Source organism: Pseudophryne corroboree, chromosome 5 (assembly GCF_028390025.1).
Source record: "Pseudophryne corroboree isolate aPseCor3 chromosome 5, aPseCor3.hap2, whole genome shotgun sequence".
NCBI lineage: Eukaryota > Metazoa > Chordata > Amphibia > Anura > Myobatrachidae > Pseudophryne > Pseudophryne corroboree.
In genome coordinates this window covers 4,069,069-4,645,784 of record NC_086448.1, presented here as the reverse complement: position 1 = coordinate 4,645,784, position 576,716 = coordinate 4,069,069, and the positions used below count along the sequence as shown (strand labels likewise).

Below are 576,716 nucleotides of genomic sequence, written 5' to 3'. Positions count from 1 at the left end.
TGAGGAAGTCGGAGCGCGGTCACTCTGGGGGAAGAGGTCTCCCTGGGGTGGGGGCACCCGTGAGGAAGTCGGAGCGCGGTCACTCTGGGGAAGAGGTCTCCCTGGGGTGGGGGCACCCGTGAGGAAGTCGGAGCGCGGTCACTCTGGGGGAAGAGGTCTCCCTGGGGTGGGGGCACCCGTGAGGAAGTCGGAGCGCGGTCACTCTGGGGGAAGAGGTCTCCCTGGGGTGGGGGCACCCGTGAGGAAGTCGGAGCGCGGTCACTCTGGGGGAAGAGGTCTCCCTGGGGTGGGGGCACCCGTGAGGAAGTCGGAGCGCGGTCACTCTGGGGGAAGAGGTCTCCCTGGGGTGGGGGCACCCGTGAGGAAGTCGGAGCGCGGTCACTCTGGGGGAAGAGGTCTCCCTGGGGTGGGGGCACCCGTGAGGAAGTCGGAGCGCGGTCACTCTGGGGGAAGAGGTCTCCCTGGGGTGGGGGCACCCGTGAGGAAGTCGGAGCGCGGTCACTCTGGGGGAAGAGGTCTCCCTGGGGTGGGGGCACCCGTGAGGAAGTCGGAGCGCGGTCACTCTGGGGGAAGAGGTCTCCCTGGGGTGGGGGCACCCGTGAGGAAGTCGGAGCGCGGTCACTCTGGGGGAAGAGGTCTCCCTGGGGTGGGGGCACCCGTGAGGAAGTCGGAGCGCGGTCACTCTGGGGGAAGAGGTCTCCCTGGGGTGGGGGCACCCGTGAGGAAGTCGGAGCGCGGTCACTCTGGGGGAAGAGGTCTCCCTGGGGTGGGGGCACCCGTGAGGAAGTCGGAGCGCGGTCACTCTGGGGGAAGAGGTCTCCCTGGGGTGGGGGCACCCGTGAGGAAGTCGGAGCGCGGTCACTCTGGGGGAAGAGGTCTCCCTGGGGTGGGGGGCACCCGTGAGGAAGTCGGAGCGCGGTCACTCTGGGGGAAGAGGTCTCCCTGGGGTGGGGGCACCCGTGAGGAAGTCGGAGCGCGGTCACTCTGGGGGAAGAGGTCTCCCTGGGGTGGGGGCACCCGTGAGGAAGTCGGAGCGCGGTCACTCTGGGGGAAGAGGTCTCCCTGGGGTGGGGGCACCCGTGAGGAAGTCGGAGCGCGGTCACTCTGGGGGAAGAGGTCTCCCTGGGGTGGGGGCACCCGTGAGGAAGTCGGAGCGCGGTCACTCTGGGGGAAGAGGTCTCCCTGGGGTGGGGGCACCCGTGAGGAAGTCGGAGCGCGGTCACTCTGGGGGAAGAGGTCTCCCTGGGGTGGGGGCACCCGTGAGGAAGTCGGAGCGCGGTCACTCTGGGGGAAGAGGTCTCCCTGGGGTGGGGGCACCCGTGAGGAAGTCGGAGCGCGGTCACTCTGGGGGAAGAGGTCTCCCTGGGGTGGGGGCACCCGTGAGGAAGTCGGAGCGCGGTCACTCTGGGGGAAGAGGTCTCCCTGGGGTGGGGGCACCCGTGAGGAAGTCGGAGCGCGGTCACTCTGGGGGAAGAGGTCTCCCTGGGGTGGGGGCACCCGTGAGGAAGTCGGAGCGCGGTCACTCTGGGGGAAGAGGTCTCCCTGGGGTGGGGGCACCCGTGAGGAAGTCGGAGCGCGGTCACTCTGGGGGAAGAGGTCTCCCTGGGGTGGGGGCACCCGTGAGGAAGTCGGAGCGCGGTCACTCTGGGGGAAGAGGTCTCCCTGGGGTGGGGGCACCCGTGAGGAAGTCGGAGCGCGGTCACTCTGGGGGAAGAGGTCTCCCTGGGGTGGGGGCACCCGTGAGGAAGTCGGAGCGCGGTCACTCTGGGGAAGAGGTCTCCCTGGGGTGGGGGCACCCGTGAGGAAGTCGGAGCGCGGTCACTCTGGGGGAAGAGGTCTCCCTGGGGTGGGGGCACCCGTGAGGAAGTCGGAGCGCGGTCACTCTGGGGGAAGAGGTCTCCCTGGGGTGGGGGCACCCGTGAGGAAGTCGGAGCGCGGTCACTCTGGGGGAAGAGGTCTCCCTGGGGTGGGGGCACCCGTGAGGAAGTCGGAGCGCGGTCACTCTGGGGGAAGAGGTCTCCCTGGGGTGGGGGCACCCGTGAGGAAGTCGGAGCGCGGTCACTCTGGGGGAAGAGGTCTCCCTGGGGTGGGGGCACCCGTGAGGAAGTCGGAGCGCGGTCACTCTGGGGGAAGAGGTCTCCCTGGGGTGGGGGCACCCGTGAGGAAGTCGGAGCGCGGTCACTCTGGGGAAGAGGTCTCCCTGGGGTGGGGGCACCCGTGAGGAAGTCGGAGCGCGGTCACTCTGGGGGAAGAGGTCTCCCTGGGGTGGGGGCACCCGTGAGGAAGTCGGAGCGCGGTCACTCTGGGGGAAGAGGTCTCCCTGGGGTGGGGGCACCCGTGAGGAAGTCGGAGCGCGGTCACTCTGGGGGAAGAGGTCTCCCTGGGGTGGGGGCACCCGTGAGGAAGTCGGAGCGCGGTCACTCTGGGGGAAGAGGTCTCCCTGGGGTGGGGGCACCCGTGAGGAAGTCGGAGCGCGGTCACTCTGGGGGAAGAGGTCTCCCTGGGGTGGGGGCACCCGTGAGGAAGTCGGAGCGCGGTCACTCTGGGGGAAGAGGTCTCCCTGGGGTGGGGGCACCCGTGAGGAAGTCGGAGCGCGGTCACTCTGGGGGAAGAGGTCTCCCTGGGGTGGGGGCACCCGTGAGGAAGTCGGGAGCGCGGTCACTCTGGGGGAAGAGGTCTCCCTGGGGTGGGGGCACCCGTGAGGAAGTCGGAGCGCGGTCACTCTGGGGGAAGAGGTCTCCCTGGGGTGGGGGCACCCGTGAGGAAGTCGGAGCGCGGTCACTCTGGGGGAAGAGGTCTCCCTGGGGTGGGGGCACCCGTGAGGAAGTCGGAGCGCGGTCACTCTGGGGGAAGAGGTCTCCCTGGGGTGGGGGCACCCGTGAGGAAGTCGGAGCGCGGTCACTCTGGGGGAAGAGGTCTCCCTGGGGTGGGGGCACCCGTGAGGAAGTCGGAGCGCGGTCACTCTGGGGGAAGAGGTCTCCCTGGGGTGGGGGCACCCGTGAGGAAGTCGGAGCGCGGTCACTCTGGGGGAAGAGGTCTCCCTGGGGTGGGGGCACCCGTGAGGAAGTCGGAGCGCGGTCACTCTGGGGGAAGAGGTCTCCCTGGGGGTGGGGGCACCCGTGAGGAAGTCGGAGCGCGGTCACTCTGGGGGAAGAGGTCTCCCTGGGGTGGGGGCACCCGTGAGGAAGTCGGAGCGCGGTCACTCTGGGGGAAGAGGTCTCCCTGGGGTGGGGGCACCCGTGAGGAAGTCGGAGCGCGGTCACTCTGGGGGAAGAGGTCTCCCTGGGGTGGGGGCACCCGTGAGGAAGTCGGAGCGCGGTCACTCTGGGGGAAGAGGTCTCCCTGGGGTGGGGGCACCCGTGAGGAAGTCGGAGCGCGGTCACTCTGGGGGAAGAGGTCTCCCTGGGGTGGGGGCACCCGTGAGGAAGTCGGAGCGCGGTCACTCTGGGGGAAGAGGTCTCCCTGGGGTGGGGGCACCCGTGAGGAAGTCGGAGCGCGGTCACTCTGGGGGAAGAGGTCTCCCTGGGGTGGGGGCACCCGTGAGGAAGTCGGAGCGCGGTCACTCTGGGGGAAGAGGTCTCCCTGGGGTGGGGGGCACCCGTGAGGAAGTCGGAGCGCGGTCACTCTGGGGGAAGAGGTCTCCCTGGGGTGGGGGCACCCGTGAGGAAGTCGGAGCGCGGTCACTCTGGGGGAAGAGGTCTCCCTGGGGTGGGGGCACCCGTGAGGAAGTCGGAGCGCGGTCACTCTGGGGGAAGAGGTCTCCCTGGGGTGGGGGCACCCGTGAGGAAGTCGGAGCGCGGTCACTCTGGGGGAAGAGGTCTCCCTGGGGTGGGGGCACCCGTGAGGAAGTCGGAGCGCGGTCACTCTGGGGAAGAGGTCTCCCTGGGGTGGGGGCACCCGTGAGGAAGTCGGAGCGCGGTCACTCTGGGGGAAGAGGTCTCCCTGGGGTGGGGGCACCCGTGAGGAAGTCGGAGCGCGGTCACTCTGGGGGAAGAGGTCTCCCTGGGGTGGGGGCACCCGTGAGGAAGTCGGAGCGCGGTCACTCTGGGGGAAGAGGTCTCCCTGGGGTGGGGGCACCCGTGAGGAAGTCGGAGCGCGGTCACTCTGGGGGAAGAGGTCTCCCTGGGGTGGGGGCACCCGTGAGGAAGTCGGAGCGCGGTCACTCTGGGGGAAGAGGTCTCCCTGGGGTGGGGGCACCCGTGAGGAAGTCGGAGCGCGGTCACTCTGGGGGAAGAGGTCTCCCTGGGGTGGGGGCACCCGTGAGGAAGTCGGAGCGCGGTCACTCTGGGGGAAGAGGTCTCCCTGGGGTGGGGGCACCCGTGAGGAAGTCGGAGCGCGGTCACTCTGGGGGAAGAGGTCTCCCTGGGGTGGGGGCACCCGTGAGGAAGTCGGAGCGCGGTCACTCTGGGGAAGAGGTCTCCCTGGGGTGGGGGCACCCGTGAGGAAGTCGGAGCGCGGTCACTCTGGGGGAAGAGGTCTCCCTGGGGTGGGGGCACCCGTGAGGAAGTCGGAGCGCGGTCACTCTGGGGGAAGAGGTCTCCCTGGGGTGGGGGCACCCGTGAGGAAGTCGGAGCGCGGTCACTCTGGGGGAAGAGGTCTCCCTGGGGTGGGGGCACCCGTGAGGAAGTCGGAGCGCGGTCACTCTGGGGGAAGAGGTCTCCCTGGGGTGGGGGCACCCGTGAGGAAGTCGGAGCGCGGTCACTCTGGGGGAAGAGGTCTCCCTGGGGTGGGGGCACCCGTGAGGAAGTCGGAGCGCGGTCACTCTGGGGGAAGAGGTCTCCCTGGGGTGGGGGCACCCGTGAGGAAGTCGGAGCGCGGTCACTCTGGGGGAAGAGGTCTCCCTGGGGTGGGGGCACCCGTGAGGAAGTCGGAGCGCGGTCACTCTGGGGGAAGAGGTCTCCCTGGGGTGGGGGCACCCGTGAGGAAGTCGGAGCGCGGTCACTCTGGGGGAAGAGGTCTCCCTGGGGTGGGGGCACCCGTGAGGAAGTCGGAGCGCGGTCACTCTGGGGGAAGAGGTCTCCCTGGGGTGGGGGCACCCGTGAGGAAGTCGGAGCGCGGTCACTCTGGGGGAAGAGGTCTCCCTGGGGTGGGGGCACCCGTGAGGAAGTCGGAGCGCGGTCACTCTGGGGGAAGAGGTCTCCCTGGGGTGGGGGCACCCGTGAGGAAGTCGGAGCGCGGTCACTCTGGGGGAAGAGGTCTCCCTGGGGTGGGGGCACCCGTGAGGAAGTCGGAGCGCGGTCACTCTGGGGGAAGAGGTCTCCCTGGGGTGGGGGCACCCGTGAGGAAGTCGGAGCGCGGTCACTCTGGGGGAAGAGGTCTCCCTGGGGTGGGGGCACCCGTGAGGAAGTCGGAGCGCGGTCACTCTGGGGGAAGAGGTCTCCCTGGGGTGGGGGCACCCGTGAGGAAGTCGGAGCGCGGTCACTCTGGGGGAAGAGGTCTCCCTGGGGTGGGGGCACCCGTGAGGAAGTCGGAGCGCGGTCACTCTGGGGAAGAGGTCTCCCTGGGGTGGGGGCACCCGTGAGGAAGTCGGAGCGCGGTCACTCTGGGGGAAGAGGTCTCCCTGGGGTGGGGGCACCCGTGAGGAAGTCGGAGCGCGGTCACTCTGGGGGAAGAGGTCTCCCTGGGGTGGGGGCACCCGTGAGGAAGTCGGAGCGCGGTCACTCTGGGGGAAGAGGTCTCCCTGGGGTGGGGGCACCCGTGAGGAAGTCGGAGCGCGGTCACTCTGGGGGAAGAGGTCTCCCTGGGGTGGGGGCACCCGTGAGGAAGTCGGAGCGCGGTCACTCTGGGGGAAGAGGTCTCCCTGGGGTGGGGGCACCCGTGAGGAAGTCGGAGCGCGGTCACTCTGGGGGAAGAGGTCTCCCTGGGGTGGGGGCACCCGTGAGGAAGTCGGAGCGCGGTCACTCTGGGGGAAGAGGTCTCCCTGGGGTGGGGGCACCCGTGAGGAAGTCGGAGCGCGGTCACTCTGGGGAAGAGGTCTCCCTGGGGTGGGGGCACCCGTGAGGAAGTCGGAGCGCGGTCACTCTGGGGGAAGAGGTCTCCCTGGGGTGGGGGCACCCGTGAGGAAGTCGGAGCGCGGTCACTCTGGGGGAAGAGGTCTCCCTGGGGTGGGGGCACCCGTGAGGAAGTCGGAGCGCGGTCACTCTGGGGGAAGAGGTCTCCCTGGGGTGGGGGCACCCGTGAGGAAGTCGGAGCGCGGTCACTCTGGGGGAAGAGGTCTCCCTGGGGTGGGGGCACCCGTGAGGAAGTCGGAGCGCGGTCACTCTGGGGGAAGAGGTCTCCCTGGGGTGGGGGCACCCGTGAGGAAGTCGGAGCGCGGTCACTCTGGGGGAAGAGGTCTCCCTGGGGTGGGGGCACCCGTGAGGAAGTCGGAGCGCGGTCACTCTGGGGGAAGAGGTCTCCCTGGGGTGGGGGCACCCGTGAGGAAGTCGGAGCGCGGTCACTCTGGGGGAAGAGGTCTCCCTGGGGTGGGGGCACCCGTGAGGAAGTCGGAGCGCGGTCACTCTGGGGGAAGAGGTCTCCCTGGGGTGGGGGCACCCGTGAGGAAGTCGGAGCGCGGTCACTCTGGGGGAAGAGGTCTCCCTGGGGTGGGGGCACCCGTGAGGAAGTCGGAGCGCGGTCACTCTGGGGGAAGAGGTCTCCCTGGGGTGGGGGCACCCGTGAGGAAGTCGGAGCGCGGTCACTCTGGGGGAAGAGGTCTCCCTGGGGTGGGGGCACCCGTGAGGAAGTCGGAGCGCGGTCACTCTGGGGGAAGAGGTCTCCCTGGGGTGGGGGCACCCGTGAGGAAGTCGGAGCGCGGTCACTCTGGGGGAAGAGGTCTCCCTGGGGTGGGGGCACCCGTGAGGAAGTCGGAGCGCGGTCACTCTGGGGGAAGAGGTCTCCCTGGGGTGGGGGCACCCGTGAGGAAGTCGGAGCGCGGTCACTCTGGGGGAAGAGGTCTCCCTGGGGTGGGGGCACCCGTGAGGAAGTCGGAGCGCGGTCACTCTGGGGGAAGAGGTCTCCCTGGGGTGGGGGCACCCGTGAGGAAGTCGGAGCGCGGTCACTCTGGGGGAAGAGGTCTCCCTGGGGTGGGGGCACCCGTGAGGAAGTCGGAGCGCGGTCACTCTGGGGGAAGAGGTCTCCCTGGGGTGGGGGCACCCGTGAGGAAGTCGGAGCGCGGTCACTCTGGGGGAAGAGGTCTCCCTGGGGTGGGGGCACCCGTGAGGAAGTCGGAGCGCGGTCACTCTGGGGGAAGAGGTCTCCCTGGGGTGGGGGCACCCGTGAGGAAGTCGGAGCGCGGTCACTCTGGGGGAAGAGGTCTCCCTGGGGTGGGGGCACCCGTGAGGAAGTCGGAGCGCGGTCACTCTGGGGGAAGAGGTCTCCCTGGGGTGGGGGCACCCGTGAGGAAGTCGGAGCGCGGTCACTCTGGGGGAAGAGGTCTCCCTGGGGTGGGGGCACCCGTGAGGAAGTCGGAGCGCGGTCACTCTGGGGGAAGAGGTCTCCCTGGGGTGGGGGCACCCGTGAGGAAGTCGGAGCGCGGTCACTCTGGGGGAAGAGGTCTCCCTGGGGTGGGGGCACCCGTGAGGAAGTCGGAGCGCGGTCACTCTGGGGGAAGAGGTCTCCCTGGGGTGGGGGCACCCGTGAGGAAGTCGGAGCGCGGTCACTCTGGGGGAAGAGGTCTCCCTGGGGTGGGGGCACCCGTGAGGAAGTCGGAGCGCGGTCACTCTGGGGGAAGAGGTCTCCCTGGGGTGGGGGCACCCGTGAGGAAGTCGGAGCGCGGTCACTCTGGGGGAAGAGGTCTCCCTGGGGTGGGGGCACCCGTGAGGAAGTCGGAGCGCGGTCACTCTGGGGGAAGAGGTCTCCCTGGGGTGGGGGCACCCGTGAGGAAGTCGGAGCGCGGTCACTCTGGGGGAAGAGGTCTCCCTGGGGTGGGGGCACCCGTGAGGAAGTCGGAGCGCGGTCACTCTGGGGGAAGAGGTCTCCCTGGGGTGGGGGCACCCGTGAGGAAGTCGGAGCGCGGTCACTCTGGGGGAAGAGGTCTCCCTGGGGTGGGGGCACCCGTGAGGAAGTCGGAGCGCGGTCACTCTGGGGGAAGAGGTCTCCCTGGGGTGGGGGCACCCGTGAGGAAGTCGGAGCGCGGTCACTCTGGGGGAAGAGGTCTCCCTGGGGTGGGGGCACCCGTGAGGAAGTCGGAGCGCGGTCACTCTGGGGGAAGAGGTCTCCCTGGGGTGGGGGCACCCGTGAGGAAGTCGGAGCGCGGTCACTCTGGGGGAAGAGGTCTCCCTGGGGTGGGGGCACCCGTGAGGAAGTCGGAGCGCGGTCACTCTGGGGGAAGAGGTCTCCCTGGGGTGGGGGCACCCGTGAGGAAGTCGGAGCGCGGTCACTCTGGGGGAAGAGGTCTCCCTGGGGTGGGGGCACCCGTGAGGAAGTCGGAGCGCGGTCACTCTGGGGGAAGAGGTCTCCCTGGGGTGGGGGCACCCGTGAGGAAGTCGGAGCGCGGTCACTCTGGGGGAAGAGGTCTCCCTGGGGTGGGGGCACCCGTGAGGAAGTCGGAGCGCGGTCACTCTGGGGGAAGAGGTCTCCCTGGGGTGGGGGCACCCGTGAGGAAGTCGGAGCGCGGTCACTCTGGGGGAAGAGGTCTCCCTGGGGTGGGGGCACCCGTGAGGAAGTCGGAGCGCGGTCACTCTGGGGGAAGAGGTCTCCCTGGGGTGGGGGCACCCGTGAGGAAGTCGGAGCGCGGTCACTCTGGGGGAAGAGGTCTCCCTGGGGTGGGGGCACCCGTGAGGAAGTCGGAGCGCGGTCACTCTGGGGGAAGAGGTCTCCCTGGGGTGGGGGCACCCGTGAGGAAGTCGGAGCGCGGTCACTCTGGGGGAAGAGGTCTCCCTGGGGTGGGGGCACCCGTGAGGAAGTCGGAGCGCGGTCACTCTGGGGGAAGAGGTCTCCCTGGGGTGGGGGCACCCGTGAGGAAGTCGGAGCGCGGTCACTCTGGGGGAAGAGGTCTCCCTGGGGTGGGGGCACCCGTGAGGAAGTCGGAGCGCGGTCACTCTGGGGGAAGAGGTCTCCCTGGGGTGGGGGCACCCGTGAGGAAGTCGGAGCGCGGTCACTCTGGGGGAAGAGGTCTCCCTGGGGTGGGGGCACCCGTGAGGAAGTCGGAGCGCGGTCACTCTGGGGGAAGAGGTCTCCCTGGGGTGGGGGCACCCGTGAGGAAGTCGGAGCGCGGTCACTCTGGGGGAAGAGGTCTCCCTGGGGTGGGGGCACCCGTGAGGAAGTCGGAGCGCGGTCACTCTGGGGGAAGAGGTCTCCCTGGGGTGGGGGCACCCGTGAGGAAGTCGGAGCGCGGTCACTCTGGGGGAAGAGGTCTCCCTGGGGTGGGGGCACCCGTGAGGAAGTCGGAGCGCGGTCACTCTGGGGGAAGAGGTCTCCCTGGGGTGGGGGCACCCGTGAGGAAGTCGGAGCGCGGTCACTCTGGGGGAAGAGGTCTCCCTGGGGTGGGGGCACCCGTGAGGAAGTCGGAGCGCGGTCACTCTGGGGGAAGAGGTCTCCCTGGGGTGGGGGCACCCGTGAGGAAGTCGGAGCGCGGTCACTCTGGGGGAAGAGGTCTCCCTGGGGTGGGGGCACCCGTGAGGAAGTCGGAGCGCGGTCACTCTGGGGGAAGAGGTCTCCCTGGGGTGGGGGCACCCGTGAGGAAGTCGGAGCGCGGTCACTCTGGGGGAAGAGGTCTCCCTGGGGTGGGGGCACCCGTGAGGAAGTCGGAGCGCGGTCACTCTGGGGGAAGAGGTCTCCCTGGGGTGGGGGCACCCGTGAGGAAGTCGGAGCGCGGTCACTCTGGGGGAAGAGGTCTCCCTGGGGTGGGGGCACCCGTGAGGAAGTCGGAGCGCGGTCACTCTGGGGGAAGAGGTCTCCCTGGGGTGGGGGCACCCGTGAGGAAGTCGGAGCGCGGTCACTCTGGGGGAAGAGGTCTCCCTGGGGTGGGGGCACCCGTGAGGAAGTCGGAGCGCGGTCACTCTGGGGGAAGAGGTCTCCCTGGGGTGGGGGCACCCGTGAGGAAGTCGGAGCGCGGTCACTCTGGGGGAAGAGGTCTCCCTGGGGTGGGGGCACCCGTGAGGAAGTCGGAGCGCGGTCACTCTGGGGGAAGAGGTCTCCCTGGGGTGGGGGCACCCGTGAGGAAGTCGGAGCGCGGTCACTCTGGGGGAAGAGGTCTCCCTGGGGTGGGGGCACCCGTGAGGAAGTCGGAGCGCGGTCACTCTGGGGGAAGAGGTCTCCCTGGGGTGGGGGCACCCGTGAGGAAGTCGGAGCGCGGTCACTCTGGGGGAAGAGGTCTCCCTGGGGTGGGGGCACCCGTGAGGAAGTCGGAGCGCGGTCACTCTGGGGGAAGAGGTCTCCCTGGGGTGGGGGCACCCGTGAGGAAGTCGGAGCGCGGTCACTCTGGGGGAAGAGGTCTCCCTGGGGTGGGGGCACCCGTGAGGAAGTCGGAGCGCGGTCACTCTGGGGGAAGAGGTCTCCCTGGGGTGGGGGCACCCGTGAGGAAGTCGGAGCGCGGTCACTCTGGGGGAAGAGGTCTCCCTGGGGTGGGGGCACCCGTGAGGAAGTCGGAGCGCGGTCACTCTGGGGGAAGAGGTCTCCCTGGGGTGGGGGCACCCGTGAGGAAGTCGGAGCGCGGTCACTCTGGGGGAAGAGGTCTCCCTGGGGTGGGGGCACCCGTGAGGAAGTCGGAGCGCGGTCACTCTGGGGGAAGAGGTCTCCCTGGGGTGGGGGCACCCGTGAGGAAGTCGGAGCGCGGTCACTCTGGGGGAAGAGGTCTCCCTGGGGTGGGGGCACCCGTGAGGAAGTCGGAGCGCGGTCACTCTGGGGGAAGAGGTCTCCCTGGGGTGGGGGCACCCGTGAGGAAGTCGGAGCGCGGTCACTCTGGGGGAAGAGGTCTCCCTGGGGTGGGGGCACCCGTGAGGAAGTCGGAGCGCGGTCACTCTGGGGGAAGAGGTCTCCCTGGGGTGGGGGCACCCGTGAGGAAGTCGGAGCGCGGTCACTCTGGGGGAAGAGGTCTCCCTGGGGTGGGGGCACCCGTGAGGAAGTCGGAGCGCGGTCACTCTGGGGGAAGAGGTCTCCCTGGGGTGGGGGCACCCGTGAGGAAGTCGGAGCGCGGTCACTCTGGGGGAAGAGGTCTCCCTGGGGTGGGGGCACCCGTGAGGAAGTCGGAGCGCGGTCACTCTGGGGGAAGAGGTCTCCCTGGGGTGGGGGCACCCGTGAGGAAGTCGGAGCGCGGTCACTCTGGGGGAAGAGGTCTCCCTGGGGTGGGGGCACCCGTGAGGAAGTCGGAGCGCGGTCACTCTGGGGGAAGAGGTCTCCCTGGGGTGGGGGCACCCGTGAGGAAGTCGGAGCGCGGTCACTCTGGGGGAAGAGGTCTCCCTGGGGTGGGGGCACCCGTGAGGAAGTCGGAGCGCGGTCACTCTGGGGGAAGAGGTCTCCCTGGGGTGGGGGCACCCGTGAGGAAGTCGGAGCGCGGTCACTCTGGGGGAAGAGGTCTCCCTGGGGTGGGGGCACCCGTGAGGAAGTCGGAGCGCGGTCACTCTGGGGGAAGAGGTCTCCCTGGGGTGGGGGCACCCGTGAGGAAGTCGGAGCGCGGTCACTCTGGGGGAAGAGGTCTCCCTGGGGTGGGGGCACCCGTGAGGAAGTCGGAGCGCGGTCACTCTGGGGGAAGAGGTCTCCCTGGGGTGGGGGCACCCGTGAGGAAGTCGGAGCGCGGTCACTCTGGGGGAAGAGGTCTCCCTGGGGTGGGGGCACCCGTGAGGAAGTCGGAGCGCGGTCACTCTGGGGGAAGAGGTCTCCCTGGGGTGGGGGCACCCGTGAGGAAGTCGGAGCGCGGTCACTCTGGGGGAAGAGGTCTCCCTGGGGTGGGGGCACCCGTGAGGAAGTCGGAGCGCGGTCACTCTGGGGGAAGAGGTCTCCCTGGGGTGGGGGCACCCGTGAGGAAGTCGGAGCGCGGTCACTCTGGGGGAAGAGGTCTCCCTGGGGTGGGGGCACCCGTGAGGAAGTCGGAGCGCGGTCACTCTGGGGGAAGAGGTCTCCCTGGGGTGGGGGCACCCGTGAGGAAGTCGGAGCGCGGTCACTCTGGGGGAAGAGGTCTCCCTGGGGTGGGGGCACCCGTGAGGAAGTCGGAGCGCGGTCACTCTGGGGGAAGAGGTCTCCCTGGGGTGGGGGCACCCGTGAGGAAGTCGGAGCGCGGTCACTCTGGGGGAAGAGGTCTCCCTGGGGTGGGGGCACCCGTGAGGAAGTCGGAGCGCGGTCACTCTGGGGGAAGAGGTCTCCCTGGGGTGGGGGCACCCGTGAGGAAGTCGGAGCGCGGTCACTCTGGGGGAAGAGGTCTCCCTGGGGTGGGGGCACCCGTGAGGAAGTCGGAGCGCGGTCACTCTGGGGGAAGAGGTCTCCCTGGGGTGGGGGCACCCGTGAGGAAGTCGGAGCGCGGTCACTCTGGGGGAAGAGGTCTCCCTGGGGTGGGGGCACCCGTGAGGAAGTCGGAGCGCGGTCACTCTGGGGGAAGAGGTCTCCCTGGGGTGGGGGCACCCGTGAGGAAGTCGGAGCGCGGTCACTCTGGGGGAAGAGGTCTCCCTGGGGTGGGGGCACCCTGTGAGGAAGTCGGAGCGCGGTCACTCTGGGGGAAGAGGTCTCCCTGGGGTGGGGGCACCTGTGAGGAAGTCGGAGCGCGGTCACTCTGGGGGAAGAGGTCTCCCTGGGGTGGGGGCACCTGTGAGGAAGTCGGAGCGCGGTCACTCTGGGGGAAGAGGTCTCCCTGGGGTGGGGGCACCTGTGAGGAAGTCGGAGCGCGGTCACTCTGGGGGAAGAGGTCTCCCTGGGGTGGGGGCACCTGTGAGGAAGTCGGAGCGCGGTCACTCTGGGGGAAGAGGTCTCCCTGGGGTGGGGGCACCTGTGAGGAAGTCGGAGCGCGGTCACTCTGGGGGAAGAGGTCTCCCTGGGGTGGGGGCACCTGTGAGGAAGTCGGAGCGCGGTCACTCTGGGGGAAGAGGTCTCCCTGGGGTGGGGGCACCTGTGAGGAAGTCGGAGCGCGGTCACTCTGGGGGAAGAGGTCTCCCTGGGGTGGGGGCACCTGTGAGGAAGTCGGAGCGCGGTCACTCTGGGGGAAGAGGTCTCCCTGGGGTGGGGGCACCTGTGAGGAAGTCGGAGCGCGGTCACTCTGGGGGAAGAGGTCTCCCTGGGGTGGGGGCACCTGTGAGGAAGTCGGAGCGCGGTCACTCTGGGGGAAGAGGTCTCCCTGGGGTGGGGGCACCTGTGAGGAAGTCGGAGCGCGGTCACTCTGGGGGAAGAGGTCTCCCTGGGGTGGGGGCACCTGTGAGGAAGTCGGAGCGCGGTCACTCTGGGGGAAGAGGTCTCCCTGGGGTGGGGGCACCTGTGAGGAAGTCGGAGCGCGGTCACTCTGGGGGAAGAGGTCTCCCTGGGGTGGGGGCACCTGTGAGGAAGTCGGAGCGCGGTCACTCTGGGGGAAGAGGTCTCCCTGGGGTGGGGGCACCTGTGAGGAAGTCGGAGCGCGGTCACTCTGGGGGAAGAGGTCTCCCTGGGGTGGGGGCACCTGTGAGGAAGTCGGAGCGCGGTCACTCTGGGGGAAGAGGTCTCCCTGGGGTGGGGGCACCTGTGAGGAAGTCGGAGCGCGGTCACTCTGGGGGAAGAGGTCTCCCTGGGGTGGGGGCACCTGTGAGGAAGTCGGAGCGCGGTCACTCTGGGGGAAGAGGTCTCCCTGGGGTGGGGGCACCTGTGAGGAAGTCGGAGCGCGGTCACTCTGGGGGAAGAGGTCTCCCTGGGGTGGGGGCACCTGTGAGGAAGTCGGAGCGCGGTCACTCTGGGGGAAGAGGTCTCCCTGGGGTGGGGGCACCTGTGAGGAAGTCGGAGCGCGGTCACTCTGGGGGAAGAGGTCTCCCTGGGGTGGGGGCACCTGTGAGGAAGTCGGAGCGCGGTCACTCTGGGGGAAGAGGTCTCCCTGGGGTGGGGGCACCTGTGAGGAAGTCGGAGCGCGGTCACTCTGGGGGAAGAGGTCTCCCTGGGGTGGGGGCACCTGTGAGGAAGTCGGAGCGCGGTCACTCTGGGGGAAGAGGTCTCCCTGGGGTGGGGGCACCTGTGAGGAAGTCGGAGCGCGGTCACTCTGGGGGAAGAGGTCTCCCTGGGGTGGGGGCACCTGTGAGGAAGTCGGAGCGCGGTCACTCTGGGGAAGAGGTCTCCCTGGGGTGGGGGCACCTGTGAGGAAGTCGGAGCGCGGTCTCTGAGGTTCTGCCCCAGATAATCAGCTCTTTGTTACGTCACAATCAGCTGTGTGACGACCTCTAGGATCTATCGCTGGGAAACTAGAGGCCGCTCTGAGTAAAGAGGATTTAGATAAACAAGCAGATTGGGGTAAGATTGTGTTATTTAATTACAGCACCCGGCAGGGGTCCGGCTTTATCTCAGGCCTGTCACTGTCACTCAGGAGACCTGGCCCCTGCTGGGAGACTGGGGACAAAGGGGCTCTATCAGTGACCTTTTGCCTCCAGCTTTCGTTTACAGTAGGGAATGAGACCCCCAATGTTTCATGTATGTGACATGAGCCCCCCATCCAGCCACTGTGTGGCGCAGGGGGGGCGCTCAGCCATTTGTCCCAGCTCATGGTATACGCTCAGACACAATGCAGATGGGATTATACAGACCGATAGGCACACCACTGGGGATAGCCCAAAGAGCTCACACTCTAATTCACATAGCTTTACATTCAACAAATCCTTTTACTGCACAGATACAAAATAGGTCTGATTAGCCCCACAATATCTATATGTATATCTATATATAACCAGCATATTAAAGCCAGTGTCTGGGGGCACTTAGCTGCTGCCGGCAGCACATGTACAGTGTCGGAGGATTGGAGCACTACAACCACCATCATGCCCTTCAAACCAATCAGAACATGAAAACACAAACCTTGCTTTACAAATCCTCATCTTCCCCAATCCAGAGAGTAATGGATACACACAAACCCAGGGACCCCCCCCGCACACACAAACCCAGGGACCCCCCCGCACACACAAACCCAGGGGACCCCCCGCACACACAAACCCAGGGACCCCCTCCCCCCCGCACACACACAAACCCAGGGACCCCCTCCCCCCCGCACACACAAACCCAGGGACCCCCCCCCCCCCCGCACACACAAACCCAGGGACCCCCCCCCCCCCCCGCACACACAAACCCAGGGACCCCCCCCCCGCACACACAAACCCAGGGACCCCCCCCGCACACACAAACCCAGGGACCCCCCCGCACACACAAACCCAGGGACCCCCCCCGCACACACAAACCCAGGGACCCCCCCCGCACACACAAACCCAGGGACCCCACGCACACACAAACCCAGGGACCCCACGCACACAAACCCAGGGACCCCCCCCCACAAATCCACACAAACCCAGGGACCCCCCCCCACAAATCCACACAAACCCAGGGACCCCCCCGCACACACAAACCCAGGGACCCCCCTGCACACACAAACCCAGGGACCCCCCCGCACACACAAACCCAGGGACCCCCCCGCACACACAAACCCAGGGACCCCCCCGCACACACAAACCCAGGGACCCCCCCGCACACACAAACCCAGGGACCCCCCCGCACACACAAACCCAGGGACCCCCCCGCACACACAAACCCAGAGACCTCCCAGCAGTCATTATACCAACGCGTGGATCCTGAAGACTGCCAATCCCGCCAGCCACAATACCAGCTAATGTGCTGTTCCCACTCATAGATGTCCATGAACACCATAGAGTGGGAATAGAACTCGCAAGGGGTTTTGTTGCGCTCGCCCCTTGTGTCTGCATTATGGCGGCTGGGATCCTGGCGTCAGTATACAGACCGCCAAGATCCCATGCGCCGGCCACGTAACCCCAACCCAGGGATCCTGCACACACATGTAGGGATAATGCAATAACCAGCACTGAGGCACAGGGACCATCCCTGACCAGAGCGGCTTCTCTGGTGGCCCTTACCTGGGACAGCTTGAGCATCTTGTCAGGCGAGTTCTGGATGACCAGGGCGATCATGGCCAGGTAGGAGTAGGGGGGCTTAGCATAGCGCTGGTAATTCTTCTTGGACCTTCTCGGAACGTTCTTGCCTTCTTTGGTTGCATTTGGGCCATCTGTCTGGTTCTTGGGGAAGGTCGGTGTCTCCACAGTGGTAGTTAGACCCTTGCTGGTGTCCGGACTCCAGTTCCCCCCATCTTTGTGCAGTGACAGGGGTCCCCAGGTGTGGAAGCCCACAGACATGTCATAGAGCGAGGCAGTAGGTGCTGTGACCTGGACCAGGGAGCTCATGGACACCAGGCTGGAGAAGTCATTGCTCTGAGACCCAGCATACAAGGTGAGGGGGTCTCTCATAGTCAGCTCTTCCCCTCCTACCCAGACCTTTGTTATGTAGATGAGTCTCCAACAAGTGGACCTGGCTCCGGGGGTGGGCAGCCAACCTTCCTCAGGAGACAGCTATCTGCTTACAGGAGGTGTGAGAGTGCAGGAGGGAAGAGGACATGCGTCAATGGATGGAATATACCCCGCACAGGTTACGCAACTACCAGACCCCTCTAATTACACAGATACGTCCCACCAAGTGTCCTATGCTAAGGATGGTCATGTAGCCATATCAGGCTCCCAGGGTCTCTATAAAGTATAGATGACATTCTGCAGAGCATCTCACGTACACACACATTCACACTAGTGTTCATTTTGTTGGAAACAAATTAACCTACCAATATATTTTGGATTGTGTGGAAGAATGTGGACGCAATTACGGGGAGAATATACAAACTCCACACAGGGCCATGATGAGAATTGTACCCATGACCTCAGTGCTGTGAGGCAGTAATGCTAACCATTACACCATCCGTGCCCGTAATGAGCAGACCGGGTCACTATGAGGAGCACACTGCATCCAGCCCTGGAAGTGAGGGGCTTACAGTCAGTACACCCGGCTGGTGGTGCCCCGGACGCAGCACAGAGAAACTCCTCCACCGTTCACCAAGGGAGGAATAACACATGAATATAGTATCTACATCACCCCAATGCACTGTCTGTGTGGAGTTTGTATGTCCCATATGTTTGTGTGTGTTTCCTCAAGGTTCTCCCGTTTTCTCCCACACTTATATACAAGGACATTATACATATGCATAGTGAAAGCAACGGGTTCTCAGAGGTAAGTTCTGTGACATATAACACATGTAAGGACAGGGTAGGTGGCCCCTCTCAGCTCTGGGCCTCATAGCAGCTGCACTGCCTGCACCTATGGTAGCTACACCCTGTATATAACACATGTTACTGTGACAGGGAAGGTGGCTCCTCTCAGCTCTGGGCCCCATAGCAGCTGCACTCCCTGCTCCTATGGTAGCTACACCCTGTATATAACACATGTAACTGTGACAGAGAAGGTGGCTCCTCTCAGCTCTGGCCCCATAGCAGCTGCACTCCCTGCACCTATGGTAGAAACACCCCTGTATATAACACATGTAACTGTGACAGAGAAGGTGGCCCCTCTCAGCTCTGGCCCCATAGCAGCTGCACTCCCTGCACCTATGGTAGAAACACCCCTGTATATAACACATGTAACTGTGACAGAGAAGGTGGCCCCTCTCAGCTCTGGCCCCATAGCAGCTGCACTCCCTGCACCTATGGTAGCTACACCCTGTATATAACACATGTAACTGTGACAGGGAAGGTGGCTCCTCTCAGCTCTGTGCCCCATAGCAGCTGCACTCCCTGCACCTATGGTAGCTACACCCTGTATATAACACATGTAACTGTGACAGGGAAGGTGGCTCCTCTCAGCTCTGTGCCCCATAGCAGCTGCACTCCCTGCACCTATGGTAACTACACCCTGTATATAACACATGTAACTCTGACAGGGAAGGTGGCCCCTCTCAGCTCTGGCCCCATAACAGCTGCACCCCCTGCACCTATGGTAGCTACACCCTGTATATAACACATGTAACTGTGACAGGGAAGGTGGCCCCTCAGCTCTGGCCCCATAGCAGCTGCACTCCCTGCACCTATGGAAGCTACACCCTGTATATAACACATGTAACTGTGACAGGGAAGGTGGCCCCTCTCAGCTCTGGGCCCCATAGCAGCTGCACTCCCTGCACCTATGGTAGCTACACCCTGTATATAGCACATGTAACAGTGACAGGGAAGGTGGCCCCTCTCAGCTCTGGCCCCATAGCAGCTGCACTCCCTGCACCTATGGTAGCTACACCCTGTATATAACACATGTAACTGTGACAGGGAAGGTGGCCCCTCTCAGCTCTGGCCCCATAGCAGCTGCACTCCCTGCACCTATGGTAGCTACACCCTGTATATAACACATGTAACTGTGACAGGGAAGGTGGTACCTCTCAGCTCTGGGCCCATAGCAGCTGCACTCCCTGCACCTATGGTAGCTACACCCTGTATATAACACATGTAACTGTGACAGGGAAGGTGGCCCCTCAGCTCTGGCCCCATAGCAGCTGCACTCCCTGCACCTATGGAAGCTACACCCTGTATATAACACATGTAACTGTGACAGGGAAGGTGGCTCCTCTCAGCTCTGTGCCCCATAGCAGCTGCACTCCCTGCACCTATGGTAGCTACACCCTGTATATAGCACATCTAACTGTGACAGGGAAGGTGGCCCCTCTCAGCTCTGGGCCCCATAGCAGCTGCACTCCCTGCACCTATGGTAGCTACACCCTGTATATAGCACATGTAACTGTGACAGGGAAGGTGGCCCCTCTCAGCTCTGGGCCCCATAGCAGCTGCACTCCCTGCACCTATGGTAGCTACACCCTGTATATAGCACATGTAACTGTGACAGGGAAGGTGGCCCCTCTCAGCTCTGGGCCCCATAGCAGCTGCACTCCCTGCACCTATGGTAGCTACACCCTGTATATAGCACATGTAACTGTGACAGGGAAGGTGGCCCCTCTCAGCTCTGGCCCCATAGCAGCTGCACTCCCTGCACCTATGGTAGCTACACCCTGTATATAACACATGTAACTGATAGGGAAGATGGTCCCTCTCAGCTCTGGGCCCCACAGCAGCTGCACTCCCTGCACCTGTGGTAACTACACCCTGTATATAACACATGTAACTGTGACAGGGAAGGTGGCTCCTCTCAGCTCTGGCCCCATAGCAGCTGCACTCCATATACCTATGGTAGCTACACCCTGTATATAACACATGTAACTGACAGGGAAGATGGTCCCTCTCAGCTCTGGGCCCCATACCAGCTGCACTCCCTGCACCTATGGTAGCTACACCCTGTATATAACACATGTAACTGTGACAGGGAAGGTGGCCCCTCTCAGCTCTGGCCCCATAGCAGCTGCACTCCCTGCACCTATGGTAGCTACACCCTGTATATAACACATGTAACTGACAGGGAAGGTGGTACCTCTCAGCTCTGGGCCCATAGCAGCTGCACTCCCTGCACCTATGGTAGCTACACCCTGTATATAACACATGTAACTGTGACAGGGAAGGTGGCCCCTCAGCTCTGGCCCCATAGCAGCTGCACTCCCTGCACCTATGGAAGCTACACCCTGTATATAACACATGTAACTGTGACAGGGAAGGTGGCTCCTCTCAGCTCTGTGCCCCATAGCAGCTGCACTCCCTGCACCTATGGTAGCTACACCCTGTATATAGCACATCTAACTGTGACAGGGAAGGTGGCCCCTCTCAGCTCTGGGCCCCATAGCAGCTGCACTCCCTGCACCTATGGTAGCTACACCCTGTATATAGCACATGTAACTGTGACAGGGAAGGTGGCCCCTCTCAGCTCTGGGCCCCATAGCAGCTGCACTCCCTGCACCTATGGTAGCTACACCCTGTATATAGCACATGTAACTGTGACAGGGAAGGTGGCCCCTCTCAGCTCTGGGCCCCATAGCAGCTGCACTCCCTGCACCTATGGTAGCTACACCCTGTATATAGCACATGTAACTGTGACAGGGAAGGTGGCCCCTCTCAGCTCTGGCCCCATAGCAGCTGCACTCCCTGCACCTATGGTAGCTACACCCTGTATATAACACATGTAACTGATAGGGAAGATGGTCCCTCTCAGCTCTGGGCCCCACAGCAGCTGCACTCCCTGCACCTGTGGTAACTACACCCTGTATATAACACATGTAACTGTGACAGGGAAGGTGGCTCCTCTCAGCTCTGGCCCCATAGCAGCTGCACTCCATATACCTATGGTAGCTACACCCTGTATATAACACATGTAACTGACAGGGAAGATGGTCCCTCTCAGCTCTGGGCCCCATACCAGCTGCACTCCCTGCACCTATGGTAGCTACACCCTGTATATAACACATGTAACTGTGACAGGGAAGGTGGCCCCTCTCAGCTCTGGCCCCATAGCAGCTGCACTCCCTGCACCTATGGTAGCTACACCCTGTATATAATACATGTAACGGTGACAGGGAAGGTGGCCTCTCTCAGCTCTGGGCCCCATAGCAGCTGCACTCCCTGCACCTATGGTAGGTACACCCTGTATATAACACATGTAACTGTGACAGGGAAGGTGGCTCCTCTCAGCTCTGGGCCCCATAGCAGCTGCACTCCCTGCATATATGGTAGCTACACCCTGTATATAACACATGCAACTGTGACCGGGAAGGTGACCCCTCAGCTCTGGGCCCATAGCAGCTGCACTCCCTGCACATATGGTAGCTACACCCTGTATATAACACATGTAACTGTGACAGGGTAGGTGGCTCCTCTAAGGTCTGGGCCCCATAGCAGCTGCACTCCCTGCACCTATGGTAGCTACACCCTGTATATAACACATGTAACTGTGACAGGGAAGGTGGCCCCTCTCAGCTCTGACCCCATACGAGCTGCACTCCCTGCACCTATGGTAGCTACACCCTGTATATACCACATGTAACTGTGACAGGGAAGGTGGCCCCTCTCAGCTCTGGGCCCATAGCAGCTGTACTCCCTGCACCTATGGTATCTACACCCTGTATATAACACATGTAACTGTGACAGGGAAGGTGGCTCCTCTCAGCTCTGGCCCCATAGCAGCTGCACTCCCTGCACCTATGGTAGCTACACCCTGTATATAACACATGTAACTGATAGGGAAGATGGTCCCTCTCAGCTCTGGGCCCCACAGCAGCTGCACTCCCTGCACCTGTGGTAACTACACCCTGTATATAACACATGTAACTGTGACAGGGAAGGTGGCCCCCTCTCAGCTCTGGCCCCATAGCAGCTGCACTCCCTGCACCTATGGTAGCTACACCCTGTATATAACACATGTAACTGTGACAGGGAAGGTGACCCCTCTCAGCTCTGGCCCCATAGCAGCTGCACTCCCTGCACCTATGGTAGCTACACCCTGTATATAACACATGCAACTGTGACCGGGAAGGTGACCCCTCAGCTCTGGGCCCATAGCAGCTGCACTCCCTGCACCTATGGTAGCTACACCCTGTATATAACACATGTAATTGTGACAGGGAAGGTGGCCCCCTCTCAGCTCTGGCCCCATAGCAGCTGCACTCCCTGCACCTATGGTAGCTACACCCTGTATATAACACATGTAACTGTGACAGGGAAGGTGGCTCCTCTCAGCTCTGGTCCCATAGCAGCTGCACTCCCTGCACCTATGGTAGCTACACCCTGTATATAACACATGTAACTGTGACAGGGAAGGTGGCCCCTCTCAGCTCTGGCCCCATAGCAGCTGCACTGCCTGCACCTATGGTAGCTACACCCTGTATATAACACATGTAACTGTGACAGGGAAGGTGGCTCCTCTCAGCTCTGGCCCCATAGCAGCTGCACTCCCGGCACCTATGGTAGCTACACCCTGTATATAACACATGTAACTGTGACAGGGAAGGTGGCCCCTCTCAGCTCTGGCCCCATAGCAGCTGCGCTCCCTGCACCTATGGTAGCTACACCCTGTATCTAACACATGTAACTGTGACAGGGAAGGTGGCCCCTCTAAGCTCTAGGCCCCATAGCAGCTGCACTCTCTGCACCTATGGTAGCTACACCCTGTATATAACACATGTAACTGTGACAGGGAAGGTGGCTCCTCTCAGCTCTGGTCCCATAGCAGCTGCACTCCCTGCACCTATGGTAGCTACACCCTGTATCTAACACATGTAACTGTGACAGGGAAGGTGGCCCCTCTAAGCTCTAGGCCCCATAGCAGCTGCACTCCCTGCACCTATGGTAGCTACACCCTGTATATAACACATGTAACTGTGACAGGGAAGGTGGCTCCTCTCAGCTCTGGGCCCCATAGCAGCTGCACTCCCTGCACCTATGGTAGCTACACCCTGTATATAACACATGTAACTGTGACAGGGAAGGTGGCCCCTCTCAGCTCTGGCCCCATACGAGCTGCACTCCCTGCACCTATGGTAGCTACACCCTGTATATACCACATGTAACTGTGACAGGGAAGGTGGCCCCTCTCAGCTCTGGCCCCATAGCAGCTGCACTCCCTGCACCTATGGTAGCTACACCCTGTATATAACACATGTAACTGTGACAGGGAAGGTGGCTCCTCTCAGCTCTGGCCCCATAGCAGCTGCACTCCCTGCACCTATGGTAGCTACACCCTGTATATAACACATGTAACTGTGACAGGGAAGGTGGCCCCTCTCAGCTCTGGCCCCATAGCAGCTGCACTCCCTGCACCTATGGTAGCTACACCCTGTATATAACACATGTAACTGACAGGGAAGGTGGCTTCTCTCAGCTATGTGCCCATAGCAGCTGCACTCCCTGCATCTATGGTAGCTACACCCTGTATATAACACATGTAACTGTGACAGGGAAGGTGGCTCCTCTCAGCTCTGGCCCCATAGCAGCTGCACTCCCTGCACCTATGGTAGCTACACCCTGTATATAACATGTAACGGTGACAGGGAAGGTGGCCCCTCTCAGCTCTGGCCCCATAGCAGCTGCACTCCCTGCACCTATGGTAGCTACACCCAGTATATAACACATGTAACTGTGACAGGGAAGGTGGCTCCTCTCAGCTCTGGTCCACATAGCAGCTGCACTCCCTGCACCTATGGTAGCTACACCCTGTATATAACACATGTAACTGTGACAGGGAAGGTGGCTCCTTTCAGCTCTGGGCCCCATAGCAGCTGCACTCCCTGCACCTATGGTAGCTACGCCCTGTATATAACACATGTAACTGTGACAGGGAAGGTGGCCCCTCTCAGCTCTGGCCCCATAGCAGCTGCACTCCCTGCACCTATGGTAGCTACACCCTGTATATAACATGTAACGGTGACAGGGAAGGTGGCCCCTCTCAGCTCTGGCCCCATAGCAGCTGCACTCCCTGCACCTATGGTAGCTACACCCCTGTATATAACACATCTAACTGTGACAGGGAAGGTGGCCCCTCTCAGCTCTGGCCCCATAGCAGCTGCACTCCCTGCTCCTATGGTAGCTACACCCTGTATATAACACATGTAACTGTGACAGGGAAGGTGGCTCCTCTCAGCTCTGGCCCCATAGCAGCTGCACTCCCTGCACCTATGGTAGCTACACCCTGTATATAACACATGTAACTGTGACAGGGAAGGTGGCCCCTCTCAGCTCTGGGCCCCATAGCAGCTGCACTCCCTGCACCTATGGTAGCTACACCCTGTATATAACACATGTAACTGTGACAGGGAAGGTGGCCCCTCTCAGCTCTGGGCCCCATAGCAGCTGCACTCCCTGCACCTATGGTAGCTACACCCTGTATATAACACATGTAACTGTGACAGGGAAGGTGGCCCCTCTCAGCTCTGGGCCCCATAGCAGCTGCACTCCCTGCACCTATGGTAGCTACACCCTGTATATAACACATGTAACTGTGACAGGGAAGGTGGCCCCCCTCAGCTCTGGCCCCATAGCAGCTGCACTCCCTGCACCTATGGTAGCTACACCCTGTATATAACACATGTAACTGTGACAGGGAAGGTGGCCCCTCTCAGCTCTGGCCCCATAGCAGCTGCACTCCCTGCACCTATGGTAGCTACACCCTGTATATAACACATGTAACTGACAGGGAAGGTGGCCCCTCTCAGCTCTGGCCCCATAGCAGCTGCACTCCCTGCACCCTGTATATAACACATGTAACTGTGACAGGGAAGGTGGCACCTCTCAGCTCTGGCCCCATAGCAGCTGCACTCCCTGCACCTATGGTAGCTACACCCTGTATATAACACATGTAACTGTGACAGGGAAGGTGGCTCCTCTCAGCTCTGGGCCCCATAGCAGCTGCACTCCCTGCACCTATGGTAGCTACACCCTGTATATAACACATGTAACTGTGACAGGGAAGGTGGCCCCTCTCAGCTCTGGGCCCCATAGCTGCTGCACTCCCTGCACCTATGGTAGCTACACCCTGTATATAACACATGTAACACATGCAGGATGGGCAGTGACCAGCGTGTAACACACCACAGGACAGGATGAGCAGTGACCAGCGTGTAACACCACAGGGCAGGATGGGCAGTGACCAGCGTGTAACACACCACAGGGCAGGATGGGCAGTGACCAGCGTGTAACACACCACAATCTGTAGCAGTAAAACTACTTATATGTCTTACACAGCGGATAGTGCAGGACAACCAGCTTGTGTGTAATATTCTCACATATGTAGCAAACTAAAAGGCATGTGAGGGCTGTAGTAATGATTAAAGCTGGGGTAATTAGCTGAGGAGAGCCACATGGGGGCTGAGGACTGATAAGAGCAGGAGTACAGTGGACAGTTGCTCATTTTACAACTGAAATCTAAGACGAGCTAGATTGCTAGCTCTGAGGACCAGACATGACATTGTACTTACAGGTAGGAAGGGTCCAGGGCACATGAAATAACCCCACAGGCAGTAATACTGCTCTCCAGGCCTCTGCAGATGGGAGTACCTGCCTTGTTTATAGATTCCCGCCCCCAGATCTCCCAGGAGGCACTGCACCACAGCCGGTCTCTAAATAGTAGCTGTGCCTTTAGTCATAGGGGGAGCTGACGTTACCATTAGCAACCAATCACAGCCCGCATTCATTCTCTAGTGCAGTAAAATAATAACCCCGCTGACTATGGTGCAATAAGTGGGTGTAGTTTACCCCTTCACACCCCTATCGCACCCAGAGTACTCCCAATTCAGTGAGAGGCCGCCAGCGGCACCCAATACTGACAGTGTGTAGCCCAGCTTACAGGAAATGAAAGGTTTAGGGTCCAACTTTACCTGGAACCATTAACAGCTATTGTGGAACTACATGTCCCAGCATACACAAACCCGCGAATGACTTGTGGAACCACAAGCAGCAGCATACCCTTCCTTTTGTTGCCTGACAGCGCATGCTGAGACATGTAGTGGAAAAATTACTAAAGTGCAGATTTACAAAGTTGGTTCTGTTGCCCATAGCAACCGATCACATTCCAACTATTCTATTATTCCTATGTACCAGATAAATGATAAACAGAACCTGAGTGGTTGCTACGAGCAACTGCAGTACATTTATCCCCTACTTCCACAAACACACATTCTAAACTAACATTAAATGGAATAAAACACTGACATGAAGTAATGATAAATACCGCGTGTGAGACCGGGAATCACCCCCTACAGCCGCCGCCATCGCTGCGTGACCGAGGCGTCCACCACAGCCACATTCTCCTCTCCGAAGCCAGAGCAATGGCGTCATCTGCATGAGACAAATATGCTGTATCCCATGGTAACCCCTTATACAGTGTTTCCCACCCTCGGCCCTCAAGGCACACTAACAGTCCAGGTTGTAAGGATAGCCACATTTGAGCTCAATTATGGCCTAAATCCTAGACTGTTAGCGCTAGGGACGGCGGGCGAGAACACTGGCAGAATATATACAATCTCTAATTAATCTAGTTCCCCAAACACTTCAGCTCAGGACCATTATGTGTCCTCTCCTCACCTCTGCCATGAGAACACCAGGACCAAGGCCTACTACTCCTCTGCCATGAGAACACCAGGACCAAGGCCTACTACTCCTCTGCCATGAGGACACCAGGACCAAGGCCTACTACTCCTCTGCCATGAGAACACCAGGACCAAGGCCTACTACTCCACTGCCATGAGAACTCCAGGACCAAGGCCTACTACTCCTCTGCCATGAGGACACCAGGACCAAGGCCTACTACTCCTCTGCCATGAGAACACCAGGACCAAGGCCTACTACTCCACTGCCATGAGAACTCCAGGACCAAGGCCTACTACTCCTCTGCCATGAGAACACCAGGACCAAGGCCTACTACTCCACTGCCATGAGAACTCCAGGACCAAGGCCTACTACTCCTCTGCCATGAGAACACCAGGACCAAGGCCTACTACTCCTCTGCCATGAGGACACCAGGACCAAGGCCTACTACTCCTCTGCCATGAGAACACCAGGACCAAGGCCTACTACTCCTCTGCCATGAGAACACCAGGACCAAGGCCTACTACTCCTCTGCCATGAGAACACCAGGACCAAGGCCTACTACTCCTCTGCCATGAGAACACCAGGACCAAGGCCTACTACTCCACTGCCATGAGAACTCCAGGACCAAGGCCTACTACTCCTCTGCCATGAGAACACGAGGACCAAGGTCTACTACTCCACTGCCATGAGAACACCAGGACCAAGGCCTACTACTCCACTGCCATGAGAATACCAGGACCTAGGCCTACTACTCCTCTGCCATGAGAACACCAGGCCCAAGGCCTACTACTCCTATGCCATGAGAACACCAGGACCAAGGCCTACTACTCCACTGCCATGAGAACACCAGGACCAAGGCCTACTACTCCTCTGCCATGAGAACACCAGGACCAAGGCCTACTACTCCTCTGCCATGAGAACACCAGGACCAAGGCCTACTACTCCTCTGCCATGAGAACACCAGGACCAAGGCCTACTACTCCTCTGCCATGAGAACACCAGGACCAAGGCCTACTACCCCTCTGCCATGAGAACACCAGGACCAAGGCCTACTACTCCACTGCCATGAGAACACGAGGACCAAGGCCTACTACTCCACTGCCATGAGAACACCAGGACCAAGGCCTACTACTCCTCTGCCATGAGAACACCAGGACCAAGGCCTACTACTCCTCTGCCATGAGAACACGAGGACCAAGGCCTACTACTCCACTGCCATGAGAACACCAGGACCAAGGCCTACTACTCCACTGCCATGAGAACACCAGGACCAAGGCCTACTACTCCTCTGCCATGAGAACACCAGGACCAAGGCCTACTACTCCTCTGCCATGAGAACACCAGGACCAAGGTCTACTACTCCACTGCCATGAGAACACCAGGACCAAGGCCTACTACTCTTCTGCTATGAGAACACCAGGACCAAGGTCTACTACTCCTCTGCCATGAGAACACGAGGACCAAGGCCTACTACTCCACTGCCATGAGAACACCAGGACCAAGGCCTACTACTCCACTGCCATGAGAACACCAGGACCAAGGCCTACTACTCCTCTGCCATGAGAACCAAGGCCTACTACTCCACTGCCATGAGAACACGAGGACCAAGGCCTACTACTCCACTGTCATGAGAACACCAGGACCAAGGCCTACTACTCCTCTGCCATGAGAACATGAGGACCAAGGCCTACTACTCCTCTGCCATGAGAACACCAGGACCAAGGCCTACTACTCCTCTGCCATGAGAATACCAGGACCTAGGCCTACTACTCATCTGCCATGAGAACACCAGGACCAAGGCCTACTACTCCTCTGCCATGAGAACTCCAGGACCAATGCCCACTACTCCTCTGCTATGAGAACACCAGGACTAAGGCCTACTACTCCTCTGCCATGAGAACACCAGGACCAAGGCCTACTACTCCACTGCCATGAGAACACCAGGACCAAGGCCTACTACTCCACTGCCATGAGAACACCAGGACCAAGGCCTACTACTCCACTGCCATGAGAACACCAGGACCAAGGCCTACTACTCCACTGCCATGAGAACACCATGACCAAGGCCTACTACTCCTCTGCCATGAGAACTGCAGGACCAAGGCCTACTACTCTTCTGCTATGAGAACACCAGGACTAAGGCCTACTACTCTTCTGCCATGAGAACACCAGGACCAAGGCCTACTACTCCTCTGCCATGAGAACACCAGGACCAAGGCCTACTACTCCTCTGTCTGAGAACAACATGACTGCCCCCGGGACTACCCCTCAAGCTGAGCAGGAAACTGAAGGGCGTGCGCACCTGAACCCGGCTCTGCGGAGTCATTTCCATTGTACATTAGTGTTCACCCCACATTCTCACACCCACCCGCACTGCTCCCCACACTCTCACACCAACCCGCACTGCTCCCCACACTCTCGCACCCACCCGCACTGTTCCTCACACTCTCGCACCCACCCGCACTGTTCCTCACACTCTCACACCCACCCGCACTGATCCCCACACTCACACCCACCCGCATTGCTTCTCACAGTCTCACACCCTCCCGCACTGCTCCCCACACTCTCACACCCACCCGCACTGCTCCCCAAACTCCTACACCCACCCGCACTGCTCCCCACACTCTCACATCCACCCGCACTGCTCCCCACACTCTCACACTCACCCGCACTGCTCCCCACACTCTCACACCCACCCGCACTGCTCCCCACACTCTCACACCCACCCGCACTGCTCCCCACACTCTCACACCCACCCGCACTGCTCCCCACACTCTCACACCCACCCGCACTGCTTCCAACACTCTCACACCCATCCGCACTGCTCCCCACTCTCTCACACCCACCCGCACTGCTCCCCACACTCTCACACCCACCCGCTCTGCTCGCCACACTATCACACCCACCCGTCCTACTCCCCACTCTCACACCCACCCGCACTGATCCCCACACTCTCACACCCACCCGCACTGCTCCCCACACTCTCACACCCACCCGCTCTGCTCGCCACACTATCACACCCACCCGTCCTACTCCCCACTCTCACACCCACCCGCACTGCTCCCCACACTCTCACACCCACCCGCACTGCTTCACCCACTCTCACCCACCCACACTGCACCCCACACTCTCACACCCATCCGCACTGCTCCCCACACTCTCACACCCACCCGCACTGCTCCCCACACTCTCACACCCACCCGCACTGCTCCCCACACTCTCACACCCACCCGCTCTGCTCGCCACACTATCACACCCACCCGTCCTACTCCCCACTCTCACACCCACCCGCACTGCTCCCCACACTCTCACACCCACCCGCACTGCTCCCCACACTCTCACCCACCCACACTGCACCCCACACTCTCACACCCTCCCGCACTGCTCCCCACACTCTCACACCCACTCGCACTGCTCCCCACACTCTCAAACCCACCCGCACTGCTCCACACTCTCACACCCACCCGCACTGCTCCGCACACTCTCACACCCACCCGCACTGCACCCCACACTCTCACCCGCACTGCTCCCCACACTCTCACACCCAACCGCACTGCTCCCCACACTCTCACATCCACCCGCACTGCTTTCCACACTCACCCGCACTGCTCCCCACACTCACACCCACCCGCACTGCTCCCCACACTCTCACACCCACCCGCACTGCTCCCCACACTCTCACACCCACCCGCACTGCTCCCCAAACTCTCACACCCACCCGCACTGCTCCCCACACTCTCACATCCACCCGCACTGCTCCCCACACTCTCACACCCACCCGCACTGCTCCCCACACTCTCACACCCACCCGCACTGCTCCCCACACTCTCACACCCACCCGCACTGCTTCCAACACTCTCAAACCCACCCGCACTGCTTCACACACTCTCACCCACCCACACTGCACCCCACACTCTCCCGCACTGCTCCCCACACTCTCACACCTACCCGCACTGCTCCCCACACTCTCAAACCCACCCGCACTGCTCCACACACTCTCACACCCACTCGCACTGCTCCGCACTCTCACACCCACCCGCACTGCACCCCACACTCTCACCCGCACTGCTCCCCACACTCTCACACCCAACCGCACTGCTCCCCACACTCTCACATCCACCCGCACTGCTTCCCACACTCACACCCACCCGCACTGCTCCCCACACTCACACCCACCCGCACTGCTCCCCACACTCACACCCACCCGCGCTGGTCCCCACACTCACACCCACCCGCACTGCTCCCCACATTCTCACACCCACCCGCACTGCTCCCCACACACACCCACCCGCACTGCTCCCCACACTCTCACACCCACTCGTCCTACTCCCCACTCTCACACCCACCCGCACTGCTCTCCACACTCTCACACCCACCCGCACTGCTCCCCACACTCACACCCACCCGCACTGCTCCCCACACTCACACCCACCCGCACCTCTCCCCACACTCTCACACCCACTCGTCCTACTCCCCACTCTCACACCCACCCGCACTGCTCTCCACACTCTCACACCCACCCGCACTGCTCCCCACAATCTCACACCCACCCGCACTGCTCCCCACACCTCACACCCACCCGCTCTGCTCCCCACACTCTCACACCCACCTGCACTGCTCTCTACACTCTCACACCCACCCGCACTGCTCCCCACACTCTCACACCCACCCGCACTGCTCCCCACACTCACACCCACCCGCACTGCTCCCCACACTCACACCCACCCGCACTGCTCCCCACATACTCACACCCACCCGCACTGCTCCCCACATTCTCACACCCACCCGCACTGCTCCCCACACTCTCACACCCACTCGTCCTACTCCCCACTCACACACCCACCCGCACTGCTCTCCACACTATCACACCCACCCGCACTGCTCTCCACACTCACACCCACCCGCACTGCTCCCCACATTCTCACACCCACCCGCACTGCTCCCCACACTCACACCCACCCGCACTGCTCCCCACACTCTCACACCCACTCGTCCTACTCCCCACTCTCACACCCACCCGCACTGCTCTCCACACTCTCACACCCACCCGCACTGCTCCCCACAATCTCACACCCACCCGCACTGCTCCCCACACCTCACACCCACCCGCTCTGCTCCCCACACTCTCACACCCACCTGCACTGCTCTCTACACTCTCACACCCACCCGCACTGCTCTCATGAGACCAGGACATTTATAATTTTTCCAAAATAATGTTAGTACAGATTTCCTGCAAATGTGTCTTTCTCTTCTCTTTCTTCTTACAGGGTACTTCCACCCCACTGTGTGCTATTCCTGTAATGTGTACCTCCACTGTGTGCTGTTCCTGTAATGTGTACCCCCACTGTGTGCTGTTCCTGTAATGTGTACCTCCACTGTGTGCTATTCCTGTAATGTGTACCCCAACTGTGTGCTGTTCCTGTAATGTGCACCTCCAGTGTGTGCTATTCCTGTAATGTGTACCTCCACTGTGTGCTATTCCTGTAATGTGTACCTCCAGTGTGTGCTATTCCTGTAATGTGTACCTCCACTGTGTGCTGTTCCTGTAATGTGTACCCCCACTGTGTGCTGTTCCTGTAATGTGCACCTCCAGTGTGTGCTATTCCTGTAATGTGTACCTCCACTGTGTGCTGTTCCTGTAATGTGTAACTCCACTGTGTCCTATTCCTGTAATGTGTACCTCCACTGTGTCCTATTCCTGTAATGTGTACCTCCACTGTGTGCTATTCCTGTAATGTGCACCCCCACTGTGTCCTATTCCTGTAATGTGTACCTCCACTGTGTGCTATTCCTGTAATGTGCACCCCCACTGTGTCCTATTCCTGTAATGTGTACCTCCACTGTGTGCTATTCCTGTAATGTGCACCCCCACTGTGTCCTATTCCTGTAATGTGTACCTCCACTGTGTGCTGTTCCTGTAATGTGTACCTCCACTGTGTGCTGTTCCTGAAATGTGTACCCCCACTGTGTGCTATTCCTGTAATGTGTACCTCCACTGTGTGCTATTCCTGTAATGTGTACCCCCACTGTGTCCTATTCCTGTAATGTGTACCTCCACTGTGTGCTGTTCCTGTAATGTGCACCCCCACTGTGTCCTATTCCTGTAATGTGTACCTCCACTGTGTGCTGTTCCTGTAATGTGTACCTCCACTGTGTGCTGTTCCTGTAATGTGTACCCCCACTGTGTGCTGTTCCTGTAATGTGTACCTCCACTGTGTGCTATTCCTGTAATGTGTACCTCCACTGTGTGCTGTTCCTGTAATGTGTACCCCCACTGTGTGCTATTCCTGTAATGTGTACCTCCACTGTGTGCTGTTCCTGTAATGTGTACCTCCACTGTGTCCTATTCCTGTAATGTGTACCTCCACTGTGTCCTATTCCTGTAATGTGTACCTCCACTGTGTGCTATTCCTGTAATGTGCACCCCCACTGTGTCCTATTCCTGTAATGTGTACCTCCACTGTGTGCTATTCCTGTAATGTGCACCCCCACTGTGTCCTATTCCTGTAATGTGTACCCCCACTGTGTGCTGTTCCTGTAATGTGTACCTCCACTGTGTGCTGTTCCTGTAATGTGTACCCCCACTGTGTCCTATTCCTGTAATGTGTACCTCCACTGTGTGCTATTCCTGTAATGTGTACCCCCACTGTGTGCTGTTCCTGTAATGTGTACCTCCACTGTGTGCTGTTCCTGTAATGTGTAACTCCACTGTGTGCTATTCCTGTAATGTGTACCTCCATTGTGTGCTATTCCTGTAATGTGTATACCCACTGTGTGTTATTCCTGTAATGTGTACCCCCACTGTGTGCTATTCCTGTAATGTGTACCTCCACTGTGTGCTGTTCCTGTAATGTGTACCTCCACTGTGTGCTATTCCTGTAATGTGTACCCCCACTGTGTCCTGTTCCTGTAATGTGTACCTCCACTGTGTGCTGTTCCTGGATGTGTACCTCCACTGTGTGCTATTCCTGTAATGTGTACCTCCACTGTGTGCTATTCCTGTAATGTGTACCTCCACTGTGTGCTATTCCTGTAATGTGTACCTCCACTGTGTGCTATTCCTGTAATGTGTACCTCCACTGTGTCCTGTTCCTGTAATGTGTATCTCCACTGTGTGCTGTTCCTGTAATGTGTACCCCCCACTGTGTGCTGTTCCTGTAATGTGTACCCCCACTGTGTGCTGTTCCTGTAATGTGTACCTCCACTGTGCTGTTCCTGTTATGTGTACCTCCACTGTGTGCTATTCCTGTAATGTGCACCCCCACTGTGTCCTATTCCTGTAATGTGTATCTCCACTGTGTGCTGTTCCTGTAATGTGTACCCCCCACTGTGTGCTGTTCCTGTAATGTGTACCCCCACTGTGTGCTGTTCCTGTAATGTGTACCTCCACTGTGCTGTTCCTGTTATGTGTACCTCCACTGTGTGCTATTCCTGTAATGTGTACCTCCACTGTGTGCTGTTCCTGTAATGTGTACCCCCCACTGTGTGCTGTTCCTGTAATGTGTACCCCCACTGTGTGCTATTCCTGTGATGTGTACCTCCACTGTGTGCTGTTCCTGTTATGTGTACCTCCACTGTGTGCTATTCCTGTAATGTGTACCTCCACTGTGTGCTGTTCCTGTAATGTGTACCCCCCACGGTGTGCTGTTCCTGTAATGTGTACCCCCACTGTGTGCTATTCCTGTAATGTGTACCTCCACTGTGTGCTGTTCCTGTAATGTGTACCTCCACTGTGTGCTATTCCTGTAATGTGTACCTCCACTGTGTGCTGTTCCTGTAATGTGTACCCCCCACTGTGTGCTGTTCCTGTAATGTGTACCCCCACTGTGTGCTGTTCCTGTAATGTGTACCTCCACTGTGCTGTTCCTGTAATGTGTACCCCCACTGTGTGCTGTTCCTGTAATGTGTACCCCCACTGTGTGCTGTTCCTGTAATGTGTACCCCCACTGTGTGATGTTCCTGTAATGTGTACCTCCACTGCGTGCTAATCCTGTAATGTGTACCTCCACTGTGTGCTGTTCCTGTAATGTGTACCCCCACTGTGTGCTGTTCCTGTAATGTGTACCCCCACTGTGTGCTGTTCCTGTAATGTGTACGCTCACTGTGTGCTGTTCCTGTAAGGTGTACCCCCACTGTGTGCTGTTCCTGTAATGTGTACCTCCACTGTGTGCTATTCCTGTAATGTGTACCTCCACTGTGTGCTATTCCTGTAATGTGTACACCCACACCGTGTGCTGTTCCTGTAATGTGTACCTCCACTGTGCTGTTCCTGTAATGTGTACCCCCACTGTGTGCTGTTCCTGTAATGTGTACCTCCACCGTGTGCTATTCCTGTAATGTGTACCTCCACTGTGTGCTGTTCCTGTAATGTGTACCTCCACTGTGTGCTGTTCCTGTAATGTGTACCCCCACTGTGTGCTATTCCTGTAATGTGTACCTCCACCGTGTGCTATTCCTGTAATGTGTACCTCCACTGTGTCCTGTTCCTGTAATATATACTTCCACTGTGCGCTATTCCTGTAATGTGTACACCCACACTGTGTGCTATTCCTGTAATGTGTACCTCCAGTGTGTGCTATTCCTGTAATGTGTACCTCCAGTGTGTGCTATTCCTGTAATGTGTACCTCCAGTGTGTGCTATTCCTGTAATGTGTACCCCCACTGTGTGCTGTTCCTGTAATGTGTACCTCCACTGTGTGCTGTTCCTGTAATGTGTACCTCCACTGTGTCCTATTCCTGTAATGTGTACCCCCACTGTGTGCTATTCCTGTAATGTATACCTCCACTGTGTGCTGTTCCTGTAATGTGTACCTCCACTGTGTGCTGTTCCTGTAATGTGTACCTCCACTGTGTGCTGTTCCTGTAATGTGTAACTCCACTGTGTGCTATTCCTGTAATGTGTACCTCCATTGTGTGCTATTCCTGTAATGTGTATACCCACTGTGTGTTATTCCTGTAATGTGTACCCCCACTGTGTGCTATTCCTGTAATGTGTACCTCCACTGTGTGCTGTTCCTGTAATGTGTACCTCCACTGTGTGCTATTCCTGTAATGTGTACCCCCACTGTGTCCTGTTCCTGTAATGTGTACCTCCACTGTGTGCTGTTCCTGGATGTGTACCTCCACTGTGTGCTATTCCTGTAATGTGTACCTCCACTGTGTGCTATTCCTGTAATGTGTACCTCCACTGTGTGCTATTCCTGTAATGTGTACCTCCACTGTGTGCTATTCCTGTAATGTGTACCTCCACTGTGTCCTGTTCCTGTAATGTGTATCTCCACTGTGTGCTGTTCCTGTAATGTGTACCCCCCACTGTGTGCTGTTCCTGTAATGTGTACCCCCACTGTGTGCTGTTCCTGTAATGTGTACCTCCACTGTGCTGTTCCTGTTATGTGTACCTCCACTGTGTGCTATTCCTGTAATGTGTACCTCCACTGTGTGCTGTTCCTGTAATGTGTACCCCCCACTGTGTGCTGTTCCTGTAATGTGTACCCCCACTGTGTGCTATTCCTGTGATGTGTACCTCCACTGTGTGCTGTTCCTGTTATGTGTACCTCCACTGTGTGCTATTCCTGTAATGTGTACCTCCACTGTGTGCTGTTCCTGTAATGTGTACCCCCCACGGTGTGCTGTTCCTGTAATGTGTACCCCCACTGTGTGCTATTCCTGTAATGTGTACCTCCACTGTGTGCTATTCCTGTAATGTGTACCTCCACTGTGTGCTATTCCTGTAATGTGTACCTCCACTGTGTGCTGTTCCTGTAATGTGTACCCCCCACTGTGTGCTGTTCCTGTAATGTGTACCCCCACTGTGTGCTGTTCCTGTAATGTGTACCTCCACTGTGCTGTTCCTGTAATGTGTACCCCCACTGTGTGCTGTTCCTGTAATGTGTACCCCCACTGTGTGCTGTTCCTGTAATGTGTACCCCCACTGTGTGATGTTCCTGTAATGTGTACCTCCACTGCGTGCTAATCCTGTAATGTGTACCTCCACTGTGTGCTGTTCCTGTAATGTGTACCCCCACTGTGTGCTGTTCCTGTAATGTGTACCCCCACTGTGTGCTGTTCCTGTAATGTGTACGCTCACTGTGTGCTGTTCCTGTAAGGTGTACCCCCACTGTGTGCTGTTCCTGTAATGTGTACCTCCACTGTGTGCTATTCCTGTAATGTGTACCTCCACTGTGTGCTATTCCTGTAATGTGTACACCCACACCGTGTGCTGTTCCTGTAATGTGTACCTCCACTGTGCTGTTCCTGTAATGTGTACCCCCACTGTGTGCTGTTCCTGTAATGTGTACCTCCACCGTGTGCTATTCCTGTAATGTGTACCTCCACTGTGTGCTGTTCCTGTAATGTGTACCTCCACTGTGTGCTGTTCCTGTAATGTGTACCCCCACTGTGTGCTATTCCTGTAATGTGTACCTCCACCGTGTGCTATTCCTGTAATGTGTACCTCCACTGTGTCCTGTTCCTGTAATATATACTTCCACTGTGCGCTATTCCTGTAATGTGTACACCCACACTGTGTGCTATTCCTGTAATGTGTACCTCCAGTGTGTGCTATTCCTGTAATGTGTACCTCCACTGTGTGCTATTCCTGTAATGTGTACCTCCAGTGTGTGCTATTCCTGTAATGTGTACCCCCACTGTGTGCTGTTCCTGTAATGTGTACCTCCACTGTGTGCTGTTCCTGTAATGTGTACCCCCACTGTGTGCTGTTCCTGTAATGTGTACCTCCACTGTGTGCTGTTCCTGTAATGTGTACCCCCAGTGTGTGCTATTCCTGTAATGTGTACCTCCACTGTGTCCTATTACTGTAATGTGTACCTCCAGTGTGTGCTGTTCCTGTAATGTGTACCCCCACTGTGTGCTATTCCTGTAATGTGTACCCCCACTGTGTGCTATTCCTGTAATGTGTACCTCCAGTGTGTGCTATTACTGTAATGTGTACCTCCACTGTGTGCTATTCCTGTAATGTGTTGTCAAAGTCAGAAAAATATCACGCTACACACTGCCATATTTGCACCTCATGCGAGTGCCTGTTGCACGTTCATGAGCCCTGCCGTGCGTGCGCATACTCGCCGTTGCGGGCACCCGCAGGCGCACGGTGTGCGCATTTCCGGTAAAGTTTATGTGCGTCTAGCGGGCGACTCGTTCATAACATATTTTAACCATATAATGTATTTTGTAGATTATGGTCCCTTTGATAGAATCTGAAAGTTTAGTTAAGGTAGCATTTTCATAGACAAAGAGATCCCTCTTTGTTTGATACGAAGGGTCAGACAGGGGTTATACAGTGGAGTTTAGTATCCATCGGAAGAGTATTTAATTAGCAATATTCCGGTGTTGGTTTGAAGCTGATTAATCGCTCGTGCGAATAGTTATGGACATAAGAAGTTTATGGACATTTACCATTATTTGCACTTTATTACCCATGCGGCGGGAAACCTAGTTTCCCACCCACCTGAGCAGTTAGGAATAGTCACAGCCCACCTGTATGAATCAACCTATGACCTTTTGTTATAATGCGAAGACGAATTCCTGTGTCCAATGAACAATAAGAATATAGGGACCATTGTACTGTATTATGTGTAGGGTATAAAAGGACAAGCCACTCTGGGCCAGCTCTCTATTCTCTTCAACGGTTCTCATTGCTGATAATCGGGTGCTGGATATCCAGAGGCGCATGCGATTGTTTCCCTTGAGCGTAAGTTTCTCCGCAATCATATTGTCTTTATTGTTATTGTGAGCCATATCTCTCTCTTTCTCTCTCTCTCTTCTCCCCTTTTCTCTCTCTTTTCCTCTTAAAGTGTTATTGTGCTGTTATAGTATTTCATGTGTAGTTATCTGGTTAGTTAGTCTATGTTATATTGGTAGTGTATGACTTGTATTGTATTATTCTTTTGCAAATAGAACGTTCATATAAGGTGTTAGAACCTAAGATCGGTATCTGTGTATTTCTTATATTTCTAAGTATTCTCTGAGCGTCGGAGACGCTCGTACAGCTTTTAAGTTAATAAGGTTACACTGTGTTACATTTACACCCTATCACTACACCAAGGTTTATTGCATAGATACATTGTTTATGGTATAGTTATAAAGGTTTAACATTGTGAGCATCAGCGCCGCTTGTGATCTCCTCGTGGTCCCAAGCGTCCGCTACGCTAATAGCGTATCATTACGTTAGTCGGCAGCCAATAGCGTGCCCGCCTGTGATCTCTTGGCCGTGAGCGAATGTGACGCTTGAGCGTCTCGACTACGGCTAAGCGATTGTTACGCAACGTGCGTACCCTTACGGTATTCCATACGCCAATAGCGTACTGTGTTCTTTGGCCTCTTAAAGGGTTTTAAGTAAGATAAATATTTAGCTTTATCAATTGGCGGCTCGTCCGTCCTTCACATATCTGTGCTAGGTAATTTCAGCAGACATTATCCATCAGCAAAGGGCGGGAGATCATATTCCTCGTAGTGCTGCCTGGATAAGCGTCTGCTTCGCTTAGTAAAGGGTGCTGAAGGAATCCGGAACCGGAGGTAAGAACAACACGCTAGTGTCTTTTAAAACAGTTTTTTCTTTTTTTTCTTTTCTGTTTTGTGTACGCACACACGCACGCATATATCTGCATTTCTTTTTCATTCGTGTATTTTCATATCACTCTCCTGTTTGCCATTTTATAATTGATAAACGGGCTAAGAAAGATTTGTTGCTATCAGTAGTTAAAGAGTAAAGGTAATACATTTAAGGGGTAATTTGTAAAGCACGCACACAGCTCTGCCTAAGGATACAAGGAGAGACCGGTGTGGTGCTCGGTAGATGATCGAGGATCACCTACATTGATAAACGTGTTAATTGTGTTACGGTGGATATCTACCTTGCGTACACGTGTCTCTAACAAAAGGCTGAGACCCGCGTGCGAAACCCAAAGGCCGACGCACGCAGCGTATATTACGCAACGGAGCGTCTGGGTACGCCCACGTAACAAATCACACGATAGTGTTATTTTAAACAGGCGAAAAGGTGGCAACGCGATAAATAGCGCAAATCAATTTTAGTGTCCAAAATTTTAAGCTAATAGATCCTTCTCCAATTTGTGACTCATCTGGTCTAGACTATTACTGAATGAAAGGAATTTCTGCGCAGAAATAACAATTAAAGTGTACATGTGGTGAGTGTGTGTATATATATATAAGTTTCTACAATTTTTTGAGGTTGAACCAAAGGAAAGTCGAGTTCTCGTGAGGTACATACATGTAAGTGACGTGCATGGTGGCTGGGGAGGCATCCCTTGTTAAACATAAATTTGAGCATTAGAGTATAGCAGACCAGGAGGTCCGGAACAGACCAGGAGGTCCAGGTACAGCAGACTAAGAAGTCCGCTATAGAGACAAGTAGCACAACACCAGGAAGTGTTGGTGCGGAACCCATATAGGCCATAAAGCTCAGGCTGAAGGAATTCGCAGCTGCTAAATTTCGATTCCACTGGTCGCTCCGCACATAAGATTAGTTGCTTATGTGCTGAACGATTGTACCGCACGTAATTGTGTGCATTAGTTAGTAATTTGACCCAGTACCATTTGCGTACGGAAGGGGTCATAAACGCTATTTGTACATTCTAACGTGATTTGTGTAATTTTTAATTTTTTTAAGGGAAGTTCGCTGGTCACTCAGGAATTATCCAACAACCAACAGTTACTGGAAAGGGTTAATGCTCTTCGGATCACACTCGCATGTTCCAGTAAACAAAGGTTCATAGGGGCCCTGGGTCGAGTACGCCAGCGCTAAGACAGTGTGTGGGCGTATTGGTCGGCGTGGGCGAGTGAGTGGGGTACTCGGTAAACCGCCACCGTCAGCCTATCTTGAACATCTTGGTTTTTGTAAGGGTTCGCTGAAGACCCTGATATAAAGGTCAGAGGTAGTGCAAGCAACGCCTGCAAGTTATGGGGGCCAGTTGTTCAGGTAGGGGGCGATCAACCTCGGTTCGGGTTGATTCAGTAAACCGGCCAATCGGGTCGGCAAGGTATGTAATGTGTGAAAAATACGGTTCACACACAGAGGTTTTATGTAATGAATGGGAAAGAATGACTGTACATGACGGGGAGAAGTTCCCAAGAGTAGGCAGCTTTAGCCCAGATGTGTTACTAAATTTAAGGAGGAGGATATGTCTTATTAAATCAACAAAGAGACGGATCAAACATTATGATTATTTACAGTTATGGCAACAGGAGGGTGAAATACAGAGAGGATTGGCTCAGGCGGCGGGATCTAACCCTATCAGGAAACTGATAGCTACGGCTCCACCGCCACCTTACATAACGGGAGAGAAATTGGTTGCGGAGAATGACGCACTAGGGTGCAATAAACAGGCACTTAGCAACTGTATAAATGTTAAGGATAATGTTAATAAGTTAACTAATGCAAATATTAACCCGTGCAAGTTGTACCCTGTTTTAAACTTTCCCCAGGAGTGTGATCAAGAGGACGAATCGGCAACAATATCGGCGCTCTCTCTAGCAGCCACCATATCAGAAACAGCAGTGGGCACGGCCCAACCTGTAAGATTAGTATCAAAGGCCCCTAGCGGAGGGACAGGTGAGGTCGTATCAACGGGTAAGTACGGCACCATACACTATGCTGAAACCATGTCACCACAAGCTGTAGAATCTATTCAGAATGATGTAAGCAGACTTAATCCCGTTAGGGTAATAGCAGTGCCAAATGGGAAAACGGACACTTCAGGAGTCACTCCTGTCAGAAACATTGCCATGCACTGTCCATTTTCCCGAATGGAATTAAGAACAATAGTGTCTGAATTCCCTGATCCTAGGAAGGATCTAGTTGCTAGCCAGAAATACATTAGAGACCTAGGGAATACGGTAGAGCCCAATAACAAAGACTGGCAGATATTGCTGAGGGCATGTTTACCCTCCAATGTCGACTCAGCACAATTCTTAGCTGACTGTAAATTAGATGGAGAAGTACCCCTTACGGATGTATACAACTCAGACAATGTAAAAAGGATAAATTTACAGTTGAAGGAGTATTTTCCAGCTGTAGTCAAATGGAATAGAATTTTCTCCATTAAACAAAAAGAGACAGAAACAGCTGCTGATTATTTTCATCGGGCACTACTAGAAATGGCAAAATACACAGGCATAGAAGACATTAAGACCAATGCAAATCATAGAGAAGTAGCAGTATCTGTGTTAATGGATGGTTTAAAAGAGGTATTGAAAGCAAGGGTACAGACCACGCAACCATGTTGGCGAGGTCTGTCGGTGGCTACTTTGAGAGAGGCTGCTATTGATCACGATCAAAATATCACCAGACACAGGGAGTCACAAGGTGATAAGTTAATGTCCGTAAGTATACAGGCTTTGACCACAAGGCAACCTTCGTATAAACCTCCGACCCCTGTGGGTAAGTCAAATGTGGTAACTTGTTATTTTTGTCATAGACAGGGACACATGGCACGAGACTGTAGAGCGAAAAATTCACAAAAATCATACCAACCCCTTAGACAACGACATGACACACGAAATTGGGATCAGGGTCCGCAGAGACGGAGTTATGAGCCACATACAGGGGAAACAAAAAGATATCCCCCAAAAGGAGACTCGCAAGCTTCTGGCAGTTCCCATTTAACCCCTTCTCAAGTAGTTGCTGCCAGCGGGATTCAGGGAGGTCACCATACCCAATAGGGGTGTGGCCACACCTGTAATCTGCAGCCAGTAAAATTGATTGCAAGTCTTGGAAGTGAACCCGAGATTGCAATTGATGTAGCTGGTAAATCATTAAATTTCCTTGTAGATACGGGGGCGGCCAAATCAGTGATAAATTCGACAGTGGGCATGAGAACCACTGGTAAGACAATTCCAGCCATGGGAGTAACGGGAGTAGTCCAGCACTACCCTGTTAGCAAACCAGCAGAGATTACAATAGGGCCTTTGCATACCAAGCATTCCTTTTTGCTGGCGGCATCGGCACCGACTAATCTCCTGGGAAGAGATTTATTGTGTAAAATGGGGTGCGTCATTTATTGTACTCCTGAAGGGGTATTCTTAGACATACCTGAGAATCACGCTCAGGAAGTGCGAGACATGTTAGACTCCCCATCAAAATTAATGTCCCACACAGTTATATTAAATAGGAATCCATCCCAGGTAGAAGAAATGACATCCCAAATACCAGAGTCACTGTGGACTAAAGATGGACAAGACACTGAATTAATGGCAAACGTAGCTCCAGTAGTTGTGCAAGTAAAAGATGGTAGGATAGCTCCAAAAATCCCACAATACCCTCTGAAGCCAGAGGTGGAGTTAGGAGTTTACCCAGTAATAGAGCGCTTGCTACAACAGGGCATTCTGGTAAGAACATCCAGCACTGCCAATAGTCCCATCTTCCCTGTGAAAAAGAGTGGGAGGAGGGGTTACAGGCTAGTGCAGGATCTAAGGGGGATTAACAAAATAGTTGAGAGTCAGTTCCCCGTAGTGCCAAATCCAGCTGTCATCCTTATGCAAATCCCTCCCACTGCGAAATTTTTCACTGTTATTGACCTCTGCTCCGCCTTCTTTTCGGTACCCCTGCATCCTGACAGCCAATATTTGTTTGCATTTACATACAGAGGAGTCCAATACACATGGACTCGATTACCACAAGGTTTCATAGACAGTCCAAGCATATTTTCCCAGGCTTTGCATGATTGTTTACAGTCTTTCCAACCAGAGAGTGGATCAATATTGATACAGTATGTGGATGATTTACTACTGTGTTCAGATTCATTAGAAGCGTCCCTGAAGGATACGAAACAGCTCCTGTTTCATCTTTCAGACACAGGACACAAGGTTTCCAAAGACAAACTACAATTATGCCAGCCTAAAGTAAAATATCTGGGACACTGTCTAACACAAGGACTGAGACACCTGACCGCTGATAGAATTCAAGCAATTAGAGACATGACTCTGCCACAGACCCAGCAACAGATCAGAACATTTTTAGGAATGTGTGGGTATTGCCGTAACTGGATCCCAGGATTTTCCATTCTAGCATTACCTTTGCAGGAGATGGTTTCATCAAACAAACCTGATCGGATTTCGCATACAGACGAATCCGAGATGGCATTTGAGAAACTCAAACAGTGCCTAACGCAGGCACCAGCATTAGGTATGCCAGACTATAGGAAACCCTTTGAGCTGTACGGAACAGAAAGTGCTGGTTGCGCGGCAGGCGTCCTAACCCAAAAGCACGGTGATGCCAGCAGGCCGGTAGCATACTACAGCGCTCAGCTAGATACGGTAGCGCGATCCCTCCCCACATGCTTGCGAAGCGTTGCTGCGATAGCATTGCTAGTAACGAAAAGCGAAGATGTAGTGCTAGGACACAACCTCACAATCCATACACCACATGCAGTGTCAGCCTTGCTAAATTCTGCCCAAACCAGGCACGTCTCATCAGCGCGGTTTACAAGATGGGAATTGGCACTAATGGCCCCCGTAAACATCACCATAAGGAGATGCAGTGCATTAAATCCTGCAACATATCTCCCAGGTGTGCCTACACAGGCACAAAGGGTGGAGGATGAGAGCTATGGGGAAGGAGGATTTAATACAAAGGATGACATGCATGATTGTATGGAATATTTGACCCAAAATTTCACGGCAAGGCCTGACATCAGTGACAGCCCACTGGAAGATGTAGATCTTACTTTCTACACTGACGGTAGTTGTCACAGACAGTCGGACTCGGGAGACTTGTGTACTGGATACGCAGTCGTAGATGACCAAGGCACCATAGAAGCAGAACCGCTAGGCCCACCTCACTCAGCCCAGGTTGCTGAACTGGTTGCCCTAACCAGAGCATGTGAATTGGCTAAGGGCAAGTCAGCCAATATCTACACCGATTCTAGATACGCCTTCGGGGTAGTCCATGATTTCGGAGCCCTATGGCGCCTCAGAAATTTCATGACGGCAGCTGGTACACCGGTAGCGCATGCAGCTCACATCAAAAGGCTTCTAACAGCGATACAGGAACCCGACAGAGTGGCTGTTATCAAGTGTAAAGCACACACATATAGCCAGGACCAGTATCACTTGGTAACAGCCGAGCAGACGAAGCTGCTAAGTTAGCAGCCGGTACCCCCAGACAGACAGACACCACACAACTGATGGTATTCAATACCATCAACACACAGAAGTTGTGTGAGATGCAAAATTTGTGTTCCACACAGGAAAAGGCAGTCTGGAAGGCAAAAGGATATGGCCAGGAGTCCTCAGGACTCTGGACAGATGGACAGGGTAAACCAGTGGCCCCTAGAGCATATCTTCCATGTTTGGCTGAAGCAGCACATGGGCTGACTCATCTGGGCAAGGAGGGAATGTGCAAGTTGGTAAGAGCATATTGGTGCGCCCCAGGATTTTCATCTCATGCAGGTAAGAGAGCAATGTCATGCCTTACCTGTTTGAGGAAGAATATCGGAAAGGCAATACCAACAGAACCATCTCATATCCCACCTACAGGCAGCCCTTTTCAGGTAATACAGATTGATTTTATACAATTACCCCCTTGTCGAAATTTGAAATATGTACTTGTTTGTATAGATGTATTCTCAAATTGGGTCGAAGCATTTCCTGCAGCCACAAATACCGCTATGTTTACTGCTAAGAAAATTGTGCAGGAATTTGTATGTAGATACGGTATCCCTAGAATAATTGAAAGTGATAGGGGTACCCATTTTACAGGTGATGTCTTTCAAGGAATGTGTAAGTTGATGGGAATTGATAATAAGCTGCACACTCCATATCGCCCCCAGGCGAGTGCGAAGGTGGAAAGAGTGAACAGCACTATTAAAAATAAATTGAGTAAAGTTATGGCAGAAACAGGATTGACATGGCCAGAAGCTTTACCCATTGTACTATACAGCATCAGAACCACTCCCAGGTCCCCTCTTAATCTGTCCCCCTTTGAAATTCTGTTTGGTCGACAACCGCATGTTATGATTAACCCTCAGGATGATTTGAAGTGTAACAATGAAGTGACTGTAAAATACCTGGTTAACATGAGTAAACAGCTAAGGAATCAAAATGACAATCTGAAGTTAGTGATTCCTGATTTGCCAGATAGTAATTGTCATGACATTGAACCTGGGGATTATGTAATGATACGTAATTTTCTACGCTCAGGTTGCCTTATTGACAGATGGGAAGGACCATACCAAGTCTTATTGATTAGCACGACAGCATTGAAGGTTGCAGAGAGAGAGACTTGGGTTCATTCGTCCCATTGTAAGAAGGTTGCTGATCCAGAGAGGTCCCGTGATAAAGAACAGACGGTAGAGGAAGTTGTATCACTGGAGTGTCTGTTTCAGGAGAACTGAGACGGCACCTGAGCATTGAAAATAATAAGATCGGAGGCAGTTGTCGATCCCCTGTTCCCTTTTATTGTTTTTCTCCACTTCCCATCCCATCTCCCTCAAATATTTCTTTCCCCCTTCTCATTCTTCTCCATTTCCTCCTATAAAATGGACTTGCCCCAAGAGACTGTGATCCGGATTTTTCTGTTGACCATGATGTTGACCAGAGCAGTCTGTTCCGGCGAGAGTACCATGGAGGTCGAGAGAGGTTCTGGAATGGGTTCTGATGACAGAGATGGAGGCGTAGATTTCCAAGAACAACATAATCACAGAGTAAAGGCGAGTATCAGAAAACGATCCGATAGCATTGACAATAGAAGGAATTGTGAAGGATTGTTAGCTGAGGAGAACTGTATCTGTAGGCTCTGTGACAGTGTAGTTGAGGATGGGTGTATCAAGAAATGCCAATCCAGTTTTAATATCCACATGGACCGGCATCCATTGAGTGACTATCACTCCTTAGTGGGTAAAGTGTTAAATCAGACAGATTGTTGGGTATGCTCTCAAGTACCTCAAGGCCATAGTAAATCAGGCTTAGTACCATTCCCTTTAACGGTAGGGGAGGTACTTGAGCTAAGTGGTGGGAGGCCGGTGGACAGGAGGTTTAATATCTCCAGTCCTCCTAGTTTGAAGCTCCACCAATATCATGTGGATAGGTCCCTAGTATGTTTTAACATTTCCAATCCCCGAAAGCCGGGAAATTGGGAAGTGTCATGGAATAACCAAACCATGACCTTTTCATACAGAGCCGATAGAATGCCAACAGATACAGAACTTATACGCCACATAGCTGGTAGTGGAAAATATTTCCGATATAGGTATACCCTAGGAAGTAGGTCCATGAGAGTTGGAGAGGTATCACCAGGATACTGTGCACATATCATACAAACTGATACGTGTAGTAAACAGATGGGAGAATTAGGGTTAGGAAATTTCATATGGAAAATGTGTAATATGGTTATGTCCTACTCCGTCCCATATGTTCTCCCCGATGATGCATATTTCATATGCGGGAGGAAGGCGTATAAGTGGCTTGCCCCAAACTCTGAAGGATTGTGTTATATTGGAAAGGTACTGCCTGAGGTAATGACTGTATCACATACTAAAATGAAAGATATTCACCGCAGTGCCCAAGCTCCTTATACCCACACTCATTACGAGCACGTAGTTAAACGACACCTGATAGAAAGAACAGAGCATCCGGCCTCTGACATGATCAGTGAATCCACCGGGATTCAATTCCTAATCGCGTTAGATATCACTCGCACCGCCAGAGGAGTGATAAATTATAAATATATATCAGCGCTTGCAAATTTATTAGACAATATCACAGAAATGTATGACGACACTTTTAGATATACCGGAAGAGAGCTCCAAGCTTATAAAACAGAACTGGTTCAGCATAGGATGGTTCTTAATTATCTCACGGCAGTGACAGGTGGATATTGTGTCACACTGGCAACGCAGTACGGCGTGAAATGCTGCACTTATATTACGAATAGCACCGAGGACCCGGTCGAGGTCATAGACCAAAAGATGGACGACATTCTCCAATTAAAGTGGGAATTCCGCAGGAGACACAATCTCACCCTTGCTGCTGTGGGTAATGAGCTGACCAGTTGGGTGTCATGGTTGAACCCGCGAAATTGGTTCTCTGGTTTAGGAGAATGGGCTCAAGGAGTTATAATGGATGTAGGAAAGTTTCTTCTATGTATCCTGGGTGTTGTCATATCGATTGGCTTGATAGTTAGATGCGGTCAGGCTTTAACGAAGTGCAAACGGAGTACCAGGGTAATGAGTCTAAGGAGTGAGGAAATTGTAATTCCAATGGATTTGATTTATGACCCAACGATAGAGACAATGATGTGATGAAAATGTGATTCTACGGTCCGTTTCTTTCACCTGTTTCTCCTTTTCTCCAAGATAAAAAGACCCGCTTGGAAGAGGAATTTGATGACCTTATATACAGACAACAGATGGAGTAAAGAAGAAGTTTGACAACCTTGTACACAAACAACAGATGGACTATGCCATAGACCCCCAGTTTCCCTAGAAATTTTAAATTTACGCTAGCCCAACTTTTTTTTGTAAGTCTATGGACATTGACAAGGCTTTTTGCATACCGTTAATAGCAAAAGCCCAAAGGAGACTTCAAACAAGACTTCAGACAAGACTTCAGACAAGACTTCAGACAAGACTTAAACCAACAAATGCATATTAACCTCACATAGAATACCACTGCATTTACCATAATTGTTTCTTATCTTCATCTCTACAACCTTCAGGTAATGACACACATAGTCGATAGGGAATACAGGCACAGATATCAGCAATCACATATTCTCCCCCATTCATGTATCATCAACTAAAATGTGCTCCCCCATTTTGTTGCAACTAAAAGCCGAAACGAGCTCGGTAAAGTTTGACAGCCCATCCACAGACCCGTACCACGGGATAAGAAGGAATTCAAATGTATACTTCGCAATACCTCGAAGCTTGATTTACAACACGTACGGCACGATGATACATGACCCCCCAAACATGGATTCATACACACATGCTTCTGCTATCTCACTAGGTCATACCCTTCTCACACCTTCTTCTCTCCTCCCCTACCCAACCATGGAAATGTATTTACACATGACATATATTTTTCTCTTTTTGAAATGTTTTAGGAAGTGGCAGTTATTGGTGACTGCCAAAGGGTGGACTGTCAAAGTCAGCAAAATATCACGCTACACACTGCCATATTTGCACCTCATGCGAGTGCCTGTTGCACGTTCATGAGCCCTGCCGTGCGTGCGCATACTCGCCGTTGCGGGCACCCGCAGGCGCACGGTGTGCGCATTTACGGTAAAGTTTATGTGCGTCTAGCGGGCGACTCGTTCATAACATATTTTAACCATATAATGTATTTTGTAGATTATGGTCCCTTTGATAGAATCTGAAAGTTTAGTTAAGGTAGCATGTTCATAGACAAAGAGAACCCTCTTTGTTTGATACGAAGGGTCAGACAGGGGTTATACAGTGGAGTTTAGTATCCATCGGAAGAGTATTTAATTAGCAATATTCCGGTGTTGGTTTGAAACAGATTAATCGCTCGTGCGAATAGTTATGGACATAAGAAGTTTATGGACATTTACTATTATTTGCACTTTATTATCCATGCGGCGGGAAACCTAGTTTCCCACCCACCTGAGCAGTTGGAAATAGTCACAGCCCACCTGTATGAATCAACCTATGACCTTTTGTTATAATGCGAAGACGAATTCCTGTGTCCAATGAACAATAAGAATATAGGGACCATTGTACTGTATTATGTGTAGGGTATAAAAGGACAAGCCACTCTGGGCCAGCTCTCTATTCTCTTCAACGGTTCTCATTGCTGATAATCGGGAGCTGGATATCCAGAGGCGCATGCGATTGTTTCCCTTGAGCGTAAGTTTCTCCGCAATCATATTGTCTTTATTGTTATTGTGAGCCATATCTCTCTCTCTCTCTTCTCCCCTTTTCTCTCTCTTTTCCTCTTAAAGTGTTATTGTGCTGTTATAGTATTTCATGTGTAGTTATCTGGTTAGTTAGTCTATGTTATATTGGTAGTGTATGACTTGTATTATTCTTTTGCAAATAGAACGTTCATATAAGGTGTTAGAACCTAAGATCGGTATCTGTGTATTTCTTATATTTCTAAGTATTCTCTGAGCGTCGGTGACGCTCGTACAGCTTTTAAGTTAATAAGGTTACACTGTGTTACATTTACACCCTATCACTACACCAAGGTTTATAGCATAGATACATTGTTTATGGTATAGTTATAAAGGTTTAACATTGTGAGCATCAGCGCCGCTTGTGATCTCCTCGTGGTCCCAAGCGTCCGCTACGCTAATAGCGTATCATTACGTTAGTCGGCAGCCAATAGCGTGCCCGCCTGTGATCTCTTGGCCGTGAGCGAACGTGACGCTTGAGCGTCTCGACTACGGCTAAGCGATTGTTACGCAACGTGCGTACCCTTACGGTATTCCATACGCCAATAGCGTACTGTGTTCTTTGGCCTCTTAAAGGGTTTTAAGTAAGATAAATATTTAGCTTTATCAGTGTACACCCACACTGTGTGCTGTTCCTGTAATGTGTACCTCCACTGTGCTGTTCCTGTAATGTGTACCCCCACTGTGCTGTTCCTGTAATGTGTACCCCCACTGTGTGCTGTTCCTGTAATGTGTACCTCCACCGTGTGCTATTCCTGTAATGTGTACCTCCACTGTGTCCTGTTCCTGTAATATATACTTCCACTGTGTGCTATTCCTGTAATGTGTACACCCACACTGTGTGCTGTTCCTGTAATGTGTACCTCCACTGTGTGCTATTCCTGTAATGTGTACCCCCGCTGTGTGCTGTTCCTGTAATGTGTACCTCCACTGTGTGCTGTTCCTGTAATGTGTACCTCCACTGTGTGCTGTTCCTGTAATGTGTACCTCCACTGTGTGCTATTCCTGTAATGTGTACCTCCACTCTGTGCTGTTCCTGTAATGTGTACCTCCACTGTGTCCTATTCCTGTAATGTGTACCCCCACTGTGTGCTATTCCTGTAATGTGTACCTCCACTGTGTGCTGTTCCTGTAATGTGTACCTCCAATGTGTGCTATTCCTGTAATGTGTACCTCCACTGTGTGCTATTCCTGTAATGTGTACCTCCAGTGTGTGCAGTTCCTGTAATGTGTACCTCCACTGTGTGCTGTTCCTGTAATGTGTACCTCCACTGTGTGCTGTTCCTGTAATGTGTACCTCCACTGTGTGCTATTCCTGTAATGTGTAACTCCACTGTGTGCTATTCCTGTAATGTGTACCTCCACTGTGTGCTATTCCTGTAATGTGTACCTCCACTGTGTGCTGTTCCTGTAATGTGTACCCCCACTGTGTCATGTTCCTGTAATATATACCTCCACTGTGTGCTGTTCCTGTAATGTGTACCTCCACTGTGTGCTGTTCCTGTAATGTGTACCCCCACTGTGTGCTGTTCCTGTAATGTGTACCTCCACTGTGTGCTGTTCCTGTAATGTGTACCTCCAGTGTGCTATTCCTGTAATGTGTACCTCCACTGTGTGCTATTCCTGTAATGTGTACACCCACACCGTGTGCTGTTCCTGTAATGTGTACCTCCACTGTGCTGTTCCTGTAATGTGTACCTCCACTGTGTGCTGTTCCTGTAATGTGTACCTCCACTGTGTGCTATTCCTGTAATGTGTACCCCCACTGTGTCCTTTTCCTGTAATGTGTACCTCCACTGTGTGCTATTCCTGTAATGTGTACCTCCACTGTGTGCTGTTCCTGTAATGTGCACCCCCACTGTGTGCAATTCCTGTAATGTGTACCTCCACTGTGTGCTGTTCCTGTAATGTGTACCCTCACTGTGTCCTGTTCCTGTAATATATACCTCCACTGTGTGCTATTCCTGTAAGGTGTACCCCCACTGTGTGCTGTTCCTGTAATGTGTACCTCCACTGTGTGCTATTCCTGTAATGTGTACCTCCACTGTGTGCTATTCCTGTAATGTGTACACCCACACCGTGTGCTGTTCCTGTAATGTGTACCTCCACTGTGCTGTTCCTGTAATGTGTACCCCCACTGTGTGCTGTTCCTGTAATGTGTACCTCCACCGTGTGCTATTCCTGTAATGTGTACCTCCACTGTGTCCTGTTCCTGTAATATATACTTTTACTGTGGGCTAATCCTGTAATGTGTACCCCCACTGTGTGCTATTCCTGTAATGTGTACCCCCACTGTGTGCTATTCCTGTAATGTGTACCCCCACTGTGTGCTGTTCCTGTAATGTGTACCTCCAGTGTGTGCTATTCCTGTAATGTGTACCTCCAGTGTGTGCTATTCCTGTAATGTGTACCTCCACTGTGTGCTGTTCCTGTAATGTGTACCCCCACTGTGTGCTATTCCTGTAATGTGTACCCCCACTGTGTGCTGTTCCTGTAATGTGTACCTCCACTGTGTGCTATTCCTGTAATGTGTACCTCCACTGTGTGCTATTCCTGTAATGTGTACCTCCACTGTGCTGTTCCTGTAATGTGTACCTCCCCTGTGCTGTTCCTGTAATGTGTACCCCCACTGTGTGCTGTTCCTGTAATGTGTACCTCCACCGTGTGCTATTCCTGTAATGTGTACCTCCACTGTGTGCTGCTCCTGTAATGTGTACCTCCACTGTGTCCTATTCCTGTAATGTGTACCTCCACTGTGTCCTGTTCCTGTAATATATACTTCCACTGTGTGCTATTCCTGTAATGTGTACCCCCACTGTGTGCTGTTTCTGTAATGTGTACCTCCACTGTGTGCTGTTCCTGTAATGTGTACCCCCGCTGTGTGCTGTTCCTGTAATGTGTACCTCCACTGTGTGCTATTCCTGTAATGTGTACCTCCACTGTGTGCTGTTCCTGTAATGTGTACCTCCACTGTGTCCTATTCCTATAATGTGTACCTCCACTGTGTCCTATTCCTGTAATGTGTACCTCCACTGTGTGCTGTTCCTGTAATGTGTACCTCCACTGTGTCCTATTCCTGTAATGTGTACCTCCACTGTGTCCTATTCCTATAATGTGTACCTCCACTGTGTCCTATTCCTGTAATGTGTACCTCCACTGTGTGCTGTTCCTGTAATGTGTACCTCCACTGTGTCCTGTTCCTGTAATGTGTACCTCCACTGTGTGCTATTCCTGTAATGTGTACACCCACACTGTGTGCTGTTCCTGTAATGTGTACCTCCACTGTGATGTTCCTGTAATGTGTACCTCCCCTGTGCTGTTCCTGTAATGTGTACCTCCACTGTGTCCTGTTCCTGTAATATATACTTCCACTGTGTGCTGTTCCTGTAATGTGTACCCCCACTGTGTCATGTTCCTGTAATATATACCTCCACTGTGTGCTGTTCCTGTAATGTGTACCTCCACTGTGTGCTGTTCCTGTAATGTGTACCCCCACTGTGTGCTGTTCCTGTAATGTGTACCTCCACTGTGTGCTGTTCCTGTAATGTGTACCTCCAGTGTGCTATTCCTGTAATGTGTACCTCCACTGTGTGCTATTCCTGTAATGTGTACACCCACACCGTGTGCTGTTCCTGTAATGTGTACCTCCACTGTGCTGTTCCTGTAATGTGTACCTCCACTGTGTGCTGTTCCTGTAATGTGTACCTCTACTGTGTGCTATTCCTGTAATGTGTACCCCCACTGTGTCCTTTTCCTGTAATGTGTACCTCCACTGTGTGCTATTCCTGTAATGTGTACCTCCACTGTGTGCTGTTCCTGTAATGTGCACCCCCACTGTGTGCAATTCCTGTAATGTGTACCTCCACTGTGTGCTGTTCCTGTAATGTGTACCCTCACTGTGTCCTGTTCCTGTAATATATACCTCCACTGTGTGCTATTCCTGTAAGGTGTACCCCCACTGTGTGCTGTTCCTGTAATGTGTACCTCCACTGTGTGCTATTCCTGTAATGTGTACCTCCACTGTGTGCTATTCCTGTAATGTGTACACCCCCACTGTGTGCTGTTCCTGTAATGTGTACCTCCACTGTGCTGTTCCTGTAATGTGTACCCCCACTGTGTGCTGTTCCTGTAATGTGTACCTCCACCGTGTGCTATTCCTGTAATGTGTACCTCCACTGTGTCCTGTTCCTGTAATATATACTTCCACTGTGGGCTAATCCTGTAATGTGTACCCCCACTGTGTGCTATTCCTGTAATGTGTACCCCCACTGTGTGCTATTCCTGTAATGTGTACCCCCACTGTGTGCTGTTCCTGTAATGTGTACCTCCAGTGTGTGCTATTCCTGTAATGTGTACCTCCAGTGTGTGCTATTCCTGTAATGTGTACCTCCACTGTGTGCTGTTCCTGTAATGTGTACCCCCACTGTGTGCTATTCCTGTAATGTGTACCCCCACTGTGTGCTGTTCCTGTAATGTGTACCTCCACTGTGTGCTATTCCTGTAATGTGTACCTCCACTGTGTGCTATTCCTGTAATGTGTACCTCCACTGTGCTGTTCCTGTAATGTGTACCTCCCCTGTGCTGTTCCTGTAATGTGTACCCCCACTGTGTGCTGTTCCTGTAATGTGTACCTCCACCGTGTGCTGTTCCTGTAATGTGTACCTCCACTGTGTGCTGTTCCTGTAATGTGTACCTCCACTGTGTCCTATTCCTGTAATGTGTACCTCCACTGTGTCCTGTTCCTGTAATATATACTTCCACTGTGTGCTATTCCTGTAATGTGTACCCCCACTGTGTGCTGTTTCTGTAATGTGTACCTCCACTGTGTGCTGTTCCTGTAATGTGTACCCCCGCTGTGTGCTGTTCCTGTAATGTGTACCTCCACTGTGTGCTATTCCTGTAATGTGTACCTCCACTGTGTGCTGTTCCTGTAATGTGTACCTCCACTGTGTCCTATTCCTGTAATGTGTACCTCCACTGTGTCCTATTCCTGTAATGTGTACCTCCACTGTGTGCTGTTCCTGTAATGTGTACCTCCACTGTGTGCTATTCCTGTAATGTGTACACCCACACTGTGTGCTGTTCCTGTAATGTGTACCTCCACTGTGATGTTCCTGTAATGTGTACCTCCCCTGTGCTGTTCCTGTAATGTGTACCTCCACTGTGTGCTATTCCTGTAATGTGTACCCCCACTGTGTCCTATTCCTGTAATGTGTACCTCCACTGTGTGATGTTCCTGTAATGTGTACCTCCACTGTGTGCTATTCCTGTAATGTGTACCTCCACTGTGTGCTATTCCTGTAATGTGTAACTCCACTGTGTGCTATTCCTGTAATGTGTACCTCCACTGTGTCCTATTCCTATAATGTGTACCTCCACTGTGTGCTGTTCCTGTAATGTGTACCCCCACTGTGTCCTATTCCTGTAATGTGTACCTCCACTGTGTGATGTTCCTGTAATGTGTACCTCCACTGTGTGCTGTTCCTGTAATGTGTACCTCCACTGTGTGCTATTCCTGTAATGTGTACCTCCACTGTGTGCTGTTCCTGTAATGTGCACCCCCACTGTGTGCTATTCCTGTAATGTGTACCTCCACTGTGTGCTGTTCCTGTAATGTGTACCCCCACTGTGTCCTGTTCCTGTAATATATACCTCCACTGTGTCCTGTTCCTGTAATGTGTACCTCCACTGTGTGCTGTTCCTGTAATGTGTACCCCCACTGTGTGCTGTTCCTGTAATGTGTACCTCCACTGTGTGCTATTCCTGTAATGTGTACCTCCACTGTGTGCTATTCCTGTAATGTGTACACCCACACCATGTGCTGTTCCTGTAATGTGTACCTCCACTGTGCTGTTCCTGTAATGTGTACCTCCACTGTGTGCTGTTCCTGTAATGTGTACCTCCACTGTGTGCTATTCCTGTAATGTGTACCCCCACTGTGTCCTATTCCTGTAATGTGTACCTCCACTGTGTGCTATTCCTGTAATGTGTACCTCCACTGTGTGCTGTTCCTGTAATGTGCACCCCCACTGTGTGCAATTCCTGTAATGTGTACCTCCACCGTGTGCTGTTCCTGTAATGTGTACCCCCACTGTGTCCTGTTCCTGTAATATATACCTCCACTGTGTGCTATTCCTGTAAGGTGTACCCCCACTGTGTGCTGTTCCTGTAATGTGTACCTCCACTGTGTGCTATTCCTGTAATGTGTACCTCCACTGTGTGCTATTCCTGTAATGTGTACACCCACACCGTGTGCTGTTCCTGTAATGTGTACCTCCACTATGCTGTTCCTGTAATGTGTACCCCCACTGTGTGCTGTTCCTGTAATGTGTACCTCCACCGTGTGCTATTCCTGTAATGTGTACCTCCACTGTGTGCTGTTCCTGTAATGTGTACCCCCACTGTGTGCTATTCCTGTAATGTGTACCCCCACTGTGTGCTGTTCCTGTAATGTGTACCTCCACTGTGTGCTGTTCCTGTAATGTGTACATCCACTGTGTCCTATTCCTGTAATGTGTATCTCCACTGTGTGCTGTTCCTGTAATGTGTACACCCACTGTGTGCTATTCCTGTAATGTGTACCTCCACTGTGTGCTATTCCTGTAATGTGTACCTCCACTGTGTGCTATTCCTGTAATGTGTACACCCACACTGTGTGCTGTTCCTGTAATGTGTACCTCCACTGTGATGTTCCTGTAATGTGTACCTCCCCTGTGCTGTTCCTGTAATGTGTACCCCCACTGTGTGCTGTTCCTGTAATGTGTACCTCCACCGTGTGCTATTCCTGTAATGTGTACCTCCACTGTGTCCTGTTCCTGTAATATATACTTCCACTGTGTGCTGTTTCTGTAATGTGTACCTCCACTGTGTGCTATTCCTGTAATGTGTACCCCCGCTGTGTGCTGTTCCTGTAATGTGTACCTCCACTGTGTGCTATTCCTGTAATGTGTACACCCACACCGTGTGCTGTTCCTGTAATGTGTACCTCCACTGTGCTGTTCCTGTAATGTGTACCCCCACTGTGTGCTGTTCCTGTAATGTGTACCTCCACCGTGTGCTATTCCTGTAATGTGTACCTCCACTGTGTCCTGTTCCTGTAATATATACTTCCACTGTGGGCTATTCCTGTAATGTGTACACCCACACTGTGTGCTATTCCTGTAATGTGTACCCCCACTGTGTGCTATTCCTGTAATGTGTACCCCCACTGTGTGCTGTTCCTGTAATGTGTACATCCAGTGTGTGCTATTCCTGTAATGTGTACCTCCACTGTGTGCTGTTCCTGTAATGTGTATCCCCACTGTGTGCTATTCCTGTAATGTGTACCCCCACTGTGTGCTGTTCCTGTAATGTGTACCTCCACTGTGTGCTATTCCTGTAATGTGTACCTCCACTGTGTGCTATTCCTGTAATGTGTACACCCACACTGTGTGCTGTTCCTGTAATGTGTACCTCCACTGTGATGTTCCTGTAATGTGTACCTCCCCTGTGCTGTTCCTGTAATGTGTACCCCCACTGTGTGCTGTTCCTGTAATGTGTACCTCCACCGTGTGCTATTCCTGTAATGTGTACACCCACACTGTGTGCTGTTTCTGTAATGTGTACCTCCACTGTGTGCTATTCCTGTAATGTGTACCCCCGCTGTGTGCTGTTCCTGTAATGTGTACCTCCACTGTGTGCTGTTCCTGTAATGTGTACCTCCACTGTGTGCTGTTCCTGTAATGTGTACCTCCACTGTGTGCTATTCCTGTAATGTGTACCTCCACTCTGTGCTGTTCCTGTAATGTGTACCTCCACTGTGTCCTATTCCTGTAATGTGTACCCCCACTGTGTGCTATTCCTGTAATGTATACCTCCACTGTGTGCTGTTCCTGTAATGTGTACCTCCACTGTGTGCTATTCCTGTAATGTGTACCTCCACTGTGTGCTATTCCTGTAATGTGTACCTCCACTGTGTCCTATTCCTGTAATGTGTACCTCCACTGTGTGCTATTCCTGTAATGTGTACCTCCACTGTGTGCTGTTCCTGTAATGTGTACCTCCACTGTGTGCTATTCCTGTAATGTGTACCCCCACTGTGTCCTATTCCTGTAATGTGTACCTCCACTGTGTGCTATTCCTGTAATGTGTACCTCCACTGTGTGCTGTTCCTGTAATGTGTACCTCCACTGTGTGCTGTTCCTGTAATGTGCACCCCCACTGTGTGCTATTCCTGTAATGTGTACCTCCACTGTGTGCTGTTCCTGTAATGTGTACCCCCACTGTGTCCTGTTCCTGTAATATGTACCTCCACTGTGTGCTGTTCCTGTAATGTGTACCTCCACTGTGTACCCCCACTGTGTGCTGTTCCTGTAATGTGTACCCTCACTGTGTCCTGTTCCTGTAATGTGTACCTCCACTGTGTGCTGTTCCTGTAATGTGTACCTCCACTGTGTGCTGTTCCTGTAATGTGTACCTCCACTGTGTGCTATTCCTGTAATGTGTACCCCCACTGTGTCCTATTCCTGTAATGTGTACCTCCACTGTGTGCTGTTCCTGTAATGTGTACCCCCACTGTGTGCTATTCCTGTAATGTGTAACTCCACTGTGTGCTGTTCCTGTAATGTGTACCTCCACTGTGTGCTGTTTCTGTAATGTGTACCTCCACTGTGTGCTGTTCCTGTAATGTGTACCCCCGCTGTGTGCTGTTCCTGTAATGTGTACCTCCACTGTGTGCTATTCCTGTAATGTGTACCTCCACTGTGTGCTGTTCCTGTAATGTGTACCTCCACTGTGTCCTATTCCTGTAATGTGTACCTCCACTGTGTCCTATTCCTGTAATGTGTACCTCCACTGTGTGCTGTTCCTGTAATGTGTACCTCCACTGTGTGCTATTCCTGTAATGTGTACACCCACACTGTGTGCTGTTCCTGTAATGTGTACCTCCACTGTGATGTTCCTGTAATGTGTACCTCCCCTGTGCTGTTCCTGTAATGTGTACCTCCACTGTGTGCTATTCCTGTATTGTGTACCCCCACTGTGTCCTATTCCTGTAATGTGTACCTCCACTGTGTGATGTTCCTGTAATGTGTACCTCCACTGTGTGCTATTCCTGTAATGTGTACCTCCACTGTGTGCTATTCCTGTAATGTGTAACTCCACTGTGTGCTATTCCTGTAATGTGTACCTCCACTGTGTCCTATTCCTATAATGTGTACCTCCACTGTGTGCTGTTCCTGTAATGTGTACCCCCACTGTGTCCTATTCCTGTAATGTGTACCTCCACTGTGTGATGTTCCTGTAATGTGTACCTCCACTGTGTGCTGTTCCTGTAATGTGTACCTCCACTGTGTGCTATTCCTGTAATGTGTACCTCCACTGTGTGCTGTTCCTGTAATGTGCACCCCCACTGTGTGCTATTCCTGTAATGTGTACCTCCACTGTGTGCTGTTCCTGTAATGTGTACCCCCACTGTGTCCTGTTCCTGTAATATATACCTCCACTGTGTGCTGTTCCTGTAATGTGTACCTCCACTGTGTGCTGTTCCTGTAATGTGTACCCCCACTGTGTGCTGTTCCTGTAATGTGTACCTCCACTGTGTGCTATTCCTGTAATGTGTACCTCCACTGTGTGCTATTCCTGTAATGTGTACACCCACACCGTGTGCTGTTCCTGTAATGTGTACCTCCACTGTGCTGTTCCTGTAATGTGTACCTCCACTGTGTGCTGTTCCTGTAATGTGTACCTCCACTGTGTGCTATTCCTGTAATGTGTACCTCCACTGTGTGCTGTTCCTGTAATGTGCACCCCCACTGTGTGCTATGCCTGTAATGTGTACCTCCACTGTGTGCTATTCCTGTAATGTGTACACCCACACCGTGTGCTGTTCCTGTAATGTGTACCTCCACTGTGCTGTTCCTGTAATGTGTACCTCCACTGTGTCCTATTCCTGTAATGTGTACCTCCACTGTGTGCTATTCCTGTAATGTGTACCTCCACTGTGTGCTGTTCCTGTAATGTGCACCCCCACTGTGTGCAATTCCTGTAATGTGTACCTCCACCGTGTGCTGTTCCTGTAATGTGTACCCCCACTGTGTCCTGTTCCTGTAATATATACCTCCACTGTGTGCTATTCCTGTAAGGTGTACCCCCACTGTGTGCTGTTCCTGTAATGTGTACCTCCACTGTGTGCTATTCCTGTAATGTGTACCTCCACTGTGTGCTATTCCTGTAATGTGTACACCCACACCGTGTGCTGTTCCTGTAATGTGTACCTCCACTGTGCTGTTCCTGTAATGTGTACCCCCACTGTGTGCTGTTCCTGTAATGTGTACCTCCACCGTGTGCTATTCCTGTAATGTGTACCTCCACTGTGTGCTGTTCCTGTAATGTGTACCCCCACTGTGTGCTATTCCTGTAATGTGTACCCCCACTGTGTGCTGTTCCTGTAATGTGTACCTCCACTGTGTGCTGTTCCTGTAATGTGTACATCCACTGTGTCCTATTCCTGTAATGTATATCTCCACTGTGTGCTGTTCCTGTAATGTGTACACCCACTGTGTGCTATTCCTGTAATGTGTACCTCCACTGTGTGCTATTCCTGTAATGTGTACCTCCACTGTGTGCTATTCCTGTAATGTGTACACCCACACTGTGTGCTGTTCCTGTAATGTGTACCTCCACTGTGATGTTCCTGTAATGTGTACCTCCCCTGTGCTGTTCCTGTAATGTGTACCCCCACTGTGTGCTGTTCCTGTAATGTGTACCTCCACTGTGTCCTGTTCCTGTAATATATACTTCCACTGTGGGCTATTCCTGTAATGTGTACACCCACACTGTGTGCTATTCCTGTAATGTGTACCCCCACTGTGTGCTGTTCCTGTAATGTGTACCTCCACCGTGTGCTATTCCTGTAATGTGTACCTCCACTGTGTCCTGTTCCTGTAATATATACTTCCACTGTGGGCTATTCCTGTAATGTGTACACCCACACTGTGTGCTATTCCTGTAATGTGTACCCCCACTGTGTGCTATTCCTGTAATGTGTACCCCCACTGTGTGCTGTTCCTGTAATGTGTACATCCAGTGTGTCCTGTTCCTGTAATGTGTACCTCCACTGTGTGCTGTTCCTGTAATGTGTACCTCCACTGTGTGCTGTTCCTGTAATGTGTACCTCCACTGTGTGCTATTCCTGTAATGTGTACCCCCACTGTGTCCTATTCCTGTAATGTGTACCTCCACTGTGTGCTGTTCCTGTAATGTGTACCCCCACTGTGTGCTATTCCTGTAATGTGTACCTCCACTGTGTGCTGTTCCTGTAATGTGTACCTCCACTGTGTGCTGTTTCTGTAATGTGTACCTCCACTGTGTGCTGTTCCTGTAATGTGTACCCCCGCTGTGTGCTGTTCCTGTAATGTGTACCTCCACTGTGTGCTATTCCTGTAATGTGTACCTCCACTGTGTGCTGTTCCTGTAATGTGTACCTCCACTGTGTCCTATTCCTGTAATGTGTACCTCCACTGTGTCCTATTCCTGTAATGTGTACCTCCACTGTGTGCTGTTCCTGTAATGTGTACCTCCACTGTGTGCTATTCCTGTAATGTGTACACCCACACTGTGTGCTGTTCCTGTAATGTGTACCTCCACTGTGATGTTCCTGTAATGTGTACCTCCCCTGTGCTGTTCCTGTAATGTGTACCTCCACTGTGTGCTATTCCTGTAATGTGTACCCCCACTGTGTCCTATTCCTGTAATGTGTACCTCCACTGTGTGATGTTCCTGTAATGTGTACCTCCACTGTGTGCTATTCCTGTAATGTGTACCTCCACTGTGTGCTATTCCTGTAATGTGTAACTCCACTGTGTGCTATTCCTGTAATGTGTACCTCCACTGTGTCCTATTCCTATAATGTGTACCTCCACTGTGTGCTGTTCCTGTAATGTGTACCCCCACTGTGTCCTATTCCTGTAATGTGTACCTCCACTGTGTGATGTTCCTGTAATGTGTACCTCCACTGTGTGCTGTTCCTGTAATGTGTACCTCCACTGTGTGCTATTCCTGTAATGTGTACCTCCACTGTGTGCTGTTCCTGTAATGTGCACCCCCACTGTGTGCTATTCCTGTAATGTGTACCTCCACTGTGTGCTGTTCCTGTAATGTGTACCCCCACTGTGTCCTGTTCCTGTAATATATACCTCCACTGTGTGCTGTTCCTGTAATGTGTACCTCCACTGTGTGCTGTTCCTGTAATGTGTACCCCCACTGTGTGCTGTTCCTGTAATGTGTACCTCCACTGTGTGCTATTCCTGTAATGTGTACCTCCACTGTGTGCTATTCCTGTAATGTGTACACCCACACCGTGTGCTGTTCCTGTAATGTGTACCTCCACTGTGCTGTTCCTGTAATGTGTACCTCCACTGTGTGCTGTTCCTGTAATGTGTACCTCCACTGTGTGCTATTCCTGTAATGTGTACCCCCACTGTGTCCTATTCCTGTAATGTGTACCTCCACTGTGTGCTATTCCTGTAATGTGTACCTCCACTGTGTGCTGTTCCTGTAATGTGCACCCCCACTGTGTGCAATTCCTGTAATGTGTACCTCCACCGTGTGCTGTTCCTGTAATGTGTACCCCCACTGTGTCCTGTTCCTGTAATATATACCTCCACTGTGTGCTATTCCTGTAAGGTGTACCCCCACTGTGTGCTGTTCCTGTAATGTGTACCTCCACTGTGTGCTATTCCTGTAATGTGTACCTCCACTGTGTGCTATTCCTGTAATGTGTACACCCACACCGTGTGCTGTTCCTGTAATGTGTACCTCCACTGTGCTGTTCCTGTAATGTGTACCCCCACTGTGTGCTGTTCCTGTAATGTGTACCTCCACCGTGTGCTATTCCTGTAATGTGTACCTCCACTGTGTGCTGTTCCTGTAATGTGTACCCCCACTGTGTGCTATTCCTGTAATGTGTACCCCCACTGTGTGCTGTTCCTGTAATGTGTACCTCCACTGTGTGCTGTTCCTGTAATGTGTACATCCACTGTGTCCTATTCCTGTAATGTGTATCTCCACTGTGTGCTGTTCCTGTAATGTGTACACCCACTGTGTGCTATTCCTGTAATGTGTACCTCCACTGTGTGCTATTCCTGTAATGTGTACCTCCACTGTGTGCTATTCCTGTAATGTGTACACCCACACTGTGTGCTGTTCCTGTAATGTGTACCTCCACTGTGATGTTCCTGTAATGTGTACCTCCCCTGTGCTGTTCCTGTAATGTGTACCCCCACTGTGTGCTGTTCCTGTAATGTGTACCTCCACCGTGTGCTATTCCTATAATGTGTACCTCCACTGTGTCCTGTTCCTGTAATATATACTTCCACTGTGTGCTGTTTCTGTAATGTGTACCTCCACTGTGTGCTATTCCTGTAATGTGTACCCCCGCTGTGTGCTGTTCCTGTAATGTGTACCTCCACTGTGTGCTATTCCTGTAATGTGTACACCCACACTGTGTGCTGTTCCTGTAATGTGTACCTCCACTGTGTGCTGTTTCTGTAATGTGTACCTCCACTGTGTGCTATTCCTGTAATGTGTACCCCCGCTGTGTGCTGTTCCTGAAATGTGTACCTCCACTGTGTGCTATTCCTGTAATGTGTACACCCACACCGTGTGCTGTTCCTGTAATGTGTACCTCCACTGTGCTGTTCCTGTAATGTGTACCCCCACTGTGTGCTGTTCCTGTAATGTGTAGCTCCACCGTGTGCTATTCCTGTAATGTGTACCTCCACTGTGTCCTGTTCCTGTAATATATACTTCCACTGTGGGCTATTCCTGTAATGTGTACACCCACACTGTGTGCTATTCCTGTAATGTGTACCCCCACTGTGTGCTATTCCTGTAATGTGTACCCCCACTGTGTGCTGTTCCTGTAATGTGTACATCCAGTGTGTGCTATTCCTGTAATGTGTACCTCCACTGTGTGCTGTTCCTGTAATGTGTACCCCCACTGTGTGCTATTCCTGTAATGTGTACCCCCACTGTGTGCTGTTCCTGTAATGTGTACCTCCACTGTGTGCTATTCCTGTAATGTGTACCTCCACTGTGTGCTATTCCTGTAATGTGTACACCCACACTGTGTGCTGTTCCTGTAATGTGTACCTCCACTGTGATGTTCCTGTAATGTGTACCTCCCCTGTGCTGTTCCTGTAATGTGTACCCCCACTGTGTGCTGTTCCTGTAATGTGTACCTCCACCGTGTGCTATTCCTGTAATGTGTACACCCACACTGTGTGCTGTTTCTGTAATGTGTACCTCCACTGTGTGCTATTCCTGTAATGTGTACCCCCGCTGTGTGCTGTTCCTGTAATGTGTACCTCCACTGTGTGCTGTTCCTGTAATGTGTACCTCCACTGTGTGCTGTTCCTGTAATGTGTACCTCCACTGTGTGCTATTCCTGTAATGTGTACCTCCACTCTGTGCTGTTCCTGTAATGTGTACCTCCACTGTGTCCTATTCCTGTAATGTGTACCCCCACTGTGTGCTATTCCTGTAATGTATACCTCCACTGTGTGCTGTTCCTGTAATGTGTACCTCCACTGTGTGCTATTCCTGTAATGTGTACCTCCACTGTGTGCTATTCCTGTAATGTGTACCTCCACTGTGTCCTATTCCTGTAATGTGTACCTCCACTGTGTGCTATTCCTGTAATGTGTACCTCCACTGTGTGCTGTTCCTGTAATGTGTACCTCCACTGTGTGCTATTCCTGTAATGTGTACCCCCACTGTGTCCTATTCCTGTAATGTGTACCTCCACTGTGTGCTATTCCTGTAATGTGTACCTCCACTGTGTGCTGTTCCTGTAATGTGTACCTCCACTGTGTGCTGTTCCTGTAATGTGCACCCCCACTGTGTGCTATTCCTGTAATGTGTACCTCCACTGTGTGCTGTTCCTGTAATGTGTACCCCCACTGTGTCCTGTTCCTGTAATATGTACCTCCACTGTGTGCTGTTCCTGTAATGTGTACCTCCACTGTGTACCCCCACTGTGTGCTGTTCCTGTAATGTGTACCCTCACTGTGTCCTGTTCCTGTAATGTGTACCTCCACTGTGTGCTGTTCCTGTAATGTGTACCTCCACTGTGTGCTGTTCCTGTAATGTGTACCTCCACTGTGTGCTATTCCTGTAATGTGTACCCCCACTGTGTCCTATTCCTGTAATGTGTACCTCCACTGTGTGCTGTTCCTGTAATGTGTACCCCCACTGTGTGCTATTCCTGTAATGTGTACCTCCACTGTGTGCTGTTCCTGTAATGTGTACCCCCACTGTGTGCTGTTCCTGTAATGTGTACCTCCACTGTGTCCTGTTCCTGTAATGTGTACCTCCACTGTGTCCTGTTCCTGTAATGTGTACCTCCACTGTGTGCTGTTCCTGTAATGTGTACCTCCACTGTGTGCTGTTCCTGTAATGTGTACCTCCACTGTGTGCTGTTCCTGTAATGTGTACCTCCACTGTGTGCTGTTCCTGTAATGTGTACCTCCACTGTGTGCTGTTCCTGTAATGTGTACCTCCACTGTGTGCTATTCCTGTAATGTGTACCCCCACTGTGTCCTGTTCCTGTAATGTGTACCTCTACTGTGTCCTGTTCCTGTAATGTGTACCTCCACTGTGTGCTATTCCTGTAATGTGTACCTCCACTGTGTGCTATTCCTGTAATGTGTACCTCCACTGTGTGCTATTCCTGTAATGTGTAACTCCACTGTGCGCTATTCCTGTAATGTGTACCCCCACTGTGCGCTATTCCTGTAATGTGTACCCCCACTGTGTGCTATTCCTGTAATGTGTACCCCCACTGTGCGCTATTCCTGTAATGTGTACCTCGACTGTGCGCTATTCCTGTAATGTGTACCTCCACTGTGCGCTGTTCCTGTAATGTGTACCTCCACTGTGCGCTGTTCCTGTAATGTGTACCTCCACTGTGCGCTGTTCCTGTAATGTGTACCTCCACTGTGCGCTGTTCCTGTAATGTGTACCCCCACTGTGCGCTGTTCCTGTAATGTGTACCCCCACTGTGTCCTGTTCCTGTAATGTGTACCTCCACTGTGTGCTGCTCCTGTAATGTGTACCTCCACTGTGTGCTGTTCCTGTAATGTGTACCTCCACTGTGTCCTGTTCCTGTAATGTGTACCTCCACTGTGTGCTGTTCCTGTAATGTGTACCCCCACTGTGTGCTGTTCCTGTAATGTGTACCCCCACTGTGTGCTGTTCCTGTAATGTGTAATTACCTCCACTGTGTGCTGTTCCTGTAATGTGTACCCCCACTGTGTGCTATTCCTGTAATGTGTACACCCACTGTGTGCTATTCCTGTAATGTGTACCCCCACTGTGTGCTATTCCTGTAATGTGTACCTCCACTGTGTGCTATTCCTGTAATGTGTAACTCCACTGTGTGCTGTTCCTGTAATGTGTACCTCCACTGTGTGCTGTTCCTGTAATGTGTACCTCCACTGTGTGCTGTTCCTGTAATGTGTACCCCACTGTGTGCTGTTCCTGTAATGTGTACCTCCACTGTGTGCTGTTCCTGTAATGTGTACCCCCACTGTGTGCTATTCCTGTAATGTGTACCTCCACTGTGTGCTGTTCCTGTAATGTGTACCTCCACTGTGTGCTGTTCCTGTAATGTGTACCTCCACTGTGTGCTGTTCCTGTAATATGTACCCCCACTGTGTGCTATTACTGTAATGTGAACCTCCACTGTGTCCTATTCCTGTAATGTGTACCCCAACTGTGTGCTATTCCTGTAATGTGTACCTCCACTGTGTGCTGTTCCTGTAATGTGTACCCCCACTGTGTGCTGTTCCTGTAATGTGTACCCCCACTGTGTGCTGTTCCTGTAATGTGTACCTCCACTGTGTGCTGTTCCTGTAATGTGTACCTCCACTGTGTGCTGTTCCTGTAATGTGTACCTCCACTGTGTGCTGTTCCTGTAATGTGTACCCCCACTGTGTGCTATTCCTGTAATGTGTATACCCACTGTGTGCTGTTCCTGTAATGTGTACCCCCACTGTGTGCTGTTCCTGTAATGTGTACCCCCAGTGTGTGCTATTCCTGTAATGTGTACCTCCACTGTGTCCTATTACTGTAATGTGTACCTCCAGTGTGTGCTATTACTGTAATGTGTACCTCCACTGTGTGCTGTTCCTGTAATGTGTACCTCCACTGTGTGCTGTTCCTGTAACGTGTACCTCCCCTGTGTGCTGTTCCTGTAATGTGTACCTCCACTGTGTGCTATTCCTGTAATGTGTACCTCCACTGTGTCCTATTCCTGTAAAGTGTACCCCCAGTGTGTGCTATTACTGTAATGTGTACCTCCACTGTGTGCTGTTCCTGTAATGTGTACCTCCACTGTGTCCTATTCCTGTAATGTGTACCTCCACTGTGTGCTGTTCCTGTAATGTGTACCCCCACTGTGTGCTATTCCTGTAATGTGTACCTCCACTGTGTGCTGTTCCTGTAATGTGTACCCCCACTGTGTGCTGTTCCTGTAATGTGTACCTCCACTGTGTCCTGTTCCTGTAATGTGTACCTCCACTGTGTCCTGTTCCTGTAATGTGTACCTCCACTGTGTGCTGTTCCTGTAATGTGTACCTCCACTGTGTGCTGTTCCTGTAATGTGTACCCCCACTGTGTGCTATTCCTGTAATGTGTACCTCCACTGTGTGCTGTTCCTGTAATGTGTATACACAGTGTGTGCTATTCCTGTAATGTGTACCTCCACTGTGTGCTGTTCCTGTAATGTGTACCTCCACTGTGTGCTGTTCCTGTAATGTGTACCCCCACTGTGTGCTATTCCTGTAATGTGTACCTCCACTGTGTGCTGTTCCTGTAATGTGTACCCCCACTGTGTGCTGTTCCTGTAATGTGTACCTCCACTGTGTCCTGTTCCTGTAATGTGTACCTCCACTGTGTCCTGTTCCTGTAATGTGTACCTCCACTGTGTGCTGTTCCTGTAATGTGTACCTCCACTGTGTGCTGTTCCTGTAATGTGTACCTCCACCGTGTGCTGTTCCTGTAATGTGTACCTCCACTGTGTGCTGTTCCTGTAATGTGTACCTCCACTGTGTGCTGTTCCTGTAATGTGTACCTCCACTGTGTGCTATTCCTGTAATGTGTACCCCCACTGTGTCCTATTCCTGTAATGTGTACCTCTACTGTGTCCTGTTCCTGTAATGTGTACCTCCACTGTGTGCTATTCCTGTAATGTGTACCTCCACTGTGTCCTGTTCCTGTAATGTGTACCTCCACTGTGTGCTGTTCCTGTAATGTGTACCTCCACTGTGTGCTATTCCTGTAATGTGTACATCCACTGTGTGCTGTTCCTGTAATGTGTACCTCTACTGTGTCCTGTTCCTGTAATGTGTACCTCCACTGTGTGCTATTCCTGTAATGTGTACCTCCACTGTGTGCTATTCCTGTAATGTGTACCTCCACTGTGTGCTATTCCTGTAATGTGTACCCCCACTGTGTCCTATTCCTGTAATGTGTACCTCCACTGTGTGCTATTCCTGTAATGTGTACATCCACTGTGTGCTGTTCCTGTAATGTGTACCTCTACTGTGTCCTGTTCCTGTAATGTGTACCTCCACTGTGTGCTATTCCTGTAATGTGTACCTCCACGGTGTGCTATTCCTGTAATGTGTACCTCCACTGTGTGCTATTCCTGTAATGTGTACCTCCACTGTGTCCTATTCCTGTAATGTGTACCTCCACTGTGTGCTATTCCTGTAATGTGTACCTCCACTGTGTCCTATTCCTGTAATGTGTACCTCCACTGTGTGCTATTCCTGTAATGTGTACCTCCACTGTGTGCTGTTCCTGTAATGTGTACCTCTACTGTGTCCTGTTCCTGTAATGTGTACCTCCACTGTGTGCTATTCCTGTAATGTGTACCTCCACTGTGTGCTATTCCTGTAATGTGTACCTCCACTGTGCGCTATTCCTGTAATGTGTACCCCCACTGTGCGCTATTCCTGTAATGTGTACCTCGACTGTGCGCTATTCCTGTAATGTGTACCTCCACTGTGCGCTGTTCCTGTAATGTGTACCTCCACTGTGCGCTGTTCCTGTAATGTGTACCTCCACTGTGCGCTGTTCCTGTAATGTGTACCTCCACTGTGCGCTGTTCCTGTAATGTGTACCCACACTGTGCGCTGTTCCTGTAATGTGTACCCCCACTGTGTCCTGTTCCTGTAATGTGTACCTCCACTGTGTGCTGTTCCTGTAATGTGTACCTCCACTGTGTGCTGTTCCTGTAATGTGTACCTCCACTGTGTGCTATTCCTGTGATGTGTACCTCCACTGTGTGCTATTCCTGTAATGTGTACCTCCACTGTGTGCTATTCCTGTAATGTGTACCTCCACTGTGTGCTGTTCCTGTAATGTGTACCCCCACTGTGTGCTGTTCCTGTAATGTGTACCCCCACTGTGTGCTGTTCCTGTAATGTGTAATTACCTCCACTGTGTGCTGTTCCTGTAATGTGTACCCCCACTGTGTGCTATTCCTGTAATGTGTACACCCACTGTGTGCTAATCCTGTAATGTGTACCCCCACTGTGTGCTATTCCTGTAATGTGTACCTCCACTGTGTGCTATTCCTGTCATGTGTAACTCCACTGTGTGCTGTTCCTGTAATGTGTACCTCCACTGTGTGCTGTTCCTGTAATGTGTACCTCCACTGTGTGCTGTTCCTGTAATGTGTACCCCACTGTGTGCTGTTCCTGTAATGTGTACCTCCACTGTGTGCTGTTCCTGTAATGTGTACCCCCACTGTGTGCTATTCCTGTAATGTGTACCTCCACTGTGTGCTGTTCCTGTAATGTGTACCTCCACTGTGTGCTGTTCCTGTAATGTGTACCTCCACTGTGTGCTGTTCCTGTAATATGTACCCCCACTGTGTGCTATTACTGTAATGTGAACCTCCACTGTGTGCTATTCCTGTAATGTGTACCACCACTGTGTCCTATTCCTGTAATGTGTACCCCAACTGTGTGCTATTCCTGTAATGTGTACCTCCACTGTGTGCTGTTCCTGTAATGTGTACCCCCACTGTGTGCTGTTCCTGTAATGTGTACCCCCACTGTGTGCTGTTCCTGTAATGTGTACCTCCACTGTGTGCTGTTCCTGTAATGTGTACCTCCACTGGGTGCTGTTCCTGTAATGTGTACCTCCACTGTGTGCTATTCCTGTAATGTGTACCTCCACTGTGTGCTGTTCCTGTAATGTGTACCTCCACTGTGTGCTGTTCCTGTAATGTGTACCCCCACTGTGTGCTATTCCTGTAATGTGTATACCCACTGTGTGCTGTTCCTGTAATGTGTACCCCCACTGTGTGCTGTTCCTGTAATGTGTACCCCCAGTGTGTGCTATTCCTGTAATGTGTACCTCCACTGTGTCCTATTACTGTAATGTGTACCTCCAGTGTGTGCTATTACTGTAATGTGTACCTCCACTGTGTGCTATTCCTGTAATGTGTACCTCCACTGTGTGCTGTTCCTGTAACGTGTACCTCCCCTGTGTGCTGTTCCTGTAATGTGTACCTCCACTGTGTGCTATTCCTGTAATGTGTACCTCCACTGTGTCCTATTCCTGTAAAGTGTACCCCCAGTGTGTGCTATTACTGTAATGTGTACCTCCACTGTGTGCTGTTCCTGTAATGTGTACCTCCACTGTGTCCTATTCCTGTAATGTGTACCTCCACTGTGTGCTGTTCCTGTAATGTGTACCCCCACTGTGTGCTGTTCCTGTAATGTGTATACACAGTGTGTGCTATTCCTGTAATGTGTACCTCCACTGTGTGCTGTTCCTGTAATGTGTACCTCCACTGTGTGCTATTCCTGTAATGTGTACCTCCACTGTGTGCTGTTCCTGTAATGTGTACCCCCACTGTGTGCTGTTCCTGTAACGTGTACCTCCACTGTGTGCTGTTCCTGTAATGTGTACCTCCACTGTGTGCTGTTCCTGTAATGTGTACCTCCACTGTGTGCTATTCCTGTAATGTGTACCCCCACTGTGTCCTTTTCCTGTAATGTGTACCTCCACTGTGTGCTATTCCTGTAATGTGTACCTCCACTGTGTGCTGTTCCTGTAATGTGCACCCCCACTGTGTGCAATTCCTGTAATGTGTACCTCCACTGTGTGCTGTTCCTGTAATGTGTACCCTCACTGTGTCCTGTTCCTGTAATATATACCTCCACTGTGTGCTATTCCTGTAAGGTGTACCCCCACTGTGTGCTGTTCCTGTAATGTGTACCTCCACTGTGTGCTATTCCTGTAATGTGTACCACCACTGTGTGCTATTCCTGTAATGTGTACACCCACACCGTGTGCTGTTCCTGTAATGTGTACCTCCACTGTGCTGTTCCTGTAATGTGTACCCCCACTGTGTGCTGTTCCTGTAATGTGTACCTCCACCGTGTGCTATTCCTGTAATGTGTACCTCCACTGTGTCCTGTTCCTGTAATATATACTTCCACTGTGGGCTAATCCTGTAATGTGTACCCCCACTGTGTGCTATTCCTGTAATGTGTACCCCCACTGTGTGCTGTTCCTGTAATGTGTACCTCCAGTGTGTGCTATTCCTGTAATGTGTACCTCCAGTGTGTGCTATTCCTGTAATGTGTACCTCCACTGTGTGCTGTTCCTGTAATGTGTACCCCCACTGTGTGCTATTCCTGTAATGTGTACCCCCACTGTGTGCTGTTCCTGTAATGTGTACCTCCACTGTGTGCTATTCCTGTAATGTGTACCTCCACTGTGTGCTATTCCTGTAATGTGTACCTCCACTGTGCTGTTCCTGTAATGTGTACCTCCCCTGTGCTGTTCCTGTAATGTGTACCCCCACTGTGTGCTGTTCCTGTAATGTGTACCTCCACCGTGTGCTATTCCTGTAATGTGTACCTCCACTGTGTGCTGTTCCTGTAATGTGTACCTCCACTGTGTCCTATTCCTGTAATGTGTACCTCCACTGTGTCCTGTTCCTGTAATATATACTTCCACTGTGTGCTATTCCTGTAATGTGTACCCCCACTGTGTGCTGTTTCTGTAATGTGTACCTCCACTGTGTGCTGTTCCTGTAATGTGTAGCCCCGCTGTGTGCTGTCCTGTAATGTGTACCTCCACTGTGTGCTGTTCCTGTAATGTGTACCTCCACTGTGTGCTGTTCCTGTAATGTGTACCTCCACTGTGTCCTATTCCTGTAATGTGTACCTCCACTGTGTCCTATTCCTGTAATGTGTACCTCCACTGTGTGCTGTTCCTGTAATGTGTACCTCCACTGTGTGCTATTCCTGTAATGTGTACACCCACACTGTGTGCTGTTCCTGTAATGTGTACTTCCACTGTGATGTTCCTGTAATGTGTACCTCCCCTGTGCTGTTCCTGTAATGTGTACCTCCACTGTGTGCTATTCCTGTAATGTGCACCCCCACTGTGTCCTATTCCTGTAATGTGTAACTCCACTGTGTGCTATTCCTGTAATGTGTAACTCCACTGTGTGCTATTCCTGTAATGTGTAACTCCACTGTGTGCTGTTCCTGTAATGTGTACCTCCACTGTGTGATGTTCCTGTAATGTGTACCTCCACTGTGTGCTATTCCTGTAATGTGTACCTCCACTGTGTGCTATTCCTGTAATGTGTAACTCCACTGTGTGCTATTCCTGTAATGTGTACCTCCACTGTGTCCTATTCCTATAATGTGTACCTCCACTGTGTGCTGTTCCTGTAATGTGTACCTCCACTGTGTGCTATTCCTGTAATGTGTACCTCCACTTTGTCCTATTCATGTAATGTGTACCTCCACTGTGTGCTATTCCTGTAATGTGTACCCCCACTGTGTCCTATTCCTGTAATGTGTACCTCCACTGTGTGATGTTCCTGTAATGTGTAACTCCACTGTGTGCTGTTCCTGTAATGTGTACCCACACTGTGTCCTATTCCTGTAATGTGTACCTCCACTGTGTGATGTTCCTGTAATGTGTACCTCCACTGTGTGCTGTTCCTGTAATGTGTACCTCCACTGTGTGCTATTCCTGTAATGTGTACCTCCACTGTGTGCTGTTCCTGTAATGTGCACCCCCACTGTGTGCTATTCCTGTAATGTGTACCTCCACTGTGTGCTGTTCCTGTAATGTGTACCCCCACTGTGTCCTGTTCCTGTAATATATACCTCCACTGTGTGCTGTTCCTGTAATGTGTACCTCCACTGTGTGCTGTTCCTGTAATGTGTACCCCCACTGTGTGCTGTTCCTGTAATGTGTACCTCCACTGTGTGCTATTCCTGTAATGTGTACCTCCACTGTGTGCTATTCCTGTAATGTGTACACCCACACCGTGTGCTGTTCCTGTAATGTGTACCTCCACTGTGCTGTTCCTGTAATGTGTACCTCCACTGTGTGCTGTTCCTGTAATGTGTACCTCCACTGTGTGCTATTCCTGTAATGTGTACCCCCACTGTGTCCTATTCCTGTAATGTGTACCTCCACTGTGTGCTATTCCTGTAATGTGTACCTCCACTGTGTGCTGTTCCTGTAATGTGCACCCCCACTGTGTGCAATTCCTGTAATGTGTACCTCCACCGTGTGCTGTTCCTGTAATGTGTACCCCCACTGTGTCCTGTTCCTGTAATATATACCTCCACTGTGTGCTATTCCTGTAAGGTGTACCCCCACTGTGTGCTGTTCCTGTAATGTGTACCTCCACTGTGTGCTATTCCTGTAATGTGTACCTCCACTGTGTGCTATTCCTGTAATGTGTACACCCACACCGTGTGCTGTTCCTGTAATGTGTACCTCCACTGTGCTGTTCCTGTAATGTGTACCCCCACTGTGTGCTGTTCCTGTAATGTGTACCTCCACCGTGTGCTATTCCTGTAATGTGTACCTCCACTGTGTGCTGTTCCTGTAATGTGTACCCCCACTGTGTGCTATTCCTGTAATGTGTACCCCCACTGTGTGCTGTTCCTGTAATGTGTACCTCCACTGTGTGCTGTTCCTGTAATGTGTACATCCACTGTGTCCTATTCCTGTAATGTGTATCTCCACTGTGTGCTGTTCCTGTAATGTGTACACCCACTGTGTGCTATTCCTGTAATGTGTACCTCCACTGTGTGCTGTTCCTGTAATGTGTACCTCCACTGTGATGTTCCTGTAATGTGTACCTCCCCTGTGCTGTTCCTGTAATGTGTACCCCCACTGTGTGCTGTTCCTGTAATGTGTACCTCCACCGTGTGCTATTCCTGTAATGTGTACCTCCACTGTGTCCTGTTCCTGTAATATATACTTCCACTGTGTGCTGTTTCTGTAATGTGTACCTCCACTGTGTGCTATTCCTGTAATGTGTACCCCCGCTGTGTGCTGTTCCTGAAATGTGTACCTCCACTGTGTGCTATTCCTGTAATGTGTACACCCACACCGTGTGCTGTTCCTGTAATGTGTACCTCCACTGTGCTGTTCCTGTAATGTGTACCCCCACTGTGTGCTGTTCCTGTAATGTGTACCTCCACCGTGTGCTATTCCTGTAATGTGTACCTCCACTGTGTCCTGTTCCTGTAATATATACTTCCACTGTGGGCTATTCCTGTAATGTGTACACCCACACTGTGTGCTATTCCTGTAATGTGTACCCCCACTGTGTGCTATTCCTGTAATGTGTACCCCCACTGTGTGCTGTTCCTGTAATGTGTACATCCAGTGTGTGCTATTCCTGTAATGTGTACCTCCACTGTGTGCTGTTCCTGTAATGTGTACCCCCACTGTGTGCTATTCCTGTAATGTGTACCCCCACTGTGTGCTGTTCCTGTAATGTGTACCTCCACTGTGTGCTATTCCTGTAATGTGTACCTCCACTGTGTGCTATTCCTGTAATGTGTACACCCACACTGTGTGCTGTTCCTGTAATGTGTACCTCCACTGTGATGTTCCTGTAATGTGTACCTCCCCTGTGCTGTTCCTGTAATGTGTACCCCCACTGTGTGCTGTTCCTGTAATGTGTACCTCCACCGTGTGCTATTCCTGTAATGTGTACACCCACACTGTGTGCTGTTTCTGTAATGTGTACCTCCACTGTGTGCTATTCCTGTAATGTGTACCCCCGCTGTGTGCTGTTCCTGTAATGTGTACCTCCACTGTGTGCTGTTCCTGTAATGTGTACCTCCACTGTGTGCTGTTCCTGTAATGTGTACCTCCACTGTGTGCTATTCCTGTAATGTGTACCTCCACTCTGTGCTGTTCCTGTAATGTGTACCTCCACTGTGTCCTATTCCTGTAATGTGTACCCCCACTGTGTGCTATTCCTGTAATGTGTACCTCCACTGTGTGCTATTCCTGTAATGTGTACCCCCACTGTGTGCTGTTCCTGTAATGTGTACCCCCACTGTGTGCTGTTCCTGTAATGTGTAATTACCTCCACTGTGTGCTGTTCCTGTAATGTGTACCCCCACTGTGTGCTATTCCTGTAATGTGTACACCCACTGTGTCCTATTCCTGTAATGTGTACCTCCACTGTGTCCTATTCCTGTAATGTGTACCTCCACTGTGTGCTATTCCTGTAATGTGTACCTCCACTGTGTGCTGTTCCTGTAATGTGTACCTCCACTGTGTGCTATTCCTGTAATGTGTACCCCCACTGTGTCCTATTCCTGTAATGTGTACCTCCACTGTGTGCTATTCCTGTAATGTGTACCTCCACTGTGTGCTGTTCCTGTAATGTGTACCTCCACTGTGTGCTGTTCCTGTAATGTGCACCCCCACTGTGTGCTATTCCTGTAATGTGTACCTCCACTGTGTGCTGTTCCTGTAATGTGTACCCCCACTGTGTCCTGTTCCTGTAATATGTACCTCCACTGTGTGCTGTTCCTGTAATGTGTACCTCCACTGTGTACCCCCACTGTGTGCTGTTCCTGTAATGTGTACCCTCACTGTGTCCTGTTCCTGTAATGTGTACCTCCACTGTGTGCTGTTCCTGTAATGTGTACCTCCACTGTGTGCTGTTCCTGTAATGTGTACCTCCACTGTGTGCTATTCCTGTAATGTGTACCTCCACTGTGTGCTATTCCTGTAATGTGTACCCCCACTGTGTCCTATTCCTGTAATGTGTACCTCCACTGTGTGCTGTTCCTGTAATGTGTACCCCCACTGTGTGCTATTCCTGTAATGTGTACCTCCACTGTGTGCTGTTCCTGTAATGTGTACCCCCACTGTGTGCTGTTCCTGTAATGTGTACCTCCACTGTGTCCTGTTCCTGTAATGTGTACCTCCACTGTGTGCTATTCCTGTAATGTGTACCTCCACTGTGTGCTGTTCCTGTAATGTGTACCCCCACTGTGTGCTGTTCCTGTAATGTGTACCTCCACTGTGTGCTATTCCTGTAATGTGTACCCCCACTGTGTGCTGTTCCTGTAATGTGTACCCCCACTGTGTGCTATTCCTGTAATGTGTACCTCCACTGTGTGCTGTTCCTGTAATGTGTACCCCCACTGTGTGCTGTTCCTGTAATGTGTACCTCCACTGTGTCCTGTTCCTGTAATGTGTACCTCCACTGTGTCCTGTTCCTGTAATGTGTACCCCCACTGTGTGCTATTCCTGTAATGTGTACCTCCACTGTGTGCTGTTCCTGTAATGTGTACCTCCACTGTGTCCTGTTCCTGTAATGTGTACCCCCACTGTGTGCTATTCCTGTAATGTGTACCTCCACTGTGTGCTGTTCCTGTAATGTGTACCCCCACTGTGTGCTGTTCCTGTAATGTGTACCTCCACTGTGTCCTGTTCCTGTAATGTGTACCTCCACTGTGTCCTGTTCCTGTAATGTGTACCTCCACTGTGTGCTGTTCCTGTAATGTGTACCTCCACTGTGTGCTGTTCCTGTAATGTGTACCTCCACTGTGTCCTGTTCCTGTAATGTGTACCCCCACTGTGTGCTGTTCCTGTAATGTGTACCTCCATTGGTTGCACACCCTGCCAGCAGTAACCTATGCAGTGCGCCCCACATGGCTGCCTCGGATGTTTCCTCCGTGGGCAGGGTTTGCTTCATTTGGATCTTTCCATGCAGGGTATAGCGTTCTCCTACACACGTGTCAGTTCTCCCATACATGCATTTGGCCCTTGTATGGCTCATCTCCCACTGTGTAACTTTCGCAGTGCGCCCAACATGGCTGCCTTATCTGGTGCGCTTGTGGATGGGATGAAGAATACATGGACCTGATGGTTTTATTGGTACCCTACTCTGAACCTAAGGACTCTGCAATCTCCCCATTTTGTGTTCTCTTCTAGGGGTGGACTATTCCACCCTGGGTAATCCTACGCAGTGTGCCTAAGATGGCTGCTGCACCTGGTACCTTGTGAGGGTGGAATACACAACCCCTGGAGGTTATTACCCAAAATGCCTCCACCAACCCTGCATTATGCTGTCTGTGTCTTTATTGTCTGTGTGGTTTATCTTTTGATGTAATACTTATATCTCCTGTGTTATGTGCATTGTTTGAGTTCTAGTTGGCACCGCGGATGGCTGCCTCGGTGCTGCTCTGCCAAGCTGCCTCCGTCTTTAGTCTTACATGTATAATGTAATAATGTAATATAATGTAATATGCTACAGTTGCAATGTGCAGTATGAACTCATACGAGTAATGTGTGTAATGTATGCTACATTTTCCCCCTTCTTATGCTATGTATTCCCCCTTCATGTTTGGTGATGCATTGTGCCGCAAAATATTCCTAGTGTACGTGAGTACCCGGCCAGTAAAGCTGATTCTGAGGATGAAATAATCTGATGATCCCCTCAGGTTCCACCGTAACGATCGCGGTCCGGGGACACACTGTTTGGGCATTATAAGGGAGATATATATATTTTATACAATACAGGTCTTATCAGGATTACAGGGAGAATAAGGAGATTTGCGCCAGCAGCATTGCGCCAGGCGCGGTATTCGGAGCAGTTCCAGGTAATAACGATTTCTTGCACAACTGAGGGGAATATTTTGTATAAATAGTCTGATGCTGTATCAGGAGTGACAGCGAGGGAGTGACTCAACCCCTAACGATGATTTATATACTTATATATAATTACCACAAACGTGCCGGGAAACATAAGACAGCGCCACAGCCCCTTCTGTACTGTAAAGCTGGGTACACACTGGCACCATGTTACCGAAGGACGGAATGACCATGTTCCATCACACTATAGGTCGCTAGCGATAATGCTAGCAGGATATCACTAGCGACCGCATGCGCACGCAATCCCCGGTAGACACTAAGCGATGTAGGTGACATGTCATTCTGAAACAGCCAATGTGCATCAAGCTAAGTCAGAGCGCAACCTTCATCTGAGTGCAAACACCTAGCCTGAGAGTGAGGGGACATCAGGACTGTCTGTATTACACGTGTCCTGAGAGTGAGGAGACACCGGACTGTCTGTATTACACGTGTCCTGAGAGTGAGGGGACACCAGGACTGTCTGTATTACACATGTCCTGAGAGTGAGGGGACATCAGGACTGTCTGTATTACACGTGTCCTGAGAGTGAGGGGACACCGGACTGTCTGTATTACACGTGTCCTGAGAGTGAGGGGACATCAGGACTGTCTGTATTACACGTGTCCTGAGAGTGAGGGGACACCGGACTGTCTGTATTACACGTGTCCTGAGAGTGAGGGGACACCGGGACTGTCTGTATTACACGTGTCCTGAGAGTGAGGGGACACCGGGACTGTCTGTATTACACATGTCCTGAGAGTGAGGGGACATCAGGACTGTCTGTATTACACGTGTCCTGAGAGTGAGGGGACACCGGACTGTCTGTATTATACGTGTCCTGAGAGTGAGGGGACATCGGGACTGTCTGTATTACACGTGTCCTGAGAGTGAGGGGACACCGGGACTGTCTGTATTACACGTGTCCTGAGAGTGAGGGGACACCGGGACTGTCTGTATTACACGTGTCCTGAGAGTGAGGGGACACCGGGACTGTCTGTATTACACGTGTCCTGAGAGTGAGGGGACACCGGGACTGTCTGTATTACACGTGTCCTGAGAGTGAGGGGACACCGGGACTGTCTCTATTACACGTGTCCTGAGAGTGAGTGGACACCGGGACTGTCTGTATTACTCATGTCCTGAGAGTGAGGAGACACCGGGACTGCCTGTATTACTCGTGTCCTGAGAGTGAGGGGACACCGGGACTGTCTGTATTACATGTGTCCAGAGAGTGAGGGGACACCGGGACTGTCTGTATTACTCGTGTCCTGAGAGTGAGGGGACACTGGGACTGTCTGTATTACATGTGACCTAAGAGTGAGGGGACACCGGGACTGTCCATATTACATGTGACCAGGGAGTGAGGGGACACCGGGACTGTCTGTATTACACGTGTCCAGAGAGTGAGGGGACACCGGGACTGTCTGTATTACACGTGTTCTGAGAGTGAGGGGACACCGGGACTGTCTGTATTACACGTGTCCTGAAGGTGAGGGGACACCGGGACTGTCTGTATTACACGTGTCCTGAGAGTGAGGGGACACCGGGACTGTCTGTATTACACGTGTTCTGAGAGTGAGGGGACAACGGGACTGTCTGTATTACACGTGTCCTGAGAGTGAGGGGACACCGGGACTGTCTGTGTTACACGTGTCCTGAGAGTGAGGGGACACCGGGACTGTCTGTATTACACGTGTCCTGAGAGTGAGGGGACACCGGGACTGTCTGTATTACATGTGTCCAGAGAGTGAGGGGACACCGGGACTGTCTGTATTACTCGTGTCCTGAGAATGAGGGGACACCGGGACTGTCTGTATTACTCATGTCCTGAGAGTGAGGAGGCACCGGGACTGTCTGTATTACTCGTGTCCTGAGAGTGAGGGGACACCGGGACTGTCTGTATTACATGTGTCCAGAGAGTGAGGGGACACCGGGACTGTCTGTATTACTCGTGTCCTGAGAGTGAGGGGACACTGGGACTGTCTGTATTACATGTGACCTAAGAGTGAGGGGACACCGGGACTGTCCATATTAAATGTGACCAGGGAGTGAGGGGACACCGGGACTGTCTGTATTACACGTGTCCAGAGAGTGAGGGGACACCGGGACTGTCTGTATTACATGTGACCAGGGAGTGAGGGAACACCGGGACTGTCTGTATTACACGTGTCCTGAGAGTGAGGGGACACCGGGGCTGTCTATATTACATTTGTCCTGAGAGTGAGGAGACACCGGCACTGTCCGTATTACACGTGACCTGAGAGTGAGGGGATACCGGGACTGTCTGTATTACACGTGTCCTTAGGGTGAGGGGACACCAGGACTGTCTGTATTACATGTGACCTGAGAGTGAGGGGACACCGGGACTGCCTGTATTACACGTGTCCAGAGAGTGAGGGGACACCGGGACTGTCTGTATTACTCGTGTCCTGAGAGTGAGGAGACACCGGGACTGTCTGCATTACATGTGTCCAGAGAGTGAGGGGACACCGGGACTGTCTGTATTACTCGTGTCCTGAGAGTGAGGGGACACTGGGACTGTCTGTATTACATGTGACCAGGGAGTGAGGGGATACCGGGACTGTCTGTATTACACGTGTCCAGTGAGTGAGGGGACACCGGGACTGTCTGTATTACATGTGACCAGGGAGTGAGGGGACACCGGGACTGTCTGTATTACACGTGTCCTGAGAGTGAGGGGACACCGGGACTGTCTGTATTACATGTGTCCTGAGAGTGAGGGAACACCGGGACTGTCTGTGTTACATGTGTCTGGAGAGTGAGGGAACACCGGGACTGTATATATTACACGTGTCCTGAGAGTGAAGGGACACCGGGACTGTCTGTTTTACATGTGACCTGAGAGTGAGTGGACAACGGTACTGTCTGTATTACACGTGTCCTGAGAGTGAGGGGAAACCGGGACTGTCTGTATTACATGTTTCTTGAGAGTGAGCAGACACCGGGACTGTCTGTATTACACGGGTCCTGAGAGTGAGGGAACACTGGGACTGTCTGTATTACATGTGTCCTGAGAGTGAGGGGACACCGGGACTGTCTGTATTACATGTGACCTGAGAGTGAGTGGACACCGGGACTGTCTGTATTACACGTGTCCTGAGAGTGAGGGGACACAGGGACGGTCTGTATTACACATGTCCTGAGAGTGAGGGGACACCGGGACTGTCTGTATTACACGTGTCCTGAGAGTGAGGAGACGCCGGAATTGTCTGTATTACATGTGACCTGAGAGTGAGGAGACACCGGGACTGCCTATATTACACGTGTCCTGAGAGTGAGGTGACACCGGGACTGTCTGTATTACATGTATCCTGAGAGTGAGGGGACACCGGGACTGCCTGTATTACACGTGTTCTGAGAGTGAGGGGACACCGGGACTGTCTGTATTACATGTGTCCTGAGAGTGAGGGGACACCAGGACTGTCTGTATTACATGTGTCCTGAGAGTGAGGGGACACCGGGACTGTCTGTATTACATGTATCCTGAGAGTGAGGGGACACCGGGACTGTCTGTATTACATGTATCCTGAGAGTGAGGGGACACCGTGACTGTCTGTATTACATGTGTCCTGAGAGTGAGGGGACACTGGGACTGTCTGTATTACATGTGTCCTGAGAGTGAGGGGACACCAAAACTCTCTGTATTACATGTGACCTGAGAGTGAGGGGACACCGGAACTCTCTGTATTACATGTGACCTGAGAGTGAGGGGACACCGGAACTCTCTGTATTACATGTATCCTGAGAGTGAGGGGACACCGGGACTGTCTGTATTACACGTGTCCAGAGAGTTAGGGGACACCGAGACTGTCTATATTACACGTGTCCTGAGAGTGAGGGGACACCGGGATTGTCTGTATTATATGTGTCCTGAGAGTGAGGGGACATAAGGACTGTCTGTATTACACGAGTTCTCAGAGTGAGGGTACACCGGGATTGTCTGTATTACATGTATCCTGAGAGTGAGGGGACACTGGGACTGTCTGTATTACACGTGACCTGAGAGTGAGGGGACACCGGAACTGTAAGTATTACACGTGACCTGAGAGTGAGGGGACACCGGGACTGTCTGTATTACATGTGTCCTGAGAGTGAGGGGACACCGGTACTGTCTGTATTACACGTGTCCTGAGAGTGAGGGGCCACCGGAACTGTAAGTATTACATGTGACCTGAGAGTGAGGGGACACCGGGACTGTCTGTATTACACGTGTCCTGAGAGTAAGGGGATACAGGAACTGTAAGTATTACACGTGTCCTGAGAGTGAGGGGACACCAGGACTGTCTGTATAACATGTGACCTGAGAGTGAGGGGACACCAGGACTGTCTGTATTACATGTGTCCTGAGAGTGAGGGGACACCGGGACTATATATATTACATGTGTCCTGAGAGTGAGGGGACACCGGGACTGTATATATTACACGTGTCCTGAGAGTGAGGAGACACTGGGACTGCCCGTATTACATGTGTCCTGAGAGTGAGGGGACACAGGGACTGTCCGTATTACACGTGTCCTGAGTGAGGGGACACCGGGACTGTCTGTATTACACGTGTCCAGAGAGTGAGGGGCCACCGGGACTGCCTGTATTACACATGTCCTGAGAGTGAGGGGACACCGGGACTGTCTGTATTACACGTGTCCTGAGAGTGAGGGGACACCGGGACTGTCTGTATTACATGTGTCCTGAGAGTGAGGGGACACCGGGACTGTCTGTATTACACGTGTCCTGAGAGTGAGGGGACACCGGGACTGTCTGTATTACACGTGTCCTGTGTCAAAGTCAGAAAAATGTCTCAATGCACGTTGCCATATTTGCACCGCACACTGGTCCGCGCTGCGCGTGCGTACGCTCTCCCGTGGAAGCGCATACCCGCAATAGCGTGCACACGCAGGCGCGGTATGCGTATTTACGGTAGAGTTTATGTGGTCGTAGCGTGCGACTCATTCGTTACATATTTTCACAATTAATGTAGTTTATAGATCATGGTCCCTTTGATAGATTCTGAAAGTTTGGTTAAAATACAATGTCCCAGAGCTGAGGAATCCCTCTTTATATCGTACGAAGGGTCTAACAGGAATCATACAGCAGTGTTTGGTACCCATCGGAAGAGTATTTAATTAGCAATATTCCGGTGTTGGTTTGGAGCGTATTAATCGCTCGTGCGAATAGTTATGGACATAAGAAGTTTATGTCCATTTCTATTATTTACCCATACTCAGGTATGCGGCGGGAAACCCAGTTTCCCACCCACCTGAGCTGTTGGAAATCGTCACAGCCCACCTGTATGAATCACCCTATGACCTTTTGTTATGATGCAGGGCCGAATTCCTTCGGCCAATGGACAATGGGATTGTAGGACCAGGAGATTGCATTGTGTGTGGGGCATAAATAGGCAGGCCGACCACATCCAGCTCTCACTCTCTCATCAACGGTTATCTGCTGATAGCCGGGAGCTGGATATCGAGGCGCAGGCGATCATACCCTTTGTGCGTAAGTTTCTCTCCGTAATCATTGTCTTTCTGTGAGCCAATTTCTCTCCATCTCTCTCTCTCTCTCTCTCTCTCCTCTTTTCTCTTATATCTCTCATAGTATTATAGTATTGTACTGTATTGCATTTAGGTCAGTGTAGTATTGTCTTTTTGTATTTATTGTTTAGTTCTGTGGTTAGGAAGTCTCTGTTATATTGTAGTGTATCATTTGTACTGTCATCCCCTTTTACAAGTATATTAGATATAATACAGTTAATAGGCTTTGGAACCTAAACCAGTATCTGTGCATTTTCTATAGTGTTAAGTGTTCACTTGAGCGTCGGTGACGCTCAAGCAGCTTTGTAGTTAGTCAGGTTACACAAGGTTGCATTTACACCCTGTACTCACATTAAGGTATTCAGTGTATTTCATTGGTATAAGGTTTTAACATAAAGGTATAGTGTTGTGAGCGTCTGCATCGCTGGTGACCTCCTCGTGGTCTCGAGCGTACGCTACGCCACAGCGAATCATTCCCCTAGACATAACCAATAACGTGTCCTGTGATCACTGGGCCGTGAGCGAACGTGACGCTTGAGCGTCTCGCCTACGGCTGAGCGATCGCTACGCAAATAGCGTACCATTACGGTACTTCTTAAGTAAACAGCGTACAGTGTTCTTAGCTTCATAAAGGGTTGTTTATACGACAAGGAATTTAGCATTGTCAATTGGGGACTCGTCCTATACTTCTCACATCTGCACTAGGTAGATCAGCAGACATTATCCCCCAGCAAAGGGTGGGAGGTTGTCTCGCAGTTGCTGACGGGATAAGTGTCTGCTTCGCTTAGATAAAGAGTGCTGAAGGAACCCGGTAACCGGAAGTAAGAACAAAACGCTTGTGTCTTTTTAAAACTGTTTATTTTTCTTTTGTCTTGCGTACGCACGCATATATCTGCATTTCTGTTTCATTTTCGTATATCACTATTCCTGTTTGCCAATTTTATAGTTGATAGAAAGTGCTAAAAAGAGATTTGCTGTTATTTCATAGTAGAGGTAATAGTTAAAGTATAGAACAACACACGGTTTGTCTGAGATACAAGGCAGTCAGTGTGGATTGCGGTAGATGATCAGGGATCATTTACATTGATAAAAATATATTGTGTTACGGTGGATCTTTGCATTGCGTACACGTGTCACTAACAAAGACTAGCGTACGCAATCCAAAGGCAGACGCACGCAGCGTACATTACGCAACGTAGCGTCCGGTTACGCCCACGTAGCTCAAGTTGTGATAAAGTGAAGTAACGCAAAGGCGATAATTAACGCACAGCGGTAGATAACGCAAATCTATTTTTGGAAAAAATCTGAAATTTAGTTTAACAGATCCTGCTCCTAATTGGTAACACTTTTGGCCTAAAGACAATTTCTGCGCAGAAATAGATATAGAAACAAAGAGTACATGTGTTGAGTGAGTGTGTTTTGTATACAAAAGTTTATATAACTTTAAGGTGGAACCAAAAGGAAAGCCGGGTACTCGTCAAGGGACATACGTGTAAGTGACATATACGGTGGCTAGGGAGGCATCCCTGGTTAAATAATATTTGAGCATTAGAGTATAGCGGACCATAAGGTAACAAGACCAGCGGGTCATAAGGTAACAAGACCAGGAGGTCATAAGGTAACAAGACCAGGAGGTCATAAGGAACAAGACCAGGAGGTCGTAAGGTAAAAGGTCCGCTATAAAAGTCCAGTGGCACAACGCCTGGGGTGTTGGTGCAGAACCCATATAGGCCATAAGCTCATGCTGAAGGAATCGCGGCCGGAAACATCGATTCCATTGATCTTTCAGTGCATGACAAGTAGTGCTCGTGTACTGAACGATTGGACCGCACGTAATTGTGTGCAGTAGTTAGTAATCTGACCTAATACCATTAGAGTAAAGTGGTCACAAACGCTATTTGTACATTCTGACGTGATTTGTGTAATTTTTTATTTTTGGAAGGGAAGTTCGCTGGTCACTCAGGAACTATCTAACAACCCCACCTTTACTGGAAAGAGTAAGTGTCCTGCGGGTAACCCTCATATGTTCCAGTAAACTGAAGGTTCCATAGGGGCCCTGTATCGAGTACGCCAGCACCACGTCGGTGTGATCAGGTCGTATTGGTCGAGGTGGGCGAGTGAGTGGGGTACTCGGTAAACCGCCACCGCCGGCCTACTGTGGAGTAATTTGGTTGTCTGTAAAGGCTTGCTGAAAACCTTGATACAGAGATCCAAGGAGGACTAAGCAACACCTGCAGACTATGGGGGCCAGTTGCTCAGGTAGGGGGCGATCAACCCTGGTTCAGGTTGATTCTGTGAACCGACCAGTTGGGTCGGCACGATATGTAATGTGTGAAAAATACGGTAGTCACACAGAGGTTTTATGTGATGAATGGGAGAGAATGACAGTACAAGACAGGGACAAATTCCCAAGAATAGGTAGCTTCAGTCCAGAAGTGTTACAAAATTTAAGGAGGAGGATATGTCTCGTAAAATCAGCAAAGAGACGAATTCAGCATCATGATTATTTACAGTTATGGCACCAGGAAGGTGAGATACAGAGAGGGTTGGCTCTGGCGGCAGGATCTGGGGCAGTCAGGAAGTTGATTGCCACAGCTCCTCCCCCACCATACATTGCAGGAGAGAAGTTGATTGCGGAGAGAAACGCACTGGGTTGTAAAACACAAACTCTTAGTAACACTGTAAATGTTAATGATGTTAACCAAATAACTCATGCAAGTATTAACCCGTGCAAGTTGTACCCTGTTGTGAACCTTCCTCAGGAGTGTGATCAAGAAGACGATTCAGCAACAATTTCAGCTCTCTCTCTTGCGGCCACCATAGCAGAGACCACAGTAGGCACAGCGACACCCACGAGATTAGTGAAAGCCCCTAGCGGAGGGATAGGTGAGGTCGTGTCAACGGGTAAGTACGGCACCATGCACTACACTGAAACAATTGTACCACAACAAGCAGTAGAATCTACACAGGAAGAGGCTGTTAGAATTGCTCCTGTAAGGGTAATAGCAGTTCCCAATGGAAAAACAGATGTGTCTGGAGCCACTCCCATAAGGAACATTGCCATGTACACTCCATTTTCCAGAATGGAATTAAGAACAATAGTGTCCGAATTTCCTGACCCCAGGAAGGATTTAGTTGCTAGCCAAAAATACATCAGGGATTTAGGTAACACTGTAGAACCCAACAACAAGGATTGGCAGATACTGCTAAGAGCTTGTTTACCTTCCAATGTTGATGCAACTCAATTTTTAGCTGATTGTGCATTGGATAAAGATGTACCGCTTACAGACGTGTACAACAAGGATAATGTAAAAAGGATAAATTTACAGCTAAAAGAGTATTTCCCAGCCGTTGTTAAATGGAATAAAATATTTTCCATTAAGCAAAAGGAGTCCGAAACGGCAACAGAATATTTTCACCGGGCACTATTAGAAATGGCAAAGTACACTGGTATAGAAGACATTAAGACCAACCCAAACCATCGAGAAGTAGCAGTATCTGTACTGATGGATGGTTTGAAAGAAACATTAAAAGCTAGGGTACAGACCACGCAGCCATGTTGGCGAGGTCTGTCAGTGTCCACATTGAGAGAGGCTGCTATTGATCACGACAGAAATATCACTAGGCACAGGGAGTCGCAAAGTGATAAGTTGATGTCCGTAAGTATACAGGCGCTGACCACAAGGCAGCCTGCGTATGTACCACCGAATCCTGTGGGTAAGGCAAGTGTAATAACATGTTTTTCTTGTAACAGACCGGGACACTATGCACGAGAATGTAGAACAAAGAATGTACAAAGATCTTTTCAACCCCCTAGACAACAACACAACACACGACATTGGGAGCAGGGTCCACAGTAAAGCACATACATATAGTCAAGACCCAGTATCCCTTGGTAACAGCGGAGCAGACGAAGCCGCAAAGCTTGCAGCTGCTACCCCCACACGGACAGACACCACACAGTTGATGGTATTTAATACCATCAACACACAGAAGTTGTGTGAGATGCAGAATTTGTGTTCCACACAGGAAAGAGCAGTCTGGAAGGCAAAGGGATATGGCCAGGAGTCCTCAGGGCTCTGGACGGATGGACATGGTAAACCAGTGGCCCCCAGGGCATACCTTCCATGTCTGGCTGAAGCAGCTCACGGGCTGACTCATCTAGGCAAGGAGGGGATGTGCAAATTGGTAAGAGCATACTGGTGCGCCCCAGGATTCTCCTCTCATGCGGGTAAAAGAGCAATGTCATGCCTTACCTGTCTGAGAAAGAATATTGGAAAGGCAATACCTACAGAACCATCCCATATCCCACCTGCCGGCGGCCCTTTCCAAGTAATACAAATTGACTTCATTCAATTACCCCCATGTAGAAATTTGAAATATGTACTTGTTTGTATAGATGTTTTCTCGAATTGGGTCGAAGCTTTTCCAGCAGCTACAAATACCGCTATGTTTACAGCTAAGAAAATTGTGCAGGAATTTGTATGTAGATATGGTATCCCTAGAATCATTGAAAGTGATAGGGGTACCCATTTTACAGGTGATGTCTTTCAAGGAATGTGTAAGTTGATGGGAATTGATAGCAAGCTGCACACTCCGTACCGTCCACAGGCGAGTGCGAAGGTCGAAAGAGTGAACAGCACTATTAAAAATAAATTGAGTAAAGTAATGGCAGAGACAGGATTGACGTGACCAGAAGCTTTACCCATTGTTTTGTATAGCATCAGAACCACTCCCAGGTCCCCTCTTAATCTGTCTCCTTTTGAAATTCTGTTTGGTCGACAACCGCAAGTCATGATTAACCCTCAGGATGATTTGAAATGTAACAATGAAGTAACTGTAAAGTACTTGATTAACATGAGTAAACAGTTGAGGAATCAAAATGATAATCTGAAGTTGGTGATTCCTGATTTACCAGATAGTAATTGTCATGACATTGAACCTGGGGATTATGTAATGATACGAAATTTTCTACGCTCAGGTTGTCTTATTGATAGATGGGAAGGACCATACCAGGTCTTATTGACTAGCACCACAGCATTGAAGGTTGCTGAGAGAGAGACTTGGGTCCATTCATCCCACTGCAAGAAGGTTGCTGATCCAGAGAAGTCCCGTGATAAGGAACAGACGGTAGAGGTTGTATCACTAGAGTGTCTGTTCCAGGAGGACTGAGGCGGCACCTGAGCCTTGAAGATCGAAAGCAGCTGTCGACTCCCCTCTCCCTTTTATTGTTTTCTCCACTCCCCATCCCCTCTCCCTTAAAATTTCTTTTTCCCCCTTCTCATTCTTCTCTATTTCCTCCTCAAAGATGGACTTGCCCCAAGAGACTGTGATCCGGATTTTGATGTTAACCATGATGTTGACCAGAGCAGTCTGTTCCGGCGAGAGTACCATAGAGGTCGAGAGAGGTTCTGGAATGGGTTCCGATTATGATGATGGAGGCGTAGTTTTCCAAGATCAACCAAACCAACAAGCAAAGGCGAGTATCAGAAAACGATCCGATAGAAGAAATTGTGATGGATTGTTAGCTGAAGAAAATTGTATCTGTAGGCTCTGTGATAATCTGGTTGAAGATGGATGCATAAAGAAATGCCAATCTAGTTTTAATATCCATATGGACCGGCATCCATTGAGTGACTATCACTCTCTAGTGGGTAATGTGTTAAACAAGACCGATTGTTGGGTATGCTCTCAAGTACCTCAGGGTCACAGTAAATCAGGGCTAGTACCATTTCCTTTAACGTTAGGGGAGGTACTTGAGCTAAGTGGTGGGAGACCGGTGGACCGGAGGTTTAACATCTCCAGCCCTCCTAGTTTGAAGCTCCACCAATACCATGTGGATAGGTCCCTCATATGTTTTAACATCTCCAATCCCAGAAAACCGGGAAATTGGGAAGTGTCATGGAGCAACCTTACCATGACCTTTTCACACAGAGCAGATAGAATGCCTACAGATACAGAGCTCGTACGCCACATAGCCAGTAGAGGAAAATCTTTTCGGTATCGATATACCTTAGGAAATAGGATTACTAGAGTTGGAGAGGTATCACCAGGATACTGTGCACATATCGTACAAACCGATACGTGCATTAGGCAGATGGAAGAATTAGGGTCAGGAGATTTCACCTGGAAGGTTTGTAACATGGTCATGTCCTTCTCCGTCCCATATGTTCTCCCCGATGATGCATATTTCATATGCGGGAGAAAGGCGTACAAGTGGCTTGCCCCAAACTCTGAAGGATTGTGTTATATTGGAAAAGTATTGCCTGAAGTGATGACTGTTACACATGACAAAATGAAGGACATACACCGTGGTGCCCAAGCTCCTTATACTCACACTCATTACGAGCACCGAGTTAAAAGACAACTGTCAGAAAGGTTAGAGCATCCGGCCTCTGATCTTATCCATGAATCCACCGGGATTCAGGTTCTGGTAGCGTTAGATTTCACTCGCACCGCTCGAGGTGTGATGAATTATAGATACATTTCCGCACTCGCCAATTTGTTAGATAATATCACTGAAATGTATGATGACACGTTTAGATACACTGGAAGGGAACTTCAAGCTTACAAAACAGAACTAGTTCAGCATAGGATGGTTCTTAATTATCTTACAGCAGTAACAGGCGGATATTGTGTTACATTGGCAACACAGTACGGCATAAAGTGTTGCACGTATATCACAAATAGCACCGAGGATCCGGTAGAGGTCATAGACCAAAAGATGGACGATATTCTGCAATTAAAGTGGGAATTTCGTCGAAAACACAATCTCACCCTTGCTGCTGTAGGTAATGAGCTGACTGGTTGGGTGTCATGGTTGAACCCGCGAAATTGGTTCTCCGGTTTAGGAGACTGGGCTCAAGGAGTCATAATGGATGTTGGAAAGTTTCTACTATGTATCTTGGGTGTCGTTATATCGATTGGATTGATATTTAGATGCGGGCAGGCTTTAATGAGGTGCAAACAAAGTACAAAAGTGATGAGCTTGAGGAGTGAGGAAACCGTAATTAACCTGGATTTGATTTATGACCCAATGATAGAAACCAGAATGTGATGAAAATGCGATTATACGGTCCGTTTCTTTCACCTGTTTTTCTGCTTTTCTCCAAGATACAAAGACCCCCTTGGACGAGGAAGCTGACGAGACGAGATGTATACAGACAACAGACAAGCACCAAAGAAGAAGATTTGACAACTTTAAATATGGACACTTGATGAACTTTGCCATGGATCCCCAGTTTCCCTAGTACTTTTAAACTCACGCTAGCCCAACATTTTTTGTAAATCTGATGGCTCAGACAAAGCTATTTGCTCATGCCCAAGGAGCAATACAGCGCAAAGAAGACGACTCTCAACAGATACCGAAAACAACTTCGACGACAGATGTACATTTCCCTGACATAGAATATCATTGCATTTTTCGTAAGTGTTCTTTATCTTCATCTCTACAACCCCCAGGTAACGACACACATAGACGATAGGGAATACAGGCACAGATAGCAGCAACCACATACCTCCCCCATTCATGTATCATCAACTAAAATGTGCATCCCCATTTTGTTACAACCACAGCCGAAATGAGCTCGGTAGAGTTTGACAGCCCATCCACAGACCTGTACCACAGGACAAGAAGGAATTCAAATGTATACTTCGCAATACCTCGAAGCTTGATTTACCACACGTACGGCACGATGATACATGACCCTCCAAACATGGACTCATACACACATGCTTCTACTTTCTCACTAGGTCATACCCTCTTCACACCTACTCCACTCTTCTCCCCTACCCAACCATGGAAATCAATTAACCCCTGACTTACATTTTTCTCCTTAAATGTTTTGTGGCAGTTATTATTGACTGCCAAAGGGTGGACTGTCAAAGTCAGAAAAATGTCTCAATGCACGTTGCCATATTTGCACCGCACACTGGTCCGCGCTGCGCGTGCGTACGCTCTCCCGTGGAAGCGCATACCCGCAATAGCGTGCACACGCAGGCGCGGTATGCGTATTTACGGTAGAGTTTATGTGGTCGTAGCGTGCGACTCATTCGTTACATATTTTCACAATTAATGTAGTTTATAGATCATGGTCCCTTTGATAGATTCTGAAAGTTTGGTTAAAATACAATGTCCCAGAGCTGAGGAATCCCTCTTTATATCGTACGAAGGGTCTAACAGGAATCATACAGCAGTGTTTGGTACCCATCGGAAGAGTATTTAATTAGCAATATTCCGGTGTTGGTTTGGAGCGTATTAATCGCTCGTGCGAATAGTTATGGACATAAGAAGTTTATGTCCATTTCTATTATTTACCCATACTCAGGTATGCGGCGGGAAACCCAGTTTCCCACCCACCTGAGCTGTTGGAAATCGTCACAGCCCACCTGTATGAATCACCCTATGACCTTTTGTTATGATGCAGGGCCGAATTCCTTCGGCCAATGGACAATGGGATTGTAGGACCAGGAGATTGCATTGTGTGTGGGGCATAAATAGGCAGGCCGACCACATCCAGCTCTCACTCTCTCATCAACGGTTATCTGCTGATAGCCGGGAGCTGGATATCGAGGCGCAGGCGATCATACCCTTTGTGCGTAAGTTTCTCTCCGTAATCATTGTCTTTCTGTGAGCCAATTTCTCTCCATCTCTCTCTCTCTCTCTCTCTCCTCTTTTCTCTTATATCTCTCATAGTATTATAGTATTGTACTGTATTGCATTTAGGTCAGTGTAGTATTGTCTTTTTGTATTTATTGTTTAGTTCTGTGGTTAGGAAGTCTCTGTTATATTGTAGTGTATCATTTGTACTGTCATCCCCTTTTACAAGTATATTAGATATAATACAGTTAATAGGCTTTGGAACCTAAACCAGTATCTGTGCATTTTCTATAGTGTTAAGTGTTCACTTGAGCGTCGGTGACGCTCAAGCAGCTTTGTAGTTAGTCAGGTTACACAAGGTTGCATTTACACCCTGTACTCACATTAAGGTATTCAGTGTATTTCATTGGTATAAGGTTTTAACATAAAGGTATAGTGTTGTGAGCGTCTGCATCGCTGGTGACCTCCTCGTGGTCTCGAGCGTACGCTACGCCACAGCGAATCATTCCCCTAGACATAACCAATAACGTGTCCTGTGATCACTGGGCCGTGAGCGAACGTGACGCTTGAGCGTCTCGCCTACGGCTGAGCGATCGCTACGCAAATAGCGTACCATTACGGTACTTCTTAAGTAAACAGCGTACAGTGTTCTTAGCTTCATAAAGGGTTGTTTATACGACAAGGAATTTAGCATTGTCACCTGAGAGTGAGGGGACACCGGGACTGCCTGTATTACACGTGTCCTGAGAGTGAGGAGACACCGGAACTGTCTAAATTACACGTGTCCTGAGAGTGAGGAGACACAAGGACTGTATGTATTACACGTGTCCTGAGAGGAGAGGACACAGGGACTGTCTGTATTACGTGTCCTGAGAGTGAGGGGACACCGGGACTGTCCGCATTACATGTGTTCTGAGAGTGAAGGGACACCGGGACTGTCCGTATTACATGTGACCAGGGAGTAAGGGGACACCGGGACTGTCTGTATTACCCATGTCCTGAGAGTCAGGGGACACCGGGACTGTCTGTATTACATGTGTCCTGAGAGTGAGGGAACACCGGGACTGTCTGTGTTACATGTGTCTGGAGAGTGAGGGAACATCGGGACTGTATATATTACACGTGTCCTGAGAGTGAAGGGACACCGGGACTGTCTGTTTTACATGTGACCTGAGAGTGAGTGGATACCGGTACTGTCTGTAGTACACGTGTCCTGAGAGTGAGGGGCCACCGGAACTGTATGTATTACATGTGACCTGAGAGTGAGGGGACACCGGGACTGTCTGTATTACACGTGTCCTGAGAGTAAGGGGACACAGGAACTGTAAGTATTATACGTGTCCTGAGAGTGAGGGGACACCGGGACTGTCTGTATAACATGTGACCTGAGAGTGAGGGGACACCAGGACTGTCTGTATTACATGTGTCCTGAGAGTGAGGGGACACCGGGACTGTATATATTACACGTGTCCTGAGAGTGAGGAGACACTGGGACTGCCCGTATTACATGTGTCCTGAGAGTGAGGGGACACAGGGACTGTCCGTATTACACGTGTCCTGAGTGAGGGGACACTGGGACTGTCTGTATTACACGTGTCCAGAGAGTGAGGGGCCACCGGGACTGCCTGTATTAAACATGTCCTGAGAGTGAGGGGACACCGGGACGGTCTGTATTACATGTGTCCTGAGAGTGAGGGGACACAGGGACTGTCTGTATTACACGTGTCCTGAGAGTGAGGGGACACCGGGACTGTCTGTATTACACGTGTCCTGAGAGTGAGGGGACACCGGGACTGCCTGTATTACACGTGTCCTGAGAGTGAGGGGACATAAGTACTGTCTGTATTACACGTGTTCTGAGAGTGAGGGGACACCGGGATTGTCTGTACTACATGTATCCTGAGAGTGAGGGGACACTGGGACTGTCTGTATTACACGTGTCCTGAGAGTGAGGGGACACCGGGACTGTCTGTATTACGTGTCCTGAGAGTGAGTAAACACCGGGACTGTCTGTATTACACGTGTCCTGAGAGTGAGAGAACACTGGGACTGTCTGTATTACATGTGTCCTGAGAGTGAGGGGACACAGGGACTGTCTGTATTACGTGTCCTGAGAGTGAGGGGACACCGGGACTGTCCGCATTACATGTGTCCTAAGAGTGAAGGGACACTGGGACTGTCCGTATTACACGTGTCCTAAGAGTGAAGGGACACCGGGACTGTCCGTATTACATGTGTCCTGAGAGTGAGGGGACACCGGGACTGTCTGTATTACATGTGACCAGGCAGTAAGGGGACACCGGGACTGTTTGTATTACCCATGTCCTGAGAGTGAGGGAACACCGGGACTGTCTGTATTACATGTGTCCTGAGAGTGAGGGGACACCGGGACTGTCTGTATTACATGTGTCCTGAGAGTGAGGGAACACCGGGATTGTCTGTATTACATGTGTCCTGAGAGTGAGGGGACACCAAAACTCTCTGTATTACATGTGACCTGAGAGTGAGGGGACACCGGAACTCTCTGTATTACATGTGACCTGAGAGTGAGGGGACACCGGAACTCTCTGTATTACATGTATCCTGAGAGTGAGGGGACACCGGGACTGTCTGTATTACACGTGTCCTGAGAGTTAGGGGACAAAGGACACGTGTAATACAGACAGTCTCGGAGAGTGAGGGGACACCGGGATTGTCTGTATTATATGTGTCCTGAGAGTGAGGGGACACTGGGACTGTCTGTATTACACGTGTCCTGAGAGTTAGGGGACACCGAGACTGTCTGTATTACACGTGTTCTCAGAGTGAGGGTACACCGGTATTGTCTGTATTACATGTATCCTGAGAGTGAGGGGACACTGGGACTGTCTGTATTACACGTGACCTGAGAGTGAGGGGACACCAGAACTGTAAGTATTACACGTGACCTGAGAGTGAGGGGACACCGGGACTGTCTGTATTACATGTGTCCTGAGAGTGAGGGGACACCGGTACTGTCTGTATTACACGTGTCCTGAGAGTGAGGGGCCACCGGAACTGTAAGTATTACATGTGACCTGAGAGTGAGGGGACACCGGGACTGTCTGTATTACACGTGTCCTGAGAGTAAGGGGACACAGGAACTGTAAGTATTATACGTGTCCTGAGAGTGAGGGGACACCGGGACTGTCTGTATAACATGTGACCTGAGAGTGAGGGGACACCAGGACTGTCTGTATTACATGTGTCCTGAGAGTGAGGGGACACCGGGACTGTATATATTACACGTGTCCTGAGAGTGAGGAGACACTGGGACTGCCCGTATTACATGTGTCCTGAGAGTGAGGGGACACAGGGACTGTCCGTATTACACGTGTCCTGAGTGAGGGGACACCGGGACTGTCTGTATTACACGTGTCCAGAGAGTGAGGGGCTACCGGGACTGCCTGTATTACACATGTCCTGAGAGTGAGGGGACACTGGGACTGTCTGTATTACATGTGTCCTGAGAGTGAGGGGACACAGGGACTGTCTGTATTACACGTGTCCTGAGAGTGAGGGGACACAGGGACTGTCTGTATTACACGTGTCCTGAGAGTGAGGGGACACCGGGACTGTCTGTATTACACGTGTCCTGAGAGTGAGGGGACACCGGGACTGTCTGTATTACACGTGTCCTGAGAGTGAGGGGACACCGGGACTGCCTGTATTACACGTGTCCTGAGAGTGAGGGGACATAAGTACTGTCTGTATTACACGAGTTCTGAGAGTGAGGGGACACCGGGATTGTCTGTACTACATGTATCCTGAGAGTGAGGGGACACTGGGACTGTCTGTATTACACGTGTCCTGAGAGTGAGGGGACACCGGGACTGTCTGTATTACGTGTCCTGAGAGTGAGTAAACACCGGGACTGTCTGTATTACACGTGTCCTGAGAGTGAGGGGACATAAGTACTGTCTGTATTACATGTGTCCTGAGAGTGAGGGGACACAGGGACTGTCGGTATTACACGTGTCCTGAGAGGAGAGGACACCGGGACTGTCTGTATTACACGTGTCCTGAGAGTGAGGGGACACCGGGACTGTCTGTATTACACGTGTCCTGAGAGTGAGGGGACACCGGGACTGCCTGTATTACACGTGTCCTGAGAGTGAGGAGACACCGGAACTGTCTAAATTACACGTGTCCTGAGAGTGAGGAGACACCAGGACTGTCTATATTACACGTGTCCTGAGAGGAGAGGACACAGGGACTGTCTGTATTACGTGTCCTGAGAGTGAGGGGACACCGGGACTTTCCGCATTACATGTGTCCTAAGAGTGAAGGGACACTGGGACTGTCCGTATTACACGTGTCCTGAGAGTGAGGGGACACCGGGACTGTCCGTATTACATGTGTCCTGAGAGTGAGGGGACACCGGGACTGTCTGTATTACATGTGACCAGGCAGTAAGGGGACACCGGGACTGTCTGTATTACCCATGTCCTGTGAGTGAGGGAACACAGGGACTGTCTGTATAACATGTGTCCTGAGAGTGAGGGGACACCGGGACTGCCTGTATTACACGTGTCCTGAGAGTGAGGAGACACCGGAACTGTCTAAATTACACGTGTCCTGAGAGTGAGGAGACACCAGGACTGTCTGTATTACACGTGTCCTGAGAGGAGAGGACACAGGGACTGTCTGTATTACGTGTCCTGAGAGTGAGGGGACACCGGGACTGTCCGCATTACATGTGTTCTGAGAGTGAAGGGACACCGGGACTGTCCGTATTACATGTGACCAGGGAGTAAGGGGACACCGGGACTGTCTTTATTACCCATGTCCTGAGAGTCAGGGGACACCGGGACTGTCTGTATTACATGTGTCCTGAGAGTGAGGGAACACTGGTACTGTCTGTATTACACGTGTCCTGAGAGTAAGGGGACACCGGAACTGTATGTATTACATGTGACCTGAGAGTGAGGGGACACCGGGACTGTCTGTGTTACATGTGTCTGGAGAGTGAGGGAACATCGGGACTGTATATATTACACGTGTCCTGAGAGTGAAGGGACACCGGAACTGTATGTATTACATGTGACCTGAGAGTGAGGGGACACCGGGACTGTCTGTATTACACCTGTCCTGAGAGTAAGGGGACACAGGAACTGTAAGTATTATACGTGTCCTGAGAGTGAGGGGACACCGGGACTGTCTGTATAACATGTGACCTGAGAGTGAGGGGACACCAGGACTGTCTGTATTACATGTGTCCTGAGAGTGAGGGGACACCGGGACTGTATATATTACACGTGTCCCGAGAGTGAGGAGACACTGGGACTGCCCGTATTACATGTGTCCTGAGAGTGAGGGGACACAGGGACTGTCCGTATTACACGTGTCCTGAGTGAGGGGACACCGGGACTGTCTGTATTACACGTGTCCAGAGAGTGAGGGGCCACCGGGACTGCCTGTATTACACATGTCCTGAGAGTGAGGGGACACTGGGACTGTCTGTATTACACGTGTCCTGAGAGTGAGGGGACACCGGGACTGTCTGTATTACATGTGTCCTGAGAGTGAGGGGACACAGGGACTGTCTGTATTACACGTGTCCTGAGAGTGAGGGGACACCGGGACTGTCTGTATTACACGTGTCCTGAGAGTGAGGGGACACCGGGACTGCCTGTATTACACGTGTCCTGAGAGTGAGGGGACATAAGTACTGTCTGTATTACACGTGTTCTGAGAGTGAGGGGACACCGGGATTGTCTGTACTACATGTATCCTGAGAGTGAGGGGACACTGGGACTGTCTGTATTACACGTGTCCTGAGAGTGAGGGGACACCGGGACTGTCTGTATTACGTGTCCTGAGAGTGAGTAAACACCGGGACTGTCTGTATTACACGTGTCCTGAGAGTGAGGGAACACTGGGACTGTCTGTATTACATGTGTCCTGAGAGTGAGGGGACACAGGGACTGTCTGTATTACACGTGTCCTGAGAGGAGAGGACACAGGGACTGTCTGTATTACGTGTCCTGAGAGTGAGGGGACACCGGGACTGTCCGCATTACATGTGTCCTAAGAGTGAAGGGACACTGGGACTGTCCGTATTACACGTGTCCTAAGAGTGAAGGGACACCGGGACTGTCCGTAATACATGTCCTGAGAGTGAGGGGACACCGGGACTGTCTGTATTACATGTGACCAGGCAGTAAGGGGACACCGGGACTGTTTGTATTACCCATGTCCTGAGAGTGAGGGAACACCGGGACTGTCTGTATTACATGTGTCCTGAGAGTGAGGGGACACCGGGACTGTCTGTATTACATGTGTCCTGAGAGTGAGGGAACACCGGGATTGTCTGTATTACATGTGTCCTGAGAGTGAGGGGACATAAGTACTGTCTGTATTACACGTGTTCTGAGAGTGAGGGGACACCGGGATTGTCTGTACTACATGTATCCTGAGAGTGAGGGGACACTGGGACTGTCTGTATTACACGTGTCCTGAGAGTGAGGGGACACCGGGACTGTCTGTATTACGTGTCCTGAGAGTGAGTAAACACCGGGACTGTCTGTATTACAAGTGTCCTGAGAGTGAGGGAACACTGGGACTGTCTGTATTACATGTGTCCTGAGAGTGAGGGGACACAGGGACTGTCTGTATTACACGTGTCCTGAGAGTGAGGGGATACCGGGACTGTCTGTATAACACGTGTCCTGAGAGTGAGGAGACACCGGGTCTGTCTGTATTACATGTGTCCTGAGTGTGAGAGGACACCAGGACTGTCTGTATTACATGTGTCCTGAGTGTGAGAGGACACTCTGTGTAGCTCAGCCCACCAGTTCCAAATGTATCCTGTCCAAACCTCCTAATGTCACACTTCATGTGCAAGAGATATCTACGACCTGCTAGCATCCTGCATATGGCGCCTACTAATGAACCAGCACAAGTATCAAGACCGAATCCACAAGAAACCACAGGCCCGACACCATTAAGCGAGAGTGCTTACACACCATAAGTCAATGTCTTGGTTCCTGACAGTGTTCACCCATCACTACCATGCCTCTTGTGTGTGTAAGCTGCAGTTCTGGACGCTTCTAGAGTTGCTGCTCTTCTGAGCCTTTTTTCCAGCCAGGTGTCCGGTATTGGTTTAATTATCGCTAGCATGGACTACACCTGACACCTGGCTATGTAAATCTGCCTAATCCCACCACTCATTATTGGACTTGCTGTGAGCTTCTGTGTACCTTAGATTCAATATATTGATGTGATGTAAGACGTGCTGCGTGACAGATGGGATGATGTGATGTACGATGAGCCGCGCGTCAGAGGGGATGATGCATTGGCCGAATCTGGGAGACTTGGGCATGGGTAATTAGCACCCGCTCCTCCGGCCTCTAAGCACTTTCACACTGGCCAGGGAAGACTGGGCTTTCCCTTCCTGTCTGAGGGACAATGTAAAGGTGTATTTGATGTTTCTCACTGCACCTTGCATGGGAAGTAATGCGGCCGCAGAACAGGGTCCATTCATTGTGTTTTCTACTTCCACAAATATTTTACCATTAAGAAAGAAAACCAAAGAATATTATAATGTGTATACAGGATAACGAAGTCCCCTCTGGTATACGTACTTCCAAAGTAGGGTGGCCAATCCCAGGATCAGGGGGATTCCGGACAAAAATTGGCAGGGATTCAATCCCGGAATTGGAAGCTCCAATCCCGGGGACTGTGGCATCAGGTGGCCCTTTGTGTTTCTTACTGCTTGTGGCTCCCTCCTCCCGGCTCCACCTGCGCAGCGTGACGTGAAGTCAGACGTCCTGCTGCGCAGTCAGCCGCCCCTGACCCGTAGCCGAGCCCTAAAAATCATTTTTCAATCCCAATAACCAGGATTAAAAAAATGGCCTGGGATTGGCCTCCCTATTCCACAGGAATCCTTCTGGTGCAGTGTTCAGCCTCCAGGTGTCATTGGTGTTTTTGCTATCTATACAGGTTTTAGAGTGTTAGGTGTGGAAGGGGTCAGAGCTACATTGCAGTGTGAGAATAAAGCTGCCCAGCATGTGTGGGCTACAGGAAGAAGTAGTCAGTAACTGAGCACCTGGGTAACACCATACTGCACTGCAGGGGACAGATGTAACATGTGCAGAGTGTTAGGTGTGGGAGGGGCATGTCCTAGCTCAGAGCTACATTGCAGTGTGAGAATAAAGCTGCCCAGCATGTGTGGGCTACAGGCAGAAGTAGTCAGTAACTGAGCACCTGGGTAACACCATACTGCACTGCAGGGGGGCAGATGTAACATGTGCAGAGAGTTAGGTGTGGAAGGGGCATGTCCTAGCTCAGAGCTACATTGCAGTGTGCGAATAAAGCTGCCCAGCATGTGTGGGCTACAGGAAGAAGTAGTCAGTAACTGCGCACCTGGGTAACACCATACTGCACTGCAGGGCGCTGATGTAACATGTGTAGAGTGTTAGGTGTGGGAGGGGTGTGTCCTAGCTCAGATCTACATTGCAGTATGACAATAAAGCTGCTCGCATGTGTGGGCTACAGGCAGAAGTAGTCAGTAACTGAGCACCTGGGTAACACCATACTGCACTGCAGGGGGGCAGATGTAACATGTGCAGAGTGTTAGATGTGGGAGGGGCGTGTCCTAGCTCAGAGCTACATTGCAGTGTGAGAATAAAGCTGCCCAGCATGTGTGGGCTACAGGAAGAAGTAGTCAGTAACTGCGCACCTGGGTAACACCATACTGCACTGCAGGGCGCTGATGTAACATGTGCAGAGTGTTAGGTGTGGGAGGGGTGTGTCCTAGCTCAGATCTACATTGCAGTATGACAATAAAGCTGCTCGCATGTGTGGGCTACAGGCAGAAGTAGTCAGTAACTGAGCACCTGGGTAACACCATACTGCACTGCAGGGGGGCAGATGTAACATGTGCAGAGTGTTAGATGTGGGAGGGGCGTGTCCTAGCTCAGAGCTACATTGCAGTGTGAGAATAAAGCTGCCCAGCATGTGTGGGCTACAGGAAGAAGTAGTCAGTAACTGCGCACCTGGGTAACACCATACTGCACTGCAGGGCGCTGATGTAACATGTGCAGAGTGTTAGGTGTGGGAGGGGTGTGTCCTAGCTCAGATCTACATTGCAGTATGACAATAAAGCTGCTCGCATGTGTGGGCTACATGCAGAAGTAGTCAGTAACTGAGCACCAGGGTAACACCATGCTGCACTGCAGGGGGGCAGATGTAACATGTGCAGGGAGTCAGGTGTGGGCTACATGCAGAAGTAGTCAGTACTTACCCCGCTCTTTATTGCCTTACTCCCACCTCAGAATCAGCCCAGTGTTCCTGAAACAGAAAATAGGGGCCAAGATCGTCCACTGCACTGGCTCATCTCAGGGGTTCCCACCTCCAGTCCCCAGACTGTTGGAGCAATTATCTCACACTTCCCCAGATAGAAATCCTGGAAACATGACCTGTTGGGGATACTTGACCCAACAAGGGGAATCTCTCAACATTCAATATGGAAGGAGCTCACCCGTTGCAGTGGGCAAAGCGCTGATTTCTGGCCCCGCCCTAAGGGACGGCTACTGGCAGGTGACTTTCTGCCCCACCACAGCCTAGAACCAGAGCAGTGGTGTATTTACCCATGCTAGTCCAGGAGACATCTCTTGGCATCGTGGTGTTCAGGAGTTCCTACAGCTGGATCCCGGGGTATACAGCCTTAATGTGCTGGGGCAACATGTATTACACTATAGCTATATAGTTGGTGCCAACGACACAAAACCATTTTTTGAACGCCAATTAACAAATAATACTGCACCTGTAGCGCAATGAGTAATACTTCCCTCTTCATAAAGTGGCCAAAAGAGAAGTTTCCTAGGCGCTAATGTGAACATGCAATTTAAAAAGAGTTGAACCAACTAACTATTAAAAAATATAAAAGTGCCCTCGTTGATTCCCCGGTTAAATTAATGATGCAGACGCTGGACTCGGGACACCTGGTTTCTAAAATTTATGGTCGTATTCTCCAGATGCATCATATAGATCCCCTAACTACTCTTCGAGATAGGTGGGAATCAGACGTGGGTACATTATCAGACGATGCTTGGAATACTGCTGTGGGAGCCCATCGGATCTCCACTTCATCTGTTAGGTACCAACAAATACAACTATACATCCTGCATAGAGTATATATGACCCCGGTGAGGTTAGCACATATTGGGGGGTCCCATAACTCGCAATGCCCCAAATGTGGAGCCGCGGGTGCCGACTTCTGGCATCTAATTTGGGTATGCCCTGGCGTGTCTCGGTTCTGGACGGCTGTTATACGCACCATGTGTGATACGGGTGTTCCATCTTCCATATGTACGCCTGCATTGTGTACACTGTTGATTGTGGACGAGGAGGCCTTAGATCCACCCTGCAGGAGATATGTTACTAATCTTTGTGCTCTAGCTAGGGTCTGTATAGCCCGGCTGTGGCTGGCGGGCGAGGCCCTGTCAATTAAGGCTTGGATATCCCTGGTCAATGAAACTGTTGCACACAAAAAATTTGTGTTCCTGGCGAGGAAGGTAGAGAGGAAATTATTTACGATATGGGGTAGGTGGATAGACTCTAAATACTTCAAGGAGAGATAGCGTCCTGAGTTGCATCTCTCGCCTTATTTCACTCTGGGATTTTTGGGGGTGGGCACCCTCGCGGCCGGCCTTGTTGAGCTGTATTGAGATGTATTATGCTTGTTCTGCTATGCTTATGCCTATACTGGAAGGAATAAGATAGAGGTGTGCTACTCTCAGACGCTGTGACTATGTGATTGTTTGACTTACGTGACATTATTTTCGCAAAAGTTACTATGTGCCTTATTTATGTACAGCTGTTTCCATGCATTCCGTGTATGTATGTAGTTTTATGTTTGTTTTGAGTGAAGTGTTGATGTAAACTTTGAAAATTCAAATAAAAACTATTGAATTTAAAAAATATAAAAGTGCAAAAATGTAATATTAGCAGATAGTTCTGTTTCCGGACAGGCGATTAACATAAGGTTATCAACGACAAATAGCACCTGAGTAAAGCCACAATCAGGTTTAGAATGTCGAGTAGAAGCAGACAGCAATTTATTAAGAGGATAATATGTATCAAATGATGGCCCTCATTCCGAGTTGTTCGCTCGCAAGCGGATTTTAGCAGATTTGCTCACGCTAAGCCGCCGCCTACTAGGAGTGAATCTTAGCATCTTAAAATTGCGAACGATGTATTCGCAATATTGCGATTACACACCTCGTAGCAGTTTCTGAGTAGCTTCAGACTTACTCGGCATCTGCGATCAGTTCAGTGCTTGTCGTTCCTGGTTTGACGTCACAAACACACCCAGCGTTCGCCCAGACACTCCTCCGTTTCTCCGGCCACTCCTGCGTTTTTTCCGGAAACGGTAGCGTTTTTTCCCACACGCCCATAAAACGGCCTGTTTCCGCCCAGTAACACCCATTTCCTGTCAATCACATTACGATCGCCAGAACGATGAAAAAGCCGTGAGTAAAATTCCTAACTGCATAGCAAATTTACTTGGCGCAGTCGCAGTGCGAACATTGCGCATTAAGCGGAAAATCGCTGCGATGCGAAGAATTTTACCGAGCGAACAACTCGGAATGAGGGCCGATATTCTCAGCTTTAGGTACGCTTCATAGCAGTTCAGAGTTCTGAAGGTGCAATCAGGTCACATCTGGGGAGCCCCTGCCATAGATCAGATCAGTAAGTCTCACCCGAGGCTGGTGTGTGTGCTCATGCAAGCCCTGTTATCCCCTAGGGGCAGTCTATTACCTCCCATTTAATGTATACAAATATATATTATACATATATTACTGCTCTATTAGTTATTAGCATCAGGGGGCAGTAATTATTACCAAAGAGATGCTGCGTCTTGTAAGGAAGATACATGATTAGCAACATCAGCGGATAACTCATATTAGTGTAATACAAAGTATTATGGCCCTCATTCCGAGTTGTTCGCTCGGTATTTTTCATCGCATCGCAGTGAAAATCCGCTTAGTACGCATGCGCAATGTTCGCACTGCGACTGCGCCAAGTAACTTTACTATGATGAAAGTATTTTTACTCACGGCTTTTTCTTCGCTCCGGCGATCGTAATGTGATTGACAGGAAATGGGTGTTACTGGGCGGAAACACGGCGTTTCAGGGGCGTGTGGCTGAAAACGCTACCGTTTCCGGAAAAAACGCAGGAGTGGCCGGGGAAACGGTGGGAGTGCCTGGGCGAACGCTGGGTGTGTTTGTGACGTCAACCAGGAACGACAAGCACTGAAATGATCGCACAGGCAGAGTAAGTCTGGAGCTACTCTGAAACTGCTAAGTAGTTAGTAATCGCAATATTGCGAATACATCGGTCGCAATTTTAAGAAGCTAAGATTCACTCCCAGTAGGCGGCGGCTTAGCGTGTGTAACTCTGCTAAATTCGCCTTGCGAGCGATCAACTCGGAATTACCCCCCATATCCCAAGGCCTAGTGAGATGAGTAGCATAACATTTATCATCCCATATTAATACAAGTTCCAATGGTGAATTTGGTGAGGCAGAAAGAAAATGTGAAAAAACAATATTAAATTACAGATTTAATCCTTTGTAATTATTATATTAAATCGATAATATCACAATTAGAAATGAATTACCACAACGATATATATAATATCAAATACAGCTGCTTGGAATTGTTATCTTCATAGTTCCAATATTAGCGGTAAGTCAGTCCTTGGTCAGCAGGGGTATGACCAATCCCTAATCTGAGTCAGAGGAGGTAAGATATATTGGAATGACCGTGGCAGCTCCGGCACACTAAGGCCGTATACCCCGGTACCTAGTAGGAACTCAAACAAGGAGGCCACAATGCCAAGTGCCAAGACATGTCTCCCGGATTAGGCCACTGCTCTGATTCTAGGCTCCAGCGAGGCAGAAAGTGTAATAATAGGATTTCTGGTCACTTACCATGGAATCTGTTTTTTGAAGTAGGCCTGGGGGACACTGGACCATGGGATTGCACTCTACAGAAAGATGGGGCTCTCCTGAGGCAATGAAGGCCAGGGTACTGTAGTCACATGGTTATGCGCAGCATACGAGCGCTGGTGTTTCCCCGCAGCGTCCTATAACCGCGTTTATGGAGTGTCGCTGGAAGGACGGGCAGACAGCTCTGTATTTTATCTTATTTTTTTAACAAAACTTTTCTTATCTAATTTATTTGTAACAAAAAAACATGAACTATTTACAGCATGGTGGACGGGTAGTGCTGGTGACGCGTAACTGGCGGCCCTCTGTGCGCTGCCTCTGGCGCCTATTCTCCGTTCTCATCCACAACTCTAGTAGATAAATCGCTCAGACACTGCCGGATGTCCTCTTCGCCCCGGTACACGCGTTTCATCCCACGCGGTATATTGCGGCATGAGGTTAAGTCCAGGTGAATGAGGGCCGAGCAGCTGGACAGCATCTGCCTGCAGAGAAGAGAAACCATGACACCCTCAGAATAATGTCCTCCGGGCGTAATCCACACGTCTACACAATGCCGCAAAAGGAGATTTATGGTAGATTTACCATTGTTAAATCTCTTTCTGCGAGGTACACTGGATTCCACAGGGAAAGAATAACATTAGGGTGTAGAGGTGATCTTGATCCGAGGCACCAACAGGCTAAAGCTTTGTTCCCAGGATGCATTGCACTGCCTCCTCTATATCCCCGCCTCCAGGCACTGGAGCTCAGTTTTGTTAACCAGTCTATTGTAGTAGCAGGTAAGAGAGACGGGAGATGTTACTCACATAGAACCACATTCTCACCACAGGAGAAGGTACCAGCGGCTAATGCCAGACAAACCCAAAGAAGCTAAGTGCGTCAGGGTGGGCGCCCAGTGTACCTCGCAGAAAGAGATTTAACAACGGTTTTTACCATAAATCTCGTTTTCTGCTGCGGGGTACACTGGGTTCCACAGGGAATAACATCAGGGATGTCCTAAAGCAGTTCCTCATGGGAGGGGACGCACTGTAGCGGGCACAAGAACCCGGTGTCCAAAGGAAACATCCTGGGAGGTGGAAGTATCAAAGGCATAGAACCTGAGGAACGTGTTCACAGAGAACCATGTAGCCACCTTGCACAATTGTTCAGCGGACGCGCCTCAGCGGGCTGCCCAAGAAGGTCCAACAGACCGAGTAGAATGGGCCTTGATAGCAGCAGGAGCTGGGAGCCCATCCTGCGCATAAACTTGTGCAATCACCATTCTAATCCATCTGGCCAAGGTTTGCTTATTCGCAGGCCAGCCACGTTTGTGAAAACCAAAAAGTACAAAAAGGGTATCAGACCTCCTGAGGGAGGCAGTCCTCTCTACGTAAATACGGAGAGCCCATACTACATCCAAAGACCTCTCTTTGGAGGACAAATCAGAAGAGATGAAGGCCGGAACCACAATCTCCTGGTTAAGGCGAAAAGATGACACCACCATAGGTAGATAACCAGGGCGAGTTCTAAGAACTGCCCGTTCACGAAAAATCAGAAAGGGTGGACAACAGGTCAAAATGCCCAAGTCTGACACCCTCCCAGCAGAGGCAATAGCCAGCAGAAACACGACCTTAAACGTAAGATATTTAAGGTCCACAGACTCAAGAGGTTCAAATGGAGACTCTTGTGGGGCATTCAAAACAACAGACAGATCCCATGGAGTCACCGGAGGGACATAGGAAGGCTGAATCTGTAGTCCGCTCTGAGTGAAAGTATGAACGTCAGGAAGAGATGCAATTTTCCTCTGAAACCACACTGACAAGGCAGATATATGAACCTTGAGGGAGGCCAGATAAAGGCCTAAGTCCAGGCCCTGTTGAGGAAAAGCCAAAAGTCTGGAAGTTTTGAAGTTATATGTATCATAATTCTTTCCAGCATATCAGGTGAAGTAAGAATTCCAGACCCTATGATAAATCCGTGCAGAAGCCGGTTTTCCATCTTTCAACATAGTTTGAATAACCGCCTCAGAAAATCCCTTGGCCCTCAGGAGTGAAGCTTCAAAATCCACGCCGTCAAAGCCAGTCTGGCCAGGTCCAGGTAGACACAAGGGCCCTGAATGAGGAGGTCTGGGCATTAAGGAAGTAGAAGAGGACGCTCTATCGAGAGACCCTGCAGGTCTGAGAACTAGAGATGAGCGGGTTCGGTTCTCAGAGAACCGAACCCTACTGGACTTCACGTCACGGGCCCAGCTCGGGTTTTCCCGCCTGACTCGGAAACCAGAACGAGGCAAAACGTCATCATCCCGATGCCGGATTCTCGCAGGGTTTGGATTTCTTATAAGGACCCACGCGTCACCGCCATTTTCACTCCGGCATTGGAGGGTGTAGAGCAGGCTTTTTCAACCAGTGTGCCGTGGCACACTAGTGTGCCGCGACCAGTTGCAAGGTGTGCCGCGGAGCCAGAGCAGCTTCCTGCACCTTCAGAGTGAACTGTTGGCCGGGCTCTTCTTAGAGGTTTAGTCGTGCTCCGGCCGTGACGTATGCCTTGAATACGCGGCGGTGTGATATCATAGGTCACGGCCGCCGCATCTCGCCACCCAGCCAGCCCACTCGCCTGCATACACATCTTCCAGTTCCCGCCTGCAAACACAGCTTTCCTTGCCCACCCACATCTACACCTGCCCGCCCTCCCGCTGCTCAGTATTCACAGAACTCCACTATGTTATTTTATTTCTCCTGTGGGGAACAACAGGATTTATGTGGGGAAAAATGTGATTGATTTATGTGTGAGCGACGTGATTTATGTGGGGAGCAATGTAATTGATTTATGTAGGGATCAATAGGATTTATGCAGGGAGCAACATGATTTATGTTGGGAGCAATGCGATTGTTTTTTCTGTGTAGGCCAATGTATGTGTGGATTTGTTTTTACTATGAGGGCCAATGTGTGTTTTTTTATTTTTTTCTGTGGGGAACTGATGGTGTGCCTTGGCAATTTTACAAATATTGTTCGGTGTGCCGCGAGTAAAAAAAGGTTGAAAATCACTGGTGTAGAGAGAGGACATGTCTCCGTTCTCTCAGTGTCCATGTCTTGTGCTGCATCTGTTTAGTCACAGTGTTTGTGTTCTCTGCTGCCATATGTCCAGTACTGCTGTATAGGGTGCTGTGTTGTGCTGCATCAGTTCAGTGGTGGTGTCCTCTGCTGCCATATGTCCAGTGGTGCTGTATAAGTCCCTTACAGTGTTGCTGTGTTGTCCTGCTTCAGTCCAGTAGTGGTGTCCCTGTGCTGCCGTATATGTCCAGCGGTGCTGCCGTATATGTCCAGCGGTGCTGCCGTATATGTCCAGCGATCCTGCCGTATATGTCCAGCGATCCTGGCGTATAATTCCAGTGGTACTGGCGTATAATTCCAGTGGTACTGGTGTATAATTCCAGTGGTACTGGCGTATAATTCCAGTGGTACTGGCGCATAATGACAGTGATCCTGACGTATAAATCCAGTGATCCTGCCGTATAAGTCCAGTGATCCTGCCATATAATTACAGTGGTTATGGTGTATAAATCCAGTCCAGTGATACTGCCGTGTATATATATATATATATATATATATACCCTGTTGCAAAGTGGATTACTGAGGCCATAACAACTGTGCTGGTGTTAGACGTGGATCCGGTATCCGCCATCAGTGCAGTGGGACTGCAGTGCCAACCCTAGACGGGCCAGGTGTTTGTGCCACACACTTGTGTCGCTTAGCTTAGTCATACAGCAACCTTGGTGCACCTCTTTCACTTTTTGGCATGATGTGCTGTTTGGGTACTATTTTTTTTAAGTGCCCTCCTGTCTGACACTGCAGTGACACTCCTAGATGGGCCAATTGTTTGTGTCGCTTGGCTTAGTCATACAGCTACCTCATTGCACCTCTTTTAAATCTTTGCATGATGTGCTGTTTGGGACCTTTTTTTTTTTTTTTAAATCTTCCCTCCTGTCTGACACTGCAGTGCCACTCCTAGATGGGCCAGGTGTTTGTGCCACACACTTGTGTCGCTTAGCTTAGTCATACAGCTACCTTGGTGCACCTCTTTTTCATCTTTGCATTATGTGCTGTTTGGGGCATGTTTTTTTTAAAGTGCCATCCTGTCTGACAATGCCGAGTAAGTCCAGGGGTACTGCTGTATGAGTCCTGGGGTACTGCCGTATAAGTCCACCAATTGCAGAATTTTTGAAAAATGACAGGGGCGTGCTGGAGATGCTGTCAGTGGACTGAAAAATTGCGGGCCACTTTCGACATTCATCCACTGCATGCCACTTCTAGATGGGCCAGGTGGTTGTGTCGCTTAGCTTAGTCATACAGCCACCTCGGTGCACTTCTTTTTCTTCTTTATATCATGTGCTGTTTGGGGCCTATTTTTTAAATCTGCCATCCTTTCTGACACTGCAGTGCCACTCCTAGATGGGCCAGGTGTATGTGCCGCTTAGCTTAGTCATACAGGCACCTTGGTGCAACCTTTTGGCCTAAAAACAATATTGTGAGGTGTGAGATGTTCAGAATAAACTGGAAATTAGTGAAAATTAATGTTATTGAGGTTAATAATACCGTAGGATCAAAATTACCCCCAAATTCTGTGATTGTAGCTGTTTTTATGTTTTTTCCCCAAAAATTATCCAGATCCAAAACCAAAACATGAGCGGGAAATTAGAACCAAAACACGAAAAATGCCCGCCGCACATCTCTACTGAGAACCAATGCCGTCTGGGCCATGCTGGAGCGATCAGAAGTAGTATTCCTCTTTCTTGCTTGAACTTCCGCAGTACCCTGGGCAGGAGTGACGCTGGAGGGAACACGTATGGCAGACGAAAGTTTCATGGAATTGCCAGTGTGTCCACGAATGCTGCTTGAGGATCCCTTGTCCTCGATCCGAAGACCGGAACCTTGTGATTGTGTCGAGATGCCATCAAGTCTACATCTGGTAGGCCCCATTTATCCACTAGGAGTTGAAAGACTTCTGGATGAAGACTCCACTCTCCGGTGTGTACGTCCTGATGACTGAGGAAATCCGCTTCCCAGTTGAAGACTCCGGGAATGAACACTGCCGATATTGCTGGTAGATAGCGCTCCACCCCATGGAGGATCTTTGATACTGCCAGCATTGCCATGCGGCTTCGAGTGCTGCCTTGATGATTTATGTACGCCACCATGGTGGCGCTCTCTGATTGTACTTGAACAACTGGATAGTGGGCCTGTTCTGTAGTAGAGGCAGGGCCAGTGTCAACGCATTGAACACTGCCCGCAATTCCAGAATGTTTATCGGGAGGAGAGATTCCTCCCTGGTCCACTGACCCTGGAGAAGGTGTTGCTCCAACACCGCGCCCCAACCCCGCAGACTGGCATCTGTTGTCAAGAGGACCCAGTTGGAGATCCAGAAGGGACGACCCCTGCTCAACTGTTGGTCCTGTAGCCACCAGCTCAGTGACAGATGAACCTCCAGAGTCAAGGAGATCAAGTGAGATCTGATGCGGTGAGGCAGGCCATCCCACTTGGAAAGGCTTAACCTCTGCAGAAAGCGGGAATGAAATTGAGCGTACTCTACCATGTCGAAAGCCGACACCATGAGGCCTAGTACTTGCATCGCTGAGTGTATCGACACTCTTGGGAGAGAGAGGAAGCATCTTATCCTGTCCTGAAGTTTCAGGACTTTCTCTGGAGACAATAACAATCATTGGTTGTGTGTGTCCAGTAATGCCCCCAGGTGCACCATGCTCCGAGCAGGGACCAGCGAGGACTTTCTCCAGTTGATGAGGTCAGTTCCAGATGACTGAAGAGAATATCTTGGGAGTTTGACAGGATCAGCAAGTCGTCCAGATACGGCAGGATCCTGATTCCTCGACGGTGGAGAAAAGCAGTCATCACGGCCATGACCTTGGTGAAAATCCAAGGTGCCGTGGCCAATCCAAAAGGCAGAGCCTGGAATTGATAGTGTAGGCTGCCAATAGCAAACCGCAGATATTGCTGATGTGACATGGCAATAGGTATGTGCAGATAAGCATCCTGTATGTCCAGGGATACCACATAGTCTTCGGGTTCCATCGCCACCACTATAGAACGCAGAATTTCCATATGGAATTTGGATACTCTCACAAACTTGTTCAATGATTTGAGGTTGAGTATAGGCCAGAAAGACACATTCGGTTTCGGGACTAGAAACAGGGTCGAATAGTATCGCCGGCGTCTCTGAGACACAGGTACCGACACTACAACTCCTGTATCAAGGAGGGATTGTACAACCAGGTGTAGAGCTTGCGCTTTTAATGGATCCGCAGGGATAACCATTGTGCAAAACTGGCGAGGGGGACGTCTCTTGAAAGAGACTGCGTACCCGTGAGAGACAACTTCTCTCACCCAGGCGTCCAAAGTGGTCTTTAACCAGGCCTGGGTGAACCGCAGAAGTCAGCCTCCCAACCTGGGGTCCCCCAGGAGGAGGCCCGCCCTGTCATGCAGCAGGCTTGTCTTGTTTGGGAGCAGGCTGACGGGCGGCCCAGGATTGTTTAGAGTTAGTGGTTTTAGCCTGTCGCTGATACGATTGACACTTTGCTTTTCCCGGAAGTTGAAAAGAACAAAAGGTGGTGATTTTAGCCTTTGGAGCAGAAGGGTTAGTATTTGGGAGACACGCAGTCTTGGCCGTAGCCAAATCAGTTACAATCTTGTTCAGATCCTCCCCAAATAGGATGTCTCCCTTAAAAGGGAGCACCTCCAAGGTCTTTTTGGAGTCCAGGTCCACCTTCCAGGACCTCAACCACATAATTCGACGAGCCAGGATGGACGTAGTAGATGCCTTGGCCGCCATTACACCTGCATCAGAGGCCGCCTCCTGAATATAGTGGGAGGCTGTGGTAATATAAGACAGATATTGTCTGGCAGTGTCAGAGATATCCTGAGGCAGCTCATCCTCTAATGCCTGAACCCATGCTTCAATTCCTTTCGCAGCCCAGGAGGCCGCCATAGTGGGTCTTTGTACCGCACCGGTGAGAGTGCAAATAGATTTCAGGCATCCCTCCACACGCTTATCCGTCGGTTCCTTCAGTGAGGTGACGGTGGTGACAGGCAGAGTAGAAGACACCACTAGATGGGCGACATGAGAGTCCACCGGCGGTGGAGTTTCCCACTTGTTACTAAACTCCGCAGGGATAGGATAATGAGCTAGCATCTTTTCAGACAGGGAAAAATAGGATTTTGGTACTTACCAGGTAAATCCTTTTCTTTGAATCCATAGGGGGCACTGGAGTACTCTTGGGATATGGACGGGCTTCCGTAGGAACAGCACTGAATATTTAAATTTAGAACACTCCACCCCTCCATATCCCCGAGTACCTCTCAGTGTTTTTTACTGAGCCGAACAGGAACTATAGAGAGGTTGACAATGGAGTATTACATATAACATAACGGACAATAACGAAGTTGACACATAACGTTACTGACAACGAAACAGTTGACACCCTAACCAGCACTTGTAATTTGAACCAGTCGGTGAAAGTGTGTTACCATAAGATCCTCAGAACTCACCACAACTAGGTAAAACTGCTCTGGGTGGGCGTCCAGTGCCCCCTATGGATTCAAAAAAAAGGATTTACCTGGTAAGTACCAAAATCCTATTTTCTTTTTCATCCACTAGGGGTCACTGGAGTACTCTTGGGACGTACCAAAGCTTCCCCTGTGGGCGGGAGAGCTGTTTGACACCTGTAACACTAGGCGGCCAAAGCTAGATGCTGATGCCGCAAACGTATCAAACTTGTAAAAGCGCACAAACATGTGCACTGAAGACCATGTAGCCGCACGGTCAAGCTGCGTCGTAGAAGCTCCACGACCAGCTGCCCATGACGTTCCCACAGAACCTGTGGCATGAGCTATTACTGATGTAGGCGACTGTAAGCTAGCCTTAAGGTAAGCCTGACGTATAGTCAGTTTTATCCATCTGGATAAGGTCTGCTGAGAAGCTGGCCAACCCCACTTGGCAGCCTCATAGAGAACAAACAACGTATCCGTATTACGAACTGTAAACGTTCGGGACACAAACGCGTAATGCGTGTACCACATTCAGAGTTCCAGAATGTGCTGTCAACACAGGAACTACTATTGGTTGATTGATGTGAAAACAAATGACACTAGCTTTGGTAAAAAATCGGGTTTCGTCCGAAGTTCCTCTCTGTCATCATGAAACACCAAATACGGTGGCTTGCATGGCAAGGCACCCAAATGTGAAACACGCCTTGCCGAAGCTAAGGCTAGAAGAAAAAATTGTTTTCCCAAGTGAGAAACTTTATATGCACTTGCTGTAAGTGTTCAAAATATGAAGACTGTAATAAATCTAAAACCAGATTCAAGTCCTATGGCGCTGTAGGTGGAATGAATGGAGGCTGAACTCTGAGGACACCTTGGAGAAAGGTGTGTATAGACGGCAATAGAGCCAATCGTCTTTGAAAGTAAATTGACAAAGCAGATACCTGCACCTTTAGTGCAGATAAACGCAGTCCTCCATTTAAACCCGTCTGTAGAAATAACAGAAGACGGAATAACTGGAACGATGATGTCGGAAACTTCCGAGCTGCACACCAACCTATATAGGCACGCCAAATTCTGTAATAATGAGCTGCCGTAACCGGCTTCCTAGCCCGTAACATGGTTGTTATAACCGATACTGGAATGCCCTCTCTTCTTAAGAGAGCGGTCCCAACAGCCACCCCATCAAACGCAGCCGCGCAAAACCAGGGTAAAAGAATGGACCATGTTGTAACAGGTCTGGACGTAGTAGGAGCGACCAAGGATCTTATGCGAGCAGTCCGCGGATATCCGAGAACCAAGCACTCCGAGACCAATGAGGCACCACTAGTATGACTGTGACGGACTCTCTTTTGATCCGTTTTAGCAACCGAGAGAGTAGCGGAAACGATGGAAACAGATACACGAGGCTGTACGGCCACGCGATTGTGAGAGCATCCACCGCCACTGCCTTTGGATCTCTGGTTCTGGACACATACTGGGACGTTTGGTAATTGTGGCGAAGTGCCATCAGATCCCCCTGAGGGTAACCCCACCTGTGGACCAACAAGTGAAAACCTCTGGCTTTAATGCCCCGTCCTTGGATGAAAATTCCGACTGCTGAGATAATCCGCCTCGCAGTTGTCCATGTTGATGTATGCGACTGCCGTCGCGTTGTCTGACTGCACTTGGACAGGCTGAGAGCGAAGCATGTGCACTGCTTGTCGTAGCGCATTGTAAATTGCGCGGAGTTCCAGGACATTTATAGACAGCAATTTTTCGTGATCCGCCCAGAGACCCTGGAGCTGACAATTTTGAATTACGGCTCCCCAACCTCTGAGACTGGCGTCCGTAGTTAGAATTATCCAATTCCAGCCTCCGAACCGTCTTCCTGCGGTTAAATTGTGTTCCTTGAGCCACCAGAGCAGAGATACTCTTGCCCTTGGCGACAACCTCACCCTGTGGTGAATCTGCAGATGCGAGCCCGACCACTGGGCGAGCACATTCAGCTGAAATGGACGAGAGTGAAATCTTCCGAACTGAAGCGCCTCGAAAGCTGCCACCATTGTGCCTAAGAGGCGAATGCACAAGTGTACCGACACTGTGCGTGGCTTGAGCACTAATTGTACTAGATGGCGTAGAATTTGTACTTTCTGCTGTGGTAGGTAAATTCTTTGATTGACCGTATCGAGAATCATACCTAGGAACTGAAGGCGTTGAGACGGAATTAGATGTGATTTTTTGAAGATGACAATCCAACCGTGGTGAACCAGTACCTCGTATGTTAGCAGCGCATGTTGGAGAAGTATCTGTTGAGACGGAGCTTTGATGAGCAGATCGTCTAAATATGGAACTATTGTCACTCCCAGGGATCTGAGATGAGCTATCATGACAGACATCACTTTGGTGAATACCCGAGGCGCTGATGACAGGCCAAACGGTAGAGCCTGAAACTGGTAATGGTTCTGGCGTATTGCAAACCGTAAGAATTTCTGATGAGGCTGCCAAATTGGAATGTGTAAGTACGCATCCTTGAGGTCTAGCGCAATCATAAATTCCTTTGGCTCTAAACCCGCAATCACCGAACGCAGAGACTCCATCTTGAATCTGTAGTAAGTTACGTACTGATTGAGACCCTTTAAGTTCAATATTGGCCTGACTGAGCCATCCGGCTTCGGTACTACAAACAGACTTGAATAATAACCCTGACCCTGTTGGTGTACAGGGACCGGAATCAAAACTGCTGAATCCAGTAGGGACTGGATGGCAATTTGCAGAACCGTCCTCTTGTCGTCCGACAGAGGCAATCCTGTCTTGAAAAACCGCAGAGGCGGAAGACAGTCGAACTCTATTTTGTAACCTTTTAACACTAAATTGCGGATCCACCCATCCGCGGATGTGTGGAACCACGCCAAATGGAACGTCTGAAGGCGTGCTCCCACAATCGGAGAACCGAGATGGGCTGGTAGCCCGTCATGCCACTGGCTTGTCGGTAACCTTAGCGTCCTGGCGAGTTGTGTTGGTTTGTTGGAAACCACGTCCGTGACCACGTCTAGCAGGCGTGGCTGATCCTCTGCCACGTCCTCGAAAGGGCTGAGGTCTAAAGGATTTGAACGAAGGTCCAGCGTATCTTCTTCTTGATACCGGTGGAGGCAATGGTAAGAAAACAGACTTACCTCCCGTAGCCTCAGCAATCCATGCGTCCAATTCAGGACCAAACAACTTCTTGCCATCGTAAGGCAACACCTCTATACCTCGTTTGACCTCTGCCTCCGCATGATAAGCACGCAGCCAGAGTGCTCTTCGTGCCGTAACTAGCGACGATGAAATACGAGAAGTGAGCTGACAGACGTCAGTAGACGCTGTACAGAGATACTCCACCGCCTCAATCATTTGATTTACAAGAATTATCAGATTTTCGTCATGTAAAGCAGATTTGAGTTCTGTAAGCCATATTATGAGTGCCTTAGTGACCCAAATGCCAACCAAGCCAGGTCTCAGCATCACACCTGCTGCTACATACATGGACTTTAGCATAGTTTCTATCTTGCGATCTGAAGGGTCTTTAAGCGTAGTAGCTGCTGGCACTGGTATGGTTAATTTCTTGGTAAGCTTTGACACTGAAGAATCAACTATTGGTGGATTCTCCCATGTACATGTTACCGAGTCTGGAAACGGGTAACTAGACTTAAATCTGCGAGGTATAGAAAACCGTTTATCTGGATTCTGTCGTGTTTCTACTAACATCTGATTAAGAGATTCCGACACCGGAAAACTTATTGGAGTTTTTTGTCGTTTAGTAAATACGACCTGATCATTTGTGAGAGGCTCCTCAGTTTCAGTAAACTTCAGAGACTGACGTACCGCTCTGATGAGATCATCAATGCTGGAACTGTTAAAATCCTCGCCATCTGACTCCACTTCGCCCTCCTCACCCTCATCTTGTTCCGTGAGGTCTGGCATGGAATCGTCAGAATGCAACATAGCAGACACTGGAAAATCATAAGACATATGAAATTTATCCCGTTTACCCAAAATGGATTTGGACCTTACGCAAGGCTGAGACGCCTCCGGTAGTTCCGGCGGTCTCACCCTAGACTCAGATCTTACCGTTTCCCGCTCCTGACGAGCGGCGGTCAATTCTGATTGTAACCTATCTAGTACATTTACTAACATACCCCACGGTTCAGTAAAATAGCAGTAAGGTGTCTCTGTATATATATCTGGCCAAGTGCAGTACACGTGGCCAATACTATGAAATGTGATCCCAAATTCCCACTAACACCCCTGCGCCTCCGGTGGAGTAGAGATGCAGTACTGGAACGTTCTGGAATCACAACAGGAAGACAAGGGAAGCATGGTTAAAATGGCTGCCATGCTTATACATATAATCACAGTGCAGTTTCATATTGATATTATTAACAGCCTGTGTAATCATTATAAAACAGCCTCCCTGTCAGTATAAATATCATTATATATTTATATATGTGCTATACTATCCACAGCCTGTTGCTGCTGTCCTTCCCCCCCCCCTCGCATCTGCTCCATAATGTGCAGTGCGGGCAGCGGGCACCCCGGGACCTGGGAGCGCGTGTCAGCGCTATGAGACACGGGCAGCAGCGTTCAAGCGGCGGCCGGAAGTGCGGGAGAAGCGGCGGCCGGACCCGTTGAGAGACACGGGTACCCTGTAAGAAGCGCCGGAGCAGCGGGAGAAGCGGCGGCCGGACCCGACTTCAGAGACGCGGGAGCAGTGTAGGACAGCGGGCGCTATGTTACCCGGCGGCCGGAGCAACTGCGGCGGGCGGCAGACAGCCGAAAGACACCAGCGCCTTCCCCACACGTCGGGACGGCAGCGGAAGCTGACCGCCCCGTTCACCCCCCTCACATACCTGCAATAGTTGCCACTGGCTTGTCGGTATCTGTGAAGAGGCTCCGACGGGGCTTCTTAGTAAGCGCCGGCCAGCCTGCAGGAAGTGTGTGTGGCTGTGAGGGAGCTCTTTCAGGGAGGCCCGACACGCCCCTGCTGCTATCAGCAGCTGCACTATCCCTGACCCTACCTTTTGGAAGGGGGAAAGGGATGTGTAAAATAGAAAAAAAATATCAAATAAAAATGAAAATAAAATTCTTCAATAGTAATCGTGACCTGAGTCACATAGCTGTTACTACTTCGAGCACAGAAAAAACACTGAGAGGTACTCGGGGATATGGAGGGGTGGAGTGTTCTAAATTTAAATATTCAGTGCTGTTCCTACGGAAGCCCGTCCATATCCCAAGAGTACTCCAGTGACCCCTAGTGGATGAAAAAGAAATTTATTTCCTGGAGATGACCAGGATTCCTGACGTATGTCAATTAAGTGGTTAGAATGTGGTAAGACTACTGTAGTAACCTTCTGACCTTTGAACTTATCAGGTTTCTTAGACGCAGTAGGAGGCTCAATGTCATCATCTATTTGTAGAGTTAACTTAATAGCCTCCACTAGCTCAGGAACATCCACCTGAGTTGTAGATTCCTCATCAGAAGCGACTGTATCAGTGTCTGACGGATCAGTATATTCCCCATCCTCATCAGAAGAATTATCTGAAATATTAGTGGATTGTGAGGAAGAAACGGCCCGTTTAGTTGACCCCAGAGGGGCGTGGGGTAGACTTTTGTCTAACCAAGGATTGATTTAATTGTTGTAATTGGGTAGCCAGAGTATCCGCCCAGGGCGGATTAACTACAGGGACAATATGTGGCTGCAATGGCACAGGAGGTCCCACAGGGGGAGCAAGACGTGTCACAAGTGTGCATACTTGAGAACGCTGCCCAAGGTGGGTCCTTATTCGCTACAGGCTTGTCAGGTAGACTGGGTGTAAGACACTCAGTGCCTGAACCAGCAGCTAAAACTTCCCCCTCAGGTAAATCCGTGGGCGCCAGTACTGCAGGATGAAGAAGCATCCATGGATTTCCCGCCCTGTGTAGCAGACATTATAAGGAATGTAGCCGTAGGGCGTAACAGTACAATATAGCCAGACAACCACAATACCTGCAAATAATCCCCTGTGTTATGTGACAGTAAACACAGGACACAGAACAGAGGATTTAAGCGATATGAGGTGGCTGAAGCAGTAAAAATATTAAATTGTATATTCTGTGTGACACTATATAATATATATGGGACCCTGACGCACGTAGCCCCTTAGGGTACAGAATATAGTGATAGCAATATGTGTGATACAGGAGAATGGAATCCACACAGCAGCTGCAGGCACACTCAGTCACAGGTACAATGCAGAAGTAATTACAGATAAACAATAAAACTGCACTGGACTAGTAATACTACATATATATATATCACAGGGTACTTGTACTAAATATTCAGATAGCAGTACACTTGTTCTTAACTAACACTGTCTAAATGACATGTAGAATACTGAAGTGTCCTGTAAATGCACAGAGCTGATGAGACAGGCGGTATTACAGAGGAGACAGTGCCCAGCAGTCCCAGAATCAGCGCAGCTCTGTGTAATGGCGCCCAAACGCTGACAGGGAGTGACGGAGAGAGAGAGAGATGCAGCTCCAGGGCGGGAACACCAGCAGTAGATGGCGCCCGGACCTGGGGGAGGGGCTACAGGTCAGCGCGTTATCCCCTATGCTGGACTTCACCACCGGGTACTGCGGAGCCTATGTAAAACGGATTTTAGTAAATACAACCTGTGTCCCTTGCCCTGGTGGATATAGTGGGGTCCCTTTGCAGTAGTGTCCACGCCAGCGGAGACGGACCGCGATTACCGGTGGGACCACCTGGGGGACTCTCTTACCTCCTCCCTGATATGCAGCCATGCGATCCAGGAGAGCCTCAGCAGTGGTGTGCCTGATGACTGGAGCGCCTCCACTGCAAGTACCTGGGAACCGGCCCCGGGAGTATGCAGCGCTGCTGGGGAGGTGATGGAGCCGCAGCACAGAATGTCACACTGACATATGAAGTGCTGCGGCCCTTATAGTCTTCTATAAAAGCTCTTTCCAGGGCTGCCTAGCGCCGCCCCACCTGTTACTGACCTGCACTGCAGGCACCAACCTACACACTGAGCTCCAGTGCCTGGAGGCGGGGCTATAGAGGAGGCGGTGCAGTGCATCCTGGGAACAGTCAAAGCTTTAGCCTGTTGGTGCCTCGGATCAAGATCCTACTCTACACCCCCGATGTTATTCCCTGTGGAATACCAGTGTACCCCGCTGCAGAAATACGGCTAAATCATTTCACATCCTACCAATAAACTGATCAGTGATATTCTGTATGATTTCTCTATCTGCCGCTACCTGACCCCAGCGCTACTCTCCACTCTCGCAGAACCCTTCTGTAGGAGCAACGTGCTAGCTCGGGGGATGTCACCGTAAACTGCGTCATTAACCCGCGTCCGTTGTTCCACACTGGTGGATTGCTCATGTCTGCGTCACATTATCATCTGAGCGAGGACTGGATTACACCTAGAAGTGCGCTAATCTATCAAGGTGTCACTGGGAGACGCAAAACACGTCGTATTCTACGTATGTGAAAAGAACCAATCACTCACACCACATTATACACAATACAAAGCTAAACCACTTCACGCACCAATAAGGGGGAATGGCAGCTACACCTGTACAACAAAGGGTTACTCCCAATATTCCTACTCACACCACCTCTCCTTCCCCACTGATCCATCCTGCAGGTCACACTTCCCCACTGATCCCTCCTGCAGGTCACACCACCTCTCCTTCCCCACTGATCCATTCTGCAGGTCACACCACTTCTCTTTCCCCACTGATCCATCCTGCAGGTCACACCACTTCTCTTTCCCCACTGATCCATCCTGCAGGTCACACCACCTCTCCTTCCCCACTGATCCATCCTGCAAGTCACACCACCTCTCCTTCCCCACTGATCCATCCTGCAGTTTACACTTCCCCACTGAGCCCTCCTGCAGGTCACACCACCTCTCCTTCCCCACTGATCCATCCTGCAAGTCACACCACCTCTCCTTCCCCACTGATCCATCCTGCAGGTCACACCACCTCTCCTTCCCCATTGATCCATCCTGCAGTTTACACTTCCCCACTGAGCCCTCCTGCAGGTCACATCACCTCTCCTTCCCCACTGATCCATCCTGCAGGTCACACCACCTATCCTTCCCCACTGATCCATCCTGCAATTTACACTTCCCCACTGAGCCCTCTTGCAGGTCACACCCTCTCCTTCCCCACTGATCCATCCTGCAGGTCACACCACATCTCCTTCCCCACTGATCCATCCTGCAGTTTACACTTCCCCACTGAGCCATCCTGCAGGTCACACCACCTCTTCTTCCCCACTGATCCATCCTGCAGGTCACACCACCTCTCCTTTCCCACTGATCCATCCTGCAGTTTACGCTTCCCCACTGAGCCATCCTGCAGGTAACACCACCTCTCCTTCTCCACTGAGCCTTCCTGCAGTTTACACTTCGCCACTGAGCCATCCTGCAGGTAACACCACCTCTCCTCCCCCACTGATCCATCCTGCAGTTTACACTTCCCCACTGATCCATCCTACAGGTTACACCACCTCTCCTTCCCCACTGATCCACCCTGCAGGTCACACCACCTCTCCTTCCCCACTGATCCATCCTGCAGTTTACAATTCCCCACTGAGCCATCCTGCAGGTAACACCACCTCTCCTTCCCCACTGATCCATCCTGCAGTTTACACTTCACCACTGAGCCATCCTGCAGGTCACACCACCTTCTACGTAACCTGGCCAAAGTGGGTGACAGGAGGCTACGTAACCTGGCCTCAGTGGGTGACAGGAAGCTACGTCACTGGCCACAGTGGGTGACGGGAAGCTACGTAACCTGGGCACAGTGGGTGACGGGAGGCTACATAACCTGGGCACAGTGGGTGACGGGAGGCTACGTAACCTGGGCACAGTGGGTGACGGGAGGCTACGTAACCTGGGCACAGTGGGTGACGGGAGCCTACGTAACCTGGGCACAGTGGGTGACAGGAGGCTACGTAACCTGGGCATAGTGGGTGACAGGAGGCTACGTAACCTGAACTCAGTGGGTGACGGGAGGCTACGTAACTCGGCCTCAATCGGTGACGGGAGTCTACTTAACCTGGCCTCAGTGGGTGACTGGAGACTACATAACCTGGCATCAGTGGGTGATGGGAGGCTACTTAACTGGACTCAGTGGGTGACGGGAGGCTACGTCACCTGGCCACAGTGGGTGACGGGAGGCAACGTCACCTGGCCACAGTGGGTGACGGGAGACTAAGTCACCTGGCCACAGTGGGTGACGGGAGACTACGTAACCTGCCCACAGTGGGTGACGGGAGGCTACGTAACCTGCCCACAGTGGGTGACGGGAGGCTACGTAACCTGCCCACAGTGGGTGACGGGAGACTACATAACCTGGCCACTGTGGGTGCCGGGAGGCTACGTAACCTGGCCACAGTGGGTGACGGGAGACTACGCAACCTGGCCAGAGTCAGTGTGTATGGTACTCAGTGTGTATAGTACTCAGTGTGTACGGTACTCAGAGTGTAAGGTACTCAATGTGCACTCAGTGTGTAAGGTACTCGGTACTCAATGTGCACTCAGTGTGTAAGGTACTCAATGTGCACTCAGTGTGTAAGGTACTCGGTGTGCACTCAGTGTGTAAGGTACTCGGTGTGCACTCAGTGTGTAAGGTACTCGGTGTGCACTCAGTGTGAAAGGTACTCGGTGTGCACTCAGTGTGTAAGGTACTCGGTGTGCACTCAGTGTGTAAGGTACTCGGTGTGCACTCAGTGTGTAAGGTACTCGGTGTGCACTCAGTGTGTAAGGTACTCGGTGTGCACTCAGTGTGTAAGGTACTCGGTGTGCACTCAGTGTGTAAGGTACTCGGTGTGCACTCAGTGTGTAAGGTACTCAGTGTGCACTCAGTGTGTAAGGTACTCAGTGTGCACTCAGTGTGTAAGGTACTCAGTGTGCACTCAGTGTGTAAGGTACTCAGTGTGCACTCAGTGTGTAAGGTACTCAGTGTGCACTCAGTGTGTAAGGTACTCAGTGTGCACTCAGTGTGAAAGGTACTCAGTGTGCACTCAGTGTGAAAGGTATTCAGTGTGCACTCAGTGTGAAAGGTACTCACTCAGTGTGCAAGGTACTCAGTGTGCAAGGTACTCAGTGTGCAAGGTACTCAGTGTGCAAGGTACTCAGTGTACACTCAGTGTGAAAGATACTCAGTGTGTTAGGTCCTCAGCGTGTAAGGTACTCAGTGTTTAAGGTACTCAGTGTGCACTCAGTGTGAAAGGTACTCAGTGTGCACTCAGTGTGAAAGGTATTCAGTGTGCACTCAGTGTGAAAGGTACTCACTCAGTGTGCAAGGTACTCAGTGTGCAAGGTACTCAGTGTGCAAGGTACTGAGTGTGTAAGATACTCAGTGTTAGTTACTCAGTGTGTATGGTACTCAGTGTGCACTCAGTGTTTAAGGTATTCAGTGTGTACTCAGTGTGTAAGGCACTCAATGTGTAAGGTACTCAGTGTGTACTTAGTGTGTACGGTACTCAGTGTGTAATATACTCAGTGTTAGTTACTCAGTGTGTATGGTACTCAGTGTGCACTCAGTGTTTAAGGTATTCAGTGTGTACTCAGTGTGTAAGATACTCAGTGTTTAAGGTACTCGGTGTTACTCAGTGTTTAAGGTACTCAATGTGTAAGGTACTCAGTGTGTACTTATTGTGTACGGTACTCAGTGTGTACTTAGTGTGTAAGGTACTCAGTGTTAGTTACTCAGTGTGTACAGTACTCAGTGTTTAAAGTATTCAGTGTGCACTCAGTGTGTAAGGTACTCAGTGTGCACTCAGTGTTTAAGGTATTCAGTGTGCACTCAGTGTGTTAGGTCCTCAGCGTGTACGGTCCTCAGTGTGCAAGGTACTCAATGTGTAAGGTACTCAATGTGTAAGGTACTCAGTGTGCAAGGTACTCAGTGTGCACTCAGTGTGTAAGGTACTCAGTGTGTTAGTTACTCAATGTGTAAGGTACTCAGTGTGTATGGTACTCAGTGTGCACTCAGTGTATAAGGTACTCAATGTGCACTCAGTGTGTAAGGTATTCAGTGTGCACTCAGTGTGTAAGGTACTCAGTGTGCACTCAGTGTTTAAGGTATTCAGTGTGCACTCAGTGTGAAACGTACTCAATGTTTTAGGTCCTCAGCGTGTAAGGTACTCAGTGTGTAATGTACTCAGTGTGTACTTAGTGTGTGAGGTACTCGGTGTTAGTTACTCAGTATGCACTCTGTGTGTTAGTTACTCAGTGTGTAAGGTACTCAGTGTGTATTCAGTGTGTACGGTACTCAGTGTGTACTTAGTGTGTGAGGTACTCGGTGTTAGTTACTCAGTGTGCACTCTGTGTGTTAGTTACTCAGTGTGTATGGTACTCAGTGTGCACTCAGTGTTTAAGGTATTAAGTGTGTACTCAGTGTGAAAGGTACTCAGTGTGCACTCAGTGTTTAAGGTATTCAGTGTGCACTCAGTGTGTAAGGTACTCAGTGTGCACTCAGTGTGTAAGGTACTCAGTGTGCACTCAGTGTTTAAGGTATTCAGTGTGCACTCAGTGTTAGGTACTCAGTGTGCACTCAGTGTGTTAGGTACTCAGTGTGTATGGTACTCAGTGTGCACTCAGTGTGTAAGGTACTCAGTGTGCACTCAGTGTTTAAGGTATTCAGTGAGCACTCAGTGTGAAAGGTCCTCAGCGTGAAAGGTCCTCAGTGTGCAAGGTACTCAGTATGGTACTCAGTGTGTTCGTTACTCAGTGTGTAAGGTACTCAATGTGCACTCAGTGTGCAAGGTACTCAATGTGCACTCAGTGTGTTAGTTACTCAGTGTGTATGGTACTCAGTGTGCACTCAGTGTTTAAGGTATTCAGTGTGTACTCAGTGTGTTAGGTCCTCAGCGTGTACGGTCCTCAGTGTGCAAGGTACTCAGTGTGTTAGTTACTCAGTGTGCACTCAGTGTGCAAGGTACTCAATGTGCACTCAGTGTGTAAGGTACTCAATGTGCACTTAGTGTGTATGGTACTCAATGTGCACTTAGTGTGTATGGTACTCAGTGTGCACTTAGTGGGTATGGTACTCAGTGTGCACTCAGTGTGTAAGGTACTCAATGTGCACTCAGTGTGTAAGGTACTCAGTGTTTAAAGTATTCAGTGTTTAAGGTATTCAGTGTGCACTCAATGTGAAAGGTACTCAGTGTGTTAGGTACTCAGTGTTTAAGGTACTCAGTGTGTAATGTACTGAGTGTGTAAGGTACTGAGTGTGTAAGGTACTCAGTGTTAGTTACTCAGTGTGTACAGTACTCAGTGTGCACTCAGTGTGCAAAGTACTCAATGTGCACTCAGTGTGTTAGTTACTCAGTGTGTATGGTACTCAGTGTGCACTCAGTGTTTAAGGTATTCAGTGTGTACTCAGTGTGTAAGGTACTCAGTGTTTAAGGTACTCGGTGTTACTCAGTGTTTAAGGTACTCAATGTGTAAGGTACTTAGTGTGTACGGTACTCAGTGTGTACTTAGTGTGTACGGTACTCAGTGTTAGTTACTCAGTGTGTACAGTACTCAGTGTTTAAAGTATTCAGTGTGCACTCAGTGTTTAAGGTATTCAGTGTGCACTCAGTGTGTTAGGTCCTTAGCGTGTACGGTCCTCAGTGTGCAAGGTACTCAGTGTGTTAGTTACTCAATGTGTAAGGTACTCAGTGTGTAAGGTACTCAGTGTGCACTCAGTGTGTTAGTTACTCAATGTGTAAGGTACTCAGTGTGTACTCAGTGTGCACTCAGTGTGTAAGGTACTCAATGTGCTCTCAGTGTGTAAGGTACTCAGTGTGTAAGGTATTCAGTGTGCATTCAGTATGTACAGTACTCAGTGTGTACTTAGTGTGTGAGGTACTCGGTGTTAGTTACTCAGTGTGCACTCTGTGTGTTAGTTACTCAGTGTGTATGGTACTCAGTGTGCACTCAGTGTTTAAGGTATTAAGTGTGTACTCAGTGTGAAAGGTACTCAGTGTGCACTCAGTGTTTAAGGTATTCAGTGTGCTAGTTACTCAGTGTGTATGGTACTCAGTGTGCACTCAGTGTTTAAAGTATTCAGTGTGCACTCAGTGTGTAAGGTACTCAGTGTTTAAGGTATTCAGTGTGCACTCAGTGTGAAAGGTCCTCAGTGTGTATGGTCCTCAGTGTGCAAGGTACTCAGTATGGTACTCAGTGTGTTAGGTACTCAGTGTGCACTCAGTGTGCAAGGTACTCAATGTGCACTCAGTGTGTTAGTTACTCAGTGTGTATGGTACTCAGTGTGCACTCAGTGTTTAAGGTATTCAGTGGTGTACTCAGTGTGTAAGGTACTCAGTGTGCACTCAGTGTTTAAGGTATTCAGTGTGCACTCAGTGTGTAAGGTACTCAGTGTGCACTCAGTGTGTATGGTCCTCAGTGTGCAAGGTACTCAGTATGGTACTCAGTGTGTTAGGTACTCAGTGTGCACTCAGTGTGCAAGGTACTCAATGTGCACTCAGTGTGTTAGTTACTCAGTGTGTATGGTACTCAGTGTGCACTCAGTGTTTAAGGTATTCAGTGTGTACTCAGTGTGAAAGGTACTCAGTGTGCACTCAGTGTTTAAGGTATTCAGTGTGCACTCAGTGTGTAAGGTACTCAGTGTGCACTCTGTGTGTTAGTTACTCAGTGTGTATGGTACTCAGTGTGCACTCAGTGTTTAAGGTATTCAGTGTGTACTCAGTGTGTAAGGTACTCAGTGTGCACTCAGTGTTTAAGGTATTCAGTGTGCACTCAGTGTGTAAGGTACTCAGTGTGCACTCAGTGTGTAAGGTACTCAGTGTGCACTCTGTGGGGTAAATTTACTAAGATTCGTAATTCTCCCGATTTGGTGGGAGAATAATCACGAATGACATCGAAAGTGTAAAACTGCAACTTTTTGAATTTGTTACGACGGATTTACTAAGCTCTCGTATTCGGGTTTTTCTTTTGTTCCGATGTCGATGTCATTCGTGTTTTTTTTTTTAATTTTTACGACTTTTTTACAATGAATCTCGGCCGGATCTGTGTGATCCGTGCTGGGGTTCATTTTTTTTTTTTTAAATTAAACACTGTAAAATCCAAAAAAAAAATTGCGTGGGGTCCCGTCTCCTAAGCATAACCAGCCTCGGGCTCTTTGAGCCGATCCTGGTTGCAAAAATATGTGAAAAAAATTGACAGGGGTTCCCCCATATTTAAGCAACCAGCATCGGGCTCTGCGCCTGGTCCTGGTTCCAAAAATACGGGGGACAAAAAGAGTAGGGGTCCCCCGTATTTTTAAAACCAGCACCGGGCTCCACTAGCTGGACAGATAATGCCACAGCCGGGGGTCACTTTTATATAGTGCCCTGCGGCCGTGGCATCAAAAATCCAACTAGTCACCCCTGACCGGGGTACCCTGGGGGAGTGGGGACCCCTTCAATCAAGGGGTCCCCCCCCCCAGCCACCCAAGGGCCAGGGGTGAAGCCCGAGGCTGTCCCCCCCCCCCATCCAATGGGCTGCGGATGGGGGGGCTGATAGCCTTTTGTGATAATGAAAAGATATTGTTTTTAGTAGCAGTACTACAAGGCCCAGCAAGCCTCCCCCGCATGCTGGTACTTGGAGAACCACAAGTACCAGCATGCGGCGGAAAAACGGGCCCGCTGGTACCTGTAGTACTACTACTAAAAAAAATACCCAAAAAAAGACAAGACACACACACCGTGAAAGTAAAGATTTATTACATACATGCACACAAACATACATACATACTTACCTTATGTTCACACGAGGGTCTGTCCTCTTCTCCAGTAGAATCCAAGGGGTACCTGTTGAATAAATTCTACTCACCAGATCCCGGGTCCCAGGGTCCTCGGGGCAACCATTTGTAATCCAGGTACTTGAATAAAATAACAAAACGGAAAGCTGAGCCACGAACTGAAAGGGGCCCCATGTTTTCACATGGGACTCCTTTCCCCGAATGCCAGAAACCCACTCTGACTGATGTCTAAGTGGGTTTCTTCAGCCAATCAGGGAGCGCTACGTTGTAGCACCCTCCTGATCGGCTGTGTGCTCCTGTACTGTATGACAGGCGGCACACGGCAGTGTTACAATGTAGCGCCTATGCGCTCCATTGTAACCAATGGTGGGAACTTTCTGCTCAGCGGTGACGTCACTTTAGGTCAACCGCAGGGCAGAAAGTTCCCACCATTGGTTACAATGGAGCGCATAGGCGCTACATTGTAACACTGCCGTGTGCCGCCTGTCATACAGTACAGGAGCACACAGCCGATCAGGAGAGTGCTACAACGTGGCGCTCCCTGATTGGCTGAAGAAACCCACTTAGACATCAGTCAGAGTGGGTTTCTGGCATTCGGGGAAAGGAGTCCCATGTGAAAACATGGGTCCCCTTTCAGTTCGTGGCTCGGCTCTCCGTTTTGTTATTTTATTCAAGTACCTGGATTACAAATGGTTGCCCCGAGGACCCTGGGACCCGGGATCTGGTGAGTAGAATTTATTCAACAGGTACCCCTTGGATTCTACTGGAGAAGAGGACAGACCCTCGTGTGAACATAAGGTAAGTATGTATGTATGTATGTTTGTGTGGATGTATGTAATAAATCTTTACTTTCACGGTGTGTGTGTCTTGTGTTTATTTGGGTATTTTTTTAGTAATAGTACTACAGGTACCAGCGGGCCCGTTTTTCCGCCGCATGCTGGTACTTGTGGTTCTCCAAGTACCAGCATGCGGGGGAGGCTTGCTGGGACTTGTAGTACTGCTACTAAAAACAATATCTTTTCATTTACAACAAAGGCTATCAGCCCCCCCATCCGCAGCCCATTGGATGGGGGGGGGGGGGGGGGACAGCCTCGGGCTTCACCCCTGGCCCTTGGGTGGCTGGGGGGGGGGACCCCTTGATTGAAGGGGTCCCCACTCCCCCAGGGTACCCCGGCCAGGGGTGACTAGTTGGATTTTTGATGCCACGGCCGTAGGGCACTATATAAAAGTGACCCCCGGCTGTGGCATTATCTGTCCAGCTAGTGGAGCCCGGTGCTGGTTTTAAAAATACGGGGGACCCCTACTCTTTTTGTCCCCCGTATTTTTGGAACCAGGACCAGGCGCAGAGCCCGATGCTGGTTGCTTAAATATGGGGGAACCCCTGTCATTTTTCCCCCCATATTTCTGCAACCAGGATCGGCTCAAAGAGCCCGAGGCTGGTTATGCTTAGGAGGGGGGACCCCACGCAATTTTTTTTGAGAAAATAATCACTTTCCCACCCCTTCCCACTGATATACATGCACGGATCTCATGGATCCGTGCATGCCTATACAATCACGAATAAAAAAAGCAGGTCTGTTTTTTTTAAGCACTTTTTTACGAGTTGTAATTTTTCACGGCAGTGTTTCGTTTTTTTTTGCTTTGCACTTCTTAGTAAATGACCGAGATTCATACTTAAACAGCCGCGTTTTGACCGATGGTGTATTCATTCGTGATTTTTTTCCTAGGACTTCCAAATATTACGAATGCCCTCATCACTGCCGTGATTTGAGTTTAGTAAATTCCCGAGATGACACTTTGATGAAAAAACGGCATCTCGGTCAAAATCGGGAGCTTAGTAAATTTACCCCTGTGTGTTAGTTACTCAGTGTGTATGGTACTCAGTGTGCACTCAGTGTTTAAAGTATTCAGTTTGCACTCAGTGTGTAAGGTACTCAGTGTGCACTCAGTGTTTAAGGTATTCAGTGTGCACTCAGTGTGTAAGGTACTCAGTGTTTAAGGTATTCAGTGTGCACTCAGTGTGTAAGGTACTCAATGTGCACTCAGTGTGTTAGTTACTCAGTGTGTATTGTACTCAGTGTGCACTCAGTGTTTAAGGTATTCAGTGTGTACTCAGTGTGAAAGGTACTCAGTGTGCACTCAGTGTGTATGGTACTCAGTGTGCACTCAGTGTGTATGGTACTCAGTGTGCACTCAGTGTTTAAAGTATTCAGTTTGCACTCAGTGTGTAAGGTACTCAGTGTGCACTCAGTGTTTAAGGTATTCAGTGTGCACTCAGCGTGTATGGTCCTCAGTGTGTAAGGTACTCAGTATGGTACTCAGTGTGTAAGGTACTCAGTGTGCACTCAGTGTGCAAAGTACTCAATGTGCACTCAGTGTGTTAGTTACTCAGTGTGTATGGTACTCAGTGTGCACTCAGTGTTTAAGGTATTCAGTGTGTACTCAGTGTGAAAGGTACTCAGTGTGTTAGGTCCTCAGCGTGTACGGTCCTCAGTGTGCAAGGTACTCAGTGTGTAAGGTACTCAGTGTGCAAGGTACTCAATGTGCACTTAATGTGTATGGTACTCAGTGTGCACTCAGTGTGTAAGGTACTCAGTGTGTAAGGTACTCAGTGTGCACTCAGTGTTTAAGGTATTCAGTGTGCACTCAGTGTGTTAGGTCCTCAGTGTGCAAGGTACTCAGTGTGGACTCAGTGTGTAAGGTACTCAATGTGCACTTAGTGTGTATGGTACTCAGTGTGCACTCAGTGTTTAAGGTATTCAGTGTGAAACGTACTCAGTGTGTTAGGTCCTCAGCGTGTAAGGTACTCAGTGTGTAATGTACTCAGTGTGTATGGTACTCAGTGTGTACGGTACTCAGTGTGTACTTAGTGTGTGAGGTACTCGGTGTTAGTTACTCAGTATGCACTCTGTGTGTTAGTTACTCAGTGTGTAAGGTACTCAGTGTGTATGGTACTCAGTGTGTATGGTATTCAGTGTGTACTCAGTGTGTATGGTACTCAGTGTGCACTCAGTGTGTAAGGTACTCAATGTGCACTCAGTGTGTAAGGTACTCAGTGTGCACTCAGTGTGTACAGTACTCAGTGTTTAAGGTACTCACTGTGTACGGTACTCAGTGTGTACTTAGTGTGTAAGGTACTCAGTGTTAGTTACCCAGTGTGTACAGTACTCAGTGTGCACTGTGTGTTAGTTACTCAGTGTGTAAGGTACTCAGTGTAAATGGTACTCAGTGTTTAAGGTATTCAGTGTGCACTTAGTGTGTAAGGTACTCAGTGTGCACTCAGTGTTAAAGGTATTTAGTGTGCACTCAGTGTGTAAGGTACTCAGTGTGCACTCAGTGTTTAAGGTATTCAGTGTGCACTCAGTGTGAAAGGTCCTCAGTGTGTTAGGTCCTCAGTGTGCAAGGTACTCAGTATGGTACTCAGTGTGTAAGGTACTCAATGTGCACTTAGTGTGTATGGTACTCAGTGTGTACTCAGTGTGTAAGGTACTCAGTGTGCACTCAGTGTTTAAGGTTTTCAGTGTGCACTCAGTGTGAAAGGTCCTCAGTGTGTTAGGTCCTCAGCGTGTACGGTCCTCAGTGTGCAAGGTACTCAGTATGGTACTCAGAGTGTTAGTTACTCAGTGTGTAAGGTACTCAGTGTGCAAGGTACTCAATGTGCACTCAGTGTGTTAGTTACTCAGTGTGTAAGGTACTAAATGTGCACTTAGGGGTACATTTACTAACATTCGTAATTTCCGAAAATAGGTCAAAGTTCAATCACGAATGACATCGACAGTGTAAAACTGCAACTTTTTGAATTTATTACGATGGATTTACTAAGCTGTCGTATTCGTGTTTTTCTTTTCTTCCGATGTCGATGTCATTCGTTTTTTTTTTACCTAATTTTACGGCAGTGATTAGCAAAACACTGCCTTTTTTTTTTTACAATCAATCTCGGCCGGATCTGTGTGATCCGTGCTGGGGTTCTTTTTTTTTTTTTTTTTTAATTAAACAATGTAAAATCCCCAAAAAAAATGCGTGGGGTCCCCCCTCCTAAGCATAACCAGCCTCGGGCTCTTTGAGCCGATCCTGGTTGCAGAAATATGGGGAAAAAAATGACAGGGGTTCCCCCATATTTAAGCAACCAGCATCGGGCTCTGCGCCTGGTCCTGGTCCCAAAAATACGGGGGACAAAAAGAGTAGGGGTCCCCCGTATTTTTAAAACCAGCACCGGGCTCCACTAGCTGGACAGATAATGCCACAGCCGGGGGTCACTTTTATATAGTGCCCTGCGGCCGTGGCATCAAAAATCCAACTAGTCACCCCTGGCCGGGGTACCCTGGGGGAGTGGGGACCCCTTCAATCAAGGGGTCCCCCCCCCCCAGCCACCCAAGGGCCAGGGGTGAAGCCCGAGGCTGTCCCCCCCCATCCAATGGGCTGCGGATGGGAGGGCTGATAGCCTTTGTTGTAAAATAAAAGATATTGTTTTTAGTAGCAGTACTACAAGTCCCAGCAAGCCTCCCCCGCATGCTGGTACTTGGAGAACCACAAGTACCAGCATGCGGCGGAAAAACGGGCCCGCTGGTACCTGTAGTACTACCACTAAAAAAATACCCAAAAAAACACAAGACACACACACCGTGAAAGTATAATTTTATTACATACATACACACATACATACATACTTACCTTATGTTCTCACGCAGGTCGGTCCTCTTCTCCAGTAGAATCCAAGGGCTACCTGTTGAAGAAATTCTACTCACCAGATCCATGGGTCCAGGCTCCTCGGCAAATCCAGGGATAATCCACGTACTTGAATAAAACAAAAAAACGGTTGCCCGACCACGAACTGAAAGGTGACCCATGTTTGCACATGGGTCACCTTCCCACGAATGCCAGAAACCCACTTTGCCTTCTGGCTAAGTGGGTTTCTTCAGCCAATCAGGGAGTGCCACGTTGTGGCACCCTCCTGATCAGCTGTGTGCTCCTGTCCTCACTGACAGGCAGCACACGGCAGTGTTACAATGTAGCGCCTATGCGCTACATTGTAACCAATGATGGGAACTTTCTGCTCAGCGGTGACGTCACTTTAGGTCAACCGCAGGGCAGAAAGTTCCCATCATTGGTTACAATGTAGCGCATAGGCGCTACATTGTAACACTGCCGTGTGCTGCCTGTCAGTGAAGACAGGAGCACACAGCTGATCAGGAGAGTGCTACAACGTGGCACTCCCTGATTGGCTGAAGAAACCCACTTAGCCAGAAGGCAAAGTGGGTTTCTGGCATTCGTGGGAAGGTGACCCATGTGCAAACATGGGTCACCTTTCAGTTCGTGGTCGGGCAACCGTTTTTTTGTTTTATTCAAGTACGTGGATTATCCCTGGATTTGCCGAGGAGCCTGGACCACTGGATCTGGTGAGTAGAATTTATTCAACAGGTACCCCTTGGATTCTACTGGAGAAGAGGACCGACCTGCGTGGGAACATAAGGTAAGTATGTATGTATGTGTGTATGTATGTAATAAAATTATACTTTCACGGTGTGTGTGTCTTGTGTTTTTTTGGGTATTTTTTTAGTGGTAGTACTACAGGTACCAGCGGGCCCGTTTTTCCGCCGCATGCTGGTACTTGTGGTTCTCCAAGTACCAGCATGCGGGGGAGGCTTGCTGGGACTTGTAGTACTGCTACTAAAAACAATATCTTTTATTTTACAACAAAGGCTATCAGCCCTCCCATCCGCAGCCCATTGGATGGGGGGGGACAGCCTCGGGCTTCACCCCTGGCCCTTGGGTGGCTGGGGGGGGGGGGACCCCTTGATTGAAGGGGTTCCCACTCCCCCAGGGTACCCCGGCCAGGGGTGACTAGTTGGATTTTTGATGCCACGGCCGCAGGGCACTATATAAAAGTGACCCCCGGCTGTGGCATTATCTGTCCAGCTAGTGGAGCCCGGTGCTGGTTTTAAAAATACGGGGGACCCCTACTCTTTTTGTCCCCCGTATTTTTGGGACCAGGACCAGGCGCAGAGCCCGATGCTGGTTGCTTAAATATGGGGGAACCCCTGTCATTTTTTTCACCATATTTCTGCAACCAGGATCGGCTCAAAGAGCCCGAGGCTGGTTATGCTTAGGAGGGGGGACCCCACGCAATTTTGTTTTAAAAAATAAGCACTTTCCCACCCCTTCCCACTGATATACATGCACGGATCTCATGGATCCGTGCATGCCTATCCAAACACGAATAAAAAAAAAAGTTCTGTTTTTTTTTAGCACTTTTTTACGAGTTGAAATTTTTCACGGCAGTGTTTGTTCTTTTTTTGCTTTGCACTTCTTAGTAAATGACCGAGATTCATACTTAAACAGCCGCGTTTTGACCGATGGTGTATTCATTCGTAATTTTTTACCTGAACTTGCAAAAAATTACGAATGCCCTCATCACTGCCGTGATTAGTGTTTAGTAAATGACCGAGATTAACCGAGATGACACTTTGAAGAAAAAACGGCATCTCGGTCAAAATCGGGAGCTTAGTAAATATACCCCTTAGTGTGTATGATACTAAGTGTGCACTCAGTGTGTAAGGTACTCAGTGTGCACTCAGTGTGTATGGTACTCCGCGTGTAAGGTACTCAGTGTGTTAGTTACTCAGTGTGTAATGTAGTCAGTGTGTAAGGTACTAAGTGTGCACGGTACTAAGTGTGCACTCAGTGTGTATGGTACTCCGCGTGTCAGGTACTCAGTGTGTAATCCAGTCAGTGTGTAATGTACTCAGTGTGCACTCAGTGTGTACGGTACTCAGTGTGTAATGTAGTCAGTGTGTATGGTACTCAGTGTGTAAGGTACTCAGTGTGTATGGTACTCAGTGTGTATGGTATTCAGTGTGTAAGGTACTCAGTGTGTAAGGTACTCAGTGTGCACTCAGTGTGTATGGTACTCAGTGTGTATACTACTCAGTGTGTAATGTACTCAGTGTGTAAGGTACTCAATGTGCACTCAGTGTGTAAGGTACTCAGTGTGTAAAGAACTCAGTGTGCACTCAGTGTGTAAGCTTCTCAATGTGTAAGGTACTCAATGTGCACTCAGTGTGTATGGTACTCAGTGTGTAGAGTACTCAGTGTGTAAGGTACTCAGTGTGTATGGTACTCAGTGTGTATACTACTCAGTGTGTAAGGTACTCAATGTGCACTCAGTGTGTATGGTACTCAGTGTGTAGAGTACTCAGTGTGTAAGGTACTCAGTGTGCACTCAGTGTGTATGGTACTCAGTGTGTATACTACTCAGTGTGTAATGTACTCAGTGTGTAAGGTACTCAATGTGCACTCAGTGTGTAAGGTACTCCGTGTGTAAAGAACTCAGTGTGCACTCAGTGTGTAAGCTTCTCATGTGTAAGGTACTCAGTGTGCACTCAGTGTGTATGGTACTCAGTGTGTATACTACTCAGTGTGTAAGGTACTCAATGTGCACTCAGTGTGTATGGTACTCAGTGTGTAGAGTACTCAGTGTGTAAGGTACTCAGTGTGCACGGTACTCAGTGTGTATACTACTCAGTGTGTAAGGTACTCAATGTGCACTCAGTGTGTATGGTACTCAGTGTGTAGAGTACTCAGTGTGTAAGGTACTCAGTGTGTAAGGTACTCAGTGTGTATACTACTCAGTGTGTAAGGTACTCAATGTGCACTCAGTGTGTTTGGTACTCAGTGTGTAAGGTACTCAGTGTGCACTCAGTGTGTATGGTACTCAGTGTGTATACTACTCAGTGTGTAAGGAACTCAGTGTGTAAGGAACTCAGTGTGTAAGGAACTCAGTGTGTAAGGAACTCAGTGTGTAAGGAACTCAGTGTGCACTCAGTGTGTATAGTACTCAGTGTGTAAGGTACTCAGTGTGTAATGTACTCAGTGTGTAAGGTACTCAGTGTATAAAGAACTCAGTGTGCACTCGGTGTGTAAGCTTCTCAATGTGTAAGGTACTCAGTGTGCACTCAGTGTGTATGGTACTCAGTGTGTATACTACTCAGTGTGTAAGGTACTCAATGTGCACTCAGTGTGTATGGTACTCAGTGTGTAGAGTACTCAGTGTGTAAGGTACTCAGTGTGCACTCAGTGTGTATGGTACTCAGTGTGTATACTACTCAGTGTGTAAGGTACTCAATGTGCACTCAGTGTGTTTGGTACTCAGTGTGTATAGTACTCAGTGTGTAAGGTACTCAGTGTGCACTCAGTGTGTATGGTACTCAGTGTGTATACTACTCAGTGTGTAAGGTACTCAATGTGCACTCAGTGTGTTTGGTACTCAGTGTGTATAGTACTCAGTGTGTAAGGTACTCAGTGTGCACTCAGTGTGTATGGTACTCAGTGTGTATACTACTCAGTGTGTAAGGAACTCAGTGTGCACTCAGTGTGTAAGCTTCTCAATGTGTAAGGAACTCAGTGTGCACTCAGTGTGTATAGTACTCAGTGTGTAAGGTACTCAGTGTGTAAGGTACTCAGTGTGTAAGGTACTCAGTGTGTATGGTACTCAGTGTGTATACTACTCAGTGTGTAATGTACTCAGTGTGTAAGGTACTCAGTGTGCACTCAGTGTGTATGGTACTCAGTGTGTAGAGTACTCAGTGTGTAAGGTACTCAGTGTGCACTCAGTGTGTATGGTACTCAGTGTGTATACTACTCAGTGTGTAAGGTACTCAATGTGCACTCAGTGTGTTTGGTACTCAGTGTGTATAGTACTCAGTGTGTAAGGTACTCAGTGTGCACTCAGTGTGTATGGTACTCAGTGTGTATACTACTCAGTGTGTAAGGTACTCAATGTGCACTCAGTGTGTTTGGTACTCAGTGTGTATAGTACTCAGTGTGTAAGGTACTCAGTGTGCACTCAGTGTGTATGGTACTCAGTGTGTATACTACTCAGTGTGTAAGGAACTCAGTGTGCACTCAGTGTGTAAGCTTCTCAATGTGTAAGGAACTCAGTGTGCACTCAGTGTGTATAGTACTCAGTGTGTAAGGTACTCAGTGTGTAAGGTACTCAGTGTGCACTCAGTGTGTATGGTACTCAGTGTGTATACTACTCAGTGTGTAATGTACTCAGTGTGTAAGGTACTCAGTGTGCACTCAGTGTGTATGGTACTCAGTGTGTATACTACTCAGTGTGTAATGTACTCAGTGTGTAAGGTACTCAATGTGCACTCAGTGTGTAAGGTACTCAGTGTGTAAAGAACTCAGTGTGCAAGCTTCTCAATGTGTAAGGTACTCAGTGTGCACTCAGTGTGTATGGTACTCAGTGTGTATACTACTCAGTGTGTAAGGTACTCAATGTGCACTCAGTGTGTATGGTACTCAGTGTGTAGAGTACTCAGTGTGTAAGGTACTCAGTGTGCACTCAGTGTGTATGGTACTCAGTGTGTAATGTACTCAGTGTGTAAGGTACTCAATGTGCACTCAGTGTGTTTGGTACTCAGTGTGTATAGTACTCAGTGTGTAAGGTACTCAGTGTGCACTCAGTGTGCACTCAGTGTGTATGGTACTCAGTGTGTATACTACTCAGTGTGTAAGGAACTCAGTGTGCACTCAGTGTGTAAGCTTCTCATTGTGTAAGGAACTCAGTGTGCACTCAGTGTGTAAGGTACTCAGTGTGTAAGGAACTCAGTGTGTAAGGAACTCAGTGTGTAAGGAACTCAGTGTGTAAGCTTCTTAATGTGTAAGGAACTCAGTGTGCACTCAGTGTGTAATGTGTGATGCTGCAGGTCAACATATACTCACTTGACTGAAAGCACCGTGACCTTCGTTCCAGCGAGGTTGAGAGACTGCAGTGTGTCATTGGCTCCTCCTCTTGCGAGAATGTCTAGCGCCTGTGTCAGGTCCTTCTCACTGTACGACTGTGCTGTCAGGTCTAGTTCCTGCAGACTGTGCTGCCATCGTCTGGTCATCAAGTAACACCCGGAAACAGGCATTACAGAATTCATGGTGCTACAGTACATGCCCAAGTACAGACGTTCAATATCTGAGAGGGGGTAAAGGACAGAAGATTACCTAGGGCAGTGTCCCAGCGGGGAGACCCCAGAGGGGCAGACATGGAAGGGACATTAGAGAGAAGATGGGGGTAGCATGGGCAGAGATAAGGCAGTGTACCAGCACGGTGATCAGGGGAGACTGGGGGCTGTGCTGCGGGGGAAAATGTAACCGGGCGCTGCTGCCATACAGGACATGTGTACTATGTAGACGGAAGTGCAGACAATGGAAGGAATAGGTACATATTCATACAGACGTTTCGCCTGCACAGAGCACAGGATGCGTGTACCGTGTAGATGGAATAGCAGGGTACTGAGGAATGGGTACACATACATACAGACGTTTCCCCTGCACAGAGCACAGGATGCGTGTACAGTGTAGATGGAATAGCAGGGTACTGAGGAATGGGTACACATACATACAGACGTTTCGCCTGCACAGAGCACAGGATACGTGCACCGTGTAGATGGAATAGCAGGGTACTGAGGAATGGGTACACATACATACAGATGTTTTGCCTGCACAGAGCACAGGATACGTGTACCGTGTAGATGGAATAGCAGGGTACTGAGGAATGGGTACACATACATACAGACGTTTCGCCTACACAGAGCACAGGATACGTGTACCGTGTAGATGGAATAGCAGGGTACTGAGGAATGGGTACACATACATACAGACGTTTCCCCTGCACAGAGCACAGGATGCATGTACCGTGTAGATGGAATAGCAAAGTACTGAGGAATAGGTACACATACATACAGACGTTTTGCCTGCACAGAGCACAGGATACGTGTACCGTGTAGATGGAATAGCAGGGTACTCTGGGGTATGGGTACACATACATACATACGTTTCCCCTGCACAGAGCACAGGATACGTGTACCGTGTAGATGGAATAGCAGGTACTCTGAGGAATGGGTACACATACAGACGTTTCGCCTGCACAGAGCACAGGATGCGTGTACAGTGTAAATGGAATAGCAGGGTACTCTGAGGAATGGGTACACATACATGCAGACGTTTCCCCTGCACAGAGCACCGCACATAGGAATGCCGCAGTAATGACGGCTGATCTCACTAGCAGGTGAATAGATGTGGAGTGGACGGATAGATGAGGCAAAGTCTGGAGATAGGCAGATACATACCAGCATGCAGGGTGGCCTCTAAATCAGGCCCTGTTTGGCAGTGTCGGCTGACAGAGCGGAATGGGACACTGAGCAGAACAAACATGCAGGGAGCTGCTAGGGTGACCCAACGTATAGGTAACTAATGTGAGCATGGCAATATTTAACCTATGTTTTCCCGCTGCTGGGTAAGTGGACGATCTGCACAGACCGTCACCCGGCTACGGGGAAGGGGCAGAATTGGGAAACAGGGATGGCAGGAGGACATCAGTGATTACTCTATGGGCTACTGCTGGTTCTATAGGGAGAAGCGATGAGAACTCCTTTCTCCAGCAAGAATGCCAAAGACAGGGATTATCACTACATGATACAGAGAACCCTCAGTGACTCTGACACTTAGCATTAGATTTACTAAATAGGAAAAGTGGAGATGTTGCTCACAGCAACCAAGTAGATTCTGGCTGCCATTTATCTGGTGCTCTTGATAACATGATAGCTAGAAGCTGATTGGTACATCTACCCCTTAGCGCTCAGTCTTATGGGGGCAGGCACCTTTCATTGCATCAGCTGCTGTATCTCAGGACAGAGCCAGAACGGTGTCACCTGGCTCATAGAACGCGGGGTACGGATATGGGCAACAAGTTCCGCTTATAGACTGCAGAGATGAAAGGAGACTAACTGGAGAAAGTGCTATGTGTAGGTGTGCGTGTTACATACATCTACAGCATTCTCACCGGTACATGGGAAGTCACAGATCCCGGCAGGTGTCAGCCTGTAACAGCCCCGGACATCCAGCACTCTCAGGTTGGTGGAATCTCTCAGCAGTCTCTTACAGATGTCGTCACTGGTGTAGGAGTACGTGGAGTTGGCCAGACACAACTCCTGCAGATCTTTAAATCCCGGGAGCTCAGGTGAGCTGCGAGAGACAGTCCTGGGAATCCAGTGCAAGTTCATAATCCTCATTACCTGCGGAGAAATTATGAAGAGTTATGGTAGACTTCCCTTCGTTAACTCTCTTTCTGCGAAGTACATAGGGTTCACAGGGAAACATCGGGGTGCAGCGGTGGATGAGACATCCGGGCACCAGTTAAAGCTTAAGCTGCTGTCCCAGGATGCATAGCATCACTCCTCTATAACCCCGCCTCCAGTCACTGGTATTTCAGTTTTGGTAACAGGTCGAATGCAGCAAGCAGGAAGGAGAGAATTAAGATGTTAGGAACATAAGAACACATTCTCACTGACAGGAGAAGTAACCAGCGGTCAATGCCATACAAACCCAGAGAGGCAAGGCATGTCAGGGTGGGAGCCCTGCGGAACCTATGTACTTTGAGAAAACTGGATTTATGGTAAGAATTTACCATTGTTAAATCTCTTTCTGCAAGGTACACTGGGTTCCACAGGGAATAACATCGGGGTGTAGAGTAGGATCTTGATCTGAGGCATCAACAGGTTAAAAGCTTTGACTGTTTCTAGAATGCATAGTGCCGCCTCCTCTGTAACCCCGCCTCCGTGCACAGGAGCTAAGTTTTTGTTAACCATTCCAATGCAGTAGGAGGTAAAAGAGACGGCAATCGTTAGTAGCCACATATACTACAGGAGAAAGTCTCAGCGGCTAATGCCATACAAACCCAAAGAAGCTAAGTGCGTCAGGGTGGGCGCTCTGTGGGCAGGAGTGACACCGGAGGAAACACGTAGGGCAGCCGAAAGTTCCATGGAATTGCCAGTGCGTCCACGAATGCTGCTTGAGGATCCCTTGTCCTTGCTCCGAAGACCGGAACCTTGTGATTGTGTCGAGATGCCATCAGATCCACATCTGGGAGGACCAACCTGTCCAATAGGAGTTGAAATACTTTTGGATGGAGGCTCCACTCTCCGGCGTATATGTCCTGACGACTGAGGAAGTCCGCTTCCCAGTTTAGGACCCCCGGAATGAACACTGCCGATATGGCTGGCAAATGGCGTTCCGCCCAATGAAGAATCCGTGATACTTCCCTCATTGCCATGCGGCTTCTAGTGCTGCCTTGATGATTGATGTACGCCACCATGGTGGAGTTGTCTGACTGTACTTGAACAGGTATGTTCCGTATCAAATGCTGGGCCAGGTTCAGTGCATTGAACACCGCCCGCAGTTCCAGAATGTTTATCGGGAGAGACTCCTCCTTGGTCCACCAACCCTGAAGGGAGTGTTGCTCCAACACCGCGCCCCAACCTCTCAGACTGGCATCCGTTGTCAGAAGGACCCAGTTGGAGATCCAGAAGGGACAACCCCTGCTCAATCGTTTTTCCTGAAGCCACCAGCTCAGTGACAGACGGACCTCCGGAGACAAGACTGAGGCAGGCCGTCCCACTTGTCAATAATCAATTTCTGTAGATGGCAGGAATGGAATTGAGCGCACTCCACCATGTCGAAAGTCGACACCATGAGACCTAGCACTTGCATCGCCGAATGTCTCAACACTTGCGGACGAGATAGGCATTGAATCCTGTCCTGAAGTTTCTGGACCTTCTCCTGAGAGAAGAACAACCGCTGGTTGTGAGTGTCCAACAACGCCCCCAGGTGCACCATGCTCTGAGCAGGGACCAGAGAGGATTTCTTCCAGTTGATGAGCCACCCGAGGGCTCACAGAACCTGGAGCGTCAGATCCAGATGACGTAGGAGAATTTCTGGGGAATATGCCATGATCAACAAGTCGTCCAGATACGGGAGAATTCTGACACCTTTACGGCGGAGTACAGTCATCATTACCGCCATGACCTTGGTGAAGACTCGCGGAGCCGTGGTCAAACCAAAAGATAACGTCTGAAATTGGTAATGGAGGTTGCCACCCAAAGACCTCAGGTACTGCTGATGTGACACTGCAATAGGAATATGCAGGTTGTTAGGTTCCTGGTGCTCAGAACAAGGGAGATGTTCATGAAGTGAGTCCAGAGCACCAGGACGTAACGCTGGGAAAGGGGAATGGAAAGGGAATAGCCCCTGGCGCCCTAACTCTGTTGTCTCACCCGTGCTGTCAGAAATCCCTTGCGAGACTATGGTTTCTTGAGCCCTTGGCAGCCGCGTTTGAAGGGCGGATTATGTCTGCCCAACTCCGATGCCCCCCGGTCTTAGTGAGAGACAAAGGGAAATCCGAGACAGGATGATAACAAGAGGCCCTCTAACTAAGCAAACAGGCCAGGGGCTACAAGCTAACTAAAAACCTAAAGTATGTGCGGAGAAACCGCCAAAGGAAAATAACAACAAAGGAAATGCTGATCACACGCCGACACAATACCTTTGTGTACCGGCGGTGACAGCATAAGCAGAACCCTCTGCAAAACACCAGGGATAGAAACAATAATGAAATACAGCGGCCTAGGCCAACGGACGCGGGAGAGCCGCTACTCACGGAACCGGTACGAATACTGGCAAACGGACAGGAACCCTCAATGATGCCGACACACACTCTCAGAACTGGAGGACAGGCAGAATCCCAAACGACAGACCGGTGGACACCAGGAAACCAGGAACTTGACCAGGGATAGGCAAAGCCACTGGACCTCAGGGCAGGAACGCCTCACAGCAGGACACGGGAACAGACACAGGAATCGACACAGGGACTGACACAGGAATCAACACAGGAAGCAGCTAGTCAGACACTGCTATACAGGAGCTCAGGGACTGGCAGGAACCAGGTCAGACTTCAAGCAGACTGAAAACCAAGAAATATCACCAGCATCTGTGAATTGCAGTCAGCCAGCATATAACAGAGAGGCCTAATTAATAATCCCATGCAGCTGCCCTGTTGCATGATTCCAAACTGACAAGATGCAATTAGCAGCCAGGTGAGGCTGAACACATGGGAACAAGCTGCAATTACACAGACTCACCAGCGGCAGCAGACAAGAGTATTCTAAAACAGAGCAACAGGAAATCCTGGCATGCAAGACAACTTTATAAACATAAAATAGGAATGAACCACTACCTGTGGTTCATAACAGTATCCCCTCCTTAAGGGTGAGCTCCGAGCACCCCATGACACCCACGGGGAACATAAACAGAAGTATAACATAAAATACAGAACAAAACTGAAAAACAGGAATGAGCCACAGCCGTGGCTCATAACACAGGTAAGCATCCTGTATGTCCAGGGAGACCATATAATCCCCGGGCTCCAATGCCAGAACAATAGAGGGAGGCGTTTCCATACGAAACTTGGAGACTCTCACATATTTGTTCAAGGACTTGAGGTTGAGAATGGGCCGAGACGACCCGTTCGGTTTTGGGACAAGGAACAGCGGTGAATAGTATCCCTTGCCCAGGGATGGCTTGCTGTAGGATAGCCCTTTCTGCCAGTAAAGCTGGCAAGCCTGATTTGAAGAATCGGTGAGGCGGGAGTTCTTGAAACTCCAGTCTGTTCCCCTGGGACACAATATCCTGTATCCAGGCCAGACGACACCCAGACGTGGCTGAAACGTCTAAATCTCGCACCCACCAGCCCGTTTTCCAGGCTGTGCGGTCCACCGTCATGCTGAGGATTTTGAGGAACCAGAAGCAGGCTTCTGGTCCGGGAAACCTGCAGGTGCAGGCTTTTTGGATTTTGCCTGACCACCTCTAAAGAAGGTGGTAGAATGCTTGGACTTTTTTGTCTTTGCTGATCGAAAGGACTGCGATGTTGATGAAGGGGTTTCTTCGTAGAAGGAGCAGCTGAGGGAAGAAAGGTTGACTTACCCGCAGTTGCCGTGGAAATCCATGCATCCGTTTCCCCAAATAGAGCCTGACCTGTGAAGGGTAGGTTCTCCACACTTCTCCTGGATTCTGCGTCTGCAGACCATTGGCGTAGCCAGAGTCCCCTGCGTGCTGAGACAGCCATGGAAGATATCCTTGCATTCAGAGTACCCAGGTCCTTCATGGACTCCACCATGAAACCCGCAGAATCCTATATGTTACGTAAAAACAGTTCAATGTTCCATTGTATCTAAATCCTCTAGTAACGTGCCTGAGCACTTTACTATGGCGTTAGAAATCCATGCACAGGCAATAGTGGGCCTTAACGCCACTCCTTAAGCAGTGTACATGGATTTGAGCGTAGTGTCAATCTTATGATCAGCCGGTTCTTTTAACGTGGTAGACCCAGGGACAGGTAAAACCACCTTTTTAGACAGTCTTGAGACAGATGCGTCAACTATGAGTTGGTTTCCCATTTTTTCCTATCCTCCTCAGGTTAGGAAAAAGCAACCAGAACCCATTTTGGGATCTGGAATTTTATCTCCGGGGTTTCCCAGGACTTTTCAAATATAGCGTTTAATTCTTTAGATGCAGGGTGTCAGGATTCTGTAACTTTGTCTGTACCCGGAGGGGGCACTAGTGGGTCAGTGTAGGAGTGATAGAGGAAACAGGAAGACTGACGAAAAGTTCCGCGCATGTGCGTTTGATATTTATTATCACCCAGGGATAACGGATGACAGGAACAATGAATAATAACTTAATCCGATAAATGAATATTTCAAAAGTCACTGGTAACAAATGAGCAATGAAGATGAACTTGTAACTTGATATAAATGATAAGGCAATAATGAAATCAGATGCAGCAAACGAAACTCCGATATATAACAAATAGCAATCAAAGCACACAGTCTCTGTAGAAGCACACGTCTTTAAGCCAAGCAAGGCCCTAGCAGGAGACAGTTCTAACACAGCAAGTTGTTAAGTGCTGAATGCAATGCACAATGCTAGATGCTGGTAATCAGGTGCACAGGCTGAGTAATGGAAGAACACCTGAAGAAAGTCTCTTACTGCAAGTTGTTGTGGCAAACTGTGGCTGGAGTTCATAGCAAACTGAAGACTGAAGAAGGACAACAAGGAAACCACTAGAAACAGGAACCAGGAGAACTTGTACACCGAATGTGACTCGTAGAAAAGCTGGAATGGATGCTGGTACTTGTAGTTCCACAGGAACATTGGAACAGGGAAACAACTTGGAAATGCCAGAAATAGGAGATCGCTGGAAACAGGGGATTGCAGACTGGAACTGGAATGGAACTGCTGAAACCTGTAGTTTCACAGGTCCAATACACTGGGGAATCTCTGCAGACAGAGGACTGAAGACAGGAGACGCATGTTCAAAGGATGTGACGCGTTGTCCAAGGCGAAGAGACTGAGCCAGGAACTGGAGTTTATACCCCTTGGTCTGTGATGATTGGATGTTGCATCTCTGTGAGAACACACCCCGCTGGATTGGGTGTTCAGATCAGCTGTGGGTTAGCTGAAGCACTGTGTACTCCAGGCTGCAGTAGACTGAAAACTGGAACTGGAACAGAACTGAACTGCTGGAACCTGTAGTTCCACAGTAGTGATGCGATGGAGAATGCAGATTCCTGACACAGGGAAGGTTAGCGAGGCTTTCTTATTGTCTGTGAAGGAAGCCTCCTCAAGTGGTGTGTCATTAATGTTTAACACATCTCTAATGGCCTCAATCATGAGCTGCACCCCCTTTGTAAGGGATGCCGCCCCCCTCAGCACATCCCCATCACCGTCTGCCATGTCAGAGTCGGTTTGCATAATCTGGGCAAGTGCATGTTTCTTTGGGTATAGGCTAGGAGATTTAGAAGTAATGGGAACAGAACCCGACCAAACTTCCATAGATTTCCTTAAAACCTGAGTTTCCGTCTCAGTATGGGCTACCCCTAGTAGAGATCTGAGATATCATTCCCTTAATAGAAGCCAGCCATTGTGGCTCAGATTCAGAATTCTGAGACATGATATTACATTCCTGGGTACATGGAATGGAGAAGATACTTCTTCTGCAGCATAAGACACAGAGTCCCTGGACATGGTTATGTGAGAATTTGCGCGCGCGCACACACACACACATATATACATACACAGGAAAATGTCTTTCCCCCAAGTACCTTCAGAGAAACACAGTGATTGGAGGCAGCACACACAGCGCCCCAGAGACAGTTATGTAAGAACTGCCGGGCGCTGACTCTGTACCTTAATAGACTACAAAGTGAATTTACAGCCTCCTCCCCCTTTCTACAACCCCCTGGTACTGCACAGGATAGCTGAAGTCATGTGGAGGGACAGCGCTCCCTGTCAGCGTCGCTGGAAGTGGATCTGCAGGGAGAAAATGGCGCTGGTGAGCTGCTGGGTCCGCTCTGAGAACCTCCGCCCTCAAACATGGCTCATCTTCCCGCACTATTTGAAATGTTATACTGGCCTGAGGTATTATGCTAGCAGCGTTTATCGGAGTCCCTGATAGCCTGAGTGACCAGTGTAAGGGTATTTGTGCTGGCTCAGGGCGCCCCTCATAACGTCGCACTTACTGTACCGCTGAGCCTTCCGGAGCGCAGTATCAGTAATGTGCTCCCACCCTGTTATCGCCATTCACACTGGCTCCCCGCTTGTCGGGTCGCCGGTGACACACTCACCACCACAATCGTCTGGCTCTGTTAGGAGGTGGCGGCAGTGCTGCAGGAGTGAGTGGTCGCCTTGAGCGTCTAACGATCATCACCCTCAGGAGCTCAGTGTCCTGTCAGCGGAGACAGTGCCCATTAACTTCTCAGGGTTGAACACTTCTCCTCCATGAAGCAGGGAGGCCTCCCCGTGCCTAACCCTAATAAAACTAGAAAACCTCCTATGGAGCTCCACTCGCTGTGACCGGCTCCTCTGGGCACATTTTCTAAACTGAGTCTGGTAGGAGGGGCATAGAGGGAGGCACCAGCCCACACTCTCAAACTCTTAAAGTGCCAGTGGCTCCTGGTGGACCTATCTATACCACATGGTACTAATGTGGACCCCAGCATCCTTTAGGATGTAAGAGAAAACTGATTTGCCTGAGCCAGGAGCCGGGGATATATGGACGGGCCCGTTGCATGCTGGGAGGCCGAAAGCTTTGACCGTTTGGTGCAAGTCCGCTATTGCGTCGTCATATCCCAATGTTATCCTTTGGATAACCTGTGGACACTGCCGGAGAAAAATACAATTGAAGTCTCAAAAAAACCAAACCCGGTTCTGGAGGCGGGGTTATAGAGGAGTGAAGCTATGCATCATGGGACAGCTAAAGCTTTAACTGTTTGGGGACCGGAGGCCTCGTCCACCACTACACCTCGATGTTTCCCTGAGAAAACCTTATGTACTCTGCTGCAGAAAAAATAAGATTTTACTCACCGGTAAATCTTTTTCTCGTAGTCCGTAGTGGATGCTGGGGACTCCGTAAGGACCATGGGGAATAGACGGGCTCCGCAGGAGACAGGGCACTCTAAAGAAAGATTTAGTACTACCTGGTGTGCACTGTCTCCTCCTTCTATGCCCCTCCTCCAGACATCAGTTAAGGAAACTGTGCCCGGAAGAGCTGACATTACAAGGAAAGGATTTTGGAATCCAGGGCAAGACTCATACCAGCCACACCAATCACACCGTATAACTCGTGATACTATACCCAGTTAACAGTATGAAATATAACTGAGCCTCACTAACAGATGGATCAACAATAACCCTTTAGTTAGGCAATAACTATATACAAGTATTGCAGACAATCCGCACTTGGGATGGGCGCCCAGCATCCACTACGGACTACGAGAAATAGATTTACCGGTGAGTAAAATCTTATTTTCTCTAACGTCCTAGTGGATGCTGGGGACTCCGTAAGGACCATGGGGATTATACCAAAGCCTCCAAACGGGCGGGAGAGTGCGGATGACTCTGCAGCACCGAATGGGCAAACACAAGGTCCTCCTCAGCCAGGGTATCAAACTTGTAGAATTTTGCAAAAGTGTTTGAACCCGACCAAGTAGCAGCTCGGCAAAGCTGTAATGCCGAGACCCCTCGGGCAGCCGCCCAAGAAGAGCCCACCTTCTTTGTGGAGTGGGCTTTCACTGATTTTGGATGCGGCAATCCTGCCGCAGAATGAGCCTGCTGAATCGTGTTACAGATCCAGCGCGCAGTAGTTTGCTTTGAAGCAGGAGCACCCAGCTTGTTGGATGCATACAGGATAAACAGCGAGTCAGTCTTCCTGACTCCAGCCGTTCTGTTAACATAAGTCTTCAAAGCCCGGACCACGTCCAGCAACTTGGAATCCTCCAAGTCACGAGTAGCCCCAAGTACCACAATAGGTTGGTTCAAATGAAACGAAGACACAACCTTTGGTAGAAATTGCGGACGAGTCCGCAATTCTGCCCTGTCCATATGAAAAACCAGATAGGGGCTTTTACATGACAAAGCCGCCAATTCTGACACACGCCTAGCCGATGCTAAGGCCAACAGCATGACCACTTTCCATGTGAGATACTTTAGCTCCACGGTCTTAAGTGGCTCAAACCAGTGGGATTTCAGGAACCCCAAGACCACGTTAAGATCCCAAGGTGCCACTGGTGGCACAAAAGGGGGCTGAATATGCAGCACTCCCTTAACAAACGTCTGAACTTCAGGCAGTGAAGCCAGTTCCTTTTAAAAGAAAATGGATAGGGCCGAAATCTGGACCTTTATGGACCCTAATTTTAGGCCCATAGTCACACCTGACTGTAGGAAGTGCAGGAATCGACCCAGCTGGAATTCCTCTGTAGGGGCCTTCCTGGCCTCACACCAAGCAACATATTTTCGCCATATACGGTGATAATGTTTTGCTGTCACGTCTTTCCTAGCCTTTATCAGCGTAGGAATAACTTCATCCGGAATGCCCTTTTCCGCTAGGATCCTGCGTTCAACCGCCATGCCGTCAAACGCAGCCGCGGTAAGTCTTGGAACAGACAGGGCCCTTGTTGTAACAGGTCCTTTCTGAGAGGCAGAGGCCATGGGTCCTCTGTGAGCATTTCTTGCAGTTCCGGGTACCAAGTCCTTCTTGGCCAATCCGGAGCAATGAATATTGTTCTCACTCCTCTTTTTCTTACAATTCTCAGCACCTTGGGTATGAGAGGAAGAGGAGGAAACACATAGACCGACCGGAACACCCATGGTGTTACTAGTGCGTCCACAGCTATCGCCTGAGGGTCCCTTGACCTGGCGCAATACCTGTTTAGCTTTTTGTTGAGGCGGGACGCCATCATGTCCACCTGTGGGAGTTCCCATCGATTTGCAATCAGCGTGAAGACTTCTTGATGAAGTCCCCACTCTCCCGGGTGGAGGTCGTGTCTGCTGAGGAAGTCTGCTTCCCAGTTGTCGACCCCCGGAATGAACACTGCTGACAGTGCCTGCACGTGATTCTCCGCCCAACGAAGAATCCTGGTGGCTTCTGCCATTGCCACCCTGCTTCTTGTGACGCCCTGTCGGTTGACTTGGGCCACTGCAGTGATGTTGTCTGACTGAATCAGCACTGGTTGGTCTCGAAGCAGAGGCTCCGCTCGGCTTAGGGCGTTGTATATGGCCCTTAGTTCTAGGATATTTATGTGCAGACAAGTCTCCTGACTTGACCACAGCCCTTGGAAGTTTCTTCCCTGAGTGACTGCCCCCCAACCTCGGAGGCTTGCATCCGTGGTCACCAGGACCCAGTCCTGTATGCCGAACCTGCGGCCCTCGAGGAGGTGAGCCCTCTGCAGCCACCACAGAAGAGACACCCTGGCCCTGGGGGCCAGGGTGATCAGCCGATGCATTTGAAGATGCGATCCGGACCACTTGTCCAACAGATCCCACTGAAAAATCCTGGCATGGAACCTGCCGAAGGGAATGGCTTCGTATGACGCCACCATCTTTCCCAGGACTCGCGTGCAGTGATGCACCGACACCTGTTTTGGTTTCAGGAGGTCCCTGACCAGAGTCACGATCTCCTGAGCCTTCTCCTCCGGGAGAAATACCTTCTTCTGGCCTGTATCCAGAATCATGCTCAGGAAGGGCAGACGCTTCGTAGGGATCAGCTGCGACTTTGGAATATTCAGAATCCAGCCGTGCTGCCGCAACACTTCCTGAGAGTGTGCTACGCTGATCAGTAATTGCTCCCTGGACCTCGCCTTTATGAGGAGATCGTCCAAGTATGGGATAATTGTAACTCCTACCTTCCGAAGGAGCACCATCATCTCCGCCATCACTTTGGTAAATATTCTCGGTGCCGTGGACAGGCCAAACGGCAGCGTCTGGAATTGGTAATGACAGTCCTGTACCACAAACCTGAGGTACTCTTGATGAGGCGGATAAATGGGGACATGCAAGTAAGCATCCTTGATGTCCAGAGACACCATGAAATCCCCCTCTTCCAGACTTGCAATGACCGCTCTGAGCGATTCCATTTTGAACTTGAATTTCCTCAGATAAATATTCAGGGATTTTAAATTCAAGATGGGCCTGACCGAACCGTCCGGTTTCGGTACCACAAACATAGTGGAATAGTAACCCCTTCCCTGTTGAAGGAGGGGAACCTTTACTACCACCTGCTGGAGGTATAGCTTGTGAATTGCCGCCAGCACTACCTCCCTTTCCATGGGGGAAGCTGGCAAGGCCGATTTTAGGTAACGGCGAGGGGGCGTCACTTCGAACTCCAGCTTGTATCCCTGAGACACAATTTGTATAGCCCAAGGATCCACCTGTGAGCGAACCCACTGGTGGCTGAAATTTCGGAGACGCGCCCCCACCGCTCCTGGCTCCGCCTGTGGAGCCCCAGCGTCATGCGGTGGATTTAGTGGAAGCCGGGGAGGACTTTTGTTCCTGGGAACTAGCTGCATGGTGCAGCTTTTTTCCTCTACCCCTGCCTCTGGCAAGAAAAGATGCCCCTCTGACTTTCTTACTCTTTTGCGAACGAAAGGACTGCATTTGGTAATACGGTGCTTTCTTCGGCTGTGAGGGAACATATGGCAAGAAATTTGACTTCCCTGCCGTAGCAGTGGAAACTAGGTCCGAGAGACCGTCCCCAAATAATTCCTCACCCTTATAAGGCAAAACCTCCATGTGTTTTTTAGAGTCGGCATCCCCTGTCCATTGCCGAGTCTATAAGACCCTTCTGGCAGAAATGGACATTGCGTTTATTCTAGAGCCCAGCAGGCAAATGTCCCTCTGGGCATCGCGCATATATAGGACAGCGTCCTTGATATGTCCCAGGGTCAGTAGAACAGTGTCCCTGTCCAGGGTATCTATCTTCTCCGAGAGATTATCAGTCCAAGCTGCTACAGCACTACACATCCAGGCCGAAGCAATTGCTGGCCTCAGTAGAGTACCAGAATGTGTATAAACAGACTTCAGGATAGCTTCCTGCTTTCTATCCGCAGGATCCTTTAGGGCGGCAGTATCCTGAGACGGCAGGGCCACCCTCTTAGATAAGCGTGTCAACGCCTTGTCTACCCTCGGGGAGGATTCCCAGCGTAACCTGTCCGTTGGCGGGAAAGGATACGCCATCAGTAATCTCTTGGAAATTACTACTTTCCTATCAGGGGAATCCCACGCTTTTACACATAATTCATTTAATTCATGTGAAGGGGGAAAAGTCACTTCTTGCTTTTTCTCTGCATACATATAAACCCTCTTGTCAGGGACAGGGTTTTCCTCTGATATGTGCAATATATCCTTCATTGCTATAATCATGTAGCGGATGGCTTTAGTCATTTTAGGCTGCAACTTTGCATCATCGTCATCGACACTGGAGTCAGACTCCGTGTCGGCATCTGTGTCAACCATCTGGGATAGTGGGCGCTTGTGAGACCCTGACGGCCTCTGCATTGTAGGATCAGGCATGGGTTGAGACCCTGACTGTCCCAAGGCTACAGCTTTATCCAACCTGTTATGCAAGGAGCTTACATTATCATTTAACACCTTCCACATATCCATCCAATCAGGTGTCGGCACCGTCGGCGGCGACACCTCATTCACCTGCACTTGTTCTGCCTCCACATATCCTTCCTCATCAAACATGTCGACACTTACGTACCGACACACCACACACACACAGGGAATGCTCTGACTGAGGACAGGACCCCACAAAGGCTTTTGGGGAGATAGAGAGAGAGTATGCCAGCACACACCACAGCGCTATATAACCCAGGGATTACACTGTACCTTAGTGATTACCCAGTAGCTGCTGTTTGTGATAGTTTTGCGCCTAAATTTATGTGCCCCCCCCTCTCTTTTTACCCTTTTTTGCACCTGGATACTGCAGGGGAGAGCCTGGGGAGCGTCTTTCCAGCGGAGCTGTGAAGAGAAAATGGCGCTGGTGTGCTAAGAAGGCCCCGCCCCCTCAGCGGCAGGCTTCTGTCCCGCTTCTATGTGTAAAAAATGGCGGGGGCTCGAACATATATCCAGTGCCTGACTGGATATATGTGTTATTTTGCCAAAAGGTACCTTAATTGCTGCCCAGGGCGCCCCCCCCTGCGCCCTGCACCCTACAGTGACCGGAGTGTGCAGGTGTGCTGCGGGAGCAATGGCGCACAGCTGCAGTGCTGTGCGCTACCTTAAGTGAAGACAGGAGTCTTCTGCCGCCGATTTCGATGTCTTCTTGCTTCTGCTGCTTCTGTACTTCTGGCTCTGCGAGGGGGACGGCGGCGCGGCTCCGGGAACGGACGATCAAGGTTAGGTACCTGTGTTCGATCCCTCTGGAGCTAATGGTGTCCAGTAGCCTAAGAAGCGCAACCTAGCCGCAGTTAGTAGGTTTGCTTCTCTCCCCTCAGTCCCACGTAGCAGAGAGTCTGTTGCCAGCAGAACCTCTCTGAAAATAAAAAAACCTAAACTAAAATACTTTCTTCTTAGCAAGCTCAGGAGAGCCCACTAAAAGCACCCAGCTCTGGCCGGGCACAGATTCTAACTGAGGTCTGGAGGAGGGGCATAGAGGGAGGAGCCAGTGCACACCAGGTAGTACTAAATCTTTCTTTAGAGTGCCCAGTCTCCTGCGGAGCCCGTCTATTCCCCATGGTCCTTACGGAGTCCCCAGCATCCACTAGGACATTAGAGAAATAGGATTTTAGTACTTACCAGGTAAATCCTTTTCTTTGAATCCATAGGGGGTACTGGAGTACTCTTGGGATATGGACGGCGTTAGCAGGACAAGGCACTGAATATTTAAATTTAGTAACTCTCTTCCCCTCCATATTCCCAGAGTACCTCAGTGTTTTTTACTGAGCCGAACAGGAGCGATAGAGAGGATGAACAATGGAGAATTACATATAACATTATAACATAACGGACAACAATGAAGTTGACACATAACGTAACGGCCAACTAAACAGTTGGCACAATATTAGATATCACCTGAACATTTGAACCAGTCGGTGATAACGTGTTACCATAAGATCCCCTGAACTTACCACAAACCAGGTAAAACTGCTCTGGGTGGGCGTCCAGTGCCCCCTGTGGATTCAAAGAAAAGGATTTATCTGGTAAGTACCAAAATCCTATTTTCTTTTTCATCCACTAGGGGTCACTGGAGTACTCTTGGGACGTACCAAAGTTTCCCCCTTGGGCGTGAGAGCTGTTTGGCACCTGTAACACTAGGCGGCCAAAGCTAGATGCTGATGCTGCAAACGTATCAAACTTGTAACAGCGCACAAACGTGTGCACTGATGACCATGTAGCAGCACGGCAAAGCTGCGTCGTAGAAGCTCCACGACCAGCTGCCCATGAAGTTCCCACAGAACGTGTGGAATGAGCTGTTACTGATGTAGGCGGCTGTAACCTAGCATGAAGGTAAGCCTGACGTATGGTCAGTTTAATCCATCTGGATAAGGTCTGCTTAGACGCTGGCCAACCCATTTTGGCAGCATCATAGAGAACAAACAAAGTATCTGTTTTATGTACTGTAGACGTTCGGGCTACATAAACGCGTAGTGATCGTACTACATCCAAAGTAGCTGACGTTCCTGAACCTTCTGATAACACAGGAACTACGATTGAATGATTGATGTGAAAAGATGACACTACCTTTGGCAAGAAAGCGGGATTCGTCCGAAGTTCCGCTCTGTCATCATGAAACACCAAATACGGTGGCTTGCATGACAAGGCACCCAAATCTGAAACACGCCTTGCCGAAGCTAAGGCTAGGAGAAAAACTGTTTTCCAAGTGAGAAACTTTATATCCACTTGCTGTAAGGGTTCAAAATATGAAGACTGTAAGAAATCTAAAACCAGATTCAAGTCCCATGGCGCTGTAGGTGGAATGAGTGGAGGCTGTACTCTGAGGACACCTTGCAGGAAGTTGTGTACAGACGGCAATAGAGCCAAACGTCTTTGAAAGTAAATTGACAAAGCAGAGACCTGCACCTTTAGTGTAGATAAACGCAGTCCTCCATCCAACCCCATCTGTAGAAATAACAAAAGACGGGATAACCTGAAAGATGATGTCGGAAACTTCCGAGCTTCACACCACTCTATATAGGCACGCCAAATTCTGTAATAATGAGCTGCCGTAACCGGCTTCCTAGCACGTAACATGGTTGGTATAACAGATTCTGGAATGCCCTCTCTTCTTAAGAGGTCAGTTTCAACAGCCACCGCCGTGCTAAATCAAGGTAAAGGAACGGACCCTGTTGTAACAGGTCCGGACGTAGTGGGAGAGGGCAAGGATCGTCTGAGATCCGAGAACCAAGCTCTCCGAGGCCAATGAGGCGCCACTAGTATGACTGTGGCGGACTCTCTTTTGATCCGCTTCCACAACCGAGGAAAAAGCGGAAACAGATACACGAGGCTGTACGCATCCACCGCTACTGCCTTTGGCAGATACTGGGGTGTTTGATGATTTTGGCGAGATGCCATCAGGTCCACCTGTGGGTAACCCCACCTCTGGACCAACATGTGAATCCCTTCTGGATTTAATGTCCATTCTCCTGGATGAAAATCCCGACGGCTGAGATAATCCGCCTCCCAGTTGTCCACTCCCGGAATGAACACTGCCGACAATATCACCTGGTGATGCTCGGCCCAATTGAGGATTCGAGCTACTTCCCGCATTGCCATGCGGCTTCTTGTTCCTCCTTGTTTGTTGATGTACGCGACCGCTGTTGCGTTGTCTGACTGCACCTGGACAGTCTGAGACCGGAGAATGTGCACTGCCTGTCGCAGCGTGTTGTAAATTGAGCCAGCAATCTGTCGTGATCTGCCCAGAGACCCTGAAGCTGACAATTTTAGATTACAGCTCCCCAACCTCTGAGACTAGCGTCCATCCTTAGAATTCCCAAATTCCAGACGCTGAACCTTTTTCCTGCGGTTAGATTGTGTACCTTGAGCCACCAGAGTAGAGATACTCTGGCCCGTGGAGACAACCTCACCCTGTGGTGAATCTGCAGATGCGAGACCGACCACTGTGCGAGCACATCCAGTTGAAAAGGACGTGAGTGAAATCTTCCGAATTGGAGTGCTTCGAAAGCCGCCACCATCTTTCCTAACAGGCGAATGCACAAATGTACCGAGACTGCGCGTGGCTTGAGCACTAATTGAACCAGATGACGAATAATCTGTACTTTCTGTTCTGGTAGGTAAATTCTTTGATCTACCGTATCGAGAATCATTCCTAGGAATTGAAGTCGTTGAGACGGAATCAGATGTGATTTCTTGAAGTTGACAATCCAACCGTGGTGAACTAGTACCTTGTACGTTAGCAGCGCATGTTGGAGGAGCATCTGTTGAGACGGGGCTTTGATGAGCAGATCGTCCAAGTACGGAACTATTATCACTCTCAGGGATCTGAGATGAGCTATCATCACAGACATCACTTTGGTGAATACCCGAGGCGCTGACGAGAGGGCGAACGGTAGAACATGAAATTGATAATGGTTTTGCTGTACCGCAAACCTTCTGAACCTCTGATGCGGTGGCCAAATTGGAACGTGTACTTGAAGGTGGACTTGAATATTTGCGTTTAGGAACCTGTGTAGGTAATGGTAGGAAACCAGACTTTCCCCCAGTGGCCTGTGAAATCCATATGGACCAATCAGGACCAAATAACATCTCTCCAGCGTAAGGCAATGCTTCTATTCCGCATTTGGACTCTGCTACCGCCTGCCAAGAACGCAGCCAGAGTGCTTGTTGTGTCGCAACGAGTGAAGCTGAAAAGGTGAGAACTAACCTGGCCGACATCCATAGAAGCTGTACATAGATAATCAGCAGCTTCACAGATGTGATCAGCGAGAAGTATAAGGTGGTCGCCTAGTAGGGCCGACCTGAGCTGTGTTAGCCCTGTAATTACAGCCTTATTTACCCCAATTCCAACCGAAGCAGGTCTAAGCAGCACCCCTGCTGCTGTATACATGGACTTTAACATAGCTTCTAGTTTACGCTCTGACGGGTCTGTAAGCGTATTAGCAGTTTTACTGGAATGTTAACCTTTTTGAAAGTGTTGACACCGACGAATCCCCCATTGGAGGATTCTCCCATTTAGATGTCACAGACTCTGGAAATGGGTAACCGGCGAGGTGCAAAAACCCGTTTATCCGGATTCTTCCATGCCTTTACTAACGGCTTATTAAGAGACTCTTAATAAAGTGAAAGAGGTACCGCCCTGACGAAATTACCAATGGGCGGCCTGTCAGTATCCTCAATATCTGACTGCTGGTTTAATTCACCTTCCTCATGGTTATCTTCCGATGTGAAGTCTGGCATTGAATCGTTAGAATGCAACATAGCAAAAACTGTAAATTATAAAACAAATTATAATTATCTTTGTGACCCGAACTAGACCTGGACCTTTGCAAGGTCCTAGACATCTCCTGAGACCACTTCGGTATTTGGCGGTCTCACCCGAGCCTCAGATCCAGCCGTACTCCTTCTGAACACAGATAACAAATATACAAAGAGAGACAAGTTCACTTAAAATGTTACTAAAGTGTGCATACGGCCGAAGTGCAGAGCACGTGGCCACAGTATATGAAACCTGATCTGTTCAAATTCCTACTAACGCCCCTGCCCCATCCGGTGGCAGAATGTTGTAGGACAGCAACTTCCTGAAGAAGAACCAGGAAGTAGAGTTAAAATGGCGTCCTGCCATGTGCTCTAAAACCTATATATAATGAAGCAACCGCTTAGATCAACACAGTATTTGCTGAGATATATATATTCATATCTGTATCTCTTGTCTTTCTCTGTCATATATACACACAAACCTATTTATACACATAGACAGCCATCATAAAATAACTGATGTAACACAGGCTTAACAGTCTGATACCAGGGTTTACATTACTATACGAGTGTAAATGAGAGCCCTCTACCCTGAAACACAGGCTTTTGTCCTGATGTACTTGCTGCAGTAAAATGCAGCTTAGTTATGAGGGCCTCCCGCTGTACTGCTGCGGGCATAATCCTCCTCCCTTTCCCCCCCAGCGATCTCCCCCTTCCTGCTGGCGGACCGCGGCAGCAGGGAAAGCTGTCCGCGGTCAGCCTGAATTCTGTGGAAATAACCGCGGGAGGCCAGCGGCCGTCGGCGCTGGAGAGCGGCAGCGGCTGGGCCGTGGAGCGGCAGCGTAGAACGGCGCTGGGGAGCGGCAGCGTAGAACGGCGCTGGGGAGGGGCTGGGCCCTGAAGCGGCGCTAGCGGCCAGCGCTAGGGAGGCAGCAGGGGAACCCCACATAGCGGACGGCAGCGGGAGCTGCCCTGTTAATCTGTCCTGCTCTACAGCAGGGCGGCAGCGTATGCTGACCGTCCCGCTCCAAGTACCATAAATACCTGTGCTCCTGGGCTATGACGGGGCTTCTCCACACAAGCTCCGTCCAGTCCCTCCTGCAGCCTCAGCTGGAAATAGCTGAGCTGCCTGTAGGCTATGAGGGTGCTCCTCTCTGAGGACCGACATGCCAAGAGACGCATGCAGCAGCTTCCACAGTCTCCCGGACACAGATTCTTTGTTAAGCTGGGAAGGGATTGGTAACAGGGATTGGTAACACTTGAGTGCTTCTATTCGGTGAGGCACCGAAAAAACACTGAGGTACTATGGAAGTATGGAGGGGAGGAGAGTTACTGATCTAAATATTCAGTGCCTGTCCTGCTAACACCCGTCCATATCCCAAGAGTACTCCAGTGACCCCTAGTGGATGAAAAATAAACACCCTTACTCAGAGCTTACTAACCAGAAATAGCTATCACTATCTGACTGCTGGTTTAATTCACCTGTCCCCTGTCCCACACCGCTCTGTATACACACCCCGGGGTATACACCGGCCGCAGGATTACTGTCCCCATCCCATACCGCTCTGTATACATACACACACCCCGGGGTATACACCGGCCGCAGGATTACTGTCTACAGTCCCATACCGCTCTGTATACATACACACACCCCGGGGTATACACCGGCCGCAGGATTACTGTCCCCGTCCCATACCGCTCTGTATACATACACACACCCCGGGGTATACACCGGCCGCAGGATTACTGTCCCCGTCCCATACCGCTCTGTATACATACACACACCCCGGGGTATACACCGGCCGCAGGATTACTGTCTACAGTCCCATACCGCTCTGTATACATACACACACCCCGGGGTATACACCGGCCGCAGGATTACTGTCCCCGTCCCATACCGCTCTGTATACATACACACACCCCGGGGTATACACCAGCCGCAGGATTACTGTCCACAGTCCCACACCGCTCTGTATACATACACACACCCCGGGGTATACACCGGCCACAGGATTACTGTCCACTGCCCCACACCGCTCTGTATACATACACACACCCCGGGGTATACACCGGCCGCAGGATTACTGTCCCTTGTCCCACACCGCTCTGTATACATACACACACCCCGGGGTATACACCGGCCGCAGGATTACTGTCCACAGTCCCACACCGCTCTGTATACATACACACACCCCGGGGTATACACCGGCCACAGGATTACTGTCCACTGCCCCACACCGCTCTGTATACATACACACACCCCGGGGTATACACCGGCCGCAGGATTACTGTCCCTTGTCCCACACCGTTCTGTATACATACACACACCCCGGGGTATACACCGGCCGCAGGATTACTGTCCCCCGTCCCACACCGCTCTGTATACATACACACACACACCCCGGGGTACACACCGACCGCAGGATTACTGTCCCCCGTCCCACACCGCTCTGTATACATACACACACCCCGGGGTATACACCGGCCGCAGGATTACTGTCCCCCGTCCCACACCGCTCTGTATACATACACACACCCCGGGGTATACACCGGCCGCAGGATTACTGTCCTTTGTCCTACACCGCTCTGTATACATACACACACCCCGGGGTATACACCGGCCGCAGGATTACTGTCCCCTGTCCCACACCGCTCTGTATACACACCCCGGGTATACACCGGCCGCAGGATTACTGTCCCCGTCCCATACCGCTCTGTATACATACACACACCCCGGGGTATACACCGGCCGCAGGATTACTGTCCACAGTCCCACACCGCTCTGTATACATACACACACCCCGGGGTATACACCGGCCGCAGGATTACTGTCCCCTGTCCCACACCGCTCTGTATACATACACACCCCGGGGTATACACCGGCCGCAGGATTACTGTCCCCTGTCCCACACCGCTCTGTATACACACACCCCGGGGTATACACCGGCCGCAGGATTACTGTCCATTGTCCCACACCGCTCTGTATACATACACACCCCGGGGTACACACCGGCCGCAGGATTACTGTCCACTGTACCACACCGCTCTGTATACATACACACACCCCGGGGTATACACCGGCCGCAGGATTACTGTCCCCTGCCCCACACCGCTCTGTATACATACACACACCCCGGGGTATACACCGGCCGCAGGATTACTGTCCCCTGTCCCACACCGCTCTGTATACACCCCCCCCGGGGTATACACCGGCCGCAGGATTACTGTCCCCTGTCCCACACCGCTCTGTATACACACACACACCCCGGGGTATACACCGGCCGCAGGATTACTGTCCCCTGTCCCACACCGCTCTGTATACACACACACACCCCGGAGTATACACCGGCCGCAGGATTACTGTCCACTGTACAACACCGCTCTGTATACATACACCCCCCCCGGGGTATACACCGGCCGCAGGATTACTGTCCACTGTCCCACACCGCTCTGTATACACACACCCCGGGGTATACACCGGCCGCAGGATTACTGTCCCCTGTCCCACACCGCTCTGTATACATACACACACCCCGGGGTATACACCGGCCGCAGGATTACTGTCCTTTGTCCTACACCGCTCTGTATACATACACACACCCCGGGGTATACACCGGCCGCAGGATTACTGTCCCCTGTCCCACACCGCTCTGTATACACACCCCGGGGTATACACCGACCGCAGGATTACTGTCCCCGTCCCATACCGCTCTGTATACATACACACACCCCGGGGTATACACCGGCCGCAGGATTACTGTCCACAGTCCCACACCGCTCTGTATACATACACACACCCCGGGGTATACACCGGCCGCAGGATTACTGTCCCCTGTCCCACACCGCTCTGTATACATACACACCCCGGGGTATACACCGGCCGCAGGATTACTGTCCCCTGTCCCACACCGCTCTGTATACACACACCCCGGGGTATACACCGGCCGCAGGATTACTGTCCATTGTCCCACACCGCTCTGTATACATACACACCCCGGGGTACACACCGGCCGCAGGATTACTGTCCACTGTACCACACCGCTCTGTATACATACACACACCCCGGGGTATACACCGGCCGCAGGATTACTGTCCCCTGCCCCACACAGCTCTGTATACATACACACACCCCGGGGTATACACCGGCCGCAGGATTACTGTCCCCTGTCCCACACCGCTCTGTATACACCCCCCCCGGGGTATACACCGGCCGCAGGATTACTGTCCCCTGTCCCACACCGCTCTGTATACACACACACACCCCGGGGTATACACCGGCCACAGGATTACTGTCCCCTGTCCCACACCGCTCTGTATACATACACACACCCCGGGGTATACACCGGCCGCAGGATTACTGTCCCCTGTCCCACACCGCTCTGTATACACACACACACCCCGGAGTATACACCGGCCGCAGGATTACTGTCCACTGTACAACACCGCTCTGTATACATACACCCCCCCCCGGGGTATACACCGGCCGCAGGATTACTGTCCACTGTCCCACACCGCTCTGTATACACACACCCCGGGGTATACACCGGCCGCAGGATTACTGTCCACTGTACCACACCGCTCTGTATACATACACACACCCCGAGGTATACACCGGCCGCAGGATTACTGTCCACTGCCCCACACCGCTCTGTATACATACACACACCCCGAGGTATACACCGGCCGCAGGATTACTGTCCACTGTACCACACCGCTCTGTATACATACACACACCCCGAGGTATACACCGGCCGCAGGATTACTGTCCACTGCCCCACACCGCTCTGTATACATACACACACCACGGGGTATACACCGGCCGCAGGATTACTGTCCCTTGTCCCACACCGCTCTGTATACACACACCCCGGGGTATACACCGGCCGCAGGATTACTGTCCATTGTCCCACACCGCTCTGTATACATACACACCCCGGGGTACACACCGGCCGCAGGATTACTGTCCACTGTACCACACCGCTCTGTATACATACACACACCCCGGGGTATACACCGGCCGCAGGATTACTGTCCCCTGCCCCACACCGCTCTGTATACATACACACACCCCGGGGTATACACCGGCCGCAGGATTACTGTCCCCTGTCCCACACCGCTCTGTATACACCCCCCCCGGGGTATACACCGGCCGCAGGATTACTGTCCCCTGTCCCACACCGCTCTGTATACACACACACACCCCGGGGTATACACCGGCCGCAGGATTACTGTCCCCTGTCCCACACCGCTCTGTATACACACACACACCCCGGAGTATACACCGGCCGCAGAATTACTGTCCACTGTACAACACCGCTCTGTATACATACACCCCCCCCCGGGGTATACACCGGCCGCAGGATTACTGTCCACTGTCCCACACCGCTCTGTATACACACACCCCGGGGTATACACCGGCCGCAGGATTACTGTCCCCTGTCCCACACCGCTCTGTATACATACACACACCCCGGGGTATACACCGGCCGCAGGATTACTGTCCTTTGTCCTACACCGCTCTGTATACATACACACACCCCGGGGTATACACCGGCCGCAGGATTACTGTCCCCTGTCCCACACCGCTCTGTATACACACCCCGGGGTATACACCGACCGCAGGATTACTGTCCCCGTCCCATACCGCTCTGTATACATACACACACCCCGGGGTATACACCGGCCGCAGGATTACTGTCCACAGTCCCACACCGCTCTGTATACATACACACACCCCGGGGTATACACCGGCCGCAGGATTACTGTCCCCTGTCCCACACCGCTCTGTATACATACACACCCCGGGGTATACACCGGCCGCAGGATTACTGTCCCCTGTCCCACACCGCTCTGTATACACACACCCCGGGGTATACACCGGCCGCAGGATTACTGTCCATTGTCCCACACCGCTCTGTATACATACACACCCCGGGGTACACACCGGCCGCAGGATTACTGTCCACTGTACCACACCGCTCTGTATACATACACACACCCCGGGGTATACACCGGCCGCAGGATTACTGTCCCCTGCCCCACACCGCTCTGTATACATACACACACCCCGGGGTATACACCGGCCGCAGGATTACTGTCCCCTGTCCCACACCGCTCTGTATACACCCCCCCCAGGGTATACACCGGCCGCAGGATTACTGTCCCCTGTCCCACACCGCTCTGTATACACACACACACCCCGGGGTATACACCGGCCACAGGATTACTGTCCCCTGTCCCACACCGCTCTGTATACATACACACACCCCGGGGTATACACCGGCCGCAGGATTACTGTCCCCTGTCCCACACCGCTCTGTATACACACACACACCCCGGAGTATACACCGGCCGCAGGATTACTGTCCACTGTACAACACCGCTCTGTATACATACACCCCCCCCCCGGGGTATACACCGGCCGCAGGATTACTGTCCACTGTCCCACACCGCTCTGTATACACACACCCCGGGGTATACACCGGCCGCAGGATTACTGTCCACTGTACCACACCGCTCTGTATACATACACACACCCCGAGGTATACACCGGCCGCAGGATTACTGTCCACTGCCCCACACCGCTCTGTATACATACACACACCCCGAGGTATACACCGGCCGCAGGATTACTGTCCACTGTACCACACCGCTCTGTATACATACACACACCCCGAGGTATACACCGGCCGCAGGATTACTGTCCACTGCCCCACACCGCTCTGTATACATACACACACCACGGGGTATACACCGGCCGCAGGATTACTGTCCCTTGTCCCACACCGCTCTGTATACACACGCACACCCAGGGGTATAAACCGGCCGCAGGATTACTGTCCACTGTCCCACACCGCTCTGTATACATACACACACCCCGGGGTATACACCGGCCACAGGATTACTGTCCCCTGTCCCACACCGCTCTGTATACATACACACACCCCGGGGTACACACCGGCCGCAGGATTACTGTCCCCTGTCCCACACCGCTCTGTATACATACACACACCCCGGGGTATACACCGGCCGCAGGATTACTGTCCCCTGTCCCACACCGCTCTGTATACATACACACACCCCGGGGTATACACCGGCCGCAGGATTACTGTCCACTGTCCCACACCGCTCTGTATACATACACACACCCCGGGGTATACACCGGCCGCAGTATTACTGTCCCTTGCCCCACACCGCTCTGTATACATACACACACCCCGGGGTATACACCGGCCACAGGATTACTGTCCCCTGTCCAACACCGCTCTGTATACACACACACACCCCAGGGTACACACCGGCCGCAGGATTACTGTCCCCTGTCCCACACCGCTCTGTATACATACACACACCCCGGGGTATACACCGGCCGCAGGATTACTGTCCACTGTCCCACACCGCTCTGTATACATACACACACCCCGGGGTATACACCGGCCGCAGGATTACTGTCCCCTGTCCCACACCGCTCTGTATACATACACACACCCCGGGGTATACACCGGCCGCAGGATTACTGTCCACTGTCCCACACCGCTCTGTATACATACACACACCCCGGGGTATACACCGGCCGCAGGATTACTGTCCCCTGCCCCACACCGCTCTGTATACATACACACACCCCGGGGTATACACCGGCCACAGGATTACTGTCCCCTGTCCCACACCGCTCTGTATACATACACACACCCCGGGGTACACACCGGCCGCAGGATTACTGTCCACTGTACCACACCGCTCTGTATACATACACACACCCCGGGGTACACACCGGCCGCAGGATTACTGTCCCCCACCGCTCTGTATACATACACACACCCCGGGGTATACACCGGCCGCAGGATTACTGTCCACTGTACCACACCGCTCTGCATACATACACACACCCCGGGGTATACACCGGCCGCAGGGTTACTGTCCCCTGTCCAACACCGCTCTGTATACACACACACACCCCAGGGTACACACCGGCCGCAGGATTACTGTCCCCTGTCCCACACAGCTCTGTATACACACACACACCCCGGGGTATACACCGGCCGCAGGGTTACTGTCCCCTGTCCAACACCGCTCTGTATACACACACACACCCCAGGGTACACACCGGCCGCAGGATTACTGTCCCCTGTCCCACACCGCTCTGTATACATACACACACCCCGGGGTATACACCGGCCGCAGGATTACTGTCCACTGTCCCACACCGCTCTGTATACATACACACACCCCGGGGTACACACCGGCTGCAGGATTACTGTCCACTGTCCCACACCGCTCTGTATACATACACCCCCCCCGGGGTATACACCGGCCGCAGGATTACTGTCCACTGTCCCACACCGCTCTGTATACATACACACACCCCGGGGTATACACCGGCCGCAGGATTACTGTCCACTGTCCCACACCGCTCTGTATACATACACACACCCCAGGGTACACACCGGCCGCAGGATTACTCTCCACTGTCCAACACCGCTCTGTATACATACACACACCCCGGGGTACACACCGGCCGCAGGATTACTGTCCACTGTCCCACACCGCTCTGTATACATACACACACCCCGGGGTATACACCGGCCGCAGGATTACTGTCCACTGTCCCACACCGCTCTGTATACACACACACACCCCGGGGTATACACCGGCAGCAGGATTACTGTCCACTGTCCAACACCGCTCTGTATACATACACACACCCCGGGGTACACACCGGCCGCAGGATTACTGTCCACTGTCCCACACCGCTCTGTATACATACACACACCCCGGGGTATACACCGGCCGCAGGATTACTGTCCACTGTCCCACACCGCTCTGTATACACACACACACCCCAGGGTATACACCGGCCGCAGGATTACTGTCCACTGTCACACACCGCTCTGTATACATACACACACCCCGGGGTATACACCGGCCGCAGGATTACTGTCCACTGCCCCACACCGCTCTGTATACATACACACACCCCGGGGTATACACCGGCCACAGGATTACTGTCCCCTGTCCAACACCGCTCTGTATACATACACACACCTCGGGGTATACACCGGCCGCAGGATTACTGTCCACTGTCCAACACCGCTCTCTATACATACACACACCCCGGGGTACACACCGGCCGCAGGATTACTGTCCACTGTCCCCCACCGCTCTGTATACATACACACACCCCGGGGTATACACCGGCCGCAGGATTACTGTCCACTGTCCCACACCGCTCTGTATACATACACACACCCCAGGGTACACACCGGCCGCAGGATTACTGTCCCCTGTCCCACACCGCTCTGTATACACACACACACACACACACACCCCGAGGTATACACCGGCCGCAGGATTACTGTCCACTGTCCAACACCGCTCTGTATACATACACACACCCCGGGGTATACACCGGCCGCAGGATTACTGTCCACTGTCCCACACCGCTCTGTATACACACACACACCCCGGGGTATACACCGGCCGCAGGATTACTGTCCACTGTCCCACACCGCTCTGTATACATACAAACACCCCGGGGTATACACCGGCCGCAGGATTACTGTCCACTGTCCAACACCGCTCTGTATACATACACACACCCCGGGGTATACACCGGCCGCAGGATTACTGTCCACTGTCCCACACCGCTCTGTATACATACACACACCCCAGGGTACACACCGGCCGCAGGATTACTGTCCCCTGTCCCACACCGCTCTGTATACATACATACACCCCGGGGTACACACCGGCCGCAGGATTACTGTCCACTGTCCCACACCGCTCTGCATACATACACACACCCCGGGGTATACACCGGCCGCAGGATTACTGTCCACTGTCCCACACCGCTCTGTATACATACACACACCCCGGGGTATACACCGGCCGCAGGATTACTGTCCACTGTCCCACACCGCTCTGTATACACACACACCCCCCGGGGTATACACCGGCCGCAGGATTACTGTCCCCTGTCCCACACCGCTCTGTATACATACACACACCCCGGGGTATACACCGGCCGCAGGATTACTGTCCCCTGTCCCACACCGCTCTGTATACACACACACACCCCGGGGTATACACCGGCCGCAGGATTACTGTCCACTGCCCCACACCGCTCTGTATACATACACACACCCCGGGGTATACACCGGCCACAGGATTACTGTCCCCTGTCCAACACCGCTCTGTATACATACACACACCTCGGGGTATACACCGGCCGCAGGATTACTGTCCACTGTCCAACACCGCTCTCTATACATACACACACCCCGGGGTACACACCGGCCGCAGGATTACTGTCCACTGTCCCCCACCGCTCTGTATACATACACACACCCCGGGGTATACACCGGCCGCAGGATTACTGTCCACTGTCCCACACCGCTCTGTATACATACACACACCCCAGGGTACACACCGGCCGCAGGATTACTGTCCCCTGTCCCACACCGCTCTGTATACACACACACACCCCGAGGTATACACCGGCCGCAGGATTACTGTCCACTGTCCAACACCGCTCTGTATACATACACACACCCCGGGGTACACACCGGCCGCAGGATTACTGTCCACTGTCCCACACCGCTCTGTATACATACACACACCCCGGGGTATACACCGGCCGCAGGATTACTGTCCCCTGTCCCACACCGCTCTGTATACACCCCCCCGGGGTATACACCGGCCGCAGGATTACTGTCCACTGTCCCACACCGCTCTGTATACACACACACACCCCGGGGTATACACCGGCCGCAGGATTACTGTCCACTGTCCCACACCGCTCTGTATACATACAAACACCCCGGGGTATACACCGGCCGCAGGATTACTGTCCACTGTCCAACACCGCTCTGTATACATACACACACCCCGGGGTATACACCGGCCGCAGGATTACTGTCCACTGTCCCACACCGCTCTGTATACATACACACACCCCAGGGTACACACCGGCCGCAGGATTACTGTCCCCTGTCCCACACCGCTCTGTATACATACATACACCCCGGGGTACACACCGGCCGCAGGATTACTGTCCACTGTCCCACACCGCTCTGTATACATACACACACCCCGGGGTATACACCGGCCGCAGGATTACTGTCCACTGTCCCACACCGCTCTGTATACATACACACACCCCGGGGTATACACCGGCCGCAGGATTACTGTCCACTGTCCCACACCGCTCTGTATACACACACACCCCCCGGGGTATACACCGGCCGCAGGATTACTGTCCCCTGTCCCACACCGCTCTGTATACATACACACACCCCGGGGTATACACCGGCCGCAGGATTACTGTCCCCTGTCCAACACCGCTCTGTATACACACACACACCCCGGGGTATACACCGGCCGCAGGATTACTGTCCACTGTCCCACACAGCTCTGTATACACACACACACCCCGGGGTATACACCGGCCACAGGATTACTGTCCCCTGTCCCACACCGCTCTGTATACATACACACACCCCGGGGTATACACCGGCCGCAGGATTACTGTCCACTGTCCCACACCGCTCTGTATACACACACACACCCCGGGGTATACACCGGCCGCAGGATTACTGTCCACTGTCCCACACAGCTCTGTATACACACACACACCCGGGGTATACACCGGCCACAGGATTACTGTCCCCTGTCCCACACCTCTCTGTATACACACACACACCCCGGGGTACACACCGGCCGCAGGATTACTGTCCACTGTCCCACACCGCTCTGTGGCCCTCATTCCGAGTTGTTCGCTCGCAAGGCGATTATAGCAGAGTTACACACGCTAAGCCGCCGCCTACTGGGAGTGAATCTAAACATCTTAAATGTGCGACCGATGTATTCGCAATATTGCGATCAAAACCGAGTTAGCAGTTTCTGAGTAACTCCAGACTTACTCTGCCTGTGCGATCAATTCAGTGCTTTTCGGTCCCGGCTGACGTCATAAACACACCCAGCGTTCGCCCAAGCACTCCCACCGTTTCTCCAGACACGCCTGCGTTTTTTCCGGAAACGGTAGCGTTTCCAGCCACACGCCCCTAAAACGCCGTACATCCGCCCAGTAACACCCATTTCCTGTCAATCACAATGCGTTCTCCGGAGCGACTAAAAAGCCGTGAGTAAAATTACTTTCTTCTTAGTAAAGTTACTTGACGCATGCGCAGTGCGAACATTACGCATGCGCACTAAGAGAATTCTCACTGCGATGCGATGAAAAATACCGAGCGAACAACTCGGAATGAGGGCCAGTATACATACACACACCCCGGGGTATACACCGGCCGCAGGATTACTATCCTGCCCCACACCGCTCTGTATACACACACACACCCCGGGGTACACACCGGCCGCAGGATTACTGTCCCTTGTCCCACACCGCGCTGTATACATACACACACCCCGGGGTATACACCGGCCGCAGGATTACTGTCCACTGTCCCACACCGCTCTGTATACATACACACACCCCGAGGTATACACCGGCCGCAGGATTACTGTCCACTGCCCCACACCGCTCTGTATACATACACACACCCCGGGGTATACACCGGCCGCAGGATTACTGTCCACTGTCCAACACCGCTCTGTATACATACACACACCCCGGGGTATACACCGGCCGCAGGATTACTGTCCACTGTCCCACACCGCTCTGTATACATACACACCCCGGGGTACACACCGGCCGCAGGATTACTGTCCACTGTACCACACCGCTCTGTATACATACACACACCCCGGGGTATACACCGGCCGCAGGATTACTGTCCCCTGCCCCACACCGCTCTGTATACATACACACCCCGGGGTATACACCGGCCGCAGGATTACTGTCCCCTGTCCCACACCGCTCTGTATACATACACACACCCCAGGGTATACACCGGCCGCAGGATTACTGTCCACTGTACAACACCGCTCTGTATACATACACCCCCCCCGGGGTATATACCGGCCGCAGGATTACTGTCCACTGTCCCACACCGCTCTGTATACACACACCCCGGGGTATACACCAGCCGCAGGATTACTGTCCCCTGTCCCACACCGCTCTGTATACATACACACACCCCGGGGTATACACCGGCCGCAGGATTACTGTCCACTGTACCACACCGCTCTGTATACATACACACACCCCGGGGTACACACCGGCCGCAGGATTACTGTCCACTGTCCCACACCGCTCTGTATACATACAAACACCCCGGGGTATACACCGGCCGCAGGATTACTGTCCACTGTCCAACACCGCTCTGTATACATACACACACCCCGGGGTATACACCGGCCGCAGGATTACTGTCCACTGTCCCACACCGCTCTGTATACATACACACACCCCAGGGTACACACCGGCCGCAGGATTACTGTCCCCTGTCCCACACCGCTCTGTATACATACATACACCCCGGGGTACACACCGGCCGCAGGATTACTGTCCACTGTCCCACACCGCTCTGTATACATACACACACCCCGGGGTATACACCGGCCGCAGGATTACTGTCCCCTGTCCCACACCGCTCTGTATACATACACACACCCCGGGGTATACACCGGCCGCAGGATTACTGTCCACTGTCCCACACCGCTCTGTATACACACACACCCCCCGGGGTATACACCGGCCGCAGGATTACTGTCCCCTGTCCCACACCGCTCTGTATACATACACACACCCCGGGGTATACACCGGCCGCAGGATTACTGTCCCCTGTCCCACACCGCTCTGTATACACACACACACCCCGGGGTATACACCGGCCGCAGGATTACTGTCCACTGTCCCACACAGCTCTGTATACACACACACACCCCGGGGTATACACCGGCCACAGGATTACTGTCCCCTGTCCCACACCGCTCTGTATACATACACACACCCCGGGGTATACACCGGCCGCAGGATTACTGTCCACTGTCCCACACCGCTCTGTATACACACACACACCCCGGGGTATACACCGGCCGCAGGATTACTGTCCACTGTCCCACACAGCTCTGTATACACACACACACCCGGGGTATACACCGGCCACAGGATTACTGTCCCCTGTCCCACACCTCTCTGTATACACACACACACCCCGGGGTACACACCGGCCGCAGGATTACTGTCCACTGTCCCACACCGCTCTGTATACATACACACACCCCGGGGTATACACCGGCCGCAGGATTACTATCCTGCCCCACACCGCTCTGTATACACACACACACCCCGGGGTACACACCGGCCGCAGGATTACTGTCCCTTGTCCCACACCGCTCTGTATACATACACACACCCCGGGGTATACACCGGCCGCAGGATTACTGTCCACTGTCCCACACCGCTCTGTATACATACACACACCCCGAGGTATACACCGGCCGCAGGATTACTGTCCACTGCCCCACACCGCTCTGTATACATACACACACCCCGGGGTATACACCGGCCGCAGGATTACTGTCCACTGTCCAACACCGCTCTGTATACATACACACACCCCGGGGTATACACCGGCCGCAGGATTACTGTCCACTGTCCCACACCGCTCTGTATACATACACACCCCGGGGTACACACCGGCCGCAGGATTACTGTCCACTGTCCCACACCGCTCTGTATACATACACACACCCCAGGGTACACACCGGCCGCAGGATTACTCTCCACTGTCCAACACCGCTCTGTATACATACACACACCCCGGGGTACACACCGGCCGCAGGATTACTGTCCACTGTCCCACACCGCTCTGTATACATACACACACCCCGGGGTATACACCGGCCGCAGGATTACTGTCCACTGTCCCACACCGCTCTGTATACACACACACACCCCGGGGTATACACCGGCAGCAGGATTACTGTCCACTGTCCAACACCGCTCTGTATACATACACACACCCCGGGGTACACACCGGCCGCAGGATTACTGTCCACTGTCCCACACCGCTCTGTATACATACACACACCCCGGGGTATACACCGGCCGCAGGATTACTGTCCACTGTCCCACACCGCTCTGTATACACACACACACCCCAGGGTATACACCGGCCGCAGGATTACTGTCCACTGTCACACACCGCTCTGTATACATACACACACCCCGGGGTATACACCGGCCGCAGGATTACTGTCCACTGCCCCACACCGCTCTGTATACATACACACACCCCGGGGTATACACCGGCCACAGGATTACTGTCCCCTGTCCAACACCGCTCTGTATACATACACACACCTCGGGGTATACACCGGCCGCAGGATTACTGTCCACTGTCCAACACCGCTCTCTATACATACACACACCCCGGGGTACACACCGGCCGCAGGATTACTGTCCACTGTCCCCCACCGCTCTGTATACATACACACACCCCGGGGTATACACCGGCCGCAGGATTACTGTCCACTGTCCCACACCGCTCTGTATACATACACACACCCCAGGGTACACACCGGCCGCAGGATTACTGTCCCCTGTCCCACACCGCTCTGTATACACACACACACACACACACCCCGAGGTATACACCGGCCGCAGGATTACTGTCCACTGTCCAACACCGCTCTGTATACATACACACACCCCGGGGTACACACCGGCCGCAGGATTACTGTCCACTGTCCCACACCGCTCTGTATACATACACACACCCCGGGGTATACACCGGCCGCAGGATTACTGTCCCCTGTCCCACACCGCTCTGTATACACCCCCCCGGGGTATACACCGGCCGCAGGATTACTGTCCACTGTCCCACACCGCTCTGTATACACACACACACACCCCGGGGTATACACCGGCCGCAGGATTACTGTCCACTGTCCCACACCGCTCTGTATACATACAAACACCCCGGGGTATACACCGGCCGCAGGATTACTGTCCACTGTCCAACACCGCTCTGTATACATACACACACCCCGGGGTATACACCGGCCGCAGGATTACTGTCCACTGTCCCACACCGCTCTGTATACATACACACACCCCAGGGTACACACCGGCCGCAGGATTACTGTCCCCTGTCCCACACCGCTCTGTATACATACATACACCCCGGGGTACACACCGGCCGCAGGATTACTGTCCACTGTCCCACACCGCTCTGCATACATACACACACCCCGGGGTATACACCGGCCGCAGGATTACTGTCCACTGTCCCACACCGCTCTGTATACATACACACACCCCGGGGTATACACCGGCCGCAGGATTACTGTCCACTGTCCCACACCGCTCTGTATACACACACACCCCCCGGGGTATACACCGGCCGCAGGATTACTGTCCCCTGTCCCACACCGCTCTGTATACATACACACACCCCGGGGTATACACCGGCCGCAGGATTACTGTCCCCTGTCCCACACCGCTCTGTATACACACACACACCCCGGGGTATACACCGGCCGCAGGATTACTGTCCACTGCCCCACACCGCTCTGTATACATACACACACCCCGGGGTATACACCGGCCACAGGATTACTGTCCCCTGTCCAACACCGCTCTGTATACATACACACACCTCGGGGTATACACCGGCCGCAGGATTACTGTCCACTGTCCAACACCGCTCTCTATACATACACACACCCCGGGGTACACACCGGCCGCAGGATTACTGTCCACTGTCCCCCACCGCTCTGTATACATACACACACCCCGGGGTATACACCGGCCGCAGGATTACTGTCCACTGTCCCACACCGCTCTGTATACATACACACACCCCAGGGTACACACCGGCCGCAGGATTACTGTCCCCTGTCCCACACCGCTCTGTATACACACACACACCCCGAGGTATACACCGGCCGCAGGATTACTGTCCACTGTCCAACACCGCTCTGTATACATACACACACCCCGGGGTACACACCGGCCGCAGGATTACTGTCCACTGTCCCACACCGCTCTGTATACATACACACACCCCGGGGTATACACCGGCCGCAGGATTACTGTCCCCTGTCCCACACCGCTCTGTATACACCCCCCCGGGGTATACACCGGCCGCAGGATTACTGTCCACTGTCCCACACCGCTCTGTATACACACACACACCCCGGGGTATACACCGGCCGCAGGATTACTGTCCACTGTCCCACACCGCTCTGTATACATACAAACACCCCGGGGTATACACCGGCCGCAGGATTACTGTCCACTGTCCAACACCGCTCTGTATACATACACACACCCCGGGGTATACACCGGCCGCAGGATTACTGTCCACTGTCCCACACCGCTCTGTATACATACACACACCCCAGGGTACACACCGGCCGCAGGATTACTGTCCCCTGTCCCACACCGCTCTGTATACATACATACACCCCGGGGTACACACCGGCCGCAGGATTACTGTCCACTGTCCCACACCGCTCTGTATACATACACACACCCCGGGGTATACACCGGCCGCAGGATTACTGTCCACTGTCCCACACCGCTCTGTATACATACACACACCCCGGGGTATACACCGGCCGCAGGATTACTGTCCACTGTCCCACACCGCTCTGTATACACACACACCCCCCGGGGTATACACCGGCCGCAGGATTACTGTCCCCTGTCCCACACCGCTCTGTATACATACACACACCCCGGGGTATACACCGGCCGCAGGATTACTGTCCCCTGTCCAACACCGCTCTGTATACACACACACACCCCGGGGTATACACCGGCCGCAGGATTACTGTCCACTGTCCCACACAGCTCTGTATACACACACACACCCCGGGGTATACACCGGCCACAGGATTACTGTCCCCTGTCCCACACCGCTCTGTATACATACACACACCCCGGGGTATACACCGGCCGCAGGATTACTGTCCACTGTCCCACACCGCTCTGTATACACACACACACCCCGGGGTATACACCGGCCGCAGGATTACTGTCCACTGTCCCACACAGCTCTGTATACACACACACACCCGGGGTATACACCGGCCACAGGATTACTGTCCCCTGTCCCACACCTCTCTGTATACACACACACACCCCGGGGTACACACCGGCCGCAGGATTACTGTCCACTGTCCCACACCGCTCTGTATACATACACACACCCCGGGGTATACACCGGCCGCAGGATTACTATCCTGCCCCACACCGCTCTGTATACACACACACACCCCGGGGTACACACCGGCCGCAGGATTACTGTCCCTTGTCCCACACCGCGCTGTATACATACACACACCCCGGGGTATACACCGGCCGCAGGATTACTGTCCACTGTCCCACACCGCTCTGTATACATACACACACCCCGAGGTATACACCGGCCGCAGGATTACTGTCCACTGCCCCACACCGCTCTGTATACATACACACACCCCGGGGTATACACCGGCCGCAGGATTACTGTCCACTGTCCAACACCGCTCTGTATACATACACACACCCCGGGGTATACACCGGCCGCAGGATTACTGTCCACTGTCCCACACCGCTCTGTATACATACACACCCCGGGGTACACACCGGCCGCAGGATTACTGTCCACTGTACCACACCGCTCTGTATACATACACACACCCCGGGGTATACACCGGCCGCAGGATTACTGTCCCCTGCCCCACACCGCTCTGTATACATACACACCCCGGGGTATACACCGGCCGCAGGATTACTGTCCCCTGTCCCACACCGCTCTGTATACATACACACACCCCAGGGTATACACCGGCCGCAGGATTACTGTCCACTGTACAACACCGCTCTGTATACATACACCCCCCCCGGGGTATATACCGGCCGCAGGATTACTGTCCACTGTCCCACACCGCTCTGTATACACACACCCCGGGGTATACACCAGCCGCAGGATTACTGTCCCCTGTCCCACACCGCTCTGTATACATACACACACCCCGGGGTATACACCGGCCGCAGGATTACTGTCCACTGTACCACACCGCTCTGTATACATACACACACCCCGGGGTACACACCGGCCGCAGGATTACTGTCCACTGTCCCACACCGCTCTGTATACATACAAACACCCCGGGGTATACACCGGCCGCAGGATTACTGTCCACTGTCCAACACCGCTCTGTATACATACACACACCCCGGGGTATACACCGGCCGCAGGATTACTGTCCACTGTCCCACACCGCTCTGTATACATACACACACCCCAGGGTACACACCGGCCGCAGGATTACTGTCCCCTGTCCCACACCGCTCTGTATACATACATACACCCCGGGGTACACACCGGCCGCAGGATTACTGTCCACTGTCCCACACCGCTCTGTATACATACACACACCCCGGGGTATACACCGGCCGCAGGATTACTGTCCCCTGTCCCACACCGCTCTGTATACATACACACACCCCGGGGTATACACCGGCCGCAGGATTACTGTCCACTGTCCCACACCGCTCTGTATACACACACACCCCCCGGGGTATACACCGGCCGCAGGATTACTGTCCCCTGTCCCACACCGCTCTGTATACATACACACACCCCGGGGTATACACCGGCCGCAGGATTACTGTCCCCTGTCCCACACCGCTCTGTATACACACACACACCCCGGGGTATACACCGGCCGCAGGATTACTGTCCACTGTCCCACACAGCTCTGTATACACACACACACCCCGGGGTATACACCGGCCACAGGATTACTGTCCCCTGTCCCACACCGCTCTGTATACATACACACACCCCGGGGTATACACCGGCCGCAGGATTACTGTCCACTGTCCCACACCGCTCTGTATACACACACACACCCCGGGGTATACACCGGCCGCAGGATTACTGTCCACTGTCCCACACAGCTCTGTATACACACACACACCCGGGGTATACACCGGCCACAGGATTACTGTCCCCTGTCCCACACCTCTCTGTATACACACACACACCCCGGGGTACACACCGGCCGCAGGATTACTGTCCACTGTCCCACACCGCTCTGTATACATACACACACCCCGGGGTATACACCGGCCGCAGGATTACTATCCTGCCCCACACCGCTCTGTATACACACACACACCCCGGGGTACACACCGGCCGCAGGATTACTGTCCCTTGTCCCACACCGCTCTGTATACATACACACACCCCGGGGTATACACCGGCCGCAGGATTACTGTCCACTGTCCCACACCGCTCTGTATACATACACACACCCCGAGGTATACACCGGCCGCAGGATTACTGTCCACTGCCCCACACCGCTCTGTATACATACACACACCCCGGGGTATACACCGGCCGCAGGATTACTGTCCACTGTCCAACACCGCTCTGTATACATACACACACCCCGGGGTATACACCGGCCGCAGGATTACTGTCCACTGTCCCACACCGCTCTGTATACATACACACCCCGGGGTACACACCGGCCGCAGGATTACTGTCCACTGTACCACACCGCTCTGTATACATACACACACCCCAGGGTATACACCGGCCGCAGGATTACTGTCCCCTGCCCCACACCGCTCTGTATACATACACACACCCCGGGGTATACACCGGCCGCAGGATTACTGTCCCCTGTCCCACACCGCTCTGTATACATACACACACCCCAGGGTATACACCGGCCGCAGGATTACTGTCCACTGTACAACACCGCTCTGTATACATACACCCCCCCCCGGGGTATACACCGGCCGCAGGATTACTGTCCACTGTCCCACACCGCTCTGTATACACACACCCCGGGGTATACACCAGCCGCAGGATTACTGTCCCCTGTCCCACACCGCTCTGTATACATACACACACCCCGGGGTATACACCGGCCGCAGGATTACTGTCCACTGTACCACACCGCTCTGTATACATACACACACCCCGGGGTACACACCGGCCGCAGGATTACTGTCCACTGTCCCACACCGCTCTGTATACATACACACACCCCGAGGTATACACCGGCCGCAGGATTACTGTCCACTGTCCCACACCGCTCTGTATACATACACACACCCCGGGGTATACACCGGCCGCAGGATTACTGTCCACTGTCCCACACCGCTCTGTATACATACACACACCCCGGGGTATACACCGGCCGCAGGATTACTGTCCACTGTCCCACACCGCTCTGTATACATACACACACCCCGGGGTATACACCGGCCGCAGGATTACTATCCTGCCCCACACCGCTCTGTATACACACACACACCCCGGGGTACACACCGGCCGCAGGATTACTGTCCCTTGTCCCACACCGCTCTGTATACATACACACACCCCGGGGTATACACCGGCCGCAGGATTACTGTCCACTGTCCCACACCGCTCTGTATAAATACACACACCCCGAGGTATACACCGGCCGCAGGATTACTGTCCACTGCCCCACACCGCTCTGTATACATACACACCCCCCGGGGTATACACCGGCCGCAGGATTACTGTCCCCTGTCCCACACCGCTCTGTATACACACACCCCGGGGTATACACCGGCCGCAGGATTACTGTCCATTGTCCCACACCGCTCTGTATACATACACACCCCGGGGTACACACCGGCCGCAGGATTACTGTCCACTGTACCACACCGCTCTGTATACATACACACACCCCGGGGTATACACCGGCCGCAGGATTACTGTCCCCTGTCCCACACCGCTCTGTATACATACACACACCCCGGGGTATACACCGGCCGCAGGATTACTGTCCACTGTACAACACCGCTCTGTATACATACACCCCCCCCGGGGTATACACCGGCCGCAGGATTACTGTCCACTGTCCCACACCGCTCTGTATACACACACCCCGGGTATACACCGGCCGCAGGATTACTGTCCCCTGTCCCCCACTGCTCTGTATACATACACACACCCCGGGGTATACACCGGCCGCAGGATTACTGTCCACTGTACCACACCGCTCTGTATACATACACACACCCCGGGGTACACACCGGCCGCAGGATTACTGTCCACTGTCCCACACCGCTCTGTATACATACACACACCCCGAGGTATACACCGGCCGCAGGATTACTGTCCACTGCCCCACACCGCTCTGTATACATACACACACCCCGGGGTATACACCGGCCGCAGGATTACTGTCCCTTGTCCCACACCGCTCTGTATACATACACACACCCCGGGGTATACACCGGCCGCAGGATTACTGTCCACTGTCCCACACCGCTCTGTATACATACACACACCCCGAGGTATACACCGGCCGCAGGATTACTGTCCACTGCCCCACACCGCTCTGTATACATACACACACCCCGGGGTATACACCGGCCGCAGGATTACTGTCCACTGTCCCACACCGCTCTGTATACACACACACCCCGAGGTATACACCGGCCGCAGGATTACTGTCCACTGTCCCACACCGCTCTGTATACATACACACACCCCGGGGTATACACCTGCCGCAGGATTACTGTCCCTTCTCCCACACCGCTCTGTATACACACACCCCGGGGTATACACCGGCCGCAGGATTACTGTCCTTTGTCCCACACCGCTCTGTATACACACACACACCCCGGGGTACACACCGGCCGCAGGATTACTGTCCACTGTCCCACACCGCTCTGTATACACACACACACACCCCGGGGTACACACCGGCCGCAGGATTACTGTCCACTGTCCAACACCGCTCTGTATACATACACACACCCCGGGGTATACACCGGCCGCAGGATTACTGTCCACTGTCCCACACCGCTCTGTATACATACACACACCCCGGGGTATACACCGGCCGCAGGATTACTGTCCACTGTCCCACACCGCTCTGTATACATACACACACCCCGGGGTATACACCGGCCGCAGGATTACTGTCCCTTGTCCCACACCGCTCTGTATACATACACACCCCGGGGTATACACCGGCCGCAGGATTACTGTCCACTGTCCCACACCGCTCTGTATACATACACACACCCCGGGGTATACACCGGCCGCAGGATTACTGTCCCCCGTCCCACACCGCTCTGTATACACACACACCCCGGGGTATACACCGGCCGCAGGATTACTGTCCACTGTCCCACACCGCTCTGTATACATACACACACCCCGAGGTATACACCGGCCGCAGGATTACTGTCCCCTGTCCCAGACCGCTCTGTATACACACACACCCCGGGGTATACACCGGCCGCAGGATTACTGTCCACTGTCCCACACCGCTCTGTATACATACACACCCCGGGGTATACACCGGCCGCAGGATTACTGTCCCCTGTCCCACACCGCTCTGTATACACACACACACCCCGGGGTACACACCGGCCGCAGGATTACTGTCCACTGTACAACACCGCTGTGTATACATACACACACCCCGAGGTATACACCGGCCGCAGGATTACTGTCCCCTGTCCCACACCGCTCTGTATACATACACACACCCCAGGGTACACACCGGCCGCAGGATTACTGTCCCCTGTCCCACACCGCTCTGTATACATACACACACCCCGGGGTATACACCGGCCGCAGGATTACTGTCCACTGTACCACACCGCTCTGTATACATACACACACCCCGGGGTACACACCGACCGCAGGATTACTGTCCACTGTCCCACACCGCTCTGTATACATACACACACCCCGGGGTATACACCGGCCGCAGGATTACTGTCCACTGTCCCACACCGCTCTGCATACATACACACACCCCGGGGTATACACCGGCCGCAGGGTTACTGTCCCCTGTCCCACACCGCTCTGTATACACCCCCCCCGGGGTATACACCGGCCGCAGGGTTACTGTCCCCTGTCCCACACCGCTCTGTATACACCCCCCCCGGGGTATACACCGGCCGCAGGGTTACTGTCCCCTGTCCCACACCGCTCTGTATACACCCCCCCCGGGTATACACCGGCCGCAGGATTACTGTCCACTGTCCCACACCGCTCTGTATACATACACACACCCCGGGGTACACACCGGCCGCAGGATTACTGTCCCCTGTCCCACACCGCTCTGTATACATACACACACCCCGGGGTATACACCGGCTGCAGGATTACTGTCCACTGTACCACACCGCTCTGTATACATACACACACCCCGGGGTACACACCGGCCGCAGGATTACTGTCCACTGTCCCACACCGCTCTGTATACATACACACACCCCGGGGTACACACCGGCCGCAGTATTACTGTCCACTGTCCCACACCGCTCTGTATACATACACACACCCCTGGGTATACACCGGCCGCAGGATTACTGTCCACTGTCCCACACCGCTCTGTATACATACACACCCCGGGGTACACACCGGCCGCAGGATTACTGTCCACTGTACCACACCGCTCTGTATACATACACACCCCGGGGTACACACCGGCCGCAGGATTACTGTCCACTGTCCCACACCGCTCTGTATACATACACACACCCCGGGGTATACACCGGCCGCCGGATTACTGTCCCCCAACCCCAACTTACCTCCAATTTGGGACAGGAAGCCTGTAACGCCTCTATGGCAACAGATAACTCTTTTTCCGGAAACTTCATGGCCGTATTTACCTCAAGGACTCTCAGTTCAGGACATGCCCCACCCTGAGGCATATAAAAACAATGGGTAAGAGAATATATAGTGGGGCAAGTGGCGTAATAAGGGAAGAATGATGTCTGTACGTGAGGACAGGTGTGAGCATGTGAGGCGTGGGCAGAAGGACGGTTTTGGAGAATTTGGGAGAAAGAATGAATATGGCTGTAGAAAGGTATCTGAGTTGGAGAATGGATCATGGTGGGGAGAGGAATACAGGGAAGGCACGGGAGGAGAAGACAGGCAGGGGAGGGGAAGGCACGGGAGGAGAAGACAGGCAGGGGAGGGGAAGGCAGGGGAGGGGAAGGCAGGGGAGGAGAAGACAGGCAGGGGAGGGGAAGGCAGGGGAGGGGAAGACAGGCAGGGGAGGGGAAGGCACGGGAGGAGAAGACAGGCAGGGGAGGGGAAGGCACGGGAGGAGAAGACAGGCAGGAGAGGGGAAGGCACGGGAGGAGAAGACAGGCGGGGAGGGGAAGGCACGGGAGGAGAAGACAGGCAGGGGAGGAGAAGGCACGGGAGGAGAAGACAGGCAGGGGAGGGGAAGGCACGGAAGGAGAAGACAGGCAGGGGAGGGGAAGGCAGGCAGGGGAGGGGAAGGCACGGGAGGAGGAGACAGGCGGGGAGGGGAAGGCACGGAAGGAGAAGACAGGCAGGGGAGGGGAAGGCAGGCAGGGGATGGGAAGGCACGGGAGGAGGAGACAGGCGGGGAGGGGAAGGCACGGGAGGAGAAGACAGGCAGGGGAGGGGAAGGCACGGGAGGAGAAGACAGGCGGGGAGGGGAAGGCACGGGAGGAGAAGACAGGCAGGGGAGGAGAAGGCACGGGAGGAGAAGACAGGCAGGGGAGGGGAAGGCACGGGAGGAGAAGACAGGCAGGGGAGGGGAAGGCACGGAAGGAGAAGACAGGCAGGGGAGGGGAAGGCACGGGAGGAGGAGACAGGCGGGGAGGGGAAGGCACGGGAGGAGAAGACAGGCAGGGGAGGGGAAGGCACGGGAGGAGAAGACAGGCAGGGGAAGGCACGGGAGGAGAAGACAGGCAGGGGAGGGGAAGGCACGGGAGGAGAAGACAGGCAGGGGAGGGGAAGGCACGGGAGGAGAAGACAGGCAGGGGAGGGGAAGGCACGGGAGGAGAAGACAGGCAGGGGAGGGGAAGGCACGGGAGGAGAAGACAGGCAGGGGAGGGGAAGACACTGGAGTAGAAGACAGGCAGGGGAGGGGAAGGCACATGAGGAGAAGACAGGCAGTGGAGGGGAAGGCACAGGAGGAGAAGACAGGCAGTGGAGGGGAAGGCACGGGAGGAGAGGACAGGCAGGGGAGGGGAAGGCAGATAAAGAGAAGACAGGCAGGGGAGGGGAAGGCAGATGAAGAGAAGACAGGCAGGGGAGGGGAAGGCACGGGAGGAGAGGACAGGCAGGGGAGGGGAAGGCAGATGAAAAGACAGGCAGGGGAGGGGGAGGCACAGGAGGAGAAGACAGGCAGGGGAGGGGAAGGCACAGGAGGAGTAGAAAGGCAGGGGAGGGGAAGGCACAGGAAGAGTAGACAGGCGGGGAGGGGAAGGCACAGGAGGAGAAGACAGGCAGGAGAGGGGAAGGCACAGGAGGAGAAGACAGGCAGGAGAGGAGAAGACAGGCAGGGGAGGGGAAGGCACAGGAGGAGAAGACAGGCAGGAGAGGAGAAGACAGGCAGGGGAGGGGAAGGCGCAGGAGGAGAAGACAGGCAGGGGAGGAAAAGACAGGCAGGGGAGTGGAAGGCAGATGAAGAGAAGACAGGCAGGGGAGTGGAAGGCACAGGAGGAGAAGACAGGCAGGGGAGTGGAAGGCGCAGGAGGAGAAGACAGGCAGGGGAGGGGAAGGCACATGAGGAGAAGGCAGGCAGGGGATGAGAAGACAGGCAGGGGAGGGGAAGGCAGATGAAGAGAAGACAGGCAGGGGAGTGGAAGGCACAGGAGGAGAAGAAGGGCAGGGGAGGAGAAGACATGCAGGGGAGGAGAAGACAGGCAGGGGAGGAGAAGACAGGCAGGAGAGGGGAAGGCACAGGAGGAGAAGACAAGCAGGGGAGGAGAAGACAGGCAGGGGAGGAGAAGACAGGCAGGGGAGGGGGAGGCGCAGGAGGAGAAGACAGGCAGGAGAGGGGAAGGCAGATGAGGAGAAGACAGGCAGGGGAGGGGGAGGCGCAGGAGGAGAAGACAGGCAGGAGAGGGGAAGGCAGATGAAGAGAAGACAGGCAGGGGAGTGGAAGGCACAGGAGGAGAAGACAGGCAGGGGAGGAGGAGACAGGCAGGGGGGGAGAAGACAGACAGGGGAGGAGAAGACAGACAGGGGAGAAGACAGGCAGTGGAGGGGAAGGCACAGGAGGAGAAGACAGACATGGGGAGGGGAAGGCACATGAGAAGACAGGCAGGGGAGGAGAAAACAGGCAGGGGAGTGGAAGGCACTGGAGGAGAAGACAGGCAGGGGAGGGGAAGGCACAGGAGGAGAAGGTAGACACATGAGAAGACAGGCAGGGGAGGAGAAGACAGGCAGGGGAGGGGAAGGCACGGGAGGAGAAGACAGGCAGGGGAGGGGAAGGCACAGGAGGAGAAGGAAGACACATGAGAAGACAGGCAGGGGAGGAGAAGACAGGCAGGGGAGGGGAAGGCGCAGGAGGAGAAGACAGGCATGGGGAGGGGAAGGCAGATGAAGATAAGACAGGCAGGGGAGTGGAAGGCACGGGAGGAGAAGACAGGCAGGGGAGGGGAAGGCACAGGAGGAGAAGGAGGGAAGGAAAGGCAGTCCGGGTAGGAACGGAAGGAGAAGGCAGACAGGGGATGGGAAGGCACTGGAGAAGGCAGGCAAGATAGGGGAAGGCACTGGAGCAGGCAGGCATGGGATGGTAAGGCACTGGAGAAGGCAGGCAGGGTAGGGAAGGGAAGGCAGACAGGGGATGGGAAGGCACTGGTAGAAGACAGGAGAGGGGAAGGCACTGGAGAAGACAGGCAGGGGAGGGGAAGGCACTGGAGAAGGCAGGCAGGGTAGGGAAGGCACTAGATAATGCAGGCATGGGAAGGCAGACAGGGGATGGGAAGGCACTGGTAGAAGGCAGACAGGAGAGGGGAAGGCACTGGAGAAGACAGGCAGGGGAGGGGAAGGCCCTGGAGAAGACAGGCAGGGGAGGGGAAGGCACTGGGGAGAAGACAGGCAGGGGAGGGGAAGGCACAGGAGCAGAAGACAGGCACTGGAGGAGAAGGCACAGGAGGAGAAGGCGGGAAGGAAAGGCAGTCCGGGTAGGAACGGACGAAATAGGCAGGTACGGAAAGAGGAGAAGGCAGGTACGGAAAGAGGAGAAGGCAGATGGGGAGGGGAATGCAGGCAGGGAAGGAGAAGGCAGGCATGGGATGGCAAGGCAGACAGCGGAGGTGCAGTCATGGAAGAAGGAGAAGGCAGGCAGGCATTGAAGGAGGAGAAGGCAGGCAGGCATGGAAGGAGAAGCAGGCAGGCATGGAAGGAGAAGGCAGGCAGGCATGGAAGGAGAAGGCAGGCAGGCAGGCATGGAAGGAGAAGGCAGGCATGGAAGGAGAAGGCAGGCAGGCAGACATGGAAGGAGAAGGCAGGCAGGCAGGCATGGAAGGAGGAGAAGGCAGGCAGGCATGGAAGGAGGAGAAGGCAGGCAGGCATGGAAGGAGGAGAAGGCAGGCAGGCAGGCATGGAAGGAGGAGAAGGCAGGCATGGAAGGAGGAGAAGGCAGGCAGGCAGGCATGGAAGGAGGAGAAGGCAGGCAGGCAGGCATGGAAGGAGGAGAAGGCAGGCAGGCACTGAATGAGGAGAAGGCAGGCGGTGAGGGAAAGCACAGGAGGAGGAGGAGGAGGAGGAGAAGGCAGGCAGGAGAAGGGAAGGCAGACACTGGAGGGGAAGGCAGACACTGGAGGGGAAGGCACTGCAGAAGACAGGCAGGGGAGGGGAGGCACTGGAGAAGGCAGGCATGGGATGGGAAGGCAGGCAGATGAAGGCAAAGCACAGGACGACAAGACAGGCACGGAAGGAGAAGGCTGACGTTGAGTGGAAAGCACAGGAGGAGGCGGCATGGGATGAGAAGGCAGGCAGGTGAAGGCAGGCACAGAAGGAGAAGGCAAGTGGTGAGGGGAAAGCACAGGAGAAGAAGGCAGGCAGAGGAGAGTAAGGCAGGCACGGAAGGAGAAAGCAGACAGTGAGGGGAAAGAACAGGAGAAGGCAGGCATGTGATGGGAAAGCATGGAAGGAGAAGGCAGACGGTGAAGCACAGGAGGAGAAGGCAGGCAGGTGAACGCAGGCACGGAAGGAGAAGGCAGGCGGTGAGGGGAAAGCACAGGAGGAGAAGGCAGGCAGGTGAACGCAGGCACGGAAGGAGAAGGCAGGCGGTGAGTGGAAAGCACAGGAGGAGAAGGCAGGCAGGGGATGGGAAGGCACGGAAGGAGAAGGCAGACAGTGAGGGGAAAGCACCGGAGAAGGCAGACAGTGAGGGGAAAGCACCGGAGGAGAAGGCAGGCAGGTGAACGCAGGCATGGAAGGAGAATGCAGGCATGGGAGGGCAAGGCAGACATCGGAGGTGACGGCATAGGAGGAGAAGGCAGGCATGAAAGGAGAAGGCAGGTGGTGAGGGGAAAGCACCGGAGGAGGAGAAGGCAGGTAGGGGAAGGGAAGACAGACACTGGAGGGGAAGGCACTGCAGAAGACAGGATGGGAGAAGGCAGGCATGGGATAAGGTACTGGAGGAAGGCAGGCATGGGATGGGAAGGCAGGCAGGTGAAGGCAGACGGTGAGGGGAAAGCACAGGACGAGAAGAGAGACGATGAGGGGAAAGCACAGGAGGAGGAGAAGGCAGGCTGGTGAAGGCAGACGTCGAGGGGAAAGCACAGGAGAAGGCAGGCATGGGATGAGAAGGCAGGCACAGAAGGAGAAGGCAAGTGACGAGGGGAAAGCACAGGAGAAGAAGGCAGGCTGGGGAGAGGAAGGCAGGCACGGAAGGAGAAGGCAGACGGTAAGGGTAAAGCACAGGAGGAGAAGGCAGGCATGGGATGGGAAGGCACGGAAGGAGAAGGCAGACGGTGAGAGGAAAGCACAGGAGGATAAGGCAGACAGGTGAACGCAGGCACGGAAGGAGAAGGCAGACGGTGAGGGAAAAGCACAGGAGAATGCAGGAAAGGTATGGGAGGCAGGCAGGTGAAGGAGATGGCAGGCAGGTGCGGGGAAGGTAGACAAGGGAGAAGGCAGCTGGCATGGGATGGGAAGGCCGAGGAGGAGAAGGCATGGGATAGGAAGGTAGGTAGGTGAAAAAGAAGAAGGCATGGGATAGGAAGGTAGGTAGGTGAAAAAGAAGAAGGCAGGGGAGGGGAAGGCACTGGAGAAGTCAGGCAGGGGACGGAGAAGGCACAGGAGAAGGAAGGCAAGGGAGGGGGAAGGCACAGGAGAAGGAAGGCAAGGGAGGGGGAAGGCACAGGAGGAGAAGGAAGGTAGGGGAGGAGAAGACAGGCAGGGGAAGGCACAGGAGGAGAAGACAGGCAGGAGAGGGGAAGGCACAGGAGAAGACAGGCAGGAGAGGGGAATGCAGTGGAGGAGAAGACAGGCAAGGGAAGGCAGTGGAGAAGACAGGCAGGGGAGGGGAAGACACAGGAGAAGACAGGCAGGTGGGGGGAAGGCACAGGAGGAAAAGGCAGACAGGGGAGGGGAAGGCACAGGAGGAGAAGACAGACAGGGGAGGGAAAGGCACAGGAAGAGTAGGAAGATAAGGGAGGGGAAGGCACTGGAGAAGGCAAAGGAGGAGGAGACAGGCAGGGGAGGGGAAGGCAGTGGAGAAGACAGGCAGGGGAGAGGAAGGCACTGGAGGAGAAGACAGGCAGGGGAGGGGAAGGCACTGTAGAAGACAAGCAGGGGAGGGGAAGGCACTGGAGAAGTCAGGCAGGGGAGGGGAATGCACTGAAGACAGGCAGGGGAGGGGAATGCACTGGAGGAGAAGACAGGCACTGGAGGGAGGAGAAGGCTGGCAGGCATGGAAGGCACTGGAGAAGGTAGGCGGGGGAGGGGAAGGCACTGGAGAAGGCAGGCAGGGAAGGGGAAGGCACTGGAGAAGGCAGGCGAAGGCACAGGAGAAGACAGGCAGGGGAGGGGTAGGCACTGGAGAAAGCAGGCAGGGGAGGGGTAGGTACTGGAGAAGGCAGGTAGGGGATGTGAAGGTACTGGAGAAGGCAGGCAGGGGAAGGGAAGGCACTGGAGAAGGCAGACAGGGGATGGGAAGGCACTGGAGAAGGCAGGCAGGGGATGGGAAGGCACTGGAGAAGGCAGGCAGGGGATGGGAAGGCACTGGAGAAGGCAGGCAGGAGAGGGGAAGGCACTGGAGAAGACAGGCAGGGGAGGGGAAGGCAGACGGGATGGGAAGGCACTGGAGAAAATAAGATTTTACTCACCGGTAAATCTATTTCTCGTAGTCCGTAGTGGATGCTGGGAACTCCGTAAGGACCATGGGGAATAGCGGCTCCGCAGGAGACTGGGCACAACTAAAGAAAGCTTTAGGTCACCTGGTGTGCACTGGCTCCTCCCACTATGACCCTCCTCCAAGCCTCAGTTAGGACACTGTGCCCGGACGAGCTGACATAATAAGGAAGGATTTTGAATCCCGGGTAAGACTCATACCAGCCACACCAATCACACCGTATAACTCGTGATACTATACCCAGTTAACAGTATGAATATAACTGAGCCTCTCAACAGATGGCTCAACAATAACCCTTTAGTTAGGCAATAACTATATACAAGTATTGCAGACAATCCGCACTTGGGATGGGCGCCCAGCATCCACTACGGACTACGAGAAATAGATTTACCGGTGAGTAAAATCTTATTTTCTCTGACGTCCTAGTGGATGCTGGGAACTCCGTAAGGACCATGGGGATTATACCAAAGCTCCCAAACGGGCGGGAGAGTGCGGATGACTCTGCAGCACCGAATGAGAGAACTCCAGGTCCTCCTCAGCCAGGGTATCAATTTTGTAGAATTTAGCAAACGTGTTTGCCCCTGACCAAGTTGCAGCTCGGCAAAGTTGGAAAGCCGAGACCCCTCGGGCAGCTGCCCAAGATGAGCCCACCTTCCTTGTGGAATGGGCTTTTACAGATTTTGGCTGCGGTAGTCCAGCCGCAGAATGCGCCAGCTGAATTGTGCTACAAATCCAGCGAGCAATAGTCTGCTTAGAAGCAGGAGCACCCAGTTTGCTGGGTGCATACAGGATAAACAGCGAGTCAGTTCTCCTGACTCTAGCCGTCCTGTAAACATAATTTTTCAAGGCCCTGACTACGTCCAGTAACTTGGAATCCTCCAAGTCCCTAGTAGCCGCAGGCACTACAATAGGTTGGTTCAAGTGAAAAGCTGATATCACCTTAGGGAGAAACTGGGGACGAGTCCTCAATTCTGCCCTATCCATATGGAAAATCAGATAAGGACTTTTATATGACAAAGCCGCCAATTCTGATACACGCCTGGCCGAAGCCAAGGCCAATAACATGACCACTTTCCGCGTGAGATATTTTAGATCCACGGTTTTTAGTGGCTCACACCAATGTGATTTTAAGAAACTCAACACCACGTTGAGAACCCAAGGTGCCACTGGAGGCACAACCGGGGGCTGAATATGCAGCACTCCTTTTACAACGTCTGAACTTCAGGTACTGAAGCTAGTTCTTTCTGGAAGAAAATCGACAGAGCCGAGATCTGTACCTTAATGGAGCCTAATTTTAGGCCCATAGACACTCCTGCTTGTAGGAAATGCAGAAATCGACCTAGTTGAAATTCCTCTGTTGGGGCCTTTTTTGGCCTCACACCAAGCAACATATTTTCGCCATATGCGGTGATAATGTTTTGCAGTTACATCTTTCCTGGCTTGAATCAGCGTAGGAATAAATTCCTCCGGAATGCCCTTTTCCTTTAGGATCCGGCGTTCAACCGCCATGCCGTCAAAACGTAGCCGCGGTAAGTCTTGGAACAGACAGGGCCCCTGCTGCCGCAGGTCCGGGTCCTCTGATATAATTTCTTGAAGTTCTGGGTACCAAGCTCTTCTTGGCCAATCCGGAACCACGAGTATCGTTCTTACTCCTCGGCTTCCTATTATTCTCAGTACCTTTTGTATGAGAGGCAGAGGGGGGAACACATAAACCGACTGGTACACCCACGGTGTTACCAGAGCGTCCACAGCTATCGCCTGAGGGTCCTTTGACCTGGCGCAATATCTTTTATAGCTTTTTGTTGAGGCGGGACGCCATCATGTCCACCTGTGGCCTTTCCCAATGGTGTACAATCCTTTGGAAGACTTCTGGATGAAATCCCCACTCTCCCGGGTGGAGGTCGTGTCTGCTGAGAAGATCTGCTTCCCAGTCGTCCACTCCGGGAATGAACACTGCTGACAGTGTTAACACATGATTTTCCGCCCATCGGAGAATCCTTGTGGCTTCTGCCATCGCCATCCTGCTTCTTGTGCCGCCCCGTTGGTTTACATGGGCGACTGCCGTGATGTTGTCTGATTGGATCAGTACCGGCTGGTTTTGAAGCAGAGGCCTTGCCTGACTCAGGGCATTGTAAATGGCCCTCAGTTCCAGAATATTTATGTGTAGGGAAGTCACCTGACTTGACCAAAGTCCATGGAAGTTTTTTTTTTCCCCCCCTGTGTGACTGCCCCCCAGCCTCAAAGGCTGGCATCCATGGTCACTAGGACCTAGTCCTGTATGCCGAACCTGCGGCCCTCTTGAAGATGGGCACTCTGTAGCCACCACAGTAGAGATACCCTGGTCCTTGAAGACAGGGTTATCAGCCGATGCATCTGAAGCTGTGATCCGGACCACTTGTCCAACAGGTCCCACTGAAAAGTTCTTGCATGGAACCTGCCGAATGGGATTGCTTCGTAGGAAGCTACCATTTTTTCCCAGGACTCGCGTGCAATGATGCACCGATACCTGTTTTGGCTTCAGGAGGTCTCTGACTAGAGATGACAGCTCCTTGGCTTTCTCCTCCGGGAGAAACACTTATTTCTGTTCTGTGTCCAGAACCATCCCCAGGAACAGTAGACGTGTCGTAGGAACCAGCTGTGACTTTGGACTGTTTAGAGTCCAACCGTGCTGTTGTAACACTTTCCAAAATAGTGCTACCCCGACTAGCAACTGCTCCTTGGACCTTGCCCTTATAAGGAGATTGTCCAAGTACGGGATAATTAAAACTCCCTTTTTTTGAAGGAGTATCATCATTTTGGCCATTACCTTGGTAAACACCCTCGGTGCCATGTACAGTCCAAACGGCAGTGTCTTGACTTGGTAATGGTAATCCTGTACCACAAATCTGAGGTACTCCTGGGCGAGGATGGTAAATGGGGACATGCAGGTAAGCATCCTTGATGTCCCGGGATCCCATGTAATCCCCCTCGTCCAGGCTTGCAATAACCGCCCTGAGCGATTCCATCTTGAACTTGAATTTTTTTATGTATGTGTTCAAGGATTTTAAATATAAAATGGGTCACACCGAACCATGCGGTTTCGGTACCCCAAACCGTGTGGAATAGTAACCCCGTCCTTGTTGAAGTAGGGGCACCTTGAGTATTACCTGCTGGGAATACAACTTATTAATTGCCTCTAGCGCAGCCTCCCTGCCTGAGGGAGTTGTCGGCAAGGCATATTTGAGGAAACGTCGGGGGGGAGACATCTCGAATTCCAGCTTGTACCCCTGAAATACTACTTGAATGAAACAGGGATCCACCTGTGAGCGAGCCCACTGATCGCTGAAATTTTTGAGACGGCCCCCCACCGTACCTGGCTACACCTGTGGAGCCCCCGCGTCATGCTGTGGACTCAGAGGAAGCGAGAGAAGAATTTTGATTCTGGGAACAGGCTGACTGGTGCAGCTTTTTCCCTCTTCCCATGTCTCTGTACAGAAAGGAAGCGCCTTTGACCCGCTTGCTTTTCTGAAGCCGAAAGGACTGTACCTGATAATACCGTGCTTTCTTAGTCTGTGAGGAAACCTGAGGTAATGGATACGAGGTCCCAGAGACCATCCCCAAATAATTCCTCACCCTTATAAGGCAGAGTCTCTATGCGCCTTTTAAAGTCAGCATCACCTGTCCAGTGACAGGTCTCTAATACCCTCCTGACAGAATGGACATTACATTCATTTTGGATGCCAGCCGGCAAAATATCCCTCTGTGCATCCCTCATATATAAGACGACGTCTTTAATATGTTCTCATGTTTGACAGGGTCACCGACCACGCTGCAGCAGCACGATCTGCAGGTCTCAGTCTAGTACCTGAGTGTGTAAATACAGACTTCAGGATATCCTCCTGTCTTTTTATCAGCAGGTACCTTCAAAGTGGCCGTATCCTAAGACGGCAGTGCCACCTTTTTTGACAACCGTGTGAGCGCCTTATCCACCCTAGGGGATATCTCCCAGCGTAACTTATCCTCTGGCGGGAAAGGGTACGCCATCAGTAACTTTTTATAAATTACCAGTTTCTTATCGGGGGGAACCCACGCTTTTCACACACTTCATTCATTCATCTGATGGGGGAACAAAACACTGCCTGCTTTTTCTCCCCAAACATAAAACCCTTTTTTAGTGGTACTTGGGTTAATGTCAGAAATGTGTAACACATTTTTTATTGCCGGGATCAAGTCACGGATGTTCCTAGTGGATTGTGTATATGTCTCAACTTTGTCGACACTGGAGTCAGACTCCTGTGTGTGGAGTGTCGACATCTGTGTCTGCCATCTGAGTGAGCGGGCGTTTTTGAGCCCCTGATGCCTGGGCAGGAGCGGACTGAGAAGCCGGCTGTCCCACAGCTGTTACGTCATCCACCCTTTTATGTAAGGAGTTGACACTGTCGGTTAATACCTTTCACCTAACCATCCACTCTGGTGTCGGCCCCACAGGGGGCGACATCACATTTATCGGCATCTGCTCCGTCACCATATAAGCCTCCTCATTAAACATGTCGACACAGCTGTACCGACACACCGCACACACACAGGGAATGCTCTGACTGAGGACAGGACCCCACAAAGCCTTTTGGGGAGACAGAGAGAGAGTATGCCAGCACACACCAGAGCGCTATATAATGTGGGGATTAACACTATAACTGAGTGAAATTTCCCCAATAGCTGCTTGTATATATAATATTGCGCCTAAATTTAGTGCCCCCCCTCTCTTTTTAACCCTTTGAGCCTGAAAACTACAGGGGAGAGCCTGGGGAGCTGTCTTCCAGCTGCACTGTGAAGAGAAAATGGCGCCAGTGTGTCTGAGGGAGATAGCTCCGCCCCTTTTTCGCTGACTTTTCTCCCGCTTTTTTCTGGATTCTGGCAGGGGTATTTACCACATATATAGCCTCTGGGGCTATATATTGTGGTATTTTTGCCAGCCAAGGTGTTTTTATTGCTGCTCAGGGCGCCCCCCCCAAGCGCCCTGCACCCTCAGTGACCGGAGTGTGAAGTGTGTATGAGGAGCAATGGCGCACAGCTGCAGTGCTGTGCGCTACCTTGGTGAAGACTGCAGTCTTCTGCTGCCGATTTTCCAGACCTCTTCTTGCTTCTGGCTCTGTAAGGGGGACGGCGGCGCGGCTCCGGGACCGAACACCAAGGCTGGGCCTGCGGTCGATCCCGCTGGAGCTAATGGTGTCCAGTAGCCTAAGAAGCCCAAGCTGGCTGCAAGCAGGCAGGTTCGCTTCTTCTCCCCTTAGTCCCTCGCTGCAGTGAGCCTGTTGCCAGCAGGTCTCACTGAAAATAAAAACCTAATTCTATACTTTCTTTCTATAAGCTCAGGAGAGCCCCTAGTGTGCATCCAACCTCGGCCGGGCACAAAATCTAACTGAGGCTTGGAGGAGGGTCATAGTGGGAGGAGCCAGTGCACACCAGGTGACCTAAAGCTTTCTTTAGTTGTGCCCAGTCTCCTGCGGAGCCGCTATTCCCCATGGTCCTTGCGGAGTTCCCAGCATCCACTAGGACGTCAGAGAAAGCAGGCATGGGATGGCACTGGATGGAAGGCATGGGATGGGAAGGTACTGGAGAAGGGAGGCAGATGAGGGGAAGGCACTGGAGAAGGCAGGCAGGGAAGGGGAAGGCACTGGAGAAGGCAGGCAGGGGAAGGCACAGGATAAGGCAGGCAGGGGAGGGGTAGGCACTGGAGAAAGCAGGCAGGGGAAGGGTAGGCACTGGAGAAGGCAGACAGGGGAGGGGAAGGCAGGTAGGGGATGGGAAGGTACTGGAGAAGGCAGGCAGGAGAGGGGAAACACTTAAGACGGCAAGCAGGCAGGGGAGGGGAAGGCAGTGGAGAAGGCAGACAGGGGATGGGAAGGCACTGGAGAAGGCAGGCAAGATAGGGGAAGGCACTGGAGCAGGCAGGCATGGGATGGTAGGCAGGGGATGGGAAGGCATTGGAGAAGGCAGGCAGGGTAGGGGAAGGCACTGGAGAATGCAGGCATGGGATGGGAAGGCAGACGGGATGGGAAGGCACTGGTAGAAGGCAGACAGGAGAGGGGAAGGCACTGGAGAAGGCAGGCATGGGATGGGAAGGCACAGAAGGAGAAGGCAAGTGGTGAGGGGAAAGCACAGGAGGAGAAGGCAGGCATGGGACGGGAAGGCACGGAAGGAGAAGGCAGGCGGTGAGTGGAAAGCACAGGAGCAGAAGGCAGGCAGGGGATGGGAAGGCACGGAAGGAGAAGGCAGACAGTGAGGGGAAAGCACCGGAGGAGAAGGCAGGCAGGTGAACGCAGGCACGGAAGGAGAAGGCAGATGGTGAGGGGAAAGCACCGGAGGAGAAGGCAGGCAGGTGAACGCAGGCACGGAAGGAGAAGGCAGACGGTGAGGGGAAAGCACTGGAGAAGGCAGGCAGGTGAACGCAGGCACGGAAGGAGAAGGCAGGCAGTGAGGGGAAAGCACAGGAGGAGAAGGCAGGCAGGGGATGGGAAGGCACGGAAGGAGAAGGCAGACAGTGAGGGGAAAGCACCGGAGGAGAAGGCAGGCAGGTGAACGCAGGCACGGAAGGAGAAGGCAGACGGTGAGGGGAAAGCACTGGAGGAGAAGGCAGGCAGGTGAACGCAGGCACAGAAGGAGAAGGCAGGCGGTGAGGGGAAAGCACAGGAGAAGGCAGGCATGGGATGGGAAGGCACAGAAAGGAGAAGGCAGACGGTGAGAGGAAAGCACAGGAGAAGGCAGGCATGGGATGGGAAGGCACGGAAGGAGAAGGTAGACAGTGAGGGGAAAGCACAGGAGGAGAAGGCAGGCAGGTGAAGGAGATGGCAGGCAGGTGAGGGGAAGGCAGACAAGGGAGAAGGCGGCAGGCATGGGATGGGAAGGCAGAGGACGAGAAGGCATGGGATGGGAAGGCAGAGGAGGAGAAGGCACGGGATGGGAAGGCAGGTAGGTGAAGCAGGCAGGGGAAGGCACTGGAGAAGGCAGGCAGGGGACGGAGAAGGCACAGGAGGAGAAGAAAGGCAAGGGAGGGGGAAGGCACAGGAGGAGAAGGAAGGTAGGGGAGGGGAAGGCACAGGAGGAGAAGGAAGGTAGGGGAGGGGAAGGCACAGGAGGAGAAGACAGGCAGGGAAAGGAACAGGAGGAGAAGACAGGCATGGGATGGGAAGGCAGAGGAGGAGAAGGCATGGGATGGGAAGGCAGAGGAGGAGAAGGCACGGGATAGGAAGGCAGGTAGGTGAAGAATGCAGGCAGGGGAAGGCACTGGAGAAGACAGGCAGCGGACGGAGAAGGCACAGGAGGAGAAGAAAGGCAAGGGAGGGGGAAGGCACAGGAGGAGAAGGAAGGTAGGGGAGGGGAAGGAACAGGAGGAGAAGACAGGCAGGGGAGGGGAAGGCAGTGGAGAAGACAGGCAGGGGAGGGGAGGCACAGGAGAAGACAGGCAGGGGAGGGGAAGGCACAGGAGGAGAAGACAGACAGGGGAGGGAAAGGCACAGGAAGAGTAGGAAGGTAAGGGAGGGGAAGGCACTGGAGAACGCACAGGAAGAGTAAGAAGGTAAGGGAGGGGAAGGCACAGGAGGAGAAGACAAGCGGGGGGGGGGGGAAGGCACTGGAGAAGACAGGCAGGGGAAGGCACTGGAGAAGACAGGCAGGGGAGGGGAAGGCACTGGAGAAGGCAGGCAGGGGAAGGCACTGGAGAAGGCAGGCATGGGATGGGGAGGCACTGGAGAAGGCAGGCATGGGAAGGCACTGGAAAAGGCAGGCAGGGGAAGACAGGCAGGGGAGGGGAAGGCATTGGAGGAGAAGACAGGCAGGGGAGAGGAAGGCACAGGAGGAGAAGGCACAGGAGGAGAAGACAGACAGGGGAGGGAAAGGCACAGGAAGAGTAGGAAGGTAAGGGAGGGGAAGGCACTAGAGAACGCACAGGAAGAGTAAGAAGGTAAGGGAGGGGAAGGCACTGGAGAAGGCAAAGGAAGAGGAGACAGGCAAGGGAGGGGAAGGCACAGGAGGAGAAGACAAGCAGGGGGGGGGGGGAGGCACTGGAGAAGACAGGCAGGGGAAGGCACTGGAGAAGACAGGCAGGGGAGGGGAAGGCACTGGAGAAGGCAGGCAGGGGAAGGCACTGGAGAAGGCAGGCATGGGAAGGCACTGGAGAAGGCAGGCATGGGATGGGGAGGCACTGGAGAAGGCAGGCATGGGAAGGCACTGGAAAAGGCAGGCAGGGGAAGGCAGGCAGGGGAGGGGAAGGCAGGCATGGGAAGGCACTGAAGAAGGCAGGCAGGGGAGGGGAAGGCAGGCAGGTGAAGCAATGATGATTGTTTAGAAAAGGACATGTCTAATTGCACGCGGGTAAAGGGCGTACTGCTTGTAGTCTTACCGCAAGTTTGCTTATGATGCCATTTATCTGAAAGCTATGGGATAGAAATAAAGACTTGAGACGTGCACCACACACTTCCAAGAACCTAGAGACTGTGTTGGGCTCCACCTGAGGACAAAATGACACATTACACCTTGATTTTCCGCCAGAGCTAAGGAACGGTGAAGCAGGACAGAATATACCTGAGAATTCTGCAGATTGAGGGAATGCAGCAAAGGGCAGTGCACGGCGACAGAGAGGAGGCCATCGGCGGTCACCCGGCTGCAGTGCGACAGCGTGAGAGAAGTCAGGTGCGGACAGGAGGCGGAGACATGCTACACAGGAAACATCATATACAACAGAAGTCACTATGACTCTCCCCATCCATACACCCCCTATACTGTCCCCCCATACCCCAACACTTAATGGGAGATTAGTGTGCGGGAGGTCTGCGGGAGGAGGGGGCCAGCGCGCGGCAGGTCTGCGGGAGGAGGGGGCCAGCGTGTGGCAGGTCTGCGGGAGGAGGCGACCAGCGTGCGGCAGGTCTGCGGGAGGAGGGGGCCAGCGTGTGGCAGGTCTGCGGGAGGAGGGGGGCCAGCGTGCGGCAGGTCTGCGGGAGGAGGGGGGCCAGCGTGCGGCAGGTCTGCGGGAGGAGGGGGCCAGCGTGTGGCAGGTCTGCGGGAGGAGGGGGCCAGCGTGCGGCAGGTCTGCGGGAGGAGGGGGGCCAGCGTGTGGCAGGTCTGCGGGAGGAGGGGGGCCAGCGTGCGGCAGGTCTGCGAGAGGAGGGGGGCCAGCGTGCGGCAGGTCTGCGGGAGGAGGGGGGCCAGCGTGCGGCAGGTCTGCGGGAGGAGGGGGCCAGCGTGCGGCAGGTCTGCGGGAGGAGGGGGCCAGCGTGCGGCAGGTCTGCGGGAGGAGGGGGGCCAGCGTGTGGCAGGTCTGCGGGAGGAGGGGGCCAGCGTGCGGCAGGTCTGCGGGAGGAGGGGGCCAGCGTGCGGCAGGTCTGCGGGAGGAGGCGGCCAGCGTGCGGCAGGTCTGCGGGAGGAGGCGGCCAGCGCGCGGCAGGTCTGCGGGAGGAGGGGGCCAGCGTGTGGCAGGTCTGCGGGAGGAGGGGGCCAGCGTGCAGCAGGTCTGCGAGAGGAGGGGGACAGCATGCACAGGTCTGCGGGAGGAGGGGGCGGTCTGCGGGAGGAGGGGGCCAGCGTGCGGCAGGTCTGCGGGAGGAGGGGGCCAGCGTGCGGGAGGAGGGGGCCAGCGTGCGGGAGGAAGGGGCCAGCGTGCGGCAGGTCTGCGGGAGGAGGGGGCCAGCGTGCGGCAGGTCTACGGGAGGAGGGGGCCAGCATGTGGCAGGTCTGCGGGAGAAGGGGGGCCAGCGTGTGGCAGGTCTGCGCCATGTTACCTGTAGAATGAACGGAACATGATGACTCCAGTGATGCAGGGAAAACACGGATACCTGAGAAAGCCTGAAACACAGAGAGAGAACTTAGAATGATCTGAGGATCCAGGGAGGAGATGATATAAATGTCTGGAAGGATAGACTCTACAGATGGAAGCGTTGGGTGCGTGGTCAGTAGAGACCATGTGTATGGGAAGCAATGTACTGTTAGTGAGATCGGGACGTTACGAGCTGTTACAAGCAGACTGCGCATGCACGAAGGGCAAAGAGTATTCAGCCTAATTATAAAGAGAACTCATTCATTGGTAGTAACATGGCGTTTGTGGGGTGTGGTTGGGAAAACGCAGGCGTCATGGTAGTTTTCGGGGCGTGTATCTGACGTCATCTGCATTCAAAAACATAGCGCCTGGTGCGACTGCGTTCTCAGTGATTTGGGTGTGCTGGGGTCAGTCGCAGCGGACGAAGGCGATCTTTTATTGCGTAAGATTTGCGATTGCTAATCTGCTAATGCTTTCCCAGATTTGTGATTGCATCAGTGGCGTCTTTTATCCGTTCTGGACGCTCTTCACCTGCGATCTGTGAAAGCCGATATCTCAGCCACAATAGCGCTCCGTAGTATAAGATTGTATTTTGTATTTTATGAACAAAAGGGACATTAGGGAAACATGATAGTAACAGGAAAGTCTTGAGTCTATTTTTGAAGGATTCTAGGGGGTCATTCAGACCTGATTGCACGCTAGCTTTTTTTCGCTGCACTGCGATAAGGTCAGAAGTGCGCATGCATATGCTCCGCAATGGGCAAGCGAATCGCTCGGGTACGAAGCGGATCGATGCTGTGCGATGGGTTTTACGAAGAATCCATTCGCACAGCTGATCACAAGGAGATTGACAGGAAGAAGGCGTTTGTGGGCGGCAACTGACCGTTTTCTGGGATTGGTTGGAAAAATGCAGGCGTGTCCAGGTGTTTGCAGGGCGGGTGTCTGACGTCAATTCCGGTCCCGGACAGGCTAAAGTGATCGCAGCGGCTGAGTAAGTCCTGGGCTACTCAGAAACGGCACAAGATCTTTTTGTACCGCTCGGCTGCACGTGCGTATGCTCCGCTTGCACAGCTAAAAAACACTCCCCTACAGGCGGCGACTATCTGATCGCAGCGCTGCAAAAAACTGCTAGCGAGCGATCAGGTCTGACTTAGGCCCCTAGAGCGGGGGATTCTCGCACTGTGCGGGGAAGAGAGTGTTTCATAGAGTCTGTGCCACAAAGGTGAAAGCTCCACACCCAGATGAATTACGGTAGATTCTAGGTACTGCTAAAAGACCTTCATCTACAGATCGCAGTAATGGAGTGGGGCAGTATGGGGTCAGAAGCTGTTTCAGGTACCTAGGGCCCTGGTCATGTAAAGTTTTGAAACTCAGTAAGCCAATCTTGAAGATGATTCGCCATCTTACAGGCAGCTGGTGGAGGGAGTAGAGGATGGGTGTTATGTGGCTAGAACGGGGCTGGTTGGGTAACAGCCTGGCAGCTGTGTTTTGTGCCATCTGCAGGCGGTGTAATCCTTTTGCTGGGAAACCCTGGTAGAGGGCATTACAGTGGTCTAGGCGTGATGATAAAAATGCCTGTATGATGTTAGGCAGATCTTCTGAGGGAAGTCAGTGCTTGATCCTGGCTATGTTCCTCAGATGATAGAACAAGGCTATGACTGTGACTGACACCTGATGTGTAAGTGTCAGAAGCCACCATCCAGGAGAACGCCAATATGTCCTGTGACCTATCATAAAGACCACCTGGCATCACCCACTCCTGGAGCTCAGCTAGACAACTCTTTAGGGTTGTTATTGGGTTATCAGTACCTGGAGCAAAGTACAGGTGCAGGTGTGCATCCTCTGCATAGCAGTGGTAAACTAGGTCATGGCGTCTGATTATGTCACCCCATGGTAGCATGGGTACTGCAAATAGCATGGGGGATAGTATAGAACCCTGTGGGACACATGGCAGCGGCACTGGTGATGGATACACCAGCGGACCTCCCTGCACCATCAGAATGTCTGCTGCCAATCACTTCTCTGTAGCTGCCAAACACTGCCTTCAGCAGGTTCCAGCAACACAGCTCCCAAATCCTACCACCCCCATTCCCAGCACCTGTTCCCTTTTAAAACCACACTGAAACATGACTAGGGGTGTGTTTGTTTCACAGGGCCAGCAAAACAGGAAATCCCAGAGGAACATGCTGGGAGATGTAGTCCTACCGGGTAGTAACTTCTAAAGAAAATAGGATTTTGGTACTTACCAGATAAATCCTTTTCTTTGAATCCACATGGGTCACTGGAGTACTCTTGAGATATGTATGGGGTGTTAGCAGGGATAGGCACATTTAAATAGGTAACCCTCCTCCCCCTCAATACTCCCAAGATGCCTCAGTGTTTTTTACTGAGCCGAACAGGAGCGAAAGAGAGGATGAACAGTGGAGTTACAAAACGAGTTTTATGGTAAGAACTTACCTTTGTTAAAACTCTTTCTGCGAGGTACACTGGGCTCCACAAGGATAGACATAGGGGTGTAGAGTAGGATCTTGATCGGAGGCACCAACAGGCTCAAAAGCTTTGACTGTTCCCAAGATGCATAGCGCCGCCTCCTCTATAACTCCGCCTCCATGCACAGTAGCTCAGTTTTTAGTTAACCAGCCCAAAGCAGTAGCAGAAAAAGAGACAACAGTTAGTAGCCACATACACCACACTCTCACGACAGGAGAAGTGCTAGTGGCTAATGCCATACCAACCCAAAGAAGCTAAGTGCGTCAGGGTGGGCGCCTTGTCGAGCCCAGTGTACCTCGCAGAAAGAGTTTTAACAAAGGTAAATTCTTATCATAAAACTCGTTTTCTGCTGCGGGGTACACTGGGCTCCACAAGGATAGACATAGGGGATGTCCTAAAGCAGTTCCTTATGGGAGGGGACGCACTGTAGCGGGCACAAGAACCCGGCGTCCCAAGGAAGCATCCTGGGAAGCGGCAGTATCGAAGGCATAGAACCTTATGAACGTGTTCACTGAGGACCACGTAGCCGCCTTGCACAATTGTTCAAGGGTGGCACCACGGCGGGCCGCCCAAGAAGGTCCAACAGACCGAGTAGAATGGGCCGTAATGTGAGCAGGAGCTGACAGACCAGCCCTCACATAAGCATGTGCAATCACCATTCTAATCCATCTGGCCAAAGTCTGCTTGTGAGCAGGCCAGCCCCGTTTGTAAAACCCAAACAGAATAAAGAGAGAATAAGATTTCCTAACAGAAGCAGTTCTCTTCACATAGATACGGAGAGCCCGTACCACATCCAAAGACCGCTCTTTGGGAGACAGATCAGGAGAGACAAAGGCCGGTACCACAATCTCCTGATTAAGGTGGAACGAAGAAACCACCTTAGGCAAATAACCGGGATGAGTCCTAAGAACTGCCCGGTCACGGTGAAATATCAGACATGGGGAACTACAAGACAAGGCACCCAAATCCGACACTCTTCTAGCTGAGGCAATAGCCAGCAGAAACACCACCTTAAGGGAAAGCCACTTAAGATCAGTTGAACCAAGAGGTTCAAATGGAAACTCTTGTAACGCCTCCAAAACCACCGACAAGTCCCAAGGAGCCACAGGCGGGACATAGGGAGGTTGGATACGCAACACACCCTGAGTAAAGGTTTGCACATCAGGTAAGGTCGCAATCTTTCTCTGAAACCACACCGACAAGGCAGATATTTGAACCTTGAGGGAGGCCAGACGCAGGCCTAAGTCCAGGCCCTGCTGAAGAAAAGCCAACAACTTGGCTGTACTAAACTTGGAAGCGTCATAATTGTTAGATGCGCACCAAACAAAGTAAGAATGCCAGACCCTATGGTAAATCCGAGCAGAAGCCGGTTTCCGGGCCCGCAAAATAGTTTGAATGACCGCCTCAGAAAACCCTATAGCCCTCAAGACGGAAGCTTCAAGAGCCACGCCGTCAAAGACAGCCGGGTTAGGTCCTGGTAGACACAGGGGCCCTGAACGAGGAGGTCTGGGCGTTGTGGAAGTAAGATTGGACGCTCTGACGATAGGCCCTGCAGGTCTTAGAACCAGTGCCGTCTTGGCCACGCTGGAGCTATGAGAAGCAGGATTCCTCTTTCTTGCTTGAACTTTTGAATTACCCTGGGCAGGAGTGACACCGGAGGGAACACGTACGGCAGCCGAAACCTCCACGGCACCGCCAGCGCATTCACGAATGCTGCTTGAGGATCCTTGTCCTTGCTCCGAAGACCGGAACCTTGTGATTGTGTCGAGACGCCATCAGGTCTACGTCTGGAAGGCCCCACTTTTCCACTAGGAGTTGAAACACTTCTGGATGGAGGCCCCACTCTCCAGCGTGTACGTCCTGATGACTGAGAAAGTCCGCTTCCCAATTCAGGACTCCCAGAATGAATATTGCGGTAGATGGCGTTCCGCCCATTGCAGAATCCGTGAGACTTCCTTCATTGCCAAAACGGCTTCGAGTGTCGCCTTGATGATTTATGTAAGCCACAGTGGTGGCGTTGTCCGACTGTACTTGAACAGGACGGTTCTGAATTAAAAGCTGGGCCAGGTTCAATGAATTGAAGACCGCCTGCAATTCCAGAATGTTGATCGAGAGGAGAGATTCCTCCTTGGTCCACCGACCCTGAAGGGAGTGTTGCTCCAACACCGCACCCCAACCTCTTAGACTGGCATCCGTCGTCAACAGAACCCAGTCGGATATCCAGAAGTGACGGCCCCTGCACAATTGTTGGTCCTAGAGCCACCAGAGCAGCGACAGACGGACCTCCGGAGTCAATGAGATCATTTGAGACCTGATCCGGTGAGGCAGGCCGTCCCACTTGGCTAGAATCAGCCTCTGGAGGGGGCGAGAATGGAATTGAGCATACTCCACCATGTCGAATGCTGACACCATGAGGCCCAGCACCTGCATTGCCGAATGTATCGACACTTGCGGATGAGATAGGAAGCAATGAATCCTGTCCTGAAGTTTCAGGACTTTCTCCTGACACAAGAACAACCTCTGGTTGTGAGTGTCCAACAGTGCTCCCAGGTGCACCATGCTCTGAGCAGGGACCAGGGAGGATTTCTTCCAGTTGATGAGCCACCCGTGGGTTTGTAGAAACCGAACCGTCATATCCAGATGACGCAGGAGAAGATCTGGAGAATTTGCCAGGATTAACAAGTCGTCCAGATACGGCAGTATCCTGACCCCTTGACGGCGGAGTACCACCGTCATCACCGCCATAACTTTGGTGAAGACTTGCGGAGCCGTTGTTAAACCAAAAGGTAACGCCCAAAACTGGTAATGGATGTTGCCAATAGCAAACCTCAGGTATTGTTGATGTGACACTGCTATAGGAATATGCAGGTAAGCATCCTGTATGTCCAGGGAGACCATGTAGTCCCCAGGTTCCAAGGCCAGAACTATAGAGCGAAGGGTTTCCATACGGAACTTGGAAACCTTCACAAACCTGTTCAGTGCCTTTAGGTTGAGAATGGGCCGGGAAAACCCATTCGGTTTCGGGACTAGAAACAGCGGAGAATAGTACCCCCGGCCCCTCTGAGCAAGAGGCACCTGTACTACGACTTCTGTATCCAGGAGGGTCTGTACCACCGAATGCAGAGTGTTTGCCTTTGTCTGGTCCGATGGGATGTCTGTCTGGCAAAATCGATGAGGGGTTCAGTTTTTGAAGGCTATGGCGTAACCTCGAGATGACTTCCCGTACCCAGGCATCTGAAGTGGTCTTCAACCATTCCTGGGTATACTCTAGAAGCCGGCCCCCCACCCTGGGATCCCCCAGGGGGAGGCCCGCCACGTCATGTGGCAGGTTTATCGGTCTTGGCAGCTGACTGACGGGAAGCCCAGGCTCTTTTGGGCTTCGGCTTACCAGGTTTGGAAGAGTGGGCCTGCTTATGGTACGCCTGACCTTTTGCTTTACCTGAAGGACAAAAGGGGCGAAAGGACGTACCTTTAGCCTTCGACACAGAAGGAGCAGTATTAGGTAGACAGGCAGTTTTGGCAGTAGCCAAGTCAGCCACTATCTTATTTAAGTCCTCCCCAAACAGAACATCTCCCTTGAAAGGGAGTACCTCCAGGGTTTTTCTATAGACCAGAATCTCAGCCACAATATCCGGCGAGCCAAAACTGACGTAGTAGAGGCCTTGGCTGCTAGGATACCGGCATCAGAAGCCGCCTCTTTAATATATCGAGAAGCTGTGACAATATATGACAAGCATTGTCTAGCATGGTCAGAGGAGATTTCAGCTTCTAACTCCAAGGCCCATGCTTCAATGGCCTCTGCCGCCCATGTAGCTGCAATAGTGGGCCTTTGTGCAGCACCCGTGAGGGTGTAAATCGCTTTTAGACAACCCTCCACACGTTTATCCGTAGGCTCTTTCAGAGACGTGACGGTAGTGACAGGTAGAGCTGAGGAAACCACCATCCTAGCCACATGCGAGTCCACTGAACGAGATGTTTTCCAATTCTTAGACAGCTCTGGCGCGAGGGGATAGCGAACCAGCATCTTCTTTTGAGGCACAAACTTCGTACCCGGGTTTTCCCAGGGTTCCTGACGTATATCCACTAGGTGATCAGAGTGAGGTAAAACTTGTTTAACCACCTGCAAAACTCTAAAAGCTATGTGTGCAAATGCTAGGAGTTTAGGAAATAAAATCCCAGAACTAACTGCAATAATGACAAGGGATGATCTAGACATTGTGGCAATTACAGAATCATGGTACAATGAAAATCATGACTGGGACATAGTTATACCGGGATATACTTTATTTAGGAAGGACAGAATTGGAAAAATCGGAGGAGGGGTAGCAATGTATGTAAAAAATGCCATAAATACTACATTAATACAAAGTATTGAAGAAAAAACTGAGGCCCTTTGGGTGACCATAGAAACAGGGGAAAAGTTGATTATTCGTATTGGCGTGATATACAGGCCACCAGGTCAGGAAGAGGAACTTGACAAGAACCTATTGCAGGACATAACTAAAATGGCATTAAAAGGAGAGGTAATAATCATGGGAGACTTTAATCTTCCTGATGTAAACTGGGAGGTGTCTGTTGCTAGTTCCACTAGAAGTAGGAACATTTTAAATTCCCTTCAGGGAGCATCCCTCCACCAGTTGGTGAGGGAGCCCACTCGGAAAGACGCAATATTAGACTTAATACTTACAAATGGAGACAGATTATCGGACTTAAAAGTGGGTGAAAACCTGGGATCCAGTGATCATCAAGCAGTATGGTTCAGCATTAAGACAGAGACTGACTTGTCCCATACAAAAACAAAGGTGTTGGATTTTAGGAAGGCTGATTTTGTAGGGATGGGAAAATGTGTAAGTGATTCTTTGGCAGAGTGGAGGAACTTGGAAACAGTGCAGGAGAGGTGGGAAACATTCAAATGTGCAATATTGAAGGCAACAGACCCAGTGTATCAAAACTGTTAGGAAAAACACAAGGAAAAGGAAGCCAGTGTGGTTTGCAAAAGAAGTAGCAAATATTGTGAGAGCAAAAAAGATGGCTTTTAGGAAATATAAGCAGACACAAAATAATGAAGACAAAAAGATATATCTTGTTAGACAGAAGGAGACAAAGAAGGTAATCAGATATGCAAAGGCACAAGCTGAGGAGAAAATGGCCCAGTCAGTGGGTAAAGGAGGCAAAACTTTTTTTTAGGTATATAAGCGAAGAGAGAAAAACAAAAGGCGGAATTATAAAACTAAAGACGGACACTGGGAGTCTTGTTGAAGGAGACAATTTAATAGCAGATCATCTTAATGATTATTTTTGCTCAGTATTTACTACTGAAAGAGAGGGGAAGGGGCCACAGTTAAGTTGCAGGGATATTCAGGAAAATGAAACAAGTACATTTACAGAGGAGAAGGTCCTAACAGAACTCTCAAAGCTGAAAGTGGACAAATCTATGGGGCCAGATGGGATACATCCAAGGATACTAAAAGAACTTAAAGAGGTGCTGGTAGCACCATTGACAGAATTATTCAACCAGTCATTAGCTACAGGAGAAATTCCAGGGGACTGGAAAAGAGCAAACGTAGTCCCACTGCACAAAAGTGGAAGCAAGGAAGAGGCAAACAACCACAGACCAGTGAGTCTTACATCAGTAGTAGGGAAATTGATGGAAACACTCTTAAAAGAAAGAGTTGTAGATTATCTCAAATCCGGCAATTTACTGGATCCCAAACAGCATGGATTCACTGGGGGGAGATCATGTCAAACAAATCTTATTGACTTTTTTGATTGTGTGACTAAAGTGATGGATAAAGGTGGAGCCATGGATATAGCTTATCTAGACTTTAGTAAGGCTTTTGACACAGTTCCACATCGCAGACTGCTAAATAAACTTGAAAGTTTGGGATTGGATATTAGGATTATTGAATGGATAAGATCTTGGTTGAAGGATAGAAAACAGAGAGTTGTGGTAAATGGAGTGCATTCACAGGAGGGAAATGTTACCAGTGGAGTACCCCAGGGATCTGTACTTGGACCAGTGCTTTTTAATATCTTTATTGGTGACATTGCAAATGGCATTAAAGGGAAAGTATGCCTTTTTGCAGATGACACAAAGGTATGCAACAGGGTAGACACACCAGGTGGGGTAAAACAAATGATTGAGGATCTAGGTAGACTAGAGGAATGGTCAAGAGTCTGGCAATTACAGTTTAATGCCAAAAAATGCAAAATCATGCACTTGGGTCTCAAAAATCCTAAAGCTAAATACAGTATTAATGGCACTATACTGGAAACTACTGAGGAGGAAAGGGATCTAGGAGTCACTATTTCAGATGACTTAAAAGCAGGTAAGCAATGTAACAAGGCAATGAGGAAGGCTAGTCAGATGCTTGGCTGCATTGGGAGAGGAATCAGCAGCAGAAAAAAAGAAGTAATAATGCCACTGTATAGGTCATTGGTACGGCCTCATCTAGAATACTGTATTCAGTTCTGGAGGCCATATCTTCAAAAGGATATTAATACATTAGAAACTGTACAAAGGAGGGCAACTAAAATGGTGCATGGCCTACATCACAAAACATACCCAGAAAGACTAAGAAATCTCAATATGTATAGTTTGGAACAGAGAAGGGAAAGGGGGGACATGATAGAAACTTTCAAATATATGAAGGGTTTTAACAAAGTCCAGGAGGGAAACATTCTCCAAATGAAGAGAAGCAATAGGACACAAGGACATGCACTGAGACTGGAGGGGGGGAGGTTCAGGGGAAATTTGCGGAAAAATTATTTCACAGAAAGGGTAGTGGACAAGTGGAATAGCCTCCCATCAGAGGTGGTAGAGGCTAAGACAGTAGAGCAATTTAAACATGCATGGGATAGACATAAGGATATCCTTACAAAGAAATAAGGATCAAATAAGGTTAGTGATAAAAAATAATATAAAAAAAAAAAAAAAAAAAGGGGCAGACTAGATGGGCCAAGTGGTTCTTATCTGCCGACAAATTCTATGTTTCTATGTTTCTATGTCTCTATCTGGTTTCTTAGGAGGGACGGATGGCTCGGGATTATCCATAATCTGCAGAATTAATTTAATAGCCTCCAAAAGGTCAGGAACATCCACATGTGAACCACCCTCCCCATCAGCCGTATCTGAGTCAGAACCTGTGGAGTCAGTGTAAATGCCGTCCTCATCAGACGAGGTGTAAGTGACAACAGTGGATTGTGAGGAGACGAGCGCTCGCTTAGAGGACCTCTTGGACTTAGGCGAGCGTTGGTCAGACTTTTTAGTAGTCAAGGACTGGTTCAACTTCTTTAATTGAGCAGATAAATCGTCCGCCCACGGCGGGTTAGCTGCAGGGACCACATACGGTTGTACCGGCATTGGGGGTCCCATAGGGGGTGTTAGTTTATGAACTAGCGTATGCAGAAGCGTGGAAAAAGTGGCCCACGGTGGGTCAGTATGTGCCTCCGTTGCCACAGTCCCACTGGGGGGCAAGGAGCCCCCAGAACCAGAGCCCACAGCTGCTATATTCTCCTCATATGTGCCTGTGGCTTCAGCAACACCGGCAGTGTGTTCCGCCCCAGAACCGTTACCCTCAGAAGCAGACATGATATAACTTGCAGTATGACGTAACACAGTACAATTATCAGCAGCACTATATCCCTAAACCCAAACCCCTGCGCAGTGTAGTCAGCACCAGCAGAGATAAAGGAGAGATATGGTGACTAAATCACAGAGAGAAATACGTAATACAGTATATCTTTGTGAAAATCCTATATTAGATAACACCTGACGCGCCAAGCCCCCTCAGATTATAGAATATAGGGATAGCAGGTTGAGTGAAAGACACGAGATGGACAACACTCAGCTATCAATGCACACACAAATAGTCACAGTCTGTACAATGCAGAGGTTATTACTAACAATAATACTGCACTGGACTAGCTTACACAGCTATATAACAATAGATATAACACTGCACAGTAAGAACTGGATGTATATCACAGGGTAATTGTACTATAAAACCCTGACTAAGTGCACTCTTTCTTACTAACACTGACTAAAAAGGCAGGTAGAATACTTAAGTGTCATGTAAAGGCACAGCGCTGACAACCAGGCGGCATTACATAGGAGGATTTGCCCAAGCAGTCCCAGGAACAGTGAGCTGAGGAGTAATGGCGCCGCAGACACTGACAGGGAGTGAGGGAGAGACAGATATGCAGCTCAAGGGCGGGAACACTTGCTGGAAATGGCGCCCTGGGGCTGGGGGAGGGACTTAAGGTCTAAGCCTTATCCCCCTGCTGGCAAAACCACCGGGTATTGTGGGCTACAATTAAAATGGTTTAGAGAGAAAACCTGACCTGCGCCCATGCCCTGGTGATCTAGTGGGATCGCCTGTACTGCCACAGTGTCCACCGCCAGCGCGCGCGGCCCGCCTCCCATTGACCGTGCCGGATCGCGAGCGGGACCCACTTACCACCTCCCGAAGCGTGGCCACGCGATCCTGGAGAGCCCCAGCCGTGTGTGTCTAACATGAAGAAAACCGGAGCCTCTGTAGGTACCCGGCAACCAGGGCTCGGGAGTGTACAGCGCCGCTGGGGAGAGCTGGAGCTGCAGCAGTGAATGTCACAAGACATTTACCACCACTGCTGCCCTTGAAGTAAAAAGCTTTTCTCAGGGCTGCCTGGAGCAGCCCCTCTGTTATGTGCCTGCTTACTGCAGCACCAACTTACAAACTGAGCTCCTGTGCTGGGAGGCGGGATGGTATAGGAGGCGGCGCTGTGCATTCTGGGAACAGTCAAGCTTTGAGTCTGTTGGTGCCTCGGATCAAGATCCTACTCTACACCCCATTGTCCAGACTTGTGGAGCCCAGTGTACCCCACAGCAGAAAACTTGTTTAACCACCTTCTGACGCTTGAACCTATCTGGTTTCTTAGCAGGGACGGATGGCTCGGGATCATCCGTAATCTGTAGAATTAACTTAATAGCATCCAAAAGATCAGGAACATCCACATGTGAACTACCCTCCCCATCAGCCGTATCTGAGTCAGAACCTGAGGGGTCAGTGTAAGTGCCATCTTCATCAGACGAGGTGTCAGTGACAGCAGTGGATTGCGAGGAGATAAGAGCTCGCTTAGAGGACCCCTTGGTCTTAGGCGAGCGAGGGTCAGACTTTTTAGTAGTCAAAGACTGGTTCAATTTCTTCAATTGAGCAGATAAGTTATCTGCCCACAGCGGGTTAGCCGCGGGGACCACATACGGTTGAACCGGCATAGGAGGTCCCATAGAGGGTGTTAGTTAAGTAACTAGCGTATTTAGAAGCGTGGAGAAAGTAGCCCACAGTGGATCATTATTTGCCTCCGTTGCCACAGTCCCACTGGGGAACAAGGAGCCCCCAGAACCAGAGCCCACAACTGCTATATTCTCCTCATAGGGGTCTGTGGCTTCAGCAACACCGGCAGTGTGTTCAGCCCCAGAACCGTTACCCTCAGAAGCAGACATGATATAACTTGCAGTATCAGGTAACACAGTACAATTATCAGCAGCACAATATCCCTAAACCCAAACCCCTGCGCAGTGTAGTCAGCACCAGCAGAGATACAGGAGAGATATGGTGACTAAATCACAGAGAAAAATACATATTAAAGTATATCCTATATAATTATAAAACCTGACGCACCAAGCCCCCTCAGGTTATGGAATATAGGGATAGCAAATTGAGTGAGAGACACGAAATGGACACCACTCAGCCAGCTAATGCACACACAGAAAGTCACAGTTTGTACAATGCAGAGGTTATTACAGACAATAATACTGCACTGGACTAGCTTACACAGCTATATAACAATAGATATAACACTACACAGTAAGAACTGGATGTATATCACAGGGTAATTGTACTATAAGCCCCTGACTAAGTGCACTCTCTCTTACTAACACTGACTAAAAAGGCAGGTAGAATACGTAAGTGCCATGTAAAGTCACAGCGCTGACAACCAGGCGGCTTTATACAGGAGGATTTGCCCAAGCAGTCCCAGGAACAGTGAGCTGAGGAATAATGGCGCCGCAGACACTGCCAGGGAGTGAGGGAGAGACAGATATGCAGCTCAAGGGCGGGAACATTTACTGGAAATGGCTCCCTGGGGCTGGGGGAGGGGCTTATCCCCTCTGCTGGCAAAACCACCTGGTACTGCGGGTTACATATAAAAAGGTTTAAAGAGAAAACCTGACCTGCACCCATGCCCTGGTGATCTAGTGGGATCGCCTGTACTGCCACAGTGTCCACCGACAGTATGCGCGGCTAGCCTCCCACCGGCCGCGCTGGATCGCGACACAACACGGGTCCCGCGAGCGGGACCCACTCACCACCTCCCGAAGCGCGGCCACGCGATCCCGGAGAGCCCCCGTTGTGTGTGCCTGACTCAGAAGAAAACCGGAGCCTCCGCTGTAGTTACCCAGCAACCAGGGCTCGGGAGTGTACAGCGCCGCTGGGGAGAGACGGAGCTGCAGCAGTGAATGTCACTAGACATGTACACACAGCTGCTGCCCTTGAAGTCTTCACTTTTCTTCTAAAAAAGCTCTTCTTAGGGCTGCCTGGAGCAGCCCCTCTGTTATGTGCCTGCTATCTGCAGCAACAACTACAAAACTGAGCTCCTGTGCTGGGAGGCGGGGTTATAGAGGAGGCGGCGCTATGCATCTTGGGAACAGTCAAAGCTTTTGAGCCTGTTGGTGCCTCGGATCAAGATCATACTCTACACCCCTATGTCTATCCTTGTGGAGCCCAGTGTACCCCGCAGCAGAAACAACGTTTATAAGATAACGATCAACTAGATAGTTGACAAGACAATAGATAACAATCACCTTAACATTCAAACAAGTAGGAGATAATGTGTTATCATAAGATATACTGAACTTACCACAAGACAGGTAAAACTGCTCTGGGTGGGCGTCCACTGCCCCCTGTGAATTCAAAGAAAAGGATTTATCTGGTAAGTACTAAAATCCTATTTTCTTTTTCATCCACTAGGGGTCACTGGATTACTCTTGGGACGTACCAAAGCTTCCCCCGTGGGCGGAAGAGCTGTTTGGCACCTGTAACACTAGGCGGCCAAAACTAGATGCTGATGCCGCAAACGTATCAAACTTGTAAAAGCGCAGAAACGTGTGCACTGATGACCATGTAGCCGCACGGCAAAGTTGCGTTGTGGAAGCCCCACGACCTGCTGCCCATGACGTTCCCACGGAACGCGTGGAATGTGCTGAAATAGATGCAGGCGGTTGTAGACTAGCATGAAGGTAAGCCTGACGAATGGTCTGCTAAATCCATCTAGCCAACGCCTGTTTGGAAGCTGGCCACCCCATCTTGACTACTTTATGGAGAACAATGTATTTGTTTTACGTACTGTTGATGTTCGGGCTACATAAATGCGAACCAAATCCAAAGTAGCTGCACCTTCTGACAACACAGGAACTACGATTGGTTGATTGATGTGAAAAGAATAAACTACCTTTGGTAGACAAGCGGTATTCGCCCGAAGTTCTGCTTTTCCAGTCGCACCAGAGAGGGGGGACATCAGCCGGCTGCACCCCAAGGTAAATACACCTTTAATTTAAATATTCTGTACTACCTCTGTTAGTATTAGTTAATATTCTATTAGTCCACCTCTGGACTAACATCTGGAACACTTCTGAATGTAAAGCCCATTCTCCTGCAGAAAATCCTGACGACTGATATAATCTGCTTCCCAGTTGTCCACTCCTGGAATGAACACTGCCGATAACATCACTTGGTGATGCTCGGCTCAATTCAGGATTCAAGCTACTTCTCGCATGGCCATGTGACTTCGAGTCCCTCCTTGTTTGTTGACGTATGTGACTGCCATCTCCTTGTTCAACTGAACCTGAACAGTCTGAGAAGTCGGCCTCCCACCCTTGGATCCCCCCGGGGGAGGCCCGCCCCGTCATGCAGCAGGCTTCTCTGTTTTGGAAGCAGGCTGACGGGCGGCCCAAGCACGTTTAGGTTTGGGCTTAGTGGATTTGAAAGTGCGAGCCTGTTTCGGGTACGCCTGACCCTTTGCTTTACCTGGAGGTCGAATGGAACGAAAGGAAGTACTCAGCCTTCGGAGCTGAAGGAGTAGTACTAGGTAGACATGCAGTCTTAGCAGATGCTAAATCAGCCACAATCTTATTGGTGTTCCCCAAAAAGTATGTTTCCCTTAAAAGGGATCACCTCCAAGGTCTTTTTAGAGTCCAGATCTACAGGCCAGGACCGCAACCAGAGGATTCGGCGAGCCAGAATAGACGTAGTAGACGCTTTGGCCGCCAGGATACCTTCATCAGATGCCGCCTCCTGTATATAATGAGAGACAGTAATAATGTATGAAAGACACTGTCTAGAATTATCAGGAAAATTTAACGGTAGTTCCGCTTCAACTTCCTGAACCCAGGCCTCTATAGCCTTAACAGCCCAAGAGGCCGCAATAGAGGCCTATGTACAGCTCCAGCCAGAGTGTAAATAGACTTCAAGCAACCCTCCACACGCTTATCCGTCGGTTCTTTCAGAGAGGTGACAGTAACAGGCAGACCAGAGGACACCACCAGACGCGCGATTTGTGAGTCCACCGGCGGCGGTGTTCCCAATTTTTACTTAACTCTGCAGCGAGGGGATAACGAGCATCTTCTTAGACAGAGAGAATTTCTTTCCTGGATATTTCCAGGATTCCTGACGTATGGCAACTAAGTGGTCAGAATGTGGTAAAACTAACTTAGTAACCTTCTGACACTTGAATTTATCTGGTTTCTTAGAGGTAGCCGGAGGTTCTCCATCATCATCAATTTGAAGAATCAGCCTGATAGCCTCCAAGAGGTCAGGAACATCCACCTGTGTCATAGATTCCCCATCAGAAGCATCTGCATCAGTGTCTGAGGGGCCGGTATATGCGCCATCGTCATCAGATGAAACATGAGTGGATTGTGAGGAAGTAATAGCCCGCTTTGACGACCCCTTGGTCTTAGGCGGGCGAGGGTTAGGATTTTGCTTGACCAAAGACTGATTTAATTGCTGTAACTGGTGGATTAACAGCAGGGACAATATGTGGCTGTAATGGCACAGGAGGTCCCACAGGGGGCGCAAGTCTAGTTACCAGCGTAATATATAGAAAATACACAGCGCTAAAAAATGGTATAAGCAGACAGGTGTAGATGATGAAGCAAATAAAAATATTTATTTAAACATTAAATACTCAGTATTTTTCAATAAAAAATTTAACCGTGGCACTAAAAAATGGAGCTAATTCATAAAAACCAGTCTCTGGTAGATTATGTGAGGACAATGGCAGTGTTATCCAGTGGTAGGTGGACCTGAGAGACGTTAAGCCTTTTGGGTGAGATTGAATTTTTCCACAATAATTACCACTCTTGAAGATGGAATGTTCCCTTAGCGGTGGTCAGATGGCACAGACTCCAACGCAAAGTTGAGGGAATGAAGAAGTGGATATAACCAGGATAGCACACCAGGAAGGAAACGTCCCAGGCTGTAAAAGGTCCACTGTCCGATTATTTGGATGTAGCAATAGGAGTCCTTTTGGAGTCCAAAGTGTAAATTCTGACGCGTTTCGCTGTCACAAGGGGCAGCTTTATCAAAGGTATTGCTCTTTGCTCCATAGCTTCCTTTTTATAAGGATAATCACTACACCTGTCTGCAATCATCATAAATATATATATATATATATATATATATATATACACACGTGTACCACATCCAACAAGCAGCGGCACTCGGAGACTTTGTATCGGTGAAAATAAGAATTTACTTACCGATAATTCTATTTCTCGGAGTCCGTAGTGGATGCTGGGGTTCCTGAAAGGACCATGGGGAATAGCGGCTCCGCAGGAGACAGGGCACAAAAAAGTAAAGCTTTACTAGGTCAGGTGGTGTGCACTGGCTCCTCCCCCTATGACCCTCCTCCAGACTCCAGTTAGGTACTGTGCCCGGACGAGCATACACAATAAGGGAGGCATTTTGAATCCCGGGTAAGACTCATACCAGCCACACCAATCACACCGTACAACTTGTGATCTAAACCCAGTTAACAGTATGACAACAGAAAGGGCCTCTTAAAGATGGCTCCTTAACAATAACCCGAATTAGTTAACAATAACTATGTACAAGTATTGCAGATAATCCGCACTTGGGATGGGCGCCCAGCATCCACTACGGACTCCGAGAAATAGAATTATCGGTAAGTAAATTCTTATTTTCTCTATCGTCCTAAGTGGATGCTGGGGTTCCTGAAAGGACCATGGGGATTATACCAAAGCTCCCAAACGGGCGGGAGAGTGCGGATGACTCTGCAGCACCGAATGAGAGAACTCCAGGTCCTCCTTTGCCAGGGTATCAAATTTGTAAAATTTTACAAACGTGTTCTCCCCCGACCACGTAGCTGCTCGGCAGAGTTGTAATGCCGAGACCCCTCGGGCAGCCGCCCAAGATGAGCCCACCTTCCTTGTGGAGTGGGCTTTTACAGTTTTAGGCTGTGGCAGGCCTGCCACAGAATGTGCAAGTTGAATTGTGTTACAAATCCAACGAGCAATCGACTGCTTAGAAGCAGGTGCGCCCAACTTGTTGGGTGCATACAATATAAACAGCGAGTCAGATTTTCTGACTCCAGCCGTCCTTGCAATGTATATTTTTAAGGCTCTGACAACGTCCAACAACTTGGAGTCCTCCAAGTCGCTAGTGGCCGCAGGCACCACAATAGGTTGGTTCAGATGAAATGCTGATACCACTTTAGGGAGAAAATGCGGACGAGTCCGCAGTTCTGCCCTATCCGAATGGAAGATTAGATAAGGACTTTTATAAGATAAAGCCGCCAATTCAGATACTCTCCTGGCAGAGGCCAGGGCTAGTAACATAGTCACTTTCAATGTGAGATATTTCAAATCCACCTTTTTCAATGGTTCAAACCAATGGGATTTGAGGAAATCTAAAACTACATTTAGATCCCACGGTGCCACCGGAGGCACCACAGGAGGCTGTATATGCAGTACTCCCTTGACAAAAGTCTGGACCTCAGGGACAGAGGCCAATTCTTTTTGGAAGAATATTGACAGGGCCGAAATTTGAACCTTAATGGATCCCAATTTGAGACCCATAGATAATCCTGATTGCAGGAAATGTAGGAAACGACCCAGTTGGAATTCCTCCGTCGGAACCCTCCGATCCTCGCACCACGCTACATATTTTCGCCAAATGCGGTGATAATGTTTCACGGTGACTTCCTTCCGTGCCTTAATCAAGGTAGGAATGACTTCTTCTGGAATGCCTTTCCCTTTTAGGATCTGGCGTTCAACCGCCATGCCGTCAAACGCAGCCGCGGTAAGTCTTGAAAAAGACAGGGACCCTGCTGTAGCAGGTCCCTTCTCAGAGGTAGAGGCCACGGTTCGTCCGTGAGCATCTCTTGAAGTTCCGGATACCAAGTCCTTCTCGGCCAATCCGGAACCACTAGTATTGTTCTTACTCTTCTTTGCCGTATGATCTTCAATACCTTTGGTATGAGCGGCAGAGGAGGAAACACATACACTGACTGGTACACCCAAGGAGTTACCAGCGCGTCCACAGCTATTGCCTGTGGATCTCTTGACCTGGCGCAATATTTGTCCAGTTTCTTGTTGAGGCGAGACGCCATCATGTCTACAATTGGTCTTTCCCAACGGTCTATTAACATGTTGAAGACTTCTGGATGTAGACCCCACTCTCCCGGATGAAGATCGTGTCTGCTGAGGAAGTCTGCTTCCCAGTTGTCCACGCCCGGGATGAACACTGCTGACAGTGCTATCACGTGATTCTCCGCCCAGCGAAGAATCTTGGCAGCTTCTGCCATTGCACTCCTGCTTCTTGTGCCGCCCTGCCTGTTTACATGGGCGACCGCCGTGATGTTGTCCGACTGAATCAACACCGGCTTTCCTTGCAGGAGAAGTTCCGCCTGGCTTAGAGCATTGTAGATTGCTCTTAGTTCCAGAATGTTTATGTGAAGAGACTTTTCCAGACTCGTCCATACTCCCTGGAAGTTTCTTCCTTGTGTGACTGCTCCCCAGCCTCTCAGGCTGGCGTCCGTGGTCACCAGGATCCAATCCTGAATGCCGAATCTGCGGCCTTCTAATAGGTGAGCCTTCTGCAACCACCACAGAAGTGACACCCTTGTCTTTGGTGACAGGGTTATTCGCAGGTGCATCTGCAGATGCGACCCTGACCATTTGTCCAACAGATCCCTTTGGAATATTCTTGCATGGAATCTGCCGAATGGAATTGCTTCGTAAGAAGCCACCATTTTTCCCAGGACTCTTGTGCATTGATGTACTGACACTTTTCCTGGTTTTAGGAGGTTCCTGACCAGATCGGATAACTCCTTGGCTTTTTCCTCTGGAAGGAAAACCTTTTTCTGAACCGTGTCCAGAATCATTCCTAGGAACAGCAGACGAGTTGTCGGGATTAAATGGGATTTTGGAATATTCAGAATCCACCCGTGTTGTCTTAGCACCTCTTGAGATAGTGCTAAAGCTGTCTCCAGCTGTTCTCTGGACCTTGCCCTTATTAGGAGATCGTCCAAGTATGGGATAACTAATACGCCTTTTCTTCGAAGAAGAATCATCATCTCGGCCATTACCTTGGTAAAGACCCGAGGCGCCGTGGACAATCCGAACGGCAGCGTCTGAAACTGATAGTGACAGTTTTGAACAATGAACCTGAGGTACCCCTGGTGTGCGGGGTAAATCGGAACGTGTAGATACGCATCCTTGATGTCCAAGGATACCATAAAGTCCCCTTCTTCCAGGTTCGCTATCACTGCTCTGAGTGACTCCATCTTGAACTTGAACTTTTTTATGTAGAGGTTCAAGGACTTCAGATTTAGAATAGGCCTTACCGAGCCATCCGGCTTCGGTACCACAAATAGAGTGGAATAATACCCCTTTCCTTGTTGTAATAGGGGTACTTTGACTATCACCTGCTGAGCGTACAGCTTGTGAATGGCTTCCAACACCCTCTCCCTTTCGGAAGAGACGGTTGGTAAGGCAGACTTCAGGAAACGATGAGGAGGATCCGTCTCTAATTCCAACCTGTACCCCTGAGATATTATCTGCAGGATCCAGGGGTCTACCTGCGAGTGAGCCCACTGCGCGCTGTAATTTTTGAGACGGCCCCCCACTGTCCCCGAGTCCGCTTGAGAGGCCCCAGCGTCATGCTGAGGTTTTTGCAGGAGCCGGGGAGGGCTTCTGTTCCTGGGAAGGAGCTGCCTGTTGGTGTCTCTTCCCTCTTCCTCTGCCTCGTGGCAGGTACGACAAGCCCTTTGCTCTCTTATTTTTGTAGGAGCGAAAAGGCTGCGGTTGAAAGGTCGGTGCCTTTCTCTGTTGGGGAGTGACTTGAGGTAAAAAAGTGGATTTCCCGGCAGTAGCCGTGGCCACCAAGTCTGATAGACCAACTCCAAATAACTCCTCCCCTTTATACGGCAAAACCTCCATGTGACGTTTTGAATCCGCATCGCCTGTCCACTGTCGTGTCCATAAGGCTCTTCTGGCTGAAATGGACATAGCACTCACCCGAGATGCCAGTGTGCAAATATCCCTCTGTGCATCACGCATATAGATAAATGCATCCTTTATTTGTTCTAACGACAGTAAAACATTGTCCCTATCTAGGGTATCAATATTTTCAATCAGGGATTCTGACCAAACTACTCCAGCACTGCACATCCAGGCAGTTGCTATAGCTGGTCGTAGTATAACACCTGCATGTGTGTATATATTCTTTTGAATAACTTCCATCTTTCTATCTGATGGATCCTTAAGTGCGGCCGTCTCAGGAGAGGGTAACGCCACTTGTTTGGATAAGCGTGTGAGCGCCTTGTCCACCTTAGGGGGTGTTTCCCAGCGCGTCCTAACCTCTGGCGGGAAAGGGTATAATGCCAATAACTTTTTTGAAATTATCAACTTTTTATCAGGAGCAACCCACGCTTCATCACACACGTCATTTAATTCTTCTGATTCAGGAAAAACTGTTTGTAGTTTTTTCACACCATACATAATACCCTGTTTTACGGTATCTGTAGTATCAGCTAAATGTAACGTCTCCTTCATTGCCAAAATCATATAACGTGTGGCCCTACTGGAAAATACGTTTGAATTTCTACCGTCGTCACTGGAATCAGTGCCCGTGTCTGGGTCTGTGTCGACCGACTGAGGCAAAGGGCGTTTTACAGCCCCTGACGGTGTTTGAGGCGCCTGGACAGGCATTAATTGATTGTCCGGCCGCCTCATGTCCTCAACTGACTGTTTAAGGGAAGATAAACCATCACGTAATTCCACAAATAAAGGCATCCATTCTGGTGTCGACCCCCTGGGGGGTGACATCTGCATATTTGGCAATTGCTCCGCCTCCACACCAATATCGTCCTCATACATGTCGACACCACGTACCGACACACACCGCAAACTCACAGGGAATGCTCTAATGAAGACAGGACCCACTAGCCCTTTTGGGGAGACAGAGGGAGAGTCTGCCAGCACACACCACAAAGCGCTATATATACAAGGGATATCCTTATATTAAGTGCTCCCTTATAGCTGCTTTAATATATAATATATATATATATAGCCATTAATGTGCCCCCCCTCTCTGTTTTACCCTGTTTCTGTAGTGCAGTGCAGGGGAGAGACCTGGGAGCCGTTCTGACCAGCGGAGCTGTGACAGAAAATGGCGCCGTGTGCTGAGGAGATAGGCCCCGCCCCTTTTTCGGCGGGTTCTTCTCCCGCTATTTTTCCAGTCAGGCAGGGGTTAAATATCTCCATATAGCCCCTATGGGCTATATGTGAGGTATTTTTAGCCTTGTATAAGGTTTATATTTGCCTCTCAGAGCGCCCCCCCCCAGCGCTCTGCACCCTCAGTGACTGCCCAGTGAAGTGTGCTGAGAGGAAAATGGCGCACAGCTGCAGTGCTGTGCGCTACCTTATGAAGACTGAGGAGTCTTCAGCCGCCGGTTTCCGGACCTCTTCACGCTTCAGCATCTGCAAGGGGGTCGGCGGCGCGGCTCCGGGACCGGACTCCACGGCTGGGCCTGTGTTCGATCCCTCTGGAGCTAATGGTGTCCAGTAGCCAAGCAGCAAATCCACTCTGCATGCAGGTGAGTTTACTACTTTCCCCCTAAGTCCCACGTTGCAGTGATCCTGTTGCCAGCAGGACTCACTGTAAAGAAAAAAACCTAAACTAAACTTTCTCTAAGCAGCTCTTTAGGAGAGCCACCTAGATTGCACCCTTCTCGTTCGGGCACAAAATCTAACTGGAGTCTGGAGGAGGGTCATAGGGGGAGGAGCCAGTGCACACCACCTGACCTAGTAAAGCTTTACTTTTTTGTGCCCTGTCTCCTGCGGAGCCGCTATTCCCCATGGTCCTTTCAGGAACCCCAGCATCCACTTAGGACGATAGAGAAAAATGAATAACAAATTTATTCCATGTCACAGCAAGGCCAACGTTTCGGGGCGCGTCTGCCCCTTTGTCAAGGTGAGTACAAAGTGAAATATACATAAACGTGCATACCTTTATGAAGTGAAAAAGACCTGCGAACGGGAACAGCGGTGTGAAGACGGGAACGCGTCAAACTTTCGTCCCGAGTATTGGGTGCAGATTGATGACGTCAGCCCGCAGCGGCCTCTGCTCCCTCCACCGCCGGCTCCGATCCCCGCGTCACACAGCCGCAGCGGCCTCTGCTCCCCCGCACCGCCGGCTCCGATCCCCGCGGCACACAGCCACAGCGGCCTCTGCTCCCTCCACCGCCGGCTCCGATCCCCGCGGCACACAGCCGCAGCGGCCTCTGCTCCCTCCACCGCCGGCTCCGATCCCCGCGGCACACAGCCGCAGCGGCCTCTGCTCTCCCCACCACCGGCCCCGATCCCCGGGTCATACATCCGCAGCGGCCTCTGCTCCCTCCACCGCCGGCCAGTGTGTGCAGCGGTAGTGGGGAGGGGGGAGCGGTGTGTGCGGCCGGGGTGTGGAGGGCGTTTAGTTGTGAGTGTGTGGCCGCGTCTGCAATCTTAAAGAGGTTAGCGGCGGCCTCGGTTGCGGGTGTGTGTCCCGCTGTGGTGGGGAAGGTGGGTGTTTGCAGGGGAAGGGTGGTGTGGGGTGCGCCTGGCTAGGTGGCCATGCTTACCTGGCAGTGTGGGGCGTCAGTGCGCTGCTGGCTTGTGGCAGGGAATGGTGGGTGGAATCTCTGGCTGGTGCTCCCTTCTGCTATTGGTGTGTGCTGTGCTGACACTGGGACAGGGCAGGAGCTGCTAAGTCCGCCCAGGTCTGTGACTCCACCCAGCGTTAGAAATGCAGCCACAGAGTCACAGGGCTAATATATAGGAGATTCTTAATAAAGAATGGTCACATGACAAATATCTTAAACACTAGACGGCACAATGAGATAAGAAAGTTCAATGGGCTTCTTTGTTTCCAATACAATTACCACTCTAGTTATTGAAAGAAGTCCGGTCATGTGACACACTCATCATAAGCCACATGACCGGTACTCATTTCTACACAATGTGTTATATGGCCGGATGTCCGGTCACGTGCCTATCGTAATCAGTCACATGACCAACACAATATCCCTATGCCAGGCATGTCCAAACTGCGGCCTCCAGCTGTTGAGAAACTACATATCCCAGCATGCCCTGACACAGCTTTAGAATTCTCTGACAGCAAAACTGTGTCAGGACATGCTGGGATATGTAGTTTCGCAACAGCTGGAGGGCCACAGCTTGGACATGCCTGCCCTCTGTAATGATGACAGTACCGTTGTCTAACTTTAGCCGCGCAGTTCCGGTCATGTGACCAACACAATATCCCTATGCAATAATAAGAATTTACTCACCGGTAATTCTATTTCTCGTAGTCCGTAGTGGATGCTGGGAACTCCGTAAGGACCATGGGGAATAGACGGGCTCCGCAGGAGACTGGGCACTCTAAAAGAAAGATTAGGTACTATCTGGTGTGCACTGGCTCCTCCCTCTATGCCCCTCCTCCAGACCTCAGTTAAGGAAACTGTGCCCGGAAGAGCTGACACAACAAGGAAAGGATTTGGAATCCAGGGTAAGACTCATACCAGCCACACCAATCACACCGTACAACTTGTGATAACCATACCCAGTTAACAGTATGAACAACAACTGAGCCTCATTAACAGATGGCTCATAACAATAAACCTTTAGTTAAGCAATAACTATATACATGTATTGCAGAGAGTCCGCACTTGGGACTGGCGCCCAGCATCCACTACGGACTACGAGAAATAGAATTACCGGTGAGTAAATTCTTATTTTCTCTGACGTCCTAGTGGATGCTGGGTACTCCGTAAGGACCATGGGGATTATACCAAAGCTCCCAAACGGGTGGGAGAGTGCGGATGACACTGCAGCACCGAATGAGCAAACACAAGGCCCTCCTCAGCCAGGGTATCAAACTTGTAGAACTTAGCAAATGTGTTTGAACCCGACCAAGTAGCAGCTCGGCAAAGCTGTAAAGCCGAGACCCCTCGGGCAGCCGCCCAAGAAGAGCCCACCTTCCTTGTGGAATGGGCTTTCACTGATTTAGGATGCGGCAATCCTGCCGCAGAATGAGCTTGCTGAATCGTGTTACAGATCCAGCGAGCAATAGTTTGCTTTGAAGCAGGAGCACCCAGCTTGTTGGGTGCATGCAGGATAAACAGCGAGTCAGTTTTCCTGACTCCAGCCGTCCTGGCTACATAGATTTTCAAAGCCCTGACTACATCTAGTAACTTGGAGTCCTCCAAGTCCCGAGTAGCTGCAGGCACCACAATAGGTTGGTTCAAATGAAACGCTGATACCACCTTAGGGAGAAATTGGGGACGAGTCCTCAATTCTGCCCTGTCCATATGGAAGATCAGATAAGGGCTTTTACAAGACAAAGCCGCCAATTCTGACACACGCCTAGCCGAAGCTAAGGCCAATAGCATGACCACTTTCCACGTGAGATATTTTAGCTCCACGGTCTTAAGTGGCTCACACCAGTGGGATTTCAGGAAATCCAACACCACGTTAAGATCCCAAGGTGCCACTGGAGGCACAAAAGGGGGCTGAATATGCAGCACTCCCTTAACAAACGTCTGGATAGGGCCGAAATCTGGACCTTTATGGACCCTAATTTTAGGCCCATAGTCACTCCTGACTGTAGGAAGTGCAGGAATCGACCCAGCTGGAATTCCTCTGTTGGGGCCTTCCTGGCCTCACACCAAGCAACATATTTTCGCCATATACGGTGATAATGTTGTGCTGTCACGTCTTTCCTAGCCTTTATCAGCGTAGGAATCACTTCATCCGGAATCCCCTTTTCCGTTAGGATACGGCGTTCAACCGCCATGCCGTCAAACGCAGCCGCGGTAAGTCTTGGAACAGACAGGGCCCCTGCTGTAACAGGTCCTGTCTGAGAGGCAGAGGCCATGGGTCCTATGAGATCATTTCTTGTAGTTCTGGGTACCAAGTTCTTCTTGTCCAATCCGGAACGATGAGTATAGTTCTTACTCCTCTCTTTCTTACTATCCTCAGTACCTTGGGTATGAGAGGAAGAGGAGGGAACACATAAACCGACTGGTACACCCACGGTGTCACTAGTGCGTCCACAGCTATCGCCTGAGGGTCCCTTGACCTGGCGCAATATTTTTTTAGCTTTTTGTTGAGGCGGGACGCCATCATGTCCACCTGTGGCCGTTCCCAACGGTTTACAATCTGCGTGAAGACTTCTGGATGAAGTCCCCACTCTCCCGGGTGTAGGTCGTGCCTGCTGAGGAAGTCTGCTTCCCAGTTATCCACTCCCGGAATGAACACTGCTGACAGTGCTAGCACGTGATTTTCCGCCCATCGGAGAATCCTTGTGGCTTCTGCCATCGCCATCCTGCTTCTTGTGCCGCCCTGTCGGTTTACATGTGCGACCGCCGTGATGTTGTCTGATTGAATCAGCACTGGTTGGTTCTGAAGCAGGGGCTCTGCTTGACTCAGGGCGTTGTAAATGGCCCTTAGTTCCAGTATATTATGTGTAGTGAAGTCTCCTGACTTGACCACAGTCCCTGGAAGTTCCTTCCCTGAGTGACTGCCCCCCATCCTCGGAGGCTTGCGTCCGTGGTCACCAGGACCCAGTCCTGTATGCCGAATCTGCGGCCCTCGAGAAGATGAGCACTCTGCAGCCACCACAGCAGAGACACCCTGGCCCTTGGGGACAGGGTGATCAACCGATGCATCTGAAGATGCGATCCGGACCATTTGTCTAACAGATCCCACTGAAAGATCCTTGCATGGAACCTGCCGAAGAGAATTGCTTCGTAAGAAGCCACCATCTTCCCCAGGACTCGCGTGCAGTGATGCACCGACACCTGTTTTGGTTTCAGGAGGTCCCTGACCAGAGATGACAATTCCTGGGCCTTCTACACCGGGAGAAACACCTTCTTCTAGTCTGTGTCCAGAATCATGCCCAGGAAGAGCAGACGCATCGCAGGAATCAGCTGCGACTTTAGGATATTCAGAATCCAGCCGTGCTGTAGCAACACTTCCCGCGAAAGTGCTACGCTGACTAACAACTGCTCTCTGGACCTCGCCTTTATACGGAGATCGTCCAAGTACGGGATAATTATAACTCCCTTCTTCCGAAGGAGTATCATCATTTCGGCCATCACCTTGGTAAATACTCTCGGTGCCGTGGACAGACCAAACGGCAACGTCTGGAATTGGTAATGACAATCCTGTACCACAAACCTGAGGTACTCCTGGTGAGGTGGGTAAACGGGGACATGCAAGTAAGCATCCTTGATGTCCAGCGACACCATAAAATCCCCCTCTTCCAGGCTTGCAATAACCGCCCTGAGCGATTCCATTTTGAACTTGAACTTCCTTATATAAGTGTTCAAGTATTTTAAATTCAGAATGGGTCTCACCGAACCGTCTGGTTTCGGTACCACAAACATTGTGGAATAGTAACCCCGTCCCTGTTGAAGGAGGGGAACCTTGATTATCACCTGCTGGAGGTACAGCTTGTGAATTGCCGCCAGTACTACCTCCCTTTCCCTGGGAGCAGCTGGCAAGGCTGATTTGAGGTAACGGCGAGGGGGAGTCGCCTCGACTCCAGCTTGTATCCCTGAGATACAATTTGTACAGCCCAGAGATCCACTTGTGAGCGAACCCACTGGTTGCTGAAGTTTCGGAGACGCGCCCCCACCGCACCCGGCGCCGCCTGTGGAGCACCAACGTCATGCGGTGGACTTAGTGGAAGCAGGGGAGGATTTTTGTTCCTGGGAACTGGCTGCCTGGTGCAGCTTCTTTCCTCTACCCCTGCCTCTGGGCAGAAAGGATGCGCCTCTGATACGCTTGCCTTTCTGAGGCCGAAAGGACTGTACATGATAATACGGTGCTTTCTTAGGCTGTGAGGGAACCTGAGGTAAAAAAGTTGACTTCCCGGCTGTTGCCGTGGATACGAGGTCCGAGAGACCGTCCCCAAACAATTCCTCACCCTTATAAGGCAAAACCTCCATGTGTCTTTTAGAATCAGCATCACCTGTCCACAGGGCCGATGCAAGGTTTCTCGGCACCCTAGGCAAAACTTCTGTCTACTGCCCCTACCCGACCTTCAGGTGAAAGACATGCTGCTGCGCTCCCCCACCCCCAGTCTGTTGCATGGCTGCTCTCTTCTCCCCATCTCCCCAGTCTGTGTGGGTGCCTGCAGCTCTCACCCCCCCCGCCCACTCTGTTAAATGTCTGCTGTTCTATCTCCTCCACATCTGTGTGCGTGCTGCTGCTCATCCCCTTCCCCAGACTGTGTGCATGCCTGCTGCCCCCCCTCCCCAGACTGCTGCTCTGCTGCTCTCCCCCTCTTTCTTTATCAAATGCAGAGAGTGCACTGTGCAGCCACCATACCTGCGGCATGCGATGCAGAGTTGGGACTGAGTAGTCTGCGAAAGAGCCTGGAATGAAGAGCAGCACCACATGTCACCCCCAGCCAGGACTCCAGGAGCTGTCAAAGAAACTTCTTGGCCAGGTGGAGGCGGAGCTGGAGGCTGCAATACGGGAGCTTGCCAGTTGCGACTACTGTAAGATACGAGTGCCGGGGGGATTGCGGCGACTGAGGTAGGACCATGCAACCTTTTTCAGGCAGCTGTAGCAGGCCGCCCCCTCAGGATCCGGCGCCCCTAGGCAGCTGCCTAAAGCTGCCTAGTGGAAGCTCCGGCCCTGCCTGTCCACTGCCGAGTCCATAATACTCTCCTGGCAGAAATGGACATTGCATTAATTCTAGATGCCAGCAGGTAAATGTCCCTCTGTGCATCCCGCATATATAAGACGACGTCTTTTATATGTTCTATGGTTAGCAAAATAGTATCCCTGTCGAGGGAATCAATGTTGTCTGACAGGGAATCAGACCATGCGGCTGCAGCACTACACATCCATGCTGAAGCAATAGCAGGTCTCAGTATAATACCTGAGTGTGTATACACAGACTTCAGGATAGCTTCCTGCTTCCTATCCGCAGGCTCCTTTAGGGCGGCCGTATCCTGAAACGGCAGTGCCACCTTTTTTGATAAGCGTGTGAGCGCCTTGTCCACCCTAGGGGATGTTTCCCAACGTAACCTATCCGTTGGCGGGAAAGGGTACACCATCAGTAACCTCTTAGAAATCACTAGTTTCTTATCGGGGGAACTCCACGCTTCTTCACACAATTAATTTAATTCATCAGATGGGGGAAAAGTCACTGGCTGCTTTTTCTCCCCAAACATAATACCCCTTCTTGGTAGTAACCGGGTTAATATCAGAAATGTGCAATACATCTTTCATTGCAGTAATCATGCATCGGATGGCTTTAGTAGACTGTGCATTTGTCTCATCCTCATCTACACTGGAGTCAGACTCCGTGTCGACATCTGTGTCTACCATCTGAGCTAGCGGGCGTTTATTAGCCCCTGATGGCCTCTGAGACGCCTGGGCAGGCGCGGGTTGAGATCCCGGCTGTCCCAAGGCTGCTGCGTCATCGAACCTTTTATGTAAGGAGTTGACACTGTCTGTTAAGACCTTCCACATATCCATCCAATCCGGTGTCGGCCCCGTCGGGGGCGACACCACACTTATCTGCCCTTGCTCCGCCTCCACGTAATCCTCCTCATCAAACATGTCGACACAGCCGTACCGACACACCGCACACACACAGGGAATGCTCTGACTGAGGACAGGACCCCACAAAGTCCTTTGGGGAGACAGAGAGAGAGTATGCCAGCACACACCACAGCGCTATATAACACAGGGATTTTCACTATAATGAGTGATTTTTCCCAATAGCTGCTTAATATATATTATTTGCGCCTAAATTTATGTGCCCCCCCTCTCTTTTTTACCCTTCTTGTATCAGGAATACTGCAGGGGAGAGCCTGGGGAGCTGCTTCCAGCGGAACTGTGAAGGAAAAATGGCGCTGGTGTGCTGAGGAAGAAGCCCCGCCCCCTCAGCGGCGGGCTTCTCCCTGCAGTTTCTGACTGAAAAATGGCGGGGGTTTTACACATATACAGTCACAGACTGTATTATGTGTATTTTTATGCCAAAAGGTATTTTATTGCTGCCCAGGGCGCCCCCCCCCCCCAGCGCCCTGCACCCTGCAGTGACCGGAGTGTGTGGTGTGCAGTGGGAGCAATGGCGCACAGCTGCAGTGCTGTGCGCTACCTTAATGAAGACCGGAGTCTTCTGCCGCCGATTTCATCTCCTTCTCTTCTGTCTTCTGGCTCTGCAAGGGGGACGGCGGCGCGGCTCCGGGAACGGACGATCGAGGTCAGGCCCTGTGTTCGAACCCTCTGGAGCTAATGGTGTCCAGTAGCCAAGAAGCACAAGCTAGCTGCAAGCAGGTAGGTTCGCTTCTCTCCCCTCAGTCCCTCGTAGCAGTGAGTCTGTTGCCAGCAGATCTCACTGAAAACAAAAAACCTAATAAATACTTTCTTTCTAGCAAGCTCAGGAGAGCTCACTAGGAGCACCCAGCTCTGGCCGGGCACAGATTCTAACTGATGTCTGGAGGAGGGGCATAGAGGGAGGAGCCAGTGCACACCAGATAGTACCTAATCTTTCTTTTAGAGTGCCCAGTCTCCTGCGGAGCCCGTCTATTCCCCATGGTCCTTACGGAGTTCCCAGCATCCACTAGGACGTCAGAGAAAATGGTATTTCAGTCCGATCACGTGGTCACTGGTCCATGACTCACGTGATCGGTATCTAGCCAATTACATGCGTTATATCAGGCCGAAGTGACAACATTACGCTCCGATCACGTGGCCATCAATCCACAATTCCCGTGGTCGGTGTTAGCCAATTAAATAAACCCAATGGGCACGTTGCCATAGTTATACACATACCTCTTATATTTCCTCAAACATAACACTCTGTTGTCATAGCAACCCATATTGATACCCGCGGTTTCAGTTTCTATCTTTCAACATAAGTAAACATTCATAATTATAAGAATAAAATAAAAAATAAAAACAATTTCATATACTTCAATATCACAAATTACAATCTATATATACTATTATCTCAATATTTTACATTCTCATCATTAATATATTTTATCAGAGATACCATAATATATTTATATCAAAAAAGCAACATAATCTTAAATAACATTAGAATGGTTAGAAAAAGCACATATAAAGAACCTCATCTAAGTCAAACATATAACACGACCGCCGCCCTTATCAGCTGGCGTAGAATACTCAGGTGTCTGTAAAGTGCGTCAAAGTCGAAAAATATTGCAGAACACACATCACGTACAAACTGCACACACATGCCCACTGCGCGTACACTTGTTCTGCAGTGCGTGCACATGTACGCACTTTGCGTACGGACGCTCAGGCGGTCCTGCGCATCGGCGCGTGGTATGGGTATTTACGGCGAGTTTGTGTACGCATGGAGAGCCATCAGAACACATTACATATTTAATCCAAATAGTGCACAATGTACACATAGTCTCCCTGCACCACATCAGAAAGAAATAGCTGTTTAGATGGTAACAGAACAAAGGGATTCACCTATACAGGATAAGAGGGGGCAGACTAAGGTTATAAGGTGGTGTTTGGTATCGAGCTGTAGGGTATTTTAAGGGAAACATTCCGGTGTTGGTCTGCGGAAGATTGCATGTTCCTGCGGATAGTTATGTGCAGAAGCAGAATATAGATATAAACTGTATTTACTGTATATTATGTATGCGGCGGGAATCCAGAGGAGACCACCCACAAGAGCAGTTAGGAAAGACATCGCCTACCTATTCAAATCGACCTATGACCTCTTCTGTAATGTAAAGATGCATCCCTGTGTCCAATGGACAACGGGATTACAGTATTCATTGTATTGCTTTTGGAAGACTTGTATAAATAAAGCCTGCTGCAGCCTGGCCGGGCACAAGACTCACAAAGTTATTTATTTGATGACGGGGGACCGGACCGGGAAGCGCACGCGAATATTCTCACGTATGTACATTGACTGTAGCCATTATTCTGTTATATATATTGTCTTGTATTGTAGTGTATAATTTGTATTGTAAACCCCCTTTCAGAAATAATCCACTGTGGTGTCGGAACCCAGCGGTAAACTCACAATTGGTGTCGTGTGCTCATTGCCCTGCTAAGGTTTAAAGTGTATTATTACTATTATTGCATAGCATTGCTGTAGAAGGTTTAAAGTGTATCTCTGGGTGTGTATGTGCTGCGAATACTTTGTACCGTCAGCGCGGCATGTGTACGCAAAGTCCGTACACTACGGAACCCTTTTACGCTAATAGCGTAAAAGGTGCGTAGTGTGAATTAAGTATAGCGGCCACAGCGGCTAAAGGTTTAAAGTGTATTTAAGGTGTTTTTAAGGTATAGCTTTCATTCCTGTAAAGATAATCAGCTTTATCAAGTGTCAGCGCTGTATACAGGCGGTTTTACAAGGGAGACCTTACCCTGCAGTCCCGGAGACCAGCCGCAGCTATACCTAAGATGGCGCCCAGCGTCTCAGTCAAGGAGTGCAGGAGAGTGTGAGGCAGCTCCAGGGCGGGAAAATCTGCGGTGATATGTCGCACTGGGCCGGGGGAGGGGCTACAGGTCAAGCGCCGCCTCCCCTAGGCTGGACTTCTACCCCAGGTACTAGCGAGCCTTATTAAATGGGGTGTTAGTACACCCGACCAGTACTCTTACGCCCTGGCGGTGCGTGGTGACAGTGCCCACGCCAGCTCCGCGAACCGTCTCCCTAGGTTGCGGACGGAATGCGATTCAATGGCGGGTCCGCCTGGGGGACCCTCTTACCTCCTCCCCGTAGCAGCCACGTGATCCAGGAGAGCGGTCTGCGACTGTGAGCCTAAGCCGGAGCGGCTCCGCGCAAGTACCCAGGAACAGGCCGCGGGAGTATGCAACGCCGCTTGGGAGGTGATGGAGCCGCAGCGCTGAAGTGTCACCCTGACATACAGCGCTAACTGCCCAGAGAAGTTTGAAGTCTTCTTAGAAAGCTTTTTCAGGGCTGCCCAGTGCAGCCCCCGTTATGTGACCTGCTTCTACAGGCACCAACTCGAAACTGAGGTCACAGTGCCTGGAGGCGGGGTTATAGAGGAGGCCCCAATGCATCCTGGGACAGCCTAAAGCTTCAGCCTGTTGGTGCCTCTGGATCAAGATCCAGTCTACACCCAGATGTTTCCCTGTGGAAACCAGTGTACCCTGCTGCAGAAAAACAACATAAAAAAGAAAGACTGGCATTAGCTACAATGAATAATTACACGGCGCCTCTGGGAGAGGAGCTGAAAGTGGAGCTTTCTGGAAAATGACATCAGCTATGTGTACAAAGAGAAGACGATGATACATACTGGGACACATGGAGGGGGCTTGGTTATGTTTTTGGGCTGCGTTGCGGCGTCTGGCACGGGCTGTCTTGTATTTGTTCTGGGCACAATGAAATCTCACCTAGACCGGTGTCCTTACTCCGCCAGGTGGTCTACTGGGGTCCCTGCTCCATGACAGTGTCCACACCAGCGCCATCGTCCGTCTCCCCAAACCGCGGCGGATCGCTATGAGACCCTCAAACCTGCCCCCCGGTGATGGCCACGTGATCCCAAGAAGCGTTCCACAGTGGTGTCTCATCGCCATGGACGCCCCAGCCGCAAGTACCCGGGCCAGCCAGCGGGAGAATGCCGCGCCGCGTGGGGGGTGATGGAGCTGCAGCGCTGAAGTCACCCTGCCATAACAGCCCCCCTGTTCAGTGACCCGCTGCTGCAGCACCAACTACAAAACTGACCTGACAGTGCCTGGAGGCGGGGTTACAGAGGAGGCCCCAATGCATCCTGGGACAGCTAAAGCTTTTCCTGTTGGTGCCTCTGGATCCAGATGCATTTCTACAATCCCGATGTTTCCCTGTGGAAACCTATGTACCCCGCTGCAGAAACAAGATATACTTTCTGTGGGTGCCACACAGAAATCACTGGTGGAATGTAAGGAACACAAACGTGAAAACAGAACCTTGGCACAAGGAGGAGAAAACCTCAGCAACGAAAGGGTTAATGGAACTCAATCCACCTAAACCCCCTGGCACAGTGCATTCATTAGGAAGGGGCGAGGCACTTGTACAGCGGTGCCTCTGTAAAGGACACATTACGTTGCCTTTATACTGACATACTGTAGTTACAGGGATCAGAGGCGGTGAATCTATGACCCCTCTTCCCATAGTCCAGCGTATCACGCCTGGCACCTGACCCTGTACCGGGCACAATATTACACCACCTGTGCCAGGGTGCGCCCATAGTCCAAGGTCCGCTCTGCGCCTTGCGATTACGCACGAATCATGTTTATTAATGTCCGCTAATGAGACACTGCATACACCCGACGTGACCTCTGACCACCATGAATGTCCCGGGGAGAGATCGGGTGGTGCAGTATAGGGGGATAGAGGTATATCCTTCACGTTCCCACCTCATTATACACACGCACTATTCTCTAACATCCCCCTATTTCCAGGCAACCAACATACTGGGGGGAATTCAAATGTTGGAAAAGTGGGTTGGGTGTCTGTCTATTAGATAGGAAAAAACAGACGCCCAACTGACTCTCCCCCAATGTCTGGGCTCCGGCGCTGAACATATGTTATATGATGCTATAGATGATGTGTGATGTCAGTGCTGTGATGTAATGCTAGCATCAGAAGGGATGCAGTCAGGAACCTGGCAGTGTGACTCCGATGGACAGAATCCGACACATCCTGTCAGTAAGTACTGGGGTTGGGGTTAGGCTGTGGGAGGGGGAGGTTAGGGTTAGGCTGTGGGAGGTGAGGGTTAGGCTGCGGGAGGTCAGGGTTAGGCTGCGGGAGGTTAGGGTTAGGCTGTGGAAGGGGACGGTTAGGGTTAGGCTGTGGAAGGGGACGGTTAGGGTTAGGCTGTGGAAGGGGACGGTTAGGGTTAGGCTGTGGAAGGGGAGGGTTAGGGTTAGGCTGTGGGAGGGGGAGGTTATGGTGAGGCTGTGGGAGGGGGAGGTTATGGTGAGGCTGTGGGAGGGGCAGGTTAGGGTTAGGCTGTGGGAGGGTACGGTTAGGGTTAGGCTGTGGAAGGGGACGGTTAGGGTTAGGCTGTGGAAGGGGACGGTTAGGGTTAGGCTGTGGAAGGGGACGGTTAGGGTTAGGCTGTGGGAGGGGGAGGTTATGGTGAGGCTGTGGGAGGGGGAGGTTATGGTGAGGCTGTGGGAGGGGGAGGTTATGGTGAGGCTGTGGGAGGGGGAGGTTAGGGTTAGACTGTGGAAGGGGAGGGTTAGGGTTAGGCTGTGGAAGGGGACGGTTAGGGTTAGGCTGTGGGAGGGGGAGGTTATGGTGAGGCTGTGGGAGGGGAGGTTAGGGTTAGGCTGTGGAAGGGGACGGTTAGGGTTAGGCTGTGGAAGGGGACGGTTAGGATTAGGCTGTGGGAGGGGGAGGTTATGGTGAGGCTGTGGGAGGGGAGGTTAGGGTTAGGCTGTGGGAGGGGGAGGTTAGGGTCAGGCTGTGGAAGGGGAGGGTTAGGGTTAGGCTGTGGGAGGGGGAGGTTAGGGTTAGGCTGTGGAAGGGGAGGTTAGGGTTAGGCTGCGGGAGGGGAGGTTAGGGTTAGGCTGCGGGAGGGGAGGGTTAGGCTGCGGAAGGGGAGGGTTAGGCTGTGGAAGGGGAGGGTTAGGCTGTGGAAGGGGAGGGTTAGGCTGTGGGAGGGGGAGGTTAGGCTGTGGGAGGTTAGGGTTAGGCTGTGGAAGGGGACGGTTAGGGTTAGGCTGTGGAAGGGGACGGTTAGGGTTAGGCTGCGGGAGGGGAGGTTAGGGTTAGGCTGCGGGAGGGGAGGTTAGGCTGTGGAAGGGGGAGGTTAGGGTGAGGTTGTGGGAGGGGGAGGTTAGGGTTAGGCTGTGGGAGGGGGAGGTTAGGGTTAGGCTGTGGGAGAGGGAGGTTAGGGTGTGGTTGTGGGAGGTTAGGGTTAGGCCTGGGGGAGGGGAAGGTTAGGGTTAGGCCTGGGGGAGGGGAGGTTAGGGTTAGGCCAGGGGGAGGGGAGGTTAGGGCTAGGCTGCGGAAGGGGGAGGTTAGGGCTAGGCTGCGGGGGTGGAGGAGGCTAGGCTGCAGAGGAAGGGAGGGGGAGGTTAGGGTTAGGCTGCGGGAGGGGGGGTTAGGCAGCGGGAGGGGGGGTTAGGGTTAGGCTGTGGGAGGGGAGGTTAGGGTTAGGCTGTGGGAGGGGGAGGTTAGGGTTAGGCTGCGGGAGGGGAGGGTTAGGATGTGGGAGGGGGAGGTTAGGGTTAGGCTGCGGGAGGGGAGGGTTAGGCTGTGGGAGGGGGAGGTTAGGGTTAGGCTGTGGGAGGGGGAGGTTAGGGTTAGGCTGTGGGAGGGGGAGGTTAGGGTTAGGCTGCGGGAGGGGGAGGTTAGGGTTAGGCTGCAGGAGGGGGAGGTTAGGATTAGGCTGCAGGAGGGGGAGGTTAGGGTTAGGCAGCGGGAGGGGATGGTTAGGGTTAGGCTGTGGGAGGGGGAGGTTAGGGTTAGGCTGCAGGAGGGGGAGGTTAGGGTGAGGCTGCGGGAGGGGAGGTTAGGGTTAGGCTGTGGGAGGGGGAGGTTAGGGTTAGGCTGCAGGAGGGGGAGGTTAGGGTTAGGCTGCAGGAGGGGGAGGTTAGGGTGAGGCTGTGGGAGGGGAGGTTAGGGTTAGGCTGCGGGAAGGGGAGGTTAGGGTGAGGCTGCGGGAGGGGAGGTTAGGGTTAGGCTGTGGGAGGGGGAGGTTAGGGTTAGGCTGTGGGAGGGGAGGTTAGGGTTAGGCTGCGGGAGGGGAGGTAAGGGTTAGGCTGCAGGAGGGGGATGTTAGGGTTAGGCTGCAGGAGGGGAGGTTAGGGTTAGGCTGCAGGAGGGGAGGTTAGGGTTAGGCTGCGGGAGGGGGAGGTTAGGGTTAGGCTGCGGGAGGGGAGGTAAAGGTTAGGCTGCGGGAAGGGGAGGTTAGGGTGAGGCTGCAGGAGGGGAGGTTAGGGTTAGGCTGTGGGAGGGGGAGGTTAGGGTTAGGCTGTGGGAGGGGGAGGTTAGGGTGAGGCTGTGGGAGGGGAGGTTAGGGTTAGGCTGTGGGAGGGGGAGGTTAGGGTTAGGCTGTGGGAGGGAGGGTTAGGGTGAGGCTGTGGGAGGGGAGGGTTAGTTGAGGCTGTGGGAGGGGAGGTTAGGGTTAGGCTGCGGGAGGGGAGGTCAGGGTGAGGCTGTGGAAGGGGAGGTTAGGGTTAGGCTGTGGAAGGGGAGGTTAGGGTTAGGCTGTGGAAGGTGAGGGTTAGGGTTAGGCTGTGGAAGGGGATGGTTAGGGTTAGGCTGTGGAAGGTGATGGTTAGGGTTAGGCTGTGGAAGGGGAGGTTAGGGTAAGGCTGTGGATGGGGAGGGTTAGGGTAAGGCTGTGGAAGGGGAGGTTAGGGTTAGGCTGTGGAAGGGGAGGTTAGGGTTAGGCTGTGGATGGGGAGGTTAGGGTTAGGCTGTGGAAGGGGAGGTTAGGGTTAGGCTGTGGAAGGGGAGGTTAGGGTTAGGCTGTGGAAGGGGAGGTTAGGGTTAGGCTGTGGAAGGGGAGGTTAGGGTTAGGCTGTGGAAGGGGAGGTTAGGGTTAGGCTGTGGATGGGGAGGGTTAGGGTTAGGCTGTGGAAGGGGAGGTTAGGGTTAGGCTGTGGAAGGGGAGGTTAGGGTTAGGCTGTGGAAGGGGAGGTTAGGGTGAGGCTGTGGAAGGGGAGGTTAGGGTTAGGCTGTGGAAGGGGAGGTTAGGGTTAGGCTGTGGAAGGGGATGGTTAGGGTTAGGCTGTGGAAGGGGAGGGTTAGGGTTAGGCTGTGGAAGGTGAGGGTTAGGGTTAGGCTGTGGAAGGGGAGGTTAGGGTTAGGCTGTGGAGGGGGAGGTTAGGGTTAGGCTGTGGAAGGGGAGGTTAGGGTTAGGCTGTGGATGGGGAGGGTTAGGGTTAGGCTGTGGAAGGGGAGGTTAGGGTTAGGCTGTGGAAGGGGAGGTTAGGGTTAGGCTGTGGAAGGGGAGGGTTAGGGTTAGGCTGTGGAAGGTGAGGGTTAGGGTTAGGCTGTGGAAGGGGAGGTTAGGGTTAGGCTGTGGATGGGGAGGGTTAGGGTTAGGCTGTGGATGGGGAGGGTTAGGGTTAGGCTGTGGAAGGGGAGGTTAGGGTTAGGCTGTGGAAGGGGAGGTTAGGGTTAGGCTGTGGATGGGGAGGGTTAGGGTTAGGCTGTGGAAGGGGAGGTTAGGGTTAGGCTGTGGAAGGGGAGGTTAGGGTTAGGCTGTGGAAGGGGATGGTTAGGGTTAGGCTGTGGAAGGGGAGGTTAGGGTTAGGCTGTGGAAGGGGAGGTTAGGGTTAGGCTGTGGAAGGGGATGGTTAGGGTTAGGCTGTGGAAGGGGAGGTTAGGGTTAGGCTGTGGAAGGGGAGGTTAGGGTTAGGCTGTGGGAGGGGGAGGTTAGGGTGAGGCTGTGGGAGGGGAAGGTTAGGGTTAGGCTGCGGGAGGGGAAGGTTAGGGCTAGGCTGCGGGGGTGGGGGAGGTTAGGGTTAGGCCTGGGGGAGGGGAAGGTTAGGGTTAGGCCTGGGGGAGGGGAGGTTAGGGTTAGGCCTGGGGGAGGGGAAGGTTAGGGCTAGGCTGCGGGGGTGGGGGAGGCTAGGCTGCAGAGGAAGGGGGGGTTGTTAGTGTTAGGCTGCAGGAGGGGGAAGTTAGGATTAGGCTGCGGAGGAAGGGAACGGGATGGTTAGGATCAGGCTGCGTGAGGGGGAGGTTAGGGTGAGGCTGTGGGAGGGGGAGGTTAGGGTTAGGCTGTGGGAGGGGGAGGTTAGGGTTAGGCTGCGGGAGGGGAAGGTTAGGGTTAGGCTGCGGGAGGGGAAGGTTAGGGCTAGGCTGCTGGGGTGGGGGAGGTTAGGGTTAGGCTGTGGAAGGGGATGGTTGGGGTTAGGCTGCGGGAAGGGAGGTTAGGGTTAGGCTGCGGGAGGGGGAGGTTAGGGTGAGGCTGCGGGAGGGGAAGGTTAGGGCTAGGCTGCGGGGGAGGCTAGGCTGCAGAGGAAGGGGGGGTTGTTAGTGTTAGGCTGCAGGAGGGGGAAGTTAGGATTAGGCTGCGGAGGAAGGGAGGGAACGGGATGGTTAGGATCAGGCTGCGTGAGGGGGAGGTTAGGCACGGGGGTGGGGTAGGTTAGTGCTAGGCTTCAGGAGGCGGACATTAGGGCTAAACCACTGAAGTGGGGGAGGTTAGAGCCAGGCCGCAGGGGTGGGGGAGGTAGGGTTAGGCGGTGGGGGGAGGGTTAGGGTTAGGCTGCGGGAGGGGGAGGTTAGGGTCAGGACGCAAGGGTGGGGGAGCTAGGGCTAGGCTGTGGATGGGGGAGGTTAGGGCATATTAGGGATGGAACGGGAGGGTTAAGCTGCGTGGGGTGGGGGAGGCTAGGGTTAGGCTGCGGGGGGGAGGAGGTTAGGGAAGGGAGGGAATGGGATGGTTACGCTGTGGGAGGTGGAGATTAGGACTAAACTGTGGAGGAAGGGTAGGGGGGGTAAGGGTTAGGCCGCAGGGGTGGGGGAGGTTAGGGCTAGGCCACAGGGGTGGGGGAGGTTAGGGCTAGACCACAGGGGTAGGGGAGGTTAGGGCTAGGCCGCAGTGGAGGGGGAGGTTAGGATTAGGCTATGGAGGAAGGGGGGTGAGTAAGGGCTAGGTCGCAGTGAAGGGGGAGGTTAGGATTAGGTTGTGGAGGAAGATGGGGGGAGGGGGGTTAAGGGTTAGGCCGCAGTGGTGGGGGAGGATAAGATTAGGTGGCAGAGGAGGGGGGGGTGGTGTTAGGATTAGGCTGTGGAGGAATGGGGGGGGGGGGGTAAGGGTTAGGCCGCAGTGGTGGGGAAGGTTAGGATTAGGCGGCGGAGGAAGGGGGAAAAGGGGGTTAGGATTAGGCTGCGGAGGAAGGGGGGAGGTTAGGATTAGGCTGCGGAGAAGGGGGGGTTAGGATTAGGCTGCGGAGGAAGGGGGGGTTAGAATTAGGCTGTGGAGGAAGGGGGGAGGTTAGGATTAGGCTGCGGAGGAAGGGGGAGGTTAGGATTAGGCTGCGGAGGAAGGGGGAGGTTAGGATTAGGCTGCGGAGGAAGGGGGGGATTAGGATTAGGCTGCGGAGGAAGGGGGGTTAGGATTAGGCTGCGGAGGAAGGGGGGTTAGGATTAGGCTGCGGAGGAAGGGGGGGATTAGGATTAGGCTGCGGAGGAAGGGGGGTTAGGATTAGGCTGCGGAGGAAGGGGGGTTAGGATTAGGCTGCGGAGGAAGGGGGGGTTAGGATTAGGCTGCGGATGAAGGGGGGGGGGGGGGTTAGGATTAGGCTGCGGATGAAGGGGGGGGGGTTAGGATTAGGCTGCGGAGGAAGGGGGGGTTAGGATTAGGCTGCGGAGGAAGGGGGGTTAGGATTAGGCTGCGGAGGAAGGGGTGTTAGGATTAGGCTGCGGAGGAAGGGGGGTTAGGATTAGGCTGCGGAGGAAGGGGGGGTTAGGATTAGGCTGCGGAGGAAGGGGGGTTAGGATTAGGCTGCGGAGGAAGGGGGGTTAGGATTAGGCTGCGGAGGAAGGGGGGGTTAGGATTAGGCTGCGGAGGAAGGGGGGGGTAAGGATTAGGCTGCGGAGGAAGGGGGGGTTAGGATTAGGCTGCGGAGGAAGGGGGGTTAGGATTAGGCTGCGGAGGAAGGGGGGTTAGGATTAGGCTGCGGAGGAAGGGGGGGTTAGGATTAGGCTGCGGAGGAAGGGGGGGATTAGGATTAGGCTGCGGAGGAAGGGGGGGGGGTAAGGATTAGGCTGCGGAGGAAGGGGGGTTAAGATTAGGCTGCGGAGGAAGGGGGGTTAGGATTAGGCTGCGGAGGAAGGGGGGTTAGGATTAGGCTGCGGAGGAAGGGGGGGGGGGTTAGGATTAGGCTGTGGAGGAAGGGGTGGGGGTTAGGATTAGGCTGCGGAGGAAGGGGGGGGGGGGTTAGGATTAGGCTGCGGAGGAAGGGGGGTTAGGATTAGGCTGCGGAGGAAGGGGGGGGGGTAGGATTAGGCTGCGGAGGAAGGGGGGGTGGGATTAGGCTGCGGAGGAATGGGGGGGTTAGGATTAGGCTGCGGAGGAAGGGGGGGGGGGTTAGGATTAGGCTGCGGAGGAGGGGTGGGGGGGGTTAGGATTAGATCTATTACACTGGTCATTACAGGACACTGAGGAGACATAATGATTTTAGACCCTGACCTCTTCTGTATCAGCATCTCCACTGTCTCCTGGATCTTCTTCTGGACGTTGGGTGGATTTTTCTTGGTGGGAACGACCCAGCAGACACTGACAGACACGTTCCGCCAGAGGATAGGACTGGCAGCCACTTGGTACCAGCGTTGGCAGACCTGCGACACCCTGGGAATGAGACAGGACAATGAGAGATAGAGAGGGGAGGAAGCCCCGGGGCAGACGGCCCTCCGGCCAGCTCACCTGCGACACCCTGGGAATGAGACAGGACAATGAGAGATAGAGAGGGGCGGAAGCCCCGGGGCAGACGGCCCTCCGGCCAGCTCACCTGCGACACCCTGGGAATGAGACAGGACAATGAGAGATAGAGAGGGGAGGAAGCCCCGGGGCAGACGGCCCTCCGGCCAGCTCACCTGCGACACCCTGGGAATGAGACAGGACAATGAGAGATAGAGAGGGGGAGGAAGCCCCGGGGCAGATGGCCCTCCAGCCAGCTCACCTGCGACACCCTGGGAATGAGACAGGACAATGAGAGATAGAGAGGGGAGGAAGCCCCGGGGCAGACGGCCCTCCGGCCAGCTCACCTGCGACACCCTGGGAATGAGACAGGACAATGAGAGATAGAGAGGGGAGGAAGCCCCGGGGCAGACGGCCCTCCGGCCAGCTCACCTGCGACACCCTGGGAATGAGACAGGACAATGAGAGATAGAGAGGGGAGGAAGCCCCGGGGCAGACGGCCCTCCGGCCAGCTCACCTGCGACACCCTGGGAATGAGACAGGACAATGAGAGATAGAGAGGGGAGGAAGCCCCGGGGCAGACGGCCCTCCGGCCAGCTCACCTGCGACACCCTGGGAATGAGACAGGACAATGAGAGATAGAGAGGGGCGGAAGCCCCGGGGCAGACGGCCCTCCGGCCAGCTCACCTGCGACACCCTGGGAATGAGACAGGACAATGAGAGATAGAGAGGGGAGGAAGCCCCGGGGCAGACGGCCCTCCGGCCAGCTCACCTGCGACACCCTGGGAATGAGACAGGACAATGAGAGATAGAGAGGGGGAGGAAGCCCCGGGGCAGATGGCCCTCCAGCCAGCTCACCTGCGACACCCTGGGAATGAGACAGGACAATGAGAGATAGAGAGGGGAGGAAGCCCCGGGGCAGACGGCCCTCCGGCCAGCTCACCTGCGACACCCTGGGAATGAGACAGGACAATGAGAGATAGAGAGGGGGAGGAAGCCCCGGGGCAGACGGCCCTCCGGCCAGCGCACCTGCGACACCCTGGGAATGAGACAGGACAATGAGAGATAGAGAGGGGAGGAAGCCCCGGGGCAGACGGCCCTCTGGCCAGCTCACCTGCGACACCCTGGGAATGAGACAGGACAATGAGAGATAGAGAGGGGAGGAAGCCCCGGGGCAGACGGCCCTCCGGCCAGCTCACCTGCGACACCCTGGGAATGAGACAGGACAATGAGAGATAGAGAGGGGAGGAAGCCCCGGGGCAGACGGCCCTCCGGCCAGCTCACCTGCGACACCCTGGGAATGAGACAGGACAATGAGAGATAGAGAGGGGAGGAAGCCCCGGGGCAGACGGCCCTCCGGCCAGCTCACCTGCGACACCCTGGGAATGAGACAGGACAATGAGAGATAGAGAGGGGAGAAGCCCCGGGGCAGACGGCCCTCCGGCCAGCTCACCTGCGACACCCTGGGAATGAGACAGGACAATGAGAGATAGAGAGGGGAGGAAGCCCCGGGGCAGACGGCCCTCCGGCCAGCTCACCTGCGACACCCTGGGAATGAGACAGGACAATGAGAGATAGAGAGGGGAGGAAGCCCCTGGGGCAGACGGCCCTCCGGCCAGCTCACCTGCGACACCCTGGGAATGAGACAGGACAATGAGAGATAGAGAGGGGCGGAAGCCCCGGGGCAGACGGCCCTCCGGCCAGCTCACCTGCGACACCCTGGGAATGAGACAGGACAATGAGAGATAGAGAGGGGAGGAAGCCCCGGGGCAGACGGCCCTCCGGCCAGCTCACCTGCGACACCCTGGGAATGAGACAGGACAATGAGAGATAGAGAGGGGGAGGAAGCCCCGGGGCAGATGGCCCTCCAGCCAGCTCACCTGCGACACCCTGGGAATGAGACAGGACAATGAGAGATAGAGAGGGGAGGAAGCCCCGGGGCAGACGGCCCTCCGGCCAGCTCACCTGCGACACCCTGGGAATGAGACAGGACAATGAGAGATAGAGAGGGGGAGGAAGCCCCGGGGCAGACGGCCCTCCGGCCAGCGCACCTGCGACACCCTGGGAATGAGACAGGACAATGAGAGATAGAGAGGGGAGGAAGCCCCGGGGCAGACGGCCCTCCGGCCAGCTCACCTGCGACACCCTGGGAATGAGACAGGACAATGAGAGATAGAGAGGGGAGGAAGCCCCGGGGCAGACGGCCCTCCGGCCAGCTCACCTGCGACACCCTGGGAATGAGACAGGACAATGAGAGATAGAGAGGGGAGGAAGCCCCGGGGCAGACGGCCCTCCGGCCAGCTCACCTGCGACACCCTGGGAATGAGACAGGACAATGAGAGATAGAGAGGGGGAGGAAGCCCCGGGGCAGATGGCCCTCCAGCCAGCTCACCTGCGACACCCTGGGAATGAGACAGGACAATGAGAGATAGAGAGGGGAGGAAGCCCCGGGGCAGACGGCCCTCCGGCCAGCTCACCTGCGACACCCTGGGAATGAGACAGGACAATGAGAGATAGAGAGGGGGAGGAAGCCCCGGGGCAGACGGCCCTCCAGCCAGCGCACCTGCGACACCCTGGGAATGAGACAGGACAATGAGAGATAGAGAGGGGAGGAAGCCCCGGGGCAGACGGCCCTCCGGCCAGCTCACCTGCGACACCCTGGGAATGAGACAGGACAATGAGAGATAGAGAGGGGAGGAAGCCCCGGGGCAGACGGCCCTCCGGCCAGCTCACCTGCGACACCCTGGGAATGAGACAGGACAATGAGAGATAGAGAGGGGAGGAAGCCCCGGGGTAGACGGCCCTCCGGCCAGCTCACCTGCGACACCCTGGGAATGAGACAGGACAATGAGAGATAGAGAGGGGAGGAAGCCCCGGGGCAGACGGCCCTCCGGCCAGCTCACCTGCACATGGACGGCACGGCCCCCTCACTGTCCACCAGCAGCTGGAAGACCCTGTGTAAGATCTCCAGAGGCATGACACTGCCCCAGCCGGAGTCCGTGGTAATGGCGGCTCCCGTCTCCTCCGTCCTGCGCGGCGGCCTGATGACCTGGCCGCTGTCCTCGGAGATAAGAAACAGCATGTCCTTATCGGTGTGCTGGATGTAAAAGGAATCTCCAGACTTCTGGTACGGACGACGCTTCCTGGCGGCAGCGCCCGATCTTCTGCTTCGCTTGCTCGAGGCATTGCTCTTACCACGTGACGACGACATCATCGGACGGAAGAAAGCGTCACAACCTTCCAGAGAAAATGACATCAATGAAAATCAGTCACAAAATACACAGAAAAAAACCAACAAGAAAACTAATGAGGCACCTTCCCGGCGGCTCGTTATCAGCGCACACACAACGAGGGCGGTATAAGGCACCCGAGCTTATCTCACAGGAGACACGTACTAAACATCCTAATACACAGAATGCCGAACATTTATTATAGCTCACATAAACGGTGCCTCGTGCCTCACTGATGATTGGATATTGCTCAGCTGGATGGCAGCGGCAGTACCGGAGCGGACTCCTATAGGGCGCCCAGCCAGATGGCACACCCGCTGTATATACTCAGCCTGTGCTGCCTGGCATCTGCCCCCTGATTACACTGCCCTGCTAGACCTGCCCCGGGCACTGGAAGTGCGGTTATTTTCTAGTGTAATAGATGGGAACAGGGGGGTATATACCGGATGTAATAAAGGGGTAAAGGGGGTATATACAGGGTGTAATAGATTGGTAAAGGGGATATACTGTTTACAGGGTGTAATAGAGGGGTACAGGTATACAGGGTGTAATACATGGTAACAGGGGGTATATACAGGGTGTAATAGATGGGTACAGGGGGTATATACAGGGTGTAATAGATGGGTACAGGGGGTATTATACAGGGTGTAATAGATGTGTACAGGGGGTATATACAGGGTGTAATAGATGGGTACAGGGGGTATATACAGGGTGTAATAGATGGGTACAGGGGGTATATACAGGGTGTAATAGATGGGTACAGGAGGTATATACAGGGTGTAATAGATGGGTACAGGGGGTATTATACAGGGTGTAATAGATGTGTACAGGGGGTATATACAGGGTGTAATAGATGGGTACAGGGGGTATATACAGGGTGTAAAAGATGGGTACAGGGGGTATTATACAGGGTGTAATAGATGGGTACAGGGGGTATTATACAGGGTGTAATAGATGGGTACAGGAGGTATAGACGGGGTGTAATACATGGTAACAGGGGGTATATACAGGGTGTAATAGATGGGTACAGGGGGTATTATACAGGGTGTAATAGATGGGTACAGGAGGTATAGACAGGGTGTAATAGATGGGTACAGGAGGTATATACAGGGTGTAATAGATGGGTACAGGAGGTATATACAGTGTGTAATAGATGGGTACAGGAGGTATAGACAGGGTGTAATAGATGGGTACAGGGGGTATTATACAGGGTGTAATAGATGGGTAAAGGGAGTACATACAGGGTGTAATAGATGGGTACAGGAGGTATAGACAGGGTGTAATAGATGGGTACAGGGGGTATATACAGTGTGTAATAGATGGGAACAGGAGGTATAGACAGGGTGTAATAGATGGGTACAGGAGGTATAGACAGGGTGTAATAGATGGGTACAGGAGGTATATACAGGGTGTAACAGTGGTACAGGGGGTATATACAGGGTGTAATAGATGGGTAAAGGGGGTATATACAGGGTGTAATAGATGGGTACAGGAGGTATAGACAGGGTGTAATAGATGGGTACAGGGGGTATATACAGGGTGTAATAGATGGGTACAGGAGGTATAGACAGGGTGTAATAGATGGGTACAGGAGGTATATACAGGGTGTAAGAGTGGTACAGGGGGTATATACAGGGTGTAATAGATGGGTAAAGGGGGTATATACAGGGTGTAATAGATGGGTACAGGAGGTATAGACAGGGTGTAATAGATGGGTACAGGGGGTATTATACAGGGTGTAATAGATGGGTACAGGGGGTATATACAATGTGTAATAGATGGGTACAGGGGGTATTATACAGGGTGTAATAGATGGGTACAGGGGGTATTATACAGGGTGTAATAGATGGGTACAGGGGGTATATACAGGGTGTAATAGATGGGTACAGGGGGTATATACAGTGTGTAATAGATGGGTACAGGAGGTATATACAGGGTGTAATAGATGGGTACAGGGGGTATTATACAGGGTGTAATAGATGGGTACAGGGGGTATTATACAGGGTGTAATAGATGGGTACAGGGGGTATATACAGTGTGTAATAGATGGGTACACGGGGTATATACAGGGTGTAATAGATGGGTACAGGAGGTATAGACAGGGTGTAATAGATGGGTACAGGGGGTATTATACAGGGTGTAATAGATGGGTACAGGGGGTATTATACAGGGTGTAATAGATGGGTACAGGGGGTATTATACAGGGTGTAATAGATGGGTACAGGGGGTATTACACAGGGTGTAATAGATGGGTACAGGGGGTATTATACAGGGTGTAATAGATGGGTACAGGGGGTATTATACAGGGTGTAATAGATGGGTACAGGGGGTATTATACAGGGTGTAATAGATGGGTACAGGGGGTATTATACAGGGTGTAATAGATGGGTACAGGGGGTATTATACAGGGTGTAATAGATGGGTACAGGGGGTATTATACAGGGTGTAATAGATGGGTACAGGGGGTATTATACAGGGTGTAATAGATGGGTACAGGGGGTATAGACAGTGTGTAATAGATGGGTACAGGGGGTATAGACAGGGTGTAATAGATGGGTACAGGGGGTATATACAGGGTGTAATAGATGGGTACAGGGGGTATTATACAGGGTGTAGTAGATGGGTACAGGAGGTATTATACAGGGTGTAATAGATGGGTACAGGAGGTATTATACAGGGTGTAATAGATGGGTACAGGGGGTATTATACAGGGTGTAATAGATGGGTACAGGGGGTATATACAGGGTGTAATAGATGGGTACAGGGGGTATTATACAGTGTGTAATAGATGGGTACAGGGGGTATATACAGGGTATAATAGATGGGTACAGGAGGTATTATACAGGGTGTAATAGATGGGTACAGGGGGTATATACAGGGTGTAATAGACGGGTACAGGGGGTATTATACAGGGTGTAATAGATGGGTACAGGAGGTATAGACAGGGTGTAATAGATGGGTACAGGAGGTATAGACAGGATGTAATAGATGTGTACAGGGGGTATATACAGGGTGTAATAGATGTGTACAGGGGGTATTATACAGGGTGTAATAGATGGGTACAGGGGGTATTATACAGGGTGTAATAGATGGGTACAGGGGGTATTATACAGGGTGTAATAGATGGGAACAGGGTGTAATAGTATACAGGGTGTAATAGATGGGTACAGGGGGTATATACAGGATGTAATAGATGGGTACAGGGGGTATATACAGGGTGTAATAGATGGGTACAGGGTGTAATAGTATACAGGGTATAATAGATGGGTACAGGAGGTATTATACAGGGTGTAATAGATGGGTACAGGGGGTATATACAGGGTGTAATAGATGGGTACAGGGGGTATTATACAGGGTGTAATAGATGGGTACAGGGGGTATAGACAGTGTGTAATAGATGGGTACAGGGGGTATATACAGGGTGTAATAGATGGGTACAGGAGGTATAGACAGGGTGTAATAGATGGGTACAGGAGGTATAGACAGGATGTAATAGATGGGTACAGGAGGTATAGACAGGGTGTAAAAGATGGGTACAGGGGGTATTATACAGGGTGTAATAGATGGGTACAGGAGGTATATACAGGGTGTAATAGATGGGTACAGGGGGTATTATACAGGGTGTAATAGATGGGTACAGGAGGTATATACAGGGTGTAATAGATGGGTACAGGGGGTATATACAGGGTGTGATAGATGGGTACAGGGGGTATATACAGGGTGTAATAGATGGGTACAGGGGGGTATATACAGGGTGTAATAGAATGGTACAGGAGGTATAGACAGGGTGTAATAGATGGGTACAGGGGGTATAAACAGGGTGTAATAGATGGGTACAGGGGGTATAAACAGGGTGTAATAGATGGGTACAGGAGGTATAGACAGGGTGTGATAGATGGGTACAGGGGGTATTATACAGGGTGTAATAGATGGGTACAGGGGGTATATACAGTGTGTAATAGATGGGTACAGGAGGTATAGACAGGGTGTAATAATAAGAATTTACTTACCGATAATTCTATTTCTCATAGTCCGTAGTGGATGCTGGGGACTCCGAAAGGACCATGGGGAATAGCGGCTCCGCAGGAGACTGGGCACAAAAGTAAAAAGCTTTAGGACTACCTGGTGTGCACTGGCTCCTCCCCCTATGACCCTCCTCCAAGCCTCAGTTAGGATACTGTGCCCGGACGAGCGTACACAATAAGGAAGGATTTTGAATCCCGGGTAAGACTCATACCAGCCACACCAATCACACCGTACAACTTGTGATCTAAACCCAGTTAACAGCATGATAACAGAAGGAGCCTCTGAAAAGATGGCTCACAACAACAATAACCCGATTTTTGTAACAATAACTATGTACCAGTATTGCAGACAATCCGCACTTGGGATGGGCACCCAGCATCCACTACGGACTATGAGAAATAGAATTATCGGTAAGTAAATTCTTATTTTCTCTAATGCCCTAGTGGATGCTGGGGACTCCGAAAGGACCATGGGGATTATACCAAAGCTCCCAAACGGGCGGGAGAGTGCGGATGACTCTGCAGCACCGAATGAGAGAACTCCAGGTCCTCCTCAGCCAGGGTATCAAATTTGTAGAATTTAGCAAACGTGTTTGCCCCTGACCAAGTAGCTGCTCGGCAAAGTTGTAAAGCCGAGACCCCTCGGGCAGCCGCCCAAGATGAGCCCACTTTCCGTGTGGAATGGGCTTTTACAGATTACATTACAGAATGTGCAAGCTGAATTGTACTACAAATCCAACGAGCAATCGTCTGCTTAGAAGCAGGAGCACCCAGCTTGTTGGGTGCATACAGGATAAACAGCGAATCAGATTTTCTGACTCCAGCCGTCCTGGAAACATATATTTTCAGGGCCCTGACTACGTCCAGCAACTTGGAATCCTCCAAGTCCCTAGTAGCCGCAGGCACCACAATAGGCTGGTTTAAGTGAAAAGCTGAAACCACCTTAGGGAGAAATTGAGGACGAGTCCTCAATTCTGCCCTGTCCGTATGAAAAATTAGGTAAGGGCTTTTATAGGATAAAGCCGACAATTCTGACACGCCTGGCTGAAGCCAGGGCTAACAGCATTACCACTTTCCATGTGAGATATTTTAAGTCCACAGTGGTGAGTGGTTCAAACCAATGTGATTTTAGGAATCCCAAAACTACATTGAGATCCCAAGGTGCCACTGGAGGCACAAAAGGAGGCTGTATATGCAGTACTCCCTTGACAAACGTCTGAACTTCAGGAACAGAAGCCAGTTCTTTTTGGAAGAATATAGACAGGGCCGAAATTTGAACCTTAATGGACCCCAATTTGAGGCCCATAGACAGTCCTGTTTGCAGGAAATGCAGGAAACGACCCAGTTGAAATTCCTCTGTAGGGGCCTTCCTGGCCTCGCACCACGCAACATATTTACGCCAAATACGGTGATAATGTTGTACGGTTACATCCTTCCTGGCTTTGATCAGGGTAGGGATGACTTCATCCGGAATGCCTTTTTCCTTCAGGATCCGGCGTTCAACCGCCATGCCGTCAAACGCAGCCGCGGCAAGTCTTGGAACAGACATGGTCCCTGCTGGAGCAGGTCCTTTCTTAGAGGTAGAGGCCACGGGTCCTCCGTGAGCATCTCCTGAATTTCCGGGTACCAAGTCCTTCTTGGCCAATCCGGAGCCACGAGTATAGTCTTTACTCCTCTCCTTCTTATGATTCTCAGTACTTTTGGTATGAGAGGAAGAGGAGGGAACACATACACTGACTGGTACACCCACGGTGTTACCAGAGCGTCCACAGCTATTGCCTGAGGGTCCCTTGACCTGGCGCAATATCTGTCCAGTTTTTTGTTGAGGCGGGACGCCATCATGTCCACCTTTGGTTTTTCCCAACGGTTCACAATCATGTGGAAGACTTCTGGGTGAAGTCCCCACTCCCCCGGGTGAAGATCGTGTCTGCTGAGGAAGTCTGCTTCCCAGTTGTCCACTCCCGGAATGAACACTGCTGACAGTGCTATCACATGATTCTCCGCCCAGCGAAGAATCCTTGCCACTTCCATCATTGCCCTCCTGCTTCTTGTGCCGCCGTGTCTGTTTACGTGGGCGACTGCCGTGATGTTGTCCGACTGGATCAACACCGGCTGACCCTGAAGCAGAGGTCTTGCCTGACTTAGGGCATTGTAAATGGCCCTTAGTTCTAGGATATTTATGTGAAGTGACGTTTCCATGCTTGACCACAAGCCCTGGAAATTTCTTCCCTGTGTGACTGCTCCCCAGCCTCTCAGGCTGGCATCCATGGTCACCAGGACCCAATCCTGAATGCCGAATCTGCGGCCCTCTAGGAGATGAGCACTCTGTAACCACCACAGGAGAGACACCCTTGTCCTTGGAGACAGGGTTATCCGCTGATGCATTTGAAGATGCGATCCGGACCATTTGTCCAGCAGATCCCACTGAAAAGTTCTTGCGTGGAATCTGCCGAATGGAATCGCTTCGTAAGAAGCCACCATCTTTCCCAGGACCCTTGTGCATTGATGTACTGACACTTGGCCTGGTCTTAGGAGGTTCCTGACTAGGTCGGATAACTCCTTGGCCTTCTCCTCCGGGAGAAACACCTTTTTCTGTACTGTGTCCAGAATCATCCCTAGGAACAGCAGACGTGTCGTCGGAATCAGCTGCGATTTTGGAATATTTAGAATCCATCCGTGCTGTCGTAGTACTACTTGAGATAGTGCTACTCCGACCTCTAACTGTTCTCTGGACCTTGCCCTTATCAGGAGATCGTCCAAGTAAGGGATAATTAAGACGCCTTTTCTTCGAAGAAGAATCATCATTTCGGCCATTACCTTGGTAAAGACCCGGGGTGCCGTGGACAATCCAAACGGCAGCGTCTGAAACTGATAGTGACAGTTCTGTACCACAAACCTGAGGTACCCTTGGTGAGAAGGGCAAATTGGGACATGGAGGTAAGCATCCTTGATGTCCAGAGACACCATATAGTCCCCTTCTTCCAGGTTCGCTATCACTGCTCTGAGTGACTCCATCTTGAACTTGAACCTTTTTATGTAAGTGTTCAAGGATTTCAGATTTAAAATGGGTCTCACCGAGCCGTCCGGCTTCGGTACCACAAACAGCGTGGAATAATACCCCTTTCCCTGTTGTAGGAGGGGTACCTTGATTATCACCTGCTGGGAATACAGCTTGTGAATGGCTTCCAATACTGCCTCCCTGTCGGGGGGAGACGTTGGTAAAGCAGACTTCAGGAACCGGCGAGGGGGAGACGTCTCGAATTCCAATTTGTACCCCTGAGATACTACCTGCAGGATCCAGGGGTCCACTTGCGAGTGAGCCCACTGCGCGCTGAAATTCTTGAGACGGGCCCCCACCGTGCCTGAGTCCGCTTGTAAGGCCCCAGGTCATGCTGAGGACTTTGCAGAAGCGGGGGAGGGCTTCTGTTCGTGGGAGGAGGCTGTCTGCTGCAGTCTTTTTCCCCTTCCTCTGCCCCGGGGCAGATATGAGTGGCCTTTTGCCCGCTTGCCCTTATGGGGACGAAAGGACTGAGCCTGAAAAGACGGTATCTTTTTCTGCTGCGAGGTGACTTGGGGTAAAAAGGTGGATTTTCCAGCCGTTGCCGTGGCCACCAGGTCCGATAGACCGACCCCAAATAACTCCTCCCCTTTATACGGCAATACTTCCATATGCCGTTTGGAATCCGCATCCCCTGACCACTGTCGCGTCCATAATCCTCTTCTGGCAGAAATGGACATCGCACTTACTCTTGATGCCAGAGTGCAAATATCCCTCTGTGCATCTCGCATATATAGAAATGCATCCTTTAAATGCTCTATAGTCAATAATATATTGTCCCTGTCCAGGGTATCAATATTTTCAGTCAGGGAATCCGACCAAGCCACCCCAGCACTGCACATCCAGGCTGAGGCGATTGCTGGTCGCAGTATAATACCAGTATGTGTGTATATACTTTTAAGGATATTTTCCAGCTTTCTATCAGCTGGTTCCTTGAGGGCGGCCGTATCAGGGGACGGTAACGCCACTTGTTTTGATAAGCGTGTGAGCGCCTTATCTACGCTAGGGGGTGTTTCCCAACGCGCCCTAACCTCTGGCGGGAAAGGGTATAATGCCAATAACTTTTTAGAAATTAGCAGTTTTTTATCGGGGGAAACCCACGCTTCATCACACACCTCATTTAATTCATCTGATTCGGGAAAAACTACGGGTAGTTTTTTCACACCCCACATAATACCCTTTTTTGTGGTACTTGTAGTATCAGAAATGTTCAAAACCTCCTTCATTGCCGTGATCATGTAACGTGTGGCCCTACTGGAAAATACGTTTGTTTTCTCACCGTCGACACTGGAGTCAGTGTCCGTGTCTGTATCGACCTGAGGTAACGGGCGCTTTAGAGCCCCTGACGGTGTTTGAGACGCCTGTACAGGTATTAACTGATTTGCCGGCTGTCTCATGTCGTCAACAGTCTTTTGTAAAGTGCTGACACTATCACGTAATTCTTTCCATAAGACCATCCAGTCAGTTGTCGACTCCCTAGGGGGTGACATCACTAACACAGGCAATTGCTCCGCCTCCACACCATTTTCCTCCTCAAACATGTCGACACAACGTACCGACACACAGCACACACACAGGGAATGCTCTGATAGAGGACAGGACCCCACTAGCCCTTTGGGGAGACAGAGGGAGAGTTTGCCAGCACACACCAGAGCGCTATATATATACAGGGATAACCTTATATAAGTGTTTTTCCCTAATATAGCTGCTGTATATATTTATATGCCAATTTAGTGCCCCCCCTCTCTTGTTTTACCCTGTTTCTGTAGTGCAGGACTGCAGGGGAGAGTCAGGGAGCCTTCCTCCAACGGAGCTGTGAGGAAAAAATGGCGCCAGTGTGCTGAGGAGATAGGCTCCGCCCCTTTTTCGGCGGCCTTTCTCCTGCTTTTTTATGTAAAAATAGGCAGGGGTTAAATACATCCATAAAGCCCAGGAGCTATATGTGATGTATTTTTTGCCAAAAAGGTGTTTTTATTGCGTCTCAGGGCGCCCCCCCCCAGCGCCCTGCACCCTCAGTGACCGGAGTGTGAAGTGTGCTGAGAGCAATGGCGCACAGCTGCGGTGCTGTGCGCTACCTTAGTGAAGACAGGACGTCTTCTGCCGCCGATTTTCCGGACCTCTTCAGTCTTCTGGCTCTGTAAGGGGGACGGCGGCGCGGCTCCGGGACCCATCCATGGCTGGGCCTGTGATCGTCCCTCTGGAGCTAATGTCCAGTAGCCTAAGAAGCCCAATCCACTCTGCACGCAGGTGAGTTCGCTTCTTCTCCCCTTAGTCCCTCGATGCAGTGAGCCTGTTGCCAGCAGGTCTCACTGAAAATAAAAAAAAACCTATTTAAACTTTTACTCTAAGCAGCTCAGGAGAGCCACCTAGATTGCACCCTTCTCGTTCGGGCACAAAATCCTAACTGAGGCTTGGAGGAGGGTCATAGGGGGAGGAGCCAGTACGCACCAGGTAGTCCTAAAGCTTTTTACTTTTGTGCCCAGTCTCCTGCGGAGCCGCTATTCCCCATGGTCCTTTCGGAGTCCCCAGCATCCACTCAGACGTTAGAGAAAGATGGGTACAGGGGGTATTATACAGGGTGTAATAGATGGGTACAGAGGGTATATACAGTGTGTAATAGATGGGTACAGGGGGTATAGACAGGGTGTAATAGATGGGTACAGGGGGTATTATACAGGGTGTAATAGATGGGTACAGGGGGTATTATACAGGGTGTAATAGATGGGTACAGGGGGTATTATACAGGGTGTAATAGATGGGTACAGGGGGTATTATACAGGGTGTAATAGATGGGTACAGGGTGTAATAGATGGGTACAGGAGGTATAGACAGGGTGTAATAGATGGGTACAGGGGGTATATACAGGGTGTAATAGATGGGTACAGGGGGTATATACAGGGTGTAATAGATGGGTACAGGAGGTATAGACAGGGTGTAATAGATGGGTACAGGGGGTATATACAGGGTGTAATAGATGGGTACAGGGGGTATTATACAGGGTGTAATAGATGGGTACAGGGGGTATTATACAGGGTGTAATAGATGGGTACAGGGGGTATTATACAGGGTGTAATAGATAGGTACAGGAGGTATTATACAGGGTGTAATAATAAGAATTTACTTACCGATAATTCTATTTCTCGTAGTCCGTAGTGGATGCTGGGGACTCCGTAAGGACCATGGGGAATAGCGGCTCCGCAGGAGACTGGGCACAAAAGTAAAGCTTTAGGACTACCTGGTGTGCACTGGCTCCTCCCCCTATGACCCTCCTCCAAGCCTCAGTTAGGATACTGTGCCCGGACGAGCGTACACAATAAGGAAGGATTTTGAATCCCGGGTAAGACTCATACCAGCCACACCAATCACACCGTACAACTTGTGATCTGAACCCAGTTAACAGCATGATAACAGAGGAGCCTCTGAAAGATGGCTTACAACAATAATAACCCGATTTTTGGTAACAATAACTATGTACAAGTATTGCAGACAATCCGCACTTGGGATGGGCGCCCAGCATCCACTACGGACTACGAGAAATAGAATTATCGGTAAGTAAATTCTTATTTTCTCTGACGTCCTAGTGGATGCTGGGGACTCCGTAAGGACCATGGGGATTATACCAAAGCTCCCAAACGGGCGGGAGAGTGCGGATGACTCTGCAGCACCAAATGAGAGAACTCCAGGTCCTCCTCAGCCAGGGTATCAAATTTGTAGAATTTTACAAACGTATTTGCTCCTGACCAAGTAGCTGCTCGGCAAAGTTGTAAAGCCGAGACCCCTCGGGCAGCCACCCAAGATGAGCCCACCTTCCTTGTGGAGTGGGCATTTACAGATTTTTGGCTGTGGCAGGCCTGCCACAGAATGTGCAAGCTGAATTGTACTACAAATCCAACGAGCAATAGTCTGCTTAGAAGCAGGAGCACCCAGCTTGTTGGGTGCATACAGGATAAACAGCAAGTCAGATTTTCTGACTCCAGCCGTCCTGGAAACATATATTTTCAGGGCCCTGACAACGTCTAGCAACTTGGAGTCCTCCAAGTCCCTAGTAGCCGCAGGCACCACAATAGGTTGGTTCAGGTGAAACGCTGAAACCACCTTAGGGAGAAACTGAGGACGAGTCCTCAATTCCGCCCTGTCGAATGGAAAATCAGATAAGGGCTTTTACAGGATAAAGCCGCCAATTCTGACACGCGCCTGGCCCAGGCCAGGGCCAACAGCATGACCACTTTCCATGTGAGATATTTTAACTCCACAGATTTAAGTGGTTCAAACCAATGTGACTTTTGGAACCCAAAAACTACATTGAGATCCCAAGGTGCCACTGGAGGCACAAAAGGAGGCTGTATATGCAGTACCCCTTTTACAAACGTCTGAACTTCAGGGACTGAAGCTAGTTCTTTTTGGAAGAAAATTGACAGGGCCGAAATTTGAACCTTAATGGACCCCAATTTCAGGCCCATAGACACTCCTGTTTGCAGGAAATGTAGGAATCGACCCAGTTGAATTTCCTCCGTCGGGCCTTACTGGCCTCGCACCACGCAACATATTTTCGCCAAATGCGGTGAAAATGTTTTGCAGTTACATCCTCCCTGGCTTTGATCAGGATAGGGATGACTTCATCCGGAATGCCTTTTTTCCTTCAGGATCCGGCGTTCAACCGCCATGCCGTCAAACGCAGCCGCGGTAAGTCTTGGAACAGACAGGGTCCTTGCTGGAGCAGGTCCCTTCTTAGAGGTAGAGGCCACGGATCCTCCGTGAGCATCTCTTGAAGTTCCGGTTACCAAGTCCTTCTTGGCCAATCCGGAGCCACGAATATAGTGCTTACTCCTCTCCATCTTATAATTCTCAGTACCTTGGGTATGAGAGGCAGAGGAGGGAACACATACACTGACTGGTACACCCACGGTGTTACCAGAGCATCTACAGCTATTGCCTGAGGGTCCCTTGACCTGGCGCAATACCTGTCGAGTTTTTCCCAACGGTTTATAATCATGTGGAAGACTTCTGGGTGAAGTCCCCACTCTCCCGGGTGGAGGTCGTGTCTGCTGAGGAAGTCTGCTTCCCAGTTGTCCACTCCCGGAATGAATACTGCTGACAGTGCTATCACATGATTTTCCGCCCAGCGAAGAATCCTTGCAGCTTCTGCCATTGCCCTCCTGCTTCTTGTGCCACCCTGTCTGTTTACGTGGGTGACTGCCGTGATGTTGTCCGACTGGATCAACACCGGCTGACCTTGAAGCAGAGGTCTTGCTAAGCTTAGAGCATTGTAAATGGCCCTTAGCTTCAGGATATTTATGTGAAGTGATGTCTCCAGGCTTGACCATAAGCCCTGGAAATTCCTTCCCTGTGTGACTGCTCCCCAGCCTCGCAGGCTGGCATCCGTGGTCACCAGGACCCAGTCCTGAATGCCGAATCTGCGGCCCTCTAGAAGATGAGCACTCTGCAACCACCACAGGAGGGACACCCTTGTCCTTGGTGACAGGGTTATCCGCTGATGCATCTGAAGATGCGACCCGGACCATTTGTCCAGCAGGTCCCACTGGAAAGTTCTTGCGTGGAATCTGCCGAATGGGATTGCTTCGTAGGAAGCCACCATTTTTCCCAGAACCCTTGTGCATTGATGCACTGAGACTTGGCTCGGTTTTAGGAGGTTCCTGACTAGCTCGGATAACTCCCTGGCTTTCTCCTCCGGGAGAAACACCTTTTTCTGGACTGTGTCCAGGATCATCCCTAGGAACAGAAGACGAGTCGTCGGAACCAGCTGCGATTTTGGAATATTGAGAATCCAACCGTGCTGCCGCAACACTACCTGAGATAGTGCTACACCGACCTCCAACTGTTCTCTGGATCTTACCCTTATCAGGAGATCGTCCAAGTAAGGGATAACTAAAAACTCCCTTCCTTCGAAGGAGTATCATCATTTCGGCCATTACCTTGGTAAAGACCCGGGGTGCCGTGGACCATCCAAACGGCAGCGTCTGAAACTGATAGTGACAGTTCTGTACCACAAACCTGAGGTACCCTTGGTGAGAAGGGTAAATTGGGACATGAAGGTAAGCATCCTTGATGTCCAGAGACACCATGTAGTCCCCTTCTTCCAGGTTCGCAATCACTGCTCTGAGTGACTCCATCTTGAATTTGAACTTCTGTATGTAAGTGTTCAAAGATTTTAGATTTAAAATCGGTCTCACCGAGCCGTCCGGCTTCGGTACCACAACAGTGTGGAATAATACCCCTTTCCCTGTTGCAGGAGGGGTACCTTGATTATCACCTGCTGGGAATACAGCTTGTGAATGGCTTCCAAAACTGCCTCCCTGTCGGAGGGAGACGTCGGTAAAGCCGACTTTAGGAAACGGCGAGGGGGAGACGTCTCGAATTCCAATTTGTACCCCTGAGATACCACCTGAAGGATCCAGGGGTCAACTTGCGAGTGAGCCCACTGCGCGCTGAAATTCTTGAGACGGGCCCCCACCGTGCCTGAGTCCGCTTGTAAAGCCCCAGCGTCATGCTGAGGGCTTGGCAAAGGCGGGAGAGGGCTTCTGTTCCTGGGAAATGGCTGATTTCTGCAGCCTTTTTCCTCTCCCTCTGTCACGGGGCAGAAATGAGGAACCTTTTGCCCGCTTGTCCTTATGGGAACGAAAGGACTGCGCCTGATAATACGGCGTCTTCTTATGTTGAGAGGCGACCTGGGGTAAAAACGTGGATTTCCCAGCTATTGCCGTGGCCACCAGGTCTGAAAGACCGACCCCAAATAACTCTTCCCCTTTATAAGGCAATACTTCCATATGCCGTTTGGAATCCGCATCACCTGACCACTGTCGTGTCCATAACCCTCTTCTGGCAGAAATGGACAACGCACTTACTCTTGATGCCAGTCGGCAAATATTCCGCTGTGCATCACGCATATATAGAAATGCATCTTTTAAATGCTCTATAGGCAATAATATACTGTCCCTGTCTAGGGTATCAATATTTTCAGTCAGGGAATCCGACCACGCCAACCCAGCACTGCACATCCAGGCTGAGGCGATTGCTGGTCGCAGTATAACACCAGTATGTGTGTAAATACATTTTAGGATACCCTCCTGCTTTCTATCAGCAGGATCCTTAAGGGCGGCCATCTCAGGAGAGGGTAGAGCCCTTGTTTTGACAAGCGTGTGAGCACTTTATCCACCCTAGGGGGTGTTTCCCAACGCACCCTAACCTCTGGCGGGAAAGGATATAATGCCAATAACTTTTTAGAAATTATCAGTTGTTATCGGGGGAAACCCACGCATCATCACACACCTCATTTAATTTCTCAGATTCAGGAAAACTACAGGTAGTTTTTCCTCACCGAACATAATACCCCTTTTGGTGGTACTCGTATTATCAGAAATGTGTAAAACATTTTTCATTGCCTCAATCATGTAACGTGTGGCCCTACTGGAAGTCACATTTGTCTCTTCACCGTCGACACTGGAGTCAGTATCCGTGTCGGCGTCTGTATCTGCCATCTGAGGTAACGGGCGCTTTAGAGCCCCTGACGGCCTATGAGACGTCTGGACAGGCACAAGCTGAGTAGCCGGCTGTCTCATGTCAACCACTGTCTTTTATACAGAGCTGACACTGTCACGTAATTCCTTCCAACAGTTCATCCACTCAGGTGTCGACCCCCTAGGGGGTGACATCACTATTACAGGCAATCTGCTCCGTCTCCACATCATTTTCCTCCTCATACATGTCGACACAAACGTACCGACACACAGCACACACACAGGGAATGCTCTGATAGAGGACAGGACCCCACTAGCCCTTTGGGGAGACAGAGGGAGAGTTTGCCAGCACACACCAGAGCGCTATATATATACAGGGATAACCTTATATAAGTGTTTTTCCCCTTATAGCTGCTGTATTGTTAATACTGCGCCTAATTAGTGCCCCCCTCTCTTTTTTAACCCTTTCTGTAGTGTAGTGACTGCAGGGGAGAGCCAGGGGAGCTTCCCTCCAACGGAGCTGTGAGGGAAAATGGCGCCAGTGTGCTGAAGAGATAGGCTCCGCCCCTTTTTCGCGGACTTTTCTCCTGCTTTTTTATGGATTCTGGCAGGGGTTAAAATTCATCCATATAGCCCTGGGGGTTATATGTGATGTATTTTCGCCAGCCAAGGTGTTTTTATTGCTGCTCAGGGCGCCCCCCCCTAGCGCCCTGCACCCTCAGTGACCGAAGTGTGAAGTGTGCTGAGGAGCAATGGCGCACAGCTGCAGTGCTGTGCGCTACCTTGGTGAAGACAGGATGTCTTCTGCCGCCGATTTTCCGGACCTCTTCTTGCTTCTGGCTCTGTAAGGGGGCCGGCGGCGCGGCTCTGGGACCGGACTCCATGGCTGGGCCTGTGTTCGATCCCTCTGGAGCTAATGGTGTCCAGTAGCCTAAGAAGCCCAATCCACTCTGCACGCAGGTGAGTTCGCTTCTTCTCCCCTTAGTCCCTCGATGCAGTGAGCCTGTTGCCAGCAGGTCTCACTGAAAATAAAAAACCTAAAACTAAACTTTTCACTAAGCAGCTCAGGAGAGCCACCTAGTGTGCACCCTTCTCGTTCGGGCACAAAAATCTAACTGAGGCTTGGAGGAGGGTCATAGGGGGAGGAGCCAGTGCACACCAGGTAGTCCTAAAGCTTTACTTTTGTGCCCAGTCTCCTGCGGAGCCGCTATTCCCCATGGTCCTTACGGAGTCCCCAGCATCCACTAGGACGTCAGAGAAAGATGGGTACAGGGGGTATTATACAGGGTGTAATAGATGGGTACAGGGGGTATATACAGTGTGTAATAGATGGGTACAGGGGGTATAGACAGGGTGTAATAGATGGGTACAGGGTGTAATAGATGGGTACAAGAGGTATTATACAGGGTGTAATAGATGGGTACAGGGTGTAATAGATGGGTACAGGGGGTATTATACAGGCTGTAATAGATGGGTACAGGGGGTATTATACAGGGTGTAATAGATGGGTACAGGGGGTATTATACAGGGTGTAATAGATGGGTACAGGAGGTATTATACAGGGTGTAATAGATGGGTACAGGGGGTATTATACAGGGTGTAATAGATGGGTACAGGGGGTATTATACAGGGTGTAATAGATGGGTACAGGGGGTATTATACAGGATGTAATAGATGGGTACAGGGGGTATATACAGTGTGTAATAGATGGGTACAGAGGGTATATACAGTGTGCAATAGATGGGTACAGGGGGTATTATACAGGGTGTAATAGATGGGTACAGGGGGTATTATACAGGGTGTAATAGATGGGTACAGGGGGTATTATACAGGGTGTAATAGATGGGTACAGGAGGTATATACAGGGTGTAATAGATGGGTACAGGGGGTATTATACAGGGTGTAATAGATGGGTACAGGGGGTATATAACAGTGTGTAATAGATGGGTACAGAGGGTATATACAGTGTGCAATAGATGGGTACAGGGGGTATTATACAGGGTGTAATAGATGGGTACAGGGGGTATTATACAGGGTGTAATAGATGGGTACAGGGGGTATATACAGTGTGTAATAGATGGGTACAGGGGGTATAGACAGGGTGTAATAGATGGGTACAGGGGGTATTATACAGGGTGTAATAGATGGGTACAGGGGGTATTATACAGGGTGTAATAGATGGGTACAGGGGGTATTATACAGGGTGTAATAGATGGGTACAGGGGGTATTATACAGGGTGTAATAGATGGGTACAGGGGGTATTATACAGGCTGTAATAGATGGGTACAGGGGGTATTATACAGGGTGTAATAGATGGGTACAGGAGGTATTATACAGGGTGTAATAGATGGGTACAGGGGGTATTATACAGGGTGTAATAGATGGGTACAGGGGGTATTATACAGGGTGTAATAGATGGGTACAGGAGGTATAGACAGGGTGTAATAGATGGGTACAGGGGGTATTATACAGTGAGTAATAGATGGGTACAGGGGGTATATACAGGGTGTAATAGATGGGTACAGGGGGTATTATACAGGGTGTAATAGATGGGTACAGGGGGAATATACAGGGTGTAATAGATGGGTACAGGGGGTATATACAGTGTGTAATAGATGGGTACAGGGGGTATAGACAGGGTGTAATAGATGGGTACAGGTGGTATTATACAGGGTGTAATAGATGGGTACAGGGGGTATTATACAGGGTGTAATAGATGGGTACAGGGGGTATTATACAGGGTGTAATAGATGGGTACAGGAGGTATATACAGTGTGTAATAGATGGGTACAGGGGGTATATACAGGGTGTAATAGATGGGTACAGGGGGTATTATACAGGGTGTAATAGATGGGTACAGGGGGTATTATACAGTGTGTAATAGATGGGTACAGGGGGTATATACAGGGTGTAATAGATGGGTACAGGAGGTATAGACAGGGTGTAATAGATGGGTACAGGGGGTATATACAGGGTGTAATAGATGGGTACAGGAGGTATAGACAGGGTGTAATAGATGGGTACAGGAGGTATAGACAGGGTGTAATAGATGGGTACAGGGCGTATTATACAGGGTGTAATAGATGGGTACAGGGTGTAATAGATGGGTACAGGGGGTATTATACAGGGTGTAATAGATGGGTACAGGAGGTATAGACAGGGTGTAATAGATGGGTACAGGGGGTATTATACAGGGTGTAATAGATGGGTACAGAGGGTATATACAGTGTGTAATAGATGGGTACAGGAGGTATAGACAGGGTGTAATAGATGGGTACAGGGGGTATTATACAGGGTGCAATAGATGGGTACAGGGGGTATTATACAGGATGTAATAGATGGGTACAGGGGGTATTATACAGGGTGTAATAGATGGGTACAGGAGGTATAGACAGGGTGTAATAGATGGGTACAGGAGGTATATACAGTGTGTAATAGATGGGTACAGGGGGTATTATACAGGGTGTAATAGATGGGTACAGGGGGTATAGACAGGGTGTAATAGATGGGTACAGGGGGTATATACAGGGTGTAATAGATGGGTACAGGTGGTATATACAGTGTGTAATAGATGGGTACAGGGGGTATTATACAGGGTGTAATAGATGGGTACAGGAGGTATAGACAGGGTGTAATAGATGGGTACAGTGGGTATATACAGGGTGTAATAGATGGGTACAGGGGGTATATACAGTGTGTAATAGATGGGTACAGGAGGTATATACAGGGTGTAATAGATGGGTACAGGGGGTATTATACAGGGTGTAATAGATGGGTACAGGGGGTATTATACAGGGTGTAATAGATGGGTACAGGGGGTATATACAGTGTGTAATAGATGGGTACACGGGGTATATACAGGGTGTAATAGATGGGTACAGGAGGTATAGACAGGGTGTAATAGATGGGTACAGGGGGTATTATACAGGGTGTAATAGATGGGTACAGGGGGTATAGACAGGGTGAAATAGATGGGTACAGGGGGTATATACAGGGTGTAATAGATGGGTACAGGGGGTATTATACAGGGTGTAATAATAAGAATTTACTTACCGATAATTCTATTTCTCATAGTCCGTAGTGGATGCTGGGGACTCCGTAAGGACCATGGGGGAATAGCGGCTCCGCAGGAGACTGGGCACATTAAAGAAAGCTTTAGGACTATCTGGTGTGCACTGGCTCCTCCCCCTATGACCCTCCTCCAAGCCTCAGTTAGGATACTGTGCCCGGACGAGCGTACACAATAAGGAAGGATTTTGAATCCCGGGTAAGACTCATACCAGCCACACCAATCACACCGTATAACCTGTGATCTGAACCCAGTTAACAGCATGATAACAGAGGAGCCTCTGAAAGATGGCTTACAACAATAATAACCCGATTTTTGTAACAATAACTATGTACAAGTATTGCAGACAATCCGCACTTGGGATGGGTGCCCAGCATCCACTACGGACTATGAGAAATAGAATTATCGGTAAGTAAATTCTTATTATCTCTAACGTCCTAAGTGGATGCTGGGGACTCCGTAAGGACCATGGGGATTATACCAAAGCTCCCAAACGGGCGGGAGAGTGCGGATGACTCTGCAGCACCAAATGAGAGAACTCCAGGTCCTCCTCAGCCAGGATATCAATTTTGTAGAATTTTACAAACGTATGTGCTCCTGACCAAGTAGCTGCTCGGCAAAGTTGTAAAGCCGAGACCCCTCGGGCAGCCGCCCAAGATGAGCCCACCTTCCTTGTGGAGTGGGCATTTACAGATTTTTGGCTGTGGCAGGCCTGCCACAGTATGTGCAAGCTGAATTGTACTACAAATCCAACGAGCAATAGTCTGCTTAGAAGCAGGAGCACCCAGCTTGTTGGGTGCATACAGGATAAACAGTGAGTCAGATTTCCTGACTCCAGCCGTCCTGGAAACATATATTTTCAGGGCACTGACAACATCTAGCAACTTGGAATCCTCCAAGTCCCTAGTAGCCGCAGGCACCACAATAGGTTGGTTCAGGTGAAACGCTGAAACCACCTTGGGGAGAAACTGAGGACGAGTCCTCAATTCCGCCCTGTCCGAATGGAAAATCAGATAAGGGCTTTTTCAGGATAAAGCCGCCAATTCTGACACGCGCCTGGCCCCGGCCAGGGCCAACAGCATGACCACTTTTCATGTGAGATATTTTAACTCCACAGATTTAAGTGGTTCAAACCAATGTGACTTTTGGAACCCAAAACTACATTGAGATCCCAAAGTGCCACTGGAGGCACAAAAGGAGGCTGTATATGCAGTACCCCTTTTACAAACGTCTTAACTTCAGGGACTGAAGCTAGTTCTTTTTCGAAGAAAATTGACAGGGCCGAAATTTGAACCTTAATGGACCCCAATTTCAGGCCCATAGACACTCCTGTTTGCAGGAAATGTAGGAATCGACCCAGTTGAATTTCCTCCGTCGGGCCTTACTGGCCTCGCACCACGCAACATATTTTCGCCAAATGCGGTGATAATGTTTTTGCGGTTACATCCTTCCTGGCTTTGATCAGGATAGGGATGACTTCATCCGGAATGCCTTTTTTCCTTCAGGATCCGGCGTTCAACCGCCATGCCGTCAAACGCAGCCGCGGTAAGTCTTGGAACAGACAGGGTCCTTGCTGGAGCAGGTCCCTTCTTAGAGGTAGAGGCCACGGATCCTCCGTGAGCATCTCTTGAAGTTCCGGTTACCAAGTCCTTCTTGGCCAATCCGGAACCACGAATATAGAGCTTACTCCTCTCCATCTTATCAATCTCAGTACCTTGGGTATGAGAGGCAGAGGAGGGAACACATACCCTGACTGGTACACCCACGGTGTTACCAGAGCGTCTACAGCTTATTGCCTGAGGGTCCCTGGACCTGGCGCAATACCTGTCGAGTTTTTAATCATGTGGAAGACTTCTGGGTGAAGTCCCCACTCTCCCGGGTGGAGGTCGTGCTGAGGAAGTCTGCTTCCCAGTTGTCCACTCCCGGAATGAATACTGCTGACAGTGCTATCACATGATTTTCCGCCCAGCGAAGAATCCTTGCAGCTTCTGCCATTGCCCTCCTGCTTCTTGTGCCACCCTGTCTGTGTACGTGGGTGACTGCCGTGATGTTGTCCGACTGGATCAACACCGGCTGACCTTGAAGCAGAGGTCTTGCTAAGCTTAGAGCATTGTAAATGGCCCTAAGCTTCAGGATATTTATGTGAAGTGATGTCTCCAGGCTTGACCATAAGCCCTGGATATTCCTTCCCTGTGTGATTGCTCCCCAGCCTCGCAGGCTGGCATCCGTGGTCACCAGGACCCAGTCCTGAATGCCTAATCTGCGGCCCTGTAGAAGATGAGCATTCTGCAACCACCACAGGAGGGACACCCTTGTCCTTGGTGACAGGGTTATCCGCTGATGCATCTGAAGATGCGACCCGGACCATTTGTCCAGCAGGTCCCACTGGAAAGTTCTTGCGTGGAATCTGTCGAATGGGATTGCTTCGTAGGAAGCCACCATTTTACCCAGAACCCTTGTGCATTGATGCACTGAGACTTGGCTCGGTTTTAGGAGGTTCCTGACTAGCTCGGATAACTCCCTGGCTTTCTCGTCCGGGAGAAACACCTTTTTCTGGACTGTGTCCAGGATCATCCCTAGGAACAGAAGACACGTCGTCGGAACCAGGTGCGATTTTGGAATATTGAGAATCCAATCGTGCTGCCGCAACACTACCTGAGATAGTGCTACACCGACCTCCAACTGTTCCCTGGATCTTACCCTTATGAGGGAATTGTCCAAGTAAGGGATAACTAAAATTCACTTCCTTCGAAGGAATATCATAATTTCGGCCATTACCTTGGTAAAGACCCGGGGTGCCGTGGACCATCCATACGGCAGCGTCTGAACTGATAGTGACAGTTCTGTACCATAAACCTGAGGTACCCTTGGTGAGAAGGGTAAATTTTGACATGAAGGTAAGCATCCTTGATGTCCCGAGACATCATGTAGTCCCCTTCTTCCAGGTTCGCAATTACTGCTCTGAGTGACTCAATCTTGAATTTGAACCTCTGTATGTAAGTGTTCAAAGATTTTAGATTTAGAATCGGTCTCACCGAGCCATCCGGCTTCGGTACCACAACAGTGTGGAATAATACCCCGTTCCCTGTTGCAGGAGGGGTATCTTGATTATCACCTGCTGGGAATACAGCTTGTGAATGGCTTCCAAAACTGTCTCCCTGTCAGAAGGAGACATCGGTAAAGCCGACTTTAGGAAACGGCGAGGGGGAGACGTCTCGAATTCTAATTTGTACCCCTGAGATATCACCTGAAGGATCCAGGGGTCTACTTGCGAGTGAGCCCACTGCGCGCTGAAATTCATTGAGACGGGCCCCCCACCGTGCCTGATTCTGCTTGTAAAGCCCCAGCGTATACTGAGGGCTTGGCAGAGGCGGGAGAGGGTTTCTGTTCCTGGGAACTGGCTGATTTCTGCAGCCTTTTTCCTCTCCCTCTGTCACGGGGCAGAAATGAGGAACCTTTTGCCCGCTTGTCCACGAAAAGACTGCGCCTGATAATACGGCGTCTTCTCATGTTGAGAGGCGACCTGGGGTACAAACGTGGAATTCCCAGCTGTTGCCGTGGCCACCAGGTCTGAAAGACCGACCCCAAATAACTCCTCCCCTTAATAAAGCAATACTTCCAAATGCCGTTTGGAATACGCATCACCTGACCACTGACGTGTCCATAACCCTCTACTGGTAGAAATGGACAACGCGCTTAGACTTGATGCCAGTCGGCAAATATTCCGCTGTGCATCACGCATATATAGAAATGCATCTTTTAAATGCTCTATAGGCAAAAATATACTGTCCCTATCTAGGGTATCAATATTTTCAGTCAGGGAATCCGACCACGCCAACCCAGCACTGCACATCCAGGCTGAGGCGATTGCTGGTCGCAGTATAACACCAGTATGTGTGTAAATACCTTTTAGGATACCCTCCTGCTTTCTATCAGCAGGATTTTAGAGCCCCTGACGGCCTATGAGACGCCTGGACAGGCACAAGCTGAGTAGCCGGCTGTCTCATGTCAACCACTGTCTTTTATACAGAGCTGACACTGTCACGTAATTTCTTCCAACAGTTCATCCACTCAGGTGTCGACCCCCTAGGGGGTGACATCACTAACACAGGCAATTGCTCCGCCTCCACACCATTTTCCTCCTCATACATGTCGACACAACGTACCGACACACAGCACACACACAGGGAATGCTCTGATAGAGGACAGGACCCCACTAGCCCTTTGGGGAGACAGAGGGAGAGTATGCCAGCACACACCAGAGCGCTATATATATATATATATATATATATATATACAGGGATAACCTTATATAAGTGTTTTTCCCCTTATAGCTGCTGTATCTTTAATACTGCGCGTAATTAGTGCCCCCCCTCTCTTTTTTAACCCTTTCTGTAGTGTAGTGACTGCAGGGGAGAGCCAGGGAGCTTCCCTCCAACGGAGCTGTGAGGGAAAATGGCGCCAGTGTGCTGAGGAGATAAGGCCGCCGATAAGGGGGCGGAGCCTATCACCCGTTTTTCTATGTATTCTGGCAGGGGTTAAATGCATCCATATAGCCAGGGAGCTATATGTGATGCATTTTTTGCCATCCAAGGTGTTTTTATTGCGTCTCAGGGCGCCCCCCCCCCAGCGCCCTGCACCCTCAGTGACCGAAGTGTGAAGTGTGCTGAGAGCAATGGCGCACAGCTGCAGTGCTGTGCGCTACCTTGTTGAAGACAGGACGTCTTCTGCCGCCGATTTTCCGGACCTCTTCTGCCTTCTGGCTCTGTAAGGGGGCCGGCGGCGCGGCTCTGGGACCCATCCAAGCTGGGCCTGTGATCGTCCCTCTGGAGCTAATGTCCAGTAGCCTAAGAAGCCCAATCCACTCTGCACGCAGGTGAGTTCGCTTCTTCTCCCCTTAGTCCCTCGATGCAGTTAGCCTGTTGCCAGCATGTCTCACTGAAAATAAAATACCTAATCTAAAACTTTCACTAAGAAGCTCAGGAGAGCCCCTAGTGTGCACCCTTCTCGTTCGGGCACAGAGATCTAACTGAGGCTTGGAGGAGGGTCATAGGGGGAGGAGCCAGTGCACACCAGATAGTCCTAAAGCTTTCTTTAGATGTGCCCAGTCTCCTGCGGAGCCGCTATTCCCCCATGGTCCTTACGGAGTCCCCAGCATCCACTTAGGACGTTAGAGAAAGATGGGTACAGGAGGTATTATACAGGGTGTAATAGATGGGTACAGGAGGTATTATACAGGGTGTAATAGATGGGTACAGGGGGTATTATACAGGGTGTAATAGATGGGTACAGGGGGTATATACAGGGTGTAATAGATGGGTACAGGGGGTATTATACAGTGTGTAATAGATGGGTACAGGGGGTATATACAGGGTATAATAGATGGGTACAGGAGGTATTATACAGGGTGTAATAGATGGGTACAGGAGGTATAAACAGGGTGTAATAGATGGGTACAGGGGGTATATACAGGGTGTAATAGATGGGTACAGGGGGTATTATACAGGGTGTAATAGATGGGTACAGGAGGTATATACAGGGTGTAATAGATGGGTACAGGAGGTATAGACAGGATGTAATAGATGTGTACAGGGGGTATATACAGGGTGTAATAGATGTGTACAGGGGGTATTATACAGGGTGTAATAGATGGGTACAGGGGGTATTATACAGGGTGTAATAGATGGGTACAGGGGGTATATACAGGATGTAATAGATGGGTACAGGGGGTATATACAGGGTGTAATAGATGGGTACAGAGTGTAATAGTATACAGGGTATAATAGATGGGTACAGGAGGTATTATACAGTGTGTAATAGATGGGTACAGGGGGTATATACAGGGTGTAATAGATGGGTACAGGGGGTATTATACAGGGTGTAATAGATTGGTACAGGGGGTATAGACAGTGTGTAATAGATGGGTACAGGGGGTATATACAGGATGTAATAGATGGGTACAGGAGGTATAGACAGGGTGTAATAGACGGGTACAGGGGGTATTATACAGGGTGTAATAGATGGGTACAGGAGGTATATACAGGGTGTAATAGATGGGTACAGGGGGTATATATAGGGTGTAATAGATGGGTACAGGAGGTATTATACAGGGTGTAATAGATGGGTACAGGGGGTATTATACAGGGTGTAATAGATGGGTACAGGAGGTATATACAGGGTGTAATAGATGGGTACAGGGGGTATTATACAGGGTGTAATAGATGGGTACAGGAGGTATATACAGGGTGTAATAGATGGGTACAGGGGGTATATACAGGGTGTAATAGATGGGTACAGGGGGTATATACAGTGTGTAATAGATGGGTACACGGGGTGTATACAGGGTGTAATAGATGGGTACAGGAGGTATAGACAGGGTGTAATAGATAGGAACAGGGGGTATTATACAGGGTGTAATAGATGGGTACAGGGTGTAATAGATGGGTACAGGGGGTATTATACAGGGTGTAATAGATGGGTACAGGGTGTAATAGATGGGTACAGGGGGTATTATACAGGGTGTAATAGATGGGTACAGGGGGTATTACACAGGGTGTAATAGATGGGTACAGGGGGTATTATACAGGGTGTAATAGATGGGTACAGGGGGTATTATACAGGGTGTAATAGATGGGTACAGGGGGTATACAGGGTGTAATAGATGGGTACAGGAGGTATTATACAGTGTGTAATAGATGGGTACAGGGGGTATATACAGGGTATAATAGATGGGTACAGGAGGTATTATACAGGGTGTAATAGATGGGTACATGGGGTATAGACAGTGTGTAATAGATGGGTACAGGGGGTATAGACAGGGTGTAATAGATGGGTACAGGGGGTATATACAGGGTGTAATAGATGGGTACAGGGGGTATTATACAGGGTGTAATAGATGGGTACAGGAGGTATAGACAGGGTGTAATAGATGGGTACAGTGGGTATATACAGGGTGTAATAGATGGGTACAGGGGGTATATACAGTGTGTAATAGATGGGTACAGGAGGTATATACAGGGTGTAAAAGATGGGTACAGGGGGTATTATACAGGGTGTAATAGATGGGTACAGGGGGTATTATACAGGGTGTAATAGATGGGTACAGGGGGTATATACAGGATGTAATAGATGGGTACAGGGGGTATATACAGGGTGTAATAGATGGGTACAGAGTGTAATAGTATACAGGGTATAATAGATGGGTACAGGAGGTATTATACAGTGTGTAATAGATGGGTACAGGGGGTATATACAGGGTGTAATAGATGGGTACAGGGGGTATTATACAGGGTGTAATAGATTGGTACAGGGGGTATAGACAGTGTGTAATAGATGGGTACAGGGGGTATATACAGGGTGTAATAGATGGGTACAGGAGGTATAGACAGGGTGTAATAGATGGGTACAGGAGGTATAGACAGGATGTAATAGATGGGTACAGGAGGTATAGACAGGGTGTAATAGACGGGTACAGGGGGTATTATACAGGGTGTAATAGATGGGTACAGGAGGTATATACAGGGTGTAATAGATGGGTACAGGGGGTATATACAGGGTGTAATAGATGGGTACAGGAGGTATTATACAGGGTGTAATAGATGGGTACAGGGGGTATTATACAGGGTGTAATAGATGGGTACAGGAGGTATATACAGGGTGTAATAGATGGGTACAGGGGGTATTATACAGGGTGTAATAGATGGGTACAGGAGGTATATACAGGGTGTAATAGATGGGTACAGGGGGTATATACAGGGTGTAATAGATGGGTACAGGGGGTATATACAGGGTGTAATAGATGGGTACAGGGTGTATATACAGGGTGTAATAGATTGGTACAGGAGGTATAGACAGGGTGTAATAGATGGGTACAGGGGGTATAAATAGGAGGTATAGACAGGGTGTAATAGATGGGTACAGGAGGTATAGACAGGGTGTAATAGATGGGTACAGGGCGTATTATACAGGGTGTAATAGATGGGTACAGGGGGTTTTATACAGGGTGTAATAGATGGGTACAGGAGGTATAGACAGGGTGTAATAGATGGGTACAGGGGGTATTATACAGGGTGTAATAGATGGGTACAGAGGGTATATACAGTGTGTAATAGATGGGTACAGGAGGTATAGACAGGGTGTAATAGATGGGTACAGGGGGTATTATACAGGGTGCAATAGATGGGTACAGGGGGTATTATACAGGATGTAATAGATGGGTACAGGGGGTATTATACAGGGTGTAATAGATGGGTACAGGAGGTATAGACAGGGTGTAATAGATGGGTACAGGAGGTATATACAGTGTGTAATAGATGGGTACAGGGGGTATTATACAGGGTTTAATAGATGGGTACAGGAGGTATAGACAGGGTGTAATAGATGGGTACAGGGGGTATATACAGGGTGTAATAGATGGGTACAGGGGGTATATACAGTGTGTAATAGATGGGTACAGGGGGTATTATACAGGGTGTAATAGATGGGTACAGGAGGTATAGACAGGGTGTAATAGATGGGTACAGTGGGTATATACAGGGTGTAATAGATGGGTACAGGGGGTATATACAGTGTGTAATAGATGGGTACAGGGGGTATTATACAGGGTGTAATAGATGGGTACAGGGGGTATTATACAGGGTGTAATAGATGTGTACAGGGGGTATATACAGTGTGTAATAGATGGGTACACGGGGTGTATACAGGGTGTAATAGATGGGTACAGGAGGTATAGACAGGGTGTAATAGATAGGTACAGGGGGTATTATACAGGGTGTAATAGATGGGTACAGGGTGTAATAGATGGGTACAGGGGGTATTATACAGGGTGTAATAGATGGGTACAGGGGGTATTACACAGGGTGTAATAGATGGGTACAGGGGGTATTATACAGGGTGTAATAGATGGGTACAGGGGGTATTATACAGGGTGTAATAGATGGGTACAGGGGGTATTATACAGGGTGTAATAGATGGGTACAGGCGGTATTATACAGGGTGTAATAGATGGGTACAGGGGGTATATACAGGGTGTAATAGATGGGTACAGGGGGTATTATACAGTGTGTAATAGATGGGTACAGGGGGTATATACAGGGTATAATAGATGGGTACAGGAGGTATTATACAGGGTGTAATAGATGGGTACAGGGGGTATAGACAGTGTGTAATAGATGGGTACAGGGGGTATAGACAGGGTGTAATAGATGGGTACAGGGGGTATATACAGGGTGTAATAGATGGGTACAGGGGGTATTATACAGGGTGTAATAGATGGGTACAGGAGGTATAGACAGGGTGTAATAGATGGGTACAGTGGGTATATACAGGGTGTAATAGATGGGTACAGGGGGTATATACAGTGTGTAATAGATGGGTACAGGAGGTATATACAGGGTGTAAAAGATGGGTACAGGGGGTATTATACAGGGTGTAATAGATGGGTACAGGGGGTATTATACAGGGTGTAATAGATGGGTACAGGGGGTATATACAGTGTGTAATAGATGGGTACACGGGGTATATACAGGGTGTAATAGATGGGTACAGGGGGTATATACAGGATGTAATAGATGGGTACAGGGGGTATATACAGGGTGTAATAGATGGGTACAGGGGGTATAGACAGGGTGTAATAGATGGGTACAGGGGGTATAGACAGGGTGTAATAGATGGGTACAGGGGGTATTATACAGGGTGTAATAGATGGGTACAGGAGGTATTATACAGGGTGTAATAGATGGGTACAGGAGGTATTATACAGGGTGTAATAGATGGGTACAGGGGGTATTATACAGGGTGTAATAGATGGGTACAGGGGGTATATACAGGATGTAATAGATGGGTACAGGGGGTATATACAGGGTGTAATAGTATACAGGGTATAATAGATGGGTACAGGAGGTATTATACAGTGTGTAATAGATGGGTACAGGGGGTATATACAGGGTGTAATAGATGGGTACAGGGGGTATTATACAGGGTGTAATAGATGGGTACAGGGGGTATAGACAGTGTGTAATAGATGGGTACAGGGGGTATATACAGGGTGTAATAGATGGGTACAGGAGGTATAGACAGGGTGTAATAGATGGGTACAGGAGGTATAGACAGGATGTAATAGATGGGTACAGGAGGTATAGACAGGGTGTAATAGATGGGTACAGGGGGTATTATACAGGGTGTAATAGATGGGTACAGGAGGTATATACAGGGTGTAATAGATGGGTACAGGGGGTATATACAGGGTGTAATAGATGGGTACAGGAGGTATTATACAGGGTGTAATAGATGGGTACAGGAGGTATATACAGGGTGTAATAGATGGGTACAGGGGGTATTATACAGGGTTTAATAGATGGGTACAGGAGGTATATACAGGGTGTAATAGATGGGTACAGGGGGTATATACAGGGTGTAATAGATGGGTACAGGGGGTATATACAGGGTGTAATAGATGGGTACAGGGGGTATATACAGGGTGTAATAGATTGGTACAGGAGGTATAGACAGGGTGTAATAGATGGGTACAGGGGGTATAAACAGGGTGTAATAGATGGGTACAGGAGGTATAGACAGGGTGTAATAGATGGGTACAGGAGGTATATACAGGGTGTAATAGATGGGTACAGGGGGTATAAACAGGGTGTAATAGATGGGTACAGGAGGTATAGACAGGGTGTAATAGATGGGTACAGGAGGTATATACAGGGTGTAATAGATGGGTACAGGGGGTATTATACAGGGTGTAATAGATGGGTACAGGGGGTATTATACAGGGTGTAATAGATGGGTACAGGGGGTATATACAGGGTGTAATAGATGGGTACAGGGGGTATATACAGGGTGTAATAGATGGGTACATGGGGTATTATACAGGGTGTAATAGATGGGTACAGGGGGTATTATACAGGGTGTAATAGATGGGTACAGGGGGTATTATACAGGGTGTAATAGATGGGTACAGGGGGTATTATACAGGGTGTAATAGATGGGTACAGGAGGTATTATACAGGGTGTAATAGATGGGTACAGGAGGTATTATACAGGGTGTAATAGATGGGTACAGGAGGTATATACAGGGTGTAATAGATGGGTACAGGGGGTATATACAGGGTGTAATAGATGGGTACAGGAGGTATTATACAGGGTGTAATAGATGGGTACAGGGGGTATTATACAGGGTGTAATAGATGGGTACAGGAGGTATAGACAGGGTGTAATAGATGGGTACAGGGGGTATTATACAGGGTGTAATAGATGGGTACAGGGGGTATAAACAGTGTGTAATAGATGGGTACAGGGGGTATTATACAGGGTGTAATAGATGGGTACAGGGGGTATTATACAGGATGTAATAGATGTGTACAGGGGGTATAGACAGGGTGTAATAGATGGGTACAGGGTGTAATAGATGGGTACAGGAGGTATTATACAGGGTGTAATAGATGGGTACAGGGGGTATTATACAGGGTGTAATAGATGGGTACAGGGGGTATTATACAGGGTGTAATAGATGGGTACAGGGGGTATTATACAGGGTGTAATAGATGGGTACAGGGGGTATTATACAGGGTGTAATAGATGGGTACAGGGGGTATTATACAGGGTGTAATAGATGGGTACAGGGGGTATTATACAGGGTGTAATAGATGGGTACAGGGGGTATTATACAGGGTGTAATAGATGGGTACAGGAGGTATTATACAGGGTGTAATAGATTGGTACAGGGGGTATTATACAGGGTGTAATAGATGGGTACAGGGGGTATTATACAGGGTGTAATAGATGGGTACAGGGGGTATATACAGTGCGTAATAGATGGGTACAGGGGGTATAGACAGGGTGTAATAGATGGGTACAGGGGGTATATACAGGGTGTAATAGATGGGTACAGGAGGTATATACAGTGTGTAATAGATGGGTACAGGAGGTATAGACAGGGTGTAATAGATGGGTACAGGGGGTATATACAAGGTGTAATAGATGGGTACAGGAGGTATAGAAAGGGTGTAATAGATGGGTACAGGAGGTATAGACAGGGTGTAATAGATGGGTACAGGGTGTAATAGATGGGTACAGGGGGTATTATACAGGGTGTAATAGATGGGTACAGGAGGTATAGACAGGGTGTGATAGATGGGTACAGGGGGTATTATACAGGGTGTAATAGATGGGTACAGGGGGTATATACAGTGTGTAATAGATGGGTACAGGAGGTATAGACAGGGTGTAATAGATGGGTACAGGGGGTATTATACAGGGTGTAATAGATGGGTACAGAGGGTATATACAGTGTGTAATAGATGGGTACAGGGGGTATAGACAGGGTGTAATAGATGGGTACAGGGGGTATTATACAGGGTGTAATAGATGGGTACAGGGGGTATTATACAGGGTGTAATAGATGGGTACAGGGGGTATAGACAGGGTGTAATAGATGGGTACAGGGGGTATATACAGGGTGTAATAATAAGAATTTACTTATCGATAATTCTATTTCTCATAGTCCGTAGTGGATGCTGGGCGCCCATCCCAAGTGCGGATTGTCTGCAATACTTGTATATAGTTATTGTTACAAACAAATCGGGTTGTTTATTGTTGGAAGCCATCTTTTCAGAGGCTCCTTCTGTTATCATGCTGTTAACTGGGTTCAGATCACAAGTTGTACGGTGTGATTGGTGTGGCTGGTATGAGTCTTACCCGGGATTCAAGATCCTTCCTTATTATGTACGCTCGTCCGGGCACAGTATCCTAACTGAGGCTTGGAGGAGGGTCATAGGGGGAGGAGCCAGTGCACACCAGCTAGTCTAAAGCTTTTACTTTTTGTGCCCAGTCTCCTGCGGAGCCGCTATTCCCCATGGTCCTTACGGAGTTCCCAGCATCCACTACGGACTATGAGAAATAGAATTATCGGTAAGTAAATTCTTATTTTCTCTGACGTCCTAGTGGATGCTGGGAACTCCGAAAGGACCATGGGGATTATACCAAAGCTCCCAAACGGGCGGGAGAGTGCGGATGACTCTGCAGCACCGAATGAGAGAACTCCAGGTCCTCCTCAGCCAGGGTATCAAATTTGTAGAATTTAGCAAACGTGTTTGCCCCTGACCAAGTAGCTGCTCGGCAAAGTTGTAAAGCCGAGACCCCTCGGGCAGCCGCCCAAGATGAGCCCACCTTCCTTGTGGAATGGGCTTTAACAGATTTTGGCTGTGGCAGGCCTGCCACAGAATGTGCAAGTTGAATTGTACTACAAATCCAGCGAGCAATAGTCTGCTTAGAAGCAGGAGCACCCAGCTTGTTGGGTGCATACAGTATAAACAGCGAGTCAGATTTTCTGACTCCAGCCGCCCTGGAAACATATATTTTCAGGGCCCAGACTACGTCCAGCAACTTGGAGTCCTCCAAGTCCCTAGTAGCCACAGGTACCACAATAGGTTGATTCATGTGAAACGCTGAAACCACCTTAGGGAGAAATTGAGGACGAGTCCTCAATTCCGCCCTATCCGAATGAAATATCAGGTAAGGGCTTTTATAGGATAAAGCCGCCAATTCTGATACGCGCCTGGCTGAAGCCAGGGCCAACAGCATTACCACTTTCCATGTGAGATATTTCAAATCCACTGTGGCAAGTGGTTCAAACCAATGTGATTTTAGGAACCCTAAAACTACATTGAGATCCCAAGGTGCCACTGGAGGCACAAAAGGAGGCTGTATATGCAGTACCCCTTTGACAAACGTCTGAACTTCAGGCACTGAAGCCAGTTCTTTCTGGAAGAAGATCGACAGGGCCGAAATTTGAACCTTAATGGATCCTAATTTTAGGCCCATAGACAATCCTGCTTGCAGGAAATGTAGGAAACGACCCAGTTGAAATTCCTCCGTAGGGGCCTTCTTGGCCTCACACCACGCAACATATTTTCGCCAAATGCGATGATAATGTTTTGCAGTTACATCCTTCCTGGCCTTGATCAGGGTAGGGATGACTTCATCTGGAATGCCTTTTTCCTTCAGGATCCGGCGTTCAACCGCCATGCCGTCAAACGCAGCCGCGGTAAGTCTTGGAACAGACAAGGTCCTTGCTGGAGCAGGTCCTTCCTTAGAGGTAGAGGCCACGGGTCCTCCGTGAGCATCTCTTGCAGCTCCGGGTACCAAGTTCTTCTTGGCCAATCCGGAGCCACGAGTATCGTTCTTACTCCTCTCCTTCTTATGATTCTCAGTACTTTTGGTATGAGAGGAAGAGGAGGGAACACATATACCGACTGGAACACCCACGGAGTTACCAGAGCGTCCACCGCTATTGCCTGAGGGTCCCTTGACCTGGCGCAATATCTGTCCAGTTTCTTGTTGAGACGGGACGCCATCATGTCCACCTTTGGTTTTTCCCAACGGTTTACAATCACTTGGAAGACTTCTGGATGAAGTCCCCACTCCCCCGGGTGGAGGTCGTGTCTGCTGAGGAAGTCTGCTTCCCAGTTGTCCACTCCCGGAATGAACACTGCTGACAGTGCTATCACATGATTTTCCGCCCAGCGGAGAATCCTTGCAGCTTCTGCCATCGCCCTCCTGCTTCTTGTGCCGCCCTGTCTGTTTACGTGGGCGACAGCCGTGATGTTGTCCGACTGGATCAATACCGGTTGACCCTGAAGCAGAGGCCTTGCTTGACTTAGGGCATTGTAAATGGCCCTTAGCTCTAGGATATTTATGTGAAGAGACGTTTCCATGCTTGACCACAAGCCCTGGAAATTTCTTCCCTGTGTGACTGCTCCCCAGCCTCTCAGGCTGGCATCCGTGGTTACCAGCATCCAATCCTGAATGCCGAATCTGCGGCCCTCTAGAAGATGAGCCTTCTGTAACCACCACAGGAGAGATACCCTTGTCCTTGGAGATAGGGTTATCCGCTGATGCATCTGAAGATGCGATCCGGACCATTTGTCCAGCAGATCCCACTGAAAAGTTCTTGCATGGAATCTTCCGAATGGAATCGCTTCGTAAGAAGCCACCATTTTTCCCAGGACTCTCGTGCACTGATGCACTGACACTTGTCCTGGTTTTAGGAGGTTCCTGACTAGCTCGGATAACTGCAAAAAAATGGTGAACTGCTCAATCAGATAGTGATGTCACTCAGGTGCTAAAAGGGAGGGGTAATTCTGTGAAGGAAAAAACAATGGTTCCCTAATGCACACTGAGTGAATAATATTCCTACATAATAGTCAGATAATACGGAGATCTTGGTTGCGTATCTCTGCAGATATAGGGTTAAGCCCCCAGGCCGATCGACAAGGCCTCTCCGTCACTGGGGGTCCCTAATATTAGGTATGGGTCCGGGGTGCAGGACCCCATAATGTCGGCACAGGTCGGCCACCCCAGGTCAGCACACAGGTGAGAGTTAATATGGTTAATAAGAAGCACAGAAGTGCTATGTGAGTGGTGTGATTAAAATAATACAAAAATATATACAAAGTGATAGGGAAACTCATAAGTGTTAATAAAGTGTTAGGGTGTGCCGTCCTGAAGCAGCCCAGCGATACCGACACAGGGGCCACCACACCCCACACCCACCCCACAAATAATTCCAAATATGTCTGGGTTGAATTCCCAGTGTAAGGCCACGTGGTAATGGCTCCTACAGCATCTGAGAGCCAGCTTACCTGGGGATACCCCTGACTTCCCCCTATGGCAGTCTAGAGTCAGCAATCCCTCCTACTGCTGACCCGTTCATGCCTCTCAATACAATGCAAAAAAATGGTGAACTGCTCAATCAGATAGTGATGTCACTCAGGTGCTAAAAGGGAGGGGTAATTCTGTGAAGGAAAAAACAATGGTTCCCTAATGCACACTGAGTGAATAATATTCCTACATAATAGTCAGATAATACGGAGATCTTGGTTGCGTATATCTGCAGATATAGGGTTAAGCCCCCAGGCCGATCGACAAGGCCTCTCCGTCACTGGGGGTCCCTAATATTAGGTATGGGTCCGGGGTGCAGGACCCCATAATGTCGGCACAGGTCGGCCACCCCAGGTCAGCACACAGGTGAGAGTTAATATGGTTAATAAGAAGCACAGAAGTGCTATGTGAGTGGTGTGATTAAAATAATACAAAAATATATACAAAGTGATAGGGAAACTCATAAGTGTTAATAAAGTGTTAGGGTGTGCCGTCCTGAAGCAGCCCAGCGATACCGACACAGGGGCCACCACACCCCACACCCACCCCACAAATAATTCCAAATATGTCTGGGTTGAATTCCCAGTGTAAGGCCACGTGGTAATGGCTCCTACAGCATCTGAGAGCCAGCTTACCTGGGGATACCCCTGACTTCCCCCTATGGCAGTCTAGAGTCAGCAATCCCTCCTACTGCTGACCCGTTCATGCCTCTCAATACAATGCAAAAAAATGGTGAACTGCTCAATCAGATAGTGATGTCACTCAGGTGCTAAAAGGGAGGGGTAATTCTGTGAAGGAAAAAACAATGGTTCCCTAATGCACACTGAGTGAATAATATTCCTACATAATAGTCAGATAATACGGAGATCTTGGTTGCGTATATCTGCAGATATAGGGTTAAGCCCCCAGGCCGATCGACAAGGCCTCTCCGTCACTGGGGGTCCCTAATATTAGGTATGGGTCCGGGGTGCAGGACCCCATAATGTCGGCACAGGTCGGCCACCCCAGGTCAGCACACAGGTGAGAGTTAATATGGTTAATAAGAAGCACAGAAGTGCTATGTGAGTGGTGTGATTAAAATAATACAAAAATATATACAAAGTGATAGGGAAACTCATAAGTGTTAATAAAGTGTTAGGGTGTGCCGTCCTGAAGCAGCCCAGCGATACCGACACAGGGGCCACCACACCCCACACCCACCCCACAAATAATTCCAAATATGTCTGGGTTGAATTCCCAGTGTAAGGCCACGTGGTAATGGCTCCTACAGCATCTGAGAGCCAGCTTACCTGGGGATACCCCTGACTTCCCCCTATGGCAGTCTAGAGTCAGCAATCCCTCCTACTGCTGACCCGTTCATGCCTCTCAATACAATGCAAAAAAATGGTGAACTGCTCAATCAGATAGTGATGTCACTCAGGTGCTAAAAGGGAGGGGTAATTCTGTGAAGGAAAAAACAATGGTTCCCTAATGCACACTGAGTGAATAATATTCCTACATAATAGTCAGATAATACGGAGATCTTGGTTGCGTATATCTGCAGATATAGGGTTAAGCCCCCAGGCCGATCGACAAGGCCTCTCCGTCACTGGGGGTCCCTAATATTAGGTATGGGTCCGGGGTGCAGGACCCCATAATGTCGGCACAGGTCGGCCACCCCAGGTCAGCACACAGGTGAGAGTTAATATGGTTAATAAGAAGCACAGAAGTGCTATGTGAGTGGTGTGATTAAAATAATACAAAAATATATACAAAGTGATAGGGAAACTCATAAGTGTTAATAAAGTGTTAGGGTGTGCCGTCCTGAAGCAGCCCAGCGATACCGACACAGGGGCCACCACACCCCACACCCACCCCACAAATAATTCCAAATATGTCTGGGTTGAATTCCCAGTGTAAGGCCACGTGGTAATGGCTCCTACAGCATCTGAGAGCCAGCTTACCTGGGGATACCCCTGACTTCCCCCTATGGCAGTCTAGAGTCAGCAATCCCTCCTACTGCTGACCCGTTCATGCCTCTCAATACAATGCAAAAAAATGGTGAACTGCTCAATCAGATAGTGATGTCACTCAGGTGCTAAAAGGGAGGGGTAATTCTGTGAAGGAAAAAACAATGGTTCCCTAATGCACACTGAGTGAATAATATTCCTACATAATAGTCAGATAATACGGAGATCTTGGTTGCGTATATCTGCAGATATAGGGTTAAGCCCCCAGGCCGATCGACAAGGCCTCTCCGTCACTGGGGGTCCCTAATATTAGGTATGGGTCCGGGGTGCAGGACCCCATAATGTCGGCACAGGTCGGCCACCCCAGGTCAGCACACAGGTGAGAGTTAATATGGTTAATAAGAAGCACAGAAGTGCTATGTGAGTGGTGTGATTAAAATAATACAAAAATATATACAAAGTGATAGGGAAACTCATAAGTGTTAATAAAGTGTTAGGGTGTGCCGTCCTGAAGCAGCCCAGCGATACCGACACAGATGCTGTAGGAGCCATTACCACGTGGCCTTACACTGGGAATTCAACCCAGACATATTTGGAATTATTTGTGGGGTGGGTGTGGGGTGTGGTGGCCCCTGTGTCGGTATCGCTGGGCTGCTTCAGGACGGCACACCCTAACACTTTATTAACACTTATGAGTTTCCCTATCACTTTGTATATATTTTTGTATTATTTTAATCACACCACTCACATAGCACTTCTGTGCTTCTTATTAACCATATTAACTCTCACCTGTGTGCTGACCTGGGGTGGCCGACCTGTGCCGACATTATGGGGTCCTGCACCCCGGACCCATACCTAATATTAGGGACCCCCAGTGACGGAGAGGCCTTGTCGATCGGCCTGGGGGCTTAACCCTATATCTGCAGATATACGCAACCAAGATCTCCGTATTATCTGACTATTATGTAGGAATATTATTCACTCAGTGTGCATTAGGGAACCATTGTTTTTTCCTTCACAGAATTACCCCTCCCTTTTAGCACCTGAGTGACATCACTATCTGATTGAGCAGTTCACCATTTTTTTGCATTGTATTGAGAGGCATGAACGGGTCAGCAGTAGGAGGGATTGCTGACTCTAGACTGCCATAGGGGGAAGTCAGGGGTATCCCCAGGTAAGCTGGCTCTCAGATGCTGTAGGAGCCATTACCACGTGGCCTTACACTGGGAATTCAACCCAGACATATTTGGAATTATTTGTGGGGTGTGGTGGCCCCTGTGTCGGTATCGCTGGGCTGCTTCAGGACGGCACACCCTAACACTTTATTAACACTTATGAGTTTCCCTATCACTTTGTATATATTTTTGTATTATTTTAATCACACCACTCACATAGCACTTCTGTGCTTCTTATTAACCATATTAACTCTCACCTGTGTGCTGACCTGGGGTGGCCGACCTGTGCCGACATTATGGGGTCCTGCACCCCGGACCCATACCTAATATTAGGGACCCCCAGTGACGGAGAGGCCTTGTCGATCGGCCTGGGGGCTTAACCCTATATCTGCAGATATACGCAACCAAGATCTCCGTATTATCTGACTATTATGTAGGAATATTATTCACTCAGTGTGCATTAGGGAACCATTGTTTTTTCCTTAGCTCGGATAACTCCCTGGCCTTCTCCTCCGGGAGAAACACCTTTTTCTGGACTGTGTCCAGAATCATCCCTAGGAACAGTAGACGTGTTGTTGGAATCAGCTGTGATTTTGGGATATTTAGAATCCACCCGTGCTGAAGTAGCACTACCTGAGATAGTGCTACTCCGACCTCTAACTGTTCTCTGGACCTTGCCCTTATCAGGAGATCGTCCAAGTAAGGGATAATTAATACGCCTTTTCTTCGAAGAAGAATCATAATTTCTGCCATTACCTTGGTAAAGACCCGTGGTGCCGTGGACAATCCAAACGGCAGCGTCTGAAACTGATAATGACAGTTTTGTATCACAGACCTGAGGTACCCTTGGTGAGAAGGGTAGATTGGGACATGGAGATAAGCATCCTTGATGTCTAGAGATACCATATAGTCCCCTTCTTCCAGGTTCGCTATCACTGCTCTGAGTGACTCCATCTTGAATTTGAACCTTTTTATGTAAGTGTTCAAAGATTTTAGATTTAAAATTGGTCTCACCGAGCCGTCCGGCTTCGGTACCACAAACAGCGTGGAATAATACCCCTTTCCCTGTTGTAGGAGGTGTACCTTGATTATCACCTGCTGGGAATACAGCTTGTGAATAGCTTCCAATACTGCCTCCCTGTCGGAGGGAGACGTTGGTAGAGCAGACTTCAGGAACCGGCGAGGGGGAGACGTCTCGAATTCCAATTTGTACCCCTGTGATACTACCTGCAGGATCCAGGGGTCCACTTGCGAGTGAGCCCACTGCGCGCTGAAATTCTTGAGACGGCCCCCACCGTGCCCGAGTCTGCTTGCAGAGCCCCAGCGTCATGCTGAGGACTTGGCAGAAGCGGGGGAGGGCTTCTGCTCCTGGGAAGAGGCTGCATGGTGCAGTCTTTTTCCCCTTCCTCTGCCCCGGGGCAGGAACGAGCGGCCTTTTTCCCTCTTGCCCTTATAGGGACGAAAGGACTGGGTTTGAAAAGACGGTGTCTTTTTCTGCTGAGAGGTGACCTGGGGTAAAAAGGTGGATTTTCCAGCCGTTGCTGTGGCCACCAGGTCCGATAGACCGACCCCAAATAACTCCTCCCCTTTATACGGCAATACTTCCATATGTCGTTTGGAATCCGCATCACCTGACCACTGTCGCGTCCATAACGTTCTTCTGGCAGAAATGGACATCGCACTTACTCTAGATGCCAGGGTGCAAATATACCTCTGTGCATCTCGCATATATAGTAATGCATCCTTCAAATGCTCTATAGTTAATAATATACTGTCCCTATCCAGGGTATCAATATTTTCAGTCAGGGAATCCGACCAAGCCACTCCAGCGCTGCACATCCAGGCTGAGGCGATCGCTGGTCGCAGTATAACACCGGTATGTGTGTATATACCTTTTAAGATATTTTCCAGCCTTCTATCAGCTGGTTCCTTGAGAGCGGCCGTATCAGGAGACGGTAACGCCACTTGTTTTGATAAGCGTGTGAGCGCCTTATCTACCCTAGGGGGTGTTTCCCAACGTGCCCTAACCTCTGGCGGGAAAGGGTATAGTGCCAATAATTTATTAGAAATCAGCAGTTTTTTATCGGGGGAAACCCACGCTTTATCACACACCTCATTTAATTCATCTGACTCAGGAAAAACCACTGGTAGTTTTTTCACACCCCACATAATACCCTTTTTTGTGGTACTTGTAGTGTCAGAAATGTTCAATGCCTCCTTCATTGCCGTGATCATGTAACGTGTGGCCCTACTGGACATTACGTTTGTCTCGTCACCGTCGACACTGGATTCAGTATCCGTGTCAGGGTCTGTGTCGACCATCTGAGGTAACGGGCGTTTTAGCGCCCCTGACGGTGTCTGAGACGCCTGAACAGGCACTAATTGATTTGTCGGCTGTCTCATGTCGTCAACAGTTTTTTGCAAAGTGCTGACATTGTCACGTAATTCTTTAATTACTACCATCCAGTCAGGTGTCGACTCCCTAGGGGGTGACATCACTAACACAGGCAATTGCTCTGCTTCCACATTATTTTCCTCCTCATACATGTCGACACAATCGTACCGACACCCAGCACACACACAGGGAATGCTCTGATAGAGGACAGGACCCCACTAGCCCTTTGGGGAGACAGAGGGAGAGTTTGCCAGAACACACCAGAGCGCTATATATATACAGGGATAACCTTATATAAGTGTTACTCCCTGTTATAGCTGCTGTATTTATATATTAGCTGCCAATAGTGCCCCCCTCTCTGTTTTACCCTGTTTCTGTAGTGCAGGACTGCAGGGGAGAGTCAGGGAGCCGTCCTTCCAGCGGAGCTGTGAAAGAAAATGGCGCTTGTGTGCTGAGGAGAAAGGCTCCGCCCCCTTCACGGCGGCCTTTTCTCCCGCTTTTTTCAGGAAACTGGCAGGGGATAAATGCATCCATATAGCCCAGGAGCTATATGTGATGCATTTTTTTTAGCCATATAAGGTTTTTATATCGTTTTTATTGCGTCTCAGGGCGCTCCCCCCCAGCGCCCTGCACCCTCAGTGACCGGAGTGTGAAGTGTGCTGAGAGCAATGGCGCACAGCTGCAGTGCTGTGCGCTACCTTATTTGAAGACAGGAACGTCTTCTGCCGCCGCTTTCTCCGGACCTCTTCGCTCTTCTGGCTCTGTAAGGGGGCCGGCGGCGCGGCTCCGGGACCCATCCAGGCTGAACCTGTGATCGTCCCTCTGGAGCTAATGTCCAGTAGCCAAGAAGCCCAATCCACTCTGCAGTCAGGTAAGTTCGCTTCTTCTCCCCTTAGTCCCACGATGCAGTGAGCCTGTTGCCAGCAGGACTCACTGAAAATAAAAAACCTATTTAAACTTTTACTTCTAAGCAGCTCAGGAGAGCCACCTAGCTTGCACCCTTCTCGTTCGGGCACAAAAATCTAACTGAGGCTTGGAGGAGGGTCATAGGGGGAGGAGCCAGTGCACACCAGCTAGTCTAAAGCTTTTACTTTTTGTGCCCAGTCTCCTGCGGAGCCGCTATTCCCCATGGTCCTTACGGAGTTCCCAGCATCCACTAGGACGTCAGAGAAAGATGGGTACAGGGGGTATATACAGGGTGTAATAGATGGGTACAGGAGGTATAGACAGGGTGTAATAGATGGGTACAGGGGGTATATACAGGGTGTAATAGATGGGTACAGGGGGTATTATACAGGGTGTAATAGATGGGTACAGAGGGTATATACAGTGTGTAATAGATGGGTACAGGGGGTATAGACAGGGTGTAATAGATGGGTACAGGGGGTATTATACAGGGTGTAATAGATGGGTACAGGGGGTATTATACAGGGTGTAATAGATGGGTACAGGGGGTATTATACAGGGTGTAATAGATGGGTACAGGAGGTATAGACAGGGTGTAATAGATGGGTACAGGGGGTATATACAGGGTGTAATAATAAGAATTTACTTACCGATAATTCTATTTCTCGGAGTCCGTAGTGGATGCTGGGGTTCCTGAAAGGACCATGGGGAATAGCGGCTCCGCAGGAGACAGGGCACAAAAAGTAAAGCTTTAGGATCAGGTGGTGTGCACTGGCTCCTCCCCCTATGACCCTCCTCCAAGCCAGTTAGGTACTGTGCCCGGACGAGCGTACACAATAAGGGAGGAATTTTGAATCCCGGGTAAGACTCATACCAGCCACACCAATCACACCGTACAACTTGTGATCTAAACCCAGTTAACAGTATGATAACAGCGGAGCCTCTGAAAAGATGGCTCACAACAATAATAACCCGATTTTTGTAACTATGTACAAGTATTGCAGATAATCCGCACTTGGGATGGGCGCCCAGCATCCACTACGGACTCCGAGAAATAGAATTATCGGTAAGTAAATTCTTATTTTCTCTATCGTCCTAGTGGATGCTGGGGTTCCTGAAAGGACCATGGGGATTATACCAAAGCTCCCAAACGGGCGGGAGAGTGCGGATGACTCTGCAGCACCGAATGAGAGAACTCCAGGTCCTCTTTTGCCAGGATATCAAATTTGTAGAATTTTACAAACGTGTTCTCCCCTGACCACGTATCTGCTCGGCAGAGTTGTAATGCCGAGACCTCTCGGGCAGCCGCCCAAGATGAGCCCACCTTCCTTGTGGAATGGGCCTTAACCGATTTAGACTGTGGCAGGCCTGCCTCAGAATGTGCAAGTTGAATTGTGTTACAAATCCAACGAGCAATCGACTGCTTAGAAGCAGGCGCACCCAACTTGTTGGGTGCATACAGTATAAACAGCGAGTCAGATTTTCTGACTCCAGCTGTCCTGGAACATATTTTCAGGGCCCTGACAACTTCTAGCAACTTGGAGTCCTCCAAGTCCCTAGTAGGTGCAAGGCACCACAATAAGCTGGTTCAGGTGAAACACTGACACCACCTTAGGGAGAGAACTGGGGACGAGTCCGCAGCTCTGCCCTGTCCGAATGGACAAACAGATATGGGCTTTTTTGAGAAAAAACCACCAATTTGACACTCGCCTGGTCCAAGCCAGGGCCAAGAGCATGGTCACTTTTTATGTGAGATGCTTCAAATCCACATATTTGACTGGTTTTAAACCAATGTGATTTGAGGAATCCCAGAACAACGTTGAGATCCCACAGTGCCACTGGAGGCACAAAAAAGGGGTTTGTATATGCAATACTCCCTTGACAAACTTCTGGACTTCAGGAACTGAAGCCAATTCTTTCTGGAAGAAAATTTACAGGGCCGAATTTGAACCTTAATGGACCCCAATTTGAGGCCCATAGACACTCCTGTTTGCAGGAAATGCAGGAAACGACCGAGTTGAAATTTCTTTGTGGGGCCTTCCTGGCCTCACACCACGCAACATATTTTCGCCACACGTGGTGATAATGTTGTGCGGTCACCTCCTTTCTGGCTTTGACCAGGGTAGGAATGACCTCTTCCGGAATGCCTTTTTTCCCTTAGGATCCGGCTTTCCATCGCCATGCCGACAAACGCAGCTGCGGTAAGTCTTGGAACAGACATGGTACTTGCTGAAGCAAGTCCCTTCTTAGCGGCAGAGGCCATAAGACCTCTGTAAGCATCTCTTGAAGTTCCGGGTACCAAGCCCTTCTTGGCCAATCCGGAGCCATGAGTATAGTTCTTACTCCTCTACGTCTTATAATTCTCAGCACCTTAGGTATGAGAAGCAGAGGAGGGAACACATACACCGACTGGTACACCCACGGTGTTACCAGAACGTCCACATCTATTGCCTGAGAGTCTCTTGACCTGGCGCAATACCTGTCCCGTTTTTTGTTCAGACGGGACGCCATCATGTCCACCTTTGGTATTTCCCAACGGTTTACAATCATGTGGAAAAAACTTCTCAATGAAGTTTCCACTCTCCCGGGTGGAGGTCGTGCTGAGGAAGTCTGCTTCCCAGTTTCCATTCCCGGGATGAAAAACTGCTGACAGTGTTATCACATGATTTTCCGCCCAGCGAAAAGTCCTTGCAGTTTCTGCCATTGCCCTCCTGCTTCTTGTGTCGCCCTGTCTGTTTACGTGGGCGACTGCCGTGATGTTTTTCCCACTGGATCAATACCGGCTGACCTTGAAGCAGAGGTCTTGCTAAGCTTAGAGCATTATAAATTTACCCTTAGCTCCAGTATATTTATGTGGAGAAAAGTCTCCATACTTGATCACACTCCCTGGAAATTTTTCCCTTGTGTGACTGCTCCCCAGCCTCTCAGGCTGGGCTCCGTGGTTACCAGCATCCAATCCTGAATGCCGAATCTGCGGCCCTCTAGAAGATGAGCACTCTATAACCACCACAGGAGAGACACCCTTGTCCTTGGATATTGGGTTATCCGCTGATGCATCTGAAGATGCGATCCGGACCATTTGTCCAGCAGATCCCACTGAAAAGTTCTTACGTGAAATCTGCCGAATGGAATTGCTTCGTAGGAAGCCACCATTTTTACCAGGACCCTTGTGCAATGATGCACTGTTTTTAGGAGGTTCCTGACTTGCTCGGATAACTCCCTGGCTTTCTCTTCCGGGAGAAACACCTTTTTCTGGACTGTGTCCAGAATCATCCCTAGGCACAGCAGACGTGTCGTCGGGATCAGCTGCGATTTTGGAATATTTAGAATCCACCCGTGCTGATTGTAGCAGTATCCGAGATAGTGCTACTCCGACCTCCAACTGTTCCCTGGATTATGCCCCTATCAGGAGATCGTCCAAGTAAGGGATAATTAAGACGCCTTTTCTTCGAAGAAGAATCATCATTTCGGCCATTACCTTGGTAAAGACCCCGGGGTGCCGTGGACAATCCAAACGGCAGCGTCTGAAACTGATAGTGACAGTTCTGCACCACGAACCTGAGGTACCCTTAGTGAGAAGGGCAAATTTGGGACATAGAGGTAAGCATCCCTGATGTCCCGGGACACTATATAGTCCCCTTCTTCCTGGTTCGTTATCACTGCTCTGAGTGACTTCATCTTAATTTGAACCTTTGTAAGTGTTCAAAAAAAAATTTTTTAGAATAAGTCTCACCTAGCCTTCTGGCTTCAGTACCACAATATAGTGTGGAATAATACCCCTTTTCTGTAGTAGGAGGGGTAATTTAATTATCACCTGCTGGGAATACAGCTTGTGAATTTTTTCCCATACTACCTCCTTGTCGGAGGGAGACTTGGTAAAGCAGACTTCAGGAGCCTGCGAAGGGGAAACGTCTCGACATTCCCATCTGTACCCCCGGGATACTACTTGTAGGATCCAGGGGTCCTGTACGGTCTCAGCGCCATGCTGAGAACTTGTCAGACGCGGTGGAACGCTTCTGTTCCTGGGAATGGGCTGCCTGCTGCAGTCTTCTTCCCTTTCCTCTATCCCTGGGCAGATATGATCTTATAGGGACGAGAGGACTGAGGCTGAAAAGACGGTGTCTTTTTCTGCAGAGATGTGACTTAGGGTAAAAACCGGTGGATTTTCCAGCAGTTGCCGTGACCACCAGGTCCGATGGACCGACCCCAAACAAGTCCTCTTCCTTTATACGGCCATACTGTGCCGTTTGGAATCTGCATCACCTGACCACTGTCGTGTCCATAACATCTTCTGGCAGTTATGGACATCGCGTTTATTCATGATGCCAGAGTGCAAATATCCCTCTGTGCATCTCGCATATATAGAAATGCTCTATAGTCAATAAAATACTGTCCCTGTCAAGGGTATCAATATTTTTAGTCAGGGAATCCGACCAAGCCACCCTAGCTCTGCACATCCAGGCTGAGGCGATCGCTGGCCGCAGTATAACACCAGTATGTGTGTATATACTTTTTATTATATTTTCCAGCCTTGTCAGCTGGTCCTTGAGGACGGCCCTATCTATAGACGGTACCGCCACTTGTTTTGATAAGCGTGTGAGCGCCTTATCCACCTTAAGGGGTGTTTCCCAACGCGCCCTAACTTCTGGCGGGAAAGGGTATACCGCCCATAATTTTCTATCGGGGGGAACCCACGCATCATCACACACTTTATTTAATTTATCTGATTCAGGAAAAACTATGGTAGTTTTTTCACATCCCACATAATACCCTCTTTTGTGGTACTTGTAGTATCAGAAATACGTAACACCTCCTTCATTGCCTTTAACGTGTGGCCCTAATAAGGAATACGTTTGTTTATTCACCGTCGACACTGGATTCAGTGTCCCTGTCTGTGTCTGTGTCGACCGACTAAAGTAAACGGGCGTTTTAAAAACCCTTGACGGTGTTTTTGAGACGTCTGGACCGTACTAATTGTTTGTCGGCCGTCTCATGTCGTCAACCGACTTTGCAGCGTGTTGACATTATCACGTAATTTCCTAAATAAGCCATCCATTCCGGTGTCGACTCCCTAGAGAGTGACATCACCATTACAGGCAATTGCTCCGCCTCCACGCCAATATCGTCCTCATACATGTCGACACACACGTACCGACACACAGCAGACACACAGGGAATGCTCTATACGAAGACAGGACCCACTAGCCCTTTGGGGAGACAGAGGGAGAGTCTGCCAGCACACACCAAAAAGCGCTATATATGACAGGGATAGCCTTATGATTAAGTGCTCCCTTATAGCTGCTTTTATATTAATATATATATAGCCATTTATTTTGCCCCCCCTCTCTGTTATACCCTGTTTCTGTAGTGCAGTGCAGGGGAGAGACCTGGGAGCCTTCCTGACCAGCGGAGCTGTGACAGAAAATGGCGCCGTGTGCTGAGGAGATAGGCCCCGCCCCTTTTCCGGCGGGCTCGTCTCCCGCTATTTAGTACATTTAGGCAGGGGTAAATATCTCCATATAGCCTCTGGGGCTATATGTGAGGTATTTTTAGCCTTTTTAAAGGTTTTCATTTGCCTCCCAGGGCGCCCCCCCCCAGCGCCCTGCACCCTCAGTGACTGCCGTGTGAAGTGTGCTGAGAGGAAAATGGCGCACAGCTGCAGTGCTGTGCGCTACCTTAAGAAGACTGCAGGAGTCTTCAGCCGCCGATTCTGGACCTCTTCTTGCTTCAGCATCTGTGAGGGGGCCGGCGGCGTGGCTCCGGTGACCATCCAGGCTGTACCTGTGATCGTCCCTCTGGAGCTTCATGTCCAGTAGCCAAGAAGCCAATCCATCCTGCACGCAGGTGAGTTCACTTCTTCTCCCCTCTGTCCCTCGTTGCAGTGATCCTGTTGCCAGCAGGAATCACTGTAAAATAAAAAACCTAAGCTAAACTCTCTAAGCAGCTCTTTATGAGAGCCACCTAGAATTGCACCCTTCTCGGCCGGGCACAAAATCTAACTGGCTTGGAGGAGGGTCATAGGGGGAGGAGCCAGTGCACACCACCTGATCCTAAAGCTTTACTTTTTGTGCCCTGTCTCCTGCGGAGCCGCTATTCCCCATGGTCCTTTCAGGAACCCCAGCATCCACTAGGACGATAGAGAAAGATGGGTACAGGGGGTATATACAGGGTGTAATAGATGGGTACAGGAGGTATAGACAGGGTGTAATAGATGGGTACAGGGGGTATATACAGGGTGTAATAGATGGGTACAGGGGGTATTATACAGGGTGTAATAGATGGGTACAGGGGGTATTATACAGGGTGTAATAGATGGGTACAGGGGGTATTATACAGGGTGTAATAGATGGGTACAGGAGGTATTATACAGGGTGTAATAGATGGGTACAGGGGGTATTATACAGGGTGTAATAGATGGGTACAGGGGGTATATACAGTGTGTAATAGATGGGTACAGGGGGTATAGACAGGGTGTAATAGATGGGTACAGGGGGTATTATACAGGGTGTAATAGATGGGTACAGGAGGTATTATACAGGGTGTAATAGATGGGTACAGGGGGTATTATACAGGGTGTAATAGATGGGTACAGGGGGTATTATACAGGCTGTAATAGATGGGTACAGGGGGTATTATACAGGGGGTAATAGATGGGTACAGGGGGTATTATACAGGGTGTAATAGATGGGTACAGGAGGTATTATACAGGGTGTAATAGATGGGTACAGGGGGTATTATACAGGGTGTAATAAATGGGTACAGGGGGTATTATACAGGGTGTAATAGATGGGTACAGGAGGTATTATACAGGGTGTAATAGATGGGTACAGGAGGTATAGACAGGGTGTAATAGATGGGTACAGGGGGTATTATACAGTGTGTAATAGATGGGTACAGGGGGTATATACAGGGTGTAATAGATGGGTACAGGGGGTATTATACAGGGTTTAATAGATGGGTACAGGAGGTATAGACAGGGTGTAATAGATGGGTACAGGGGGTATTATACAGGGTGTAATAGATGGGTACAGGGGGTATATACAGGGTGTAATAGATGGGTACAGGGGGTATATACAGTGTGTAATAGATGGGTACAGGGGGTATAGACAGGGTGTAATAGATGGGTACAGGGGGTATTATACAGGGTGTAATAGATGGGTACAGGGGGTATTATACAGGGTGTAATAGATGGGTACAGGGGGTATTATACAGGGTGTAATAGATGGGTACAGGAGGTATATACAGTGTGTAATAGATGGGTACAGTGGGTATATACAGGGTGTAATAGATGGGTACAGGGGGTATTATACAGGGTGTAATAGATGGGTACAGGAGGTATAGACAGGGTGTAATAGATGGGTACAGGGGGTATTATACAGTGTGTAATAGATGGGTACAGGGGGTATATACAGGGTGTAATAGATGGGTACAGGGTGTAATAGATGGGTACAGGAGGTATAGACAGGGTGTAATAGATGGGTACAGGGGGTATTATACAGGATGTAATAGATGGGTACAGGGTGTAATAGATGGGTACAGGGGGTATTATACAGGGTGTAATAGATGGGTACAGGAGGTATAGACAGGGTGTAATAGATGGGTACAGGGGGTATTATACAGGGTGTAATAGATGGGTACAGAGGGTATATACAGTGTGTAATAGATGGGTACAGGAGGTATAGACAGGGTGTAATAGATGGGTACAGGGCAGGGTGTAATAGATGGGTACAGGGGGTATTATACAGGGTGTAAAAGATGGGTACAGGAGGTATATACAGTGTGTAATAGATGGGTACAGGGGGTATTATACAGGGTGTAATAGATGGGTACAGGGGGTATTATACAGGGTGTAATAGATGGGTACAGGGGGTATTATACAGGGTGTAATAGATGGGTACAGGAGGTATATACAGGGTGTAATAGATGGGTACAGGGGGTATTATACAGGGTGTAATAGATGGGTACAGGAGGTATATACAGGATGTAAAAAATAAGAATTTACTTACCGATAATTCTATTTCTCATAGTCCGTAGTGGATGCTGGGACTCCGTCAGGACCATGGGGAATAGCGGGCTCCGCAGGAGACAGGGCACATCTAAATAAAGCTTTTAGGATCACATGGTGCGTACTGGCTCCTCCCCCTATGACCCTCCTCCAAGCCTCAGTTAGGTACTGTGCCCGGACGAGCGTACACAATAAGGAAGGATCTTGAATCCCGGGTAAGACTCATACCAGCCACACCAATCACACCGTACAACTTGTGATCTGAACCCAGTTAACAGTATGATAACAACAAATGAAGTAGCCTCTGAAAAGATGGCTCACAACAATAGTAATAACCCGATTTTTGTAACAATAACTATGTACAAACATTGCAGACAATCCGCACTTGGGATGGGCGCCCAGCATCCACTACGGACTATGAGAAATAGAATTATCGGTAAGTAAATTCTTATTTTCTCTAACGTCCTAGTGGATGCTGGGACTCCGTCAGGACCATGGGGATTATACCAAAGCTCCCAAACGGGCGGGAGAGTGCGGATGACTCTGCAGCACCGAATGAGAGAACTCCAGGTCCTCCTTAGCCAGAGTATCAAATTTGTAAAATTTTACAAACGTGTTCTCCCCTGACCACGTAGCTGCTCGGCAAAGTTGTAATGCCGAGACCCCTCGGGCAGCCGCCCAAGATGAGCCCACTTTCCTTGTGGAGTGGGCCTTTACAGATTTAGGCTGTGGCAGGCCTGCCACAGAATGTGCAAATTGGATTGTGCTACAGATCCAACGTGCAATCGTCTGCTTAGACGCAGGAGCACCCATCTTGTTGGGTGCATACAATATAAACAACGAGTCAGATTTTCTGACTTCAGCTGTCCTTGAAATATATATTTTTAATGCTCTGACAACGTCCAGTAACTTGGAGTCCTCCAAGTCGCTAGTAGCCGCAGGCACCACAATAGGCTGGTTCAAGTGAAAAGCCGAAACCACCTTAGGGAGAAAATGAGGACGTGTCCGCAGTTCTGCCCTGTCCGAATGGAAAATCAGATATGGGCTTTTGTACGATAAAGCCGCCAACTCTGAAACTCTCCTGGCTGAAGCCAGGGCCAATAACATGGTTACCTTCCATGTAAGGTATTTTAAATCTACCGATTTTAGAGGCTCAAACCAATGAGATTTGAGAAAATTCAAAACTACGTTCAAATCCCACGGTGCCACTGGAGGCACCATTGGGGGTTGTATATGTAGTACACCTTTGACAAAAGTTTGTACTTCAGGAACTGACGCCAATTCCTTCTGGAAGAAGATTGATAAGGCCGAAATTTGAACTTTAATGGACCCCAATTTTAGGCCCATAGACAATCCTGCTTGCAGGAAATGTAAGAATCGACCCAATTGAAATTCTTCCGTTGGGGCCTTTTTGGCCTCACACCACGCAACATATTTTCGCCAAATGCGGTGATAATGTTGTACAGTCACTTCCTTCCTAGCCTTCATCAAGGTAGGAATAACTTCCTCTGGAATGCCCTTTTCTTTTAGAATCCGGCGTTCAACCGCCATGCCGTCAAACGCAGACGCGGTAAGTCTTGGAACATACAAGGTCCCTGCTGAAGCAGATCCCTTCTTAGAGGTAGAGGCCACGGATCCTCCGTGAGCATCTCTTGAAGTTCCGGATACCAAGTTCTTCTTGGCCAGTCCGGAGCCACTAGTATTGTTCTTACTCCCCTTTTCCGTATAATTCTCAGTACCTTTGGTATGAGAGGCAGAGGAGGGAACACATACACTGACTGGTACACCCACGGTGTTACCAGAGCGTCCACAGCTATTGCCTGAGGGTCTCTTGACCTGGCGCAATATCTGTCCAATTTTTTGTTGAGGCGAGACGCCATCATGTCCACCTTTGGTTTTTCCCAACGGTTCACAATCATGTGGAAGACTTCTGGATGGAGTCCCCACTCTCCCGGGTGAAGGTCGTGTCTGCTGAGGAAATCTGCTTCCCAGTTGTCCACTCCCGGGATGAACACTGCTGACAGTGCTATGACATGATTTTCCGCCCAGCGCAGAATCCTTGCCGCTTCTGTCATTGCTCTTCTGCTTCTCGTGCCGCCTTGTCGGTTTACGTGGGCGACTGCCGTGATGTTGTCCGACTGGATCAACACCGGCTGACCCTGAAGCAGCGGTTTTGCCAGGCTTAGAGCATTGTAGATCGCTCTTAGCTCCAGTATATTTATGTGAAGGGACGTCTCCAGGTTTGACCACACGCCCTGGAAGTTCCTTCCCTGTGTGACTGCTCCCCAGCCTCGTAGGCTGGCATCCGTAGTCACCAGGACCCAGTCCTGTATGCCGAATCTGCGGCCCTCTAACAGATGGGCACTCTGCAACCACCACAGGAGAGACAACCTTGTTCTTGGTGACAGTGTTATCCGCTGATGCATGTGCAGATGCGATCCGGACCATTTGTCCAGCAGATCCCACTGAAATGTTCGTGCATGGAATCTGCCAAATGGAATTGCTTCGTAAGAAGCCACCATCTTTCCCAGGACTCTTGTGCATTGATGTACTGACACAGTTCCTGGTTTTAGGAGGTTCCTGACAAGTTCGGATAACTCCCTTGCTTTCTCCTCCGGGAGAAACACCTTTTTCTGAACCGTGTCCAGAATCATTCCCAGGAACAGCAGACGTGTTGTCGGGGTCAATTGAGATTTTGGAAGATTCAGAATCCACCCGTGTTGCTGAAGCACTACCTGGGTTAGTGCTACACCGACTTCCAGCTGTTCTCTGGACTTTGCCCTTATCAGGAGATCGTTCAAGTAAGGGATAATTAATACGCCTTTTCTTCGTAGAAGAACCATCATTTCGGTCATTACCTTGGTAAAGACCCGAGGAGCCGTGGACAAACCAAACGGCAGCGTTTGAAACTGATAATGACAGTCTTGTATCACGAACCTGAGATACCCTTGGTGTGAGGGGTAAATTGGGACATGCAGATAAGCATCTTTTATGTCCAGGGACACCATGAAGTCCCCTTCCTCCAGATTCGCTATCACTGCTCTGAGTGACTCCATCTTGAACTTGAATTTTTGTTCAAGGATTTCAGGTTTAGAATAGGTCTTACCGAACCGTCTGGCTTCGGTACCACAAATAGTGTGGAATAATACCCCTTTTCCTGTTGTAGGAGGGGTACCTTGACTATCACCTGCTGAGAATACAGCTTGTGAATGGCTTCCAATACCGACGTCCTTTCTGAGGGAGACGTTGGTAAAGCAGACTTTAGGAACCGGCGAGGGGGAGACCTTTCGAACTCCAACATGTAACCCTGAGATATTATCTGCAGGATCCACGGGTCCACTTGTGAGCGAGCCCACTGATTGCTGAAAATCTTGAGTCGACCCCCCACCGCTCCTGAGTCCGCTTGTAAAGCCCCAGCGTCATGCTGATGGCTTTGTAGAACCCGGGGCGGGCTTCTGGTCCTGGGCAGGGGCTGCTTGCTGCCCTCTCTTACCCTTTCCTCTGCTTCGCGGCAGATAAGACTGTCCTTTTGGTCGCTTGTTTTTATAGGAGCGAAAGGACTGCGGCTGAAAAGACGGTGTCTTTTTCTGTTGGGAGGGGGTCTGAGGTAAAAAAGTGGATTTGCCGGCAGTTGCCGTGGCCACCAGGTCCGAAAGACCGACCCCAAATAATTCCTCTCCTTTATATGGCAATACTTCCATATGCCTTTTGGAATCCGCATCACCTGACCACTGTCGCGTCCATAAACTTCTTCTGGCAGATATGGACATCGCGCTTACCCTTGATGCTAGAGTACAAATATCCCTCTGAGCATCTCGCATATAAAGAAACGCATCCTTTAATTGCTCTAGAGTCAATAAAATACTGTCCCTATCCAGGGTATCAATATTTTCAGTCAGGGAATCCAACCACACTACCCCAGCACTGCACATCCAGGCTGAGGCTATTGCCGGTCGCAGTATAACACCAGTATGTGTGTATATACTCTTCAGTGTAGTTTCCAGCCTCCTATCTGCTGGATCCTTGAGGGCGGCCGTATCAGGAGACGGCAACGCCACTTGCTTTGATAAACGTGTGAGCGCCTTATCCACCCTAGGGGGTGTTTCCCAGCGCGCCCTAACCTCTGGTGGGAAAGGGTATAATGCCAATAACTTCTTGGAAATTAGCAGTTTTCTATCTGGGTTAACCCACGCTTCATCACACACGTCATTCAATTCCTCTGATTCTGGAAAAGCTACAGGTAGTTTTTTCACCCCCCACATAATACCCCTTTTTGAGGTACCAGCAGTATCAGAGATCTGCAAAGCCTCCTTCATTGCCGTGATCATATAACGTGTGGCCCTATTGGAAAATACGTTTGTTTCTTCACCGTCGACACTAGATTCATCTGTGTCGGTACCCGTGTCGACTGACTGAGGTAAGGGACGTTTTACAGCCCCTGACGGTGTCTGAGACGCCTGAGCCGGTACTAACTGGTTTTCCGGCCGTCTCATTTCGTCAACTGACTTTTGTAATGTGCTAACATTATCACGTAATTCCATAACTAAAGCCATCCATTCCGGTGTCGACTCCCTAGGGGGTGACATCGCCATTACCGGCAATTGCTCTGCCTCCACACCAACATCGTCCTCATACATGTCGACACACACGTACCGACACACAGCAGCCACACAGGGAATGCTCTAATCGAAGACAGGACCCTCTTAGCCCTTTGGGGAGACAGAGGGAGAGTTTGCCAGCACACACCAAAAGCGCTATAAATGTATATAAACAACCCTAGAAGGTGTTGTTTTTGATATAGGCGCTTTTAATATATCAATATCGCCAAATTATGCCCCCCTTCTCTTTGTTACCCTGTTTCTGTAGTGCAGTGCAGGGGAGAATCCTGGGAGCCTTCCTCACCAGCGGAGCTGAGCAGGAAAATGGCGCTGAGTGCTGAGGAGAATAAGCTCCGCCCCTTTTTCGGCGGGCTTTTCTCCCGGGTTTTAAGAAAACTGGCCTGGGTTAAATACATACATATAGCCTTAATGGCTATATGTGATGTATTTTTCGCCACTAAAGGTATTTAATATTGCTGCCCAGGGCGCCCCCAGCAGCGCCCTGCACCCTCCGTGACTGAATCAGTGAGACGTGTAGCAACAATGGCGCACAGCTGCAGTGCTGTGCGCTACCTTCATGAAGACTGAGGAGTCTTCTGCCGCCTGCTTTCCGGACCTCCGATCTTCAGCGTCTGTAAGGGGGGTCGGCGGCGCGGCTCCGGGACGAACCCCAGGATGACCTGTGTTCCGACTCCCTCTGGAGCTAAGTGTCCAGTAGCCTAAGACTCCAATCCATCCTGCACGCAGGTGAGTTGGAAATCTCTCCCCTAAGTCCCTCGATGCAGTGATCCTGTTGCCAGCAGGATTCACTGAGATTTAAACCTAAAAAAACTTTGTCTAAGCAGCTCTTTAGGAGAGCCACCTAGATTGCACCCTTCTCGGACGGGCACAAAAACCTAACTGAGGCTTGGAGGAGGGTCATAGGGGGAGGAGCCAGTACGCACCATGTGATCCTAAAAGCTTTATTTAGATGTGCCCTGTCTCCTGCGGAGCCCGCTATTCCCCATGGTCCTGACGGAGTCCCAGCATCCACTAGGACGTTAGAGAAATAGGATTTTGGTACTTACCAGGTAAATCCTTTTCTTTGAATCCATAGGGGGCACTGGAGTACTCTTGGGATATGGACGGCGTAGCAGAACAACGGCACTGAATATTTAAATTTAGAACTCTCCACCCCTCCATATCCCAGAGTACCTCAGTGTACGAACCCAGTGTTTTTACTGAGCGAACTACTATAGAGAGGTTGACAATGGAGAATTCCTATAACATAACGGACAACAACAAAGTTGACCCATAACGTTAATGTCAACTAAACAGTTGACAGCATAACCGATAGACCTTTATAGTTTGAACCAATCGGTGAAAATGTGTTACCATAAGCTCCTTTGAGCTTAATACAAACCAGGTAAAATGTGTTACCCTAAGCTCCTGTGAGCTTAACACAACCCAGGTAAAACTGCTCTGGGTGGGCGTCCAGTGCCCCCTATGGATTCAAAGAAAAGGATTTACCTGGTAAGTACCAAAATCCTATTTTCTTTTTCATCCACTAGGGGTCACTGGAGTACTCTTGGGACGTACCAAAGCTTCCCTCGTGGGCGGGAGAGCTGTTTGACACTTGTAACAGTAGGCAGCCAAAGCTAGATGCTGATGCCGCAACCATTCATAACGTGTAAACGTGCACAAACGTGTGCACTGAAGGCTATGTAGCCGCGTTGTAGACGCTCCACGACCCGCTGGGTCTGACATTCCCACAGAACCTGTGGGATGAGCTATTACTGACGTAGGCGACTGTAACCTAGCCTTAAAGTAAACCTGACTTGTAGTCATTATTATCCAACTGGATAATGTCTGCTGAGAAACTGGCTAACCCCAGTTGGCAGCATCATAGAGAACAAACAACATATCCGTATTACGTACTGTAGACGTTCGGGACATATAGACGCGTAATGCGTGTACCACATTCAGAATTCTAGAATGTGCTGTCAACACAGGAACCACTATTGGTATATTGATGTGAAGAATAAGAAAGCGGAATTCGTCCGAAGATCTGCTTTGTCATGAGAAAACTCAAATACGGTGGCTTGGAATACAAGGCACCCAAATATGAAAACAAAACCCTTGCCGAAGCTAAGGCTAGAAGAAAAATGTTTTCCCAAGTGAGAAACTTAATCCCCATTTGTTGTAAGGGTTCAAAATATGAAAACTGTAAGAAATCTGAACCCAACCTCAAGTCGCCTGGCGCTGTAGGTGGGATAAATGGAGGCTGCACTTTGATGACACCTTGTAGAAAGGTGTGTATCGACGCAATAGAGTCAAACGTCTTTGAAAATAAGTTGACCACACAGATACCTGCACCCTCAGTGCAGATAAACGCAGTTCTCCATCCCACCCCGTTTGTAAAATAACAGAATACGGGTAACTTGAAAGATGATGTCGGAAACTTCCGAGCTTTACCACCTATATAAGCACACCAAATTTTGTAATAATGAGCTGCCTTAAGCGGCTTACTAGCTCGTAACATGGATGGTATAACCGATACTGTAATGCCCTATTTCTTTTCTTAAGAGGGCGGTCTGAACCCCCACCCCGTCAACCGCAGCTGCGGTACATAGGTAATAGGTACATAGGTAACTATGGGTAAAAGAACGTTCCCTGTTGTAACAGGTTGGACGTATTATGAGCTGGCCAAGATCGTGTGCAAGTATTCCTTGGAGATTCGAGAAGCAAGCTCTCCGAAACCCATGAGATATCACTAGTATGACTGTGAAGAACTGTCTTATGATCCGTTTTGGCAACGGAGAGAGCAGCGGAAAATGGTGGAGCCAGATACACGATGCTGAATGACCACACGAATGTGAGAGACTCCACCGCCACTGCCCTTGTGATCTGTCGTTTTGTACACATACTGAGCTTTTGTAATTGTGGCGAGATGCCCTCATGTATACCTGAGGGTAACCCCACCTGTGGATTCACATATGAAACACCTCTGGATTTAATGCCCAGTTTTCAGGATATAAATCCCGACGGGTGAGATTATCTGTCTAACAGATATCCACTCGCGGAATGAACCCCGTTGACATCACATAATGGTGTTCTGGGCAATTGAGGATTCGAGTTACCTGCCGCATTGCCATGCGGCTTCTTGGTTCTCCCTGGTTGTTGTGTATGCAACTCCCGTTGCGTTGTCTGACTGCACTTGGTCAGACTGAAAGCGAAGCATGTAGTGCATTGTAAATTGCACGGAGTTCCAGGACATTTATCGACAGCAATCTGTCGTGATCCGTTTTAGAACCTCTGTCGCTGATCTTTTTTTTAACTACACCTCCTGAACCTCTGAGACTCTCGTCCAGAGTATATACCCCCTCGCCCCTCTGTGGGAAACGCGAGTGAAGGGCGGCGAACTAAAGCGCTTTGAAAACACATCATTATTCTTAACAGGCGAATACACCAATGTACCGCTAGTGTGCGTGGCTTTTGCACTAATTACTAGATGTACATTTGTTCTTGCTGGTGTAGTAGGTAAATGTCTTTGATTTACCGTATTTATAATCTTACCTAGGAATTGACGTCGTTCAGACGGAATTCGATGCGATTGTTTTTGAACTTGACCTGCCCCCGCAGTATACATTAGTAGCGCAAGTTAGAGGAACTCTGTTGAGACAGAGTTCTTATGAGCAGATCGTCTAAGTTAGAGGAACTCTGTTGAGACAGAGTTCTTATGAGCAGATCGTCTAAGTATGGAACGATTGTCACTGTCAGGAGGACTCTGAGATGAGCTATCATCACCAACATCACTTTGGTAAATACCCGAGGCGTTGACAAGAAGCCAAATGGTAGACCTGAAATGGTTAATGGTTGTGGCGTTTTGCAAACGCTAGAACCTGTGATGACCAAACCGGAATGGGTAAATACGCATTGTGAAGATCAAGTGCAATTATGCAATTTTGTGGCTCCAATATGCAAATACTAACAGCAGAAAATCCATTTTCAAACTGCAGTAAGTGACTTGCTGATTGAGACTGCGACGGAGCTGTCTGGTTTTGTTACCCCAAACAGAGGGGAATAAGTAACCCTGACTCTGTTGGTGTACTACTGCCTGGTTATAAAGACAGCTGAAAACCAGCAGAGACTAAATGGCAACCTGCCAAAACGTTCGACAGAGGCAGTCTTGTCCTTTAATCTGTAAATAGCTGAGACATCCATGAGTTGATGTCTGGAAACGCAAATGTAACGTGTAAAGATGCGCTTCCACAATTGGAACATGGAGATGGCCTAAGAGGTCGTCAAGCCACTGGCTTGCTGACTGTAGCGTCCTGTCGTTACAAGGCGTGACTGTTTTGTACCACCGCCTTGAAAAAACTGAAGTCTAAAGGGATTAAACGCCGGCACAAGTATCTCCGTTTTGATACTGGATGCGGTAATGGCTGAATATCAAATTTAGGACCAAACAAGCTCTGGCCTTGTCGCGCTTAAACTAGCGACGATGAAAAGTGAGAATCGAAGTAACCGGCGTTAGCAGAAGCTTTACAGATATACTCTGCAGCTTCTTTTAACAGTTCATTGTTTCCATACATAGTCTAGTGACCCAAATGTATCTTGGGTCTTTATAATGTTTGACACAGACGCATTTACCAATGGCGGATCGCGTCTTAAATAGTGGTTAGAGTCTACTCAGTCTCTGTAAAAATGGAGACATTGACTCACTGGGATTTAGCAATGTATGGTTGTCAAAAACCCCCCACTATCTGAGTGCTGGACTAATGTACCCTTCTCACTCGTTCGGTGTGAGATTTGACATAGAATCGTGCATTAAATTATAAGACCAGTTAAATAAACACCCTGGTACCCAAAGGGAAATTGGCCCTTTGGAAAGACTGTCCTTCGTTAGTGCTGGTGGAGTAACTTCCGAGACTCCGATTACCGCTCTTTTAATTTGAATTGCCAATGCTTAACATAGGATCTTTAAAATTATTTTTAGTCTGCGCTAGAGCCTTACTCGCTATGTAGACAGACACCACAATAGTCAACGGACAGACACCTGCACGACTTATTGAAGTTATTATCATATTGTCAAAGTCAGAAAAATATCTCTATGCACACTACCATATTTGCACCTCACACAGGTCCGTGCTGCGCATGCGTACGCTCTCCCGTACGTGCGCATACTCACAGTCGCGGGCACCCGCAGGCGCATGGTATGCGTATTTACGGTAGAGTTTATGTGGTTGTAGCATGCGACTCAATCATTACATATTTTCACTATATAATGTATTTTGTAGATCATGGTCCCTTTGATAGATTCTGAAAGTTTGGTTAATATAGAATGTTTATGAACAGAGAAATCCCTCTTTGTTTGATACGAAGGGTCAGATAGGAGTAATACAGTGGTGTTTAGTATCAATCGGAAGAGTATTTAATTAGAAATATTCCGGTGTTGGTTTGAAGCAGATCAATCGCTCGTGCGAATAGTTATGGACATAAGAAGTTTATGAACATTTACTTTATTTGCACTTTATTACCCATGCGGCGGGAAACCCAGTTTCCCTCCCACCTGAGCTGTTGGAAATAGACACAGCCCACCTGTATGAATCAACCTATGACCTTTTGTTATAATGCGAGGAGGAATTCCTGTGTCCAATGAACAATGAGATTGTAGGGACCATTGAATTGCATTGTGTGTGGGGCATAAATAGAAAGGCCGATCACATCCAGCTCTTACTCTTCAACGGTTATCATTGCTGAAAATCGGGAGCTGGATGTCCAGAGGCGCATGCGATCGTTTCCTTTGTGCGTAAGTTTTTCTCCGTAATCATACTGTTTCTCTCTTGTTATTATGGGCCATATCTTTCTCTCTCTTCTCTTTCTCTCATTTTTCTCTTAAACTTAATTGTATTGTATTTACTGTGTAGTTACCTGGTTAGTTAGTCTATGTTATATTGTAGTGTATGATTTGTATTTGTATTAATTCTTTTGCAAGTATATCATTCAAAATATATATATATTAGGCGTTGGACCCTAAGCCCAGGTATCTGTGAATTTCTTATAGAGTTAAGTATTCTCAGAGCGTCGGTGACGCTCAAACTGCTTTTAAGTTAATAAGGTTATACTGTGTTGCATTTACACCATATCACTACACAAAGGGTTTACTGCATAATACACTGTTTATGGTTTAGATATAAAGGTTTTACATTGTGAGCGTATGCGCCGCTGGTGATCTCCTCGTGGTCTCGAGCGGTCGCATCGCTATAGCGAATCATTACGGTAGTCGGCAGCCAATAGCGTGCCTGCCAGTGATCTCTTGGCCGTGAGCGAACGTAACGCTTGAGCGTCTCGACCACGGCTAAGCGATTGTTACGCAACGTGCGTACCCTTACGGTACTTCATACGTAGTTAGCGTACAGTGTTCTTAGACCTCATAAAGGGTATTATATACGATAAATAATCTGCTTTAACAATTGCGGGCTCGTCCTGTCCTTCACATATCTGCACTAGGTAATTACAGCAGACATTATCCAGCAGCAAAGGGCGGGAGATCATATTCCTCGTAGTGCTGTTTGGATAAGCGTCTGCTTCTCTTAGTAAAGGGTGCTGAAGGAATCCGGGAACCGGAGGTAAGAACAACACGCTAGTCTCTTTTAAAACTGTTTATTTTTCTGTCTTGCGTACACACGCACGCATATCTGCATTTCTTTTAATTCGTGTATTTTCGTATATCACTCTCCTGTTTGCTATTATATAGTTGATAAACGTGCTAAGAGAGATTTGCCGCTATTTCAAAGTGTAAAAGTAAAGGTAATATAGTTAAAGTATAGACAAACACACAGCTCTGCCTGAGAGACAAGGCGAAGTCAGTGTGGTGCGCGGTAGATGATCAAGGATCATCTACATTGATAAACGTATAAATTGTGTTACGGTGGATCTTTATTTTGCGTACACGTGTCTCTAACAAAGGACTGAGACTTGCGTACGCAAACCAAAGGCCGACGCACGCAGCGTATATCACGCAGCGGAGCGTCCGGGTACGCCCACGTAACTCAAATCACAAGTTTTTTTTTCGCTTCTCAACGCGATAAATAGCGCAACGCGGTAAATAACGCAAGGCGATAAATCGCACAAATTTATTTTAAATTCGAAATTTAAATTAATAGATCCTTCTCCTAATTTGTAACACATCTGGTCTAAAGAGAAATTTCTGCGCAGAAATAGAAATAGAAACAAAAGTGTACATGTGGTGAGTGAGTGTGTTGTATACAATTTTACAGGTTGAACCACAAGAAAAGTCGAGTTCTCGTGAGGTACATGCGTGTAAGTGACGTACATGGTGGCTAGGGAGGCATCCCTGGTTAAAACATACAATTTGAGCATTACAGTGTAGCAGACCAGGAGGTCATACTGTAACAGACCAGGAGGTCATAGCAGACCAACAGGTTCAGGTACAGCAGACAAGGAAGTCCGCTATACAGTCCACAGGCACAACACCAAGAAAGGGTTGGTGCAACACCCATATAGGCCATACAAGCTCTGGCTGAAGGAATTCGCAGCCGCAATTTTCGATTCCACTGGTCGCTCCGTACATAAGATTAGTTGCTTATGTGCTGAACGATTGTACCGCACGTAATTGTGTACATTAGTAAACCTGACCGGTACTATTTGTGTACGAAGGTCATAAACGCTATTTGTACATTCTAACGTGATTTGTGTAATTTTTTTTTTATTTTAAGGGAAGTTCGCTGCTCACTCAGGAACTATCCAACAACCAATAGTTACTGGAAAGAGTAAGTGTTCTTCGGATCACCCTCACAGGTTCCAGTAAATAGAGGTTCAGGTCGCAGGGGCCCTGGGTCGAGTACGCCAGCACCATATCGGTGTGATCAGGTCGTATTGGTCGGCGTGGGCGAGTGAGTGGGGTACTCGGTAAACCGCCACCGTCAGCCTATTTTGAACATTTTGGTTTGAGTAAGGGTTGGCTGAATAAAGCAACACCTTCGAACTATGGGGGTGTCACAACTGAGGGCCTGAGCTGACGGGAGGCAGCCTCAGTTGTAGGGGCTGAGATGTACCGGAACCTGGGAGGTTGTATCAGACCCCTGGACATGTAAGTAACATGAATAATAACTGCCCGAAGGCGTGACCACGACAACTTGGATAAAAGTCAATGATGTTTATTATGACAACTCCGCAACACAGCAGCAGTAAAAGAAAACGTAAAAGTCAGCAAATAATAAATACAGTTCCTGGGTACTACAGGATGGCAGGAGCCACAGGGCACTGGTAGTGTGAGATAGTTCTTATGATCTTCTAGATGGAAAGTCCTTACCAGGCCCGACTGTAGCAATGGAGATAACCCAGGATTGTGCCAGCTGGTGTTCCAGGAAAAGCTGGGTTGCTGAAGGTAAAACAGCTGCTGTGGATACTGGCTGGAACCAGACTGTTGTTAGCACGGAGTGGATACTGGCTGGAACCAGTTAAATAATAAATGAACTTGGGAGCGATGAAATATGAACTGAAATGTAGAACTTGAGAGCGGAGAAATAATAATACCGGTGGAGAGTGGTAAAGTGTAGAAAGGACACCGGCCCTTTAAGGGAAGCTGTACTCTGCTGGAAGCTGAGCTGGAAGCAGGTAATGTTGTAGCTGGAAACAGATGAATCCACAATGGATTGGAGAGTCAGGCTACACCGCAGGTGGAATGCTGGTGCGGGTCTCTATGGTGGAAGTCTTGAGACAGGAGCTGGAACCTGGAAGACAATCACAGGAGAGAGACAAACAGGAACTAGGTTTGACAACCAAAGCACTGACGCCTTCCTTGCTCAGGCACAGTGTATTTATACCTGCAGCAAGGAAGGGATTGGCTAGGCAATTATGCAGATTAACAATACTGACAACAGATTGGAGGAAATGATCAGCTGACAGAATCCAAGATGGCTGCGCCCATGCAGACACTTGGAGGGAAGTTTGGTTTGTAATCCATGTGGTAATGAAAACAGTAATGGCGGCGCCGGCCACTGGAGACAGGAGACGCCAGGCTGACAAGTGCACATCCAACCACGCGGACACAGCGGAGGCCGCGGCTGACGTAATCGCCACTCTGACACTCTGCATGCAGAAGCTCAGGGACGGCGGCGGAGGCCGCGGGAGACGCCATGCCAGATGTAATAAGGCGTTACTGTGACAGCGTCTCAGAGAGACAGGAGAGGATGCAGGAATGTGAACATTAGGATAACAGATGGGATCCGGTCCTGGAGCGCTGAGCCAGCCTTAGGAGGCATCTGATGGGTAAGAAATGGCGTCCAGATACCCGGATCGTGACAGCACCCCCCCCTTTAGGAGTGGCCCCAGGACACTTCTTTGGCTTTTGAGGAAACTTGGAATGGAATCTCCGGACCAAGGCAGGAGCATGGACATCAGAAGCATTGGTCCATGAACGTTCCTCAGGACCATAACCCTTCCAGTCAATAAGATATTGTAGTTGACCGTAACGGTGACGTGAGTCCAGGATCTTGGCCACTTCATACTCAACGCCTCGTTGAGTTTGGACTTTCGGAGTTGGAGGAAGTGAGGAATGAAACCGATTCAAGATCAGCGGTTTCAACAGGGAAACATGGAATGTCCTGGGTATTTTTAAGAAGGGAGGCAACTGGAGTCTGTAAGCAACAGGATTGATGACTTGTTCAATCTTGAAAGGACCGATATAGCGAGGTGCAAACTTCATACTGGGAACTCTTAACCTCAAATTCTTCGTGGATAACCATACCCGATCACCCACCTTGAGAGCAGGAACTGCTCGACGCTTCTTATCCGCAAACTTCTTGTACCTGAACGATGCCTTGAGCAGAGCTGATCGTACGCTCTTCCAGATATTGGCAAACTGATGCAAGGTGATATCCACTGCGGGAACAGAAGTTGCTGGAAGCGGTTGGAACTCAGGAACTTTAGGGTGGAATCCAAAGTTAGTGAAGAATGGTGTTGAAGCAGATGAAGAATGATACTGGTTGTTATGACAGAACTCGGCCCAGGGAAGTAATTGAACCCAGTCATCTTGAGAGGAGGACACATAGATGCAGAGGAAGGCCTCCAAGTCCTGATTCACCCTCTCGGTTTGACCATTGGTCTGAGGATGGTAAGCCGTGGAAAACTTTAGCTTGACTTGGAGGACTTGACATAAACTTCGCCAGAATTTGGCTGTGAATTGAACTCCTCGATCTGAGATAATTTCTTCAGGAAGACCGTGGAGTCGGAAGATCTCTTGTATGAATACTTGAGCCAACTTGGAAGCTGACGGAAGACCGGTGAGAGGAATGAAGTGCGCCATCTTGGTGAACCGGTCAACTACCACCCAGATGGTATTGAACTTGTTGCACATGGGTAAGTCTGTAATGAAATCCATCGACAAGTGGGTCCATGGTCGACGGGGAACGGATAGTGGAACCAGTTGCCCCGCAGGCGACTGGCGGGATACTTTATGTTGGGCACACTTTGGGCAAGATGCAATAAACTCCAAGACGTCCTTTTTCAGAGTTGGCCACCAATAGGACCTAGAGATAAACTCCAGGGTTTTTTGGATACCTGTATGTCCGGCAAAACGGGAAGCATGGGCCCAATGCATGAGCTTCTTCCTTAGCATCGGCTTCACAAAACTTTTCCCTGATGGGGGCGTAGAGTCCATCCCTACCGTGGAGAATGCCAACGGATTTATAATAGGATGCTTGTCTGAAGACTCTGACTCATTTTCTTGCTCCCATGAGCGGGAAAGGGCATCGGCCTTGCGATTCTGAGAGCCCGGACAGAACTGGAGTTTAAAGTCGAACCTGGAAAAGAAAAGTGCCCATCTGGCCTGACGAGGGTTGAGACATTGTGCGCCCTTCAGGTATAAAAGGTTCTTGTGGTCTGTAAGTATGGTGATTAAATGAGAAGCTCCCTCCAACAGATACCTCCACTCTTCTAGAGCGAGCTTGATGGCTAGCAACTCCTGGTCGCCAATGGCATAGTTGCGCTCAGCTGGGGAGAACTTCCGGGAGAAGAAACTGCAAGGATGTAAATGGCCATCTTTAGCCCTCTGAGATAACACCGCTCCTACTCCAACGGAGGAGGCATCCACCTCTAGGATGAAAGGAGAGTCGATGTCAGGCTGTTTCAGGACAGGCGCAGAGATGAACCTCTGTTTTAAAAGATGAAAAGCTTGCATGGCTTCTTCAGACCACTTGGACGGGTTAGCACCCTTCTTGGTGAAAGCAGTAATAGGCGCCACAATGGTGGAAAGTCTCGTATAAACTTTCGGTAATAATTGGCGAACCCTAAGAACCTCTGGACCCCTTTGAGGGTTAAGGGTACCGGCCAATTCTGAATTGCTTGTAGTTTCTCAGGATCCATCTCTAGTCCGGAACCGGACACAATGTACCCTAGAAACGGAATGGACTTGACTTCAAAGACGCATTTTTCTAATTTGCAATAGAGATGATTGACACGGAGACGGGACAGAACCTCTTTAACCCAAAAACGATGTTCCTCTAAATCGTTGGCAAAAATGAGGATATCGTCTAGATAGACCACGACATGACGGTATAGAATGTCTCTGAAAATCTCATTGACAAAATGCTGGAAGACAGCTGGAGCATTGCTCAATCCGAAGGGCATGACGAGGTACTCATAATGTCCGTCACGGGTGTTAAAGGCGGTCTTCCACTCGTCACCCTCACGGATCCGGATGAGATTGTATGCACCTCGCAAGTCCAGCTTTGTAAAGATGGTAGCTCCGCTAACTCTGTCAAAGAGCTCAGTAATCAGGGGTAAAGGATAACGGTTCTTGATGGTAATGTCGTTCAAACCTCTGTAGTCGATGCACGGCCGCAGACCACCATCTTTCTTTTTTACAAAAAAGAAGCCTGCGCCGGCTGGGGAAGAAGAAGGTCGAATGAACCCCTTTGCTAGGTTCTCTTTAATGTATTCCTCCATAGAATGCGTCTCAGGCAGAGACAACGGATAAGTTCGGCCTCGAGGTGGAACCTTCCCTGGAACGAGATCAATCGGGCAGTCCCATTCTCTATGAGGAGGAAGGATATCAGCAGAAGCTTTACTGAACACATCCGTGAAATCTTGATATGGAGGAGGTGGAACATCAGACGACCTGGGGCAGGAAGAACAGACAGGCAATACTTTAAACAAACATGTCTCTGCACAGGAGGAACCCCATGCCAGGATTTGCGTAGTCGTCCAATCAATTGTAGGATTGTGAAGACGGAGCCATGGAAGGCCCAGGACCACAGGATGTGTGGCTCTTGGAATCACTAAAAGTGAAATAAGTTCGGAATGAAGTACTCCCACTCTCAGACGAACTGGTAGAGTCCTTAGAGCAATAACAGTATCAAAAATTTTACTGCCATCCACGGCAGTTAAGGAAAAGGAGGAAGGAAGTCTCTCGGTGGGTAGGGACCACCGTTTAACATAGGCTTCAGTAATAAAGTTCCCAGCTGCTCCGGAATCAAGGAGAGCAATGACGTTCCGATAACGTTGAGCAACTTGAAGCGAGACTGGGAGATTACAATCATGAGGAGATGGAGAGGAGATCATTACTCCTAGCCGGCCCTCTCCTGGGCGAGCTAGGGTTTGGAGTTTTCCCGGACGTTCGGGACAGGCATTGATGGTGTGAGACGGAGCTGCACAGTAAAGACAAAGAGACTCAGAGAGACGTCTTCGGCGCTCAGCAGGAGTTAAACGGGAACGGCCAATTTGCATGGGCTCATCTTTAGATGGTGACAGTTGACGAGGAGGAGGAGCAGAAGATTTTGGAGCAGATGATCTTCCACGCTCAGTTGCTCTCTCTCTGAAACGTAAATCAACTTTCGTGCAGAGTGAGATTAGCTCATCTAACTTAGAAGGTAAGTCTCTGGTAGCTAACTCATCTTTAATAAGCTCAGATAAGCCATGCCAGAATGCAGCATACAGGGCCTCGTCGTTCCATGCCAGTTCGGATGCCAGGATCTGGAACTGTATCAGATATTGTCCTACAGTACGTGACCCCTGGCGTAAACGGAGAATCTCGGATGAAGCTGAGGTTACCCGGCCTGGCTCGTCGAAGATGCGCCTGAATGTTGACACGAATGCAGTGTAAGAAGATAGCAGGGTGTCGGACCTCTCCCATAACGGTGATGCCCAGTCAAGGGCGGAGCCACTGAGAAGAGAGATGATGTAGGCAATTTTTGTACGGTCACTGGGAAAATTGCCAGGTTGTAGCTCAAACTGAATCTCACACTGGTTGAGAAATCCCCTGCAGAATCTTGGAGATCCGTCAAATTTTGCTGGCGTTGGAAGATGAAGACGTGGAGCAGAAATGGGTAAGGTGGGTGGGGTTATAGCTGGAGTCACTGTGGTTGACGCACCAGATGCGCCTGATCCACGGAGAGTTGTCTGAATCCCATCCAGCCGAGTAGAGAGATCCTGGAGACAGCGGATGATGTGGCCCTGTGCAGCCTCCTGATGTTCTAGTCGGGCTGCCAGTTCTTGCATCGGCCTGGCCGCTTGATCCTGGTCTCCGGCTGGATTCATTAGGTCAGTGCTTACTGTCACAACTGAGGGCCTGAGCTGACGGGAGGCAGCCTCAGTTGTAGGGGCTGAGATGTACCGGAACCTGGGAGGTTGTATCAGACCCCTGGACATGTAAGTAACATGAATAATAACTGCCCGAAGGCGTGACCACGACAACTTGGATAAAAGTCAATGATGTTTACTATGACAACTCCGCAACACAGCAGCAGTAAAAGAAAACGTAAAAGTCAGCAAATAATAAATACAGTTCCTGGGTACTACAGGATGGCAGGAGCCACAGGGCACTGGTAGTGTGAGATAGTTCTTATGATCTTCTAGATGGAAAGTCCTTACCAGGCCCGACTGTAGCAATGGAGATAACCCAGGATTGTGCCAGCTGGTGTTCCAGGAAAAGCTGGGTTGCTGAAGGTAAAACAGCTGCTGTGGATACTGGCTGGAACCAGACTGTTGTTAGCACGGAGTGGATACTGGCTGGAACCAGTTAAATAATAAATGAACTTGGGAGCGATGAAATATGAACTGAAATGTAGAACTTGAGAGCGGAGAAATAATAATACCGGTGGAGAGTGGTAAAGTGTAGAAAGGACACCGGCCCTTTAAGGGAAGCTGTACTCTGCTGGAAGCTGAGCTGGAAGCAGGTAATGTTGTAGCTGGAAACAGATGAATCCACAATGGATTGGAGAGTCAGGCTACACCGCAGGTGGAATGCTGGTGCGGGTCTCTATGGTGGAAGTCTTGAGACAGGAGCTGGAACCTGGAAGACAATCACAGGAGAGAGACAAACAGGAACTAGGTTTGACAACCAAAGCACTGACGCCTTCCTTGCTCAGGCACAGTGTATTTATACCTGCAGCAAGGAAGGGATTGGCTAGGCAATTATGCAGATTATCAATACTGAGAACAGATTGGTGGAAATGATCAGCTGACAGAATCCAAGATGGCTGCGCCCATGCAGACACTTGGAGGGAAGTTTGGTTTGTAATCCATGTGGTAATGAAAACAGTAATGGCGGCGCCGGCCACTGGAGACAGGAGACGCCAGGCTGACAAGTGCACATCCAACCACGCGGACACAGCGGAGGCCGCGGCTGACGTAATCGCCACTCTGACACTCTGCATGCAGAAGCTCAGGGACGGCGGCGGAGGCCGCGGGAGACGCCATGCCAGATGTAATAAGGCGTTACTGTGACAGCGTCTCAGAGAGACAGGAGAGGATGCAGGAATGTGAACATTAGGATAACAGATGGGATCCGGTCCTGGAGCGCTGAGCCAGCCTTAGGAGGCATCTGATGGGTAAGAAATGGCGTCCAGATACCCGGATCGTGACAGGGGGCCACTTGTTCAGGTAGGGGGCGATCAACCTCGGTTCGGGTTGATTCAGTGAACCGACCAGTTGGGTCGGCAAGGTACGTGATGTGTGAAAAATACGGTTCACACACAGAGGTTTTATGTGATGAATGGGAGAGAATGACGGTACATGACGGGGAGAAATTCCCAAGAGTAGGTAGCTTCAGCACAGAAATGTTAACGAATTTAAGGAGAAGGATATGTCTCATTAAATCAGCAAAGAGACGAATCAAGCATTATGATTATTTGCAGTTGTGGCAACAGGAGGGTGACATACAGAGAGGATTGGCTCAGGCGGCGGGATCTGGCTCAATCAGAAAACTGATAGCCACGGCCCCACCGCCACCATATATATCGGGAGAGAAATTGGTTGCGGAGAATGACGCACTAAGGTGTAACACACAAACACTTAGCAACTGTGTAAATGTTAAAGATAATGTTAACCAATTAACCAATGCAAGTATTAACCCGTGCAAGTTGTACCCTGTTTTGAACTTTCCTCAGGAGTGTGATCAAGAAGACGAATCGGCAACAATTTCAGCGCTCTCTCTAGCAGCCACCATAGCAGAGACCACAGTAGGCACAGCTCCACCCACGAGATTAGTAACAAAGGCCCCTAGCGGAGGGATAGGTGAGGTCGTATCTACAGGTAAGTACGGCACCATACACTATGCTGAAGCCATTTCACCACAGGCTGTAGAACCCACACAGAGTGATGTTGTTAGAGTTAATCCTGTTAGGGTAATAGCTGTTCCAAATGGGAAAACTGACACATCAGGAGTCACCCCTGTGAGGAACATTGCCATGTATAGCCCATTTTCCAGAATGGAATTAAGGACCATAGTGTCTGAATTCCCTGACCCTAGAAAAGACTTAGTTGCCAGCCAAAAATACATCAGAGACCTAGGTAACACTGTAGAGCCCAACAACAAAGACTGGCAGATATTGCTGAGAGCATGTTTACCCTCCAATGTTGACGCAACTCAATTTTTAGCTGACTGTGGATTAGATCAGGATGTACCTCTTACAGATGTGTACAACAAAGACAATGTAAAAAGAATAAGCTTACAGTTAAAGGAGTATTTCCCAGCCGTAGTTAAATGGAACAAAATATTCTCCATTAAACAGAAGGAGTCAGAAACAGCTGCAGAGTATTTTCACAGAGCATTATCAGAAATGGCAAAATACACAGGCATAGAGGACATTAAAACAAACATAAACCATCGAGAAGTAGCAGTATCGGTACTGATGGATGGTTTAAAAGAATCATTAAAGACTAGGGTACAGACCACACAACCATGTTGGCGAGGTCTGTCTGTGGCTACTTTGAGAGAGGCTGCTATTGATCACGATAGGAACATCACCAGACACAGGGAACAACAAAGTGATAAGTTAATGGCAGTAAGTATACAGGCCCTGACCACAAAACAGCCTGTGTTAACATCACCAAACCCTGTGGGTAAGTCAAATGTGGTAACATGTTATTTTTGTCACAAACAGGGACACTTTGCACGAGACTGTAGATCGAGAAATGTACAAAAATCTTATCAACCCCCTAGACAACGACACGACACACGACATTGGGAGCAGGGTCCGCAGAAACGGAGTTATGAGCCACATGCAGGGGAAACAAAAAGATACCCCCCAAACAGAGATTGGCAAACCTCTGGTAGTTCCCAGCTAACTCCCTCACAAGTAGTTGCGGCCAGCGGGATTCAGGGAGGTCACCATACCCAATAGGGGTGTGGCCATACCTGTAATCTGCAGCCAGTAAAATTGATTGCAAGCCTTGGAAGTGAACCAGAAATTGCAATCAATGTAGCTGGTAAATCATTAAACTTTCTTGTAGACACAGGGGCGGCCAAATCAGTGATAAATTCGACAGTGGGCATGAGAACCACTGGTAAGACAATTCCAGCCATAGGGGTAACGGGAGTAGTCCAGCACTACCCTGTTAGCAAACCAGCCGAGATTACAATAGGGCCTTTACATACCAAGCATTCCTTTTTGCTGGCTGCATCGGCACCGACCAATCTCCTGGGAAGAGACTTACTGTGTAAAATGGGGTGCGTCATTTATTGTACTCCTGAAGGTGTATTCTTGGACATACCTGAGAATCACGCTCAGGAAGTACGAGACATGTTAGACTCCCCGTCAAAATTAATGTCACATACCACTATGACAAATAGGACTCCCTCCCAAGTAGAAGAAATGACATCTCAGATACCAGAGTCACTTTGGACAAAAGATGGACAGGACACTGGATAAATGGCAAACGTAGCTCCGGTAGTTGTACAAGTAAAAGATGGTAGGATAGCTCCAAAAATCCCACAGTACCCTCTGAAGCCAGAGGTGAAGTTAGGAGTTTATCCCGTAATAGAGCGCTTGCTACAACAGGGCATTCTGGTAAGAACGTCCAGCACTGCCAATAGTCCCATCTTCCCTGTTAAAAAGAGTGGGGGGAGGGGTTACCGGCTAGTGCAGGATCTAAGGGGGATTAACAAAATAGTTGAGAGTCAGTTCCCCGTAGTGCCAAATCCAGCTGTCATCCTAATGCAAATCCCTCCCACTGCGAAATTTTTCACTGTTATTGACCTCTGCTCCGCTTTCTTTTCGGTACCTCTGCACCCTGACAGTCAATATTTGTTTGCATTCACATACAGAGGAGTCCAATACACATGGACTCGATTACCACAAGGATTCATAGATAGTCCAAGTATATTTTCTCAGGCTTTGCATGATTGTTTACAGTCTTTCCAACCAGTGAGTGGATCAGTATTAATACAGTACGTGGATGATCTACTACTGTGTTCTGATTCATTGGAAGCATCCCTGAAGGATACGAAACAGCTCCTGTTTCATCTTTCAGACACAGGACACAAGGTTTCCAAAGACAAGTTGCAATTATGCCAAACTAAGGTAAAATATTTGGGACACTGTCTAACACAAGGACTGAGACACCTGACCGCTGATAGAATTCAAGCAATTAGAGACATGACTCTGCCACAAACCCAGCAACAGATCAGAACATTTTTAGGAATGTGTGGGTATTGCCGTAACTGGATCCCAGGGTTTTCCATCCTAGCGTTACCCTTGCAGGAAATGGTCTCCTCAAACAAACCTGATCGGATTTCGCATACAGACGAGTCTGAGACAGCATTTGAGAGACTTAAACAGTGCCTAACGCAGGCACCAGCATTGGGTATGCCAGACTATGGGAAACCCTTTGAACTATACGGAACAGAAAGTGCTGGTTGCGCGGCAGGCGTACTAACCCAAAAGCACGGTGATGCCAGCAGGCCAGTAGCATATTACAGCGCTCAGCTAGATACGGTAGCGCGATCCCTCCCCACATGCTTGCGAAGCGTTGCTGCGATAGCATTGCTAGTAACGAAAAGCGAAGACGTCGTGCTAGGTCACAACCTCACAATTCATACACCACATGCAGTGTCAGCCTTGTTAAATTCTGCCCAAACCAGACACGTCTCATCAGCGCGGTTTACAAGATGGGAATTGGCACTAATGGCCCCCGTAAACATCACCATAAGGAGATGCAGTGCATTAAATCCGGCAACATATCTCCCAGGTGTGCCTGGACAGGCACAAAGGGTGGAGGATGAGAGTGGTGGGGAAGGAGAATTTAATACAAAGGAAGACACTCATGATTGTATGGAATATTTGACCCAAAATTTTACCGCAAGGCCTGACATCAGTGACAACCCACTGGAAGATGCAGAACTTACGTTCTACACGGACGGTAGTTGTCATAGACAGTCAGACTCGGGAGACTTGTGTACTGGATACGCAGTCGTAGATGACCAAGGCACCATAGAAGCGGAACCGCTAGGCCCACCTCACTCAGCCCAGGTTGCTGAACTGGTCGCCCTAACCAGAGCATGTGAATTGGCTAAGGGCAAATTAGCCAATATCTACACCGATTCTAGATACGCATTCGGGGTAGTCCATGATTTCGGAGCCCTATGGCGCCTCAGAAATTTCATGACGGCAGCTGGTACACCGGTAGCGCATGCAGCTCATATAAAAAGGCTTCTAACAGCGATACAGGAACCCGACAGAGTGGCTGTTATCAAATGTAAAGCACACACATATAGCCAAGACCCAGTATCACTTGGTAACAGCCGAGCAGACGAAGCTGCTAAATTAGCAGCTGGTACCCCCAGACAGACAGACACCACACAACTGATGGTATTTAATACCATCAACACACAGAAGTTGTGTGAGATGCAAAATTTGTGTTCCACACAGGAAAAGGCAGTCTGGAAGGCAAAGGGATATGGCCAGGAGTCCTCAGGACTCTGGACGGATGGACAAGGTAAACCGGTGGCCCCCAGAGCATATCTTCCATGTTTAGCTGAGGCAGCTCACGGGCTGACTCATCTGGGCAGGGAAGGGATGTGGAAGTTGGTAAGAGCATATTGGTGTGCCCCAGGATTTTCATCTCATGCGAGTAAAAGAGCAATGTCATGCCTTACCTGTCTGAGAAAGAACATCGGAAAAACAATACCAACAGAACCATCCCATATCCCACCTGCCGGCGGCCCTTTCCAGGTAATACAGATTGACTTTATTCAATTACCCCCTTGTCGAAATTTGAAATATGTACTTGTTTGTATAGATGTTTTCTCAAATTGGGTCGAAGCATTTCCGGCGGCCACAAATACCGCTATGTTTACTGCTAAGAAAATTGTGCAGGAATTTGTATGTAGATATGGTATCCCTAGAATTATCGAAAGTGATAGGGGTACCCATTTTACAGGTGATGTCTTTCAAGGAATGTGTAAATTGATGGGAATTGATAGCAAGCTGCACACTCCATACCGTCCACAGGCGAGTGCGAAAGTGGAAAGAGTGAACAGCACTATTAAAAATAAACTGAGTAAAGTGATGGCAGAGACAGGATTGACATGGCCAGAAGCTTTACCCATTGTACTGTACAGCATCAGAACCACTCCCAGGTCCCCTCTTAATCTGTCTCCCTTTGAAATCTTGTTTGGTCGACAACCGCATGTTATGATTAACCCTCAGGATGATTTGAAGTGTAACAATGAAGTGACTGTAAAATACTTGATTAACATGAGTAAACAGTTAAGGAATCAAAATGATAATCTGAAGTTAGTGATTCCTGACTTACCAGATAGTAATTGTCATGACATTGAACCTGGGGATTATGTAATGATACGGAATTTTCTACGCTCAGGTTGCCTTATTGACAGATGGGAAGGACCATACCAGGTCTTATTGACTAGCACTACAGCATTGAAGGTTGCTGAGAGAGAGACTTGGGTTCATTCGTCCCACTGTAAGAAGGTCGTTGATCCAGAGAAGTTCTGTGATAAGGAACAGACGGTAGAGGTTGTATCACTAGAGTGTCTGTTCCAGGAGGACTAAGGCGGCACCTGAGCATCGAGAACCACAAGATCAAAAGCAGTTGTCGATCCCCTGTTCCCTTTTATTGTTTTTCTCCAACTTCCCATCCCCTCTCCCTCAAATTATTTTTTCCCCCCTTCTCATTCTTCTCCGTTTCCTCCTACAAGATGGACTTGCCCCAAGAGACTGTGATCCGGATTTTCCTGTTGACCATGATGTTGACCAGAGCAGTCTGTTCCGGCGAGAGTACCATGGAGTTCGAGAGAGGTTCTGGAATGGGTTCTGATGACAGAAATGGAGGCGTAGTTTTCCGAGAACAACATAATCAACAAGCAAAGGCGAGTATCAGAAAACGATCCGATAGCATTGACCATAGAAGGAATTGTGAAGGATTGTTAGCTGAAGAAAACTGTATCTGTCGGCTTTGTAACAATGTCATTGAGGATGGGTGCATAAAGAAATGCCAATCCAGTTTTAATATCCATATGGACCGGCATCCCTTGAGTGACTATCACTCTTTAGTGGGTAGTGTGTTAAATAAAACAGATTGTTGGGTATGCTCTCAAGTACCTCAAGGTCATAGCAAATCAGGGCTAGTACCATTTCCTTTAACGTTAGGGGAGGTACTTGAGTTAAGTGGTGGGAGACCGGTGGACAGGAGGTTTAATATCTCCAGCCCTCCTAGTTTGAAGCTCCACCAATACCATGTGGATAGGTCCCTATTATGTTTTAACATCTCCAATCCCCGAAAGCCGGGAAATTGGGAAGTGTCATGGAGTAATCAAACCATGACCTTTTCACACAGAGCAGATAGAATGCCTACAGATACAGAGCTTATACGCCACATAGCCAGTAGAGGAAAATCTTTCCGGTATAGGTATACCTTAGGAAATAGGATTACGAGAGTTGGAGAGGTATCACCAGGATACTGTGCACATATCGTACAACCTGATACGTGTACTAAGCAGATGGAAGAATTAGGGTTAGGAGATTTCACATGGAAGGTGTGTAATATGGTTATGTCCTACTCCGTCCCATATGTTCTCCCCGATGATGCATATTTCATATGCGGGAGAAAGGCGTATAAGTGGCTTGCCCCAAACTCTGAAGGATTGTGTTATATTGGAAAAGTACTGCCTGAAGTAATGACTGTATCACATGACAAAATGAAAGACATACACCGTGTTGCCCAAACTCTTTATACTCATACTCATTACGAGCACATCGTTAAACGGCACCTGATAGAAAGAACAGAGCACCCGGCCTCTGACATGATCAGTGAATCCACCGGGATTCAATTCTTAATCGCGTTAGATATCACTCACACCGCTAGAGGAGTGTTGAATTATAAATACATTTCTGCGCTCGCCAATTTGTTAGATAATATCACTGAAATGTATGATGACACGTTTAGGTATACTGGAAGGGAACTTCAGGCTTACAAAACAGAACTAGTCCAGCATAGAATGGTTCTTAATTACCTCACAGCAGTAACAGGCGGATATTGTGTCACACTGGCAACACAATACGGCGTGAAATGTTGCACATATATTACGAATAGCACCGAGGACCCGGTCGAGGTCATAGACCAAAAGATGGACGATATTCTCCAACTAAAGTGGGAATTTCGCAGAAGACACAATCTCACCCTTGCTGCTGTGAGTAATGAGCTGACTGGTTGGGTGTCATGGTTGAACCCGCGAAATTGGTTCTCCGGTTTAGGAGAATGGGCCCAAGGAGTTATAATGGATGTTGGGAAGTTTCTCCTATGTATCTTAGGTGTTATCATAACGATTGGTTTGATATTTAGATGCGGTCAGGCTTTAATGAGGTGCAATCATCGTACTAGGGTAATGAGTTTAAGGAGTGAGGAAACTGTAATTTCAATGGACTTGATTTATGACCCAAATGTAGAAACAATGATGTGATGAAAATGCGATTTCTACGGTCCGTTTCTTTCACCTGTTTTTCCGTTTCCTCCAAGGTAAAAAGACCCACTTGGACGAGGAATTTGATGAGCCGATACACAGACAACAGATGGATTAAAGAAGAAGTTTTGACAACCTAATACACAGATTTTTGATGAACTATGCCATGGATCCCCAGTTTCCCTAGAAATTTTAAAATTACGCTAGCCCAACACTTTTGTAAATCTATGGACATTGACAGCTTTGCTCGCACCTTATGAGCAAAAGCACAAAGAAGACTGCATTCAACAGACACCAAACAAGACCTCAATCGACGAATGTACATTTACCTGACATAGAATACCACCGCATTTACCGTAATTATGTCTTTTCTTCATTTCTACAACCCTCAGGTAATGACACACATAGTCGATAGGGAATACAGGCACAGATATCAGCAATCACATATCTTCCCCATTCATGTATCATCAACTACAATGTGCTCCCCCATTTTGTTACAACCAAAGCCGAAAAGAGCTCGGTAAAGTTTGACAGCCCATCCACAGACCCGTACCACGGGATAAGAAGGAATTCAAATGTATACTTCGCAATACCTCGAAGCTTGATTTAAAACACGTACGGCACGATGATACATGACCCCCAAGCACGGATTCATACACACATGCTTCTGCTATCTCACTAGGTCATACCCTTTTCCTACCTTCTCCTCTCCTCCCTTACCCAACCATGTAAATGTATTAACCCCTAACATATATTTTTCTCTTTTTGAAATGTTTTCAGGAAGTGGCAGTTATTGTTGACTGCCAAAGGGTGGACTGTCAAAGTCAGAAAAATATCTCTATGCACACTACCATATTTGCACCTCACACAGGTCCGTGCTGCGCATGCGTACGCTCTCCCGTACGTGCGCATACTCACAGTCGCGGGCACCCGCAGGCGCACGGTATGCGTATTTACGGTAGAGTTTATGTGATCGTAGCGTGTGACTCAATCATTACATATTTTCACTATATAATGTATTTTTTAGATCATGGTCCCTTTGATAGATTCTGAAAGTTTGGTTAATATAGAATGTTCATGAACAGAGAAATCCCTCTTTGTTTGATACGAAGGGTCAGACAGGAGTAATACAGTGGTGTTTAGTATCCATCGGAAGAATATTTAATTAGAAATATTCCGGTGTTGGTTTGAAGCAGATCAATCGCTCGTGCGAATAGTTATGGACATAAGAAGTTTATGAACATTTACTTTATTTGCACTTTATTACCCATGCGGCGGGAAACCCAGTTTCCCTCCCACCTGAGCTGTTGGAAATAGTCACAGCCCACCTGTATGAATCAACCTATGACCTTTTGTTATAATACGAGGAGGAATTCCTGTGTCCAATGAACAATGAGATTGTAGGGACCATTGAATTGCATTGTGTGTGGGGCATAAATAGAAAGGCCGATCACATCCAGCTCTCACTCTTCAACGGTTATCATTGCTGAAAATCGGGAGCTGGATGTCCAGAGGCGCATGCGATCGTTTCCTTTGTGCGTAAGTTTTTCTCCGTAATCATACTGTTTCTCTCTTGTTATTATGGGCCATATCTTTCTCTCTCTTCTCTTTCTCTCATTTTTCTCTTAAACTTAATTGTATTGTATTTACTGTGTAGTTACCTGGTTAGTTAGTCTATGTTATATTGTAGTGTATGATTTGTATTTGTATTAATTCTTTTGCAAGTATATCATTCAAAATATATATATATTAGGCGTTGGACCCTAAGCCCAGGTATCTGTGAATTTCTTATAGAGTTAAGTATTCTCAGAGCGTCGGTGACGCTCAAACTGCTTTTAAGTTAATAAGGTTACACTGTGTTGCATTTACACCATATCACTACACAAAGGGTTTACTGCATAATACACTGTTTATGGTTTAGATATAAAGGTTTTACATTGTGAGCGTCTGCGCCGCTGGTGATCTCCTCGTGGTCTCGAGCGGTCGCATCGCTATAGCGAATCATTACGGTAGTCGGCAGCCAATAGCGTGCCTGCCAGTGATCTCTTGGCCGTGAGCGAACGTAACGCTTGAGCGTCTCGACCACGGCTAAGCGATTGTTACGCAACGTGCGTACCCTTACGGTACTTCATACGTAGTTAGCGTACAGTGTTCTTAGACCTCATAAAGGGTATTATATAAGATAAATAATCTGCTTTAACAATATATATATTTTATTGCTGAAAAGCATATTTATATGAAACTCATGGTTGTTTCTCTCAACGGAAATCTGTAGTAAAAAGCGAAAGATTTATTCGATCTGAAGAGAAACCAGAGTATTCTTTATGTGAAAAGCAATTCACATGGGCATGTGAAACCCGAACCAAATTCCCACTAACACCCCTGCGCCTCTGGTGGCTTAGAGATGTAGGGCAGGAATGTTCCAGAATTACAAACTGGAAAACAACAGGAAGCATGTTAAAATGGCCCCTTTGCCATGCTGACTGTGATAATCACCGAACAAGTTACAATTGTTCAGTGTTAATATAGCCTATTATACAGTATAATCACAGTATGGGTACAACACATGCTCTATGAATAAATATATATATATATATATATATATATATATAGGCTCAATAGCCTATGATAATCACATACATTAATATAGGCTCAATAGCCTATTATACAGTGATAATCACAGATATTAATATATAGGCTCAATAGCCTATTATACATGATAATCATTAATATAGGTCTGATATCACAGGACAGGTTATAATACATGTCTGCATTATTTACTGTCACATCTAGCTGCATATATAACTGCTGTTTATATATGTATTTTACATACCCTTTCCGCAGTGAGCCGCCCGATTCCACCGCCCCCCTTCCCCCCTGTAACACTGTGTCTTCTCAGGAACAGCCGGGAAGACTTGCAGGGAGGGTTGCAGGGAGGCTGGCATCTGCGGTGCTGGGCGGCCGGACGGAGCAGCGGCCCGGTTGTCACCCTGTTAACGCTGTTAGTGCTGGTCGGCCGGACGGAGTGGCTGGGACGGGCGGACGTAGCGCTGCCGTCTGGAGCGAGTCTCAGACGTAGCGGCTGGGCGCTGTGGCGGGCGGTGCGTGGAAGCGGCATTCACTGTGACCCACCTAGCGGGGCGGCAGCCTGCGCTGACCGCCCCGTTCCCCAGCTTACCTTTCTCCTATTCAAGGCTGCGACGGGGCTTCTCTGTGTAAGCTCCGTCCAGCTTTCAAGTCATCTTGTTCCTTGCTGCGACGGGGCTTCTTCTGTAAGCTCCGTCCAGCTGTTGCAGGAGACAGTGGGCTGCCTGTGGCTGTGAGGGTGCTCTTTGTGAGGACCGACACGCCATGCGCTGCCTTGCAGCGGCACCATCCCGGACCCATGTTTTTCCAGAAACTGGGAAGGGATGTGCTAAGTGTAAAATTAAAAATTAAAAAAGTCAAAATGAAAAATTAATAAAATCTTCCATCCAAGTGTGGGAATCCCACAAGCCGATGTTAGTGCCTTGAGCACAGAAAAAACACTGGGTTCGTACACTGAGGTACTCTGGGATATGGAGGGGTGGAGAGTTCTAAATTTAAATATTCAGTGCCTTTGTTCTGCTACGCCGTCCATATCCCAAGAGTACTCCAGTGACCCCTAGTGGATGAAAAAGAAAGATGGGTACAGGGGGTATATACAGGGTGTAATAGATGGGTACAGGGGGTATATACAGGGTGTAATAGATGGGTACAGGGGGTATTATACAGGGTGTAATAGATGGGTACAGGAGGTATAGACAGGGTGTAATAGATGGGTACAGGGGTTATATACAGGGTGTAATAGATGGGTACAGGAGGTATAGACAGGGTGTAATAGATGGGTACAGGAGGTATAGACAGGGTGTAATAGATGGGTACAGGGGGTATTATACAGGGTGTAATAGATGGGTACAGGGGGTATTATACAGGGTGTTATAGATGGGTACAGGAGGTATAGACAGGGTGTAATAGATGGGTACAGGGGGTATTATACAGGGTGTAATAGATGGGTACAGAGGGTATATACAGTGTGTAATATATGGGTACAGGAGGTATAGACAGGGTGTAATAGATGGGTACAGGAGGTATTATACAGGGTGTATTAGATGGGTACAGGGGGTATTATACAGGATGTAATAGATGGGTACAGGGGGTATTATACAGGGTGTAATAGATGGGTACAGGAGGTATAGACAGGGTGTAATAGATGGGTACAGGAGGTATATACAGTGTGTAATAGATGGGTACAGGGGGTATTATACAGGGTGTAATAGATGGGTACAGGAGGTATAGACAGGGTGTAATAGATGGGTACAGGGGGTATATACAGGGTGTAATAGATGGGTACAGGGGGTATATACAGTGTGTAATAGATGGGTACAGGGGGTATTATACAGGGTGTAATAGATGGGTACAGGAGGTATAGACAGGGTGTAATAGATGGGTACAGGGGGTATATACAGGGTGTAATAGATGGGTACAGGGGGTATTATACAGGGTGTAATAGATGGGTACAGGAGGTATAGACAGGGTGTAATAGATGGGTACAGGGGGTATATACAGGGTGTAATAGATGGGTACAGGGGGTATATACAGTGTGTAATAGATGGGTACAGGGGGTATTATACAGGGTGTAATAGATGGGTACAGGAGGTATAGACAGGGTGTAATAGATGGGTACAGGGGGCATACAGGGTGTAATAGATGGGTACAGGGGGTATATACAGTGTGTAATAGATGGGTACAGGGGGTATTATACAGGGTGTAATAGATGGGTACAGGAGGTATATACAGTGTGTAATAGATGGGTACAGGGGGTATTATACAGGGTGTAATAGATGGGTACAGGGGGTATAGACAGGGTGTAATAGATGGGTACAGGGGGTATTATACAGGGTGTAATAGATGGGTACAGGGGGTATTATACAGGGTGTAATAGATGGGTACAGGAGGTATATACAGGGTGTAATAGATGGGTACAGGGGGTATTATACAGGGTGTAATAGATGGGTACAGGAGGTATATACAGGATGTAATAGATGGGTACAGGGAGTATTATACAGGGTGTAATAATAAGAATTTACTTACCGATAATTCTATTTCTCATAGTCCGTAGTGGATGCTGGGGACTCCGTCAGGACCATGGGGAATAGCGGCTCCGCAGGAGACAGGGCACAAAAGCAAGCTTTTAGGATCACATGGTGTGTACTGGCTCCTCCCCCCATGACCCTCCTCCAAGCCTCAGTTAGGTACTGTGCCCGGACGAGCGTACACAATAAGGAAGGATCTTGAATCCCGGGTAAGACTCATACCAGCCACACCAATCACACCGTACAACTTGTGATCTGAACCCAGTTAACAGTATGATAACAAAGAAGTAGCCTCTAAAAAAAGATGGCTCACAACAATAATAACCCGATTTTTGTAACAATAACTATGTACAAGTATTGCAGACAATCCGCACTTGGGATGGGCGCCCAGCATCCACTACGGACTATGAGAAATAGAATTATCGGTAAGTAAATTCTTATTTTCTGTAACGTCCTAGTGGATGCTGGGGACTCCGTCAGGACCATGGGGATTATACCAAAGCTCCCAAACGGGCGGGAGAGTGCGGATGACTCTGCAGCACCGAATGAGAGAACTCCAAGTCCTCTTTAGCCAGAGTATCAAATTTGTAAAATTTTACAAACGTGTTCTCCCCTGACCACGTAGCTGCTCGGCAAAGTTGTAATGCCGAGACCCCTCGGGCAGCCGCCCAAGATGAGCCCACCTTCCTTGTGGAGTGGGCTTTAACAGTTTTAGGCTGTGGCAGGCCTGCCACAGAATGTGCAAGTTGGATTGTGCTACAGATCCAACGAGCAATCGTCTGCTTAGACGCAGGAGCACCCATCTTGTTGGGTGCATACAAGATAAACAACGAGTCAGATTTTCTGACTCCAGCTGTCCTTGAAATATATATTTTCAATGCTCTGACAACGTCCAGTAACTTGGAGTCCTCCAAGTCGCTAGTAGCCGCAGGCACCACAATAGGCTGGTTCAAGTGAAAAGCCGAAACCACCTTAGGGAGAAAATGAGGACGTGTCCGCAGTTCTGCCCTGTCCGAATGGAAAATCAGATATGGGCTTTTGTACGATAAAGCCGCCAACTCTGAAACTCTCCTGGCTGAAGCCAGGGCCAGTAGCATGGTTACTTTCCATGTAAGATACTTCAAATCTACCGATTTGAGAGGCTCAAACCAATGAGATTTGAGAAAATCCAAAACTACGTTTAGATCCCACGGTGCCACTGGAGGCACAATTGGGGGCTGTATATGTAGTACACCCTTGACAAAAGTTTGTACTTCAGGAACTGACGCCAATTCCTTCTGGAAGAAGATTGATAAGGCCGAAATTTGAACTTTAATAGACCCCAATTTTAGGCCCATAGACAATCCTGCCTGCAGGAAATGTAGGAATCGACCCAATTGAAATTCTTCCGTTGGGGCCTTCTTGGCTTCACACCACGCAACATATTTTCTCCAAATGCGGTGATAATGTTGTGCGGTCACTTCCTTCCTAGCTTTAATCAAGGTAGGAATAACTTCCTCTGGAATGCCCTTTTCTTTTAGAATCCGGCGTTCAACCGCCATGCCGTCAAACGCAGTCGCGGTAAGTCTTGGAACATACAAGGTCCCTGCTGAAGCAGATCCCTTCTTAGAGGTAGAGGCCACGGATCTTCCGTGAGCATCTCTTGAAGTTCCGGGTACCAAGTTCTTCTTGGCCAATCCGGAGCCACTAGTATTGTTCTTACTCCCCTTTTCCGTATAATTCTCAGTACCTTTGGTATGAGAGGCAGAGGAGGGAACACATACACTGACTGGTACACCCACGGTGTTACCAGAGCGTCCACAGCTATTGCCTGAGGGTCTCTTGACCTGGCGCAATATCTGTCCAGTTTTTTGTTGAGGCGAGACGCCATCATGTCCACCTTTGGTTTTTCCCAATGGTTCACAATCATGTGGAAAACTTCCGGATGAAGTCCCCACTCTCCCGGGTGAAGGTCGTGTCTGCTGAGGAAGTCTGCTTCCCAGTTGTCCACTCCCGGGATGAACACTGCTGACAGTGCTATGACATGATTTTCCGCCCAGCGAAGAATCCTTGCAGCTTCTGTCATTGCTCTTCTGCTTCTCGTGCCGCCTTGTCTGTTTACGTGGGCGACTGCCGTGATGTTGTCCGACTGGATCAACACCGGCTGACCCTGAAGCAGCGGTTTCGCCAGGCTTAGAGCATTGTAGATCGCTCTTAGCTCCAGTATATTTATGTGAAGAGACGTCTCCAGGTTTGACCATACACCCTGGAAGTTTCTTCCCTGTGTGACTGCTCCCCAGCCTCGTAGGCTGGCATCCGTAGTCACCAGGACCCAGTCCTGTATGCCGAACCTGCGGCCCTCTAACAGATGGGCACTCTGCAACCACCACAGGAGAGACAACCTTGTTCTTGGTGACAGTGTTATCCGCTGATGCATGTGCAGATGCGATCCGGACCATTTGTCCAGCAGATCCCACTGAAATATTCGTACGTGGAATCTGCCGAATGGAATTGCTTCGTAAGAAGCCACCATCTTTCCCAGGACTCTTGTGCATTGATGTACTGACACATTTCCTGGTTTTAGGAGGTTCCTGACAAGTTCGGATAACTCCCTTGCTTTCTCCTCCGGGAGAAACACCTTTTTCTGAACAGTGTCCAGAATCATTCCCAGGAACAGCAGACGTGTTGTCGGTGTCAATTGAGATTTTGGAAGATTCAGAATCCACCCGTGTTGTTGAAGCACTACTTGGGTTAGTGCTACTCCGACTTCCAGCTGTTCTCTGGACCTTGCCCTTATCAGGAGATCGTCCAAGTAAGGGATAATTAATACGCCTTTTCTTCGTAGAAGAACCATCATTTCGGTCATTACCTTGGTAAAGACCCGAGGTGCCGTGGACAAACCAAACGGCAGCGTTTGAAACTGATAATGACAGTCTTGTATCACGAACCTGAGATACCCTTGGTGTGAGGGGTAAATTGGGACATGCAGATAAGCATCTTTTATGTCCAGGGACACCATGAAGTCCCCTTCTTCCAGATTCGCTATCACTGCTCTTAGTGACTCCATCTTGAACTTGAATTTCTGTATGTACAGGTTCAAGGATTTCAGATTTAGAATAGGTCTTACCGAACCGTCCGGCTTCGGTACCACAAATAGTGTGGAATAATACCCCTTTCCCTGTTGTAGGAGGGGTACCTTGATTATCACCTGCTGAGAATACAGCTTGTGAATGGCTTCCAATACCGTCGCCCTTTCTAAGGGAGACGTTGGTAAAGCAGACTTTAGGAACCGGCGAGGGGGAGACCTTTCGAATTCCAACATGTAACCCTGAGATACTATCTGCAGGATCCACGGGTCCACCTGTGAGCGAGCCCACTGTGCGCTGAAATTCTTTAGTCGACCCCCCACCGCTCCTGAGTCCGCTAGTAAAGCCCCAGCGTCATGCTGATGGCTTTGTAGAACCCGGGGCGGGCTTCTGTTCCTGGGCAGGGGCTGCTTGCTGCCCTCTCTTACCCTTTCTTCTGCCTCGGGGCAGATAAGACTGTCCTTTTGCCCGCTTGTTTTTATAGGAGCGAAAGGACTGCGGCTGAAAAGACGGTGTCTTTTTCTGTTGGGAGGGGGTCTGAGGTAAAAAAGTGGATTTGCCGGCAGTTGCCGTGGCCACCAGATCCGATAGACCGACCCCAAATAATTCCTCTCCTTTATATGGCAATACTTCCATATGCCTTTTGGAATCCGCATCACCTGACCACTGTCGCGTCCATAAACTTCTTCTGGCAGATATGGACATCGCATTTACTCTCGATGCCAGAGTGCAAATATCCCTCTGAGCATCTCGCATATAAAGAAACGCATCCTTTAATTGCTCTAAAGTCAATAAAATACTGTCCCTATCCAGGGTATCAATATTTTCAGTCAGGGAATCCAACCACACTACCCCAGCACTGCACATCCAGGCTGAGGCTATTGCTGGTCGGAGTATAACACCAGTATGTGTGTAAATACTCTTCATTGTAGTTTCCAGCCTCCTATCTGCTGGATCCTTGAGGGCGGCCGTATCAGGAGACGGCAACGCCACTTGTTTTGATAAACGTGTGAGCGCTTTATCCACCCTAGGGGGTGTTTCCCAGCGCGCCCTAACCTCTGGTGGGAAAGGGTATAATGCCAATAACTTCTTTGAAATTAGCAGTTTTCTATCGGGGTTAACCCATGCTTCATCACACACGTCATTCAATTCCTCTGATTCTGGAAAAGCTACAGGTAGTTTTTTCACCCCCCACATAATACCCCTTTTTGAGGTACCAGCAGTATCAGAGATCTGCAAAGCCTCCTTCATTGCCGTGATCATATAACGTGTGGCCCTATTGGAAAATACGTTTGTTTCTTCACCGTCGACACTAGATTCATCTGTGTCGGTACCTGTGTCGACTGACTGAGGTAAGGGACGTTTTACAGCCCCTGACGGTGTCTGAGACGCCTGAGCAGGTACCAACTGGTTTTCCGGCCGTCTCATTTCGTCAACTGACTTTTGTAATGTACTAACATTATCACGTAATTCCATAATTAAAGCCATCCATTCCGGTGTCGACTCCCTAGGGGGTGACATCACCATTACCGGCAATTGCTCCGCCTCCATACCAACATCGTCCTCATACATGTCGACACACACGTACCGACACACAGCAGACACACAGGGAATGCTCTTATCGAAGACAGGACCCCACTAGCCCTTTGGGGAGACAGAGGGAGAGTTTGCCAGCACACACCAAAAGCGCTATAAAATGTATATAAACAACCCTAAAAGGTGTTGTTTCTGTTATATGCGCTTTAAAATATATAAATATCGCCAAAATATGCCCCCCTTCTCTTTGTTACCCTGTTTCTGTAGTGCAGTGCAGGGGAGAGTCCTGGGAGCCTTCCTCACAGCGGAGCTGAGCAGGAAAATGGCGCTGTGTGCTGAGGAGAATAAGCCCCGCCCCCTTTTCGGCGGGCTTTTCTCCCGGGTTTTGAGATATCTGGCCTGGGTTAAATACATACATATAGCCTCAATGGCTATATGTGATGTATTCCTTTGCCATAAAAGGTATTAAATATTGCTGCCCAGGGCGCCCCCAGCAGCGCCCTGCACCCTCCGTGACCATTCAGTGTGAAGTGTGTAGCAACAATGGCGCACAGCTGCAGTGCTGTGCGCTACCTTCATGAAGACTGAAGAGCCTTCTGCCGCCTGTTTCCGGACCCTCGATCTTCAGCATCTGTAAGGGGGATCGGCGGCGCGGCTCCGGGACGAACCCCAGGGTGACCTGTGTTCCGACTCCCTCTGGAGCTATGTCCAGTAGCCTAAGACTCCAATCCATCCTGCACGCAGGTGAGTTGAAAATCTCTCCCCTAAGTCCCTCGATGCAGTGAGCCTGTTGCCAGCAGGACTCACTGAAAATAAAAAACCTAAAAACTTTTTCTAAGCAGCTCTTTAGGAGAGCCACCTAGATTGCACCCTGCTCGGACGGGCACAAAAACCTAACTGAGGCTTGGAGGAGGGTCATGGGGGGAGGAGCCAGTACACACCATGTGATCCTAAAAGCTTGCTTTTGTGCCCTGTCTCCTGCAGAGCCGCTATTCCCCATGGTCCTGACGGAGTCCCCAGCATCCACTAGGACGTTAGAGAAAGATGGGTACACGGGGTATATACAGTGTATAATAGATGGGTACAGGGGGTATATACAGGGTGTAATAGATGGGTACAGGGGGTATATACAGGGTGTAATAGATGGGTACAGGGGGTATATACAGGGTGTAATAGATGGGTACAGGGGGTATATACAGGGTGTAATAGATGGGTACAGGGGGTATATACAGGGTGTAATAGACGGGTACAGGAGGTATATACAGTGTGTAATAGATGGGTACAGGGGGTATATACAGGGTGTAATAGATGGGTACAGGGGGTATATACAGGGTGTAATAGATGGGTGCAGGGGGTATATACGGGGTGTAATAGATGGGTACAGGGGGTATATACAGGGTGTAATAGATGGGTACAGGGGGTATATACAGTGTGTAATAGATGGGTACAGGGGGTATATACAGGGTGTAATAGATGGGTACAGGGGGTATATACAGTGTGTAATAGATGGGTACAGGGGGTATATACAGGGTGTAATAGATGGATAGAGGGGGGTATATATATATATATATATATATATATATATATAGGGGTACAGGGGTATATAACAGTGTGTAATAGAGGAGTATCCCTGATATACACAGGGTGTAATAGAGGGGTGAGTGTATATAGCTATATAGTGTATATGGAGGCACACTCACTTATAGGCAGGGGCCCCTGGCCGGCCCTCTCAGGGTGTATATATATATATATATATATATATATATACAGTGTGTAATAGAGGAGTACAGGGGTATATACAGGGTGTAATAGATGGATAGAGGGGGGTATATATATATAGGGGTACAGGGGTATATACAGGGTGTGATAGAGGGGTGAGTGTATATAGCTGTGGAGTGTATATGGAGGCACTCTCACTTATAGGCAGGGGCCCCTGGCCGGCTCTCTCAGGGTGTATATATATATATATATATATATATATATATATACATACACATACAGTGTGTAATAGAGGAGTACAGGGATATACACAGGGTGTAATAGATGGATAGAGGGGTGTATATATATATATATATATATATATATATATAGGGGTACAGGGGTATATACAGTGTGTAATAGAGGAGTACAGGGGTATATACAGGGTGTAATAGAGGAGTACAGGGGTATATACAGGGTGTAATAGATGGATAGAGGGGGGTGTATATATATATATATATATAGGGGTACAGGGGTATATACAGTGTGTAATAGAGGAGTACAGGGATATACACAGGGTGTGATAGAGGGGGGAGTGTATATAGTGTACACGGTATATGGAGACACACTCACTTATAGGCAGGGGCCCCTGGCCGGCTCTCTCAGGGTGTAATATAGGGGTATAGGGGTATATACAGGGTGTAATAATAAGATTTTACTCACCGGTAAATCTATTTCTCGTAGTCCGTAGTGGATGCTGGGGACTCCGTAAGGACCATGGGGAATAGACGGCTCCGCAGGAGACTGGGCACATCTAAAGAAAGATTTAGGTCTATCTGGTGTGCACTGGCTCCTCCCTCTATGACCCTCCTCCAAGCCTCAGTTAGGAACTGTGCCCGGAAGAGCTGACACAATAAGGAAGGATTTTTGAATCCCGGGTAAGACTCATACCAGCCACACCAATCACACCATATAACACGTGATAGGAACCCCGGTTAACAGTATGATAACAATTGGAGCCTCTGAAGAGATGGCTCACAACAAAACCCGATTTTTGTAACAATAACTATGTACAAGTATTGCAGACAATCCGCACTTGGGATGGGCGCCCAGCATCCACTACGGACTACGAGAAATAGATTTACCGGTGAGTAAAATCTTATTTTCTCTGACGTCCTAGTGGATGCTGGGGACTCCGTAAGGACCATGGGGATTATACCAAAGCTCCCAAACGGGCGGGAGAGTGCAGATGACTCTGCAGCACCGAATGAGAGAACTCCAGGTCCTCCTCAGCCAGGGTATCAAACTTGTAGAATTTAGCAAACGTGTTTGCCCCTGACCAAGTAGCTGCTCGGCAAAGTTGTAAAGCCGAGACCCCTCGGGCAGCCGCCCAAGATGAGCCCACCTTCCTTGTGGAATGGGCTTTTATTGATTTAGGCTGCGGTAATCCTACCGCAGAATGCGCCAGCTGAATAGTGCTACAAATCCAGCGCGCAATAGACTGCTTTGAAGCAGGAGCACCCAGCTTGTTGGGTGCATACAGGATAAACAGCGAGTCAGTTTTTCTGACTCCAGCCGTCCTGGAAACATAAATTTTCAGGGCCCTGACTACGTCCAGCAACTTGGAATCCTCCAAGTCCCTAGTAGCCGCAGGTACCACAATAGGTTGGTTCAAGTGAAAAGCTGAGACCACCTTCGGGAGAAACTGAGGACGAGTCCTCAATTCTGCCCTATCCATCTGGAAAATCAGATAAGGGCTTTTTCAAGACAAAGCCGCCAATTCTGAAACCCGCCTGGCCGAAGCCAGGGCCAACAGTATGACCACTTTCCACGTGAGATATTTTAATTCCACAGTCTTAAGCGGTTCGAACCAATGTGATTTCAGGAATGCCGAAACCACATTGAGATCCCAAGGTGCCACTGGGGGCACAAAAGGAGGCTGAATATGCAGAACTCCTTTGACAAACGTCTGAACTTCAGGCAGTGAAGCTAGTTCTTTCTGGAAGAAAATCGACAGAGCCGAAATCTGGACCCCAATTTGAGGCCCAACGTCACCTCTGCGTGCAGGAAGTGTAGGAATCGACCCAGTTGAAATTTCTCCTTCGGGGCCTTCATGGCCTCACACCAAGCAACATATTTCCGCCAAATGCGGTAATAATGTCTTGCGGTGACATCCTTCCTGGCTTTGATCAGGGTAGGGATGACTTCCTCCGGAATACCCTTTTCCTTTAGGATCCGGTGTTCAACCGCCATGCCGTCAAACGCAGCCGCGGTAAGTCTTGGAACAGACAGGGTCCCTGCTGCAGCAGGTCTTGTCTGAGCGGCAGAGGCCAAGGGTCCTCTGCCAGCATCTCTTGAAGTTCCGGGTACCAAGCTCTTCTTGGTCAATCCGGAACCACGAGTATGGTTTTCACTCCTCGCAATCTTATTATTCTCAGTACCTAGGGTATGAGAGGTAGAGGAGGAGACACATAAACCGACTGGTACACCCGCGGTGTCACTAAAGCGTCCACAGCGATCGCCTGAGGGTCCCTTGACCTGGCGCAATATCTTTTCAACTTTTTGTTGAGGCGGGACGCCATCATGTCCACCCGTGGTCATTCCCAACGGTTTTACCCGCATTTGGAAACTTCTGGAAGAAGTCCCCATTCTCCCGGGTGTAGGTCGCCCATCGGAGAATCTTTGTGGCTTCTGCCATCGCCATCCTGGTTCTTGTGCCGCCCTGTCTGTTTACATGGGCGACCGCCGTGATATTGTCTGATTGGATCAGTACCGGCTGGTTCTGAAGCAGGGGCCTTGCTTGAAGTGAAATCTCCTTGGAAATTTCTTCCCTGTGTGACTGCACCCCAGCCCCGAAGGCTGGCCTCCGTGGTCACCAGGACCCAGTCCTGTATTTCGAATCTGCGGCCCTCTAGTAGATGAGCCCTCTGCAGCCACCACAGCAGCGACAACCTGTTTCTTGGCGACAGGGTTATCCGCTGTTGTATCTGTAGATGGGACCCGGACCATTTGTCCCACAGGTCCCACTGGAACGTCCTTACGTGGAACCTTCCGAATGGAATTATGCTTCGTACGAAGCTACCATTTTTTTTCAGGACTCGTGTGCTTCCACTGGAAGAAACACTCTTTTCTGGTCTGTGTCCAGAATCATTCCCAGGAACAGAAGACGTGTCGTCGGGACCAGCTGTGACTTTGGAATATTGAGAATCCAGCCGTGCTGTTGTAGCACTTCCCGAGAGAGTGCTACTCCCACTACCAACTGTTCCCTGGACCTCGCCTTTATCAGGAGATCGTCCAAGTACGGGATAATAAAAACTTCCTTCTTGCGAAGGAGTATCATCATTTCGGCCATTACCTTGGTAACGACCTTCGGTGCCGTGGACAACTCCAACGGCCGCGTCTGGAACTGATAGTGACAGTCCTGTACCACAAATCTGAGGTACTCCTGGTGAGGAGGGTAAATGGGGACATGCAGGTACGCATCCTTGATGTCCAGGGAGACCCTGTAATCCCCCTCGTCCAGGCTCGTAATAACCGCCCTGAGCGATTCCATCTTGAACTTGAATCTTCTGATATAAAAGTTCAAGTATTTTAATTTTAAGATGGGTCTCACCGAACCGTTCTGTTTCGGTACCACAACCATTGTGGAATAGTAACCCCTTCCTTGCTGAAGGAGGGGCACCTTGACAATCACTTGTTGTGATTATAGTGTTGAATAGCCACCAACACCGCCTCCCTGGTAGAGGGAGGTGCCGGCAAGGCAGATTTTAGGAAACGGCGGGGGGAAGAACGTCTCGAACTCCAGCCTGTACCCCTGAGATACTACTTGAAGGACCCAGGGATCCATGTGAGAGAGCACCCTGGGCGCTGAAATTTCTGAGACGGGCCCCCACCGTACCCGGGTCCGCCTGAGCAGCCCCAGCGTCATGCTGTGGACTTACCGGACGTAGGGAGGACTTCTGCTCTTGGGAACTAGCTGTGTGCTGCAGCTTTTTCCTCTACATTTGCCTCTCGGCAGAAAGGATGAGCCTCTAGCCCTCTTGCTTTTCTGGGGCCGAAAGGACTGTACTTGATGATACGGTGCTTTCTTTTGTTGTGGGGTAGCCTTGTGGCAAAAAAGTCGATTTCCCAGCAGTAGCTGTGGAAACGAGGTCTGAAAGACCATCCCCAAACAGTTTTACCCCCTTATAGGGCAAAACTTCCATGTGCCGATTCGAGTCGGCATCGCCTGACCATTGCCGAGTCCATAACCCCCGTCTGGCGGCAATGGACCTAGCGCTTATTTTTGATGCCAGCCGGCAAATATCCCTCTGTGCATCACGCATGTATAAGACCGCGTCTTTAATATGGTCAATCGTTAGCAAAATATTGTCCCTATCCATAGTAATTTTCCGACAGGGAATCTGACCACGCAGCGGGAGCACTGCACATCCATGCCGAAGCAATGGCTGGTCGCAATATAATGCCCGAGTGTGTGACTATATGTTTTAGGGTAACCCCCTGCTTTTTATCAGCAGGTTCCTTCAGGGCGGCCGTATCCGGAGACGGTAGTGCCACCTTTTCTGATAAGCGTGTAAGCGCTGTATCTACCCTATGGGGTGTTTCCCAACGTGACCTATCCTCTGGCGGGAAAGGGTACGCTGCCAATTACCGTTTAGAAATTATCAATTTCTTACCGGGGGAAGACCACGCTTCCTCACACACCTTATTTAATTTCTCAGATGCAGGAAAAACTACTGGGAGTTTTCTCTCACCAAACATAATACCCTTTTATGTGGTACCTGGGGTATTATCATAAATGTGTAATACATTTTTAATCGCCTCAATCATGTAACGGGTGGACCTATTTGGAGGGTACACTAGTCTCATCGTCGTCGACACTGGAGTCGGTATCCGTGTCGACATCTGTTTCTGCCATCTGAGGTAGCGGGCGTTTTTAGAGCCCCCCATGACATTTGAGACGCTGGAACAGGCACAAGCTGAGTAGCCGGCTGTTCTGTGTCGTCGACCTTTTGTGTAAGGAGTTGACACTTTCACGTAATCCTTCCATAAGTCCAACCACACCGGTGTCGATCCCGCAGGGGGTGACATCACATTTACAGGCATTCGCTCCGCCTCCACATCATTATCCTCCTCATACATGTCGACACAGCCGTACCGACACACAGCACACACACAGGGAATGCTCCGACAGAGGACAGGACCCCACAAAGCCCTTTGGGGAGACAGAGGGAGAGTATGCCAGCACACACCAGGGCGCTATATATCACAGGGATATCACATATAAGAGTGTTTTCCCGTATAGCTGCCTATATATATTGTATACTGCGCCTAAATTGTGCCCCCCCTCTCTTTTTAACCCTTTCTGTAGTATTGACTGCAGGGGAGAGCCAGGGAGCTTCCCTCCAACGGAGCTGTGAGGGAAAAATGGCGCCAGTGTGCTGAAAGGAGATAGCTCCGCCCCTTTTTTCGCGGACTTTCTCCCGCATTTTTATGGATTCTGGCAGGGGTTAATAAAGCACCTATATAGCCTCTGGGGCTATATATGGTGCCAGTTTGCCAGCCAAGGTGTCAGTATTGCTGCTCAGGGCGCCCCCCCCCAGCGCCCTGCACCCATCAGTGACCGAAGTGTGTGGTGTGTGTGAGGAGCAATGGCGCACAGCTGCAGTGCTGTGCGCTACCTTGGAGAAGACAGAAGTCTTCAGCTGCCGATTTTCCGGACCACCTTCTTGCTTCTGGCTCTGTAAGGGGGACGGCGGCGCGGCTCCGGGAACGGACGCCGAGGTCGGGTCCTGTGTTCGATCCCTCTGGAGCTAATGGTGTCCAGTAGCCTAAGAAGCCCAAGCTACCACCACTTAGGTAGGTTCGCTTCTTCTCCCCTTAGTCCCTCGATGCAGTGAGTCTGTTGCCAGCAGGTCTCACTGAAAATAAAAAACCTAAATATACTTTCTTTCTAGGAGCTCAGGAGAGCCCCTAGTGTGCATCCAGCTCAGCCGGGCACAAGATTCTAACTGAGGTCTGGAGGAGGGGCATAGAGGGAGGAGCCAGTGCACACCAGATAGACCTAAATCTTTCTTTAGATGTGCCCAGTCTCCTGCGGAGCCGTCTATTCCCCATGGTCCTTACGGAGTCCCCAGCATCCACTACGGACTACGAGAAATAGATTTACCGGTGAGTAAAATCTTATTATTACACCCTGTATATACCCCTATACCCCTATATTACACCCTGAGAGAGCCTTACGGAGTCCCCAGCATCCACTAGGACGTCAGAGAAAATAAGATTTTACTTACCGATAAATCTATTTCTCGGAGTCCGTAGTGGATGCTGGGGTTCCTGAAAGGACCATGGGGAATAGCGGCTCCGCAGGAGACAGGCACAAAAAGTAAAGCTTTTTCCGATCAGGTGGTGTGCACTGGCTCCTCCCCCTATGACCCTCCTCCAGACTCCAGTTAGGTACTGTGCCCGGACGAGCGTACACAATAAGGGAGGATTTTGAATCCCGGGTAAGACTCATACCAGCCACACCAATCACACCGTACAACTTGTGATCTAAACCCAGTTAACAGTATGATAACAGCGGAGCCTCTGAAAGATGGCTTCCTTCAACAATAACCCGAATTAGTTAACAATAACTATGTACAATTTATGCAGATAATCCGCACTTGGGATGGGCGCCCAGCATCCACTACGGACTCCGAGAAATAGATTTATCGGTAAGTAAAATCTTATTTTCTCTATCGTCCTAGTGGATGCTGGGGTTCCTGAAAGGACCATGGGGATTATACCAAAGCTCCCAAACGGGCGGGAGAGTGCGGATGACTCTGCAGCACCGAATGAGAGAACTCCAGGTCCTCCTTAGCCAGAGTATCAAATTTGTAAAATTTTACAAACGTGTTCTCCCCTGACCACGTAGCTGCTCGGCAAAGTTGTAATGCCGAGACCCCTCGGGCAGCCGCCCAAGATGAGCCCACCTTCCTTGTGGAGTGGGCCTTTACAGATTTAGGCTGTGGCAGGCCTGCCACAGAATGTGCAAGTTGGATTGTGCTACAGATCCAACGAGCAATCGTCTGCTTAGACGCAGGAGCACCCATCTTGTTGGGTGCATACAATATAAACAACGAGTCAGATTTTCTGACTCCAGCTGTCCTTGCAATATATATTTTTAATGCTCTGACAACGTCCAGTAACTTGGAGTCCTCCAAGTCACTTGTAGCCGCAGGCACTACAATAGGCTGGTTCAGATGAAATGCTGACACCACCTTAGGGAGAAAATGCGGACGAGTCCGCAGTTCTGCCCTGTCCGAATGGAAAATCAGATATGGGCTTTTGTAAGATAAAGCTGCCAGTTCTGACACTCTCCTGGCCGAAGCCAGGGCTAGTAACATGGTCACTTTCCATGTGAGATATTTTAAATCCACCTTTTTTAGTGGTTCAAACCAATGCGATTTTAGAAATTCCAAAACCACATTGAGATCCCACGGTGCCACTGGAGGCACCACAGGAGGCTGTATATGCAGCACTCCCTTAACAAAGGTCTGGACTTCAGGGACTGAAGCCAATTCTTTTTGAAAGAAAATCGACAGGGCCGAAATTTGAACCTTAATAGATCCCAATTTGAGACCCATAGACAATCCTGATTGCAGGAAATGCAGGAATCGACCCAGTTGAAATTCCTCCGTCGGAGCACTCCGATCTTCGCACCACGCAACATATTTTCGCCAAATTCGGTGATAATGTTGCACGGTTACTTCCTTCCTTGAATCAAAGTAGGAATGACTTCTTCCGGCATGCCTTTTTCCTTTAGGATCCGGCGTTCAACCGCCATGCCGTCAAACGCAGCCGCGGTAAGTCTTGAAACAGACAGGGACCCTGCTGAAGCAAGTCCCTCCTTAGAGGTAGAGGCCACGGATCTTCCGTGATCATCTCTTGAAGTTCCGGGTACCAAGTCCTTCTTGGCCAATCCGGAACCACTAGTATCGTTCTTACGCCTCTTTGCCGTATAATTCTCAATACCTTTGGTATGAGAGGCAGAGGAGGAAACACATACACCGACTGGTACACCCAAGGCGTTACCAGCGCGTCCACAGCTATTGCCTGCGGATCTCTTGACCTGGCGCAATACCTGTCCAGTTTTTTGTTGAGGCGAGACGCCATCATGTCCACCATTGGTCTTTCCCAACGGGTTACCAGCATGTGGAAGACTTCTGGATGAAGTCCCCACTCTCCCGGGTGAAGATCGTGTCTGCTGAGGAAGTCTGCTTCCCAGTTGTCCACTCCCGGGATGAACACTGCTGACAGTGCTATCACATGATTCTCTGCCCAGCGAAGAATCCTTGCAGCTTCTGCCATTGCACTCCTGCTTCTTGTGCCGCCCTGTCTGTTCACATGGGCGACTGCCGTGATGTTGTCCGACTGGATCAACACCGGTTTTCCCTGAAGCAGAGGTTCTGCCTGGCTTAGAGCATTGTATATTGCTCTTAGTTCCAGAATGTTTATGTGAAGAGACGTTTCCAGGCTCGTCCATACTCCCTGGAAGTTTCTTCCTTGTGTGACTGCTCCCCAGCCTCTCAGGCTGGCGTCCGTGGTCACCAGGATCCAATCCTGTATGCCGAATCTGCGGCCCTCCAATAGATGAGCACTCTGCAACCACCACAGAAGAGACACCCTTGTCCTTGGAGACAGGGTTATCCGCAGGTGCATCTGAAGATGCGACCCTGACCATTTGTCCAACAGATCCCTTTGGAAAATTCTTGCGTGGAATCTGCCGAATGGAATTGCTTCGTAAGAAGCCACCATTTTTCCCAGGACTCTTGTGCATTGATGTACAGACACCTTTCCTGGTTTTAGGAGGTTCCTGACAAGCTCGGATAACTCCTTGGCTTTTTCCTCCGGGAGAAAAACCTTTTTCTGAACCGTGTCCAGAATCATCCCTAGGAACAGCAGACGAGTTGTCGGCATTAACTGGGATTTTGGAATATTCAGAATCCACCCGTGCTGTTTTAGCACTTCTTGAGACAGTGCTAATCCCATCTCTAGCTGTTCTCTGGACCTCGCCCTTATTAGGAGATCGTCCAAGTATGGGATAATTAATACGCCTTTTCTTCGAAGAAGAATCATCATCTCGGCCATTACCTTTGTAAAGATCCGAGGTGCCGTGGACAATCCGAACGGCAGCGTCTGAAACTGATAGTGACAGTTTTGTACAACGAACCTGAGGTACCCCTGGTGTGAGGGGTAAATTGGAACGTGGAGATACGCATCCTTGATGTCCAAGGATACCATAAAGTCCCCCTCTTCCAGGTTCGCTATCACTGCTCTGAGTGACTCCATTTTGAACTTGAACTTCTTTATGTACAGGTTCAAGGACTTCAGATTTAGAATAGGCCTTACCGAGCCATCCGGCTTCGGTACCACAAAAAGAGTGGAATAATACCCCTTCCCTTGTTGCAGAAGAGGTACCTTGACTATCACCTGCTGAGAGTACAGCTTGTGAATGGCTTCCAAAACCGTCTCCCTTTCGGAGGGGGACGTTGGTAAAGCAGACTTCAGGAAACGGCGAGGTGGATCTGTCTCTAATTCCAACCTGTATCCCTGAGATATTATCTGCAGGATCCAGGGATCTACTTGCGAGTGAGCCCACTGCGCGCTGTAATTTTTGAGACGACCCCCCACCGTCCCCGAGTCCGCTTGAGAAGCCCCAGCGTCATGCTGAGGCTTTTGTAGAAGCCGGGGAGGGCTTCTGATCCTGGGAAGGAGCTGCGTGTTGCTGTCTCTTCCCTCGACCTTTGCCTCGTGGCAGATATGAATAGCCCTTTGCTCTCTTATTTTTAAAGGAACGAAAGGGCTGCGGTTGAAAAGTCGGTGCCTTTTTCTGTTGGGGAGTGACTTGAGGTAGAAAGGTGGATTTCCCGGCTGTAGCCGTGGCCACCAAATCTGATAGACCGACTCCAAATAACTCCTCCCCTTTATACGGCAAAACTTCCATATGCCGTTTTGAATCCGCATCGCCTGTCCACTGTCGCGTCCATAAAGCTCTTCTGGTCGAAATGGACATAGCACTTACCCGTGATGCCAGTGTGCATATATCTCTCTGTGCATCACGCATATAAAGAAATGCATCCTTTATTTGTTCTAACGACAGTAAAATATTGTCCCTGTCCAGGGTATCAATATTTTCAATCAGGGACTCTGACCAAACTACCCCCGCACTGCCCATCCAGGCAGTCGCTACAGCTGGTCGTAGTATAACACCTGCATGTGTGTATATACTTTTTTGGATATTTTCCATCCTCCTATCTGATGGATCTTTAAGTGCGGCCGTCTCAGGAGAGGGTAACGCCACTTGTTTAGATAAGCGTGTTAGCGCCTTGTCCACCCTAGGAGGTGTTTCCCAGCGCTCCCTAACCTCTGGCGGGAAAGGGTATAATGCCAATAATTTCTTTGAAATTATCAGCTTTTTATCAGGGGCAACCCACGCTTCATTACACACGTCATTTAGTTCTTCTGATTCAGGAAAAACTATAGGTAGTTTTTTCATACCCCACATAATACCCTGTTTAGTGGTACCTGTAGTATCAGCTAAATGTAACGCCTCCTTCATTGCCAAAATCATATAACGTGTGGCCCTACTGGAAAATACGGTTGATTCGTCACCGTCACCACTGGAGTCATCGCCTGTGTCTGGGTCTGTGTCGACCGACTGAGGCAAAGGGCGTTTCACAGCCCCTGACGGTGTTTGAGTCGCCTGGACAGGCACTAATTGATTGTCCGGCCGTCTCATGTCGTCAAACGACTGTTTTAGCGTGTTGACACTATCCCGTAGTTCCATAAATAAAGGCATCCATTCTGGTGTCGACTCCCTAGGGGGTGACATCCTCATATTTGGCAATTGCTCCGCCTCCACACCAATATCGTCCTCATACATGTCGACACACACGTACCGACACACAGCAGACACACAGGGAATGCTCCTAACGAAGACAGGACCCACTAGCCCTTTGGGGAGACAGAGGGAGAGTTTGCCAGCACACACCAAAAGCGCTATATATATATATCAGGGATAGCCTTATAATAAGTGCTCCCTTATAGCTGCTTTGTTTTATCAAAATATCGCCATAAATGTGCCCCCCCCTCTCTGTTTTACCCTGTTTCTGTAGTGCAGTGCAGGGGAGAGACTTGGGAGCCGTCCTGACCAGCGGAGCTGTGAGAGGAAATGGCGCCGTGTGCTGAGGAGATAGGCCCCGCCCCTTTTCTGGCGGGCTCGTCTCCCGCTATTTAGAAAAATTAGGCAGGGGTTAAATATCTCCATATAGCCTCTAGGGCTATATGTGAGGTATTTTTAGCCTTTATAGGTAATCATTTTGCCTCCCAGAGCGCCCCCCTCCCAGCGCCCTGCACCCTCAGTGACTGCCGTGTGAAGTGTGCTGAGAGGAAAATGGCGCACAGCTGCAGTGCTGTGCGCTACCTTTAGAAGACTGCAGGAGTCTTCAGCCGCCGATTCTGGACCTCTTCTGATTTCAGCATCTGCAAGGGGGCCGGCGGCGTGGCTCCGGTGACCATCCAGGCTGTACCTGTGATCGTCCCTCTGGAGCTTGATGTCCAGTAGCCAAGAAACCAATCCATCCTGCACGCAGGTGAGTTGACTCCTTCTCCCCTCAGTCCCTCGTTGCAGTGATCCTGTTGCCAGCAGGACTCACTGTAAAATAAAAAACCTAAGCTAAACTTTTCTAAGCAGCTCTTTAGGAGAGCCACCTAGAATTGCACCTTTCTCGGCCGGGCACAAAAATCTAACTGGAGTCTGGAGGAGGGTCATGGGGGGAGGAGCCAGTGCACACCACCTGATCGGAAAGCTTTACTTTTTGTGCCCTGTCTCCTGCGGAGCCGCTATTCCCCATGGTCCTTTCAGGAACCCCAGCATCCACTAGGACGATAGAGAAATAGGGGGTATATATATATATATATATATATACATACAGTGTGTAATAGAGGAGTACAGGGGTATATACAGGGTGTAATAGATGGATAGAGGGGTGTATATATATATATATATATAGGGGTACAGGGGTATATACAGGGTGTAATAGATGGATAGAGGGGGGTATATATATATATATATAGGGGTAATAGAGGAGTACAGGGGTATATACACAGGGTGTAATAGATGGATAGAGGGGGGTATATATATATATATATATATAGGGGTACAGGGGTATATAACAGTGTGTAATAGAGGAGTACAGGGATATACACAGGGTGTAATAGAGGGGGGAGTGTATGTAGTGTACACGGTATATGGAGGCACACTCACTTATAGGCAGGGGCCCCTGGCCGGCTCTCTCAGGGTGTATATATATATATATATATATATATATATAGGGGTACAGGGGTATATACAGCGTGTAATAGAGGAGTACAGGGATATACACAGGGTGTAATAGAGGGGGGAGTGTATGTAGTGTACACGGTATATGGAGGCACACTCACTTATAGGCAGGGGCCCCTGGCCGGCTCTCTCAGGGTGTATATATATATATATATATATAGTGTGTAATAGAGGAGTACAGGGATATACACAGGGTGTAATAGAGGGGGGAGTGTATGTAGTGTACACGGTATATGGAGGCACACTCACTTATAGGCAGGGGCCCCTGGCCGGCTCTCTCAGGGTGTATATATATATATATATATATATATATAGTGTGTAATAGAGGAGTACAGGGATATACACAGGGTGTAATAGAGGGGGGAGTGTATGTAGTGTACACGGTATATGGAGGCACACTCACTTATAGGCAGGGGCCCCTGGCCGGATCTCTCAGGGTGTGTATATATATATATATATATATATATATATACAGTGTGTATAGAGGAGTACAGGGATATACACAGGGTGTAATAGAGGGGGGAGTGTATGTAGTGTACACGGTATATGGAGGCACACTCACTTATAGGCAGGGGCCCCTGGCCGGCTCTCTCAGGGTGTATATATATATATATATATATATATATATATATATATATATATATATACAGTGTGTAATAGAGGAGTACAGGGATATACACAGGGTGTAATAGAGGGGTGAGTGTATATAGCTATGTAGTGTATATGGAGGCACACTCACTTATAGGCAGGGGCCCCTGGCCGGCTCTCTCAGGGTGTATGTATGTATATATATATATATATATATATATATATATATATACAGTGTGTAATAGAGGAGTACAGGGATATACACAGGGTGTAATAGAGGGGTGAGTGTATATAGCTATGTAGTGTATATGGAGGCACACTCACTTATAGGCAGGGGCCCCTGGCCGGCTCTCTCAGGGTGTATGTATATATATATATATATATATATATATATACAGTGTGTAATAGAGGAGTACAGGGATATACACAGGGTGTAATAGAGGGGTGAGTGTATATAGCTATGTAGTGTATATGGAGGCACACTCACTTATAGGCAGGGGCCCCTGGCCGGCTCTCTCAGGGCCACAACACACTACAATCGCTTCCCTCGCTCACAGTTGCCGCTGAGGTAGTGGGCGAGGCTATTAGGAGACGCTGGCTGCTGATTGGCTGGGCGGCCATCTTGGATCACCCCGGCTGAGGGGCCTCAGTGCGCGATATAAACAAGGACACAGGAGGCGCCGCTAGCTTGGTACACCCAGTTCTATGGAACGTTGCTGGCCAATCAGCGGCTGGGGTGCCGGTCAGCTGATGCGGAGTGTGAAGCGCGTGTACCAGGGATAGGACGGAGGTTCCAGTGTCCGCTACAGGTGAGGAGAACCCCGGTCACTGTCCGTACCCGGCCCCGGCTATACTCTGCTGCCAGAGGAGGGGGGGAGATGGGGGCCACGTCTAGACCACAGGCTAACGTAGGGGGGCTTTCAGTTGCCCGGAAACTCTCCTTCCAGACAGGCAGCCCATGGCGACCAATCAGCATTGAAGTAACATTTATAATTTGCATACTATAAAAGTGTACGGAGCAGCTGATTGGTTGCCATGGGCAACTTCACCCTCTTATCACCCCGGGATAGGTAGTGATTGCCTGCGGGCGGGCGGGTGGGCGGGATGCCTCTGTTATGTATCTGGTGTTTTATATTTATATAATATTAGCAGTGTCTTATATAGCGCAGCAAATTCCCTTACACGTTACAACTGTAACTATTCCATATACCGGTCTCCTACGTGTCGCAGCGCGTCCCATGTACTCATCCCGCAATACACAGCGACGCCGGCGCCCGGGAACTGATCTCACACCGTCTCCTCCGCCCCGGGGTCACAGTCCAGTGCTCCGTGTCCCGCGGATCACTTCACCTGCCCTCTCCCCACCTCACTCTCCCTGCACCTCCTATCCTCTCCCCACACCACCTCACCCCGCACCTCCTCACCTGCCCTCTCCCCGCACCTTCTCACCTGCCCTCTCCCCACCTCACTCTCTCTGCACCTCCTGCCCTCTCCCCGCACCTCCTCACCTGCCCTCTCCCCACCTCGCTCTCCCTGCACCTCCTGCCCTCTCCCCGCACCTCCTCACCTGCCCTCTCCCCACCTCGCTCTCCCTGCACCTCCTGCCCTCTCCCCGCACCTCCTCACCTGCCCTCTCCCCACCTCACTCTCCCTGCACCTCCTGCCCTCTCCCCGCACCTCCTCACCTGCCCTCTCCCCGCACCTCCTCGCCTGCCCTCTCCCCACCTCGCTCTCCCTGCACCTCCTGCCCTCTCCCCGCACCTCCTCACCTGCCCTCTCCCCGCACCTCCTCACCTGCCCTCTCCCCGCACCTCCTCACCTGCCCTCTCCCCGCACCTTCTCACCTGCCCTCTCCCCACCTCACTCTCTCTGCACCTCCTGCCCTCTCCCCGCACCTCCTCACCTGCCCTCTCCCCACCTCACTCTCCCTGCACCTCCTGCCCTCTCCCCGCACCTCCTCACCTGCCCTCTCCCCGCACCTCCTCGCCTGCCCTCTCCCCACCTCGCTCTCCCTGCACCTCCTGCCCTCTCCCCGCACCTCCTCACCTGCCCTCTCCCCGCACCTCCTCACCTGCCCTCTCCCCGCACCTCCTCACCTGCCCTCTCCCTGCACCTCCTCACCTGCCCTCTCCCTGCACCTCCTCTCCCTGCACCTCCTCACCTGCCCTCTCCCTGCACCTCCTCACCTGCCCTCTCCCTGCACCTCCTCACCTGCCCTCTCCCTGCACCTCCTCACCTGCCCTCTCCCCGCACATCCTCACCTGCCCTCTCCTCGCACCTCCTCACCTGCCCTCTCTTCGCACCTCCTCACCTGCCCTCTCCCCACCCCATTCTCCCTGCACCTCCTGCCCTCCTCACCTGCCCTCTCCCCGCACCTCCTCACCTGCCCTCTCCCTGCACCACCTCACCTGCCCTCTCCCCACCTCACTCTCCCTGCACCTCCTGCCCTCTCCCCACCTCACTCTCCCTGCACCTCCTGCCCTCTCCCCGCACCTCCTCACCTGCCCTCTCCCCACCTCACTCTCCCTGCACCTCCTGCCCTCACCCCGCACCTCCTCACCTGCCCTCTCCCCACCTCACTCTCCCTGCACCTCCTGCCCTCTCCCCGCACCTCCTCACCTGCCCTCTCCCCACCTCACTCTCCCTGCACCTCCTGCCCTCTCCCCGCACCTCCTCACCTGCCCTCTCCCCGCACCTCCTCGCCTGCCCTCTCCCCACCTCGCTCTCCCTGCACCTCCTGCCCTCTCCCCGCACCTCCTCACCTGCCCTCTCCCCGCACCTCCTCACCTGCCCTCTCCCCGCACCTCCTCACCTGCCCTCTCCCCGCACCTTCTCACCTGCCCTCTCCCCACCTCACTCTCTCTGCACCTCCTGCCCTCTCCCCGCACCTCCTCACCTGCCCTCTCCCCACCTCACTCTCCCTGCACCTCCTGCCCTCTCCCCGCACCTCCTCACCTGCCCTCTCCCCGCACCTCCTCGCCTGCCCTCTCCCCACCTCGCTCTCCCTGCACCTCCTGCCCTCTCCCCGCACCTCCTCACCTGCCCTCTCCCCGCACCTCCTCACCTGCCCTCTCCCCGCACCTCCTCACCTGCCCTCTCCCTGCACCTCCTCACCTGCCCTCTCCCTGCACCTCCTCTCCCTGCACCTCCTCACCTGCCCTCTCCCTGCACCTCCTCACCTGCCCTCTCCCTGCACCTCCTCACCTGCCCTCTCCCTGCACCTCCTCACCTGCCCTCTCCCTGCACCTCCTCACCTGCCCTCTCCCCGCACATCCTCACCTGCCCTCTCCTCGCACCTCCTCACCTGCCCTCTCTTCGCACCTCCTCACCTGCCCTCTCCCCACCCCATTCTCCCTGCACCTCCTGCCCTCCTCACCTGCCCTCTCCCCGCACCTCCTCACCTGCCCTCTCCCTGCACCACCTCACCTGCCCTCTCCCCACCTCACTCTCCCTGCACCTCCTGCCCTCTCCCCACCTCACTCTCCCTGCACCTCCTGCCCTCTCCCCGCACCTCCTCACCTGCCCTCTCCCCACCTCACTCTCCCTGCACCTCCTGCCCTCACCCCGCACCTCCTCACCTGCCCTCTCCCCACCTCACTCTCCCTACACCTCCTATCCTCTCCCCACACCACCTCTCCCCGCACCTCCTCGCCTGCCCTCTCCCCGCACCTCCTCGCCTGCCCTCTCCCCGCACCTCCTCGCCTGCCCTCTCCCCGCACCTCCTCGCCTGCCCTCTCCCCGCACCACCTCGCCTGCCCTCTCCCCGCACCACCTCACCTGCCCTCTCCCCGCACCTCCTCACCTGCCCTCTCCCCACCTCACTCTCCCTGCACCTCCTATCCTCTCCCCGCACCTCCTCACCTGCCCTCTCCCCACCTCACTCTCCCTGCACCTCCTGCCCTCTCCCTGCACCTCCTCACCTGCCCTCTCCCCGCACCTCCTCACCTGCCCTCTCCTCCCCTCTCCCCGCACCTGCTCACCTGCCCTCTCCTCACCTTCCCTCTCCTCGCACCTGCTCACCTGCCCTCTCCTCACCTGCCCTCTCCCCGCACCTCCTCACCTGCCCTCTCCCCGCACCTCCTCACCTGCCCTCTCCCCGCACCTCCTCACCTTCCCTCTCCTCGCACCTGCTCACCTGCCCTCTCCTCACCTGCCCTCTCCCCGCACCTCCTCACCTGCCCTCTCCCCGCACCTCCTCACCTGCCCTCTCCCCGCACCTCCTCACCTGCCCTCTCCCCGCACCTCCTCACCTGCCCTCTCCCCGCACCACCTCACCTGCCATCTCCCCGCACCTCCTCACCTGCCCTCTCCACACCTCACTCTCCCTGCACCTCCTATCCTCTCCCCACACCACCTCTCCCCGCACCACCTCGCCTGCCCTCTCCCCGCACCTCCTGCCCTCACCCCGCACCAGGGACAAAACCTGCACACTCTCAGGAATTATTCATTGCGAGGGCTGTAGCTAAAGTGTAACACTATAATCACCACAGCAGGTGCACTACAACACCCAGCATACGGCTGTGTCCGTTTCCTTTGCTGCACTGTGTACGTTCCCCCACTGTTGGGGCGTCTCCCGGTTATATAGCCCAATCTCCAGGCTGCGTTCTGTCTGCACGCTCAGCGCTTCTGGGTGATTCAGAGCGGTGTTGTGCGTTTTCACACAGCAACCAATCAGGTCTGAACTGCGCCGACGGCGGTCTCAGCCCAGCGATCGTCTCTGCCTGATTGACAGGCAGAGGTGTTCGCTCAGTGGGAGGGGGCGGACCGGCGGTGTTTGGCCGCCGTTTTAGAAGTGCGGTCCGGGCAGATGTAACGTGCAGAGAGAGTTAGATTTGGGTGGGTATGACAGGATGGTCCCGTATGAAAGCACTCACCGCTTTCGCGTCCCGTCTCCTGTGCACAGAATGGAGGGTTAGGTCACACGGGACCTGAACACATAGGGGATTCCCGCTTACCGCCAGTAACCGCCTGTTACTGACTCCACCCACTGCGCTGTGGGTGGGTTTATGTTGCCACCACCAAAACTCCTAACCTGCCGTGGTGTTTGGAACCACGGTTCTGCTCTGTATGTGCTGACACACTGCGTTACCACACCTGTGTGGTGTTGACGAATCCTTGCTAGGCCTCTACCGGTAGCTGGCGAAAATTGGAGACGTTAGGTGCTTCCCTGGACAGCCGGAGGACGGGGCTAGGTTTGGCATAACCCTGTAGGTCACAAGATGAAGCAATCTTCTTGAGGCAGATGTTTATTTGCTCAATAATAGCTTTAAAAAAGACTCATCCCTATTGCTTGGGGCAACAGCATACAACAAGATGTTCCAGCAGAATAAAGATGGTACAAATACAATACAATGGGGCAGCAGCCCTCCTTTTATCCTACTCCAATACACATTACCACAGGGGGTAAGCCCGCCCTGTGGTGTACAACCAATCAATGTGTACCCATGGGCTGTGCATGCCTTGGTCACATGCACAGCTACCATTGTCCTCTATGGACAGTGGGGAGTGGTCACTCTCCTTTGTCTGTCCCATCCTGGAGGGTCAGGATACGCCCCGGTGCCGTTCAGTCTAGGCTGGGGGAAGTTTTCCCGCCTAAACTGACTTCCAGAAACCTGCCCGGGACCTAGCCCACTGTCTGCAGCCTGGATTCGGGCTCCAGAGCCGGGCAGCCTAGATCCCCGGTCAGGGTCTCCTGGCCATTACGGGTGATCTCCATGGAGCTCCGGAAAACCACTCAGCTTGTTTCAAAGCTGAGCTTCTCCTCTCTCTTCCAATGCCACTTTCAAGTGTGAGGCTGGAAGAGAAAGCATTCTGTTTTGGGGGAAAAGGTATGGGAGAATCCATCAGCCTGCACAGCCATGGATTCCCCCCTCCTGGGACACACAACCAAGTAAGTGCAATTTACCTTTAAATACATGTCATTTAAACACGTGTTTCCCTTTAAATCTACACCGAGCCTGTGTCCTGCACAGGCTCCACATTCCCAGGCACTGCAGTGCCTCACAACACAATATATATATATAGATTTGGAAGGTGCCCTCGCACTGATAAAAAATTGTAGATACTTCTTCTTAAAATCACCAAAGCTTTTATTGTCGATGTTTCGGTCTGATGACAGGCCTTTTTCAAGACAGGTGATGTATCATCCTCATCAGTTGATCATCATAGACAACACATACATAGTCTGCAAAAACACAGTAATATACAGTCACAAGCAATATGCCTCACCGGCCCCTATGGGCACCCGACAGTGACAATAATGGACCAGTCACCAAAAAACACCTATTAAGAGTGTGCCTAGAGGATATAACCATCCTACTCTTATTACCTGGGATACATCAAAGAATCATTTAATACCTACCGGCAAATCCTTTTCTCTAACGTCCTAGAGGATGCTGGGACTCCGTAAGGACCATGGGGATAGACGGACTCCGCAGGAGACATGGGCACATTTGACTCTGGGTGTGCACTGGCTCCTCCCTCTATGCCCCTCCTCCAGACCTCAGTTTTAGACTGTGTACCACAATTCTCATACATAATACAGCTAAGATGTAAGTATTGAGAGAGTGATTATCGTACTACTAGAGGCTGGTGGCCATAGATGGAGATGAGCCTTTACTAGCAGGGTAAAGATGGTCGTTAAGGAGGGGAGAGCTGCGAGTGAAATGTGTCGAGACGAGGGCTTAGATAACAAGAGGAAAGAGGGCCCTGTTCTGAAGAGCTAACAATCTAGTGCGGAGGGGCGACAGACAGATGACAAGAGGTGGTGACTTTCACCAGGGTATTCTCAGTTGAGTGGAGTGGGCGAAAGCCAGATTGTAGTGGATCGAGGATGGAGTTGTCAGAGACGTGACTTGTGAGACGGCTGTAGACCAGTCGTTCAAGTAATTGGAGGCGAAAAGGGAGAAGAGAGATGGGGCGGTAGTTAGTGGGTGATGAGGGGTCGAGGTTGGGTTTTTTGAGAATAGGTAAGACCAGAGCATGTTTGAATGGCGAGAGGAAGATGCCGGTAGAGAGGGACAGGTTAAAGAAGTGAGCAAGGTGGGAGCAGGCAGTGGGGGAGAGGGAGTGGAGAAGACGGGAGGGAAGGGGGTCCAGGGGGCAGGTGGTGGTGGGGGGGGTAAGATGAGGGAGTGGACTTACTTTTCTGAAGTGGGATGGAAGGAGGACAGGGTGGGATAGATGGAGGGGAGGAACAGAGGGGGCAGGGGGGTAGCAGCGGGGTGACGGCGGGAGATGTCGTGTCGGATGTCCTCAATTTTGGAGATGAAGAAGGAGGCAAAGTCAGTGACAGTGAGGGAGGGGAGGAGGAGGGGGCGAAGGAGAGTGTTGAAGGTTTCAAAGAGACGGCGTGGACAGGAGGACTAAGAAGAGATGAGTGCTTGGAAAAAGGATTGCTTGGCGAGTGAAAGAGCAGAGCTGTAGGAGGAGAGGATGAACTTGAAATGGAGGAAGTCCGGCAGAGAGTGAGATTTCCTCCAGGAGTGTGAGCATTTTTGTAAGAAACATGTTAGTTTGGTGTGCCAGGGTTGGGGTTTGGAGCGGCGGAGGAGGACAGAGGAGAGGGGGGGGCCACAGAGTCGAGAGCAGTGGTTAGGGAAGAGTTATAGAAGGAGGCTGCCTGGTTGGAACAAGTCATAGTGGAAAGAGGAGAGAGGAAAGTCTCGAGGGAGGACATGAAAGTGTGGTTGAGAGACCTAAGATTGCGTCTGGTGGTGGGTCTGGGCGTGGAGAGGAGGAAGGAGGATGAGAGGGTGAAAGAAAGCAGATGGTGGTCAGAGAGAGGGAAGGAAGAGTTTGAGAAATCAGAGAGATCACATCGGTGGGTGAAGACAAGGTCGAGGAAGTGGCCGAGATTGTGAGTAGGGATGGAGGTCCATTGAGAAAATCCAAAGGAGGAGGAAAGGGCGAGAAGATTAGTGGGAGCAGCATTAGTGATGTCAATAGGGATGATAAAGTCACCGAGGATGACAGAGGGGAGGTCGGAGGAGAGAAAGTGGGGAAGCCAGGCAGCCACACCTCACCCAAATCGAAGTCTCTCTGCACATGTTATATCTGCCCCACCTGCAGTGCACATGGTTTTGCCCAATTGCTAACAAATGTGCTGCTGCACTCAGGTGTGAGGCCCTGTCTCCCTGGCACCCACCCTGGGTCTGATGGATGTAGGCCTCCTGTCACTCCAGCTGCTACCAGGACATCCAGGTTTATATCCCTGTGTGACCTGTTATTTATATAGCGTGCACACATTCCGCAGCGCTGTACAGAGAATGTTGTGTTCCTCCGTGTGTTATAGCAGGATGCGCAAAGCCCCGGTCTCCAACAGGCCAATCACAGTAACGTCAATTCACTTAAATTATCAGCAACTTTTAATGTCTTCCTCCATAGGGCGAGCCGCGTCTCCTGATCTATAGAGATGGCAGCTGGGCCTCTAACCATAACACAATGGTATGCCGTGCCGGTACTGGCGGGCACCCCCCCTGAGCCGCCACTGGGTGCTGTACCTGCACCCCCCTGAGCCGCCACTGGGTGCTGTACCTGCACCCCCCTGAGCCGCCACTGGGTGCTGTACCTGCACCCCCCTGAGCCGCAGAAATAAATTAACTGCTGGAAAAGCGCCTCAACATAGGAAATGTAACATACAGTAAACGTGTGTAATAAAAGCAAATTTCTGAGATACTGCGCTTGCCGAACAACTATGTGTCATGTTGTAGTGGGAAAGATATCAAGAAAAAACGGCTGCGCTGAATGTCAGAAATAATGATTAGAAAGAGCCAGCGTTTATCATTTAAAAATTTATTACATAATAAGACTGAGTATAAATTTATAATACCAGTTCAAAACAATAAGTATTTAAAATAACCCACAGAGCTTGTATCAGGGTATCTGACAGATGGAAGAATTCTACTAGGCTGTAGCTATAATATAAAGCTGGAGTCCGTGTTCCACAGCTGCCAATGTATATTGCTGATTGTGCACAAGAAAGAACAATGGGTGAAATGACTGTGTATCACCAATTACCGTTCAGTTGTAAGTACTCAGGTGGGCTGGTCAGCGTACCGGGCGTCCCCGGTCGGATGTCCTGCGTTGCCCACAAGAAGCTATGCAGCAGAGAGATGATGTGTCGCCGTGTATTGGAGGACTGGCTGAAGCGGCATAAATGGTGACCGCCGTTGTAGGCGGAATAGCAGTCCAAGATGCACCCGTCTGGGTGTGATGGAGTAGCACCAGCGTGAGACACCTGAACAAGGTGTGTGGAAAAGGCGGTTCCTACCGCGTTTCGTCACGTTCCACGTGACTTTTTCACCTTGAAAAACTAATTAGCTGGGTTCCTGCATTTCAGATCACACATTGATAAGGGCACTATTTAGAGGTAAGTCTTGGATACATTTATATAATGTGATAGTATTAGGAATGTTGGGGAACCATGTGATGAAGTTACCGGGTCGCGGTACATGGGCCCGCATATTTGTGTGCTAAGAACTTCAATTATACTCCATGTTGATTGTGAGAGTTTATTTAAATTATTTTTACTATCCGTGTTCTTAGTACTTGCAGTGTGCATCTGCATCTCTCTTCCTCCATACAGTGTGCATCTGCATCTCTCTTCCTCCATACAGTGTGCACCTGCATCTCTCTTCCTCCATACAGTGTGCACCTGCATCTCTCTTCCTCCATACAGTGTGCACCTGCATCTCTCTTCCTCCATACAGTGTGCATCTGCATCTCTCTTCCTCCATACAGTGTGCATCTGCATCTCTCTTCCTCCATACAGTGTGCATCTGCATCTCTCTTCCTCCATACAGTGTGCATCTGCATCTCTCTTCCTCCATACAGTGTGCACCTGCATCTCTCTTCCTCCATACAGTGTGCTAGTTCAGCACGGTTGGATTGTCAACTTCAAGACATCAAATCTGATTCCGTCTCAACAACTTCAATTCCTAGGAATGATTCTCGATACGGTGAATCAAAGAATTTTACCTGCTAGAAGAGAAGGTACAGAGTATTCGTCATCTGGTACAATTAGTGCTCAAGCCACGCACAGTCTCGGTACATTTGTGCATTCGTCTCTTAGGCACAATGGTGGCAGCTTTCGAAGCGCTTCAGTTTGGAAGATTTCACTCACGTCCTTTTCAACTGGATGTGCTCGCACAGTGGTCGGGCTCGCATCTGCAGATTCACCACAGGGTGCGGTTGTCTCCACGGGCAAGGGTGTCTCTACTCTGGTGGCTCAAAGTACACAATCTAACCGCACGGAAACGGTTCGGCGTCTGGAATTGGATAATTCTATCGACGGACGCGAGTCTCAGAGGTTGGGGAGCTGTGATCCAAGATTGTCAGCTTCAGGGTCTCTGGACAGTTCACGAAAGATTGCTGTCTATAAATGTCCTGGAACTCCGGGCAATTTACACCGCGCTGCGACAGGCAGTGCACATGCTCCGGTCTCAGACTGTCCAGGTGCAGTCAGACAACGCGTCGGCAGTCGCGTACATCAACAAACAAGGAGGAACGAGAAACCGCATGGCCATGCGGGAAGTAGCTCGAATCCTCAATTGGGCCGAGTATCACCAAGTGATATTGTGTTGAACTGGGAAGCGGATTATCTCAGCCATCTGGATTTTCATCCAGGAGAATGGGCTTTACATCCAGAAGTGTTCCAGATGTTGGTCCAGCGGTGGGGTTACCCACAGGTGGACCTGATGGCATCTCGCCACAATCACCAAACTCCCCAGTATGTATCCAGAACGAGAGATCCAAAGGCAGTGGCAGTGGATGCTCTCACAATCGCGTGGCCGTACAGCCCTAGTGTATCTGTTACCACCGTTTCTGCTGCTTCCTCAGTTGCTAAAGCGGATCAAACAAAAGTCCACCACAGTCATACTAGTGGCGCCTCATTGGCCTCGGAGAGCTTGGTTCTCTGATCTCCCCGGACTACTCGCAGACGGTCTTTGGCCACTCCCGCTACGTCCGGACATGTTACAACAGGGTCCGTTCTTTTACCCCGATTTTAGCACGGCTGTGTTTGACGGGGTGGCTGTTGAGACCGCACTCTTAAAAAGAGAGGGTATTCTGGAATTGGTTATTAGGAAGCCGGTTACGGCAGCTCATTATTACAGAATTTGGCGAGCCTATATAGGTTGGTGTGAAGCTCGGAAGTTTCCGACATCATCTTTCAGCTTATCCAGTCTTCTGTTATTTCTACAAACAGGGTTAGATGGAGGACTGCGTTTATCTACACTAAAGGTGCAGGTCTCTGCTTTGTCAATTTACTTTCAAAGACGTTTGGCTTTTTTGCTGACTGTACACACTTTCCTGCAAGGTGTCCCCAGAGTACAACCTCCATTTATACCACCTACAGCGCCATGGGACTTGAATCTGGTTTTAGATTTTTTACAGTCTTCATATTTTGAACCCTTACAACAAGTGGATGTTAAATTTCTCACTTGGAAAACTATTTTTCTCTGACGTCCTAAGTGGATGCTGGGACTCCGTAAGGACCATGGAGAATAGCGGCTCCGCAGGAGACTGGGCACAACTAAAAGAAAGCTTTAGGTCTACCTGGTGTGCACTGGCTCCTCCCTCTATGACCCTCCTCCAGACCTCAGTTAGAATCTTGTGCTCGGCCGAGCTGGATGCACACTAGGGGCTCTCCTGAGCTCCTAGAAAAGAAAGTATATTTTAGGTTTTTTATTTTCAGTGAGATCTGCTGGCAACAGACTCACTGCTACGAGGGACTAAGGGGAGAAGAAGCGAACCTACCTAACTGGTGGTAGTTTGGGCTTCTTAGGCTACTGGACACCATTAGCTCCAGAGGGATCGAACACAGGCCTAGCCTCGGTCGTCCGGTCCCGGAGCCGCGCCGCCGTCCCCCTTACAGAGCCAGAAACAAGAAGATGGTCCTGGAAATCGGCGGCAGAAGACTTCGGTCTTCAACAAGGTAGCGCACAGCACTGCAGCTGTGCGCCATTGCTCCTCATGCACACCTCACACTCCGGTCACTGATGGGTGCAGGGCGCTGGGGGGGGGGGGGGCGCCCGCGCCCTGAGCAGCAATATTAAACACCTTGCTGGCATAAAAATCACATAATATAGTCCTAGAGGCTATATATGTGAAAAATTCCCCTGCCAGCAGTGTTCGCAAATACGCGCTATAGCGCGTATTTTACCCGGATCTGAAGGCGGGGACTCACTTTTAAAAAATGCGAGGGTCCCCGGGGACGCGCTCCGCTGCAGCCAACTCCTTGTAAATTGACGGCGACGGCGCTTCTTGCCCGTACAGAGCGGAGGTGGAGCCTTACCACTGGCAGTCTGGCGGTGCCCCCTCCTGGTCACGTGCAGTGGCTTTACACGGGGGCCGGACAGAGAGAGAAGACGGCTCTGCGGCTGCTGTACGCTGTGCTGCGGGCGGGCGGTGATTCGCCAAGACCGTGAACTGCAGCTCCCTCCCAACCCGATATCTGCCTCTCTCTCGGCTGCCTCCAGTGTGCTCTCCCGCGATCTGTGTGAAGGAGAGCAGCGGTGACCGGCCAGGAACCTCACCTCCAGCCCCTGCCGTGCTCTGCCACCATACTGCTGCCGTGAGAAGAGCGGGCTGCACCATTACCATCAGGTGTCCCCAGCATCCCTACGGACGCCCAGCTAGCGGGCCTGTGACGGGAGCTTGTTCCCGAGGTGCACCCCCCCCCCCCCCCTTAAACTTCTTCTCACTTCTTTTACCTGACGGAAACAGCGGTGACAACACAGGGCCCTGGTGGTGCGGAAGGTACGTGCTCTACCTAGCGCAATGTGTATAATGGCATGCTCTACCTGACGCAATGTGTATAACGGCATGCTCTACCTGGCGCAGTGTGTATAACGGCGTGCTCTACCTGGCGCAGTGTGTATAACGGCGTGCTCTACCTGGCGCAGTGTGTATAACGGCGTGCTCTACCTGGCGCAGTGTGTATAACGGCGTGCTCTACCTGGCGCAGTGTGTATAACGGCGTGCTCTACCTGGCGCAGTGTGTATAACGGCGTGCTCTACCTGGCGCAGTGTGTATAACGGCGTGCTCTACCTGGCGCAGTGTGTATAACTGCGTGCTCTACCTGGCGCAGTGTGTATAACGGCGTGCTCTACCTGGCGCAGTGTGTATAACGGCGTGCTCTACCTGGCGCAGTGTGTATAACGGCGTGCTCTACCTGGCGCAGTGTGTATAACGTGCTCTACCTGGCGCAGTGTGTATAACGTGCTCTACCTGGCGCAGTGTGTATAATGTGCTCTGCCTGGTGCAATGTGTATAACGTGCTGTACCTGGCGCAGTGTGTATAACGTGCTCTGCCTGGTGCAATGTGTATAACGTGCTCTGCCTGGTGTAATGTGTATAACGTGCTCTACCTGGTGCAGTGTGTATAACGTGCTCTGCCTGGTGCAATGTGTATAACGTGCTCTACCTGGTGCAGTGTGTATAACGTGCTCTGCCTGGTGTAATGTGTATAACGTGCTCTACCTGGTGCAGTGTGTATAACGTGCTCTGCCTGGTGCAATGTGTATAACGTGCTCTACCTGGTGCAATGTGTATAACGTGCTCTACCTGGTGCAATGTGTATAACGTGCTCTACCTGGTGCAATGTGTATAACGTGCTCTGCCTGGTGCAATGTGTATAACGTGCTCTACCTGGTGCAATGTGTATAACGTGCTCTACCTGGTGTAATGTGTATAACGTGCTCTACCTGGTGTAATGTGTATAACGTGCTCTACCTGGTGTAATGTGTATAACGTGCTCTACCTGGCGCAGTGTGTATAACGTGCTCTGCCTGGTGCAATGTGTATAACGTGCTCTACCTGGTGCAGTGTGTATAACGTGCTGTACCTGGCGCAGTGTGTATAACGTGCTGTACCTGGCGCAGTGTGTATAACGTGCTGTACCTGGCGCAGTGTGTATAACGTGCTGTACCTGGCGCAGTGTGTATAACGTGCTCTACCTGGTGTAATGTGTATAACGTGCTCTGCCTGGCGCAGTGTGTATAACGTGCTGTACCTGGCGCAGTGTGTATAACGTGCTCTACCTGGCGCAATGTGTATAACGTGCTCTACCTGGTGCAATGTGTGTAACGTGCTCTACCTGCGCAATATGTATAACGTGCTCTGCCTGGTGCAATGTGTATAACGTGCTCTACCTGGTGTAATGTGTAACGTGCTCTACCTGGTGTAATGTGTATAACGTGCTCTACCTGGCGCAGTGTGTATAACGTGCTGTACCTGGCGCAGTGTGTATAACGTGCTGTACCTGGCGCAGTGTGTATAACGTGCTGTACCTGGCGCAGTGTGTATAACGTGCTCTACCTGGTGCAATGTGTATAACGTGCTCTACCTGGCGCAGTGTGTATAACGTGCTCTACCTGGCGCAGTGTGTATAACGTGTTCTACCTGGCGCAGTGTGTATAACGTGCTGTACCTGGCGCAGTGTGTATAACGTGCTGTACCTGGCGCAGTGTGTATAACGTGCTGTACCTGGCGCAGTGTGTATAACGTGCTGTACCTGGCGCAGTGTGTATAACGTGCTCTACCTGGCGCAGTGTGTATAACGTGCTGTACCTGGCGCAGTGTGTATAACGTGCTGTACCTGGCGCAGTGTGTATAACGTGCTGTACCTGGCGCAGTGTGTATAACGTGCTGTACCTGGCGCAGTGTGTATAACGTGCTGTACCTGGCGCAGTGTGTATAACGTGCTGTACCTGGCGCAGTGTGTATAACGTGCTCTACCTGGCGCAGTGTGTATAACGTGCTCTACCTGGCGCAGTGTGTATAACGTGCTCTACCTGGCGCAGTGTATAAGTGGCACTACAGTGAGGTGTAATGTGAATTGGCACTATTATGTGGTCACGCCCCTTCCCCATGAAGCCATGCCCGTAAATTTTTGCGCGCGCCTGCGGCGCGCACCGCCTGTAGTTTCGATTCTGGCAGGTGGAGCTCCACTTCACTTTCTGCCAAAGGGCACCAAAATATCTAGTTAAAGCTCTGGGGCAGAGTGTACTGCATGTTACACAGCCCAGCAGCACGTCACCCCATTCCCCCACCTTGCAACACTTCTGTAGTGTCCAAATAAGATTAATATTAATAAAAACCTTAATTCCGATGGGACCCAGAACAGAACCGGTAGGACCCCAATTTTTAAAAGTGAGGGGTCCCTGGGACCCACTTTTTTTTGGGCTCAGCGCGATCACTGTGCCAGATATCTATAAAAAAGCGGGAGAAGTCCGCCGGAAAAGGGGCGGAGCTATCTCCCTCAGCACACTGGCGCCATTTTTCCCTCACAGCTCCGCTGGAAGGATCGCTCCCAGGCTCTCCCCTGCAGTTTCAAGACTACAAAGGGTAAAAAAGAGAGGGGGGGCACTAAATTTAGGCGCAGTAGTATACATATAAGCAGCTATAAGGGAAAATCACTCAGTTATAGTGTTAATCCCTGTGTATATATAGCGCTCTGGTGTGTGCTGGCATACTCTCTCTCTGTCTCCCCAAAGGACTTTGTGGGGTCCTGTCCTCAGTCAGAGCATTCCCTGTGTGTGTGCGGTGTGTCGGTACGGCTGTGTCGACATGTTTGATGAGGAGGCTTATGTGGAGGCGGAGCAGATGCCGATAAAGGTGATGTCACCTCCTGTGGGGCCGACACCAGAGTGGATGGACTTGTGGAAGGAATTACGTGAAAGTGTCAACTCCTTACATAAAAGGTTTGACGACATAGCAGATGTGGACAGCCGGCTTCTCAGCTCGTGCCTGCCCAACTGTCTCAAAAGCCATCAGGGGCTCTAAAACGCCCGCTACCTCAGATGGCAGACACAGATGTCGACACGGATACTGAATCGAGTGTCGACGACGATGAGATTAATGTAACTTCCAATAGGGCCACACGTTACATGATTGAGGCGATGAAAAATGTGTTACACATTTCAGATGTTACCCCAGGTACCACAAAAAAGGGTATTATGTTTGGGGAGAAAAAACTACCAGTGGTTTTTCCCCCATCTGAGGAATTAAATGAAGTGTGTGAAGAAGCGTTGGCTTCCCCCGATAAGAAACTGGTAATTTCTAAAAGGTTACTAATGACGTACCCTTTCTCGCCAGAGGATAGGTCACGTTGGGAAACATCCCCTAGGGTGGATAAAGCGCTCACACGCCTGTCAAAGAAGGTGGCACTACCGTCTCCGGATACGGCCGCCCTAAAGGAACCTGCAGATAGAAAGCAGGAGGCTATCCTGAAGTCTGTATATACTCACACAGGTATTATACTGAGACCAGCTATTGCTTCAGCATGGATGTGCAGTGCTGCAGCTGCGTGGTCAGATTCCCTGTCGGAAAATATTGATACCCTAGACAGGGACACTATATTGCTAACCGTAGAGCATATTAAAGACGCAGTCTTTATACATGAGAGATGCACAGAGGGATATTTGCCGGCTGGCATCTAAAATAAATGCAATGTCCATTTCTGCCAGGAGAGGATTATGGACTCGGCAGTGGACAGGTAATGCAGATTCTAAAAGGCACATGGAAGTTTTGCCTTATAAGGGTGAGGAGTTGTTCGGGGATGGTCTCTCGGACCTCGTTTCCACAGCAACAGCTGGGAAGTCAGCATTTTTACCCCATGTTCCCTCACAGCCAAAGAAAGCATCATATTATCAGGTACAGTCCTTTCGGCCCCAGAAAGGCAAGCGGGTTAAAGGCGCGTCCTTTCTGCCCAGAGGCAGAGGTAGAGGGAAAAAGCTGCAGCATACAGCCAGTTCCCAGGAGCAAAAGTCCTCCCCCGCTTCCTCCAAGTCCACCGCATGACGCTGGGGCTCGACAGGCGGAGCCAGGTGCGGTGGGGGCCCGTCTCAAAAACTTCAGCAATCAGTGGGCTCGCTCACGGGTGGATCCCTGGATCCTTCAAGTAGTATCTCAGGGGTACAAGCTGGAATTCGAGACGTCCCCCCCCCTGCCGTTTCCTCAAATCTGCCTTGCCAACATCTCCCTCAGGCAGGCAGGCAGTGCTAGAGGCAATTCACAAGCTGTATTCCCAGCAGGTGATAGTCAAGGTGCCCCTACTTCAACAAGGACGGGGTTACTATTCCACAATGTTTGTGGTTCCGAAACCGGACGGTTCGGTGAGACCCATTTTAAATTTGAAATCCTTGAACACACATGTAAAAAAATTCAAGTATAAGATGGAATCGCTCAGGGCGGTTATTTCAAGCCTGGACGAGGGGGATTACATGGTATCACTGGCATCAAGGATGCTTACCTGCATGTCCCTATTTACCATCATCACCAGGAGTACCTCAGATTTGTGGTACAGGATTGTCATTACCAATTCCAGACGTTGCCGTTTGGTCTGTCCACGGCACCGAGGGTATTTACCAAGGTAATGGCCGAAATGATGATACTCCTTCGAAAAAAGGGAGTTTTAATTATCCCGTACTTGGACGATCTCCTGATAAAGGCGAGGTCCAGGGAGCAGTTGTTGGTCGGGGTAGCACTATCTCGGGAGGTGCTACAACAGCACGGTTGGATTCTAAATATTCCAAAGTCACAGCTGGTTCCTACGACACGTCTACTGTTCCTGGGGATGGTTCTGGACACAGAACAGAAAAAAGTGTTTCTCCCGGAGGAGAAGGCCAAGGAGCTGTCATCTCTAGTCAGAGGCCTCCTAAAACCAAAACAGGTGTCGGTGCATCACTGCACGCGAGTCCTGGGAAAAATGGTAGCTTCCTACGAAGCAATTCCATTCGGCAGGTTCCATGCGAGAATTTTTCAGTGGGACCTGTTGGACAAGTGGTCCGGTTCGCATCTTCAGATGCATCGGCTGATAACCCTGTCTCCAAGGACCAGGGTGTCTCTGCTGTGGTGGCTGCAAAGTGCTCATCTTCAAGAGGGCCGCAGATTCGGCATACAGGACTGGGTCCTGGTGACCACGGATGCCAGCCTTCGAGGCTGGGGGGCAGTCACACAGGGAAGAAACTTCCAAGGACTATGGTCAAGTCAGGAGACTTCCCTACACATAAATATTCTGGAACTGAGGGCCATTTACAATGCCCTAAGTCAGGCAAAACCCCTGCTTCAAAACCAGCCGGTACTGATCCAGTCAGACAACATCACGGCAGTCGCCCATGTAAACCCGACAGGGCGGCACAAGAAGCAAGACGGCGATGGCAGAAGCCACAAGGATTCTCCGATGGGCAGAAAATCACGTGTTGGCACTGTCAGCAGTGTTCATTCCGGGAGTGGACAACTGGGAAGCAGACTTCCTCAGCAGACACGACCTCCACCCGGGAGAGTGGGGACTTCATCTAGAAGTCTTCCAACTGATTGTAAACCGTTGGGAAAGGCCACAGGTGGACATGATGGCGTCCCGCCTAAACAAAAAGCTAGAAAGATATTGCGCCAGGTCAAGAGACCCTCAGGCGATAGCTGTGGGCGCTCTAGTGACACCGTGGGTGTACCGGTCGGTTTGTGTTCCCTCCTCTTCCTCTCATACCCAAGGTACTGAGGATAATAAGGAGAAGAGGTGTAAGAACTATACTCATTGTTCCGGATTGGCCAAGAAGAGCTTGGTACCCGGAACTTCAAGAAATTATCTCAGAGGACCCATGGCCTCTGCCGCTCAGACAGGACCTGCTGCAGCAGGGGCCCTGTCTGTTCCAAGACTTACTGCGGCTGCGTTTGACGGCATGGCGGTTGAACGCCGGATCCTGAAGGAAAAGGGCATTCCTGAGGAAGTCATCCCTACGCTGATTAAAGCTAGGAAGGAGGTGACCGCAAACCATTATCACCGCATATGGCGAAAATATGTTGCGTGGTGTGAGGCCAGAAGGGCCCCAACGGAGGAGTTTCAGCTGGGTCGATTTCTGCACTTCCTACAGTCAGGAGTGACTATGGGCCTAAAATTGGGTTCCATTAAGGTCCAGATTTCGGCTCTATCGATTTTCTTCCAGAGAGAACTGGCTTCACTACCTGAAGTTCAGACTTTTGTTAAGGGTGTGCTGCATATTCAGCCCCTTTTTGTGCCTCCAGTGGCACCTTGGGATCTCAATGTGGTGTTGGATTTCCTAAAGTCACATTGGTTTGAGCCACTTAAAACCGTGGAATTAAAATATCTCACGTGGAAAGTGGTCATACTGTTGGCCTTGCCTTCGGCCAGGCGTGTGTCAGAATTGGCGGCTTTGTCTTGTAAAAGCCCTTATCTGATTTTCCATATGGATAGGGCAGAATTGAGGACTCGTCCCCAGTTTCTCCCTAAGGTGGTATCGGCTTTTCATTTGAACCAACCCATCGTGGTGCCTGCGGCTACTAAAGACTTGGAGGCTTCCAAGTTGTTGGACGTAGTCAGGGCCCTGAAAATTTATGTTTCCAGGACAGCTGGAGTCAGGAAAACTGACTCGTTATTTATCCTGTATGCACCCAACAAGCTGGGTGCTCCTGCTTCAAAGCAGACTATTGCTCGCTGGATCTGTAGTACGATTCAGCTTGCACATTCTGCGGCTGGACTGCCGCATCAAGGTGGGCTCTTCTTGGGCGGCTGCCCGAGAGGTCTCGGCTCTACATCTTTGCCGAGCAGCTACTTGGTCGGGGTCAAACACATTTGCTAAATTCTACAAGTTTGACACCCTGGCTGAGGAGGACCTAGAATTTGCCCATTCGGTGCTGCAGAGTCATCCGCACTCTCCCGCCCATGTGGGAGCTTTGGTATAATCCCCATGGTCCTTACGGAGTCCCAGCATCCACTTAGGACGTCAGAGAAAATAAGATTTTACTCACCGGTAATTCTATTTCTCGTAGTCCGTAGTGGATGCTGGGCGCCCGTCCCAAGTGCGGATTGTCTGCAATACTTGTATATAGTTATTGTTTAACTAAAGGGTTAGTGTTAAGCCATCTGTTGAGAGGCTCAGTTGTTATCATACTGTTAACTGGGTATAGTATCACGAGTTATACGGTGTGATTGGTGTGGCTGGTATGAGTCTTACCCGGGATTCAAAATCCTTCCTTATTGTGTCAGCTCTTCCGGGCACAGTATCCTAACTGAGGTCTGGAGGAGGGTCATAGAGGGAGGAGCCAGTGCACACCAGGTAGACCTAAAGCTTTCTTTTAGTTGTGCCCAGTCTCCTGTGGAGCCGCTATTACCCATGGTCCTTACGTAGTCCCAGCATCCACTACGGACTACGAGAAATAGATTTACCGGTGAGTAAAATCTTATTTTCTCTTAGCCTTAGCTTCGGCAAGGCGTGTTTCAGATTTGGGTTCCTTGTCATGTAAGACACCGTATCTGGTGTTTCATGATGACAGAGCGGAACTTCGGACGAATCCCGCCTTCCTGCCAAAGGTAGTATTCTCTTTTTTCACATCAATCAACCAATCGTGGTTCCTGTGTTATCAAAAAGTGCAGGAACTCCAGCTACTTTGGATGTGGTACGCGCACTACGCGTTTTTGTAGCACAAACGTCTACAGTTCGTAAGACTGATACATTGGGGTAAATTTACTAAGATTCGTATTTTCCCGTTTCAGGTCAAAGTTCAATCACGAATGACATCGAAAGTGTAAAACTGCAACTTTTTGAATTGGTTACGACGGATTTACTAAGCTGTCGTATTCGGGTTTTTCTTTTGTTCCGATGTCGATGTCATTCGTGTTTTTATTTTTTATTTTTACGGCAGTGATTAGCAAAACACTGCCGACTTTTTTACAATGAATCTCGGCCGGATCTGTGTGATCCGTGCTGGGGTTCATTTGTTTTTTTTTTTTTTTTTTTTTATATTAAACACTGTAAAATCCACAAAAAAAATTGCGTGGGGTCCCCCCTCCTAAGCATAACCAGCCTCGGGCTCTTTGAGCCGATCCTGGTTGCAAAAATATGGGGGGGAAAATGACAGGGGTTCCCCCATATTTAAGCAACCAGCATCGGGCTCTGCGCCTGGTCCTGGTTCCAAAAATACGGGGGACAAAAAGAGTAGGGGTCCCCCGTATTTCTAAAACCAGCACCGGGCTCCACTAGCTGGACAGATAATGCCACAGCCGGGGGTCACTTTGATATAGTGCCCTGCGGCCATGGCATCAAAAATCCAACTAGTCACCCCTGGCCGGGGTACCCTGGGGGAGTGGGGACCCCTTCAATCAAGGGGTCCCCCCCCAGCCACCCAAGGGCCAGGGGTGAAGCCCGAGGCTGTCGTCCCCCCCCCCCCCCCATCCAATGGGCTGCGGATGGGGAGGCTGATAGCCTTTTGTGCTAATGAAAAGATTTTGTTTTTAGTAGCAGTACTACAAGGCCCAGCAAGCCTCCCCCGCATGCTGGTACTTGGAGAACCACAAGTACCAGCATGCGGCGGAAAAACGGGCCCACTGGTACCTGTAGTAGTACTACTACTAAAAAAATACCCAAAAAAAGACAAGACACACACATCGTGAAAGTAAAGATTTATTACATACATGCACACAAACATACATACATACATACTTACCTTATGTTCACACGAGGGTCTGTCCTCTTCTCCAGTAGAATCCAAGGGGTACCTGTTGAATAAATTCTACTCACCAGATCCCGGGTCCCAGGGTCCTCGGGGCAACCATTTGTAATCCAGGTACTTGAATAAAATAACAAAACGGACACCCGAGCCACGAACTGAAAGGGGCCCCATGTTTTCACATGGGACTCCTTTCCCCGAATGCCAGAAACCCACTCTGACTGATGTCTAAGTGTGTTTCTTCAGCCAATCAGGGAGCGCCACGTTGTAGCACCCTCCTGATCGGCTGTGTGCTCCTGTCCTGAATGACAGGCGGCACACGGCAGTGTTACAATGTAGCGCCTATGCGCTCCATTGTAACCAATGGTGGGAACTTTCTGCTCAGCGGTGACGTCACTTTAGGTCAACCGCAGGGCAGAAAGTTCCCACCATTGGTTACAATGGAGCGCATAGGCGCTACATTGTAACACTGCCGTGTGCCGCCTGTCACTCAGTACAGGAGCACACAGCCGATCAGGAGAGTGCTACAACGTGGCGCTCCCTGATTGGCTGAGGAAACCCACTTAGACAGAAGTCAGAGTGGGTTTCTGGCATTCGGGGAAAGGAGTCCCATGTGAAAACATGGGGCCCCTTTCAGTTCGTGGCTCATGTGTCCGTTTTTTTTATTTTAATCAAGTACCTGGATTACAAATGGATTTGAAGAGGACCGATCTACACTGGATTTTGTGAGTATAATTTTTTCTACAGGTACCCCATGGATTCTACTGGACAAGAGGACCGACCTGCGTGTGAACATAAGGTAAGTATGTATGTATGTTTGTGTGCATGTATGTAATAAATCTTTACTTTCGAAGTGTGTGTGTGTCTTGTGTTTATTTGGGTATTTTTTTAGTAATAGTACTACAGGTACCAGCGGGCCCGTTTTTCCGCCGCATGCTGGTACTTGTAGTTCTCCAAGTACCAGCATGCGGGGGAGGCTTGCTGGGACTTGTAGTACTGCTACTAAAAACAATATCTTTTCATTTACAACAAAGGCTATCAGCCCCCCCATCCGCAGCCCATTGGATGGGGGGGGACAGCCTCGGGCTTCACCCCTGGCCCTTGGGTGGCTGGGGGGGGGGACCCCTTGATTGAAGGGGTCCCCACTCCCCCAGGGTACCCCGGCCAGGGGTGACTAGTTGGATTTTTGATGCCACGGCCGCAGGGCACTATATAAAAGTGACCCCCGGCTGTGGCATTATCTGTCCAGCTAGTGGAGCCCGGTGCTGGTTTTAAAAATACGGGGGACCCCTACTCTTTTTGTCCCCCGTATTTTTGGAACCAGGACCAGGCGCAGAGCCCGATGCTGGTTGCTTAAATATGGGGGAACCCCTGTCATTTTTTCCCCCATATTTCTGCAACCAGGATCGGCTCAAAGAGCCCGAGGGTGGTTATGCTTAGGAGGGGGGACCCCACGCAATTTTTTTTGGGGAAAAAAAACACTTTCCCACCCCTTCCCACTGATAGACATGCACGGATCTCATGGATCCCTGCATGCCTATGCAATCACGAATATAAAAAGCAGGTCTGCTTTTTTTTTAGCACTTTTTTGCGATTTGTAATTTTTCACGGCAGTGTTTTACTCTTTGGAGATTTGCACTTTTTAGTAAATGACCGAGTTCTACTAATTTGCTGGTGTATTTTGACCGATGGTGTATTCATTCGTATTTTTTTACAACTACTTCCAAAAAAATACGAATGTCCTCATCTCTGCCGTGATTTGAGTTTAGTAAATTACCGAGATGACACTTTGAAGAAAAAACGGCATCTCGGTCAAAATCGGGACCTTAGTAAATTTACCCCACTGTTGGTTCTCTATGATGCTGCCAAGATGGGTTGGCCAGCTTCTAAGCAGACCTTATCCAGATGGATTAAACTGACCATACGTCAGGCTTACCTTCATGCTAGGTTACAGCCGCCTACATCAGTAACCGCTCATTCCACACGTTCTGTGGGAACTTTATGGGCAGCTGGTCGTGGAGCTTCTACGACGCAGCTTTGCAGTGCGGCTACATGGTCATCAGTGCACATGTTTGTGCGCTTTTACAAGTTTGATACGTGTACGGCATCAACATCTAGCTTTGGCCGCCTAGTGTTACAGGTGCCAAACATCTCTCCCACCCAAGGGGGAAACTTTGGTACGTCCCAAGAGTACTCCAGTGACCCCTAGTGGATGAAAAAGAAAATAGGATTTTGGTACTTATCAGATAAATCCTTTTCTTTGAATCCATAGGGGGCACTGGACGCCCACCCAGAGCAGTTTTACCTGTCTTGTGGCAAGTTCAGTGGATCTTATGGTAACACATTCTCACCGACTTGTTCAAATGTTCAGGTTATATCTATTATTGTGTCAACTGTTTAGTAGTCAGTAACGTTATGTGTCAACTTTATTGTTGTCCGTTATGTTATAATGTTATATGTAATTCTCTATTGTTCATCCTCTCTATCGCTCCTGTTCGGCTCAGTAAAAAACACTGAGGTACTCTGGGAATATGGAGGGGAGGAGAGTTACTAAATTTAAATATTCAGTGCCTTGTTCTGCTAAAGCCGTCCATATCCCAAGAGTACTCCAGTGCCCCCTATGGATTTAAAGAAAAGGATTTATCTGGTAAGTACCAAGGGGGTCATTCCGAGTTGTTCGCTCGCAAGCTGCTTTTAGCAGCTTTGCACACGCTAAGCCGCCGCCTACTGGGAGTGAATCTTAGCATATCAAAATTGCGAACGAAAGATTAGCAGAATTGCGAATAGACACTTCTTAGCAGTTTCTGAGTAGCTTCAAACTTACTCGGCATCTGCGATCAGTTCAGTGCTTGTCGTTCCTGGTTTGACGTCACAAACACACCCAGCGTTCGCCCAGACACTCCCCCGTTTCTCCAGCCACTCCCGCTTTTTCCCCGGAAACGGTAGCGTTTTTTCGCACACTCCCATAAAACGGCCTGTTTCCGCCAAGAAACACCCACTTCCTGTCAATCACACTCCGATCACCAGAACGAAGAAAAATCCACGTAATGCCGTGAGTAAAATTCCTAACTGCATAGCAAATTTACTTGGCGCAGTCGCACTTCGGACATTGCGCATGCGCATTAGCGACTAATCGCTCCGTTGCGGAAAAAAAAATACAGAGCGAACAACTCGGAATGACCCCCCAAAATCCTATCTCTCACATATCTATCTCTCTCAATCTCGCATATCTATCTCTCTCTCAATCTCTATCTCTCACATTTCTCCTTCATCCACTAGGGGACACTGGAGTGCAGATACAATGGGGATATAGTAGGCAGTAACTGGGAGCTGGCACTTTAAATGTATAACCATGTGACTAGCTCCTCCCCTACTATGTCCCCCCCTCCAAGCCAGTCTTATTTTTGTGCCCAAGGGAGCCGGTCACACTTGAGTCTTCTCTGAAGAATTTTTATTTTCTCTTTTTTTCTTTCTTCACAGACTGGCAACTCTGCCACTGCCTGTCTGCACCGTGGGAGCTGCCGGCGGGGTCCCATCGCAGCTGCGTGCGGCTCGGGATGGGCTCCGGCTGAAGGAGACACTGAGCTCTCCGGAGCTGGCCTGACACCGCTGCGTGCGGCGCGTGTCGGGGCTGCTCCGTCTGCAGAAGATTCCGGCAGCAAGGCAGCGGTTATTATATGCGGCCGGACACCGCTGCGTGTAGCGCCGTGTCGGGGCCACTCCATCGGAGCGGTAAGTACCTCCTCCGCTCCGCTGTTTAGTATTCTGTTGTATGTAAACGGCATCTGCCATAGCAGTCAGCCAGAGCACGGCTCCGCATTAGAGAATTTATTTTACCTCTGCAGAGTTAGTGCTGCCAGTGTTTTATTATGTATTACTAATATACAGCTGCAGTACAGCATATCAATGTGTGAATTACTCGGGGTCTACATAGCCCATGAATAAGCAACTGAGCTACAGTGAGACGCTCAGCTCTGCTCCCCTGCCACGGCTCAATTGCTGGAGGGGGATACCCCCCCCCCCCCCCCCCGGGAGGGGGGGCGGAGCCTAATCCCGCTATGGGATCTCTGCGGCTGGCATCTCGGCGCGCGCGGGGAGAGCTTCACTACGCTGCGGGAGGCTTTCCACACAATCCCCGACTTGGGTTATCGGCGTCCCCGGTGTTGAACACACACAGACGCTGGCTGCCATTTTGCAACAATAGTCAATTAAAAGCATACAAGTAGTGCAGCTCAATGCACTAACACATGCCCAGGTTTAGTAACACAGTGCTCCAGGGTTGCATAGATGCCTTTTATTAACCAGCAGGCTGCAAAATATCTGTACAGCCCTCACTGCAGATGATGTGGTGTTTGTTTCCTAAACACAGCTTGCTAAGGTCAGTTAATGGACTTTCCACTGCCGTGATCTGTCCTTATAACTCCTCCACACAGGGGGTTACTAACTTCCGTTTTCTGGGAATGGGTAGTATGTACTAAACTAAACCGGTCTCTCGGAGACTATTCGACCGTGAAGCGTGCCTGTCTCTGCACGATGTAGGGCAGGGATTACATGTGGCTGTGCTCCTGTCCTGTACCCCGCCCCCCCACCCCCTTTCTGTTTTTACTAGCTCAGACACAGCACAAAAGTTTTTCTCATGTCAGAACTGTTATGAGAAGTTCACCCAGGGCAGAGAATTCTCTGTTAGGTGAGGATTGTAAGGCTGAACCACTCAGCCCTCATCGCAGCTACAGAACGCTCCTGTTTGGACAGCTCGGCTTACGCAGAGACTCCATCCAAAATTTCTCCCCAGGTTTCAAAATGAGAGGTTGCTAACCTCACCATTACACGACTCTGCTGATGAGATGCATTTATTGGAGGAGGCGATGGATGTCCAGGTTACCGATGTCAATCGGGTTTATGAGGAATCTGAACCAGTGTCTCAAGTTCTCGAGGCGCTTATTACAACAGGTCGCCGGGTGCTGCAGGCGAAAGAGTTGGAACTGGACACTTCGAGTCCATCGAGGTTTGGCACCAGTCACAGACTGACGGCGACTTTTCCAGTTTCTGTTGAGCTGGATGTACTCCTGACGGCGGCCTGGAAACATCCGGATGCAAGATTCAGGTATCAAACGCTGTTTGTCTTCCTATCCTTTCCCCGCAGATAGCAGAAGCGAGATGGACCCCTCCAATTATAGACCCCTTGGGGTCTCGCCTGTCCAGGACGCTGCTGGTTCTTGGCATATCCTTGCTGAAGGAGCCGTATCAGAGAGATGTGCGGCAGCAAGGTTTCTATGTTGCCTGGCACAGGTAGATTGTTGGGGAAGGTTCATCTTCGGAGCTACAGGTTCATTTTTCCAAATCTGCTTTGTATTTTTGGAGTGCCAAGGACGTCTGTCTCCTCGGAGCCAGAATTTCCGCTTTGGTTATCTTGGCCTGAAGAACGAAGGCGTTGCCCTTGGTGGCCCTGGTCGGGAGGTTCTGCCGCTGGGGGTAAGTCCACTTATCTCCCCACTGAGGCTGGTCTTTCCTTTGGCCCCTTTCGTGCCCCTTCCAGGTTTCAAGGCCATGCCAGGGGAGATGATTCCGTTACCCATGGATACAGGCCGAGGCGGAGTTTCATCAACCTCGACTCAGCCTGATGGTATGCCCTCCACCTCTCAGTCTGCATGTCGGGCCTCCCTCCCACCTGGGGGATCCCAGGGTAGGGGGGCTTGTCTGTGGTATTTCAGGGAGGCCTGGGTACAATCCTGTACAGCTACTGAGGTCAGATCTCATTACTTGCGGTTAGACTACCCGCCTCAGTGTTTCTTCACCACGGGTTTGCCTGTTTACGTCGACAGGAGGGTCCTCCTGCAGGAGGTGTTCAAGAAGCTTCTGTCCGAAAGGATGCTGATTTGTTCCCTCAAATCATAGGAAAAGGGTGCTCTTTCTCAGGCTTTGTTCTCGTACGGAAGCCGGATGACTCGGCCAGGCCTATTCGGAACTTAAAGGATCTTATTCCTTTTTTGGGGGGCGAGTCCTTTTCTGTCGGTTATTGTCAGTTTGGAGCAAAACTGGTGTATGGCGTCCTTAGACAGCAAGGATGCCTACTTACAGGTTCCCATAGGAACGACTCTTTGGGCTTTTCCCCAGTTCGCTATCCTGGATATGCGTTTTCACTTTCAGGCTCTTCCGTTAGGGGGGGTTTTAGGCATCCTTAGTCGTCAGGGATGCCTGTTTACTGGTTTCCATTGGGCTACCTCATTGGGTTTTTCTCCGATTCATAGTACAGGATACTCATTTCCACTTTCAGACCTTTCCGTTCGGTCTCTCTTCTGCTTCCACCGTTTTCATGAAGGTCACAGGATGGCCCTACTTCATAGGCAGGGAGTGTGGTTTGTTCCCTAACTGGACAATATACTGCTGGAAACCCACTCTGCAGATTAGGTTGCTTCTTAATACCCAGAGGATCCAGGATCTTCTGATTCGACGCGGGTCTCATTTATACTCCTTGTAGACGGTTCTCAACTCGGTCCGTCAGGATTTTTCCTTCCTCGGGATCAGTTCTCTCTATTCAGCCATGTGCGGCGCTGAGAGAGGTCGCCTACATTCTCCTTTGAGCAAAGGACAACAGTCTTCATTCCTGGTCAAGCTGCCAGGTCAGGCACCCGGGTGAGTGGACATTCCCCGGAGTTTTGTCAGCTGGTCCGATGTTGGCGGAGAATTCGGATCGACCTCTTGGCGTTCCGACTGACTCTTCAACCCTTTTACTACTCTCGGACGTGAGCTCTGGCGGCAGTAGCCGAGGATGCCCTCACGGCTCCTTGGAGTTTTCTGGTTAGTCTATCTTTCCTTTCTACCTCACTTTCTGCAACACATAAGGGGAGAATGCGAGCTAGTCCTCCTGGTGACTCGAGTTTGGCTGCGCATGACTTGAAAATCCACCCTGCACCTGTTGTCAGTAGAGGAGCCTTAGCTCCTACATCTGCGGGACTGTATACTTCAACAGCGTCCTTTTATTTGTTCGGGCTTACACGGGTTTTGTTTAACGGCGTGGTTGTTCACGAGACCTTCTCAGAAGGAAGGAGTTCCCTAGTTCGGTTATACCTACTGGGCCCCGATTTCGGAAGTCAGTTACCTCTTCTCGCTTTTGCCACTTTTGGAAACTTTGTGGCCTGGTGTGGATGACGAGGGTTTTTCCTTTTGTTTTTTCATTTAGCCGCCGCCTTCGGTTTCTCCGGGTAGTTTGCTTGGCTGCGCTTCGACTAGGTTGATCTAAATTTCAGGTCTCTGCTCTTTCGGTTTTCTTCCAAAAGAAATTAGCCTGGTGGCTGGAAGTTGGGGCTCTCTTACAGGGAGTACTCTACTGGCAACCCACCTTTCGAATAGGGTTACGGCTGAGCTTCATACTCAACTGTCGTTTCTTCCTGGGGTGATGTCCACTTTTCATATAAATCTGACACTTGTGTTTTTGGCCCTCTCAGCGGTTTCACCGGATTGGTGACTCTTTGGATGTTGTCAGGGCTCTCCGACTTTCTATAGAGGTCTTCGGCTATTCGACAGATTGATTTCTTTGTTCTGTACGATGCTCCCGTCCTAAATGGCTGGGGTCAGAGCAGACATTGGGCCATTAGATACGTCTGACCATCAGACACTCTTGTGTGGTGTTTGCTCGATTAGCCTCCGTTTTCCACTTCGGCGCACTCCACGCGCTCTGGGGGACCTTCGGGGGTGGCCGCCCACGAGGTTTCCATGAATGCTTTATGTTGCAATGCCGCTTGGTCGGGACATCATACGTTTGTCACGTTTTACGGATTTGACATTTTTGCGGCCTCTGCATCACAGTTGTCCGAGCGGTTTTACAGGACTCTCAGCTCTCTCCCTCCCGTCTTGGGAGCTCTGGGACGTCCCCATTGTATCTGCACTCCAGTGGCCCCTAGTGGATGAAGGAGAAAGCAGGATTTTGGTACTTACCGATAAATCCCTTTCTCCGATTCCACAGGGGACACTGGACGCCCACCCAGCGCTGTTTCCTCCTTCTATCGGTTTGCATATCACTGTGTGACTGCGCGTTTTGTTCCTGTTACCCTATCACTGTTTCCAGGTTTCCTGGGTATTATCTTGTTTTAGTTGGCTTAGCGATCCTCCTCTACTTTGACGTTGGTGTTTTCCAGCTTTCCTCGGGCACAGTTTTAACTAGACTGGCTTGGAGGGGACATAGTAGGGGAGGAGCTAGTCACAGTGTTAGAATTTTAAAGTGCCAGCTCCCAGTTACTGCCTACTATATCCCCATTGTATCTGCACTCCAGTGTCCCCTGTGGAATCGGAGAAAGGGATTTATCGGTAAGTACCAAAATCCTGATATCTATCTTACCTATCCTATCTATCTATCACACATCTGTCTATCTATCACACATATCTATCTATCACACACATCTGTCTATCACACATATCTATCTATCTATCTATCTATCTATCTATCTATCTATCTATCTATCTAAAAACGATTGTATGTATATGTTCCAGCATAACTCTGGAATGGCTGCAGCAATTTACACAAACTTGCTGCACATATGATTTACAATCTGGGAACACACACTGTGGGGGTAACACACCCCTAGCACACCTAGGGGTGGAGGTGGGAAGGAGTTGACATGTACTAATCCATAGTTTTCCCGGTCGCTGAGATGAATACTGACACTCCCAAACCCGTTTCAGTCTAAAGGTCCATACACACTTGCCGATAAAATGAGCGTCGTTGCTCAGGGAGGGGGGAAATGAGCGACATCGCTCATTTTATCGGCAAGTGTGTATGCCACCAGCGACGACCGATGCATGGCCCCGCGGGTCACCAACGATCGTCGCTGTCGGTAGGGCATGCTTCCAGGATCTGAACTGTCGTCCACAACCTGCATGCAGGGCTGGCGGAGGCGTGACGTCACTGAGCAATATGAGCGGTCATATCGTGTGTACAGTCGGCCGCCGACCGGCAGGCCCGGGAGGGGGAAAGCATTAGATGTTGCTCACAGAGCGACCGTGTAAGGTGTACGGACCTTAAGTTCAGCCCCCATCAGCATGGGGGGGGTTACCATTTTTACCTCAAAAGAGGAGCCCTCAGGAGAGCGAGACGCTATGCAAAGACACCTAGGGCCGTTGTTATAGAGTCAGCCGATCCTTGCACACCTGACATATGTAACATACAGCGGGCGGAACCTGGCCTGTCGCCCCAGCAGTTACAGCACTGAGCAGGGCACTATCAGAGGTGGGACGGGGCAGAGAAGGAGGCGGATTATTCTCCTTAGCACCAGCATGTACAGCACTGAGCAGGGCAGCATCAGCGGTGGGACGGGGCAGAGAAGAAGGCGGATTATTCTCCTCAGCACCAGCAGTTACAGCACTGAGCAGGGCAGCATCAGAGGCGGGACAGGGCAGAGAAGGAGGCGGATTATTCTCCTCCGCACCAGCAGTTACAGCACTGAGCAGGGCAGCATCAGAGACAGGACGGGGCAGAGAAGGAGGCGGATTATTCTCCTCAGCACCAGCATGTACAGCACTGAGCAGGGCAGCATCAGAGGCAGGACGGGGCAGAGAAGGAGGCGGATTATTCTCCTCAGCACCAGCAGTTACAGCACTGAGCAGGGCAGCATCAGAGGCAGGACGGGGCAGAGAAGGAGGCGGATTATTCTACTCAGCACCAGCAGTTACAGCACTGAGCAGGGCAGCATCAGAGGAGGGACGGGGCAGAGAAGGAGGCGGATTATTCTCAGCACCAGCAGTTGCAGCACTGAGCAGGGCAGAATCAGAGGGGGGATGGGGCAGAGAAGGAGGCGGATTATTCTCCTCAGCACCAGCAGTTACAGCACTGAGCAGGGCAGCATCAGAGGCGGGACGGGGCAGAGAAGGAGGCGGATTATTCTCAGCACCAGCAGTTGCAGCACTGAGCAGGGCAGAATCAGAGGGGGGATGGGGCAGAGAAGGAGGCGGATTATTCTCCTCAGCACCAGCAGTTACAGCACTGAGCAGGGCAGCATCAGAGACAGGACGGGGCAGAGAAGGAGGCGGATTATTCTCCTCAGCACCAGCAGTAACAGCACTGAGCAGGGCAGCATCAGAGACAGGACGGGGCAGAGAAGGAGGCGGATTATTCTCCTCAGCACCAGCAGTAACAGCACTGAGCAGGGCAGCATCAGAGGCAGGACGGAGCAGAGAAGGAGGTGGATTATTCTCCTCAGCACCAGCAGTTACAGCACTGAGCAGGGCAGCATCAGAGGCAGGATGGGGCAGAGAAGGAGGCGGATTATTCTCCTCAGCACCAGCAGTTACAGCACTGAGCAGGGCAGCATCAGAGGTGGGACGGGGCAGAGAAGGAGGCGGATTATTCTCCTCAGCACCAGCATGTACAGCACTGAGCATGGCAGCATCAGAGGCGGGACGGGGCAGAGAAGGAGGCGGATTATTCTCCTCAGCACCAGCATTTACAGCACTGAGCGGGGCAGCATCAGAGGTGGGACGGGGCAGAGAAGGAGGCGGATTATTCTCCTCAGCACCAGCAGTTACAGCACTGAGCGGGGCAGCATCAGAGGTGGGACGGGGCAGAGAAGGAGGCGGATTATTCTCCTCAGCACCAGCAGTTACAGCACTGAGCAGGGCAGCATCAGAGGCAGGACGGGGCAGAGAAGGAGGCGGATTATTCTCCTCAGCACCAGCATTTACAGCACTGAGCGGGGCAGCATCAGAGGCAGGACGGGGCAGAGAAGGAGGCGGATTATTCTCCTCAGCACCAGCAGTTACAGCACTGAGCAGGGCAGCATCAGAGGCAGGACGGGGCAGAGAAGGAGGAGGATTATTCTCGGCACCAGCAGTTACAGCACTGAGCAGGGCAGCATCACAGGCGGGACGGGGCAGAGAAGGAGGAGGATTATTCTCCTCAGCATCAGCAGTTACAGCACTGAGCAGGGCAGCATCAGAGGCAGGACGGGGCAGAGAAGGAGGAGGATTATTCTCAGCACCAGCAGTTACAGCACTGAGCGGGGCAGCATCAGAGGTGGGACGGGGCAGAGAAGGAGGCGGATTATTCTCCTCAGCACCAGCATGTACAGCACTGAGCAGGGCAGCATCAGAGGCAGGACGGGGCAGAGAAGGAGGCGGATTATTCTCCTCAGCACCAGCAGTTACAGCACTGAGCAGGGCAGCATCAGAGGCAGGACGGGGCAGAGAAGGAGGCGGATTATTCTCCTCGGCACCAGCAGTTACAGCACTGAGCAGGGCAGCATCAGAGGCAGGACGGGGCAGAGAGGGAGGCGGATTATTCTCCTCAGCACCAGCAGTTACAGCACTGAGCAGGGCAGCATCAGAGGCGGGACGGGGCAGAGAGGGAGGCGGATTATTCTCCTCGACACCAGCAGTTACAGCACTGAGCAGGGCAGCATCAGAGGCGGGACGGGGCAGAGAGGGAGGCGGATTATTCTCGGCACCAGCAGTTACAGCACTGAGCAGGGCAGCATCACAGGCAGGACGGGGCAGAGAAGGAGGAGGATTATTCTCCTCAGCATCAGCAGTTACAGCACTGAGCAGGGCAGCATCAGAGGTGGGACGGGGCAGAGAAGGAGGAGGATTATTCTCAGCACCAGCAGTTACAGCACTGAGCGGGGCAGCATCAGAGGTGGGACGGGGCAGAGAAGGAGGCGGATTATTCTCCTCAGCACCAGCATGTACAGCACTGAGCAGGGCAGCATCAGAGGCGGGACGGAGCAGAGAAGGAGGCGGATTATTCTCATCACCAGCAGTTACAGCACTGAGCAGGGCAGTATCAGAGGCGGGATGGGGCAGAGAAGGAGGTGGATTATTCTCCTCAGCACCAGCAGTTACAGCACTGAGCAGGGCAGCATCAGAGGCGGGACGGGGCAGAGAAGGAGGCGGATTATTCTCCTCAGCACCAGCAGTTACAGCACTGAGCAGGGCAGCATCAGAGGCGGGACGGGGCAGAGAAGGAGGCGGATTATTCTCCTCAGCACCAGCAGTTACAGCACTGAGCAGGGCAGCATCAGAGGCGGGACGGGGCAGAGAAGGAGGCGGATTATTCTCCTCAGCACCAGCAGTTACAGCACTGAGCAGGGCAGCATCAGAGGTGGGACGGGGCAGAGAAGGAGGCGGATTATTCTCCTCAGCACCAGCATGTACAGCACTGAGCAGGGCAGCATCAGAGGCAGGACAGGGCAGAGAAGGAGGCGGATTATTCTCCTCAGCACCAGCAGTTACAGCACTGAGCAGGGCAGCATCAGAGGCAGGACGGGGCAGAGAAGGAGGCGGATTATTCTCCTCGGCACCAGCAGTTACAGCACTGAGCAGGGCAGCATCAGAGGCAGGACGGGGCAGAGAGGGAGGCGGATTATTCTCCTCAGCACCAGCAGTTACAGCACTGAGCAGGGCAGCATCAGAGGCAGGACGGGGCAGAGAGGGAGGCGGATTATTCTCCTCAGCACCAGCAGTTACAGCACTGAGCAGGGCAGCATCAGAGGCAGGACGGGGCAGAGAGGGAGGCGGATTATTCTCCTCAGCACCAGCAGTTACAGCACTGAGCAGGGCAGCATCAGAGGCGGGACGGGGCAGAGAAGGAGGCAGATTATTCTCCTCAGCACCAGCAGTTACAGCACTGAGCAGGGCAGCATCAGAGGCGGGACGGGGCAGAGAAGGAGGCGGATTATTCTCCTCAGCACCAGCAGTTACAGCACTGAGCAGGGCAGCATCAGAGGCGGGACGGGGCAGAGAGGGAGGCGGATTATTCTCCTCGACACCAGCAGTTACAGCACTGAGCAGGGCAGCATCAGAGGCGGGACGGGGCAGAGAGGGAGGCGGATTATTCTCCTCGGCACCAGCAGTTACAGCACTGAGCAGGGCAGCATCAGAGGTGGGACGGGGCAGAGAAGGAGGCGGATTATTCTCCTCAGCACCAGCAGTTACAGCACTGAGCAGGGCAGCATCAGAGGCGGGACGGGGCAGTGAGGGAGGCGGATTATTCTCCTCAGCACCAGCAGTTACAGCACTGAGCAGGGCAGCATCAGAGGTGGGACGGGGCAGAGAAGGAGGCGGATTATTCTCCTCAGCACCAGCAGTTACAGGGCAGCATCAGAGGCGGGACGGGGCAGAGAAGGTGGTGGATTATTCTCAGCACCAGCAGTTACAGCACTGAGCATGGCAGCATCAGAGGCGGGACGGGGCAGAGGGGGAGGCGGATTATTCTCCTCAGCACCAGCAGTTACAGCACTGAGCAGGGCAGCATCAGAGGAGGGACGGGGCAGAGAAGGAGGCGGATTATTCTCCTCAGCAACAGCAGTTACAGCACTGAGCAGGGCAGCATCAGAGGCGGGATGGGTCAGAGAAGGAGGCAAATTATTCTCCTCAGCACCAGCATGTGCAGCACTGAGCAGGGCAGCATCAGAGGTGGGACGGGGCAGAGAAGGAGGTGGATTATTCTCCTCAGCACCAGCATGTACAGCACTGAGCAGGGCAGCATCAGAGACTGGACGGGGCAGAGAAGGAGGCGGATTATTCTCCTCAGCACCAGCAGTTACAGCACTGAGCAGGGCAGCATCAGAGGCGGGACGGGGCAGAGAAGGAGGCGGATTATTCTCCTCAGCACCAGCAGTTACAGCACTGAGCAGGGCAGCATCAGAGGCAGGACGGGGCAGAGAAGGAGGCGGATTATTCTCCTCAGCACCAGCATGTACAGCACTGAGCAGGGCAGCATCAGAGGCGGGACGGGGCAGAGAAGGAGGCGGATTATTCTCCTCAGCACCAGCAGTTACAGCACTGAGCAGGGCAGCATCAGAGGCAGGACGGGGCAGAGAAGGAGGCGGATTATTCTCCTCAGCACCAGCATGTACAGCACTGAGCAGGGCAGCATCAGAGGCGGGACGGGGCAGAGAAGGAGGCGGATTATTCTCCTCATCATCAGCAGTTACAGCACTGAGCAGGGCAGCATCAGAGGTGGGACGGGGCAGAGAAGGAGGTGGATTATTCTCCTCAGCACCAGCATGTACAGCACTGAGCAGGGCAGCATCAGAGGTGGGACGGGGCAGAGAAGGAGGCGGATTATTCTCAGCACCAGCAGTTACAGCACTGAGCAGGGCAGCATCAGAGGCGGGACGGGGCAGAGAAGGAGGCGGATTATTCTCAGCACCAGCATGTACAGCACTGAGCAGGGCAGCATCAGAGGTGGGACGGGGCAGAGAAGGAGGCGGATTATTCTCCTCAGCACCAGCAGTTACAGCACTGAGCAGGGCAGCATCAGAGGTGGGACGGGGCAGAGAAGGAGGTGGATTATTCTCCTCAGCACCAGCAGTTACAGCACTGAGCGGGGCAGCATCAGAGGTGGGACGGGGCAGAGAAGGAGGTGGATTATTCTCCTCAGCACCAGCATGTACAGCACTGAGCAGGGCAGCATCAGAGGCAGGACGGGGCAGAGAAGGAGGTGGATTATTCTCAGCACCAGCAGTTACAGCACTGAGCAGGGCAGCATCAGAGGTGGGACGGGGCAGAGAAGGAGGTGGATTATTCTCCTCAGCACCAGCATGTACAGCACTGAGCAGGGCAGCATCAGAGGTGGGACGGGGCAGAGAAGGAGGCGGATTATTCTCCTCAGCACCAGCAGTTACAGCACTGAGCAGGGCAGCATCAGAGGTGGGACGGGGCAGAGAAGGAGGTGGATTATTCTCCTCAGCACCAGCAGTTACAGCACTGAGCGGGGCAGCATCAGAGGTGGGACGGGGCAGAGAAGGAGGTGGATTATTCTCCTCAGCACCAGCATGTACAGCACTGAGCAGGGCAGCATCAGAGGCGGGACGGGGCAGAGAAGGAGGCGGATTATTCTCCTCAGCACCAGCAGTTACAGCACTGAGCAGGGCAGCATCAGAGGTGGGACGGGGCAGAGAAGGAGGCGGATTATTCTCCTCAGCACCAGCAGTTACAGCACTGAGCGGGGCAGCATCAGAGGTGGGACGGGGCAGAGAAGGAGGCGGATTATTCTCCTCAGCACCAGCAGTTACAGCACTGGGCAGGGCAGCATCAGAGGCAGGACGGGGCAGAGAAGGAGGCGGATTATTCTCCTCAGCACCAGCAGTTACAGCACTGAGCAGGGCAGCATCAGAGGCAGGACGGGGCAGAGAAGGAGGCGGATTATTCTCCTCGGCACCAGCAGTTACAGCACTGAGCAGGGCAGCATCAGAGGTGGGACGGGACAGAGAAGGAGGCGGATTATTCTCCTCAGCACCAGCAGTTACAGCACTGAGCAGGGCAGCATCAGAGGCAGGACGGGGCAGAGAGGGAGGCGGATTATTCTCCTCAGCACCAGCAGTTACAGCACTGAGCAGGGCAGCATCAGAGGCAGGATCGGGCAGAGAGGGAGGCGGATTATTCTCCTCAGCACCAGCAGTTACAGCACTGAGCAGGGCAGCATCAGAGGCAGGACGGGGCAGAGAGGGAGGCGGATTATTCTCCTCAGCACCAGCAGTTACAGCACTGAGCAGGGCAGCATCAGAGGCGGGACGGGGCAGAGAAGGAGGCAGATTATTCTCCTCAGCACCAGCAGTTACAGCACTGAGCAGGGCAGCATCAGAGGCGGGACGGGGCAGAGAAGGAGGCGGATTATTCTCCTCAGCACCAGCAGTTACAGCACTGAGCAGGGCAGCATCAGAGGCAGGACGGGGAAGAGAAGGAGGCGGATTATTCTCCTCAGCACCAGCAGTTACAGCACTGAGCGGGGCAGCATCAGAGGTGGGACGGGACAGAGAAGGAGGCGGATTATTCTCCTCAGCACCAGCAGTTACAGCACTGAGCAGGGCAGCATCAGAGGCAGGACGGGGCAGAGAGGGAGGCGGATTATTCTCCTCAGCACCAGCAGTTACAGCACTGAGCAGGGCAGCATCAGAGGCAGGATCGGGCAGAGAGGGAGGCGGATTATTCTCCTCAGCACCAGCAGTTACAGCACTGAGCAGGGCAGCATCAGAGGCAGGACGGGGCAGAGAGGGAGGCGGATTATTCTCCTCAGCACCAGCAGTTACAGCACTGAGCAGGGCAGCATCAGAGGCGGGACGGGGCAGAGAAGGAGGCAGATTATTCTCCTCAGCACCAGCAGTTACAGCACTGAGCAGGGCAGCATCAGAGGCGGGACGGGGCAGAGAAGGAGGCGGATTATTCTCCTCAGCACCAGCAGTTACAGCACTGAGCAGGGCAGCATCAGAGGCAGGACGGGGAAGAGAAGGAGGCGGATTATTCTCCTCAGCACCAGCAGTTACAGCACTGAGCGGGGCAGCATCAGAGGCGGGACGGGGCAGAGAAGGAGGCGGATTATTCTCCTCAGCACCAGCATGTACAGCACTGAGCAGGGCAGCATCAGAGGCGGGACGGGCAGAGAAGGAGGCGGATTATTCTCCTCAGCACCAGCATGTACAGCACTGAGCAGGGCAGCATCAGAGGCGGGACGGGGCAGAGAAGGAGGCGGATTATTCTCCTCAGCACCAGCATGTACAGCACTGAGCAGGGCAGCATCAGAGGCGGGACGGGGCAGAGAAGGAGGCGGATTATTCTCCTCAGCACCAGCATGTACAGCACTGAGCAGGGCAGCATCAGAGGCGGGACGGGGCAGAGAAGGAGGCGGATTATTCTCCTCAGCACCAGCAGTTACAGCACTGAGCAGAGCAGCATCAGAGACGGGACAGGGCAGAGAAGGAGGCGGATTATTCTCCTCAGCACCAGCAGTTACAGCACTGAGCAGGGCAGCATCAGAGGCGGGATGGGCAGAGAAGGAGGTGGATTATTCTCCTCAGCACCAGCAGTTACAGCACTGAGCAGGGCAGCATCAGAGGCGGGATGGGCAGAGAAGGAGGTGGATTATTCTCCTAAGCACCAGCAGTTACAGCACTGAGCAGGGCAGCATCAGAGGCGGGATGGGCAGAGAAGGAGGTGGATTATTCTCCTCAGCACCAGCATGTACAGCACTGAGCAGGACAGCATCAGAGGTGGGACGGGGCAGAGAAGGAGGCGGATTATTCTCCTCAGCACCAGCTCCTCAGCACCAGCATGTACAACACTGAGCAGAGCAGCATCAGAGGCGGGATAGGGCAGAGGAGGCGGATTATTCTCCTCAGCACCAGCATGTACAGCACTGAGCAGGGCAGCATCAGAGGCAGGACGGGGCAGAGTAGGAGGCGGATTATTCTCCTCAGCACCAGCATATACAGCACTGAGCAGGGCAGCATCAGAGGCGGGACGGGGCAGAGAAGGAGGCGGATTATTCTCCTCAGCACCAGCAGTTACAGCACTGAGCAGGGCAGTATCAGAGGCAGGACGGGGCAGAGAAGGAGGCGGATTATTCTCCTCAGCATCAGTAGTTACAGCACTGAGCAGGGCAGCATCAGAGGAGGGACGGGGCAGAGAAGGAGACGGATTATTCTCCTCAGCACCAGCAGTTACAGCACTGAGCAGGGCAGCATCAGAGGCGGGACGGGGCAGAGAAGGAGGCGGATTATTCTCCTCAGCACCAGCAGTTACAGCACTGAGCAGGGCAGCATCAGAGGCAGGACGGGGCAGAGTAGGAGGCGGATTATTCTCCTCAGCACCAGCATATACAGCACTGAGCAGGGCAGCATCAGAGGCGGGACGGGGCAGAGAAGGAGGCGGATTATTCTCCCCAGCACCAGCAGTTACAGCACTGAGCAGGGCAGCATCAGAGGTGGGACGGGGCAGAGAAGGAGACGGATTATTCTCCTCAGCACCAGCAGTTACAGCACTGAGCAGGGCAGCATCAGAGGCGGGACGGGGCAGAGAAGGAGGCGGATTATTCTCCTCAGCACCAGCAGTTACAGCACTGAGCAGGGCAGCATCAGAGGCGGGACGGGGCAGAGAAGGAGGCGGATTATTCTCCTCAGCACCAGCAGTTACAGCACTGAGCAGGGCAGCATCAGAGGCGGGACGGGGCAGAGAAGGAGGCGGATTATTCTCCTCAGCACCAGCAGTTACAGCACTGAGCAGGGCAGCATCAGAGGAGGGACGGGGCAGAGAAGGAGGCGGATTATTCTCCTCAGCACCAGCATGTACAGCACTGAGCAGGGCAGCATCAGAGGCGGGATGGGGCAGAGAAGGAGACGGATTATTCTCCTCAGCACCAGCAGTTACAGCACTGAGCAGGGCAGCATCAGAGGAGGGACGGGGCAGAGAAGGAGGCGGATTATTCTCCTCCGCACCAGCAGTTACAGCACTGAGCAGGGCAGCATCAGAGGAGGGACGGGGCAGAGAAGGAGGCGGATTATTCTCCTCAGCACCAGCATGTACAGCACTGAGCAGGGCAGCATCAGAGGAGGGACGGGGCAGAGAAGGAGGCGGATTATTCTCCTCAGCACCAGCATGTACAGCACTGAGCAGGGCAGCATCAGAGGTGGGACGGGGCAGAGAAGGAGGCGGATTATTCTCCTCAGCACCAGCAGTTACAGCACTGAGCAGGGCAGAATCAGAGGGGGGATGGGGCAGAGAAGGAGGCGGATTATTCTCCTCAGCACCAGCAGTTACAGCACTGAGCAGGGCAGCATCAGAGACAGGACGGGGCAGAGAAGGAGGCGGATTATTCTCCTCAGCACCAGCAGTAACAGCACTGAGCAGGGCAGTATAAGAGGCAGGACGGGGCAGAGAAGGAGGCGGATTATTCTCCTCAGCACCAGCAGTTACAGCACTGAGCAGGGCAGCATCAGAGGAGGGACGGGGCAGAGAAGGAGGCGGATTATTCTCCTCAGCACCAGCATGTACAGCACTGAGCAGGGCAGCATCAGAGGAGGGACGGGGCAGAGAAGGAGGCGGATTATTCTCCTCAGCACCAGCATGTACAGCACTGAGCAGGGCAGCATCAGAGGCAGGACGGGGCAGAGAAGGAGGCGGATTATTCTCCTCAGCACCAGCAGTTACAGCACTAAGCAGGGCAGTATAAGAGGCAGGACGGGGCAGAGAAGGAGGCGGATTATTCTCAGCACCAGCAGTTACAGCACTGAGCAGGGCAGAATCAGAGGGGGGATGGGGCAGAGAAGGAGGCGGATTATTCTCCTCAGCACCAGCAGTTACAGCACTGAGCAGGGCAGCATCAGAGGCGGGACGGGGTAGAGAAGGAGGCGGATTATTCTCCTCAGCACCAGCAGTTACAGCACTGAGCAGGGCGGGGCAAAGAAGGAGGAGGATTATTCTCCTCAGCACCAGCATTTACAGCACTGAGCAGGGCAGCATCAGACGCGGGACGTGGCAGAGGAGGAGGGGGATTACTCTCCTCAGCACCAGCAGTTACATCACTGAGCAGGGCAGCATCAGAGGTGGGACGGGGCAGAGAAGGAGGCAGATTATTCTCCTCAGCACCAGCATTTACAGCACTGAGCAGGACGGGGCAGAGAAGGAGGAGGATTATTCTCCTCAGCACCAGCAGTTACAGCACTGAGCAGGGCAGCATCAGAGGAGGGACGGGGCAGAGAAGGAGGCGGATTATTCTCCTCAGCACCAGCATGTACAGCACTGAGCAGGGCAGCATCAGAGGTGGGACGGGGCAGAGAAGGAGGCGGATTATTCTCCTCAGCACCAGCAGTTACAGCACTGAGCAGGGCAGAATCAGAGGGGGGATGGGGCAGAGAAGGAGGCGGATTATTCTCCTCAGCACCAGCAGTTACAGCACTGAGCAGGGCAGCATCAGAGGTGGGACGGGGCAGAGAAGGAGGCGGATTATTCTCCTCAGCACCAGCAGTAACAGCACTGAGCAGGGCAGTATAAGAGGCAGGACGGAGCAGAGAAGGAGGCGGATTATTCTCCCCAGCACCAGCAGTTACAGCACTGAGCAGGGCAGCATCAGAGGAGGGACGGGGCAGAGAAGGAGGCGGATTATTCTCCTCAGCACCAGCATGTACAGCACTGAGCAGGGCAGCATCAGAGGAGGGACGGGGCAGAGAAGGAGGCGGATTATTCTCCTCAGCACCAGCATGTACAGCACTGAGCAGGGCAGCATCAGAGGCAGGACGGGGCAGAGAAGGAGGCGGATTATTCTCCTCAGCACCAGCAGTTACAGCACTAAGCAGGGCAGTATAAGAGGCAGGACGGGGCAGAGAAGGAGGCGGATTATTCTCAGCACCAGCAGTTACAGCACTGAGCAGGGCAGAATCAGAGGGGGGATGGGGCAGAGAAGGAGGCGGATTATTCTCCTCAGCACCAGCAGTTACAGCACTGAGCAGGGCAGCATCAGAGGCGGGACGGGGCAGAGAAGGAGGCGGATTATTCTCCTCAGCACCAGCAGTTATAGCACTGAGCAGGGCAGCATCAGAGGCAGGACGGGGCAGAGAAGGAGGCGGATTATTCTCCTCGGTGCCAGCCTTTTGACGGCATTAATCCGGGGGAAGACCAGAGGTGCGTTTTGACAAAGATTGGCGTTATTTTTTTCAGTTTCGTAGTGAAGTACGGGTTTTTAGCTGATATGTGATATTGCTCAAAATGAGGCACAGATAAAGGTTCTCCTCCTAGCGTATCCCTATTCACGGCAATACGACACAAAATACCACCCAAATGTATCAGTATACATCCTCCAGGACTCCGAAAAGAGCCCATACCTGCAATGTGTTCCGATGAAGTGACTCCGCAGTCTCCACACCCCGTTACCAGGACTCCTGCGTGACCTCCTCTCCCCTGTATCGGGGCTCCAGCGTGGTCGGCGCAGTAGGAACATGGCGTACCCTTAGGGGCACAACCTGGAACATGTCCTCATTCCCTCGGAACGCGCTGGCAGTGTACACAGGAAATGTATTCTCTATGTACTAACCTAATCGCACGGTCTCTTCTTCCTAGGGAATATCTGGTGGTGGATGTACCGTGTATGGCGACTGTTCCCTGGTAACGTTCCGCTGCTTCATATGATAGGAGACTGGAACCGAGAAATGAATCGCATCAAAGGTAATCTCTGCCACATGTTATGCCTGCTCTACTCTCCACACTGTATACTATGCTGTATACTGTACCAGTGATATCTCTACTGACCGTGTACATGTTACTATGTCTGCTCTACTCTCCACTCTGTGTACTGTGCTGTATACTGTACCAGTGATATCACTACTGACCGTGTACATGTTACTATGTCTGCTCTACTCTCCACACTGTATACTGTGCTGTATACTGTACCAGTGATATCACTACTGACCGTGTACATGTTACTATGTCTGCTCTACTCTCCACACTGTATACTGTGCTGTATACTGTACCAGTGATATCACTACTGACCGTGTACATGTTACTATGTCTGCTCTACTCTCCACACTGTATACTGTGCTGTATACTGTACCAGTGATATCACTACTGACCGTGTACATGTTACTATGTCTGGTCTACTCTCCACACTGTATACTGTGCTGTATACTGTACCAGTGATATCTCTACTGACCGTGTACATGTTACTATGTCTGGTCTACTCTCCACTCTGTGTACTGTGCTGTATACTGTACCAGTGATATCACTACTGACCGTGTACATGTTACTATGCCTGCTCTACTCTCCACACTGTATACTGTGCTGTATACTGTACCAGTGATATCACTACTGACCGTGTACATGTTACTATGTCTGCTCTACTCTCCACACTGTATACTGTACCAATGATATCACTACTGACCGTGTACATGTTACTATGCCTGCTCTACTCTCCACACTGTATACTGTGCTGTATACTGTACCAGTGATATCACTACTGACAGTGTACATGTTACTATGCCTGCTCTACTCTCCACACTGTATACTGTGCTGTATACTGTACCAGTGATATCACTACTGACCGTGTACATGTTACTATGTCTGCTCTACTCTCCACACTGTATACTGTGCTGTATACTGTACCAGTGATATCACTACTGACCGTGTACATGTTACTATGTCTGCTCTACTCTCCACACTGTATACTGTGCTGTATACTGTACCAGTGATATCACTACTGACAGTGTACATGTTACTATGCCTGCTCTACTCTCCACACTGTATACTGTGCTGTATACTGTACCAGTGATATCACTACTGACAGTGTACATGTTACTATGCCTGCTCTACTCTCCACACTGTATACTGTGCTGTATACTGTACCAGTGATATCACTACTGACCGTGTACATGTTACTATGCCTGCTCTACTCTCCACACTGTATACTGTGCTGTATACTGTACCAGTGATATCACTACTGACCGTGTACATGTTACTATGCCTGCTCTACTCTCCACACTGTATACTGTGCTGTATACTGTACCAGAGATATCACTACTGACCGTGTACATGTTACTATGCCTGCTCTACTCTCCACACTGTATACTGTACCAGTGATATCACTACTGACCGTGTACATGTTACTATGTCTGCTCTACTCTCCACACTGTATACTGTGCTGTATACTGTACCAGTGATATCACTACTGACCGTGTACATGTTACTATGTCTGCTCTACTCTCCACACTGTATACTGTGCTGTATACTGTACCAGTGATATCACTACTGACCGTGTACATGTTACTATGTCTGCTCTACTCTCCACACTGTATACTGTGCTGTATACTGTACCAGTGATATCACTACTGACCGTGTACATGTTACTATGTCTGCTCTACTCTCCACACTGTATACTGTGCTGTATACTGTACCAGTGATATCACTACTGACCGTGTACATGTTACTATGCCTGCTCTACTCTCCACACTGTATACTGTGCTGTATACTGTACCAGAGATATAGATATGTGACAGATAGATATGTGACAGACAGATAGATATGTGACGTATAGATATGTGACAGACAGATATGTGACAGACAGACAGACGGATAAATATGTGATAGATATGTGAGAGACAGATATGTGACAGATACAGAGACAGATATGTGACAGACAAATAGATATGTGACAGATAGACAAATAGATATGTGACAGACAGATATGTGACAGACAGATAGATATGTGATAGATATGTGACAGACAAATAGATATGTGACGGATAGATATGTGACAGACGGATAGATATGTGACAGACGGATATGTGACAGAAAGACTGATAGATATGTGACAGACAGACATGTGACAGACGGATAGATATGTGACAAATATGTGACAGACAGACAGATATGACAGACAGATGTGATAGATATGTGACAGACAGATGTGACAGACATAGATATGTGACAGATAGATATGTGACAGACGGATAGATATGTGACAGACGGATATGTGACAGACTGATAGATATGTGACAGACAGATATGTGACACAGATATGTGACAAATATGTGACAAATATGTGACAGATATGACAGACAGATGTGTGATAGATATGTGACAGATGTGACAGACATAGATATGTGACAGATAGATATGTGACATACAGATAGATATGTGACAGACTGATATGTGACAGACAGATAGATATGTGACAGATAGATATGTGATAGATGTGACAGATACAGTTGTGCTCATAAGTTTACATACCCTAGACAGGGGTGGCCAACCAGTCAGAGACAAAGAGCCCAAAAAAGTGTTAGGTACGTCAAAGAGCCGACATCGAACCGAAGGCGCGCATGCAAAAATGGGGTGTGGCCTTGTGCCTTCTAGGCCATGCCCCTGGTATAAAAATACATTGAAAAGCCAGATCCAGCATAAAATACATTGAAAAAGCCACTTCCACATACTGTAATATACTTCAGCTCCCCCATGTGTCACTCCAGCCAGCACCCTCCTGTGTCACTCCAGCCAGCACCCTCCTGTGTCATTCCAGCCAGCACCCTCCTGTCACTCCAGCCAGCACCCTCCTGTGTCACTCCAGCCATCAATCACTCCAGCCAGCACCCTCTTGTCACTCCAGCCAGCACCCTCCTGTGTCACTGCAGCCATCAATCACTCCAGCCAGCACCCTCCTGTGTCACTCCAGCCAGCACCCTCCTGTGTCACTCCAGCCAGCACCCTCCTGTGTCACTCCAGCCAGCACCCTCCTGTGTCACTCCAGCCATCAATCACTCCAGCCAGCACCCTCTTGTCACTCCAGCCAGCACCCTCTTGTCACTCCAGCCAGCACCCTCTTGTCACTCCAGCCAGCACCCTCCTGTGTCACTCCAGCCATCAATCACTCCAGCCAGCACCCTCCTGTGTCACTCCAGCCAGCACCCTCCTGTGTCACTCCAGCCAGCACCCTCCTGTGTCACTCCAGCCAGCACCCTCCTGTGTCACTCCAGCCAGCACCCTCCTGTGTCACTCCAGCCAGCACCCTCCTGTGTCACTCCAGCCATCAATCACTCCAGCCAGCACCCTCTTGTCACTCCAGCCAGCACCCTCCTGTGTCACTCCAGCCATCAATCACTCCAGCCAGCACCCTCTTGTCACTCCAGCCAGCACCCTCTTGTCACTCCAGCCAGCACCCTCTTGTCACTCCAGCCAGCACCCTCTTGTCACTCCAGCCAGCACCCTCTTGTCACTCCAGCCAGCACCCTCTTGTGTCACTCCAGCCAGCACCCTCTTGTGTCACTCCAGCCAGCACCCTCTTGTGTCACTCCAGCCAGCACCCTCTTGTGTCACTCCAGCCAGCACCCTCTTGTGTCACTCCAGCCAGCACCCTCTTGTGTCACTCCAGCCAGCACCCTCTTGTGTCACTCCAGCCAGCACCCTCTTGTGTCACTCCAGCCAGCACCCTCTTGTGTCACTCCAGCCAGCACCCTCTTGTGTCACTCCAGCCAGCACCCTCCTGTCACTCCAGCCAGCACCCTCCTGTCACTGCAGCCAGCGCCCTCTTGTCACTGCAGCCAGCGCCCTCTTGTGTCACTCCAGCCAGCGCCCTCTTGTGTCACTCCAGCCAGCACCCTCTTGTGTCACTCCAGCCAGCACCCTCTTGTCACTCCAGCCAGCACCCTCCTGTCACTGCAGCCAGCGCCCTCTTGTCACTGCAGCCAGCGCCCTCTTGTGTCACTCCAGCCAGCGCCCTCTTGTGTCACTCCAGCCAGCACCCTCTTGTGTCACTCCAGCCAGCACCCTCTTGTGTCACTCCAGCCAGCACCCTCTTGTGTCACTCCAGCCAGCACCCTCCTGTCACTCCAGCCAGCACCCTCCTGTCACTGCAGCCAGCGCCCTCTTGTCACTGCAGCCAGCGCCCTCTTGTGTCACTCCAGCCAGCGCCCTCTTGTGTCACTCCAGCCAGCGCCCTCCTATGTCACTCCAGCCAGCGCCCTCCTGTGTCACTCCAGCCAGCGCCCTCCTGTGTCACTCCAGCCAGCGCCCTCCTGTGTCACTCCAGCCAGCGCCCTCCTGTGTCACTCCAGCCAGCGCCCTCCTGTGTCACTCCAGCCAGCGCCCTCCTGTGTCACTCCAGCCAGCGCCCTCCTGTGTCACTCCAACCAGCGCCCTCCTGTGTCACTCCAGCCAGCGCCCTCCTGTGTCACTCCAGCCAGCACCCTCTTGTCACTCCAGCCAGCACCCTCTTGTGTCACTCCAGCCAGCGCCCTCTTGTGTCACTGCAGCCAGCGCCCTCTTGTGTCACTGCAGCCAGCGCCCTCTTGTGTCACTGCAGCCAGCGCCCTCTTGTGTCACTCCAGCCAGCGCCCTCCTGTGTCACTCCAGCCAGCACCCTCCTGTGTCACTCCAGCCAACACCCTCCTGTGTCACTCCAGCCAACACCCTCCTGTGTCACTCCAGCCAGCACCCTCCTGTGTCACTCCAGCCAGCACCCTCCTGTGTCACTGCAGCCAGCGCCCTCTTGTCACTGCAGCCAGCGCCCTCTTGTCACTCCAGCCAGCGCCCTCCTGTGTCACTCCAGCCAGCGCCCTCCTGTGTCACTCCAGCCAGCGCCCTCCTGTGTCACTCCAGCCAGCGCCCTCCTGTGTCACTCTAGCCAGCGCCCTCCTGTGTCACTCCAGCCAGCACCCTCCTGTGTCACTCCAGCCATCAATCACTCCAGCCAGCGCCCTCCTGTGTCACTCCAGCCAGCGCCCTCCTGTGTCACTCCAGCCAGCGCCCTCCTGTGTCACTCCAGCCAGCGCCCTCCTGTGTCACTCCAGCCAGCACCCTCCTGTGTCACTCCAGCCATCAATCACTCCAGCCAGCACCCTCCTGTGTCACTCCAGCCAGCGCCCTCCTGTGTCACTCCAGCCAGCGCCCTCCTGTGTCACTCCAGCCAGCGCCCTCCTGTGTCACTCCAGCCAGCGCCCTCCTGTGTCACTCCAGCCAGCGCCCTCCTGTGTCACTCCAGCCAGCACCCTCCTGTGTCACTCCAGCCATCAATCACTCCAGCCAGCACCCTCCTGTGTCACTCCAGCCAGCACCCTCCTGTGTCACTCCAGCCATCAATCACTCCAGCCAGCACCCTCCTGTGTCACTCCAGCCAGCACCCTCCTGTGTCACTCCAGCCAGCACCCTCCTGTGTCACTCCAGCCATCAATCACTCCAGCCAGCACCCTCCTGTGTCACTCCAGCCAGCACCCTCCTGTGTCACTCCAGCCAGCACCCTCCTGTGTCACTCCAGCCAGCACCCTCCTGTGTCACTCCAGCCAGCACCCTCCTGTGTCACTCCAGCCAGCACCCTCCTGTGTCACTCCAGCCAGCACCCTCCTGTGTCACTCCAGCCAGCACCCTCCTGTGTCACTCCAGCCAGCACCCTCTTGTGTCACTCCAACCAGCACCCTCTTGTGTCACTCCAGCCATCAATCACTCAAGCCAGCACCCTCCTGTGTCACTCCAGCCAGCACCCTCCTGTGTCACTCCAGCCAGCACCCTCCTGTGTCACTCCAGCCAGCGCCCTCCTGTGTCACTCCAGCCAGCACCCTCCTGTGTCACTCCAGCCATCAATCACTCCAGCCAGCACCCTCTTGTCACTCCAGCCAGCACCCTCTTGTCACTCCAGCCAGCACACTCTTGTCACTCCAGCCAGCACCCTCTTGTCACTCCAGCCAGCGCCCTCTTGTGTCACTCCAGCCAGCGCCCTCTTGTGTCACTCCAGCCAGCGCCCTCTTGTGTCACTCCAGCCAGCGCCCTCTTGTGTCACTCCAGCCAGCGCCCTCTTGTGTCACTCCAGCCAGCGCCCTCTTGTGTCACTCCAGCCAGCGCCCTCTTGTGTCACTCCAGCCAGCGCCCTCTTGTGTCACTCCAGCCAGCGCCCTCTTGTGTCACTCCAGCCAGCGCCCTCTTGTGTCACTCCAGCCAGCGCCCTCTTGTGTCACTCCAGCCAGCGCCCTCTTGTGTCACTCCAGCCAGCGCCCTCTTGTGTCACTCCAGCCAGCGCCCTCTTGTGTCACTCCAGCCAGCGCCCTCTTGTGTCACTCCAGCCAGCGCCCTCTTGTGTCACTCCAGCCAGCGCCCTCTTGTGTCACTCCAGCCAGCGCCCTCTTGTGTCACTCCAGCCAGCACCCTCCTGTGTCACTCCAGCCAGCACCCTCCTGTGTCACTCCAGCCAGCGCCCTCCTGTGTCACTCCAGCCAGCACCCTCCTGTGTCACTCCAGCCATCAATCACTCCAGCCAGCACCCTCTTGTCACTCCAGCCAGCACCCTCTTGTCACTCCAGCCAGCACCCTCTTGTCACTCCAGCCAGCACCCTCTTGTCACTCCAGCCAGCGCCCTCTTGTGTCACTCCAGCCAGCGCCCTCTTGTGTCACTCCAGCCAGCGCCCTCTTGTGTCACTCCAGCCAGCGCCCTCTTGTGTCACTCCAGCCAGCACCCTCTTGTGTCACTCCAGCCAGCACCCTCTTGTGTCACTCCAGCCAGCGCCCTCTTGTGTCACTCCAGCCAGCGCCCTCTTGTGTCACTCCAGCCAGCGCCCTCTTGTGTCACTCCAGCCAGCGCCCTCTTGTGTCACTCCAGCCAGCGCCCTCTTGTGTCACTCCAGCCAGCACCCTCTTGTGTCACTCCAGCCAGCACCCTCTTGTGTCACTCCAGCCAGCACCCTCTTGTGTCACTCCAGCCAGCACCCTCCTGTGTCACTCCAGCCAGCACCCTCCTGTGTCACTCCAGCCATCAATCACTCCAGCCAGCACCCTCCTGTGTCACTCCAGCCAGCACCCTCCTGTGTCACTCCAGCCATCAATCACTCCAGCCAGCACCCTCCTGTGTCACTCCAGCCAGCACCCTCCTGTGTCACTCCAGCCAGCACCCTCCTGTGTCACTCCAGCCAGCACCCTCCTGTGTCACTCCAGCCAGCACCCTCCTGTGTCACTCCAGCCATCAATCACTCCAGCTAGCACCCTCCTGTGTCACTCCAGCCAGCACCCTCCTGTGTCACTCCAGCCAGCACCCTCCTGTGTCACTCCAGCCAGCACCCTCCTGTGTCACTCCAGCCAGCACCCTCCTGTGTCACTCCAGCCAGCACCCTCCTGTGTCACTCCAGCCAGCACCCTCCTGTGTCACTCCAGCCAGCACCCTCCTGTGTCACTCCAGCCAGCACCCTCCTGTGTCACTCCAGCCAGCACCCTCCTGTGTCACTCCAGCCAGCACCCTCCTGTGTCACTCCAGCCAGCACCCTCCTGTGTCACTCCAGCCAGCGCCCTCCTGTGTCACTCCAGCCAGCACCCTCCTGTGTCACTCCAGCCATCAATCACTCCAGCCAGCACCCTCTTGTCACTCCAGCCAGCACCCTCTTGTCACTCCAGCCAGCACCCTCTTGTCACTCCAGCCAGCGCCCTCTTGTGTCACTCCAGCCAGCGCCCTCTTGTGTCACTCCAGCCAGCGCCCTCTTGTGTCACTCCAGCCAGCGCCCTCTTGTGTCACTCCAGCCAGCGCCCTCTTGTGTCACTCCAGCCAGCGCCCTCTTGTGTCACTCCAGCCAGCGCCCTCTTGTGTCACTCCAGCCAGCGCCCTCTTGTGTCACTCCAGCCAGCGCCCTCTTGTGTCACTCCAGCCAGCACCCTCTTGTGTCACTCCAGCCAGCACCCTCCTGTGTCACTCCAGCCAGCACCCTCCTGTGTCACTCCAGCCAGCACCCTCCTGTGTCACTCCAGCCAGCACCCTCCTGTGTCACTCCAGCCATCAATCACTCCAGCCAGCACCCTCCTGTGTCACTCCAGCCAGCACCCTCCTGTGTCACTCCAGCCAGCACCCTCCTGTGTCACTCCAGCCATCAATCACTCCAGCTAGCACCCTCCTGTGTCACTCCAGCCAGCACCCTCCTGTGTCACTCCAGCCAGCACCCTCCTGTGTCACTCCAGCCAGCACCCTCCTGTGTCACTCCAGCCAGCACCCTCCTGTGTCACTCCAGCCAGCACCCTCCTGTGTCACTCCAGCCAGCACCCTCCTGTGTCACTCCAGCCAGCACCCTCCTGTGTCACTCCAGCCAGCACCCTCCTGTGTCACTCCAGCCAGCACCCTCTTGTGTCACTCCAGCCAGCACCCTCTTGTGTCACTCCAGCCAGCACCCTCTTGTGTCACTCCAGCCATCAATCACTCCAGCCAGCACCCTCCTGTGTCACTCCAGCCAGCACCCTCCTGTGTCACTCCAGCCAGCACCCTCCTGTGTCACTCCAGCCAGCACCCTCCTGTGTCACTCCAGCCAGCACCCTCCTGTGTCACTCCAGCCAGCACCCTCCTGTGTCACTCCAGCCAGCACCCTCCTGTGTCACTCCAGCCAGCAATCACTCCAGCCAGCACCCTCTTGTGTCACTCCAGCCAGCACCCTCTTGTGTCACTCCAGCCAGCAATCACTCCAGCCAGCACCCTCTTGTCACTCCAGCCAGCACCCTCTTGTCACTCCAGCCAGCACCCTCTTGTGTCACTCCAGCCAGCACCCTCTTGTGTCACTCCAGCCAGCACCCTCTTGTGTCACTCCAGCCAGCACCCTCTTGTGTCACTGCAGCCAGCGCCCTCTTGTGTCACTCCAGCCAGCGCCCTCCTGTGTCACTCCAGCCAGCACCCTCCTGTGTCACTCCAGCCAACACCCTCCTGTGTCACTCCAGCCAACACCCTCCTGTGTCACTCCAGCCAGCACCCTCCTGTGTCACTCCAGCCAGCACCCTCCTGTGTCACTGCAGCCAGCGCCCTCTTGTCACTGCAGCCAGCGCCCTCTTGTCACTCCAGCCAGCGCCCTCCTGTGTCACTCCAGCCAGCGCCCTCCTGTGTCACTCCAGCCAGCGCCCTCCTGTGTCACTCCAGCCAGCGCCCTCCTGTGTCACTCTAGCCAGCGCCCTCCTGTGTCACTCCAGCCAGCACCCTCCTGTGTCACTCCAGCCATCAATCACTCCAGCCAGCGCCCTCCTGTGTCACTCCAGCCAGCGCCCTCCTGTGTCACTCCAGCCAGCGCCCTCCTGTGTCACTCCAGCCAGCACCCTCCTGTGTCACTCCAGCCATCAATCACTCCAGCCAGCACCCTCCTGTGTCACTCCAGCCAGCGCCCTCCTGTGTCACTCCAGCCAGCGCCCTCCTGTGTCACTCCAGCCAGCGCCCTCCTGTGTCACTCCAGCCAGCGCCCTCCTGTGTCACTCCAGCCAGCGCCCTCCTGTGTCACTCCAGCCAGCACCCTCCTGTGTCACTCCAGCCATCAATCACTCCAGCCAGCACCCTCCTGTGTCACTCCAGCCAGCACCCTCCTGTGTCACTCCAGCCATCAATCACTCCAGCCAGCACCCTCCTGTGTCACTCCAGCCAGCACCCTCCTGTGTCACTCCAGCCAGCACCCTCCTGTGTCACTCCAGCCATCAATCACTCCAGCCAGCACCCTCCTGTGTCACTCCAGCCAGCACCCTCCTGTGTCACTCCAGCCAGCACCCTCCTGTGTCACTCCAGCCAGCACCCTCCTGTGTCACTCCAGCCAGCACCCTCCTGTGTCACTCCAGCCAGCACCCTCCTGTGTCACTCCAGCCAGCACCCTCCTGTGTCACTCCAGCCAGCACCCTCCTGTGTCACTCCAGCCAGCACCCTCTTGTGTCACTCCAACCAGCACCCTCTTGTGTCACTCCAGCCATCAATCACTCAAGCCAGCACCCTCCTGTGTCACTCCAGCCAGCACCCTCCTGTGTCACTCCAGCCAGCACCCTCCTGTGTCACTCCAGCCAGCGCCCTCCTGTGTCACTCCAGCCAGCACCCTCCTGTGTCACTCCAGCCATCAATCACTCCAGCCAGCACCCTCTTGTCACTCCAGCCAGCACCCTCTTGTCACTCCAGCCAGCACACTCTTGTCACTCCAGCCAGCACCCTCTTGTCACTCCAGCCAGCGCCCTCTTGTGTCACTCCAGCCAGCGCCCTCTTGTGTCACTCCAGCCAGCGCCCTCTTGTGTCACTCCAGCCAGCGCCCTCTTGTGTCACTCCAGCCAGCGCCCTCTTGTGTCACTCCAGCCAGCGCCCTCTTGTGTCACTCCAGCCAGCGCCCTCTTGTGTCACTCCAGCCAGCGCCCTCTTGTGTCACTCCAGCCAGCGCCCTCTTGTGTCACTCCAGCCAGCGCCCTCTTGTGTCACTCCAGCCAGCGCCCTCTTGTGTCACTCCAGCCAGCGCCCTCTTGTGTCACTCCAGCCAGCGCCCTCTTGTGTCACTCCAGCCAGCGCCCTCTTGTGTCACTCCAGCCAGCGCCCTCTTGTGTCACTCCAGCCAGCGCCCTCTTGTGTCACTCCAGCCAGCGCCCTCTTGTGTCACTCCAGCCAGCGCCCTCTTGTGTCACTCCAGCCAGCGCCCTCTTGTGTCACTCCAGCCAGCACCCTCCTGTGTCACTCCAGCCAGCACCCTCCTGTGTCACTCCAGCCAGCGCCCTCCTGTGTCACTCCAGCCAGCACCCTCCTGTGTCACTCCAGCCATCAATCACTCCAGCCAGCACCCTCTTGTCACTCCAGCCAGCACCCTCTTGTCACTCCAGCCAGCACCCTCTTGTCACTCCAGCCAGCACCCTCTTGTCACTCCAGCCAGCGCCCTCTTGTGTCACTCCAGCCAGCGCCCTCTTGTGTCACTCCAGCCAGCGCCCTCTTGTGTCACTCCAGCCAGCGCCCTCTTGTGTCACTCCAGCCAGCGCCCTCTTGTGTCACTCCAGCCAGCACCCTCTTGTGTCACTCCAGCCAGCACCCTCTTGTGTCACTCCAGCCAGCGCCCTCTTGTGTCACTCCAGCCAGCGCCCTCTTGTGTCACTCCAGCCAGCGCCCTCTTGTGTCACTCCAGCCAGCGCCCTCTTGTGTCACTCCAGCCAGCGCCCTCTTGTGTCACTCCAGCCAGCACCCTCTTGTGTCACTCCAGCCAGCACCCTCTTGTGTCACTCCAGCCAGCACCCTCTTGTGTCACTCCAGCCAGCACCCTCCTGTGTCACTCCAGCCAGCACCCTCCTGTGTCACTCCAGCCATCAATCACTCCAGCCAGCACCCTCCTGTGTCACTCCAGCCAGCACCCTCCTGTGTCACTCCAGCCATCAATCACTCCAGCCAGCACCCTCCTGTGTCACTCCAGCCAGCACCCTCCTGTGTCACTCCAGCCAGCACCCTCCTGTGTCACTCCAGCCAGCACCCTCCTGTGTCACTCCAGCCAGCACCCTCCTGTGTCACTCCAGCCATCAATCACTCCAGCTAGCACCCTCCTGTGTCACTCCAGCCAGCACCCTCCTGTGTCACTCCAGCCAGCACCCTCCTGTGTCACTCCAGCCAGCACCCTCCTGTGTCACTCCAGCCAGCACCCTCCTGTGTCACTCCAGCCAGCACCCTCCTGTGTCACTCCAGCCAGCACCCTCCTGTGTCACTCCAGCCAGCACCCTCCTGTGTCACTCCAGCCAGCACCCTCCTGTGTCACTCCAGCCAGCACCCTCCTGTGTCACTCCAGCCAGCACCCTCCTGTGTCACTCCAGCCAGCACCCTCCTGTGTCACTCCAGCCAGCACCCTCCTGTGTCACTCCAGCCAGCGCCCTCCTGTGTCACTCCAGCCAGCACCCTCCTGTGTCACTCCAGCCATCAATCACTCCAGCCAGCACCCTCTTGTCACTCCAGCCAGCACCCTCTTGTCACTCCAGCCAGCGCCCTCTTGTGTCACTCCAGCCAGCGCCCTCTTGTGTCACTCCAGCCAGCGCCCTCTTGTGTCACTCCAGCCAGCGCCCTCTTGTGTCACTCCAGCCAGCGCCCTCTTGTGTCACTCCAGCCAGCGCCCTCTTGTGTCACTCCAGCCAGCGCCCTCTTGTGTCACTCCAGCCAGCGCCCTCTTGTGTCACTCCAGCCAGCGCCCTCTTGTGTCACTCCAGCCAGCACCCTCTTGTGTCACTCCAGCCAGCACCCTCCTGTGTCACTCCAGCCAGCACCCTCCTGTGTCACTCCAGCCAGCACCCTCCTGTGTCACTCCAGCCAGCACCCTCCTGTGTCACTCCAGCCATCAATCACTCCAGCCAGCACCCTCCTGTGTCACTCCAGCCAGCACCCTCCTGTGTCACTCCAGCCAGCACCCTCCTGTGTCACTCCAGCCATCAATCACTCCAGCTAGCACCCTCCTGTGTCACTCCAGCCAGCACCCTCCTGTGTCACTCCAGCCAGCACCCTCCTGTGTCACTCCAGCCAGCACCCTCCTGTGTCACTCCAGCCAGCACCCTCCTGTGTCACTCCAGCCAGCACCCTCCTGTGTCACTCCAGCCAGCACCCTCCTGTGTCACTCCAGCCAGCACCCTCCTGTGTCACTCCAGCCAGCACCCTCCTGTGTCACTCCAGCCAGCACCCTCTTGTGTCACTCCAGCCAGCACCCTCTTGTGTCACTCCAGCCAGCACCCTCTTGTGTCACTCCAGCCATCAATCACTCCAGCCAGCACCCTCCTGTGTCACTCCAGCCAGCACCCTCCTGTGTCACTCCAGCCAGCACCCTCCTGTGTCACTCCAGCCAGCACCCTCCTGTGTCACTCCAGCCAGCACCCTCCTGTGTCACTCCAGCCAGCACCCTCCTGTGTCACTCCAGCCAGCAATCACTCCAGCCAGCACCCTCTTGTGTCACTCCAGCCAGCACCCTCTTGTGTCACTCCAGCCAGCAATCACTCCAGCCAGCACCCTCTTGTCACTCCAGCCAGCACCCTCTTGTCACTCCAGCCAGCACCCTCTTGTGTCACTCCAGCCAGCACCCTCTTGTGTCACTCCAGCCAGCACCCTCTTGTGTCACTCCAGCCAGCACCCTCTTGTGTCACTCCAGCCAGCACCCTCTTGTGTCACTCCAGCCAGCACCCTCTTGTGTCACTCCAGCCAGCACCCTCTTGTGTCACTCCAGCCAGCACCCTCTTGTGTCACTCCAGCCAGCACCCTCCTGTGTCACTCCAGCCAGCAATCACTCCAGCCAGCGCCCTCTTGTGTCACTCCAGCCAGCGCCCTCTTGTGTCACTCCAGCCAGCGCCCTCTTGTGTCACTCCAGCCAGCGCCCTCTTGTGTCACTCCAGCCAGCGCCCTCTTGTGTCACTCCAGCCAGCGCCCTCCTGTGTCACTCCAGCCAGCGCCCTCCTGTGTCACTCCAGCCAGCGCCCTCCTGTGTCACTCCAGCCAGCGCCCTCCTGTGTCACTCCAGCCAGCGCCCTCCTGTGTCACTCCAGCCAGCACCCTCCTGTGTCACTCCAGCCATCAATCACTCCAGCCAGCACCCTCCTGTGTCACTCCAGCCAGCACCCTCCTGTGTCACTCCAGCCAGCAATCACTCCAGCCAGCGCCCTCTTGTGTCACTCCAGCCAGCGCCCTCTTGTGTCACTCCAGCCCAGCGCCCTCTTGTGTCACTCCAGCCAGCGCCCTCTTGTGTCACTCCAGCCAGCGCCCTCTTGTGTCACTCCAGCCAGCGCCCTCTTGTGTCACTCCAGCCAGCGCCCTCCTGTGTCACTTCAGCCAGCACCCTCCTGTGTCACTTCAGCCAGCACCCTCCTGTGTCACTCCAGCCAGCACCCTCCTGTGTCACTCCAGCCAGCACCCTCCTGTGTCACTCCAGCCAGCACCCTCCTGTGTCACTCCAGCCAGCACCCTCCTGTGTCACTCCAGCCAGCACCCTCCTGTGTCACTCCAGCCAGCACCCTCCTGTGTCACTCCAGCCAGCACCCTCCTGTGTCACTCCAGCCAGCACCCTCCTGTGTCACTCCAGCCAGCACCCTCCTGTGTCACTCCAGCCAGCACCCTCCTGTGTCACTCCAGCCAGCACCCTCCTGTGTCACTCCAGCCAGCACCCTCCTGTGTCACTCCAGCCAGCACCCTCCTGTGTCACTCCAGCCAGCACCCTCCTGTGTCACTCCAGCCAGCACCCTCCTGTGTCACTCCAGCAGCACCCTCCTGTGTCACTCCAGCCAGCACCCTCCTGTGTCACTCCAGCCAGCACCCTCCTGTGTCACTCCAGCCAGCACCCTCTTGTGTCACTCCAGCCATCAATCACTCCAGCCAGCACCCTCCTGTGTCACTCCAGCCAGCACCCTCCTGTGTCACTCCAGCCAGCACCCTCCTGTGTCACTCCAGCCAGCACCCTCCTGTGTCACTCCAGCCAGCACCCTCCTGTGTCACTCCAGCCAGCAATCACTCCAGCCAGCACCCTCTTGTGTCACTCCAGCCAGCACCCTCTTGTGTCACTCCAGCCAGCAATCACTCCAGCCAGCACCCTCTTGTCACTCCAGCCAGCACCCTCTTGTGTCACTCCAGCCAGCACCCTCTTGTGTCACTCCAGCCAGCACCCTCTTGTGTCACTCCAGCCAGCACCCTCTTGTGTCACTCCAGCCAGCACCCTCTTGTGTCACTCCAGCCAGCACCCTCCTGTGTCACTCCAGCCAGCAATCACTCCAGCCAGCGCCCTCTTGTGTCACTCCAGCCAGCGCCCTCTTGTGTCACTCCAGCCAGCGCCCTCCTGTGTCACTCCAGCCAGCGCCCTCCTGTGTCACTCCAGCCAGCGCCCTCCTGTGTCACTCCAGCCAGCGCCCTCCTGTGTCACTCCAGCCAGCGCCCTCCTGTGTCACTCCAGCCAGCACCCTCTTGTCACTCCAGCCAGCACCCTCTTGTCACTCCAGCCAGCACCCTCTTGTCACTCCAGCCAGCACCCTCTTGTCACTCCAGCCATCAATCACTCCAGCCAGCACCCTCCTGTGTCACTCCAGCCAGCACCCTCCTGTGTCACTCCAGCCATCAATCACTCCAGCCAGCACCCTCCTGTGTCACTCCAGCCAGCACCCTCCTGTGTCACTCCAGCCAGCACCCTCCTGTGTCACTCCAGCCAGCACCCTCCTGTGTCACTCCAGCCAGCACCCTCCTGTGTCACTCCAGCCAGCACCCTCCTGTGTCACTCCAGCCAGCACCCTCTTGTCACTCCAGCCAGCACCCTCTTGTCACTCCAGCCAGCACCCTCTTGTCACTCCAGCCATCAATCACTCCAGCCAGCACCCTCCTGTGTCACTCCAGCCAGCACCCTCCTGTGTCACTCCAGCCATCAATCACTCCAGCCAGCACCCTCCTGTGTCACTCCAGCCAGCACCCTCCTGTGTCACTCCAGCCATCAATCACTCCAGCCAGCACCCTCCTGTGTCACTCCAGCCAGCACCCTCCTGTGTCACTCCAGCCAGCACCCTCCTGTGTCACTCCAGCCAGCACCCTCCTGTGTCACTCCAGCCAGCACCCTCCTGTGTCACTCCAGCCATCAATCACTCCAGCCAGCACCCTCCTGTGTCACTCCAGCCAGCACCCTCCTGTGTCACTCCAGCCATCAATCACTCCAGCCAGCACCCTCCTGTGTCACTCCAGCCAGCACCCTCCTGTGTCACTCCAGCCAGCACCCTCCTGTGTCACTCCAGCCATCAATCACTCCAGCCAGCACCCTCCTGTGTCACTCCAGCCAGCACCCTCCTGTGTCACTCCAGCCAGCACCCTCCTGTGTCACTCCAGCCAGCACCCTCCTGTGTCACTCCAGCCAGCACCCTCCTGTGTCACTCCAGCCAGCACCCTCCTGTGTCACTCCAGCCAGCACCCTCCTGTGTCACTCCAGCCAGCACCTTCCTGTGTCACTCCAACCAGCACCCTCCTGTGTCACTCCAACCAGCACCCTCTTGTGTCACTCCAGCCATCAATCACTCCAGCCAGCACCCTCCTGTGTCACTCCAGCCAGCACCCTCCTGTGTCACTCCAGCCAGCACCCTCCTGTGTCACTCCAGCCAGCACCCTCCTGTGTCACTCCAGCCAGCACCCTCCTGTGTCACTCCAGCCAGCACCCTCCTGTGTCACTCCAGCCAGCACCCTCCTGTGTCACTCCAGCCAGCACCCTCCTGTGTCACTCCAGCCAGCACCCTCCTGTGTCACTCCAGCCAGCACCCTCCTGTGTCACTCCAGCCAGCACCCTCCTGTGTCACTCCAGCCAGCACCCTCCTGTGTCACTCCAGCCAGCACCCTCCTGTGTCACTCCAGCCAGCACCCTCCTGTGTCACTCCAGCCAGCACCCTCCTGTGTCACTCCAGCCAGCACCCTCCTGTGTCACTCCAGCCAGCACCCTCCTGTGTCACTCCAGCCAGCACCCTCCTGTGTCACTCCAGCCAGCACCCTCCTGTGTCACTCCAGCCAGCACCCTCTTGTGTCACTCCAGCCAGCACCCTCTTGTGTCACTCCAGCCAGCACCCTCTTGTGTCACTCCAGCCAGCACCCTCTTGTGTCACTCCAGCCAGCACCCTCTTGTGTCACTCCAGCCAGCACCCTCTTGTGTCACTCCAGCCAGCACCCTCTTGTGTCACTCCAGCCAGCACCCTCTTGTGTCACTCCAGCCAGCACCCTCTTGTGTCACTCCAGCCAGCACCCTCTTGTGTCACTCCAGCCAGCACCCTCTTGTGTCACTCCAGCCAGCACCCTCTTGTGTCACTCCAGCCAGCACCCTCTTGTGTCACTCCAGCCAGCACCCTCTTGTGTCACTCCAGCCAGCACCCTCTTGTGTCACTCCAGCCAGCACCCTCTTGTGTCACTCCAGCCAGCACAATCACTCCAGCCAGCGCCCTCTTGTGTCACTCCAGCCAGCGCCCTCTTGTGTCACTCCAGCCAGCGCCCTCTTGTGTCACTCCAGCCAGCGCCCTCTTGTGTCACTCCAGCCAGCGCCCTCTTGTGTCACTCCAGCCAGCAATCACTCCAGCCATCAATCACTCCAGCCAGCACCCTCTTGTGTCACTCCAGCCAGCGCCCTCTTGTGTCACTCCAGCCAGCGCCCTCTTGTGTCACTCCAGCCAGCGCCCTCTTGTGTCACTCCAGCCAGCAATCACTCCAGCCAGCACCCTCTTGTGTCACTCCAGCCAGCGCCCTCTTGTGTCACTCCAGCCAGCGCCCTCTTGTGTCACTCCAGCCAGCGCCCTCTTGTGTCACTCCAGCCAGCGCCCTCTTGTGTCACTCCAGCCAGCGCCCTCTTGTGTCACTCCAGCCAGCGCCCTCTTGTGTCACTCCAGCCAGCGCCCTCTTGTGTCACTCCAGCCAGCGCCCTCTTGTGTCACTCCAGCCAGCGCCCTCTTGTGTCACTCCAGCCAGCGCCCTCTTGTGTCACTCCAGCCAGCGCCCTCTTGTGTCACTCCAGCCAGCGCCCTCTTGTGTCACTCCAGCCAGCGCCCTCTTGTGTCACTCCAGCCAGCGCCCTCTTGTGTCACTCCAGCCAGCGCCCTCTTGTGTCACTCCAGCCAGCGCCCTCTTGTGTCACTCCAGCCAGCGCCCTCTTGTGTCACTCCAGCCAGCGCCCTCCTGTGTCACTCCAGCCAGCACCCTCCTGTGTCACTCCAGCCAGCACCCTCCTGTGTCACTCCAGCCAGCACCCTCCTGTGTCACTCCAGCCAGCACCCTCCTGTGTCACTCCAGCCATCAATCACTCCAGCCAGCACCCTCCTGTGTCACTCCAGCCAGCACCCTCCTGTGTCACTCCAGCCAGCACCCTCCTGTGTCACTCCAGCCAGCACCCTCCTGTGTCACTCCAGCCAGCACCCTCCTGTGTCACTCCAGCCAGCACCCTCCTGTGTCACTCCAGCCAGCACCCTCCTGTGTCACTCCAGCCAGCACCCTCCTGTGTCACTCCAGCCAGCACCCTCCTGTGTCACTCCAGCCAGCGCCCTCTTGTCACTCCAGCCAGCGCCCTCTTGTCACTCCAGCCAGCGCCCTCTTGTCACTCCAGCCAGCGCCCTCCTGTGTCGCACCCTCCTGTGTCACTCCAGCCAGCACCCTCCTGTGTCACTCCAGCCAGCACCCTCCTGTGTCACTCCAGCCAGCACCCTCCTGTGTCACTCCAGCCAGCACCCTCCTGTGTCACTCCAGCCAGCACCCTCCTGTGTCACTCCAGCCAGCACCCTCCTGTGTCACTCCAGCCAGCGCCCTCCTGTGTCACTCCAGCCAGCGCCCTCCTGTGTCACTCCAGCCAGCGCCCTCCTGTGTCACTCCAGCCAGCGCCCTCCTGTGTCACTCCAGCCAGCACCCTCTTGTCACTCCAGCCAGCACCCTCTTGTCACTCCAGCCAGCACCCTCTTGTCACTCCAGCCAGCACCCTCTTGTCACTCCAGCCAGCACCCTCTTGTCACTCCAGCCAGCACCCTCTTGTCACTCCAGCCAGCACCCTCTTGTGTCACTCCAGCCAGCACCCTCTTGTGTCACTCCAGCCAGCACCCTCTTGTGTCACTCCAGCCAGCACCCTCTTGTGTCACTCCAGCCAGCACCCTCTTGTGTCACTCCAGCCAGCGCCCTCTTGTGTCACTCCAGCCAGCGCCCTCCTGTGTCACTCCAGCCAGCACCCTCCTGTGTCACTCCAGCCATCAATCACTCCAGCCAGCACCCTCTTGTCACTCCAGCCAGCACCCTCTTGTCACTCCAGCCAGCACCCTCTTGTCACTCCAGCCAGCACCCTCTTGTCACTCCAGCCAGCACCCTCTTGTCACTCCAGCCAGCACCCTCTTGTCACTCCAGCCAGCACCCTCTTGTCACTCCAGCCAGCACCCTCTTGTCACTCCAGCCATTAATCACTCCAGCCAGCACCCTCTTGTGTCACTCCAGCCAGCACCCTCTTGTGTCACTCCAGCCAGCACCCTCCTGTGTCACTCCAGCCAGCACCCTCCTGTGTCACTCCAGCCAGCACCCTCCTGTGTCACTCCAGCCAGCACCCTCTTGTGTCACTCCAGCCATCAATCACTCCAGCCAGCACCCTCCTGTGTCACTCCAGCCAGCACCCTCCTGTGTCACTCCAGCCAGCACCCTCCTGTGTCACTCCAGCCAGCACCCTCCTGTGTCACTCCAGCCAGCACCCTCCTGTGTCACTCCAGCCAGCACCCTCCTGTGTCACTCCAGCCAGCACCCTCCTGTGTCACTCCAGCCAGCACCCTCCTGTGTCACTCCAGCCAGCACCCTCCTGTGTCACTCCAGCCAGCACCCTCCTGTGTCACTCCAGCCAGCACCCTCCTGTGTCACTCCAGCCAGCACCCTCCTGTGTCACTCCAGCCAGCACCCTCCTGTGTCACTCCAGCCAGCACCCTCCTGTGTCACTCCAGCCAGCACCCTCCTGTGTCACTCCAGCCAGCACCCTCCTGTGTCACTCCAGCCAGCACCCTCCTGTGTCACTCCAGCCAGCACCCTCCTGTGTCACTCCAGCCAGCACCCTCCTGTGTCACTCCAGCCAGCACCCTCCTGTGTCACTCCAGCCAGCACCCTCCTGTGTCACTCCAGCCAGCACCCTCCTGTGTCACTCCAGCCAGCACCCTCTTGTGTCACTCCAGCCAGCGCCCTCTTGTGTCACTCCAGCCAGCGCCCTCTTGTGTCACTCCAGCCAGCGCCCTCCTGTGTCACTCCAGCCAGCACCCTCCTGTGTCACTCCAGCCATCAATCACTCCAGCCAGCACCCTCTTGTCACTCCAGCCAGCACCCTCTTGTCACTCCAGCCAGCACCCTCTTGTCACTCCAGCCAGCACCCTCTTGTCACTCCAGCCAGCACCCTCTTGTCACTCCAGCCAGCACCCTCTTGTCACTCCAGCCAGCACCCTCTTGTCACTCCAGCCAGCACCCTCTTGTCACTCCAGCCATTAATCACTCCAGCCAGCACCCTCTTGTGTCACTCCAGCCAGCACCCTCTTGTGTCACTCCAGCCAGCACCCTCTTGTGTCACTCCAGCCAGCACCCTCTTGTGTCACTCCAGCCAGCACCCTCTTGTGTCACTCCAGCCAGCACCCTCTTGTGTCACTCCAGCCAGCACCCTCTTGTGTCACTCCAGCCAGCACCCTCTTGTGTCACTCCAGCCAGCACCCTCTTGTGTCACTCCAGCCAGCACCCTCTTGTGTCACTCCAGCCAGCACCCTCTTGTGTCACTCCAGCCAGCACCCTCTTGTGTCACTCCAGCCAGCACCCTCTTGTGTCACTCCAGCCAGCACCCTCTTGTGTCACTCCAGCCAGCACCCTCTTGTGTCACTCCAGCCAGCACCCTTTTGTGTCACTCCAGCCAGCACCCTCTTGTGTCACTCCAGCCAGCACCCTCTTGTGTCACTCCAGCCAGCACCCTCTTGTGTCACTCCAGCCAGCACCCTCTTGTGTCACTCCAGCCAGCACCCTCTTGTGTCACTCCAGCCAGCACCCTCTTGTGTCACTCCAGCCAGCACCCTCTTGTGTCACTCCAGCCAGCACCCTCTTGTGTCACTCCAGCCAGCACCCTCTTGTGTCACTCCAGCCAGCACCCTCTTGTGTCACTCCAGCCAGCGCCCTCCCTCTTGTGTCACTCCAGCCAGCGCCCTCCCTCTTGTGTCACTCCAGCCAGCGCCCTCTTGTGTCACTCCAGCCAGCGCCCTCTTGTGTCACTCCAGCCAGCGCCCTCTTGTGTCACTCCAGCCAGCGCCCTCTTGTGTCACTCCAGCCAGCGCCCTCTTGTGTCACTCCAGCCAGCGCCCTCTTGTGTCACTCCAGCCAGCGCCCTCTTGTGTCACTCCAGCCAGCGCCCTCTTGTGTCACTCCAGCCAGCGCCCTCTTGTGTCACTCCAGCCAGCGCCCTCTTGTGTCACTCCAGCCAGCGCCCTCTTGTGTCACTCCAGCCAGCGCCCTCTTGTGTCACTCCAGCCAGCGCCCTCTTGTGTCACTCCAGCCAGCGCCCTCCTGTGTCACTCCAGCCATCAATCACTCCAGCCAGCACCCTCTTGTCACTCCAGCCAGCACCCTCTTGTCACTCCAGCCAGCACCCTCTTGTCACTCCAGCCAGCACCCTCTTGTGTCACTCCAGCCAGCACCCTCTTGTGTCACTCCAGCCAGCACCCTCTTGTGTCACTCCAGCCAGCACCCTCTTGTGTCACTCCAGCCAGCACCCTCTTGTGTCACTCCAGCCAGCACCCTCCTGTGTCACTCCAGCCAGCACCCTCCTGTGTCACTCCAGCCAGCACCCTCCTGTGTCACTCCAGCCAGCACCCTCTTGTGTCACTCCAGCCATCAATCACTCCAGCCAGCACCCTCCTGTCACTCCAGCCAGCACCCTCCTGTGTCACTCCAGCCAGCACCCTCCTGTGTCACTCCAGCCAGCACCCTCCTGTGTCACTCCAGCCAGCACCCTCCTGTGTCACTCCAGCCAGCAATCACTCCAGCCAGCACCCTCTTGTGTCACTCCAGCCAGCACCCTCTTGTGTCACTCCAGCCAGCAATCACTCCAGCCAGCACCCTCTTGTCACTCCAGCCAGCACCCTCTTGTGTCACTCCAGCCAGCGCCCTCTTGTGTCACTCCAGCCAGCGCCCTCTTGTGTCACTCCAGCCAGCGCCCTCTTGTGTCACTCCAGCCAGCACCCTCTTGTGTCACTCCAGCCAGCACCCTCTTGTGTCACTCCAGCCAGCACCCTCTTGTGTCACTCCAGCCAGCACCCTCTTGTGTCACTCCAGCCAGCACCCTCTTGTGTCACTCCAGCCAGCGCCCTCTTGTGTCACTCCAGCCAGCGCCCTCTTGTGTCACTCCAGCCAGCGCCCTCTTGTGTCACTCCAGCCAGCGCCCTCTTGTGTCACTCCAGCCAGCGCCCTCTTGTGTCACTCCAGCCAGCGCCCTCTTGTGTCACTCCAGCCAGCACCCTCTTGTGTCACTCCAGCCAGCACCCTCTTGTGTCACTCCAGCCAGCACCCTCTTGTGTCACTCCAGCCAGCGCCCTCTTGTGTCACTCCAGCCAGCGCCCTCCTGTGTCACTCCAGCCATCAATCACTCCAGCCAGCACCCTCTTGTCACTCCAGCCAGCACCCTCTTGTCACTCCAGCCAGCGCCCTCTTGTGTCACTCCAGCCAGCGCCCTCTTGTGTCACTCCAGCCAGCGCCCTCTTGTGTCACTCCAGCCAGCACCCTCTTGTGTCACTCCAGCCAGCACCCTCTTGTGTCACTCCAGCCAGCACCCTCTTGTGTCACTCCAGCCAGCACCCTCTTGTGTCACTCCAGCCAGCACCCTCTTGTGTCACTCCAGCCAGCACCCTCTTGTGTCACTCCAGCCAGCGCCCTCTTGTGTCACTCCAGCCAGCGCCCTCCTGTGTCACTCCAGCCATCAATCACTCCAGCCAGCACCCTCTTGTCACTCCAGCCAGCACCCTCTTGTCACTCCAGCCAGCACCCTCTTGTCACTCCAGCCAGCACCCTCTTGTGTCACTCCAGCCAGCACCCTCTTGTGTCACTCCAGCCAGCACCCTCTTGTGTCACTCCAGCCAGCACCCTCTTGTGTCACTCCAGCCAGCACCCTCTTGTGTCACTCCAGCCAGCACCCTCTTGTGTCACTCCAGCCAGCACCCTCTTGTGTCACTCCAGCCAGCACCCTCTTGTGTCACTCCAGCCAGCACCCTCTTGTGTCACTCCAGCCAGCGCCCTCTTGTGTCACTCCAGCCATCAATCACTCCAGCCAGCACCCTCCTGTCACTCCAGCCAGCACCCTCCTGTGTCACTCCAGCCATCAATCACTCCAGCCAGCACCCTCCTGTGTCACTCCAGCCAGCACCCTCCTGTGTCACTCCAGCCATCAATCACTCCAGCCAGCACCCTCCTGTGTCACTCCAGCCAGCACCCTCCTGTGTCACTCCAGCCAGCACCCTCCTGTGTCACTCCAGCCAGCACCCTCCTGTGTCACTCCAGCCAGCACCCTCCTGTGTCACTCCAGCCATCAATCACTCCAGCCAGCACCCTCCTGTGTCACTCCAGCCAGCACCCTCCTGTGTCACTCCAGCCAGCACCCTCCTGTGTCACTCCAGCCAGCACCCTCCTGTGTCACTCCAGCCATCAATCACTCCAGCCAGCACCCTCCTGTGTCACTCCAGCCAGCACCCTCCTGTGTCACTCCAGCCAGCACCCTCCTGTGTCACTCCAGCCAGCACCCTCCTGTGTCACTCTAGCCAGCACCCTCCTGTGTCACTCCAGCCAGCACCCTCCTGTGTCACTCCAGCCAGCACCCTCCTGTGTCACTCCAGCCAGCACCCTCCTGTGTCACTCCAGCCAGCACCCTCCTGTGTCACTCCAGCCAGCACCCTCCTGTGTCACTCCAGCCAGCACCCTCTTGTGTCACTCCAGCCAGCACCCTCTTGTGTCACTCCAGCCAGCACCCTCTTGTGTCACTCCAGCCAGCACCCTCTTGTGTCACTCCAGCCAGCACCCTCTTGTGTCACTCCAGCCAGCACCCTCCTGTGTCACTCCAGCCAGCACCCTCCTGTGTCACTCCAGCCAGCACCCTCTTGTGTCACTCCAGCCATCAATCACTCCAGCCAGCACCCTCCTGTGTCACTCCAGCCAGCACCCTCCTGTGTCACTCCAGCCAGCACCCTCCTGTGTCACTCCAGCCAGCACCCTCCTGTGTCACTCCAGCCAGCACCCTCCTGTGTCACTCCAGCCAGCAATCACTCCAGCCAGCACCCTCTTGTCACTCCAGCCAGCACCCTCTTGTCACTCCAGCCAGCACCCTCTTGTCACTCCAGCCAGCACCCTCTTGTCACTCCAGCCAGCACCCTCTTGTCACTCCAGCCAGCACCCTCTTGTCACTCCAGCCAGCACCCTCTTGTGTCACTCCAGCCAGCACCCTCTTGTGTCACTCCAGCCAGCACCCTCTTGTGTCACTCCAGCCAGCACCCTCTTGTGTCACTCCAGCCAGCACCCTCTTGTGTCACTCCAGCCAGCACCCTCTTGTGTCACTCCAGCCAGCACCCTCTTGTGTCACTCCAGCCAGCACCCTCTTGTGTCACTCCAGCCAGCACCCTCTTGTGTCACTCCAGCCAGCACCCTCTTGTGTCACTCCAGCCAGCAATCACTCCAGCCAGCACCCTCTTGTGTCACTCCAGCCAGCACCCTCTTGTGTCACTCCAGCCAGCACCCTCTTGTGTCACTCCAGCCATCAATCACTCCAGCCAGCGCCCTCTTGTGTCACTCCAGCCAGCGCCCTCTTGTGTCACTCCAGCCAGCGCCCTCTTGTGTCACTCCAGCCAGCGCCCTCTTGTGTCACTCCAGCCAGCGCCCTCTTGTGTCACTCCAGCCAGCGCCCTCTTGTGTCACTCCAGCCAGCGCCCTCTTGTGTCACTCCAGCCAGCGCCCTCTTGTGTCACTCCAGCCAGCGCCCTCTTGTGTCACTCCAGCCAGCGCCCTCTTGTGTCACTCCAGCCAGCGCCCTCTTGTGTCACTCCAGCCAGCGCCCTCTTGTGTCACTCCAGCCAGCGCCCTCTTGTGTCACTCCAGCCAGCGCCCTCTTGTGTCACTCCAGCCAGCGCCCTCTTGTGTCACTCCAGCCAGCGCCCTCTTGTGTCACTCCAGCCAGCGCCCTCTTGTGTCACTCCAGCCAGCGCCCTCTTGTGTCACTCCAGCCAGCGCCCTCTTGTGTCACTCCAGCCAGCGCCCTCTTGTGTCACTCCAGCCAGCGCCCTCTTGTGTCACTCCAGCCAGCGCCCTCTTGTGTCACTCCAGCCAGCGCCCTCTTGTGTCACTCCAGCCAGCGCCCTCTTGTGTCACTCCAGCCAGCGCCCTCTTGTGTCACTCCAGCCAGCGCCCTCTTGTGTCACTCCAGCCAGCGCCCTCTTGTGTCACTCCAGCCAGCGCCCTCTTGTGTCACTCCAGCCAGCGCCCTCTTGTGTCACTCCAGCCAGCGCCCTCTTGTGTCACTCCAGCCAGCGCCCTCTTGTGTCACTCCAGCCAGCGCCCTCTTGTGTCACTCCAGCCAGCGCCCTCTTGTGTCACTCCAGCCAGCGCCCTCTTGTGTCACTCCAGCCAGCGCCCTCTTGTGTCACTCCAGCCAGCGCCCTCTTGTGTCACTCCAGCCAGCGCCCTCTTGTGTCACTCCAGCCAGCGCCCTCTTGTGTCACTCCAGCCAGCGCCCTCTTGTGTCACTCCAGCCAGCGCCCTCTTGTGTCACTCCAGCCAGCGCCCTCCTGTGTCACTCCAGCCAGCGCCCTCCTGTCACTTGAGCTTCCCACCAATTCATGCTATTGCATCAGCCTCTTATGTGTCCTCTGTTTGCTGGTGGGTGTCTCATCTCTAGTATCTATCTCCCTCAGTTCTAAGTCCCCGTAGGGGTGTAGTATGGTATGCCGGCGCTCGGGCTCCCGGCGACCAGGAGCCCGACCGCCGGCATACCGACAGCGTGGTGAGCGCAAAGAAGCCCCTTGCGGGCACTATGGCGCGCTACGCACGCCACACTATTTTATTCTCCCTCCAGGGGGGTCGTGGACCCCCACGAGGGAGAAAAGTTGTCGGTATGCCGGGTGTCGGGATTCCGGCGCCGGTATACTGTGCGCCGGGATCCCGACATTCGGCATACAGAAGACCACCCCCACCCCCCCGTAGTGCTGCTGCGTGTTTTTCTGGAGAGCAGTGGTTACCGGATCTGCTGTGGTCATGTGACTTTGTGTGTTAGGAGCCACATTTTGAAGAAAGAGCCACAGGTTGGCCACCGCTGCCCTAGCAGAATTTGTGATTTTCTGGCTATTTGTCAGAGAATATGAATGATAACTCACACACTTTTCTGTCACTCATGGTTAGTGGTTGGGTGAAGCCATTTATTATCAAACAACTGTGTTTACTCTTTTTAAATTATAATGACAACAGAAACTACCCAAATTACCCTGATCAAAAGTTTACATACCCCAGTTCTTAATACCGTGTATTGCCCCCTTTAACATCAATGACAGCTTGAAGTCTTTTGTGGTAGTTGTGGATGAGGCTCTTTATTTTCTCAGATGGTAAAGCTGCCCATTCTTCTTGGCAAAAAGCCTCCAGTTCCTGTAAATTCTTGGGCTGTCTTGCATGAACTGCATGTTTGAGATCTCCCCAGAGTGGCTCAATGATATTGAGGTCAGGAGACTGAGATGGCCACTCCAGACCCTTCACTTTATTCTGCTGTAGCCAATGACAGGTCGACTTGGCCTTGTGTTTTGGATCATTGTCATGTTGGAACGTTCAAGTACATCCCATGCGCAGCTTCCGGGCTGATGAGTGCAAATTTTCCTCCAGTATTTTCTGATAACATGCTGCATTCATCTTGCCATCAATTTTTACCAAGTTTCCAGTGCCTTTGTAGCTCACACATCCGTGTTTCACAGTAGGAATGGTGTACCTTTCATCATAGGCCTTGTTGACTCTCCAAATGTGACGTTTATGGTTGTGGCCAAAAAGTTCAATTTTGGTCTCATCACTCCAAATGACTTTGTTCCAGAAGTTTTGGGGCTTGTCTCTGTGCTGTTTGGAGTATTGTAAGCGGGACGCTTTGTGGCATTTGCGTAGTAATGGCTTTCTTCTGGCGACTCGACCATGCAGCCCATTTTTCTTCAAATCTCTCCTTATTGTGCATCTTGATACAACCACAACACTTTTTTTCATAGAGTCCTGTATTTCAGCTGAAGTTTTGTGGATTTTTCTTTGCATCCCGAACAATTTTCCTGGCAGTTGTGGCTGAAAGTTTTGTGGGTCTACCTGACCGTGATTTGGTTTCCACAGAATCCCTCATATTCCACTTCTTAATTAGAGTTTGAACACTGCTGATTGGCATTCTCAATTGCTTGGATATCTTTTTATATCCCTTTCCTGTTTTATACAGTTCAATTACCTTTTCCCGCTGATCCTTTGACAATTCTTTTGCTTTCCCCGTGACTCAGAATCCAGACACGTCAGTGCAGCACTGGATGAAAGAAGCAAGGGTCTTTCAGGAGTCCAGAAACTCACTGACCTTTTATACACACACACTGATTACAAGCAAACAGATCACAGGTGAGGATGGTTACCTTTAGTAGCCATTCAGACCCGTTTGTATCAACTTGTGTGCATGTTATCAGGCCAAAATCTCCAGGGTATGTAAACTTTTGATCAGGGTCATTTGGGTAGTTTCTGTTGTCATTATGATTAAAAAAGAGTAAACACAGATGTCTGACAATAAATGGCTTCACCCAACCACTAACCATGAGTGAAAGAAAAGCTTGTGAGTTATCATTCATATTCTCTGACAAATGGCCAGAAAATCACAAATTCTGCTATGGTATGTAAATTTATGAGCACAACTGTAGATGGATAGATATGTGACAGATAGATAGATATGTGATAGATAGATAGATAGATAGATAGATAGATAGATATGTGTAGATACATATGTGACAGACAGATAGATATGTGACAGATAGATATGTGACAGATAGATAGATATGTGACAGATATGTGACAGATAGATAGATATGTGACAGATAGATAGATATGTGACAGATAGATAGATATGTGACAGATAGATAGATATGTGACAGATAGATAGATGTGTTAGGGTGTGTACACACGGTGAGATCCTTGCTATGGCCGATTTTCACTTGCGATTTCCCTTGAACTCCTCGGTGCCCAGATAGCACAGATATTGACTAACTTTTCATGAGATATGGACTATGTGTGCTTACCATTTTGGCTTCTTATGTGAGATTTCGGCTTATGTGAGTGTGAACGGACGGCATTCGTACGAAAGACCTCACTGCTTTCGCGTCCCGTTCTCTGTACACAGAATGGATGCTTAAGTCAAACGGGGCCTGACCACATAGGGGATTCCTTACCATCAGTAACCGCCTGTTACTGACTCCACCCACTGCGCTGTGGGCGGGTTTATGCTGCTACCACCAAACTCCTAACCTGCTGTGGCGTTTGGAACCACGGTTCTGCTCTGTATGTGCCGATGCACTGCGTTACCACACCTGTGTGATATTGATGAATCCCCACTAGTCCTCTACCGGTAGCTGGCGGAAGGCGGAACTTGGAGACGCTGATTCACCCTAGACAGTCGGTGAACGGGGCTATGTTTCGCATAGCCCTGTAGGTCACAAGATGACGCAATCTTCTTGAGGCAGATTATGTTTTAATGCCAACAAATAGTTCTGAAAAGAACTTCAGCAATACAGCAGATGTTCCAGCAGAAAGAAGATGGTATAATACACTTGGAGGCTCACAGGCCTCCTCTTTTTATCTCTGTTCTACACACAGTACCACAGGGGGGTAAGCCCTCCCCGTCTTCTCCAACCAATCAGGTTATCGCACAAAATATAAATAAATACAAGTTACATTTCAAAAGATAAGAATTAGATAAAGCACATTCCTGCTCCTCTTCATATATAACCAAACCAGTGGCTTTCCCAAACACAATCTGATTACCATGTTCCTGTCTCTTTCACACATGTAAATATAACTTGCATTTCAATTGCATTCATCCTCTCACACATAGACAACGTTCTTATACTGTAAATTACACATAATCTGCATCACACATAATGCAGCCTAAGAAATGTTACATCAAACTGTTGTTACACGAAACCCACTAGTTTGCATTCATAAAACACAATCTGATTTAGCAGCAACTTGTGTCTCCATGCAAAACCAGTTCACACAATGGGGGTCATTCCGAGTTGTTCGCTCGCAAGCTGCTTTTAGCAGCTTTGCACACGCTAAGCCGCCGCCTACTGGGAGTGAATCTTAGCATATCAAAATTGCGAACTAAAGATTAGCAAAATAGCGAATAGACACCTCTTAGCAGTTTCTGAGTAGCTCGGGACTTACTCGGCAACTGCGATCAGTTCAGTGCTTGTCGTTCCTGGTTTGACGTCACAAACACACCCAGCGTTCGGCCAGACACTCCTCCGTTTCTCCAGCCACTCCCGCGTTTTTCCCAGAAACTGTAGCGTTTTTTCGCACACACCCATAAAACGGCCTGTTTCCGCCCAGAAACACCCACTTCCTGTCAATCACATTACGATCACCAGAACGAAGAAAAAACCTCGTAATGCCGTGAGTAAAATACCTAACTGCATAGCAAATTTGCTTGGCGCAGTCGCACTGCGGACATTGCGCATTAGCGACTAATCGCTCCGTTGCGAGAAAAAAATACCGAGCGAATAACTCGGAATGACCCCCAATATTCAGAGAAGACGGCAAACAAATCCTCTCACCTGCATGTGTCTATAAAGTTACACAGAGACACATCTCAATCTCAAAGAAATGGCTTGTCCATACACCCCTTTCCAGGTGCCAGGGTCATCAGCATCTCAATTCCTAGGTGAGAAGCTTCCAAGCCATTTGTCCTCAAACGTAAATGCATTTTATACCAACACAGCTTACACATTCCTTCTAAGTGCTGGCATTTGCTGCAATGTAAATGTGCAATCCTACAACTGTGCCTAGAGCATTACATATAACATGGTGAAAACACAATATTAAACATAAATACCCGGTGCCTAGAGCATTACATATAACATGGGGAAAACACAGTATTAAACATAAATACCCGATGCCTAGCACCCACACTACATTTAAAGATGGCGCCTAGTGCCAGTGCACAGTTTAAAAGTGGCGCCAAGCGCCCATTGTCCTTGAATATGGCGCCGGGAACTGAGGGTTAACCCCTTCAGAGCCGCAGCCGCCATTGCCCATGTGGCTGGGCGATCTCTCCGGCCACAGTGAGCACCAACTTTTCTTGCGATTTTTACTATATAGTAAAAATGTGAAGAAATTCTGTCCGCGTGTACACACCCTCAGAGTCTGTGCTTCGCTGTCGGCGCTGATGATCCACCTGTCTCTACAGATCATTGTGCCTGCATTATAGCTGCAGGCTCTGCGTTAGGCACATGTGTACCCCGGCAGTACAGCTGTCTGTGTGGCACACTGATGGCGCTCTAATGCATGTTACCCGAAAGGTCAGCACAGAAGAGGCCAAAACATGATTATTTTTTTTCATGATCTTTAGGATGAGGCACCGTGGGTAAATGGAGGGCTAGTGCTAGGCTGTGTAAGAGGAGAGTTAGGGCATATGAGGGCTTAGGGTGCCATGCACAGTGTGTGCGGAGGCAGGGTGCGATGCACAGTGTGTGAGGGGTCAGGGTGCCATGCACAGTGTGTGAGGGGTCAGGGTGCCATGCACAGTGTGTGCGGAGGCAGGGTGCCATGCACAGTGTGTGAGGGGTCAGGGTGCCATGCACAGTGTGTGAGGGGTCAGGGTGCCATGCACAGTGTGTGCGGGGGCAGGGTGCGATGCACAGTGTGTGAGGGGTCAGGGTGCCATGCACAGTGTGTGAGGGGTCAGGGTGCCATGCACAGTGTGTGCGGGGGCAGGGTGCGATGCACAGTGTGTGCGGGGGCAGGGTGCGATGCACAGTGTGTGCGGGGGCAGGGTGCGATGCACAGTGTGTGAGGGGTCAGGGTGCGATGCACAGTGTGTGAGGGGTCAGGGTGCCATGCACAGTGTGTGCGGGGGCAGGGTGCGATGCACAGTGTGTGAGGGGTCAGGGTGCGATGCACAGTGTGTGAGGGGTCAGGGTGCCATGCACAGTGTGTGAGGGGGCAGGGTGCGATGCACAGTGTGTGAGGGGTCAGGGTGCCATGCACAGTGTGTGTGCGGGGGCAGGGTGCGATGCACAGTGTGTGCGCGGGGGCAGGGTGCGATGCACAGTGTGTGCGGGGGCAGGGTGCGATGCACAGTGTGTGCGGGGGCAGGGTGCGATGCACAGTGTGTGAGGGGTCAGAGTGCGATGCACAGTGTGTGAGGGGTCGGGGTGCCATTCACAGTGTGTGAGGGGTCGGGGTGCGATGCACAGTGTGTGAGGGGTCGGGGTGCCTTGCACAGTGTGTGCGGGGGCAGGGTGCGATGCACAGTGTGTGCGGGGTCGGGGTGCCATGCACAGTGTGTGCGGGGGCAGGGTGCCATGCACAGTGTGTGCGGGGGCAGGGTGCCATGCACAGTGTGTGAGGGGGCAGGGTGCCATGCACAGTGTGTGCGGGAGCTGGGTGTGATGCACAGTGTGTGCGGGGGCAGGGTGCCATGCACTGTGTGTGCGGGGGCAGGGTGCCATGCACAGTGTGTGAGGGGTCAGGGTGCGATGCACAGTGTGTGAGGGGGCAGGGGGCCATGCACAGTGTGTGAGGGGGCAGGGGGCCATGCACAGTGTGTGAGGGGGCAGGGTGTGATGCACAGTGTGTGAGGGGGCAGGGTGTGATGCACAGTGTGTGCGGGGGCAGGGTGCCTTGCACTGTGTGTGCGGGGGCAGGGTGCCATGCACAGTGTGTGCGGGGGCAGGGTGCCATGCACAGTGTGTGAGGGGTCAGGGTGCGATGCACAGTGTGTGAGGGGGCAGGGTGTGATGCACAGTGTGTGCGGGGGCAGGGTGCCATGCACAGTGTGTGAGGGGTCAGGGTGCGATGCACAGTGTGTGAGGGGGCAGGGTGTGATGCACAGTGTGTGAGGGGGCAGGGGGCCATGCACAGTGTGTGAGGGGGCAGGGTGTGATGCACAGTGTGTGAGGGGGCAGGGGGCCATGCACAGTGTGTGAGGGGGCAGGGGGCCATGCACAGTGTGTGAGGGGTCAGGTGTGATGCACAGTGTGTGCGGGGGCAGGGTGTGATGCACAGTGTGTGAGGGGGCAGGGTGTGATGCACAGTGTGTGAGGGGGCAGGGGGCCATGCACAGTGTGTGAGGGGGCAGGGTGTGATGCACAGTGTGTGAGGGGGCAGGGGGCCATGCACAGTGTGTGAGGGGGCAGGGGGCCATGCACAGTGTGTGAGGGGTCAGGTGTGATGCACAGTGTGTGCGGGGGCAGGGTGTGATGCACAGTGTGTGAGGGGGCAGGGGGCCATGCACAGTGTGTGAGGGGTCAGGTGTGATGCACAGTGTGTGCGGGGGCAGGGGGCCATGCACAGTGTGTGAGGGTCAGGGTGCGATGCACAGTGTGTGAGGGGGCAGGGTGTGATGCACAGTGTGTGAGGGGGCAGGGGGCCATGCACAGTGTGTGAGGGGTCAGGTGTGATGCACAGTGTGTGCGGGGGCAGGGGGCCATGCACAGTGTGTGAGGGGTCAGGTGTGATGCACAGTGTGTGAGGGGGCAGGGTGTGATGCACAGTGTGTGAGGGGGCAGGGGGCCATGCACAGTGTGTGAGGGGTCAGGTGTGATGCACAGTGTGTGAGGGGGCAGGGGGCCATGCACAGTGTGTGAGGGGGCAGGGTGTGATGCACAGTGTGTGAGGGGGCAGGGGGCCATGCACAGTGTGTGAGGGGGCAGGGTGTGATGCACAGTGTGTGAGGGGGCAGGGGGCCATGCACAGTGTGTGAGGGGGCAGGGGGCCATGCACAGTGTGTGAGGGGTCAGGTGTGATGCACAGTGTGTGCGGGGGCAGGGTGTGATGCACAGTGTGTGAGGGGGCAGGGTGTGATGCACAGTGTGTGAGGGGGCAGGGGGCCATGCACAGTGTGTGAGGGGGCAGGGTGTGATGCACAGTGTGTGAGGGGGCAGGGGGCCATGCACAGTGTGTGAGGGGGCAGGGGGCCATGCACAGTGTGTGAGGGTCAGGGTGCGATGCACAGTGTGTGAGGGGGCAGGGTGTGATGCACAGTGTGTGAGGGGGCAGGGGGCCATGCACAGTGTGTGAGGGGTCAGGTGTGATGCACAGTGTGTGCGGGGGCAGGGGGCCATGCACAGTGTGTGAGGGGTCAGGTGTGATGCACAGTGTGTGAGGGGGCAGGGTGTGATGCACAGTGTGTGAGGGGGCAGGGGGCCATGCACAGTGTGTGAGGGGTCAGGTGTGATGCACAGTGTGTGAGGGGGCAGGGGGCCATGCACAGTGTGTGAGGGGGCAGGGTGTGATGCACAGTGTGTGAGGGGGCAGGGGGCCATGCACAGTGTGTGAGGGGGCAGGGTGTGATGCACAGTGTGTGAGGGGGCAGGGGGCCATGCACAGTGTGTGAGGGGGCAGGGGGCCATGCACAGTGTGTGAGGGGTCAGGTGTGATGCACAGTGTGTGCGGGGGCAGGGTGTGATGCACAGTGTGTGAGGGGGCAGGGGGCCATGCACAGTGTGTGAGGGGTCAGGTGTGATGCACAGTGTGTGCGGGGGCAGGGGGCCATGCACAGTGTGTGAGGGTCAGGGTGCGATGCACAGTGTGTGAGGGGGCAGGGTGTGATGCACAGTGTGTGAGGGGGCAGGGGGCCATGCACAGTGTGTGAGGGGGCAGGGGGCCATGCACAGTGTGTAAGGGGTCAGGTGTGATGCACAGTGTGTGAGGGGTCAGGTGTGATGCACAGTGTGTGCGGGGGCAGGGTGTGATGCACAGTAGCAGGTTAATGAGATACATTTGTATAATTACTTTATGAGCTTGTTTTGGCTGAGTGTGAACTTTGTGTAACTTTTCTGCAGGGAGCGCGGAGTGCAGAGAGGGGTGATGTCCTGACACGCTTCAGATCAGTGTCTACAGCAACAGTGAGGAGGAGGTAAGTGTGTCTGCACTGCTGGGGGGACTCCGAGCCTCATACCTCCCTTCTGTCTGTGTCACCCTGCACTGGGAGGGACTCCGGGTCTCATACCTCCCTTCTGTCTGTGTCACCCTGCACTGGGAGGGACTCCGGGTCTCATACCTCCCTTCTGTCTGTGTCACCCTGCACTGGGAGGGACTCCGGGTCTCATACCTCCCTTCTGTCTGTGTCACCCTGCACTGGGAGGGACTCCGGGTCTCATACCTCCCTTCTGTCTGTGTCACCCTGCACTGGGAGGGACTCCGGGTCTCATACCTCCCTTCTGTCTGTGTCACCCTGCACTGGGAGGGACTCCGGGTCTCATACCTCCCTTCTGTCTGTGTCACCCTGCACTGGGAGGGACTCCGGGTCTCATACCTCCCTTCTGTCTGTGTCACCCTGCACTGGGAGGGACTCCGGGTCTCATACCTCCCTTCTGTCTGTGTCACCCTGCACTGGGAGGGACTCCGGGTCTCATACCTCCCTTCTGTCTGTGTCACCCTGCACTGGGAGGGGCTCCGGGTCTCATAGTTCTCTTCTGTCTGTCACCCTGCAGTGGGAGGGACTCTGGGTCTCATCGTTCCCTTCTGTCTGTGTCACCCTGCACTGGGAGGGGCTCCGGGTCTCATAGTACTCTTCTGTCTGTGTCACCCTGCACTGGGAGGGACTCTGGGTCTCATCGTTCCCTTCTGTCTGTGTCACCCTGAACTGGGACGGCCTCTGGGTGTCATAGCTCCCTACTGTCTGTGTCACCCTGAACTGTGAGGGCCTCTGGGTGTCATAGCTCCCTTCTGTCTGTGTCACCCTGCAGTGGGAGGGACTCCGGGTCTCATAGTTCTCTTCTGTGTGTGTCACCCTGCAGTGGGAGGGACTCCGGGTCTAATAGCTCCCTTCTGTGTGTGTCACCCTGCAGTGGGAGGGGCTCCGGGTCTCATAGTTCTCTTCTGTGTGTCACCCTGCAGTGGGAGGGGCTCCGGGCCTCATAGTTCCCTTCTGTCTGTGTCACCCTGCACTGGGAGGGACTCCGGGTCTCATAGTTCCCTTCTGTCTCTCACCCTGCAGTGGGAGGGACTCCGGGTCTCATAGCTCCCTTCTGTCTGTGTCACCCTGCACTGGGAGGGACTCCGGGTCTCATAGTTCCCTTCTGTCTCTCACCCTGCAGTGGGAGGGACTCCGGGTCTCATAGTTCCCTTCTGTCTGTGTCACCCTGAACTGGGAGGGCCTCTGGGTGTCATAGCTCCCTACTGTCTGTGTCACCCTGAACTGGGAGGGCCTCTAGGTGTCATAGCTCCCTTCTGTCTGTGTCACCCTGCAGTGGGAGGGACTCCGGGTCTCAGTTTCCTTCTGTCTGTGTCACCCTGCACTGGGAGGGACTCCGGGTCTCATAGTTTCCTTCTGTCTGTCACCCTGCAGTGGGAGGGACTCCAGGTCTCATAGCTCCCTTCTTTCTGTGTCACCCTGCAGTAGGATGGACTCCGGGTCTCATAGCTTCCTTCTGTCTGTGTCACCCTGCACTGGGAGGGACTTCGGGTGTTATAGTTCCCTTCTGTCTGTGTCACCCTACACTGGGAGAGACTCCGGGTCTAATTACTTCCTTCTGTCCCTGTCATCCTGCACTGGGAGGGACTCCGGGTCTCATAGTTCCCTTCTGTCTGTGTCACCCTGCAGTGGGAGGGACTCCGAGCCTCATAGTTTCCTTCTGTCTGTGTCACCCTGCACTGGGAGGGACTCCGAGCCTCATAGTTCCCTTCTGTCTGTGTCACCCTGCACTGGGAGGGACTCTGGGTCTCATCGTTCCCTTCTGTCTGTTTCACCCTACACTGGGAGGGACTCTGGGTCTCATCGTTTCCTTCTGTCTGTGTCACCCTGCACTGGGAGGGACTCCGAGCCTAATAGTTCCCTTCTGTCTGTGTCACCCTGCACTGGGAGGGACTCTGGGTCTCATCGTTCCCTTCTGTCTGTTTCACCCTACACTGGGAGGGACTCTGGGTCTCATCGTTCCTTTCTGTCTGTGTCACCCTGCACTGGGAGGGACTCTGGGTCTCATCGTTCCCTTCTGTCTGTGTCACCCTGAACTGTGAGGGCCTCTGGGTGTCATAGCTCCCTTCTGTCTGTCACCCTGCACTGGGAGGGACTCCGGGTCTAATAGTTCCCTTCTGTCTGTGTCACCCTGCACTGAGAGGGGCTCCGGGTCTCATAGTTCTCTTCTGTGTGTGTCACCCTGCAGTGGGAGGGACTCCGGGTCTAATAGCTCCCTTCTGTGTGTGTCACCCTGCAGTGGGAGGGGCTCCGGGTCTCATAGTTCTCTTCTGTGTGTGTCGCCCTGCAGTGGGAGGGGCTCATAGTTCTCTTCTGTCTGTGTCACCCTGACCTGGGAGGGCCTCTGGGTGTCATAGCTCCCTTCTGTCTGTGTCACCCTGCACTGGGAGGGACTCAGAGCCTCATAGTTCCCTTCTGTCTGTGTCACCCTGAACTGGGAGGGCCTCTGGGTGTCATAGCTCCCTTCTGTCTGTGTCACCCTGCAGTGGGAGGGGCTCATAGTTCTCTTCTGTCTGTGTCACCCTGAACTGGGAGGGCCTCTGGGTGTCATAGCTCCCTTCTGTCTGTGTCACCCTGAACTGGGAGGGACTCCGGGTCTAATAGCTCCCTTCTGTGTGTGTCACCCTGCACTGGGAGGGCCTCTGGGTGTCATAGCTCCCTTCTGTCTGTGTCACCCTGCACTGGGAGGGACTCCGGGTCTCATAGTTCTCTTCTGTGTGTGTCACCCTGCACTGGGAGGGGCTCCGGGTTTCATAGCTCCCTTCTGTCTGTGTCACCCTGCAGTGGGAGGGCCTCTGGGTGTCATAGCTCCCTACTGTCTGTGTCACCCTGAACTGGGAGGGCCTCTGGGTGTCATAGCTCCCTTCTGTCTGTGTCACCCTGCACTGGGAGGGACTCCGGGTCTCATAGTTCTCTTCTGTGTGTGTCACCCTGCACTGGGAGGGGCTCCGGGTTTCATAGCTCCCTTCTGTCTGTGTCACCCTGCACTGGGAGGGCCTCTGGGTGTCATAGCTCCCTTCTGTCTGTGTCACCCTGCAGTGGGAGGGCCTCTGGGTGTCATAGCTCCCTACTGTCTGTGTCACCCTGAACTGGGAGGGCCTCTGGGTGTCATAGCTCCCTTCTGTCTCTCACCTTGCAGTGGGAGGGGCTCCGGGTCTCAGTTCTCTTCTGTCTGCGTCACCCTGCAGAGGGAGGGACTCAGAGCCTCATAGTTCCCTTCTCTCTGTGTCACCCTGAACTGGGAGGGCCTCTGGGTGTCATAGTATGGCAGGCCTAACAAGGATGTACTGCCTGCCGCTGTGCAGGTGTCGTCACTTCACCCACCTGTGCAACGCCGTCAGACGATATCCAGATGCGTAGGGACTCCGCCCTCCGGACCAGCGCGAACACCACCTCACCGCGGACGACGGGGGTCTGGAAAGAGAGGGATATGCCGGTTGAGACGTACGCCCGACCTCCGCCTAGAGTACGGGACACGTCAGGGGTAGCCGCGACCTTCACCGGCTGGGCGGAAGGTCATCACTGGCCAATAGGCCTCAGCTACCCAATTCTCACACACTCGCACTCTCGCACGTTGTGTGGTGAGAGGGGGGTCCTCGCGTCCGCGAGCAAACCCTCCCGACCGGTACACAGGGAGGAGGAATGACAGACAGACAGACAGACAGGCACAGGGTGATACTCACTTCCAACTTGCGGGTCACCTTGATTGTCGCACCTCTCCGCTCCTGTTGGGGCAAGAAGAACAGCCTCCCTACCTGCAGGCTACTCTACGGCTAACAACGATACAGCCAACTACGCCTGCCTAAACAAACTAACTTAAACAACTGGAGGCTACTGGTTCTATCCCAATCAAACAGAGACCGGACCAGTTAATCACGTTCACTACCCGGCAAGTCAGTGGAACAATTCCCCGACCCAACAGTATATCCCGATTTACCGGTCCTACCTTCCCGATGTTGGACACCGGCCGGTGCCTTTGGCTCACAATGAAGGACGAGGGTCTGAAGCAGACGGTGGCCCACCCCCGACGGCCGGGGGGATGGCGACGTGTGGGACGGGAACGTTACTTCACACTCCCAATCCCCTGGGCCATACACCGCGTGGGGCCGGTCGGCTTCAAACAACAGCCACTGATCCCTCAAGAGCTGCTGCACAGCCCACTTCCAGCCGGAGGGGCGCAGGCAGGGGCCTGGGTGAGGGGCGCAGGCAGGGGCCTGGGTGAGGGGCGCAGGCCGGAGGCCTGGAGGGGGAGCGCAGGCCGGAGGCCTGGAGGGGGAGCGCAGGCCGGAGGCCTGGAGGGGGAGCGCAGGCCGGAGGCCTGGAGGAGGGGCGCAGGCCGGAGGCCTGGAGGAGGGGCGCAGGCCGAGGCCTGGAGGAGGGGCGCAGGCCGGAGGCCTGGAGGAGGGGCGCAGGCCGGAGGCCTGGAGGAGGGGCGCAGGCCGGAGGCCTGGAGGAGGGGCGCAGGCCGGAGGCCTGGAGGAGGGGCGCAGGCCGGAGGCCTGGAGGAGGGGCGCAGGCCGGAGGCCTGGAGGAGGGGCGCAGGCCGGAGGCCTGGAGGAGGGGCGCAGGCCGGAGGCCTGGAGGAGGGGCGCAGGCCGGAGGCCTGGAGGAGGGGCGCAGGCCGGTGGCCTGGAGGAGGGGCGCAGGCCGGTGGCCTGGAGGAGGGGCGCAGGCCGGTGGCCTGGAGGAGGGGCGCAGGCCGGTGGCCTGGAGGGGGGCGCAGGCCGGAGGCCAGAAGGGGGGCTCAGGCCTAAGGCCTGCCTACCGTGGACACAGGCCGAGGGCCTGGTTACACCCGCAGGCCTAACGCCTGTCCCTGGTGGTCTAGTGTGGAGCTAAAGGTAGGTAGAGGTGGCCCAGGGCCGCCTACCTGTAGCGGAGGGAGAGGCTGCAGCGGGTAGCTTCGTTAGCTCTTTTGCTCTCCACACGCTGCAGCACTCTCCGCCGGACTTCCGCCGCTGGTCGCCGTCTTCTGTCTTCCTATTCAGCTCCGCCGACGTCTTCTTCCGTTCCGCCGACGTCTTCTTCCGTTCCGCCGACGTCTTCATCCGTTCCGCCGACGTCTCCTTCGGTTCCGCCGCTGTCTTCTTCCGCCGCTCTGTCGTCGTCTTCTCCCGCTGGAGCTCTTCTTCCGTCGCCGTCCGCCGCCCGACTGACTGGTCCCGCTCCGCAGCGCCTCTTATATGGCGCCGGGAGCGGGCGGAGCCATGACGCGGCGAGCCCCGATTGGCTCGCCGCGGCGAGCTCTGATTGGCGGCCAAGGCGCGAGCCCTGATAGGCTCGCGCTTGGCGCGCCGTTTGAAATGCGCCGCTGGGATTAGAGGGGCTTGAATCCTTTCGGGTGCAAGCCCCTCCAGACTGGAAACCGCCCGCCGCGTCGCCGCCCGTCGCTCCGTGGAGGGGAAGGTGGCAATCCCCTTCACATTTCCCCCCCCTTTGTCCTTTGTGGTCCCCACAAAGCAAGAATACGACCATACAAAGTTCGGATCCGCGTAGCGAGGGCCCGGGACGCCCCTATTTGAACGCAGAGAGCGTCTTGGCAGGGGGGAGGCCACTACTTCGGCTGGGGGTTGAGGTTCTGATGTCTCCTCCGGCTGATTCTCCTCAACCGGCAACCACCACTCCTCGTCTGACAGAGGGGTCAGAGCTTCCCCGATAGGGGCCCCCAACCCGTCCTCTGCTACATGGGACTCAGCCCCGCTCACCGGATCCGGGAACGGACAAGGTCGCAGTTTACTCCGATGTAACGTGCGCAGGCGTCCCGTCCCGTCGGTAGACTCCACTTGATACACTGGTCCACCTGGGTCCAAGCGACGGCGAACAAGATATGGGGTAACTTCCCACCGTTCAGACAATTTCCCCCCTGGGCGAACCTCTCGCACCAACACTCGCTGGCCCACGGCCAACGATCCAGGCTCGTGGGACCTCACAGGTGGATGCTGGTGGTCTGCGATCAGCCTCCCAGCCAACTCGTGTGCCGCCTTCAGACGTAGGCGATGGTCCTCGACCCATTCGGCAGGGGCGAGGGGCGTTACCTCCTCAGTCCCGGACAGTTGTAAGTCGTGTGCCTCCCGTCCGGGTCGGCCGAACAACAAGAAAAAAGGGGAAAATCCCGTGGTGTGATGAACTCTGTTGTTGTAAGTCCAGACCAGCTCCTGAACACGTTCGGGCCACCGCTGCTTCTCGGCATGCTCCAATACGCGGAGCATCTGCAGCAGAGTCCGGTTGAATCTCTCGCAGGCGCCATTCCCCTGCGGATGGTAAGGTGTTGTGCGGGACTTTTGAACGCCATAAAGCTGGCAGAGGCGCTCCATCAGCTGCCCCTGGAAACAGGCACCTTGATCCGAATGGATCCGCTCAGGACAACCGTACTGCCGAATGAAATGTTCGACGATCGCTCGTGTTGCAGACTCCGCGGTCTGGTTTCGGGTGGGAACCACTACCGTGAATTTAGTAAAGTGGTCAGTCATTACCAAGGCATACTGGTGCCCACTTACAGATTCCCCGATCAACACGTAGTCGATCATCAGCATCTCCAGCGGCCGACTGGTCCGGATCGTCTGGATGGGCACGTGCTGTTCCGACGGCTTAACTACCGCACACCGCCTGCACTCACGACACACCTGGTCCACGACTGCCTGCAGCCGGGGGGCGAAATATTGGCGTCTCAACCAATGGTATGTTTTATAGGGTCCCAAATGGGCCCCTTGCTCGTGCGCCTCTTCCACCAGCGACTGCACCCGGGCTTCTGGCACGACCACCTGCTCAACAGTACGCATTTCCTGTTCCAAGTAGCAGTGTCTCCGTAGGGTACCAGCGCAGACCCGCAATTGGTCCCAACGACGCACCACCTTCCTACAGAACCCGGTCAGTCCATCCTGCTCTCGGCGGGATGGCATATGACCCCTCTGTACCCACTGTCGAACGAGGTCCAAACCCTCATCGGCCTGCTGTTCCTGTGCCCAGTCCATCTCCGTGTACCTAAGTAAGGCAGTCTGGGCATTTTGCCGGTACAACTCTCCGGCCGTGGGCTGCCGCACACGAGTGAGATCCGGCATTTCTTCGCCGCAGTCCTCTTCTTCCCCACCAGGTTCGGGGGTTTCCACCGGAAAGCGAGACAGGGCATCTGCGTTGGTATTACTCTTCCCCGGTCGATAGCGGATCTTGTAGGAGAACTTGGCCAACCTGGCCACCCACCGTTGCTCCAAGGCACCCAACTTGGCGGTCTCTAGGTACGCCAAGGGGTTGTTATCCGTGAAAATATCCACGTGAGCGGCGGTCAAGTACTCCGCAAATTTCTCGGTCACGGCCCACACCACTGCCAGCAGTTCCAACTTGAAGGAACTGTAGTTGTCTGGGTTCCTTTCGGTCTCTCGCAGGCTACGACTGCCATAAGCAATCACCCGCTCCTGCCCATCCTGGACCTGAGCCAAGACCGCGCCCAACCCCTGCAGACTCCCATCCGTGTATAGGACGAAGGGCTTCTCAAAGTCTGCGTATCCCAACACCGGAGCTTCCGTGAGACTTCCTTTCAGTTGGTCAAAGGCCAGGTTCTGCGCTTCTCCCCAAGTCTCCAGGGCAGCTTTCTTAGTGGTCGCAATCCCTCGAAGCAAGGCATGTAGGGGTTCCGCAATCCGGGCGAAATCCTTGATGAAGCGCCGGTAGTACCCCACCAAACCCAGAAATGCCCGTAATTCCGTGACGGTGATGGGCACCTTCCATTCCTGGACGGCCGCCACTTTGCTGGGGGTTGGGTACACCCCATCACGTGACACCACATGCCCGAGGTACTCCAAGCTGGATTTCAACAGGTGGCACTTCCGGGGCTTGAGCTTCAGGCCGTATGCTTCCAACCGCTGAAGAACCAGGTCGAGTCGAGCAAAGTGTTCCTCCAAGGTCGCGGCGAACACGATGATGTCGTCCAAGTAAATCAGCAAAGCTTCAAAGTTCAAGTCTCCCAAGCACCTCTCCATCATCCGCTGGAATGTGGCGGGCGCATTGTTTAACCCAAACGGCATGCGGCAAAATTCGAACAACCCCATGGGAGTAACGAATGCGGTCTTCTCCCTATCCTGGGGGGCCACCGGCACTTGCCAGTACCCACTGGCCAGGTCCAGGGTCGAAAAAATTTTTGCATTGCCCAGTGCAGCTAGGGACTCCTCGATCCTAGGGAGAGGGTAAGCGTCCCGGACGGTGCAACTGTTCAGCTTCCGGTAGTCCACACAGAACCGGATAGTCCCGTCCTTCTTCCGGACTAAGACAATGGGTGCAGCCCAGGGACTTTTGCTCTCCTGGATCACATGGTTGTCCAGCATCTGACGCAACATGCTCTTTACTTCCTGGTACAACCGGGGCGGTATCGGCCGATACCGCTCTCGAACCGGGGGGGCGTCTCCGGTGCGGATCTCATGCTGCAGGTCCTCCGTATACCCGAAATCTTCCTCATGCCGGGAGAACACCTTCTGACGGTTCCAGAGCATCTGGTCCAGCTTGGCTACGTCCCCGGCCGCGCACTCTTCCAGCGACACGTCCATCTGCGTACGGATCATGGTGCCGTTCCACTCGGGGCCGGGCCCCTCCTGTTCCTCCACTTGAACAGATAATGCCCATGCCTCGGAAGCCTCTGGCTGTAGGGAGAGTTTTCGCATACCCTGAACGCTATCCTCGTGAATCGCCACCACCTGAGCGATGACGGTCCCAGCCGGGACTCGGCAAAGCTGGTCGGTGAGATTGCAAAAGCGGACGGAGACCTTTCCCCCGGTCACCACCGACACGGTCCGTGCCACCATCACTCCAGACCCTACCCTCAGCACATCAGTGGGCTCTACCATCACCTCCATGCCATTTAGGCTTTGATGAGTCCGTACTTCCAGAGGGATCAGGACCTCTTGGCGAGGTGGCAACTCCAGGCGCTGGTGGTGACCGACCTTCAAAAGACCCAGGTGCTCATCGATTGCCCCTAGGGCCCTGGTCCCCCGTCGTCCCACTTGTTGGAGTGCCTGCTGGACGGGGCGCCGGACTCCCAGATTCCTCCAATATTGTGGCCCATTTTCCTGGAACAAGAGCTGGTCGAGATGTCGGAGTACATTCATCCCGAGGATCACTGGGCCATGGCTCAGCCCCGGGCTGCTGACTACCAGCAGCCCCTTCCTACCCAGCTCTCGGCCACAAACTACCATCTCCATCCACACCACCCCCACCACGGGAATGGGTAGGTTATTAGCCGCCGTGAGGGTAATGAAGCTCTCGGACACCTCACTTTTAAGATGGGCGTAATGTTCAAGGAAACAGGCCTCGGAAATGGTGGATACTTGAGAGCCGGTATCCAACAAGCAGGACTGATCTTTCCCACCGAGGCGACTGACTACCACGGGACACTCTCCTACCAATTCAGCCTGTTCGTTAATGGCTGATCTCTCCTCATCGCTCCCCCCCACGGGTGGTCCCGTTACCGCGAGGGAGGTCAGTTTAACTGCGCCTCCGGGATTGCTTCGGTACAGATCCGCGCAATATGCCCATACCGATGGCATCGGTAACAACGAGGGCCTCGGCCCTCTCCCGGACGGCCGTCCGGTTCCGTGCCTCGTCCACGGGGCCGCCTGGTGTCCCGCTCACGGGACTCCGTGCCCCGCTGGTCACGCCGGTACACCTCCTCCCTCAGCTGGGAGACCTCTTCCCTCATCTCCTTGGTCACCCGGAGGAAGGCCTCTATCAGGTCTTGCACACAGGTCTCTAAGGGATTGGTCTCCCTGCTAGCCACGGGCGCGGAGATCGGCTGCACCCACTAGGGAAAAACGGCGTGTGGTCCGTAATTGGCATTACGGTCCCTGGCTACGGCGTCGATCTCCACCTGATGGAAGGTCAGGGTGTCATCCTGGGATATCTTATCCAGCATCACCTGCCTCAGGGGCACGTTCCGGAGTCCCATGGCGAACTGATCCCGCAATATCTGGCTGGTGTTGGTGAGCGCCCCAAACCCATCGGGGTCCTTCCGACGTACTTCTCCCATCATCTCCTGGAGCGCGTTTGCATACTGGGGGATGGACTCATCCTCCCTCTGGAACCGGCCAAACAGACGCTGCCGGAGGGTCCCCGCCGAGGAGGTGTCCCCATAAATATCCCCCAGGATATTATAGATCTCCTCCAGCTCATCGCGTTCATCGTCGGGCCGCAAAAGAATCGTCCGACGAGCCTCGCCTTCCAGGGAATTCAGGGCGAGGGGCACCTGTAGGTCCACGGGCACCCGATAAATGAGGAACGTCGCCTCTAGTCGGGTCTTCCAGTCCTCTAGGGTCATATTGCGACCGTCGTAACGGGGTAGGTGGGCGAGGGCTGGTCCGACGTTAAGTCGACGCTGTGACAGGACGGTACCGTACGGAAGCACTCGCCGCTTGCCGCGTCCCGTCGACTGCGCACAGAATGGAAGGTCAAGCCGCACGAGGCCTGACCACATAGGGGATTCCCGCTTACCGTCAGTAACCGCCTGTTACTGACTCCACCCACTGCGTTGTGGGCGGGTTCTTGCTGCCACCACCAAACTCCTATCCTGCCGTGGCGTTTGGAACCACGGTTCTGCTCTGTATGTGCCGACGCACTGCTTTACCACACCTGTGTGGTGTCGACGAATCCCCCCTAGCTACTTGCTAGGCCTCTACCGGTAGCTGGCGGAAGGCGGAGCTTGGAGACGCTAGGTGCTTCCCTGGACAGCCGGAGGACGGGGCTAGGTTTGGCCTAACCCTGTTGGTCACAAGATGAAGCAGTCTTCTTGAGGCAAAGATGTTTATTTGCTCAATAGTTCTAAAGAGAACCCTTCCCTATTGCTAGGGGCAACAGCATACAGCAAGATGTTCCAGCAGAATAAAGATGGTACAACTACAACCTGGAGGCACGCACGTCTCCTTTTTATGTCAGTTTTCCACACAGTATCACAGGGAGGTAAGCCCTCCCTGTCTTCTCCAACCAATCAGGTTATTTTACAAAATACCAATAAATCACATTTTACAAGGATATAAGTGCAATAAAACAATATCCTCCTTCCTCTGACACAGGCGTTTGGTATCAGATTAACATTCACTATTGATAAATTTATCACATAGCTTCAAAACACAATGTTTCTGTCTCATTCACATCTCCAGGCAAACCCAGTGTCTGAGACCACAACAGGAAGGCTACAATACAAACAAACGGTCTTCCTTCCTTTATCTTCCATTCATGGATCGTATATCAAATCGCCTACATGAAACAAGTTCCAAGCCCATAAACCCAGTGATTAGCATCTCTCTCTAAGGAACTTACACATCAAAAGGTATTGTCCTTCACACCTCACTGCTAGTACAGGGCCCTTAGCATGCCCCTTCCTATTTCCAGAGGATAAGAGTTGCTTATTCAGACAGCTATAGTAACTGCATTTTTCCTTTAAATATACACCAAGCCTGTCTTGAATATAAAATAGATACAGTTAAACATGCCTTCTTGCAATGGTGCACAGAGCACTACATATGACATGTTAAAAGTAAAACACATAATTAAACAAACTTTTAAACAGTCCGTAACATGGCGCCGGGCACGAGGGTTAACCCCTTCAGTGCCGCAGACGCCATTACACGTGTGGCTGGCTAGTCTCTCCGGCCACAGACGCGATGACCTTCGTCGCTCGTCGTCCGTTCCCCTCGGCACCACGTCAGTGGTGCTGGAAGTTGAGTTTCTCCGCGAGGGTAGTTTCGGCACCTCTGCCCATGGCTTCCCGGCTGTGGGTAGTGACTGATCTTCGTCCATCCTGCCGACTACGCCAAATATGGCAGGCCTAACAAGGATGTACTGCCTGCCGCTGTGCAGGTGTCGTCACTTCACCCACCTGTGCAACGCCGTCAGACGATATCCAGATGCGTAGGGACTCCGCCCTCCGGACCAGCGCGAACACCACCTCACCGCGGACGACGGGGGTCTGGAAAGAGAGGGATATGCCGGTTGAGACGTACGCCCGACCTCCGCCTAGAGTACGGGACACGTCAGGGGTAGCCGCGACCTTCACCGGCTGGGCGGAAGGTCATCACTGGCCAATAGGCCTCAGCTACCCAATTCTCACACACTCGCACTCTCGCACGTTGTGTGGTGAGAGGGGGGTCCTCGCGTCCGCGAGCAAACCCTCCCGACCGGTACACAGGGAGGAGGAATGACAGACAGACAGACAGACAGGCACAGGGTGATATTCACTTCCAACTTGCGGGTCACCTTGATTGTCGCACCTCTCCGCTCCTGTTGGGGCAAGAAGAACAGCCTCCCTACCTGCAGGCTACTCTACGGCTAACAACGATACAGCCAACTACGCCTGCCTAAACAAACTAACTTAAACAACTGGAGGCTACTGGTTCTATCCCAATCAAACAGAGACCGGACCAATTAATCACGTTCACTACCCGGCAAGTCAGTGGAACAATTCCCCGACCCAACAGTATATCCCGATTTACCGGTCCTACCTTCCCGATGTTGGACACCGGCCGGTGCCTTTGGCTCACAATGAAGGACGGGGGTCTGAAGCAGACGGTGGCCCACCCCCGACGGCCGGGGGGATGGCGACGTGTGGGACGGGAACGTTACTCCACACTCCCAATCCCCTGGGCCATACACCGCGTGGGGCCGGTCGGCTTCAAACAACAGCCACTGATCCCTCAAGAGCTGCTGCACAGCCCACTTCCAGCCGGAGTGGCGCAGGCAGGAGCCTTGGTGAGGGGCGCAGGCCGGAGGCATGGAGTGGGCACAGGCCGGAGGCCTGGAGGGGGAGCGCAGGCCGGAGGCCTGGAGGGGGAGCGCAGGCCGGAGGCCTGGAGGGGGAGCGCAGGCCGGAGGCCTGGAGGAGGGGCGCAGGCCGGAGGCCTGGAGGAGGGGCGCAGGCCGGAGGCCTGGAGGAGGGGCGCAGGCCGGAGGCCTGGAGGAGGGGCGCAGGCCGGAGGCCTGGAGGAGGGGCGCAGGCCGGAGGCCTGGAGGAGGGGCGCAGGCCGGAGGCCTGGAGGAGGGGCGCAGGCCGGAGGCCTGGAGGGGGAGCGCAGGCCGGAGGCCTGGAGGAGGGGCGCAGGCCGGAGGCCTGGAGTGGGCGCGCAGGCCGGAGGCCTGGAGGGGGAGCGCAGGCCGGAGGCCTGGAGGGGGAGCGCAGGCCGGAGGCCTGGAGGGGGAGCGCAGGCCGGAGGCCTGGCGGGGGAGCGCAGGCCGGAGGCCTGGAGGGGGGCGCAGGCAGGAGGCCAGAAGAGGGCTCAGGCCTAAGGCCTGCCTACCGTGGACACAGGCCGAGGGCCTGGTTACACCCGCAGGCCTAACGCCTGTCCCTGGTGGTCTAGTGTGGAGCTAAAGGTAGGTAGAGGTGGCCCAGGGCCGCCTACCTGTAGCGGAGGGAGAGGCTGCAGCGGGGAGCTTCGTTAGCTCTTTTGCTCTCCACACGCTGCAGCACTCTCCGCCGGACTTCTGCCGCTGGTCGCCGTCTTCTGTCTTCCTATTCAGCTCCGCCGACGTCTTCTTCCGTTCCGCCGACGTCTTCTTCCGTTCCGCCGACGTCTCCTTCGGTTTCCCGCCGCTGTCTTCTTCCGCCGCTCTGTCGTCGTCTTCTCCCGCTGGAGCTCTTCTTCCGTCGCCGTCCGCCGCCCGACTGACTGGTCCCGCTCCGCAGCGCCTCTTATATGGCGCCGGGAGTGGGCGGAGCCATGATGCGGCGAGCCCCGATTGGCTCGCCGCGGCGAGCTCTGATTGGCGGCCAAGGCGTGAGCCCTGATTGGCTCGCGCTTGGCGCGCCGTTTGAAATGCGCCGCTGGGATTGGAGGGGCTTGAATCCTTTCGGATGCAAGCCCCTCCAGACTGGAAACCGCCCGCCGCGTCGCCGCCCGTCGCTCCGTGGAGGGGAAGGTGGCAATCCCCTTCACAATAGCTCCCTACTGTCTGTGTCACCCTGAACTGGGAGGGCCTCTGGGTGTCATAGCTCCCTTCTGTCTGTGTCACCCTGCAGTGGGAGGGACTCCGGGTCTCATAGTTTCCTTCTGTCTGTGTCACCCTGCACTGGGAGGGACTCCGGGTCTCATAGTTCCCTTCTGTCTCTCACCCTGCAGTGGGAGGGACTCCGGGTCTCATAGTTTCCTTCTGTCTGTGTCACCCTGCAGTGGGAGGGACTCCGGGTCTCCTAGTTCCCTTCTGTCTCTCACCCTGCAGTGGGAGGGACTCCAGGTCTCATAGCTCCCTTCTTTCTGTGTCACCCTGCAGTAGGATGGACTCCGGGTCTCATAGCTTCCTTCTGTCTGTGTCACCCTGCACTGGGAGGGACACCGGGTCTAATTACTACATTCTGTCCCTGTCACCCTGCAGTGGGAGGGACTCCGGGTTTCTTAGTTCTCTTCTGTCTGTGACACCCTGCACTGGGAGGGACTCATGTTCTCATAGTTCCCTTCTGTCTGTGACACCCTGCACTGGGAGGGACTTCGGGTGTCATAGTTCCCTTCTGTCTGTGTCACCCTACACTGGGAGAGACTCCGGGTCTAATTACTAACTTCTGTCCCTGTCACCCTGCACTGGGAGGGACTCCGGGTCTCATAGTTCCCTTCTGTCTGTGTCACCCTGCACTGGGAGGGACTCTGGGTCTCATCGTTCCCTTCTGTCTGTGTCATCCTGCACTGGGAGGGACTCCGGTTCTCATCGTTCCCTTCTGTCTGTTTCACCCTACACTGGGAGGGACTCTGGGTCTCATCGTTCCCTTCTGTCTGAGACACCCTGCACTGGGAGGGACTCTGGGTCTCATCGTTCCCTTCTGTCTGTGTCACCCTGCACTGGGAGGGACTCCGGTTCTCATAGTTCCCTTCTGTCTGTGTCACCCTGCACTGGGAGGGACTCTGGGTCTCATAGTTCCCTTCTGTCTGTGTCACCCTGCAGTGGGAGGGACTCCGGTTCTCATAGTTCCCTTCTGTCTGTTTCACCCTACACTGGGAGGGACTCTGGGTCTCATCGTTCCCTTCTGTCTGTGTCACCCTGCACTGGGAGGGGCTCCGGGTCTCATCGTTCCCTTCTGTCTCTGTCACCCTGCACTGGGAGGGCCTCTGGGTGTCATAGCTCCCTTCTGTCTGTGTCACCCTGAACTGGGAGGGGCTCCGGGTCTCAGTTCTCTTCTGTCTGTGTCACCCTGCACTGGGGGGACTCCGAGCCTCATAGTTCCCTTCTGTCTGTGTCACCCTGAACTGGGAGGGCCTCTGGGTGTCATAGCTCCCTTCTGTCTGTGTCACCCTGCACTGGGAGGGACTCAGAGCCTCATAGTTCCCTTCTGTCTGTGTCACCCTGAACTGGGAGGGACTCCGGGTCTCATAGTTCCCTTCTGTCTGTCACCCTGCAGTGGGAGGGGCTCAAAGCCTCATAGTTCCCTTCTGTCTGTGTCACCCTGAACTGGGAGGGCCTCTGGGTGTCATAGCTCCCTTCTGTCTGTGTCACCCTGCACTGGGAGGGACTCAGAGCCTCATAGTTCCCTTCTGTCTGTGTCACCCTGCACTGGGAGGGACTCCGGGTCTCATAGTTCCCTTCTGTCTGTCACCCTGCAGTGGGAGGGGCTCAAAGCCTCATAGTTCCCTTCTGTCTGTGTCACCCTGAACTGGGAGGGCCTCTGGGTGTCATAGCTCCCTTCTGTCTGTGTCACCCTGCACTGGGGGGACTCCGAGCCTCATAGTTCCCTTCTGTCTGTGTCACCCTGCACTGGGAGGGACTCCGGGTCTCATAGTTCCCTTCTGTCTGTCACCCTGCAGTGGGAGGGGCTCAAAGCCTCATAGTTCCCTTCTGTCTGTGTCACCCTGAACTGGGAGGGCCTCTGGGTGTCATAGCTCCCTTCTGTCTGTGTCACCCTGCACTGGGAGGGACTCAGAGCCTCATAGTTCCCTTCTGTCTGTGTCACCCTGAACTGGGAGGGCCTCTGGGTGTCATAGCTTCCTTCTGTCTGTGTCACCCTGAACTTGGAGGGACTTCGGGTCTAATAGCTCCCTTCTGTGTGTCACCCTGCAGTGGGAGGGGCTCCGGGTCTAATAGCTCCCTTCTGTGTGTCACCCTGCAGTGGGAGGGACTCAGAGCCTCATAGTTCCCTTCTGTCTGTGTCACCCTGCAGTGGGAGGGACTCCGGTTCTCATAGTTCCCTTCTGTCTGTGTCACCCTGCACTGGGAGGGGCTCCGGGGCTCCTAGTACTCTTCTGTCTGTGTCACCCTGCACTGGGAGGGACTCTGGGTGTCATAGTTCCCTTCTGTCTGTGTCACCCGGCAGTGGGAGGGACTCTGGGTCTCATCGTTCCCTTCTGTCTGTGTCACCCTGCACTGGGAGGGACTTTGGGTCTCATAGTTTCCTTCTGTGTGTGTCACCCTGCAGTGGGAGGGAGTCCGAGCCTCATAGTTTCCTTCTGTCTGTGTCACCCTGCACTGGGAGGGACTCCGGTTCTCATAGTTCCCTTCTGTCTATGTCACCCTGCAGTGGGAGGGGCTCCGGGTCTCATAGTTCCCTTCTGTCTGTGTCACCCTACACTGGGAGAGACTCTGGGTCTCATCGTTCCCTTCTGTCTGAGACACCCTGCACTGGGAGGGACTCTGGGTCTCATCGTTCACTTCTGTCTGTGTCATCCTGCACTGGGAGGGACTCCGGTTCTCATCGTTCCCTTCTGTCTGTTTCACCCTACACTGGGAGGGACTCTGGGTCTCCTCGTTCCCTTCTGTCTGTGTCACCCTGCACTGGGAGGGACTCTGGGTCTCATAGTTCCCTTCTGTGTGTGTCCCCCTGCAGTAGGAGGGGCTCCGGGTCTTAGTTCTCTTCTGTGTGTGTCACCCTGCAGTGGGAGGGACTCCAGTTCTCAGTTCCCTTCTGTCTGTGTCACCCTGCACTGGGAGGGACTCTGGGTCTCATCGTTCCCTTCTGTCTGTGTCACCCTGCACTGGGAGGGACTCCGGGTCTAATAGCTCCCTTCTGTGTGTCACCCCGCAGTGGGAGGGGCTCCGGGTCTCATAGTTCCCTTCTGTCTGTGTCACCCTGCACTGGGAGGGGCTCAGAGCCTCATAGTTCCCTTCTGTCTGTGTCACCCTGCACTGGGAGGGACTCTGGGTCTCATAGTTCCCTTCTGTGTGTGTCCCCCTGCAGTAGGAGGGGCTCCGGGTCTTAGTTCTCTTCTGTGTGTGTCACCCTGCAGTGGGAGGGACTCCGGTTCTCAGTTCCCTTCTGTCTGTGTCACCCTGCACTGGGAGGGACTCTGGGTCTCATAGTTCCCTTCTGTCTGTCACCCTGCAGTGGGAGGGACTCCGGTTCTCATAGTTCCCTTCTGTCTGTGTCACCCTGCACTGGGAGGGGCTCCAGGTCTCATAGTACTCTTCTGTCTGTGTCACCCTGAACTGGGAGGGGCTCCGGGTCTCAGTTCTCTTCTGTCTGTGTCACCCTACACTGGGGGGACTCCGAGCCTCATACCTCCCTTCTGTCTGTGTCACCCTGCAGAGGGAGGGGCTCAGAGCCTCATAGTAGCCTTCTGTCTGTGTCACCCTGAACTGGGAGGGCCTCTGGGTGTCATAGCTCCCTTCTGTCTGTGTCACCCTGCACTGGGAGGGACTCAGAGCCTCATAGTTCCCTTCTGTCTGTGTCACCCTGAACTGGGAGGGCCTCTGGGTGTCATAGCTTCCTTCTGTCTGTGTCACCCTGAACTGGGAGGGACTTCGGGTCTAATAGCTCCCTTCTGTGTGTCACCCTGCAGTGGGAGGGGCTCCGGGTCTAATGGATCCCTTCTGTGTGTCACCCTGCAGTGGGAGGGGCTCCGGGTCTAATAGCTCCCTTCTGTGTGTGTCACCCTGCAGTGGGAGGGGCTCCGGGTCTCATAGTTCTCTTCTGTGTGTGTCACCCTGCAGTGGGAGGGACTCCGAGCCTCATAGTTCCCTACTGTCTGTGTCACCCTGCACTGGGAGGGACTCTGGGTCTCATCGTTCCCTTCTGTGTGTTTCACCCTACACTGGGAGGGACTCTGGGTCTCGTCGTTTCCTTCTGTCTGTGTCACCCTGCAGTGGGAGGGACTCCGGTTCTCATAGTTCCCTTCTGTCTGTGTCACCCTGCACTGGGAGGGACTCTGGGTCTCATCGTTCCCTTCTGTCTGTGTCATCCTGCAGTGGGAGGGGCTCCGGGTCTCATAGTTCCCTTCTGTCTGTGTCAGCCTGCACTGGGAGGGACTCTGGGTGTCATAGTTCCCTTCTGTCTGTGTCACCCTGCACTGGGAGGGACTCCGGGTCTAATTACACCATTCTGTCCCTGTCACCCTGCAGTGGGAGTGACTCCGGGTCTCATAGCTTCCTTCTTTCTGTGTCACCCTGCAGTGGGAGGGGCTCCAGGTCTGATAGTTCCCTTTTGTCTGTGTCATCTTGTACTGGGAGTGACTCCGGGTCTCATAGTTCCCTTCTGTGTGTGTCACCCTGCACTGGGAGGGGCTCCGGGTCTCATAGTACTCTTCTGTTTGTGTCACCCTGCACTGGGAGGGACTCTGGGTGTCATAGCTCCCTTCTGTCTGTGTCACCCTGAACTGGGAAGGGCTCCGGGTCTCATAGTTCTCTTCTGTCTGTGTCACCCTGCAGTGGGAGGGACTCAGAGCCTCATAGTTCCCTTCTGTCTGTGTCACCCTGCACTGGGAGGGACTCCGGGTCTAATAGCTCCCTTCTGTGTGTCACCCCGCAGTGGGAGGGGCTCCGGGTCTCATAGTTCCCTTCTGTCTGTGTCACCCTGCACTGGGAGGGGCTCAGAGCCTCATAGTTCCCTTCTGTCTGTGTCACCCTGAACTGGGAAGGACTCAGAGCCTCATCGTTCCCTTCTGTGTGTGTCACCCTGCAGTGGGAGGGGCTCCGGGTCTAATAGCTCCCTTCTGTGTGTGTCACCCTGCAGTGGGAGGGGCTCCGAGCCTCATAGTTCCCTTCTGTCTGTGTCACCCTGCACTGGGAGGGACTCTGGTTCTCATAGTACCCTTCTGTCTGTGTCACCCGGCACTGGGAGGGACTCTGGGTCTCATCGTTCCCTTCTGTCTGTGTCACCCTGCACTGGGAGGGACTCCGGTTCTCATAGTTCCCTTCTGTCTGTGTCATCCTGCAGTGGGAGGGGCTCCGGGTCTCATAGTTCCCTTCTGTCTGTGTCAGCCTGCACTGGGAGGGACTCTGGGTGTCATAGTTCCCTTCTGTCTGTGTCACCCTGCACTGGGAGGGACTCCGGGTCTAATTACACCATTCTGTCCCTGTCACCCTGCAGTGGGAGTGACTCCGGGTCTCATAGCTTCCTTCTTTCTGTGTCACCCTGCAGTGGGAGGGGCTCCAGGTCTGATAGTTCCCTTTTGTCTGTGTCATCTTGTACTGGGAGTGACTCCGGGTCTCATAGTTCCCTTCTGTGTGTGTCACCCTGCACTGGGAGGGACTCTGGGTATCATCGTTCCCTTCTGTCTGTGTCACCCTGCACTGGGAGGGACTCTGGGTGTCATAGTTCCCTTCTGTCTGTGTCGCCCTGCACTGGGAGGGACTCCGAGCCTCATAGTTTCCTTCTGTCTGTATCACCCTGCAGTGGGAGGGACTCCGGTTCTCATAGTTCCCTTCTGTCTGTTTCACCCTACACTGGGAGGGAATCTGGGTCTCATCGTTCCCTTCTGTCTGTGTCACCCTGCAGTGGGAGGGACTCCGGTTCTCATAGTTTCCTTCTGTCTTTTTCACCCTACACTGGGAGGGACTCTGGGTCTCATCGTTCCCTTCTGTCTGTGTCACCCTGCAGTGGGAAGGACTCCGGTTCTCATAGTTCCCTTCTGTCTGTGTCACCCTGCACTGGGAGGGACTCCGGGTCTCATAGTTCCCTTCTGTGTGTGTGTCCCTGCAGTGGGAGGGGCTCCGGGTCTCATAGTTCCCTTCTGTCTGTGTCACCCTGCAGTGGGAGGGGCTCAGAGCCTCATAGTTCCCTTCTGTCTGTGTCACCCTGAACTGGGAGGGCCTCTGGGTGTCATAGCTCCCTTCTGTCTGTGTCACCCTGCACTGGGAGGGACTCAGAGCCTCATAGTTCCCTTCTGTCTGTGTCACCCTGAACTGGGAGGGCCTCTGGGTGTCATAGCTTCCTTCTGTCTGTGTCACCCTGAACTGGGAGGGACTTCGGGTCTAATAGCTCCCTTCTGTGTGTCACCCTGCAGTGGGAGGGGCTCCGGGTCTAATGGCTCCCTTCTGTGTGTCACCCTGCAGTGGGAGGGGCTCCGGGTCTAATAGCTCCCTTCTGTGTGTGTCACCCTGCAGTGGGAGGGGCTCCGGGTCTCATAGTTCTCTTCTGTGTGTGTCACCCTGCAGTGGGAGGGACTCCGAGCCTCATAGTTCCCTTCTGTCTGTGTCACCCTGCACTGGGAGGGACTCTGGGTCTCATAGTTCCCTTCTGTGTGTTTCACCCTACACTGGGAGGGACTCTGGGTCTCATCGTTTCCTTCTGTCTGTGTCACCCTGCACTGGGAGGGACTCCGGGTCTCATAGTTCCCTTCTGTGTGTGTCACCCTGCACTGGGAGGGGCTCCGGGTCTCATAGTACTCTTCTGTTTGTGTCACCCTGCACTGGGAGGGACTCTGGGTGTCATAGCTCCCTTCTGTCTGTGTCACCCTGAACTGGGAAGGGCTCCGGGTCTCATAGTTCTCTTCTGTCTGTGTCACCCTGCAGTGGGAGGGACTCAGAGCCTCATAGTTCCCTTCTGTCTGTGTCACCCTGCACTGGGAGGGACTCCGGGTCTAATAGCTCCCTTCTGTGTGTCACCCCGCAGTGGGAGGGGCTCCGGGTCTCATAGTTCCCTTCTGTCTGTGTCACCCTGCACTGGGAGGGGCTCAGAGCCTCATAGTTCCCTTCTGTCTGTGTCACCCTGAACTGGGAAGGACTCAGAGCCGCATCGTTCCCTTCTGTGTGTGTCACCCTGCAGTGGGAGGGGCTCCGGGTCTAATAGCTCCCTTCTGTGTGTGTCACCCTGCAGTGGGAGGGGCTCCGAGCCTCATAGTTCCCTTCTGTCTGTGTCACCCTGCACTGGGAGGGACTCTGGTTCTCATAGTACCCTTCTGTCTGTGTCACCCGGCACTGGGAGGGACTCTGGGTCTCATCGTTCCCTTCTGTCTGTGTCACCCTGCACTGGGAGGGACTCCGGTTCTCATAGTTCCCTTCTGTCTGTGTCATCCTGCAGTGGGAGGGGCTCCGGGTCTCATAGTTCCCTTCTGTCTGTGTCAGCCTGCACTGGGAGGGACTCTGGGTGTCATAGTTCCCTTCTGTCTGTGTCACCCTGCACTGGGAGGGACTCCGGGTCTAATTACACCATTCTGTCCCTGTCACCCTGCAGTGGGAGTGACTCCGGGTCTCATAGCTTCCTTCTTTCTGTGTCACCCTGCAGTGGGAGGGGCTCCAGGTCTGATAGTTCCCTTTTGTCTGTGTCATCTTGTACTGGGAGTGACTCCGGGTCTCATAGTTCCCTTCTGTGTGTGTCACCCTGCACTGGGAGGGACTCTGGGTATCATCGTTCCCTTCTGTCTGTGTCACCCTGCACTGGGAGGGACTCTGGGTGTCATAGTTCCCTTCTGTCTGTGTCGCCCTGCACTGGGAGGGACTCCGAGCCTCATAGTTTCCTTCTGTCTGTGTCACCCTGCAGTGGGAGGGACTCCGGTTCTCATAGTTCCCTTCTGTCTGTTTCACCCTACACTGGGAGGGACTCTGGGTCTCATCGTTCCCTTCTGTCTGAGACACCCTGCACTGGGAGGGACTCTGGGTCTCATCGTTCCCTTCTGTCTGTGTCACCCTGCACTGGGAGGGACTCTGGGTGTCATAGTTCCCTTCTGTCTGTGTCGCCCTGCACTGGGAGGGACTCCGAGCCTCATAGCTCCCTTCTGTCTGTGTCACCCTGCACTGGGAGGGACTCAGAGCCTCATAGTTCCCTTCTGTCTGTGTCACCCTGAACTGGGAGGGCCTCTGGGTGTCATAGCTTCCTTCTGTCTGTGTCACCCTGAACTGGGAGGGACTTCGGGTCTAATAGCTCCCTTCTGTGTGTCACCCTGCAGTGGGAGGGGCTCCGGGTCTAATGGCTCCCTTCTGTGTGTCACCCTGCAGTGGGAGGGGCTCCGGGTCTAATAGCTCCCTTCTGTGTGTGTCACCCTGCAGTGGGAGGGGCTCCGGGTCTCATAGTTCTCTTCTGTGTGTGTCACCCTGCAGTGGGAGGGACTCCGAGCCTCATAGTTCCCTTCTGTCTGTGTCACCCTGCACTGGGAGGGACTCTGGGTCTCATAGTTCCCTTCTGTGTGTTTCACCCTACACTGGGAGGGACTCTGGGTCTCATCGTTTCCTTCTGTCTGTGTCACCCTGCAGTGGGAGGGACTCCGGTTCTCATAGTTCCCTTCTGTCTGTGTCACCCTGCACTGGGAGGGACTCTGGGTCTCATCGTTCCCTTCTGTCTGTGTCACCCTGCACTGGGAGGGGCTCCGGGTCTCATAGTACTCTTCTGTTTGTGTCACCCTGCACTGGGAGGGACTCTGGGTGTCATAGCTCCCTTCTGTCTGTGTCACCCTGAACTGGGAAGGGCTCCGGGTCTCATAGTTCTCTTCTGTCTGTGTCACCCTGCAGTGGGAGGGACTCAGAGCCTCATAGTTCCCTTCTGTCTGTGTCACCCTGCACTGGGAGGGACTCCGGGTCTAATAGCTCCCTTCTGTGTGTCACCCCGCAGTGGGAGGGGCTCCGGGTCTCATAGTTCCCTTCTGTCTGTGTCACCCTGCACTGGGAGGGGCTCAGAGCCTCATAGTTCCCTTCTGTCTGTGTCACCCTGAACTGGGAAGGACTCAGAGCCTCATCGTTCCCTTCTGTGTGTGTCACCCTGCAGTGGGAGGGGCTCCGGGTCTAATAGCTCCCTTCTGTGTGTGTCACCCTGCAGTGGGAGGGGCTCCGAGCCTCATAGTTCCCTTCTGTCTGTGTCACCCTGCACTGGGAGGGACTCCGGTTCTCATAGTTCCCTTCTGTCTGTGTCACCCGGCACTGGGAGGGACTCTGGGTCTCATCGTTCCCTTCTGTCTGTGTCACCCTGCACTGGGAGGGACTCCGGTTCTCATAGTTCCCTTCTGTCTGTGTCACCCTGCAGTGGGAGGGGCTCCGGGTCTCATAGTTCCCTTCTGTCTGTGTCATCTTGTACTGGGAGTGACTCCGGGTCTCATAGTTCCCTTCTGTGTGTGTCACCCTGCACTGGGAGGGACTCTGGGTATCATCGTTCCCTTCTGTCTGTGTCACCCTGGACTGGGAGGGACTCTGGGTGTCATCGTTCCCTTCTGTCTGTGTCACCCTGGACTGGGAGGGACTCTGGGTGTCATAGTTCCCTTCTGTCTGTGTCGCCCTGCACTGGGAGGGACTCCGAGCCTCATAGTTTCCTTCTGTCTGTATCACCCTGCAGTGGGAGGGACTCCGGTTCTCATAGTTCCCTTCTGTCTGTTTCACCCTACACTGGGAGGGACTCCGGTTCTCATAGTTCCCTTCTGTCTGTTTCACCCTACACTGGGAGGGACTCTGGGTCTCATCGTTCCCTTCTGTCTGTGTCACCCTGCAGTGGGAAGGACTCCGGTTCTCATAGTTCCCTTCTGTCTGTTTCACCCTGCACTGGGAGGGACTCTGGGTCTCATCGTTCCCTTCTGTCTCTGTCACCCTACACTGGGAGAGACGCCGGGTCTAATTACACCATTCTGTCCCTGTCACCCTGCAGTGGGAGTGACTCCGGGTCTCATAGCTTCCTTCTTTCTGTGTCACCCTGAAGTGGGAGGGGCTCCAGGTCTGATAGTTCCCTTTTGTCTGTGTCATCTTGTACTGGGAGTGACTCCGGGTCTCATAGTTCCCTTCTGTGTGTGTCACCCTGGACTGGGAGGGACTCTGGGTGTCATAGTTCCCTTCTGTCTGTGTCGCCCTGCACTGGGAGGGACTCCGAGCCTCATAGTTTCCTTCTGTCTGTGTCACCCTGCAGTGGGAGGGACTCCGGTTCTCATAGTTCCCTTCTGTCTGTTTCACCCTACACTGGGAGGGACTCTGGGTCTCATAGTTCCCTTCTGTCTGTGTCATCTTGTACTGGGAGTGACTCCGGGTCTCATAGTTCCCTTCTGTGTGTGTCACCCTGGACTGGGAGGGACTCTGGGTGTCATAGTTCCCTTCTGTCTGTGTCGCCCTGCACTGGGAGGGACTCCGAGCCTCATAGTTTCCTTCTGTCTGTGTCACCCTGCAGTGGGAGGGACTCCGGTTCTCATAGTTCCCTTCTGTCTGTTTCACCCTACACTGGGAGGGACTCTGGGTCTCATCGTTCCCTTCTGTCTCTGTCACCCTACACTGGGAGAGACGCCGGGTCTAATTACACCATTCTGTCCCTGTCACCCTGCAGTGGGAGTGACTCCGGGTCTCATAGCTTCCTTCTTTCTGTGTCACCCTGCAGTGGGAGGGGCTCCAGGTCTGATAGTTCCCTTTTGTCTGTGTCATCTTGTACTGGGAGTGACTCCGGGTCTCATAGTTCCCTTCTGTGTGTGTCACCCTGCAGTAGGAGGGGCTCCGGGTCTTAGTTCTCTTCTGTGGGTGTCACCCTGCAGTGGGAGGGACTCCGGTTCTCAGTTCCCTTCTGTCTGTGTCACCCTACACTGGGAGGGACGCCAGGTCTAATTACACCATTCTGTCCCTGTCACCCTGCAGTGGAAGGGACTCATGTTCTCCTAGTTCCCTTCTGTCTGTGTCACCCTGCAGTGGAAGGGACTCATGTTCTCATAGTTCCCTTCTGTCTGTGTCACCCGGCACTGGGAGGGACTCTGGGTCTCATCGTTCCCTTCTGTCTGTGTCACCCTGCACTGGGAGGGACTCCGGTTCTCATAGTTCCCTTCTGTCTGTGTCACCCTGCAGTGGGAGGGACTCATGTTCTCATAGTTCCCTTCTGTCTGTGTCTCCCTGCAGTGGGAGGGGCTTAAGGTCTCATAGTTCCCTTCTGTCTGTCATCCCGCAGTAGGAAGGAATCCGGGTCTTATAGTTCCCTTCTGTGTGTGTGTCACCCTGCAGTAGGAGGGGCTCCGGGTCTTGGTTCTCTTCTGTGTGTGTCACCCTGCAGTGGGAGGGACTCCGGGTCTCCTAGTTCTCTTCTGTTTGTGACCCTGTAGTGGGAGTGACCAATAGTTTCTCATTGTTTTTCTGTTTTTAGATACTGACATTTCTCCACACTGAGGAAGCATATGAAGGAGGAGAGAGTCCCACTTTTCCCTGCTGAAATACAACTCAGGTCATTAATATTCTTTATGTTGGCCCTCATTCCGAGTTGTTCGCTCGCTAGCTACTAGCAGCCGTGCAAACGCATAGTCGCCACCCACGGAGGAGTGTATTTTAGCTGTGCAAGAGTGTGAACGCCTGTGTAGCCGATCGGCTACAAACACATTTTGTGCAGAACAAGACTAGCCCTGTAATTGCTTATCCTGTGCAATGATTCCAGCGTCGGTGCTCCCGGAATTGACGTCACACACCCGCCCTGCAAACGCCTGGTCACGCCCGCGTTTTCCCTACCACTCCCAGATAACATCCATAAACGCCCTTTCTCTATCGTCCTAGTGGATGCTGGGGTTCCTGAAAGGACCATGGGGAATAGCGGCTCCGCAGGAGACAGGGCACAAAAAGTAAAGCTTTTCCAGATCAGGTGGTGTGCACTGGCTCCTCCCCCTATGACCCTCCTCCAGACTCCAGTTAGATTTTTGTGCCCGGCCGAGAAGGGTGCAATCTAGGTGGCTCTCCTAAAGAGCTGCTTAGAGAAAGTTTAGCTTAGGTTTTTTATTTTACAGTGATTCCTGCTGGCAACAGGATCACTGCAACGAGGGACAGAGGGGAGAAGAAGTGAACTCACCTGCGTGCAGGATGGATTGGCTTCTTGGCTACTGGACATCAAGCTCCAGAGGGACGATCACAGGTACAGCCTGGATGGTCACCGGAGCCTTGCCGCCGGCCCCCTTGCAGATGCTGAAGTAAGAAGAGGTCCAGAATCGGCGGCAGAAGACTCCTCAGTCTTCTAAAGGTAGCGCACAGCACTGCAGCTGTGCGCCATTTTCCTCTCAGCACACTTCACACGGCAGTCACTGAGGGTGCAGGGCGCTGGGAGGGGGGCGCCCTGGGAGGCAAATGAATACCTATTTTGGCTAAAAATACCTCACATATAGCCTCCGGAGGCTATATGGAGATATTTAACCCCTGCCAGAATCCGTTAAGAGCGGGAGACGAGGCCGCCGAAAAAGGGGCGGGGCCTATCTCCTCAGCACACAGCGCCATTTTCCCTCACAGAAAGGCTGGAGGGAAGGCTCCCAGGCTCTCCCCTGCACTGCACTACAGAAACAGGGTTAAAACAGAGAGGGGGGGCACTAATTTGGCGTTAGAAATATATAAAAAAGATGCTATAAGGGAAAACACTTATATAAGGGGTTGTCCCTATATAATTATAGCGTTTTTGGTGTGTGCTGGCAAACTCTCCCTCTGTCTCTCCAAAGGGCTAGTGGGTCCTGTCCTCTATCAGAGCATTCCCTGTGTGTGTGCTGTGTGTCGGTACGTGTGTGTCGACATGTAGGAGGACGATGTTGGTGAGGAGGCGGAGCAATTGCCTGTAATGGTGATGTCACTCTCTAGGGAGTCGACACCGGAATGGATGGCTTATTTAGGGAATTACGTGATAATGTCAACACGCTGCAAGGTCGGTTGACGACATGAGACGGCCGACAAACAATTAGTACCGGTCCAGACGTCTCAGAAACACCGTCAGGGGTTTTAAAACGCCCGTTTACTTTAGTCGGTCGACACAGACACGGACACTGAATCCAGTGTCGACGGTGAATAAACAAACGTATTCCTTATTAGGGCCACACGTTAAGGGCAATGAAGGAGGTGTTACATATTTCTGATACTACAAGTACCACAAAAGAGGGTATTATGTGGGATGTGAAAAAACTACAGTAGTTTTTCCTGAATCAGATAAATTAAATAAAGTGTGTGATGATGCGTGGGTTCCCCCCGATAGAAAATTATGGGCGGTATACCCTTTCCCGCCAGAAGTTAGGGCGCGTTGGGAAACACCCCTTAGGGTGGATAAGGCGCTCACACGCTTATCAAAACAAGTGGCGGTACCGTCTATAGATAGGGCCGTCCTCAAGGACCAGCTGACAGGAGGCTGGAAAATATCATAAAAAGTATATACACACATACTGGTGTTATACTGCGACCAGCGATCGCCTCAGCCTGGATGTGCAGAGCTGGGGTGGCTTGGTCGGATTCCCTGACTAAAAATATTGATACCCTTGACAGGGACAGTATTTTATTGACTATAGAGCATTTAAAGGATGCATTTCTATATATGCGAGATGCACAGAGGGATATTTGCACTCTGGCATCAAGAGTAAATGCGATGTCCATAACTGCCAGAAGATGTTATGGACACGACAGTGGTCAGGTGATGCAGATTCCAAACGGCACAAAGGTGTATTGCCGTATAAAGGAAGAGGAGTTATTTGGGGTCGGTCCATCGGACCTGGTGGCCACGGCAACTGCTGGAAAATCCACCGTTTTTACCCTAAGTCACATCTCTGCAGAAAAAGACACCGTCTTTTCAGCCTCAGTCTTTTCGTCCCTATAAGATCATATCTGCCCAGGGATAGAGGAAAGGGAAGAAGACTGCAGCAGGCAGCCCATTCCCAGGAACAGAAGCGTTCCACCGCTTCTGACAAGTTCTCAGCATGGCGCTGAGACCGTACAGGACCCCTGGATCCTACAAGTAGTATCCCAGGGGTACAGATTGGAATGTCGAGACGTTTCCCCTTCGCAGGCTCCTGAAGTCTGCTTTACCAAGGTCTCCCTCCGACAAGGAGGCAGTATGGGAAAAAATTCACGAGCTGTATTCCCAGCAGGTGATAATTAAATTAAATTACCCCTCCTACTACAAGAAAAGGGGTATTATTCCACACTATATTGTGGTACTGAAGCCAGAAGGCTAGGTGAGACTTATTCTAAAAAAATTTTTGAACACTAACAAAGGTTCAAATCAAGATGGAGTCACTCAGAGCAGTGATAACGAACCAGGAAGAAGGGGACTATATAGTGTCCCAGGACATCAGGGATGCTTACCTCTATGTCCCAAATTTGCCCTTCTCACTAAGGGTACCTCAGGTTCGTGGTGCAGAACTGTCACTATCAGTTTCAGACGCTGCCGTTGGTTTGTCCACGGCACCCCGGGTCTTTACCAAGGTAATGGCCGAAATGATGATTCTTCTTCGAAGAAAAGGCGTCTTAATTATCCCTTACTTGGACGATCTCCTGATAAGGGCATAGTCCAGGGAACAGTTGGAGGTCGGAGTAGCACTATCTAGGATACTGCTACAACAGCACGGGTGGATTCTAAATATTCCAAAATCGCAGCTGATCCCGACGACACGTCTGCTGTGCCTAGGGATGATTCTGGACACAGTCCAGAAAAAGGTGTTTCTCCCGGAAGAGAAAGCCAGGGAGTTATCCGAGCTAGTCAGGAACCTCCTAAAAACAGTGCATCATTGCACAAGGGTCCTGGTAAAAATGGTGGCTTCCTACGAAGCAATTCCATTCGGCAGATTTCACGCAAGAACTTTTCAGTGGGATCTGCTGGACAAATGGTCCGGATCGCATCTTCAGATGCATCAGCGGATAACCCTATATCCAAGGACAAGGGTGTCTCTCCTGTGGTGGTTATAGAGTGCTCATCTTCTAGAGGGCCGCAGATTCGGCATTCAGGATTGGATGCTGGTGACCACGGAGCCCAGCCCGAGAGGCTGGGGAGCAGTCACACAAGGAAAAAATTTCCAGGGAGTGTGATCAAGTCTGGAGACTTTTCTCCACATAAATATACTGGAGCTAAGGGTAAATTTATAATGCTCTAAGCTTAGCAAGACCTCTGCTTCAAGGTCAGCCGGTATTGATCCAGTGGGAAAAACATCACGGCAGTCGCCCACGTAAACAGACAGGGCGACACAAGAAGCAGGAGGGCAATGGCAAAAACTGCAAGGACTTTTCGCTGGGCGGAAAATCATGTGATAGCACTGTCAGCAGTGTTTCATCCCGGGAATGGAAACTGGGAAGCAGACTTCCTCAGCAGGCACGACCTCCACCCGGGAGAGTGGAAACTTCATCAGGAAGTTTTTTCCACATGATTGTAAACCGTTGGGAAATACCAAAGGTGGACATGATGGCGTCCCGTCTGAACAAAAAACGGGACAGGTATTGCGCCAGGTCAAGAGACCCTCAGGCAATAGCTGTGGACGTTCTGGTAACACCGTGGGTGTACCAGTCGGTGTATGTGTTCCCTCCTCTGCTTCTCATACCTAAGGTGCTGAGAATTATAAGACGTAGAGGAGTAAGAACTATACTCATGGCTCCGGATTGGCCAAGAAGGACTTGGTACCCGGTACTTCAAGAGATGCTTACAGAGGTCTTATGGCCTCTGCCGCTAAGAAGGGACTTGCTTCAGCAAGTACCATGTCTGTTCCAAGACTTACCGCAGCTGCGTTGGTCGGCATGGCGGTGGAAAGCCGGATCCTAAGGGAAAAAGGCATTCCGGAAGAGGTCATTCCTACCCTGGTCAAAGCCAGAAAGGAGGTGACCGCACAACATTATCACCACATGTGGCGAAAATATGTTGCGTGGTGTGAGGCCAGGAAGGCCCCACAAAGAAATTTCAACTCGGTCGTTTCCTGCATTTCCTGCAAACAGGAGTGTCTATGGGCCTCAGATTGGGGTCCATTAAGGTTCAAATTTCGGCCCTGTCGATTTTCTTCCAGAAAGAATTGGCTTCAGTTCCTGAAGTCCAGAAGTTTTGTCAAGGGAGTATTGCATATACAACCCCCTTTTGTGCCTCCAGTGGCACTGTGGGATCTCAACGTAGTTCTGGGATTCCTCAAATCACATTGGTTTAAAACCAGTCAAATCTGTGGATTTGAAGCATCTCACATGAAAAGTGACCATGCTCTTGGCCCTGGCCTGGACCAGGCGAGTGTCAAATTGGTGGTTTTTTCTCAAAAAAGCCCATATCTGTTTGTCCATTCGGACAGGGCAGAGCTGCGGACTCGTCCCCAGTTCTCTCCCTAAGGTGGTGTCAGTGTTTCACCTGAACCAGCTTATTGTGGTGCCTTGCACCTACTAGGGACTTGGAGGACTCCAAGTTGCTAGATGTTGTCAGGGCCCTGAAAATATGTTCCAGGACGGCTGGAGTCAGGAAAACTGACTTGCTGTTATCCTGTATGCACCCAACAAACTGGGTGCTCTTGCTTCTAAGCAGACTATTGCTAGTTGGATGTGTAATACAATTCAGCTTGCACATTCTGTGGCAGGCCTACCACAGCCAAAATATGTAAATGCCCATTCCACAAGGAAGGTGGGCTCATCTTGGGCGGCTGCCCGAGGGGTCTCGGCTTTACAACTTTGCCGAGCAGCTACTTGGTCAGGGGCAAACACGTTTGCTAAATTCTACAAATTTGATACCCTGGCTAAGGAGGACCTGGAGTTCTCTCATTCGGTGCTGCAGAGTCATCCGCACTCTCCCGCCCGTTTGGGAGCTTTGGTATAATCCCCATGGTCCTTTCAGGAACCCCAGCATCCACTAGGACGATAGAGAAAATAAGAATTTACTTACCGATAATTCTATTTCTCGGAGTCCGTAGTGGATGCTGGGCGCCCATCCCAAGTGCGGATTATCTGCAATACTTGTACATAGTTACAAAAATCGGGTTATTATTGTTGTGAGCCATCTTTTCAGAGGCTCCGCTGTTATCATACTGTTAACGGGGTTTAGATCACAAGTTGTACGGTGTGATTGGTGTGGCTGGTATGAGTCTTACCCGGGATTCAAAATTCCTCCCTTATTGTGTACGCTCGTCCGGGCACAGTACCTAACTGGCTTGGAGGAGGGTCATAGGGGGAGGAGCCAGTGCACACCACCTGATCGGAAAGCTTTACTTTTGTGCCCTGTCTCCTGCGGAGCCGCTATTCCCCATGGTCCTTTCAGGAACCCCAGCATCCACTACGGACTCCGAGAAATAGAATTATCGGTAAGTAAATTCTTATTTTCCAGTAGGGCCACACGTTATATGATTTTGGCAATGAAGGAGGCGTTACATTTAGCTGATACTACAGGTACCACTAAACAGGGTATTATGTGGGGTGTGAAAAAACTACCTATAGTTTTTCCTGAATCAGAAGAACTAAATGACGTGTGTAATGAAGCGTGGGTTGCCCCTGATAAAAAGCTGATAATTTCAAAGAAATTACTGGCATTATACCCTTTCCTGCCAGAGGTTAGGGAGCGCTGGGAAACACCTCCTAGGGTGGACAAGGCGCTAACACGCTTATCTAAACAAGTGGCGTTACCCTCTCCTGAGACGGCCGCACTTAAAGATCCATCAGATAGGAGGATGGAAATGATCCAAAAAAGTATATACACACATGCAGGTGTTATACTACGACCAGCTATAGCGACTGCCTGGATGTGCAGTGCTGGGGTAGTTTGGTCAGAGTCCCTGATTGAAAATATTGATACCCTGGACAGGGACAATATTTTACTGTCGTTAGAACAAATAAAGGATGCATTTCTTTATATGCGTGATGCACAGAGGGATATCTGCACACTGGCATCACGGGTAAGTGCTATGTCCATTTCGGCCAGAAGAGCTTTATGGACGCGACAGTGGACAGGCGATGCGGATTCAAAACGGCATATGGAAGTTTTGCAGTATAAAGGGGAGGAGTTATTTGGAGTCGGTCTATCAGATTTGGTGGCCACGGCTACAGCCGGGAAATCCACCTTTCTACCTCAAGTCACTCCCCAACAGAAAAAGGCACCGACCTTTCAACCGCAGCCCTTTCGTTCCTTTAAAAATAAGAGAGCAAAGGGCTATTCATATCTGCCACGAGGCAGAGGTCGAGGGAAGAGACAGCAACAGGCAGCTCCTTCCCAGGATCAGAAGCCCTCCCCGGCTTCTACAAAAGCCTCAGCATGACGCTGGGGCTTCTCAAGCGGACTCGGGGACGGTGGGGGGTCGTCTCAAAAATTACAGCGCGCAGTGGGCTCACTCGCAAGTAGATCCCTGGATCTTGCAGATAATATCTCAGGGGTACAGGTTGGAATTAGAGACAGATCCACCTCGCCGTTTCCTGAAGTCTGCTTTACCAACGTCCCCCTCCGAAAGGGAGACGGTTTTGGAAGCCATTCACAAGCTGTACTCTCAGCAGGTGATAGTCAAGGTACCTCTTCTGCAACAAGGGAAGGGGTATTATTCCACTCTTTTTGTGGTACCGAAGCCGGATGGCTCGGTAAGGCCTATTCTAAATCTGAAGTCCTTGAACCTGTACATAAAGAAGTTCAAGTTCAAGATGGAGTCACTCAGAGCAGTGATAGCGAACCTGGAAGAGGGGGACTTTATGGTATCCTTGGACATCAAGGATGCGTATCTCCACGTTCCAATTTACCCCTCACACCAGGGGTACCTCAGGTTCGTTGTACAAAACTGTCACTATCAGTTTCAGACGCTGCCGTTCGGATTGTCCACGGCACCTCGGGTCTTTACAAAGGTAATGGCCGAGATGATGATTCTTCTTCGAAGAAAAGGCGTATTAATTATCCCATACTTGGACGATCTCCTAATAAGGGCAAGGTCCAGAGAACAGCTAGAGATGGGATTAGCACTGTCTCAAGAAGTGCTAAAACAGCATGGGTGGATTCTGAATATTCCAAAATCCCAGTTAATGCCGACAACTCGTCTGCTGTTCCTAGGGATGATTCTGGACACGGTTCAGAAAAAGGTTTTTCTCCCGGAGGAAAAAGCCAAGGAGTTATCCGAGCTTGTCAGGAACCTCCTAAAACCAGGAAAGGTGTCTGTACATCAATGCACAAGAGTCCTGGGAAAAATGGTGGCTTCTTACGAAGCAATTCCATTCGGCAGATTCCACGCAAGAATTTTCCAAAGGGATCTGTTGGACAAATGGTCAGGGTCGCATCTTCAGATGCACCTGCGGATAACCCTGTCTCCAAGGACAAGGGTGTCTCTTCTGTGGTGGTTGCAGAGTGCTCATCTATTGGAGGGCCGCAGATTCGGCATACAGGATTGGATCCTGGTGACCACGGACGCCAGCCTGAGAGTCTGGGGAGCAGTCACACAAGGAAGAAACTTCCAGGGAGTATGGACGAGCCTGGAAACGTCTCTTCACATAAACATTCTGGAACTAAGAGCAATCTACAATGCTCTAAGCCAGGCAGAACCTCTGCTTCAGGGAAAACAGGTGTTGATCCAGTCGGACAACATCACGGCAGTCGCCCATGTGAACAGACAGGGCGGCACAAGAAGCAGGAGTGCAATGGCAGAAGCTGCAAGGATTCTTCGCTGGGCAGAGAATCATGTGATAGCACTGTCAGCAGTGTTCATCCCGGGAGTGGACAACTGGGAAGCAGACTTCCTCAGCAGACACGATCTTCACCCGGGAGAGTGGGGACTTCATCCAGAAGTCTTCCACATGCTGGTAACCCGTTGGGAAAGACCAATGGTGGACATGATGGCGTCTCGCCTCAACAAAAAACTGGACAGGTATTGCGCCAGGTCAAGAGATCCGCCAGGCAATAGCTGTGGACGCGCTGGTAACGCCTTGGGTGTGCCAGTCGGTGTATGTGTTTCCTCCTCTGCCTCTCATACCAAAAGTATTGAGAATTATACGGCAAAGAGGCGTAAGAACGATACTAGTGGTTCCGGATTGGCCAAGAAGGACTTGGTACCCGGAACTTCAAGAGATGATCACGGAAGATCCGTGGCCTCTACCTCTAAGGAGGGACTTGCTTCAGCAGGGTCCCTGTCTGTTTCAAGACTTACCGCGGCTGCGTTTGACGGCATGGCGGTTGAACGCCAGATCCTAAAGGAAAAAGGCATGCCGGAAGAAGTCATTCCTACTTTGATTAAAGCAAGGAAGGAAGTAACCGTGCAACATTATCACCGAATTTGGCGAAAATATGTTGCGTGGTGCGAAGATCGGAGTGCTCCGACGGAGGAATTTCAACTGGGTCGATTCCTACATTTCCTGCAATCAGGATTGTCTATGGGTCTCAAATTGGGATCTATTAAGGTTCAAATTTCGGCCCTGTCGATTTTCTTTCAAAAAGAATTGGCTTCAGTCCCTGAAGTCCAGACCTTTGTTAAGGGAGTGCTGCATATACAGCCTCCTGTGGTGCCTCCAGTGGCACCGTGGGATCTCAATGTGGTTTTGGAATTTCTAAAATCTCATTGTTTTGAACCACTAAAAAAGGTGGATTTGAAATATCTCACATGGAAAGTGACCATGCTTCTAGCCCTGGCTTCGGCCAGGAGAGTGTCAGAACTGGCAGCTTTATCTTACAAAAGCCCATATCTGATTTTCCATTCGGACAGGGCAGAACTGCGGACTCGTCCGCATTTTCTCCCTAAGGTGGTGTCAGCATTTCATCTGAACCAGCCTATTGTAGTGCCTGCGGCTACAAGTGACTTGGAGGACTCCAAGTTACTGGACGTTGTCAGAGCATTAAAAATATATATTGCAAGGACAGCTGGAGTCAGAAAATCTGACTCGTTGTTTATATTGTATGCACCCAACAAGATGGGTGCTCCTGCGTCTAAGCAGACGATTGCTCGTTGGATCTGTAGCACAATCCAACTTGCACATTCTGTGGCAGGCCTGCCACAGCCTAAATCTGTAAAGGCCCACTCCACAAGGAAGGTGGGCTCATCTTGGGCGGCTGCCCGAGGGGTCTCGGCATTACAACTCTGCCGAGCAGCTACGTGGTCGGGGGAGAACACGTTTGTAAAATTCTACAAATTTGATACCCTGGCTGAGGAGGACCTGGAGTTCTCTCATTCGGTGCTGCAGAGTCATCCGCACTCTCCCGCCCGTTTGGGAGCTTTGGTATAATCCCCATGGTCCTTTCAGGAACCCCAGCATCCACTAGGGCGATAGAGAAAATAAGATTTTACTTACCGATAATTCTATTTCTCGGAGTCCGTAGTGGATGCTGGGCGCCCATCCCAAGTGCGGATTATCTGCAATACTTGTACATAGTTATTGTTAACTAATTCGGGTTATTGTTGTAGGAAGCCATCTTTCAGAGGCTCCTCTGTTATCATACTGTTAACTGGGTTCAGATCACAAGTTGTACGGTGTGATTGGTGTGGCTGGTATGAGTCTTACCCGGGATTCAAAATCCTCCCTTATTGTGTACGCTCGTCCGGGCACAGTGTCCTAACTGAGGCTTGGAGGAGGGTCATAGGGGGAGGAGCCAGTGCACACCACCTGATCTGAAAAAGCTTTACTTTTTGTGCCCTGTCTCCTGCGGAGCCGCTATCCCCCATGGTCCTTTCAGGAACCCCAGCATCCACTACGGACTCCGAGAAATAGATTTATCGGTAAGTAAAATCTTATTTTTCCTTTCAATCTCCTTGCGATCGGTTGTGAGAATGGATTCGTTGCTAGAACCATTGCACAGCAACAATGCCGTTTGTACCCGTACGACGCACGTGCGCATTGTGGTGCACGCGCAGTTTTACCATTTTTAACCTGATTGCTGCGAAAATCGGCAGCGAGCGATCAACTCGGAATGAGGGCCCTTGTGAGTTAGCGCTGGGTGGGGCAGGCACTGTGGGAGGAGGCGTGTGAGCTGGGTGGGAGGAGGCGCTGTGTGAGCTGGGTGGGAGGAGGCACTGGGTGGGAGGTGGTGCTGTGTGAGCTGGGTGGGAGGAGGCACTGGGTGGGAGGTGGTGCTGTGTGAGCAGGGTGGGAGGAGGCGCTGTGTGAGCTGTGGGGGAGGCGGTGTGTGGGGGATGGCGCTGGGTGGGAGGAGGCACTGTATGATCTGGGTGCGGGAGGCACTGTGTGAGCAGGGTGAGAGGAGGCGCTGTGAGCATGGTGAGAGGAGGCGCTGTGTGATCTGGGTGGGGGGAGGCACTGGGAAAAAGGAGGCACTGTGTGGGGAGGTGCTGGGTGGGAGGAGGCACTGGTTGGGAGGTGGTGCTTTGTGAGCAGGGTGGGAGGAGGCGCTGTGGGGGAGGCGCTGTGTGGGAGGAGGCACTGTATGATCTGGGTGCGGGAGGCACTGTGTGAGCAGGGTGAGAGGAGGCGCTGTGAGCATGGTGAGAGGACGCACTGTGTGATCTGGGTGGGGGGAGGCACTGGGAAAAAGGAGGCACTGTGTGGGGAGGTGCTGTGTGAGCTGGGTGGGAGGAGGCACTGGGTGGGAGGTGGCGCTGTGTGAGCAGGGTGGGAGGAGGCGCTGTGAGCTGTGGGGGATGGCGCTTGGTGGGAGGAGGCACTGTATGATCTGGGTGCGGGAGGCGCTGTGTGGGGAGGCACTGTGTGAGCAGGGTGAGAGGAGGCGCTGTGAGCATGGTGAGAGGACGCACTGTATGATCTGGGTAGGGGGAGGCACTGGGAAAAAGGAGGCACTGTGTGGGAAGGTGCTGTGTGAGCAGGGTGGGAGGGTGCACTGTGTGATCTGGGTGGGGGGAGGCACTGGGAAAAAGGAGGCACTGTGTGGGGGAGGTGCTGTGTGGGGGCGCACTGTGTGATCTGGGTGGGGGGAGGCACTGGGGAAAAAGGAGGCGCTGTGTGGGGGAGGTGCTGTGTGAGCAGGGTGGGAGGGCGCACTGTGTAAGCTGGGTGGGGGGAGGCACTGGGGAAATGGAGGCGCTGTGTGAGGGAGGTGCTGTGTGTGAGCTGGGTTGGGGGAGGCACTGGGAAAAAGGAGGCGCTGTATGTGGGAGACGCTGTGTGAGCAGGGTGGGGGGAGGCACTGGGAAAAAGGAGACGCTGTGTGTGGGAGTCGCTGTGTGAGCAGGGTGGGAGGGCGCATTGTGTGATCTGGGTGGGGGGAGGCGCTGTGTGGGTGATGCGCTGTATGATCTGGGTGGGGGGAGGCACTGGGAAAAAGGAGGCGCTGTGTGTGGGAGACGCTGTGTGAGCAGGGTGGGAGGGCGCACTGTGTGATCTGGGTGGGGGGAGGCACTGGGAAAAAGGAGGCGCTGTGTGGGGGAGGCGCTGTGAGCAGGGTGAGAGGACGCACTGTGTGATTTGGGTGGGGGGAGGCACTGGGAAAAAGGAGGCGCTGTGTGAGCAGAATGGGAGGACACACTGTGTGATCTGGGTGGGGGGAGGCACTGGGAAAAAGGAGGCGCTGTGTGTGGAAGACGCTGTGTGAGCAGGGTGGGAGGGCGCACTGTGTGATCTGGGTGGGGGGAGGCGCTGTGTGAGCAGGGTTGGAGGGCACACTGTGTGAGCAGGGTGGGGGGGGAGGCGCTGTGTGAGCAGGGTGTGGGCAGGGTGGGAGGGCGCACTGTGTGATCTGGGTGGGGGGAGGCGCTGTGTGGGTGATGCGCTGTATGATCTGGGTGGGGGGAGGCACTGGGGAAAAGGAGGCGCTGTGTGGGAGACACTGTGTGAGCCGGGTGGGAGGGCGCACTGTGTGATCTGGGTGGGGGAGGCACTGGGAAAAAGGAGGCTCTGTGTGTGGGAGACGCTGGGTGAGAGGACGCACTGTGTGATCTGGGTGGGGGGAGGCACTGGGAAAAAGGAGGCGCTGTGTGGGGGAGGTGCTGTGTGAGCAGGGTGAGAGGACGCACTGTGTGAGCTGGGTTGGGGGAGGTGCTGTGTGGGAGACGCACTGTGTGATCTGGGTGAGAGGATGCACTGTGTGATCTGGGTGGGGGGAGGCACTGGGAAAAGGAGGCGCTGTGTGAGCAGAATGGGAGGACGAACTGTGTGATTTGGGTGGGGGGAGGCACTGGGAAAAAGGAGACGCTGTGTGTGGGAGACGCTGTGTGAGCAGGGTTGGAGGGCGCACTGTGTGATCTGGGTGGGGGGAGGTGCTGTGTGGGTGATGCGCTGTATGATCTGGGTGGGGGGAGGCACTGGGAAAAAGGAGGCGCTGTGTGTGGGAGACGCTGTGTGAGCAGGGTGGGAGGGCGCACTGTGTGATCTGGGTGGGGGGAGGCACTGGGAAAAAGGAGGCGCTGTGAGCAGGGTGAGAGGACGCACTGTGTGATTTGGGTGGGGGGAGGCACTGGGAAAAAGGAGGCGCTGTGTGAGCAGAATGGGAGGACACACTGTGATCTGGGTGGGGGGAGGCACTGGGAAAAAGGAGGCGCTGTGTGTGGAAGACGCTGTGTGAGCAGGGTGGGAGGGCGCACTGTGTGATCTGGGTGGGGGGAGGCGCTGTGTGAGCAGGGTTGGAGGGCGCACTGTGTGAGCAGGGTGGGGGGGAGGCGCTGTGTGAGCAGGGTTGGAGGGCGCACTGTGTGAGCAGGGTGGGGGGGAGGCGCTGTGTGAGCAGGGTGTGGGGAGGCGCTGTGAGCAGGGTGAGAGGAAGCACTGTGTGATCTGGGTAGGGGATGGCGCTGTGTGTGAGCAGAATGGGAGGACGCTCTGTGATCTGGGTGGGGGGAGGCACTGGGAAAAAGGAGGCGCTGTGTGGGGGAGGTGCTGTGTGAGTAGGGTGGAAGGGTGCACTGTGAGATCTGGGTGGGGGGGGGGGCGCTGTGTGAGCAGGGTGAGAGGACGCACTGTGTGATCTGGGTGGGAGGAGGCGCTGTGAGCAGGGTGAGAGGACGCACTGTGTGATCTGGATGGGGGGAGGCGCTGTGTGAGCAGAATGGGAGGACGCACTGTGATCTGGGTGGGGGGAGGCACTGGGAAACAGGAGGCGCTGTGTGGGGGAGGTGCTGTGTGAGCAGGGTGTGGGGAGGCGCTGTGTGAGCAGGGTGGGAGGACGCACTGTGTAAGCTGGGTTGGGGGAGGTGCTGTGTGAGCAGGGTGGGAGGGCGCACTGTGATCTGGGTGGGGGGAGGCACTGGGAAAAAGGAGGCGCTGTGTGAGCAGGGTGGGAGGGCGCACTGTGTGAGCTGGGTTGGGGGAGGCACTGGGAAAAGAGGCGCTGTGTGAGCAGGGTGGGAGGGCGCACTGTGTGACCTGGGTGGGGGGAGGCACTGGGAAAAAGGAGGCGCTGTGTGAGCAGGGTAGGAGGGCGCACTGTGTGAGCTCGGTTGGGGGAGGCACTGGAAAAAAGGAGGCGCTGTGTGTGGGAGACGCTGTGTGAGCAGGGTGGGAGGGCGCACTGTGTGATCTGGGTGGGGGGAGGCGCTGTGTGGGTGATGCGCTGTATGATCTGGGTGGGGGGAGGCACTGGGGAAAAGGAGGCGCTGTGTGGGAGACACTGTGTGAGCAGGGTGGGAGGGCGCACTGTGTGATCTGGGTGGGGGGAGGCACTGGGAAAAAGGAGGCGCTGTGTGGGGGAGGTGCTGTGTGAGCAGGGTGATAGGACGCACTGTGTGAGCTGGGTTGGGGGAGGTGCTGTGTGGGGGACGCACTGTGTGATCTGGGTGGGGGGAGGCACTGTGTGAGCAGGGTGAGAGGACGCATTGTGTGATCTGGGTGGGGGGAGGCACTGGGAAAAGGAGGCGCTGTGTGAGCAGAATGGGAGGACGCACTGTGTGATTTGGGTGGGGGGAGGCACTGGGAAAAAGGAGGCGCTGTGTGTGGGAGACGCTGTGTGAGCAGGGTGGGAGGAGGCGCTTTGAGCAGGGTGAGAGGACGCACTGTGAGCAGGGTGGGAGGGCGCACTGTGTGATCTGGGTGGGGGGAGGCGCTGTGTGAGCAGGGTGGGAGGAGGCGCTGTGAGCAGGGTGAGAGGATGCACTGTGTGATCTGGGTGGGGGGAGGCACTGGGAAAAAGGAGGCACTGTGTGAGCAGAATGGGAGGACGCACTGTGTGATCTGGGTGGGGGGAGGCGCTGTGTGAGCAGAATAGGAGGACGCACTGTGTGATCTGGGTGGGGGGAGGCACTGGGAGAAAGGAGGCGCTGTGTGAGCAGGGTGGGAGGACGCACTGTGTGAGCTGGGTGGGGGGAGGCGCTGTGTGAGCTGGGTTGGGGGAGGCACTGGGAAAAGAGGCGCTAGGTGGGAGGGCGCACTGTGTGAGCAGGGTGGGGGGAGGCGCTGTGTGAGCTGGGTTGGGGGAGGCACTGGGAAAAAGGAGGCGCTGGGTGGGAGGGCGCACTGTGTGAGCAGGGTAGGAGGGCGCACTGTGTGAGCAGGGTGAGAGGACGCACTGTGAGCAGGGTGGGGGGAGGTGCTGTGTGAGCTGGGTGAGAGGACGCACTGTGTGAGCAGGGTGGGGGGAGGCGCTGTGTGAGCTGGGTTGGGGGAGGCACTGGGAAAAAGGAGGCGCTGGGTGGGAGGGCGCACTGTGTGAGCAGGGTGGGAGGGCGCACTGTGTGAGCAGGGTGAGAGGACGCACTGTGTGAGCAGGGTGGGGGGAGACGCTGTGTGAGCTGGGTGAGAGGACGCACTGTGTGAGCAGGGTGGGGGGAGACGCTGGGTGAGAGGACGCACTGTGTGAGCAGGGTGGGGGGAGACGCTGTGTGAGCTGGGTGAGAGGACGCACTGTGTGAGCAGGGTGGGGGGAGACGCTGTGTGAGCTGGGTTGGAGGACGCACTGTGTGAGCAGGGTGGGGGGAGGCGCTGGGTGAGAGGATGCAGTGTGTGAGCAGGGTGAGAGGACTCACTGTGTGAGCAGGGTGGGGGGAGGCGCTGTGTGAGCTGGGTGGGAGGGCGCACTGTGTGATCAGGGTGGGAGGGCGCACTGTGTGATCTGGGTGGGGGGAGGTGCTGTGTGGGGGGAGGTGCTGTGTGGGGGAGGCACTGTGTGAGCAGGGTTTGGGAGGCACTGGGAAGAGGAGGTGCTGTAGAAGGAGGCACTGTGTAATACGTTGTTGTCTTGTTCTCGTGCAGAACTCAGAACATGGGGGTGACCGTCCACGCACTCATCACACATTCCCTTGTGGCCCTATTTGGCATGGGCTCCTGGGTGTCTGTGAACTCCTTGTGGGTGGAGCTTCCTGTTGTTGTGAACGAGCTTGCAGAAGGTGAGAGGTCCCCACTGCCGTCTTATGTGTAGTACAGAACGGGCCCCAAGCTTCCTTCCAGGATCCCCACCCAGCCAGATACACAGGCTGATCCCTACACTACAATCCCTCCGTGTGTCTGCTGCATGCTGCCTCTGTCCATCCGTCCGTTGTACCATAGCATGTCTTGCACAATATACAGGAAACACTGAGGATTACTCTTAAGGGCCCTACACACGGCGCGATGCATAGCAGTGCAGGCACATATGGACAAGATCGTCCATATTGGCCTGGATGCACAAGCGGCGGGGCACCAGCGATGAACGCGCATCATTCATCACTGGTGCCTCCACACTGAAAGATATGAACGGTATCTCATTCATTATCTTTCACTAATATCGCCCAGTGTGTAGAGCCTATCGGAATTAGTATAATATCTGTCAGTATTGAGTATACCTGTGCTGCAGAGAGGAAATATGGAAAACATGCACTGTTAGGGTTCCCTGAGGCCTTTTTTTTAGGGAACTCTGTTTTAAGCTGGTTTATTCTGATCATTTAGCAATAGTGACGGTACAACCGGGCCGCAAAATCACTTCCCGTGTGACACTACCACAAGCACTGCCATAAGCACTACCACTGCCCGTGTGACACTGCCATAAGCACTGCCACTGCCCGTGTGACACTACCATAAGCACTGCCACTGCCCGTGTGACACTACCATAAGCACTGCCACTGCCCGTGTGACACTACCATAAGCACTGCCACTGCCCGTGTGACACTACCATAAGCACTGCTCCTGCCCATGTGACACTACCATAAGCACTGCCACTGCCCGTGTGCCACTGCCATAAGCACTACCACATCAATAGCAGAATGCTCTGTGAGGATCGCTGCACTGAGCATAGATTGTAGGGGTGACAGTTTGGTTAAGACCAGCCAAGAGACAATTGAAGTAATCACAGCGGAGATAATGAGGGCATGGATGAGTTGCAGTAGTCACTGCGGGAGATAATGAGGGCATGGATTAGTTGCAGTAGTCGGAGATAATGAGGGCATGGATTAGTTGCAGTAGTCACTGTGGGAGATAATGAGGGCATGGATTAGTTGCAGTAGTTGGAGATAATGAGGGCATGGATTAGTTGCAGTAGTCGGAGATAATGAGGGCATGGATTAGTTGCAGTAGTCACTGCGGGAGATAAAGAGGGCATGGATTAGTTGCAGTAGTCACTGCAGGAGATAATGAGGGCATGGATTAGTTGCAGTAGTTGGAGATAATGAGGGCATGGATTAGTTGCAGTAGTCGGAGATAATGAGGGCATGGATTAGTTGCAGTAGTCACTGCAGGAGATAATGAGGGCATGGATTAGTTGCAGTAGTCACTGTGGGAGATAATGAGGGCATGGATTAGTTGCAGTAGTCGGAGATAATGAGGGCATGGATTAGTTGCAGTAGTCACTGCAGGAGATAATGAGGGCATGGATTAGTTGCAGTAGTCACTGTGGGAGATAATGAGGGCATGGATTAGTTGCAGTAGTCGGAGATAATGAGGGCATGGATTAGTTGCAGTAGTCACTGTGGGAGATAATGAGGGCATGGATTAGTTGCAGTAGTCGGAGATAATGAGGGCATGGATTAGTTGCAGTAGTCACTGCAGGAGATAATGAGGGCATGGATTAGTTGCAGTAGTCACTGTGGGAGATAATGAGGGCATGGATTAGTTGCAGTAGTCGGAGATAATGAGGGCATGGATTAGTTGCAGTAGTCACTGTGGGAGATAATGAGGGCATGGATTAGTTGCAGTAGTCGGAGATAATGAGGGCATGGATTAGTTGCAGTAGTCACTGTGGGAGATTATGAGGGAATGGATTAGTTGCAGTAGTCACTGCTGGAGATAATGAGGGCATGGATCAGTTGCAGTAGTCACTGTGGGAGATAATGAGGGCATGGATTAGTTGCAGTAGTTGGAGATAATGAGGGCATGGATTAGTTGCAGTAGTCGGAGATAATGAGGGCATGGATTAGTTGCAGTAGTCACTGTGGGAGATAATGAGGGCATGGATTAGTTGCAGTAGTTGGAGATAATGAGGGCATGGATTAGTTGCAGTAGTCACTGCGGGAGATAATGAGGGCATGGATTAGTTGCAGTAGTCACTGCAGGAGATAATGAGGGCATGGATTAGTTGCAGTAGTTGGAGATAATGAGGACATGGATTAGTTGCAGTAGTCGGAGATAATGAGGGCATGGATTAGTTGCAGTAGTCACTGCGGGAGATAATGAGGGCATGGATTAGTTGCAGTAGTCACTGTGGGAGATAATGAGGGCATGGATTAGTTGCAGTAGTCGGAGATAATGAGGGCATGGATTATTTGCAGTAGTCGGAGATAATGAGGGCATGGATTAGTTGCAGTAGTCACTGCGGGACATAATGAGGGCATGGATTAGTTGCAGTAGTCACTGCAGGAGATAATGAGGGCATGGATTAGTTGCAGTAGTCACTGCAGGAGATAATGAGGGCATGGATTAGTTGCAGTAGTTGGAGATAATGAGGACATGAATTAGTTGCAGTAGTCACTGCGGGACATAATGAGGGCATGGATTAGTTGCAGTAGTCACTGCGGGACATAATGAGGGCATGGATTAGTTGCAGTAATCTCTGCGGGAGATAATGAGGGCATGCATTAGTTGAAGTAATCACTGCGGGAGATAATGAGGGCATGGATTAGTTGCAGTAGTCACTGTGGGAGATAATGAGGGCATGGATTAGTTGCAGTAGTTGGAGATAATGAGGGCATGGATTAGTTGCAGTAGTCACTGCGGGACATAATGGGGGCATGGATTAGTTGCAGTAATCTCTGCGGGAGATGATGAGGGCATGCATTAGTTGAAGTAATCACTGCGGGAGATAATGAGGCCATGGATTAGTTGCAGTAGTCACTGCGCGAGATAATGAGGGCATGGATTAGTTGCAGTAGTTGGATATAATGAGACCACTACCTCTCCTCTTCATCCTACACCCTCACACGTCAGTACATCTCGGTCTCCTGTTCTCATCCTCTTACTCCACTGCCTCTCCTCTTCATCCTACACCCTCACGCGTCAGTAAATATCTTTCTCCTGTTCTCATTCTCCTACTCTACTACCTCTCCTCCTCATCCTACACCCTCACACGTCAGTACATCTGTCTCCTGTTCTCATGCTCCTACTCCACTACCTCTCCTCTTCATCCTACACCCTCACACGTCAGTACATCTGTCTCCTGTTCTCATCCTCCTACTCTACTACCTCTCATCTTCATCCTACACCCTCACACGTCAGTACATCTGTCTTCAGTTCTTATCCTCCTACTCTACTACCTCTCCTCTTCATCCTACACCCTCACACGTCAGTACATCTGTCTCCTGTTCTCATCCTCCTACTCCACTACCTCTCCTCTTCATCCTACACCCTCACACGTCAGTACATCTGTCTCCTGTTCTCATCCTCCTACTCTACTACCTCTCCTCCTCATCCTACACCCTCACACGTCCGTACATCTGTCTCCTGTTCTCATCCTCCTACTCTACTACTACTCCTCCTCTTCATCCTACACCCTCACACGTCAGTACATCTGTCTCCTGTACTCATCCTCCTACTCTACTAACTCTCCTCCCCATCCTACACCCTCACACGTCAGTACATCTGTCTCCTGTTCTCATCCTCCTACTCGACTACCTCTCCTCCTCATCCTACACCCTCACACGTCAGTACATCTCGGTCTCCTGTTCTCATCCTCCTACTCCACTTCCTCTCCTTTTCATCCTACACCCTCACACGTCTGTACATCTGTCTCCTGTTCTCATCCTCCTACTCTACTGCCTCTCCTCTTCATCCTACACCCTCACACGTCAGTACATCTTGGTCTCCTGTTCTCATCCTGCTACTCTACTACTACTACTACTACTACTACTACTCCTACTCCTCTTCTTCTTCATCCTACACCCTCACACGTCAGTACATCTGTCTCCTGTTCTCATCCTCCTACTCCACTGCCTCTCCTCTTCATCCTACACCCTCACACGTCAGTACATCTGTCTCCTGTTCTCATCCTCCTACTCCACTACCTCTCCTCTTCATCCTACACCCTCACACGTCAGTACATCTGTCTCCTGTTCTCATCCTCCTACTCTACTGCCTCTCCTCTTCATCCTACACCCTCACACGTCAGTACATCTTGGTCTCCTGTTCTCATCCTGCTACACTACTACTACTACTACTACTACTACTACTACTACTACTACTCCTCCTCCTCTTCATCCTACACCCTCACACGTCAGTACATCTGTCTCCTGTTCTCATCCTCCTACTCCACTGCCTCTCATCTTCATCCTACACCCTCACACGTCAGTACATCTGTCTCCTGTTCTCATCCTCCTACTCCACTGCCACTCCTCTTCATCCTACACCCTCACACGTCAGTACATCTGTCTCCTGTTCTCATCCTCCTACTCCACTGCCTCTCCTCTTCATCCTACACCCTCACACGTCAATACATCTGTCTCCTGTTCTCATCCTCCTACTCCACTACCTCTCCTCCTCATCCTACACCCTCACACGTCAGTACATCTCTGTCTCCTGTTCTCATCCTCCTACTCCACTGCCTCTCCTCTTCATCCTACACCCTCACACGTCAGTACATCTGTCTCCTGTTCTCATCCTCCTACTCTACTACCTCTCCTCTTCATCCTACACCCTCACACGTCAGTACATCTCTGTCTCCTGTTCTCATCCTCCTACTCCACTGCCTCTCCTCTTCATCCTACAGCCTCACACGTCAGTACATATGCCTCCTGTTCTCATCCTCCTACTCTACTACCTCTCCTCTTCATCCTACACCCTCACACGTCAGTAAATATCTTTCTCCTGTTCTCATCCTCCTACTCCACTACCTCTCCTCTTCATCCTACACCCTCACACGTCAGTACATCTGCCTCCTGTTCTCATCCTCCTACTCTACTACTTCTTCTCTTCATCCTACACCCTTACACGTCAGTACATCGGTCTCCTATTCTCATCCTCCTACTCTACTACCTCTCCTCCTCATCCTACACCCTCACACGTCAGTAAATATCTTTCTCCTGTTCTCATCCTCCTACTCTACTACCTCTCCTCCTCATCCTACACCCTCACACGTCAGTACATCTGTCTCCTGTTCTCATCCTCCTACTCCACTACCTCTCCTCTTCATCCTACACCCTCACACGTCAGTACATCTGCCTCCTGTTCTCATCCTCCTACTCTACTACTTCTTCTCTTCATCCTACACCCTTACACGTCAGTACATCGGTCTCCTATTCTCATCCTCCTACTCTACTACCTCTCCTCCTCATCCTACACCCTTACACGTCAGTACATCTGTCTCCTGTTCTCATCCTCCTACTCTACTACCTTTCCTCCTCATCCTACACCCTCACACGTCAGTACATCTGTCTCCTGTTCTCATCCTCCTACTCCACTACCTCTCCTCTTCATCCTACACCCTCACACGTCAGTACATCTGCCTCCTGTTCTCATCCTCCTACTCTACTACTTCTTCTCTTCATCCTACACCCTCACACGTCAGTACATCGGTCTCCTATTCTCATCCTCCTACTCTACTACCTCTCCTCCTCATCCTACACCCTTACACGTCAGTACATCTGTCTCCTGTTCTCATCCTCCTACTCTACTACCTCTCCTCTTCATCCTACACCCTCACACGTCAGTACATCTGTCTCCTGTTCTCATCCTCCTACTCCACTGCCTCTCCTCTTCATCCTACACCCTCACACGTCAGTACATCTGTCTCCTGTTCTCATCCTCCTACTCTACTACCTCTCCTCTTCATCCTACAACCTCACACGTCAGTACATCTGTCTCCTGTTCTCATCCTCCTACTCCACTGCCACTCCTCTTCATCCTACACCCTCACACGTCAGTACATCTGTCTCCTGTTCTCATCCTCCTACTCCACTGCCACTCCTCTTCATCCTACACCCTCATACGTCAGTACATCTCTGTCTCCTGTTCTCATCCTCCTACTCCACTGCCTCTCCTCTTCATCCTACAGCCTCACACGTCAGTACATATGCCTCCTGTTCTCATCCTCCTACTGTACTACTTCTTCTCTTCATCCTAAACCCTCACACGTCAGTACATCTGTCTCCTGTTCTCATCCTCCTACTCCACTACCTCTCCTCTTCATCCTACACCCTCACACGTCAGTACATCTGTCTCCTGTTCTCATCCTCGTACTCCACTACCTTTCCTCCTCATCCTACACCCTCACACGTCAGTACATATGTCTCCTGTTCTCATCCTCGTACTCCACTGCCTCTCCTCTTCATCCTACACCCTCACACGTCAGTAAATATCTTTCTCCTGTTCTCATCCTCCTACTCTACTACCTCTCCTCCTAATCCTACACCCTCACACGTCAGTACATCTGTCTCCTGTTCTCATCCTCCTACTCCACTGCCTCTCCTCTTCATCCTACACCCTCACACGTCAGTACATCTGTCTCCTGTTCTCATCCTACTACTCCACTGCCTCTCCTCCTCATCCTACACCCTCACACGTCAGTACATCTGTCTCCTGTTCTCATCCTCCTACTCCACTGCCTCTCCTCCTCATCCTACACCCTCACACGTCAGTAAATCTGTCTCCTGTTCTCATCTTCCTACTCTACTGCCTCTCCTCTTCATCCTACACCCTCACACGTCAGTACATCTGTCTCCTGTTCTCATCCTCCTACCCCACTGCCTCTCCTCTTCATCCTACACCCTCACACGTCAGTACATCTGTCTCCTGTTCTCATCCTCCTACTCCACTACCTCTCCTCCTAATCATACACCCTCACACGTCAGTACATCTCCGTCTCCTGTTCTCATACTCCTACTCCACTGCCTCTCCTCTAAATCCTACACCCTCAAACGTCAGTACATCTGTCTCCTGTTCTCATCCTACTACTCCACTGCCTCTCCTCTTCATCCTACACCCTCACACGTCAGTACATCTGTCTCCTGTTCTCATCCTCCTACCCCACTACCTCTCCTCCTCATCCTACACCCTCACACGTCAGTACATCTGCCTCCTGTTCTCATCCTCCTACTCTACTACCTCTCCTCCTCATCCTACACCCTCACACGTCAGTACATCTGCCTCCTGTTCTCATCCTCCTACTCTACTACCTCTCCTCCTCATCCTACACCCTCACACGTCAGTACATCTGCCTCCTGTTCTCATCCTCCTACTCTACTACTTCTTCTCTTCATCCTACACCCTCACACGTCAGTACATCTCCGTCTCCTGTTCTCATCCTCCTACTCTACTACCTCTCCTCTTCATCCTACACCCTCGCACGTCAGTACATCTGTCTCCTGTTCTCATCCTCCTACTCCACTACCTCTCCTCCTCATCCTACACCCTCACACGTCAGTAAATATATTTCTCCTGTTCTCATCCTCCTACTCCACTGCCTCTCCTCCTCATCCTACACCCTCACACGTCAGTAAATCTGTCTCCTGTTCTCATCTTCCTACTCTACTACCTCTCCTCCTCATCCTACACCCTCATACGTCAGTAAATCTGTCTCCTGTTCTCATCTTCCTACTCTACTACCTCTCCTCCTCATCCTACACCCTCACACGTCAGTAAATCTATCTCCTGTGCTCATCCTCCTACTCCACTACCTCTCCTCTTCATCCTACACCCTCACACGTCAGTACATCTGTCTCCTGTTCTCATCCTCCTACTCTACTACCTTCTCCTCTTCATCCTACACCCTCACATGTCCGTACATCTGCCTCCTGTTCTCATCCTCCTACTCCACTACCTCTTCTCTTCATCCTACACCCTCACACGTCAGTACATCTGTCTCCTGTTCTCATCCTCCTACTCCACTACCTCTCCTCTTCATCCTACACCCTCACACGTCAGTACATCTGTCTCCTGTTCTCATCCTCCTACTCTACTACCTTCTCCTCTTCATCCTACACCCTCACACGTCCGTACATCTGCCTCCTGTTCTCATCCTCCTACCCCACTACCTCTCCTCTTCATCCCACACCCTCACACGTCAGTACATCTGTCTCCTGTTCTCATCCTCCTACGCCACTACCTCTCCTCTTCATCCTACACCCTCACACGTCAGTACATCTGTCTCCTGTTCTCATCCTCCTACTCCACTACCTCTCCTCTTCATCCTACACCCTCACACGTCAGTACATATGTCTCCTGTTCTCATCCTCCTACTCTACTACTTCTTCTCTTCATCCTACACCCTCACACGTCAGTACATCTGCCTCCTGTTCTCATCCTCCTACTCCACTACCTCTCCTCCTCATCCTACACCCTCACACGTCAGTAAATATCTTTCTCCTGTTCTCATCCTCCTACTCTACTACCTCTCCTCTTCATCCTACACCCTAAAACGTCAGTACATCTGTCTCCTGTTCTCATCCTCCTACTCTACTGCCTCTCCTCTTCATCCTACACCCTCACACGTCAGTACATCTGTCTCCTGTTCTCATCCTCCTACTCCACTACCTCTCCTCTTCATCCTACACCCTCAGACGTCGGTACATTTCTGTCTCCTGTTCTCATCCTCCTACTCTACTACCTCTCCTCTTCATCCTACACCCTCACACGTCAGTACATTTCTGTCTCCTGTTCTCATCCTCCTACTCTACTACCTCTCCTCTTCATCCTACACCCTCACACGTCAGTAAATATCTTTCTCCTGTTATCATCCTCTTACTCTACTACCTCTCCTCTTCATCCTACACCCTCACACGTCAGTACATCTCGGTCTCCTGTTCTCATCCTCCTACTCCACTGCCTCTCCTCTTCATCCTACACCCTCACACGTCAGTACATCTGTCTCCTGTTCTCATCCCAACCTTAACTAACATCTGTAATCTCTTTCTACTGGTATCTTTCCTTCCCTGTACAAGCATGCAGGGATTACTCCCATACTGAAAATGCTAAGGGGTCTATTCATGAAGCAGTGATAAGTGTGGAGAAGTTGACCATGGCAAACAAGCAGCATTGAGGTAACATTTATAATTTAAATACTATACAATTGTATAGAGCAGCTGATTGGTTGCCATGAGCAACTTCCCCACTCTTCTCACTGCTTCATGAATAGACCCCAGAATTCTGACCCTAACACTCTCTCAAACTACTGTCCCATCTCTCAGCTACCATGTCTCTCCAAACTACTTCAGAGACTCTCCTACACTCTCCTCACACAGTTTATTGGACCCACTTCAGTCAGGATTTCATCCCAGCACTCCACAGAGACAGCACTGACTATAGTAATGAATGATCTGGTCGCTGCTAGATATAAAGGCCATTACTCAGTACTTATTCTTCTACATCTCTCTGCTGCATGTGACACTGTGACCACACTACAATCCCTAGGTCCTCAGGACACTGTCCTATCCTGGTCTCATCCTACTTATCTAATCACTCTCAGTGTTCCCCTCTCTGGTGTCTCTGCTGCATGTGACACTGTGACCTCTCCTCATACAGACACTACATCCCTAGGTCCTCAGGACACTGTCCTATCCTGGTCTCATCCTACTTATCTAATCCCTCTCTCAGTGTTCCCCTCTCTGGTGTCTCTGCTGCATGTGACACTGTGACCTCTCCTCATACAGACACTACACCCCTAGGTCCTCAGGACACTGTCCTATCCTGGTCTCATCCTACTTATCTAATCGCTCTCTCAGTGTTCCCCTCTCTGGTGTCTCTGCTGCATGTGACACTGTGACCACACTACAATCCCTAGGTCCTCAGGACACTGTCCTATCCTGGTCTCATCCTACTTATCTAATCCCTCTCTCAGTGTTCCCCTCTCTGGTGTCTCTGCTGCATGTGACACTGTGACCACACTACAATCCCTAGGTCCTCAGGACACTGTCCTATCCTGGTCTCATCCTACTTATCTAATCCCTCTCTCAGTGTTCCCCTCTCTCTGGTGTCTCTGCTGCATGTGACACTGTGACCTCTCCTCATACAGACACTACATCCCTAGGTCCTCAGGACACTGTCCTATCCTGGTCTCATCCTACTTATCTAATCGCTCTCTGTGTTCCCCTCTCTGGTGTCTCTGCTGCATGTGACACTGTGACCTCTCCTCATACAGACACTACATCCCTAGGTCCTCAGGACACTGTCCTATCCTGGTCTCATCCTACTTATCTAATCGCTCTCTCAGTGTTCCCCTCTCTCTGGTGTCTCTGCTGCATGTGACACTGTGACCTCTCCTCATACAGACACTACATCCCTAGGTCCTCAGGACACTGTCCTATCCTGGTCTCATCCTACTTATCTAATCTCTCTCTGTGTTCCCCTCTCTGGTGTCTCTGCTGCATGTGACACTGACCTCTCCTCATACAGACACTACATCCCTAGGTCCTCAAGGCACTGTCCTATCCTGGTCTCATCCTACTTAACTAATCACTCTCTCAGTGTTCCCCTCTCTGATGTCTCTGCTGCATGTGACACTGTGACCTCCTCATACAGACACTACATCCCTAGGTCCTCAGGACACTGTCCTATCCTGGTCTCATCCTACTTATCTAATCGCTCTCTCAGTGTTCCCCTCTCTGGTGTCTCTGCTGCATGTGACACTGTGACCTCTCCTCATACAGACACTACATCCCTAGGTCCTCAGGACACTGTCCTATCCTGGGTCTCATCCTACTTATCTAATCCCTCTCAGTGTTCCCCTCTCTGGTCTCTGCTGCATGTGACACTGTGACCTCTCCTCATACAGACACTACATCCCTAGGTCCTCAGGGCACTGTCCTATCCTGGTCTCATCCTACTTATCTAATCGCTCTCTGTGTTCCCCTCTCTGGTGTCTCTGCTGCATGTGACACTGACCTCTCCTCATACAGACACTACATCCCTAGGTCCTCAGGGCACTGTCCTATCCTGGTCTCATCCTACTTATCTAATCGCTCTCTCAGTGTTCCCCTCTCTGGTGTCTCTGCTGCATGTGACACTGTGACCTCTCCTCATACAGACACTACATCCCTAGGTCCTCAGGGCACTGTCCTATCCTGGTCTCATCCTACTTAACTAATCACTCTCTCAGTGTTCCCCTCTCTGGTGTCTCTGCTGCATGTGACACTGTGACCTCCTCATACAGACACTACATCTCTAGGTCCTCAGGACACTGTCCTATCCTGGTCTCATCCTACTTATCTAATCGCTCTCTCAGTGTTCCCCTCTCTGGTGTCTCTGCTGCATGTGACACTGTGACCTCTCCTCATACAGACACTGCATCCCTAGGTCCTCAGGACACTGTCCTATCCTGGTCTCATCCTACTTATCTAATCGCTCTCTGTGTTCCCCTCTCTGGTGTCTCTGCTGCATGTGACACTGTGACCTCTCCTCATACAGACACTACATCCCTAGGTCCTCAGGACACTGTCCTATCCTGGGTCTCATCCTACTTATCTAATCACTCTCTCAGTGTTCCCCTCTCTCTGGTGTCTCTGCTGCATGTGACACTGACCTCTCCTCATACAGACACTACATTCCTAGGTCCTCAGGACACTGTCCTATCCTGGTCTCATCCTACTTATCTAATCGCTCTCTGTGTTCCCCTCTCTGGTGTCTCTGCTGCATGTGACACTGTGACCTCTCCTCATACAGACACTACATCCCTAGGTCCTCAGGACACTGTCCTATCCTGGTCTCATCCTACTTATCTAATCGCTCTCTGTGTTCCCCTCTCTGGTGTCTCTGCTGCATGTGATACTGTGACCTCTCCTCATACAGACACTACATTCCTAGGTCCTCAGGTCACTGTCCTATCCTGGTCTCATCCTACTTATCTAATCTCTCTCTGTGTTCCCCTCTCTGGTGTCTCTGCTGCATGTGACACTGTGACCTCTCCTCATACAGACACTACATCCCTAGGTCCTCAGGACACTGTCCTATCCTGGTCTCATCCTACTTATCTAATCACTCTCTGTGTTCCCCTCTCTGGTGTCTCTGCTGCATGTGACACTGACCTCTCCTCATACAGACACTACATCCCTAGGTCCTCAAGGCACTGTCCTATCCTGGTCTCATCCTACTTAACTAATCACTCTCTCAGTGTTCCCCTCTCTGATGTCTCTGCTGCATGTGACACTGTGACCTCCTCATACAGACACTACATCCCTAGGTCCTCAGGACACTGTCCTATCCTGGTCTCATCCTACTTATCTAATCGCTCTCTGTGTTCCCCTCTCTGGTGTCTCTGCTGCATGTGACACTGTGACCTCTCCTCATACAGACACTACATCCCTAGGTCCTCAGGACACTGTCCTATCCTGGGTCTCATCCTACTTATCTAATCCCTCTGTGTTCCCCTCTCTGGTCTCTGCTGCATGTGACACTGTGACCTCTCCTCATACAGACACTACATCCCTAGGTCCTCAGGGCACTGTCCTATCCTGGTCTCATCCTACTTATCTAATCGCTCTCTCAGTGTTCCCCTCTCTGGTGTCTCTGCTGCATGTGACACTGACCTCTCCTCATACAGACACTACATCCCTAGGTCCTCAGGGCACTGTCCTATCCTGGTCTCATCCTACTTATCTAATCGCTCTCTCAGTGTTCCCCTCTCTGGTGTCTCTGCTGCACGTGACACTGTGACCTCTCCTCATACAGACACTACATCCCTAGGTCCTCAGGGCACTGTCCTATCCTGGTCTCATCCTACTTAACTAATCACTCTCTCAGTGTTCCCCTCTCTGATGTCTCTGCTGCATGTGACACTGTGACCTCCTCATACAGACACTACATCCCTAGGTCCTCAGGACACTGTCCTATCCTGGTCTCATCCTACTTATCTAATCGCTCTCTCAGTGTTCCCCTCTCTGGTGTCTCTGCTGCATGTGACACTGTGACCTCTCCTCATACAGACACTGCATCCCTAGGTCCTCAGGACACTGTCCTATCCTGGTCTCATCCTACTTATCTAATCGCTCTCTGTGTTCCCCTCTCTGGTGTCTCTGCTGCATGTGACACTGTGACCTCTCCTCATACAGACACTACATCCCTAGGTCCTCAGGACACTGTCCTATCCTGGGTCTCATCCTACTTATCTAATCGCTTTCTGTGTTCCCCTATCTGGTGTCTCTGCTGCATGTGACACTGTGACCTCTCCTCATACAGACACTACATCCCTAGGTCCTTAGGACACTGTCCTATCCTGGTCTCATCCTACTTATCTAATCACTCTCTCAGTGTTCCCCTCTCTGTGTCTCTGCTGCATGTGACACTATGATGACCTCTCCTCATACAGACACTACATCCCTAGGTACTCAGGACACTGTCCTATCCTAGTCTCATCCTACTTATCTAATTGCTCTCAGTGTTCCCCTCTCTGGTGTCTCTGCTGCATGTGACACTGTGACCTCTCCTCATACAGACACTACATCCCTAGGTCCTCAGGACACTGTCCTATCCTGGTCTCATCCTACTTATCTAATCGCTCTCTCAGTGTTCCCCTCTCTGGTGTCTCTGCTGCATGTGACACTGTGACCTCTCCTCATACAGACACTACACCCCTAGGTCCTCAGGACACTGTCCTATCCTGGTCTCATCCTACTTATCTAATCGCTCTCTGTGTTCTCCTCTCTGGTGTCTCTGCTGCATGTGACACTGTGACCTCTCCTCATACAGACACTACATCCCTAGGTCCTCAGGACACTGTCCTATCCTGGTCTCATCCTACTTATCTAATCGCTCTCTGTGTTCCCCTCTCTGGTGTTTCTGCTGCATGTGACACTGTGACCTCTCCTCATACAGACAATACATCCCTAGGTCCTCAGGACACTGTCCTATCTTGGGTCTCATCCTACTTATCTAATCGCTCTCTGTGTTCCCCTCTCTCTGGTGTCTCTGTTGCATGTGACACTGTGACCTCTCCTCATACAGACACTACATCCCTAGGTCCTCAGGACACTGTCCTATCCTGGTCTCATCCTACTTATCTAATCGCTCTCTGTGTTCCCCTCTCTGGTGTTTCTGCTGCATGTGACACTGTGACCTCTCCTCATACAGACAATACATCCCTAGGTCCTCAGGACACTGTCCTATCTTGGGTCTCATCCTACTTATCTAATCGCTCTCTGTGTTCCCCTCTCTCTGGTGTCTCTGTTGCATGTGACACTGTGACCTCTCCTCATACAGACACTACATCCCTAGGTCCTCAGGACACTGTCCTATCCTGGTCTCATCCTACTTATCTAATCGCTCTCTCAGTGTTCCCCTCTCTGGTGTCTCTGCTGCATGTGACACTGTGACCTCTCCTCATACAGACACTACATCCCTAGGTCCTCAGGACACTGTCCTATCCTGGTCTCATCCTACTTATCTAATCGCTCTCTGTGTTCCCCTCTCTGGTGTCTCTGCTGCATGTGACACTGTGACCTCTCCTCATACAGACACTACATCCCTAGGTCCTCAGGACACTGTCCTATCCTGGTCTCATCCTACTTATCTAATCGCTCTCTGTGTTCTCCTCTCTGGTGTCTCTGCTGCATGTGACACTGTGACCTCTCCTCATACAGACACTACATACCTAGGTCCTCAGGACACTGTCCTATCCTGGTCTCATCCTACTTATCTAATCGCTCTCTCAGTGTTCCCCTCTCTCTGGTGTCTCTGCTGCATGTGACACTGTGACCTCTCCTCATACAGACACTACATCCCTAGGTCCTCAGGACACTGTCCTATCCTGGTCTCATCCTACTTATCTAATCGCTCTCTCAGTGTTCCCCTCTCTGGTGTCTCTGCTGCATGTGATACTGTGACCTCTCCTCATACAGACACTACATTCCTAGGTCCTCAGGTCACTGTCCTATCCTGGTCTCATCCTACTTATCTAATCTCTCTCTGTGTTCCCCTCTCTGGTGTCTCTGCTGCATGTGACACTGTGACCTCTCCTCATACAGACACTACATCCCTAGGTCCTCAGGACACTGTCCTATCCTGGTCTCATCCTACTTATCTAATCACTCTCTGTGTTCCCCTCTCTGGTGTCTCTGCTGCATGTGACACTGACCTCTCCTCATACAGACACTACATCCCTAGGTCCTCAAGGCACTGTCCTATCCTGGTCTCATCCTACTTAACTAATCACTCTCTCAGTGTTCCCCTCTCTGATGTCTCTGCTGCATGTGACACTGTGACCTCCTCATACAGACACTACATCCCTAGGTCATCAGGACACTGTCCTATCCTGGGTCTCATCCTACTTATCTAATCCCTCTCAGTGTTCCCCTCTCTGGTCTCTGCTGCATGTGACACTGTGACCTCTCCTCATACAGACACTACATCCCTAGGTCCTCAGGACACTGTCCTATCCTGGGTCTCATCCTACTTATCTAATCGCTTTCTGTGTTCCCCTATCTGGTGTCTCTGCTGCATGTGACACTGTGACCTCTCCTCATACAGACACTACATCCCTAGGTCCTCAGGACACTGTCCTATCCTGGTCTCATCCTACTTATCTAATCACTCTCTCAGTGTTCCCCTCTCTGTGTCTCTGCTGCATGTGACACTATGATGACCTCTCCTCATACAGACACTACATCCCTAGGTACTCAGGACACTGTCCTATCCTGGTCTCATCCTACTTATCTAATCGCTCTCTCAATGTTCCCCTCTCTGGTGTCTCTGCTGCATGTGACACTGTGACCTCTCCTCATACAGACACTACATCCCTAGGTCCTCAGGACACTGTCCTATCCTGGTCTCATCCTACTTATCTAATCACTCTCTCAGTGTTCCCCTCTCTGTGTCTCTGCTGCATGTGACACTATGATGACCTCTCCTCATACAGACACTACATCCCTAGGTCCTCAGGACACTGTCCTATCCTGGTCTCATCCTACTTATCTAATCGCTCTCTCAGTGTTCCCCTCTCTGGTGTCTCTGCTGCATGTGACACTGTGACCTCTCCTCATACAGACACTACACCCCTAGGTCCTCAGGACACTGTCCTATCCTGGTCTCATCCTACTTATCTAATCGCTCTCTCAATGTTCCCCTCTCTCTGGTGTCTCTGCTGCATGTGACACTGTGACCTCTCCTCATACAGACACTACACCCCTAGGTCCTCAAGACACTGTCCTATCCTGGTCTCATCCTACTAATCTAATCGCTCTCTCAGTGTTCCCCTCTCTGGTGTCTCTGCTGCATGTGACACTGTGACCTCTCCTCATACAGACACTACATCCCTAGGTCCTCAGGACACTGTCCTATCCTGGTCTCATCCTACTTATCTAATCGCTCTCTCAGTGTTCCCCTCTCTGGTGTCTCTGCTGCATGTGACACTGTGACCTCTCCTCATACAGACACTACATCCCTAGGTCCTCAGGGCACTGTCCTATCCTGGTCTCATCCTACTTATCTAATCTCTCTCTGTGTTCCCCTCTCTGGTGTCTCTGCTGCATGCGACACTGTGACCTCTCCTCATACAGACACTACATTCCTAGGTCCTCAGGTCACTGTCCTATCCTGGTCTCATCCTACTTATCTAATCGCTCTCTCAGTGTTCCCCTCTCTGGTGTCTCTGCTGCATGTGACACTGTGACCTCTCCTCATACAGACACTACATCCCTAGGTCCTCAGGACACTGTCCTATCCTGGTCTCATCCTACTTATCTAATCGCTCTCTCAGTGTTCCCCTCTCTGGTGTCTCTGCTGCATGTGACACTGTGACCTCTCCTCATACAGACACTACATCCCTAGGTCCTCAGGACACTGTCCTATCCTGGTCTCATCCTACTTATCTAATCGCTCTCTCAGTGTTCCCCTCTCTGGTGTCTCTGCTGCATGTAACACTGTGACCTTTCATACAGACACTATATCCCTAGGTCCTCAGGACACTGTCCTATCCTGGGTCTCATCCTACTTATCTAATCGCTCTCTCAGTGTTCCCCTCCCTGGTGTCTCTGCTACATGTGACACTGTGGCCTCACCTCATACAGACACTACATCCCTAGGTCCTCAGGACACTGTCCTATCCTGGTCTCATTCTACTTATCTAATCGCTCTCTCAGTGTTCTCCTCTCTGGTGTCTCTGCTGCATGTGACACTGTGACCTCTCCTCATACAGACACTACATCCCTAGGTCCTCAGGACACTGTCCTATCCTGGTCTCATCCTACTTATCTAATCGCTCTCTGTGTTCCCCTCTCTGGTGTCTCTGCTGCATGTGACACTGTGACCTCTCCTCATACAGACACTACATCCCTAGGTCCTCAGGGCACTGTCCTATCCTGGTCTCATCCTACTTATCTAATCGCTCTCTCAGTGTTCTCCTCTCTGGTGTCTCTGCTGCATGTGACACTGTGACCTCTCCTCATACAGACACTACATCCCTAGGTCCTCAGGACACTGTCCTATCCTGGTCTCATCCTACTTATCTAATCGCTCTCTGTGTTCCCCTCTCTGGTGTCTCTGCTGCATGTGACACTGTGACCTCTCCTCATACAGACACTACATCCCTAGGTCCTCAGGACACTGTCCTATCCTGGTCTCATCCTACTTATCTAATCGCTCTCTGTGTTCCCCTCTCTGGTGTCTCTGCTGCATGTGACACTGTGACCTCTCCTCATACAGACACTACATCCCTAGGTCCTCAGGGCACTGTCCTATCCTGGTCTCATCCTACTTATCTAATCGCTCTCTCAGTGTTCTCCTCTCTGGTGTCTCTGCTGCATGTGACACTGTGACCTCTCCTCATACAGACACTACATCCCTAGGTCCTCAGGACACTGTCCTATCCTGGTCTCATCCTACTTATCTAATCGCTCTCTGTGTTCCCCTCTCTGGTGTCTCTGCTGCATGTGACACTGTGACCTCTCCTCATACAGACACTACATCCCTAGGTCCTCAGGACACTGTCCTATCCTGGTCTCATCCTACTTATCTAATCGCTCTCTCAGTGTTCTCCTCTCTGGTGTCTCTGCTGCATGTGACACTGTGACCTCTCCTCATACAGACACTACATCCCTAGGTCCTCAGGAGACTGTCTTATCCTGGTCTCATCCTACTTATCTAATCGCTCTCTCAGTGTTCCCCTCTCTGGTGTCTCTGCTGCATGTGACACTGTGACCTCTCCTCATACAGACACTACATCCCTAGGTCCTCAGGACACTGTCCTATCCTGGTCTCATCCTACTTATCTAATCGCTCTCTCAGTGTTCCCCTCTCTGGTGTCTCTGCTGCATGTGACACTGTGACCTCTCCTCATACAGACACTACATCCCTAGGTCCTCAGGACACTGTCCTATCCTGGTCTCATCCTACTTATCTAATCGCTCTCTCAGTGTTCCCCTCTCTGGTGTCTCTGCTGCATGTGACACTGTGACCTCTCCTCATACAGACACTACATCCCTAGGTCCTCAGGACACTGTCCTATCCTGGTCTCATCCTACTTATCTAATCGCTCTCTCAGTGTTCCCCTCTCTGGGTCTCTGCTGCATGTGACACTGTGACCTCTCCTCATACAGACACTACATCCCTAGGTCCTCAGGACACTGTCCTATCCTGGACTCATTCTACTTATCTAATCGCCTTCTGTGTTCCCCTCTCTGGTGTCTCTGCTGCATGTGACACTGTGACCTCTCCTCATACAGACACTACATCCCTAGGTCCTCAGGACACTGTCCTATCCTGGTCTCATCCTACTTATCTAATCGCTCTCTCTGTGTTCTCCTCTCTGGTGTCTCTGCTGCATGTGACACTGTGACCTCTCATACAGACACTACATCCCTAGGTCCTCAGGACACTGTCCTATCCTGGTCTCATCCTACTTATCTAATCGCTCCTTCAGTGTCCGCTTCTCTGATTCTACCTCCTCTTCTCTACCTCTATCAGTTGGAGTACCACAAGGCTCAGTCTTAGGTCCTCTGCTTTTTTCTATCTTTACCTCATCTCTTGGGAAACTAATCCGCTCTTTTGGATTTCAGTATCATCTGTATGAAGATGATATTCAAATTTCTGTCTGTCTATCTCTCTGTCTATCTAATCTCAAACCTATCTATACCCAGATTTGTCACCATCTGTATTGGTCAGGGTCACTGAATGCCTTTCTAACATTTCATCCTGGATGACATCTCACCACCTCAAACTTAATATTTCCAAAACAGAGTTAGAGTTACTTATTTCTCATACGTCCTAGAGGATGCTGGGGTCCACTTCAGTACCATGGGGTATAGACTGTTCCACAGGAGCCATGGGCACTTTAAGACTTTTCAAAGGTTGTGAACTGGCTCCTCCCTCTATGCCCCTCCTCCAGACCTCCGTTTTAGAAATGTGCCCAGGCAGACTGGATGCACTCCAGGGGAGCTCTACTGAGTTTCTCTGAAAATACTTTTTTGTTAGGTTTTTATTTTCAGGGAGAACTGCTGGCAACAGTCTCCCTGTTTTGTGGGACTGAGGGGGCAAAAGTAGGAACCAACTTCCTAAAGAGTTTCATGGCTCTGCTTCTGGCTGACAGGACACCATTAGCTCCTGAAGGGAACTGAACGCTAGCCATGTCTAAATGCTCACTCCCACAGCATGCCGTCACCCCCCTCACAGAGCCAGAAGTCAGAAGACAGGTGAGTGTAAGAAGATAGATCTTCAATCAAGGTGACGGCTAAAGGTGCCGCGCGGATGGCAGTAGCGCAGCACGCCATACTGCCCACACAACACAGGCACTGCAGGGTGCAGGGCGCGGGGGGTTCCCCGGGGGCAGCATGAAACCTAATCAAAACTGGTAGAAAGGGGCATAAGATGCCATGGCACAGCCCTACCCCCGCCAGTATAAATAATATCAGAATCTCTGAGGAGAAACACGCCATTGCAGGGGCGGAGCTTCCTCCTCAGTCAGCCAGCACACTGCTCAGCGCCATTTTCTCTCTCTCCTCAGGCTGCAGAGACCACGCTGGTCCTCCTCCACTACTGAATACATGTATCGGGGTGCAAAACAGGGGGGCACAGTGAAATTGGTGCTTTACATTGTGTATTTACATTATGAAAAAGCGCTGCATGTCAGTGGGCATTTTATGTTTCACAGGCATTGTGTTACTGGTGCTGGGTTTGTGAACTGGCTGCTCCTATCTGTGTCCCTCTGACAGATTTTACTGTGGGTCTGTCCCCTATAAGTCCCGGAGTGTCTGTGGTGTGTTTGTGCACGTGTGTGACATGTCTGAGGCAGGGAGCTCTTCCCCTGAGGGATCCATTTTAGGGACACAGAGTTGTAATGTGGTGGCGCTGCCGTCACACCAAGAGCCTGAATGGGTGAAAGAATTACGTGATAGTGTGAATCATATCAGTAAGAGATTGGATAAGTCTGAGTCTCAAGCAGAAAGCTGGAGAAAATCAGTGGAAGATGTGATTTTTCAGGGTTCTGCTGTCTCATCCGCAGGCGATCCCTCTGGGTCACATAAGAGACCGTTTGCAAACATTGTACATACTGATACCGACACGGACTCTGATTCTAGTGTCGACGATAGTGATTCCAGGGAGGTAGATCCTAAATTGGCAAAAAACATACAATATATGATTGTTGCTATAAAGGAGGTCTTAGAAGTTACGGAAGCCCCTCCTGTACCTCAGGAGAAGACTTATTTCTATAAGGAAAAGAAATGTAAGGTAACTTTCTCTTACGTCCTAGAGGATGCTGGGGACTCCGTAAGGACCATGGGGTATAGACGGGCTCCGCAGGAGACATGGGCACTCTAAGACTTTAGATGGGTGTGAACTGGCTCCTCCCTCTATGCCCCTCCTCCAGACCTCAGTTAGATCCTGTGCCCAGAGGAGACTGGGTGCATTACAGGGGAGCTCTCCTGAGTTTCTCTGAAAAAGTATTTTGTTAGGTTTTTTATTTTCAGGGAGCTCTGCTGGCAACAGGCTCCCTGCATCGAGGGACTGAGGAGAGAGAAGCAGACCTACTTAAATGATAGGCTCTGCTTCTTAGGCTACTGGACACCATTAGCTCCAGAGGGTCGGAACGCAGGTCTCACCCTCGCTGTTTGTCCCAGAGCCGCCGTCCTCCTCACAGAGCCGGAAGATAGAAGCCGGGTGAGTATAAGAAGAAAGAAGACTTCAAAGGCGGCAGAAGACTTCAAATCTTCTCTGAGGTAACGCTGCGCGCCATTGCTCCCACACACAACACACACTGCAGGCACTGATGGGTGCAGGGCGCAGGGGGGGGCGCCCTGGGCAGCAATAATAAACCTCTAGGACTGGCTAACAGGCATATATAGGCCGCGGAGGCAGTATATATTATAATCCCCCGCCAGTATTGAAAAATTGAGCGGGACCGAAGGCCGCCGCTGAGGGGGCGGAGCTTGATCCCACAGAACTAACCAGCGCCATTTTCTCCACCGCACACTGCAGAGAAGCTGGCTCCCCGGACTCTCCCCTGCTGAACACGGTGACAAAGGGCAAATAAGAGGGGAGGGGGGGCACTTGTATGGCGCAGTGAGTGTGTATATATACATATAATTATATAAAAGCGCTGTTTATCTGGAATTTTGTTTCCAGTGTCAGTTGGCGCTGGGTGTGTGCTGGCATACTCTCTCTCTGTCTCCAAAGGGCCTTATTGGGGAACTGTCTCCATATAAATATATCCCTGTGTGTGGGGGGGTGTCGGTACGCGTGTGTCGGCATGTCTGAAGCGGAAGGCTCATCTAAGGAGGAGGTGGAGCAGATGATTGTGGTGTCTCCGTCGGCAACGCCGACACCTGATTGGTTGGACATGTGGAATGTTTTAAATGCAAATGTGGCTTTATTACATAAGAGATTAGACAAAGCAGAGTCCAGGGATAATACAGGGAGTCAATCAATGGCTTTGACGGTGTCACAGGGCCCTTCAGGGTCCCAAAAACGTCCCCTATCCCAAATAGCAGACACTGATACCGACACGGATTCTGACTCCAGTGTCGACTACGATGATGCAAGGTTACACCCAAGGGTGACCAAAAGTATTAATTATATGATTATTGCAATAAAAGATGTTTCTCTAACGTCCTAGTGGATGCTGGGGACTCCGTAAGGACCATGGGGAATAGACGGGGCTCCGCAGGAGACTGGGCACTCTAAAAGATTTAGTACTACCTGGAGTGCACTGGCTCCTCCCTCTATGCCCCTCCTCCAGACCTCAGTTAGAATCTGTGCCCGGCCAGAGCTGGGTGCTTTTAGTGAGCTCTCCTGAGCTTGCTAATAAGAAAGTATTTTAGTTAGGTTTTTTTATTTTCAGAGAGCTTCTGCTGGCAACAGACTCTCTGCTACGTGGGACTGAGGGGAGAGAAGAAAACCTACTAACTGCGGCTAGGTTGCGCTTCTTAGGCTACTGGACACCATTAGCTCCAGAGGGATCGAACACAGGTACCTGACCTTGTCGTCCGTTCCCGGAGCCGCGCCGCCGTCCCCCTCGCAGAGCCAGAAGTCAGAAGCCGGCAGAAGCAAGAAGACATCGAAATCGGCGGCAGAAGACTCCTGTCTTCACATGAGGTAGCGCACAGCACTGCAGCTGTGCGCCATTGCGCCCACACACTGCGGTCACTGTAGGGTGCAGGGCGCAGGGGGGGGCGCCCTGGGCAGTAATTAGGATACCTCTTGGCAAAAAGACACATATATACAGCTGGGCACTGTATATATGTACGAGCCCCCGCCATTTTATTACACAGACCCGGGACTGAAGCCCGCCGCTGAGGGGGCGGGGCCTTCTCCCTCAGCACTCACCAGCGCCATTTTCTCTTCACAGCTCTGCTGAGAGGGAGCTCCCCAGGCTCTCCCCTGCAGTATCAAGGTAGAAAAAGGGTAAAAAGAGAGGGGGGCACATAAATTTAGGCGCAAAATTATCATAAACAGCAGCTACTGGGTAAACACTAAGTTACTGTGTAATCCCTGGGTTATATAGCGCTGGGGTGTGTGCTGGCATACTCTCTCTCTGTCTCCCCAAAAGGCCTTGTGGGGTCCTGTCCTCAATTAGATCATTCCCTGGGTGTGTGCGGTGTGTCGGTACGTTTGTGTCGACATGTTTGACAAGGACGGTTACGTGGAGGCAGAACAAGTGCAAGTGACTGTGGTGTCGTCGCCGACGGCGCCGACACCTGATTGGATGGATATGGGGAAGGTGTTAAATGGTAATGTAAGCTCCTTGCATAAAAGGTTGGATAATCAGTCAGGGTCTCAACCCGTGTCTGATTCTGCAGCTCAGAGGCCGTCAGGGTCTCAAAAGCGCCCACTATCCCAGTTGGTTGACACAGATGTCGACACGGATTCTGACTCCAGTGTCGATGACAATGAGGCAAAGTTGCAGCCTAAAATGACTAAAGCCATCCGATACATGATTATAGCAATGAAGGATGTATTGCACATACCGGAAGAAAACCCTGTCCCTGACAAAAGGGTATATATGTATGGGGAGAAAAAGCAAGAGGTGACTTTTCCCCCTTCACATGAGTTAAATGAATTATGTGAAAAAGCGTGGGATTCCCCCGATAAGAAAGTGCTGATTTCCAAAAGGTTACTTATGGCGTACCCTTTCCCGCCAACGGACAGGATGCGCTGGGAATCCTCCCCTAGGGTAGACAAAGCTCTGACACGCTTATCTAAAAAGGTGGCCCTGCCGTCACAGGATACGGCCGCCCTAAAGGATCCTGCAGATAGGAAGCAGGAAAGTATCCTGAAGTCTGTTTATGCACACTCAGGTACTATACTGAGGCCGGCTATTGCGTCGGCCTGGATGTGTAGTGCTGTAGCAGCATGGACAGATGATCTGTCTGAGGAAATGGATATCTTAGACAAGGATACCATTTTACTGACCCTGGGGCATATAAAAGACGCTGTCCTATATATGAGGGATGCCCAGAGGGACATTTGCCTACTGGGCTCTAGAATAAATGCAATGTCAATTTCTGCCAGAAGGGTCCTGTGGACTCGGCAATGGACAGGTGATGCCGACTCCAAAAAGCACATGGAGGTGTTACCTTACAAGGGTGAGGAATTGTTTGGGGACGGTCTCTCGGACCTAGTTTCCACAGCTACGGCTGGAAAGTCAAACTTTTTGCCATATATTCCCTCACAGCCTAAGAAAGCACCGTATTACCAAATGCAGTCCTTTCGATCACAGAGAAGCAAGAAGGTCAGAGGTGCGTCCTTTCTGGCCAGAGGCAGGGGTAGAGGAAAGAAGCTGCACAACACAGCTAGTTCCCAGGAACAGAAGTCCTCCCCGGCTTCCACTAAATCCACCGCATGACGCTGGGGCTCCACAGGAGCGGTGGGGGCGCGTCTCCGAAATTTCAGCCACCAGTGGGTTCGCTCACAGGTGGATCCCTGGGCTATACAGATTGTGTCTCAGGGATACAAGCTGGAATTCGTAGTGATGCCCCTTCACCGTTACCTCAAATCGGCCTTGCCAGCTTCCCCCATAGAAAGGGAAATAGTGTTAGCGGCAATTCACAAGTTATATCTCCAGCAGGTGGTGGTAAAGGTTCCCCTCCTTCAACAAGGAAGAGGATACTATTCCACAATGTTTGTGGTACCGAATCCGGACGGTTCGGTCGGACCCATATTGAATTTAAAATCCCTGAACATTTATCTGAAAAGATTCAAGTTCAAAATGGAATCGCTCAGAGCGGTCATTGCAAGCCTGGAAGAGGGGGATTTTATGGTGTCTCTGGACATCAAGGATGCGTACTTGCATGTCCCCATTTATCCACCTCATCAGGAGTACCTCAGGTTTGTGGTACAGGACTGTCATTACCAATTCCAGACGTTGCCGTTTGGCCTGTCCACGGCACCGAGAATATTTACCAAGGTGATGGCAGAAATGATGGTGCTCTTTCGGAAGCAAGGGGTTAAGATTATCCCATACTTGGACGATCTCCTCATAAAGGCGAGGTCCAGGGAGCGGTTGCTGATCAGCGTAGCACTCTCTCAGGAAGTGTTGCAACAGCACGGCTGGATTCTGAATATTCCAAAGTCGCAGCTGATTCCTACGACACGTCTGCCCTTCCTGGGCATGATTCTGGACACAAACCAGAAAAGGGTGTTTCTCCCGGAGGAGAAGGCTCAGGAGCTCGTGACTCTGGTCAGAGACCTCCTAAAGCCAAAACAGGTATCGGTGCATCACTGCACGCGTGTCCTGGGAAAGATGGTGGCGTCATACGAAGCCATTCCCTTCGGCAGGTTCCATGCAAGGATCTTTCAGTGGGATCTGTTGGACAAGTGGTCCGGATCGCATCTTCAGATGCATCGGCTGATCACCCTGTCCCCCAGGGCCAGGGTGTCTCTTCTGTGGTGGCTGCAAAGTGCTCACCTCCTCGAGGGCCGCAGGTTCGGCATACAGGACTGGGTCCTGGTGACCACGGATGCAAGCCTCCGAGGATGGGGGGCAGTCACTCAAGGCAGAAACTTCCAAGGGCTGTGGTCAAGTCAGGAAACTTGTCTGCACATAAATATCCTGGAGCTACGGGCCGTATACAACGCCCTGAGTCAAGCGGAGCCTCTGCTTCGAAACCAACCAGTGCTGATTCAGTCAGACAACATCACGGCAGTGGCCCATGTAAACCGCCAGGGCGGCACAAGAAGCAGGATGGCAATGGCAGAAGCCACCAGGATTCTTCGTTGGGCGGAGAATCACGTACTAGCACTGTCAGCAGTGTTCAATCCGGGAGTGATCAACTGGAAAGCAGACTTCCTCAGCAGGCACGACCTCCACCCGGGAGAGTGGGGACTTCATCAAGAAGTCTACACGCAGATTGCAAATCGATGGGAACTGCCACAGGTGGACATGATGGCGTCCCGTCTCAACAAAAAGCGAAAAAGATATTGCGCCAGGTCAAGGGACCCTCAGGCGATAGCTGTGGACGCACTAGTAACACCGTGGGTGTTCCAGTCGGTCTATGTGTTTCCTCCTCTTCCTCTCATACCAAAGGTGCTGAGAATTGTAAGAAAGAGGAGTGAGAACAATACTCATTGTTCCGGATTGGCCAAGAAGGACTTGGTACCCGGAATTGCAAGAAATGCTCACAGAGGACCCGTGGCCTCTGCCTCTCAGACAGGACCTGTTACAACAAGGGCCCTGTCTGTTCCAAGACTTACCGCGGCTGCGTTTGACGGCATGGCGTTTGAACGCCGGATCCTAGCGGAAAAAGGCATTCCGGAAGCAGTTATTCCTACGCTGATAAAGGCTAGGAAGGATGTGACAGCAAAGTATTATCACCGTATATGGCGAAAATATGTTGCTTGGTGTGAGGCCAGGAAGGCCCCTACAGAAGAATTCCAGCTGGGTCGATTCCTGCACTTCCTACAGTCAGCAGTGACTATGGGCCTAAAATTAGGGTCCATAAAGGTCCAGATTTCGGCCCTATCCAGACGTTTGTTAAGGGAGTGCTGCATATTCAGCCCCCTTTTGTGCCTCCAGTGGCACCTTGGGATCTTAACGTGGTCTTGGGGTTCCTGAAATCCCACTGGTTTGAGCCACTTAAGACCGTGGAGCTAAAGTATCTCACGTGGAAAGTGGTCATGCTGTTGGCCTTAGCTTCGGCTAGGCGTGTGTCAGAATTGGCGGCTTTGTCATGTAAAAGCCCCTATCTGGTTTTCCATATGGATAGGGCAGAATTGCGGACTCGTCCGCGATTTCTGCCAAAGGTGGTGTCATCCTTTCATTTGAACCAACCTATTGTGGTGCCTGCGGCTACTGGTGACTTGGAGGATTCCAAGTTGCTTGACGTAGTCCGGGCTTTGAAGATTTATGTTAACAGAACGGCTGGAGTCAGGAAGACTGACTCGCTGTTTGTCCTGTATGCATCCAACAAGCTGGGTGCTCCTGCTTCAAAGCAGACTATTGCTCGCTGGATCTGTGGCACGATTCAGCAAGCTCATTCTGCGGCTGGGTTGCCACATCCAAAATCAGTGAAAGCCCATTCCAGGAGAAAGGTGGCCTCTTCTTGGGCGGCTGCCCGAGGGGTCTCGGCATTACAGCTTTGCCGAGCTGCTACTTGGTCGGGTTCAAACACATTTGCAAAGTTTTACAAGTTGATACCCTGGCTGAGGAGGACCTTGAGTTTGCCCATTTGGTGCTGCAGAGTCATCCGCACTCTCCCGCCCGTTTGGGAGCTTTGGTATAATCCCCATGGTCCTTACGGAGTCCCCAGCATCCACTAGGACGTTAGAGAAAATAAGATTTTACTCACCGGTAAATCTATTTCTCGTAGTCCGTAGTGGATGCTGGGCGCCCGTCCCAAGTGCGGACTTTCTGCAATACGTGTATATAGTTATTGCTTACTAAAGGGTTATGTTATGTGGCATCAGTTGAGTGATGCTTGTTTGTTGTTCATACTGTTGACTGGGTAAGTTTATCACGAGTTATACGGTGTGATTGGTGTGGCTGGTATGAGTCTTACCCTGGATTCCAAAATCCTTTCCTTGTAATGTCAGCTCTTCCGGGCACAGTTTCCTTAACTGAGGTCTGGAGGAGGGGCATAGAGGGAGGAGCCAGTGCACACCAGGTAGTACTAAATCTTTCTTTAGAGTGCCCAGTCTCCTGCGGAGCCCCGTCTATTCCCCATGGTCCTTACGGAGTCCCCAGCATCCACTACGGACTACGAGAAATAGATTTACCGGTGAGTAAAATCTTATTTTCTCTTACGTCCTAAAGGATGCTGGGGACTCCGTAAGGACCATGGGGATAGACTGGCTCCGCAGGAGACATGGGCACTTTAAGAAAGACTTTAGGTATGGGTGTGAACTGGCTCCTCCCTCTATGCCCCTCCTCCAGACCTCAGTTTGATACTGTGCCCAGAGGAGATGGGTGCATTACAGGGAGCTCTCCTGAGCTTCCTGTCAGAAAGTATATTTGTTAGGTTTTTTATTTTCAGGGAGCACTGCTGGCAACAGACTCCCTGCATCGAGGGACTGAGGGGAGAGAAGCAGACCTACTTCTGTGAGTTGAAAGGCTCTGCTTCTTAGGCTACTGGACACCATTAGCTCCAGAGGGATCGGTACGCAGGTCTCACACTCGCCGTCCGTCCCAGAGCCGCGCCGCCATCCCCCTCGCAGAGCCGGAAGATAGAAGCCGGGTGAGTATGAGAAGAAAAGAAGACTTCAGAGGCGGCAGAAGACTCCTTGATCTTCACTGAGGTAACGCACAGCACTGCAGCTGTGCGCCATTGCTCCCATACACCTCACATACGGCAGTCACTGTAAGGGTGCAGGGCGCAGGGGGGGCGCCCTGGGCAGCATATGAACCTCTCTTTGGCAAAAATAAATATATATACAGCTGGGCACTGTATGTATGTGTGTATATATGTATATATATATATATATATATATATATATGTATGTATGTATATGAGCCCCCGCCAATTTTTACTGTGTTTGAGCGGGACAGAAGCCCGCCGCCGAGGGGGCGGGGCTTCTCCCTCAGCACTCACCAGCGCCATTTTCTCCACAGCACAGCTGAGAGGAAGCTCCCCGGAATCTCCCCTGCTTATACCACGGTAGAAAGAGGGTTTTAAAGAAGAGGGTGGGCACATAATTAGGCTCATATATATATATATATATGTGAATACAGCGCTACTGGGTAAACATAAAATTATTGTGTTTTTTTCCTGGGTCATATAGTGCTGGGTGTGTGCTGACATACTCTCTCTCTGTCTATCCAAAGGGCCTAGTGGGGGAACTGTCTTCAGATAAGAGGATTCCCTGAGTGTATGGTGTGTCGGTACGCGTGTGTCGACATGTCTGAGGAAGAAGGCTCTCCTAGAGAGGAGCGGGAGCAAGTGAATGTAGTGTCTCCGTCGACAACGCCGACACCTGACTGGATGGATATGTGGAATGTTTTAAGTGCTAATGTAAATTTATTGCACAAAAAGATTAGACACAGCTGAAGCTAGGGAACAGTCAGGGAGTCAACCCATGTCTGTCCCTATGTCGCAGGGACCTTCAGGGTCTCAAAAGCGCCCACTATCCCAAATAGTTGACACAGATACCGACACAGATTCTGACTCCAGTGTCGACTACGATGATGCAAAGTTACAGCCAAAATTGGCTAAATGTATTCGATATATGATTATTGCAATAAAAGATGTTTTGCATATCACAGAGGAACCCCCTGTCCCCGACACGAGGGTACACATGTATAGGGGTAAGAAACCTGAGGTAACCTTTCCCCCCTCACATGAGTTGAACGAATTATGTGAAAAAGCGTGGGAATCTCCAGACAAAAAACTGCAGATTCCCAAAAGGATTCTTATGGCGTATCCTTTCCCACCAACGGACAGGATACGGTGGGAATCCTCCCCTAGGGTGGACAAAGCATTGACACGCTTATCCAAAAAGGTAACGCTGCCGTCACAGGATACGGCTACCCTCAGGGATCCTGCTGACCGCAAGCAGGAGGTTACCCTAAAGTCCATTTACACACATTCTGGTACCTTACTCAGACCGGCAATTGCGTCGGCCTGGGTTTGTAGCGCGGTAGCAGCATGGACAGATTCCTTATCAGCGGGAATTGAGACCCTAGATAAGGATAATATTTTATTGACCCTAGGGCATATAAAGGATGCTGTCCTATATATGAGAGATGCTCAAGGAGACATTAGTTTACTGGGTTCTAGAATAAACGCTATGTCGATTTCTGCTAGACGAGTCCTATGGACCCCGCAATGGGCAGGTGATGCCGACTCAAAAAGGCATATGGAGGTTTTACCTTACAGGGGTGAGGAATTGTTTGGGGAAGGTCTCTCGGACCTGGTCTCCACAGCTACAGCTGGTAAATCGAATTTTTTGCCTTATATTCCCTCACATCCTAAGAAAGCACCACATTATCAAATGCAGTCCTTTCGGTCACAGAGAAACAAGAAAGTATGAGGTGCATCCTTTCTTGCCAGAGGTAAGGGCAGAGGGACAAAGCTGCACAACACAGCTAGGTCCCAGGAACAGAAGTCCTCCCCGGCCTCTACAAAATCCACCGCATGACGCTGGGGCTCCGCTAAAGGAGTCCGCCCCAGTGGGGGCATGTCTCCGAGTTTTCAGCCACATCTGGGTTCACTCGCAGGTGGATCCCTGGGCAATAGAAATTGTTTCTCAGGGTTACAAGCTGGAATTCGAAGAGGTGCCTTCTCGCCGGTTTTTCAAATCAGCCCTACCATCTTCTCCCCAGGAAAGGGAGATAGTGTTAAATGCAATTCACAAATTGTATCTTCAACAAGTGGTGGTCAAGGTTCCCCTGCTTCAACAAGGAAGGGAATATTACTCTACCCTAATTGTAGTCCCGAAACCGGACGGTTCGGTCAGACCCATATTAAATTTAAAATCCCTGAACCTATACTTGAAAAGGTTCAAGTTCAAGATGGAATCGCTAAAAGCGGTCATCGCCAGCCTGGAAGAGGGGGATTTTATGGTATCTCTGGACATAAAGGATGCATACCTTAATGTTCCCATTTTTCCACCTCATCAGGCGTACCTGAGATTTGCGGTACAGAATTGTCATTACCAATTTCAGACGTTGCCGTTTGGTCTCTCCACGGCCCCGAGAATTTTCACCAAGGTAATGGCGGAAATGATGGTGCTCCTGCGCAAGCAAGGTGTCACAATTATCCCGTACTTGGACGATCTCCTCATAAAAGCAAGATCAAGAGAGCAGTTGCTGAACAGCGTATCACTTTCACTGAAGGTGTTACAGCAACACAGCTGGATTCTCAATATCCCGAAGTCGCAGTTGGTTCCTACGACTCGTCTGACTTTCTTGGGCATGATTCTGGATACGGACCAGAAAAGGGTTTATCTTCCGATAGAAAAGGCCCAGGAACTCATGACTCTGGTCATGAACTTATTGAAACCAAAACAGGTGTCAGTGCATCACTGCACTCGAGTCCTGGGTAAGATGGTGGCATCATACGAAGCCATTCCCTTCGGCAGGTTCCATGCGAGGACTTTCCAATGGGACCTACTGGACAAGTGGTCCGAGTCACATCTACAAATTCATCAGTTGATCACCCTGTCCCCCAGAGCCAGGGTAACGCTGCTGTGGTGGCTACAGAGTGCTCACCTTCTAGAAGGCCGCAGTTTCGACATTCAGGACTGGATCCTGGTGACCACGGACGCGAGCCTCCGAGGTTGGGGAGCAGGGAAGAAACTTCCAGGGTCTTTGGTCAGGCCAAGAGACTTGTCTTCACATCAACATCCTGGAACTGAGGGCCATATACAACGCCCTACGTCAAGCGGAGAGCTTACTTCGCGACAGACCAATTCTGATCCAGTCAGACAACATCACCGCAGTGGCTCATGTAAACCGCCAAGGCGGCACAAGGAGCAGAGTGGCAATGGCGGAAGCTGCCAGGATTCTTCGCTGGGCGGAAAATCATGTAAGCGCACTGCCCGCAGTGTTCATTCCGGGAGTGGACAACTGGGAAGCAGACTTCCTCAGTAGACACGACCTGCATCCAGGACAGTGGGGACTTCATCAGGAAGTCTTCGCACAGATTGCAAATCAGTGGGAACTGCCCCAAATAGACATAATGGCATCCCGCCTCAACAAAAAGCTACAGAGGTATTGCGCCAGATCAAAAGATCCTCAGGCGGTAGCTGTAGACGCCCTAGTGACACCGTGGGTGTTCCAGTCGGTCTATGTGTTTCCTCCTCTCCCTCTCATCCCAAGGGTGTTGAGAATAATAAAGAAAAGAGGAGTACAGACAATTCTCATTCTTCCAGATTGGCCACGAAGGACTTGGTATCCAGATCTGCTGGAAATGCTCACAGTAGATCCGTGGCCTCTTCCTCTACGACAGGACCTGTTGCAAAAGGGACCCTGTCTGTTTCAAGACTTACCGCGGCTGCGTTTGACGGCATGGCGGTTGAACGCCGGATCCTAGCAGAAAAGGGCATTCCGGATGAGGTCATTCCTACTCTGATAAAGGCTAGGAAGGACGTGACGGCTAAACATTATCACCGTATATGGCGAAAATATGTTGCTTGGTGTGAGGCCAGGAATACTCCTACGGAAGAATTCCATCTGGCCTGTTTCCTTCACTTCCTGCAAACTGGAGTGAATATGGGCCTGAAATTAGGCTCCATTAAGGTTCAGATTTCGGCCTTATCCATTTTCTTTCAAAAAGAATTGGCTTCTCTCCCAGAAGTACAGACTTTTGTGAAGGGAGTGCTGCATATTCAGCCTCCTTTTGTGCCTCCGGTGGCGCCTTGGGATCTTAACGTGGTGTTGAGTTTCCTTAAGTCGCACTGGTTTGAACCACTTAAAACGGTGGAGTTAAAATATCTCACTTGGAAAGTGGTCATGTTGTTAGCCTTGGCTTCGGCTAGGCGAGTGTCGGAACTGGCGGCTTTGTTTCATAAAAGCCCCTATCTAGTTTTCCATATGGATAGAGCGGAATTGCGGACCCGTCCTCAATTCTTGCCTAAGGTGGTGTCATCTTTTCATATGAACCAACCTATTGTGGTGCCTGTGGCTATGCAAGACCTGGAGGATTCCGAGTCCCTTGATTTAGTCAGGGCTTTGAAAATTTACTTGGCCAGAACGGCTAGAGTCAGAAAAACAGAAGCACTGTTTGTCCTGTATGCAGCCAACAAGGTTGGCGCCCCTGCTTCTAAGCAGACTATTGCTCGCTGGATCTGTAACACAATTTAGCAGGCGCATTCTACAGCTGGATTGCCGGTACCAAAATCTGTTAAGGCCCATTCCACTAGGAAGGTGGGCTCGTCTTGGGCGGCTGCCCGAGGGGTCTCGGCACTGCAACTATGCCGAGCTGCTACTTGGTCGGGTTCAAACACCTTTGCAAGGTTCTATAAGTTTGTTACCCTGGCTGAGGAGGACCTCCTGTTTGCTCAATCGGTGCTGCAGAGTCATCCGCACTCTCCCGCCCGTTTGGGAGCTTTGGTATAATACCCATGGTCCTTACGGAGTTCCCAGCATCCTCTAGGACGTAAGAGAAAATAAGATTTTAAACCTACCGGTAAATCTTTTTCTCGTAGTCCGTAGAGGATGCTGGGCGCCCGTCCCAAGTGCGGACTACTTCTGCAAGACTTGTATATAGTTGTTGCTTACATAAGGGTTATGTTATAGTTTTCATCGGTCTCCGACTGATGATATGTTGTTCTTTCATACTGTTAACTGGATAGTTTATCACAAGTTATATGGTGTGATTGGTGTGGCTGGTATGAATCTTGCCCTTGGATTAACAAAAATCCTTTCCTCGTACTGTCCGTCTCCTCTGGGCACAGTTTCTCTAACTGAGGTCTGGAGGAGGGGCATAGAGGGAGGAGCCAGTGCACACCCATACCTAAAGTCTTTCTTAAAGTGCCCATGTCTCCTGCGGAGCCCGTCTATCCCCACGGTCCTTACGGAGTCCCTAGCATCCTCTACGGACTACGAGAAAAAGATTTACCGGTAGGTTTAAAATCTTATTTTTGCATATCACAGATCACCCCTCTGTCCCTGACACGAGGGTACACATGTTTAAGGAAAAGAAGCCTGAGGTAACCTTTCCCCCATCTCATGAGCTGAATGCGTTATTTGAAAAGGCTTGGGAAACTCCAGACAAGAAACTGCAGATTCCCAAAAGAATTCTTATGGCGTATCCTTTCCCTGCACAGGACAGGGTACGGTGGGAATCCTCGCCCAGAGTGGACAAGGCTTTAACGCGCTTATCCAAGAAGGTGGCGCTACCGTCTCCAGACACGGCAGCCCTTAAGGATCCTGCTGATCGCAGACAGGAAACGACTTTAAAATCAATATATACACATACGGGTGCTTTACTCAGACCGGCAATAGCATCGGCTTGGGTTTGTAGCGCAGTAGCAGCTTGGACAGATACCTTGTGAGCTGATCTTGATACCCTAGATAGGGATACCATTTTGTTGACCTTAGGTCACATCAAAGACGCAGTCTTATATATGAGAGACGCTCAGAGAGACGTTGGGCTGCTAGGGTCGAGAGCCAACGCCATGGCGATTTCTGCTAGGCGAGCACTGTGGACCCGCCAATGGACGGGTGATGCCGACTCAAAGAGGCATATGGAAGTTTTGCCTAACAAGCGTGAGGTTTTATTTGGGGACGGTCTCACGGACCTGGTTTCCACAGCTACTGCGGGTAAATCTACTTTTTTGCCTTATGTTCCCCCACAGCAAAAAACACCACAGTATCAGATGCAGTCCTTTCGGTCGCATAAGTCCAAAAGAGGTCGGGGCTCTTCCTTCCTCGCCAGAGGTAAGGGTAGAGGGAAAGGAATGCCTGCTACGGCTAGTTCCCAGGAGCAGAAGTCCTCTCCGGCTTCTACTAAATCCACTGCATGACGCTGGGGCTCCACTGAGGGAGTCCGCGCCGGTGGGGGCACGTCTTCGACTCTTCAGCCACGTCTGGGTTCAGTCGGACATGGATCCTTGGGCGATGGAAATTGTATCCCAAGGCTACAAGCTGGAATTCGAAGACGTGCCTCCTCGCCGATTCTTCAAATCGGCTTTACCAGCTTCTCCCCCAGATAGGGAGATAGTTTTAGCTGCAATTCAAAAGCTGTGTCAACAGCAAGTGATTATCAAGGTTCCTCTAATACAACAGGGAAAAGGGTACTATTCAACCCTATTTATGGTCCCGAAACCGGATCGCTTGGTCAGACCCATTCTAAATTTAAAATCCCTAAACCTGTACTTGAAAAAGTTCAAGTTCAAGATGGAATCGCTCAGGGCAGTTATCTCCAGCCTGGAAGGGGGGATTTTATGGTGTCATTAGACATAAAGGATGCATACCTTCACGTCCCCATATATCCTCCTCATCAGGCATACCTGAGATTCGCTGTACAGGACTGTCATTACCAGTTTCAGACGTTGCCGTTTGGGCTTTCCACGGCCCCGAAGGTTTTCACCAAGGTAATGGCGGAAATGATGGTGCTCCTGCGCAGGCAAGGAGTCACAATTATCCTGTACTTGGACGATCTCCTGATAAAAGCGAGATCAAATGAACAGTTGCAGAAAAGCGTGTCGCTCTCCCTGAGAGTGCTGCAGCAGCATGGCTGGATTCTAAATCTACCAAAGTCACAGTTGGTTCCAACGACTCGACTGTCTTTCTTAGGCATGATTCTGGACACAGAACAAAAGAGGGTTTTTCTCCCGATGGAAAAAGCCCAAGAACTCCAGAACATGGTCAGAGACCTGTTAAAACCGAAAAGAGTGTCAGTCCATCAATGCACTCGAGTACTGGGGAAAATGGTGGTGACCTACGAAGCCATCCCCTTCGACAGGTTTCATGCGAGGACTTTTCAGTGGGACCTTCTGGGCGAGTGGTCCGGGTCCCATCTTCAAATACATCACAAAATAACCCTGTCCCCCAGGGCCAGGGTGTCTCTCCTGTGGTGGCTGCAGAGTGCTCACCTTCTAGAGGGTCGCAGGTTCGGCATTCAAGACTGGGTTCTGATGACCATGGACGCGAGCCTCCGAGGATGGGGAGCAGTCACACAAGGAAGAAATTTTCAGGGACTATGGTCAAGCCAGGAGGCTTGTCTACACATCGACATACTGGAATTAAGGGCCATATACAACGGCCTACGACAAGCGGAGAATCTTCTTCCGACCTACCGGTTATGATTCAATGAGACAACGTCACAGCCGTGGCTCATGTAAACCGCCAAGGCGGGACAAGGAGCAGAGTGGCAATGGCGGAAGCCACCAGGATTCTACGCTGGGCAGAAAATCACGTAAGCGCTCTGTCGGCGGTATTCATTCCGGGAGTGGACAACTGGGAAGCAGACTTCCTCTGCAGACACGATCTCCATCCAGGAGAGTGGGGACTTCATCAAGAAGTTTTTGCAGAGATAACAAGTCTTTGGGGACTTCCTCAAATAGACATGATGGCGTCACGCATCAACAAGAAGCTTCGGAGGTATTGTGCCAGGTCAAGGGACCCTCAGGCAGTAGCGGTGGACGCCCTAGTGACACCATGGGTGTTTCAGTCGGTCTATGTGTTCCCTCCTCTTCCTCTCATCTCAAAAATATTGAGAATAATAAGACGAAAAAGAGTGCAGACAATACTCATTGTTCCAGATTGGCCTCGAAGGGCCTGGTATTCAGATCTTCAGGAGATGCTCACAGAAGATCCATAGCCTCTTCCTCTCAGGGAGGACCTGTTGCAGCAGGGGCCCTGCGTGTTCCAAGACTTACCGCGGTTACATTTGACGGCATGGCGGTTGAACACCGAATCCTAGCTGGGAAAGGTATTCCAGAGGAAGTCATCCCTACTCTGATAAAGGCTAGGAAGGAGGTGACGGCGAAACATTATCACCGTATCTGGAGGAAATATGTATCTTGGTGTGAAGCCAAGAATGCTCCTACGGAAGATTTCCACCTGGGCCGTTTTCTCCACTTTCTACAGACAGGAGTGGATATGGGCCTAAAGTTAGGCTCCATAAAGGTACAGATTTCGGCCCTATCTATATTCTTCCAGAAGGAATTGGCTTCTCTCCCAGAAGTCCAGACTTTTGTAAAGGGAGTGCTACACATCCAGCCTCCTTTTGTGCCCCCAGTGGCACCATGGGACCTTAACGTGGTGTTACAGTTCCTAAAATCTCACTGGTTTGAACCTCTTCAAACAGTTGAATTAAAATTTCTCACTTGGAAGGTGGTCATGTTGTTGGCCTTGGCATCTGCAAGGCGGGTGTCCGAATTGGCGGCTTTGTCTCATATAGGCCCCTATCTCATTTTCCATGTGGATAGAGCAGAGTTGAGGACTCATCCTTAATTTTTGCCTAAGGTGGTGTCATCGTTTCATATGAACCAACCTATTGTGGTGCCTGTGGCTACGGGAGACTTGGAGGATTCCATGTCCCTTGATGTAGTCAGGGCCTTAAAAATTTACGTAGCCAGGACGGCTTGGATTAGGAAAACAGAGGCACTGTTTGTCCTGTATGCAGCCAACAAAGTTGGCGCTCCTGCTTCTAAGCAGACTATTGCTCGCTGGATCTGTAACACGATTCAGCAGGCTCATTCTACGGCTGGATTGCCGTTACCAAATTCGGTAAAGGCCCACTCCACTAGGAAGGTGAGCTCTTCTTGGGCGGCTGCCCGAGGCGTCTCGGCTTTACAGCTTTGCCGAGCGGCGACTTGGTCGGGGTTAAACACTTTTGCTAAATTCTACAAGTTTGATACCTTGGCTGAGGAGGACCTCCTGTTTGCTCAATCGGTGCTAGAGAGTCATCCGCACTCTCCCGCCCGGTCTGGAGCTTTGGTATAATCCCCATGGTCCTTACGGAGTCCCCAGCATCCTCTAGGACGTAAGAGAAAATAAGATTTTAAACCTACCGGCAAATCTTTTTCTCCTAGTCCGTAGAGGATGCTGGGCGCCCGTCCCAGTGCGGACATATTTCTGCATGACTTGTATGTAGTTGTTGCTTACATAAGGGTTATGTTACAGTTGGGATCAGTAGTTAGCTGATACTGTTTTGTTCATACTGTTAACTGGTTGCGTATATTCCAGGTTATACGGTGTGGATGGTGTGGGCTGGTATGAATCTTGCCCTTAGATTAACAAAAATCCTTTCCTCGTACTCTCCGTCTCCTCTGGGCACAGTTCTCTAACTGAGGTCTGGAGGAGGGGCATAGAGGGAGGAGCCAGTGCACACCCATCTAAAGTTCTTTATAGTGCCCATGTCTCCTGCGGAGCCGGTCTATACCCCATGGTCCTTACGGAGTCCCCAGCATCCTCTACGGACTAGGAGAAAAAGATTTACCGGTAGGTTTAAAATCTTATTTTCCCTCCTTCCCACAAGCTCAATACTCTTTTTGAGGGAGTTTGGGTGAATCCTGGAAAGATATTTCATATTCCCAAAAGGATTCAAATTGCTTATCCTTTCCCATTAGAGGACAGGAAAAGATGGGAGTCACCCCCGGTGTTAGACAGTGCACTGTCAAGGTTGACAAAAAAGGTGATTCTCCCTGCACCTGGGACGGCTTCACTAAAGGAGCCAGCAGACCGCAAAATGGAGACCACGTTAAAATCTATTTATGTGGCCAATGATGCGCTCATTGATTGCGCATGGGTGAGTCGTGCTATTGAAAAATGGTCCGATAACTTATCAGAAATTGACACGATTGATAGAGACGAGTTACTCCTAACGTTAGGTAACATCAAAGACGCTGCCGCATACATGCTGGAAGCTATGAAGGATATTGGACTCTTGGGTTCAACAGCCGCTACCATGGCAGTATCGGCTCGGAGGGCGTTGTGGATTCGCCAGTGGAATGCTGATACAGATTCCAAAAGAAATATGGAGGCTCTCCCGTATAAAGGTAAGGCCCTATTTGGTGATGGGCTGGATGCGTTAGTCTCGGCGGCTACCGCAGGTAAATCGACATTCTTGCCTTATGCGCCTGCACCGGCAAAAAAGACATATCACTCTCACATGCAGTCCTTTTCGGCCCAACAAATACAAAAAGGCCAAAGGTTCCCCCTTCTTTGCAGGTAGGGGAAGGGGAAAAGGAAAGAAGTCTGCAGCGTCTCCAGGAGAAGAAGTCAACCCCTACTTCTGCCAAATCTGCAGCATGACGCTGGGGCTCCCTTGCGGGAGTCCGCTCGGGTGGGAACACGTCTGAAACTTTTCAGTCAAATTTGGATTCAATCTGGCCTGGACCCATGGGTCTTACAAATATTGTCCCAAGGGTACAGACTGGAGTTTCAAGACGCCCCCCATGCCGATTTTTCAAATCGACCTTGCCAGCTTCTCTTCCAGAAAGAGAGGCAGTAACAACGGCAATTCAAAAACTATGTCAAGATCAGATCATTATCCTGGTACCTTTGTCACAACAAGGAGAAGGTTTTTATTCAAGCATCTTCGTAGTTCCAAAGCCGGACGGCTCGGTCAGACCAATTTTAAACCTGAAAAATCTGAATCTCTACCTGAAAAAGGTTCAAGTTCAAGATGGAATCCCTGAGGGCGGTGATTTCCAGTCTGGAGGAGAGGGACTTCATGGTGTAAGACATAAAGGATGCTTACTTGCATGTTCCCATTTATCCTCCTCACCAAGCTTATCTGAGATTCGCAGTACAGGATTGCCATTACCAGTTCCAGACGTTGCCGTTCGGTCTCTCCACGGCACCAAGGGTATTCACCAAGGTGATGGCGGATATGATGGTCCTCCTTCGTCAAAAAGGAGTCAATATGGGCCCTCATTCCGAGTTGTTCGCTCGCAAGCTGCTTTTAGCAGCTTTGCACACGCTAAGCCGCCGCCTACTGGGAGTGAATCTTAGCTTATCAAAATTGCGACCGAAAGATTCGCAATATTGCGAAAAGACTTCTCTGTGCAGTTTCTGAGTAGCTCGAGACTTACTCTTCCAGTGCGATCAGTTCAGTGCTTGTCATTCCTGGTTTGACGTCAAACACACCCAGCGTTAGCCCAGGCACTCCTCTGTTTCTCCAGCCACTCCCGCGTTTTTCCCAGAAACGGTAGCGTTTTTTCACACACTCCCATAAAACGGCCAGTTTTCGCCCAGAAACACCCACTTTCTGTCAATCACATTACGATCACCAGAACGAAGAAAAAACCTCGTAATGCCGTGAGTAAAATTCCTAACTGCATAGCAAATTTACTTGGCGCAGTCGCACTGCGGACATTGCGCATGTGCATTAGCGACTAATCGCTCCGTTGCGAGAAAAAAATAACGAGCGAGCAACTCTGAATGACCCCCATAATTCCTTATCTGGACGATCTCCTAATAAAAGCGAGATCCAGGGAACAGTTGGTGCGGAACATCGCACGCTCCCTGTCAATACTCCAACAACACTGTTGGATCATGAATTTTCCAAAGTCGCAGTTGGAACCAACGACAAGTTTCTTTTTTAGGGATGATTCTGGACACATAAGTACAGAGAATATTTCTTCCAGTGGAAAAGGCTCTGGAAATCTAGAAAATGGTCAAACAAATATTGAAACCAACAAGATGTCGATCCATCAATTCATTCGGTTGTTGGGGAAAATGGTAGCGGCCTACAAGGCCATACAGTTTGGCCGATTTCATGCCAGAATATTCCAGTGGGACCTGTTGGACAAGTGGTCCGGATCCCACCTACACATGCACCGGAAGATAATCCTGTCCTCCAAAGCCAGGATTTTGCTCCTGTGGTGGCTACACAGTTCTCACCTACTAGAGGGACACAGGTTCGGGATTCAGGACTGGGTCCTGGTAACCACGGATGCAAGTCTCCGAGGCTGGGGAGCTGTCACACAGGGGGAAAGCTTCCATGGAAAATGGTCACTTCAGGAAGCCTGCCTGCACATAAATGTTCTGGAATTGAGAGCCATTTACAATGGTCTTCTACAAGCGGTACATCTTCTTCAAGATCATCCCGTGCAGATCCAGTCGGACAATGTAACAGCAGTCGCGTACATAAACAGGAAAGGCGGAACGAAAAGCAGGGCGACAATGGCAGAGGTGACAAGGATTCTCCTCTGGGCAGAAAGACATGTAAGAGCTCTGTCAGCAATTTTCATTCCGGGAGTGGACAACTGGGAAGCAGTCTTCCTCAGCAGACACAATCTCCATCCCGTAGAGTGGGGCCTCCACCAAGAAGTCTTCGCAGAGGTGACAAGTCTTTGGGGAGTTCCTCAAGTAGACATGATGGCATCTCGTCGAAACAAGAAGCTTCAGAGATATTGTTCCAGATCGAGAGACCCTCAAGCAATAGCAATGGATGCACTGTTGACCCAGTGGGTGTTTCGGTCGGTATATGTGTTCCCTCCACTTCCACTGATTCCAAAAGTTCTCAAAATAAGAAGAAGAACAAGAGTTCGAGCAATCTTCATTGCCCCAGACTGACCAAGGAGGGCTTGGTATCCAGATCTTCAGGAGTTGCTCATAGAAGATCCTCTGCCTCTTCCTCCTCGAGAGGACCTGCTGCAGCAGGGGCCGTGTGTTTATCAAGACTTACCGCGGCTACGTTTGACGGCATGGCTGTTGAGCACCGGATCCTAGCCCGAAAGGGTATTCCCAAGGAAGTCATTCCCACTCTTATTCAGGCCAGGAAAGGAGTAACGTCTAAACATTACCACCGTATTTGGAGAAAATATGTGTCTTGGTGTGAATCTAAGAAGGCTCCTACGGAAGAGTTTGAATTGGGACGTTTTCTCCGTTTTCTCCAGGCTGGTGTGGATGCGGGCCTTAGATTGGGGTCAATCAAGGTCCAGATTTCGGCCTTATCAGTTTTCTTTCAAAAACAATTGGCCTCCTTTCCAGAAGTTCAGACGTTTGTGAAAGGGGTTCTGCACATCCAGTCTCCATTTGTGCCTCCAGTGGCACAATGGGACCTTAATGTGGTGTTGCAGTTCCTTCAATCAGATTGGTTTGAACCTCTGCAGGAGATAGAATAGAAGTTTCTCACTTGGAAAGTGGTGATGCTTTTGGCCTTGGCATCCGCAAGGCGGGTATCTGAGTTGGGGGCCTTGTCTCACAAGAGCCCTTACCTGATCTTCCATGAAGATAGGGCGGAGTTGAGAACTCGCCAACATTTTCTTCCAAAGGTGGTTTCATCTTTCCACATAAACCAACCGATTGTGGTGCCAGTAGCTACTGATACTTTCACTGAGTCAAAGTCTCTAGATGTGGTTAGAGCTTTGAAGCTTTATGTCGCAAGAACAGCTCGGATACGGAAAACAGAGGCTCTGTTTGTCCTGTATGCTCCCAGCAAGATTGGGTGTCCTGCTTCTAAGCAGACTATTGCGCGCTGGATCAGAGGTACGATTCAGCACGCTCATTCTACGGCAGGATTGCCGATACCGAAGTCGGTGAAGGCCCATTCTACTATGAAAGTGGGCTCATCCTGGGCGGCTGCCCGGGGCGTCTCGGCTTTACAACTTTGCTGAGCGGCTACTTGGTCAGGGTCAAACACATTTGCTAAGTTTTATAACACTTTGGCCGATGAGGACCTCAAGTTTGGTCAGTCGGTGCTGCAGAGTCATCCGCACTCTCCCGTCCGTACTGGAGGTTTGGTATAACCCCATGGTACTGAAGTGGACACCAGCATCCTCTAGGACGTATGAAAAAATAGGATTTTAATACCTACCGGTAAATCCTTTTCTCCTAGTCCGTAGAGGATGCTGGGCACCCGACCCAGTGCGTACTTTACCTGCAGTTTGTTCATTTTAGTTACACAGGTGTTGTTACATTTGTTTTCAGCATGTTGCTGCAAATGGTTCATGCCTGTTGGCGTGTTTTGTTGAATGCCATGTTGTGCGGTATGCTTGAGGTGTGAGCTGGTAAGAATCTCACCATTAGTATAAAAGTAAATCCTTTCCTCAAAATGTCTGTCTCCCTGGGCACAGTTCCTATAACTGAGGTCTGGAGGAGGGGCATAGAGGGAGGAGCCAGTTCACACCCTTTGAAAAGTCTTAAAGTGCCCATGGCTCCTGCGGAACCGTCTATACCCCATGGTACTGAAGTGGACCCCAGCATCCTACGGACTAGGAGAAAAGGATTTACCGGTAGGTATTAAAATCCTATTTCCACCAACCAATAGTAGTTTCCAACCTGATATCTCTATCACTGCTGAGAACTCTGCAATCATCCCGACCCCACAAGCTCGCTGCTTAGGTGTCATCCTGACTCTGATCTGTCCTTTATCCCCACATTCACTCTGTCTCACAGTCATGTTACATACATCTAAGAAACATCCAGAATACAATCACCCCGACCCCACAAGCTCGCTGCCTAGGTGTCACCCTGACTCTGATCTGTCCTTTATCCCACATTCAATCTGTCTCAAGATCATGTTACATACATCTAAGAAACATCCAGAATACGCCCTTATCTTACACAAGACACAGCTAACACTCTAATCCACGCTCTCATCATCCCCCGCACTGATTACTGTAATAGTCTCCTGACCGGTCTTCCCAGACATAGGCTCTCACCACTACAATCCATTCTGACTGCAGCTGCGAGGCTAATCTTCCTCGCCAGACGTTCATCGTCTGCAGATCCGCTCTGTCAGTCCCTCCATTGGTTACCGGTATTCTACCGTATTCAATATACAAGGCCATTACCCAAACTACACCAACATACATCACTTCACTCATCTCACAATGGGGGCAGATGTATTAACCTGGAGAAGGCATAAGGAAGTGATAAACCAGTGATAAAGGCACCAGCCAATCAGCTCCAATATGCAAATTGACAGTTAAGGAAGTGACTGGCTGGTGCGTTTATCACCTTGCACATATCACTGGTTTATCACTTCATTATGCCTTCTCCAGGTTATACATCTGCCCCCTTATCGCCCAACCCAACCTCTCCGCTCTGCACAGGTTCTGCGTCTCTCATCCACACTCATTACTCGCTCCCACTCACGATTACAGGTCTTTCTTCAGGCTGCACCCACTCTGTGGAATGCACTCCCACGCACAATAAGACTCTCCTCTAGTCTCCAAACCTTCAGGCGTTCCCTGAAAACTCACCTCTTCAGACAGCCTATCACATTCCAGAACCGCCCACATTACCTTCATAAGCTTTCCTATCCGATTATATCCCCACAGTACAGTACACACATATCCTCCACATATCTTCTCTCTCTTCACTTTCCCATCCTCCTGACCCCAGGCCAACATCACTCTATGGCCATATCATACATCACACGAGACCCTTTGCAATCTGGTGGACCATTATGTAATAGATATCACCTATCCTTGTGTATCTATAGAGTGTAAGCTTCGAGCAGGGCCCTCCTACCTCTGTCTGTTATTACCCAGTTTTGTTTTATCATTGTTGTTTCCAATTGTAAAACGCAACGGAATATTCTGCACTATATAAGACACTGTTGTTGTTATTATTATTATTTATTAATAATAATAATAATAATACTGATTCTGAAAGGTGCAGTACTCCAGGCTGTCACTAGGTGGCAGTATGTAATCTACTAGCTGTAAGGGACTGTACTCTGTATAATCACATGTAGCACACATGTCTGTATATCTCTAGTATGTACTGTATGATCACATGTAGCTCACCTCTGTGCTCTCTGTGTGATCACATGTAGCTCACCTCTGTGCGATCACATGTAGCTCACCTCTGTGCACTCTGTGCGATCACATGTAGCTCTCCTCTGTGCACTCTGTGCGATCACATGTAGCTCACCTCTGTGCGAGCACATGTAGCTCACCTCTGTGCAATCACATGTAGCTCACCTCTGTGTGATCACATGTAGCTCACCTCTGTGTGATCACATGTAGCTCTCCTCTGTGCTCTCTGTATGATCACATGTAGCTCTCTGTGTGGTCACATGTAGCTCTCCTCTGTGCTTTCTGTATGATCACATGTAGCTCTCCTCTGTGCTTTCTGTATGATCACATGTAGCTCTCCTCTGTGCTTTCTGTATGATCACATGTAGCTCTCTGTGTGGTCACATGTAGCTCACCTCTGTGCTTTCTGTATGATCACATGTAGCTTTCCTCTGTGCTTTCTGTATGATCACATGTAGCTCTCCTCTGTGCTTTCTGTATGATCACATGTAGCTCTCCTCTGTGCTTTCTGTATGATCACATGTAGCTCTCCTCTGTGCTTTCTGTATGATCACATGTAGCTCTCCTCTGTGCTTTCTGTATGATCACATGTAGCTCTCCTCTGTGCTTTCTGTATGATCACATGTAGCTCTCCTCTGTGCTTTCTGTATGATCACATGTAGCTCTCCTCTGTGCTTTCTGTATGATCACATGTAGCTCTCCTCTGTGCTTTCTGTATGATCACATGTAGCTCTCCTCTGTGCTTTCTGTATGATCACATGTAGCTCTCCTCTGTGCTTTCTGTATGATCACATGTAGCTCTCCTCTGTGCTTTCTGTATGATCACATGTAGCTCTCCTCTGTGCTCTCTGTATGATCACATGTAGCTCTCTGTGCTCTCTGTATGATCACATGTAGCTCTCCTCTGTGCTCTCTGTATGATCACATGTAGCTCTCCTCTGTGCTCTCTGTATGATCACATGTAGCTCTCCTCTGTGCTTTCTGTATGATCACATGTAGCTCTCTGTGTGGTCACATGTAGCTCACCTCTGTGCTTTCTGTATGATCACATGTAGCTCTCCTCTGTGCTTTCTGTATGATCACATGTAGCTCTCCTCTGTGCTCTCTGTATGATCACATGTAGCTCTCCTCTGTGCTTTCTGTATGATCACATGTAGCTCTCCTCTGTGCTTTCTGTATGATCACATGTAGCTCTCCTCTGTGCGATCACATGTAGCTCACCTCTGTGCAATCACATGTAGCTCACCTCTGTGTGATCACATGTAGCTCACCTCCGTGCTCTCTATGATCACATGTAGCTCTCCTCTGTGCTCTCTGTATGATCACATGTAGCTCTCTGTGTGGTCACATGTAGCTCTCCTCTGTGCTTTCTGTATGATCACATGTAGCTCTCCTCTGTGCTTTCTGTATGATCACATGTAGCTCTCCTCTGTGCTTTCTGTATGATCACATGTAGCTCTCTGTGTGGTCACATGTAGCTCACCTCTGTGCTTTCTGTATGATCACATGTAGCTCTCCTCTGTGCTTTCTGTATGATCACATGTAGCTCTCCTCTGTGCTTTCTGTATGATCACATGTAGCTCTCCTCTGTGCTTTCTGTATGATCACATGTAGCTCTCCTCTGTGCTTTCTGTATGATCACATGTAGCTCTCCTCTGTGCTTTCTGTATGATCACATGTAGCTCTCCTCTGTGCGATCACATGTAGCTCTCCTCTGTGCGATCACATGTAGCTCTCCTCTGTGCGATCACATGTAGCTCTCCTCTGTGCGATCACATGTAGCTCTCCTCTGTGCGATCACATGTAGCTCTCCTCTGTGCGATCACATGTAGCTCTCCTCTGTGCGATCACATGTAGCTCTCCTCTGTGCGATCACATGTAGCTCACCTCTGTGCGATCACATGTAGCTCACCTCTGTGCGATCACATGTAGCTCACCTCTGTGCGATCACATGTAGCTCACCTCTGTGCGATCACATGTAGCTCACCTCTGTGCGATCACATGTAGCTCTCCTCTGTGCACTCTGTGCGATCACATGTAGCTCACCTCTGTGCGAGCACATGTAGCTCACCTCTGTGCAATCACATGTAGCTCACCTCTGTGTGATCACATGTAGCTCACCTCCGTGCTCTCTATGATCACATGTAGCTCTCTGTGTGGTCACATGTAGCTCTCCTCTGTGCTTTCTGTATGATCACATGTAGCTCTCCTCTGTGCTTTCTGTATGATCACATGTAGCTCTCCTCTGTGCTTTCTGTATGATCACATGTAGCTCTCTGTGTGGTCACATGTAGCTCACCTCTGTGCTTTCTGTATGATCACATGTAGCTCTCCCCTGTTCTTTCTGTATGATCACATGTAGCTCTCCTCTGTGCTTTCTGTATGATCACATGTAGCTCTCCTCTGTGCTTTCTGTATGATCACATGTAGCTCTCCTCTGTGCTTTCTGTATGATCACATGTAGCTCTCCTCTGTGCTTTCTGTATGATCACATGTAGCTCTCCTCTGTGCTTTCTGTATGATCACATGTAGCTCTCCTCTGTGCTTTCTGTATGATCACATGTAGCTCTCCTCTGTGCTTTCTGTATGATCACGTAGCTCTCCTCTGTGCTCTCTGTATGATCACATGTAGCTCTCCTCTGTGCTCTCTGTATGATCACATGTAGCTCTCCTCTGTGCTTTCTGTATGATCACATGTAGCTCTCCTCTGTGCTTTCTGTATGATCACATGTAGCTCTCCTCCGTGCTTTCTGTATGATCACATGTAGCTCTCCTCCGTGCTCTCTGTATGATCACATGTAGCTCTCCTCCGTGCTTTCTGTATGATCACATGTAGCTCTCCTCTGTGCTTTCTGTATGATCACATGTAGCTCTCCTCTGTGCTCTCTGTATGATCACATGTAGCTCTCCTCTGTGCTTTCTGTATGATCACATGTAGCTCTCCTCTGTGCTTTCTGTATGATCACATGTAGCTCTCCTCTGTGCTCTCTGTATGATCACATGTAGCTCTCCTCTGTGCTCTCTGTATGATCACATGTAGCTCTCCTCTGTGCTCTCTGTATGATCACATGTAGCTCTCCTCTGTGCTTTCTGTATGATCACATGTAGCTCTCCTCTGTGCTTTCTGTATGATCACATGTAGCTCTCCTCTGTGCTTTCTGTATGATCACATGTAGCTCTCCTCCGTGCTCTCTGTATGATCACATGTAGCTCTCCTCTGTGCTCTCTGTATGATCACATGTAGCTCTCCTCCGTGCTCTCTGTATGATCACATGTAGCTCTCCTCTGTGCTTTCTGTATGATCACATGTAGCTCTCCTCCGTGCTCTCTGTATGATCACATGTAGCTCTCCTCTGTGCTTTCTGTATGATCACATGTAGCTCTCCTCTGTGCTCTGTATGATCACATGTAGCTCTCCTCTGTGCTCTCTGTATGATCACATGTAGCTCTCCTCTGTGCTTTCTGTATGATCACATGTAGCTCTCCTCTGTGCTTTCTGTATGATCACATGTAGCTCTCCTCTGTGCTTTCTGTATGATCACATGTAGCTCTCCTCTGTGCTTTCTGTATGATCACATGTAGCTCTCCTCTGTGCTTTCTGTATGATCACATGTAGCTCTCCTCTGTGCTCTCTGTATGATCACATGTAGCTCTCCTCTGTGCTTTCTGTATGATCACATGTAGCTCTCCTCTGTGCTTTCTGTATGATCACATGTAGCTCTCCTCTGTGCTCTCTGTATGATCACATGTAGCTCTCCTCTGTGCTTTCTGTATGATCACATGTAGCTCTCCTCTGTGCTCTCTGTATGATCACATGTAGCTCTCCTCTGTGTGATCACATGTAGCTCTCTGTATGATCACATGTAGCTCTCCTCTGTGCTTTCTGTATGATCACATGTAGCTCTCCTCTGTGCTTTCTGTATGATCACATGTAGCTCTCCTCTGTGCTTTCTGTATGATCACATGTAGCTCTCCTCTGTGCTTTCTGTATGATCATATGTAGCTCTCCTCTGTGCTTTCTGTATGATCACATGTAGCTCTCCTCTGTGCTTTCTGTATGATCACATGTAGCTCTCCTCTGTGCTTTCTGTATGATCACATGTAGCTCTCCTCTGTGCTTTCTGTATGATCACATGTAGCTCTCCTCTGTGCTTTCTGTATGATCACATGTAGCTCTCCTCTGTGCTTTCTGTATGATCACATGTAGCTCTCCTCTGTGCTCTCTGTATGATCACATGTAGCTCTCCTCTGTGCTTTCTGTATGATCACATGTAGCTCTCCTCTGTGCTTTCTGTATGATCACATGTAGCTCTCCTCTGTGCTCTCTGTATGATCACATGTAGCTCTCCTCTGTGCTTTCTGTATGATCACATGTAGCTCTCCTCTGTGCTCTCTGTATGATCACATGTAGCTCTCCTCTGTGTGATCACATGTAGCTCTCTGTATGATCACATGTAGCTCTCCTCTGTGCTTTCTGTATGATCACATGTAGCTCTCCTCTGTGCTTTCTGTATGATCACATGTAGCTCTCCTCTGTGCTTTCTGTATGATCACATGTAGCTCTCCTCTGTGCTTTCTGTATGATCATATGTAGCTCTCCTCTGTGCTTTCTGTATGATCACATGTAGCTCTCCTCTGTGCTCTCTGTATGATCACATGTAGCTCTCCTCTGTGCTTTCTGTATGATAACATGTAGCTCTCCTCTGTGCTTTCTGTATGATCACATGTAGCTCTCCACTGTGCTTTCTGTATGATCACATGTAGCTCTCCTCTGTGCTTTCTGTATGATCACATGTAGCTCTCCTCTGTGCTCTCTGTATGATCACATGTAGCTCTCCTCTGTGTGATCACATGTAGCTCACCTCCGTGCTCTGTATGATCACATGTAGCTCTCCTCCGTGCTCTCTGTATGATCACATGTAGCTCTCCTCTGTGCTCTCTGTATGATCACATGTAGCTCTTCTCTGTGCTTTCTGTATGATCACATGTAGCTCTCCTCTGTGCTTTCTGTATGATCACATGTAGCTCTCCTCTGTGCTTTCTGTATGATCACATGTAGCTCTCCTCTGTGCTTTCTGTATGATCACATGTAGCTCTCCTCTGTGCTTTCTGTATGATCACATGTAGCTCTTCTCTGTGCTCTCTGTATGATCACATGTAGCGTGTCCTGCTGCCTGATAATAACACGTACTTTGCTGTGCTCTCTCCCCCCAGGTTGGAACCTGCCCGCCTACCTGACTGTGCTGATTGCCCTAGGAAACATTGGCCCGCTGGCCGTCACACTTAGTCATCGCCTGTGCCCACCTGGCCGTGTGTCTGAGCCGTGGCTGATTCGCTCCATCCATGGACTGAGCCTCCTGTCTGCGGCCTTCCTGGCTGTGTTCTGGAACCGGCGTGTGCTGGTGGCCGGGGCGGAGCACAGCGTGCCGTACCTGCTTCTGGCATATCTGCTGTCCCTGGGCTGTTGTACCTCTAACGTCACCTTCCTGCCCTTCATGTACCGTTTCCCCCAGCAGTACGTGCGCAGTTTCTTCATCGGGCAGGGCCTCAGTGCGCTGTTTCCCTGCGTGCTTGCGTTGGGGCAAGGTGTCGGGCGACTGGAGTGCAGGAATAACACCTATAACAACGCCAGCGAGCCCCACTACATGCCCATAAACTTCTCTGCCGCCTCCTACTTCTGGGGACTCTTTTCTCTGCTCGCTGTGTCCGCCCTGGCGTTCGCCTTCCTGCTAGTTTGGCATAAAAGAGCCACAAAGGAATCAGGGCAAGAACTTGGCGCAGAGATAGTTCAACAGGACGGGGAGAGATCCGAAGACTCCAATCCCTTGAGAAGTCCTGAGGAGGAGAAGGCCCGGGACCCCGTGGAAGTGGAGGTGCGGACGTTCTGGACATCCCGTAATATCTACCTGCTGCTTCTGCTGGGAGTGTCCAATGCCCTGAGCAACGGGGTGCTACCTTCAGTGCAGACCTACAGCTGCTTACCCTATGGGGCCGACGCTTACCACCTGTCTGTCATACTGAGCAACATTGCCAATCCAGCCGCGTGCTTCATCGCCATGTGTGTCCTGTGCAGGTAAGTCGGAGGGGTAGGTGGTCAAATGTACCTGATCATACTGCACCGAGCTGGGTACCTGTATCAGAAATACCCCAAACCAGGGGTCCTGGAGCAGTGACTACAGACCCACTGCACTCTTCTCAATGCCAGTCCCCATGACCCTAGATTGTAAAACTGCGGTAACCAGGCCGGGGGTCCCGGATCAGTGACTACAGACCCACTGCACTCTTCTCAATGCCAGTCCCCATGACCCTAGATTGTAAAACTGCGGGAACCAGGCCGGGGGTCCCGGAGCAGTGACTACAGACCCACTGCACTCTTCTCAATGCCAGTCCCCATGACCCTAGATTGTAAAACTGCGGTAACCAGGCCGGGGGTCCCGGATCAGTGACTACAGACCCACTGCACTCTTCTCAATGCCAGTCCCCATGACCCTAGATTGTAAAACTGCGGTAACCAGGCCGGGGGTCCCGGATCAGTGACTACAGACCCACTGCACTCTTCTCAATGCCAGTCCCCATGACCCTAGATTGTAAAACTGCGGTAACCAGGCCGGGGGTCCCGGAGCAGTGACTACAGACCCACTGCACTCTTCTCAATGCCAGTCCCCATGACCCTAGATTGTAAAACTGCGGTAACCAGGCCGGGGGTCCCGGATCAGTGACTACAGACCCACTGCACTCTTCTCAATGCCAGTCCCCATGACCCTAGATTGTAACACTGCGGTAACCAGGCCGGGGGTCCCGGAGCAGTGACTACAGACCCACTGCACTCTTCTCAATGCCAGTCCCCATGACCCTAGATTGTAAAACTGCGGTAACCAGGCCGGGGGTCCCGGATCAGTGACTACAGACCCACTGCACTCTTCTCAATGCCAGTCCCCATGACCCTAGATTGTAAAACTGCGGTAACCAGGCCGGGGGTCCCGGATCAGTGACTACAGACCCACTGCACTCTTCTCAATGCCAGTCCCCATGACCCTAGATTGTAAAACTGCGGTAACCAGGCCGGGGGTCCCGGATCAGTGACTACAGACCCACTGCACTCTTCTCAATGCCAGTCCCCATGACCCTAGATTGTAAAACTGCGGTAACCAGGCCGGGGGTCCCGGAGCAGTGACTACAGACCCACTGCACTCTTCTCAATGCCAGTCCCCATGACCCTAGATTGTAAAACTGCGGTAACCAGGCCGGGGGTCCCGGCGCAGTGACTACAGACCCACTGCACTCTTCTCAATGCCAGTCCCCATGACCCTAGATTGTAAAACTGCGGTAACCAGGCCGGGGGTCCCGGCGCAGTGACTACAGACCCACTGCACTCTTCTCAATGCCAGTCCCCATGACCCTAGATTGTAAAACTGCGGTAACCAGGCCGGGGGTCCCGGATCAGTGACTACAGACCCACTGCACTCTTCTCAATGCCAGTCCCCATGACCCTAGATTGTAAAACTGCGGTAACCAGGCCGGGGGTCCCGGCGCAGTGACTACAGACCCACTGCACTCTTCTCAATGCCAGTCCCCATGACCCTAGATTGTAAAACTGCGGTAACCAGGCCGGGGGTCCCGGAGCAGTGACTACAGACCCACTGCACTCTTCTCAATGCCAGTCCCCATGACCCTAGATTGTAAAACTGCGGTAACCAGGCCGGGGGTCCCGGATCAGTGACTACAGACCCACTGCACTCTTCTCAATGCCAGTCCCCATGACCCTAGATTGTTAAACTGCGGTAACCAGGCCGGGGGTCCCGGATCAGTGACTACAGACCCACTGCACTCTTCTCAATGCCAGTCCCCATGACCCTAGATTGTAAAACTGCGGTAACCAGGCCGGGGGTCCCGGAGCAGTGACTACAGACCCACTGCACTCTTCTCAATGCCAGTCCCCATGACCCTAGATTGTAAAACTGCGGTAACCAGGCCGGGGGTCCCGGAGCAGTGACTACAGACCCACTGCATTCTTCTCAATGCCAGTCCCCATGACCCTAGATTGTAAAACTGCGGTAACCAGGCCGGGGGTCCCGGATCAGTGACTACAGACCCACTGCACTCTTCTCAATGCCAGTCCCCATGACCCTAGATTGTAAAACTGCGGTAACCAGGCCGGGGGTCCCGGAGCAGTGACTACAGACCCACTGCACTCTTCTCAATGCCAGTCCCCATGACCCTAGATTGTAAAACTGCGGTAACCAGGCCGGGGGTCCCGGCGCAGTGACTACAGACCCACTGCACTCTTCTCAATGCCAGTCCCCATGACCCTAGATTGTAAAACTGCGGTAACCAGGCCGGGGGTCCCGGCGCAGTGACTACAGACCCACTGCACTCTTCTCAATGCCAGTCCCCATGACCCTAGATTGTAAAACTGCGGTAACCAGGCCGGGGGTCCCGGCGCAGTGACTACAGACCCACTGCACTCTTCTCAATGCCAGTCCCCATGACCCTAGATTGTAAAACTGCGGTAACCAGGCCGGGGGTCCCGGATCAGTGACTACAGACCCACTGCACTCTTCTCAATGCCAGTCCCCATGACCCTAGATTGTAAAACTGCGGTAACCAGGCCGGGGGTCCCGGAGCAGTGACTACAGACCCACTGCACTCTTCTCAATGCCAGTCCCCATGACCCTAGATTGTAAAACTGCGGTAACCAGGCCGGGGGTCCCGGAGCAGTGACTACAGACCCACTGCACTCTTCTCAATGCAGTTAGGGGCGGTCCCCGTGGCCGGGAGTTTCTCCCAGTGATGTACTTACTGCACATGTATATTACTGGTGTAACTATAAATACACTGGGGTATATTTACTAAGCTCCCGATTTTGACCGAGATGCCGTTTTTTCATCAAAGTGTCATCTCGGTCAATCTCGGTCATTTACTAAACACTAATCACGGCAGTGATGAGGGCATTCGTAATTTTTTTCTAGTTCAGGTAAAAAATTACGAATGAATACACCATCGGTCAAATTACGCCTGTTTAAGTATGAATCTCGGTCATTTACTAAGAAGTGCAAAGCAAAAAAACCCAAAACACTGCCGTGAAAAATTACAATTCGTAAAAAAGTCCTAAAAAAAAACAGACCTGCTTTTTTTATTCGTGATTTGAGATGCATGCAGGGATCCATGAGATCCGTGCATGTATATCAGTGGGAAGGGGTTGGTAAGTGTTTTTTTTTGCCAAAAAAAATTGCGTGGGGTCCCCCCTCCTAAGCATAACCAGCCTCGGGCTCTTTGAGCCGATCCTGGTTGCAGAAATATGGGGGGAAAAATGACAGGGGTTCCCCCATATTTAAGCAACCAGCATCGGGCTCTGCGCCTGGTCCTGGTCCCAAAAATACGGGGGACAAAAAGAGTAGGGGTCCCCGTATTTTTAAAACCAGCACCGGGCTCCACTAGCTGGACAGATAATGCCACAGCCGGGGGTCACTTTTATACAGCGCCCTGCGGCCGTGGCATCAAAAATCCAACTAGTCACCCCTGGCCGGGGTACCCTGGGGGAGTGGGGACCCCTTCAATCAAGGGGTCCCCCCCCCCCCAGCCACCCAAGGGCCAGGGGTGAAGCCCGAGGCTGTCCCCCCCCATCCAATGGGCTGCGGATGGGAGGGCTGATAGCCTTTGTTGTAAAATCAAAGATATTGTTTTTAGTAGCAGTACTACAAGTCCCAGCAAGCCTCCCCCGCATGCTGGTACTTGGAGAACCACAAGTACCAGCATGCGGCGGAAAAACGGGCCCGCTGGTACCTGTAGTACTACCACTAAAAAAATACCCAAAAAAACACAAGACACACACACCGTGAAAGTATAATTTTATTACATACATACACACATACATACATACTTACCTTATGTTCCCACGCAGGTCGGTCCTCTTCTCCAGTAGAATCCAAGGGGTACCTGTTGAAGAAATTCTACTCACCAGATCCAGTGGTCCAGGCTCCTCGGCAAATCCAGGGATAATCCACGTACTTGAATAAAACAAAAAAACGGTTGCCCGACCACGAACTGAAAGGTGACCCATGTTTGCACATGGGTCACCTTTCCACGAATGCCAGAAACCCACTTTGCCTTCTGGCTAAGTGGGTTTCTTCAGCCAATCAGGGAGTGCCACGTTGTAGCACTCTCCTGATCAGCTGTGTGCTCCTGTCCTCACTGACAGGCGGCACACGGCAGTGTTACAATGTAGCGCCTATGCGCTACATTGTAACCAATGATGGGAACTTTCTGCCCTGCGGTTGACCTAAAGTGACGTCACCGCTGAGCAGAACGTTCCCATCATTGGTTACAATGTAGCGCATAGGCGCTACATTGTAACACTGCCGCGTGCTGCCTGTCAGTGAGGACAGGACCACACAGCTGATCAGGAGAGTGCTACAACGTGGCACTCCCTGATTGGCTGAAGAAACCCACTTAGCCAGAAGGCAAAGTGGGTTTCTGGCATTCGTGGAAAGGTGACCCATGTGCAAACATGGGTCACCTTTCAGTTCGTGGTCGGGCAACCGTTTTTTTTTATTTATTCAAGTACGTGGATTATCCCTGGATTTGCCGAGGAGCCTGGACCACTGGATCTGGTGAGTAGAATTTCTTCAACAGGTAGCCCTTGGATTCTACTGGAGAAGAGGACCGACCTGCGTGAGAACATAAGGTAAGTATGTATGTATGTGTGTATGTATGTAATAAAATTATACTTTCACGGTGTGTGTGTCTTGTGTTTTTTTGGGTATTTTTTTAGTGGTAGTACTACAGGTACCAGCGGGCCCGTTTTTCCGCCGCATGCTGGTACTTGTGGTTCTCCAAGTACCAGCATGCGGGGGAGGCTTGCTGGGACTTGTAGTACTGCTACTAAAAACAATATCTTTTCATTATCACAAATGGCTATCAGCCTCCCCATCCGCAGCCCATTGGATGGGGGGGGACAGCCTCGGGCTTCACCCCTGGCCCTTGGGTGGCTGGGGGGGGGGACCCCTTGATTGAAGGGGTCCCCACTCCCCCAGGGTACCCCGGCCAGGGGTGACTAGTTGGATTTTTGATGCCACGGCCGCAGGGCACTGTATAAAAGTGACCCCCGGCTGTGGCATTATCTGTCCAGCTAGTGGAGCCCGGTGCTGGTTTTAAAAATACGGGGGACCCCTACTCTTTTTGTCCCCCGTATTTTTGGAACCAGGACCAGGCGCAGAGCCCGATGCTGGTTGCTTAAATATGGGGGAACCCCTGTCAATTTTTTCCCCATATTTCTGCAACCAGGATCGGCTCAAAGAGCCCGAGGCTGGTTATGCTTAGGAGGGGGGACCCCACGCATTTTTTTTTGGGATTTTACATTGTTTAATTAAAAAAAAAAAAAATAAGAACCCCAGCATGGATCACACAGATCCGGCCGAGATTGATTGTAAAAAAAAACGGCAGTGTTTTGCTAATCACTGCCGTAAAAATAGGTAAAAAAAAACGAATGACATCGACATCGGAAGCAAAGAAAAATACGAATACGACAGCTTAGTAAATCCATCGTAATCAATTCAAAAAGTTGCAGTTTTACACTGTCGATGTCATTCGTGATTGAACTTTGACCTATTTTCGGAAATTACGAATCTTAGTAAATATACCCCACAGACTTTCTTGCAAAAGTATTCACTACCCCCCCCCCCCCCCCCCCCCTCCCAACGAGTCAGCGGATTTGATTTTTTTACTTATCACTTCCGCTGGCGATTCAAAAGGCGGCATTCTTCTCATATGGCAGGTGGGGTGCGGAGGTGGGTGCCAATCGCGGCTAGCAACAGTCCTGGCTAGGGGTGATTCCAGGCTTAGGGGGTAACACGGCAATGTGTGTGGTCTGTGTCAGATCTCTTATTACCAGATATCTCCGTTACCATAATTCGCTGCAGATATTACTGATGAGAAATTTGATTATCGGCAAACAAGGAAAGTTTGGACAGTTGGAGCTTTATATTCCGTTACTGGGGTGAGAGTTTTTGTATTGATGGTGACATGGAACATATTAGACTCTATTGTGGTTCTAGTAGTTCTTACATGGGGTTTATGATAGATACAATAGCTCTTTGATCGATAAGATTTCTGCATCGGGTTTACATGATAAGTTGTGATTATTTTACAGGTAGGTGTGTTCCCATGTCTGAGCGCTGTGTCCCTTATATGTGTTTTTATTTGGGGTAAGTGTCTGTCAGGTTTACACGCTGGGCCTGATTGAGATTTGTAAGTAAAGCACAAAAAGCTGTAACTATATATCTGGAACAAACCATGCTGCCATGCAAGGGGAGGAAATACAGTATATTGTTTCCGTGCAGGGTAAATACTGGCTGCTTCTGCATGTAGCCCACAAGTTACACAGCTTTTATTTTTACACTGCAGCACCCCCCTCCCAAATCTCTCTCTGCACATGTTACATCGGCCCCGCCTGCAGTGCAGCATGGTGTTACCTTGGTCTCTCTGCACATGTTACATCGGCCCCACCTGCACTGCACATGGATTTGCCCAGTTACTAGCTCTTTTGGTTTGCTTCCACATCTGAATAACCCCCACTGTTTGGTAGTGGGCCTGAGCGGTAGGTACTGAATCTCCGTCCACCCTGTGTGCCCTCCCACCTCCTCCGGACCTTCAGTCTCTGTTTTACCTTTACAACATAGCTCCACCCTCCTATGGGGACTCAGAGCTGGGTGACCGCGCCAGTAGCTGGTGTCTGGCATCCGTCACTACCTCGCTTTCTATGCCCGGGAAGGACAGGAGACTCCTACATGCTGCACTATGTCCGCCATCAGCCATAGCCTATTGAACGTAGTGCTTCAGTGACATGTGCTGGAGCCTGCCTCCCAGGGTGCAGTGAGCAGCAGCAAGCCCCCTCTGGGTGCGCCATCTTGGTAAGCCCATGCATTCCTGTTTGGGGAGATCCTTGTAGTATTGGTACCACTCCATGGTGGCTGCCCGCCCTACGCCAGATGTTAGACGCCACTGTCCGTCAGCTAGGAGTGTGGCTTGTTCTGTGACTGGTCACGTGACCCTTCCTGCCAGGGTGACTTCTCTATACATAGTGCATGCTAACTGCCTTCCTGCAGATAATGGGGGTAATTCCAAGTTGATCGCAGCAGGATTTTTGATAGCAACTGGGCAAAACCATGTGCACTGCAGGGGGGGCAGATATAACATGTGCAGAGAGAGTTAGATTTGGGTGGGTTATTTTATTTCTGTGCAGGGTAAATACTGGCTGCTTTATTTTTACACTGCAAATTAGATTGCAGATTGAACACACCACACCCAAATCTAACTCTCTCTGCACATGTTATATCTGCCCCACCTGCAGTGCACATGGTTTTACCCAGTTGCTATCAAAAATCCTGCTGCGATCAACTTGGAATTACCCCCATAATCACCGTTCTCTCTGTCCACTCTCTTGTCTTTAGGCCTTATTCAGAGTGTTAGCAGCTGGGCAAAACCATGTGCAGTGCAGGTGGGGCAGATGTAACATGTGCAGAGAGAGTAAAGCTAGGTACACACTATACAATTATCTGGCAGATAATATGTGGTTGGAATGAAAATCTGGTAAGGGATGAAAGTAAATGACAATCGACCATTTGCTCCCAAACACTGGAATACTAACGAAACCTGTCGTTCATCCAAGTTGGTTAAAATTGTGATTCAGGACACACACACAACCTATGTACACTGCACCCCCCACCATATACTGCCCCTATATACACACACCACACCCCCATACCCCTTTATATAGTGCCCACTATAGACAGGGCACCCTCCTTACTCCATATAGCACTCCCGCCATATACTGCATACACCACTCCCCATATACTGCCCCTATATACACACTGCACCCCCCATACCCTTTTCTTTAGTGCCAACTATATGCAGGGCACACCCCCTTACTCCATATACTGCTCCCGCCATATTCCACATACACTGCACCCCCCACCATATACTGCTCCCTCCATATACTGCATACTCTGCACCCTTCCTCCACATACTGCTCCAGCCATATACCACGTACACTGCACCCCCTCCTCCATATACTGCTCCCTCCATATACCGCATACTCTGCACCCTTCCTCCACATACTGCTCCTGCCATATACCACATACTCTGCACCCCTCCTCCATATACTGCTCCCCCCATATACCGCATACTCTGCACCCCCTCCTCCATATACTGCTCCCTCCATATACCGCATACTCTGCAACCCTCCTCCATATACTGCTCCTCCCATATACCACATACTCTGCACCCCCTCCTCCATATACTGCTCCCTCCATATACCGCATACTCTGCACCCTTCCTCCACATACTGCTCCTGCCATATACCACATCCTCTGCACCCCTCCTCCATATACTGCTCCCCCCATATACCGCATACTCTGCACCCCCTCCTCCATATACTGCTCCCTCCATATACCGCATACTCTGCACCCTTCCTCCACATACTGCTCCCGCCATATACCACATATACTGCTCCCTCCATATATCGCATACTCTGCACCCTTCCTCCACATACTGCTCCTGCCATATACCACATACTCTGCACCCCCTCCACCATATATTGCTCCCCCATATACCACATACACTGCACCCCTCTTCCATATACTGCTCCCCCCCATATACCGCATACTCTGCACCCTTCCTCCATATACTGCTTGTGCCCGGACGGTCCCGTACGAAAGCCCTCACCGCTTTCATGTCTCGTCCCCAGTACCCAGAATGGATGTTTAGGTCACACGGGACCTGGCCACATAGGGGATTCCCGCTTACCATCAGTAACCACCTGTTACTGACTCCACCAACTGCGCTGTGGGCAGGTTTATGCTGCCACCACCAAACTCCTAACCTGTCGTGGCGTTTGGAATCACGGTTCTGCTCTGTGTGTCGACACGCCGCCTTATCACCCCTGTGTGGTGTTGACGAATTCCCACTAGTCGCTTGATTAGGTTTCTACTGGTAGCTGGCAGAAGGCGGAACTTGGAGACGCTGGTTCACCCTGGACAGCCGAAGAACGGGGCTATGTTTGGCATAGCCCTGTAGGTCACAAGATGAAGCAGACTTCTTGAGGCAGATGATGTTTAATGCCAACAAATAATTCTGAAAAGAACTTCAGCAATACAGCAAGATGTTCCAGCAGAATGAAGATGGTATAATACACTCTGGAGGCACGCAGGCCTCCTTTTTATGTCAATTTTCCACACAGTACAACAGGGGGTCATATTCCCCCTGAGTCCTTTCCATCCAATCAGAATAATTTACAAAATACAAATAAATAAATTACATTTCAAAAGGATATAAATGCATGAAACAATTTCCTCCATTCACTATTGATAAATTTATCACACAGCTTCAAATACAGTTGGTATTTGATTTACCAAACAAATATTCTTCCTTCCTGCATCTACCATTCAGGGTTCGTATATCAATTAAATCAGCTACATGAAACAGGTTCCAAGCCCATAGACTTTATATATGGGATAAGGAGATCCCCCGTGATTAGCATATTTCTCTAAGGAACTTACACATCAAAAGGTTTTGTCATTCACACCTCTCTGCTAGGACAGGGCCATTAGCATGCCACTTCCTATTCCCAGAAACCAGAGGATGGTCATCCAGACAATCATAGGAAGTGCATCCTTCCGGTTACAGTGCAGGTCTAAAATATCCTAAATATAAATACAGTTAAACATGCAATCCTACATTGGTGCACAGAGCACTACATATGACATGTTGAAATATGACATTAAACATATTTTTAAACAGTCCGCGCCCAGCGCCGTAAGTGCATTTCATATATCGTGCCTAGCACCAGTTGCATTCAAAAAGTGGCGTCAAGCGGCCATTGGCTCTCAAAATGGCTCCGGGCACGAGGTGTTAACCCCTTCAGAGCCACACCTGCCATTACCCCTGTGGCTGGTGGGTCTCTCCGGCCACACTGCTCCTGCCATATACCACATACACTGCACCCCTCCTCCATATACTGTGCTGCACCCCAGGTTACTCGCCATGCTGGGCTCAGCAACACGTAGCAGCAGTACCCAGGAATCGGATGCAGGAATCAGTAGACTGTCTCGCATTGCTGAGAGCAGAGGCACCAGGGACACGTGTGGCCACTTACCAGCCAGGGGGGGAGGTGAATCAATATGGATGATGCGGGTGAGGAGGAGGCAGATAACCGGCTCAGCTGCTGTATATATACTGTGCACCGGGGGAGGGGCGGGGTCCTGCTCTCACCCCTCCCACACCCTGCACAGACCATGCCCAGACCCCTCCAGCCAGCTGCTTTATATATACTGTGCACCGGGGGAGGGGCGGGGTCCTGCTCTCACCCCTCCCACACCCCGCACAGACCATGCCCAGACCCCTCCAGCCAGCTGCTTTATATATACTGTGCACCGGGGAGGGGCGGGGTCCTGTTCTCACCCCTCCCACACCTCGCACAGACCATGCCCAGACCCCTCCAGCCAGCTGCTTTATATATACTGTACACTGGGGGAGGGGCGGGGTCCTGCTCTCACCCCTCCCACACCCTGCACAGACCATGCCCAGACCCCTCCAGCCAGCTGCTTTATATATACTGTGCACCGGGGGAGGGGCGGGGTCCTGCTCTCACCCCTCCCACACCCTGCACAGACCCCTTCAGCCAGCTGCTTTATATATACTGTGCACCGGGGGAGGGGCGGGGTCCTGCTCTCACCCCTCCCAAACCCCGCGCAGACCATGCCCAGACCCCTCCAGCCAGCTACTTTATATATACTGTGCACCGGGGGAGGGGCGGGGTCCTGCTCTCACCCCTCCCAAACCCTGCGCAGACCATGCCCAGACCCCTCCAGCCAGCTACTTTATATATACTGTGCACCGGGGGAGGGGCGGGGTCCTGTTCTCGCCCCTCCCACACCCTGCACAGACCATGCCCAGACCCCTCCAGCCAGCTGCTTTATATATACTGTGCACCGGGGGAGGGGCGGGGTCCTGCTCTCACCCCTCCCACACCCTGCACAGACCATGCCCAGACCCCTCCAGCCAGCTGCTTTATATATACTGTGCACCGGTGGAGGGGCGGGGTCCTGTTCTCACCCCTCCCACACCTCGCACAGACCATGTCCAGACCCCTCCAGCCAGCTGCTTTATATATACTGTGCACTGGGGGAGGGGCGGGGTCCTGTTCTCACCCCTCCCACACCCTGCACAGACCATTCCCAGACCCCTCCAGCCAGCTGCTTTTATATACTGTGCACTGGGGGAGGGGCGGGGTCCTGTTCTCACCCCTCCCACACCCCGCACAGACCATGTCCAGACCCCTCCAGCCAGCTGCTTTATATATACTGTGCACCGGGGGAGGGGCGGGGTCCTGCTCTCACCCCTCCCACACCCTGCACAGACCATGCCCAGACCCCTCCAGCCAGCTGCTTTATATATACTGTGCACCGGGGGAGGGGCGGGGTCCTGCTCTCACTCCTCCCACACCCTGCACAGACCATGTCCAGACCCTTCCAGCCAGCTGCTTTATATATACTGTGCACCGGGGGAGGGGCGGGGTCCTGCTCTCACCCCTCCCACACCCTGCACAGACCATGCCCAGAACCCCCCAGCCAGCTGCTTTATATATACTGTGCATCGGGGGAGGGGAGGGGTCCTGTTCTCACCCCTCCCACACCTCGCACAGACCATGCCCCGACCCCTCCAGCCAGCTGCTTTATATATACTGTGCACCGGGGGAGGGGCGGGGTCCTGCTCTCTCCCCTCCCACACCCCGTACAGACCATGCCCAGACCCCTCCATCCAGCTGCTTTATATATACTGTGCACCGGGGGAGGGGCGGGGTCCTGCTCTCACCCCTCCCACACCCTGCACAGACCATGCCCAGACCCCTCCAGCCAGCTGCTTTATATATGCTGTGCACCGGGGGAGGGGCGTGGTCCTGCTCTCACCCCTCCCACACCTCGCACAGACCATGCCCAGACCCCTCCAGCCAGCTGCTTTATATATACTGTGCACCGGGGGAGGGGCGGGGTCCTGCTCTCACCCCTCCCACACCTCGCACAGACCATGCCCAGACTCCTCCAGCCAGCTGCTTTATATATACTGTGCACCAGAGGAGGGGCGGGGTCCTGCTCTCACCCCTCCCACACCCCGCACAGACCATGTCCAGACCCCTCCAGCCAGCTGCTTTATATATACTGTGCACCGGGGGAGGGGCGGGGTCCTGCTCTCACCCCTCCCACACCCTGCACAGACCATGCCCAGACCCCTCCAGCCAGCTGCTTTATATATACTGTGCACCGGGGGAGGGGCGGGGTCCTGCTCTCACTCCTCCCACACCCTGCACAGACCATGTCCAGACCCTTCCAGCCAGCTGCTTTATATATACTGTGCACCGGGGGAGGGGCGGGGTCCTGCTCTCACCCCTCCCACACCCTGCACAGACCATGCCCAGACCCCTCCAGCCAGCTGCTTTATATATACTGTGCACTGGGGGAGGGGCGGGGTCCTGCTCTCACCCCTCCCACACCCTGCACAGACCATGCCCAGACCCCTCCAGCCAGCTGCTTTATATATACTGTGCATCGGGGGAGGGGCGGGGTCCTTCTCTCACCCCTCACACACCCTGCACAGACCATGCCCAGACCCCTCCAGCCAGCTGCTTTATATATACTGTGCACCGGGGGAGGGGAGGGGTCCTGTTCTCACCCCTCCCACACCCTGCACAGACCATGCCCAGACCCCTCCAGCCAGCTGCTTTATATATACTGTGCACCGGGGGAGGGGAGGGGTCCTGTTCTCACCCCTCCCACACCCTGCACAGACCATGCCCAGACCCCTCCATCCAGCTGCTTTATATATACTGTGCACTGGGGGAGGGGCGGGGTCCTGTTCTCACCCCTCCCACACCCTGCACAGAGCCCCTCCAGCCAGCTGCTCTATATATACTGTGGCATTTTGGTCTCTTTTTAGTCACTGCATGCAGTTGGTCATGATGACTTTGGAGATTCATGGCTGGATTATCAGTTACAGAAGTGCAGTCTGGTTTTGGCACAGAAAATTATTGTTCTTTGCCAAAAGTTCAACATGGCTCGTCAACATGTTTTTCTTCCTCAGGCCATGATTGCAGCTCTTCAGTCTCGGGTGAGGTCCCTCTTGCTTTCTTATCTGGTATCTTCTGAAATACATGCAGCTGCTTTGAAAGATGGTGGTTCCAGTTGTATCCATTCTAGCCAGAGCTCTCCAATACCAGGTTTTGTTGCTTTAGTCCATGAGAGCTCTTCAGGCCAATCAGTCCTTGATTTGGTGGCTTCCCCACCTCGACTGTCCAGGGGATGTTAGTTATCAGTTTCAGTCTGAATTCTACTCTTTGGAGCTGGGGCATTGTGACTCTGGGGCTCAAGTTTCAGGGACCCTGGTCCAAGGAGGAATCATGGCTGGAACTGCAAGCAGTCTCCTGGAAATGTTGGAGACCTCTGTCATCATGCATTGGACAGAGGGAGCTTCCTCTGTCATCTCGGCATTCGTCATCCTGAAGTATACAATAGGGAGACCGGCTTCCCCTGGAGAGTGGGAACTCCATTAGGAGATGTACAAATTGATAATGAAACGAAGGGGCTCTTTGAATTAAAAAAAAAAAATCTTTTTATGGGGCAAGGTCCAGGGATCCTTGGTGGTTGCTCTGATCTCCATGTGTTCTTTTTGTCTGAGTTATCTGTTTTGATAGTCTCCATGTTAACAGGGTCTCCTCATAGCTTCAGATTTGCCCAGAACAACTTGTTTTGCAGACGTTTTGGCCATGATGGTGTTTGCCTCTAAGACATGATCTTCTACATCAAACACCGCTTCTGCATTCAGATTGCTTTGTGTGGCTTTATTATTATGGAACTTGATGCACACATCTTGATATCCAAGAGATTTTCTGATTCTGTTGCCAATCCCATAATTAAAGCTCTCAAACCTGCTATTACTGCCATTTAACATAGGGTGATGTGATCACAGGTGTATTACTGCCTCTCAGTTGTGACGCTATGCCTCCTTTCCTTTTTGCAGATCTGTTTTAACAAAAGTCTTCATACTTCACCTTCGTGTGGTCAGGTCTCAACCTTGTGTGTCCCTATTCCAAATCGGTTGGCTTAATTCCGTAGTCACATGAAAGGTGTTGTTGCACATTCAGCCACCTTATGTTCCACCTGTTGTCCTGGGCCCTAAAAATTGTATCAGAGCCTTTTCATGGTTCCCCATCTGAGCCTCTTGACTTTATGCCCATTGCTTCAGATATAGGCTAATTGAAAGCCAATTGTCCGGGTAAAATCTTTCATAAGTCTAAACTTGGAGCTTCCACAGCATGGATTGAAAACTTGTGCAAGTGTCAATTTTTCAGTTTTTATTATTTTTCTATACATTTAAAAAAAAAAAATAAGAATCTACAGACAAATAATAAATTATGAGGTTGAACATTTACTTTAAGAACCTTCCCCTTGCAGACCAAACTAATTTCTTTTATCTTTTTTTTTGTGTGTGTGTGGGGGGGGGGGGGGACAGGGGGTTGACTATATTTTGGCAAGCCACCGTATTTATAGCAGTATTATTGCTGATGGTCCTGGGGGCTGTTATATAGAATGGATGTAAGTAGAAGTGTCTTTAGAATTTTGTTGTGTGCATTGCTGATCTTGGGTAACCCTACTGCCTCCGTAGCCTGGCTGCAAGGGCAGTCGGCCCTCCAGGATTGTTTTCGTTTGACGTCACGTGCCCCCCCCTCCGATCCCGCCCCCATTTCCGATGGTACGGTCCCACAACACTGAGTCAACACCCCAAACACCCCCTGCAACGCTGCGTTGCTACCCCTGACCGCTCCGCAGAGGCGTTCGCATAATTGAGATGCGATTCTTCTCGCTGTGTGCGCACGCGCAGTACGGCTCCTCTGTGTGTGTGCGCGCACCAGGCATAAATACTATGCATCAATCCATAAGGCGCATAGTAGCCTAGGCTCAGTTGTCGTCATGTTCATATAATAGACGTTATTTGGCCAATTTTTTACCTTTTTTAATAATTTTTTACTTACTGAAGCATCCGTAAAGAGCAGGAAACGATCCTCTCCCAGGAGAATAGCAGATGACTTCCATACAGACCCAGGACAGGACTCTCCAGTATTATACAGTGGAATTAGGTGGTAGTTCCATGGAGAATAATGCACTAGTGATGCGCTGGCAGTGACTGCCATTTATGACTGCAGCTGGTTAGCGGTGATTACACATTTATACACACGGGGGGAAAACACATTTACATACACGGTATCATGTGGGAAGACCACCCAGGATGGCACGGAAAGGAATGAGTCCACAGTAGCTGGGAGAGTCCTTCTGACGGGAGAACTTGGTGACAGAAAGTATGAGGGGAAGACCAAGGCCAGTATTTACTAAGAATCCGAGTTTGTCCGATTTGTGTTTTTTTTTCTAAGTCCCAATCCGGGAATTCACTAAGCGCCAATCTCGGCAGTGTTTGGACTATTCGTAATGGTTTGAATGACAACGTTCAGAAATACGAATGAATAGACCATAGGTCAAACGCGGCTGTTATTTCATAGATTACGGGGACTCACTATTAATTCGTATTTGGGTGTTAGTTTCTGAGTGCTCAAGTGCGGTCTGTTTTTTTTCGAATCGTTAAAAAAAGCAGCAATAAAATAGACCTCCTTTTTCCAGTCGAGTTTGGATAACCATGCACGGATCAGTGAGATCTGTGCATGGTTATCTATGTGAAAGGGTCTGTTCAGTGTAAAATCTGAAAAAAAAATTGCGTGGGGTCCCCCCTCCTAAGCATAACCAGCCTCGGGCTCTTTGAGCCGGTCCTGGTTGAAAAAATATGGGGGGGAAATGACAGGGGTTCCCCCATATTTAATCAACCAGCACCGGGCTCTGCGCCTGGTCCTGGTTCCAAAAATACGGGGGACAAAAAGCGTAGGGGTCCCCCGTATTTTTGAAACCAGCACCGGGCTCCACTAGCTGGGGAGATAATGCCACAGCCGGGGGACACTTTGATATCGGTCCCTGCGGCCGTGCCATTAAAACCCCAACTAGTCACCCCTGGCCGGGGTACCCTGGAGGAGTGGGGACCCCTTCAATCAAGGGGTCCCCCCCCCCTCCAGCCACCCAAGGGCCAGGGGTGAAGCCCGAGGCTGTCCCCCCCATCCAAGGGCGGCGGAAGGGGGGCTGATAGCCTTGTGTGAAATTGTGAATATTGTATTTAGTAGCAGTACTACAAGTCCTAGCAAGCCTCCCCCGCAAGCTGGTACTTGGAGAACCACAAGTACCAGCATGCGGTGGAAAACCGGGCCCGCTGGTACCTGTAGTAGTACTACTACTAAAAAAATACCCCAATAAAAACAGGACACACACACCGTGACAGTACAACTTTATTACATACATGCACACCAACATACACACATACTTACCTATGTTCCCACGAGGCTCGGTCCTCTTCTCCATGTAGAATCCTAGGGGTACCTGTGAAAAAAAGTATACTCACATAATCCAGTGTACCTTCTGTTCTTTGTATAATCCACGTACTTGGCAAAATAATAAAACGGAAACCCGACCACGCACTGAAAGGGGCCCCATGTTTACACATGGGACCCCTTTCCCCGACTGCCAGGACCCCCCCTGACTCCTGTCAAAGAGGGTCCCTTCAGCCAATCAGGGAGCGCCACGTCGTGGCACTCTCCTGATTGGCTGTGTGCTCCTGTAGTGTCTGTCAGGCAGCACACGGCACAGATACAATGTAGCGCCTATGCGCTCCATTTTAGCCAATGGTGGGAACTTTGCGGTCAGCAGTTGACCGAAAGTAACCTCACCGCTGACCGCAAAGTTCCCACCATTGGCTACAATAGAGCGCATAGGCGCTACATTGTATCTGTGCCGTGTGCTGCCTGACAGACACACATGGGGGGGACAGCCTCGGGCTTCACCTCTGGCCCTTGGGTGGCTGGAGGGGGGGGGACCCCTTGATTGAAGGGGTCCCCACTCCTCTGGGGTACCCCGGCCAGGGGTGGCTAGTTGGGGTTTTAATGGCACGGCCGCAGGGACCGGTATCAAAGTGTCCCCCGGCTGTGGCATTATCTCCCCAGCTAGTGGAGCCCGGTGCTGGTTTCAAAAATACGGGGGACCCCTACGCTTTTTGTCCCCCGTATTTTTGGAACCAGGACTAGGCGCAGAGCCCGGTGCTGGTTGATTAAATATGGGGGAACCCCTGTCATTTTCCCCCCCATATTTTTTCAACCTGGACCGTCTCAAAGAGCCCGAGGCTGGTTATGCTTAGGAGGGGGGACCCCACGCAATTTTTTTCAGAATTTTGTAGACTTTAAACAACTTTTTTAAGGTACACAATGAAGCCCTGCACGGATCTCACAAATCCGGCCGGGATTCCTTGTATTTTTTCAGGCAGTGTTTTACTCATCACTCCCGTAAAACACTGCCTGATATTACGAATCACATCGACATCGGAAAAAACGATTGTGCAAAACTTGGCAGCTTAGTGAATGATCATATCAGGATTCAAAAAGTTGCAGTAAGCGCACCCGATACCATTCGAGTTCAAACACCCTTCAAAACGGCCAAAACACGAATCTTTGTGAATAAACCCCCAAGTGTCCAGTTTGGCCTGTGGCCGAGATTGGGCTAACTGCCTTTGTTGAATAAACCCTCAGCCTAGAGAGAGCTGTCTGACCCACATCGACTAGCCACGTCAGTGCAGCAGGAGATCAACTGAGTTAGCGTTTGGCCACGCCAAAAAGATCTGTGCGCCATAGGGTTCTGTGGACATGGGCACAAGGATGACACCACCAGCTCCTGATTGATGTCCAGATCTGGATCTAGCTGTGTGAAGGAGGACATTCTGTATGTGATAGTACGGGGCCATCTCTCATGCATGGTGATTGATGCTTCTGTTGGGGAGAAAAATAACCTTCTAAGTGTGGAAGCTCCTAGGAACCAAATGAAGGGGTTCAAAGTCATTGGCCTGTAGAGGCTTCCAAATAAGGCCGAGTGCCCAAAGCAAAACTGGTGAAGGAAGCATGGCGGAGGCTGCTCTCTCCTTGTAGAAGAACTAATCCTGATGGCTCCATATTGGGAGAAGGCTTTTGTCCTCTGCACACCAGTCATGTACCCCCAGAGGCGTTGCTGCCACCAGCCGGCCCCTCACCCGGTACCTGTAACCACTTACCTCTGGTTGCGGCTGGATAATAAGAAGTTGGGATACATGCATAGCCGGTGAAGGTCTTCTACGATGATGCTCGGTGATATGTGGCTTGTGTAGTCGGGGAATGTATAGGTGTATTTGATGTTGTGGGCTTTTGGGTCATTCTCCCCCCCAGTTACAGTGGGATGAGCCTGTGAGGTCAGGGGATGACGCCTCACAGATTATGGCGGTTCAGCAGCCGCTGGTGATTCTAATTCTCACCATTATGTAGCACCCCTATTTGTATTGCGTCTCCACAGACGGGGTCAGCGGTGATGGGCCGGGGTCAGGGTACAGGAGCCTGGAAAGCACAGTGTCCTTCTCTCTACTATCCCTGGTTTAGCTTAGAGAAGAATCCCATGAATGAGAGACTGACTACTGAGGCGTGTGATCGGGAAGAAGTGCCCCCCCCCCCGGCCCTTCCGGCCACCTGAGCCCCCTCCAGCTCCCCGTGTGACTGTGTTTTCTGCATTCCTCAGATGTCTGCTCAGCACTTGTGATGATCACACGCCAGTCCATGCGCTAACCACCCCCAGGTGTCCAATCACAGCCTCCGTTATTCCTCTGGCCACTCACTGCCCAATATTAACCCCTGGATGGCTGGCCGAGGGAGCTGGCACAGTGTAGGAGCCGCACATGACCCTGGTCTGTCTGCTCAGCGCAACATAAAAACGTATATACGTCCCTTTGTTTCCTTCCTTGGACGTTGATGACTCCTTCTTGCAAATCTTCTGACGGCTTCATCTCTATTCCGTGAACTCCGGAATGTGAAAATAAAAAACAGAAATAACAACCACCAATGTGTAGTATTTTCTTATTTGTAAATAGTCTCTATATCAATTGTCTCTATATCGAGGTTTAACTCCAGCGTACCAAGACTCACACAAAATAAAGTTAATATGTGCTCATAAAGGTATCTTTATCCTTTCCTTTCAATCATCCAGTGTTCAATTCACCAAAGAATGTGGAGGTGGTGTGAAATATTTAAGTGAAGAATAGTCTGGTTGGGAGCGTACCCTCAGACTCACACAAAAGCTGCAAGCTGCAAACACATCTAGGTTTCTTTGGGGTATAGCGCACTGCGTACCCAAACTCACAATGCACGACGTAAGATGACTCTCATAAAGGTATCTTTCAGGAATTGTGATCCGTCAGTCCTTTCTCCACCCAGATGTCTTGTGTGTTCAGTGTTAGCGTGAAAAACAAAATATACAATAGTGTGTGGTACGTTCTTATGGGTCAATATATAAATTCAACAAAAGCAATTTGGACCAACTCGTACCTACGCACCAAACATAACATGTGCCAAAAAGATTTCTACGTGTCCTTCCTTTTAACTCCTTTGTGTACTGAAAATACACCACAAAGTGTGGGGGAAAAATATGGAAGAGAGATTTGTCCAGAAAGGAAAAAGCCGTGTGGGATGCGTACCCCAAAACTTACAGAAAGAATGCAGCTGGTAAGCACATCTAGGTATCTTTGGGGTAAATTATACAGCGTACCCGAACTCACACGGAAGGATGTATGGTGACTCCTATAAAGGTTTCTTTCAAACACTGTTTACTCCCATCCATACGTCTCCGACCTTATGACCTTATAGGCTCAGAAACAGGGAAAAGAGGAAAAAATAGAACAAAATGTGTAGTAGGTTCTGGAATACGCTGGTAAACTTAACAACAATAATCGAATTGAAGCGTACCCCCACTCACACAAATAGAGAATGGTATACACATATCAAGGTATCTTTAGATGTTCTTATCCTAGCAGGTGAAAAAATCGAAATGGGAGCCCCCAGAGGAAAACTGATCACTAAAGGATGCGTACCACAACACTCACAGAAGCAATGCAGGTATCAAACACATCACGGTATCTTTGGCATGTACAATATCCCAAAAAATCTCGTACCCTGACTCACACTCTGAAGTGGAATGCAGCTCCTATCAAGGTATCTTTACTGGGCGCTCAGTGGAGTGTCTTTCTCTCCAGCTTACATCCACCCAAATGGCATGTATCCACAGGTTTTTTCATAAAAACAGATTTATTGTTGTGGTACGCATCCTTTAGTGATCAGTTTTCCTCTGGGGGCTCCCATTTCGATTTTTTCACCTGCTAGGATAAGAACATCTAAAGATACCTTGATATGTGTATACCATTCTCTATTTGTGTGAGTGGGGGTACGCTTCAATTCGATTGTTGTTGTTAAGTTTACCAGAGTATTCCAGAACCTACTACACATTCTGTTCTATTTTTTCCTCTTTTCCCTGTTTCTGAGCCTATAAGGTCATAAGGTCGGAGACGTATGGATGGGAGTAAACAGTGTTTGAAAGAAACCTTTATAGGAGTCACCATACATCCTTCCGTGTGAGTTCGGGTACGCTGTATAATTTACCCCAAAGATACCTAGATGTGCTTACCAGCTGCATTCTTTCTGTAAGTTTTGGGGTACGCATCCCACACGGCTTTTTCCTTTCTGGACAAATCTCTCTTCCATATTTTTCCCCCACACTTTGTGGTGTATTTTCAGTACACAAAGGAGTTAAAAGGAAGGACACGTAGAAATCTTTTTGGCACATGTTATGTTTGGTGCGTAGGTACGAGTTGGTCCAAATTGCTTTTGTTGAATTTATATATTGACCCATAAGAACGTACCACACACTATTGTATATTTTGTTTTTCACGCTAACACTGAACACACAAGACATCTGGGTGGAGAAAGGACTGACGGATCACAATTCCTGAAAGATACCTTTATGAGAGTCATCTTACGTCGTGCATTGTGAGTTTGGGTACGCAGTGCGCTATACCCCAAAGAAACCTAGATGTGTTTGCAGCTTGCAGCTTTTGTGTGAGTCTGAGGGTACGCTCCCAACCAGACTATTCTTCACTTAAATATTTCACACCACCTCCACATTCTTTGGTGAATTGAACACTGGATGATTGAAAGGAAAGGATAAAGATACCTTTATGAGCACATATTAACTTTATTTTGTGTGAGTCTTGGTACGCTGGAGTTAAACCTCGATATAGAGACAATTGATATAGAGACTATTTACAAATAAGAAAATACTACACATTGGTGGTTGTTATTTCTGTTTTTTATTTTTAATTTTTATTTTATGTTGCGCTGAGTGTGTAGAAAGGGCTTAAAATTCTTGTATTGTATTCCTTGTTTTAAATGTGGTGACATTTATCTAAGCCTTTAACACCTTATCCGCATTGCGCCTGTTTGGTCAGCTCTCCAGACCCAGCCGAATTTGTGAGCTCAGCTGTTACTGATGTGGCCCTTCCTCAGGATTGCTGCATAATGTCTGTCGGCTTTTCCTGCCTGTCAGCCACAGTGGGCCGTATTCAGGGCCTAATCCAGACCTGGTCGCACGCAGGCGTTTTTTTGCACTGCTGCGATCAGGTAGTCGCCGCCTACTGGGGGAGGGGGAAATCGCTGTGCAGGGGTGCGAATGCATGTGCCGGAGACTTACTCTTCCAGTGCGGTGATCCGGCCCGGAGCTGACGTCAGGAACCCTCCCTCCAAACGGCTGCGTTTCTCCGGACACTCCTAGGAAACGGTCAGTCGACACCCACAAACGGCCTCTTCCTGTAAATCTTCTTGCGATCGCCCGTGCGATCGCTTTCTTCGGCCATCCCGTCGCTGTCCTGCGCTCCCCGTTGCTGAGGAGATCTTGCGCCCGCGCATTGCGGTGCATACGCATGCGTCGTTCATACCCGATCGCTGCTGAGCGAAAACGCACAGCAGCGATTGGGTCTGAATGACCCCCTCAGTCAGATGCATATGGATAGGCAGTGCGCCCTAGTCAGAGCCCGTCGCAGTCGCAATTCTGCAGCTGCGGCTGCTGATACACGTTCCTGGGTCAGATGTGGCTGGAACACGACGTAAGCTAGGTACACACTTGTACAATCACGCTTTCAATGCAATGGTCTGATTGACCATACTCCTATCCAGAAATCCCCATCGCAGTGCCAATACGCGCCTACACTCATATACAATCATACGTGCTGCTGAAATATCACAAGGAAATGATAGTACCAGCGTACACTGGTTTCATGCAGTGGGTGTACCTACAGTTAGCAGAATGGGCAGGGAGCCGGATGTGATTACCCCCTCATTACTGAGCTGGCACGTGCCATCACTTCTCAGCTGCTAGGAAGGAAGGCTCCAGCTTGTGTTCTTGCTGCAAGCTGTCAGGGGCTAAACTGCATTACTACATATCACTGCAGGCGGGGGAACTACACCTGCCATCAAGCCCTGATGTAGTGTATACTGGCTGTGATAACACTCTTGGAGTATACAGTATGTGGCGGGGGACGAGGGTGTATGCTTGTGTGCATTGGCTCTTGCAGAACTACACATGCCAGCAAGCCCCGGATTGCAGCTTAGGTGCTGGGGCAAAGGTAGAAGGATGCATAAAGCCGTGCAGAACAGAGGAGAAAGAGGCGAATGTTTACAGCAAGAGGAGCGTGACGCGCACAACGCTTCCTGACCTGAGTGTCATTATGCACGGCCCTGGTGTACACACACACACGGCACGCTCACTCTGACCTGAGTGTCATTATACACAGCCCTGGTGTACACACACACACGGCACGCTCACTCTGACCTGAGTGTCATTATACACGCCCCTGGTGTACACACACACACGGCACGCTCACTCTGACCTGAGTGTCATTATACACAGCCCTGGTGTACACACACACACACACGGCACGCTCACTCTGACCTGAGTGTCATTATACACGCCCCTGGTGTACACACACACGGCACGCTCACTCTGACCTGAGTGTCATTATACACAGCCCTGGTGTACACACACACACACACACACGGCACGCTCACTCTGACCTGAGTGTCATTATACACGCCCCTGGTGTACACACACACATGGCACGCTCACTCTGACCGGAGTGTCATTATACACAGCCCTGGTGTACACACACACACACACGGCACGCTCACTCTGACCTGAGTGTCATTATACACGCCCCTGGTGTACACACACACGGCACGCTCACTCTGACCTGAGTGTCATTATACACGGCCCTGGTGTACACACACACACGGCACGCTCACTCTGACCTGAGTGTCATTATACACAGCCCTGGTGTACACACACACACGGCACGCTCACTCTGACCGGAGTGTCATTATACACGCCCCTGGTGTACACACACACACGGCACGCTCACTCTGACCTGAGTGTCATTATACACGGCCCTGGTGTACACACACACACGGCATGCTCACTCTGACCTGAGTGTCATTATACACAGCCCTGGTGTACACACACACACACGGCACGCTCACTCTGACCTGAGTGTCATTATACACAGCCCTGGTGTACACACACACACACACGGCACGCTCACTCTGACCTGAGTGTCATTATACACGCCCCTGGTGTACACACACACACGGCATGCTCACTCTGACCTGAGTGTCATTATACACAGCCCTGGTGTACACACACACACGGCAAGCTCACTCTGACCGGAGTGTCATTATACACGCCCCTGGTGTACACACACACACGGCACGCTCACTCTGACCTGAGTGTCATTATACACGGCCCTGGTGTACACACACACGGCACGCTCACTCTGACCTGAGTGTCATTATACACGGCCCTGGTGTACACACACACACACGGCATGCTCACTCTGACCTGAGTGTCATTATACACAGCCCTGGTGTACACACACACGGCACGCTCACTCTGACCTGAGTGTCATTATACACGGCCATGGTGTACACACACACACGGCACGCTTACTCTGACCGGAGTGTCATTATACACGCCCCTGGTGTACACACACACACGGCACGCTCACTCTGACCTGAGTGTCATTATACACGGCCCTGGTGTACACACACACACGGCACGCTCACTCTGACCTGAGTGTCATTATACACGCCCCTGGTGTACACACACACGGCACGCTCACTCTGACCTGAGTGTCATTATACACGCCCCTAGTGTACACACACACACACAGCACGCTCACTCTGACCTGAGTGTCATTATACACGGCCCTGGTGTACACACACACACGGCACGCTCACTCTGACCTGAGTGTCATTATACACGCCCCTGGTGTACACACACACACGGCACGCTCACTCTGACCTGAGTGTCATTATACACGGCCCTGGTGTACACACACACACGGCACGCTCACTCTGACCTGAGTATCATTAGACACGCCCCTGGTGTACACACACACACGGCACGCTCACTCTGACCTGAGTATCATTATACACGCCCCTGGTGTACACACACATGGCACGCTCACTCTGACCTGAGTGTCATTATACACGCCCCTGGTGTACACACACACACGGCACGCTCACTCTGACCTGAGTGTCATTATGCACGGCCCTGGTGTACACACACACATGGCACGCTCGCTCTGACCTGAGTGTCATTATACACAGCCCTGGTGTACACACACACGGCACGCTCACTCTGACCTGAGTGTCATTATACACGCCCCTGGTGTACACACACACGGCACGCTCACTCTGACCTGAGTGTCATTATACACGCCCCTGGTGTACACACACACGGCACGCTCACTCTGACCTGAGTGTCATTATACACGCCCCTGGTGTACACACACACACGGCACGCTCACTCTGACCTGAGTGTCATTATACACGCCCCTGGTGTACACACACACACGGCACGCTCACTCTGACCTGATTGTCATTATACACGGCCCTGGTGTACACACACACACGGCACGCTCACTCTGACCTGAGTGTCATTATACACGCCCCTGGTGTACACACACACGGCACGCTCACTCTGACCTGAGTGTCATTATACACGGCCCTGGTGTACACACACACACGGCACGCTCACTCTGACCTGAGTGTCATTATACACGGCCCTGGTGTACACACACACACGGCACGCTCACTCTGACCTGAGTGTCATTATACACGGCCATGGTGTACACACACACACGGCACGCTCACTCTGACCTGAGTGTCATTATACACGCCCCTGGTGTACACACACACACGGCACGCTCACTCTGACCTGAGTGTCATTATACACGGCCATGGTGTACACACACGGCACGCTCACTCTGACCTGAGTGTCATTATACACAGTCCTGGTGTACACACACACACGGCACGCTCACTCTGACCTGAGTGTCATTATACACAGCCCTGGTGTACACACACACACGGCACGCTCACTCTGACCTGAGTGTCATTATACACGGCCCTGGTGTACACACACACACGGCACGCTCACTCTGACCTGAGTGTCATTATACACGGCCCTGGTGTACACACACACACACACACGGCACGCTCACTCTGACCTGAGTGTAATTATACACGGCCCTGGTGTACACACACACACACACACACACTCGGCACGCTCACTCTGACCTGAGTGTCATTATACACGGCCCTGGTGCACACACACACACTCTGCACGCTCACTCTGACCTGAGTGTCATTATACACGGCCCTGGTGTACACACACACAGGGCACGCTCACTCTGACCTGGGTGTCATTATACACGGCTATGGTGTGCACACACACACACACACACACACACACACGGCACGCTCACTCTGACCTGAGTGTCATTATACACGGCCCTGGTGTACACACACACACGGCACGCTCACTCTGACCTGAGTGTCATTATACACGGCCCTGGTGTACACACACACACGGCACGCTCACTCTGACCTGAGTGTCATTATACACGGCCCTGGTGTACACACACACACACGGCACGCTCACTTTGACCTGGCCCTGTCCTATCGGATGAAGAGGAAACTGCACAGAAGATGTGTTCCTCCAATTCAGCCGCTTTTCTTCCGACAAAATATGATGGAACGCAAGTACACGCTCTTCCCATATCAGACGTAGGAGAAAGAACGGGCGGACGATTGTATAGGTGTGTACCCAGCTGTAGAGGCGGGTCTCCGCTCAGAGCGTGTGATGGAAACACAGCGCGGGCAGTGTCCGCAGAGGGCGTATAATAAGCCCTCATGTTGCTTGGCGCACAGCAGATCTGATATTGGATTTCTCTCACGTCCAGGCCTGTGCGCCTGCTGAGTATGACGCGTTCTCTGTAATCCAGCGCTCGCTGCAGTGTTATGTGACTGATAAATCACTGTTACAGCATAATGTAATGTGTTATATGAATGAGACGCGGTCATCGCTGTGTAACCAGGGTTATAGCGCCCGCAGGTCACACCCCGCCAGCCGCTTACATCTTCCACATTTCCAAGCTGTACTATGGCCGCATCTTCACACCCATTCCAACCCTGATCCGGACCCCCTACCTGGGTGTACGCCCATCCCGGAAAATAACCCCCCTGTGATAATAGGCACTACAGACAATAGCGCATTTATAGGGGAAAGGCTGCACATCAGGATTACCAGTAAGAGCCTGAGTCTTAGATTTACGTTACGGGGACCGTTGTGGCGTCTTTGTACGCAGCGACTGTGCTAAAATATGCAAAATCCGCAGGAGGTGTCTTCAATTAAAAACTGTGATCTGATGACTGCGTCCAAAGGCATAGCATCGGATCCATTGCGTGAACATCGGATATCTGAGTAACCCAGATCTTACTCGCGGTGGCCGCCAATGCCGCGCAGCCACTGGCTTTGAAGCCCGCGTCTTATGGAAGGGTCTACCTCCACACGCGAGGCGGCTGCAGACTGTCATTCACCTGACGCCCGAGAACGCTTCCCCAGATCTGCGCAGTGTGACCATCCGACATCTGAGCTTTGTGTAAATCTCTGAGTCCCGCCCTAAGGAGTCCTGTATCCCAGTAATTAGCTCCCTGTGTTCTAGAATGATCCAAGTTGGTTGGTGCATCCATAAATTATCCAGAATTTTCAATAAATTTAATTTATTTTTTGTTGAATAGTTTTTCAGTCTGAAGACGCTTTATAGACTGATATCCTGAATACAACTATACCTAGGGTGCTGCCAACTGTACGGGGGACTGGACTGAACACCCTAAATCCTAAACATAATGGGCGGGATGTACTAAACAGAAAATGTGATAAACTCCCCATTACTGATTCTTCGGAATGTACTAACACCCAGACGCCGGGTCAGTGCCGCGAAGGGGTTTTCCAGCTTTTGCTGGCAATACCCCATAGAAGCCTATGCCTCCATACCACCTCCTGCCTCCTTACCACTTCCTGCCTCCATAACACCTCCTCCCTCCATACCACCTCCTGCCTCTATACCACTTCCTGCCTCCATACCACCTCCTGCCTCCATACCACCTCCTGCCTCCATACCACTTCCTGCCTCCATACCACCTCCTGCCTCCATACCACTTCCTGCCTCCATACCACCTCCTGCCTCCATAACGCCTCCTCCCTGCATACCACCTCCTGCCTCCATAACACCTCCTACCTCCATACCACCTCCCTACATATCACCTCCTGCCTCCATAACACCACCACCCTGCATACTACTTTCTGACTCCATACCACCTCCTGCCTCCATTCCACCTCCTCCCTGCATACCACTTCCTGCCTCCATAACGCCTCCTCCCTGCATACCAACTCCTGCCTCCATAACACCTCCTACCTCCATAACACCTCCTCCCTGCCTCCATAACACCTCCTCCGTGCATACCACCTGCTCCCTGCATAACACCTCCTCCCTGCATACCACCTCCTGCCTCCATAACACCTCCTCCCTGCATACCACCTCCTGCCTCCATACCACCTCCTGCCTTCATACCACCTCCTGCCTCCATAACACCTCCTCCCTGCATACCACTTCCTGCCTCCATTCCACCTCCTGCCTACATATCACTTCCTGCCTCCATACTACCTCCTCCCTGCATAACACCTCCTGCCTCCATACCACCTCCTGCCTCCATAACACCTCCTCCCTGCATACCACTTACTGCCTCCATACCACCTCCCTGCATACCACCTCCTCCCTGCATATCACTTCCTGCCTCCATACCACCTCCTCCCTGCATACCACTTACTGCCTCCATACCACCTCCCTACATACCACCTCCTGCCTCCATAACACCTCCTCCCTACATACCACCTCCTGCCTCCATAACACCTCCTCCCTGCATACCACCTCCTGCCTCCATAACCATACTTACCTACTCTCCCGGAAGCTGCGGGAGGCTCCCATTTTTGGGGTAGCCCCTCGCACCCCTGGAAGAGTGGGCAGGTCTTCCGCATCCTGCTCGCACCCTAGTGATGCGAGCAGGATAGAGAGATAACCTCCCACATTCGCGGGTCCGTCGGGTGGAGAAGGGGTTAAAATGACGCAAATCGCGTCATTTTAGCCCCGCCCCCTTCCCGCGGACCCGCGAATCGCGGCATTTCCCGATGCGGGGCGGGGCTTAGTGATGTCACAGCCCGGCCCCGCCCCCCGAAGACACATGCAGCGTCTCCTCTCCGGGCTTCTCCCAGAGAGGAGACTTACAATGTAGTCCATAACACCTACTCCCTGCATACAACTTCCTGCCTCCATACCACCTCCTCCCTGCTTAGCACCTCCTCCCTGCATACCACTTCCTGCCTACATACCACCTCCTCCCTCCATAACACCTCCCTGCATACCGCTTCCTGCCTCCATAACACCTCCTCCTTCCATACCAACTCCTCCCTGCATACCACCTAATGCCACCTTATCACCTCTTCCCTGCATACCACCTCCTCCCTGCATACCACCTCATGCCTCCATTCCACCTCCTGCCTACATACCACTTCCTGCCTCCATACCACCCCCTACCTCAATACCACCTCCTGCCTCCATACCACCTCCTCCCTGCATACCACTTCCTGCCTCCATAACACCTCCTCCTTTCATACCACCTCCTCCCTGTATGTCACCTCCTGCCTCCATAACACCTCCTGCCTCCATGCCACCTCCTGCCTCTGTAACACCTAATCCCTCCATAACACCACCTCCCTCCATACCACCTCCCTGCATACCACCTCCTGCCTCCATAACATCTCCCTGCATACCACCTCCTGCCTCCATAACACCTCCTCCCTGCATACCACCTCCTGCCTCCATACCACATCCTGCCTCCATAACACATCCTCCCTGCATACCACTTCCTGCCTCCATACCACCTCCTCCCTGCATACCACCTCTTCCCTCCATACCACCTCTTCCCTGCATACCACCTCCTGCCTCCATGCCACCTCCTGCCTCCATAATACCTAATCCCTCCATACCACCTCCTGCCTCCATACCACATCCTACCATCTCCTGCCTCCATAGCACCTAATCTCTGCATACCACCTCCTGCCTCCATAACATCTCCCTGCATACCACCTCCTGCCTCCATAATACCTCCTGCCTCCATACCACCTCCTCCCTGCATACCACCTCCTCCCTGCATACCACCTCCTGCCTCCATACCACCTCCTGCCTCCATACCACCTCCTCCCAGCATACCACTTCCTGCCTCCATAACACCTCCTCCTTGCATACCACCTCCCTGCATATCACCTCCTGCCTCCATACCACCTCCTCCCTGCATACCACCTCATCCCTGCATACCACCTCCTGCCTCCATAACACCTTATCCCTGCATACCACCTCCTGACTCCATACCACCCCTACCATCTCCTGCCTCCATAACACCTTCTCCCTGCATACCACCTCCTGCCTCCATAACACCACCTCCCTGCATGCCACCTCCTCTCTCCATACCACCTCCTCCCTGTAGACCACCTCCCGACTCCATAACACCACCTCCCTGCATACCACCTCCTGCCTCCATAACACTCCTGCCTCCATACCACCTCCTGCCTCCATACCACCTCCTCCCTGCATACCACCTCCTGACTCCATAACACTCCCTCCGTGCATACCACCTCCTGCCTCCATAACACCTCCTGCCTCCATAACACCACCGCCCTCCATACCACCATCTCCCTGCATACCACCTCCTGCCTCCATAACATCTCCCTGCATATCACCTCCCGCCTCCATACCACCTCCTCCCTGCATACCACCTCCTGCCTCCATAACACTCCCTCCGTGCATACCACCTCCTGCCTCCATAACACCTCCTGCCTCCATAACACCACCGCCCTCCATACCACCATCTCCCTGCATACCACCTCCTGCCTCCATAACATCTCCCTGCATATCACCTCCTGCCTCCATACCGCCTCCATACCACCACCTCCCTCCATACCACCTTCTGCCTCCATAACATCTTCTCCCTGCATACCACCTCCTGCCTCCATAACATATTCTCCCTGCATACCACCTCCTGCCTCCATAACACCTCCTCCCTGCATACCACCTCCTGCCTCCATAACACCACCTCCCTCCATACCTCCTTCTGCCTCCATACCGCCTCCTGCCTCCATACCACTTCCTGCCTCCATAACACCTCCTCCTTACATACCACCTCCTACCTCCATACCACCTCCTCCCTGCATACCACCTCCTGCCTCTATAACACCTCCTACCTCCATACCACCTCCTCCCTTCATACCACCTCCTGCCTCCATACCACCTCCTCCCTTTATACCACCTCCTGCCTCCATACCGCCTCCTGCCTCCATAACACCACCTCCCTCCATATCACCCCCTCCCTGAATACCACCTCCTGCCTCCATAACATCTCCTCCCTGCATATCACCTCCTGCCTCCATACCACCACCTCCCTGCATACCACCTCCTGCCTCCATACCACCACCTCCCTGCATGCCACCTCCTCCCTCCATACCACCTCCTCCCTGTAGACCACCTCCTGACTCCATAACACCACCTCCCTGCATACCACCTCCTGCCTCCATAACACTCCTGCCTCCATAACACCACCTCCCTCCATACCACCTCCTGTCTCCATACCACCTCCTCCCTGCATACCACCTCCTGACTCCATAACCTCTCCCTGCATATCACCTCCTGCCTCCATACCGCCTCCATACCACCTCCTCCCTGCATACCACCTCCTGCCTCCATAACACTCCCTCCGTGCATACCACCTCCTGCCTCCATAACACCTCCTGCCTCCATAACACCACCGCCCTCCATACCACCATCTCCCTGCATACCACCTCCTGCCTCCATAACATCTCCCTGCATATCACCTCCTGCCTCCATACCGCCTCCATACCACCTCCTGCCTCCATAACACCACCTCCCTCCATACCACCTCCTGCCTCCATAACATCTTCTCCCTGCATACCACCTCCTGCCTCCATAACATCTTCTCCCTGCATACCACCTCCTGCCTCCATAACACCTCCTCCCTGCATACCACCTCCTGCCTCCATAACACCACCTCCCTCCATACCACCTTCTGCCTCCATACCGCCTCCTGCCTCCATACCACTTCCTGCCTCCATAACACCTCCTCCTTACATACCACCTCCTACCTCCATACCACCTCCTCCCTGCATACCACCTCCTGCCTCCATAACACCTCCTACCTCCATAACACCTCCCTTCATACCACCTCCTCCCTTCATACCACCTCCTGCCTCCATACCGCCTCCTGTCTCCATAACACCACCTCCCTCCATACCACCTCCTCCCTGAATACCACCTCCTGCCTCCATAACATCTCCTCCCTGCATATCACCTCCTGCCTCCATACCACCACCTCCCTGCATACCACCTCCTGCCTCCATAACACCACCTCCCTCCATACCACCTCCTCCCTGCATAACACCTCCTGCCTCCATAACATCTCCCTGTATACCACTTCCTGCCTCTATACCTACTCCTCCCTGCATACCACCTCCTGCCTCCATGCCACCTAATCCCTCCATACCACCTCCTACCATCTCTTGCCTCCATAGCACCTAATCTCTGCATAGCACCTCCTGCCTCCATAACACCTCCTCCTTGCATACCACCTCCTGCCTCCATAACACCTCCTGCCTCCATAACACCTCCTCCCTCCATACCACCTCCTGCCTCCATACCACCTCCTGCCTCCGTACCACCTCCTGCCTCCATACCACCTCCTGCCTCCATACCACTTCCTGCCTCCATACCACCTCCTGCCTCCATACCACCTCCTGCCTCCATAACTCCTTCTCCCTGCATACCACCTCCTGCCTCTATAACTCCTTCTCCCTGCATACCACCTCCTGCCTCTATAACACCTCCGGCCTTCATAACACCACCTTCCTGCATACCACCTCCCCTCCATAACACCTCCTGCCTCCATACCACCTCCTGCCTCCATAACTCCTCCCTGCATACCACCTCCTGCCTCCATAACACCTCTCTGCATACCACTTCCTGCCTCCATACCACCTCCTCCCTGCATATCACTTCCTGCCTCCATAACACCTCCTGCCTGCATACCACCCGCCTGCTTCCATACCATTTCCTACCTCCATAGCACCTCCTCCCTGCATACCACCTCCTGCCTCCATACCACCTCCTGCCTGCATACCACTTCCTGCCTCCATAACACCTCCTCCTTTCATACCACCTCCTCCCTGCATATCACCTCCTGCCTCTATACCACCTCCTCCCTGCATACTGCCTCCATGCCACCTCCTGCCTCTACAACACCTAATCCCTCCATACCACCTCCTGCCTCCATACCACCTCCTACCATCTCCTGCCTCCATAACACCTTCTCCCTGCATACCACTTCCTGCCTCCATAACACCATCTCCCTGCATACCACCTCCGGCCTCCATACCGCCTCCATACCACCTCCTCCCTGCATACCACCTCCTGCCTCCATAACACTCCCTCCGTGCATACCACCTCCTGCCTCCATAACACCTCCTGCCTCCATAACACCACCGCCCTCCATACCACCTCCTGCCTCCATAACATCTCTGCATATCACCTCCTCCCTGCATACCACCTCCTGCCTCCATAACACCACCTCCCTCCATACCACCTCCTGCCTCCATAACATCTTCTCCCTGCATACCACCTCCTGCCTCCATAACATCTTCTCCCTGCATACCACCTCTTGCCTCCATAACACCTCCTCCCTGCATACCACCTCCTGCCTCCATAACACCACCTCCCTCCATACCACCTTCTGCCTCCATACCGCCTCCTGCCTCCATACCACTTCCTGCCTCCATAACACCTCCTCCTTACATACCACCTCCTACCTCCATACCACCTCCTCCCTGCATACCACCTCCTGCCTCTATAACACCTCCTACCTCCATACCACCTCCTCCCTTCATACCACCTCCTCCCTTCATACCACCTCCTGCCTCCATACCGCCTCCTGCCTCCATAACACCACCTCCCTCCATATCACCCCCTCCCTGAATACCACCTCCTGCCTCCATAACATCTACTCCCTGCATATCACCTCCTGCCTCCATACCACCACCTCCCTGCATACCACCTCCTGCCTCCATACCACCACCTCCCTGCATGCCACCTCCTCCCTCCATACCACCTCCTCCCTGTAGACCACCTCCTGACTCCATAACACCACCTCCCTGCATACCACCTCCTGCCTCCATAACACCACCTCCCTCCATACCACCTCCTGCCTCCATACCACCTCCCTGCATACCACCTCCTGACTCCATAACATCTCCCTGCATATCACCTCCTGCCTCCATACCACCTCCTCCCTGCATACCACCTCCTGCCTCCATAACACTCCCTCCGTGCATAACACCTCCTGCCTCCATAACACCTCCTGCCTCCATAACACCACCGCCCTCCATACCACCATCTCCCTGCATACCACCTCCTGCCTCCATAACATCTCCCTGCATATCACCTCCTGCCTCCATACCGCCTCCATACCACCTCCTCCCTGCATACCACCTCCTGCCTCCATAACACCACCTCCCTCCATACCACCTCCTGCCTCCATAACATCTTCTCCCTGCATACCACCTCCTGCCTCCATAACACCTCCTGCCTCCATAACACCACCTCCCTCCATACCACCTTCTGCCTCCATACCGCCTCCTGCCTCCATACCACTTCCTGCCTCCATAACACCTCCTTACATACCACCTCCTACCTCCATACCACCTCCTCCCTGCATACCACCTCCTGCCTCCATAACACCTCCTCCCTGCATACCACCTCCTGCCTCCATAACACCACCTCCCTCCATACCACCTTCTGCCTCCATACCGCCTCCTGCCTCTATACCACTTCCTGCCTCCATAACACCTCCTCCTTACATACCACCTCCTACCTCCATACCACCTCCTCCCTGCATACCATCTCCTCCCTGCATATCACCTCCTGCCTCCATACCACCACCTCCCTGCATACCACCTCCTGCCTCCATAACACCACCTCCCTCCATACCACCTCCTCCCTGCATAACACCTCCTGCCTCCATAACATCTCCCTGCATACCACTTCCTGCCTCTATACCTACTCCTCCCTGCATACCACCTCCTGCCTCCATGCCACCTAATCCCTCCATACCACCTCCTACCATCTCTTGCCTCCATAGCACCTAATCTCTGCATACCACCTCCTGCCTCCATAACACCTCCTCCTTGCATACCACCTCCTGCCTCCATAACACCTCCTGCCTCCATAACACCTCCTCCCTCCATACCACCTCCTGCCTCCATACCACCTCCTGCCTCCGTACCACCTCCTGCCTCCATACCACCTCCTGCCTCCATACCACTTCCTGCCTCCATACCACCTCCTGCCTCCATACCACCTCCTGCCTCCATAACTAATTTTCCCTGCATACCACCTCCTGCCTCTATAACTCCTTCTCCCTGCATACCACCTCCTGCCTCTATAACACCTCAGGCCTTCATAACACCACCTTCCTGCATACCACCTCCTCCCTCCATAACACCTCCTGCCTCCATACCACCTCCTCCCTTCATACCACCTCCTGCCTCCATACCACCTCCTGCCTCCATAACTCCTCCCTGCATACCACCTCCTGCCTCCATAACACCTCTCTGCATACCACTTCCTGCCTCCATACCACCTCCTCCCTGCATACCACTTCCTGCCTCCATAACACCTCCTGCCTGCATACCACCCGCCTGCTTCCATACCACTTCCTACCTCCATAGCACCTCCTCCCTGCATACCACCTCCTGCCTCCATACCACCTCCTGCCTGCATACCACTTCCTGCCTCCATAACACCTCCTCCTTTCATACCACCTCCTCCCTGCATATCACCTGCCTCTATACCACCTCCTCCCTGCATACTGCCTCCATGTCACCTCCTGCCTCTACAACACCTAATCCCTCCATACCACCTCCTACCATCTCCTGCCTCCATAACACCTTCTCCCTGCATACCACTTCCTGCCTCCATAACACCATCTCCCTGCATACCACCTCCTGCCTCCATAACACTTCCTCCTTGCATACCACCTCCTCCCTCCATAACACCTCCTGCTCCATACCACCTCCTCCCTGCATACCATTTCCTGCCTCCATAACGCCTCCTCCTTGCATACCACCTCTTCCCTGCATACCTCCTCCTGCCTCCATGCCACCTCCTCCATAACACCACCTCCCTCCATACCACCTCCTCCCTACATACCACCTCCTGCCTCAATAACATCTCCTCCCTGCATATCACCTCCTGCCTCCATACCACCTTCTGCCTCCATACCGCCTCCTGCCTCCATACCACTTCCTGCCTCCATAACACCTCCTCCTTACATACCACCTCCTACCTCCATACCACCTCCTCCCTGCATACCACCTCCTGCCTCTATAACACCTCCTACCTCCATACCACCTCCTCCCTTCATACCACCTCCTCCCTTCATACCACCTCCTGCCTCCATAACACCACCTCCCTCCATATCACCCCCTCCCTGAATACCACCTCCTGCCTCCATAACATCTCCTCCCTGCATATCACCTCCTGCCTCCATACCACCACCTCCCTGCATACCACCTCCTGCCTCCATACCACCACCTCCCTGCATGCCACCTCCTCCCTCCATACCACCTCCTCCCTGTAGACCACCTCCTGACTCCATAACACCACCTCCCTGCATACCACCTCCTGCCTCCATAACACTCCTGCCTCCATAACACCACCTCCCTCCATACCACCTCCTGCCTCCATACCACCTCCTCCCTGCATACCACCTCCTGACTCCATAACATCTCCCTGCATATCACCTCCTGCCTCCATACCGCCTCCATACCATCTCCTCCCTGCATACCACCTCCTGCCTCCATAACTCCCTCCGTGCATAACACCTCCTGCCTCCATAACACCACCGCCCTCCATACCACCATCTCCCTGCATACCACCTCCTGCCTCCATAACATCTCCCTGCATATCACCTCCTGCCTCCATACCGCCTCCATACCACCTCCTCCCTGCATACCACCTCCTGCCTCCATAACACCACCTCCCTCCATACCACCTCCTACCTCCATAACATCTTCTCCCTGCATACCACCTCCTGCCTCCATAACACCTCCTCCCTGCATACCACCTCCTGCCTCCATAACACCACCTCCCTCCATACCACCTTCTGCCTCCATACCGCCTCCTGCCTCCATACCACTTCCTGCCTCCATAACACCTCCTCCTTACATACCACCTCCTACCTCCATACCACCTCCTCCCTGCATACCACCTCCTGCCTCCATAACATCTCCTCCCTGCATATCACCTCCTGCCTCCATACCACCACCTCCCTGCATACCACCTCCTGCCTCCATAACACCACCTCCCTCCATACCACCTCCTCCCTGCATAACACCTGCCTCCATAACATCTCCCTGCATACCACTTCCTGCCTCTATACCTACTCCTCCCTGCATACCATCTCCTGCCTCCATGCCACCTAATCCCTCCATACCACCTCCTACCATCTCTTGCCTCCATAGCACCTAATCTCTGCATACCACCTCCTGCCTCCATAACACCTCCTCCTTGCATACCACCTCCTGCCTCCATAACACCTCCTGCCTCCATAACACCTCCTCCCTCCATACCACGTCCTGCCTCCATACCACCTCCTGCCTCCGTACCACCTCCTGCCTCCATACCACCTCCTGCCTCCATACCACTTCCTGCCTCCATACCACCTCCTGCCTCCATACCACCTCCTGCCTCCATAACTCCTTCTCCCTGCATACCACCTCCTGCCTCTATAACTCCTTCTCCCTGCATACCACCTCCTGCCTCTATAACACCTCCGGCCTTCATAACACCACCTTCCTGCATACCACCTCCTCCCTCCATAACACCTCCTGCCTCCATACCACCTCCTCCCTTCATACCACCTCCTGCCTCCATACCACCTCCTGCCTCCATAACTCCTCCCTGCATACCACCTCCTGCCTCCATAACACCTCTCTGCATACCACTTCCTGCCTCCATACCACCTCCTCCCTGCATACCACTTCCTGCCTCCATAACACCTCCTGCCTGCATACCACCCGCCTGCTTCCATACCACTTCCTACCTCCATAGCACCTCCTCCCTGCATACCACCTCCTGCCTCCATACCACCTCCTGCCTGCATACCACTTCCTGCCTCCATAACACCTCCTCCTTTCATACCACCTCCTCCCTGCATATCACCTCCTGCCTCTATACCACCTCCTCCCTGCATACTGCCTCCATGTCACCTCCTGCCTCTACAACACCTAATCCCTCCATACCACCTCCTACCATCTCCTGCCTCCATAACACCTTCTCCCTGCATACCACTTGCTGCCTCCATAACACCATCTCCCTGCATACCACCTCCTGCCTCCATAACACTTCCTCCTTGCATACCACCTCCTGCCTCCATAACACCTCCTGCTCCATACCACCTCCTCCCTGCATACCATTTCCTGCCTCCATAACGCCTCCTCCTTGCATACCACCTCTTCCCTGCATACCTCCTCCTGCCTCCATGCCACCTCCTCCATAACACCACCTCCCTCCATACCACCTCCTCCCTACATACCACCTCCTGCCTCAATAACATCTCCTCCCTGCATATCACCTCCTGCCTCCATACCGTCTCCATTCCACCTCCTCCCTGCATACCACCTCCTGCCTCCATAACACCTCCTCCCTGCATACCACCTCCTGCCTCCATAACATCTCCTCCCTGCATACCACCTTCTACCTCCATACCACCTCCTCCCTTCATACCACCTCCTGCCTCCATAACTCCTCCCTGCATACCACCTCTTGCCTCCATAACACCTCTCTGCATACCACTTCCTGCCTCCATACCACCTCCTCCCTGCATACCACTTCCTGCCTCCATAACACCTCCTGCCTGCATACCAACCGCCTGCTTCCATACCACTTCCTACCTCCATAGCACCTCCTCCCTGCATACCACCTCCTGCCTCCATACCACCTCCTGCCTGCATACCACTTCCTGCCTGCATACCACTTCCTGCCTCCATAACACCTCCTCCTTTCATACCACCTCCTCCCTGCATATCACCTCCTGCCTCTATACCACCTCCTCCCTGCATACTGCCTCCATGCCACCTCCTGCCTCTACAACACCTAATCCCTCCATACCACCTCCTGCCTCCATACCACCTCCTACCATCTCCTGCCTCCATAACACCTCCCTGCATACCACTTCCTGCCTCCATAACACCATCTCCCTGCATACCACCTTCTGCCTCCATACCACGTCCTGCCTCCTTAACTCCTCCCTGCATACCACTTCCTGCCTCCATACCACCTCCTCCTGCATACCACCTCCTGCCTCCATACCACCTCCTCCCTGCATAACACCTCCTGCCTCTACAACACCTAATCCCTCCATACCACCTCCTGCCTCCATACCACCTCCTACCATCTCCTGCCTCCATAACACCTTCTCCCTGCATACCACCTCCTGCCTCCATAACATCTCCTCCCTGCATACCACCTTCTGCCTCCATACCACCTCCTGCCTCCTTAACTCCTCCCTGCATACCACTTCCTGCCTCCATACCACCTCCTCCCTGCATACCACCTCCTGCCTCCATACCACCTCCTCCCTGCATAACACTTCCTGCCTCCATAACACCTCCTCCCTGCATATCACCTCCTGCCTCCATACCACCTCCTCCCTGCATATCACCTCCTGCCTCCATACCACCTCCTGCCTCCATGCCACCTACTACCATCTCCTGCCTCAATAACACCTCCCTGCATACCACCTCCTGCCTCCATAACACCATCTCCCTGCATACCACCTCCTCCCTCCATACCACCTCCTCCCTGCATTCCACCTCCTGCCTCCATAACACTTCCTCCTTGCATACCACCTCCTGCCTCCATAACACCTCCTGATCCATACCACCTCCTCCCTGCATACCATTTCCTGCCACCATAACGCCTCCTCCTTGCATACCACCTCTTCCCTGCATACCTCCTCCTGCCTCCATGCCACCTCCTCCATAACACCACCTCCCTCCATTCCACCTCCTCCCTGCATACCACCTCCTGCCTCCATAACATCTCCTCCCTGCATATCACCTCCTGCCTCCATACCGTCTCCATACCACCTCCTCCCTGCATACCACCTCCTGCCTCCATAACACCTCCTCCCTGCATTCCACCTCCTGCCTCCATAACACCTCCTCCCTGCATACCAGCTCCTGCCTCCATACCACCTCCTACCTCCATAACTCCTCCCTGCATACCACTTCCTGCCTCCATACCACCTCCTCCCTGCATACCACCTCTTCCCTCCATACCACCTCTTCCCTGCATACCACCTCCTGCCTCCATGCCACCTCCTGCCTCCATAATACCTAATACCTCCATACCATCTCCTGCCTCCATAGCACCTAATCTCTGCATACCACCTCCTGCCTCCATAACACCTCCTCCCTGCATGCCACCTCCTGCCTCCATACCACCTCTTCAATGCATACCCCCCACTGCCTCCATAACACCTCCTGCCTCCATAACACCTCCTCCCTGCATACCACCTCCTGCCTCCATAACACCTCCTACTTGCATACCACCTCCTGCCTCCATAAAACCTAATCCCTGCATATTGCCTCCATGCCACCTCCTGCCTCCATAATACCTTATCGCTCCATACCACCTCCTACCATCTCCTGCCTCCATAGCACCTAATCTCTGCATACCACCTCCTGCCTCCATAACGCCTCCTCCCTGCATACCACCTCCTCAATGCATTCCACCTCCTGCCTCCATAACACCTCCTCCTTGCATACCACCTCCTGCCTCAATACCACCTCCTCCCTGCATACCACCTCCTGCCTCCATACCACCTCCTCAATGCATAGCACATCCTCCCTCCATAACACCTCCTCCCTGCATACCACCTCCTGCCTCCAATGCCCTCCATAACACATCCTCCCTACATACCACCTCCGCCATTTATACTGCCCCATACCACCTCCTGCCTCCATACCACCTCCTCAATGCATACCACCTCCTGCCTCCATAAAACCTCCTGCATGCATAACACCACCGCCCTGCATACCACCTCCTGCCACCATATCACCTCCTCCCTGTATACCACCTCCTGCCTCCATTCCACCTCCTGCCTCCATAACACCTCCTCCCTGCATACCACCTCCTGCCTCCTTAACACCTCCCCCTTGCATACCACCTCCTGCCTCCACACCACCTCCTGCCTGCATACCACCTCTTACCTCGATAACACCTCCTGCCTGCATACCACCTCCTCCCTGCATACCATCTCCTGCCTCCATACCACCTCCTGCCTCCATAACACCTAATCCCTGCATACCACCTCCTGCCTCCATACCACCGCCTGCCTTCATAACACCTCCTCCCTGCATAATACTTCCTGCCTCCATACCACCTACTTCCTGCATAACACCTCCTCCCTGCATACCACCTCCTGCCTCCATAACACCTAATACTGGCATACCACCTCCTGCCTCCATAACACCTTCTGCCTCAATACCACCTCCTGCCTCCATAACACCTCTTCCTGCATTTGCAATGTGATCGCATATCAGATGAACATTGCAACCATTGGTCGTGATGTTCATCCCTGACGGCAGGCTGAGCAATCTTCAACTTACTCAGGCTTGCCGTCGCAGTGCGGCTTGCGTGGCCAAGGAAACTGCATCTCACGACGCAGTCCTTGGCCCCCCCTCTCCCAGAAACGTACCCGTTCCCGAACGCCACCCGCCCCTCCCCGCAATTGCCTCTGCCTGTCAGCCAAACAGATGTGTTTGCATATCTGCACCGCAGCCACAGGACCCGTTCTGCACATGCGTGGGAAACTGCACAGAGGATTGCATAAGCGATCCATAATGTATCAGGCCCTAAGAACGCTGATAAACTCAATTTAACATGGAGTAAAACTGAGGTTCTTAACATAATTTTCGGCCAAATATGTGGGCCCACCTACCACAGCCAGGTGAAGTCTTCAGAGTGTAATATAATTGTTCTGATAACCAGCGTTCTTAGTGTGCACCTGTATCTTTTCTTTTTCCTATTTGGCATTACAGGGCTCACCAGGGAAGCACCTCTTATTATGTTTACAATTAGACTGGGAAACAGTAACTCTACCTCACTCTTCTCCCCAGGGATCTGACCTCAGACCTGGGCACATCACTCTAGGTGAGGACTAGTAAGCGGTACCTCTACCTCACTCTCCTCCCCGGGGATCTGACCTCAGAACTGACCACACCACTCTAGGTGAGGGCTGGGAAGTGGTACCTCTACCTCACTCTCCTCCCCGGGGATCTGATCTCAGACCTGGGTACATCACTCTAGGTGAGGACTGGGTAGTGGTACCTCTACCTCAGTCTCCTCCTCGGGGTCTGACCTCCGACCTGGGCACATCACTCTAGGTGAGGACTGGGTAGTGGTACCTCTACCTCAGTCTCATCCTCGGGGGTCTGACCTCGGACCTGGGCACATCAGTGTAGGTGGGGACTGGGAAGGGGTACCTCTACCTCACTCTCCTCCCCAGGGATCTGACCTCAGACCTGGGCACATTACTCTAGGTGAGGACTGAGTAGTGGTACCTCTACCTTACTCTCCTCCCCGGGGATCTGACCTCAGACCTGGGGCACATCACCCTAGGTGAGTCCTGGGAAGCGGTACCTCTACCTCAATCTCCTCCCCGAGGATCTGACCTCAGACCTGGGCACATCACTCTAGGTTTGCACTGGGAAGCAGTACCTCTACCTCACTCTCCTCCCCGAGGATCTGAGCTCAGAACTGGGCACATCATTCTAGCTGAGGACTGGGAAGTGGTACCTCTACCTCACACTCCTTCTCGGGGATCTGACCTCAGACCCGGACACATTACTCTACTCTAGGTGAGGACTGGGAAGTGGTACCTCTACCGCACTCTCCTCGAGGATCTGACCTCAGACCTTTTCCGCATCACTCTAGGTGTGGACTGGGAAGCGGTACCTTTACCTCACTCTCCTCCGCGGGGATCTGACCTCAGACCTGGGCGCATCACTCTAGGTGAGGACTAGAATGTGGTACCTCTACCTCGCTCTCCTCCCCGGGGATCTCACCTCAGACCTGGGCACATCACCCTAGGTGAGGTGTAGACATATGTCACTAGTGGAAACACTTTGTAGACCTCGGCATCTTTAATGTGTCCAGTTGTTGGATAAGAATCATGTAGGTGAGAAGCAGCATGTTGTGCGATGTGAGGAGCAGGGTGTAGATGAGGAGCAACATGTGTGATGTGAGGAGCAGGGTGTAGATGAGGACCAGCATATGTAGGTGAGGAGCAGCATGTTGTGTGATGTGAGGACCAGCATATGTAGGTAAGGAGCAGCATGTTGTGTGATGTGAGCAAGTGAGGAGCAGGGTGTAGATGAGGACCAGCATATGTAGGTGAGGAGCAGCATGTTGTGTGATGTGAGGACCAGCATATGTAGGTGAGGAGCAGCATGTTGTGTGATGTGAGGAGCAGCATGTTGTGTGATGTGAGCAGGTGAGGAGCAGGGTGTAGGTGATGAGCAGCATGTCGTGTCATGTGAGGACCAGCATATGTAGGTGAGGAGCAGCATGTTGTGTGATGTGAGGAGCAGCATGTTGTGTGATGTGAGCAGGTGAGGAGCAGGGTGTAAATGAGGACCAGCATATGTAGGTGAGGAGCAGCATGTCGTGTGATGTGAGGACCAGCATATATAGGTGAGGAGCAGCATGTTGTGTGATGTGAGCAGGTGAGGAGCAGGGTGTAGGTGAGGAGCAGCATGTCGTGTGATGTGAGGACCAGCATATGTAGGTGAGGAGCAGCATGTTGTGTGATGTGAGCAGGTGAGGAGCAGGGTGTAGATGAGGACCAGCATATGTAGGTGAGGAGCAGAATGTTGTGTGATGTGAGGACCAGCATATGTAGGTGAGGAGCAGCATGTTGTGTGATGTGAGCAGGTGAGGAGCAGCATATGTAGGTGAGGAGCAGCATGTTGTGTGATGTGAGGACCAGCATATGTAGGTGAGGAGCAGCATGTTGTGTGATGTGAGCAGGTGAGGAGCAGCATATGTAGGTGAGGAGCAGCATGTTGTGTGATGTGAGGACCAGCATATGTAGGTGAGGAGCAGTATGTTGTGTGATGTGAGCAGGTGAGGAGCAGGGTGTAGGTGAGGAGCAGTATATGTAGGTGAGGAGCAGCTTGTTTTGTGATGTGAGGAGCAGGGTGTAGGTGAGGACCAGCATATGTAGGTGAGGAGCAGCATGTTGTGTGATGTGAGGAGCAGGGTGTAGGTGAGGACCAGCATATGTAGGTGAGGAGCAGCATGTTGTGCGATGTGAGGAGCAGGGTGTAGGTGAGGAGCAGCATGTTGTGCGATGTGAGCAGGTGAGGAGCAGGGTGTAGGTGAGGAGCAGCATGTTGTGCGATGTGAGCAGGTGAGGAGCAGCATATGTAGGTGAGGAGCAACATGTTGTGCGATGTGAGCAGGGTGTAGGTGAGGAGCAGCATATGTAGGTGAGGAGCAGCATGTTGTGCGATGTGAGCAGGTGAGTAGCAGGGTGTAGGTGAGGAGCAGCGTGTCATGTGAGCAGGGAGACCTGAGGAACACTAGACGGAATGTGCTACATTATCCCTGGACTAACCCTGTATCCCTCCTTGCAGGTCCTCTCTGGGTCTGGGGCTGGTCATGGCTGCGGGAGTACTGATCGGAGGGTACCTGATGGTTTTGGCTGCTCTCAGTCCCTGTCCCCCGCTGATAGGCAGCACAGCTGGTGTTGTCTTAGTGGTGAGTATTGCTAGTTCTTGCTATGTAACGTTGGGCCTGATTCAGAGGTGGACGCATTGCACTCCCGCAGTAACAGAGTTGTATGGCGGGCACACAGAGGATAGGACCACAGACTGGGTGACAGGTAGTCAGTATCTGGGGGGGGTGTAACGGAGGGCAGCTAGAAATACTCAGGCATGATGGAACCGTTCCCTGGGTGATATCTAATCAGCCGCTGGAGGTGCTCTGTCTGAGACTCGGAGATCCGATGGTCCTGGTGACTCCACTTGTGCACGTGAGAGGTGGATGTAAGCCTGGGTGTGCAGAAGACAGCGGCAGGATAATTAGCACAGTTTGGGGAAATGGCACCTGAGCACGGAACGGCGCACCTGTTTGTCAGGCACATTGTGCTTTGGTGTCCACGTCTCGCTGTGTCTGGGATGTAAGCGTTGCTGTTATATACAGGTAAGAGGTGGTGATCTGTACGTCCTGATATCACTGTATAGTGTTCTATATAGCTGACATCCCGAGTCACTGACGTTACATGAAGGGTTTAGCTGCAGCTGACCTTTCCCAATTTCACGCTCTACAAATAGAGCGATCATCTCTGTGATTCCCGCCACCGATGGAATGTCTCTTATATAGGCCCTCATTCCGAGTTGATCGCTCGCAAGGCGATTTTAGCAGAGTTACACACGCTAAGCCGCCGCCTACTGGGAGTGAATCTTAGCTTCTTAAAATTGCGACCGATGTATTCGCAATATTGCGATTACAAACTACTTAGCAGTTTCAGAGTAGCTTCAGACTTACTCGGCATCTGCGATCAGTTCAGTGCTTGTCGTTCCTGGTTTGACGTCATAAACACACCCAGCGTTCGCCCAGACACTCCTCCGTTTCTCCAGCCACTCCTGCGTTTTTTCCGGAAACTGTAGCGTTTTTAACCACACGCCCCTGAAACGCCGTGTTTCCGCCCAGTAACACCCATTTCCTGTCAATCACATTACGATCGCCGGAGCGAAGAAAAAGCCGTGAGTAAAAATACTATCTTCATTGTTAAATTACTTGGCGCAGTCGCAGTGCGAATATTGCGCATGCGTACTAAGCGGAATTTCACTGCGATGCGATTAAATATACCGAGCGAACGACTCGGAATGAGGGCCATAATGTGGAATTATGTACAAAGGAGAAGTGAACGAGTCAGATAACGTTTCCACGTGTTATAGAAACCATTTACCACTTACTGTATCTGCCGAGTCCAAATCACATGCGAAGGAGCAAAACTTAGACTATTGTTATCCTCCTTTATTTATATGGCGCCACAAGGGTTCCGCAGCGCCCAATTACAGAGTACATAAACAAATCATCAAAACAGGAAAACAGCGACTTACAGCTGATGACAATACAGGACAGGTACAGGGTATATAAACACCAGCAGATGATACTGACTGACATAAGTATAAGGGCGGTCGAAGATGATTTAAGTAAGAAAAGAATAAGCACGTGAGGTAAAAGGGCCCTGCTCGTGAGAGCTTACATTCTAAAGGGGAGGGGCAGACAGACAGGGGTGACAGACGGGGTACATAGAGAGAGTGGGACAGAGGGTTAGGATTGGATTTTGCTGGGTTTGGTGAAGAAGTGGGTCTTGAGAGCCCGTTTGAAGTTCTGTAGAGAGGTGGAGTGTCTGAGGGGGAGAGGTAGGGAATTCCAGAGAAAGGGAGCAGCACGTGAAAAATCTTGGAGATAGGAGTGGGAGGAAATAATCAGGCAGGAGAGTCGGCGTGCATTAGCGGATTGAAGAGGACAGGTGGGAGTGTAAAGGGAGATAAGGTCAGAGATGGGAGAGGAGTGGGTGAGGGCTTTGTAAGTGAGTGTGAGAAGCTTGAAATGGATTCTGAAAGGGAAGGGGAGCCAGTGAAGGTCTAGTAAGAGAGGAGAGGTGGGTGTAGTGCGTTTGGTGAGGAAGATGAGCCGCACTGCAGCATTGAGGATAGATTGGAGTGGAGAGAGGTAATTGTCAGGGAGGCCAGTCAGGAGGAGATTACAGTAGTCCAGTCTGGAAATAATCAGTGAGTGGATAATGATCTTGATGGCATCCTGGGTGAGAAAGGGTCTGATCCTGGAAATGTTTGAGATGAAAGTGGCAGGTTTGTGAGAGGTGCTGAATGTGTGGTGTGAAAGAGAGGGAGGAGTCAAGGATCAAAGATAGGGCACTTGGGGGCTAGAGGAGATAGTGGTGCCATCAATAGATGAGTGTGTGGGAGGTGAAGTTGTGCGGGAAGGTGGGAAGATGATCAGCTCAGTCTTAGACATGTTGAGTTTAAGAAAGCGCTGGGACATCCAGGAAGAGATAGCAGAGATACATTTGGAGATACGAATGAAGAGAGCCGGGGAGGAAAGGTAGATTTGAGTACTATCAGCATAGAGATGATATTGGAAGTAAAAGAGTTAATGAGCTCACCTAAAGAGAACGTATAGAAAAGGAGAGGTCCAAGAACAGAACCCTGGAGGACACCTACTGGCAGTAAAAGTGTGTGTGTGTGTGTGTGTGTGTGTGTGTGTGTGTGTGTGTGTGTGTGAGGGGGGGGGGTGGAGTCATGCGAGGAGACAGAGAAGGAGCGGTCAGAGGGGTAGGAGGATAGCTAGGAGAGGCCTGTATACCAATGGAGTTAAGGATTTGCAGAAGGAGAGGGTGGTCCACAGTATCAAAGCAGCAGAGAGGTCAAGGAGAATAAGCAGAGTGGTGGCTATTTGGCAGCAAGAAGGTCATTGCAGACTTTTGTGAGGGCAGTTTTAGTGATGACAGAAGCCAGACTGGAATGGATCAAGCAGTGAGTGGGAAGAAAGGGCAGTAAGGCGGTTGTAGACAATGCAGGGTGGGCAGGTGAGCCAGGAAGCAAAGTTTTTGAGGAATTTGGAGGAAATGAAAAGGAGGGGCACCAAATGCCACCTACTCATATATGGACAGACTGGAAGAGGCGTATAACATTGACCTCGAATGTAGATAATGTAAGGGGCTGTTCTGTTGGTAGGAGTAACTGGAGGGTAAAGGGGCCCCAACACCACCACCATGGCGACCCAAGAGATGGAGGAAGGGGGTGAATGTGAGGCCCCCAGCAGAGAGAGCAGCGGGAGAAATTTTGTCAGCAGGGGTATTCCAGGTGTCAGTAATGGCTAGAAGATGCAGGAAGTTGGATATGAAAAGTCCATGCAGGGGAACCAGTTAGTGGTTATGAGGTGTGGAATAGTACAATATGAGGACCCCATGGTGTGAAGGGTGGTCTCTAGGACCAGCCCTCATGTGCACCACATAGCCAGGTGCAGGGTGGGGGATAGTACATTATGAGGACCCCATGATCTGGGGAGTGGTCTCTAGGACCAGCCCTCATGTGTCCTACATAATCAGGTGCAGGGTGGGGGATAGTACAGTATGAGGACCGCGTGATGTGGGGAGTGGTCTCTAGGACCAGCCCTCATGTGTCCTACATAGGCAGGCACTTCGTAGGGGATAGTACAATATGAAGACCCCATGAGCGGGGAGTGGTCTCTGGTACCAGCCCTCATGTGCCCCGCATAGCCAGGCGCAGGGTGGGGGATAGTACAGTATGAGGACCCCATGATGCGAAGAGTGGTCTCTAGGACCAGGTTGATGATCCACAGCTGCTGTCGGTGCTTGGCCCTGGATGCTCTGAGGTCCCCACCTCCATAGTAACATAGTTAATGATGTTGAAAAGAGGCAAAATGCCCATCGGGTACAACCTGTATTCTGTGTTAAGCTGTTCATATGTAATGCACCTGCTGGAGTAATGGTTTAGTAACAATTAACATCTATGATTCTACCACTCCCAGGTAGTAATGTCACTAGGATTAATGCTATAGCCCTGGATACTTTTTTCAGCTAGAAACTGTCCAATCCGTTATTAAATGCATTTACAGAGTCCGACAATATTACCTTCTCCGGCAGGGAGTTCAAATCTTTATTGCCCTAACAGTGAAGAACCCTTTCCTACGTTGTGTACGGAATTTTCTCTCCTCCAGCCTCAGCGAGTGCCCACGTGTCCTATACAGAGTTCTATTAATAAATAAATCCCCTGCTAGCTCCTTGTAATGACCCTTTACATATCTGAAGATATTAATAATGTCTCCTCTTAGTCTCCTCTTTTCTAGTGTATACATATGTAGCCTAGTAAGCCTTTCCTCGTACTCCAGTACCTCTAACCCTTTAATCAATTTAATAGCTCGCCTATGAACTCTTTCGAGTTCCCCGATATATTTTTTATAATGCGGTGCCCAAAACTGAACGCAATATTCCAGGTGCGGACGTACCAATGATTTGTACAGCGGCAGAATTACATCCTCGTCCCTGATCTCAATGCCCCGTTTTATGTATGCTAGCACATTACTTGCCTTCTTTGCTGCACTTTCACATTGTGTACTGTTATTAAGCCTTTTATCTATGATCACCCCCAAATCTTTTTCCACTACTGTTACCCCTATAATTTCCCATGTAATGGGTAGGATGCAAGTTTGTTTTTTATCCCAAAATGCATAACTTTGCATTTTTCTATATTGAACCGCATTCTCCATCTAGACACCCAGGTTACAAGTTTAAATAAGTCATTCTGTAGAGACTCCACATCGATTTTCGAATTAATACCACTACACAGTTTACTATCATCTTAGTATCATCTGCAAAGATTGACACTGTGCTTCCCAGGCCTGTTACTAGATCATTGATAAATATATTGAACAATAGTGGCCCTAGTACGGACCCTTGTGGTATTCCGCTGACTACTGGTGCCCAGCTGGATAACATCCCATTAACCATTGCTCGTTGTGCCCTGTTACCCAGCCAATTACTTATCCATGTACAAATAATATTTCCTAGGCCAAGCTTCTTTAATTTGATAGTCTCCTGTGAGGCACTGTATCGAAGGATTTTACAAAATCTAAATAGACCACATCCACTACTTTTCACTGGTCAAGATTCTCGCTCACTTCCTCGTAGAAGCTAATTGAGTTAGTTTGACATGATCTGTCCCTCACAAACCCATGCTGACTCTTGCTAATAATCTTAGTAGTCTGCAGATAATCCTCTATGCTATCCCTGAAAATTCCTTCCAATATTTTCCCCACTATAGAGGTCAAACTAACTGGTCTATAGTTACCAGGATGATTTTTAGTTCCTTTTTAAAGAATGGCACTACCTCAGCTATATGCCAATCCCTCGGTACCATGCCTGATCTAATTGAACTATAGAAAATCAAGTACAGGGGTCTTTCTAGCTGTGACCCAAGCTCCATAAGAACCCTCAGGTGAAAACCATCTGGGCCAGGTGATTTATGAATCTTTATGTTGCTTAGTCTCTCCAGGACTACTTCCTCACTTATACAAGCATCAAACCAAGATTCATTACCTTCACTATCGTTATGTACTACTCTCACCGTCTGTTCTTCGTGTTTCCTGCACAGCTGTAACCACATGATGGGGTGTGATGAATGTTATGACTATTCTGGTGTCTCTTCTGTTGGCAGGTGCTGGCCTGGTCCCTCTTCATGGGTCTCTTGTCCTACCTGAAGGTGGTGATAGGAAGCTTGCTGCATGAAGCTGGACACAGTGCCCTCCTGTGGTGCGGAGCTGTAATCCAGACTGGCTCGTTGATCGGGGCCCTGCTGATGTTTCCCATGGTCAGCGTTTACCAGCTGTTCCAGAGTGGGCGAGACTGCCAGGACAGCTGTAGTCTCTGAGATGTTGCCTTCGCCTCTCACACCTTTAGTGTGCTGTCTCGTATCTCTCTATGTTCTCTCTCAGGATCTTTTTATATGATTAAAGCAAAACTTTGCCGCTCATATTTGTCTGACTGCGTCATTCACTGGCACATGTAGAAGAAATAACTCCACGGTCTTGATCCACGTCAAAGGCGCGGTGCACACGCAAGTGTGTGAATGAGCCCCAGTTTGGATATTTCACACTCTTTCTTAAGGAATTTGCTACAGCAAAAATTAAACACTAAACATTTAAATGTATCGTCTTCTTTTTTTTTTTTTTTTTTTTTACTGATACGTGGCCCTGCCGATAACCTGGGCTAGACTTCCACATGTGTGATTGGGGGGCAGCTGTAGTGGATTGGCCATAGGGTTCACAGGGAAGATTCCCGGTGGGCCGACGCACCCGTGGGGCCAGTTTTGTTTGAGGACATGTGGTCCTTTTTATAGACATAATGAATAAGATGCTAAATAATTTGCATATATGAAAATGACTTTGCCACTTAGCCTGTGATTGCAGATGATCTAGTGTATGCTCTGTCTGCCTGCTTGGCTGACATATAAGATTGAGTGAATAGTGATTGGGATACGGTTGGTGTAATAAGCAAGAAAATATATCTTTCTAAAGAATGATATAGTTTCCTAAATTCTGAAGGTGTATCATATAATGTGCTCATAATATTTAATTTTATTTATTTTTAACTTCCCCCTTGATGCTGGACATCCCCACTATCTGGGAAGTCTTGAGGGGAGGGTGCTGCTGCCATGTCCCACGGCTAGACCGTACACCTCTGGTGCTGCCCATGTGGGGCCACTAGTACAACTTTTTCCATAGCCGCTTTTTGTTACCAATCCGCCCCTGGCTCCCACCCACGTCACTTCCCACTATGAGTACACTATGGAAACGGTGCATTCGGCTGTGCTCTAAGAAGTGCATCTGAAGACTTTATAAAGGGCAAAAATATCTATATATACAGCGTTGCTTTGCTGTAATTCTGTACACTGGAACTCAGGTACAGGATGTAAGGTGCTTCTAGATTGTTACCTTTGTCCTAACGGTTGCCAAGAAAGTCATCCTGAAATCCTGGACAGTCCCCACCCCCTTACCCCCTCCTAGGCACGCTGAAGTCTATGTTGTGTCTGTTGTTACACTGTGATCGCAGGCTCACATCGCAAGATGGTATTATCGGTTGCGGTGCTGTAAGAAGTCAGGGTTATATATTGAGACACTGGATTCCCCAAGTTCACATCCTCCAGTTGAGACAACAACTTGGTCCCTGTATAGACCACACAGATCATACACTGCCCCTGTCTATGTGGGAACCTGGGAGGGAGGGGGTGCCGGAGGCCGCAGAACCTGCCTGTGCTCCCTGGACGTATAGGAATGAAGCGCTGTTACTTCTGCCATTGTTCCTGATTTTATGTCTTTCCTTCCTCTGTATTTTCTGCTCTGTGTATTAGTATCTGCTGATTTGTGTGACGACTTTATCATTAAATTGTCCTTTCATTTGTAAGTCCATTATATTTCAGTTACGGACAACTCTAATGTTGGAATTTTGTGTTTTACATCTGAGATTACTTTGCTTTTGCGTTGTATGTGCCATATGTATAGTCCCGGTCCCAGATGTTTTTGTAACCCGTTATACCACTTTACACCAATAAAAGCAAAAATTGTTTCTATAAAAAAGTATCCTTGGCATTTTTTCTCCCTAGACCAGTGGTTCCCAAACTTTTTTGAATCACGGCACCCTAGAATATCAGAATTTTTTTCACCGCACCCCATGGCCAAAAATTTCTTATTGAGAAATTTAGAAAGAAATATTGCATTAAGTAGATCGCATTTATATGTCATCCTTAGGGTCAGTTGTGTGGTGAGGGACAAGATTTGCTTCTGTTTATCCACATATTTTATGACTGGCAGCCGCCAGCGCTGGTTTTGCCTATTATACTGACCATGAATAATTTGAATTGGTCCTGGACCACCAACCCAGGGCACCCCTGCAAGTGTCCCGAGGCACCCCACGGAGCCACGGCACACAGTTTGGGAACCTCTGCCCTAGACTACAACCCGGCGCCACCTAAACCCGATTACAATGTACAACACCTGAAAGTAGAGTCACACGTACATCTCGGAGCAACATCTAATACAAAAACGAGCTCATACTTGTAATCAGGGGGCGCGATGCCAGTAATTGCTGAAACCTCAATTTGTATCCAAGGTATTATTCCTACTAGTCATGTATACTTGTGGTCTGGGGGTACTAATTACCCAGGCCAGGCAGGGGCATGGGGTATAAATCAGGGGTATCCATTTGCAACAAGCAGCACCGTGCAAAGTATTTTATATTGTTTTCATTTTGTCCGGAGCGGGTATGGACACGCCTCCTGGATTTGGCCACACCTCCTGAGTACCCATGCCCCTTGGGTGTGTCTGTGGCCCTGCTTGTGGTACTGTAGTCATTAAGTATTGGATGGCGATTCTCCGACGAGACGCAGCAAGAGGCCAGTTCCCCAGACAAGACCCCAATGACTCTGAGATGAGTTTATCAATATCACTTCCCAGTACAGAGGGACGAGGTGCAGACGGCAGATGAGGTAAATAATTAGGTTTTGGACCCTGCTGGTGAGGCTCAGGTCAGCCTCCGTGTGATACTACCGTCTATTGGTTACAGCATCAACAATTATAGCGCAGCAGATGGCTCCCATCTACCAATACCTGTTTCCTCTTGTTTTCCCCTGCCCTTGTCTACCCCACCGGTGACCAAATACAGCAGGGAAGCCCTCCTAAGTTGGAGCGCTCCCGCAGTGCTTACCCCACGTTCGGGCCCGTCGGCGGGCGGATCAGCGGCCCTTGCTGCCCTGTGTGGCAGGGATGTAGATGTTCTGGACGCCAAAGTGGATGACCGAGCACCTGCGCCCCCTTGCAGCCCCGGCGGCGACTGGAAAGAGAATGACGGAGGCCCTCATGTCGGCCCTAGTAGAAGGACCTGGGCTCAGACTAGAGGCTCTCGTGCAGGCGTCCTAGTGAGGTGGCGGCGGCGAGGGCACCGGTCTGCACTTCCCACGATCCTGCTTTCAAATGTGCGCTCACTGGCAAACTAGTTAGACGAATTCTCCCTCCTTCTGGGCAGCGCAGGGTCAGGCATTACAGGGTCGTCCGTCCTCTGCTTTATGGAGACGTGGCTGGACGACCATATTGCGGACAAGCCGATGTCTCTGCTGGGCTTCAGTCTCTTCAGGGCCGATCGCTCCAAGGTTCTCTCAGGAAAAACGAAGGGTGGTGGCATCTGCTTCTACAGTACAATAAGTCACACATCTGTCTATGGAGACACACAGAGCAGTCTCTCAGTGCAGTCTGTGGATACACACAGGGCAGTCTCTCAGTGCAGTCTCTATGGATACACACAGGGCAGTTTCTCAGTGCAGTCTGTGGATACACACAGGGCAGTCTCTCAGTGCAGTCTCTATGGATACACACAGGGCAGTCTCTCAGTGCAGTCTCTATGGATACACACAGGGCAGTTTCTCAGTGCAGTCTGTGGATACACACAGGGCAGTCTCTCAGTGCAGTCTCTATGGATACACACAGGGCAGTCTCTCAGTGCAGAGTCTCTGTCGATACACACAGGGCAGTCTCTCAGTGCAGTCTCTGTGGATACACACAGGGCAGTCTCTCAGTTCAGTCTGTGGATACACACAGGGCAGTCTCTCAGTGCAGTCTGTGGATACACACAAAGCAGTCTCTCAATGCAGAGTCTCTATGGATACACACAGGGCAGTCTCTCAGTGCAGTCTCTGTGGATACACACAGGGCAGTCTCTCAGTGCAGTCTGTGGTTACACACAGAGCAGTCTCTCAGTGCAGAGTCTCTATGGATACACACAGGGCAGTCTCTCAGTGCAGTCTCTCAGTGCAGAGTCTCTATGGATACACACAGGGCAGTCTCTCAGTGCAGTCTGTGGATACACACAGAGCAGTCTCTCAGTGCAGAGTCTCTGTGGATACACACAGGGCAGTCTCTCAGTGCAGTCTGTGGATACACACAAAGCAGTCTCTCAATGCAGAGTCTCTATGGATACACACAGGGCAGTTTCTCAGTGCAGTCTGTGGATACACACAGGGCAGTCTCTCAGTGCAGTCTCTATGGATACACACAGGGCAGTCTCTCAGTGCAGAGTCTCTGTCGATACACACAGGGCAGTCTCTCAGTGCAGTCTCTGTGGATACACACAGGGCAGTCTCTCAGTGCAGAGTCTCTGTCGATACACACAGGACAGTCTCTCAGTGCAGTCTCTGTGGATACACACAGGGCAGTCTCTCAGTTCAGTCTGTGGATACACACAGGGCAGTCTCTCAGTGCAGTCTGTGGATACACACAAAGCAGTCTCTCAATGCAGAGTCTCTATGGATACACACAGGGCAGTCTCTCAGTGCAGTCTCTGTGGATACACACAGGGCAGTCTCTCAGTGCAGTCTGTGGTTACACACAGAGCAGTCTCTCAGTGCAGAGTCTCTATGGGTACACACAGGGCAGTCTCTCAGTGCAGTCTCTCAGTGCAGAGTCTCTATGGATACACACAGGGCAGTCTCTCAGTGCAGTCTGTGGATACACACAGAGCAGTCTCTCAGTGCAGAGTCTCTGTGGATACACACAGGGCAGTCTCTCAGTGCAGTCTCTGTAGATACACACAGGGCAGTTTGAAGCAGTCTCACTGCAGTCTCTATGGATACACACAGAGCAGTCTCTCAGTGCAGAGTCTCTGTGGATACACACAGGGCAGTCTCTCAGTGCAGTCTCTGTAGATACACACAGGGCAGTTTGAAGCAGTCTCACTGCAGTCTCTATGGATACACACAGGACAGTCTCTCAGTGCAGAGTCTCTATGGATACACACAGGGCAGTTTGAGGCAGTCTCACTGCAGTCTCTATGGATACACACAGGGCAGAGTGTCTGTGGATATACACAGGGCAGTCTCTCAGTGCATAGTCTCTGTGTGTAGCCATGAAATAAATAATAAATAAATGTTAGAACAGAGGATATACATATATATGATGTAATAAAAATAAATATATATATATATATATATATGTAGAGGCAGGGGAGAAGAACAAGCGCCATATGGTGTAGTATTTTAGATAAGTCGGAGTATTATGTACACGTATATAAAATGTAAGTACCGGATGGATTCTTGAGATCAGGCCTGTCTGTCTCTCTCTATTCTTGGTGGCTGTTCCCCACCTATATGTTAGGAGACAAAGATCATCGCCATATAGTGTAGTAACCTCGTATTTCTCTTAGGGAACCCTCCCCGGATGGATTCTTGAGATCAGGCCTGTCTGTCTCTCTCTATTCTTGGTGGCTGTTCCCCACATAAAAATGCTGATGTGTTCCTCTCAGAGTCCAAAAGACCCGAACCGGAGTATCAGCTACGCTCAGGTTACTCCGCTAGCACTTGTCTCCCGGTTGCCATGACGATGTGGCAGCACAGAGCAGGAGACCCTAACAGTACCCCCCCTCTGACGAGGGGTCAAAGAACCCCTACCACCGGGTTTATCGGGGAACTGCGAGAAGAAAGAGCGTAACAGTCTGGGGGCATGAAGATCACAACTGCGCACCCACGACCGCTCCTCCGGGCTATACCCCTTCCAGTGCACCAAAAATGACAGCCGACCCCGAACCATCTTGGAGTCAAGAATCCTTTCAACAACAAACTCCCTCTGGCCACGTATCAGAAGCGGGGAAGGTCTTCCACTGGAAGAAGGATTACTAATCGCTCGTTTTAAAAGGGAACAATGAAATGTTTTATTGATACCCAAAGAACGGGGTAGATCTAACTGAAAGGCCACCGGATTGATAACCCTAGTGATCTTATAAGGACCGATGAACCGGGGGCCTAACTTATGAGATGGCTGTCTCAACTTCAAATTCTTAGTAGACAACCAGACGAAGTCTCCTAATTTGAAGCTGCAGGGTCTCTTCCGCTTATCAAAAACCCTTTTGGTCACTAATGACACAGACACAAGGGCTTTCTTCACTTTCCTCCAAATACCTCTAAGGACCTAAACCACAGAGGAACCACCAGGCGTGGAGTCCAGGGGGTCAAAAGAATTGGCCTTAGGATGATGCCCATACACACAAAGGAAGGGAGAGATCCCTGTAGCAGAGTGAGCCGCGTTGTTATAGGCAAACTCCGCCATGGACAGATGAGCAACCCAGTCAGTCTGACACTTGGAGACATAACACCTGAGGAACTGCTCCAAGGACTGGTTCACCCTTTCAGTCTGCCCATTAGACTGCGGATGGTAGCCTGACGACAAGCTGACAGAAATCTGGAGATCGGAACAAAATGCCCTCCAGAATTTGGCCACAAACTGAGATCCGCGGTCAGAGACCACATCAAGTGGCAACCCGTGGAGGCGCACAACATGCAGCATAAATAATTCAGACAGGCGTCTGGCCGATGGCAGCCCAACCAATGGAACGAAGTGCGCCATCTTCCAAAACCTGTCAACGACAACCCAGATGGCTGTCATCCCCGAGGATTTGGGCAAGTCCACCACAAAATCCATTGAAATGTGGGTCCATGGCTTAGATGGAATAGAGAGTGGATGTAATGGGCCAACAGGAACCCCTCTAGGAGTCTTATTTCGGGCACAGATGTCACATGCCCGAACCCACTGATCCACATCCCTAGCCACCGAGGGCCACCACACCGCCCTAGATAGCAACTCCCGAGTTCTGGCAATACCCGGTTGACCTGCCGACTTCTTGGCATGGAATTCCAGGAACACTCGCTGTCTTAACCTAGGAGGCACAAACAAAAGACCTACCGGAAGGTCTGGAGGAGCCTGCTCCTGTGCTCTAAGGACTAATGACAAGAGGTCCTGGGTAATGCCCACTTTAATACATGATGGGGACACAATGGGCAATGGCTCCTCGGTGGTCTCCTGGATTGGAGCAAAACTCCGCGAGAGCGCATCAGCCTTGATGTTTTTTGACCCAGGGCGATATGTTATCAAAAAATTAAAGCGAGCAAAAAACAAAGCCCATCGTGCCTGCCTGGAATTGAGGCGCTTCGCTGACTCTAAATATGCCAAATTCTTATGGTCGGTGAGAATTGAGACCACAAACTTAGCCCCCTCAAGCCAGTGTCTCCACTCCTCGAGTGCATCCTTAATAGCCAACAATTCCCGGTTACCCACGTCATAATTCATCTTGGCAGGCGAAAATTTACGGGAAAAGTAAGCACAGGGATGAAGGCGATTATCAGAGACCCCCATCTGAGAGAGCACTGCCCCAATACCCATCTCAGAGGCATCCACCTCCACCACAAAAGGACGCTCTGGATCTGGGTGTCGCAGCACCTTGGCCGAGACAAATGCCCTTTTGAGACGGGCAAAAGCCGCTTTGGCCTCACAAGACCAGTGAGCAACATCCGCCCCTTTCTTAGTGAGTGCCACCAAGGGCGCCACTATAGACGAAAATCCAGCGATAAATCGTCTATAAAAATTCGCAAAGCCCAGAAAACGCTGAAGCGCCTTCAAACTAGTGGGCTGCACCCAATCCAGGACTGCCTGTTCCTTGGAACCCTCCATTTGGAAACCTTCTGGAGAGATAATACATCCTAGAAATGCGATTTGCTGAACTTCAAATTCGCACTTCTCCAGCTTCGCCCCAAGCCGGTGGTCTTTGAGTTTCTGGAGGACTAAGCGTACATGCTTCCGATGTTCCTCCAGGGAATGGGAGAAGATTAGGATGTCATCTAAGTATACAACTAAGAATCTATCCAAATATTCCCTGAGCACATCGTTCATGAAGTCCTGGAAGACTTGCGGGGCATTACAGAGCCCAAAAGGCATCACCAAATATTCATAGTGCCCTGGGTGGGTATTAAAGGCAGTCTTCCATTCATCCCCCTCTCTTATTCGGATTAGATTGTACGCACCGCGTAGGTCAATCTTAGAAAAAATGGTGGCCGTACGAAGCTGGTCAAACAAGACCGAAATGAGAGGCAGTGGGTATGAGTTTTTAATCGTGATACGGTTCAATTCCCTGAAGTCGATGCAGGGTCGCAACGAACCGTCCTTTTTACCCACGAAGAAGAACCCCGACCCAACTGGAGACTGTGAAGGTCTGATAAATCCCTTAGCCAAGTTCTCCTGAATGTACTCTGCCATAGCCTGAGTCTCAGGATGTGACAGGGAGTACAACCTGCTCTTGGGAAGCTTAGCATTCGGCAACAAATTAATGGCACAGTCATAGGGGCGATGGGGAGGTAGTACCTCTGCAACTCTTTTGGAGAACACGTCCGCAAAATCTGCATAACATTCTGGCAATCCTGGCAAACTTAGCTGCGAAAGCCTGACTGGAAGGCTCAAGCAACTCCTGAAACAATCAGTACCCCAACTAAGAATCTCCCCAGAGACCCAGTCAAATTGAGGATTGTGGGCCCTTAACCAGGGTAACCCCAACACCAATGGGGCAAAAGTACAGACAGTCACATAAAAGGACAATTTTTCAGAGTGTGTGGCTCCAATAAACAAAGAAATCTGGCTAGTGCAAGAGGTAATTTTACCCTGGGATAATGGTTCCCCGTTTAACCCACAAATCTCAATTTCCGATGCCAAGGGTACTAAGGGAACAGAGTGTTTCAGGGCGAATTGGCGGTCCATAAAAACCCCGTCGGCCCCACTGTCCACAAAGGCCTCAGTCTTGACAGTTTGACCGAGGATCTTCAAGGTCACCGGAATGATAAAAGTCTTCTTGGGAAATTCTGACTTCTGGCCTGACAGGATATTTCCCATCACCCTCAGGCCCTGAAGTTTTCCGGCTTTTCTGGGCATGATACTACCACATGACCTTTATTCCCACAGTACAAACATAACCCCTGCTGTCTCCTCCACGTCTTCTCACACGAGGAGAGGCGGGTAGCCCCAATCTGCATAGGCTCCTCGGATAATTCCTCAGAGTCTGAGGTTCCCTTGGGAAAGAAGGAAACCTCGGTCTCCCTTTCAAGCCTGCGCTCTCTCAGCCGTCTATCCACCCGAATGGATAACTGCATGAGCTGATCCAAGCTATCAGGCAAGGGATATTGTACCAGTTGGTCTTTTAACTGGTTAGAAAGACCTCTTCGGTACTGGTGTCTCAGGGCTGGGTCATTCCACTGGGTATCATGGGCCAACCTCCGAAACTCCGTACAATAAACCTCAACTGGCCTTCGCCCTTGCTTAAGGATCGAAATCTGAGCCTCGGCTGAGGCCGTCTTGTCAGGGTCATCATACAACATGCCCAGTGCCGTAAAAAAAGCATCAACACTTTTAAGCGACGGACAGTCAGGCTGCAACCCATATGCCCAGACCTTTGGGTCTCCTTGTAGCAAGGAAATCACTATGCCCACCCGCTGAATCTCCGACCCAGAAGACTGAGGCCTAAGCTGGAAATATAGCTTGCAGCTCTCCTTGAAACAAAAGAACTGCGAGCGATCTCCAGAAAAACGATCCGGAAGATTTACTTTCGGCTCCTTAACCCCTGAAGGTACTGCTGCTGCGGGAGCTCCGCCAGCGGCCTGCGAGGTGTGCATTTTAATGGACAAATCATTAAATTGTCGAGTCAGGACCTGCACCTGATCGACCACCTGTTGCAAAGTATTTTGAAGGGTATGCTCCATATTCCCACAAAATTTCAACAGGAGTATTAGGCTGCTGAATATGTTATGCACACCAGTGCCAGCAGGAATGTACTGGTGTCTGAACGGAGAGGGATGCAAAACAAATGAACTCACAGACAGACTGGGGAATATGACATTACATACACAGAAGGTGATAGGGTAACAAAATAAACACAAAGTGAACAGAGAAGCCCAAAGGCTAAGAAACTGGGTGTCTCCCTAGTATTAGGAATGCTCAGATGGAAAGAAGCGAGATGTTGTGATTTAATACGTAGAGAACCAGAAATGCTGTTGCTAAGGGCAACAGCAAAACCCTAAAGGGTTACCAACGGGTGTGGCAGTAAACTCCTTGGTCAGAGATGGAATAATAGACACAAGGAGAGTCTCCACAATCCTAGTCTTCACTTGCAGTGCACTGATTCAGCTTACTGCCACTAAACTGACACCTGAACACCTTGCACAGTGAGAAAGGATTTTGGCAGGCAAGTCTGAGAATACAGCCGCAAACTTGCTAGGTTCACAGAGTAGCAAAAGAACCCCAGCAGGTTAAACGACTGACTCCAGTCTTACTGCTAGGTCTGGATTGGCAGAGTGTAATACCAAATCCCAAGGCCTATTTGCAGTAAGCAACAAACAAATACAAAGTTTACACAGTACTAGCTAGCTTTCAGGAACTGACTAACCAACAAAGATTCAGCAGCATCTGCCTAACCTGAGAAAAGGGTTTATATAGCAGGTGCTGTCCACGCCCCACTCAGACCTCACAGACTGTGAGCACAAAAACCAGCACCGGATCCCCTGCCGTGCACAGAGCCTGTAACCACTGCACAGCAAAAGACCCGAACCGGAGTATCAGCTACGCTCAGGTTACTCCGCTAGCACTTGTCTCCCGGTTGCCATGACGACGTGGCAGCACAGAGCAGGAGACCCTAACATTCAGGGTCACATAAGCAGTAATCCGGTGGGTGTGAGGATATTGTCTCATATTGCAGCAATAAGTTATTAGTAATACCGGAGGAGGAGGGGCTGATTAAAGCAGCTGGCTGAGCCTATATAAGCAGTGACTAGACTCTTGGAGCTTGCTCTGTGGACTTGTCTCTTCCAAGTGCTGCTTGGACTTCTAAGTGTGAGTTTTAAACAGCAAAAAGGTGAGTTAGAATACAGAAAAAGGTGAGTTTTATAATACACAATCAGGAACACACATTTGCAGTACCATTAAACTTCTGGTGAGGCTGCAAGGGGCTGACCTTGTGAGTGAGTGAGTGAGAGGGTCTCTTACTTGGAGTAGCAGAGGGGCTGTGATTGTGCGTGTGTGAGGGGCTTTTTTTTTTTCTCTTTTTTTATTAGCAGGAGCTGGAAGCCGAGTGAAAAGGAGGTGCAGTGAGCTGGAACAACTGCAACTGCTAAGTGGAGTATAGGTGCCGCAGGAGAGAGTACTACGGCTGCATAAAAGTGAAGGACCAAGAACCACACAAAGATAGATAAGTATAAGCCAGCTTAATTTATTGTATAAGTGAGATTGCTTGTCTTCTACTTTTTATTTTTGCTGCTTTTTCTGTGAGAGTAACAGGGAGTTAGACCTTGCAAACAATATGGGAGGGGCTGTGATTGAGGACCTCACTCAGTGCATGTCATGCAAGATGTATGCACACCTGGAGCTACCGGCCCAGTGTGATTACATCTGCACGAGGTGTGTGCGAACTGTTGCCCTGGAAGCCCAGGTAACTGATCTAGAGCAAACCGTTACGCGACTGAGGGAGATTCACAATCTCGAGCGTAGTTTAGACAGAACGGTGGAGGAGTTGCGGGAGGGGTCACTGGTAGAAGAGGATGATGATCAGGTAGCCAGTTGGGTCACAGTTAGAAGGAAGAAAAAGAGGGGGAGGCACGACATCTCCGAACTATCAAACCCGAACAAATTTGCCCGATTGGACGAGGAATCGGAGGATGATAGTGAAGAAATGACGGTGCCGGAGGAGACTGCTCCCTCTAGCATCCAGAGGTGCGGTCCCTCTGGCGCGGTTGGGATAAAAGATAGAGAGGTACCTAGTCAGATGGTGGTGGTAGGGGATTCTATCATCAGGAAGGCAGATAGGGCAATCTGCTACCGGGACCGTGATCGCCGTACAGTCTGTTGTCTCCCGGGTGCTCGGGTACGGTACATCGCGGACCGGGTAGATAGATTGTTGGGAGGGGCTGGCAAAGACCCGGCGGTCTTGGTGCACGTTGGCACCAATGACAAAGTTAGCGGAAGGTGGGATGTCCTTAAGAAAGACTATAGGGACTTAGGAAAGAAACTGAAGGCAAGGACATCCTAGGTAATATTCTCGGAATTATTACCCGTGCCACGCGCTAGTCCAGGGAGGCAGAGGGAGATTAGGGAGGTAAATGTGTGGTTTAGGGATTGGTGCAGGAAAGAGGGGTTTGTGTTCCTGGAACACTGGGCGGACTTCTCAGTCAGGCGCCATCTCTTTTGTCGTGACGGATTGCACCTGACTGAGGAGGGGGCAGCGGTGCTGGGGGGAAGGATGGTTAGAAGGTTGGAGGAGATTTTAAACTAGGAGCCTGGGGGGAGGGTTTAGCTAAAAACTACGGGTCATGCAGTGAGAATAGTGGGGATGGCGGTAGTAAACGAAATGGGGGAGAAGTTGGGGGGAGGGTAAGAGCAGGCGGTAAGGTTACTAACATGGGTACTAAAAGGGATTTTACCAAAGCACTAACCAATGACGATTACAGGTCATCCTTGCTACATAAGGTGAAAGATGTCCCTAACGCAAGGGAAAATACTTATCTTAGTTGTATGTATGTAAACGCCAGAAGCATTACTGGTAAAAAGGGTGAACTAGAAATACTTGCAGCAAGCAAACAGCATGATATTATAGGCATTACTGAAACTTGGTGGGATGAATCTCATGTTTGGACAGTCAATCTAGAGGTCTATACACTGTTTAGGAGAGACAGACTAAATAAAAAGGGTGGAGGGGTGTGTCTTCACGTAAAGCCGTTTTTAAAACCTAATATATTGGAAGATATTCAGGAGGGGACTGTAGACACTGTCGAGACATTATGGGTAGAAATTGCATGCGGGGAAAAAGGAATAAAAAAGTTAGTATTGGGTGTATGCTATAGGCCGCCTGGTATCAACGCATCTGATGATGAATTGTTACTAAAGCAAATTGAAAGAGCAGCAGGAGTAGGAGACATAGTAGTGATGGGAGATTTTAACTATCCAGAGATAAACTGGAAAAACGATTCATGTGATACTGCTAGGGGCAATATGTTTTTACACACACTTAATGATAACTACTTAGTCCAACTAATTGAGGAACCAACTAGGTACAATGCAATCTTAGACCTGGTATTAACAAACAATGGGGATTTGGTATCAGGTATTATAGTAGGGGAACCCATAGGAAACAGCGACCACAATATGGTCACATTCAATATCAGTTTCTATAAACAGCCCTATACTGGCTCAACTAGGACTTTAAACTTTAGCAAAGCAAATTTTGAAAAGATGAGGGTATTTTTCAGGGATATTGAATGGGAAGGTTTGTTTTTAGGAAAAAATACTACGGAGAAATGGGAGGTATTAAAATTCCTGCTAGCTAAAAATACACTCAAATGTATTCCTATGAGTAGCAAAAAAAGGAATAAAAATCATAAACCGATGTGGCTTAACAAAAAGATTAAGGAACTTATGGGCAAGAAAAGGCGAGCATTTAAAAAATACAAATCTGACGGCGAAGCAGAGTCATTTCAGCACTATAAGGAATGTAACAAAATTTGCAAAAAGGAAATAAGAGTGGCTAAAGTAGAAACTGAAAAACTAGTAGCAAAGGAAAGCAAAGCGAATCCCCAAAAAATCTTTAAATACATTAATAGCAAGAGATTAAAGAAGGAGAGTATAGGCCCTTTAAAAGACAAGTTGGGAGTCTTAAGCAAAAATGATAATGACATAGCGGACACACTAAATGAGTTTTTTTCAACAGTATTCACTCGTGAGGACCCAATTCAGAGACTAACGCACAATCTCAATAATGAGAATATCCCACTGATAGGTACTTATTTAAGCGAGGAAGTAGTCTGTGACCGATTAAAACATTTAAAGATTAATAAATCACCAGGGCCCGATGGTATTCATCCAAGGGTTCTAATGGAGCTTCACTCTGAACTGGCAAAACCGCTATCTTTGATCTTTAAGGATTCAGTTATATCAGGTATGGTTTCCACAGACTGGCGTATAGCGGAAGTAGTGCCTATTTCAAAAAGGGAAGTAAAGCTAAACCAGGTAATTATAGACCAGTTAGTCTTACATCTATAGTGGGGAAAGTATTGGAAGGTATTCTAAGAGATAGTATTCAGAAGTTCCTTGAAACCAATAAGGTCATTAAAAGGAATCAACATGGGTTTATGAAGGACAGATCCTGTCAAACCAACTTACTTGGCTTTTATGAAACAGTAAGCGCAAACCTAGATCAGGGTAAAGACGTGGATGTAATCTTTTTAGACTTCGCCAAAGCGTTCGATACTGTACCACACATGAGACTTATCTACAAGCTACAAGAATCAGGGCTAGGAAGCACAATATGCACTTGGGTCAAAAACTGGTTAGATAATAGGAAGCAGCGCGTTGTGGTTAATGGATCTTTTTCAACTTGGACTGAAGTGCTAAGTGGTGTGCCGCAAGGCTCAATATTAGGACCGCTATTGTTCAATATTTTCATTAACGACCTAACAGAAGGTCTAGAGAGCATGGTGTAAATTTTTGCAGATGATACCAAATTGTGTAAGGCTATAAATACAGAGGAGGATGCCGAGTCTCTTCAGAACGACTTAATTAAATTAGAAGCATGGGCAGCCAAATGGAGAATGCGCTTCAACACAGACAAGTGTAAGGTAATGCACTGTGGTAACAAGAACATAAATTACACCTACCTACTAAATGGGGTAAAATTAGGGGTTTCTGTACTGGAAAAGGACTTAGGTGTCCTCATAGATAGCAAGCTAAGCAGTAGTACCCAAAGTAGGACTGCAGCAAAGAAGGCTAATAAGATATTAGCATGCATAAAACGGGGTATTGATGCTAGGGACGAGAGTATTATACTCCCGTTATATAAATCACTAGTGAGGCCACACCTTGAATACTGTGTACAATTCTGGGCACCGTACTACAAAAAGGATATCCTGGAGCTTGAAAAGGTACAGAGGAGGGCGACCAAACTAATTAAGGGCATGGAGACGATGGAATACAAGGAAAGGCTTGAAAGACTAGGCATGTTTACATTGGAAAAGCGGAGACTAAGAGGGGATATGATCAACATCTACAAATATATAAGGGGACAATACACAGAGCTTGCGCGGGACCTGTTTTTGGTTAGATCAACACAGAGGACTCGTGGACACTCGCTCAGGTTAGAGGAGAGGAGATTCCGCACAATACGGCGTAAAGGCTTTTTCACGGTAAGGATAATACATGTTTGGAATTCCCTGCCCGAGGGAGTTGTAATGGCGGAATCTGTCAACACCTTTAAGAATGGGTTAGATAAATTCCTAATGGATAAGGATATCCAGGGGTATGGTGCATAGTCATGCATTATAGTTACTATAAATAGGGATAAAATGTAACGGCTGACAGCAGCATCAGTCAGAAATTTTAGTCAAATCATCATGCATAGGAGACCACAAATAGGTTGAACTCGATGGACAATTGTCTTTCTCTAACGTCCTAGTGGATGCTGGGGACTCCGTCAGGACCATGGGGAATAGCGGCTCCGCAGGAGACAGGGCACAAAAGCAAGCTTTTAGGATCACATGGTGTGTACTGGCTCCTCCCCCTATGACCCTCCTCCAAGCCTCAGTTAGGTTTTTGTGCCCGTCCGAGAAGGGTGCAATCTAGGTGGCTCTCTTAAAGAGTTGCTTAGAAAAAGTTTTTAGGTTCTTTATTTTCAGTGAGTCCTGCTGGCAACAGGCTCACTGCATCGAGGGACTTAGGGGAGAGAATTTCAACTCACCTGCGTGCAGGATGGATTGGATTCTTAGGCTACTGGACACCATTAGCTTCAGAGGGAGTCGGAACACAGGTCTCGCCCTGGGGTTCGTCCCGGAGCCGCGCCGCCGACCCCCTTGCAGATGCTGAAGATTGAAGAGGTCCGGAACCAGGCGGCAGAAGACTTTTCAGTCTTCCTCAGGTAGCGCACAGCACTGCAGCTGTGCGCCATTGTCTGTCAGCACACTTCCCACAGCGATCACGGAGGGCGCGGGGGGGGGGCGCCCTGGCAGCAATGTAGAATACCTGTATGGCGAAAAATACATCACATATAGCCCTTGAGGCTATATGGATGTATTTAACCCCTGCCAGACTTCACAATCTCCGGAGAAGAAGCCCGCCGAAAAGGGGGCGGGGCCTATTCTCCTCAGCACACAGCGCCATTTTCCCTCACAGAAAGGCTGAGGGGAAGGCTCCCAGGCTCTCCCCTGCACTGCACTACAGAAACAGGGTTAAAACAGAGAGGGGGGGCACTGATTTGGCGATATACATATATATTAAATGCTATATGGGAGGAACACTTATATAAGGGTTGTCCCTGTATAATTATAGCATTTTGGTGTGTGCTGGCAAACTCTCCCTCTGTCTCCCCAAAGGGCTAGTGGGTCCTGTCCTCTATCAGAGCATTCCCTATGTGTGTGCTGTATGTCGGTACGTGTGTGTCGACATGTATGAGGAAAATGTTGGTGAGGAGGCGGAGCAAATTGCCTGTAATGGTGATGTCACTCTCTAGGGAGTCGACACCGGAATGGATGGCTTACTTATGGAATTACGTGATAATGTCAACACGCTGCAAGTGGGTTGACGACATGAGACGGCCGGCGAACAAATTAGTACCGGTCCAGGCGTCTCAGACACCGTCAGGGGCTTGTAAAAACGCCCATTTACCATCAGTCGGTCGACATAGACCCAGACACGGACACTGATTTCAGTGTCGACGGTGAAGAAACAAACGTATTTTCCTTTAGGGCCACACGTTAAGGGCAATGAAGGAGGTGTTACATATTTCTGATACTCCAAGTACCACAAAGAAGGGTATTATGTGTGAGGTGAAAAAACTACCTGTAGTTTTTCCTGAATCAGATAAATTAAATGAAGTGTGTGATGATGCGTGGGTTTCCCCCGATAGAAAATTATTGGCGGTATACCCTTTCCCGCCAGAAGTTAAGGCGCATTGGGAAACACCCCTCAGGGTGGATAAGGCGCTCACATGCTTATCAGAAAAATATCCTAAAAAGTATACACACACATGCTGGTGTTATACTGTGACCAGCGATCGCCTCAGCCTGGATGTGCAGAGCTGAGGTGGCTTGGTCGGATTCCCTGACTAAAAATATTGATACCCTTGACAGGGACAGTATTTTATTGACTATAGAGCATTTAAAGGATGCATTTCTATATATACGAGATGCGCAGAGGGATATTTGCACTCTGGCATCAAGAGTAAATGCGATGTCCATATCTGCAAGAAGATGTTTATGGACACGACAGTGGTCAGGGGATGCAGATTCCAAACGGCACAAAGATGTATTGCCGTATAAAAGGGGAGGAGTTATTTGGGGTCGGTCCATGGGACCTGGTGGCCACGGCAACTGCTGGAAGATCCACCGTTTTTTACCCTAAGTCACATCTCTGCAGAAAAAGACACCGTCTTTTCAGCCTCAGTCTTTTCGTCCCTATAAGATATCTGCCCAGGGATAGAGGAAAGGGAAGAAGACTGCAGCAGGCAGCCCATTCCCAGTAACAGAAGCCCTCCACCGCTTCTACTAAGTTCTCAGCATGACGCTGGGACCGTACAGGACCCCTGGATCCTACAAGTAGTATCAAAGGGGCACAGATTGGAATGTCGAGGCGTTTCCCCCCTCGCAGGTTCCTGTAGTCTGCTGTACCAATGTCCCCCTCCGACAGGGAGGCAGTATTGAAAACAATTCACAAGCTGTATTCCCAGCAGGTGATAATAAAATTACCCCTCCTACAACAAGGAAAGGGGTATTGTTCCACACTATAGGGTGGTACTGAAGCCAGAAGGCTAGGTGAGACCGATTCTAAATCTGAAAAATTTGAACACTTACAAGGGTTCAAATCCAGATGGAGTCACTCAGAGCAGTGTTAGCGAACTGGGAACAAGGGGACTATATGGTGTCCCGGGACATCAGGGATGCTTACCTCCATGTCCCAAAATTTGCTTTTCTCACCAAGGGTACCTCAGGTTCGTGGTACAGAACTGTCACTATCAGTTTCAGACGATGCCGTTGGAGTGTCCAAGGCACCCCGGGTCTTTACCAAGGTAATGACCGAAATGAGGATTCGTCTTCAAAGAAAATGGACGACCTCCTGATAAGAACAAGGTCCAGAGAACAGTTGGAGGTCGGAGTAGCACTATCTCAAGTAGTTCTACGACAGCACGGGTGGATTCTAAATATTCCAAAACCGCAGTTGTTCCGACGACACGTCTGCTGGTCCTAGGGATGATTCTGGACACAGTCCAGGAAAAGGGTGTTTCTCCCAGAGGAGAAAGCCAGGGAGTTATCCGAGCTAATCGGGATCCTCCTAAAACCAGGAAAAGTGTCAGTGCATCATTGCACAAGAGTCCTGGTAAAAAATGGTGGCTTATTACGAAGCGCTTCCATTCGGCAGATTTCACGCAAGAACTCTTCAGTGGGATCTGCTGGACAAATGGTCCGGATCGCATCTTCAGATGCATCAGCGGATAACCCTATATCCAAGGACAAGGGTGTCTCTCCTGTGGTGATTACAGAGTGCTCATCTTCTAGAGGGCCGCAGATTCGGCATTCAGGATTGGATGCTGGTAACCACGGAGGCCAGCCTGAGAGGCTGGGGAGCAGTCACACAGGGAAAAAATTTCCAGGGAGTGTGATCAAGTCTGGAGAATTCTCTCCACATAAATATACTGGAGCTAAGAGCAAATTTGTAATGCTATAAGCTTAGCAAGGCCTCTGCTTCAAGGTCAGCCGGTATTGATCCAGTGGGATAACATCACGGCAGTCGCCCACGTAAACAGATAGGGCGGCATAAGAAGCAGGAGGGCAGTGGTCAAAACTGCAGGGATTTTTCGCTAGACGGAAAATCATGTGATAGCACTGTCAGCAGTGTTCATTCCGGGAGTGGACGACTGGGAAGCAGACTTCCTCAGCAGGCACGACCTCCACCCGGGAGAGTGGGAACTTCATCGGGAAGTTTTCCGCATGATTGTGAACCGTTGGGAAAGACCAAAGGTGGAAATGATGGCGTCCCGCCCGAACAAAAAACGGGACAGGTATTGCGCCAGGTCACGAGACCTTCAGGCGATAGCTGTGGACGTCCTGGTAACACCGTGGGTGTAACAGTCGGTGTATGTCTTCCCTCTTCTGCTTCTCATAACCAAGGTATTGAGAATTATAAGACGTAGAGGACTAAGAACTATACTCGTGGCTCCGGATTGGCCAAGAGGGACTTGGTACCCGGAACTTCAAGAGATGCTCACAGAGGTCTAATGGTCTCGGGAGCTAAGATGGGATTTGCTTTCAGCAAGAACCATGTCTGTTCCAAGAGGAACCGTGGCATCTGCCTCTAAGAAAGGACCTGCTCCAGCGGGGACCTTGTCTGTTCCAAGACTTACCGCGACTGCGTTTGACGGCATGGCGGTTGAACGCCGGATCCTAAGGGAAAAGGCATTCCGGAAGAGGTCATACCTACCCTGGTCAAAGCCAGGAAGGAGGTGACCGCACAACGTTATCACCACATGTGGTGAAAATATGTTGCGTGGGTGAGGCCAGGAAGGCCCCACGAAAAAATTTCAACTAGGTCGATTTCTGCACTTCCTGAAAACAGGAGTGTCTATGAGCCTCAAATTGGGGTCCATTAAGGTTCAAGTTTCGGCCCTGTAGATTTTCTTCCAGAAAAAAATTGGCTTCAATTCCTGAAGTCCAGACGTTTGTCAAGGGAGTATTGCATATACAGCCCCTTGTGTGCCTCCAGTGGCACCGTGGGATCTCAACGTAGTGTTGGGATTCCTCAAATCATATTGGTTTGAACCGATCAAATCTGTGGATTTGAAATATCTCACATGGAAAGGGACCATGTTGTGGCCCTGGCCTCGGCCAGGCGATTGTCAGAATTGGGGGCTTTGTCTTAAAAAAAAAAAAAGCTCATATTTGTTTTTCCATTCGGACAGGGCAGAACTGCGGACTCGTCCCCAGTTTCTTCCTAAGGTGGTGTCAGCGTTTCGCCTGAAACAACGTATTGTGGTGCCTGCGGCTACTAGGGACTTGGAGGACTCCAAGTTGCTAGACGTTGTCGGGGCCCTAAAAATATATATATATATATATATATATATATATTTCCAGGACGGCTGGAGTCAGAAAGTCTGACTTGCTGTTTATATTGTATGCACCCCAAAAGATGGGTGCTCCTGCTTCTAAGCAGACTATTGCTCGTTGGATTTGTAGTACAATTCAGCTTGCACAGTCTGTGGCAGGCCTGCCACAGCCAAAATCTGTCAATGCCCATTCCACAAGGAAGGTGGGCTCATC

General features: G+C 51.7%; 2 protein-coding genes and 1 non-coding gene across 6 annotated transcripts; 1 reads left to right on the top strand and 2 right to left on the bottom strand.

Annotated features, from left to right (window-relative positions):
- Nucleotides 1-103,560: 103,560 nt before the first annotated feature.
- Nucleotides 103,561-339,917, bottom strand: FBXL6 (F-box and leucine rich repeat protein 6). 4 transcript variants are annotated; one of them, XM_063921065.1, is made up of 10 exons: nucleotides 339,767-339,917; nucleotides 239,044-239,377; nucleotides 235,913-236,071; nucleotides 195,669-195,732; nucleotides 194,476-194,607; nucleotides 194,294-194,401; nucleotides 179,375-179,488; nucleotides 138,110-138,341; nucleotides 136,000-136,240; nucleotides 103,561-104,443 (listed from the first exon to the last, which is right to left on the bottom strand). In XM_063921065.1, the coding sequence occupies exons 2-10, from the start codon at nucleotides 239,352-239,354 to the stop codon at nucleotides 104,287-104,289; spliced, it is 1,518 nt and encodes a 505-aa protein (XP_063777135.1). In that variant the 5' UTR covers nucleotides 239,355-239,377; nucleotides 339,767-339,917; the 3' UTR covers nucleotides 103,561-104,286. The 4 variants fall into 4 exon arrangements, with proteins under 4 accessions (XP_063777135.1, XP_063777136.1, XP_063777137.1 ...); XM_063921066.1 differs by lacking the exon at nucleotides 339,767-339,917 and adding an exon at nucleotides 326,526-326,554; XM_063921067.1 differs by lacking the exon at nucleotides 339,767-339,917 and adding an exon at nucleotides 326,309-326,328.
- Nucleotides 317,093-317,212, bottom strand: LOC134931290 (U5 spliceosomal RNA). Its single transcript, XR_010179075.1, has one exon. It is a non-coding gene; the product is annotated as a U5 spliceosomal RNA (small nuclear RNA).
- Nucleotides 339,918-339,943: 26 nt separating the features above from the next.
- On the top strand, nucleotides 339,944-558,153 carry SLC52A2 (solute carrier family 52 member 2). Its single transcript, XM_063921069.1, has 8 exons — nucleotides 339,944-340,088; nucleotides 381,563-381,667; nucleotides 415,232-415,305; nucleotides 440,558-440,635; nucleotides 456,196-456,329; nucleotides 505,567-506,425; nucleotides 550,602-550,725; nucleotides 556,236-558,153. Exons 4-8 carry the CDS (start codon nucleotides 440,589-440,591, stop codon nucleotides 556,446-556,448), a joined length of 1,377 nt encoding a protein of 458 aa, XP_063777139.1. The 5' UTR covers nucleotides 339,944-340,088; nucleotides 381,563-381,667; nucleotides 415,232-415,305; nucleotides 440,558-440,588; the 3' UTR covers nucleotides 556,449-558,153.
- The last annotated feature ends 18,563 nt before the right edge of the window (nucleotides 558,154-576,716 follow it).

Bases quoted from the DNA above. Each gene is read 5' to 3' on its own strand.
- FBXL6 (XM_063921065.1), bottom strand. From the start codon at position 239,354: ATGATGTCGTCGTCACGTGGTAAGAGCAATGCCTCGAGCAAGCGAAGC. The intron at 236,072-239,043 runs GTGAGCTGGCCG...TCTCATTCCCAG, and splicing joins GCCGTGCCGTCCATGTGCAG to GGTGTCGCAGGTCTGCCAAC. The intron at 104,444-135,999 runs GTGAGTATATGT...TCTTCTCTGCAG, and splicing joins GTCACGGTGCTTTCAGTCAA to GCAGATGCTGTCCAGCTGCT.
- SLC52A2 (XM_063921069.1), top strand. From the start codon at position 440,589: ATGAAGGAGGAGAGAGTCCCACTTTTCCCTGCTGAAATACAACTCAG. The intron at 506,426-550,601 runs GTAAGTCGGAGG...CCCTCCTTGCAG, and splicing joins GCCATGTGTGTCCTGTGCAG to GTCCTCTCTGGGTCTGGGGC. The intron at 550,726-556,235 runs GTGAGTATTGCT...TTCTGTTGGCAG, and splicing joins CAGCTGGTGTTGTCTTAGTG to GTGCTGGCCTGGTCCCTCTT.